Source organism: Camponotus vicinus, unplaced genomic scaffold, assembly GCF_025532165.1.
Source record: "Camponotus vicinus isolate PSW18456_S1 unplaced genomic scaffold, iyCamVici1.0 SCAF_3, whole genome shotgun sequence".
In the NCBI taxonomy this organism is placed as follows: domain Eukaryota; kingdom Metazoa; phylum Arthropoda; class Insecta; order Hymenoptera; family Formicidae; genus Camponotus; species Camponotus vicinus.
The window spans coordinates 1736766-2313481 of NW_028141967.1; the positions used below are offsets into that span (position 1 = coordinate 1736766).

Consider the following 576716-nt stretch of genomic DNA (forward strand, 5'->3'; position numbering starts at 1 on the left):
AATTCGATTGTTTTACTTCGTGTTCTTTCACAATCCCCCCCCAAATTATATTTAGATTGTCAAGTAAAATGATAAAGTAACACGGATGGAATATATTTGTGACTCTAAGTATTAAAATAATAATTATTGTCCGTAAAGATTGCAAACATCGATGTGATTATTTAATATGTTGGATTCCTATCACATTAAATCGATTCTCGATTAAATTGTATATTAATATACAATTTAATCGAGAATCGATAAAATGATAGGAATACAAAATATTAAATAATCACTTCGATCATTGTGATCTTTACGGACAATAATTATTATTTTAATACTTAGAGTCACAAATATATTCCATCCGTGTTACTTTATCACTCTACTTGACAATCTAAATATAATTTGGGGGGGGGAGGGATTCTGAGAAAACACGAAGTAAAACAATCGAATTACAGATGCAAATAATTAACGTAACGAAATGCTCCGTGATAAATTGTTTAATTAATAATCAATAAATTAAAGTATTTCTGTTATTTAATATATTTCGCGTTAGTGTATATTTTATAATATATAAAATATTTCAACGAATTGTCGATAACGGTGTTCGACTTTGGCAATATAAAATATAAACAGTAGCACACTATACGTTACGGCTTTGTCATCATTCGCGCGGTGACTCTCGAGTAGTAAGGTAGTGGTGAGAAACGCTTCGTATATTGTAATTTTTCTACTAAATACGATTACGATTAGTATCGAAACATAATTTGCTATAAATATTAATAATTAAAAATTAATTAACTTTTGATAAACGACATGAAACTGTATCGCAACGATAAATATTTATCGAATCGTAATCAATCATTACTGCGAATAAAAATTGAAATAGGGGATACATGAAAGATGACAAGAGAATTAAATATATTATGATCTTTTGATCATCGATGCTTATTATAATATTTCTTTAACAATATTAGAATTAAATATATTTCTTGTTTAATTAACCAGGATTGAGAAAATTTAAAGCATTGGTCGAAATATATTTAATTCTAATATTGTTAAAGAAATATTATAATAAGCATTGATGATCAAAAGATCATAATATATTTAATTCTCTTGTCCCCTTTCATGTATTCCCTGTTTCAATTTTTATTCGCAGTAATGAATGATTACGATTCGATAAATATTTATCGTTGCGATACAGTTTCATGTTTATCAAAAGTTAATTAATTTTTAATTATTAATATTTATAGCAAATTATGTTTCGATACTAATCATAATCGTGTTTAGTACAAAAATTACAATATACGAAGCGTTTCTCATCACTACTTTATTACTCGAGAGTCACCGTGCGAATGATGACAAAGCCGTGATATGTATAGCGCGCTTGCTATACGTCGCCAAGGCCAAACATGATATTATTGATAATTCTCTGCCGAAATATTTTACGTACTACATAAACACGCGGAATTTTAAATTATAGAGGTATTTTATTTTAAATTAATTATTAAACGATTGATATATCACGGAACCTTTTATTATGCTAATGATTTGAATTTATTCGATTGTTTTACCGCGTTTTTCCGAAGTCAAATTTTATAATATTTAGTTTTGCATTTTAAAAGACTGACCTAGAGCGAACTAAATAAATAAATAAATGATGTTGAGAAAAAGAAAAAGAAGACACATAAATAAATAAATAAATAATAGCGTGAAAAGAGAGAACATACTAATATTGTTATATAATAAATTATTATTAATTAAATTATTTATATTTTTATTTATATTATTTATATTATCAGAGGGACATATGTGTTACCCTCTGAGAACATTCGTGGACATTGGTTTTGTAGTTCATGTCCACGTTTTTAATGTCCACAGAGGGAGTATCGCTTCCAGGGATCATCTAAAAACGGGTCATGACATCTCTCAGTCTTCTCTCTGAATGTACGTAACGTAAGCTATAGATTTTCTGCCAGAGAGAAGACTGAGAGATGTCATGACCCGTTTTTAGATGATCCCTGGAAGCGATACTCCCTCTGTGGACACTAAAAACGTGGACATGAACTACAAAACCAATGTCCACGAATGTTCTCAGAGGGTAACACATATGTCCCTCTGATAATATAAATAATATAAATAAAAATATAAATAATTTAATTAATAATAATTTATTATATAACAATATTAGTATGTTCTCTCTTTTCACGCTATTATTTATTTATTTATTTATGTGTCTTCTTTTTCTTTTTCTCAACATCATTTATTTATTTATTTAGTTCGCTCTAGGTCAGTCTTTTAAAATGCAAAACTAAATATTATAAAATTTGACTTCGGAAAAACGCGGTAAAACAATCGAATAAATTCAAATCATTAGCATAATAAAAGGTTCCGTGATATATCAATCGTTTAATAATTAATTTAAAATAAAATACCTCTATAATTTAAAATTCCGCGTGTTTATGTAGTACGTAAAATATTTCGGCAGAGAATTATCAATAATATCATGTTTGGCCTTGGCGACGTATAGCAAGCGCGCTATACATATCACGGCTTTGTCATCATTCGCACGGTGACTCTCGAGTAATAAAGTAGTGATGAGAAACGCTTCGTATATTGTAATTTTTGTACTAAACACGATTATGATTAGTATCGAAACATAATTTGCTATAAATATTAATAATTAAAAATTAATTAACTTTTGATAAACATGAAACTGTATCGCAACGATAAATATTTATCGAATCGTAATCATTCATTACTGCGAATAAAAATTGAAACAGGGAATACATGAAAGGGGACAAGAGAATTAAATATATTATGATCTTTTGATCATCAATGCTTATTATAATATTTCTTTAACAATATTAGAATTAAATATATTTCGACCAATGCTTTAAATTTTCTCAATCCTGGTTAATTAAACAAGAAATATATTTAATTCTAATATTGTTAAAGAAATATTATAATAAGCATCGATGATCAAAAGATCATAATATATTTAATTCTCTTGTCATCTTTCATGTATCCCCTATTTCAATTTTTATTCGCAGTAATGATTGATTACGATTCGATAAATATTTATCGTTGCGATACAGTTTCATGTCGTTTATCAAAAGTTAATTAATTTTTAATTATTAATATTTATAGCAAATTATGTTTCGATACTAATCGTAATCGTATTTAGTAGAAAAATTACAATATACGAAGCGTTTCTCACCACTACCTTACTACTCGAGAGTCACCGCGCGAATGATGACAAAGCCGTAACGTATAGTGTGCTACTGTTTATATTTTATATTGCCAAAGTCGAACACCGTTATCGACAATTCGTTGAAATATTTTATATATTATAAAATATACACTAACGCGAAATATATTAAATAACAGAAATACTTTAATTTATTGATTATTAATTAAACAATTTATCACGGAGCATTTCGTTACGTTAATTATTTGCATCTGTAATTCGATTGTTTTACTTCGTGTTTTCTCAGAATCCCTCCCCCCCCCAAATTATATTTAGATTGTCAAGTAGAGTGATAAAGTAACACGGATGGAATATATTTGTGACTCTAAGTATTAAAATAATAATTATTGTCCGTAAAGATCACAATGATCGAAGTGATTATTTAATATTTTGTATTCCTATCATTTTATCGATTCTCGATTAAATTGTATATTAATATACAATTTAATCGAGAATCGATTTAATGTGATAGGAATCCAACATATTAAATAATCACATCGATGTTTGCAATCTTTACGGACAATAATTATTATTTTAATACTTAGAGTCACAAATATATTCCATCCGTGTTACTTTATCATTTTACTTGACAATCTAAATATAATTTGGGGGGGGATTGTGAAAGAACACGAAGTAAAACAATCGAATTATAGATGCAAATAATTAGTATAACGAAAGACTTCATGATGAATAGTTTAATAAATAATCAATTAATCTTAATCAATAAATTAAAATGCTTCTATAATTTAATATTCCGCGCACGAATATTTTATAATACAGAAAATATTTCGGCAACGAGAGAATTATCAATAACACCGTGTTCGACCTTGATAAACAGTATCGCGCTATTGTTAATATGTTACACGGCTTTATTATCATTCGCACAGTGATCTTGAGTAGTGACGTGAGAGACGTTTCACATATTATCAAATTCTTTCTTTACATAGTCAACCTTGGCGATATAAACAGTACCGCGGTAATGTTTCTGACTTACGATCATTCGCTCAGTGGCTCTTGAGCAGTGAATACCTTGAGTAGTGATGTGAGACGTATCATATATTATCAAATTCTTTCTCTGAACACAATTGCAAGTGCAACGAGGAACTTTTCGTGAATGAATGTAAGTGCAACGAGGAATTCAAATGAGTGCAACGAGGATTGAAGTGCCACGAGGAAAAAGCGAAGAAAGCAAAAAAAAAAGGAGATTTTGGAAATGGATGGACCAATGAAATATGATGTAAGTCATTAATATAAATTATTTATCACATTCATTATTTGTTATATTGTTGCGTCCCCGCGTCCCGTCCCGCTGTATTCGTCACCCGTTGAATTCTTTCGAAGAAGGTCGTTTCCGCGCGCGATGTCAAGATATTGTTATAAACAACGACTGTCAAAGAATCTGAGCCCAGCTGTCAAGCTGTGCGGACGCGCGTCTATTTGTGATCCATTTTACGATTATTCTGAATTCTTGTATGTTACTCGCGGTTTATTAAAATTCTTGTGCACCTTAAATCGCGTTATTATTTACGAGTGCACGAACGTCAGCGTATGCCGAAAAAAATATTCCATTTTATTTTAAAATATTTATAAAACATTTATAAAATTTTTTATTAATTAATATTTTCAGTTACTTCTTATATTTTATAAAACATTTCATATTAATATATTTATTTAAATATTTCATGTATAAAAAAAATAGAAATTTTTTTATTTATCATATTTCTAAAAGTTTATATCTAAGAAATATAAATTATTTTGTAATTACGAAATTTATAATATTAAAATATAATAATTAGTTTTAAAAATAATTAGTTTTAAAATCAATTATTTTGAACATTGCTTTATATAATAGATTTTCTTTTATCTTTTATATTTTTATTTATTATTTATATTTGCGAATTTAAATTTATGTACTATATTACAAAATAAATTTCAAATTATGTATTATATTATATATAAAATTATATATAATATAACCCTCCCATGGGGTACACCTTGTCGCGGTGGGAGGGCTTAGTACTTGGATGGTGCCTTGAGGTTTATCTTAAATTTTTCTATTTATGATAAATTTTAAGGTGCCTGAATGGGAAGCTAAGTACCCTTTCGCGTCGTCGGTGCCGTCAACGTGCCGCGGACGGCAAGCGCTTCGTTACCGCGTTTTCGCGTTGCAGTATTCTCGCGTTGTCGCGTTTTCGCGGAACTTTTGGACTTTTTCATATAAAATCCCAATTTCATTTATTGTCACGAGTCTCTACTTCCGATGCCAACTAACTGGGATGTTTCGAGTTTGCACACGTTACTATACAACGTACACTCGCGCTTCGTGCTTCGTGCTTCGTCAAGTGATTCGGCCCGAATTAGTTAGAACTTGATCGATTGCTCGGAATGGTCGTCAATGGGTCCCTTCTCTTTGCTCGTCTACAGCCATACGCACTGCGTGTGTTAACCCTGTCGAGGAGTCGAGTGGATTCCCCTAGGCACGATTTTCGCTCGGTAAAAGGGGTTGCCTCCCCATTTTCTAAATTGCTGAATGTTAGCATTTAAAAAATGTGGGTATCCTCTTCTTTTGCCGTCTACTAGCCTGGTGTAGCATATAGCAACCGCGGGAGGCATAATATGTCCGGGCGGAGCACCTGAAATCGTGTTTAGCGGGTCCAGGTTCGATACGAGATAGGATAATTATGCGCGAAAAAGAGTTGGTGAACTTCATTTTCCTCTATTTCCGTTAATCGCTTCGTCTTTTTTCCGGTTTGGGCTTAGTCCTTGCTCGTTGTATCGTTGCATTCCCGACCTGTTGACTCGAAGCTGATTCTCGTAAGTGAAATGGGATTTTCGCTCGTACCGAAACCGGGAGTGCCGTTCAAAGTATATACATATTAAGTATATACATCGCGCGATCAAATAGAAAATTTTTTATTGTACCGAAATAGTGCGGACACCGTTAAGTATCGCGCGTAAAATAGCGGAAATAGCGATATAAAAATATCGCTCGCGAGTGCGGGAGTGTCGTTATCGCGCGCCAACAACATGAGAGGAGGAGGAGGCCTGGGAGAGGCATCTTACATCGGCGGAGCAACCTGATGGTGAATATCTATTATTTATATGTTAATTGTTATAAATCGTTAACTTGTTATAAACGAACAATAATTCGATCTTATTATTTAAATGAATTAAAGAGAAAGATTTTTATAAAAGTCATATAAAATTTTCTATTTAAAAAACGGTTTCAAAAATTTATAAAATTTTTCCATACGTGTTTATCTGCTTATTATTTTACACATGGGATATAAAATTCCGCGCGATAAAAATTTTTTTAAATATTAATTGCATTTTGTGAGCATTATTATAAATGAATTTTATATTTGTATGTTACAGACAACTAGCTTCGATAACAACAACTCCGCTGTTGCGCATCAGTGCCGGTGAGTGAAAAAAACTTTTATTTAACTTTAAGGTAACAGATTCGTAGAGATTGCAGATGTAGATGTAGATGTAGATGTAGATTGTAGATTGTAGATAAATCCGTTGCCTTAAAATGGATGAGCTAGGATGGATTAAATTAAATAAATTAAATTAAATAATTAAATTAAATTAATTCAATTAAATTAAATAATTTTAATAAGTTCTTTCGAACTTATGCTTTGCATCTATTGCGAAAATATATTGAAATATTAATTAAAAAAAGAAGAGATTAAGAAAAGATTTTTTTGTAAAGATTTTGTCTAATTTATTAAATAAAGGACACGCATTAACAATTACCAATTTTATCAATTTTTGATGCTAATTTATTCTTATAATACGCACTTATCTTCTAATTGCTCATAGCTCATCCATCGTAGAATTTGTTTGTAGATATTGTTTTTAAACTTTACTTTAACTTAATATAAAGCCAAATGATTAATTAATTAAATAATTTGTAATATGATAAATACACATATTAATTTTATATTTTACTATAAAATATAATTTATAGAAATTTGTAGTAATTTGGCTTTATTTCAGTTAAAATAAAGTTATATTCAATATTTAACGAACGATCGTGAAATCGAACGATCGTTACTAAATGAGCGTAAATATTTCACGCTCTTTTGCCGGTAATTATCCGGCAAAAGAAGGAGTAATTATCTCCTTCTTCGATCTCTGATTGGAGATCGAGAAAGAAAGTGGCCAGGATCAACGAAAGGTAGGTTCAACTGGCCTGAAGAGTACGGTTAGGGTACGCGGTTAGGGCAGGTGACTAAAATATATACATGATTAGGTGAGGTGATGATTAGAGATAGGTTCCTCAAATCTCGAATAATTTTAGTTAATCAGGAAGTAGGGTTGTTAAGGCTATTAAGTAAAATCATTAGAATTCTTCTATTAATATTAGGGTTGTTAGGGCTCTTAAGATCATTAGAATTCTGTTATAGTAGGATTGTTGGAGCTATTAAAATTATTAGAATCCTTTAATAGTAGGGTTGTTAGGGCTATTAAGTAAGATTCATTCTTTCTTTTAATATTCCAATAATCCTAGGGGTAAATTAAAATTATTTTAATTAAGTTGAATTTATTTTTAAAAACGTAAAAATGAATATAACATGTTTTAAAAATAAAAATGTTTTAAAAGGGAAATTTAAATTATCAAAATTATCTTCAGAAATATTAAAGAAATTGCATAATTATTAACGTTTAAGAAATCTTAACATGTTATATTTTATTTTAAAACTTAAAAATGTATGTGTATTAAATCGAATATAATATTAAATCCAAATGTTAATGCTATCAATATCAAATTATTATATCAATGTTATTAAATATTTGAATAAATGGAATTAATATTTGATATTGATAGCATCATAAATTTGTAAATTGTAAATTGTAAATTATAAATAGTTATAATTGTATTTTAATTATAATATCTAACATTGATATTTTAATTGTAAAATACAATACAATTATGACTATAATTATATTATGTGAAATTGTATTTATGATTGTAAATTCTTATGTAAATTACACGAAAAATTATCGAAAGTATACGTATAATGATTACATAATAGTAATTAACATAATAGTAATTCATTAAATTAAAGTATTTGTTTCTGTAGTATATATTTTTGGAATATTCATAAAAGAGTAACTGTTTGTATTTTCATGTCAAAGAGGAACTGAATATTCTTAAAATAAATTATTAAATTATGATTGCGAAAATACCGTGTTCTTTCCGCGTTCTCTTCGCGTTCTTATACAAGATTATCATTTTAACAGAAGAATTTTATCGCTGTCCCTCTCGTCAGATAATATTCCTAAATATTGCTAATTAAATATAAAGAAATGTCGAATAAGAGAGTGAAGATTCGATAAGATTTGTGATAAGTCAACGATTAAATATTAACTTCACAAAATTTAACGATCACCTTCGATATTATAGAATCGCGAGTTAATTATTATGAATTTAATAATTTATTTTTTTTGGTTATATTTGTATTTACGAATTTTTTTTTTCATATCGGAAAATATTCATAAATAAATTAATAAATTACCGTTGCGAAAACACCGTGTTCTTTTCGCGTCCTTTTTCGCATTATTTTTCGCGTTCTTAGACGAGATTGTCGTTTTAATAAAAGAGTTACCATTGTTCCTTCCATTAAATAAACTTTAATGAAAGTTGCGTGGCTCGTACCGCCAAGGAGTCAAAACGATTTTCATCATGGAGAATTATTTTTCATCGGTTCTTGTGAGATCCATTCGCGACGTCTAGTTCGGTGCCCTGTTAAAAATTGGGAATTTTTATTGTAAGATTGAAGGAACTAATCTCAGGTTTTCCTGGCAATTTCCGAAAGCAATGATTTCGGTAGTAATTCAACGATGATACGCTTCTTTAACGTCGAATTAATTTAAATAATATATATTTAGATGAGAGAAATGTATCTTTTCTTTTCTTCGTTAAAAATGTTCTATCATTATTAGGATTGGTATTATTATTGTCTATATATATAATGCTAGAAAGATTTAATAGTAGATTAAATATGGATATAGCGTTGTGTATAAATTTTAGGTTTTCAAGTAATTTCATATTGTAATTAATTTGTATAAATTTTTTGATAAAAATAATTACGAACGAATATATTTTTAATTAATATAATTTGTCTCTTTTGAAAAATTATTTTTAGGTGCTGGGGATATTAACATTAATTTTTAGTTTCTTTTAAGAAACTATTTGCAGGTATTGGACATCCATCGGCATTTTGAAATATTAGTTTTTAGATATATACCATTTTATATATATGTATAATAAAATACATGCACAAATTTACGTATCCAAAATATTTTTATAATTTTTAATAATGTTATATATTATATATACGCGAAATTATACATGTATATTATATAAAATGTGCGAATACTTAAAAATTTCGAGACAAATCGAATGGGTACCTATATCAGTAAGATATTGATTAAAAGAAAAGAAATTATTAATTTAAACGTTATAAGAATAAGAATCTAGAGAATTAATCTAGAATTAATTGTTTAAAATTATTTGATTTATTTTATTTTGCACACTGTTCGAATTGAAATTTTTTAAATCTTGCTGATATCGGGTTCGATTCGTCTCGCGCGCGCGAACCGTACCCCAAATTATGTGTTCGCACATTTAACACAAACTCCAATAATGCATGTATTTTATTATTTATAAATATAATCGTTCGTAATCACATTTCAATAAAAAAGGTCGTTATATCCATTTAATTTTCAATAAAGAAATATATTTCTTAATAATGGAAGAACATGTTTTCTAATGTGCATATCAATTTCGTGAATTGGAGATAATGACGAGGGATAATTGTGGTTGATTTATTACTGAAATCACATTGCTATCGGGAATAGTCCGGAAGATCCAGGATTCGTTCCCTCCTACAGTGAAGTTCCCGACATTCAATGGATTACTTAACTTTTCTTCGCAGATTGATGTTGCGAAATCTAATGTAGACACAAGATGTTAATCGTTCTCCATTTTTAAGATCGCTCCTCTTTTTATCGGATATTACTGATATATCATTCGCGTATCTGCAATTGAATATTTTGAATATTATCGATTTATTTATTCGTCGCGTTTTATCGCGAATTTTAAATCGCGATTTATCTTATAAAAATTCGCAAGTAAATCGGTCGGTGAATTGTATATTCGCAAACATTACAGACCTCAAATGATTGTCGAAATATTTTTGATTTTCTATACTTACGTGATAGCAATTATATCGCGCTCGTGTCTATTGAGAGCTTCGATTATTATATTATAAAAATTACGTATCGCGATCAAATATTCCGCATATTATGGACTTATTTATTCGTCGCGTTTTCCCGTGAATTCGAGTCGCGATTTATCTTATAAAGATTCGCAATTGACTCAGACAATGAGTACTGTATTCGTAAATATTACAGACATCAAATTGTCTGTCCAAATATCTTCGCATTTATGTGATAATTATATCGCGCGCGATTATAATGTCTATTGAGACGCTTCGATTATTATATTATAAAAGGTACATATCACAATCGGATATTCCGAATATTATCGATTTATTTATTCGTCGCATTTTCTCGGGAATTTTAAATCGCGATTTATCTTATAATTTAATCGTTGACTTATGCCTGTTTCTACCAACGTCGTTTAACTTTAATCTTAGCTTAACTCACTCTTTGTCTCCTTCTAACTGTTCTTTTAATTTGCAATTAACAATTACATATTTTTTCTTCGAAACAACTATGTTTTCTTTACACCAATTGATTCCTCTCATTATTTTGTACATAAAAGTATTAAGGTAAGATAATCGAAAAATGAATATTTTACAAGATATTTTACGGTTTATGTAAAATTAAGAAATGATATTTCAAGCCTCATAACTCGGAAAGTACTTAATTAAAACTAACTTAATTATAGTATTTTGGAAAGCTCTTGAGATGAGCTACAAGAATATGTAATAAAAATAGCGAGTTCCATTTAAAAAATCCAAAGTGATTTTGCCCTGATCTTGACAACACTCTTCAAGGTCATACTGATATCACCATGTAATGCGTTACTTGAAACCTTACAACTTTTGTTTGAAATATTTTTGTCTGCCGCGCTCAGTTTTTGAGATATTCGGCTGAAACGGGTGATCTGCGACACCCTGTATATACATATATATATATAATAAATTAAAATAAATTGTTTCACTGCACAATATATAGACCATTTAATATTAATTATATTGAACATATTTAGACCAGGAGACGTCATGTGAACACCACAATTGATAACATTGAAAATGTATTAGAAACTAAAATTTTTATATTACTTAATTTATCTTACTGAACATAATTTTAGAATTAATATGATTTTTACGACTAATTGTAAAATCACATTAAACCCAACATTTTATTCAAATAATTTTCAATTAGAAACATTCTTTTACTTATATAACAATAAGTAAAAGTTATCCGAATTATATTGTGTTCGATGTCATTTTAAACGCAAGAATTTCATTAATCCCTTTTAATCAAAAAAGATCAAACAAAATATAAAAGCTTTAGTTTTTATTTTATGGCAATTTAAAGTCATATATTATTATAAATAACGAAAAAATTCCCGATGCCGCAGATTCCGAAATTTCTTACACGAGACTTCATTTATAATATTCACGAATATATGTCAAAAAATAAAACGCATTTTTTATTCATTTGAAAGTAATTTTAATAGAATAATGAGAATTTTGCGATTAAAATAATACCAAACACGATATAAATCGCATAAATTTAATTAAATATATAATTATAATGAAATATTTATTATCAGATTAATTAAAAATTACCCGATTTACGTCATGTTTGATATCATTTTAATCGCCAAAATCTCATTAATTCATTAAAATTATTTTCAAACCGATAAAATTAAAAATAAAAGTTTCAATTTTTATTTTATAAGATGTTTACATTTTCGTGAATTGCGAATGGATAGAGGAAGCGAAGAAACCGATTGTAAGAGACTTCGGAACTCTTTGATGATAGGTCATCTCGCTCGCTCTCTACTCATGGTCTTACTTTCTTTGTCACACTTGATAATCGTGATAGATAGCTCGGAAAGATAAGCGGACCCAAGAATCGAGAGCGAGCGAAACAGTAACAAGAACGAGCGAGACAATAATAGGAGCGAGCGAGACAGTAATAGGAGCGAGCGAGACAGTAATAGGTGCGAGCGAGAGGAAAATAATAGCGCGCAAGAAAAATCCGATTCTCGAGCTCGAGTCTCGTTGCTCGTGCTATTTCTATCTCGTTCGCTCTTATTGTTATTTTACTTGTCCTTCTCGCTTCCTCACGTAACTTTCGCATTGCTTTTATACATACATACGTACATACATACGTATATACCACACACACACACACACACGCGCGCGCGCGTGTGTATATATATATATATATATATATATATATATATATATATATATATATATATATATATATATATATATACATCTTTATTATTTAGAACTTTTATTCTTAAGAAATGTGTAGGATCTATATTGAAAATAATATCAAACTTTCTCTCTCTTTAAATATATAAATTATTTATTAATAGTCTGGTAAAAAATATCTTATTTTCAAGTATAGTCATATTATGAATAAATTTCTATATATTGTATGTAGCTATTTTTAGTATAAATTCTCGATATATATATATATATATATATATGGAGAAAGAGAGACCACAAATCTTATTTACATTAAAGATATATACATAACTTGTCTTGCATTCATATTTTTGCAGTCATATTGCCGGCACTTTGTGCATATAGCACGGAACAGAACCACAAATCGTGGACATAGCATGTTACCCTTTGAAAAGTTTCATGGACATGGCTATGTAGTTCAATGTCCACGTTTTATGGACATAGAGGCGCTTCAAATACGGGTTCCACCTAAATCAGGGGCATGGCCGCTCTCAGGCTTCTCTCTGGTACATTATAGATTTTCTGCGCACAATACGTGAAACGGAACGCGGCCTTAGGGTGGATTTTCATTTGACGCTCGATGCTCATTTTTAGCGTCAAAAGATATCATGTGATCAAAAAATGACGAATAGGTATCTTTATTTTTAGTCACGTGATGTTTTTTGACGCTAGAAAATAAGCGTCGAGCGTCAAGTGAAAACCCACCCTTAGATGATCCCTGATGCGATACGCTCTCTATGGATATAAAATCGTGGACACGAACTATGAAGCCAAGATCCACGAGTGTTTTCAGTGGGTAACAAATTCGGGTTGTGTTCCGTACTACGTGCTTGAAATGTCGGTAACACGAGTGTTGTAATTAATACAAAGTGCTTGTGTAAATAAATTTTTACTTTAAATAAATTTTTTGTGGTTTCTCTCTCTTTCTCTCTCTATTAAGATATTACCTGGTATTATATATTAATCACATATCGTCTATCACCACTATCGCCACCGTCATTACCACATGATTTTTATCAGAAATATTCATCATTGAAAATAAAGTATAAAATACAAAAAATATTCTAGTTTATTTCTAAATATTAAATACTATAAATATTAAAATTAAAATAGAAGATTGACTCAAATAATAATAATTAAAAATTAATTAAAAAATTGGCAAGTAAGAGCCAATAAAGCGCGGTAACTGGAGCACAAGAAAACGTTATAATACATAAAATATTGCGGTAATGAATTTTCAATAACATAGTATCTCTTAAGAAAGATAATCAGTAATATTGAAACAATTACTGATACAAAAACTCGTCAATTGATCAGTACTGTAATGAAATAGATCTCGATGGAAGATCTCGAAGCGCACATATTTCGCGTAATTTATTCATTTAAGAGTCGTGGAAACAGAAATCTAAAATAATAAATTATAGTTTCGATGTGAAATTGATTTTTACAAGCAGCAATTATTATTTTAATGATATTTATAGAATCAAATATAATTTGACCGCGACATTTTTTCTCGTTCTATTTTTCAATTATTTAAATATAATTTAGATTCAAAAGGCACAGCAAAACAATCGAATCATAGTTCGAATCGAATCGAAGTAATTAACATAATGAAAAGCTTCGTGATACATCAATCCTTTTAACAAATATTATTTAATTAATCTATATAATCTAAAACACTCCTCTACATTTTAATATTCCGTGTATATGTTAAAGTACATAAAATATTTCGGCAAGGAATGGATAATAACATGTTCGACTTTGGCGGCGTGTTTATAAGTCACGGACTTGATATCATTCGCACGGTGACTCTCGAGTAATAAAGTAGTGGTGAGAAACGCTTCGTATATTGTAATTTTTTTACTAAACACGATTACGATTAGTATAGAAACATAATTTGCTATAAATATTAATAAAAATTAATTAATTAAAAATTAATTAACAACATGAAACTATCTTAACGATAAATCGTTATCGAATCGCAATCATTCTTTATTGCGAATAAAAACAGAGGATACATATAAAAGGGGATAAGAGAATTATTTATGTTATGATCTTTCGATCATTGATGCTTATTATAATATTTCTTTAACAATATTAGAATTAAATATATTTCGATCAATGCTTTAAATTGTCTTAATCGGCAATCCTTGTTAATTAAACAATAGTTATATATCACGACATATTAATTTAATCTTTCAATCTTACGATACGTTAATACGTTGGATATATGAGATATATTAATATGTTGAAATATTTCAACCATGAATTAACAATAACATAGTATCCTACTTTGGCGACATAAACAGTACCGTGCTAATAATTTTGTTTTATGGTCTTGTTATACGAATTTAAATTTATATATTATATTATAAAATAAATTCCAAATTATATATTACATTATATATAAATTTATATATAATATAACCCTCCCATGGGATACATCTTGTCGCGGTGGGAGGGCTTAGTACTTGGATGGTGCCTTGAGTTTTATCTTAAATTTTTCTATTTATGATAAATCTTAAGGTGCCTGAAAGGGAAGCCAAGTACCCTTTCGTGTCGTCGGTGCCCTCAACGTGCCACGGACGGCAGCGCTTCGTCACCGCGTTTTGGCGTTGTAGCACTCTCGCCTTATCGCGTTTTCGCGTTCTCAAAATCCCAATTTCGTTTTTGTTAATGAGTCTCTACTTCCGATGCCAACTAACTGGGATGTTTCATCGAGTCGTTGCTATGCAACGTACTCACGCTTATGTCCCCCTTGAAACTATACAACTTTTGTCTGAAACATTATTGCTGAAAATGCTTCGTTAAAGAATTATCGAGGTGCGTTTTTTAAAATGGGACACCCTGTATATTAATACGTTTGAATGAAGTGAAAGCAAAAAGTGATCAAAAGAGTAAAGAAGAAGCTTGAGTGATTTTGAACATTTCTTAAGAATGTGAGATTGCCTGGAGACAAATGGCCGCAGAAGGTATTCCGATGGCTACCACAGGAAGGAAGAAGCACGACAAATCTCTACAACTTTGGAGATAATGTAACAAGTCATAATCCGAGGATTTAAAGAAGAGGATGCGTTGAATAAAAATGCATAGTAATTAAGAATGAAAAAACAGCTTGCAATTATATAAAATCCGTTAATAATAATAATATTTTATAATAATTATGTTACACTTTATAATTTATTACACTGTATTATATCACACAACAATTGCAAAGTTATTTCCGTTGAACACAAAATACTATTATGTGTATCATTAGCATAAGCAAATCTATAGTTTGGATTGTTCTGTGATTATAATGTCGCTCTCGCCGGAATTTTGCGTTAATAGATCCAAATTCCGATTATTTTTATTTTTCAGACAAGCATTTTTTGCCTGTTCCAAAAGATTCTGTGCCATTTGATTGCCCGTCTTCTCCACCATTTGCTTAAAGTAGCCATTCGGTTTGTCATGTAATAATTCGTACGGAGTGCCAAATTCCTATTTGTATATTTATGATATAATTAGTAAATATACGAATTCTCCTTCTTTTTCTCTATCCATCCAATTATCTCTCTCTTATCTATCTATCTAATCATCTCTCTTAAGAAATGTTTTAAAAATCTTATTGTCGTAATACTAAAAGTTTGCTCACAGTGTAAAAGAAGAAAAAATATTGTGAAGATATTAAAAGCTTACAAAAGCATTAAAATTTTATATTACACTTTATTATTTAATTATTTAATTTTATTTCAGCGTTCTTCCAATTACGATATAAATTTAAATATTGACTGTTTATTATATATATATATAAAGAGAGAGAGAGAGAGAAAGAGAGAGAGACATATAAACCGATATTTGTTAAAATTCTTTTTAAATGCGTACAACTTTTTCTGAAATATTTATGTAAAGAAAAAAAATATTGTGTATTTTTAATTATATTTTTATAAAATTAATATATTTAACATTTCACAAATTACGTACCACGATGTAACCGTTTTCCATCACTATGATGCGATCACTGTCTATGACAGTATTCAAACGATGCGCTATCGTGATGACAGTGCAATTTTTAAGGTTCTTCCTTATCGTATCTTGAATTAAAGCATCAGTACTGAAAAAGGAAATACAAATTTAAAATAATAGCAAATACAAAACATTAAATTCGTAAATTACCCGTTTATTGATCGAGTATCTAAATCTTTACTGGAGATTTAATTCGATATGAAATATTCCGATATTGTTAAACTTTCAAATTTATATATTTAAAAGCACAAGCGCTTTGTGTAATGAGCTCGTCAAAATTTATTGAGACTTACTAGGAATCGATATTTGCTGTGGCTTCGTCAAGAACGAGCAAGTGATTATTTCTCAAGATCGCTCTAGCTAAGCATATGAGCTGCCTTTGACCGACGCTGAAGTTACGGCCACCGCAAAGGACATTTTGGTCCAACGCAAGTTCGCTTAGCTCGACTAATCGAAGCACCTCCCACAGCTTCACATCGTCATACTGATTGAACGGATCCAAGTTGTAGCGTAAACTCTCGGAGAAAAGCACCGGCTCCTGAGGTATGATGGAAATCTTGGAACGTAACTCCTGCAGATTCACCGTGCTCGTCTCCCGGCCGTCAATTTTAATCTCACCCTTTAGATCTTCATCAAACAGGCGAAAGAGCGCGGAGATTAATGAAGATTTGCCAGCACCAGTTCGTCCTACTACACCGATCTTCCAACCAGGTTCAATAGACATGTTCAGATTCTGCGAAATGACGTGGATGAAATATATGACGTGCATTGAATTGCAATGAAGGTTGATTGCTTCGTTTACCTTTAAGACAAACGGATTGTTCTTGTCGTACTTCATGCTGACATTCTTGAATGTTACTCGTCCTTGGGACGGCAACGTGGGCGGTGGAGGGTCATCCGAGGTAACGATTGGTTCCGTGGGAAGATTTGTATACTGGAGAATTCTTTCCACAGCTGTCATCAGCGAAAAAGTCTCGGCTATCTGTCTTATACTGCATTGCAAAACGCCGACCAAAGTTAGTGATCGTGAAATTGCCAGACCTACATCGCTACCGGATACATTGACTGAAAATTAACAAAAAAAAAAAAATAATTTCAAAGATTAATAAAAGATAGTATTCTGTATAACGTTATATACATGTAAAATATGTAAAATATATATATTTTTATTTTTACAAATTCATACAGAGAGAAAAAGAGATATATTTTTCCCTTTATTCATAATATCATATATTCTTGTATATTTTGACATCTATCAAAAATATATAACATTAATTGCGAATATTCAGAAATTGAAATGTTAAATAGAACGCACCATATTCACTTATCAGTATGAAGGAATAGCACAGGCAGATCATGAACAAGCACGTAATCGTGTCCAGAACGATACGAAAAACAGATCCACATGTCAAAACTTGGTACCACGCCCCACTATGAGTATTCTGCAATTCATCGAATTTGTCTTGTACCATCTTCTCGATATTGTTACCGCTGTTGCGGATCGTCGGTAATCCATTTAGCGTAGCGTTTATATATGAAAACAACGGGCTCTTAGCTAAAAACGAAGTTATATCAAATATATATATTTCGTACATCTGCTCCAAGAACTTTAGAATCCAGATTTAACATTATTGATATTCAATGAATCTAAAGATTCTAACTTATAACAGTTTGATGGGAACTTTGAATCCAAGAGTCCGATTTTAATGATTTAAGGAAATCAATAATAATGTAAGAAAAATATTTAAGAAATATATTTTATGTTCTGGATGATTACTTCTCTCTCTTTCCCTCTCTTACTCTCTATCTCTAAATACTTACTTACTCCTTCAAGACGTTTGACGCTTTGAGCAGTCCTGAGATAGAACTTTGCCCACAGATAAAATAAAATAATTTGTATGATTATCGGTATTATCATCCATCGATTAAGTATCGCCAATATGACAAATATAGCTAGTACTGCACTGGTCATCTGAAGTGCTTCAAGTATTATTTTGGGTAGCAGTTCATCTATCGTGCCAATGTCCTTTGAAAATCTATTTAAGATTCGACCTGAAAAAAAATTATACTATTTTTTGGAATGCTGTAAATACATGATTAAAGATTCATTTCTGTCAATCATTATGTTTTGTTCTATCACAGATAAACGTAGAAATTATTATAATATTAATAATAATCGAATTAAAAACAAATGTTTCAATCTTTTTGTCCTCAAATTCAAAATAATGCAAAACTATCGTGATTCCTTTTAATTGACATCTTTTCCTTTCTCTATATCATTCTTTATTCATCTCATTGCTCCACTTACCGGAAGGATTCCTGTTAAAGAAGGACATACGCGCCTGTAACAGATTGGAGAACATGATGTTGTGCAGGTTGCTGCTGGAGTTCAGGCAGATCTTCATGAAGAGAAAACTGCGGAATAATATAGTAACGGTGCAAGTGATAATACAGAATGTGTAAACGTATATAGCATCTATTTTACTGAGCAAACCGTCCGAATTCAACGTGAAGATCAATGCCAAGAAGCTATCATTACGCATGTTCATGTAATTTTTATCAATTTGATTGATGCCGGCAGTATCTTCATTTCGCCTGATCTCTTCCAAATTGGTCCAGTACGAAAGCCAGTAATCATTGCCAGTGGTAGCAACCTGACTGATGATGAAAAACAGTAGCAGCACAAACAGGATGAAATAATTCCCGCCATGGTGTAAATATTCTCTGAACACCTTACTGGATATTTGACCACGCATCATCTCTTCACCTTCCAGATTGTTTTCCATATAAGTCAAATCATCGTTTGATGATGAATACTGAAAAGTATTCACTTGGGCAATTTTCGCAAAGATAAAAATTAGTTTACTAAAAATGCACAAAATCACAAATCGCAAATAATGTATTAATAAAAACCTTATTTAAATTTTCATTATAGTGATTTTACTGTGTAAAACTATATTTATTATCTTTGATAATTAATATAACCTGTGCAAATATACTTCTAATTATTTGATTTATATATGATTATAAGTGAATTTTTATTTAACAAGTATAATACAAAAACATGATAAATCAACAAATGAGTTATAGTCTTACAACGGAGCTTGCGATCGACTCTTCCGAAGGACGCTTGGGTATCGGCATATTCCTTAAAGACATTTCCGAGATTTTTCTCGCGTTTTCTTCCTTTTCTTGCGCTCCATAGCTTGCCGTCAAGTCATTCATCATCTCAATGAAATCTTTGTTTGATTCTATCAATTCTTTATAACTTCCTTGCATCTTTACGATGCCCTTGAAAAGCAAAATTAAATTAGATTATATGAAGAATATTTTTATTTTTAGGAATATAATTTTTAACATGATCTCATAATAAATAATAATTACATATCTTTTTATAAAGTATTAAACTATCTTTTGACAAAAAAAAGATATTTTTAAGATTAACGTTAATTAATTTTATCAACATTTGTGATAATTATATAATTTTAATACACTTTTATTGATTTTTTAATTACGCACAGATTAAATATTTCTTTATCAAAAGTAATTAAAAAGAAAAAGAAATAATTAAGTTGATGATATATATAAATATATAATTAACATTTTATTATTCCGCACAACACACTAAGTTTTACTTCTTTAATAGAATGAAATTTTTGTATGAAAGATTTAAATTAATAATTTTTTTCGAGTTGAAAATAGTAAAAATTTAATGTAGAAAGCACACAATTTGAAAGGTCGAAATACCGATTCAGAAATATTTAATTTAACACACTCACTCGGTCCAGCACGATAATGTGATCCACACGTTTTATAAAGTGCAACTGATGTGTAACAAGAATCCTTGTCTTTCCGTAGAGATACTCGGTGAAGCATTTTTTGTAGAGATGTTTGGCAACATGAGTATCTACCGCACTCAAAGGATCATCGAGCAAGTAAAGATCCGCTTGCCTGTAGACTGCCCTCGCGAGATTGATTCGCGCCTTTTGACCTCCGGAGAGAGATGCGCCTCTTTCACCGACTATTGTCATATCACCCTGTGAAAACTGTTGGAAGTCCTTTAACAATGCACACACATGCGTCACCTGAAACCGCCAGTTGCTTGAATTATAAAATATCAAAGACCTTTAAAGAGCCTAAAAATGAAAAAAGGAGAATGTTTTTCATTTTAACGGTCCGTTTAGTGACTGACAAATATATTTTAAACCAATATAAAATTATAACTTTCATTCATTAAATCTTGATTTACCTCACTATATCTGACTTTATCGAAGGGTTGGCCAAACAATATGTTGTCTCTTACGGTGCCGCCAAAGAGCCAGGGTTCCTGGCTAGCGTAGGAGATGCGTATATTTGAATTGTCTATATGATAACAGTTAGTCATTTTACCGTAAGAAACATTTTTTGAGGGATCATGCGTGAGAATCACGGAACCTGCACCGAGATCCAACTCTTTCAGCAGCAGATAAAGCATGGAAGATTTACCGGAGCCTACCGGGCCGACCAGGGCGTACAGTCCACCCGGTTTAATGATTGCTGAAACGTTACACAATGTTGGTGGCAGTTGTCCGTTGATCCAATTTGCAGAAACGCGATGAAACTTCACGCAAACTGGACGATATGATTCCTCAGGAGTTTTATTGTTGACATCTATTTGATTGTTCGTACCAATCACTTTGTTTAATTTTTCGTTTTTAGATTGCAACGTTTCCTTAAAGCATTCCATATTTATTTCATCCATTAATAGAAGATCCTGCATGTTAAAGGTTAAAGATCCTACATTAGTAATTAAGCAAATACGTAAGGGCAAAAAATAGAAGAATCAGTTTGTAACGTAATTCGAAACGTGATAATACACATGATGATGCACCTCTAATCGATTCATAGATATCATCGTCTCGCCAAGTATTGTAAGCGCTTGCGGAAAAAAGAAAGCCGCAGTGATTTGAAGAATGTTGAAAAATGTTGTAAGAGTATAAGTCACATCAGCATTCAGATTATTTCCCGATAATACAAACATTATCAATGTAAAGTAAAGCAGCAACCTCTCCGTAAACATTATGATAGCCATATTTATAGCGCACATGTATGCCGAGAATTTAATCTTTTTGATTTCCAGCGCTCTCGTTATCGACACAAACTTGTTGAATGGTTTTTCCCAAGCATACATTTTTATTACCTGAAATGAGAAAAACGTGAATTTTGAATTTTTTCGCAAAATTTAAAATTCCTTTGTAAAATTTATTTAAAATTGTAAAAGAAGCGTTATATAATACAAGAACATGTATATAATGTAAGAAGGTTTATATAATTTATAATACTTTTATCCGCACGAATATATATATATAATCATTTAAAAATAAAATAGCGAATAAAATATTTTCCAAAAGTACCTGTATCCCGGTTACGAGCTCATTCATCAGCTGTATCCGTCGATCGGTCAATGGCGCGATTATGGCTCTAATATTATGGCTTAGCAAACTGATAGTTCCCTGAATAGGTATGCTAATTATCAATAGTACTCCGATGCCCATGAAAATCGAGACACCGACCTTCTGCCACATTATGTATCCCGCGATTATGATCTAGTAAATAAAGATGAATCACTAATTTCAACAGATAATTTTTTGTTACACTAAATAATGTTTTTAAGAAGATAGTGAATATGCAGGAAAATATGCTTCATTTTTCAACAGATCTACATTTCATTCTCAACGTAATTAATTAGTAAGATAAGTGTGCATAAATGAAAGTGGTATAAAATTAGTAAGATAAGTGTTTATAAATAGAAGTGATTTTATAAAATATAACAAAATAAATGTGCAATATATGTAAAAAATTAATTAGCTTAAGAAATTCTAATTACAGGAGGAAATCATAAGATATATTTTAAAGATGTTTATTTCTTTTTAATCTTTTGAATACAGAAATACTTTTTGTTAAATAAAATGTTACCTGAATAGGCGTAACCCATATGTAATGCAGATATATTGTTAATAAATCGAACCGATTCATATCATTGCTGAGAAGATTCACAATCTGTCCAGCACCGGTTCGACTTAAAGATGTTTGATTCAATCGCAATACCTGTAACAGTTTTGAGAGAAATTACAGGATTTATTATTGGGAATGACTATATCTTTAACTACTGTATTTATAACTGTATCTTTTGAACCATCGTTGATGAATTTCTTATTTATTTAAAAAATTGAGTAATTATAGTAAATTTAGCGTAAAGTTTTACTTTAATTTAATAATTTAATAAAGCTAGTATATAAAAGCTAGTATAAAAAATGTTTAATAATTATTTAATATAATATTGTCCGAATAATGTAGATTCATGATTAAAAAATAAAATATATCGAGGCATTTTTATTGCGAGCGACAACATATTTTTAAATATTTTTTTCTATCTATTTCTTTTATTGCATTTGGAAAGACATTTAAAAAAGGCGTCATTCGTTTACACACATGTGTGGAATTTCAGTATCTAACATACATCGAACGCTATCGACCAAAGTCGAAGAATAGACTTAATGGAGTAGATAGTAACTGTAATGTCATTTCTGTTGACGATAAACGCGCTATTGCCATAATTTTTTTTTGTATTTACATTCGCATGTTACGAGAACTTGCGAAATAGATGTCGAAGAAATTCAAACAAGAGTACTGGTCCGAATACATTTCAAAAATCAAATAGGATATTATTAATGAAGAATAGACTTATTATTTTATTTTTTATTATTACATGTTTTAATTTAAGATTGTATGTATTAATAATTACATATTAATGACAATGATTTATATTTTATTTGATGCAAAGGAAAGTATCTATGAATTTGTAAATAAGTACTAATAATATAATTATATATGTTATTCTTGTGTGTGTTTAAAGTGCATATATTTGTGTATATGTGCATATGTGAGAGAAAGAGACAGAGAGAGAGAGAATTATAAATTCAATACATGCAATCCACTTTTACAGAAACCGAAAAAAATCGTTTAAATTAATTTTTCCATCAGTGAAATCAATTTCTTTCGATGTTAAACATTTCATTATATTAATAATTTATTGATGAATCTTTTTCATTGAACTTTCGATATAAATACATGTCTCGCAAGTTTTAGTCAAAATCGTAAAACGATCGAAATTGACCTCGAGACGCTATTTCTGTTCAGGAAGAGCAGATATCTTTTTCTAGAGAGGTTCTTAGATTATTATATCGAAACTTAAAATTTATTTGTAACATTACCTTTCTATAGACAAGGGAGGTGCAGGCAACGCGTATTCTCATGCCGATTTGTTGCGACATTATGATAAAATGGTTCATCATCAAGGCAGTACTAAAAAGACAAATCACTAAACAAGCGATATAGATCATTGTCTTGTTTTTTTCTATTTGGTCTGTTGAATTTGATTCTTGAGTAAAATAACTGATGATCCAACCTTGCAGAATCGGTATCAAAATGCGTAATATGCATGACTAGAAACAAGAATGCATTATAATTAATATTCTCCTGCATATTTGTATTTACATAAATTTTTAACGTAATCTTTTATAAATCTAAGTAGAAAAATCTATCTCGACATATAAGTGCGAGATATGCAGTGCAATAAATTTTTTTCTCATTTCTTTTCTCTCTTTTTTTAATGTGAAAGCTATATCAAAAATAATTAATTTGATTAATGAGGGCAATACATAATATTTAATTAATTGATTTCTTCATTTACATAATGGTATTATATAATGGTCAAAGATATTGTTAACATTCTATGCTTTTTTGCAAAATTATCAATATTTCACCTCGATAAAGATATAGATTCCGATAATCGCATATGGCAACCAAAAGGCACCGAAGAGTGCCTTGTATAGTTTCGGACGAATATTCTTCTTCAATGGCACTTTCTGCCCGTCTTTGCCCACAGTATATTTCAGTTTTTTTAGTTTTTCCAATTCACGATTCCAATATCTAAATAAATATATTAAAATATTATTTATGCTTTGAAATAATTTTGGAAAAGGGAGTTGCTATTACTTTCCAGTTCCAAAGTGTTTTCATAATTATTTTATGCCTTGAAGTTATGGATGTAAAATTAATTTATTAAATATTAACAAGAGTTTCATGAATTTATTTGGTTTGGTACTTTTGTGAAATCTGTAATAATTGTCAAAGAAAAAAATTTATTCGCTCTTAAACAAGACATAATATCATTTAATTCGGAAGATTGTTGTACTTGTTTATTTAAATATTGCATTTTTTAATGGATCAAAATTCATTAACCATTTGATACCACTATATAACAGATAACAGAAAATTTATGATAGCTATATTTGATTTTTTGTTAATTAATCTAAATCATGAGTATTGTACCACGACAAAATCATGAATCACATTAATTATATAATTTGAAATAAAAAAGTTTATGAAATTATTTTTTTTAACTCATGACTTTATTCATAGAAAGTTTTTTCATATTTTTTCTTTTATTTTACACATCGGTTATATTTTATTATTTGTTATTAAATAATAAAAGATTATATTATAAATATAATATTATGTTTAAAATAATTATTAATAAATTATTAGTATATTATCAATAAATTAACTTATTATCTTTTTTTGTATAAAATATATAAGACCTATAATACAAACGATATTATTCGTTATATTTGTACGCTTTTAAAAGCAGGAAATACTCACTTTTCAAGATGATCTGTCACTTTTTTAGAGTCATCTTCTTGCAATGGTTGAAAAATGTCAGATTCCTGCAAATCAGTCTTCGCGCCTTTTGAAAACAAGTCTAACGTCCACCTATGCGCGAAACAATAACATAACTACATAAATTTTAATTTTATTAAGGTAAATTCGGTTACAAAGATAATTACATAAAATTCCGAAAAACAAATTCCGTATAAATATCTCAAGAGAAGTTTATTCACATACATTTTTCATTACATTCTTTGTAAATATATAGGTTAGTTATTTTCTATTTCAATTTAAAATAAATATTTGAAAGAAATAGAAAATAATATATATAAATAAAATAATAATTATACATATAATTAATAATAAGTAATTAGAAATTCCTTCTATTGGTTATGAGACAAATACTTATGGGAAATCAGAAACATTTATATATATATATATATATATATATATATATATAATGAAAAATATATACTTCATCAAAAAAGAAAATTTTTTTCTTGAAATTGATTTTCTCTTGAAAAAAACGGAAATTTTATTTTGTTTAAAATAATAAAATTATGCATTATTTCAACAGAATAATAATACTTTTTCTAACACAAAAACTCTTCTTAAAACAAGAATGTTTATCCTTTAAAAAGACATCTTCTTTAATATAAAAGAGAAACAAAAAAATTTCTGCTTGAAAAAATTGTTTTTTTTCCTTAAGATTATAAATCTTCAAAAGAAAGGAAAAATATTAATTTTTCTTAAGCTTTCATTTTTGAGTAAAAATCAAAATCCTCTGAAGAATAGAAAAATTTCTAAAAAGTTTCGGTTGCTCTAAAAATGTATAGAAAATATTGTATAAATATATTAACGAACCAAAAAAAAAGTTGACTAAAGATATTCGCGGTTTCCTTAGGATTCCGTTTCAAGTTGCGAGTTGAGTCCTTATTCATGTTGTTTCACTACCGATAATCTTAGAATTTTGAAGATTTTATAAGATTTAACAATAATTTAGACTGAAAAAAATTAAAACAATTGACATTCTCAACTTATCTCTTCTTCTCTTTTTCTCCCTTTCTTTCTTCGAGACACACTTTTCGAAAGTCAATTCTTTACTGAAACTTAGTATCTATTTACGTTACTTTTCATATTATCTTCAGGCATTGATAATAACGCTTGTATACAAGAACGTACTTAGTCATTTACTTTACTTATTTATAATATATGTAAATTGTTTCTTTTTTACATTTCATTTCTGTAAAATACATTTTTAAGCTAAACTTCTTTAAATTTTTAATATTTTTATATACTTCATAATATTTTTTTATGTTAAATTTGCATTAACTTTTTATAATTTTTGCAATATTCTTTGATATTATAACTTTTATAAAAAAAGATATATACATATATATATATATATATATATATATATATATATATATATATATATATTCCATCTAATAAATTATTTTGTATTATTTCAAATTATATTTTACATTAACTTTTGTATTAAACTTTGTATTGAAAGAAAATAAAAATAAAATAAAAAAAAATTTTTCCTCCTCGATGTATCTCCGCCATAACGAAGGCATTTGCCGGATGAGGAGGTTTGCGTACTCTCATGAACCTGAGAGCTATGCCGGCGGTAACGTGCGCCGATATTCATATAGATTGTTCTTATATTTAAGATCATTTTAAGTATAATCTTAGATCGCGTTTTAAGATTTCGTTCAGTTATTAAAATAGTTGTATAACATTTTCCAACTTACTTAAGACGATCTTAAATATAAGACTGGATTATAAATACCGGCCGTATAGTTACTGGTAGGGTCACTCATGCCAGACAGGTCGAAGGGGAAGAAAAAGACTAAGAGAGATACCGTAGTTATGATTATTATATATTAATATGTTTGAATGAAGTGGAAGCAAAAAGTGATCAAAAGAGTAAAGAAGAAGCTTGAGTGATTTTGAACATCTCTTAAGAATGTGAGATTGCCTGGAGACAAATGGCCGCAGAAGGTATTCCGATGGCTACCACAGGAAGGAAGAAGCACGACAAATCTTCACAATTTTGGAGATAATGCAACAGGTCATAATCCGAGAATTTAAAGAAGAGGATGCGTTGGATAAAAATGCATAGTAATTAAGAATAAAAAAACAGCTTGCAATTATATAAAATCCGTTAGTAATAATAATATTTTATAATAATTATGTTACACTTTATAATTTATTACATTGTATTATATCACACAACAATTGCAATGTTATTTTCGTTGAACACAAATTACTATTATGTGTATCATTAGTATAAGCAAATCTATAGTTTGGATTGTTCTGTGATTATAATGTCGCTCTCGCCGGAATTTTGCGTTGATAGATCCAAATTCCGATTATTTCTATTTTTCAGACAAGCATTTTTTGCCTGTTCCAAAAGATTCTGTGCCATTTGATTGCCCGTCTTCTCCACCATTTGCTTAAAGTAGCCATTCGGTTTGTCATGTAATAATTCGTACGGCGTGCCAAGTTCCTATTTGTATATTTATGATATAATTATTGTATATTTATGATATAATTATACGAATTCTCCTTCTTTTTCTCTATCCATCTAATTATCTCTCTCTTATCTATCTATCTAATCATCTCTCTTAAGAAATGTTTTAAAAATCTTATTGTCGTAATACTAAAAGTTTTCTCACAGTGTAAAGAAGAAAAAAATATTGTGAAGATATTAAAAGCTTATGAAAGTATGAAAATTTTATATTACACTTTATTATTTAATTATTTAATTTTATTTCAGCGTTCTTCCAATTACGATATAAATTTAAATATTGACTGTTTATTATATATATATATATAAAGAGAGAGAGAGAGAGAAAGAGAGAGAGACATATAAACCGATATTTGTTAAAATTCTTTTTAAATGCGTACAACTTTTTCTGAAATATTTATGTAAAGAAAAGAAATATTGTGTGTATTTTTAATTATTTTTTTATAAAATTAATATTTTTATCATTCCATAAATTACGTACCACGATGTAACCGTTTTCCATCACTATGATGCGATCACTGTCTATGACAGTATTCAAACGATGCGCTATCGTGATGACAGTGCAATTATTAAAGTTCTTCCTTATCGTATCTTGAATTAAAGCATCAGTACTGAAAAAGGAAATACAAATTTAAAATAATAGCAAATACAAAACATTAAATTCGTAAATTACCCGTTTATTGATCGAGTATCTAAATCTTTACTGGAGATTTAATTCGATATGAAATATTCCGATATTGTTAAACTTTCAAATTTATATATTTAAAAGCACAAGCGCTTTGTGTAATGAGCTCGTCAAAATTTATTGAGACTTACTAGGAATCGATATTTGCTGTGGCTTCGTCAAGAACGAGCAAGCGATTATTTCTCAAGATCGCTCTAGCTAAGCATATGAGCTGCCTTTGACCGACGCTGAAGTTACGGCCACCGCAAAGGACATTTTGATCCAACGCAAGTTCGCTTAGCTCGACTAATCGAAGCACCTCCCACAGCTTCACATCGTCATACTGATTGAACGGATCCAAGTTGTAGCGTAAACTCTCGGAGAAAAGCACCGGCTCCTGAGGTATGATGGAAATCTTGGAACGTAACTCCTGCAGATTCACCGTGCTCGTCTCCCGGCCGTCAATTTTAATCTCACCCTTTAGATCTTCATCAAACAGGCGAAAGAGCGCGGAGATTAATGAAGATTTGCCAGCACCAGTTCGTCCTACTACACCGATCTTCCAACCAGGTTCAATAGACATGTTCAGATTCTGCGAAATGACGTGGATGAAATATATGACGTGCATTGAATTGCAATGAAGGTTGATTGATTCGTTTACCTTTAAGACAAACGGATTGTTCTTGTCGTACTTCATGCTGACATTCTTGAATGTTAATCGTCCTTGAGACGGCCATGTGGGCGGTGGAGGGTCATCCGAGGTAACGATTGGTTCCGTGGGAAGATTTGTATACTGGAGAATTCTTTCCACAGCTGTCATCAACGAAAAAGTCTCGGCTATCTGTTTTATGCTGAATTGCAAACCGCCGACCAAGATTAGTGATTGCGAAATTGCCAGACCTACATCGCTACCGGATACATTGCCTGAAAATTAATAAAAGAAAGATAAAAAAGAATCTCAAAGATTACCAATTAATAAAAGATAGTATTCTGTATAATGTTATATATATGTAAAATATATATTATTTTTTTTTACAAATTCGTAGAGAGAGAAAGAGAAAAAAGAAAGAGAGATATATTTTCCCTTTATTCATAATATCATATATTCTTGTATATTTTAACATCTATCAAAAATATATAACATTAATTGAGAATATTCAGAAATTGAAATGTTGAAAAGAACGCACCATATTCACTTATCACTATGTAGGAATAGCAGAGACAGACTATGAACAAGCACGCAATCGTGTCCACAACGACGCTGAAAACAGATCCACATGCCAAAACTTGGTACCACGCTCCACTATGAGTATTCTGCAATTCATCGAACTTGTCTCGTACCATCTTCTCGATATTGTTACCGCTGCTCCGGATCGTCGGTAATCCATTTAGCGTAGCGTTTATATGTGAAAACAACGGACTCTTAGCTAAAAACGAAGTTATATCAAACATATAGTTCGTACATCTGCTCCAAGATCTTTAGAATCCAGCTTTGACATTAATAATATTCAATGAATCTAAAGATTCTAACTCATAACAGTTTGATGAGAACTTTGAATCCAAGAGTCCGATTTTAATAATTCAAGAAAATCAATAATAATGTAAGAAAAATATTTAAGAAATATATTTTATGCTCTGGATGATTACTTCTCTCTCTTTCTCTCTCTTACTCTCTATCTTTAAATACTTACTTACTCCTTCAAGACGTTTGACGCTTTGAGCAGTCTTGAGATAGAACTTTGTCCACAGATAAAATAAAATAATTTGTATGATTATCGGTATTATCATCCATCGATTAAGTATCGCCACCATGACAAATATAGCCAGTACTACACTGGTCATCTGAAGTGCTTCAAGTATTATTTTGGGTAGCAGTTCATCTATCGTGCCAATGTCCTTTGAAAATCTATTTAAGATTCGACCTGAAAAAAAATTATACTTTTTTTTGGAATGCTGTAAATACATGATTAAAGATTCATTTCTGTCAATCATTATATTTTGTTCTATCACAGATAAACGTAGAAATTATTATAATATTGATAATACTCGAATTAAAAACAAATATTTTGATCTTTTCGTTCTCAAATTCAAAATAATGCAAAACTATCGTGATTCCTTTTATTTGACATCTTTTTGCTTTCTCTACATCATTCTTTATTCATCTCATTGCTCCACTTACCGGAAAGATTCCTGTTAAAGAAGGACATACGCGCCTGTAACAGATTGGAGAACATGATGTTGTGCAGGTTGTTGCTGGAGTTCAGGCAGATCTTCATGAAGAGAAAACTGCGGAATAATATAGTAACGGTGCAAGTGATAATACAGAATGTGTAAACGTATATAGCATCTATTTTACTGAGCAAACCGTCCGAATTCAACGTGAAGATCAATGCCAAGAAGCTATCATTACGCATGTTCATGTAATTTTTATCAATTTGATTGGCGCCGGCAGTATCTTCATTTCGCCTGACCTCTTCCAAATTGGTCCAGTACGAAACCCAGTAATCATTGCCAGTGGTAGCAACCTGGCCGATGATGAAAAATAGCAGCAGCACAAACAGAATGAAATAATTCCCGCCATAGTGTAAATATTCTCTGAACACCTTACTGGATATTCGACCACGCATCATCTCTTCACCTTCTAGATTGTTTTCCATACAAGTCAAATCGTCGTTTGGTGATGAATACTAGAAAAGTATTCACTTGGGCAATTTTTGCAAAGACAAAGACTAGTTTACTAAAAGCGCACAAAATCACAAATCGCAAATAATGTATTAATAAGAACCTTATTTAGTTTTTCATTATAGTGATTTTACCGTGTAAAACTATATTAAATATCTTTGATAATTAATATAACTGTGCAAATATACTTCTAATTATTCGATTTATTATTCGACCTATTATTCGATTAAGTGAATTTTTATTTAATAAGGACAATACAAAAACATGATAAATGAATAAATGAGTTATGGTCTTACAACAGAGCTTGCGATCGACACTTCCGAAAGACGTTTGGATATCAGCATATTCCTTAAAGACATTTCTGAAATTTTTCTTGCATTTTCTTCCTTTTTTTGCGCTCCGGCGCTTGTCAAGTCATTCATCATCTCAATGAAATCTTTGCTTGATTCTATCAATTCTTTATAACTTCCTTGCATCTTTACGAAGCCCTTGAAAAGCAAAATTAAATTAGATTATATGAAGAATATTTTTATTTTTAGGAATATAATTTTTAACATGATCTCATAATAAATAATAATTACATATCTTTTTATAAAGTATTAAAATATTTAATATTTAATCAAAATATTTATAAAGTATTATCTTTTGATAAAAAGAAAGATTTTCTAAAGATTAACGTTAATTAATTTTATCAATATTTATGATAATTATACATATAATTTTAATACACTTTTATTGATTTTTTAATTACGCACAGATTAAATATTTCTTTATCAAAAGTAATTAAAAAGAAAAAGAAATAATTAAGTTGATGATATATATAAATATATAATTAACATTTTATTATTCCGCACAACACACTAAGTTTTACTTCTTTAATAGAATGAAATTTTTGTATGAAAGATTTAAATTAATAATTTTTTTCGAATTGAAAATAGTAAAAATTTAATGTAGAAAGCACACAATTTGAAAGGTCGAAATACTGATTCAAAAATATTTAATTTAACACACACACCCGGTCAAGCACGATAATGTGATCCACACGTTTTAGAAAGTGCAACTGATGTGTAACAAGAATCCTTGTCTTTCCGTAGAGGTACTCGGTGATGCATTTTTTGTAGAGATGTTTGGCGACATGAGTATCTACCGCACTCAAAGGATCATCGAGCAAGTAAAGATCCGCTTGCCTGTAGACTGCCCTCGCGAGATTGATTCGCGCTCTTTGACCTCCGGAGAGAGATGCGCCTCTTTCACCGACTGTTGTCATATCACCCTGTGGAAACTGTTGGAAGTCCTTTAACAATGCACACACATGCGTCACCTGAAACCGCCAATTGCTTGAATTATAAAATATCAAAGACCTTTAGAGAGCCTAGAAATAAAAAAAAGAGAATGTTTTTCATTTTAACGGTCCTTTTAGTGACTAAAAAATATATTTTAAACCAATATAAAATTATTACTTTCATTCATTAAATCTTGATTTACCTCACTATATCTGACTTTATCGAAGGGTTGGCCAAATAATATATTGTCTCTTACAGTGCCGCCAAAGAGCCAGGGTTCCTGGCTAGCGTAGGAGATGCGTATATTTGAATTTTCTATGTGATAACAGTTAGTCATTTTACCGTAAGAAACCTTTTTTGAGGGATCATGCGTGAGAATCACGGCACCTGCACCGAGATCCAACTCTTTCAGCAGCAGGTAAAGCATGGAAGATTTACCGGAGCCTACGGGGCCGACCAGGGCGTATAGTCTACCCGGATTAATGATTGCTGAAACGTTACACAATGTTGGTGGCAGTTGTCCGTTGATCCAATTTGCAGAAACGCGATGAAACTTCACGCAAATTGGACGATATGATTCCTCAGGAGTTTTATTGTTGACATCTATTTGATTGTTCGTACCAATCACTTTGTTTAATTTTTCGTCTTTAGATTGCAACGTTTCCTTAAAGCATTCCATATTTACTTCATCCATTAATAGAAGATCCTGCATGTTAAAGGCTACATTAGTCATTAAACAAACACGAAAAGCCAAAAAATAAAAAAATCAGTATATAACGCGATTCGAAACGTGATAATATACATGATGATGCACCTCTAATCGATTCATAGATATCATCGTCTCGCCAAGTACTATAAGCGCTTGCGGAAAATACAAAGCCGCAGTGAGTTGAAGAATGTTAAAAAATGTTGTAAGAGTATAAGTCACATCAGCATTCAGATTATTTCCCGATAATACGAACATTATCAATGTAAAGTAAAGCAGCAACCTCTCCGTAAACACTATGATAGCTATATTTGTAGCGCGCACGTATGCCGAGAATTTAATCTTTTTGATTTCCAGTGCTCTCGTTATCGACACAATCTTGTTGAATGGTTTTTCCCAAGCATACATTTTTATTACCTAAAATGAAAAAAAACGTGAATTATGAATTTTTTCGCAAAATTTAAAATTCCCTTGTAAAATTTATTTAAAATTGTAAAAGAAGCGTTATATAATATAAGAAGATGTATATAATGTAAGAAGATTTGTATAATATATAATACTTTTATACGAATATATATAATCATTTAAAAATAAAATAGTGAATAAAATATTTTCCAAAAGTACCTGTATCCCGGCTACGAGTTCATTCATCAGCTGTATCCGTCGATCGGTCAATGGCGCGATTATGGCTCTAATATTATGGCTTAGCAAACTGATAGTTCCCTGAATAGGTATGCTAATTATCAATAGTAACCCGATGCCTATGAGAATCGAGACACCGACCTTCTGCCACATTATGTATCCCACGATTATGATCTAGTAAATAAAGAAGAATCAGTAATTTCAACAGTTAATTTTTTGTTATATAAAATAATGTCTTTAAGAAGTTAGTGAATAAGCAGGAAAATATGCTTCATTTTTATAACAAATCTACATTTCAACGTAATTAATTAGTAAGATAAGTGTGTATAAATGGAAGTGATATAAAATTAGTAAGTTTATATAAATAGAAGTGATTTTATAAAATATAACAAAATAAATGTGCAATATATGTAAAAAATTAATTAGCTTAAGAAATTCTAATTACAGGAGGAAATCATAAGATATATTTTAAAGATGTTTATTTCTTTTTAATCTTTTGGATACAGAAATACTTTTTGTTAAATAAAATGTTACCTGAATAGGCATAATCCATATGTGATGCAGATATATTGTTAATAAATCGAACCGATTCATATCATTGCTGAGAAGATTCACAATCTGTCCAGCACCGGTTCGACTTAAAGATGTTTGATTCAATCGCAATATCTGTAACAGTTTTGAGAAAAATTACAGGATTTATTATTGGGAATAATTATATCTCTTGAACCATCGTTTATGAATTTACTATTTATTTAAAAAATTGAGCTATTATAGTAAATTTAGCGTAAAGCTTTACTTTAATTTAATAATTTAATAAAACTAGTATACAAAATTATTTTTTTTTATAATTATTTAATATAATACTTTCTGTATAATGTATATATATAGATTCACGATTAAAAAATAAAATATAACGAGGCACTTTTATTGCGAACGACATTTTTTTAAATATTTTTTTCTATCTATTTCTTTATTGCATTTTGAAAGACATTTAAAAAAGGCGTCATTCCTTTACACACATGTGTGGAATTTCAGTATCTGACATATCGAACGCTATCGACCAAAGTCGAAGGATAGACTTAATGGAGTAGATAATAACTGTAATGTCATTTCTGTTGATGATAAACGCGCTATTGCCATAATTTTTTATTGTATTTACATTCGCATGTTACGAGAACTTGCGAAATAGATGTCGAAAAAATTCAAACAAGAGTACTGGTCCGAATACATTTCAAAAATCAAATAGGATATTATTAATGAAGGATAGACTTACTATTTTATTTTTTATTATTACATGTTTTAATTTAAGATTGTATGTATTAATAATTACATATTAATGACAATGATTGATATTTTATTTGATGCAAAGGAAAGTATCTATGAATTTGTAAATAAGTACTAATAATATAATTTTATATGTTATTCTTGTGTGTGTTTAAAGTGCATATATTTGTGTATATGTGCATATGTGAGAGAAAGAGAGAGAGAGAGAGAGAGAGAGAGGGAGAGAGAGAGAGAGAATTATAAATTCAATACATGCAATCCACTTTTACAGAAACCGAAAAAAATCGTTTAAATTAATTTTTCCATCAGTGAAATCAATTTCTTTCGATGTTAAACATTTCATTATATTAATAATTTATTGATGAATCTTTTTCATTAAACTTGCGATATAAATACGTGTCTCGCAAGTTTTAATCAAAATCGTAAAACGATCGAAATTGATCTCGAGACGCTATTTCTGTTCAGGAAGAGCAGATTTCTCTTTCTAGAGAAATTCTTAGATTATTATCGAAACTTAAAATTTATTTATAACGTTACCTTTCTATAGATAAGGGAGGTACAGGCAACGCGTATTCTCATGCCGATTTGTTGCGACATTATGGTAATATGGGTTAACATCAAGGCGGCACTAAAAAGACAAATCACTAAACAAGCGATATAAATCATTGTCTTGTTTTTTTCTATTTGGTCTGTTGAATTTGATTCTTGAGTAAAATAACTGATAATCCAACCTTGCAGAATCGGTACCAAAATTCGTAATATGCATGACTAGAAACAAGAATACATTAAAAAAATTTAATATTTTCCTGCATATTTGTATTTACATAAATTTTTAACATAATTTTATATATCTAAGCAGGAAAATCTAACTCGACATATAAGTGCGAGATATGCAATGCAATAAATTTTTTTCTCATTTCTTTTCTCTCTTTTTTTAATGTGAAAGCTATATAAAAAATAATTAATTTGATTAATGAGGACAATACATAATATTTAATCAATTGATTTTTTCATTTACGTAATGGTATTATATAATGGTCAAAGATATTGTTAACATTCTATGCTTTTTTGCAAAATTATCAATATTTCACCTCGATAAAGATATAGATTCCGATAATGGCATATGGCAACCAAAAGGCGCCGAAGAGTGCCTTGTATAGTTTCGGACGAATATTCTTCTTCAATCGCACTTTCTGCCCATCTTTGCCCACAGTATATTCCAGTTTTTTTAGTTTTTGCAATTCACGATTCCAATATCTAAATAAATATATTAAAATATTATTTATGCTTTGAAATAATTTTGGAAAAAGGAATTGCTATTAGTTTCCAAAGTGTTTTCATAATTATTTTATGCCTTGAAGTTATGTATGTAAAATTAATTTATTTAATATTAACAAGAGTTTTATGAATTTATTTGATTCGGTATTTTTGTGAAATCTGTAATAATTGTCAAAGAAAAAAATTTATTCGCTCTTAATGAAGATATAATATCATTTAATTCGGAAGATGTTATACCTGTTTATCAAATATTATTCCATTTTTTAATGAATCAAAATTCATTAACCATTTGATACCAGTATATAACAGATAACAGAAAATTTATGATAGCTATATTTGATTTTTGTTATTTAATCTAAATCATGAGTATTGTACCTCGACAAAATCATGAATCACATTAATTATATAATTTAAAATAGAAAAGTTTATGAAATTATTTTTTTATCTCATGACTATTCAAAGAAAGTTCTTTTATATTTTTTTCTTTTATATTTTACATATCGGTTATATTTTATTGTTTGTTATTAAATTTTAATAAAAGATTATATTATAAATATAATATTATGTTTAAAATAATTATTAATAAATTATTAGCATATTATCAATAAATTAACTCATTATTCTTTTTTGTATAAAAAATATAAGAGCTATAATTATTACAAACGATATTATTCGTTACATTTGTACGCTTTTAAAAGCAGGAAATACTCACTTTTCGAGATGATCTGTCACTTTTTTAGAGTCATCTTCTTTCAATGGTTGAAAAATGTCAGATTCCTGCAAATCAGTCTTCGCGCCTTTTAAAAACAAGTCTAACATCCACCTATACGCGAAACAATAACATAAATACTACATAAATTTTAATTTTATTAAGGTAAAATCGGTTACAAAGATAATTACTATAAATTAATATAAAGTTCTGAAAAACAAATTCCGTATAAATATCTCAAGAGAAGTTTATTCACATACATTTTTCATTACATTCTTTGTAAATATATAGGTTAGTTATTTTCTATTTCAATTTAAAATAAATATTTGAAAGAAATAGAAAATAATATATATAAATAAAATAATAATTATACATATAATTAATAATAAGTAATTAGAAATTCCTTCTATTGGTTATGAGACAAATACTTATGGGAAATCAGAAACATTTATATATATATATATATATATATATATATATATATATATATATATACAGGGTGACCCATTTTAACTTAGGCAGCCAAATAACTCGAAAAATAAGCAAGATAGAGAAAAATGTTTTAGACAAAAGTTGTATGGTTTCGAGGGGGCCATAAGATGGTATCATTGGTTTGACCTTGAAGAGTCATTTGAAGGTCACGTGAAGGTCACTTCAATTTTTTTAAATGGAATACCCTATATATTTTTATACATTCTTGTAGCTTATTTCGAGAGCTTTCCAAAACACTATAATTAAGTACCTTTCCGTTAAGTACTTTTTGAGTTATGATGCTTGAAATAATTTCTTAATTTTACATAAACCGTAAAATATCTTGTAAAATATTCATTTTTCGATTATCTTACCTTAATACTTTTATGTACAAAATAATGAGAGGAATCAATTGGTGTAAAGAAAACACATAGTTGTTTCGAAGAAAAAATATGTAATTGTTAATTGCAAATTACATATTTTTTCTTCGAAACAACTATGTATTTTCTTTACACCAATTGATTCCTCTCATTATTTTGTACATAAAACTATTAAGGTAAGGTAATCGAAAAATGAATATTTTACAAGATATTTTACGGTTTATGTAAAATTAAGAAATTATTTCAAGCCTCATAACTCAAATAGTACTTAATTATAGTGTTTTGGAAAGCTCTCGAGATGAGCTACAAGAATGTACAAAAATATATAGGATGTTCCATTTAAAAAAATTGAAGTGACCTTCACGTGACCTTCAAATGACTCTTCAAGGTCAAACCAATGATACCAACTTATGGCCCCCTCGAAACCATACAACTTTTGTCTAAAACATTTTTCTCTATCTTGCTTATTTTTCGAGTTATTTGGCTGCCTAAGTTAAAATGGGTCACCCTGTATAATGAAAAATATATACTTCATCAAAAAAGAAAATTTTTTTCTTGAAATTGATTTTCTCATGAAAAAAACGGAAATTTTATTTTGTTTAAAATAATAAAATTATGCATTATTTCAACAGAATAATAATACTTTTTCAAACACAAAAACTCTTCTTAAAACAAGAATGTTTATCCTTTAAAAAGACATCTTCTTTAATATAAAAGAGAAACAAAAAAATTTCTGCTTGAAAAAATTGTTTTCTTTCCTTAAGATTATAAATCTTCATTTTTTCAAGAAAGAAAAAATATTTATTTTTTTAAGCTTTCATTTTTGAATAAAATCCAAAATCCTCTGAAGAATAAAAAAATTTCTAAAAAGTTTCGTTTGCTCTAAAAATGTATACGAAATATTGTATAAATATATTAACGAACCAAAAAAATAGTTGACTAAAGATATTCGCGGTCTCCTTAGGATTCCGTTTTATGTGAGTTGAGTCCTTATTCATGTTGTTTCACTATCGATAATCTTAGAATTTTGAAGATCTTACAAGATTTAACAATAATTTAGACTGTCTGAAAAAAATTAAAACAATTGGCATTCTCAACTTTACTCTTCTTCTCTTTTTCTCCCCTTATTATCGAGACACACTTTTCGAAAGTCAATTCTTTACTGAAACTTAGTATCTATTTACGTTACTTTTCATATTACCAGGCATTGATAATAACGTTCCTATAGAAGAACGTACTTAGTCATTTACTTTACTTATCTATAATATATGTAAATTGTTTCGTTTTTACATTTCATTTCTGTAAAATACATTTTTAAGCTAAACTTCTTTAAATTTTTATTATTTTTTTATATTTTATAATACTTTTTGATGTTAAATTTGCATTAAATTTCTATGATTTTTGCAATATTCTTTAATATTATAACTTTTATAAAAAAGATATATACATATATAAATATATATATATATATAGATGCATGTATGTATATATCTTTTTTATAAAAGTTATAATATTAAAGAATATTGCAAAAATCATAAAAATTTAATGCAAATTTAACATCAAAAGTATCATGAAATATAAAAATAATAAAAATTTATGTTTTAAAGTAAAATACACTAAAATGGAATAAAATATTATTTCAATATATATATATATATATATATATATATATATATATATATTGAAATAATTTTTTATTTCCAGTTTTAGTGCATTTTTCTTTAAAACATAAATTTGTCTAGAACAGATAAATTTAAATAGTGAATAATAAAATAAAAATACTTTTATATGATGTACATTGATATTAAATTGATGTCTTTTTGTACGATAAATTTTTAATGAACATATGTCGATTTAACGTCTTTTTTTAATCTTTTCCTGAGAAAAGAAATTTTGTTAAAGTTTCTATATGAGATACTGTCGATTTTCAATGATATTATATTATCTGAAGAATATAGGGTGTGATAAAAACTAAATTACTGCAATTTTTTTTCTGCCTTTCTTGTATATTTTATTGTACTTTGGTTTATTTATTTGGTATATTTATATACAATATTTTGTGCATAATTCATTTATCATAAGTTTACTATACATATGTAGTAAACTTACAATCTATCTATAAATTAACAATCTATTTGTACAATTATATTTATTTAACATACTTAGTAATACGCAGGAGAGAAGTTACAACTATAATCGTGCAAGAAGAGAGAGATGAAAAGATTCCGATTGTAAGAGATTAACAATGAAGTACTGTATTACTGCAAACCTGAGCTCATCGAATATATGAAAATAATTACTTATGAATACAAAGATATTGGTAAATGAGTATGTATTTGTACATTTACGAATATTTTTGTAATATAGTTTCGTAAAATATATGTAATGTATATAATATATAATATGTATAATATATATAATTTGTATAATATATTATATAATATATATAATATATATATATATATATAATACGTATAATATATATATATATATATATAAATATAAAAAATATACATCATATTTATTTATGTATAAAAGCTGCGCATGTAGCTATAAAATAACGCAGTATTCTATAAAATAAGATACATGTAACAACGGGCTATACTCGCATAACATTATTATAATATTATTACATATTAATATATAATAATTATATATAATATAATTGCTGTGTATAATATAACAATATAATACATTATATATCTCATTATATTACTCGTAGACTTTCTTCAATACTTGTTAATATTAAATCGATACTTTCATTATGGTAATATAGATAGTTGCATCAATAAATGCAGTTACAAAAATATTGAGCTCCTTTTTTGTCTCTATGCCTAATATGATAAGTTACATATGAAAGTTACATATAATTACAACAAGTAACAAAATTAAGTATAATGTTTCGTTAAGTATCTGAGTTTAGTTCGGAATATTTATTCGTTAATTATAATTAAAGTAGTGATACACTATTTGCAAATTATAAATCTTTCATTAGAACCGGCATGTAATCTTTGCTGAGAAAAGATCACAAGTTGAGAAAGAAATCGATATAATTTTGAAATTCTATATAATTATAATTATATTTTAGCTATTATTTTCAATAAATATTAAATATTTTCGATAAATTATTGACTTCGTTATAAAATAAATTTGTTTAAATTGTTACATTCACATCGCGATATTATATTGCAATTTCAATCGTCAAACGAGATATTTTTTGATTCGAAGTAAACATATGCTGAATATTAAAGTAATGATCAAATGTTTACAGTGTGTAAATATTATCTTAGATATATAATCCTACTTTTCAAAAAATAAGATTTGTTTTATTTCATTGACTCAATTCATTTTAAGTTGATACATGCTAAGTTGATACACTTACTATAAGAGATTTAAAGATATTTATGATTTCTAAAAGTGTATAAGTAAAAACGCTTAGAATAGGAAAATATAATAGTACTATGACTCATTATGTGGAAGAACTTGATATTCTGGCGAGAATAATTTAACAAAACGATCATTAGGTAAATGATATACAAAAATATGATTTGCTATAAACGTTCTAGATACATATTAACATCGCACATTATAATACTCTGGACAAGAATCGTGTCTATATAAGAATGTTCCGAAGAAAAACATACAATATATTCCTTTAAGCTTGTAGAAATATAAGTGAAATTCGTCTGCATACAAATAATAACGTATGTATTTTTTATATATATTCTTTCCGTTCTTTATGTTTTACAGATACATCATAGACGTTAAATGACATGTACTAGTATGAAAGTATGAAAAGCGGAGACACAAAAAAATTCAATTAACAAAGATTTATGCTTAAAAGATTCACCTATGCTTCGTCATGTTTCACCATATTTGTTTAAATACGATTGCTTAGCTACCTTGATGAGTTGATCAAACATGCCTGGACCGGTTTCTCTTACTAACGAAGTGAATTGACTGTAGCTGTTTTGCAGTAACATATGAGGGTGATCATATTCCTATCAGAGAAATTGCCATAAATTATAATTTTATAATTACATCCATCTTTCATTCCGATTATTAGACAATAAATCATATTATTATTAATTATAATCAAATATTTGAAATTAAATACATTATGATTGTCATGCATGAGCAGATGGATTATATATTTAGCACTGTAGTATAAAACAATATAATGAGAAACTCGAAATATAAAGTGCACAAAGATTTCTGTTTCGAAAAGAAATTGGATAAATGCAATATATTTTCCAGGTAATAAGTTATACTTACAGCCATACGACCCTTATCCATCACTAGAACCTTATCGCTATCCATTATGGTGTTTAATCGATGCGCCACCGTAAGCATTGTGCAAGTTGCAAACTTTTTCCTAATGGTGCGTTGAATCAGCGCATCGGTCTGAGGATCGACGTTCGCGGTCGCTTCATCCAGCATCAATATACGATTATTTCTCAGAATAGCTCGCGCTAAGCATACTAATTGTCTCTGACCGACACTGTAATTGCTACCTCTGTCAAACACGCGACTTTCTAAACCATTCCCGTTAATGCCGATCGCATCTTTTAACTCAACCTGAAATATATATACATTGCGGAATAGATATATTATTACATAATATAATACGTTTGTATTTATTCAATAAATTGCATTGGAACTTTGAAGTTTTGGAGTTTGAATAGATTTTGGGAAGATTTTACAAATGAACTTGAATATTTGAAATTGTAAGATTCTGGGATTTTAAGATCTTGAAACACAGAATTGAAATATCTATGAATGTTACAAAATTATCTTGTTAATTACAATTTTGCATTCAAATTAAAAGTGTTGATCGAACCTCTTCAAGTGCTTCCCACAAATCCTTATCGGGGAATTCATCGAAAGGATCCAGATTGCGTCTCAGAGTACCTGAGAATAATACAGGATCTTGAGGTATGATAGATATTTTGCGTCGCAAATCTTCCAAGGCAATCAAACCCGTGTTTATGTCATCGATCTCAATGATTCCTTCCACTTTCGCCAATCGAAATAGAGCTGATATCAAAGATGATTTCCCGGCACCTGTTCTTCCGACGATGCCAATCTACATGTAATATGTAAAATGTAATTGTAATGTTTTTAATTATTTTTAATATTTTTATATTAATATATATTTATTTTATACATATATATTATTTTCATATTTACTTTTCATTTCGTTGTAACAATTGAAAATTTGAATTAAAAAGAAATTAGAAAATTTTTTGAAAAATACTTCATATTAAAAATTAATATTGCAACAAATGTCGTGCTTTCTTTCCACTTAATAATTATCTTTTTTTTACAGAATTTCTTCTCAGAAAAATATTTTTTTTCCATAAAATCTTCGTACCTTCTCTCCGGGGTAAATCACTATATTCAAACCCTTAAGAACAGGCGGATCCTCGTCCGCGTAACGCATATAGACATCCCTGAACACGACGCTACCTTTTTCGGGCCAGCGTTTGGGTGCATTGTCCGGTAATACCAGACTCTCCTTGTCTTTCTTCTTTAAGTATGTTCCTCTATCTCTCAAATTCGGCTCTGGCGCAAGTTGAATATATTCGAGCACGCGTTCCACCGCCATCATCTGATTAGTTACCTCGGCGCTCTGTCGCATTCCCCATTGAATTATACCTGTCATTCCCATTATTTGAGTAATAGCCAATCCAACATCGCCACCAGAAAATGCTGAAATAAAACAATAATCAAAGTTCTTATAAATAGAGCAGTTTATAGATAAATTTCAAAACTTGATTAAGAAAAATGCTTACTTTGATTGAATAGCAAAAAACTGAAGGTGACGAGAGAAATAAAAATGAAACAAAATACATCTAGAGTGAATCCAAAAGCCGTGCTAGTCACGATATACATATAAACGGTAGATGTATGTACATCCTGAAATTTGTCGAATTCCTGCTTGAGTATATCTTGAGCACAGTACGCTCTGATAGTTGTCAAACCGTTCAATGTAGCATTTAGATGAGTAAATACTGGCGAGCGCGCTGAAACACAAAAGAATATCTTATAAGATCTCGAAAAATATCAAAAGAATATCTCATAAAAGCATTGGAAAGTAAATTAAAAATGAATAAATCTAAATACTAAACTAAAAAGGATTCATATTAAAAAATTTAAATCCAATGAATAAAGTACTTTAAAAGCATTTCATAAAATACAACGAATTAAAAAGATTTTGATTTTGATATAAATTGAATAATAATAAGAGTTTATAAGTATTTAATAATTAGATGTAAAGTAAATAATAAATAATAAAAATTTTTTAATAAATTTTTGAGAAAGAGAGAGAATAGATTAAGTGAAGGAAGACAGACATACATATTCCTTCCAGCCGCTTGATATTTTTGCTGGTTTTAAGATAAACCTTGCGAATCCAGTAAAATATTATGCTGATGAACACGATGGGCACCAAGAAGATGGGATTAACTATGCAGGTGACTATCAGAGAACCGAACATCATCATGTTCATCTGTCCGGCATCTAGGCATGCCTTGGGTAATAATTCGTCGATTGTGCCCATATCCTTGGAGAACCGATTTAAGATCCTACCGCTAGGATTAGTGTCGAAAAATCGCATTCCCGTACGAATTAATGCACTGAACATCATATCGTGCAGACGCTGGCTGCACGTCATGCACGTCTTATAAAAGACCAGCGATCTGGAGATACCAATAACAAAAATACCCAGCACAATGCCTGTGTAAATGTAGATGTGAATCATTATTTTCGACATATCCTCGTCATTCGAGACAGTATCTAAATGATTTTTTGTTATATTCTCGTTAGTATTATTTGTTTGATTCTGACTGTGTTGTTTGGCTAGATATTTTTCTGTTTCTACCACATTGACTCTGTGGAAATAAATTAAAAGAATTATTTAAGAAAAAAATTAAAAAATTACTTATTGTTAGATAAAATAATATGTTTGCTTATAATGTTAATGAAAATTTATATTAAATTTATATTAAATGCGCGTAAGGAGTTAATATGCATTAAGTGATCTATTTATTTTTAAAAATCGAGAAATAAAACGGATTTAAAATGTTGAAAAATCAAGTGAAGAGATTTAATATTAAAATAATTATTTTCTTTTAACTTTTTTAGAGACTTATTTCTATAGATGCTTACAAGAAAGGCACAAAGTAGTCGCTGAGACTGACAATAAATTGCGTGACGATAAACAGGAATAGAACAATGGAGGCCATGTATAAATTGGCACCAGTTTGGAAGAATTTGATAAATATAGAACCTTTAACTAAACCACGTGACGTCCCTTCCATACCGTCGTTTAATTGCTCCTCATCTTCGTCCTCTTCTTCATCATCTGTACCGCCGCTGCTGGCTTCCGGAGTACGACTCTATCGAATAAATTTCGTTCAGCAACATATTTTCTTTTTCTATTTAGATGTTATTATAATGTTACGTATATATATCTGTATATTTTCACTTACTCTATTACTCGCAGAAGAGAACTTCCGTCTTATACTCATAGTTTTTTCTAAAGACGAATCGTCGATCTCATTCTCCGCTACCACGAGTACTCCGTACTCGGGTCGATACTCCAATAAGTCTTGATAATGGGAAAAGTACTTTACTTTTCCTTGTTCAAGCAATATAATGGCGTCTACTCCCTTTATGTATTGCAACTGATGCGTCGCCAAGATCCTCGTCTTCCCGGCTAGATATCTCTGAATACATTCTTGAAATAAATGTTTGCTGACGTGTGCATCGACCTAGAATTTTACCAGGTAAAAAATTCTTTACAGTATAAAAAATTGAAAATTTAATTAATTTTATTCATGAAATTGTTATGTCTTTAATTTATTGATAAACTTCACTTTTAAAAAGAAAGAATCGAAATACCAGAAATTAATCAGAAAAATAATATATATTAATATTATTTTTTTCATTATGATTGTTATGTTAGTTCATTACAGTTTAATTTTTAACATTTACAGAATTCAAAAAAGCAATAAAGAGCCCATTTTTAAAGATTGTAAATTTAATATTACATATAATCATTATACACGAAAAGATAAAATTACAGACTCTTTTAAAAGTTGCTTACCGCGCTTAAAGGGTCATCCAACAGGTAGATGTCCGATTGTCTGTACAGAGCCCTGGCCAAATTGATCCTGGCCTTTTGTCCACCAGACAATGAGCTACCACGTTCGCCCACGATAGTCTGATCACCCTGCGGGAACTGCTTGAAGTCACGCACCAAAGCGCAAGCTTTAATTACTTTCTGGTATCGGTGGCGCTCATAAGACTGTCCAAAGAGTATGTTTTGTCGAACGGAGGCACCAAACACCCAGGCTTCCTGGCTGGCATAGCTGATTTTTCCATTGAGCTTGATCTGACCTTCAGTCAGAGTGATCTCACCCAAAATCGCAGACAAAAGGGAACTCTTACCACTGCCTACCATGCCAATTACAGCATACAGCTTGCCTTTCTTTATCTCCAGATTCAAATCCTCCAAGGTATTTTGCGAATGTTTATCCTCCCACTTGGCAGTTACGTTGATCATGTTGATGGCACAACTGTCATCATTGCACGTGGATAACCGCTTTTTTTCTGCAAAGAATAAAATTTTATTCGCTAATCCGACAAAACGCTTGATTTTGCAAATTTACCTTCAATAAGATCGGTGGTATTTTTTAGCAAGTCGCTAGCGACAATCATTAATCCGTTCTGCTTTTTATAATCATTACTTTCATTTAAGTTTTGATAATCTTCCACATCATCATCGATGAAAGGCAGATCTTGTTTGCTTTCCTGTTTGTAGGTTTGCTTGTTTGAAGAAAGATTAACATAGTCGGAAAATGTCTTCGAGATGCTGCTGTCCTGGAACTCATCAAATAGGAGGAAACTTTGGAGTCTGCGTATAGCCACCATACATTCGGCCAGCTCGGCGAAGCCGCGCACAAACATGCCAGTCATAGTCTGCGCAAGAACGTTGAAGTAGGACGAAACGACGAAGACCTTGTCGACGGTGAGCTCGTTGCCGAACATGAGCATGGTGACGAGAGTGCAGTAAAGCGCCATCCGAGTCGTGAAGAGATTGAAGGTCATGTAGATGCCGCGGATGTACGAGCTCTTGGTCACTACTCGTAGCTCGAGCTTGCGCGCTAACTCGATCATCGCGCAGAACGGCTTCTCCCAAGCATACATTTTGATCACCTGTACTCCGGAAATAATCTCATCCATCAGCCGAACTCGTTCATCTGTTTTAATTGCTGTCTGGAGACGGAATTTGGACGATAGCTTGCCGGTGTAAGCTAAAATTATGAGAACAGATGATGAACTATGAAAAATTTATACAAATAGAAACTATTTGTTAATCAATCATGATCGGACGGAAGACTCACATTGGATCGGCACAACCACGAAGATAGCGGCGATACCGATGAGACCAGCATAGCCAACATCCTGATACAAGATGTAAGCCACTATCAGGGCGGATAGAGGTGCCGACCACATGTAATGGATAAAAATGGAAACGAGATCGAACCTATTGACATCGTTGGCCACTAGATTGACCACTTTCCCTGGTGCCGTCTCGCCCAGCGCAGCCGTGCTCAGACGCAGAGCCTACGAGACAAATGTAAAATATTGTTACATGATGCTACTTTATACATGGCATAAGTGAGTGGCAGAGTGCTAGTTTGTGATATTATCAGCAGAAGACTTTGAAACTTTTTCTTTTTTCATAATATTCCATTATACTTTTTCATTTTCTCTTTTTCTCATTGTATTTTTTTCTTACTTTTCTCCTTTTTTATAGAGTCGAAAAACCGGATGAAGGAAAAGAAGAAAGGAAGCGTTGCTTTCAAAATTCATTTTAAATATGCGTATATGTATATACACGTATGTGTGTGTGGGATTTCATGCATCTAATCCGTCTTTAATTTTCCATACATACATTTTCAGACAGATATTTTACATAAATTGCTTCAAAACAAATAAGATTATTTCATAACCAACCTTTCTGTATACCAAGGAACAGACGGCCACGCGGACTTTGGCGCCGACGTGAAAAGCACCGAAAATGGTTTGATTGGCGCTTATAACATTTATGCCGGTCACTATGCATATTCCAGCCGCGTACCATAGAGCATTCTCGTATGTTCCAACCGAGTCCTTCCGGAAATAGCGTAAGAGACCACCCAGCAGCAACGGCGTGCCCAATCTACGAATTTCGCACATTAATCTTTTAGAATCTGAATGAGTATCAGAGTAATAAATATATAATGTTTTAATATTATATAATATATTTTATTTTAATTTTATATATTATATATAATATCAGAGTGAACAATATTGGACACTATTTTGTCTCAAATTACACGGTTTAATTAATTATAATAATTATTAATGTTTGTAATTATTTTTTATAACACTATACTTTTTTCAATATATTATCATTTTATGGAAACATGTGTGCATTTAAAATATCTTATGTCCCAAATTTTTTCACTTTATTATTCTATTTAAATCTTTCTCAAATCTTCCTAAGTTTTCTGTGTATAAAGAAATAATTTTAAAGTCATCAAATTATCGTTAATTTTATATATAAGCAAAGCTCTCTAAGGAAAGCAACAAATTATTAACTATCAAATGCGTTCTTTTTCACTAAAATCGATTATCTAAGTGATAATACCTTATCACAAACTCGTTGAGTATCTGAATCATTCCGAGCAAGAAGTACTCCCACACGAATGTGCGGAAAATGGTCTTCAACAAACTCGGATTGCGTTTCCATTTCTTCGATTTTTCTAATTCGATTTTCCATCGTCTGAAAACATATCAATGTCCTACGCATTATTATTATTACTGCATCTTAATGAAGGAAGAAAGAAAGGAGCACAAAAGAATCATCGAAATATCTTCTTCTCTTTCCTGGCATTTGACCTCAATACTTACTTTTCTAATCGATCTCCGAGTAGATTGGATCGGTCGACTTTCAAAGGATCAAACAAGTCCTCTAATTCTAAAATTTTTTTGTATCCTGTCTTGAATAAACTGATAGTCCACCTGATATGATTCGATGAGAGAAATGATTTAATTGAATTGTTTTATAGCAAAAATGGTATATTAAATTACAAATCAGTCATACGTTGTATGTAATCATACAAATAAATGACAAAATCAAGAATAAAAATTGAAAGATTAGAAATTAGATTTATGTTAGGAAGGTCACATAACTTGAAAACGAACATGTCCGACTGACATGACAATCTAACTTTATCGTTTTGTCTTGACAAATGCAAAGTCATTCTCAAATACAAAATAAATTTGCGTGAGAAGATAAGATGTAATTTAACGTAGAAAGCAATTTTACATGTCACATAACATTGTCTATCGCGTATATTACACATTATTTTGAAATGTCATCCTAAATGATTAAATCTTAATATTAATATAATTAATGGATTTATCTTAATGGAAATACTTTGCTATTAACGAATATCTTAATATTGACTATTATCAAATGTTGAATATGTAAATATATAGATATCCAAACGCATTAAATATTTTAATTTTTAAATATTTAAACGAATTGAATAGCTGTAAATTTCATGGACTTTCATGAAAAGTCTGATAAATTTCAATTTATTCGAGAAGTTGCACGACTTACCACCATAGTAATACCGATACAATGTTCGCCTTTTCTCTTGGATTTGGTTTCGATTTGATTTTCGTTGAATCCATCAGTTCTTACACGCAGCATTAACTTGCCGCAAATTATCACTTGAAAAATCACAATGAAACGATCGATTAGCTTATCAAATTAATATACTCTCCTTAATTCTCATCAAATGCGATAATGAATTGAAATTATGAAAATTAACATCTTTTGATATCAAGAGTATCAACCGCGATCTCTTCGCGTGATTTTAATCACATCGAAATTAACACTTCGCGTTTTATCACTTTCTTTTGCAGATATCACCAGCTCCCACGGTCAATTGACGATATATCTATTTATTTTGCGAATCTTCAATGATTCTCTTGAAAAAGTGAGATATCAGCTACTAGATCGTCTGTCACTACTCGATATTTATCTTCAAGTGCCTTTTTGCGATTCTAGGGATGTCTCAGTAAGATTCTCTCTAATAATTTTTAAATAATAATTAAATAATAATAATTATATTTATTAGACGTATACAGATATACATATCATAATTATAATTGACATTACTATTACTCTTAGGTGTAATAACTACGTAAAATGTACATAGATGATAATATTTAGATAATAATTCTATTTTGTTAATAATTTTCAGCTGAGAAAATTTGTAAAAATATTTCAACTTACTAGTATTTTTATGTTGTTTTTTAATTTGTTCTACTAATTGCCAGTCGTAGTAGAAAAAAAATGGGCCCACCAAAACGATCCGTAACGTGTTCAATTCTAAGGAAAGAAGAATGATCGGCTTGTCAGTCCAGGGTTCGAATGTGAACTTTTCGAGTATGTCTATCTGTTTAAAGAAGAAACTTGTATCATTCGCTTGCACTCTCTCCACCTTATCTAGCTACACGCGAATTGTGTTTTCCTGCTGTGTCATTTCTCAAATAGCATAGAAGGTCATGCAATAACTCGCATTTATCGTATAAGTAATAAAATGCAATTAAGATGCACGCTCGTCATGAGTTTGCGATCGACGATTTAATAGAAAATCTTGTTTCTATGCTAGACATATATATATATATATTTTTTTTTTCATATATATATATATGAAAAAATTAAAATTAAATTTAAACAACTTGTAAATAAGACTTAAAATTGAGAGAAAATTAAAAAAATATTGCAAAATTATAAATTGCAAAATTTGAATTAAAAGATTATAGAATTAAATTTACTAATAATTATTTAATTATCATTTAATTATCAATTATTTTATCATTCAATAAAACATCTTGCGTTCGAAAATTAAAAGCGTCACACATATATCATAAATTAAGTGTTAAAACTTTTTGAGACTTATATAGCTATAACTTTTCCTTATTTAAAAATAAAAATATGTTTTTAATTAATATTGTGTACTAAATATTAATATTTAATGAGGAAAATCCGCTTAGACTTGACGAATGTGGAAAATACAAAGCTTATCTGTCATTGACTAGAAATAAACAGTGCAAGAAGAAAAGTGATATCAATAAAATCCTTATAATAGATAAACTATCGCGTTTGCGTATATCTGCGTTAATGCATTCTCAACTGCTTCCGGTAATTAAAATAATCTCTCAGAATTAACTTCTTTATTACCCATTATTTTAAAGATTTCGTTTTCTAAGTTTATATTTTAAGATTAAATAAAACTTCTCAAAATATTTTCTACATATAATACGAAAAGATGAAGAAGATAGCTAAAAATTTTAATTGCAAAATTAAATTATATATCTAAAAATAATAGGAATTTTTATGATTTGCATTTATAAAACTTTCCGTTTCGTTTCCTCTTGCCGCAGAATAGTTATGCCTATAATGTAGAGAAACATTCAAGGTTCTATATGGAAGGAAATCAAGTGTTTTTTTTCTGTCATTTTGGGTTCTATTAATGTCGGGTTCTGCGCGCGCCCGCGAGAAAGAGAGAGAGAGAGAAAAAGAGAGAGAGAGAGCTATGTTAAACTCAGGATCGGATTTAGAATTCTGAGTTTATCTTATCTTGTTTAGAAAGTCTTTGCACATCTGAATATGTCCTAGATATTGTACGTAAAGTGTCTGCAGCTAAAACCAATTCTGCTTTTAAGACTTATTAAATTTGCAGATCTAAGAAAGAAAAAAAATAATTATTTCATCAAAAGAGAAATATTTGTGATAAGAAGAAACCGAAATATATATATAATGTATTACAAACTACATAAATGTACTATAAAATACATACGATATAAAATACATAGAATACTAATTATACAACTGCTATAATTAATATAATGCTAAGATATTAATTTATTTATTCCATTTATTTATCGAATAAAATTCACTCTAAGATCTTTCATTTGTTTTCTAAATTTATTCTCTTCATAAAAAGATCTCTGGAGAATAATTGACGAGACATCCTATTTCGGTAAATCTAAGCATTGCACATTATCTCGAAATATTTTCTAGAATATGAGCCATATGCATGATAGCGAAAGTGATAAAACTTTTCACGTGACTTTATTACATCCATATTGCGAAATAATTACGTCGACAGCATTTTAATCTAAAAAAGTGTTTATATATTATAAACATCAAAATACATCTGATTTTGTGTCGTGATTTATTTATTTTATTTGTGTACTTATATCATATTTAATTAATATTATATTTTATTATCATCAATTAGACATTTTATCTTTTAATGAAATAAACAGCTTTCTAAATTTGCATATTATAATTTTTATTTGTTATTTAAATTTAAATAAATATCGTTATTTGCAATTTTCATGATAAATTTTTTCATTCGATATACAAACGATAATAATTTAGTACTTGGCCAATGTATTTGGCAAACGCTACTGAAAAATAACGTATTGAAAAATACGATTTTCGTAAAGTCAATGAAATCGGAATGAAACAATTGCAAAGTTTGTCTTATAACAGAGATTATATGATTTATGTTTACAACATTTTTGGCAATGTTACGAAATCATGTTCAAGTAAACATTTTCTTTTCATACACATTTACTGCAATATAAGATTGCATAATAAACAATAAGAAATGAAGTGACAATTATTTTATATATACAAGATATTAAAAAGAAAACACATTATAATATAAATATTAATGGTTAAATATTATATGGTTATATAAAGAATCGAGTTTACTGTTTTTCTTAAACGCAAAAATATTATGACACAGCGATGCAAATTATATGGTATGCAAATTTGATTAACACATGTGGCAAGGTTCTCTCTAAAGGTTTCCTCATAAAAGATGTTTAATAGTATCCTATATTGATAAGCAGCTCGTTTTCTATGTCGATCATGAATAATGCAGGACAGATGATTAATTGTCTTTTTCTTGGCCATATATCTTGGCGTTAAACGACAGAAACTAATTTTTATGAATAAATTCCAGATACTACAAAAAATTCATTTATCGCTTTTATTATGTAAATCGTCATATTATTATATAGTTATATAATAATTTATATATATGTGTGTGTGTTATTTTTATCATACATTTCTGTTTTTAATTAATTTTCGAAACTAAAAATGAAAATATATCGAAAAATTTATTCGAGAGAAATTTATGATAAAAATAATCAAAGCGATATATATAATGTGTATTATGTGTATATAATAATATAATTTAATGCAGTATATAATAACTCAATATATTACTATTTATATTAGTTATATATTTCACATAAATAATAATAATTTTACTTGAAAATACAAAATCGGAAATATGTAAATTGCAATTTTTATTTTCATATATGTTATAGAACAATATATTAGCGAGATATAAAATTAATGTTAATATTTATTATCTTTTCCTTAGTCTCATATATCATATATACACATGTGACATTTTGCGCATGAGAATTAATTTAGAAACAAAAGCATTAGTGCAGTTTGACCCTGCTTAGCAAATGTAAGATCTGTAAGAGAGTGAATAATAACGTGATAGTGACACATGTCGGAATTGTGGCGATCAATGGTCGAAAGAAGAATAATTGCCAGCCGCTCAAAGCGTAGAGAAAAGTTATATAATACAGCAGTTTCTTTAGTAGAATCATGTAATACATGGAATCGTACAAGCAGATAATAATCGGCACAAACGGATCCATCTAACATAAGAATGATAATAATTATTATAAATCTAAATAATATATATTGAAAATAGAATACATGTTTTTTCAACGTTTATCTCCCAAATAGAAAATATTTCGAATAAATCGCCTATCCAATTAGCTGGAATATTAAAATGTAAATAAATACAATTGATATCTCAAATAACGATAGAAAAATATTAGTGTTAGAGTATTAGTATTAATATTAGTGTTAAAGTATTAGAATTTATTTGCGTTTATGAAATCACATAATTTCGATATCAAGATAATCTTCAAATATATAAGATATTTAAAAATACCACAAACTCTTAAATTTTATGAAAAAGGATGTGATTTTTCAAAAATAATCAAATTATTTTCACACTTTTAAGATAAATAAATAAATAAGATAAATAAGATTTAAGATAAATAATAGAATAATATATTATAATTATATTGAAATATTATTAATGCTAAAATTAAATTAAGATATTAGTAATAAATAAAATAATAATGACTATCTATTTTCGTCATTAAAGATTTAAATAGTTTCATCATTCTCATTTTATACAAATTATCAAAATTTCTTTTTTATCGGTTAAAGATAATTCTATGATACTAGATATTAGTATTGGACAAATATAATATCAATTGATATATTATTATCAAAATCAAATACTTCTTGTAAATCAGATTTAAATATATCAGATAAATATGGTGACCTCGTTCACGTGCTATAAAATCTATAAGGACACAATTAAATGTTTGATGTATTATGACAATAACTTGTTGCAATTTGAGTTCATCGTAAGATACCAGGTCAATTGTTCAACGACGCGTGATACGTAATCTTTATTGAAACGCAGCCTGATCATGACTCATATTTAGCGTAACTGAATAAGCGACTTTGTGAAGCAGCTAAAATACATCATAACCTTTTAATTTCGAAAAAACAATTCATTGTCAGAACATGGAATTTTTCAAAAACTTATCTTTCCCGCTGAGATTCAACCATTTAATAAGAAAATGTTATTTATATAAGCGCAAATATTTGCTCTAAATTAAATAATTGTTCCATTAAAATTTTTTTAGGAAACTGCTGAAAATGTAACATGATAAAGAATAAAAGTATCATGAAGGATTTTTGTTAAGGGAAAGAAAGAAGAAATATATATGCGCACAAGTAGGAAATTTTTTAAATTCCAATATTTGTTATAAATTGAATTTTTTTTTGTAAAATCCGCAACTCGAAATATTTTCAAGACTGATTTGTAGATTCGAGAATGCCTTTCCTCATTTAAGAATTTCAAGAAAATCCAAGTATCAAGAATTAAAGCACGAAGAACATGTTGAATAACAAACGAGAAGGTAGTTGAAACACGTACATACAGTGATACATGTCGCACATGATAAATAGATTTGTGTCTGATTAATAGTCAATATTTGAAAGTGACTAAGAACAAGAATTGAAAATCACGTATTAAATCTATGCAAGTTTTTTAAATTCAATTTTCAAAGACACATGTGCACTAACTGGCGTCAAGCATATTATTTGTACATCTGAATAATTTCCTTTATATTCAATATATAGAAATAAGAAATATAGAGAGAAGAAATTAAAATTCATTTTCAAATTTGTCCTAAATCTATCCTTTCACAGCAAAGCAAAAGAAGTTGCTCGTAAAAAAAACGAATGTCGTCACGTTTATATTTTCATCTCACACGTGCATTGATGGAAATTTACATGCAAATAAATCCTTATTCATGAATCGTATTTATGCGCGTAGTAATCTACGTAGCAGACACTTTTCGCATTGTTATCATAGTCTATCCACCTCGCATTGTTATTATAGTTTATATTGCTCTTTTCAGATACTCTTTGTCATTTCAACTCCTTCGGAACAGAGGAGCGTAATGTAGAACGTGTACTTACAATTTTTATTTTAAATTATGAAACATATAATTTATTTTTCTTTTAAGATAATTTATATGTGTAATTATTTTTGCAAACATATATATACTTTTTCAATCAAACTTTTTTATTTTTAAACACTTTATTGATTAACGAATCACAGATAAAAATTTTTGGCACAAATCAAAATCTGAGAATTAATAAATTAAATTATCAAGAATCTCTTTAAAGCCAAATATGTTCCAAAAAATATTCAGCACAATGTATTTTTTATTCTAGCGATAAATTTGGTGTCGAATATTTTAAGACACTGAGTGGATAATGACATATCGTAAATAAGTAATACATTCTTCGCGAAGTGACTTGAGTCATGATGTAACTCTTCCGTGACGTATAATATATGAGAACGAAACGCGTCCAGCAGAAACCAGTTATGCTCAAACAGTGACTGCGAGCGCAATTAATACAACGGGTGTTTCAGGCGCATGTAATAATAGTTATATTCTAACAATATTAATAATAGCAGTAATATAATAATAATGTGATAACTAATAATTTTATAATTACATTCTCTTTCTTAATCCAAACAAAGAGAATTTTTAATTAAATTATTTTAAATGAAAATATATTATTTAAAATTCTATAATTCTATAAACATATATAGATGTATGTAAAATATATCAAGGATCACGCGTTTCTCTCACACATAGTTTCTGAAGACGTTTGGAGTCGATTTTTCTCCAGAATAACGGAAAGTTGAAGAAGGTCAAAACGTTCTAGAGAATTGTTGATAACATTCTATACTTATCCTTCATATCTTTATTTTCGTAGCATCATTATAATCTCATCAAGAGTACTGAAATAAAATTCGAACAAAAGTAATTTATTTAAAGAAGAAATTAGCATACATATATATCTCGATATGCGTGGCAAAATATCGACTCAGGAAGCATGATGAATAAACGCATCTATATTTCTTATCAAAGAAATGGCTTTTAAAATATAAGATAGCAATATGTATATTACCCTTCTATAGAAGTATATTTACGCGATTAAAAATACCATAAAAAAAATATCATAATTTGGAACTAAAAATATCATAAAGGTCAATATTTTACTACAATGTGTTAGAATGCTCCGAACTGTATCATTGCTATTTTTGAATTAAATTTATAACTAGATATATATTATCAAATGTTATAAGCTACTACTAAAGTATTTCCTACTCTCTCTTTCTCATAGTCTGCAACAAGAAGTGACACAACTATTTTTGGCAAGCTTCGTGAGCATTAGGAACCGATCAAGAATGATTCGCGTCACTTTCAAGCATAACAGCAGATGTTGTGCTAGTTAAACATTCTTCCGATCGAAATTAAAGCTCGACCCTCACCTAATCAATGATTTCGACCGTCCTTTTTTTCATTGTACTCTTAGGGACGGTTCGTTGTACACGTGGCTGGATTCTTTACTCTGCTCTTGCTACACAGATTCGTCGCACACCAACTTACACACGTATTGTATACAAACGTACATACAACGGAGAAAAACAACTGGCCACGACGACGTCTGCGCGGGCACTGAGTCTGCATTGAGCGTCACGCCGCTTTCGGATGCAATCGTCGACTGCTCAGCCAAGAGCTAAGGGAATGCCTGTTACAGGGGAATTTAAAGGGGGGAGAATCCCCTAGAGGAATTCCCGCTCTAGCCTTAGGTTTCGTAAGACCTCCATACTTTTCGGATAAATGTAATCGTAGTTCGATTAGAACATTAAAGATATTGCTCATATTAATATTTTTATCAACAGTTTGATAAATTGTGAAATTGATAAATGTAAATTTCTGATGTTCTACATTGGTATTTTACCGAGATTTTAATGATTTGAAAGGATCATGGCTTGTGAATAAATCACAATGATTGCTGGAGTTATTATATTAAAAATAAGTGCGCGATAAAAGCGACGAATTTCAATTTATATTACATGCATAATTAATTATCTGTTCAAGCAAGAATTTAAATCACATAATTCAATTTTCGAGTAAGTACATTTCGTAGAGCTTTCGATCCTGCTCGTTACGAAAATTTGGAATAAAATTGATTTCTACTATTTCCTTGAATCCTTCTTCCAAAGTTGGCACATAATTTTTTCTACATATGAGACATAAAACAATTTTGATATTACTAAATATTGAATGTTAAACATTAACTGATAAAATAAATTTTTGGATGCCTTTTCATTGAGATCAAATTAACTTATGCGTGTCTATGTTTATTCTTAACTTTTCTTTTAATTTTAACAGTCAAGTTATTACAATATGAACAAAGATTGAAAGAAATATAAATTAAAAGATATGATTTGGTGAAAAAAACATACTAAAGCTCGATCGTAATTATATACTTTGTTTTTATACATGATTTTATGGAAGAATATATGCGTACTAAGAAAAAGAGATATATAACAATAAAAAATATATATGCATAAAATCCACTTATATATAAGAATTTATAATGATCTCACTGACCGGAACGTGGCTTGGATCAGTTAACTCGCGAAACTGTACAAAAGATAGCATATTTCGATCGTATACGATAATGAGAGATACAATAACACATAAAATATAATTTATAAAAGAATTTATAAAAAAAGAATCAATTTTATACACAATTACCTTATTATTATGCTTTGCATGCTCCATACTTGTCGTCATAATAAAACATCTAATTGAAACGTTTCGTTTCTTGGATATCTCTGTATATCTTTGTCTTGAGGTGGGATCGGGATTAGTATTGTCTATAACTACGCTTTTTCCTTCATTTAAATATTGTTCGACTGCAGCAATGCACTCTTGCCAGCTGCCTAAAGTACCACACGGTCATGCGTGTCGAAGTGGGGTAGGCCGCGGCTCTCAGTTCACGGCTCCCAATCCGTGGCTCGGTCGAGATGCTCATACGGCGGCGCTCAGCGCCAACCTCGCGCGAGCGGGTGTCCGCGCAATTTGTAAATTGTTCTAGTAACGGCTCTGCCGTTACAACAGACTAACCATTATTAATTAAAAGTATATTATAACAACAATGAAAATTACTTTTGATCGATGTTGAACAAATGATGGTGTATAAATTAATAATACAGAATAATACTCTGCGCCTCAAGATATCGCAAAATATCGCATTGTAAATAAAGCTATACTATCCCTAGATAATTAATATTACACTGTGCCCCCAAATATCGCAAAATATCGCATTATAAATCAACCTAAATTACCCCTAGATACAGATTAATACTCTGCGCCCCTAAATATTGCAATATAACTAAACCTTAACTACCCCTAGAAACAGAATATAACACTGCGCTTCTAAATATCGAAAAATATCGCAATATTATTCAACATAATCTACAACTATATAGATAATATAATACTGAGCTAACAAATATTGCAAAATATCGCAAGAAACCTATACCTAAACTACCCCTAGATAGATAATAAATCGAGAATATAACTCTGCACCCCAAGATATCGCCAAATATCGAGAAATATCACGAGATATTGCAATTATAAATGTCGCTAGATATCGTTAGATATTTTTCTTAAGGAATGTAAAGCTTTGACAGTATAAACAAGCGCTAAAAGAGAGCGCGCTATTATTTATGTAGTACAACTTTGAAATCATTCGCACAGCGACACTCGACAACAAAATAGTAATACGAAATATTTCGTATAATTGTTAGATTCTTTTTCTAAACGCCATCGCAACTAATATCTAAACATAATTAGCTATAATTATTAATTAATAATTAATTTTTGATAAACGACATGAAATTGTATCGCGACGATAAATCTTTATGGAAAAGCAATCATTCATTACCACAAGTAAAAATTGAAACAAGAGGAATAGAAACAATTTTTATTATGGTTTTTCGATTATCGATTCTTATGAATAATTATTTATTTAACAGCACTTAGAGTCAAACGTACAATAGTTTAAATTTTTCTAAAATGTGAACATAAATTAATTATTAATTAAATGGTTGCTATCTCACAACATTATTCATACTATATAACCTATACTATACGTGTATCAGTAGTATACAATAATACGCATTGCTGGAGCAAGTAGCGAATAATTTTGATCTCGTGTAAAGGTCATGTTGCTCTCTTATGATTATCGACTTATTTATTCGTCGCGATTTCTCGTGAATTTAAATCGCGATTTATCTTGTAATTTAATGTTTAACTTACATCGAAGCTTTATCTATCTTTTCAGTCTTTAATAGTCCGCGCAAAATGCGCCAGAAGTGCAAATATTTTTTTCTATAATTTAAAAGACGATCGATAATTTTATTAATTGCTGTTTTAATCACCATTGTTTATATTATATAAATCTTATTAAACTCTACTATTACATCGATTATTAGAGGGACTTTGATAAAATCATTCGTTCCGTTATTCACTATTAAACGTGGTGATAACGCAATTTTTAATTATATTTTAAAGCTTATAAAGCTCATTTTATCTTAATTAGCTAATCATACGCGAGATAGGATATGTAATCGAAGAAATGACCAATAATTTTATTAATGATTCTTTTAATCACGATCATTTACGTTACATAAAACTTATTAAATTCTATTACTGCATATCGATTATTAATAATAAATGCCGCGTAATTAATTATCACTAATCAGTCTTGTCTAGACTATGTAAAAATTTTTAGCAAATTTTATATTATACGTATATTTTTGAGACATTTTCGTGTAATAAATTATTCCATGTAATAAATTATTTTGTATTATTTCAAATTATATTTTACATTAACTTTTGTATTAAACTCTGTATTGAAAGAAAATAAAAATAAAATTAAAAAAAATTTTTTCTTCTCGATGTATCTCCGTCTTAACGAAGGCATTTGCCGGGTGAGGAGGTTTGCGTACTCTCATGAACCTGAGAGCTATGCCGGCGGTAATGTGCGCCGATATTCATATAGATTGTTCTTATATTTAAGATCATTTTAAGTATAATCTTAGATCGCGTTTTAAGATTTCGTTCAGTTATTAAAATAGTTGTATAACATTTTCCAACTTACTTAAGACGATCTTAAATATAAGACTGGATTATAAATACTGGCCGTATAGTTACTGGTAGGGTCACCCATGCCAGACAGGTCGAAGGGGAAGAAAAAGACTAAGAGAGATACCGTAGTTATGATTATTATATATTAATATGTTTGAATGAAGTGGAAGCAAAAAGTGATCAAAAGAGTAAAGAAGAAGCTTGAGTGATTTTGAACATCTCTTAAGAATGTGAGATTGCCTGGAAAAAATGACCGCAGAAGGTATTCCGATGGCTACCACAGGAAGGAAGAAGCACGACAAATCTCTACAACTTTAAAGATAATGTAACAGGTCATAATCCGTGAATTTAAAGAAGAGGATACGTTGGATAAAAATGCATAGTAATTAAGAATGAAAATACAGTTTGCAATTATGTAAAATCCGTTAATAATAATATTTTATAATAATTATGTTATACTTTATAATTTATTACATTGTATTATATCACACAACAATTGCAAAGTTATTTTCATTGAACACAAAATACTATTATGTGTATCATTAGTATAAGCAAATCTATAGTTTGGATTGTTCTGTGATTATAATATCACTCTCGCCGGAATTTTGCGTTGATAGATCCAAATTCCGATTATTTTTATTTTTCAGACAAGCATTTCTTGCCTGTTCCAAAAGATTCTATGCCATTTGATTGCCCGTCTTCTCCACCATTTGCTTAAAGTAGCCATTCAGTTTGTCATGTAATAATTCGTACGGAGTGCCAAATTCCTATTTGTATATTTATGATATAATTAGTAAATATACGAATTCTCCTTCTTTTTCTCTATCAAATCATCTCTTTCTTATCTATCTATCTAATCATCTCTCTTAAGAAATGTTTTAAAAATCTTATTGTCTTAATATTAAAAGTTTTCTCACAGTGTAAAAGAAGAAAAAATATTGTGCAGATATTAAAAGCTTATGAAAGTATCAAAATTTTATATTACACTTTATTATTTAATTATTTAATTTTATTTCAGCGCTCTTCGGAGACTCTAATTACGATATAAATCAAAATATTGACTGTTTATTATACATATATACAGGGTGTATCTGAAATAATGCACTAAACTTTAGAAACGTATTCTAGAGGTCAAAATAAGACTTTTTTTTCCTATGAACATGGGTCCGCAAATAAACCCCCCTACGAGCTAGAGGCCCCTAAAGTTTGGAGCAAAAATTAAAAATTGGCTGTATTTCAGAAAAAAAAAGGTTTTGACGTTACCTATCATCCTCTCTTGAGAAATAAATAAATTTGCGTTGCGAGTGTTTGGTCAATTTCACACATTTTCGAATTTTAGCTCGGAGAGGGGTTCATTTGAGGACCCATGTTCGTAAGAGAAAAAAGTCTTATTTTGACCTCTAGAATACGCTCCTAAAGTTTAGTGCATCATTTCAGATACACCCTGTATATATATTTGTGTTTGTGTGTGTGTGTGTGTGTGTGTGTGTGTGTGTGTATAGCTATAATATATAAAAGCTATAACAATATAATATATTATATATCTCATTACATTACTCGTAGACTTTCTTCAATACTTGTTAATATTAAATTGTTAATATTAAATCGATACTTTCATTATGGTAATATAGATAGTTGCATCAATAAATGCAATTACAAAAATATTGAGCTCCTTTTTTGCCTCTATGCCTAAATATGATAAGATACATATGAAAGTTACATGTTACAACAAGTAACAAAATTAAGTATAATGTTTCGTTAAGTATCTGAGTTTAATTCGGAATATTTATTCGTGTTTTATTCGTTAATTATAATTAAAGTAATGATACATTATTTGCAAATTATAAATCTTTCATTAGAACCGGCATGCAATCTTTGCTGAGAAAACATCATAAGTTGAGAGAGAAATCGATATAATTTGAAAATTCTATATAATTATAATTATATTTTAACTATTATTTTCGATAAATATCAAATATTTTCGATAAATATATTATTGACTTCGTTATAAAATAAATTTGTTTAAATTGTTAAATTCACATCGCGATATTATATTGCAATTTCAATCGTCAAACGAGATATTTTTTGATTCGAAGTAAACATATGCTGAATATTAAAGTAATGATCAAATGTTTACAGTGTGTAAATATTATCTTAAATATATAATCCTACTTTTCAAAAAATAAGATTTGTTTTATTTCATTGACTCAATTCATTTTAAGTTGATAGAGGCTAAGTTGATACACTTTACTATAAGAGATTTAAAGATATTTATGATTTCTAAAAGTGTATAAGTAATAAAGCTTAGAATAGGAAAATATAATAGTACTATGACTCATTATGTGGAAGAACTTGACATTCTGGCGAGAATAATTTAACAAAACGATCATTAGGTAAATGATATACAAAAATATGATTTCCTATAAACGTTCTAGATACATATTAACATCGCACATTATAATACTCTGGACAAGAATCGTGTCTATATAAGAATGTTCCGAAGAAAAACATACAATATATTCTTTTAAGCTTGTAGAAATATAAGTGAAATTCGTCTGCATACAAATAATAACGTATGTATTTTTTATATATATTCTTTCCGTTCTTTCTGTTTTACAGATATATCATAGACGTTAAATGACATGTACTTTTACCTCGAGAGTATGAAAAGCGGGGACACAAAAAAAATTCAATTAACAAAGATTTATTCTTAAAAGATTCACCTATGCTTCGTCATATTTCACCACACTGAGAAAAATCGTTTGATTGTACCAACAAGACGTATATGATTGAAGGCATTTTGGTTAAATCAAACAAGAATTTCTAGTTATCATGATAAGACTCGATTTTTTATAACTAGAACGTTTAATAGATTTTACTATAAGGATTTGGTTAGTATTTTCTGGATCTATAAAATTTCTTGTTACATTAATTTCTTTGCTTGCCACTAGGCGGCGAGCCACTCTTAACTTAACTCGTATACAATATTTGCCATGAAATGTATATAAAGAACTAATATTAACATTAAATCCAAAGTATATTTTTTTATCTCTTACGAGCAGTAGTGCCAGAAAAAAGACGCTAGCTCTGTGATTGTGTGTGTTTGAGCTGCATCTTCTTCTTGCATCACTGTTTATCAGTTTAATTTTTAACAAACTGAATTTAAAATAATTTATTCAATAATTTGGATTGAATTTATCCAATAATCTTGTTGAAATTCAGAATATTAAATAGACTTTTGAGATTAGAAGGAAAAAATTTTAGACGACTTGGTGCTGGCGAGTTTAGTATTATTAACCAGAAAATTTGGTAAATTTAACAGGAAGAAATTAATCAAATTCACCTGGTAATTCCTACAAGAATTCTGGTTCGTCCATTTTCTAACAGACATACTGGTTGAATCTACCAGAATTCTAATTAATGCAACCAGATTTTTTTCTCAGTGCATATTTGTTTAAATACGATTGCTTAGCTACCTTGATGAGTTCATCACACATGCCTGGACCGGTTTCTCTTACTAACGAAGTGAATTGACTGTAGCTGTTTTGCAGTAACATATGAGGGTGATCATATTCCTGTCAGAGAAATTGCCACCATAAATTATAATTTTATAATTACATCCATCTTTCAGTCCGATTATTAGAGAATAAATCATATTATTATTAATTATAATCAAATATTTAAAATTAAATACATTACGATTGTCATGCACGAATAGATGGATTATATATTTAGCACTGTAGTATAAAACAATATAATGAAAAACTTGAAATATAAAGTGCCCTAAGATTTCGGTTTCGTAAAGAAATTGGATAAATGCAATATATTTTCCAGGTAATAAGTTATACTTACAACCATACGACCCTTATCCATCACTAGAACCTTATCGCTATCCATTATGGTGTTTAATCGATGCGCCACCGTAAGCATTGTGCAAGTCGCAAACTTCTTTCTAATGGTGCGTTGAATCAGCGCATCGGTGTGAGGATCGACATTCGCGGTCGCTTCATCCAGCATCAATATACGATTGTTTCTCAGAATAGCTCGCGCTAAGCATACTAATTGTCTCTGACCGACACTGTAATTGCTACCTCTGTCAAACACGCGACTTTCTAAACCCTTTCTATTCCCGTTAATGCCGACCGCATCTTTCAACTCAACCTGAAATATATATACATTGCGAAATAGATATATTATTACACAATATAATATAATTGTATTTATTCAATAAAGTGCTTTGGAACTTTGGAGTCTTAGAGTTTGAATGGATTTTGGGAAGATTTTAGAAAAACACTTGAATAAAACTTGAAATTATAAGATTCTGGGACTTTAAGATTTTGAAACACAGAATTGAAATATCTGTGAATGTTGCAAAATTATCTTGTTAATTACAATTTTACTTTCAAATTAAAAATGTTGATCAAACCTCTTCAAGTGCTTCCCACAAATCCTTATCGGGGAATTCATCGAAAGGATCCAGATTGCGTCTCAGAGTACCTGAGAATAATACAGGATCTTGAGTGATGATAGATATTTTGCGTCGCAAATCTTCCAAGGCAATCAAACCCGTGTTTATGTCATCGATCTCAATGATTCCTTCCACTTTCGTCAATCGAAATAGAGCTGATATCAAAGATGATTTTCCGGCACCTGTTCTTCCCATGATACCAATCTACGTGTAATATGTAAAATGTAATGTTCTTAATTATTTTTAATATTTTTATATTAATATATAATTATTTTATACATATATATTATTTTCATATTTACTTTTCATTTCGTTGTAACAATCAAAAATTTGGATTAAAAGGAAATTAGAAAATTTTTTGAAAAATACTTGATATTAAAGATTAATATTGCAGTTTTTTAAAAAGAATATCGTGCTTTCTTTCCACTTAACTATTATATTTTTTTTTACAGAATTTCTTCTCAGAAAAAAAATATTTTTCCATAAAATCTTCGTACCTTCTCTCCGGGGTAAATCACTATATTGAAACCCTTAAGAACAGGCGGATCCTCGTCCGCGTAACCCATATAGACATCCCTGAACACGACGCTACCTTTTTCAGGCCAGCGTTTGGGTGCATTGTCCGGCAATACCAGATTCTCCCTGTCTTTCTTCTTCAAGTATGTCCCTTTATCTCTCAAATTCGGCTCTGGCACAAGTTGAATATATTCGAGCACGCGTTCCACCGCCATCATCTGATTAATTACCTCGGCACTCTGTCGTATTCCCCATTGAATTACCCCTGTCATTCCCATTATCTGGGTAATAGCCAATCCAACTTCGCCACCAGAAAATGCTGAAATAAAACAATAATTAAAGTTTTTATAAATAGAGCAGTTTAAAGATGAATTTCAGAGCTTGATTAAGAAAAATGCTTACTTTGATTGAATAGCAAAAAACTGAAGGTGACGAGAAAAATGAAAATGAAACAAAATACATCTAGAGTGAATCCAAAAGCCGTGCTAGTCACGATATACGTATAAACGGTAGATGTATGTACATCCTGTAATTTGTCGAATTCCTGCTTGAGTATATCTTGAGCGCAGTACGCTCTGATAGTTGTCAAACCGTTCAATGTAGCATTTAGATGAGTAAATACTGGCGAGCGCGCTGAAACACAAAAGAATATCTTATAAGATCTCGAAAAATATCAAAAGAATATCTCATAAAAGCATTGGAAAGTAAATTAAAAATGAATAAATCTAAATACTAAACTAAAAAGGATTCATATTAAAAAATTTAAATCCAATGAATAAAGTACTTTAAAAGCATTTCATAAAATACAACGAATTAAAAAGATTTTGATTTTTATATAAATTGAATAATAATAAGAGTTTATAAGTATTTAATAATTAGATGTAAAGTAAATAATAAATAATAAAATTTTTTAATAAATTTTTGAGAAAGAGAGAGAATGGATTAAGTGAAGAAAGACAGACATACACATTCCTTCCAGTCGCTTGATATTTTTACTAGTTTTAAGATAAACCTTGCGAATCCAGTAAAATATTATGCTGGTGAACACGATGGGCACCAAGAAGATGGGATTAATTATACAGGTGACCATCAGCGAACCGAACATCAACATAATTATCTGTCCGGCATCTAGGCATGCCTTGGGTAACAATTCGTCGATAGTGCCCATATCCTTGGAGAACCGGTTTAAGATTCTACCGCTAGGATTAGTGTCAAAAAATCGCATTCGCGTACGAATTAATGCACTGAACATCATGTCGTGCAGACGCTGGCTACACATCATGCACGTCTTATAAAAGACCAGCGATCTGGAGATACCAATAACAAAAATACCCAGCACAATGCCTGTATAGATGTAGATGTAAATCATTATTTTCGACGTATCCTCGTCATTCGAGACAGTATCTAAATGATTTCCCGTTATATTCTCATAAGTATCATCTGTTTGATTCTGATTGTGTAGTTTGGCTAGATATTTTTGTGTTTCTACCACATTGATTCTGTGAAAAGAAATTAAAAGAATTATTTAAGAAAAAAACTAAAAAATTACTTATTGTTAGATAAAATAATATGTTTGCTTATAATGTTAATGAAAATTTATATTAAATGTATATTAAATTTATATTAAATGCGCGTAAGGAGTTAATATGTATTAAGTGATCTATATATTTTTGAAAATCGAGAAATAAAATGGATTTAAAACATTGAAAAATGAAGTGAAGAGATTTAGTATTAAAATAATTACTTTCTTTTAACATTTTTAGAGACTTATTTTTATAGATACTTACAAGAAAGGCAAAAAGTAGTCGCTGAGACTGACAATAAATTGCGTGACGATAAACAGGAATAGAACAATGGAAGCCATGTATAAATTGGCACCAGTTTGAAAGAACTTGATAAATATAGGTCCTTTAACTAAACCACGTGACGTCCCTTCTATACCGTCGTTTAATTGTTCCTCATCTTCGTCCTCTTCTTCATCATCTGTACCGCCGATGCTGGCTTCCGGAGTACGACTCTGTCGAATAAATTTGTTCAGTAATATATTTTCTTTTTTATTTAGATGTTATTATAATGTTATCTGTGTGTATATCTGTATATTTTTACTTACTCTATTACTCGCGGAAGAGAATTTTCGTCTTATATTTATAGTTCTTTCTAAAGACGAATCGTCGATCTCATTCTCCGCTGCCACGAGTACTCTGTACTCGGGTCGATACTCCAATAAGTCTTGATAATGCGAAAAGTACTTTACTTTTCCTTGTTCAAGCAATATAATGGCGTCTACTCCCTTTATGTATTGCAACTGATGCGTTGCCAAGATCCTCGTCTTCCCGGCTAAATATCTCTGAATACATTCTTGAAATAAATGTTTGCTGACGTGAGCATCGACCTAGAATTTTACCAGGTAAAAAATTCCTTACAGTATTAAAATTCAAAATTATTTAATTAATTTTATTCATGAAATTGTTATGCCTTTAATTTATTGATAAACTTCACTTTCAAAAAGAAAGAATCGAAATACCAGAAATTAATCAGAAAAATAACATATATTATTATTATTATTATTCTTATCGTTATGATTGTTATGTTTGATCATTACAGTTTAATTTTTAAAATTTACAGAATTGAGAAAAGCCATAAAGAGCCCATTTTTAAAGATTGTAAATTTCATATTACATATATAATCATTATACACGAAAAGATAAAATTACAAACTTTTTTAAAAGTTGCTTACCGTGCTTAAAGGATCATCCAACAGGTAGATGTCCGATTGTCTGTACAGAGCCCTGGCCAAATTGATCCTGGCCTTTTGTCCACCAGACAATGAGTTACCACGTTCGCTCACGATAGTCTGATCACCCTGCGGGAACTGCTTGAAGTCACGCACCAAAGCGCAAGCTTTAATTACTTTCTGGTATCGGTGGCGCTCATAAGACTGTCCAAAGAGTATGTTTTGTCGAATGGAGGCACCAAAGACCCAGGTTTCCTGGCTGGCATAGCTGATTTTGCCATTGAGCTTGATCTGACCTTCAGTCAGAGTGATCTCACCCAAAATCGCAGACAAAAGGGAACTCTTGCCACTGCCTACCATGCCGATTACAGCATACAGCCTGCCTTTCTTTATCTTCAGATTCAAATCCACCAAGGTATTTTGTGACTGTTTACCCTCCCACTTGGCAGTTACGTTGATCATGTTGATGGCACAACTGTCATCGTTGCACGTGGATAATCGCTTTTTTTCTGCAAATAATAAAATCTTATTCGCTAATCCGACAAATACATCAACAAAACGCTTGATTTCGCAAACTTACCCTCGATAAGATTGGTGGCATTTTTTAGCAAGTCGCTAGCGACAATCATTGTTTCGTTCTGCTTTTTGTAATCATTATTTTCATTTAAGTTTTGATAATCCTCCACATCATCATCGATAAAAGGCAGATCTTGTTTGCCTTCCTGTTTGTAGGTTTGCTGGTTTGAAGAAAGATTAACATATTCGAAGGACGTTTTCGAGATGCTGCTGTCCTGGAACTCGTCAAACAGGAGGAAACTTTGGAGTCTGCGTATAGCCACCATACATTCGGCCAGCTCGGCGAAGCCGCGCACAAACGTGCCAGTTATAGTCTGCGCAAGAACGTTCAAGTAGGACGAAACGACGAAGACCTTGTCGACGGTGAGCTCGTTGCCGAACATGAGCATGGTGACGAGAGTGCAGTAAAGAGCCATCCGATTCGTGAAGAGATTTAAGGTCATATAGATACCGCGGATGTACGAGCTCTTGGTCACCACTCGTAGTTCGAGCTTGCGCGCCAACTCGACCATCGCGCAGAACGGCTTCTCCCAAGCATACATTTTGATCACCTGTACCCCAGAAATAATCTCGTCCATAAGCCGAACTCGTTCATCCGTTTTAATAGCTGTCTGGAGACGGAATTTGGACGATAGCTTACCGGTGTAAGCTAAAATTATGAGAATAGATGATGAACTATGAAGGATTTATAAAATAGAAATTATTTTTTAATCAATCATGATGGACGAAAGACTTACACAGGATCGGCACAACCACGAAGATAGCGGCGATACCGATGAGACCAGCATAGCCGACATTCTGATACAAGATGTAAGCCACTATCAAGGCGGATAGAGGTGCCGACCACATGTAATGGATAAAAATGGAAACGAAATCGAACCTATTGACATCGTTGGCCACCAGATTGACCACTTTCCCTGGTGCCGTCTCGCCCAGCGCAGTCTTGCTCAGACGCAAAGCCTATGAGACAAATGTAAAATATTGTTACATAATTCAAAAGTTAACGCTGATGGATCATGTTGCGGAATAAAATGCGATTCAAAAACATTTGACGCTACTTTATACATGACATAAGTGAATGCTAGAGTGCTAGTTTGTGATATTATCAGCAGAAGACTTTGAAACTTTATCTTCTTTCATATTCCGTTATACTTTTTCATTTTCAGACAGATATTTTACATAAATTGCTTCAAAGCAAATAAGATTACTTCATAACCCACCTTTCTGTATACCACGGAACAGACGGCGACGCGGACTTTGGCACCAACGTGAAAAGCACCGAAAATGGTTTGATTGGCGCTTATAACACTTATGCCGGACATTATGCATATTCCAGCCGCGTACCATAGAGCATTCTCGTATGTTTCAACCGAGTCCTTCCGGAAATAGCGTAAGAGACCACCCAGCAGCAACGGCTTGCCCATCCTACGAATTTCGCACAATAATCTGTTAGAATCTGAATGACTATCAGAGTAATAAATATATAATATATTTTAATATTATATAATATATTTAATATTATATAATATATTTTATTTTAATTTTATATATTATATACTAGTAGTATAATATCAGACAGAGAGAGAGAGAGAGAGAGAGAGATTGTGAACAATATTGAACACTATTTTGTCTCAAATTATACGGTTTGATTAATTATAATAATTGTTAATGTTTGTAATTATTTTTTATAACACTATACTTCAATATATTATTATTTTATGGAAATACGTGTGCATTTGAAATGTAGGCTTTCTGCGTATAAAGAAATAATTTTAAAGTCATCAAAGTATCGTTAATTTTATATATAAGCAAACCTCTCTAAGGAAAGCAACAAATTATTAACTATCGAATGCGTTCTTTTTCACTAAAACCTAATTATTATCTAATCGATAATACCTTATCACAAACTCGTTGAGTATCTGCATCATTCCGAGCAAGAAGTACTCCCACACGAATGTGCGGAAAATGGTCTTCAGCAAACTCGGATTGCGTTTCCATTTTTTCGATTTTTCTAACTCGATTTTCCATCGTCTGAAAATATATCAATATCCTACGCATTACTATTATTACTGTATCTTAATGAAGAAAGAAAAGAAGGAGCACAAAAAATCATCGAAATATCTTCTTCTCTTTCCTGGCATGTGACCTCAATACTTACTTTTCTAATCGATCTCCGAGTAGATTCGATCGGTCGACTTTCAAAGGATCAAACAAGTCCTCTAATTCTATAATTTTTTTGTATCCTGTCTTGAATAAACTGATAGTCCACCTGATATGATTCGATGAAAGAAATGATTTAATTAAGTTATTTTATAGCAAAGATGGTATGTTAAATTAGAAATCAATCATACGTTGTATGTAATCATACAAATAAATGATAAAATTAAGAATCAAAATTGAAAGATTAGAAATTTATGTTAGGAAGGTCACATAACTTGAAAACGAACATGTCCGACTGACATGACAATCTAACTTTATCGTTTTATCTCGACAAATGCAAAGTCATTCTCAAATACAAAATAAATTTGTGTGAGAAGGTGTAATTTCACGTGATAGAAAGCAATTTTACATGCCACATAACATTGTCTATCGCGTATATTGCACATTATTTCGAAATGTCATCCTAAATGATTGAATCTTAATATTAATATAATTAATATTAAGATCAATCATTTAGGATAAATATTTTAATATATTAATGGATTTATCTTAATGGAAATACTTGCTATTAACAAATATCTTAATATTGACGCATGATTATTATCAAATGTTGAATATGTAAATATACAGATATCCAAACGCATTAAATATTTCAATTTTTACATATTTAAACGAATTGAATAGCTTTAAATTTCATGGACTCTCATGAAGAGTCTGATAATTTTCAATTTATTCGAAAAGTTGCATGACTTACCACCATAGTAATACCGATACAATGTTCGCCTTTTCTCTTGGATTTGGTTTCGATTTGATTTTCGTTGAATCCATCAGTCTTCCCAGGTAGCAGATATTCGTTTCAAAAACGTTTCATAAATGTTTCTTTGAAACGTTTCATAACCGACTCTTGAAAACGTTTTTGATTAGTTAAAATGTCCACTTGAAGAACGTTAAGAGATATGTTTCTTTTCTGATAAGAAAACGTTTAAAGAATGTTTAAAATACATTCAAAATACGTTTTTTTTTCTTTTATTTGTCAAACGTTTGTTTTTTTATGAAATTATATGAATAAAACAATGCATTCATACACACTGTCTAAAAATGAATCAGTATATTATCATTGAAAACAGTAAACAAAGTCACTGATACAGTAGTTATAAGTTATTATATAGCACTGTAAATCAATAATAAATTAATATATAAAATTTCACTGAAAGAATTAATAATATTGACTGTTTTAATCAGTAATATTAATTTATCTACTTCGTATAAAATTAAAAATTTTATTTATATTTACATACATATTAGAACATAAATGTTAAATAGATGATGATTTATTTTACATCCTTAATATATAATGAACAGATCATTTTCGTTTATTCGCACGCGCACGAATATATATAATTATTTAAAAATAAAATAGCGAATAAAATATTTTCCAAAAGTACCTGTATCCCGGCTACGAGCTCATTCATCAGCTGTATCCGTCGATCGGTCAATGGCGCGATTATGGCTCTAATATTATGGCTTAGCAAACTGATAGTTCCTTGAATAGGTATGCTAATTATCAATAGTAACCCGATGCCAATGAAAATCGAGACACCGACCTTCTGCCACATTATGTATCCCACGATTATGATCTAGTAAATAAAGAAGACTCAGTAATTTCAACACATAATTTTTGTTACATAAAATAATGTCTTTAAGAAGATAGTGAATATGCAGGAAAATATGCCTCATTTTTATAACAAATCTACATTTTATTTTCAACGTAATTAATTAGTAAGATAAATGTGTATAAATGGAAGTGTATAAAATTAGTAAGATAAGTGTATAAAAATAGAAGTGATTTTATAAAATATAACAAAATAAATGTGCAATACTGCGTAAAAAATTAATTAGCTTAAGAAATTCTAATTACAGGAGGAAATCATAAGATATATTTTAAAGATGTTTATTTTCTTCTTTTTAATATTTTAGATACACAAATACTTTTTATTAAATAAAACGTTATTGAATAGGCACAACCTATATGTAATGCAGATATATTGTTAATAAATCGAACCGATTCATATCATTGCTGAGAAGATTCACAATCTGTCCAGCACCGGTTCGACTTAAAGATGTTTGATTCAATCGCAATATCTGTAACAGTTTTGAGAAAAATTACAGGATTTATTATTGGGAATAATTATATCTCTTGAACCATCGTTTATGAATTTACTATTTATTTAAAAAATTGAGCTATTATAGTAAATTTAGCGTAAAGCTTTACTTTAATTTAATAATTTAATAAAACTAGTATACAAAATTATTTTTTTTATAATTATTTAATATAATACTTTCTGTATAATGTATATATATAGATTCACGATTAAAAAATAAAATATAACGAGGCACTTTTATTGCGAGCGACATTATTTTAAATATTTTTTTCTATCTATTTCTTTATTGCATTTTGAAAGACATTTAAAAAAGGCGTCATTCCTTTACACACATGTGTGGAATTTCAGTATCTGACATATCGAACGCTATCGACCAAAGTCGAAGGATAGACTTAATGGAGTAGATAATAACTGTAATGTCATTTCTGTTGATGATAAACGCGCTATTGCCATAATTTTTTATTGTATTTACATTCGCATGTTACGAGAACTTGCGAAATAGATGTCGAAAAAATTCAAACAAGAGTACTGGTCCGAATACATTTCAAAAATCAAATAGGATATTATTAATGAAGGATAGACTTATTATTTTATTTTTTATTATTACATGTTTTAATTTAAGATTGTATGTATTAATAATTACATATTAATGACAATGATTGATATTTTATTTGATGCAAAGGAAAGTATCTATGAATTTGTAAATAAGTACTAATAATATAATTTTATATGTTATTCTTGTGTGTGTTTAAAGTGCATATATTTGTGTATATGTGCATATGTGAGAGAAAGAGAGAGAGAGAGAGAGAGAGAGAGAGAGAGAGAGAGAGAGAGAGGGAGAGAGAGAGAGAGAATTATAAATTCAATACATGCAATCCACTTTTACAGAAACCGAAAAAAATCGTTTAAATTAATTTTTCCATCAGTGAAATCAATTTCTTTCGATGTTAAACATTTCATTATATTAATAATTTATTGATGAATCTTTTTCATTAAACTTTCGATATAAATACGTGTCTCGCAAGTTTTAATCAAAATCGTAAAACGATCGAAATTGATCTCGAGACGCTATTTCTGTTTAGGAAGAGCAGATTTCTTTTTCTAGAAATTCTTAGATTATTATATCGAAACTTAAAATTTATTTATAACGTTACCTTTCTACAGATAAGGGAGGTACAGGCAACGCGTATTCTCATGCCGATTTGTTGCGACATTATGGTAATATGGGTTAATATCAAGGCGGCTCTAAAAAGACAAATCACTAAACAAGCGATATAAATCATTGTCTTGTTTTTTTCTATTTGGTCTGTTGAATTTGATTCTTGAATAAAATAACTGATAATCCAACCTTGCAGAATCGGTATCAAAATTTGTAATATGCATGACTAGAAACAAGAATACATTAAAATTTAATATTCTCCTGCATATTTGTATTTACATAAATTTTTAACCTAATCTTTTATAAATCTAAGTAGAAAAATCTAACTCGACATATAAGTGCGTATTATCAATATTTCACAGGATAAAGATATAGATTCCGATAACGGCATATGGCAATCAAAAGGCGCCGAAGAGTGCCTTGTATAGTTTCGGACGAATATTCTTCTTCAATGGCACTTTCTGCCCATCTTTGCCCACAGTATATTCCAGTTTTTTTAGTTTTTGCAATTCACGATTCCAATATCTAAATAAATATATTAAAATATTATTTATGCTTTGAAATAATTTTGGAAAAAGGAATTGCTATTAGTTTCCAGTGTTTTCATAATTATTTTATGCCTTGAAGTTATGTATGTAAAATTAATTTATTTAATATTAACAAGAGTTTTATGAATTTATTTGATTTGGTATTTTTGTGAAATCTGTAATAATTGTCAAAGGAAAAAATTTATTCGCTCTTAAAGAAGATATAATATCATTTAATTCGGGAGATGTTATACCTGTTTATCAAATATTATTGCATTTTTTAATGAATCAAAATTCATTAACCATTTGACCAAAATGTGATCAAAATTTATTAACCATTTATTAACTATTTGAAAATTTATTGACCATTTGACCACTATATAACAGATAACAGAAAATTTATGATAGCTATATTTGATTTTTGTTAATTAATCTAAATCATGGGTATTGTATCACGACAAAATCATGAACATCACATTAATTATATAATTTAAAATAAAAAAGTTTATGAAATTATTTTTTTTAACTCATGACTTTATTCATAGAAAGTTGTTTTATATTTTTTCTTTTATATCTTACATATCGGTTATATTTTATTGTTTGTTATTAAATTTTAATAAAAGATTATATTATAATATTATGTTTAAAATAATTATTAATAAATTATTAGTATATTATCAATAAATTAAAATTTATTCACATACATGTACATTACATTCTATGTAAATATATACTCTAATTATTTTCTATTTCAATCTAAAATATATATTTGAAAGAAATGGAAAGTAATATATATAAATAAAATAATAATTATACGTATAATTAATAATAAATAATTGGAAATTCCTTCTATTGGTTATCAGACAATTACATATGGAAATAAAAAATTATATATATATATATATATATATATATATATATATATATAGCTATAATAGTATATAAAAGCTATAACAATATAATACATTATACATATATCTCATTATATTAGTCGTAGACTTTCTTCAATACTTGTTAATATTAAATCGATATTTTCATTATGGTAATATAGATAATTGCATCAATAAATGCAGTTACAAAAATATTGAGCACCTTTTTTGCTTCTATGCCTAAATATGATAAGTTACATATGAAAGTTACATATAATTACAACAAGTAACAAAATTAAATATAATGTTTCGTTAAATATCTGAGTTTAATTCGGAATATTTATTCGTGTTTTATTCGTTAATTAAAATTAAAGTAATGATACACTATTTGCAAAGATATTTTTTGATTCAAAGTAAACATATGCAGAATATTAAAGTAATGATCAAATGTTTATAGTGTGTAAATATTATTTTAGATATACAATTCTACATTTCAAAATAAATCTTGTTTTATTTCATTGACTCAATTCATTTTAAGTTGATACAAGTTAAGTTGATACACTTTACTATAAGAGATTTAAAGATATTTATGATTTATGATTTAAGTAAAAAAGCTTAGAATAGGAAAATATAATAATACTATGACTCATTATGTGGAAGAACCCGACATTCTGGCGAGAATAATTTAACAAAACGAGGTAATCATTAGGTAAATGACATACAAAAATATGATTTCTTATAAACGTTCTAGATACACATTAACATTGCACATCATAATACTCTGAACAAGAATCGCGTCTATATAAGAATGTTACGAAGAAAAACATACAATATATTCTTTTAAGCTTGTAGAAATATAAGTGAAATTCGTCTGCATACAAATAATAACGTATGTATTTTTTATATATATTCTTTCCGTTCTTTCTGTTTTACAGATATATCACAAACGTTAAATGACATGTACGTTTACCTCGAGAGTGTGAAAAGCGGAGACACAAAAAAAAATTCAATTACCAAAGATTTATTCTTAAAAGATTCACCTATGCTTCGTCATGTTTCACCATATTTGTGTGAATACGATTGCTTAGCTACTTTGATGAGTTGATCACACATGCCTGGACCAGTTTCTCTTACTAACGAAGTGAATTGACTGTAACTGTTTTGCAGTAATATATGAGGGTGATCATATTCCTGTCAGAGAAATTGCCATCATAAATTATAATTTTATAATTACATCCATCTTTCATTCCGATTATTAGACAATAAATCATATTATTATTAATTATAATTAAATATTTGAAATTAAATACATTATGATTGTTATGCATGAATAGATGGATTATATATTTAGCACTGTAGTATAAAACAATATAATGAGAAACTTGAAATATGAAGTGTCCTAAGATTTCGGTTTTGAAAAGAAATTGGAGAAATGCAATATATTTTCTAGGTAATAAGTTATACTTACAGCCATACGACCCTTATCCATCACTAGAACCTTATCGCTATCCATTATGGTGTTTAATCGATGCGCTATCGTAAGCATTGTGCAAGTCGCAAATTTTTTCCTAATGGTGCGTTGAATTAGCGCATCGGTCTGAGGATCGATGTTCGCAGTCGCTTCATCCAGCATCAATATACGATTATTTCTCAGAATAGCTCGCGCTAAGCATACTAATTGTCTCTGACCGACACTGTAATTGCTACCTCTGTCAAACACGCGACTTTCTAAACCATTCCCGTTAATGCCGATCGCATCTTTCAACTCAACCTGAAATATATATACTTTGCGAAATAGATATATTATTACACAATATAATATGTTTGTATTTATTCAATAGAGTGCTTTGGAACCTTGGAGTCTTGGAGTTTGAATGAATTTTGGAAAGATTTCAGAAAAACACTTGAATAAAACTTGAAATTATAAGATTCTGGGACTTTAAGATCTTGAAACACAGAATTGAAATATCTGTGAATGTTGCAAAATAATCTTGTTAATTAGAATTTTTCTTTCAAATTAAAAATGTTGATCAAACCTCTTCAAGTGCGTCCCACAAAGCCTTATCGGGCAATTCATCGAAAGGATCCAGATTACGTCTCAGAGTACCTGAGAATAACACAGGATCTTGAGGGATGATAGATATTTTGCGTCGCAAATCTTCCAAGGCAATCAAACCCGTGTTTATGTCATCGATCTCAATGATTCCTTCCACTTTCGCCAATCGAAATAGAGCTGATATCAAAGATGATTTTCCGGCACCTGTTCTTCCCACGATGCCAATCTACGTGTAAAATGTAATGTTCTTAATTATTTTTAATATTTTTATATTAATATATATTTATTTTATACATACATATTATTTTCATATTTACTTTTCATTTCATTGTAACAATTAAAAATTTGGATTAAAAGGAAATTAGAAAATTTTTTGAAAAATACTTAATATTAAAAATTAGTTTTGCAGTTTTTTAAAAAGAATGTCGTGCTTTCTTTCCACTTAATTATTATCTTTTTTTTACAGAATTTCAGAAAAAAAATATTTTTCCATAAAATCTTCGTACCTTCTCTCCGGGGTAAATCAGTATATTCAAACCCTTAAGAACCGGCGGATCCTCGTCCGCGTAACGCATATAAACATCCCTGAACACGACGCTACCTTTTTCGGGCCAGCGTTTGGGTGCATTGTCCGTCAATACCAGATTCTCCTTGTCTTTCTTCTTCCAGTATGTCCCTCTATCTCTCAAATTCGGCTCTGGCACAAGTTGAATATATTCGAGCACGCGTTCCACCGCCATCATCTGATTCGCTATCTCGGCGCTCTGTCGCATTCCCCATTGAATGATCCCTGTCATTCCCATTATCTGAGTAATAGCCAATCCAACTTCGCCACCAGAAAATGCTGAAATAAAACAATAATCAAAGTATTTATAAATAGAGCAGTTTAAAGATGAATTTCAAGGCTTGATTAAGAAAAATGCTTACTTTGATTGAATAGCAAAAAACTGAAGGTGACGAGAGAAATGAAAATGAAACAAAATACATCTAGAGTGAATCCAAAAGCCGTGCTAGTCACGACATACATATAAACGGTAGATGTATGTACATCCTGTAATTTGTCGAATTCCTGCTTGAGTATATCTTGAGCGCAGTACGCTCTGATAGTTGTCAAACCGTTCAATGTAGCATTTAGATGAGTAAATACTGGCGAGCGCGCTGAAACACAAAAGAATATCTTATAAGATCTTGAAAAATATCAAAAGAATATCTCATAAAAGCATTGGAAAGTAAATTAAAAATGAATAAATCTAAATACTAAACTAAAAAGGATTCATATTAAAAAATTTAAATCCAATGAATAAAGTACTTTAAAAGCATTTCATAAAATACAACGAATTAAAAAGATTTTGATTTTTATATAAATTGAATAATAATAAGAGTTTATAAGTATTTAATAATTAGATGTAAAGTAAATAATAAATAATAAAAATTTTTTAATAAATTTTTGAGAAAGAGAGAGAATGGATTAAGTGAAGAAAGACAGACATACATATTCCTTCGAGCCGCTTGATATTTTTACTAGTTTTAAGATATATCTTGCGAATCCAGTAAAATATTATGCTGATGAACACGATAGGCACCAAGAAGATGGGATTAACTATGCAAGTGACTATTAGCGAACCGAACATCAACATGTTTACTTGTCCGGCATCTAGGCATGCCTTGGGTAATAATTCGTCGATAGTGCCTATATCCTTGGAGAACCGATTTAAGATTCTACCGCTAGGATTAGTGTCAAAAAATCGCATTCCCGTACGAATTAATGCACTGAACATCATGTCGTGCAGACGTTGGCTGCACGTCATGCACGTCTTATAAAAGACCAGCGATCTGGAGATACCAATAACAAAAATACCCAGTACAATGCCTGTGTAGATGTAGATGTAAATCATTATTTTCGACATATTCTCGTCATTCGAGATAGTATCTAAATGATTTCTGGTTATATTCTCGTAAGTATCATCTGTTTGATTCTGACTGTATAGTTTGGCTAGGTTTTTTTGTGTTTCTACCACATTGACTCTGTAGAAGGAAATTAAAAGAATTATTTAAAGAAAATTAAAAAATTACTTATTGTTAGATAAAAATATTATTTTTGCTTAATGTTAATAAAAATTTATATTAAATGTACATTAAATTTATATTAAATGCGCGTAAAGAGTTAATATGCATTAAGTGATCTATATATTTTAAAAAATCGAGAAATAAAACGGATTTAAAATAAAAATGAAGTAAAGAAAAATAATATTAAAATATATTATTTCTTTTTAACTTTTTTAAAGACTTATTTTTATAGATACTTACAAGAGAGGCACAAAGTAGTCGCTGAGACTGACAATAAATTGCGTGACGATCAACAGGAATAGAACAATGGAGGCCATGTATAAATTGGCACCAGTTTGGAAGAACTTGATAAATATAGGACCTTTAACTAAACCACGTGACGTCCTCTCCATACCGTCGTTTAATTGTTCCTCATCTTCGTCCTCTTCTTCATCATCTGTACCGCCGCTGCTGGCTTCCGGAGTACGACTCTATCGAATAAATTTGTTCAGCAATATATTTTCTTTTTTTATTTAGATGTTATTATAATGTTATCTGTGTGTATATCTGTATATTTTTACTTACTCTATTACTCGCGGAAGAGAATTTTCGTCTTATATTTATAGTTCTTTCTAAAGACGAATCGTCGATCTCATTCTCCGCTGCCACGAGTACTCCGTACTCGGGTCGATACTCCAATAAATCTTGATAATGCGAAAAGTACTTTATTTTTCCTTGTTCAAGCAATATAATGGCGTCCACTCCCTTTATGTATTGCAACTGATGCGTCGCCAAGATCCTCGTCTTCCCGGCTAAATATCTCTGAATACATTCTTGAAATAAATGTTTGCTGACGTGAGCATCGACCTAGAATTTTACCAGGTAAAAAATTCCTTACAGTATTAAAATTCAAAATTATTTAATTAATTTTATTCATGAAATTGTTATGCCTTTAATTTATTGATAAACTTCACTTTCAAAAAGAAAGAATCGAAATACCAGAAATTAATCAGAAAAATAATATATATTATTATTATTATTTTTATCGTTATGATTGTTATGTTTGATCATTACAGTTTAATTTTTAAAATTTACTAAATTGCAAAAAGCCATAAAAAGCCCATTTTTAAAGATTGTAAATTTTATATTATATATATAATCATTATATACACGAAAAGACGAAAATTACAGACTCTTTTAAAAGTTGCTTACCGCGCTTAAAGGATCATCCAACAAGTAAATGTCCGATTGTCTGTACAATGCCCTGGCCAAATTGATCCTGGCCTTTTGTCCACCAGACAATGAGCTACCACGTTCACCCACGATAGTCTGATCACCTTGTGGAAACTGCTTGAAGTCACGTACCAAAGCGCAAGCTTTAACTACTCTCTGATATCGGTGGCGCTCATAAGCCTGACCAAAGAGTATGTTTTGTCGAACGGAGGCACCAAACACCCAGGCTTCCTGGCTGGCATAGCTTATTTTGCCATTGAGCTTAACCTGACCTTCAGTAAGAGTGATCTCACCCAAAATTGCAGACAAAAGGGAACTCTTGCCACTGCCTACCATGCCGATTACAGCATACAACTTGCCTTTCTTTATCTCCATATTCAAATCCTCCAAGGTATTTTGCGACTGTTTATCCTCCCACTTGGCAGTTACGTTGATCATGTTGATGGCACAACTGTCATCGTTGCACGTGGATAATTGCTTTTTTTCTGCAAATAATAAAATTGTATTCGCTAATCCGACAAATACATCAACAAAACGCTTTATTTCGCAAACTTACCCTCAATAAGATCGGTGGTATTCTTTAGCAAGTCGCTAGCGACAATCATTAGTCCGTCCTGCTTTTTGTAATCATTATTTTCATTTAAGTTTTGATAATCTTCCACATCATCATCGATAAAAGGCAGATCTTGTTTGCCTTCCTGTTTGTAGGTTTGCTTGTTTGAAGAAAGATTAACATAGTCGAACGATGTCTTCGAGATGCTGATGTCCTGGAACTCGTCAAACAGGAGGAAACTTTGGAGTCTACGTATAGCCACCATACATTCGGCCAGCTCGGCGAAGCCGCGCACAAACATGCCAGTCATAGTCTGCGCAAGAACGTTGAAGTAGGACGAAACGACAAAGACCTTGTCGACGGTGAGCTCGTTGCCGAACATGAGCATGGTTACGAGAGTGCAGTAAAGCGCCATCCGAGTCGTGAAGAGACTGAAGGTCATGTAGATACCGCGGATGTACGAGCTCTTGGTCACCACTCGTAGCTCGAGCTTGCGCGCCAACTCGATCATCGCGCAGAACGGCTTCTCCCAAGCATACATTTTGATCACCTGCACCCCGGAAATAATCTCGTCCATCAGCCGAACTCGTTCATCCGTTTTAATAGCTGTCTGGAGACGGAATTTGGACGATAGCTTGCCGGTGTAAGCTAAAATTATGAGAATAGATGATGAACTATGAAAGATTTATACAAGTAGAAATTATTTTTTAATCAATTATGATGGACGAAAGACTCACATTGGATCGACACAACCACGAAGATAGCGGCGATACCGATGAGACCAGCATAGCCGACATCCTGATACAAGATGTAAGCCACTATCAGGGCGGACAGAGGTGCCGACCACATGTGATGGATCAAAATGGAAACGAGATCGAACCTATTGACATCGTTGGCCACCAGATTGACCACTTTCCCTGGTGCCGTCTCGCCCAGCGCAGTCTTGCTCAGACGCAGAGTCTATGAGACAAATGTAAAATATTGTTACATAATTCAAAAGTTAACGCTGATGGATCATGTTACGAAATAAAATGCGATTCAAAAACGTTTGACGCTACTTTATACATGACATAAGTGAATGCTAGAGTGCTAGTTTGTGATATTATCAGCAGAAGACTTTGAAACTTTTTCTTCTTTCATATTCCGTTATATTTTTTCATTTCCAGACAGATATATTTCTTCCAAACAAATAAGATTACTTCATAACCGACCTTTCTGTATACCACGGAACAGACGGCCACACGGACATTGGCGCCGACGTGATAAGCACCGTAAATGATTTGATTGAAGCTTATAACATTTACGCCGGACACTATGCATATTCCAGCCGCGTACCATAGAGCATTCTCGTATGTTTCAACCGAGTCCTTCCGGAAATAGCGTAAGAGACCACCCAGCAGCAACGGCGTGCCCAACCTACGAATTTCGTACATTAATCTTTTAGAATCTCAATGATTATCAGAGTAATAAATATATATAATATATTTTAATATTATATAATATATTTAATATTATATAATATATTTTATTTTAATTTTATATATTATATATAATATCAAGAGAGAGAGAGAGAGAGAGAGAGAGAGAGAGAGAGAGAGAGAGAGAGAGAGAGAGAGAGAGAGAGAGGGTGAACAATATTGAACACTGTTTTGTCTCAAATTATACGATTTGATTAATTATAATAATTATTAATGTTTGTAATTATTTTTTATAACACTATACTTCTTTAATATATTATCATTTTATGGAAACACGTGTGCATTTAAAATGTAAGCTTTCTGCGTATAAGGAAATAATTTTATAGTCATCAAACTATCGTTAATTTTATCTATAAGCAAAGCTCTCTAAGGAAAGCAACAAATTATTAACTATCGAATGCGTTCTTTTTCACTAAAATCTAATTATTATCTAATCGATAATACCTTATCACAAACTCGTTGAGTATCTGCATCATTCCGAGCAAGAAGTACTCCCACACGAATGTGCGGAAAATGGTCTTCAGCAAACTCGGATTGCGTTTCCATTTCTTTGATTTTTCTAACTCGATTTTCCATCGTCTGAAAACATATCAATATCCTACGCATTATTATTATTATTCCCTGGCAAAAATAAGAAACTTTATAAAGCGTTAACAACCGTTGAGTGAAGGTTTTCTGAGAGTTTATATGCTTTTCAAACTTTGTAAGAGCACTTACATAACGCTGTTGGGTTTTGAATGCTTATCAAACGCTGCAGTGTTGCAATTTTTGTTCTACAAACTCTTTATATAATGTTACATGAAAGTTTTGCAATGCTGAGGTAACATTTTTCAGAGTACGTTCAGTAAACGTTGATACATCTTCGTGTACAGAGTTTACTCAGACTTTTCAAACGTTTACGATTACGCTATAACGTACAAACGTCTTTTAAACGCTAAAGTGTTGCAATTTTTGTTCTACAAACTCTTTACTAATCGTTTTTAAACTCTTGACGAACTTCCACAAACGTTCATGTAAACGCCAAACAAACGTCTCATTTTTGCCAGGGTTGTATCTTAATGAAGAAAGAAAGGAAGGAGCACAAAAGATCATCGAAATATCTTCTCCTCTTTCCTGGCATATGACCCCAATACTTACTTTTCTAATCGATCTCCGAGTAGATTCGATCGGTCGACTTTCAAAGGATCAATCAAGTCCTCTAATTCTAAAATTTTTTTGTATCCTGTCTTGAATAAACTGATAGTCCACCTGATATGATTCGATGAAAGAAATGATTTAATTAAGTTATTTTATAGCAAAAAGCTGGTATGTTAAATTAGAAATCAATCATACGCAAGGGCGTCCGCAGGATTTTTTCCAGGAGGGGGCATGGAGCATCATTTATTGTTATCTGGCGACTCGTTGCTAATATGCAAGCAATGAATTGGGGGCAATAAGCGTGAATCGGATCGAAATGTGATCGAGATGTAAATCCCAGCATGTTTATTCAAAGAAAAAGTATGTAAATGCCAAATTTTTTGCTGATTCCAAATTCTAGGGTGTGGGGGGAGCAAATGCCCCATCTTGCCCCCCCTCTCCGGGCGCCCATGATCATACGTTGTATGTAATCATATAAATAAATGATAATAATGAAATAAAATTAAGAATCAAAATTGAAAGATTAGAAATTTATGTTAGGAAGGTCACAAAACTTAAAAACGAACATGTCCGACTGACATGACAATCTAACTTTATCGTTTTGTCTCGACCATGAAGTAAGAGAGAAGGAGATCGAACTCCATGAAACAAAAGTGGTCCCGAAAAGTGGTACCTAATTGAAAGGGAATCCGCTGAAAAGAATAGTTTCTTATGATTGGGCGCCATTTGCAATTATTCTCCCTCTCAATTAGGTGCCACAAATCGGGACCATTTTCTCTACTCGCGCGCTATCAAGTTCGATCTCCTTCTCTCTTACTTCATGGTCTCGACAAATGCAAAGTCATTCTCAAATACAAAATAAATTTGCGTGAGAAGATAAGGTGTAATTTGACGTGATAGAAAGCAATCTTACATGCCACATAACATTGTCTATCGCGTATATTGCACATTATTTGGAAATGTCATCCTAAATGATTGAATCTTAATATTAATATAATAATATTAATATAATTATATTAATATAATATTAATATAATTAATAGATTTATCTCAATGGAAATACTTTGCTATTAACGAATATTTTAATATTGACGCATGATTATTATCAAATGTTGAATATGTAAATATACAGATATCCAAACGCATTAAATATTTTAATTTATAAATATTTTTTTAAATATTTAAACGAATTGAATAGCTTTAAACAAATTGAATAGCTTTAAATTTCATGGACTCTCATGAAAAGTCTGTTAAATTTTAATTTATTCGAGAAGTTGCACGACTTACCACCATAGTAATACCGATACAATGTTCGCCTTTTCTCTTGGATTTGGTTTCGATTTGATTTTCGTTGAATCCATCAGTCCTTACACGCAGCATTAACTTGCCGCAAATTATCACTTGAAAAATCACAATGAAACGATCGATTAGCTTATCAAATTAATATGCTCTCTTTAATTAGCATCAAATGCGATAATGAACTGAAATTATGAAAATTAACATCTTTTGATATCAAGAGTATCAACCGCGATCTCTTCGCGTGATTTTAATCACATCGAAATTAACACTTCACGTTTTATCACTTTCTTTTGCAGATATCACCAGTTTCTACGATTAATTGACGATATATCTATTTATTTTGCGAATCTTCAATGATTCTCTTAAAAAAGTAAGATATCAACTACTAGATCGTCTGTCACTACTCGATATTTATCTTCGAATACCTTTTTACGATTTCTAGGGATGTCTCAGTGATTCTCTCTAATAATTTTTAAATAATAATTAAATAATAATAATTATATTTATTAGACGTATACAGATATACATATCATAATTATAATTGACATTACTATTACTCTTATGTGTAATAACTACGTAAAATGTACATAGATGATAATATTTAGATAATAATTCAGTTTTGTTAATAATTTTCAGCTGAGAAAATTTGTAAAAATATTTCAACTTACTAGTATTTTTATGTTATTTTTTTTTAATTCTGCTAATTGCCAGTAGTAGTAGAAAAAAATAGGCGCATCGAAACGATCCGTAACGTGTTCAATTCTAAGGAAAGAAGAATGATCGGCTTGTCAGTCCAGGATTCGAATGTGAACTTTTCGAGTATGTCTATCTGTTTAAAGATGAAACTTGTATCATTCGCTTGCACTATCTCCACGTTATCTAGCTACACGCGACTTGTGTTTGCCTGCTGTGTCATTTCTCAAATAGCATAGAAGGTCATGCAATAACTCGCATTTATCGTATAAGTAATAAAATTCAATTAACATGCACGCTCGTCATGAGTTTGCGATCGACGATTTAATAGAAAATCTTGTTTCTATGCTAGACATATATATATATATATATATATATATATATATATATATGAAAAAATTAAAATTAAATTTGAACAACTTGTAAATAAGACTTAAAATTGAGAGAGAAAATTAAAGAAAATTAAAGAATATTGCAAAATTATAAATTACAATACATGAATTAAAAGATTATAGATTTAAATTTACTAATAATTATTTAATTATCATTTAATTATCAATTATCACTGATTTTATCATTCAATCAAACATTTTGCATTCGAAATTAAAAACATCACACATATATTATAAATTAAGTGTTAAAACTCTTTGAGACTTATATAGCTAACTTTTCCTTATTCAAATATAAAAATATATTTTTAATTAATATTGTGTACTAGATATTAATATTTAATGAGGAAAATCCGCTTAGACTTGACGAATGTGGAAAATACAAAGCTTATCTGTCATTGACTAGAAATAAACAGTGCAAGAAGAAAAGTGGTATCAATAAAATCCTTATAATGGATAAACTATCGCGTTTGCGTATATCTGCGTTAATGCATTCTCAACTGTTTCCGGTAATTAAAATACTCTCTCAGAATTAACTTCTTTATTACCTATTATTTTAAGGACCTCGTTTTCTAAGTTTATATTTTAAGATCAAATAAAACTCCTCAAAATATTTTCTACATATAATACGAAAAGATGAAGAAGATAGCTAAAAATTTTAATTGCAAAATTAAATTATATATCTAAAAATAATAGGAATTTTTATGATTTGCATTTATAAAACTTTCCGTTTCGTTTCCTCTTGTCGCAGAATAGTTATGCCTGTAATGTAGAGGAACATTCAAAGTTCTATATGGAAGGAAATCAAGTCTGTTTTTTTCCTGTCATTTTGGGTTCTATTAATGTCGGGTTCTGCGCGCGTGCGAGAAAGAGAGTGAGAAAGAGAGAAAAGAGAGAGAGAGAGCTATGTTAAATTCAGAATTGGATTTAGAATCCTGGGTTTATCTTATCTTGTTTAGAAAGTCTTAGCACATTTGAATATGTCCTAGGTATTATATGTAGAGTGTTTGCAGCTAAAACCAATTCTGCTTTTAAGACATATTAAATTTGCAGATCTAAGAAAGAAAAAAAATAATTATTTCATCAAAAGAGAAACATTTATGATAAGAAGAATCCGAAATATATATATATATATATATATATATATATATATATATATATATATATATAATGTATTACAAGCTACATAAATGTACTATAAAATACGATACAAAATATATAGCATACTAATTATATAACTGCTGTAATTAATATAATGCTAAGATTTTTATCCATTTAATTTATCGAATAAAATTCACTCTAAAATCTTTCATTTGTTTTCTAAATTTATTCTCTTCATAAAAAGATCTCTAGAGAATACATAATTGACGAAACATCCTACTTCGGTAAACCTAAGCATTGCACATTACCTCGAAATGTTTTCTAGAATATGAGCCATATGCATGATAGCGAAAGTGACAAAACTTTTCACATGACTTTATTACATCCATATTACGAAATAATTATATCGACAGCATTTTAATCTAGAAAAGTGTTTATATGTTATAAACATCAAAATATATCTGATTTTGTATCGTGATTTATTTATTTTATTTATGTACTTATATCATATTTAATTAATATTATATTTTATTATCATCAATTAGTCATTTTATCTTTTAATATTAATTAAGATGAAATAAATAACTTTCTAGATTTGCATATTATAATTTTTATTTGTTATTTAAATTTAAATAAACATCTTGTTATTTGCAATTTTCATGATAAATTTTTTCATTCAATATACAAACAATTTAGTACTTGGCCAATATATTTGGCAAACGCTATTGAAAAATAACGTATTGAAAAATACGATTTTCGTAAGGACAATGAAATCAGGAAACAATTGCAAAGTTTGCCTTATAACAGAGATTATATGATTTATGTTTACAGCATTTTGGACAATGTTATACGAAATCATGTTCAAGTAAACATTTACTTTTGATAAACACATCAATACTGCAATATAAGATTGCATAATAAACAATAAGAAATGAAGTAACAATTATTTTATATATACAAGATATTAAAAAGAAAATATAATAAATATTAACAAATGTTATACGGTTATATAAAGAATCGAGTTTACTGTTTTCCTTAAACGCAAAAATATTATGACACATCGATGCAAATTTGATTAACACATGTGGCAAGGTTCTCTCTAAAGGTTTCCTCATAAAAGATATTTAATAGTATCCTATATTGATAAGCAGCTCGTTTTCTATGTCGATCATGAATAATGCAGGACAGATGATTAATTGTCTTTTTCTTGGCCATATATCTTGGCATTAAACGACAGAAACTAATCTTTATAAATAAATTCCAGACACCACAAAAAATTCATTTATCGTTTTTATTATGTAAATCGTCATATTATTATATAGTTATATAATAATTTATACATATGTGTGTGTGTTATTTTTATCATACATTTCTGTTTATAATTAATTTTCGAAACTAAAAATGAAAATATATCGAAAAATTTATTCGAGAGAAATTTATGATAAAAATAATCAAAGTGATATATATGTGTATTATTTGTATATAATGTATTATGTGTATATAATAATAATATGTGTATATATAATATAATTTAATAACTATATAATACACATACAATAACAGTACATAATAACTCAATATATTACTTTTTAAATTAGTTATATATTTTATAAATAATAATAATTTTACTTGAAAATACAAAATCGGAAATATGTCAATTGCAACTTTTATTTTCAGATATGTTATAGAACAATATATTAGCGAGATATAAAATTAATGTTAATATTTATTATCTTTTCCTTAATCTCATATATCATATATACACATGTGACATTTTGCACATGAGAATTAATTTAGAAACAAAAGCATTGGTGCAGTTTGACTCTGCTTAACAAATGTAAGATCTGTAAGAGAGTGAATAATAACGTGATAGCGACATATGTCGGGATTGTGGCGATCAATGGTCGAAAGAAGAATAATTGCCAGCCGCTCAAAGCGTGGAGTAAAGTTATATAATACAGCAGTTTCTTCAGTAGACTCACGTCATACATGGAATCGTACAAACAGATAATAATCGGTATAAACGGGTCCATCTAACATAAGAATGATAATAATTATTATAAATCTAAATAATATATATTGAAAATAGAACACATGTTCTTTCAACGTTTATCTCCCAAATAGAAAATATTTCGAATAAATCGCCTATGACATGATAACATTCTATTTCAATAAAGATTATGCCTTGATAACATTCTATACTTATCCTTCATATCTTTATTTTCGTAGCATAATTATAATCTCATCAAGAGTACTGAAATAAAATTCGAACAAAAGTAATTTATTTAAAGAAGAAATTAGCATACATATATATCTCAATACGTGGCAAAATATCGACCTAGGAAACATGAATAAACGCATGTATATTTCTTATCAAAGAAACGGCTTTTAAAATATAAGATAGCAATATGTATATTACCTTTCTAGAGAAGTACATTTACGCGACTAAAAATATCATAAAAAAATATCGTAATTTGGAACTAAAAATATCATAAAGATCAAATTAAATATTTTAATACAATGTGTTAGAATGCTCCGAATTGTATCATTGCTATTTTTGAATTAAATTTATAACTAGATATATATTATCAAACCATGTTATAAGCTACTACTAAAGTATTTCCTACTCTCTCTTTCTCATAGTCTACAACAAGAAATGACACAACTATTTTTGGCAAGCTTCGCGAGCATTAGGAACCGATAAAGAATGATTCGCGTCACTTTCAAGCATAATAGCAGATGTTGTGCTAGTTAAACATTCTTCCGATTGAGATTAAAGCTCGACCCTAATCGATGATTTTGACCGTCCTTTTTTTCATCGTACTCTTAGGGACGGTTCGTTGTACACGTGGCTGGAGTCTTCACTCTGCTCTTGCTACAGATTCGTCGCACACCAACTTACACACGTATTGTATATAAACGTACATAAACGGAGAAAAACAACTGGCCACGACGACGTCTGCGCGGGTACTGAGTCTGCATTGAGCGTCACGCCGCTTTCGCATGCAATCGTCGACCGCCCAAGAGCTAAGGGGATACCAGTTACAGGGGAACTTAAAGAGGGAAGAATCCCCTAGAGAAATTCCCGCTTTAGCTTCAGGTTGTAAGGCCTCCATATTTTTCGGATATTTTTCGGAATGTAGTTCGAGTAGAAAATTAAAGAGATTGCTCATATTAATATTTTTATCAACATTTTGATAAATTGTGAAATTGATAAATGTAAATTTCTGATGTTCTACATTGGTATTTTACCGAGATTTTAATGATTTGAAAGGATCATGGCTTGTGAATAAATCACAATGATTGCTGGAGTTATTATATTAAAAATAAGTGCGCGATAAAAGCGACGAATTTCAATTTATATTACATGCATAATTAATTATTCGTTCAAACAAGAATTTAAATCACATAATTCAATTTTCGAGTAAGTACATTTCGTAAAGCTTTCGATCCTGCTCGTTACGAAAATTTGGAATAAAATTGATTTCTACTATTTCCTTGAAGCCTTCTTCCAAAGTTGGTGGCACATAATTTTTCCTACATATGAGACATAGAACAATTTTGATATTACTAAATATTGAATGTTAAACACAACTGATAAAATAAATTTTTGTAGCCTTTTCATTAAGATCAAATTAACTTATGCGTGTCTATGTTTATTCTTAACTTTTCTTTTAATTTTGACAGTCAAGTTATTAGAATATGAATAAAGATTGAAAGAAATATAAATTAAAAAATATAATTTGATGAAAAAAGCATACTAAAGCTCGATCGTAATTATATACTTTGTTTTTATACATGATTGTATGAAAGAATACATGCGTACTCAGATAAAGATATATAACAATAAAAAATATATATGCATAAAATCGACTTACATATAAGAATTTATAATGATCTCACTGACCGGAACGTGGCTTGGATCAGTTAACTCGCGAAACTGTACAAAAAATAGCATATTTCGATCGTATACGATAATGAGAGATACAATAACACATAAAATATAATTTACAAAGGAATTTATAAAAAAAAGAATCAATTTTATACATAATTACCTTATTATTATGCTTTGCATGCTCCATACTTGTCGTCATAATAAAACATCTAATTGGAACGTTTCGTTTCTTGGATATCTCTGTATATCTTTGTCTTGAAGTGCGATCAGGATTAGTATTGTCTATAACTACGCTTTTTCCTTGATTTAAATATTGTTCGACTGCAGCAATGCACTTTTGCCAGCTGCCTAAAGTATCTCTGTTGACATGTCCATATTCCTTCAAGTAATTCTTCGCAAAATGCGATTTTCCAGAGCCCGGACTACCGACCATAAGTACCATCTGTTATAAAAAAAATAATAATAATGATACATGTGCGAATATAATCAAAAATTTTATTTTTTATTAAAAATCAGGTATCTTTAATAATACAATTTTTTTTATCAGTATTCACCTCTTGCTGTTGCAACATTAATTTCGCATTCGCAGGTTTGCACACGTCGTCATTTTGCGAAAGATTTTTCGAGTTGAATTTGGGCAATTCGTAAGGAGGTGCTTTGTGTTTCAAAAAGTGTTCTTCTGGCGTCTCGAATTTAATACTCACATTCAATGCCATTAATCGATCCGCACTTGAATGATCTTTCTTCTTCCCCAGAGCCCAATTCTTTGGCCGACCAGCAGCATCGCCGACGTAGAATGAATTAGCTTTGTCGATTGTAATATTTTCATTCTGCAACAATAATAAATGTTACGAATGTAGCATATAAAAAAATGAAAGAATTAAAAAAATTTGATAAAATTATTTATACATTGAAAAATTAAAATTAATGTCTTATCTTTTAATAAAGTAAAAAAGATAAATTAATAATAGAAATGTACAGTACATATAAAGAAATATCTCCAGAAGAAATAAATTCTTTTTTGTCTCCGTAGATATGAAAAAAGAGGGAAACTTTTATAATTCTAAACTTCTAATTTCTAAACTTTTTTAATTTATTATAAACGCTCTTCCAAAAGATGTCTTATATATTTAATTACAAACCTTTTTTTCCAATGATTCCCACATACCAATTGTTGGTTTTCTATAAATACTTTTTCCCACGGCAATAAAAACCTAGAAAGAATAAGAAATGGAGCAATATATTTATTGACCTAAAACTGAAATTATCTTAACTGATATTATATATCATACTTGAATGGGGACACCGATTTTTCGTACGATATTTTCGATCTTAAGTTTGAAATCACTGATCTTAGTTTTGCCAGTGCTAAGCCCAGCTTGATTTGTGAAAATTACTATTTTGTATCCGTTTGTATGCAGCTGCTTCAATTTACTAGGTACATCAGGATATAGCAGTTGCCAATCATTACAATCCTTTGGAAATACCAAGCCAGATTTGGTTTTTATTAAAGTACCATCCATATCATATGCAGCTATCTAAAATTAAAATTTAATTTTATTATCACTGTTTACATAAAATATTTTTAAAATCTTAAATATATGTGCATATTATATTTATAATAACATATAATAACATATTGATACTTTGTATTTGTAACAGAATAACCATTATTAATTAAAAGTTATAAATATTATAACAACAATGAAAATTACTTTTGATTGATGTTGAACAAATGATGGTGTATAAATTAATAATTTTCCATTATCAATACTGTCCCATTTTGCTGATGCACTTGAATCATTATTGCTTCTTTCAGAAAATGTGCTACATCCAGCAGTGAGTGCTTTCTGGTTGAAACAAACATCATCCAAAGTTGATTTTTCTCCTTCTTTTCTGTCATTTTTTACTTCTTTATCGGAGTGATTATTTAGCTTTAACATTTTTGTTCTGTGTTGAGTTTCATCTGCTTCTAGTTCGTAAGATCTTTTCCTCAATGCAAAATTCTTCACACTTTGCGGTGGATTGAATTCAATTTCGTAGACATACTTGCCATACAACAGCTCTAAGCGATCGTTGTGTCTTGCTACAAACCTTACATTCTTCTGAGTTTTAAAACCGTTGAAACCACAAGCATGCTCACCAACTTGTTGGACTGTGACAATGGCTTCTGCATAGTTTGCGCATAAACGAACTATTGAAAATACATTAGTGCACTTATTAACTTGCAAATTAAAGCATAAAGTACTTGACAGAAAAAAGATGAGAGACATGACGTTACAAATAGTTAGACTGTATTAAACAATTTTCTTGTATTCATTTTGTATCTCTTCTTATTCTTAAACTTTATTATTTATATTTTTTGTGCTTTCTCCTTATTAGAAGCAATTACTTAATCTTATAAAGAATTAAAAAATTAAGTTTAATAAAATAAAGAATCATTCAAATTATTTTAATTAATCGTCAATTCAATAAAAATTCTATTATTCAGTTATTATATCATTATTTTTAATCGATACGTATTTTATAATTAAAATTAAAATTATATGTACCGGATATATCAGATTAATAAGGCATAATTTAATCTCGATATAACAGTGAATCTATCACTCATGAATGATCCTTCAATCAAGGATCAAGGTACAAGCACATAAATCATTTAACATTATTATTCACGTTTTATCAACATGCTACTTCTTTTGTATAAAACACGCAGAGATAAGAACTCGTCACGTGTAGCAAACTCCTTTTTTCGGATTACGAGTAACGTAAAGAGAGGAAAGGTAGACTTTGACAGATACGCGACCTTGTCGCCGAGAACATTTTGTGTCCGTGATACCGGTTTCCGGCGAGCGTCCTACAAAAATTGGCGTATTGTCCGGCAAATAAACATTCGATGAAGATTCTTCCAGTTTACGTATATAACAACTCTTGACAGTCGCGCTCATCGCGACAGTAATGATTGCTGTTGACAAAGAGAGGCTCTTCAGAGTTCAGAGTCCTCGGAACGAGCGTCTCTTGTATTAAAGCTGTTGTTTCGATTGGTAAATGAACTCTTATCGATCGTGATCTTTCATTTCAGTCATCGGTAAATTAGCTTTACGCCATCGTAGATAACTATTTTATCCTGGGTTTGAGTCTCTGTTAATCTTTCGACCAAAACACAACAGCTGACAATCCGTATAGATCCTTATACATGTATATATGATTACATTTCTTGGGAAAAAAATAGGAAATATAATTCGAAATTAAAAAAAACATTCGAAGGAAGAACAGGAAAGATGAAAATAGAAAAGATACACCTGTAAGGAACAACGTGTACTATTTGAATAATTAAAGGTAGCAAAACAAAGCAGTTAAACAAGGAGTGAACAGGATTTACAGGATAAATAAAACACTTCGTAGTGATATACTTTGAGATTCTTCGAGTAAGTTTTCGGCGTAAATAAATGATACAAGAAAGAGCAATGCAATATAAATGTAATTTAATGTAAAATAATAGTACAGTTTAATAAGTCAAAATAGATAGTTTTTTGTTTTTATCTATTGTTGGTGTTGGCTCTTATTATTTTATATCATATTGAAATTTTATATCTTATTTTATATCACATATTATATTATTGAAAATCTCCGATTTACTTATTGTTATAAATTCTTTATTACATTCTTCAATTACTGTAAAATCAATTATAAATTTCACATAAGAGATTTTGTATTCTGTATTCAGTGGCTAGAGATTATCTGCTTTAATTTTGATTTCTATTTGTTATAGATAATATGTCGTATCACAAAAAGAAATGTGTAGTAGTTCCTTCGCTTGTTCCCAACTGCAAAAGATAAAGAGAGATTTCTGAAATGGTTGAAGGTCTGCGGGAATGTCGAGCTGCTGCAGCTGTCTGAAACTCAATTGAGGCATAGAGTTGTTTGCGATAAGCATTTTGAGGAAAGAGTAAAACTGGCAACCACATTGTCCAGAGTAGCAGTTCCAACTTTACATCTACCTAGTATGTATACTTAAATTAATCTTTACACATTTTTCGCTCATTTGTTTATATCATATAAATCATCAATTATTTATTTTGTCAAGAGCCTATTGATTCATCAAACTACAAATTTAGTGATTCACAAACAATTGATGCACAAACAATTAATGTGCAAATGTAAGTATCAAACATATCCGAGATATTCTATCATAAACTTGTATTATAATGAAAATATATAATTGCACATAATTGTTTTTGTTCTATATTTATGTAAATATTTTTAATGCTAATCAGTAATTATATGTTAAATATTCTATTTAATGTAAAGTAGTCATTTTTTTATGTACATATGTCTAGTATTTGTAATGATTTAACTTTTTTGTCTTATTTAATCTGAATCTACAGTTGGAGAAATATATACTTTCTAATCATTAAGAGACATATGCAATTAACTTAAAAGAATAAATATTATATAAATATCTGAGGACTTAAAATTGTGCCCCGGCAAATGATGATTTGGTAACCACATATATTTTATTTCTGATATATAAATAATGTTTCTATTTTTTAATCATAGACAGAGATGATTGTTTTAGCTTTGAGATATTTTTTATTTTAGCATTAAATATTATATTCCTCTAATTATCAATGATTTGCAAGGATTGCAATTTATTCTTATGTATCAAAAACTATGAAAAGTTTTTAAATTTCATTATTTAATAAGTTATAAAAAGTTAATATTTTATTTATATATATAAATAAATATTATATAATAAGCAATTTCCACACATATATATACTTGTAAATTTAAAACACTTTAGATCTTAAATCTTATAGTTAGACCTTAACATTTATAAATATTTTCTATTTAGAATTTTACTGATAATCTTTAATTTCTAATTAATCTTTAGGGCTGATAAAAATTCTGCCAATAATGAAATAGCCAAAACATTAGCAGAATTATCGGAATCTGATGTCGGAGGCAGCGAGGACGAGATTTTTGAAGAGATACACATTGTTGATACAGAACAAAGACACAGTGACATTGAAGATACCGCATTTCTCTCGGATAGTTCTGATCCGAACGACAGAGTAGCATTCAACGATTCAACAGAGGCAGTCTATATTGGTAGAAATAATGTTACCATTTGGAACAAGACTCCTAGTACGAGTCAATCTGCCACAGTCCTTTCCAAAGAAGAGAACATCACAAGTCCTCGTCATTCTGTCGCTGACAAAGAATATGAAATCGCAGATGAACTATCCGCTTTCCGAGAGATCTTCGACGACGAAATGCTGGAAGAGATTGTCGCTTGTACCAATTTCTCGATCGAGCATAAGCATCACATATCTTCCAGCTACAAGAACATGAAGAAGACGACGAGGGCTGAGATGCTGCCAGTGATCGTTTCTATTATATCTTGCCGGTATGAAGAGAGCCACCCACGCGAGTCTGTTGGAGTTGTGGGCGGATGACGGTACCGGTCTGGAGATATGTCGTTCCACTATGAGCTACAGGTGAAAATTACTTCTATTTATAATAAATAATTAATTCATATTTAATTTATTGTATAAAAATCCTATTCTTTCTCTGTTTATATAGGAGATTTTTGTTTCTCTTGAACTGTCTGCAACTTGATGATAGGAATACCAGAGCCATGCGATTAAAGGTGGACAAACTGGCACCTGTAAGAAATATCTGGAATAAGTTTGTGAAGAACTGTAAAGAATCTTATTTACCTAGCAAGTCCCTTAGCATCGGAGACAGACTGAAGCACTTTAGAGGCAAGTGCAGTTTTATTCAACATGTTCCCAACAAGCCGGCAAAATATGGATTGAAGATTATCAGTTTAGTGGATGTCAAGACATCATTCACTTGCAACATGGAACTTTATTGCGATCAACAACCAGAAGGATCTTACAAAGTCAGCAATGATCCCGCGGCGATTGTGCAGCGACTGATCGAACATCTCAAAAACTCCAACAGCAATCTATTCTGTGATGAACCTTATACTTCCTATCTGCTCGCTGTTTCGCTTCTGGCCGACAAGATAACGTTCCTCGGTGCTATGGGAAGACATCACAGAGAAATTCCTTTATGCTTCTTACCAGGAAAGTCACGACCAGTTGATAGTACTCGTATGGGTTTCAGAAACGATGCTACCTTAGTATCCCATGTACCTCAGAAAGGCGAGGCTATTATCGTGCTCTCGACAGCGCATCACGATGCGAAATTCAATCCATGAACCAAGAAACCGATACTCATAGAACATTATAATGCAGCAAAAGACGCAATAAATATCGTGGATCGAACGTGCGCGATATATTCCGTTTCCAAACAAACTAAGAGGTGGCCATTAACAGTGTTTTTCGTGTTATTGGATGTGGCTAGTGTGAACGCTCAAATTCTTTATAATTCTTCTCAAAATAATTTTCTGAAATACAGGAGAGGCTTCTTGAAGACTCTCGCATTAGCACTATTAAAATCGCATTTGCAGGCAAGTATCACAAGAGTTAAAAATTTATGCTTATTTTACAATTTTAATTTTTGTTATTTTATTTATTAAAGAAATTAAATTTTTATTTGTCTAAAATTTTACTTAATTCTTTAAAAAATTTAAATTAAATAATTAAAAAATTTAATGTAAAAAGTTAAGAATTAAATCATATTTATAGGAAAGGGCAAAGATAAAAACTTTGCCAATTAATATTCAAACCAGTATCTTTCCTCAAGTAGTCTGTGAAGGAGATTGCCTGATAATTGACGAACAGGAATTCTCCAAAAAACGATTCTGCGAGAAAGATAAGGAGAAAAACTCGGCCAGGAAGAAGGATCGATGTTTTATGTGCAGACAACGTAAAGGCATGATTACAACACAAAAATGTGATATTTGCTCGAGATTTACATGTAAAAGACATATAGCATATATAAAATTCATTTGCAAAAGATGTGATTCCATCAGAGGAGACAAAGATAATCCATAATTCATGAATGTTTAATAGAATATTCATGTACACTAAGAATTTTGCTAACAATCAACAGTAACAAAATTTCATTTGAGATAAATAAAATGTCAGGAAAAACATGATGCAAGCGATATTGATAATGAAAGATTCGCGAATTTACTACAAGTTTGATTTAGGCAACAACATGAAAGCTACACGGGAAAAGTTTAACTTTTCAAAGTATGTTGCAATTTTTAGTTATTTACATTTTTCTTTCTGTTGGTAAAATATACAAGTTTAATAAAGAGAGAATAAATTGCAAAAAAAGTTTTATACAATCTTTATCGCGACCAAAAATTGAATCATTATTTCTTATGCTTCAATAATAAGCATAATTAATAATTAAAGAGATCTAAATCTCTGGAAATAAAGGGATTTCGTGTATTCGCTTCATAAGTAATAATAATATAATTATAAATCCCAGAAAGTGTTCTTTATTAATCGCTATACTGTAACAATCACATTTTAACATATATCATAATGTAATTTCATCTGAAATAATACATATACAAGATGTAGAAGTAATGCGCTTTCATATATTTTAAAAATATTTTTGCTTAATTTGAAAACAAATCGATATTTTTCCAATTGAAGAAGCACTATTCGTATGTTTATACATTCAATTATATTTATTATATTTTGCAAAATTCGTGATTTAGAAGCGCGTTAGTTCTGACACTGTATAAAGTTTCAGTTTTCGATATTAATATTTTTTTTAACTTACCGTAATAGCAGACACTTCATTTTTCAGCCCTCGAAATTGCGACGCCAATCATGTGGCAGTCATCGATGATCTCACGTAGATGATAGTCTCACATTCGGCGATTAATATTAGTTGTGATCAACCTAGAGAAAACAATAACAGCAAATCAAGTTTCGAATCGTAGAATTGATTGGTAAAATTAATTTGCATTTATCTCATCGATTTACACTAATCCTTATCTATGAGCTTTACGAATGAAATGTCATTTGCAATATTACTTGCTTATTCAACTCGTGTCTGTTAGATATTATCGAGTGAATCAATTATTATACAGTATTCATTTTGTTTCGATTCATTCCTGTCGTTTATTTAATTATTATGTATTCGAAAGTCATTGGACGATTTTATTCTTGGTTCTTTCTCTCAGATTAACGCCTATATCGTGCGTGTAAGTTTTATTTACGAAAAACTTATTACAGCAATAATGTTGTTACTACAAATCTGCGTGAAAAGTGTAAATCTACGAATCTTCTCCATTTTTATCCTATGCATTTTTATATTCTATTGTTCTAAATATCTTATGCCATGTATAATATTTATATACAAGAGACATAAAGATAAAGAAACGCACAACTGTGTCTATTATAGTTGAATGGAGTCTATTTTGTGATTCGATCGCCTGTAAATAGCATTTTTTGGATATCTTTCAATAATTATTATATAATTTATATGCAACTTATATTTACTATTTACGCTAAATCCACTTTATACTCGATAAATGCAGTCGAAGTATTGTCTGTTAATCGAATCTATATATGAATTATAACTCTCAATAGATATATATATAGACACATATGTTCTCTCTCTCTCTCTCTTTTTGGAAATTGATAACTTTTTCTCACAAAGAACGGATAGATATTTATTTGTATTTACTCACCTGAGTTTTCGGGTTGAGGTCTACTCAGCATTTGAGTTTCATTTAACATTTATAATGTTTTGCACTATTTATGTGGCATGATTTTTATTAAATTATTATTTTTCTTGCTTGTTCTATCTTTCCCATTTTGAATATATAGTACACTTTTTTTTATTAATACTTATTATTGATCAAAAACCATTTTGATTTATCTTTACTTGACTCAAAAGATACGCGATTAAAAAAAATTGTGTACACGCATAGAAAACTATTTTATAATATAAACGAATATTCCAAGTAAATTCTTATACATTTTATACATATGTATAAATACAACAGGCTAAGCCTGTGAAGCCATTCATAAATTTAAAAATGCTTTTGCATTTCTTATTCAAGTTTATATTTGTTGCTGCTAATATATTTGTACGATCAACGAAAATAGCTTTGCTGACATTATTCACTGATTTGTTCTTTTCTTTTTTTTGAGCAGGGGACTTTAGCGAATTTGACATGTTCTTCGCTGGAGAAACGATATTTTCCGTCTCTCGCCTTCTGTCTTTCATTCATTGTTTCCTAAGTATCTCAGCTTGTCGCTACGCCTGTGAAATAAACTTAATTTTCGTCAAATTTTATCATTGTTGGTATTTTAAGTATCCTTCGCTGCTTAAACTCGATATTACGCTCTAGTTTTATATTTGTCTCGCATCTCTTAGCTGTTAATATTTGAATAATATTGTACTAAATCATAAACGATTTTTTTAAATGCTAGGAAAAATATTATTCTGGATATTAGTTTTTAGATATTTCTATCAAATTGCAATACTCTTTATGTTTAAATGACTTAAAAATATAACATTCCTGGAATACTAACGTTATTGTGAAATTAATATGTGGAACTTTTCAATATTCTGTAGAAAACTAAATCTCGAGATTTAATCTTATACTTTTTTAGAGATATATCTGTTTATAATTCTTTTTACTATTCTTTACAATTATTTATTTTTATGCCTCTATTTCTCTATAATTAAATAATGGATTAAATTATAATCCTGATCTTCACCTGTCGTCTGTGTATTTTTTGATCAATTTGAAGTCGAATTTTTGTTTTCTTATTGCAAACGACAAAAGAAAAAAGTCCATTTTATAATTTTTAACGAAGTATCTTGAATTAATTAATTTCTCATATTGCATATCAAAATTTTGTTACTTATATTTCCGGAACTTGTTTTTAAGTAAAAAAATGTTTTGCTTTCCATCACTTATCGCTTAACTTTGGAATCTTTATTTAAATAAATTGACTGCAAATGATCGAAGAATCCGAAGACGGATGGTGGCTTGATGAATTAGAGATTGTGCATCTAATCTACTAGGATTTCATAAAAGGGCTCATACCTACTTTCTTTATCGCTATACTATCGAGGTGAATATTTGCCTCATTTATCGCTTATTCGCCCATTCATTTTTCTGATTAGCCTGTCTTCCTAGGGCAGTTGCTGGTTTTCATGTTTCGTCCATTTTTTCTGTTTCTCGTTGTCGGAGGTAAGGTGACAATAATAACAAATTTTCGATATATATATCGATGTCTACGATTCTTTTTTTCAATGTTTCTTTCATTCCAAAATCGAGCGATCGCTTACAATAGACAGGACATGTGACAACATGATACGCTGTATATAGAGAGTAGTTATTTTTGTAAAAGATTTATCGTATACAATAAACGCTACAAATTATTCACAAACAAGTGTCATTAATTAATATAAAATAATGCACGATAGAGAAAATTGGAAAGTATTGAACTGAATTATTAAATTATTCTATTCGTTTCCCTTTTCGGCTGACACGGTTTTCTATCATGAAAAAAATCTATCTAATTGCATTTTCATGCAATCTCTGTCAATCTTAAAAAAAGAAACATCATAATGTTTCCTTCGTTTAACATCATGAGAATTTTTTAATTGACGATTGTCTCAGCTAGTGCGACATGGTTGATTATTAATCATTATCGACGCTCGTAATAAACAATCAAATTAAATTGCAAAATTATACAATAAATTATAAAATTATTTAATTTTAATAAACGAAAATCACAATAAATAATAAAATAGAATATTTAATATAAGCAAAAACTAGAGAATTACAATATAAATGATAAAATATAAAATTTTTGTAACTTTTTGAAATTTATATTTTCAGTTGATTTGAATTAAAGTAAACAAATTTTGTATAGTCTAAGTATCAAATATATATATTATAAAGAAATATTTTTATATTAATGTTTTTCACTAACATTTTGTTCTTTTCTTCTAGGGTCTTCGAGGATAAATTATGCAATTCTAGATCGCATCTGTCGCGATTTTACCTTTCAAAGGATTTATCTACGGTTTCTATTTACAAAAGAGAACGTCGGTCTTACATTCACATTATCGCTTTCATCATTGCTGTGTGTTTAATTAATTATTGTTATATTAAATTATATTATAAATCGCGGAGAAAACGGTTAAGAAGCGCTAGACCGGGGGTAAACTTAATCTTAGATCATACAAACGATGTGGAGTGAAATAATGCAATGTATATCACTAATTGTCAAGTATAAAATGTGTGTACTTTTTATATCGTCAAGTGATATCGATCAAATTCGTTTCATACGCGCGAGACAGACACTGAATGGGAATGAAAAATCTTAATCGTAAAATGATGTGCAAAGATATCTTGGAAAAGTTGCAAATTGAAAACACGCAAGACTCCTAGAAAGATATCTGACAAAATATTTCTTATGCAAACGCAACGACCATCCAATGAAAATCTCACAAGAGGAAAAAAATACTTTTGCATAAAAAATAATATATTCATTTTCTTACTTTTCCAAGATATTATTATATATATATGCATTATATATTTATGTATATATATAATCAGCTTTTCTGAAAAGCCACTGTAGAGTTGTTGACTGTGCAACAATGGTTTTACAATATCATTTTCGTTTTAGGGAGCCTTAATTTAAAAAAACGCCATTATTTCCAGATTATTTGATATCTCAAAAAAAGGGGGATGAAATAATTTTCTCCTTAAGACTCTCACTTTTTCGTGCGCCGGGAAACGATTCGACCTTTTATATTCTTTCTTTCCTTTTTTTGTCTGTGTAGAAAAAATGTTACCTACTTAGATATAGAATTAATGAACGCGGTTTGAATAATTAGTGTCGGATAACTTTAATAACGTCGCTGAGACTGGGTGTTTTGGTAACCAGCACTGCCACCTGCAAACAACCATAGCTCCTCCGTTCCATTACTTGAGAAATAGAATTTGTGCTTCTGCACTTTTTATATAAAATTGAACGCCCTATATATATGCATATACACAAGTCCTTCTACGTTATATACTATTATCTTTTATCTTTACCTGCCTATTACGTTTATTTCGACCTTCTTTTATATTATTTTTGCACATGTATATTTACGATAACGTACGCCATAATTAATTTATATGATAATTTGTTCGATACTTAAATATCAAGAAAAATGGATATTTTCTAAATTATAGATATATTCTTATAATATGCAAAAATCTCTTTTCTTTGTGGATAGTTTTGTAATTTTGCTAATACATGCGCATTAATTATAAATATTGCAAAAATATTATATCAAATATCTTGTAACATTGGAGATACACATAGATTTGTAATGTCTTGTAAAAATTTTTTTGATATTGCATTCTTGTAATATTGTACAAATGCTCTTGTATTGTACAAATGTTATTGCAAACACATCTATAAGATTGTAAATACTTTTTTAGTATTGCAAGTATTCTCTGATATATCGGAATATGATGTTTCGGCCCACTACAACTACTTAACATAATGCCATAAATATTTCATGCAATATTGCATTTATATGTAATGCGGCATTATATCGTTAAATTATATTATCATATTTCCTATGCTTATGTGTACTTTTCTTATGTCGCAAATTTTATTATACTGCATACAGAATTAACTATAATTCTTATTTGATAACTTGACAAAATGATTTAACGGAATTTTTCTAATCTTAAAGTCTGGGATTGCAATATTTGAATCTATAAATCTCTTGGAATTATCCTGACAAATCTTTTTAAGTATTATATGTGTCTTCAAGTTCTTAAAATTTCATAAATAATTATTTTAATAATTTTTTAAATATTACATAAAAGATACTTTTATTCCGTTCTTGTCAAAATATATGAAAGTATAAATTGTACAAATTAAAACTGGATACAGAACATTGCTGATATTTTCTTGTACTTTCTTAACATTTCTTTTGTATTTTATTTCATATTATATTATTATATCACTTATTTGATAACGTCTTTCTGTCTACAAATCTCTTTCTCCATATTCCAATCGACACTTAGCTAACTCCTTTTCACTTGCTCAATGAAATTTTCTGTACTGCGAGTTGTACTTACCATAATCCTGTTTTCCATAAACACCATCCTGATTTGGATAATCTGCAATCAAAAAAAAAGGCGATCTTAGACAGTAAAGAATGTTGGAAACACTAAGGCAAGTGACTCAGACGAGAAATATCTGAAAGAATTTAAAAGAGTTGCACGGAAATACGAAAAAAATAACTTTGTGCTTGAACAATCAATTGATCGGATGAGACAGTTATGGCAAAATACAAAGTTTTGATGGATAAATATCAATTAATTAATTAATTAAAATTATCCTTGAGTGTTGTTTGATAAGTTAATAAATTAAAAAAGTATTTTCGAGAATGTGTGACAGACCAAATAAATTTATCCATTAAAAATATAACAGAGTAATACTAAAATATAGAATAAAAAACATAAAATAAAATACGTACTAAACATAACAAATAAAGAATATACTATATAAATAATAGCGATAATTTTATACATATATATTTTATTTTCTTTAGATGGAAAAAAAGAAAAAAAAGTTTCGTATTTCACGGACACCTTTTAATATTCTGCAGTGAGAGACGGCAGGAGGCAGTGCTGCAGTGCTGGTGTCCCGATGAAAGGATCCGATTTATCTTGCCACATTTGGAAGTTTATAAATCCTACGCAACTCTTTTATCGATCGCGTGTGAAGCGCAGTGCGTCCGAAAATATTCGACAAAAGATTCAGAAAGTTCTAAAGATCCAAGAATCCGAGAAAAATGTAAAAATTCTAAGAGTCAAAAATCCAAAAACAAAATCTGACAAGATTTTAATTTGAAAAATCTGGAAATTCGAGATATTTAAATTTTTAGAACATAGATCTAAAATCGAACGAATTCGCGAATGTTCGCAAGTGTGCTCTCCTCTTTATTGTCGCAATCCTCTGAATCAGATCTTTCTCGTCTGAATTATGTTTAACACTTTTATTATAGGAACGTGTCAATTTGAATATCATCCGGAAAATAAGAGCACAAGAAAAGCGATCTTGAAGAATTTTTCTGTCATTGAAGCAAGACATTAAATTGTCTACTGTAAAAAAATATCAATATAATAATAGCAAAAATTAGTTGATTTGTTAATATCATAAATTGCTCCAATATTTATTTTATTAATTTAATAAATATTTAATTAATAACACTGTTAATCATATATGTTGTTTAGAATGGAATTTCTGATATAGTTTACGACGGAAAATATACGGATAAATGTGCAATATTTCTTTGCTTCAACCAGACAATTTAATGTTCTATTTCGATGATAAACGAGTTCTTAAAGATCGCTTTAAATGCCGTAGCGAAAGAATTAATGAACTATACAATGTGAACGATATGATGACAGCGGACGAAATAACTAACCGTAAGGTTGCGTCGAATAACCACCCCGGTTGATTATGTTGGCATTAGACCGGTCGTCATATGGGTTAGCAGGGGCATAACCACCCCCCGGCCCCGCTGCTGGCACTGCCTCCTGCTGGTAATTGGCTGGACATGCATCACGTAATATTAATAAGCTAATTATATATACATAGAGAATGGCTCATTAGCCGATCTACTTCAAATTCACTAAATTTTACATATTTATAATATAGTTAATATAATATTTTTTTAATGTTGATAACATTTTTTTGTGACAATCTCATATATTTAATTGCTACATTTAGATATATTCGATTATACTTTAATATTGCATATTTTGAATATTCATATAGATTATCTATATAGGAGAAGTACTGTCAAAAAAGTACTATCAATATCAGAGAAATACTATCAATATTGTCAAAATTGTGCAAATCTGTCAAAACTAATCGATTTAAAACTCTTTTACAACCCGAATTAATAACAAACAAATATACAATTGTAAAAAATAATGACACATGTCGCGTGCACACAAATGTTTTTCTTGTAATTTTTGTAGTCTTACCTGAACTAGGCGGAGCTTTGCCATAATAGGGATCGTTAGTGCTGAATCCTCCTGCAACAGGAACTGAGGACGATCCGCCGTATCTACTATCCGGTGGTGCGGATGGTGGATAGCCCTGAAATCAAAAGAAAGAAAATAATTGCAAATCGTTTTGAATACATGGTTAATAATTTTAAAAATTAATAATGGTAAAAAATTCTATTAATTTTGATGAAATTAGAAATTTTAAATTTAAGGGCTAAGCCTAAAAATATATATTTAATTTTAATAAGAAAATGTAACGAGATTTAAATAATTAAAAGCTTTTACAAAATATCATTAATATATATTGTTTTAAATTTATTTACACTTGTTTGAGCATAATCTGATTGCTGATAACTCTCGTAACCCTGATAGGATGGTGTATATCCTTGTGATCCGTAACCGCCGCCGCCGCCGCCATATCCTACCGATTGCTGCTGCTGTGGTTGTTGACCACCATAAGCATTATTTGAGCCTCCATAACCACCTTGGCTGAATTTAAGAAAAAAAATTATTGTTGATATTTTTTAGCATTTTCCACATGTATAAAGAACAAATGTATGTTGAACAAGTTACTATATAAAAAAAATTCTTTGTTTTTTATTTTTATATATATAACAATTTTTTTATTCTCTTACCTGGATGGTTGAGTAGCATAACCATTGGAAGATTGTGAAGAGGGTTGATCAAAACGTGGCCTTTTAGAGGGACCACTAGAACTGGGTGGACCTCCTCCTCGTTTTGTTGGACCACCTCGTCCACCACCTATTCCTCGTCCACCACGATCAGAAAAACCGCCTCCACGGCTTGGTCCACCTCTACCTGATCCTCTGAAATAACATTTACATGAAACTCTGAAATAACATTTGTAGTAAAATAATGCAAATTCCAATATACATAAAACTTTATTCGCGCGCGCACGTCATATCTTAACAAAACTTTAATTTCAAATTAAACTCAAAGTGAATGACTTGAACTCATTTAATAAAACTGAATGTCTACAATTGTGCTCCAAAAATAATATTCCATGGAAGATTGAAATGTGTAATTAAATATCTCTACAAATTATAATTTACTTATTGGAATATTAATGAAAAATATGTATATTTAATCAAAATTTAAATTAATTTCAAGCCTCAATACCGAGATCCTCCTCTTCCTCTATCCATGCCACCGCGTCCACGGAAATTATTACTGGCACGATTATCTCCTCTACCAAAATCTCCCCTGCCTCTGCTACGGAAACTGTTATTTCCACCACCTCTTCCGCCGCCACCTCGCGGAGGACCACCCATTCCTAAGGGTAGTGGCCCACCTCCACTGGACATTCCTGGTTCAGGTGGCCTATAAATGATAATAAGATTTATTTTAGCTAGTAACAGCCATTATTGGAGAAATGATTTGTGAACATTATTGGAGAAATGATTTGTGAACACTTCCAAAATATTTGTTTTAATTAATCAATTCTTAATTCTTAATTTTTTTAAGATAAAATATTAACAAAACCCACAGTACGTAATATACTAGTATAATATGACAAAATTTATTAATTAATTAAAATAAAATTTGTTAATTTTTCTTATCAATGGAATATTTTTTTTACATCTAAATTAAGAGATTTTACAAACTAATAAAATTGAGGGCATCTTAATGAATTAAAGTTATCAAAATAGTAGTAACAGTAATAAAAAATAATATAATGAGCTAAAGAGTTATATGCTTTCAATGTTAATATTTTTAATGCAAATACATAAACAAATTTAATGCAAATGTTCTGTAATATTTAATGACAATTAAACTGTATGCAATCTCTATATTATAATACATTATAATATTTAAAATGTATGATTCACAATGGATATAATCTCAGGTTTAAAATGTTTATATAACATTGTAGATTGCATGCATTATAATCCATAATATAGAGATTACATATATGGTTTAATTATCATTAATTATTAAGTTTATTAGTATATATATATAAAAAAGTAAATATACTAATAAAATTAAAATATTTACCCTGGAGGAAAGTGTCCACCACGTCCTCTAGGAGGACCACCCCTACTTCTCATAGGTGGACCTCCTCTCATGCTTCCACCAGGTCCACTGCCTCTACCTCCGCGTATCATATTACCTCCTCGAGGGGGACCACCTCTATTAAAAAAAATATGGAAAATTTTATTTTCTATCGTAACAATTAACTATGAACATTTACACACGTGTATAAATCTATTAAACATATTTCTTATGCATTATAATAATTATTCTTTTTCTTTCTTTAATTTGAAAAAAATAAGATGTAATTTTAAAGTACTTTCTCTGGTAAACATTTGTAAAAATATTAATTCAAATTTTATTTTTCTTAAAAGTATAATCATTCAACTATATTTCTTACCGTCCTCTGTCTCCAAAACCACCACGACCTCTCATTAGTCCCCCAGGACCTCCACGTCCTCGAAATCCGCCTCTACCGCCTGGTGCTCCGTCCATTGTTCAAACCTGCAATATTTTTCATACAAACTGCGTAACAATAAATCCAAAAATTTCAAAGTCTAATAATATAATCTCTAAAGCTCAGATATGATAGTTCAAAAAAGGAAATTTCAGAATTTATAAATCTAAAAATAAAAAAATCTGAAATTTTTAGTCTTTATATTCTTAGGTTCATAAATCATTGTGTTTTTATTCAACTGACAAAGATCAATAAAATGTTTCTCTGTATTCTCTTGTACGTACAGCGAAAAATACTTTATGCAATATTAGTTCTGCACTCTTTTTCCACCGAGATACAGGATATTTTTATGATGTTAAAGCAGATATTGACTAAATCACGATGTGCATCTAAATTTGTATCTAGACACAACAAAATTTTGGAAATAGCGGCAATCCACAATCACCGCACTGACGCTATTCTCGGAATTTTATGGAAAATGTCCTTCCAACGATATATCTTCGAAGTATTTCAGAGAATCAAGCGAGGTAAATTGACGCGCAAGCTCGAGACACAGATAATTTCTTCAGATTGACACTACTCACGTTGATTGAGTGGGTAAACAAGCAGTTCATCGATGAAAAAACGCTCGAACGAACGAACAAGTAAAATGGACGACTACCGCGGCGAAAAGAGCAGGAAGGAGAAACATCGACCACGACTACTCGAGTCAAGTTCGCGTCGATCGTCCACCGATGCGGTGTCCAACAGTGTCGCCAATACACGCAGTTAAAAGCTCTAGAAATTTCGGCTAATAATGTCTAGTGGAAAATATGACAGTTCGATGTCCAATGAAAAAAATGTATAAAGATTTTTACTAGCGACATTTTCTTTTATAGTGAATTTCCAGGGTCTTTGCGACAGCCAATCAGCGTTCACCAGGATAGAAGTGGGAATTTTCCAGCGAGAACAATGTTACACGATTGGCTGTCGATGAAAAAAATTTTCAAAAATTTTCCTCTCGACAGCCAATCGCGCGACACTTGGGTCCGCCTGTGCTTTCTTCCGGGAAAACTCCCTAGAACGTCTCGCATTCCCCAGAAAGCGAGAAGGCAGAGTCAACGACCGCGTGGTGGCGTCGTATCGCGCGCGAAGGCGCGCGACCACGTGACTCGCCGGTAGATCGGCGATTGGTCGGCGGTGCGACATTTAAACCGGCGAGCCGTTGCGTGTCTTCCGCGACAAGGTGAAAAACAGCAGTTCGAACAGAAGTTCGGCGAACGGACGAATTCCACGGTACCCGAGTCGGCGGAGGCGCGCGTTCACACGACCGTTGGATCTTCCTGCCGCTTCATCCCGCTCGCGAGCGCGCGATACAGGAGCTGACGATAATTGCGAGAGTCACGTCGGCGTTGGCCCGTTATTTAAACCGCCTCTTGTCATATCTCTCGTACGCCGCAAACATACCGCCGGTCGCGCGAGCCAACGTGACGAACGTAGGGTGCATTACGTGGTTCGAGGTCTCTTTGTCGGCGCGCGATGTCCAAGGACGACGAGTGCACGATACCGAATGTGATATACGATGCCAACACCGGCAAGAGTTACATGAAGGGCCGGTTCTTCGGCAAGGTAAGGGAACCGACGTTCGAGTCCTGGTTCGCGTTCTTTTCACACGCTCTCTTCGACGGATTCGCACCCGCGTCACATTCTCGTGGCGCGCGACACTTGTTGCATTCGCGTGCTCGAAGGGACGATGCGAGTCGCGGATACCGAAGATCGTGACACGCGAGAGAAATTGCACGTCCTCGCCCTTTTCGAATATTTCAGCTGAAAATGCCGTTTGGAAGGTCAGTTGGGGAAATTTGTCATTGAGGGGACTCGCTTAAAAGTTTCGTTATCGTGTAAAATCGCGTTGTCGCATTTTTTTTTTTTTCGTTTGCGAATCTGACATATCTGTTGCACTTTTTTGCGGAATATACATTGGCGATATGTTATAATTGAGGAACTTTAGGATTCCTGTTATCGTCGCTATTTCCATGTCGGTGCTTCACTTTAACCTCTCGTTTCATACATGTAAAAATGTATATAATAAATATGATTTTTTAAAATTACAATACACGACATATATGTTAAATGTAGCAATTTTTATTATTTTGGAGTATATCAATTTTTAAATGTCGAAACATAAAAATCTTAACATTAACATTTAACTCAATTTTATTTGTTACAGTTGCTAGATCTTTTTTATTATTATAATATTTATTATAATATTTTATTATATTATTATAATTTTTATTATTATAAGTTATGTATATAAAATATATATAAAATTTACTTTATATTAAGTATGTCTAATTGAAATATAGATTATATGATTATTATTTCATAAAAACCTTAATTTATATTTCAGTTAAATATGATAATTAAAATTTTTTTCCTAAAATTTTATCACATTCTTTCATTATAATTTTTATTATTTTTGTTATTTTATTTATTTTTGTTCCATTATTCTTACATTTATTAGGGTGGCTTTGCAAAATGTTACGAGATCACAGAGACAAAGTCGCATCAAGTTTTTGCTGGAAAAATTGTGCCAAAGTCATTGATGATAAAAAGCAATCAAAGAGAGAAGATGACGCAAGAGATAGCAATTCATCAAACTTTGAACCACAGACATATTGTTGGTTTTCATGGTTTTTTTGACGATTCCCATAATATCTATATTATCTTGGAACTCTGTCGCAAAAGAGTAAGTATATTCTTTGCAACATGTATTCTTTATGAATATTGATTGTTAATTATATTCCCTTTATAAATGTTTAATATTCTAGTCAATGATGGAGTTACACAAACGTAGGAAAGCACTGTCAGAATGTGAAACCCGATACTTTATGAAGCAAATCTTGGATGGAGTTTTTTATTTACATCAGCATAGAATAATTCACAGAGATTTAAAATTAGGCAATTTATTTTTGAACGACGAATTGCAAGTTAAGATTGGTGATTTTGGATTAGCAACTAGATTGGAACATGATGGTGAACGAAAAAAGTAATTGTTATTCAAATATGCAACATATTCTTATGGAAATTTGATCCGTGTACATTTTCTGAATGATATTACATTATTTCTTCTAAAAGTAAAATTTTTCAGTTTAATAAATATTTATAAATATAATTTCAAATATATTTTAATAAAACTTGTAGTCTCAAAAATAACAATTAACATTTTTAATTATAATAACTTGATTGAATTTTTTGACAGGACCGTTTGTGGCACTCCGAATTATATAGCTCCGGAAGTGCTGACGAAAGTCGGACATTCGTATGAGGCCGACGTATGGAGTATCGGCTGCATAATGTATACTCTACTCGTGGGCAAGCCACCTTTCGAAACATCGAGTTTGAAAGAGACATATTCCAGGATTAAGCAGGTGCAGTATAAAACGCCGCAACACATCAGCAAGCCTGCTATGAACATGGTAGCAAATATGTTGCAACTGAATCCGTCGAGACGCCCGTCTGTCGCCAAACTGATGAAGGATATTTTCTTCACTTCTGGTACGTCTAATATTTTATTTAAACATGAAGTTGTGTAATACTTTCTTTTATCATAAAGCAATTATAATCCCCTGAAAATTTTTAAATGTAATAGTAAATTAATTTAATTTATTTATTAATTTACTATTGTTTTTAAGATGTTTATAATTTTAAATATTTTTTTTCTATTTTTAGATATACTTTTTAGCTGTACTTTCAACAATCATTAGTGATATAAATACCTATGCATTAATTAATCTTTCTTTCTCATTACAATTTTGTATTGAAAAAGATATTATTTTTTTTCTATTAATAAGCTAAAGGATAAAAAAATTACGCTTTTTTTTCTCCTTTATTTTTTCTACTTGTTTTTTTAATAATTGCAGGATATATGCCGACAAGTTTGCCGCTTTCTTGCTTGACAATGGCACCGCGTTTAGACATGCTTGAGTCGCATTGCAATCGCAAACCGCTTGGAGAGATGAACCTTAATGGCTTCTCGGAGCAGGACATCCTTGCCTCTCGAATGCCAAATAGCCCATTGCGAAAAACCAAGCTTAGTACTGAGGTAATAGAACCGCAGAGAGTCAATCTCGATATCAGGAAGATGCTTTGCACATTAAAAGAACAGCTGGCTGCAGTGCTGAAATATAAGCCTTCTAAAGATATAACTTCTTCAGGAGGTACGTTAATGAAAAAACTATGTCTTTCTACAAATTTAGTATCTTTTAGTAGGATAGATTTAAAAAATAAAACAATTTCTATATAAAATATTTTTAGAAGATATCTTTAGATATTTATTTTGTTAGATACATTTCTTAACATAACTAAAATGCTATTGTTATGTTTGGTATTATTGTACAATGTTATAAAGATATGTTTTTGCAAAACTTACAGATGAGATGACTGATCCGGCGGCGCAACCTGTAATTTGGATTAGCAAATGGGTGGATTATTCGGATAAATACGGTTTCGGATATCAGTTGTCTGATGATGGCGTTGGTGTAATGTATAATGATGGCACACGATTGATTATGCTAGCGAATGGCTTCAATATTCATTATATTAACCGTGAGGGCGACGAGTTGTACTACACGGTCAAAGAGTATCCGACCAATCTCGAAAAGAAGATGAAATTAATGAATTTCTTTTTGAAATACATGAATGAGCACTTGATGAAAGCAGGTGGCTCTATCGCGGTGAAGCAGAGTGATTCTCTGTCCAGAATACCTTATATACATCAATGGTTCAGGACCCAAACGGCCGTCGTGATGCAATTGACTAATGGCACAGTGCAAGTGAGTATTAAATTAATCGAACATCTCTATAAATTTCTTATTATTTTGCAAATCTTGCATATCTTGTAATTAGGTATTTTTACCTATTTCTTACACTTAAACTTTTTCTTAGTATTTTTTTATTTAACTTTATTTTTTATAAATTTATATGATATTTAAATTTGTGTTTTATTTTTCATGTTAATTTGTCTTTCCTTTGCATTATTTTATTATTTATTTTAATACACACCAACTTTTAATAATGAAAAAGCATAACATATAACTTTACTTAATGATAATCTCATTATTATGTCAGAACTGTTGTAATATTACTTTTTGTCTTGGGATTGCTTTTCAGGTCAACTTTTTGGATCATGCAAAGATCATTATGTGTCCTCTAATGGCGGCAGTCACCTATATTGACCATGACAAGAATTTCAGAACTTATAGATTCCAGACTATTCAGGAGCATGGTTGCTCTAAAGGATTGGCGAAGAATTTGATGTATGCATATGAGAAGATTGGATTGATGCTGGCAAACTCTCAAATCCGATAAAAATTATCTATTCTAAGAGAAAATGAGAGGGATAAAAAAGAGAAAAGAAATGCTGCGCCTCTCCTGGTACCGTAAACTATCTTTAGAAACGCAACATTTATATTTATTTTCTGATAATGCTATCTTTGTAGTGAAAAAGAAAAATTCTCCCTCTATCTTCACTCGATTTTTGTACAGACTTATAGAATTTTGCTAGGCGAATTTTTTTCCTTTCTTTATTATTTAGTACAAAAAGAGAGAGAAAGAGAGAGAGGGAGAAGAGCCGATCGTGTTCAACGAAGGCGAGATACCTCGCGACAAGATCTTCGGCTTATTTCCATTCTATTCTTCAGTATACCGTTTTTCATAAATATTAGAATAAATTAATTAGTTGTTATCGAGCCTTCTGTTTATGTTTCCAAATATAATATGAAATCGTAACTGCTAATATACATTAAAGTTAACCTTAACATTTAAAATTCTAAAAAAATCTTCACTCTTATATTCCTATTTTGTATTATTCCTCCTGTCTAACTTCTTATTTCCTCTAAATTATTATTTCCTGTGCTAGTTGCTTAGAATCCTGCGAGATACTTCTTGTCTTCGTTGCTCCACAACAATTGCCCAAAAGATATTCTGCTCTGACTTTGCAAGTGAATCATCTTCCATCTAGAAATCCTATATTATGCCTATTGCAAAAGAAAAAAAAGAAAAGTGAGGGCGAGGATTATCATGATTCAATGGAGTAGTGCAATCTAATGTCTGATTTCATTCTTGCAGTTGAGATGAGAAATGGAAATTCGCAAAAGCTAGGTTTCTGACCAATGATTCACTAGCTTAAAGTTTCTCACTCAAACTTGTTCAAAGCAATGCGACTAAAGGTTAATCTCTGAACTATAACTCTTAAACTCTGATAACAAAAACTTATTTGAGAAAGGACTTATATTGCAAAACTTTTTATAATGACTTATATGTTTAAGGTTTTAACGAAAAAAAAAAAGTAATAAGATTTCGTCTTGCACAAATGAATATGAGAAAAGTAAGTGAACGATCCAAAATAATTCTTTTTTTAGTAAAATGTTTTATTTTTTATTTAAGCTGTGTATTGTTTCTAAGCAAAGACATAAGATATAATTTTCTAAAATAAAGGGAATTTTTATGTTTCATTTCGTATAGAACGATAATTTTTTATTAGATCATGAAAAAAATAAGAGTATTCTATTAAAATTTGTTTAACATCTCAGATACATTTTTGTTGGGAAAATTATTTTTAAAAATTTTCTTATTTAAAACAAAACATACAAATTCCCTTTATTTTGGAAAACTACTTTTGGAAACGATACTTAAATAGCTTAAATTAAAAATTGGATATTTTACAAGAAAGAGAATACTTTTAAATTTATTTTGTAAATGTGGATGTAAAGATGCAAGAATTAAATATATAAGATAAATTATGACTTTACCGTTAACTTATGAAAAAAATTTAGTTATAAATCAATAAAATTGAATATTAAACACAAATTACAGACAAAACTTGTCAAAACTTTCTTAAACATTTCCTACAGAATCGAAAAAACATGTGAAAAATGAATAATGATTGATTTTAAATTTAAAAAATGAAATGTACAATTTTTCTTGCAGTGCTTTGATTAGTTAGAAAGATTTAAAAGTACAGAGTTGATTATATCGAACTATTTTGTGTGTATGAAGACTATGCTAACTAATAGAGAGACGACTACACGAAGATATATTTTTTTATAAAGCGAAATGACCAATGTTAACTAAATCGATGCGCAATGTATTATACTGCCAGAACTATGGTTTTTTGTATGATTTTTTTTTTTGTAATATTAGATTGTTACACAGAGTTTACATCAATTTTTATAGAATTATATTGTAATATTGGATACTTACAAAAGTTTTCGTTTTTTTTTCTTTTCTTGATCTTGATGGTGCGTGATTACATCTAAAGATTCGAAAGATCGATAGATCTAACGAAAGAACTAGAACGATTAGAAAATCCGAAAAAATCGAGTAAATAAAATATTTGAGAAATCTGTACATTTCCGAATTCTTGTAAATCTCATAACTGGAGGAGTTAATGATCTGAGCACTCGAATACTTAAATAATCTAAAGAGATAATCTGTCATCAAATCTATCGACTCTTTGATTTATATTCTTTACGTCTTTAAACTCCTAAATTTGAAGATTCTGGAAAATCCAATATACTAATTCGATGTAATTGATTTATTTAAATATTTATAAGTATAATATTTCTAATAATTTTTTTTGGTCATTATGATGATAAGTGAATTGTGTTATGTTAAATTTTAATTCGTATTAACGATTGGATATTTGAAATTTCAACTCGATTAAATATTTTCATTTTTAATATCTTGGAAATTTTTGAAAATCCACAGATTTTAGCAAGTCTGAATATGAAAAATTGAAACATTTAATCAAATTGAAATTTCAAATAGTTGCTAACACAAATTAAAGTAAAACATTATATATATTTCATTTAATATCATAACGATTTAAAGAAAATTATTAAAAACGAAATTGCTTAGCAATTTCCCACAAAACGACGGGAACTTTTGTAAAGATCCGTAAGAATCGGTTTAATCCATACGAAGAGACTGAACGAGAGGAAGGGAGGGGTGAAGTTCATTTTCTCTGAGTGTATAACTAATAATAATAATAGTAAGTAGAAATATAATAAGTAATTAATAATTAGAAATTATATAAAAAAACGATATTAGCGAATGACGTTATGTTAAGTTAGATATATGTGTTTAGAGAAGAAACGAGAAATAATTGTAATATGCTAAAAAATTCAGATAGAAAATTAAGATGTACATAAAACAATAAATATGCTAAAAATTAAAATGTACATAGAGAGTTGGTAACGGATAGAATTATAAATAAATGCGATATATGCGAGGTGGATGATGCGTTTACGATTAGGAAGAAATGAATTTACTCTTAGGAAAATTATTAGGATAGTATTTCTGCAAAGTGTCAATGTATAATATCGTTTTGAAAACGTATAATATAAAAATAAAGTGTCTCTTTTTTACATGTAAAGAAATTGCTGTGTCGCAAAATTCACCTCGATAAATAAGAGATCTTAGAATTTTTCTAGTGAAATGAGATTATTCGCTCATTGATTGAGATTATTATTAACATTTGTTCATTAGAGAATCGAATCTGAAACAAACTTTGCATTTTGCTCTTAGCATTAAGTTATGCATCAATATGCTTTCCTCACATATATTTAAAAGCTTTACACTTGCACTAAATTTTGATGAAACAGCATATTCCAAAAATTTTTTTGCATATAATTATTCTATATATTGATATAAAAGTATCTTTAAGTACTATAATTTATTTAAATATTATTTAGAATATTATAATTATATTTAAAGTCTTATATTATATTGAAGTATTTTCACATTGCTTATGAATAAGATAAAATATCAATATCAATAATTTCTTTATATAATTTGTGTGTAGAATGATAAATTTTAATAAATTTTTTAACTATCTCAAAAACTACAAAATTCAAACATTTCGAGGAAATAACTAAAGAATTTATTATTATATACTTTAATATAATATAATTTATTATAATTTAACAATTTGTGAAAGTTTAAATGTAATTATAGCAATCTCTTTTTGTGAAAGTTGGATACAAAACTTTTATGTGTTATTAATATTTTCCATGTATATTAATTTTAGACTTATATAGAGGGATGATACTCCCAGTGCAAAGTATTGTGGCTGTAAAGTTATAACTTTTCAAAAGGATTATTTGTTATTGGACTTTGTTTTCCGACTAACTATAATCATTAGCGTCTAACAAAATATATAAAAAAATTATTGGAAAAAATTATTTTAATATTTTTTTTCAACACTGCGTTTCGACCTGGGATGAAAATACTTTAGCGAGCAATGTTTTTTATTGGTGATACAATAGCATGTATTTATAATATTTTCACATATATTATAATATTTTTGAATTATTGTATATATATTCCTTCCTTTCGTTCGGGATTTACCGATCGTCGATTATGCAAGATTCCCTAGAGGAGTTTCCGCGAAATTACGCTATGCGGCGCTCGAGAATTCGTAAAGATGGAGAAAACCGCCGAGGAATCCTCATCTCGTGCGGTCTTCGCGGGATCGACGGTGGGTCAACGTCACGTGTCGCTCTTGGAATTAGCCAATGACACATGCTCGCAACCGTGCAGTCGAGTAAAAGTCTTTCGTTCGAGTGGACGTCGTTGTCATCATCATCATCGCCGGGACTTTACACGCGTTATCGGACGGGAACGTGATGGGATCTTGATATAAAGTGTACGTCTCCCTTCGTCCGGAATAAGCAGTTTGATCTTGAGGTAAGTCCCTTCCCTCCTCCTCCCATTTTTCCGCTGATCGAGCGAAATTATACCCGCTAATGTAAGCGTGATTCGAGGAATTCGAATCAAAGAAGCGAAGAACGTAGTTATGTAAAAGCGCGGGCACATTTTTACGATGATCGTTTCGAGGAAAATTCTTCTCCATTAATTTCATGTAATTGACATCGATGATATTTTTCGATTTCTCTGTTATTTTCATATTACATATAATGATACAACATGTAGTGATTCGATATTAATTATTGATTTAAATAAAGTGTATTTTATAAAAATTTGACAAACATGGCAGCGCGAAAAGGAGCAAGTATTTTTAGTAAAACTTTACGATCTTGACAAGCTAACTTGTAATTAAATATGTTTAATTACAAGTTAGCTTGTCAAGATATTTGCATACATATTTTTGAAGTTTATATAAATTTACCTAAATGTAAAACACATAAAAGTTGGGAGAAAAGCTTGGAAAATTCACGCGGGAAAAAAAGGAGAAAATGAGGTGTCATCCCAACTGACCTGTTATTTGTATTTTTTGTTGTTGTTACGTAAACCCCATTGTGTATGCTGTTATCGATATAACTATATTCAACATATACTTTGTGTCAGCGGCGGTATAAGTTGGATTCCTATGCTTTGACGAGTCATCTCATTGAGAAATATATCAAATTACAAAGTGATATCTGCATTGGCGATGAATTTTTACGTTTGTTTTTTGTGTGAAATATAAAGCGTCTGCAGATATCATAAATGACCAAAGAGCACGCATATCTATGTAATCGGGAATTCTTCTGTAAACCTTCCGTAATTATTCTGTAAACAATTAAATTTTATTTTGATATGGACGATTCGAGATTTCGGAGACGTCGAGAGATTTCCATGATGTTTGATCGAACACATATGTGATTGATATAACATTAACGTTATCGCGAGAATTCAGGTAGCTTAGACAATAAAAGGGAGACTTGGAGATCCGATAAACCTTAGACACACACACATGTCGCACATTAAACATCTCTGATTAAATCTTAAAGTAAATTAATCCCACAAAAATTTGGCCGCTATCCCCGCATTTATAATTTTCAAAAAATTTGTGATATCTCTTCTTTATGACTTTAGTAGAAATTTTCTTTTGCTCTATTAAGGTTTCTATTACAGTAGAAATTTTCTTTTGATTTATTAAGATATTTTGAATTTAATAAATATAGATGAAAAGATATTTATAATTATGATCAACTTATAAATAATTGAAATTAAGAGAGGCCTCTTGAAAAAAGTGAGAATCTTGATAAGATTACGAAGATTTTTAAATAAATACGCAAATCTTGATTTTCGCGATCATGATACAGATTGATCATGATACAAATGATAAATTTTAGATTAACACAGAAATTAAAAGGCTTTTACTTTGATTAATTTTTAAATTATATTTAAGAATTATACTATATATTTTACTTATCGCTCGCGTAAAAATTTAACTCTGAAACAATAGGTAAATTCAAATAATTATTTGCACACTTTGTTTGACTTTATTCTATATATAACAATGTACACACTTTATTCTATATATAACAACGTATACATAAGATAGGCATAAAATGTGTGCGTGATAAGTATAGAACGAACGATAAATGATTTGAAGAAATAGAACATAATGAGAGAAGTGAATATTTTATCTTTCTTGATCGTTCGTCCTTGTAAATTAATATCATTGAATAAAAAGGTGAAGTCCGGAAAAAGCAGAAAATTATTATCGACTCGTAAGAATCAATTCTTTTATATATATATATTCTTATCTTTCTTGTGTAATTATATATGTGTATATATATAAAAGACATAAAAGATATAAATATATATATATATATATATATATATATATTTATATCTTTTATGCATGATATAAATATATATATATATATATATTTATATCTTTTATGTCTTTTATATATATACACATATATAATTACACAAGAAAGAGAGAGAGAGAGAGAGAAAGTTCTATTGTATTTTAAACATTTAATTTTTTAGCTAATAGCTTAACAAATTTTCTAGTGGAAATAGACATAAATTTTTTTTAATCTTTTCTTAATTTAAATCTTTCTCTTAAACTAAAATCAATATAAATTATGTCAACGAGTTATCTTGACCTTAATTTTCTTTCTCCCTCTCTATTTCTTCCGCAAATCTTTCTTTTAAAATATGTATTGATCGCCCTTTTCTTAGAGCAGTTTATAAAATTAATCGAGCCTTTCATTAAACGAAAAGCAGTGGAAGGCGGTATTGAATAAATCAATAATACTATCTTTATCAATGCGATAGAAGAGAAAGCGGTACGCGTTAACGCGTAACATGATGTTCAAATAACGTTACAATTTATATCGATCGTGCGTCAACAATTAATCTTAATTGACTGTTATATAACAATTTAAGGGGATATCAAGGGAATAGACACGAGGAAAAAATGTCTTTCAAATAATTTGCGCCCGAATATGGATTAACGATTATTTTATTAAAACACTCTATTCATTATTAATTAAAAGTCATATAAAAGATAAAAAAATAATATAATAAGATATAAAAATGTATAATAATGTAATATAACGTTAAAATATCTTGTAGAAAAACATCCATCAACTCGAAAAAGAATAATTAAATCACTCAAAAAATAGATGTTACGAGTAAATATAAAATATATGTCGATATTACTCTTGTAGCTTTGCATGCTGTGAAAGGTTTTTCGCTATTGTTTAAATTTATTTTGCAAGCAACAAATTGAATATTTCAAGAAACAAATTTTTATATTATTGTTACGTATAATTTTGTTGCTTCATATATTTTGTTTCGCTAACTTAATCTTCTTTTAGCGGAACATTATTTTTAATTGACAGAGCAACAAATTTTTTTCTTTGGCAACTTTTTAGCAACAAATGAGCAACAAATAAAAATATCAATTATAATTGATTCATCTTGTTCCGCTAACTTGTAAGATGTATTTTATTTCCTTATCGTCGTGCGAGTGTCTGGCTAATTCCCGTCTTTTGTATGTATTACGACTGCAATTAATTGCTCTGACAATATTCTGATAACGATGTCCCAATGACGACAGATGGATGCACTTATGGCGACAATAGTATCTCATAGGAACGCGAGAAATCACTAGATAACAGAATTAGCATTTTGAAAAAAAAAAATTGGAAAATCGTACAACTTAATTCAATTGAAGAGAGACCCTCTCTGTTTGTTACAATATACTTATGTTATCGTAAGTTTGTTTAATTCTGTAAACAATGTGTTGGCATAGATAAAAATATCTTTCACGAGAAATATCGTATAGCTGGAGGAACAATATTTTCCTCGTCTAATCGTTTTATAAAATTAATTTTCCATTATATTACTTGTTGATAATGTTTACATTAACTTTGACGTATTTCTCAAAATTAATATTTTTTTTATTATATTGTACTATGTGTGTTTCGTAATCGGTCCAAAATAATAATTATCTAAATCTGTCGTGCATTGTGGCTTCTTTAACTTCTCAAGACGTTGCTTTAACATCTGAGAATTCTAGAGCATTTCGGTTTTTTTTACGCTCTCTTCATTTTCGGAAGAAATTTTCACAGGTGCGTAAACGTCCTCGAAAAATTATTATGTTTTTACATCTTTAGCAAAACTCCAAGTCATTCCCTATATTGTCTCGCCTGTGTTTATCGCAACGTCGTTATCAAAGTATTAGGCATCATTTAAGCCAGTTTTGCAATTTTTCTTATAATATAACTCAATGTTTGTAAGAGTATAAAGTTATATCTCCTAAATATGATTGTTTGCATTTTGTGCCGCGTCCAAATAAGATCTTGACTTGAGGATATTCTGAAAGAGGCATAATTTAAGAAATATCGATTTTCAGAAATTTCGTAAAATTTTTAAGAACATAATATCATATAAAGCATACTTGTGTGTAAGCAAAAAAATTTTCAAGAGTGTAATTGATAACGAGAATTATAAATCATCACAGAACTGGGTGTTTCCTCACATTTTTCACCTATTAAAACAACAAATCTTATCTATGATAATAAAACAAATCTTATCTATTAGAAACATGTTTGTGTGGCAGCTGCTAAAATTGTATAACATCGTTAATTCGTTGATTATTTCATATTTGGTAACAAAGTGTAATGGACTTGTTATCCGTTGAGAACAGATTAAATTTGCGCTGCGATCTGTTAAATTTCCCTGCGGATCTCCATCGTGTAGATTAAATTTTCCATGAATACATATACCTCATATAATAACTCTGGTAGTAAATTCGTGTGTATGTGTCCGAATAGAGACACAAATAAAGTTTAAATAGATACATTGATGTTGACACACGAATTTGTTAGTAGTACACTCATAAATCACGCTCAGAGAGACTCTTTCAAGCGAAAATTTGCATATGTTAAAATTTATCTTTTGCTTGTTTTAGAAGCAAGACATTTGATTTATGAAAATTCTCGCGTTTAATGAGATAATCAATTCCTCTGAAACATTAGCGTCCATATTGTTGGCAACTTGGGAGAAATCGTGATTATCAATTTATCAATTTATCATCTTATTAAACTAATTATAGATATACTTTTTTATTATACTAATTAAGATTAATAGAAATTATTAAAATACTTTTTATATTATTCGAAAAATATTTTCATTACTTATCGTTCAATAATACATCGATTTTTTTTTTATACAAACAATTCTATCTTAACAACCGCCTTAGTATTACATTTTATATTTTCGAAGATAATTAGTTTATTTGTAAAGAAAATAAGACAAATGCTTTTAGTGCGTTTGTCGCTCTGCATAAGAATATTAATTTCATTGATGGTACGAGTCTAGAACAATTGTAAAAAATTATCTTATCTATTTTTTAAAATAAAGCAACTACTTGCACGTGTAAGTCGATGTAAAATTAACGTTAAAAGTATAATTACGCGTTATTGCTGCAAGTGTGTGTGTGTGTGTGTGTGTGTATATATATATAGCCAACAATATGAAATTTCATCAATATGTAAAAGTCAGCAGGGATTTTATAAAACTGAATTACTAATATAATTAAATTAAGAATTTGATTATTTTCTAATTATTAGTTGTAATTATTATGAGTTAATAGTTGTAATTAGCATAAATTTTCTTTAGCGACTTTATTTAAATTAATATATTTAAATTAGAGAGATTACTGTCAAAACATTAATAGTAATAATTATAAAAATAGAAATCTCAACTATAATTTTTTTTATTACATAATTATAGTTGGCCCTTTTTTCAGTGTATGAAATATCTTGAAATAAAATATTAATATAAAGAAAAAGTACGAAAATACCGGGAGGAAAGGAAATCGAAATGAAAAATATGTAAATGTGGAAGAAAAATTATCGGAGGCAGAAGACCTACAACGTTTTCAAGCAGTTCTTTTGACTGTCATAGTGAGATGCAATAACGCGCAATAATGCGCAAAATACGCCTAGTATATAGAAAATACTTCGAGATCGTGGATATGTGGAAACATACATAACTGATAATGCGCAACATTGAGGATCTCTGATTATTTAATTTGTTGTACGAATAATGATAAGATATCAAGCGATACTTTATCAAATTTTGACTCTTCCGTTTAACGGAAGAAAAAGAGACGGTACAAAGAGACACACGCAAAGATACACGATGTGAACATCGAGTCCTCCTCTCTCCTTTTGTCTTTGGTCCTTTTTCTTGCGTCGAACATCGTCGGATCTTACTCAATCGCGACGGGTAAATATTGTTTATGTGTGTACATGAGAATCTATTATATCTTGCAGAAGAACCTCGAGAGTGAGACGGTGTAATTATCATCATGGATGGGAGAGTGCACACCGAGAAAGTGAAGAATCCCAGAGCAAGCGCCAATATTTTCAGCGCCTTAACATTCTCGTAAGTATACAAAGCAAGTATCACTTGATAAAATCCCTCCGAGAAAAGGATATTAAAAATAAGAGAGAGAAAGAGAGAGAGGAGATGGTGGTTCACCAGGAAATCAACGATAACATTTTGATGGCTTCATATAGACGTAAGACTTCTTTATAAAGCGACAGAAGGATAGCAGTCATCATAGATGAATGAAAACGCGAGAATCAATCAAGATTGCAATTTTAATTGCCTTGAATTAAATTACGAGATTTAATTAGAATTAATATAACATATTCTCATCTGATCTGTTACATCTCAGTGTAATATGGCACATTTCTATTGAATGAAAACATGAGGATCAAACAAGGCAATGATTTTAATTGCTTTAAAGAAAATCAAAGAGTTTAAAATTATATTAAATTACAGTAAATTTCATTAGAATTAATCTTATTCTTGTAAAGTTTTTTAATAATATAATCTCACCTATTTTGATTGATTTATAGTAATTTATAATAATATTGAATCTTGCATATCATCGATTTACGGTCGATAAATGCCTAAAGGGATAAATATTATTAGCTTTCTAATTTTAGTGACTGATTATTTTTTAGAATCGACAGGACAAAAACAGAAAGAGAAAAAATAAATCAGATGCATCTTGTTTTCTACCTCTTTGCGTGTGATCATCTATTAAAGATATAGAGCATGTTGTAGAGATATGAAATCGGCCTTTTGAACGTGATAAGCGAGCTAGAATATGAGATGCGAACTATCTTCGCATCCAAAGCCACCGATAAGATACGAATAATGCCATCTTACACTTTGTTTAGTAAAATATTTTTTTTTTTAAATTCCATTCTTGATGTTTATATTTTACAATATTTGCGTTATCTTCGTGTTCATTTTTTGTATTCGACGATATAATGCGGAAAATGCACTCAAGAATGTATAGCATTTGATTCATTCCTCTTATCATCGTGATTTAAATCCATTTCTTTTTATCTTCTAGCGCAATATTTTTTACGAAAAGTCGTTTTTCGCGATAAGGGAAATCTTTGATCATATATATATATATATATATATATAGAAAGAGAGAGAGAGAGAGAGAGAGAGAGAGAGAGAGAGAGAGAGAGAGAGAGAGAGAGAGAGAGAGAGAGAGAGAGAGAGAGAGAGAGAGAGAGAGAGAGAGAGAGAGAGAGAGAGAGAGAGAGAGAGAGAAAGAGAGATTATTTTTATAAAATCCAACGAACAGGAGATCTTTTCATATTTGAATGACGCATGAATTTAATGAACAAATTAAGAAATATTTTTAATAGTAATTTTTTTTTTAAACACATTAATCGATTATTGTTTAATATTATAATAATTTAGTAATTTTTAAGAAGAATTTTTATAATTTTTTTCTTACATGACACAGTGCATGACCGATAAAATATATTTTTCAATAATTTTTTACGTCGAATTCTATTCTTAATTGTTAGTTAGCCTTGCTTGCATCACGATTGCATTAAATATCGATATTATCTTCGCGATTACTGTGGATTTGAAATTAAAGAAAGACATCAATTTGTCTTGCGAAACACACTATAAAGATAATAATGAAGATAATCACTCACGAAAGATAAGAGATGAAAAATATAATATTTTAAAGGAAAAAGCGTAATTCGCACAAATTGGATGAATTGCGGACGATTTGTGCGAGTAAACCGTGTATGCTTTGCTTTTTTTCTTCGCAGTTGGATTCTTCGCACTTTCTTGGTGGGTTACCGCAGAGATCTTGAAGTAACTGATTTGTACACACCGCTTAAAGAACATACAAGTAGTATTCTTGGTGTTAAAATAGCGAAGGCCTGGGAGAAAGAATGCGAGGCGTACAATCGTCGGCTGGAGAAGAGTGCGAGGACTGGATCCCAAAAGAAGGTTGGCGAGCCCAGTCTGTTGAGGGTCATCATAAAGTGCTTTGGCTTCAAAATCTTACTATACGGAATAGTTCTAGCCATAATGGAGATTTTGCTCAGGTACGAGTATTAAACATAAATAATTTAAACATAAATATGTAATTTAATAATATAATATGAATTTATCATTCATAAATTTTCTCGCATCTAATGAACTTTTTCGTTAAATACGTAGGCTGTTGCAACCGATCTTTCTGGGCCAAATGCTCCGATATTACAATACTCAGGAAGTTAACGAGTTCCACGCTTATTTGTACGCGTGCGGTATCATCCTGTGTTCTGCCATCAATGTGTTCGTCATTCATCCATATATGTTGGGAATCTTGCACATGGGCATGAAGATACGCGTGGCTTGCTGCTCACTCATCTATCGCAAGACATTGAGGTTGACTAGGACCGCACTGGGCGAGACGACGATTGGCCAGGCAGTCAATTTATTATCCAACGACGTTAACAGGTTCGATATTAGCATCATATTTCTACATTACTTGTGGATTGGACCCTTAGAGACCATCGTCATTACGTTCTTCATGTACTATGTCCTCGACATTGGAATATCCGCCATTATCGGAGTCGCCTCTTTGTTGATGTTTATTCCTTTGCAAGGTGAGACATTCTTCTAATTGTTTTAAACGATTATTAATAATAATTCTCGCGAAAAAGTTACGAAACCGCAAAGTCTTTAATTTTGTAATTCAATAAATGAAAAAATGATTTAATATGTCTGATTTAATATATCTTTGTCTATCTGTAAAACATAGTTGAGATAAAAGAAATTAAAAATATAAAAATTTGTGTTTAGCAACGAAAATCATCTTCCTGACTCGAGATTAAATTTCTAAATTTCTTAATTAAATTTCTAAATTTATTTTTAAATTTTTAAATTATTAAATTATCGCGCAAAGATGTTAACTTTCTTATTTCGATTTTGTATTTTATTCTATTTTCTGTGATATTTCTAATCATAAAATTATAATAAATCCTGTATATTCTTCTTATTAACATATATATTAATAATTTATATTATTAATATATATTATTAATATGTATTATTAATATGTTATTAATATACATTGTATGTCTAATATATTTATCGGTTATATATACATAAAACATTTGAATATTACTTTCATTATCTTATTCTCTTGACTTTGAAATTCCTTAGGATGGCTGGGAAAAAAATCATCAGAACTGAGATTAAGAACGGCAATCAGAACTGACGAGAGGGTGCGACTGACAAACGAAATTATTAGCGGCATTCAAGCTATTAAGATGTACACGTGGGAAAAACCATTCAGCGCGCTCGTAGAAAAAGCGAGAAAGTGAGTATACTTATATTGTTTAATAAGTAATGTATTTAATTGTGTTATTTATTAAATAAAAAAAATCCAAAACACAATCTTACACTTTCGTAAACGGAAGCGGAAAGTATTTTAAGAATTTAAGTGATTAATGTTCTTATTTATCTTTTAGTAATGTTTTGGGTTGAATCATCAGTATGTTGAGAGCGAGTCGACACTTGATTTGCTTTTATTTTTAACTGAAATCGCTATTGATACGATCAGATAAAATAATAATAATCGGAAGCGATCTCTTATTATACTATTTTATCACATTTGTATTATCGAGAGATATAGTTTTTTAATACAAAAAATTACGATAAAAATCTTTGCTCTTTAAAAATCTGCTTTGTTTTTCGAATATTTTGTAGATATTGTGTGTTTATAAATATATTATTATAGAATATTTTATAATCCAAACTTTCTTTCTCTCTTCGAATTTAAATTATTGAAATAAAATTAAATTTGCAATTGTCTACAAATCAAAACATTAAACATCCTGCATTACATTTCTAAAGTTTAAATAATCGAAAACCATTAATTTTCAATATCGAATAATTTTGAATTCAATAAAGTCTGCATTCTATTATCGAAAATAAATGATCAATGTCACGACAATTTTTTTATGCACATGATGATTTATCGCCACTTTAAAAAAAATTAATTAATATGTGTATTTAATCGATGTCTACATGCGGATCGCGATTTTATTTCGTTCTGGTATTTGCGTTTAATCGTAAGCTTCATTGGATCAGGTGGCCATATTTTTCGCAAATCGAAAAAAAATAAACAGAATTTTGAAGAGAGAACGCGAGAAAGAAACAAAAAAAACAGGTAAAATTTGTTCACAGGAAGGAAGTCAACGTCATCCGAGGAACATCGTTTATCAGAGGTGTCACCATGTCATTCATTATTTTCACTACGAGAATGTCGCTGTTTATTACAATACTGGCGTATGTGTTGTTCGGCTTCAAGATAACGGCCGAGAAAGTTTTCATGATAACAGCTTATTATAATATTTTGCGTACGACAATGACTATTTTTTTCCCGCAAGGTATGTATATGTCACCGCGAATGGCATGCGTAATTAATAACTTTTAAACATTAAATGTATTTATAGCACTTTTTCATTTCTTCGTCTCTTCCTTGTTATCTTTCTTTCCTTACTCTTTTGTCTTCTTCTTCCTGTATTTTTTCCTCTATTGTTTTTTTTCTCTTTTTTCAGGAATAACTCAAGTGGCGGAGGCAATGGTATCTATAAGACGTTTGCAGAAATTCATGATGTATGATGAAGTAGCATCTCCTGAAACCAAATCAATGAAGGAGAACACGAAGGAGAAATATAAAGAGAATGCGAATGAGAAAGAGAACTATAAGCAGAATTTGAATGAAAATTACAAAGAAACCGCGAATGAAAACTATAAGAAGAACGTGAATGAAAATTACAAAGAAAATGTGAAGGATGATCTGACTAATCAGAAAAACAGCGATCGAATAAACGCGGATCAACCGGATTACATCGAGCACTGTATTTCCATTGAGAATGGTAGCACCAAGTGGCTGGACTATGAGTCAGAGGATACCTTGCAAAATATCAATATTAAAGTACGCCCGGGTGAATTAATCGCTATAGTTGGCCAGGTTGGTGCAGGCAAAAGCAGCCTAATGAACGTCATCCTAAAGGAGCTGCGTTTGCAGCAAGGTTCCATTCAAGTATGTGAACAATTTTTTTGACGATATATTATTAAATAAATTTAATAAGTTTTTTAAGTAATAAATGTTAGAAACAAATTTTGCTCGAAAAAAATACAATATTTAATTATTTATCAGAATGTAACAGGAAATAATTTTATCATGGTTTTAAATATTTTGTACATAGGTTAATGGCAAGATTGCCTACGCCAGTCAAGAACCGTGGCTGTTTGCCGGATCGGTCAGACAAAATATTTTGTTCGGACGAAAGATGGATCAAATTCGATATGATCGCGTGGCCAGGGTGTGTCAATTAAAAAGGGATTTTAGCGTGCTGCCTTATGGCGATAAGACGATAGTAGGCGAGAGGGGTATAAGTCTTTCCGGTGGGCAACGTGCAAGGTTAGTTTCCTTGATTTCGATAAAATAAAATTTCTTTAAGTAGAATTTAATGTTAGTTTCAGAAGTAATTATAGATTATGTTACAAATAGCACATTTGTGATTTTTTCTTTTTCGTCTTATATAAATAATATAATAATAATAATAATAATAATAATAATAATAATAATAATAAAAGCATGTTAGATATGTGTGTATATATATATGTATATATTGATAAGATGCTAATGATTGTCAGAATAAACTTGGCGAGAGCTGTTTACGCGGAAGCCGATATATATCTTATGGATGATCCTTTGAGCGCTGTGGACGCTCATGTGGGCAAGCACATGTTTGAAGAGTGCATCGATAAATATCTACACGGAAAGACTCGGATTCTTGTAACTCATCAATTGCAATATTTACATAACGTCGGCAGAATTATCGTTTTGAAAGACGGAGTTATCCAAGCAGAAGGGTATGATTCTAGAACTTCCTTTAGCTATTTTATTCTTTTTATATCGATCGATAAGTCTTTGGATGAGAATATAATTTAAAGAAATATATAAAATACGTAGTACATCATTTCGTCAGTTTATACAAAAAATATTTTCATCAGCACTTATGATGAGTTGGGTTCCATGGGAGTGGATTTCGGTCAGTTATTGGAAAATCAAACGCAAACGGATGAAAAAACTTCTCGACCCCCTTCGGCTCCCGTTAGCCGAAGCAATTCGCGTGCCGGCAGTATTACATCTCTGAGTTCTTTTATGACAATTGATGCTACGAAACAGGAACCTGAGGAGGTAATTTTAATTATTGCATAATCTCAAATTTTAATATAGATTGTAATGTTATATAAATTAATATAATACATTAATATAATCTTGTTAATTTTTTAGGTGACTGAGATGCGATCAACTGGTAGTGTTGCCGGCAAAGTATACGGAAATTACTTTCGCGCCGGTGGCAATTGGTGCATAATATTCATTATCACTATGCTTTACATATTATCGCAGATGGCAGCCAGCGGTGGTGATTTCTTTATCGCGCGGTGGGTCGACATCGAAGAAAATTATGTAAGTATAATTGTATACAAGAGATAATCATCGAATGTAACCGCTTTTTCAAAAAAAAATTCAAGAAATTTTGAATAGATTTTGAAAAATTGCGCAATACAAATATAAACTTAAACTAAATCTTAACTTACTTTTACAGGTGAATCAAACTGAAGATGGCATCGTGGAAGATCCGAAGAGTCCTCTTACGCGCATAGAATGTATCTATATCTTCACCGGATTGACCGTGCTAACGATTGGCGTAACTCTGATCCGTTCATTCGCCTTCTTCGGGACGTGTATGCGCGCTTCCATACGATTACACGATCGTATGTTTCGCAGCATTAGTCGTGCTACAATGCGCTTTTTCAATACCAATACGTCAGGACGCGTGCTCAACCGCTTCTCTAAAGATATGGGTTCGGTGGATGAGATGTTGCCTATTGCGCTAATTGACTGTTTGCAAATCGGTCTAGCGCTGCTCGGTATCATCATCGTGGTCGCTATCGCGAATGTATGGTTGCTAATTCCTACTATAATTGTCGGCATCATCTTTTATTATTTGAGAGTCTTCTACTTGGCTACTAGTCGTAGCGTCAAGCGTCTTGAAGGCATCAGTAAGTAATTTAGGCTTTGTTTTACGATAAGGAATAAATATAGTTTAGTCGATAGAATAAAATAAATTCAATTGCATTAATGTTAAATCAATTGATTACTCAGATTAAATATAAATTCTTTGAGTATTGAAATTTTTAATCTTTCTTTCCCTAGCTCGCTCGCCCGTCTTCGCTCACTTGAGCGCGACTCTTCAAGGGCTACCGACGATCCGCGCGTTCGAAGCTACCCAGGTTCTCACGGATGAATTTGATCGTCACCAAGATCTTCATTCATCCGCATGGTACATCTTTATTGCATCCTCACGCGCCTTTGGTTTCTGGTTAGACGTTTTCTGCGTGATTTATATTACACTGGTGACATTAAGCTTCCTTGTGCTGGACAATTATACTCGTGGTTCGATGGATGGTGGATATGTAGGCCTGGCAATCACTCAGAGTATCGGCCTCACTGGCATGTTTCAATGGGGCATGCGTCAAAGCGCCGAGCTAGAAAATCAGATGACCTCAGTAGAACGCATCCTCGAGTATAGGTACAAGTCTATTTTTGTTTCAGATTTCTTGATAGCTATTAGAATTTTTATATTTTCTGATTCTTAAATTCCTAATTGTTTAGAATTTTGCATATTTGACATTTTGGATCTTTGGAAAGTTTGAATTTTTTAAATCTTAGAGCTTCTTTTCATTTAAATCTTGTATTTTTTTCCAAGATTTTAATTTTCTTAATATCTACTTTTGTATCTTTCAATATATCTATAGATATTCTCAAACTCATAAAATTTAAATACATGTTTGATCTTCAAATCAAAACTCTCTTGCAGCAAAGTTGATAGCGAGCCTCCTCTTGAGAGCACCCCTGATAAAAAGCCCAAGTCTGAGTGGCCAGAAGAAGGCAAAATTGAATTCAAGAATGTGTACTTACGTTATGCGCCTTTGGAACCGCCGGTATTGAAGAATCTCAGCTTCGTTATTCATCCGCGCGAGAAAATTGGTATTGTTGGCAGGACTGGTGCCGGCAAATCGTCTCTGATTCAAGCTCTTTTCCGTCTCGCCGACATAGAAGGCCTGATCGAGATCGATGGCATTGATACGAGTGAGATTGGTTTGCACGATTTGCGTTCCAAAATCAGCATTATTCCGCAAGAACCGTTCCTGTTTTCCGGTAGTCTGAGACGGAATCTCGATCCGTTCGATTCGTACAAGGATGACTTGCTATGGCAGGCACTCGAGGAGGTCGAGTTGAAGGAGATGGGTCTGGAGGCGCACGTCAACGAGGGTGGTTCCAATCTCAGCGTCGGTCAACGACAGCTGGTTTGCCTGGCGCGCGCCATCATCAGAAACAACCCGATACTTGTGCTGGATGAGGCGACCGCTAACGTGGATCCACGAACAGACGAACTCATCCAAATAACAATCAGAAAGAAGTTCGAGAAGTGCACAGTATTGACAATAGCTCATCGGTTGAACACCGTCATGGACAGCGATCGTATTTTAGTTATGGACGCCGGTACAGCTGTGGTGAGTCAATTTCTTTACACTTCTTCCTCTTTAGTTAGAATAAGTTTATTATTATTAGAATAAGTCCTTGAATCAAACTCTTGCATTTATCATTTACATATTTTATAATCGTATATCGAATTTATTCTTTCTTTTTGCTCGGATGATATGAATAAAATTCACTTTTATATAATAAAGTATCGTTGAAATTATATGTTGAAAATGTTTGAACATTTTACAATTTCATATGAATATTTGCTGATCATTTTTATGTTTTTTTGATATAATTCTTTAACTAAGGAAACTTGTTTGTTGAATTTCTTATTCTATAATCATGTAAAATGCTATATAATGTACGACACAAAAATAGTTTGCTTCTTTCTCTCGTTTCACAAGATATAATCGTCAGCAGGAATAAACATTTCCATCACATTCAGTATATCCCATAAATATTTTATCGAGCCCGCAGTATGTATCGAGCTATCTCACCGTGAAAGATACGGCTTTCGTAACAAGAGTGGATCGTAAATCTCGCGTAGTTCTCTCTTCAAAAGCAAATTTTTTATCGTACGTAGGAATTCGATCATCCCCACATACTGCTACAGAAGGAATCAAGTTATCTGAAGAGTATGGTGCAGGAAACCGGCAAAACGATGGTGGAGGCTCTGGCCAATGTCGCCCGGGACAGTTACTTGAATCGCACGACCACGATGCTGTAAAACATCCTAATTTTTCGACAAATGGTTTCTAAAAAAGATTCCGTCTGTTCTTGTGATAATCATCTTTGAACAATTCTAGAGATTTGAATAATTACATAAAGAAAAAGACAAAATAGTTAAGAACTTGATGCAAGAATTCTGAATTCTTGGAATTTAGAAATGTATCAGAAATCTTAGCACATCGAAAGTTAACACAAGTATCGTAAAAGGATTTTGATTTGCGTATATATAGAATGTATAATATGAAAGATTCTTAAGAAAAAAATTTAAAGAAAACAAAATTTGAAAATGAGGAAAAAGCGAAAGATAAATATACCAAATGATTTAGATCGATGTTTAAAAGTGAAAAACTTCTGTATGTCAGGATTTAAAAATTTAGACGTCAGATATGGATGAAGTATAGGATATGAAAGAAATAAGAGAAAGAAAGAATAAAAAAGAGTTAATAAATATAAAGAAAGATAAAAGATTATATAACATAATCTAGAATTATGGATTCGAGGGAGAAAAAGAGCGCTAGAAAAATGTTTAAAGAGGGATTCAGATATATAAAGATCCTAGCGCGGGAATGTGCAAAAAAGAACATAGAGAACCGGTGAAACTTTTAGCAGAGGATTAATAAATCAACAATCATTTTTTACTGCGAGGTGGATAGTCTCGTCCAGCTGGTCTTCTTTCGGTAATTCTTTCTGCCTTTTTCTATCCAATGACAGCAATGCAGCGAGCAATCAGAAAAAGCTCGCGTCGAACAACTGCAGTTACAGTATTATTACGTCATTTTTATATCAGTCTAACCCAGGGTCAGGAAGGATGAAGCTTCCAACAACAACGTTGGAGCATCGATCTCTTATCGATCATTAATGAATAAACGCTTTTTAGAAAAAAGTATATTATTATTTATTTATCTTTTTTAAATAATAAAAGATTCATTCAAGTAAAATATATACGAATAAAATATTAGAATGCAATTTAAAAAGATAATAACTTGAAATATGCATGTAAAGAACTAGGAAAATCCGAGGGATTTGAAAACCACAAATTTTTTTGAGATTGACTGGTTCATGTTTAGATTTACAAATGAAAAATAATTTTGATAATTTTAATTAAGGACTCGACTAATCTTTAACATTTATGTATTCTCAAGGATATAATTACTCTGACTATTCTTAAGCAATTAATTAATTCCTTTTTTCTTAGTTTATCTTAAAAATTTTATTTTCAAGAATTAGAATGGTTACTATAGAATCGATCGGTGGACCAACGAATTAAGACAAAACGGTACTTAATGTTAAGAAAAAAAAATTCTATTAATTTTTATACTCGTATATTTCTATATACATGGTGTCTGGCAAGGAAGAAAAACGGGTGACGATACCAAATTCGTGATTTATCTCTCAAGCGCGCGATAGTCCTCGTTTCTTCTAAACTATCCCATGTATATCCGCGATTATACAAGAATTGCATAATGTTTCTCCTGTTATACTGGTGCTACAAGAATAAGAAAGATCAACAAAAGGAGAACCTGCCACTGCACTATGTTTAAAAACGAAATACTTAAACATGAGCAGTTATTTAAAGCATGCTACGTCGTTTTTTAGTACTCTATTGTTATTTTATATATTATTAGATTGTTATATTATTATTAAAATAACGAAGCGCATTGTACTCGATCTTTATGTAAATAATGCAAAGTTAAAAAGCAACGAAAATCAAAGTACTTAATGTCTTTTTCAACGATCGTGTTTTATATTGATCAATTTTTCGTCGTGATTAGAAAAAGCGAAATAGTAACACACACATGGCGGATATCTCCGTTTATCTCTGTTACGAAAATAATTTTTAAACCCCTATTTTTTAATCCTTCTCCTATTATCGATATTTTGAAGATCTAATAACTTCAAGTAGTCATTTTAAACATAGTTTGTTTTTTTAAATATATATAGTATAGTTGTATTGTATCTTAATATATTGGATTATGTATAGTATTTATTATATAAATATTATATTGAAATAATTATAGAAATGTTTTAATTAACGTAGTTATATGAAGCCACATTTACTTAGAAATATTGATAGCAGGTCAAAGGATTAAAGAGGGATTACGGATACGTTTAGTTTTTCACGAGGATACATTCTGTGTCCTATGAAATGTCCGTATTATAATCGTCATCATTAATATTTATTATATGTTTAGATAGATGCATTGTACTCTTTTCTTTTTTTAAGTGAAAACACGAATTATACTATCTTATACAAGTGCCTATTATGTAATCATTGTAAACGAAATATAGATACAAATTATATTATTTATGTAATTAATCTGTTATATATGTACGTTTTTCTGTATCATATCCTCTTCTTTTCAATTACAAAATTACATTCTCGCTTTTATGACGATTGCTATAAAATAGCTTATATTCAAACATGTTGCCGATCTAGAGAAACGAGAAAACCCTATCAATCATGTTATTACAAACATTAATTATATATCCTCTTTAGACGGCAGTGATAATTAAAATGACGTATAATTAGACTATTGATACAAAACATAATATGCTTATGTTATCTTCTTTTACAAGAAGATGCGCACAAACTTGTGTTGATACTGGATCTTATAAATTCAGGTCAGATCTCAGGTCTTATAAATTCTTTGCTTATCTTATGAGAAAGATGAATTTATATCAAGTAAATCATAAATTAGAATCATATCTTAAAAATCTAACAAATCCAAGGATCAATTGATAAAGAAAAGAAAAAAAATTCAAGAAAACATTCTTGACTAGGTTGGTAAGTACATGCAACTCTGGAGACGTTTGAAATGTTTTTTTATTATTTATCAAAATACATGAATTCATTTATTTAAAAAGATGGTCGAATCACTGAACGAGAAAACGAAAGAATCAATAAATAAGATTACATGAGAATTAATTATATATACTTATCTCGAGAAACACTAATTATTTTCGATAATTAAAATTAATCAACGAAATAGCGAAATGACACGCACTGTCTAAATCTAAATGGAAAATAAAATAAGTATAATAAAATGTAAATTATACAACTCTTAAAAAAATTGCGCTTATAGGATTATTCCCTAGATAGGGTCTAGATATACACGGCATATACAAAGAAATATTCTTATGTCATCAAACATATGCTCCGCTATAAACAGTTAGAACATTTTACACGTGTAAACGGCTTTTTTTATTACTCACGCCGTCAAACAATCGACCAGTCATAATCAGACGCACGCTAGATAAATATTTATCTAGAATTATACACGTACGATCCCAACTTGTCTGTCGTCTCTTATCGATTAAACTATCTATAGTTTAAAAAAGGAGAGAGAGAACGTACGCAAATCGCGCTACTTCTAAGAATTCTAGAGAGACTTTATTGTCAAAATACAAAGATTAATTGAATTAAATAAGTAAATCATTAAATAATTCATCTTATCGATAGCGACGAACAATGCAACGATAAGATCAATAAGAAAAAATAAAAAAAAGACAAATAAACGGCTCATTTGTGAAAGGGACACATTTGCTGTTTTGTCACATTTGAATTCTATAAAAATCTTATCAAAAATTAATAAATTTATTTAATCTCATTTTATTCATCTTATTATTCATCTTGCTTATATAGAGAGATAACATTTGAAAAATTAAGAAAATAGGAAAGATGTTGGTAAAATTTTACGAAAAAACGCAAGTCTCTAATAATATATGCATTGGAAATTTCTAAAAAAATAAGGCTCTGCTTTTTAATGATTTTAACTTTTGGAAAGTTAAATCATATTTCGCAGCGATCCTTTCGAAAAATTATTATTTCTGAAATGACATGGCATTTCTTATATAAAATTATACAATCCTATTTTCGAAAAAATAATTCCGAGTCCCTTTACAAGATGCAACCGTTTAAATGTAAAATTCTACACCTATATACTCTGCTTACCCGGCTCGCGATTATCCTTTGCAAGAATCCTTGCTGGCATCCTCGGCGAGACGAGTACACTAGTGTGTCGTAATACTGACAGTAAAGAGAATAATTGCTATCAACGTTAAAAATTAACCTTGCCCCTACTGTCTGCCCCTCTCCCTCCTCTCCTCCTCACTTCCTCTTATCCTTCTTCTCGCCTAAGTTACAATTATGAATCACGGTTACAATTATAATTAACACTTATCTTCTATTTTATTTTTATTGTTTTCGCGATGTTTTTGTTATTTCTCGTAGTATACAACCTACGCAAACATTCCGGATTTCGTACGCTGGGCCCCGATTCAATTCCCTGGAATAGACAATCGCTGATATATCTCTGATTAAAAAAATGTGATTAATAATAATATTGTTTCTCGGTTAAATTAAATTAAATAATGTTTACATTTATAAATAAACAATACAATAAAATATTTTAATAATAATAAATTTATATAATCGCCATTTTTACATAAAACAAAATGTGTATATAAATTAATTTATAAAATTTCAAACATATATACTTGGACCAAAAATTTAGAAAACTTGAGAAAAATATCTATAACATACTTTCTAGAAAATCCAGGAAACTGAAAATATTATTTCGGGGAGAATGTGATAATGATTAGCAAGCAACGATGACTGACATCGATTGTGCGCTCAGAGATGTCCAGGAATATCCGGTATAGAATACATCTTGTACATCTATATATGTATATATGTATACACATATATATGTATATATATATATAAAACAGTATAAAACGCTTATATATTAACGTCCCGAGGCAGTTGACGTATATTATATCGAACGATAATGCGAAATTATACCGTTATCGCTCGCGATAAATCAGCTTTTAGAGAAAATATCGCGCAAATGTGACGCATCGAAGTGCAATTCCGCGCGATTATATAAATTTTTTTTAACCACAATATTCGAATACACTTTTAACTAAATTTGCACGATGAAATAAGTGAATATACACATATAAAACAATTTACATCTTATATATTTAGATAAATTAATTTCCAAATTTTAACACAAAAACATTTAAGTACCTAAACAAATCTTTTCTTCCTTAAATCTCGAAACAGAAATTTAAAACCTTATTCACTAATTGAAGAGTCGGTTGATTAAAATGTACGCAAATTTGTACATATAAATAAAACGCGGCTAGCTAAATAAATATAGATTTCCAATATATACAAAGAAGAGTGGTGATAAGCTTAAAAATAATAAAAATGATAGGACGCCAGTGATAACGGAACGCAGGTAATAAAATTCTCAACACGCGCGCGAGAAGGAAGACTGCGCATTTCCATCTTTCCGTTCTTTTCGTCCATCAAACAATCGGAATGTTAGGATAGTCGAATCGATTCGTCGATTGTGTAAAGCAAATTCGTTTTTTCAAAAATTCGCGCAAAAAAACAGTCGGATTTTTTAAATTACTTATACGTGAAATTTTTTGACAATTACGTATTTTTTATGAGAATATAGCGATGTTATTAAAAAAAAATTTCTAAAAAAATCCAAGGTTTAATAACCTCGGACGATTAGGTAGTAATGTGCATCCAGATATCGACGTTCTCTCTCGCCAGAGTACACAATTAAAGGGACAAAGAGATGAACGAAAAATGTGAAAATCTACTTATTTCAGTAATTCCATTGCTTTATCTGATTTTTTATCTTCATTGTCGATAACGTAATCGACAGACAGGTCTGCTATAAAAGAATTAAATGAAAAAAGCGAACAAAAAGAAGAAAAATTTGATGATTTAATTTAACATTATTTCACCTTCAATGCTATCTAATACGGGTCTACTGAGAGAAATGTGGATTTCTGATATAAACTATTTTTACGATAATACAAATACTACTGTAAAGCAATTTTACGCGCCTATTACAGTTACTTATCTTATTTATTTATTTTTTTTGATACTTTTAAAATTTGTTCCCAACACAGAATTCCAATTAATTGGCAGAACTATAATCTTCTCATCTTATAATACAAATTTCCAAAAACCGTAAAAATAAAAATCACAATTCAACAAAGAAACAAAATGATTTATGATTAATTGAATAAATTCACTTTTAATAACAACAGCAGGACATTTCGCTAAAGAATCTTTCTCCTCTCTCCTTGCTTTCGGAATGTTTTTACAATTTTCACACTATATTAAAAATTCAGTAATTGTCCGACAATAAAAAATGTGCAGAAATCACTCCACGTTTTTAATGTTCTCGAACTTATCGCGAATACAAATTCACACTTCGCATCGTCGATTCACACTGTCAGTCGATGCATTCGAGAACAGTTGCACCTCGCCAAGATGCATAAATATCCGTTTAGGCGTTTCCCTTTACGTAACTGCGCTCCATACCTACCAACTATAGGGTGTCTAAAAGGAATCGAGCAGATTCGTGTAAACCACGAAAATGATAGGATAAAAAATCGCATCCAAGATACCCAGAGATTCTAACGCGATTCTTGTTATCTTAAAATTGATTTTTCTTGACTAAAAATTGTAAAATCCAAATGTTGGAGAGCGTAAAATTTCAAACTGCGAATTCGGAAGAATCAAAGTTCTAAAAATTTATATGATAAAATTTCTGCTTGATTCGTTTTTTATGATGCGTGCAGCTGTTTTCTTTTATGCGGCAACGTACATACGCGACATAAAATCGAATTTGCTTTCCAATCACACACGACACGATAACAAACGCAATTGTAACATAGTAATATAAAGCTACAATGTGGCTTTTCCACGTTCCTCGCGCGTTAATTCGAACCACCGGACTCAAAAAAGATTATTCATTTTAATCTCAAAAAAAATTTTTTTTTATTAAATATTCAATGACACAAAACGTTATTCTCGCATTCTTGACACATACAATTTATCGATCAAAATCAAAGGAATCGCGCGATTTTTCCAAAAATCGATATCACGGACAAAAATAGTCCTTTCATAGGATTTCAAGAAGGAGTAAAAGTTCTAAAAGAGATGAAAAACTCGAGTAAAATTTGTATCATCGAAATCGAGATCGCACAATTTTTTCATCAAATCAAAGACAAAAGGTCCTTCCCGCGAGATCATCCTCGAATCAGAACGAGTGAATTTTTTGAACAACAATAATCTTGAGAATCTCTGCTCGCGCGAGATCCGAATCAAGATCAAGATCCTCTCGATGCCGCGACCTTCACGAAAATCGAATACTGAGTGATTTCGCTCGCGAGGATCGCTTAGAACGAACGGACATGCAGAGAGAGCCAAAGATTCTAAACAAGGACCTCCAGACTCTCGCGCGAGCGAGCCTTTTGCTGTCCGCACTTGCCATTAGCCTGCACTATCATGGCAACCGATTGGCAACCGGTCTCGGACGCCATCGGTCGCATCGCCGGCATCGCCAACCTGAGCTTGTACCAGAACTTACGACCGCCGCTGCCAAAAGAAGCGGTCCCGTTGCCGTTGCTGCCGTTGCTGCCACCGTCCTGCCAGCACAGGATCGTCAATCGATCAAACGAGATCACGTCGACGTCGGGATGATCGCGTCGCGATCGCTTCGCGATCGTCGTCGTCGTGCTCGGCAGGCTCTTCACCGAGATGACAATCGTCTTCATCGGCAACGATGACAGCTGCTTCAACGCCGCGCCAACGCTCGCGTCTGTCCAGATGTTGCCTAGGGATGCTGGGCTGAGCACGACGATGATTCGCCGGGCCGTGTTGGCGTGCGGGCCGATCTCCAAGCTCCCTAATAATAATATGTCATATTTTTATAACAAATAAAAATTATAATTTATTTTTATTATAATTTATTTAAATTTATAATTTATTTTCTTAAATAAGAAATTTATTTTTTAAAGAGATGTTTTTTAAAGAGAAACAATCTTAAGTTGGAGAAATTTTTCTTTTTAATTTGGAAACTTGCACGTTGATTTTCCAAATTAAAAAATATGTCAATTAATTTCAGGATAATATGTCATATAATATAATAATAATATGTCATATTTTTATATCAAATAAAAATTATAATTTATTTTTATTATAATTTATTTAAATTTATAATTTATTTTCTTAAATAAGAAATTTGTTTTTTAAAGAGATGTTTTTTAAAGAGAAAAAATCTTAAATTAGAGAAATTTTTCTCTTTAATTTGGAAACTCTTGCGCGTTGATTTTCCAAATTGAAAAATGTGTCAATTATTTTCAGGATAATGAGATGGACTCTCAAAAATCCAGAATGAAACATATTCGTTGTTACAATCATTATGGGAATGTACGAAAAAGAGAGAGAAATGTGCGAACAAACCTCGAATTTTCATCAGAAATGTCGCTTATGTATATGTCAGAATGTTTTTTTTTGTGAAACGTATATTCGAGGTCCGATTACAGAGTCAACTCTCCGGTAGAGTGCTGAATTTTGCACGTACGCTCCCCTTTTTCGAGGCACTCTGGAAATATTGTCCGCCGGCAAAGCGGACGGCTGTGGATTTCACGGACGATAAAGTGAAAGCAAACCGACGTTATGGTGCGAGCAATAAAAAGCTGGCTGCCCCTCCCTCCGCCCACTCCGGTAATGTATGAGTTTTACCTCGCGCCACCGTGTATATCCCAGCCTTGATGCAGGCAAGCTCAGCAAAAACTGATCGACCGAATAGATGCTGGCGTTACGCTCCGTTGTTTCCAGAGAAAACTTCGTTAACTTAGAATGGAACAGTGATCTACAATGTGCTGAATGTGTGTGTGTATGTATGTGTGTGTACATATATGTGTATGAAAATGTGACGGAGTTTGATTAAAATCACTATTAAATCAGAGACTGTCGAGAAAATAGTGGCCCTTCGAATAGTATTCCGATAGATAGCTATCGAGGGTGGCTCGACTCGGAAAACGTATCTCCTGTAAGATTCAGGAAGAAACATTTTATGAAAAAGAGACTTTGATTTTGCATCATACGAATAATTTATCGCCGTGATAATTACAATAATTTTCTCTTTCGCGGAAAAATATCTTGAATTTCTGTTCTTATTAAAAGTTGAGCTTTACTGAAAGAGAAAATTGAAACATGTTTACTTTTCAATAACTCCTTCTTAAACTAGTAAAATACGACTCTGACTTTATAAAATTATTTGCGATCTTTCATCGATGCGAACAAAATAATTTGCAAATCATGATTTTAATTAGACTGGGAAACTAATTAATAATCTTAAAAAAATATATGGGACTTGATAGAAATTTCATTCAATTAACGTGTCTTGTTAAAAATTTATTCGAGGCTCTTAAATAATATATATCAAACATTCATATACATACAATGTGTTCGAAAAATGGTATAAAGAAAACACATAATTGTTTCTAAGAAAAAATATGTAATTTGCAATTAATAATTACATATTTTTTCTTAAAAACAACTATGTTTTTTCTTTGCACCAATTGATTCCTCTCATTATTTTGTACATAAAAGTATTAAGTTAAGATAATAAAAAAATGAATATTTTACTAGATATTTTATGGTTTATGTAAAATTAAGAAATTATTTCAAACCTCATAACTCGAAAAGTACTCAATGAAAAAATATTTTGTTATAGTGTTTTGGAAAGCTCTCGAAATAAGCTATAAGAATATTGAATAAAAATTGGAGGTTTCCATTTAAAATTCTAAAGTTGACCTTGAGAGCTCCTCCATGGTTACGCTCAAGGTCAAATAAGTTTTGCTATTTGATGCATTTGTTGAAACCCAACAATTTTTGTATGAAACATTTTTTTCTAAAATGTCTCGTTTTCAAGATATTTTACCGGTCCAGGCCTTTTCGAACACATTGTATATTACTAATGTATTCGAAATTTTGATTAAGTTGAAATTTCCGGATCAACGGAGATCTCCCGTAAGTGTCGGGATTAATGAATCGCGTTAAAATCGATTGACTTATCATCGTCATTCGCGGGCAACTTTGATGGGTCCATGAGGTCGGGAGAAAATTTACGACTCTCCTGCGGATACGCGAGATCTCCGGCATCGCTTTGACAGCGAACTTTGTTCACATTGACTATTAAACGACCGCAACCCACCGCTGCGAAGTTTGCAGTTCCGTTAAATCTCGAGTTCCTTTCGCTCGCGCCAGCCTCCCCCGGAGCGACTCTGCGGCCATCACGCGCAGACCGGATGCAAAGTCTCATAAGCCGTGTAATCGGGATATATAGAGTAATTAGCCGACGGAGTATACCATGTGCCAAAGGTGTACACGCGATCAAAGATACGAGTTGCCTCGAATACAGGCTACATAATGCCCGCATTGTGCACTTTAACGGAAGACGGATAAAATACGCTCCACTTTGCCCTGCAATCGGCTTAGAATAGTAAGATAGCTGCTCGGCTAATTAGCTCGTTCAATGTTGTTGTGTCCGGGAGCAAAGTACGGAATCTGATAAATGTACGAGACGAGCGTAATGCATCTTACACATTTGGCGTGATCAGTTTAGCAGGAAATAATAAGCCGAGCAATTAGAGAGAATGCCTTGTATAGACATAATTATTTTTAAGATAGTAAGGCAATTTAATCGATATATATTTAAGATTTAATCGATATATATTTAAGATTTAATCGATATATAAATGACACATCCTACACTTCATAAACTTTTCTCTCTCTCTCTCTCTCTCTCTCTCTCTCTTTTAAGGCAGGTTGTTATTTTAATTATATTCGTATTATATTATATTACTTTTATTATCGGTAAAATACTCTCTTCAAAATTAATAAAATTCATCTCAATGTTCTTCAGCTTCTGAATATTTAATATGGAAGATAATTTCCATTCTTCCATATCTCCATTATTCGTACTAATTATTTCATTATTAATATACATATTATTTTTATTATTATCAATTTTGCTGTTAACAAGAATGAAATATAGAGAAAGTTTACAAGAGAAAGTTTAAAATCTTCGTCATTTCTCTTGTTTCGGTTTTCCTAGTTTCTCTTTTTTTTGCTATGCTCATTTAAAATCGATTAACAATAATTTCTAATAATTTCTAAAAATTTTTTTTTAAATACTGAGCCCATGCAAACAGTAACCATTCAATAAATCATTAATGTTTTCTTGTTAATAGTACACGCTCTATATTTGTGATCTTTTACGCAATTAAAGACATTCTACTACATTTTTCCTTACTAGCAGAAGAACCATCTAACTCTTTCTTCAAAATTAATAAAATTCATCTCAATGTTTTTCAGCTTCTGAATATTTAATATGGAAGATAATTTCCATTCTTTCATATCTCTGTTATACTAATTATTTCATTACTAATATACATATTTTTATTATTATCAATTTTGCTGTTAACAAGAAATATAGAGAAAATTTACAAGAGAAAGTTTAAAATCTTCGTCATTTTTCTTGTGTTCGGTTTTCCTAATTTCTCCTTTTTTGCTATGCTTATTTAAAATCGATTAACAATAATTTCTAATAATTTCTAAAGATTTTTTTTTAAATACTGAACAGACTCATACAAAACAATAACCATTAACTAAATCATTAATGTTTCTCGTTAATAGTAGCACGCTCTATATTTGTGATCTTTCACGCAATTAAAGACACTCTACTACATTTTTTCTTACTAGCAGAAGAGCCATCTAATTATTGCAATTTATTTTATTATTCACCAGTTATATACATGTGTATAAAATTTTCTTATCATATCCTTCGCGATCGTTCTTACATCTCTCCTCCCTATTTACGTGGTCCACCGCACTCTCACCTATCTCTCGGTAACTTCTCGGTCCGAAAATGGCGCGGTAGTATATATCGGGGTCTCCGTGCACCTAATTCGATATCGCGGCTGCCGCGGAGACAAACGAGACACTCCACGAGGCCAAGAGAGCGGCGAACTTTCTAATTCAATTTGCCAAGTTGCCAAGTCGCCGTGATTCCCACGATTCCCGCTGAAGGATCCCCATTACTTCCGGTTATATCGCGGTCCGCGAAGACCACCCCCGCGTGTTTCTGTCGTGGATAACGATCCCACGACTTCAGGATCGGCGGTTCCTTCCGTGACACCCGCCCGGTTGTAAATTTTCCCCGTGATGATATAAATTGCCCCGACAAATGCCTACCTCCGCGACGTAAAATGGATCACGCTCGACCGTCGCGTGAGCAGCGAAAAAGAAAAGGAAACAAAAAAAAAACGAAAGAATTGCCCCACATTGTTAGCCACGTTGCGGCAATTTTGGTGCTGCAATTGGATTGGTAAAGAGCGATGGAACAAAAGAACGAGTCCACTCCGATATTTTGTCCGCTGACTAGTTTTCTATGGTTTCTACGCGAAATTCGATCAGACTGAAAGAGCCTTTGTAATTCCTAGGACATTCACGTAATTACATATTTTCACGTTTCCATTTGAGAGAAATAGATTTCGACTGAAATTTACGTTTCATATATGTCGATTAAAATAGCAAAAACATTTAAAAATTTATATTAAAATGACCAATCTAATTTGGACTTATTTCTGGATTGGATTTTGACAAGAGTTTGCATTTTTTAATTTTACATTACACCTCTATTCGAACTATTTGCATATCTCGATTCGACGCGGTCTTAATTTGCTTTAATCCGATTTGATAAATAAGGAATTCAATTCTCATCTCTCGCGCATCGCTTCGCACATCATGTTTGATCTTCGGACTAATTTGCATCCGCGCTCTCAATTAAACCGTCCGGGAAGCGCGGGCGTCCTTATTACGCGCCTCTAATTCCTAGTTTATCTCGAAACCGCGATCGATCTCCGTGTATTCTCCGCAAAGCTAATTCAATTCAGCGCTATCACACCACAATTCGAGGGGGAGAGAGAGGGAGAGAAGTGGCTTTTATTTGGTGCTAATTCATAAGCTGCACCCCGTAAAATTGTTTATCGATCCGTGTCGTCGTCGCCGAATAGACTGTAACAGTAATTCGTGGCCCACATTCGCCACTATATTCGTGCTACTGAATATTTACCTTCCCTCCCTCACCCCCTCGTCCTCTGCGGCGCTTATACTTGCCGCATCGCCGCGGGACGCACCGCAAAATAAACTCCATAGGGAGTCTATCGAGCGCAAGTCGTTTCTCTTTTTTCCCTCCATTCTATGTCTTTTCTTTGTTTTTAAAGGAGAAGAGTCTCGTTCCTTATGTAACGCGATAAGAATCTCCTGCTGAATTGTACATAATGGGTGTCATAGATGGAATACATCCGACAGCTTCGCTGCCTGTTCGAAGAGAATCTGATTCAGAAAAGCGAGCGAACGAATAAATAAATAAGACAATTTAAAAATTTTTTTTCAAAAGTGTTGAGGATGTTACTGAAGAGAAGATTGAAGGAAGATTTTTAAAGAAAGCTGGTAGTCTTCTTCGAGATGAGACTCTGATATTATGTCTGCTACTGCGACTACGTAATTATTCGAGAGGAGAGTCGAAGGAGGTCGTCGCTAATTAACGGGAAGGTTTACTCACAATTGTGATTCTGGTGAGACAGCTCCAGCGCCGTGCACTTGTATCGATGCCTAGACTCCAGGGTGGGTATCAAGATACCGATCACCAGGTTGGAGTCCTTCTCGTGATAACACACCAGTGCGTCGCATTCCTTCCCGTCTACAACATACAATCATACGTGTTCATCTCTTCCTTTGGACCTAGATCAGCGACACAAATCTAGTAGATGTTTAATCCCCTTAGATGTATAAGAGATGGGTTTCTTTCAAGATTTTGCGATATATATTTCTTTGTAAGGATTCTTCTTTAGAATTTTTAGACAAAGATTTTTAATCTCTCGTTTTTCAATTCTAATAATTTATAATGAAAACATTTTTCTGTTATTCCAGGTTTTTCAAATTTTTCCTTTCTTCTAAAGAGATTTATATTCAAAGATATAAAACAATTTTAAAGAATTTTTATAAAACTCTTAAAAATTATATATATATATATATTAAACGAAATAATTTAAAAGGAAAAACACAGATCAACTTGATTCAAAGACAGATCACGTGACTTTTCAGCGCGATAAAGGAATGTGATCGCGCATTTCGCGTAATATTCTAGGGATATTCGCGCCCCTTTATGAATATAAAGCAGAAATTTGGCGTCTCTCCGCGAGCCATTCGATCGTGAGAGTGAGTTTAAATGGGACGGGGGGTAAATGGGGGCGAATGTAATAATTCGCGCATTATCGCTTCCGTTTACTCGAAATTTATACTCGCGTAGTCAGAGCCGCGCGTAACCGTTCACTCGAGAAATAGATTAAATCGTTATCGCCTGCACACTATTATACGCGTAAAACGTCCGATAGAGGTAAATAATGTGTTCCATAATGGCGCTTATATGACGCAACCGGCGGTTAAGGAAATCGGTTACGATGCGCTTTTACCTTTTATCATAATCCCGATGATATTTACGGATCGTTTATGGAAAGCTTAAAGATTTAAAAAGGAAAAAAATTGAAAGAATAATATCCGCGAAGATTAAAGTCATAATTGATTCCGAGGTCGTTTAAATAATTAAAAAATACTGCTTGATAGCTTGCTTTGTATTAAAGTAGGATATATAATGTATATTAAAATCTTCCCATATTTGTATATTCTGAAATTAAATATTTTATTACTAATTTATTACTAAATAAAAGTAGAGTTGTATCTTTTTTGAAAAATGTAATTCATAAAATGTAATCTAAAAATAATAATTTATAAAATGCACAAAGATATCTAAAAAGCAAATTTTTTTCTCAATTTGATGTTTTTAACATTTATGTTATTCTGTTGATGTAATATTTTGTTATTAATTTAATGAGATTTATTTTTATAATGGCGTTTATATGACGCAACCGGCGGTTAAGGAAATCTGTTACGATGCGCTTTTACCTTTTATCATAATCCCGATGATATTTACGGATCGTTTATGGAAAGCTTAAAGATTTAAAAAGGAAAAAAATTGAAAGAATAATATCCGCGAAGATTAAAGTCATAATTGATTCCGAGGTCGCTTAAATAATTAAAAAATACTGCTTGATAGCTTGCTTTGTATTAAAGTAGGATATAGAGCGTATATTAAAATCTTCCCATATTTGTATATTCTAAAATTAGATATTTTATTACTAATTTATTCTTAAATAAAAGTAGAGTTGTATCTTTTTTGAAAAAATAATTCATAAAATGTCTAAAAATAATAATTTATAAAATACACAAAGATACCTAGAAAGCAAATTTATTTGTCTTAATTTGGTTTTTTTATCATTTATGTTGTTTTGCTGATGTAATATTTCGTTATTAATTTAATGAGATTTATATTAGCATATTTTTTACAAATAAATTTTGAAAAATTTTATGAAAAATACCACATCTCTGTAGTTTATTTTATAACATAAAAATTAACTTGAGCAACATATAATTTAAAGCAAAAGAAATATTATCGCTCTTTCCTGTCCAGGAGTATTTCAAATTACTTAAGACAAAAAAAATTCGTAGTTTTATGAACAAAAAAATTTTTCATAATTATATGGGGGGGGGGTTCCCATATTCGATATTAAAACGATTTATCCGGCGAGTGTGCGTTGTTTTCAATCACCATAAATCCCCGAAAATTTCAAAATTCTAAAGTCCATTCAAAAAAATTCTGAGCGACAAAAACGTAACTTTGTTGCGCTCGATTTCTCACGAGCGAATGAATCTTCCATGACATCGCCGCCTTGTACGGGGATGACGAGTGAAAAAGAGAGAAAATTACGGCGATTATCGATAAATTCCCGGAACGCGCGGCACGGGACGCTACTTCGTCATTAGCGATCGTTGCGGTGAAGTCAGTTTTCTCCGTCGTCGGCGAGATCCTCGGTGACATAAGCGACGTATCATTTCTGTGTCGACCTAGCGTGGTGCAGCCGGCCGGATAATGATATCTCGTTGCATGGCTAATGCCACAAATTGCGGCTTCACATAATTGGGACCCGACGCGACGCCGCAATTCGACGGGACACGAGAATCGAAAAGAGACATCGGGAAAATGACTTGAGAAGATTTAGGGTGTCATTTAGAGACATTTATGTTCTCTGAAACTTATTTAGACTTCTAGAAAGCAGAACATTCTAGGAAAGATACGAGAGAATCTTGTACGATTCAAAATCCAACCGTTTCTCAAAATTATAGATAGGTAAATTTTTTTAAGAACGAGAGACGTGATCCTTTGAACGTAATATATTTGGAATTTTAATTTTCTAAAACTAATTTTAAATTCTAAAAATTTCTTGAAAAAAAGCAAAACTTGATTGAACACTAAATGCGTAATTAAATATAGATAATATATGATCTTTAATTAATTTAATTAATAAGCGTTAAATTATTAAGCATAATATGCAAAGGGACAGTTTTGTAATGAGTTATATCGTTAAATCGTTCATATTAGAGTACATCTGAAATATTAAAGCACCAGAAAACGACATGGAAAGAGAGAAAGAAAGAAAGAGAGCGAGAAGCCCGCATAAAATCCTTTGAAAGTTCCTGCCCTTGGCGGAATTAGCGTTACTTAAGTAAATTGCGAGAGAGTAGGAAGAATTAAAGTGCGATCAGTGGTGAGCAAAAAAAAATAAAGAAAGAAAGAAAAAAAAAGACATGGCTCATTAAGCTTCAACTAAATCGAGGCTCCTATTTATGCGAGCTCTTCCTATAAGAGAGAATGTCCCGCAGAAATAAAAAGAAATAAACATTGTACCGTCTTTTGTATCTTGCAAAAATATTTCTTCTTTTCCTTGCTTTTAGAAAGATTGAAATTCAGTAGAAATCTTCTCATGAAATCTTTTACATTTTTACTTCATAGAATTCTTTTTTCAATTTTAGGCTATATTTTTAAGAAATTAACTCTTGTGATTCTTTTAAATTGAAATAAATAAATAGATAAAATATTGTTCTTAATTCGTGAGATGTAAAATTCTAAAATTGTCATGAGAAGAGATTAAAAAACTAAAGTTTAATTTTTAATCTTTTTTCATTCTTTTCTTTAAGATACATTATACACTTTTACGAATTATTATGAATTAATTGTTATTCTCCCACAATTTTATAAAAGATAATATATAAATTTTATACAGTTAGATCTTTTCTACAAAATTAATCTTCTAAATTTCCCATTTAAGATAAGCAATCTTATAAAAAAAAATCACCTCTTTCAATTTGCAATATATAAGACTTCCTAAACGATGCAATTGAAAAAGGAGAAAAAAGGACTTTGCGAAGGATATTAAAACGCAAATGTCCGTGAAAGGATTCTCGTGGGGCTCGGTCCGCTATCAGCATTATTTAAACAAATCGAGAGAACAACGAAGCGGGACAAAACGGGAGGTAGGAACGACGGGAAAAGGAAGCCGGAAGGATTAAAGCGGCGATTGGCGGCGTAAGGGAAAAAGGAAAAAAAGGATCAAGGAACAGCCACTTTAATTTCCATACCGGAGTCTCGCGGTACTTCTCACGGTAATTAAGAGTCGCAATTAAGTGGGCGAAAAAGCGTCGCTGATAATTATCCGGCAGCGCCCCAAATTTGTTGCCGCGAAAAAAGACAGACCGGTAAACGAGAAGCAAACGAAGTCGAAGCGAGGATCTTTAAAATCTCCTTAGAATCTCCTCGGGATTAGGGAGCGAAATCCTCGCGAGCCAAGCGCGACTTCGGATTTTATGTCCGACCGTATTTCCGTCTTTAGACAATGAGATCCCCACCGTTTAAGGATCTTTGAATTAGGAAAGTTTGGGAAGGCAAGGATACAGTGTTACATCTACAAAATTAAACCCCAATCCATAGAGATTCCTGGCACATTTTTCCAGTTCCAAGATTTTGAATCTGTACGGATCTCTTTTTGTTTTGTGGAAGCGTATTTTTATTTTTAAATTAAGAGATTCTTGCGTTTTAGAATTTTCTTAAATATTTTAAAGGAAAAAATTTAGGAAAGAGATTACGTCTTGATCCTACAAAATTGAATGCTAGTTCTTGGCTTTCTTTAAAATCTTTAAAAATCCTTTCAAAATTCCAAAATCCAAGGATTTTAGGATTTTCTCAATTCGCAGATTTCTTAATAGAATTTCTCTGTTTTCGAGTGATGTGGATCGTGCGAAGAAATTATTTATGAACTCACCGTTTTCCTCGAGGCGACCAAACTTGTCTTTGTAGAGTAATGCGAGTGGCAGCCAGCAACGCGCATAAAATGCACCAGCTGATAGCAATAGGACGAGAACGAGGACTGCCAACAGAAGAGACTTCCGCCAGGATCCGTTTGGAAGGCTTAACGCAAATTGCGGTTCTGCAAATTGAAGAAATTCGAAATATAATACAAAAGAAAGTTAAAGCATAATACAAATAGAGAAAAATATTTAATTGAAAAATTTGAGCAATTATCATCTTATTCTATGATTACTTGATAGAAACAATGAATCTTGAGAGTTAAAATTTTCAAATACGATTAATTAATTATATACATATATACACATATACTTCTATTATATATTAAAATATAATAAATTGATTAAAATTTTTTCAAGATTTTAAAAATGTTTATCTTTAAATAAAATAGCATAAAATTCTAATAGAAACAATGTTTTAATATTAAAATATTTCATGTTTTAATAGGAAATTTTAATAAAAAGTTTCGCACAAAATTAAAACACACATTGCATTTTTTAAATGCATTGATATTAGAAAACAACAATAGGATAAATGTCCATGATGTTTAATTTGATAATAAATTAAATTTGAGGTTCATTTAAAAACGAAAATTTATTGCTGCGTAATGTGTTGTATTAATTTAACATCCGACTAATTTGTCATAACAATTAAATTCAGATAAAATAAGTTTCAGGTTTGACAGGCAGATACATTTTTCGACCATTTCCAATTTTAGTTATTAAAATGAATTCGATGCTAGATTCTTTTTACGCGAAAACGCATCGAAATTTAGCGAACACATTTTGCATCAAACCGTAATAAACTGTAATAGCCTGGTTATAATGACAAACAAGATTATTTTATCATCATATTTCAGATTTATTTCAAATAAAAATTTTGAGGGTCGCACTCACAGAATTAAATATTAAATTTAAAGAAATGTATTATACATACATTATATGAATATTAAATTTTTTAAATTTTAATGATATTTTAAGGTAGTTCAATTTATATCTAATTTAGAGAAGTTTGATTTTTAAAATTATTTTTTTCATTGAAAATGATAGCATTATGTATTATAATGGAAAATATTTTCAATAATGAAAGAAAAATTAAAAGTTTCGAAATATTTTTACTAACCTTGTCGGTACAGATGAGCAGGCAACGTAATCTCCTCGTCGACACCATTGCTGACTTCGCATTTGTACTCGCCATAATCCTCGAGAGTAACGTCCTCGATCTCCAAATAAGAGCCGACTATCTGATCGTTCTCTCTGCAAACACAGAAATGCGCATAAAAATTATTTAAACTACCTCTAAAAGAAACAGACCAAAGCTTTCTAAAATTTAATTAAGAAAAAAGGACATTTAAATATAAGAAATTTTTTATTTTTTGAAATATCAAGAAAATTTCGGTTTAATGAATATTGGTTTAGCTTAATGTATTATTAAATAAGTAAATATTGATTAATTTTTTTTTTCTTTAATCATAGATTTAAGGAATTAGAGGTTTGCAACGTTAAAGACTTGCGTATCTAAGAGGATTATTATATCAAAATTTCAATTTTTAATTATTTTTAATTATTTTTAATCCTCTACTGTATCTTATATAAAAATCTTTGTCAATATTTGATTGTCAAAATATTTATCAGTGGTTAAATGTCTAATAAAAATAGTTTAAGGATTTTTCCAAGTATCTCTCATAAATCTTACGTCATCAATCTACATTTAGAAAAAGTTACGTGTCCATTCTATTCCTTGACATAAATTTAATAAAAAATTTTATCACGGACATTCGCCATAATTGAACGCTATTCCCTGAGCTATCTAGAACTTTTAAAATCTCGAATTACACACCTCGCGCACAGACATTACAATGCGAAAAAAATGCTGCATTACCGCTTTTTTTCAGGCACGTTTTACAATCTAGAATACATTGAGGAGCACGTATGTGTTTTTTGCACCGCCGTAATCATTTTTTTGTTTTCTTTTTTTTGGTAGTTGTCGACCAAATGGTTGTCTCTCTTCTACCCAAATTTTCCTTTCTCCTTCAAAAAAAAAAAAGAAAAAAAAAATCCGTGTTTTATTTTGCGGTGCGGCGAGCTGTGCGAGAGAGTCGAGGGAGTCCGTGCGTCCTGTTACACAATCATTTAACGCATGGAACGTTTCGCCATGCTAATTTAATTACGAGCGGCCGGGCGACTTACCCGTGCAATTAATTCCCACCGCATAATTTCATTCATTCGGCCCTTTCGCTCGTCCGTTCCCTTCGCCTTCGGTTGCAGCGCAACAAAAGCGCACGTGGAAATGCGGATGCAAACAAATAAATTTGGCGTTTCGTAGCCAACGAATAGAGAAAGAGAGAAAGAGAGATAGAGAGATAGTGCGTCCAATTAAAGTTCGATGGAATAAGCTAAAAACAATGAAAAATTAAAGTAAATTAAAGTATCATTAATTGAATAATTATTAGATAATTTTGCGAAATCTAATTATAAAAAGATGTAATGATATAAAGATTGAGTTATCATAATAAAAGTACATTTCAAATTCGCAAAAGCAATCAAATTCAAATCAAATAAGAAGGAAGGCTAGGAACATAATATTATATTAAACATAATATTATTAAATACAACTTAACTGAATAAAAGAAAGAAGTCAATGTAACAAAATAAAAAGAAATTGAAAAGAAGCGGTAATATTATATGTGTGTTTCTTCCTATTTGACTTTGAAAAGGACCCAGAGCAGGATCGAAACGTCGTCGACAGTACATTTTAAACATATACAGGTATTTCTGCGCTTTTTATTCTATGTAAGATAAATAATTTTACAAAGTTTCTATCATAATATATTATTACCATCATGCACCTGCGTCTTTGGTTCTTAGCCTTCTTTTACTTCTTATTTGATTTACATCATTTGAACCCCCATTTTTACATTTTTATATTTTTACTTTTCCAATCAAATTCAATTGATAAAACTCACAAAATGTAAAAATTTCGTTCGATAATTAAATTTCGCCAAATTATCTTATCTCTTGCATAAACATCTGCGATGTTTCAGGTTACGGTAAATTTATGGAAATGTAGAAAGTTGGAGAATTCGTATAACATTACTCTACGATTTTAAAGTCAGATATGATATTACGGAAATACAATTCATGGTATAATCTACACATTTAGAAAGATTTACACATTAACGCGAGCAAAATGGATCGATGTATGAATTCTCCGCGGTTTTAAACAATATTATAACTTTAAAAAGATGATACATTCCTCCCAGTATGTCAAGGTAGTTTCATCAATTCATTTCTATCATTTTCTCGCAAAATATTAAATTTTTAAAAAATTTTAAATTATTAAATTTTTAATTGTTTTTTCAATTCGCGTAAAAATTCCGCGAAATTGTGAAAAGATTCAGGGAGACGAATATCTGGTGAATTCGTCTGTGTGTGTCGTTCTGATTAAAATTCGATTTGCCGCGATTTATCCGATCTAAAGGGTGGAATCGAGCGAGAATTTGGCAGCTTTTCATCCCCGCGTCGCCGACCCGATTTCGGGCGCTGTTTGTCGTTCGCTGCCCACTATTTAGCGGATCGAAGCACGCCCGAGCGTGACGTTTATGTGCTCGCGATGACATTTATGAGAATCGTGCAGTTTGTACATCGCCGTACCGTCTCGCTTTCTCCGCAATTTACCAGCCACGCCGGCCAAATAAATCGCGTGCGCTCTCGCGATATCCGTGGCATGACACAGTCGATAATAGATCGAGGGGGGAGAGGGAGGGCTGAACTCTCCGTCTCTTTCGCAAGTCGTGTCAGGCAAGGATGCTGGGGTTCCATATACACCATGAGCATTTCGTTGCAAGAGGCTTTTCGTCGAATCCGCTTTGAAGAGATCCTTGAAATTTTAAGTCAGCGGAAAAAAGGCCATGAACGTTCGACGTCGTCGCCGACTTGAATCGATGCTTGAAATATATATTATTCGAAGATCGTTGCGATCTAAAGTGATTATGTGCCCTAGACCTTATATTGGGTATCCCTTCCAGGTATCGCGGCGGCTTTTTATTCGATTAAACTGACGCAAGCATCATCGATTCATTTCTACGAACGCTATAAATTCATGCTCGTTAAGTTGATTAAAACTATTCCAATTGATGGCAGTATATATATATATACGTCGAATTTTCATGGTCAATATAGCTTCCGGCGCTAATCGATTGATCGCATCGAAAAACCGAGTGTCGAAAAAAATACATCGCATAACATATTATATGTATGGATTAAAATATATAGATAAGATTTATTTTTTGTGTAAATAAATTTGCATATAAAAATATTTTAAGATTGTGATAAAATAAAAGTTAACACCGATATTATTATTTATGATTTTTTAAATATTAGCGGAGAAAAAATATTATACGAATCGATAATTAAAAATATATCAATACTTAAAACAACGATTTCAATTATTTTTCATTATTAGGAAGTTAAAAAACGACGCTTTTATATATCTATGTAACATAATTTGTTTTATTTTGGTCTTTTAATCGAATGAAATTTATGATTGACAATAGAATAGAAAACCATTGGAAAAAGTACAATGAAATATTGACTAAAATAATAGAAAGTAAGAAACTTATAGTTTATTTATCAATTTAATCTAGTTAACAGTTTTTTAATCAATTTAGTAACAGATTAATCGATACATACATATATACATATGTATATATAAAATTAGAAGCTATATAATTATGATATTATGTTCATAATATACAATTGTAATACACACATATAATATTATATAATAATATAAACTGTATAATATATAAATGTAAAAAGTGTAATAATAGTGATTATATAATGTAATGAATAAAAAAATGATTAATACATTGTTTACCACAATAATAGTTTTTACATTGGTCTGCGCAATTGCTTGCACTGCAATATCGTGTAGTTTCTCTTTTAAAGATTAGTTGGCCGCAATTAACGGTTAATTGCCGGCACAATTGTCGCAATTATTGCTCGATACGGAGCGTTAGAAGCGGTCTTTTTACTTAGAAAATTTCGCATCATGCTCGTTTGGCGAATGCGATCGTGTGACACGATATCGGGTTCCGATTGAGTTCGATTCGTATCCAATTTTAGTATCCGTGTTTCGTCACCGATATATATCTAATTTTTCCACGTCGAGTTGCATTTATAGACATGCATTTTAATGCTCGATTCTCGGAATAAACGATCGATTGCGTTTGGAAATGAAGAATTCTCTTCCTTCGCCCGCGATATTTTTACATGCATTATTTTATAAATATACATATACAAATATTTCGAAAGCGCATTGGGATAAATCGATTAAACGAAATATTATAAATTCTTAAAATTTATAATAATTAAAAATATCCTTGCAAACAAATAAATATAAAAATACCAAAAAAATATTTTTTAAAGTATTTTTATATTTCACAAATCACTTTTTCAGTTTGAAAGTTTATTCCGATTATAATATCCCCTCGAGTCCAAATAATTCGCGTACGTAAGAGATTTATTTTTTAATAACGAGAAAAAATGTTAATTAGATATAATCGGACAAATTAGATGAAATATCTTGCGTAAGCGTGATGTATTCATAATTACCATAATCGCAATTTGCATTAGTGACATAATAAATCACTCAAGAAGCGGAGAACGCAAAGTGTACGTGTATAAATAAAAAATAAGCAGTCCTTATCTCCGCATCAAGGGAAGCGTCACGTGAGAAACACGTGCGACGTAAGTGCGAAAGCAAATTGGTTGTAGAACGAGATGCGTCGCGTGACAAATTAGCGCGTTCGCGGGGGAGGGAAAGGATAATTATTCACGCGCCGCGTTTTCTCTCCTTTCCCCTCCGCCCTCTCACCTTCCCTCGTTCACGATAATATCCCGCGATTAACGGATGCGTTTAAATCCCATAAACTTGACAGTCGAAATCGGAGCAAGCGCACCGATAATGCCCGATCGCTAATTTAATCGAGCAAATCGCGCGTAAATCGATCATATTAGCGAACGAGCTCGACCCGCTCGAAATGGCAAAATGTCTGGTATTAAGCCTCGTCTGCGAATTAACAATGACATGTTTTATTATGAGCGACGAGATTCGTCCGGGTTTGGCGAGAATCCGAAATACCTCGAGACGTACATAACGATTTATTTATCGATTCGACTTTTGAAAGCGAGCGAAAATTTATAACTATAAAATTATTCCGCGCTGGATATTTAATATTGACAAAATTAATCCTTAAACAATTATTCAGATTAATAATATATTTTTTTATATTTTATCTTATTTATGTTTTAAATAATTTTTCTCTCATTTCTTTTATTTTTTGCAGAAATCTGTTTAAGATTTCAATTATTAAGACTTCAACGTATTCAGAAATAGCTACTTCGATTGCGCTATTCTTTTCCAAAATATTGAAAAATTGCGTTAATTCTTCTCTCGTTTTTTCTCGTTCGCGTTCATTTTGTTCCATTCGCCGCTCGCCTTTTTTGACCCTATTCTCCAACCATTAATGTGTCGAATCTCGCGCTGCTCGCGAGCTTTTTTTCCTCCCTCTTCCGCCCCGGAGGGCGGATTACATGGCATTTTCGCTACGAGCAATCGATAATCTCGTCCTATTGAAGAGAAAAATAGTTTCGTTCGACGAGCGTAATCTACGAATCGAGGGAGGACGGGGGAGGAATTGGAGCGGAGAGGAAAATGGGGATAGCGACGATAGGAAATGAGTAACGAATTTCAAACAGAATATAAAAAAAGTATCGAGAAATGTAGAAAAAACAAATTCCAACAAAAAAACAAAGTAATTTACAGAAATTAATCGAATAAATGACTTTCGTTGGGAATTTGTAAAAAAAAATTAGAATCTCTGTGAATTTTTAACGAGCTATTTTCATATAATAATTGTGTGTCTGTATAATTTAAAAACAAATTTCTTTCTCTTTATTTTGCATCTTTTCAACAATTTAAATGTATATATTATTCTCTGAATCTTTTTAATGATTGTAAAAAATTAAAATATGTATTGTTTTTTTTATAATGACAAAGATATGTATATTAAATGATAGTTTACGTGATTATTGAATAATGATTGTGTAATCTCTGGCTTGTCCAATCTATGTCGATTCTATCTTGAATTGTCGAGCGCGCGCGAGTACTTTATTTTGCTCGTCCTCTTTTTCCCCTTTTCATTTCACCAAGAATCGGCATTAAGCCCATTGTCGAGTTCGATATACGTTGGATGAGTTTTAATTAAACCCCAATGACTGCGCGCGCGTCCTCTTTTACTCGCGAGGCTCATCTTCGACATCTTGATTAATTAAATCCCCCAGAGATTACAATGAGCGCGCAACCCAACGTTTTATTGTAGAAGGATATCAATAGCACAATGTTGACATAAAAGTGGGTCGAATAAAAATCTGAAAGGGTAGGAGACAATTGAGAGAATATGTAAAATCGTAAAAATATATCTTTATTACTCGACTATCTCGTCAAAGAAGAATATCGCGATGCATATGCGATTTTTTTACTGACACTTTTACGTTATTCCTAGAATGTTATTGTCATTGTCATTTTTATTATCGTACTCATTATTTATCAAGTTCCAGCAAGTTTCTTAACTCAAAGGGCTTATCTTTAAACCGTATCTTAAATCCTGCATATTTAAAAAAAATGGAGATTACGCGTTCCAAAGCGTATCCGTGGCGCTTTATATCGCGTAATCTCCATTTTCATAGTGGAAAAATAAGCTCGCCCGGAAAAATAAGCTCTCCTCATTTTTTCGCAATAATCTCCACCCCCGTTTTATACCCGGCCACTCTTTTTATACGCTTCCGAACGCCGTTCCATCCCGCTAACACGCTATCGTGCGCGATTCCGGAATAAATAAACTTATTCCATCAATCTCTATCTTAAAAAGACTGCGCGACGAGTCGCATCCTTTTCCCCCCCTCCTCCCCCTCCCGCTTGTCGTTACTTTCTCAAAGCTCAAGAGAGACGACGGTCTGGCGATAGACCGAATTACCGGCTGCTGTGAGTAGATACGGCGGAATATCGACGGTCGCATTCGCCCTCCCCCATAAATCTTGTCTTGCCTAGAGACTACAGATAGAGATGAATTACTCGGTCCTCGGTGGCGCGCAAAGCGCGGGTCTATTAATGCAGATTGCATTCGAATGCAAAATCGGAATGCGGATTATAATACCTCCCCATCCCCCTCCCGGGGCCCCACCCCCGCCCGCCGACCGTTCGCAATTACGATTAACGCGAATGGCATTCTTGTAAACGTGTGCGAAATGTTAAATGTTAGTCGGTATAAAACGCATAATAATATGCATTGTATATTATATTATACACAGATATTGCAACGAGATACATATACTGATATTAAAATATAAAATATTAAAAAAAGAGAGAGAGAGACAGAGAAAATATGATAGAAGGATATAATAATATGAGAATGTATATAGAATGTAATAAAAAATATGCATTATCTATTTCATGTTATTGTGCAATACATAAATCTAATGTTTATACAAGTACGTAAGATTAGCATTACACTTTTATGAATCAAAATTCCCCATTGTTTGAATCATCTAAATAGATTATCTGTTCAAAATACCTTGTTTTTAAAATTCACTAAGTACCTTATAATCGTCGTTGCAAATTAGATTAATTTAATCTTTACAAAGTAACAATATCCAACCTTGAAGAGATTAATATAATCCGCGCGCGCTGATAATTATTCCTGGAAATTATACCGCTCTCGTTATCAAATGACGGTGACCAATCAACTGATGATTACGGGCATCATCGCGTGTCACGTTTTGCCGACAATAATTCTGCCGTTGCATTATTATTCATGTCTTTCCTGCAGGATTACGGCCCGTTTAGCGAATCAATCTCGTGCCGCATGAAATGTCGCGGGAAATGTGTAACTTACGATCATCAATCAACAGGATTGAGTTCTTTAACCCCCTGATTATATCATTAAAAAATATAACCGAAATTATCTTAGAGTTAATATTTAAAAATGTGTGAGTGTTTTTAATCAAATCTTGGAATTCTTGAATAATTGAAGAAGATGCAAAGGAAGTGAAATTTATGAAATGATAATCCGATAATAATAATAATTAATCAAGCGTAATATTACATTACACAGTTATTTTAGACATGGCCTGTGAGACAAAATTATCATTTTAATAATTTATCGTTTTAATCATTTGCAAAGTTTATCTAGAAATTTTATTTAAGAGTTCAAATTAAAAATACACTTATAATTTAATTTGAATTTATATACTTATCTTCCCCTCCCCCCTCTCTCTCTCTCTCTTCTCGCATATTCATACAAATTCAATTAAAAATTCATTCTCATCAACTTCCGATCGAATCGTGCTTTTCATGAAACGACCCGATCGAGCCTTCTCCTTGATAAATAAGGATCATGATGGTGGTTGCGCACATGATGAAGTAGACGGGACAAGTTTGGCAGAGGAGCTACAAATTTCTAGAGGCTGCATAGCTCATAGCGATATCCCGGGCGCGAGGCCCATAAACTCGCGCCATTAATCATTTCTCCGGGTGGAGTGCATATTACCACAAGGGGTTCTCAACCGATCGGTCGGTGATGAGTTATCGATATTACGTGCGACTCCTACCAATAACCGATACTGGGTTAGTAAACGACGAGCGAGCTTTATGATCGAAATTTGTACAGGGCTATGTCTTAACAAGACGTATGGCGCTTCGAAGGAATCTCGCGAGGACTTTGACGAGAGTAACGAGAAGATGTATGATTGTTGACGCTGCACTATGCGCGAGATGAAAACCAAATAATTATCTTCTCTTATAAAACTCGAAGTTACACTACGCAGAAGAAAGATGTAAGGAAAAACCGAGAAAATTATTTGATAAAAATATAATAATACGTTGAAAGAATACATTCGAAAAGCTTTGGAATTTTAATTGTATTTTATCATTTATCTCGTGCAATTAAAAATCTTCTGATTTTATAATTTGATTTGTTTCTTTAATGTTTAGATGTTCGATTCTCCGCAACGTTATTTTCTTAATAATGCAAGGATTAGAAAATTCGCATTAAATTTAATTAAATTAATTACTATCTTTCTCTCTGTTGGAATCATATGAACAACATAGCTATAGAAATTATTAAATTTGCATTACTATTAATTACAAAGTATAATTACAATTTAAAAAATATTTCTATAATTCAACATTTAATCATCAGAAATTTAAAACAATTGATTCGGACTGTCATTTTTTTTCTCTCGATCACTCTCGATTTATTCTGCAGGAATAACTGTGGAGTTGGGTTCCGCAATTTTTCTAGGACAGGTTTCCAGGAGAGGTTTATCGTTATCGACGAGAGAACAGCATTGCAGAGCTGTTGCTTGCCGAGCCGCGAAAAGGCCGACCGTCCAGCCATGAAACGCGATTTCGTCGCTCCAACGCACAGTGGCATCTCCCCCTCCTCCTCTCTCTTTCTCGATGAAAATCTGACAAAAAAAAATACTTATCGGCTTTCTATTGAGTCCTAGTCTACATCATTCACGGAGAGAATCGTGGTAAAAATAAACCTGAGAAAATATGTAAATATCAAGCTTTACATTTAATATGTTAAATTGTGAGATAATTGCTGACAAGTTTAAATTCAGGCATGATAAATGTGTTATGACGAATGTGTAATTCATATTTTAAGATACATAAGAGTAAACGTTTCTATTCTGTTTATTCTTTTCCATGAATTTACTTTGCATCAAGGCTAACAACTAGATAATCTCGTGGCAGAGAAAGAACCGGTAAAAATTCTTGTGGAAATGCGAGATTGCCCTACGACAAGACGCATAAATTTCTGCGGTGATGGCAGTTAACTCGATAAATTAAACAATAGCGAGAGATTAATAATGACGCAAACATTGACGAGCGAAATTCCCGACGGTGCCGCATCTTGTTGTCGAAATACCATCGATATTCCGATGGTGGCTCATTGGCCAGTAACCCGCGATGCGATTAATATCAATTTATGCGGATCGAACTTTATCATATTCGCCGACGCGACGCGAAAGGAACCGTTTTCCCGACTGTTCCTATTTATTTGAAAATACAGAATCGAAGATAATGCATTTTTTCTCTACCGAAAATATCATCTTGCTTCTGTGTATTACTCAATTTCGTTGATTTATCGATTTACAAATTTGAAATACAATTAATATCAATTTATGTTACTCGAGCTTATCAGACATATTTATTAAATTACATAAATATAAACGAAAAAAATTTTCCGATAAGTATCAATTGACGCAAAACTATGAAATTTGAGAGAATGTAAAATTGCAATGAATAAGAAGGATTTAATTCTGATATATACAATATCAATGACAAATTGATAAATCAATACAAGACAAGATTTCAATTTCCCAAGATATTATAGATAAAGTCTTTTACAAAATATGAGATTATTTTCGATTATTTTCGATAGAAATTTAACTGCATAATTTTATTAGTATAGAATTTTTGAAATATTGTAAAAGCGAAGATAAATAACAAAAGAATCTCAAACAATTAGAAATTAATTTTTTACTTAACCAATTAAGAAAAATTTGTACAGATTGTCTTATTAAAGCTTTAAAGTGTGAAAATCTGATAGACATAAAAGTTGTAAAAATAAATTTGCATTTAATAGAAGTTTTAAGCAGCAAATCATTCTATTAACTGAAGATTAAATAAAAAGCTTTTATCTAACTTTTATATTCTTTATCTGAATTCCAATCAAAATTAGCAGATAAAAAATACACGTTATATTCGAGAAATAGCAAATATCTCGAAAAATTGATCATAGTATATAACTTTCTTCGATTACACATTATTATATTAAGTTACATTAATATAATATTTGTAAAAAGAGCAGACAGCATTTTCGTTCAATTTAACAATAACATTTTGCTGAACGCAATATGCGTTCCGCACAGCTACCGCAGAATCACGCATAACTCCGAAACACATCACACCATTTACCACGTGTAAAAACAAAAAGCTGTTCCGAACAAAAGCAAACTGCCTGCTCAATGGGGATGTCCAGATTTTCCGTGTTTTCTGTCGAAATTTCCCCGTGCACTAGGTCTGTAGAATTTTTCAACTCTTTCCAGCGAGCTTGAAATGGCGAGTAACCATATCTACAGGGTGCCTCAAAAATCACTCTTTTTCTCCGAAATGAAAATTTTAAAAAGAGTTATAAAGGGTGACAATTTGTTTAATAATCGCACGAAAAGGTGACAAAAATAATTATTTTTATTATATTTAATTAAATTCTCTTCTTTGGTTAAATTCTCATTTTAACATAAAATAGCTTCTTTATTATTTTAAATTTTATTTTATTTCAGCACTTTAATTCTTCTTTTTTAATTGTGTTATTTCATCAATATTAATCTTATCGTTAAATTGTTTATCTCAACAGAAAACACTTATTTCTAATCCAAGATATTTATAACGAGCAGATATTTAAAATTGAAGAGAATATATTCTCGTTTGTTTTTTTAAAAAAAAAGTCAACTAAATTTTTTCGATGTGCGATCTCATTTTAACATAAGATTAGCTTCTTTATTATTTTAAATTTTATTTTATTTCAACACTTTAATTCTTCTTTTTTAATTATGATTATTTCATCAATATTAACCTTATTATTAAATTATTTATCTCAATAGAGAACACTCATTTCTAACTCAAGACATTTATAACGAGCAGGTGTTTAAAATTGAAGAGAATATATTCTCGTTTTTTTTTTCTTTTTTAATCAACTAAATTTTTTCGATGTACGATTTCATTTTAACATAAGATTAACTTCTTTATTATTTTAAATTCTATTTTATTATTTTAAATTCTATTTTATTATTTTAAATTCTATTTTATTTTAGCACTTTCATTCTTCTTTTTTAATTATGATTATTTCATCAATTAATATTGAATAATAAGGTTAATATCTTATTATTAAATTATTTATCTCAACAGAGAACACTCATTTCTAATTCAAGACATTTATAACGAGCAGGTGTTTAAAATTGAAGAGAATATATTCTCAAGTTTATTTATTAAAAAAAAATCAATTGCAAATTTTTTCTATGTACGATCTCCGTTAGTTTGAAGCCACTCCGTATATCTACCAGATTGTCCCTCTGCGACAATTCGGAATATTTTTCAAACGCTACATCTCACGAATACCGACGACATTTACGCTCATAAGGTTTCATTATATGGCGCTTTCGCCAGCGCGAACATATACGGCTGCCTTCTGGATCTTTGAAAAGATCGATGTCGTCACCAGACAACATTTCTCGGACTTTTCATGCGCCTCTCTCTATCTTCCTTCTCACTCTTTACAATTGTGAAGAGTGGGGTTGGAAATGCGTCAGCAGTTTTCTTCCCATCGCTGAAGGATCGCGTAATAGAAGCGAAGTGACTTGGAAAACCGTTTGGATTCGTTCGCCATGATTTCGCGAAGAAGTGTCAAAAAGTCGTAAGATTATCTCGTAAAGATAACGTACTAGATATCTATCTTAAGAGAGATGATCTCTTAAGAGATTCTGAATTTCTCTTGAAATGTAAGAAAAAAGTTCTCTCCTTTTTCCTCCCTCTCTTTTTAAGTGCAAAAAAGTATAGTAGTATTAAAAGTTATACCTATTATTTTCATTTATTTCAAATTTTCAAATATTGCGTCTTCTACTAATATTCACGTTATTTTGATTTATATAAAAATCGGTTATCACTTGCATTAGAAATTTATTCTTTTATTAAGTTCAATTAAAATTTGTTTTTTTATTAATGTTTTTTTTATTAAAATTCATGTTTTTTTATTTATGTTTTTTTTTATTAATGTTCGAAATGACTTGTTAAACTTTATCTTTTCTACGAATGAACAAAGGATCGTAATACGTTGTATGGATAAAATCTTATTTAATGGAGAAGATTGGCGATTGTGCCGAAGGAATCACACAGCATTATCTTAACGAATTTATTCGGCGCTTAATGAGCTGACTACATTATCCCTTCGACGCTTCTATCCTGGGGAGCCCTTTCCCTCTCTCCCCCTCTCTCCCTTTCTCTCTCTTCGCGAAAGCCGAGCCGTCTGTAAACATCTCGATTGCCATTATCCAGTAACCCTTGAGAGAACCTAACTCAGTTTCACCCTCATCTCACCGCGGACGAGGCGGCCACTTAAAAATGGCGGCGCGTCATCCGGCGACCCACGAAAAAGGAACGATCAAAGGGAGAGGCGGGAGAGAGCGTGAGGGAGAAGACACGAGGGTATCATTAGAGTAATGACGGACCTCGAGGAGAGACCGCAGAAACAGTGGAAAGATACCCGCGAGTTTCTTGCCTCGCACGAGCTTCGTCCCCTTCATCGTCGTCATTTTTGCAGGAATGGATCATTCGTTGAGGAATGTTAGAAATGAATTGAAGAGAAACCCTATGATGCTTGTTATTACGTATGCATTTTCCAACAAAAATGTACCAAAATGAATGAGATAGTGACATCATTATTGCAGCCGGAGATTAATCGTGATTTCGAGAAATTAAACGAATGGAGGAAAAGTTTTGACGAGGAAGGAGAGAATTTTTGAGATTCGCGAGGTATCCAAAAATTTTTTTAATATCCGAGGTTCTCCAAATCTGTGCGAGGGGATCTAGAAAGTGGATAGTGCGAGGTCTTAGAAATCCGATGCGAGAAGTCGGGAGAATCACGAGCGGCACGAAGACGATCTCACGACCGCAATCCCAGGGCCCGATGCCCCGATGGAGAGAATCGCGAGAGCTCATGCCCGTCCCTCCCGCAACGCGAAATAATCCGTTTCTCCCTTCCCCCTCCCTCTCCCTATCTCTTTCTCGATCGAAACTTCACCTGGCTGCGAGTTTGTCCCGCCGTTATTACGTGTATAATGCGCTGCACGGTGGGATTTCGCAAAAAAAGGCTAATCGACGGGCCCGAGAGGCGTGGCGCGACCAAGGGGCATCCGCATCGTCGACGGGGCCCGGCGGGGCCCGGTGAGGCTCGACGGCGAAGCGAAAACGCTTTCGCGGAACGACTGGTCGGCGGGATGTCAATTGAAACGACGGGAACTCGGCAATTTACTTTCCTTCGTCCTTTTGCAACCCGGTTTCTCCCGCGCGTTCGACTCTAAGAAAGCTGGAGCTCTTTCAACATGCGCGTCATTTGCTCGTCAGATTTCTCTTCCCGACATGCTCGCGCGAAAAAACCCTCCAGTTGCAAAACGTTCGCTGGATGTATGGGTCCTTAAATAAGCGAGTCACTTAAAATATCTTATTATTATTTTTGCAGCATTTTTGGATATATTTTAATATGAGCAATGTATCGCCAAATCTCTAAATTACTCTCGATAATTAATAAATTTGTCAATCAAAATTTCAAAAATATTTATATCTGAATTATACAGGATTTTATACGAAATTTATTCTCACAATTGATACACCCAGATCTTTAAATATTGAATCGTTACAATACATATTTTTATTCATCAATAATTAATTTTTTTTTCTTTTAAAACAAATAAATTGGATATTCAAATGATTAAACTTTAAAATAAATATATTCATATCTCTTGAAATTTAAAAAAATTTTTTAAATTAATCTTATAATTAATTTCACTTTAACAATTTACAAGAAAATTACAATAAATAATAATACACATTTCTTTTCTCTCAAAAAAAATTTATGTTGTAAAAATTATAGTCATACAAAATTCTATACCTATTTTGTGGACATTTATAATTCGCAGAAATTTCCGTCTATTTAAAATCCATCGTTTTATACGAGATAAGCTGATATTTCAAGCCACTTTTAATCCGGACGAGACTTTAATCTCCGAAACGATTTCATCCTCACACACACATACATCTGAAGAACTGCAATTCATTATCTCGCGCGAATAATCCTTTTTGCGCACGGATCGAACTGCGACGTCATATCCGCTGTAATCGCAGGAAGAAAATGTAAATACGTCTTTCTTCGCCTCGTCAACTGGCGAGACGATTAAATCGAGGTGGCGACAAATTAGCAATCAACTTGGCTCTCGCGCGAGAATTTTCCTTGATTTCAAATAATTCAAGAAGATGGACGAATTAATAAGATAGCCAAGTCCATCTCGGATTATCCGTAATTGTATCAAATTAATTTCTAAACATTTCAATCCGAACGAGAATTAAATAAAATCGTTTACCTATCGAATAACGATTTAAATTCTTTAATTGCCTTATATTTATATTTAATATTAAAATTTTTTTCTTTTTTCATTCTTTATTTTATTTTACTTTCTGATTTACCTTCCATTGCAAACATATATAAAACAGCTCGCAGAAGGAGAGTTGGCTCGTTTTCGCGTTTCAAGACGTACGGTTGCTTGCGTTTCGCAAACAGGCCGATGCGACTCGTTTCGGTTATTGCGTCCCGCCGAACGCACGAGGATGCAGTTTACGTCGCGTGACTGTTTAATCATGCTACATTGTCTCCATATGGCGCGGTCATGCAACATGCATGCAACACGCGCGTCGCTCCATTCGGCTGTCATAAACGTCATACTGTTGCCTTTGGCCGTTCCGCCGTGTCTCGTATGTCATATCTACCTGCGCCTACCGGTGCAGCCACGCACGTCGAATTGCAAGGGAGGAGAAGGGGGATGGCCTAGGACATCGAACGCTGCCCACTAATTGGAGGGACAGGTTTGCGGGACAATTTCGCGAAATTTCCCCGCGAGACGTATCCCCCCCCCCCTATCCTTCCCCCTGCTTTCGTGAGGAACGCGATAGGAAGCGCGCATCTGCGACAAACGCGATTACGCAGCCGGAATTTGGAATTATTGCGCAAACCACCTTAATGACCTTTACGTGTGACAATAGGACATCGATATAATGAATTATTCAAATTTTCTATTAGTATTATTACACAGTAAGAAATTGTGCGTCCATATGTTAAAATTTTTTTGTATTACCACATTTTGATTAGTACTTTAATGTAAAATTAACATACAACCTATATGTTATTATTTTTATAATGTTTTCATGTGTTACATTTATGTCACCTTCACAACTTTACACTTTGTATATGTCTCTTAGAAATGGAATATTATTTTGAGTATTTTTAACATAATCATTTTAAACAATCAACATGTCTCAAAGTCAGTTTAACATTCTAAGAAAAGTTAAAGTGAATCTTGAAATAATCTTGGACTTTGACATACAAAAATAATCAAATTTACTAAAATCAAATGTTTCTATTACAAGTAATTTAAGTTAAAATAATTACTATTATATGTTAATGTCCTCAACATTTCTTACGAGTTATTGTAACTATTTTTTCATGTGATTTTTAATTAATTTGTATGTTATTTTTACATTACACTTAAAGTCACAATAACAAAAATAAATGTAAAGTATTGTGTCAATTATTTAACATTTTTAGTTTGTCAACAAGTAATATACGACGAATGAGTTACTTTAACTTAAAATTTAGAGTGGACTTTTTGGGACATGTGAAAAATGTTATAATTAACATTTTATTTTTTACTGTGTATTATTGCCAGTACTATTATAATCTCCTTCTGTCAAATTGCATTCTCTTGATAGAAAAATGCTACGGCGAATAATTCTTTCTTAAAAAAGAAAAACTAAAAGTTTCATCTCCGTTCTCGAGAGTAATAAACTTTTTCCACTCTCGCCATCGATGGTCTGTTTTTGGTATCACAGGTATACAAGTACGAGGAAGCAGTCTCCTCCTACGTCAGAAAACCACCGGGTGGAGCTAATACTCGGCCGTCATTCTTATTGCATTCCTGGGCGCAGCTTTGTTTTAATAACTGCGTCGCCGACACGACTGCCGCTTCTCGACACGCGGGTGTTAATTAAATTTAATAATCCGACCTCTTGTGCGCGCGAATCCCCGGAATTCGCGAGCTCTTGTCGTTCCTCCCCGCCAAGTCCTTTCCCTCTTCGCATCCGAACGCACTTCTCCCTCTATCCCTCTTTCTCGTTTCCGCTTTCCGAACGTGTTCACCCTCTCTCCACCCTTGTAAGCTAGTACGAATCCTTATCTCGAGACAATGGGCGTCATCAATTCTGTCAAGAACGCGGCATTTCGACTCGCTCCCAAGCGAGACTAAGATTAATCCCAGAATGTGTCGCGCGATTCCATTGAATCGACATTTTGTAAATTCTATAAATATGACGATGACGTTTTCAATTATTTCGTGTAAAATATCTTGCGAAATCGCGAAATAAATAATGGACAAAAATAAGAAATGAAAAAAATTGATGGAAACTTACAAAGCAATACATTTTTGGTCTTTTATTTCGTTCATAATTTTCCATATGCTTTTAATATTTATCCTCTATTTCTTTGTGGATAAAGTTAAAAGCGTTACATTTCCTGAAAATTGTATCCCCTTTTATTCGTATCAACTATGTATTTCTCTGAAAAAGGAATTAAATTCGATTTTAAACGCCATACATTTTTGTTTTTGTTAGATTAAAATTCACTCGCAGAGACAATAGTATTAATATTTCATTTCATTTATCGCCATTATTATAATTATGCGACTGATTGTGAAATATCTCGCCAATTTTCGGGCGTCATTTATTATGCTTTATTCGAAATGGCGGAGAGATGGCTTCTTTTTACATATTTTTCTTTATTCCTCACACTTTCGGAAGATTTCTATAAACGACACTCGGCGCGCGTCCAAGACAGGAGAGCGGGTTGTTATTGTTAAAATAAATCTTACTCCGTATCTCGCCCTATTCCGACTCTCCCCTCGGTCCTTGCGGGTTAACTCAATTTCCCCGTTGCCGGTGTAAACCAGCGGCGCTCGCCGCTGATGTAAAGTCTACTTTACACGAAACAACGACGTTCGGCCCGCGAGCGAGATGTACAGGCGGCGAATCCCGACCACTAATTAAGAGACGCGCCGCGCGCGGCTCGTTCGCGCTCGGGGAATTCGGGGTTGGTCTCGCCCCCGCCTTGAGAGACGAATGCGCTCGTTTCGCGAACGCGTAGTCTCTTCGGGGAGTCCATTACGCCACCCGGCATACATTCCCGCTCTTAACGTTAACAACGGACAGCGGATTTCCCGTTGTCTTGCGAATTACAAAAGTCGTCAGATCTGCGGGGCTCAATTATTCTTGCATTTTTCCCGAGAGACCGAATCTACTTATTCGTCTGCCGCTGAATACATTTTAAGGCTAATTACGTCCTTGTTTCGAAACATTGTTCTCAACAACTTCCAATCTGTATATTCATTCCCATCGACATTAAATTTCCCTAGTCTATCTTTTATCTCAGCATGATGTAAAACAAGATTGAAATTGATAAGGCGTGAGATGAAAATTGCCGGATCGATGAAAGTTTCCTCGCGAGTCTCTTGGCAATCCTCGCACAAGGGGTCTTCGAGATTCAAGATACAGGGATCGAAGCAACGACAACGACGACGCCTCGAAGAATCTGTGGGCCTCCAGGATCCAATTATCCGGAGCAAAATAAAATTGCAACAGCACGAACGCCCATACGCGTTGCATGTCCCGGGCCCGGGGAGTAATTTCGCCCGTAATGCCCCGATGTATGTTGTCGAGCTCCGCCGTGTGGTTTCGCCGTGTTTACCACGGCGATGTGCCGTGACGGCGCATCGCCGGGAAAATTGAGTTACGAGATAAAACGAGGGAGAGAGCCGGAGAGAGTAGTTCTATGTCGCGAGCTCTGCATCGTTGCATCCGACAAGGCTGAAGAGCTCTAGAAGAACCGTGGCATGCAAGTCGAATATTCGCGCATTGCCTTAAACAAGGTGCGCTCGACAGCCTTCGACATCGAATTCGCATATCCTGCTCAGCTGATTCGAGCGTTGACGTTTCCGAGCTTCAAATCCTCGCTCTCGACTCAAAATCTCTCCAGAGTTTCGACGTTTATCTTTACCATAGTTTTTTTAAGCGACTCTTTAACAATTCTTCTTCAAGTCTTTTCCTTTTTTTAACTCTAATAATTAACGTTATATTTAATAATTATTATAATTAATATTTTTAAATTGTTTCAATGCTGCGCTGTTAATTATTGTCGACTTACCGGGATACCCTGTTCTGCGCTATCCTACCGTGGCTGGGAAGCGTCATGTTGCTGTCGCTTTTCGACCAAGTGACGGAGTTCTTGGCGTCGGGTAAATCGACCTTGCCCAGATAAGCCTCGCAGAAGAGCCTCGCTGTACCTCCCAGGGGTACCAACTGTGAAGCTGGCCTGTAGGTGGGTAGAGGTTTCCCTGTATAAACTCCGGATTCTTCATCTGCAATTCAAATTGCACGTCTATGTTGAATATAAATTACGATACTTGTATAAATATGTATAATTATTACGATATATAATTAATTTATACGTGTACATTGACGCGTGCATTATATAATTTCTGTATTCTTCTCGAAATGGACAGATAAATATTTTAGAAGACAGCCCGTCGCTTTCGGCGATATTTACTGGCGCTCGATGATTAATGCCCTTAATGTAGAGAATATAATGAATTGTACGAAAAATGTGAAAATCATTTTAATATCGCCTCGCATTACCGCAGTCTCGGCACATAGCCATGAATTACGACTGGTCCGCATTACCATGAAATACTACCCCGCCGTTTATTGTACCACGTTTCATCCCCCGTGTTCATATTTAATGCGAAAACACTTTTCGACAGTGTTTCCCCATCTCGCTCCGAAGAGGTGATAAAAACCATCTATTTGTCACGCGAGTATTTTCAAATCCTCTCTGGAATCATCATAAAGCTATTCTTTCAAGACCTCTCTTGCGACGTTAAATCATCAATCTTCACATTTATTATATGTTAAATATTGTATGAATAATTGAGATATCGAGTATTAAAATTAAAATTTCGATTGATCTTTAAGAATTGGAGAATATAAAATTATTATAAATTATATAAATAATATATATAATTATATAAAATTATATAATAGTAACTATTATTAAATTATGTAATAATAATTGTTATTAAATTAAATTATATAATAATAATAATTATATATTGCACTCATATATTTTTACATCGAAAACTTTATATATTTACATTCAATGATATTATTGATACATTAAATATTTGTGAACTTCATATTTTAATTAATTGAAAACCTCTCTGTAATACGCTTTGCAAACATTATTTTTATTATTTCCATCAAAGGATGGTATTCGTTAAATTAATTAATTAGTTAAATTTGCCGGACAGGTTTTGAAGTACGCTGTAGAGTGCGGTATCGAAGTGCACGGAAGTGTGTAGACATCGAGGGCATCGAATGAAAGAAGCCGGCGGATAGTGGATGGTGGATGGCGAAAGGTCACAGGTCGTTGGGCCGGAACGGCGAGAGAGGAAATGGAGACGGTGCACCGGGACGGGTAATTCAATCAGCATTGATGCACGAAAAACTCAAAATCAGCCGTCCCGTTAACCGAACATATGTGCGTGCACGTGATAAAAGTGCGTAACCTACTTGTCATTCATCGTCGATCGACATTGACTCGAAGGATCATCAACAGAAATCTATTTAAACTATTGGGTCTTTTTTATTCAATATTATCGTATCATGAGCGAGTGTCAAAATTGAAAGGCAACTAATATAATTTAATAATAACAATATAATTTAATATTCATAAGAAGACACGTATACATATATTTGATCAAATCTCTCGAAGCGTCGTTAAATTTAAATTTGGATGCGCGACACATGAAAATGATCTCTGTGTCTATTTTCAACGGTGGAATTGCGTCAACCAACGATCCACTTTCTGTGGCCGAAATGTCGACCGGAAATTGAACTCCGTGAAATTCGAACTCCAATTCCGAGTGCCAATTTTATCAACTCAACATCATTTTATCTCAAGATTCTCAATATACTTTATTAATCTCTCGATTGTACCTTATTTTTCGCGCGTTACAGACCATCGAAACGCGCACGGGGAAGATTCCCGTCCTCGAAACTTTGAAAAAAAAAACCGCAGCGCATCCAAACTATTCGGCGCACCGTTAACATCCGGCGCGTTTTACCACATCCGGCAATACGGCATCCGGCCGGTCGGATATTTGGGTGCAAACAAACTGCTAACTAACCCAGGACCATCGGAATTATGATATACATAGGTTGCGCATCTACCACCATCCACCGCCATTTAAGCCCGAGCATCAGGGGGCTTAGGGTTGGATTGCATCGGGTTGGGTTAGCTTAGGGTTGATATGACGATCCTGACGCGCGACCTGGAATGTGTCCAGTTATTTCTTCCGATTCGCCGACAGGGCAATTCACGTGAAATGGATCTTTTATCGTGAAATTAAAATGAAAGGAGAAATGCAATAGAGCTGAAAACAGAATGGTGACTTTTTTATTTTCGAGCTTTAGATATAAAACTATTTTAAAAAATTATTCAAGAGAACATATCCTCCCAAAATTAATTTCAAACTGATCGAACTCGTTAGATAAGCTGAAGATAAGTTAGAATCGCCTCGTGTTTCGTCGCCCAACTTCATCTAGATACGCAAAGTGAAGTTAACAATTTCGTCAAAGAGCGCAAGGCGAGTCTCATTAATTGGCAAGTAAAGGATGCTCGAATATGCTCGCTTAAGGCTCGCAATTAATATTGCGTAATCGAATCACGACGATGGCTTGGCTAGAACTTGAGCGCCGCTAAATTCGGGGAATTGCCATCAAAGTGCCTTCAAAGCGACCGTCATTTTAAGCATTCGAGGACAGAAAGCTCGCGGCGAGTTAGCTGCCGTAACGATTTAATTACGCCTCGCGTTAGATAGGTAGGTAGATAATTTCGTGAGAGGCCAGAGTAAGATTACAGGCAGTTAGATCGCGGGACACGACATATTCCTAACGACGAAGACCGAGCAAGACGATTAATCTCGCTTAAGCTCTCGTAGCTTTACGAGCTCGCGTCGATATTTATCGGAAACCGGCCAATTTGTGCTCACCTAACAGCCTCGTCGTCATTCGCCTAAGCCTCTATGGTTCCATTTAGGTCATCCGGATAAAATATTGACGGAACCTAATCTAGAATCGATATACAATGTCTTGGGAGAACCGCGACGATAAATTGGCGATTGTTCGAACGACGAAGCATTACATAAAGTTATTCGCGAATGATTAAAATTCAATAGTTTGGACAAATTATTAAATATTGATATAAATGGGTAACGAAAATTTGCTCTTCTTTTCAGATAAATCTTCGAAAGGATAATTGATTTGAGAGGATTTTAAAAAGGAGAAAGAGAGAGAGAAAACTCTTTCTCTCTCGCGAGATGTCCTCTACATCCTCTTTAAAAATTAAATAGTCGCGAGGAAAATCTCCAAGTCCGCAGACGTGTTCTTCGTCGACCAATTGGGAATCGATTTTTCCCTTAACGAATATTTGATTGAAGACTAGCGTACACTGCTGGTAACATACTATATCAAGTTTTCATACAATTTCAACGGCATTATTGCGAAAGCTGTTACGAGATATATCGGAAATTAATGTACGATTTCAGGCAAATGAAATCACGGGCACGGCCTTTGATATTCAATAGAAACCAGGTCTTATTGCAACGTCATTGTGCGCTGTAATACATTTAGCTTAATATTACAAAAATGCGCGCTGATATTTGAAGATCAAATTACATTTGCCATTTTTTTCTCCCTCTTCGAGACCCTTAAAAACTCCCTTTGCTCTTCGATTTATGACATTCCTGTTTCGCAAGATGTCACGATATCGTCGCCGCGTGATCTTGTTAAGATCCAGATCCTTTAAAGTAACTTCAATCGCGCGGTGTTCGAGAGCGAGCGCGAAATTAACGCGAGACGAATCGCGTTCCGCGCGACGTAACGATGCACGTAACTCGGGACCGATAATCGAATGCAGCCGGATTGATTAAGTCACTCTCCTCGCGTTCCTACACGAAGTGAAACCTCCTCTCCTCCTCCCCTCTCTTATTAGTTATTTCATGTTCTCTGTTTCTTCTCTACGCGAGCAACATGCACGCTCCGAAGGTAGACTCCATTTCGCGCAGTATCCTTTCATCTGCAAATAGATATCGAGTAGGAAATATTGAAAAGAGTGAATTAAAATTATTGAAACCGAGAAAAACTGGTAAAGCCATGAGAAACGAGAGTTTTAATAATCGTGCTGTCGTCCTCTTTTGATGCGAAAATATCGAGAAATTAGAATCAGATCAAATGTATAAAATTAATCTCAAAAAGAAAAAAGCAATTTGAGTTGAAAACAAAAGCTCTAATTTAGCAGAGTACATTGCATTTTCTTTCAATAATACATTACATGCAGAATTCGATACATGCATATTTAAAATATATATCATATTTAAAAGGACCCAGAAGCAATTTTAAACTATATATAAATATGTCATGAAATTAGAGAAAAACTGATTCTCACAGAATCGATTGCAAATTGGAGTAGTTGTGAGAAATTAAAGACGATTAAAAATATTTTCCCGATATTTTATTCGAGCTATAGATGTAGCAAAATAGTGTAAATTTTACTAAAGAGAAAAAAGTCGAGTAACCTTTTTGCTACGTTAGCCAACAGATTTTCTTTTTCGCGATTCTAAACGTCTGTTCAATTTGTCAAGCGTCACAGAGACAGTTAAACGCCGTTTGAAGTGGCATGGCAGGAGTCACGTTACGGCCCAGTTTCGGTGTCCGAGTGCAGTTACAGATGTGGATTACGGGAAAAGTGTGAGCGCGGAAAGAGCGGCGACGAGTCAAAAAGCACTCTCTCTCCCGAGGACCCGTCCTATCTATCTCCGGATATGTCTATTGCATACAATGTCCGGCTGGGATCTCGCGGTTGGCCGGGACAGGGCTCGTAATTTAGCGTGAAATACGTTTTCCAGAGCTGCCCGCTGCACCGCGGTCGCATCATCCCGCGCGCAGCATCCCGGTCCAGAGAGTCCGGATCCGGAGATCTCTCCCTCGCCGTTCTTGAGCGTACTCTCGGCGTTATGCGTGGCACGTTCCATAATCTGCGGCGAGATAATACGGAGAGACCGGTCATCAAAGACGGACGGCGTCTCCTCCTCTCTCTCTCTCTCTCTCTCTCCCTCTCTCTCTCGCTTCTGTCCGACGTCGTCGGATTATGGCATCCGGCGGATCCAAGCGGAAAATTTAGAGAGCACACCCGGACGGAACTCAAGTAGAAGTGACCCAATTCCCCGCCTTGATTAAAATAGAACTTCACTTTACCATGGTTAAGGCTAAACTTGTAATAAAGACGAAGTCGGCATCATCAAAGAAGAAAATTATTTAGATCCCTTTGATGATAAATTTTCGCAAGAAAAGTTTCGATAGTGAAAAAAAAAAAAGTAAATTCTAAATTTAACTTAACATGTTAACATGAAACAAGACGCTTACATCGACAATTTAGCAGGTTTTAAAAAAAAAAAATTAAGGGAGCAAGGATAAAAATGAAATTTGACGAAGAAAATTCCCGTGGAAATTCCGAGTGGAGTAAAAAATAAAGTTTGAATAAAAAGATTATCCGGATATTTTATGGGACAGAATTTTCGCTGCAAACTCGTTAAAAACTTGTAGGATGTAGGAGTCGCGACTGCGCTTTCGCAAGTCCCGTCGTCATTTACGTATCCTCCAGTCTGTCGATCGCAGAATTTCGTTTACGTACCAAACTACCGATCGCAAAGTCATATCGTGTACTTGCCCGCTTAATATCAAAGCGATGCGATCGATGGCGGACAGTTTCGTCCGTCGAGTGCGGCGCAACTTATTGATCAGAGCAACATTGTATCCGCCTGGCAACGTGAACGGACAAAGCCCCTCTCATACGTCATGATGCATGTGAGAGAGTGTCACGTGCCGACGAATTCGCCGATACACTTTGCGAAGCACATGGAACCTCCCCCTTCGAGAGCCGGGAGAGCGAGAGTGTGCTACCGCAAACCAAAAAAAAGAGAAAGAAAAAAAAGAAAAATAGAATCGCCTGCACGAAACGTCCGTCGTCTTTGCTATACCTCGTTGCAATTTCTACGATAAAATACTGGAAAATACGATACGTATTTTCCTCGAGACGGACGTCGAGTCGACTTTTCCTCCGCGAGAATTTAACAGGTGCTTCAGTTTCCTTACTCTAAGGAAATGTAATTTTATTTTCTCAGTATTCCTTAAAATCCTTCTCTCTCTCTCCTTCTTTCTTCCTCTCTCTTTGTCTATTCTTACTTTTTCAGACTCAAATCTAAAATAGATTAAAGTTTATTAGAGAAAAAAATATATCTAATATAGAAAAAAATATACCTTCTTTAATTAAGATATATCTTCTTATTAATTAACTGGAAGATAAAATTTATTCTCATTAAAATAATATTAATAAAAGCCATGTATTTTATTTCCCGAAAATTTTGCTCATTTTTCATAATAAAAAAAAATTATACATTTCCAACATAAATTTTATATAATTTCGTAAAAATGTATAATAAAAAATATAATCTATGTAACATTGCAATATGAGTTTTCGCTGGCTTCGGTGGCTAATTTTCACATGAATGGCGCATTGATGGAGTCTTGATACCGTCCGAGAAGTTGCCAACCTACTCGCGTAAAGGAAAGGGAGGAAAGAAGGGAGGAACAGACACGGAATTTCGATCGCGCTTTTCTAACCCTTCGAGAGTCATCCCTCTCGGAAGCTCCAGAAGGCCCGGGGGCACCGATAGACAATGCAAACCGAAGTGACTCTAAAACCGTCGACCAGGAAAGTCTCTTCCCGCGCAGTTGATCCAAAAGTTTCTTCAGACCGCGGTCGTCGAGCCGCGCCGCAAACTATCGATGGGGAAAAACAGACGGTCGAACAAGCCAAGTTTCCGCCAATAAAACTGTCGTCGCTCGAGAAATCCGGGCGAGCTTCCGTTTCGTATCGCTTGTGTTTCTCACGAAATGCGCCAACAGTAGAGCAAGGTGGATAGGGGTGCTTTTGCAACGAAAGACGGCAGGGGAGTTTGAAAAGAATGGCTTTAACCTCGTATAAGTTACTAAAAGACGTGCTTATTTCTAAGATATGTCACGTGTGTTGTAGCTGTATATTTTATGTATAAATATTTATTTTCTCCTCATTTTCACGAATCATTCTTTTATATATTTTTATATTTTAGATTTTAGAAAGATTAAAATGTATAAAAGAAGATTACAATAATAATTTTTATAAATATTTTTAGGATTCTAGAATTAGCACCTATAAATTTAAAGATTTATATTTCATAGATTGTATTATTTTAGTTTTAATATAAATTTATTGAATACAATTTATTGAATAATTAAGTACTCCTATCGATAAAAATATATATTTAAAAATTTCTCATGTCTCAAAATAAACTGAAAAGTGGTATCTTCTCTTGAACTGATCCTTTTAAGCATCGTATAATATACCCGGGAAAGAAAGTAAGAAACCACACATTAATGGTGTTTCTTGCGCAAGGAAGAAAAACAAAAGCTATTTACGTAGAATGCTATAAGAAGGGAATTTCGATGAAGGCAACAGTTGCAAGGATGTGGAGAAGTGCACAGAATATGCCAGGAACCTCTCGCGGTTCCCCGAGGAGCTTATAGCTTGTGGACACAAGATACCGCGAATCGTGCATGTTATTCATAAGTTCCTACAGGCTGTCCCAGAAAATGCACTTCCCAGAGCTTTTCTCAAGGTTACAAATTCTTCCATGAACCCAAGTTAAACCCTTTTAGCACTAATCGAAGAATATTTGACGCAATTTCTGCTTAAAAATGTATCGTTTAAAATTAAAATTATCTTGAATTTCTTTGAATAATAAGCTTTAGATCCATGAAAATCAGAAAATTTCCTCCAAAAGTTTTGTATTTTTTAATCGCAAGATTAATATGATCCAATATTGCACCTTCATTGACATGCAATCGCGCAAGATATCCTTGTTTAGGCAATTTGACTCTCTGTGAAATAGCCGCAGTAAAATCTGCTCTCGAAAGGACGATCGGGAAAGCCGATTTGTGCTATAGTCTGATCACGTTCTCGTACGCCAGGATCAAGGGAAGAGACAACACGACGCGGTTTCTCGAGGATTACGGCTCGACCTGGACATACGACACCTGAGCGCGCGAATGATAGGTGGACAGGTGTACATTGTGCAAGGTGCACACGAAAGGTTGACAGCCAATATAACGTGAGTATTCCCCGAGAATTCACATCCGACTTTCGCCGGATTCTTCGCAAAAATCCATTTTAGAATGTCATTTATATTCGACATATTCTCGATTTATGATTTCGAACCGAAAGGATACGAAAATTGTGTTAAAAAATGAAAATCCAATTTTCCTTTTATTTACGCGATCGTTTATAAAGAATATATAACGTTTTTAAATAATTTAAATTATTTCATTCGAATCTCAATTCAATTATTCTTTTTAATCATTCATAATATTTTCCGAAAATAATTTCAACAATTTTCGAAACTTTTAAATTAAATCTATTATATAAATTAAATTAAATTAAATATTATTTAAAAATATATTTTATTAAAATCTAAATATTATTTATCACAGTAAAAAATAAAATGTTAATTATAACATTTTTCACATGTCCTAGAAAGTCCAAAGTCCAAAAATAACTCATTCGTCGTATGTTACTTATTGACAAACTAAAAATGTTAAATAATTGACACAATATTTTACATTTATTTTTATTATCGTGACTTTAAGTATAATGTAAAAATAACATACAAATTAATTAAAAATCACGTGAAAAAATAGTTACAATAATTCGTAAGAAATGTTGAGAACATTAACATATAATAGTAATTATTTTAACTTAAATTATTTGTAATAGAAACATTTGATTTTAGTAAATTTGATTATTTTTGTATGTCAAAGTTCAAGATTATTTCAAGATTCACTTTAACTTTTCTTAGAATGTTAAACTGACTTTGTGACATGTTGATTGTTTAAAATGATTATATTAAAAATACTCAAAATAATATTCCATTTCCAAGAGACATATATAAAGTGTTAAGTTATGAAGTTGACATAAATGTAACATATGAAAACGTTATAAAAATAATAACATATAGGTTGTATGTTAATTTTACATTGAAGTACTAATCAAAACGTGGTGACACAAGAAAATTTTAACATATGGACGCACAATTTTTTACTGTGTATGAATATATTTTATAATAGATAAGAGAGATATTACATTCGACCGCTTAAATTCATGAAAAATATCAAGATTAATTTTTCAAATAAAGGAAGTGATGCAGAGAATCGAAGAAAATCCATATCGAGGGACAAAGAGGGTGTGAAATATCTAAAGTGGGCTCTTACTAATTATGGACACTTTATTCGCGTGGCGACTCGTGTCACGCTATCATAACCATCACGTTTCATTTGGCGAAAAGTCGTTTTGTTGGATGCATCGGAGCACGAGAGGATCCTCGACGGGGCGAGATTAACGACCAATGGCGCCTCACGGGGACGTTAATCAATTAACTGTAACGGTGCAATGTAACGAGGAAAGACGGGCAACCACCGATATATATAGTATCCTTCGGTAATCCTAGGTAGAGGCCTTGCCCGGCATCTCCACCGTGTTTTCTCGATGCAAAATGCATCGCGACCGATCGACCAATCGAACGTCATTCGTGCAATATTGCTCCCGGGATTAAATGAAATTTTGCATGTAACGATGTCGCGATCACAATTATAACGACAGTTGCGATAACAATTAGAGAGGCAGGACGTCGCGATGACAATCATAATCAATTTCAATACGATATATTATATTTAATCAAATATTAAGCGAAATATTCTCTCGTACGTAATTAAATTCCCAATTCGAGATACAATAAAATATGTGTTTGAAACTGATCGTAGACTAAACTTAGTTGTTAATTTATCCGTCTGGAGCGTGATTTGTGAAATATTTTCGACCCATTTATTTTTAAACATTTCTTCCAGCTATTGTTATCTTCCAAGCACATCTTACTCATGAGAATTTTACGTTAATAAATATTTTTGTATATTCTTCTGCTTCGCATTTACGCGGTCCATTTGTTGATAATTACATTAATCATTTCGAGGTTTTTTTATACATCTTTCTTTAAAATTCCCTGCTTTCGGATTAATTCAAGAATTTTAATTTTTTTATACAATTTCTCTTTTGCTTTTCCCGATTGATACAAGCTTTGTTCGCGGAATTTTCGAATAATTCCGTCGAACTGACGGCGCCGACGCTTATCGGTGCTTCCTGCGGACTGATTAGTCCTCCCTTCCCCGAGTCTTTATTGTCGCAGAGTGTCGTCAAAGTTTATCTCGCGCGACAATTGTGTGCTATCGCGGAACCATTCCGCGCAGCTGAGCGCAGTCCAAACTGCAGCACCGAATGGTGCATGTGCATGCACATATGATCCGTGTCCTGGATACGGCAAAGGCCCGCCCGATAAGAAGCGTCCCGACGTCGGAATCTCTGTAGATTGCGCTGATGCACTCTCCGAATCCTTTAGCTTCTTTCATCCCACGAAAGCTCAAATGCAAGTGGCCATTTTATATCGACTGCGGAAAATGCACAATGATGTAGTTGAAACGAATGGATTAACAGATAAGAGAGAAAATACATAAGCCTGTAAGTTTTTTCGTAAATGTCAAAAAATATTTTTGAAAAATATATAATTATTGCGTATTACATGTATATAATTATATATCCGCTTGTCTTTATTTGTTCTTAATTAATATTTTTTGTCCTTAGAAAGTAGGACTCTTTTTATTACTCATGCAGAGCTATAAATTTCTTTAATTCTGACAATTATTAATAAATTATTTTTAATAAATTATTAATAAATTAATAAGGAGAAAATGTCGTAGGACAAAGTTAGACGCTTCATAAAGCTTCAGTTTGTCCTCAGGAATTTTCGTTGATTTAATGGCCAAAACTATTTGTGTAAATTATGAAAAATTCGAGAGAGAGGTAATTATTAAAAATAAAATCAAAACTCTTAATTATTTTTTCACAAAATAATAAAGCTTAACGCACACGCACAATTTCTGCTTTTTTACTTAAATTTTTTTCTGATTTTCTTTTCTCTTCTTTTCTATCTCCAAGCTTTGATATAAATTTAATTCACGATTCTCGATTTCTCGATTCTCTCGGTTCTTTTTATAAAGGCTTGCTACTAAAGGAGGATTAAAGGAACTCTCGATGGATCCTTACGATCATCGCAGCTCGCGTCGACGATGGTAGATGCCGCGAATAAATGCGCATGAAAACGTCGCGGTAAAAAAGAAAGGACATACGGGAAAAAATCGCGCGAATAAAAACTGCGGATATATGTGTATATATACGAAAATACACGACGAGGGGTGAAAGAGTGCGCAGTCGTCAACCGGTAGTAATTCCCGTAGCAACCCCCGCCAAAGGAATATATCGTCCTACGCGTCGAGAGATAGAAATTGCGGCGGAGAAATGAAAGAAACGAAGAGACTCATGCTCACCCGTGCTTGATCCCCTTGTATCTGCAACCGTTATTCGCAAATTAAAACCGCGAATATACCGAGTGTACCAATGAAAAATACGCGCGCGGATGTAACGTACTTTTAAAATAATCAATCTAAAAGGATATTTTTGAGGAAAAAAATTTCGCAAAAAGCTTGTGTCTTTTTGAAACCATGGCTTTTTTAATTTAGATAATTTATAGTCGATTCTTTTCCATCATTTTTCAGTTTTTCATGTAACAAAATTTTTACATGAAAAACTCATCATTTTTGTCGCACGTTTTTAATTTTTATACGTAATAATATGATTATTTAAATAAAAAGGTATATTTAGTTAAATTTCTTTCAAGCAAAATTAATTAAAAAAGTAGATCTTGGAATTTCCACGATAGTTTTATAGTGCATTTTCTGCTCCCCAACTTGTTATAAATTCCAACTAATAACAATATTGTAATTAATTAATATAATTTCAAAAGCAAATTTCTATAATTATGCTAATGAGCTTCTCATACTTAAATAATCTATAATTGATTCGAATTCTCGAAAAACTTAATACCTGGTAGTATACAATTTACATCTAAATGCATCACGTTTGCTCGGAACCATAGAATTTTCCGCAGATTCCGTATCGATCTCGAGTGCGCACGCAATTAGCGTCTTTAGCTCTTCTTGCATGGAGAACTACTCCCTTGCAAAGCGACGGTGGTAGATTTCGCCGTGCACAGAAATAGCCCGAGACGATGGTTCGATGCACACGGCGATGCGCTACTAATTGCATCGCTCGCAGCATCATCATCATCATCATCGTCGTCGTCGTCGTCGTCGTTGTCGTTGTCCTCCGCGGCGGATCGCACGCGCTCGATGCAATTAGGCTTGAGATATTGCCTCTAGTGCGACGTGCGCATCCCTCGCTTCCTCGATTCCCCTCCCCCTCGTCCCCTCTAAATTGACGTATGAGTATTAATGTGGGTTATTAGAGCGATAAGCCTCGGTATTAGTTCGATGGCTTCTCGCATCCTGCAACGAGATCGCGTGATTTCGAATCGCATCGTATTTTTAGAACGTGTGAATATACGATCGAGATATTTTTATCTCGAAATCTCATCTTTTTTTCTCTTCGGACGATTTAGTAGGCATAATTTTAGAACCTTAGGCTACGAAATGCGCATATCTCTCTGTCTTTAATATAATTTTTTAAATATTTGTAATTTCGCGATATATTTTTTTACTCTTTTTGATTGTCATTTCCTTTCATATTTTTTTTTACATATGTTTTATGTTTATTTTTCATTCTCATATTTACTCGTATTTGCATTATTTTTATACAGTTATTTATTAGCAAATAATTATCTTTCGAGAAAAGTCGTTTTGATGTAGCGCAATTTTACGATAATTTCAGACTTTATGACAGACAGACCAGAAATCGAATGATCAGAAATAACAATATCACCTTCATCTCTTAAAATTCACGTATCGTAAATCGAGTATCCAAAAGGCTGGGCGACGATAAAAACGTACGACATTGATGAGCGTCGAGCTGTAAACCCTCCGAAGCGGAGGGTGAAAATAATGATTGCGAATAGGGTGTGAACGGAGAAAAAAATCGGCGCGACGTGACACAGGGGTAGGGGGAAAAACGAGAAGAAGAGAAGTTGATGTTCGTCGGGACGAGAAAGAAATTAGGAGAAGTGCTGGGAGTGACTCGAAGTGATCGCATAAAAATTTATCGGGAATAGTGTGTCGTCCGTATGTCAACAGGGATGCTTAACTCTCCAAGGGTTGCTCGCACTTTCAGGAATCTTTCCCTTCCCTCGAAATCCTTTAATATACCGCCAACCCTGCGACGCTACGATTTTCTCCCCTATTGCCTTTTAGCTGTATTAAATCTTTTTTTTTATCACCAAAGTATTTCTCTCGGCAGCTTCCAGCATCTGTAATTAATTATCCCTTTTTTTCAAATCAATTGTATTATATTTTCAAACTCCTTTCATATTTATATAATAATTATATAATAATTATGTAATAAATTATTATATAAATTTTATAATTATTAATAAATTATTATATAAATTATATAAATGTTATATAATTATTATATAAATTATATAATTGTTATATAATTATTATATAAGTTATATAATTGTTATATAATTATTATATAAATTATATAATTGTTGTATAATTATTATATAAATTATATAATTGTTATATAATTATTATATAAATTATATAATTGTTATATAATTATTATATAAATTATATAAATTTTACATATATATATTAATTAATTATTTTAATGATATACAAAAAATACTGTATATTTATGAAATACTTTCCAGTATTTTCAAGACTTGTTATGCGAGATGTGATCGCGATGTGTGTTAATATTTCGAGTTTTTTTGACACAAAAAACTGCTCTCCCCTTCTTTCGCTGAGCGCATCCGGATAATAAGCGCGTCGACCTCGGTATGATCAGCGATGCGCTTCCACGAAGGGAATTGATCGCGGATTCGCGGAACATCATCTATCCACCTACCTACGCGCACCTCGCGCGCAAAACGCAGGATTAAATCGACCCAATTCCCCGACGCTGTAATTTACTGCCTGTAATTCATGAATCCGTCTCTCGAACCCCGCAATATCGTGCACCGCCCACCAGATTGTTACGTACGTATATTCGCGCTTCGTTTCATCCTGATCGATTCTTTTCCCCTTATACTTTCGAGCAAGGAAAAAAAAGTGGAAGACGATTCTAGGAAGTCTCTGTTAAGACTGCGAATTTTTGCGCCGCGAAAAATTATCCGAAATAATGAACTGATTCGATCCACGTGTTCTTTATTTCAAAGAGATTTCCTCTCTATCAATTAAATAATACAATGAAAAAATATTAATTTGAGATATTCATCTCAGACATTCGATTAGAATTCTCCATTTTATAGAGAGAATAATTATTATATAAATTAAACTCGATTGTAAAAATTTGCAAATTCACAAATATTTGCAATTCTTTATTTCATCACGAGTACTATAATTTTGCGATATACGATTTTACGGGAAATAGTTTCGCGGACCAGCTTTCGGATGCTGCGCGCGTTTCCAGACCGCCTTTGTAACGACGACAAAGAGAGCCTGGCGGCGATTGCAACAACGCTTCACCGGCCCGGCCGATTCGAAGCGAATCGCAATTTGGCGAAAATGGTAAATCGAATTCATGGTCAAAGCAATGCGAGTTTCGAGATGCGTTTCGCCGAATAATAACTTTGTGCGCGCGCGCCCATGGCGTATATAGACGTGGATTTATGCGGGAATCGGGGAATGACTGTAAATACTGTACTCGGGATACTGTAATTGGGAGACGGGAGGGTGAAAAATTGGTACGTCGATTGCTGTTTTGCATTTCACGGGACGAACGAAAAGCTCGTCCGCGCTAAAACTGTGACAATTTGATTTGTCGGTAGGCTACTACACAACGTTGTGATCAATGAAATGCCAGGGAAAATTAGTCGCAAAATCGCGTACGCGATAATGCGCGACGATAAAAAGCGAGCCGGAAAGCTCACGACCGTTTGCCAAATAATTCGAGCCTAGGGATGATAATAGACGGGTTTAATTAAATACACCGGGTCGTTTGAAAAGAGAGAATCTCGTCAACACGGCTATTTTCTGCGAGTAATTAATTTTGCTAATTATTTAAATATATCGACATAAAATTGAACAAACAGCGATAGTAACAAGTATGATTAGTAAAAGTTAAAAGGAAGGGAATTGTGATAGAAAATAAATTTAAAAATTCACGTGACACATTTAAGATTATTTTTAACAAACTAGAACAAAATATTAAAAAATGCATCGAGTGTTTTAAGAAATCCATTAAATTTATATACTTTCAAAAATCTAACTAACTCTTGGAATTCATTAATAAAATTGTATGAAATTTAATACTGTAAGAATGTGAAAGTTTCTTGTGATTAAAAGATGGAAAGAAAATTTATGGATTTAAAGTCTTTAGATAAATGTATGGATATAAATTTCTCGGTATCAGAAATATTTTAAGGCGCATTCATAATTGCACATTTCGCAATGGAAGACAATTCACCGAGACGACGATAATCCGTGACATTTGATTGCTGATATGGTTGAGTACGAACGTCAAACGCGCGCGGTGCCGCTTTTGTTTCAAAGAACCTCGATTAAAGTTTCCCCGAATACGTTCTCGTAATTTAACGACGCCTTTAAACGGCACCCACCTCGAAAAATAGGCCAGATAAAATGATCGCTGTGATAATATGTAGCGATGTACTCAGTCCCAAGAAATTACCGATAGATAAATGAAGCGTGATTAAAACGAAATTTCTAATAATCTTATCAATTGTCGGGATTTCATCAAATTTATTTAATAACCATAACTTGTAATCGTGCAAGATGATTGAAATCTATTCTAAATCAAAGATGCAAATAAATATTTTATTCCTCTTTTTGGTTTCTTTGGACAAATTTTTCAATTTAATCGAGAATTTATTTTATTTTTTATGCAAAACTAATATAAATATAATATATAATGACGAAAAATAATTAATGTGCACATGTAATATATTCTCTATTACATGCATCATGTTTTCGAATCTTTTCAAAATCCAAAAAATATTTCCGCAAAGATATCTTCTTGTTTAAAAGAAACAAGCTACCGTTCAACGTTTTAAAGATGAAAGATGACGGATCGCAGAGATTATACGATCTTTCTTTTTGCGGCTAAGCTTCTGCGAGGATAATTCGCGGCGTTCTTTTGAAAGTCAAAGTGCAACGCACATGTGGCGCATCACCAGCGACCGGAGTGATGCATCCCACGGCGAGTGCACTTTCTACGAAGGAGATTCGATTGGCAGTTCGCGGAACCTTCTACCTACGCACCTCGCATAATGTGTAGGAAGGAGAGCAAGAGAGAGAGAAAGATGAAAGAAAGAGATTGGATCGTACCAATTTTCCCGTTTGGCAATTTTCCGCGAAGCAGACGAATGACGATTACTTTCTCGGCTCGTCTGACCGTGTAAGGAATTTACTCATTAATTCGCCTTCCAAGAAAACGCGAGAAATGTCTACATATTCTTGATTATCTCGTTTCCTTGCGTGTGTAATTTTATTCATTCACTTTACAGAAAGTACATTCTACACAATAGACATAAAGGAAAAATAAAACTTTAAATTTTTTCATAAATTTAGAATCGATTTGATCAAGATGTGTGTACTTTTTCTTGAATTTACACAATTAGTATAAATTACTTATTTTATTATTACTTAATTGAAATATTAATTAATATTAATATTATTAATATTAATTAATATTAATTAATATTAATTAATATAATTAATATAACATTAATATTAATTAATATAACTCATTAAATTATATAATATAATAAAAATGAATATGAATATAGAATAATATAAAATAAAATATTCAATTCAAAAATATTTTAATACCCAGCTTTTTGACAAATTTAAGATCAACTTTTCACGATAAAATATATATATTTATTAAATGTCTAAATTATTGTAACTGAAAAATATTTTAATTAATTAAATTTCATAAAATTATTTTTAATTTAAACACTGATTCCGATAACCGAAAGGTATTTTGGCGGCTGATAGAGGAGCAAGAAAATAAAAGACTCTCAGCGACGAAGGAACGTTTAACGTGTGCGGAAAGGAGTTAAACGTCGTCGGCTCGGAATTCCCTCGAACGACTTCCGGCAAATTGCTGGGCAAACTGGAAGTCAGTTATATCGACAGACAGAACGAGGAAGAGAGCGCGGCACGAATGCGCGCTAAATCGAGGGGTTTAGGAGCCGTAGACGACCGGAAGCGCGGTCGCTCCCTCGATGAATATTAACTCGTTCTCATCGTCCGAAAAGACGTTCCGACGAATTTTCCAAAAACGGCGCGTTTCAACTGAATCCTAATATGCCACCATGATTACATCACTCTCCGTGATTGCATTACTCCAAAAGATTTAATCTTCTTGTTTTTTTTTACAGAAGTAATAAAAGTGAATGATTTTATGTTTCTTATTATCATTCTTATCGTGTTATTTGCTTAATTATACATATTAATTTGTGTAATAATAATGCAATATTTTAATTCTGCTTTTATAGTGAAGACGTAAATTTATTATTACACTTATTTTTATTCAATAATAATTTAATAAAAAATGTATTATTATTTATATATAAATATATTTATATATTATTTTTATATATTATATATTATTTTGCATTATAAAATTTATAAAATGGCTATTTAAAAGATACGCAATAAAACAAGAGCTAAATAAATCGATTAAAAAATGTATCGAATAATCGATATTGCGATATTAATTAAATTATTGCCTCAATAAATATAAATCCATAATTGTGTTACTTTCCATTTTTTATTAAGTTGAAAAATTTGATAACGGCAGAATATGATTCTCGTCGTCAGTCGGGAAACACTGGTATCGCGTTATAGAAATCGAGGTGGATCGCGCGCAACACTTTTATTCGGTTTTCCGCCGAGACCAAAAGCTAGTGCCGGAAAAGCGACTGACTGCCCGGAACCGATCAGATCCGACAGTGGCGGACTTTAATTGAAATTCCGGGTCGATAACGTTTGCGGACGCTCGATACACCCCGGCTATGTTATCCCGAGTTATCTCACGTCGGGGATGTCCGCAACGATGACTTTCGAGAAAAAGTTATCGGTCCTGCGAATAAGCGAATCAATTTTTCTTAAAATAAGATAGTTATGGATTTTTAAAAATTCATCTTGAGAATATTACTTTTAGATATTTGTTCCTAATAATGTTTTGTTATCTTTCATATCTTGATGGATTTTCAGAATGCATGATTCAGATTTTTATATTTATATTTTTATATTTCTATTTTTACATTTATTATAATTTTTATATTTATTTTTTATTTCTTTTATGTTTATTTTCTATCTATTTTTATATTTAAATTTTTATATTTATTTATTCGCATACTTTTATTTATCGAAAATATCTCTGCATAAAATTGCATGATAAAAGAAACGTGATAAAAGCGATGAAATAATTACGTATCATACGCATTTACAAAAAGATTAAATAAATATATAATATCTATTCATGTTTTACGATTTTGATCCAAATTTTTATATTGTATGATGAAAACAAACTGCATAAAATGTTATTCGTGATAATCAAAACATGTTGTATACTAAACAAATACAGAAAGAAAAGATCTTCTATCCTACGGGTTCTTTGCACATGACAGTATCATGACGAGGCTCTTTGACGCGGATATCAAAAGCGAGTACCATTTTGTCAGCATCAGCGATTGACGTTTTGCAACGTTTTTTTTCGCGAAAACTCGTTCCCTGATCGAGCATTTGTCCCCTCTTTTTGTCCTCGCTTTTATTTTGAATAGAAGCTTCAAAGGCGAGTCTCTTTCGCGAAATCATTCGAATTTTTTTATTTCTCTCGCAGCGACAGCAAGCGGATCGAATTGAATGAGCATGGCTTTTCCATTGATGCATTTTTTTGTTATCGTGAAAATTGGAAAATATTTGGAAAAATTTAATTGCTTTCTCGCTTTTATTCTATTAAATTTTTAAAACAAATCAAATTTCTCGATATCGGAAATACAAAAAGAGTTTAGAGAAATAAATTTGACATAAATATATGTTTATAATATATTGTAAATGGTGTATAAATTAATTAAATTAATAATTTCGTTATTATATAGAGTAAAATCTTAAATCATTTAATATATTAATTGTTTAATTAATAATAAAGCTATAACCACACATCTATAAACATATAAATTATAATTAAATTATCTCTAAATTAAAAAAGTTATAATTTATAAATAAAATATTTCTTTTATGATATAATATTCCCTTAAAGACTTTGTTAAACAACCTTTCAATCTCAATCTCATTCACCGTTATCTTGTTATCATTGCGGCATCTTGTTATTAAACGTCGAATGGAGACACGAGATGCCTTTTGAGCTTTTAATATAAAGCTGATGCATGAATCTCATCAGCTTTATTCCAGAATATCCTACTTACCGAGTACGGCGAGAGTGATGTCGCCTTCCAAAGTAGTTGTGTCGTTACGTGCCTGACAGGAGTATCGTCCCGCATCCGAGGCTCTCATCTCCTGCGTGTAGATTGTTTGATTCGCGCTCTCAGGATATAGGATAAAGTGGCTCTCTCCGCCTGGCCAAGGATACGCCCTGTTATCTTTATACCTGTGACAAAAAAAGTAACTTATGTATCATAAATAAGCGAGCTCATAGTCGAGAAAAGTATTATAAATAACATTCACTCGACATCGTATGCAAAAAATAAAAAAAAAAGATATATTTTTCATCGGAATTTATTTCACCTTCGAAATTAAATATTTTTAGACAAGATTTTATATCTTTTTTTAGTCTTGTCATTTTTTCATTATTAAAAATATATTTCTTCTGACAAGAGAGTCGTACTTTTTTTGTGGAAAATATTATCTCTTTATTTTTCTACAATTTTTTTTGAGACTTTTCGGGAAACGAGAGAGAAAAAGTGCACTTACAGAGATTTTGAAAAAAAAGGGAAGGTTATTTTTCATGGAAACGATAAATTATCGCGACCGATCGTCGTGAAACACGTCGCACTTAAAAACAAGCCCGATATTTCCGGGACGAGAATATCGATGGTTGTTCTTGAGAGCATTCGTTCCGCCGTAAAGATAAAAGTCGAGGGAACGAGCGCTCCTCGACAAATACTCGAAGTAAGGGAAGAATCAGGAGCACTGAACCGTTCGCGAAAATAAATCGTCCGTTCTATATTGCCGCCACAATGACTTCGTTAATTTATTGTTGTTGTTGCACTGTGCCTCTCTATTATGATACTGCACAGTTACACTATTAATGGCAATCTTAGTATAAAATATTTATTACAAGAGAATCAGAATATAGTTTAATGATGTATAATTACAGCGTAGCATAATGATATGCATTAATAATATATTCGCATAAATAATAAATATATATAATATATACATACTATTAAAATACAATAGTATAATAATGTAACATAATAATATGTAACATAATAATGATAACATATAATAATGTAACATAATAATATAATCGTTAAAATAATTACATTATTACATCCCTCTATTGTTGTAGCATTCTTTTTTAATAAATATTTTATTTTACAAACATTTAAAAATTAAATTGATTAAATTAATTAAAATTTAACTTTGCAACAAACGTGCAAGACTTTTTCTCTAATAAATAATAATTTTTCTCTATTGTTGTCCGTAATTTTTTGCGAGGTTATATTTTTAATTCCTGCTCTGTATTGAACGATCCTGTTACGAGAGCAAGTCTTCTTTTGTACTTGGTGCAAGGATCAAGGAATCGATGGTGCTCTCGTGAAAGGGAAAGAAAACCTCTCCATGTAATTCAGTTTCTAGTGCACTACGCAAATTCACTTTCGTTTTACTGGCGGATCAAAGAGACATCCGCGCATGGATTCTGCAAACTTAGGCTGCTCGGAATCTTAGAACCCTTTATCCCTGCTTTTTCCGAATGTAGTAGTACGAAAAAGATCCTTTATTTTAATTTTAAAAAGTTACATGATTTTATTCTCTATTCTATAATCTTCGTGTATTCGTGATATATCGTGATATATCTTCAAAATAATTTGATATTAAATCTGACAATCTTTAGATCAAATCTCAAATTTAAAGTTCATTAATGATAATTATTTAATATCCGGATATCAATTTATTTGAATACTTATACTCTTTTGCTGAATTATTTATACCTCATATTTTAACTACATTAGTTTACCAATAAGATGGTTACAAAGTTATTTTGTTGCAATGGCGACAAATTTTCAGTGTTCATTTTCATGTAAGAAAATCTTTAATCCATCATATTCATAAAATTTGTCAGCAAATTGTCGTGACTTTCTCATCGTCGCAATGTTGTAAATAAAAAATTTTTAATAAGTCGAACGATTCGCTTTTCTCGTTTTTAAAGCAACTACAGAAGAGACGATCAGCAATCTCACCGCCGCCATTAAGAATTTCTTTATTAAAGCTCTCCTTGCATCGGCAGGACTTCTTTTACGAGCTTCTGTTACGAGCGTACTTTGAATAAGAATTTTTAATAAAGAGAGCTATCCTCCCCACTCCCCTTTCTATCCGTTCATCCGCGACCGCTCGTCTCTTTTTGCCAGGATAATTCCGAACTGGTTCGGATTCTAACGAAGATTCCGCTACATAGCAAACTTCCGAAGACTAATAAAGACACCGAAACATTCGAGTATCCGAGGACATGAGAAAAGTTCAGGACTTGCGGGACGTGAAGATCGAAAGACGTCAGTATACGAAGCAGGATGAGGTAAGATCCTTGAATTTTGAGAAGATGAATCAAAGCACAAAAATTTTGTAACACAAAAGTTTTAAAATTAGAGAGATAGAGGGAAGAAATTTGCAAGGCTACTGCTATTATATTTTTAAAAAATCTTAAAATCCTTAAATTTGTAAGTTTTAATTTAAATTTAGAAATTAACCACAATTGTAGATAAACTATTATATTATTATTTTTTTAAAACAAATTATTGAATTCTGAATCACAAATTTTAAAATTTTGGATTTTTCTAATGTTTCAAATCCTAAACTTTGTGTTCTTCTATCTATAAAACTCAAAATTTTAATTCCTTAAATTTTATATACTTAAGATTCTAATTTAAAATTTTTTAAAATTTTTCTAAAGTTGTGTTTATCTTCAATTTAAAATAATTGAATAAAAATTTCTATTAATAGATTTTATTAATCGAGTAAAATGAAAGAAAAATAGAATGTGGTCGAGATTTTTCGAAAATATGAGAATCGCTGAAGCGCTCGCTTATAATTCGCAGCGGGCGATTTGCAAAAATAACTGTTTAATCATTATTGTACTCGTATGCGCGTCCTGTTATCGGATCGCGAATTATACTCGGTTTAAATTAAACCCCAGTTCCAATATGGAACGCATTCTGAAAATGTTCAGGGATCACTGACTGTCCTTAATAACCTGAAACACGGTCGGCTCGCGTAATTAACGTCAATTTTATTTCGATGAATATTTGTCCGCCGTATTTGTTAAATAATTGCTGGCTTCTCTTCTGCGTTTTGAAATCTGATGAATTAATTAACATTCATTATCCATAATAAATGAACAAATGATTTTATTAAAAGTACAATGATTAATAAAAACAATAATAGAATCTAATCAAATAAATAAATCGCAATAGAAATAGAAATTAATGTAATCGAGTAACGATCGGAATGAAGGATAATTAAGCAGTGATTAAATTAAACGAGTTAATACATTTAAATTTAATTAAATAAATGAGAATTTTGATGTCACCTACTTCTTTTCTCAATTAAAAGAAGTATGATTTTATAAAGTATAAAAACGAAAATAAAAATCCATTAAATAAATTAATTCTATTCTTGACTTATTCAAGTTTTAATAATATTTACAACGTCTACGTCATATTACGTATCTGGTATTTCTTTAATATATGTTTCTATAATTAAACGAAATTATCTATATTATATTATATATATATGTTTAATATAATTTGGTTTAATATAATGTAATTGTATATTTGATTTTTTTGATCTTTCTAAAAATAAAAATTTCTAAAAATATAAGTAGTTTTATTTAAATGTATTTTAAGTAATATTACACCTCTTTATTTTATAGTTTGCAAAATACTTATGACCCAGATATATCTTACGTGTGTCTGTATGAAAAACATTCTGCATTACAAAATCGTGATGACGCGCGTTCGTTTGCTGAATAATTGCTCGTTATCCTCGTCGCATGAAAATCACGTCGGCTTCTATTCGTTTGATCGTAACTCTCGAAACGATACCCAATTTTTTTCGCCGACTGACTCATTGTTGCAATATAATTGCTTGTTATCCTTTGTCCTCTCGCGGATAAAAAAAGAGATAGTCAACCAAAGTCTGCTATTGCGCGTTTAATCTTATTTTATTTACATCTAGCTGAGCAAAGTTCGTTTTTTTTTAACGAGATATAAGTGGATTTTATAATAGTTTAGATTCACGATTCGCAATTAGTCTAACTAATTCAGCGTAAATTTGCCGATAAACCGCAAATAAATTAATCGATTATATCGAGTATCTTAGTCACGTGCGAAAACACTTTAATAAAAATTCGCTTATATAATTATTATTTATTATTTTCGCTAACTCTTTGAGAGTCTGAATTTCGCGATAGACACTCGATTCGCGTAAAAGCATTTTAATGACGCGTGAAAATTTTGCGCTCTGAAAATACATAAACCTCCCTGTATAATTCATAAACCTCGCCATCGAGATAAATCGCATAAACGCGGCTCATTAATTTGACTCGATGTATTTAGCCGGACGAGCGGAACGCAAAATTGCAAATTATGGATCACATAAATTAACCATCGAGCAGAACGAACGCTGCGCCAACAATTCAAACAGCATCTTGAAACGAGTGTAGATTGGCGTGTCGCAAAAGCAAACACGGAACACGAGTCGAGTTCCTAAGAGCACGATCGTGAATTATTTTCGGAATCTCCCCTCCCTCTCCTACTCCCTGTGCGGATGAGAGATAATTGATGAGTTAATCGACTCGGTCACGGGTCAAATAACCGAAAGGAAGTATAAGAAGGATTAATTCTTTTTCTAAGAATAAGGAGAGAAAAATGTAGTTCGTTGAAATACCGTGGGTAACAATTGACGTATTAATTGAATCTGTCACGGTTAGCACTTAAGAAATATCTTTGTTATTAATTAACTTGTCTATTATATTAATTAGGATTAAATAGGAATAAATATCAGCCAATATAAAAACTATAACGAGGTACAATTGAAAAATTACTAGACTCGTTTATAATCAGCTTTAAAAAATATGTTGTGAAAAGAAATGTCTTCATCATTAACTATTAATTAAAGAAATAAATGTAATATTTATATATATAATTTGAAGAAATAGGTCTCAAATAGCAGAGAAATAATTATAGATAATCGAGTTAATGGCAAATCTGTGGAAAAAGTATTCCAGGAGACAATTTCCAATTTCCAATTTAATTGCAAATAAAATGAATAGAGTTTCTTCATAAATTAAACATAATCGTAAATAATTTTTATGAAGTCGATGAAGTGATCGTTTGTCTTCCTTTCTTCTTTTTATAAATGAAAAAAGATCCATTAACAATGTGACATACGAATAAAAAATACGGAAACAGATAGTTGAATAAGATTAATTAAATGAATCAAGGTTAATTCTGGTGGAAAATACCCTTTGAGAATTAAATGTTGCACGATATCGCGAGTGACGTTGTATCGCCGATCAATTCAACCCACGAATATATTGTTCGCCCTGAGTTTTATGGCGTCAGATTTACTTTCATTAGGGAAACGAGAACACGCCGACAAGACATGAATTTCGCATCCACTTCTTGGATTTCGACGAATTTGCACGCTAATTAAAGCGCGCTTGCTTCCATATTTAACGCTCGCGCATTGACTAAATGTCGCCGAATTTCTCTTCAGTCTAATGTTACGGATTTATATACGCCGAAACATAAATTCGTCGAAAATATACGCGCGAGAAATATTGATCAGTCGATTCCTAAAGAAAGAAAATAAATAAAAATTGTCTAATTTTAAGTTGCTGAGATGCAAAAGAAAGAGTAAAAATACATATCTTTTATATAAAATATTAAATAATCAAAAAACTAAATAAAAATAAAAATTTTTAATAAAGTACAGAGAAAAACATAAGCTTAGAGATAGAAATTTGATGAGCTATTAATTAAAAGCTTTAAAAAAAATTAAGAAGCTTTAAAAAAAAGATTAACAGAGGAAAATATTTACAAAATAATATAAAATCAATAAAAAAATTAAAAAATAATATAATAAATAAAGTTCTTAAATAGATAATAATTATTATGATAATTAAGAGATTTAAATAGCTTTTAATGAAAAAAAATTAAACTCGATATTCCAATCTTTTCTTCATTTTAATTTTCGGCGATTTATCTCGTAAAATTCCCTAATAAATACTAATAAACAAAAATACGAGATCGAACAATCTCTAAAAGGATTTATCCTGCTAGTCGCGAACACTCGTAGACAGTACGAATTAATCTCGTCTAATCGCGGAAATAAAAGAAGCGCCGTTTCCGACGAAAGATTGAACGTTCGGATCGTGAGATGGATCCTCTGGTTCAACGATCGGCGGTGGACGCTGATTCGCCTCTGGGCTTCGAACGAATCCTTCGTCCTTGCCAAAGTAGGCAACCGCCATTTGTCCGTTTCGTGGCTGCGGATCGGCGGAGAATGAGAAACTAGCGTAGAGCTTGTGAAAAGGAAGGGGTAACAGAGGGAAAGGACGGCTGCGGAACTAGAGTAGAGTCGACAGAAGGACGATTTCCTAATTTCGGATTCTCCTGCTGTGTCAGGATGACCACTAGAAAGGACTCTCCTGTCCTCCCGCGACCCACCCCGCAAACCGCCGATAGCTTACAATTGAATTTCTGAAATTTCAGAGAATTTAGAGATGTTGTACTTTGAAAATTAAACTTTGCAAGTCTTGCATGTGAAAGTGTACGAATATAATCAAAAAATTTTGTATAAAAATTTCTATTCAATAATCGATATAAAGATTTCTAGCTAAATCAATTTAAATTTATTTAAAGTTTGATTTTAAGTGAATTTAATAAAATTAAATAAACTTAAGTTTTAATTGATAAGATAAATAAGATTAATAATTTTCATGTAGAGTAAAAAATTTAATGCAACTAGGAAAATTTTCTTAACGAAAAATCCTAAACACTTAAATAAATTTTCAACACGTTATTCGATACTTTTTATAATTTCGTAAAAAGACTTATCAATTTATTGCGGTTTGATTATCAATGTGATAAAACAAGATGCATCGTTAATTTTTGTTCGCAGAAATACCTTCGAATAACCTCAGCTTCACAGAAATACTTCGAATAACGAAAAGAAGCATCATGAATCCTTCGTTTTGCGTGGGAAGCAGAAACTGCGGAGGGGGAGGGGAGAGAGAGCGATACCGCCGGTATATATCTCGAGACGACATTTGCGTATTAAGAATCCCGGGCGTATATCGATTTCCCATAAGGACTTCCCTGAACTCGTCGACGGTCGGCGGGCTGGCTTACCTGGAAACACTCGGGCCACGTGGCCTCGAGGAATCGATTGCTTTATTACCGAGTACAGCTAGTGGTAGTGGGTGCCACAGTGGGTGCCGAGGACACGAATTTATCGCGCTGCCGCGCGGGGTGGTCGCAGTTTCTGATTCCGCGAACGCGATTGCGTTATAAGCGAGAGCACGTCACGAGAAAACCACTTCGCAAAACGGTGCGAACATGATCGAGAAAAATTCTACAAGGCTTCGACAAATGAACGTGACGGCTTTGTCGCTCGACCTTGTTAAAGAGCCATTCGAAGTCGGAGAGTTTCCGGAAGAAAGTTCTTTCGATCGGAGTCGATATGCGAATCTTTGAGAAAAAATATTTAAAATTTTTCGAAAATTTTCTTATTTACGTTTACGCAAAGAGAGCCCTCTGATCGACGGGGAATACCAACTTTGACTATGTTTGCGTCGATCTTAAAAAGAGATTGCGCTGGGTCAAAAGCCACGTTTTGAAAATCTCAGATACTTTCTTGTGGACCGAGCACTCGTATTTCGCTAACCAGCAAAATAGGAAATCGATACTTGAGGAAAGATGGATTTCTTTCGAGAGAGCGTTATTGTTCGATAAACTTTATATCAAAAAAATATCACTGTACTTGTCGTCAACGTGATATATAAGGATTGCAAAAATGAATTGAGTTACTTGATTTCGCGCTTAAACGATAAGAAAACTTTGATACATTTACAATGTTACAATATTTTTAGATTACTATCTACAGCTATAGATATTAATATTAAATGGAAATCGAGCTTAATCTTATCTTCGCAATTTTAAATCGAGAACTTGGAATTAAAATAATACCCAATGTATCTAATTTTGTATTCGTTTCCAAGTTGCTTCTTATGATTTTTGTTTTTTTTTAATTATTCCTCTTTTATTTCCCCTTACTTTGTTCTTTACTTATTCTGGATATCTCGTTCTCGTTTTTATTGTTTCTTACTTTGTTGAATGCGTAGGACCGGCGAGTAAAGTTGTCGCGACACGACGCAATGTGCGTACGATGTGCGTGTAAGGTGTGTGTAAAAAAGTGTAAAGTTCCGGGAGAAGGCAAGGTTTCCATCCGGAAAAATTTCCCGGGGACAGGCACGAACTGTGACGTCCCGCTGGGCAGTTATCCGATAAAACGACATCCGGAAGGGATGAGGTCACTCGGGATGAGGCTCGCGTGAGTTCGATGGCCGCTCAATTCCGGAAATTGAAAAAGACGACGCCATAGATATGAATGAGTGCCAAGAAGCTTATATTTTTCACTCTCGAAGCCACTTTACAACCAAGATTCTCATTTTTCGATTCGACCGGAAAAATATTTAAATTCCTCATTAAATTTATGGAACTTATTTTTAGCACATAGTTCTAAAAGAGAGCTTCAAAAAGCACACATAATTACTTATCAAATTCAAGTTCAATAAATTATAGCGTACTTTGTACCGCTATTTTTTCCTAAAAAGCAATCTCGCTAAAAATATTGATTTAGAATCGGTTCAAAAGGAAACGTGACGAACACATTGAACACTATGTTTGTGTGTGTGCGAAACTGAATTGCTTGAATGCCACAACATGCATTTCTGTTTGAATAACAGCAGCTACCTTGCGGCAAAAGCAAGTCACAAAGTCTTTCTGGAAAAACTTTGCGTTTCGCGTCAACATCCATTCGTCGATTTAGAGGATATTTCGAGGGGAAAATCGATTCCGTGTCGTATGACAAAACGATATTTGTGCCTTGACCGCGCACACGAACCGCACTGAAATAAATGCGGAGGCAAAAGACCTGGAGAATAAATGGAAAATAAATGCAAGACAAATGGAAAACAAATGGAGAATAAGTGAGGAAGATGTAAAGAATGAGTGTAAAATAAATGACGACAAATGAAAAACAAACGTAGGAAAGTGAATGAACGGATGGAGAGAGAGAGAGAGAGAGAGAGAGAGAGAGAGAAAGAGAGAGAGAACAAATTGAAAACAAACGGAGAACAAGTGTACATATGAAGCGATGCATAAATGGAGAATAAGTGAACAACGAATATGGGGAACAAAGAAACAGCAAATGGTAAACAAGCGAAAAATAAATAAATAAATGAACAACTATATGCAAGAGATAAGCGATATGAATAATTAAAACGATGGAAAAATTGAAATGAATATTTAATTCTCGAATCTCGCATTTTATGGAGTGTATTAGATTGCAATTAGTAGCTTTGCGTGTATATTTTGAATATAAAATTTAAATTTTAAATTAGAAAAAGACTTGTATTGTTTTATTTGACTCGATAATTAATCATTTCGTCTTTTTTTCTTGTTACCAAAATTGTGTTATATGAATAAACAAAGAGAAATGGAAACCAATGCTAAAAAATCAGAGGATTATTATGAAAAAATGAAAAAAGAGGGAGATAATAATTTTTAATCGCAGATTGTCGCAAAGAAGGATTCAACAGTCGACACGAGCATGAAAAAGGTTCGAGATGATGTTTCGGAAGTTCGACATGAATTCAATTTCCATGACGAGGCCAATTTATTTAACCATCGGCCTTCCCCTTATATCCGATAAAATTGCTCTCCCTTCTTTTTATTCACCCTTCATTTTCACGTAACCTTTCCCGCGCCACGATATACTAATTCGACCCTTCGCCTTGCCTTCCATGTAATTACTTTTGCCCGGATATGCCCTTTAAATTTAGAGAAGATTAAGGAGGTGAAAAAAGATTCTCATCGCATCATTACCTCAATCCCGAATATTTATCCTCCCTTCCCCTCGTTATCGTTAATGTCAGGCCGAGAAATCTGAGCCTGCGAGAATTATCATCATTAAAATATTGTTTTGTCCAGAATCGCGATTCCACGAGCGTGTATGTCTCGAACAAAACATATAAATTATTCTACGTTATGTAAGTTAAATATTCCTAAATTTTACAATCCTTTGCTTTTAAGTGAATTTTACAACAGCTTGAATTGGCACGTTTAATTAAAAATGTAAATAATAATGAATACTACTAATAAAATATATGATCAATATACGTATATTGTTTTAATATTTTATGAAACATTTTATCATCGTCATTATTCCTATCATCTAAAAATATTGCACAACGATATTGTTATCACGCTTCAATATTCGATCAACAATTACTGAATATTACGTTAACATTTATTATATTCATATACGATAACATTTATGTATTCAACGATGTCATTTTAATATTTAATAAAATATTAATATTAATAACATTAAAATCTTTTCGATATGTATACTGTATAATAATGTTGTAACATTACAAGAGTTATTTTTAAAATTTCGGAGATAAATATTATACTTGATATTGCACAATTTTCAAAGAAGCGCATTTCTTATTCATGAAGAATAAAAATCGACATTTATTATGATAGATGTTATCATAAAATCGCGATACTCGATTCTTTGCTAAACAAAAAAATAGAAGAGGTACTACTACAATGAAAGAGACGAGTGTCAGTTTTTATCGCTGGATGTGGTAACAAAGAACAAAGTGCACTTGGTACTATCGGTTAAAACAGTGGTTCTCAAATATCGAACTTTCCTTTTGAAATTCGATGCAAATTCTCGTTGCATCTTCTCTTGGTTAATCTTGCGAATTTTATCCCTTGATTAACGATGGACATTTTGATACAAAATGGTGACAATTTTTTTTAAATGTATAATTTTTAAACTAATTTAATATATGATGTTAAAATATCTCATGAAAAAATTAATAAAATTGTATTAAATCGCACTTTTCTCTACCAAGAATTCTTGAATGGAAAACCCGCGGATTAAAGGATTAATTTGGACCGCGAGCTCTAAAAGGACCACCGCAAATCGCCGCCGCTTTCCGGGCGTTATTTATTGAGATATCAGCTGGCGATGGAGAGGACGATTAAAATAATATTTCCTTTTTACGGCGAGAGAAAAAGAATCGATCGAGCCTCCTCCCTTCCGAGTCCGCGGTTCACCGCGTTTGATAAGACCTTTCTTTTATTGTCGCAGAAAGCGCCTCTATTATTGCGAATCGCACACAGCCGGTAATCGCTTATCAATCGCGTGAGAAAATTGCCAATGCTTCAATTTACTTTGATCAATTTAACCATTTGTTAAATGCTTTATTATACTAAAAAGATGTTAAAATTTTGTGTATTTATTATTTATAAGAGAAAATTTAATTTGTTTAATGTTTAAATACTTTTAATTTAAAATTTGAAATAATATTCCAGATTTTTTAAATTTCAGATCTAAAATACTAGATAAAATTATTACGAATGCAGTCAAGTTGGAAAAATATTTTAATGCGCAAAAACCACGTGGGAGAGAATGTATAAAAATGTTGTACAATAAAAGAGAAGAGGTGACGATAAACGTTAACGTAAAATATTTAACGATGGTCAAATTAAATTAATGAAAGCTCGGATTCGATATAAAAATACAGAATACAAACATTGCAATTTAACAAAGTGCGGCTCTCTGTTTTGCCTGTTATTTCTTCGATCTCCACCAATTCTACTTTCATTCTACTTTCAATCTGCTTTCACTCTTTCATTCTACCTTGCATTGAGTTCTCGTCCTCGAAAGGGTTAAGGTCGCGATCGACGTCCCGCGGCTGAAACGGACAACAAATAACATGCAAGCCACCCGAGAACTTTATTTCACGGACAGTATTTCAGCGGAACATTTGATCGATCGCGTTCGACATCGACGTCGACGTCGACGGATTTCCCGGAAACCGATCGTTGCAGTCGCAACAAATTGCACTCATCCAGTCCTACAATTCGAAAACAATTTGTGCATCTGAATCTCCAGTTGCCAAACGTCGAGAATGTCAAATAGCAACTTTTATATCATATGACACGTATGTCATCTAGCTAATAGCATTGTAGAAAAAATAATTGTCATCATATAATTAATGAATTGGCAGCTCTAATATTTATATACTGTCTGCCGAATTATATTATATACTGTAGGTTAAAAATAAAATTATATATTTGACTTTCAAATATTTTAAATATGTTATAGTTAAAGCAATTTTCAGTCAAAATTATGCGTATATTACATCCCAAAATTCGGTTAAAAAAAAATGTTTTACGCGGAAAATGCTCCATATGTATCTTTTTAAAAATAATTTATATTATATTAAAAATTATTTATAATGTAAGAATTAAATAATCAAATATAATTCTTTATTTTTTTTTATGAAAAGAATATTTAACACTCGTAAATCCGAATATGCATCGTTAAAAAATAGAGGCAAAATTTTATTTTTTTTTAAATAATATTTAATATATAGAAGAGAGGAGGATTTTTTAAGAGTGTGAAAATTGTTTAAAAAAGAGATGTTATGACGAAAGTCGAAGGAAATTTCACCTCGTCTTCAGAAACATCGGAGACATTACGTTCGCACGAGCTCTCTTTCTCTCGTTGCTCAAGAAAAGAAAGATTATACAGTTACAAGTCGCCTCTGCCGCCATGCGACTTTTTCTCTTTTATCGTTGCTTTTTCTCTAATCGATTCCGCGAAGAGAAAAGTGGAAGATTGTCCGGCAGGTCACCGCTTCGAAATCGATCCATATAGTATGTAACTAGAAGCGCTCGTCTTCCCTTTCTTCCAATCACCTATTGCCGCCCTCTTCTATTTCTTCATAAAAGAGCGCAAAAATGCAATTTTCCTCTTCTCTCTCGTTTTCTTTTTTTCTCTCTTGTCTATCGAGAGAGAGAGAGAGAGAGAGAGAGAGAAGAGAAAGGAAGGGAGAAAGATAGAGAAATCTGTAATTTCGGCGAGCTCAATTTTCCGATGCGGGAATATGCGAAAATGGACATTACGTCGATCATCGCGAACAAAATGTAGGGACCATTTTTAGCATGTCACAAAAATTGGACTCGGCAGATTGCACCGAACCGCCTCATCCCATCTCGCTTCTGTCGCGAATAAATATGTATATCGGTGAACGGATAGATCGCACGCGCGTGGCATTTTTCTCATCTCGCGGTACATTGCATCGATTCGATTTGAAAAAAACTCCGATATTCATCCGCAAACTATAATATGCCGTCTCGCTTTATTTAGCCTAGTGTTTTGCGAAGGAAAGATGAGAAATGTGAGCGCGTATTACGAGAAAAATGGGAAGGAATGGAGCCTTTACTCCTCATTATTGCGGAGTAAAAAAAGAAAGAAAAAAGGAGATAGAGAAACATTTGGAGCAACGGCAGTAGATTTCTAATTTAATTTCGATAAATTTTAGACCACGTATAAATTAAATTCTCATAAAATTTCTCGAACGAGAAATTATGCATTATTGCCCCAAAAGTAAATTGAAACCTTCAATAGTGTTTAAATTAATTAATTATCTCGAGTACTCTTTTTCTAAGAGATTTTATGAAAGCGAAGGCGAGATCGATGACCCGTGTTTCGTGTCGCCGTTGAATTCATTAGTCGAGCGGAAAAGCGAACAAAAGGAAACGGTCGAGGATTCCAGGAAGGGAAAGGAGAACGCTATTAAAGAGTATTGCCACGGACTCTAATGACATCTACCTCGTAATTGCGCGAGCGCTCATTAGCGAGGCCGAAAGGGGCAAAAAGGGGTCGATTCTGTGTCCGAGTTCGCGATTCTGACTTTTCGAATTCATTAAAATTGCCAAAATTTACCTATCAATCTCGCAACGCGACATTTTCTAAAATACCAGCTGCCAGAATTCAGAAACAAAAGAATTCTAAATAGAATTTCCAAAATGATGAGAATCATAAATGTTATAAAAACGTAATCGATTTATCAATATTTTATAATTCTCCGAATATCAGACTTGCATTGAAATGGAAATATAATTTGCAAATTTTGCAAGAAAGCGCATTTTTCGATTAATCTCTAAAGGATAATAAAAATATTTTTGCACGCTTTGTAAATTATGTTCTCCACTTGATCCTTTGTGGACAAAACTCTGTGCATCGTTTCATCCTCTTTCCTCCGTCTCTTTTTCGCCTTCTCTCTCTTCATTTCTCTCTCACAACGTCCCCTCTTTTCTCCCAGGATCATCGAACCGAGACACGCAATTTTCCCAGCTTCGCGCCCGTGTCGTGGAAACCGCGGAACGGAATTTCCGGTCGCGCAGAAGAAGCTGCGCGCAAACATTGCCATTAAACCCGCGATTCCGCTTAGCTTCCGCCCCTTCCCTCTCTTGGTTCGAGAAACGGATTTGCACGCTCGACCGGACGCTTGCGAGATCATAGAGAGAGAGAGAGAGAAAACGAGAAAGAAGGGGAAACCGAACAGGTGCAATCCTCTCTCGCGATGGGAAAACGAGATCGGGAGAAATCACGCGGCACGATAGTCACGACATGAGAAAGAGATGCGGGAACGCGGGGGAGAGGGAGGGGGGGGGCTAGGTAGAATAAATTGCACGACATGGACGAGAAAGTGACGTCGCTAATTGGAGCGCGATGCCGGTCCTCGTAATTGCGTACGCGCTTCGCTTTGTTTTCTCGCGTGAGAAACACGACCATCTTGATGACTTCGCCAAGTGCGGGGGAGGAGGAAACTCGCGATTCCAAATAAGGAGGGAGAATAATATTCGGGATATCGAGCAGGAAGTTCAAGTATTAAAATAGAACTGTATAATTATGTGAAAAAATATAATCGATAGCGTAAAAGAAAAATTAAATGTAAGAGAAATATTACAAGTACACTTGTATAATTTTATTGTATATAATAATATTATCTTAACATATAGATCGTTTTATACATGTACCTTTAAATTCTTATAAAAATGATGATCTCTCATATTTCCAATATTTCGATAAACTCTTGGGATAAAAATGTCGTGCATTTTCTCGCATATAAAACGGAGAACGTTTCTCGCGCTTTATCCGTTTAATTCGACTGCGGCAGAAAAGACGAACAAAACCCATCTCCAGAAGCTGTCGGAAGCGGCCGGTTTGAGTGTTTTAATGAAAATCTCTCATTGTATGCTGTCCCGGAGCAGAGAACGACACGGACATCGGCTTGTCTCCTCTCTCAATTTTCCTTCTATTTCGCGCCGAGTAAGAATTGTCGCCGCGATGGGAGGAACGATTATCCCGGACGAAGAAAAAAAAAGAAAGAAACGACTCTGCCTCTCCGCTTGACGAAGAGAGAGAGATTTCGCGACGCAAGGATAAACGATCGCTCTTCGGTCCGGAAAAACTGACAATGAGAAGGAAAAATGCCGTTAAAAGTTTCGCGAAAATCCGCCGACACGTGTTCTTCGCTAATGAGAAATAATGCGAAAAATGCGACTTATTGAGAGACTTGTCATTTGAGATTTTTCATGGTAAAGGAGAAATAAAAATTGAAACAATAAAATGAATAAAAGCTAGAGATATTTGTTGGAGGATACAGATGTATGAAATTTTCTCCAACTTTCTGTCCTCTGCTTGAAACCGCACCCTGATCATATATTTAATTGTAAAGAAATTTCAAAGTAAAAATTTCGAATGTTAAAAGAAATTTTTACAATTTCGAGACGTGAAATTTCGGAGTGTTTATCGAAATTCAAGGCGCATCTTTAGGAAGAGTTGCAAGGATATATTTTGGGTACGTTTGGAAATAAGCGCGGCGGCTAAGGCTTTCGATTGAAATCGCCTCGAGATATCCTTCCGTCAGCGAACGATCCCTTCGACAGGAGAGGAGACGAGAGGAGATTCCCTCTCGAGTTACGAAGATTTCACCGTCTGATTTTCAGAGTACCGTTCGTTTTTCCGACTGGAAGAAACGGGGGCGGGAGGAGAGAAGCGGAAATCCTTCTTTTAGCTGGCAATGGTGAAGGTGAAAAATGGCGAGTTGGGCAAAGGAAGCTTTTGAGCTTAAAGCTACGTTCCTCGACGGGACACGATGGATCCACGCGTGGGTGATCCAAGGATTTGGGATTTTTTTTTAAGACACGAGGATCCAATAATTCGGGAATTTAAACGTCAAATAGAAAAATTAAAAGTATTCAATAAATATTTATAATAAAATTTTGATGATATAAAAATTTTGAAAACAAATTGAAGATATCTAAAAATGAGAGTTTACTTAAAAAATTTCGAAGAAACTTATACTTTAAAAATATAAGACTCTAAGACAGTAAAAAAAAAATTATGACACAATAATAGATACTTATATCTCATATATGAATTCTAAAAATTATCTTGACAATTTTGGTTTTTCTTATGATTTCAAACAAATAAAAAATGTTATTAGTATCGTAAAAAAATAAAAAATAATTTATTTCTTTAGCACGTAATTTTCACTAAACACGTTTATTAACATATTTCGATTTACAAGCGTATTGTTCATTATCATCTTTCAAAAAATAAAGCTTGTCTCAAAAACAAAATATCGGCGCATCGATTTTTTAATGGACTTTTCATTTAATTATCATACATGTTCATATAAGAGAGCTTAAAGTTGTTTTAAATACTTTTACCAAAGAATGTTAAACCTTATCGAAATGCGCTATTAATCGGCGTCCCGTGGAAAGCCAGGACGCAGCAAAAGCCGGCCTTCTCGCATCACGCAAACTCCGCCATCTGATTTTTCCGCAGCGTCCATTTTTCCAACAGATGGATTGGTAGATAGGTAAAAAGAGAGAAGGTAAGGGAGGGAAACGGAAATCCTTCTTTTAGCTCGGTGTACCAGCGGTGAAGAATGACGGTGAGCTTTAGAGCTTAAAGCCGCGTTCTTCCGGAGGCGCTTCTGCCGCCGCATCTGACGGAATGAGAAAGAGGGGAAGGGGAGGAAAAAGGAAGGATTGGAATATCCTTTTGCGGATCCATTTAAGGCACCTCCGACACATGCACGCGTTTATCCGAATTCCGGGAGACACGTGAAGCTGCAAGATATTTTGAGCCTCCCCGGAGCTTATTTTCATCTGTGAAGAGATACGAAAAATTATATAAATTGACCTGTTATTTAAATATCTAACCTGATATCAATACTTTAATGATGAAGGAGGATGGAAAATTCTTCGAGATGAATGAATTTGCCCGAAACAAGAATATCAAGGAATCGATGGTCCTAAAGAATTAAAAATGAACTTTTCATAAACCGTAAAAAGATAACAAAGTTATTGACAAATTTTTCTTTATTTTGATAGAAAAAAATCCGTGTCGCGAATCTTGGCGATCAAATATCTTCAGAAAGACCTTTAAAATAAACTTTCGGAGTCAATCTATTTTCTCTATAAAATTTACATTTCGAGCAGCACAATTCTAGTTTCATTCATCTCTCCGATCTTATTTTGTTGTGAAATATAATTCGATAAAGTATCTGATATCCGGCCTCTTTAGCTTTCAAGCTTGTTATCCTTAGGTCAAAATAATATTGGATTGTATTTATATCTGTAATTTTTAACGTCAGCTTTGAATATCCATTTCAAATTTAAATAGCTTAAATTTAGTCTTCGATTTTTACGAGAATGTACAAGATATATCGAAGAAAATGTATAAAATCTTCACAATTCAAAGCTTCAAGAAAGCGGCAGAAAATTAAAAAGACGTTCAATCTTTCAACAAACTCAAAAATTCTAGAAAAAATCGGAAATTGTGGGAAGAAACACTCTCAAAGTAAAATGAAGGACCCTATACCCTCCTGTATCCCTGGGTCCTCAGAGAGCATATGCTATATTAGCGCCCCGAGATATCTCGCGAAACTTCACGTCTGATCTACAAAGGGATCACAACACGGTAGAAACTCATCGCTAAACAGAGAACAATGTCCCTGCTTGCGCATACAAGTTCCTGATCACGCTCGGGCGGAACTTCGTTGCGGAACTCTAATTCGCAAATTTAGCAGCTCCCTAAACAAGGCGCCGAGGGAAGGGGAGGATTCATAACCCGGGCTCCCATAGTAAAACCCGCATAAATGCGTTACTCCGATTTCGCCACATTGCCTCGCAAGACCGATTAAATCACTGCGGGCGCAATGCATTAAAACGCACCAATCCTCTTTCCATTCCTCGCTCCCTTCCTCCCCTCCATCGACCGGTGATGCAAACCGCGCAAAACGGACGTGGCGGAAAAGTTTTCTCTTGATTCCGCACGCGTATGTCGGTCGGAGAGATTAAATCTATTTTTAAAACCGCCGAAAAGAACTCGCGGCAACACGAATCAACGTTTTTGTCGCGCGATGAATTCCATTGCAACGTTCGGTTTTTATCTTCTGTCGAGGCCAAGTTATTTCATTTTTCATCGAATGTCAAACGAAGCGATTTCGAGAGTAACGCGTGACATATTCGCTGCATTATTTATAAAAAAAGAGGAGAAAATATGAGGAAAGAAAATGGATTTTTCTCTCGATAAAATAAATGATAAAAGAACAGAATAACAAAATTTTTCTTTCGATATAAAAATTGTCCACATACGGGGTGTCCAAAGACAAATGTAATGACAATTAGAGAATCTATGTATGTGTGATACGCAAATATAATTTCACGAGACGCTTTCAACGATTATTTTGTTCTGTTGTTGAAAGGATCGCATTCCCCGAGAATGCGCGTGGGATACAGCAAGGAGTTTAATGATTCGGGATCCATCCAGGTGGACGCACCGACGTTATCGCACAAGCTTTTGCTAATTGCGTGATCGGGATACAAGCAGCGGGACATCCAAAAGGACCACGAGGCGAAGGTTGGACGACAGAAGGATAAATCGATGGGAGGCTGAACAAATCGTGTTTGTCTGATAATGGATCAGGTTTTCTCTCCGAAGAACCTTCCTGATCTCTTCCTAAAACTGTTACGATTGCAAATTATTTTTTAAACAGATTTACTTTTTAATTTTGTAAAGTGATGCAATTGCTAAATTTCACGACAAAGAAAATAGTTTAATGCACATTTTTATCAAAAAATGTCGATTTTATAATTTTTACATATTTTAAAATTAATTTTGTTTATATAAAAGGGATTAAATATAAAAGGAAATATGAAAAAATTAAATGTAAGTAATGAAAGTTAAATATGAAAAAGAATAAAATATATTTTTGTTGCCGGAAGAACTTAAATATATTTTATCTACAATTACAATTTATCTTCTGGAATTTTCAAATTGTAATATCTTCATATTCCTTCATATTTGCACACTTTTAAACATGTCATATTCCTGTAAGTAATCCCGCTTATTTAATTCAAAAATTAATTTATCTTTCAATAGCTCGAGTGAAATAAGGCGAGATTAAATTCCTTGAGGGATGAAAATCCAACTAAAATAATTTCTGAATTAAATTAAAATTGCATAACAATTCTCTAACTTACATTCAAGCAACTTATTACGCGGCAATAATAGACCGGTTGTTCGCGGGACACCCATTATATAAAATTTCCCGTCATTAATCCGACTATTCGCTCTCTCAAGAGTAATGGCCATTCTGTTTTAATATCGCTGGAACGAAACGTGTCATAACAATCGCGTAAATATTGAATCATGGACGCGCCATTTGTCACCAATCCGCCATATTATTTTCACGTGTGCACATACACGCGAACATTCACGTCATAAATCACGAGCAATGTTGCTAAATGATATTCGCTCGCCATTGTTTATCCGCGCGAGCGACGAACTCGTTGAAATGTAATGCTGGCTCGCATAAATATGGAAATACTATAATATCGAATACACTACCCTCATACGTCGTTCTTTATAATGTATTCTGCATCACGTTACAGCCAACCATCTACCACATATATATATACATTACTGCATTAATAATTTATCAGTAATTTGTTATCAGCGAGACGATAGATATTGCCGGATATTTTTCTCATCTCTGTTTTTCCCAATCCATTTTGTAAAGCTGACTTTATTTTACACGATTTTTTTTATCAGATAATATCGAGATGCATGTTTTTTACAGAATGCATTTAAAAAATTGTTGTATTATTATGCAAGTGAGAAAATCATTATATTTGAAATTTTGAAACATTGAGCTTAAATCTGGCCTTATTTTGAAGATACTTGATAGTTTAGAAAAAATTATAAACTTTAAAATTGCAGAACTTTTTGACTCGCGAATTCTGGAATTTAGAATATTGGAATATTTGAAATTTTGAAATCTCTTAAAAAAAAAAACCTTGGATCTTTTCTTTTTGTACCTTTAAAACTTTAAGAGTTGGAATACATTTTCAGATATTTAGAGCTTAAAAACTTTAAATCTCTTTGAAGAACTTTAAATCTTAAAAGTCTTAATTTTCCCGGACTTTGAAATTCCTGATTCTCAGTAAATGCCCCTCGCTTTAATCTAGTCATAAATAATATAATAAATAATAAATTTAATAATAATTAATAATGTCAGGATAAAGCTCCAAAAAGGATTGTAAACTTTGGTGCTTAATTTATGCATACGAAATTAATGTTCGCGTATCATATTTATTCATGTTTCCATTGTTAGACAGGCATAAAGGAGCGAAAAGGAGAGACGCAGAATGAGAGGAAAGATTGATTATCGTGTATCAAGGTGCGTCTCTCCAAAAGGAAAGCTTCGAAAGCAGAAAATCCCTTTCTCGCGAAGTCCGACGAGTCGTCCCGTCTTTTTACGTTCGTCCTTTCGTCATGTCATCCTTTTGCCTCTGTTCTGATCCCGAAGAACCGAGAGGATATTAAAAGGAAGGGAAAAGGATAACGCGCCTTCCTCCATCGCTGCTTTCTCACCCCTATCGATTTTATAATATCTCTTGAAGAAATGATCGAACTTGCGCGCAGTCGAGCTTATTTCGAGGTTTCTGACAAGCTTCTTGAACTTTGTAATAAATTGGTGCGCAAAACAAACGTCAACAAACTCAACGACTCTCAAGGATATTCAATTTCAACGTTTCACAATATAAAGCGATACATTTAATTATACATGCAAATAATTTGAGTTATATTTTTTCCAATGAGAAAAACACGATATTTTATTTTAAAAGAGCGACTGGAAATCGAAAACCTTTTCACGCTGCGATATTTTTGACATCGAGCTTCATGTACTGTGATATGCATTTTCGTGACACTTTTGGAATATCAAATTTATATCATGCGAAAAGAATATTAATCGGAATCTGTTTCAGATTGCTTTATACTCTGTTCGATCCATTACTCTGTGTTTACGTATCGAAACATTATATCGTTATTATTATTTTTATTCAACTTTATAACATTTCATTGTTTCGTATTTATATTTCTTTCGCATATTATAAGTTGGGAACTATGGCACAAAGTTTAACTCGATTATCTTGTTTGCTCGAAATAACTTTTTGCAACTTTATACGACGTCAAAATGGAGTTCCTCCGCGTCGCGCTGCCTTTACTGTGGATATAATTCAGGAAAAGATATTATGTTCCAAAATATTTCCAGGTCACTTACGTTGAAAAGCGAGCGAATCAGCGCGCGAGCGGGATCATCGGGACGAACTGCATTCGCTGGTGAAAAGCGAGCGAAGCCGAGAGAAGTTTCGGCCCGATTTCTCACTCAATTATCGACCGTTGACGGTGACAGAAGTGACGCGACATAATCGCATTCCACAATTTCGAGCTGCCTCGAGAACTCCCAATAACTCCCCTACGCTCCAAGAGACGTTCAACTTTCCGACCCGGATAAAGCGAGTTTCCGGAAGCGCGCAACGTGAGGTTCGCTCTTTCGACGCGACGCCCAGCGTCTCTCTCTTGGAAAGAAAAATATACTTCGCTCTTCGACACGGTCGGCCGGTCGATTATCGATATCAAAAAGAACGCCGAGAAGGCAGAGAAGAAGTTTCAGGTCGCTTTTCGCAGATTATTATTACGGCTTACCATCTTTCTCTCTCTCTTTCTCTCTCTCTCTCTCTCTCTTCTGCTCTTTCTGTGGTTAAAAGTTCTTACTGTTGTTGCTACTGCTACCGTTGCTATCGTTATTATTATTATTATTTTTGTTACTACCGCCATTTCTCTTCTCTTCCTTGTGAGACATTAAATATTTCTTTTACATTATTACTTTTTTACAGGCCCATTCCAAGTGAAATGGCCGTCCTTCTCGGGACACCGCGGATAATTTCGTGGACGCGGATAGTTTTGTCTTCCCGGGGGATCTTCGCGTAACCATTTCACGGCCATTTTGACGGCGGCCGACGAGTTTCCCTCGTTTCGAAAGTTCTTCGCTCGAGATATTGCGAGTTCTCGAAGCGCTCGCGTTCCGCGGGCCTCGGAATGCAATTATGTTGCATCACCGACCTCGTGCCCGCACGTTAGTCGATAATTGCATGGGAAATCCTGGAAAAGCTCCTTAGAAGAATCTCGCGCGCGCGAAACCGAGTCTATTTTCTGCGACGCGACAGCATTCTAGGTAATAATTAGCTACGCTTGACGTAACGCGCCTCCATTTTCCACGGAAAACGAAAATTCAGCCGCTCGGAAAAAAAGGAAATAATAAAAAATTCTCAAGATCTCTCGCCGTAGTCATTAATCCGCGCCTAATTGGAATAGCTCTCGAAAATTCAATAATTCTTGGAGGAAGATTAATCTTCGCTTAATTAGTTTACTTATTCGCGTTTATGCTCCAAATAAAATAACGTCTCGATAGTCCTTCTCTCTCTCTCTCTCTCCGAGAGATTTTCTTCGATATTAAATTTTTTCCAGCGGAAAAAAGCAGACTTTATATTCGTCAAAGAATACGCCCTTTCGCGGGAATTCAAAAGCGGAGCACCGGTGCCGAAATTATGTCGCTCGCGTGCTCGGTTGCATTTTAATCGAATAACCCGGTACATATATCTGCCGCGACATACGACCTCCTTAAATCCGAGACCGTCGACGATCCGAAATTTCGCGAAAATTACGCCAAAGCCCGGGAAATTAAGCCATTTTACTAAACATGTCACTTCTCCCCTTTTACGTCGAAATCCGAATACACCGACTGTTTTGTCTATGCGAAAAATTCAACTGACAAATAATTCTTCTTGCATCGCGTTAAGTAAATATGAGGTTTATTTCTCGTCACACGATATAATTCAATTTTTTTACAGTCGCGCATTTCATGCTCTACCTTCTTTCTACGTCTCTCTTGTTTTATTATATTTTACTTTAATGTACGAGTACAAGAGAAAGTGCAATTAAAAAAAAATAATCATTTTTATTCGATAAGCCAACTTAACTAGCGCAAGAATTATCTTCTCCGTTTGTTCATCTCGTAGTAGCATTTTCTGTCTTTCCCTCCTGTTTCTTTTCTCACTATAAAAGCTACGAAACACATCTATCTCTCATCTTAATTGCGGAAAATAAGAAAAGTGTCATAAAAGTTGATCTTATTTACGTTATCCTCTCATGTGTCATCATATCTTTATGTTTTCATCTTTCAAAGTTTCATCTTTTCATATCCTCCGTTCTTTTATATCCTTATGTCGTTATACTTTCATATTTTTATATCATTGTATATCTTTGTATTCTCTCTCATATCTTCATATTTTAATATTTTACATCCTTACGTTCTCACTTGTTGACGTTCTCACGTTCACTTTTCCATACAGCTGATTCTCGTTACATAAAGAGAGAAGTCGATAGATTTTGATAACCTGTTAAAATGGCGAAATATGGCGAAATATGGCGAAATATGGTCGACTTTCCTTTCGACAATTGCGATTTTAATGCGAATTATTCGCCAACATATCGAGCGATACCACCATCCATCCAAAATATATCGAATACGATGGTGCAGCAGGAATGAGGGGGGGAGGGGCGGACGCGAAATTCGCGCTCGTAACTTCCGTCACAATCTTTGGCGCGTAAATATCCGTCCAGCTTACCGGACGTTTCGGGATTCGATGCGTATTCATCGCGAATGAGCCGACGAGGAATTGTGCGGCTTGTACTTTATGAGCCATGCATGAATCAACCGCGGAAATTTCACGGGCCTGATATGAAAGGTCCGTCACATCAAGTTTGCTTTATCCGTCTCTTTTTTATTTACAAATAATATAAATTCAATGGGATCGATCCTTATTTTATTATTATTTTATTATTTTTTTATCCTTTTTTATTTTATTTATAAATAATATAAATTCAATGGGATCGATCCTTTTTTTATTATTAGACTTATTAAATAATCCATTTCAGGATATTTTTCTGTAAGTTTCACGAGGTTGTAAAAATATAAAGATGTGACGAGAAGCTATAAAGATGAGAGAATAACAGGATGTGCATAAAATTTGAGAGAAAAAACTTGGCGAGATATCTAATGTGAGAAAAATTTGAAAATTAGAGACGACGCAAAGATTTAAAATATTCCTAAAAAGAGAGAATCTAAACAAGAATCCGAAGAAAAATATTTGGTTTCTAGCAATTTAAAAATCTTCGAGTGTCTCTGGGGATCCGGGAAAATGTAAAGCTTAAAGAATTCCAGAATAATATTTCTTCGATTTATCGCACCGGATCACCGCCTCATTTTTATTCCCATTTCACGCGTACCTCCGCCTTAAAAGTTATCACATCGACGAGTCTCCCCCATGTTCCGCAAATCTATGCGAATATCCATCGCGAAACGGCCTTTCCTTCCCCCTTTCCACCCTTTCGTGCGACACGTGCTCCTATCGTCGAAATACTTTTCCCGCCGAATAGAACCGGAATGTATATTTCTGGGAAATTTAAACGAATCTCCCTTTCGGCCGGCGTTCTTTTTATCGACACCCTAAATTGTCGCCCCGGCGAGAAAGAGGGACAGAGAAAGCCGCAGAACGGCCGGAAATCCCGGAAAATTCGTCCGGAGAAATCCGAGGCCCAACCACCTCGGTGCTCATACATCACTCCCTCCACACGTGACGATTGCCCGTTTATTTTCAACGAAGGCTATTTAATTCGAACCGTCGCCCGGCACGTCCGGCTAAATCCATTTTGACGTTTGAAAAAAAAAAAAGGGAGCGATAACAATCTTTCGTCTCGCCTCCTTCTCACCGATTAAATCGAACGTTCTCGTCACTCGGTATAACAAGTGCATGATCGAAAAGCATCGATCACGCGGAAAAACGAACGATTCCCCGTGAAATAGAACTTTCACACATTTTTGAAAAACAACGAACCGCAAACATTCAAGTGGAGCAAACTTGCCAATTGTCAGCGTAATAATTTATTTTCCTCTCTTATATTATCTTAATTTCGTCGAGAGAAGAAATTTCTAGTGTCATATTTTCTAGAAACTGACAATAATTTTACATTCCACGAAGTGGAAATATCTTTTGTACTCGGTATGTTATTGGAAAAGCATGCTTTCCAATAGTAGCTAGAAGCGATTTCTAATCTTCGACAGAACTAATGTAAGTATATTCCCGTAAATAAGATTTCCCGGCGAGGAAACATTCCGATAAAGCAAGCGGAATAATGTATGTTGCGGGAAATCTTTTTCGAGGGAAAATTGGCCGCATCCGGAACGAAACAATAGATTGCACTTTTTTTGGCACATTATAAAAATATTTCGAGAGGGGCCGAGGCGAACGCATTCGAGCACATTCGTTGTTCGATTGCGGTTCAAAAACAGAGGGTTTTTATCATTCCGCGCGCGCGTCCGGAATGCAGTTTGCGGCGGACGATGCAGTAATACTTATTGCACACACGGTATATACGTGTGTACGCTCGCTAGCGATTCCCTTGCGGGTACTCCTTTTTTCTATCTCTTTTCTTATCATTCGAATGTACGGGATGCGCCCCTTCTCTTTTTATCTCCCTTCCTCTCTCTCTTTCTCCTTCTGATTCCTCGTAAATAAGTTACGCGCACGTACGTTTCCCCGTTTTCCGCTATTGTTTACACGGCATGCAGCTGTAGCCGCACGTACTATGCAACGATTGCTTTTTTTTTTTGGAATCGACCGCCGAAATTTTCGCATATCTCGCACGAAACAATACCGAATATTACAATCGAAAACATTATAATTCATGATTTTTTACCGTCTTAATTTTAAAAGTAATATAAGAACGTTTACAGAAATTTTTTTTAACATTTTAAATATTTTGCCGTTCAAAAGTAATATAAGAATGTTTACAAAAATTTTTTTTAATATTAACATTTTAAATATTTTGCCGTTTTATTTCCAAGCTAAAACATGGAAGAATTTCTTCTTTGTGAAGCGTGGAGAGAAAAAACGAGAGAAAAAAAGCGCGAGGTAGCGCATCGCGATCTTGATTAATACACGAGGAGTACGTGATTATAATTCAACTATAATTCAAGTCTAGAAAAGGAGGAGCTGTTGAGATATCGATGTATCCGGTACACGCATAATTCGCGACTTTTATTTAGACTCGCGTTTGTCGAGGCAAACTTCGGGGGCTGCGCTCGCCTCCTCCCCCGTCTCCTGACAAATTGGCGCGGGACCGTGTAATTAAAACTTACACGGGTGTTTACAAGAAGCTATCGCGAACAAGAAGTTCTCGCGCGCACGCACACGCGTACCCTGCCTCCTCTCCCCCTCGCCCCTTTGCCCCCTCGCCATCGGCTCGCGCCATGCAAACGACGCGTCGAGCCGGTCGACATTAATTAAAGTCGATAACCAATTAATGCGTAACAAGAACTCGGCCCGCCGGCATTTATTCGCTCGTAACACGCGATTCGCGTGTTCGCGCCCTCCTTCTCCCCGCACGCGCGAGTTACGCGCGTGTTTAACACGTGCGTCCCGAAATGCGCCCCGACCGGGAGGAAACCGGTTTCGGGAAATGAATATTAAAACGCATAAAAAACGGCCGATCGCTCCTCTTCGCGGAACGTTTATCGACGTCGTCAAAGTCTACGCTTGGAAATTATTAAATTAAATCAGCGGGCTGAGTTCGAGGAATCGATTATCTCGATATTTATAGATTGTACCGATAAACTGCTTCAAATTGGCTCCTCGAAAATAGAGTTCGTAAAAATTAAAAAATCTCTCGACGGCCGTTCAAGTTTGCAGACTGTTTTGGCAATTAATTACATTCTTGAACTATCCGAGAAATGAAAAAATCCGCATCTTTTAATGACAAATCCATCATACGAGACCGATCCCTAGTGTCCGTTGAACAATCGCTCGTCGTAAAATCCGCGAACGCGAGTCCTTCTTCTCGACTGGAAGGCAGGTGGTATTTTTTACAGGTCGGCATGAGACTTTACGATCCACGAAACTTTCGACGTTGCGAGACTCTTACGCGCGGCATCAAACAGAACGAGCTTTTCCCGCGGCACTCATTTCCGCGCTCACGAGAATTTTTTCCCGTTTCGTTGAAGGGGAGAAAAACAGAGATCGGAGGTATAATAAAGTCCGGCGCACACCTGCAAACATCGCGTCACCGTGTTCGCGAAATGTTTATACGATGTTTACGTGAATACGGCAAACGAATCGATACGCTTCATTTTTTACACGACGCACCGACTTGTTTTAATTCCACGTTTAACCGATTAAAAGCAACGTTGGATGTATTTTTCCGCTCTTGCTTTATCTACATCATGTTATTTAATTTGATATGACCTGATTGTTTATAAAATTAACTCTAAGAGATATTGTATTTTAGGAAAAGATTCTAGATTGATAATTTAATTTATAGAAATTTTCTTGCACCTTAAATGCCATAAAATCTTCGATATTAAAAGAATAATATTAATAGGAAAAATCGGAGCAATAATTAAATCATTCTTGCACATCCGAGGAATAATTCTTATGTAAAAGAAAAAAAATATGACATTTAATAAGATTTAAATAACGACCGGTCGCATTGTAAGTCGATAAAATTTCTTAAATCTAGGAGGGAAAAGTGGCCCGAGGCTCGATAATTAAGTTTCTGAAGAAATTAGCAGCGAGTCACTCTTCTGAGCGAGCAAGGTCACCTCCTAATGAAAATTACATAAAAGTTTTAACGCGAGAAAGACGGAGACACGTATCCAGAGATCTGATTACGGCATTTCTATCGGATGTAATCATTCATAAACTGTGCGACGTAAATTGAGGCAAAACTGAAGCGAGCTCGCATATAACTCGCTCGGGGAAACTATCGGGAAACGTACAACACATACGCGCTATCGAGTGTCCCGGAAAACTGAATTAAAAATGAATCGTCGAAATGTTTGACAGGTCGAGAAAATACTTGTTATTATATCTACTGACTGCAATCAATCTATAAATGTGAAAATGCAGTAAAGTTATAGTAAGAAAACTCATAAGATTACGGATTAAAAAATTAAATATTACATACATGCATAAAGTTATATTTGGTACACGTAATATTTCCTAGATTTGCTAGATTTTGCGTGAAATAAAAAAAATGAAATTTTAAATGCGCTCGATATTCTTTTTTTTACAAAAATATTTTTAATTAATTAGTATAAAGTCAACTTTTATATTAAATATTAGCTATGGGAGTATATGTATATTAAAATCTATAAAGTGCGTTTTCCAGAGAGACACCTTGTATACCGGATAATATAACTCGCGATACGGCGAGAAAAATAATACATTTATTATACGTTAACAAAAATTAAAAATATAATCCTCTGCAGGGAGAGATGAAAATAACATACCGTATATACGAAGCTTATGTATGCGGGAAAATTATGCGAATTTCCTTCAAATCGCAAAACTAGCCGCAGGCAGCAAAATTCTTACCTGTAACAAAAAAGCAAATCTTTTAGTTTCTATGAAATATTATTGCGATATAAAAGACGGAAATAAAGAGATAATTCATTGAATTAGAAAACTAATAAAATTGAGAAATTAAGAAATCAAAAACTTTTCTAATAGCGAAGAAAAAATTTAAATATCACAATCACTAACGACTCTAATCATTTAGCAATTTTAAAGCTTTGCATTAAACTTTTGAATTTAAATCTTGGAATCAAGAATCGATAAACGATAAGATAACTATAACACTCAAGATAATCTTAATACTTAAATACCTGCGATAACATCTATGGTAATCCCGACTAACACTCTCTGTATAAGATAACACCTAAGATAAAATCTAATTTCAGCTAACTCATGAATTTCAGCATCTTTTAATACATATTAATAAAGGGGCTTAAACTAAAGAAAAAAAGTGTAACACTTAAAAATCTAATGATGATATTAAGATTTAAGATTTGAGAAGCACATAAAAATTCAAAACTTAGAAATTTTTAACTCGAGAACTTCAAATAAACTTTCAAAATCCCTCTCAATTTTAAAATTTTTAAAGCTGAATCCTAGGCTCTTTCTCTCTCTCTCTCTCATTCTAGGATCTTTTAGCATATATATTTCGTTCTAAGAAATCTAAACATAGGAATTCAAGAACTTCGAGGAAAAGTTTATAAACCATGTGAGTTGCATCTTTGTTATTTCGCGAATCGATCATTTATAGAAACTGCGCGCTTTAAGAGATGTCATCTCGTCATTCATAATAATGAGAGGAATCAATTGGTGTAAAGAAAACATAATTGTTTCGAAAAAAATATGTAATTGTTAATTGCAAATTACATATTTTTTCTTCGAAACAATTATGTGTTTTCTTTACACCAATTGATTCCTCTCATTATTTTGTACATAAAGGTATTAAGGTAAGATAATCGAAAAATGAATATTTTATTAATATAAAATTAAGAGATTATTTCAAACCTCATAAAAACCACGAAAAGTACTCAATGAAAAAATACTTTATTATAGTGTTTTGAAAAGCTTTCGAGATAAGTTACAAGAGCTTTTTTTGGGATGAGATTGCCCTGATACCCTGTATATATCTCTCTTCGCAATTGACGCTGGCCGAGATCCGCCAAATTTTTCGCGAAGAGCTCCTCTCCAGTAATTTCCGCTTTTCAGACACGGTTGGCAGAGCGGCGGGTTTTACGAAAACGATATTCTTGCACTGTGCGAATAGTATCGAGAGCTGTCAAGAACCACGTTTATTGGCTGCTACGGAGGCAAGCAACCTTGCGTGACCGATCGGTGCACTGGATGCTGGGACTGTCGATAAACGAGATGGAAGCGAGAGCGTTCTTGATATTTCTGGAAGAGTAAGTATAATACCCCAAGTAGGAGAGATACGGTAGTTCGAAGACGCGCACGATATTGAGAAAGAAAAGTCTTGAGAGAGAGGAAATATAAAATTGAAAGCAAACTGTGAATCCTCTCTCACTCAACTCGAATGGCTCGATATGATCGGGAAACAAATGTTACGATACGTCTTTAAATGTCTATTACAGTGTAAAATTACTATAGCATAAATCCAGCAGAATCGGTGGAATAAGCAGTTAAAAGTTGAAGGGAAGAAATATTGTAATCTTGAGAGAGCAATAAATCGAGAGATCAAACATGGAAGAAAACATTTGCAAGCTCGCCATGTTTCACTCAGAGAATCATCCAACAATCTTCATCCGACTTCTCTATAATAATCAAATAATCCATTCAAATCACAATTAATTAAAACTATTGTATAAAGTAAAGTTAAATTAATCTAGTTTAATAATAAGCTCGCAAAGAAACTCATTGACTACCCTTCTTTCGCAGATGCTAGTCCGAAAATATGATCTAGGTACTCTCTCTTCTAGAAATAAAAACGATCCGATTCTCCTCACGCGATGTTAATATCCTATTTTTTCGCGCGCGTGTTGAAATAAAAGACTTGCGACAATTTCGCGTATTGAAGTTTCCCGTTTTGCTTGACGCAAAAGGCCGGTTCGTCGTCGTCTTCGTCGTCTTCGTCTCGTCGTCGTCAGGAAATTTGATCACGTGTGTCGGCTGTCGGAACGACACCGTCGCCTGCACCGTTGTCTGCATACAAAACCATTGCGGCGGGTACTACTATCCTGGACCGGGGGGGGGAGGAAAGGGGAGAGCGAGCTTCTCTCCCCTCCTAAGGACCATTATTACCTGTCCTTTGAAAACAAACTGCCGGCACACTCTTTTTCCCCCTTTTCTTGGCCCATCTGTCTGCTGATCCCCTCTTATCCCTCTCGCTCCCCCATCCCCCTTCACCAGTCATCAATTCCGTCTGGCGAAAAATATTCACCGATAATTACGGTGATCTATGAGAGAGGTATTCGATCGGGATCTCTCGGATCTCTACCTCGGGATCTATCTCCCTCCTGTATCTTGCGGACCCACTTGTATATTTTGCTTTAATAATCATCGAATCAACTCATCATCTAAAATTAAAGTACACAACGTTATTTAAAACGTGTCTAAGAAATACGTGTACCCGATTTCGTTGGGGACACTAGATAAATCAATAGTATATTTCGAGTAGAATTATAGAACTTATAATATTTTCAGATTCTCAATTATTCATCTCGTTGCGATAAGTACTATAAGACTAGGTTTTAAATAAATTAGAGAAATTTAGAAATTCAGGCATAATTTAAATAGCTGTTCGATTGCTATAAATATTTTAATAATTCCAAATAATTAGAAATTATCAGAATTCAATCATCTCTATCTCTATTTTATATAAGTAATAATAAATAAATTGCCATAAAAAACAATCTCGCTTTAAAACTTTAAGATCATATATTGTCTCTTAATTTTATCTTTTATTTTTTAATAACAATAAAAATAACACTACAAAATCGTAATAAACACAGAGAGCAATTTTACTTTAATGTTTCCATTTCGTTGGCGAGGAAATTTTATAATTTCTGGGAAAATGCGCGATATCGGAAGGAAAACATAGAAACTACGCGACGTCGCATCGTCGGAAAAATAGGTCGTGGCAAAATATCGCTACCCCTCGAAAAACAAACTATCGACGGAGGAGGCTTTCTCGGTCGCTGATTCATTTAGTCGGCAAATAAAGAGTGAGGGAGTAACGGGCAACTAGAGAAGAGAAAGGACGACGACGACGACGGCGAAAGCTCGCTCTCATCTTTGCGTACGAGAAGGACGATAATTTGCAGCGCAAAATAATTCCGTCTCTCTATCGAAAGAGGAGAAAAGAATAACAACAACGGAAAAATCGGAATCATAATCTTTCCGCCACCGACGAGTCGGAGAAATAAATACGATGGATTTTATTACCGTGGGCAAGAGATGTATCGATAGGAAGCTCAACCGAGGATGCGGCGCGTGCGGGATTCCGTTTATCGGAATAAACTGAAGCTGAGTTTACGTGAGGGATTTATAGCGGATTTATGAGAAATCCAGAGCGGATTCACTCCGTGTTTTCTCTCATCAAAGATCCGCTTGCTCGGCAATAATGAAATAATTATGCGCCGGCAAGATTAATTTTATATTCGAAACATCCGCGAAGCGATACTGATTCTCCAATATAGAAAATATATGATATATAAAAAACGATGAAAAATATAATAGATATGAACAGAAATGCAAAACAATTATATATAATATATTAAAATTATATATATATATATATATATATATATATATATATATATATAAAATATATATATATAATAATATATAATATATATTAAAATTTTATATCTATATATATATAATATTATATATAAAATATATCATATTAAAACAATTATATAATTATATACAAAAAGTTTAAGAAAATTTTGGATAAATAAGCAATAAGATTATTATTATCATTCAAGATTGATTGCTTGATAATTCAATAATCTTGGCCTATTCTTAAAATTCCATTAAAGTGTAAAATCATCAATCTATTTTATGACTATGTAATATCGAATATAATGCAACGATGTGTAAATAGAGACAAATCTATCTTCTTTGTACGTCTGTTCATTTAATGCATCCTATTGCATCATTTCTACTTATAAAAAGTATTAAGTCTCGATAAGAAAAAAAAAAGATAATGATTATTCTCGTGACATTCTGCCCGACATAAGTATGTAATTCCGACGAGGATAATAATCAGATGCGGTAAAAAAATTGACAGAGTGGCTTTTATCAAATTCCTAGAAATGCCAACGTCTGACTCACATTCTTCGACACAAATACCTGAAGAACATACGTAGAATAGAGAGACTTGTAGAGACTCTCCAAGTAGAGAATAAAGTAGATAAGAATTTCAAATAAAGAATAAAATATCATACGTATTTTAGATGATTAGGCTACCAAAGTAGAATTTTAAAACTATTAAATATATATATAAAGATAGGTATAAATAAAAATTTTTATTTCATAATTTTCTTGTTACTTCGAGCAAAGAATTAAAAAAAAAGTCTTAATAAAATTATGAAGAACTGGAATCTAATATTAATATCTAATATAGCCTAATATTATCTACTATTAATAGCCTGTTAACGTTTTTAAAAGTAAGTATGTTAAAAAAATAAAGTTAAACTCAATTTAAACAAATCCTTGCTTTAAGAATTGATAATTAATTGGTAGACAGAATAATAGTAGCTATATAGTAACTATAGAACTATAACCCTGTCTGGGAATTTCTTAAGTATCACGTCTTCATCTCGACACAAAGATCGACGGCTCGTAACTTTCGCCATCGAACGAGATGTAAAAAGGAGGAGGACTGAAAAAAAAAAAAGAGAGGCAAACGACGTCTGTCGTACAAATCTACGGAATCTGTCGGAACATTGGCTACCTGAAGAAGAAGAGGAAGAAGAAGGAGAAGAGGGGAAGGAGGAAGAGGTGATTCTAGGAGAGTCCCAGGGAAGAGAAATAAAAGGAAGTAGTAGACGGCGGGTGGGCGGATCCTGATCTCGAGCCGCTGAAATTCCACCATGTACCGGGTGCTCGAAACCAGCCATTACATCGCCCGCGCAAATTAGAACACGTCCCGCATAACCCCTTCCTCCACCCCTTGCTCCGCGGTGGAGCGCGATGGTATTTCATGACAGCTCCTTCGAAGCGACGAAGGAGACGTCGGGAAGAAATTCAGGACCCGACACGGTTCACGGGGAAATGGAGCAGTCGCATGGATAAAGACCGCCCTCTCAATCTTGACGAAATTAAAACTTTGCGGATTTCGAGTTTCGCCGGTCGAAATAATTAAAGAAAATTTATTAAAAAATGCGCACCCGAAGATATCTAAAATATCGAGATGTCTAAGTGTCGAAAATATTAAAAAAAAGTTAAAAAAGATTCTTCTCCCTTAAAAAGATTTTAAAATTCGATTTAAGATTCTAACAACTTGGATCCAAGGAAAAATTGTTAAGAAAAGTCGCAAAAGTACGAGAAACACTATGAAATTAATATTAAAAATTAATATTAATTATGTATAATTCATATTAATGATTTTGAAATCTCTCGAAACTTTAACAAAATTTGAAATGACAAGAATACAAATCCTTGAATAGCGGATCACGCGCCACGCTAGCTAATAAACACGTCCGTCGTAATTAATTAACAAAAGCACATACACAGACTACATCCTGTTATGAAGGATAATCTCATTCGGTTCTATGCGTTACTCAGGACAACACACAGAATTCCAGCCGATGGAGAGCCGAGTGAAATCTAGGCTGAATTTCTATACAGAGAAGTTTCGAATAATTATTAAATCAAATTGCAAGTAAATTAGAATTTGTAATATTTTTATATTAATTTCTTTCTTTTCGTCTCCGAGGAAGTATTTAATAATTTTAATATATTTTCTCTTGAAAATCTTTAATCTTTAATATTTTTAATACATAATATACGTGTCAATATTAACTTATAATGATTTTTAATTTGATTTTCTCTCTATTTTAATATAATATTTATTATAATTAAATAAAGTAATTAATTAAAAATAAGATTTTATTTTTAAAATAGATTTGCATCTTCGATCGGTCAGAAATTTTCCAAGAACGATGGAAGAAAATCGCGACACGATATCGCGGAATATTAAGAGAACTTGGTATTATTATTTCGCGGATTGCATTCTCACACCTTTCTGCGGAACAGTAAGAAAAGAGGCGCGAGTTTCATAATAATAGACGGCATTTTCTGCGAAGCAAACGTGACGGTTGCCAACAATTTTCCAAGTTATACGTATTTTTTTTTAAACCAAGCTCGATGTCCGAAAATGGGAATGGTGAAAATTTTGCAGCAGCCTATCGTGAGAAATTTCACAAAATAACAAAGAAGAAGCAAATGGATAGACAGAAAGATACATAGAAAAATAGCGTAAAAAATATAATCGTAATAATAAGAGCTTAAATAAATAAATACATCAGAGATAAAAGTTTTAAAAAATATGCGAATAAAAAAAATTCTTGAAAAATATGAAAACTAAATATATAAATAAGCAGTGTTAATAAAAATAACTTAAAAAATAAAAATTAAAATTAAATAACCAACTCTTCAAAAAAAACTTAAAGTTTGAAATCTTTTTGCAATAATCAATTCAACTTTATTTTTCGCCTTACATTTAGTTTATCGAAAGGGAGGAAGAACGACAAATCTCTGAATCGCTAAAAGCACAATAATCAAAGTTTAGGAAAACGAGAACGAATAGAAGAAATGGCTTCGCGGTCGCGAATGCTGAAAATCCGCAGCTGATATCACGAAAAGAATATCGCCGCGATTACGACGACTATAATCCAAGGTCGTGCAATGCGAGAACGCGGCCGTACGAGATATAGTTATCGCAACTGTGCGCGATAGTTATGGCTAATGTGTGCGCAATTATGCAAATTCATCGAGCAAACGTCGCCCCGCATATGTATGCATCACCGTTTGTGTGCCGGTCAAAAAGTGTTATGTACCTATATGCATATATGTGGCTAACGTCACATACGTTATAGTTATCCTCGTGGGAAAAAGGATATCACTATTCGCGTAAAAGGACATCTATATGCTTTGGGATATTCTTTTAGCGAATATTATGCGAAATTTTAGCACTGCAAAATTTTTGCTAAAACATGATTAAATAATATAATAATTGCCTTAATTAAGCTAATTTGCGAATAAAAAAACTCTGAAGATTAAAGCAATAGTGTCGACAAAAATAAAAAAAGGATAGAAAATAATTAAAAAAACAATAATATATATTAGAAATCTGTTTAATTATAATTTAGTAAAAATTTAAAGAACATGATATATGTTAAACATGTGATAATATGTAAAGGATTTAAACAAAACATAATTTCAAGTTTAAAAAATATAAGCACTGTGTTAGAATGTTTTAAAAAATACGGAAACAAAAATACGGCAAAATACACGTCGACGTGGATGTGAAAACTGGGCATCACGAATGCCTTCACGCTTAAAGCTAGTTATTTTCTAATCAAACGCACTGCTTCTAGATATTCGTGCTGATGAAAACTGTTAGTTGGAACAAGAGACAAATAAAAACCACGAGAGCTTTTTTCGCGAATGTGGTCAAGTTCATCGCAAAATGTGACGTCGATGCTGCGCTTATTTCGCGTTCCATGAATAGCAAGAGGCAATCGGTGAATGTTGAACGATTTGCGGCCACGTCCTGTCACGCTCAATATGCAAATACGATATGCGCTCGAACGGTATATGACATCGTATCGCGAATCACTGATTCAAGAGGAGACTAACTTTTCCCGATAATTCGAGCGAGAAAGACTGCACGAGCAATAAAAAAGCCAATTAACTGGAGAAGATAATTAAAGGAGCGTGGATGATAACAAGTTAATGAAAAAGATTCCCTACTCCCTCTCTCCCTTTTTGTTATCATTCGATATAACCTCTGATTGGTAATAATTAATTATAGAAGACGTTATCAAAGGAAAAATTTCTGAAGAAATTGCACCTTGAAAGTACCTCGAGATGCAAAAACTTCATTAAGCTTCCATAATTGCTTTTTTCTATTTTCATACATTTTTATCAATATTGCAACTCATTTTCCAAAAAATATCGATTTAATTTGAAAAAATTGATAAATTAATATTTAATGTTATTAACTTTAAAATTTCGTTCGCCCGAGCAAACAAACGTCGTGAACAAAAATGCTTTTGATTTATGGTAATTAATAGGTAAATATAACGAGATGGAACGCGCGCGAAAAGAGCTTAATCAAGCAATACCGCTTAATCACGATTAGGGGATGAGCGATAAATCACCGGGGCGACGGAAAAGTGCAGCCGTAAATATGGCGCGGCGCGGCGGCAGGCGGCTTTAAATAATAGTAACAACCGGGTGTGCAACTTTTTAGCAGTGTCGTCGGGCGAAAACCATCTCGCGCACGTTCGCGAGAAGCGAATCGAGTCCCCCGCGTACATGGGTGTGAATCATAAATCGTTTATGATCGACTCGACACACGATCTCCCGGGGCCATAAACAGTCATTCGCCAAGACTTGCTAATTTGTAAGATAATGAATTAATCTTCGTCCCGCTTAGCCTAATCTTCGCGAGAAGTTTCCCCGAGCTTTATCCCCGCAAATTAGTTCGCATTATCTTACGAATCTTTTCTTTTGTTAATTTATTACAATAAAAAATATATGAAATATGATTCCTAAAAATATATTCCTAAAAAATATATTTCTAAAAAAATTATAAAATATAATCTTTAAAATCTTTTTCATAAGAAGTTAGGTTTCTGTTGCTTCATTAAGAAAATAAAATTCTAAAAAAAATAGAAATATAAAGTTGCTTTTAAAAAATCCTTCAGAAAATTTCAATCAATTGTCTCTCTATCTTTTTTTCTCTCTCCCTCTCTCCTCTCTGTTTCTCTCTCTCTCTCTCTCTCTCTCTCTCTCAAAAATATTCGCCGACGCGCGGATGAATTCGTTCTGTAAACGAGAAGCAGAGAAGGATACCGCGGAAGTCCTGCCGCGGCTGTTTATCAAGAGCTTATCCGGGGTCAAGACGGATGCTTCTTTCTGCTCGCGCTCCTTTTTTTGCCTCACTCAGCAAGCCGTGACCCGCAAATGCAAATTCCAGATCGCATTTATTCGGTCTGCACCGGAAACGCACCGCGGCTGACGACGGAAGGATGCAAGTTTTGATGATGAAAATCGCAAACCCCCGAATTGTAAGAGCCTTTCCGGGATTCTTTTCTCCGTAAATCACGAATAAATGAACAGATTTCTGATTGTGGGCATTTCAGAAATTTTTCTACATAAGTCTAAATCTAAATTATTGTAAATTACTTCTTTATTGTTTCTTTAAATATATTTTTATAATACTTTTTTTCAACACCGTGTTGTCTTTTTATTTTCCTTTCACACATAATCCTTCATTTTCGTTATATTTATAATTTTTTAAACATTCAGAATGTGCATTTGGCAATGAAAAATTACGACAATACGCAGTTTCTAAAATGCTCGGTAAAAACAACATGCTTGCGAAAATAATTTCTTTCTCAACAATTTCATAAAAATGACTTTGCTTCGCAAGATCAACACAAAGCTCGAAAAGCATAATCTCGATCAATCACAGGATCGCTCCCAGGCTTTCTCCCGAGATGAAGAGATGAAGACGTTGTTCCTGTCTGTGTTCAAACAAAAGATCGCAAATCGTCGATCTAGAGTTGGTTGAATTCCGGAAGTAGTTTTGACTTGCAGACAGAAGAGTTGCACGGCTCTCGGCTCCAGATATTTTGAATTAAGATAAGAGAAGAGAGCTTCCCCTCTCCCTCCTCTTATAACCGATACTATCTCGCCCCAATCTGTAGCTTGAACGCACAAATAGTTTCTTTGTCCTTTGACAAAGGCTGTTTTACGAAATGTTTCGAAATTAGCTTCCCGTCAGATATTCTATCGCGCGTTTTAGATATTTTCCTGTTTTAGCAAAGGATAAACTTCTTTAATCGGTATTTCATTAAAAAGGCATTTAACTCGGAACTATTTTTGAGTAGATATATATTCAATATATATAAAGCTCACTTTAAAAACGAGCGGAAACGTATCATTACGAAGCTATTTAAATTGAAAACTGATGGATTTCATTAAAAAATTTTAGTGAAGTCTGTGGATTGTTTTTCCAATCAATCATATCGCGAATGTATTTCCATTAAGAGAGAACGCATCGAAAAAAAAAAAAAAAAAACCAATTTATTAAAGACTTCCTGCGTGATTTGCTCTTTACAATTGACGTGGTCCGAGTGAAATAATTCGTTTTTTTCCCTTCCACTTTTGTTTTCACAGCAAATAGAAGGAAGAAGTAATCTTCAGATAAGCTTCAAGCGCAGAAACTCGTTCTCTGGTTACTTTACGTTAATAGAACTTACATTCACAAGTCGCGATTACCGAGATATTTAAACGTAGAAGTTACAATTCTCGGTTTGATTACCGAGAACTTGAAAAGATAATGACTTCTAAAAAGCTTCGGGCGTAAAGACTACGTTTTAAAAGTTCATTGAACGGGCGCCACATTTATAAGACAAATCTGCGCTTTTTTAATACAAGACAAACCCATCAAACTGAAGGAGACGAAAATCGGGATCGAGATATAATTTCAACGGCATTTCCAGTCCTCGATATCGCGAGCGGGCAAAAAAAATCACGCTTCGCGCCGATTCCGATCGAGACGCGGGAATCATTTTCGCGCGTCAACCGCAATCTCCGATATATCTCGCGTGTTCCGGGCGAGAGTCACGTCGATTTCGATCTTTTTAAACGAAACGGAATGTTATCTCTTACGCGGGGAATAACCTTGTTCTCGTGCGCGCAGAAAGCGAAGAATCGCGCGGAGAATTCAATTATACTCGGGACACGAAGCGCGAATTGAAACGCGCTCGGCAATTTCGCCAAGTACGTGCGATAGTTAAGAAGGAAGACGGCGAGAGGGGGTGGAGAGAGGGACGGAGAGGAAGGGGGAAGAAGGGGGAGAAAGGACGAGAGGGAATGATAGATGCGAACTATGCGAGAAAGGGCGGGCGAGCGTGAGAGGCGAGACTCTTCGGCAAACTTCATTTCCCGACTTTATGCTATTGAGAGACCGAAACAATGCGTCAAGAAGATTTAAAGCTATTGTGCGAAGCGCGTTATAATTAGTATTTCGCGTCGGCTTCGCGCTACCTCCTTCTCGCTCTCCTCAAGTCCTCCCCCTCACCCTTCTTTTCCTCTCGCGAAACCTCCTTGAATGGTCCCTTCTCGCCGGTGAAAGCGGAAGTATTTTCCCAGCAACGTTTTCCTTTACCCGATATACCCTCGTCTATGGCGTTTCTTTCGCAAACGTTCCTGCGAAAAAGCGACCGCGACCATAAAAACGACGGCGGTGTCGATACAACGTGCGCGATGTGGTTCGAGTAAAGTGAGCGAGCAAATCGAATCACAATGTTGGCTGATGGTGTAGCCGGTGGCGAACAGAGTCGAGAAAATGGGAAAAATATGGAATATATCATAAAGGAAGAATTTATCCCGAGCTTTTTCTTATGTATATCGGATACATCTTTTTATTGGACTTTCTTTACGTTCATCGTGCGATGTTAATTTTTCGATTTAATAATGTGAAAATGTTACGCTTAATTTTTCTATATTTCTTTCTCGTCCGGTTCTCGACTTAAATTACCCAACTTTTTCTCGCGCTATAAAAAGCGTCGGGAAATTGAGATGAATTAAAAAAGTTGAATTTTGCCAGCCAAATCACGGAGAGTGTTTACGTTTTTCAACGAGAAGTACGGGGCTTGGAAAAATATTCGCCCGTCCAACTTTTCGTTGGCGCCGCTGCTCGTCCTCGTCCTTAAGCGCTATTAATTGGCCCACCAGGAAACATAAGCCGCGCTCGGCTTTCGGCTACTTGGCCGAAAATATGGATAAACCGTGCTCTGGGAGCCGCCCGATGGACGCAACTTGCTAACGAGACTGGAGATCGATAAACGCCAAGTAACTCTTAACAAGTTGTTATGTATATTATTTAACCGACGATGAGTTTATATTCCATTTATCCGACCTTGCATTGCATTATTCGGATCATGGATTAATAACGTCTTTCAACAAAATTTTCATCTAATCCCCCATAATATTGTCTTAGGACTTACCTCTTAGATTAATACCCTAGAAACTTTGTTGTTTAAAGCTTTGAAATTTTTATTAATATTCCCAACATCACGTTGACATTAACGTACTACACATTTTATAATACATACTATATAGTTTTACTTATTGAAATATTTACTCGTGTATTATCACCAACAATATAATACAGATCAAACTTTTCAATCAAAACTTCCTTCCCACTTCTGGATCCAACTTCGACCTCTCACATCACGCTTTGCAGAAAATACCGTGGAACCGGCTATCGCTCTCAAAATCGTGCAACTCTTCCCATCAAACCTCCGAAAAAAAACGAGTACCTTTCACTCCATATCTATTCGTATTATCGACAGCCAAGTTTCTCCAAGTCGGACGAGCTTCTCACGTCATTCAACCGCCACCGAGCTTTTGTTTGCGACTTTTCTCGGCTCTAGAAGAGCATCACGACTTGGCGAGGCGATCTTTTTCCATCGATGCCAAGTAAAATAAAAAAAAAAGAAAGAAAGAACCGCGTCGCAATAACATACGACTAGGTCTCTCGTCGCGAGAGCAACCAGACTTTTCACTCCTCGCGTCCTTCGGGACGACGAGAGGATCCCCGAGATACGGCGCGCAAAAAGGCACGAGAAAGGAGGACGTCGGCGAACCCGCGAGACACCGATTCATAGATCTACGGATGACAAGTCAAGTACCGAGGCTATTGTGTGTACCGAGTGTTCCCGGCAGAAGAGACAGAGTCCTCTCGACTCTCGCACGGCAAAGAGAAATCTGGGTCGGGATCTCGTAATATCTTCCGAAAGGAAATCCGCGGATTTCCTTCGTCAAGATACCTCTGTCTTTCTGGGAAATCTTAATATCCTTACATAAATACGAGAAACGTACAAACACACGCAGAATATCCTTATTTTAGGTATTTGAAAACATTTCTAGGGCATTTCGAGCTCTTTCTCTCTGAAGAACCGCTCGAAACGGTTCTTTAAAGACACCTCAAGACGTCATTGGTTTCCGTTTCGATTTATTATTCCAAGATATTCGGTCGTCGAGCGCGAGGTCTATGTACTTGCATAGCTATACGCGATTCTATGAATATCGCGAGACGATTTATGCCCTTGCTTCGCAATCGCGGCAGTCGCATTACGCCAAGTCGAGCACGAATTCGTCGTCAGTGCACCGATTAAAATATACCTCCGTCGAGTAAATCATACGGGACATTTTGCAAAATGCGTGCCAGACTTTGCGATCATAAATTCGAACAAAATAAATAAAAAGTACAAATGAATAATAAAGAAACTATAAAGTATATAAAACATTAAAAATACGCATAACATAATTACACGAATGCCAAGCGTAACATCTTATGATTACCATGGAATATACATATTTATTATAACAATAATAAACGCATTTTGCAGGGAAATGTAGCTTGCGAAGCCGGTGAGTGAAAAATAAAAAAGACTGTTACGCGGCGTTCATGTGATCCGTTTTCGTTAAGTCTCCCATGGACACGAAAATCCTCTTAACGTCGAAACGATTGACTGATTGACGATCGAATATATACGTTGCTATAGTGTCTTGCACTCGAAATTATGTGCCTTTCGTGAAGCACTCTGTACGCGTTCCCGTATTACGCCCGTCATGAATATCGATGCAAAATACGGCCACCCCGTTGCATTGTCGGCCCGACGAACCACCTATGCACCTGTCGATCTCTACTATCGATAGGTCGATCTCACGAGAACTCTGCTATTCGTGACCCCGCGGCCAAATTTGCGGACAAAGCTGATGTTTAGCATATCGATATCTTGACAAAATATGTGTGAGAGAAAATCTAGTGTATATTTACAATGTGCAATCTAAAAATATATTTAGAAGCAATATATGTAAGAAATATACACTATAAATATATATAAAGAAATTTCTAATTTTCTCGCTTTGAACAATAAAAATTTTTCCAAAATCCATACTGTTTCTATCTCAAATTCAATAAATTTTTAAATCTCATATAAAATTATTAAACTTGAAAATTTTACGTAATATCAAAAGATTTTATAAATATTATATTTACAGAATGGAAAATTTTATGTATAAAAAAATGATGTTAATTAAAGAAACTCTGTAATAATTTTTGAGAAAGAAGACATATTTATTAGTTGCTGCAATAATTAACGATTTCTACCGATTCTTCTTTTAATCCGATTAAAAAATATATTTATAAAATCTTTTGATATTGCATAAAATTTTTAAAATCCTTTTTGACTCTTGATCAAAATAATATTTTCTCGATTAACCATTCAGTCGATTGATTGCCGAATATAAAAAATAAAAATGAGATACGATATATATTTAACCGGGTGGCCATAAAATTATGAAAAAATTAATTAATTAACGCGGCATGCTTAAAAATACATCCTCTCCATAATTGGATATGACTCTGAAAAGGAAGAGAGAGACATATCGAGAGCAAAAATAATATATCATGTCTACTGCTTGCTAATGATTCACGTGAATTTATTCAAAATAATTGCATGTGCAACATTATTTTAAAATGTTAATTTTCAATAATAATCATAAATTGATGACCTTTGATAATCAATATTACCCTGATTCTAAGATAATTTTTGATAATAATTTTCACAATAAGAGCATCTTAAGGATTTTCTGTATTTTCTGTATTTAAATCTTTTTAACGAAAAACTATGAAAAAATTTAGTCGAAACTTCAGTTGTAAAGACGTATATCAATATATAATATATCAATTTCCATAAAAAATATATCTATAGATCGCTCGCATAAAATATTCTCTCAGTCCCTATTAACGTAAGCCTTTGCTCACGTCTTCCTTAAGGGAAGAAGCGGAGGATTGATCCAATCAACTTTCATCCCTCCTGGGTTGCGCGACCCTGCATAAGAAAATGATTAGTCTCATCAGCAAAGTACGCGCAGCATCGGCATAAAATGCATCACGATTTCTTCAACTGCCCAACTTTCTTCTTGCGCCACTTGCCGTCTCGCGCCCACCCACATCGTTTGTCCCCCTTTTTCCGTCTGTGTCTCTCTCGCGGGAAATACGAGTGGCGCAACACTTCTCACCCCCGCCCGCTATCACCCCTTCCTCTCCGCCTCGTCCCGCGGGATTAGATCTTGCGATGAAGTTACAAAAGAGAACCAGCTGTGGCTGCGCGAGATAGCGATGGCTACGACATACTCGCGATTATATTAAATAAACGGCAATTCGCAGGGTGCATTAAAGTCTACAGTGAACTAACTTATTCCGGAACTTTTCGCGCACGTGGAAAAATTTAATATAAAATTCGACCTTCTTTAACTCAAAGTAAATCGAGATAAATTGATGGGAATCAACTTCTCTCTCGTTCAACACAATGCAAAATAAAACAACTTAATTGAAGGAACAAATTACAGTTATATCAACATAAAATAAATTAACAAACTAAAGAGTAACTTTTGCTCATAAGTAATATAATTTCCCCATGAGTAAAATATTTTATATTTCCCTTCTTATAATTTAAAATACAATTAAAATGTAATCTAAAAGAAAGAAAGTTTTCGAAGCGACTCATCCAGCTCTAAGAAATCTCGTTGAAACGCGCTTATTCTTTCGACAGTTGCTGCCGCTATCAATTAAGCCACTTTTGATAGCTCCGCCCTCGGTTGCTCGTTAACACGCGTCGCGACATTCTCGACAACTCTAATTCGCAAACTTCGCCTTCTAATTATACTTGTATTCTCTTACTCTTACACGAGAAGAAACTTGAGAGAGCCACGAACCTGATGTTTGCCGGATGATTTTAACAGATAATAATTAACTTCAGCAGATTCTCCTCTGTATCTCAGCTAATTAATAAATTTAAAGAATTTAAAATGTCGCAAATCTCCCTCCGCTAAAGAATAATCGATTTCAAATTAATACGACAAGTTAAAATTGCATAATTAATAATCACATATGTTTAAATCTCAAATATAAAATGTAAAAAATTATATATTACTATACATATAATTATATTAAATATTAGATAAAAAAATTATCACTTTTATCACAATCTATTTCAATCGAGTATTAGTTTTAATTCTTTGTATGAGTGTGTACATAATCTCGATTAACTTAGTTTAAACATTCTTCAAAATAGAAAACCAATTAAAATTTATTGATATTTTTACATCGATATTCATCGATTTTTCATTCAGTGTTTTGCTTCAAATTCTCAAAAAAAAACTTTACTCTTCTGCGAATCTAAACTTCCCGCTCTCTCTTAATTTCGCACACGCAATTTCATCATCATGTCGTATCCTCGTAAATATTTATTTGCGAAACAGCTGCATCCTCTCGCCGGTTATTTACATATTTCAATTACCTCGCAGCGCCGTCGCGATTTATCAGCGGCGGCCGGAATTTTCTTTGCCGGAAGTTCGACTGCATCGCTGCCGGGACGAACTTCCGAACTCCGATCGGTCGTTAGTTTGCAAGCTTTACGCACGACGCGAAACGATACGTAAACTTGGCAAGTAAATCGATCGTCGGCTGAATTCCGAAGAAAGAAAGCTTGTACTCGCAAATTTGTACTCTCTGCCCACGATAAGAAGTTTACTCGTAACTTTTTGCTCCGCGAAATCTTTATGATTTCGTACATGTTTGCCTTTTTGGTTTGCTTAAAGAAACCGTCAATTTTTATTATTTCTATTATTTTTTTATATTTTTGTATATTTTTAATACAATTTATAATTTGGTAAAAAATTCTTTCACATACTTCCACCTAGGTCTAGGGCTCTTTGCCTTTATTGCTTTGTGTTTTTGATAATGTTAAGATTGATTCAACTTTCTTTATATCAGCTTCCAATATTGAATAATTTTCAACCTTAAACTCGATCATTGCAACCTGTATGTCGTAAAAAAATTACAGACTTCGATTAATTCTATAATTTAAATTTCCAATAATTACAAAAAAACTCAAATACACTTTTCCGTTAATTCGTTTGTCTTGAAACGAGTAAACCATCTTCGCGCATTGAAATATTCTCTTGTCTAAAATCATTTTTCTCCAAAGAAAAAGAAAAGATATAAAGTACATCGGACCCTTTCCCGAGAACCGCAAATTGACTGAAATTTTGCGAGGAGAAGTTATTAATGTTGCGCGAAAATTTGCAGAGGGAATACCCAGGCAGCCGCCTTAAACCGGCACACCTGTAGCGAAAACAAGGGGAAGGAGGCCGGAGGGGTGGGCGGAGATGACGAGGGGGGTCCAGCAAAGGTGTTTAACGCACTTAATTAGTTGGCGGGCACCGGTCCGGGATTAAGAAGTTTGCGAGATTATTAAGGATTAACGAGTTTGTAGTCGGAGCCGGCCGCGCTCAATTATACGCGAAATTAACGAGCGCGATGGAAAAGGAGGGGAAGGGAGGGGGCGAGATTTCGCGAGAGCTCGATTTTAACACGACCACCGCGCGCGAATTAATTTTAATGGCGCGAGCGGTTACTGCGAGTTGATGTAGAACGTTGCCAGTCAGCCGCGTTAACGTTTCCTGTGTTAATCCTTTCGCGAATATTTCGAGGGATTTTCGGATCAAGCTTTAATCATCTAGAACGATAAGAGTGAAATTCCTCTTTCCCATTACACAGTTTCAACTTGAGATTTTCTTATGTTGTACTTGCGCCATTATAGCTACTTTTTACACCTTATCTAATATTATCTTCATTATTAACTTAATTTTTAATTATACTTGTAATAAAAATATTTATTACGAAAAAATTTAATTAAGAAATTTTTCTTAAAAGGAAATAATTAAAATATATTTTATTAAAAAGAAATAATTAAAATATATTTATTAAACGTATATTTCTTCGAAGGAATATATTTAATATCGAGACGCACAAAGAACACATTAAACTTTAGGAATAAATATTGAGCTCGTATCGGAGGAATCTATCGTTAAAAAACTCGATGCAACATAAAGATGGAACGCCCCAGATAATGACTTTCTTATTCCCCGAGTTGTCGTTTTTTTTTCTTCGCCATCCGTCTCGAGATAAATCTGAAAAATTGAATAAGTTTGACGCGCGAGCGGAAACTATCGACTCCGCGATGCACGACGTGTAACACGCGGCACGTTTTCGGTGTAAACTTGTAATAGGATTTGCCGTTTAATCCATTCCGGACGGACGTGCGGCAGGCGGCGGGCGTAATGCCCTGTTACACGCTAATATCCGATTATACGCGAGTTCCGTGACGACGCCATTTATGAAAGTGAATCGCGCGAATGTCGCCTTCGAATGTCGCTACTTTTTCAATTAATGTCATTAACCATCGGCGGATGTCGCGCATTTTTTTAAGCTCCTCATACTGCGCTGCAATTAACAGCAAAAGCTTCCAAATAATACAATTAAAAATAATCCTTTAATTTTAACAAATTTTCTCAGAGGCAGCTTTATACGACTCCAAAATTTTCTGCGTTATATTTCTATTTGAAAAATTCAAATTTAAATATCAATTTATAATAATTCTATTAATTTTTTAAATATTTATATTTTTTAATATTTTATTAATGTTAATATTTATATTCAAATTCAAATTTAAATTTATAATAATTCTATTAATTTTTTTAAATATTTATATTTTTTATATTTCAATACATAGTTCACAATTACTTTTAATTATAGCAAAGAAATATATGAGAAGAATGATGCGAAATTTTTTGCGACCTAAAAAGAAGGAGAAAGGGGAGGTGGGACAATCTATTACATTTATTACAATGAAATTTTAAAAATGGCGTGGCGAAGTTCGTAGAAGCGAGAATCGTGTCGTCGTGCATCGGGATCGGTCACGTCTCGTCAGAAGCGGTCGTCGTTTATATCGATAGTCCTCCGCAAACAACAGCAACACGCGTCCCCGTAGCCGCCATAAATTTCTCGCACGTTACACGACGCTCGCTCGCGTGCGGAACGGGACGAGCAGGAAAGTGCAAACAGGAATTGACGTAACCCGAGTTCGATCCGTACCCGTTCCCGTTAAATTACACCTTCTCCCAGGCTGGTTACACGAGTAGCTACATATGTAGCTGCATCCAGGGCCGACGTAAAGATGTAGTTTATCGAGTGCACTCTTGTGTTTTTAACAAAAGGAACAAAGTACAGAAAATACAATAGATTTTAGATAGATTTGAAAGCTCTTTCTTGAAATTATTATGGCACGATAAAATTATCATTAGTACAAAAAATTAACTGAATAAAAATATTTTAGAGACACATGAATTATGTAATAAATTTATCGATTTATCAAACTAATTATGTGCCATAAAAATTTGCATGTGTTGCTGCGAAAAATTTAATAATTAAATTTAGCAATTAAATATACAAATATAATTTTTTTCAACATTATTATATTTCCGCGACAAAAATTTACTCTTTGCTGAGAAAATCGCGCAATTGCCGCAGGGTTTCCCGAGGTTCCAAGTCCTACCCTGCCCGAAGGAGAATCGCCCTATACGTAATGTTGTTCCATGTCGGCCGCGCGCAGATGCATCTAAATATGTACATATCTCAAATACCGTAAGATGGATCGGGATTGGAGGTAGCCGGTTGGAGAGATACTATAAGCTTTGCACACCGCGGGATGAGAAATTCTCGGGGTTCGACGCCTCGACCAATCGTACGGTATCTTCGATCCAAAAAGATTCTCCCGAGAGATCCTTTTACAGCCCTTCTTTATTTATAAAAATGAAACCTGCCTCGATATAAGCGGCAAGCATCTTATCGAGACTCTTATCAATGGTCCGACCGCGGTCAACTTCGTGCGGCGATCCTCCGCAGCATCCTTGGCGAGATCTCCCACGTTCCTCTCTGGGCGAGAGACAGGAGATCCACACGTGAGAGAACGTCAGGTCGCGAGGGAGAAAGGGGAGGGCGCGGGGGGGAGGGGAGGGGAAAGGGGGAAAGAGTGGTTCGGTGAGTTGGAACAAAGGAAGCTCATAACTTGCCCCGTTGCTTTCTCGTGGTTTGATTATCTCGCTCGGGAGAGAGAATAATGCCCGATGATTGGTCCAGGCGTAAGAGATCATTCGCCAACGCGATATTCGATTTCGCACGACTCAACGGCCACGAGAGAAATCCAATCTAACACCGGGTATACTTGATAGATTGAAAAGAGAGACGGGATTATTTATGTGATGTGTATTTACAAAATATATATTTTATTACCGTTATAAATATTTTCCTTACTCTATATAACTTGATTAATTGATTGGAACTCTTTAATAAATGTGATCGGTGTACATGTAATTTATAATTTATCATAATTATTTTTTTATATAATTTTTAAATAAAATTAATAAATTTTATTCCATTTATTATTATAATAAATTAATAAATTTTATTCTATTACTATTAAATTATTATTAAATATTTTTCTTATTCATCTAATTTCAATAATAACTGATTAGAATATAATTCATAATTCCTTTATAATTTAATATAATTATTTTTGGTATAAAATTTTTAAAATTATTCCAAATTTATGATATTTAAAATTTAATTTAAAATATTCGTTTTTAAATTCTCTTATATACTTTTATAGATCTACTACGCGTATCTTACGGTAATCCTGAATATCTATCGATTCGTGGATCGTTTTCGCATTAACGCCGGGTCACCGCGCGGTAATCACCGCCCGCCTTCTCCTCCCCGAAATTTACGGTCGCATTTCTGCATTATGCGCGCTATTATGCAACGCTTATACCGGGCGGGCGCAAAACACGCGGTAACGTGTTTACCGTTTACGCGTCGCGGTTTATGGCGGCACGTTCTAATTACCGTTCGAGTCACGGCTGCATGACTAATACTTTCGCAAATTCGATTACCTCGAAAAGGCATCGCGCGATCTAATTAGCGCGAGCTACAGCGCGAACCGTTCCTGATGCATTACGGTAGGTACGGCGGTATATTACGCGTCATTTTTGACGTAGTTTGCGAACGGGATGTGACAGATTCGCGACGAACTGCGAGGCAATAATGAATTAACCGTAACGAGAAGACAAAGTAATTTCGGGACATAACGCTACGAGGATAACAAATCGATGAATAAAAAATGTGCAAAATTTTTGGATGAAAATTCGACGATTAAAAAATGAGCGCCATTTTAAAAAATCAATATTCCACGCGAATCCTCTTTCTAAATAAACGGAGCTTGGATTGTCCTTTCGAACACCCGGTACAATCACGCGTGGAAATCGAAAGGGTGAACACCTGTCTATAAAAAGAGTCACCGGATGCCCGTGGTGAAATACGTTGCTTCCGGTGGGCGGCGGCCGTAGATGGGCACCGATATCTGTCGCGTGTTACACGTGTTACTTGCATGTGTGCATCTTCGCGTATCTCGCCTTCTCCCTTTATCGTTTCCCCGATTAAATCGAGAGAAACACGTGTCTAATAGAAATTACCACGGGCACTGATATTGCAAAATTGTAGTATACATATGTGACAGAAATATATACAAGCGCGCAGATAGTAATTATGTATTTTAATTATAATTAATTTCATGTCTCTCATAATCAATTATATGTACATTCAATATTTAAAATTTATTCAAACATCAATATTCAATCGTCGATATATATTTTCTACATTTGATATTGAATAATAACTATCATTTGAATTATTTAAATCGTTAAAACCTTAAGTTCTAATTCATGATAAAATCTCATTGATAGATTCATTAGTTACATGTCTTTTAAAATATGTATTATTAATGATTAATTTACTGATATTATATAATATTAATTTAGATATAATTCTCGGATTTATTTCATGTCTGAAAATCTTTTGAAATTATTAGATATAAATTATTAGATATTAGATATTAAATATTAATTATACATGTATGTGTATATATATACACACACACACATATATTTTTCAGACATGACGAAAAAACTCCGAGAATTATATCTAAATTAATATTATAATATCAGTAAACTAATCATTAATAATACATATTTTAATTAACATGTAACTAATGATAATTAATTAAGAAGATACTAATGAATTTGTCAATGAGATTTTATGAATTAGTACTTAAGATTTCAACGATTTAAATAATTCAAAAAAATAAATAAATAAATATAAATTTTAGCATTGAATGAAAAAAATTATAAACTTCTTTATAAATTCTTTCAGTATTTTATACGTTTTCCAGTTTAATCCTGTATTAACTTTATAATACGAATAACTTTTATCTAAAAAAAACGTTTACTATAATTTAAAATCAAAATTAATATCTAAAATTTATTCAGTGTTTTGAAGAGAAAAAGATAAAGATTTGAAATAAAATTAAGTTGATCATAAATGTAATATTATTTATTAAAAATGTTTTATGCTCGAATGTTTTATGCTCGTGATATTTTGCTCGAAATATTTTGATCGAAAGTGAAATAAAATTTCGGTGAAAGCAAAAATATAATTTTCACCATAGAGCTTTCTATGAAACTTGCTGGAAAATTTAATTCTCTATAATGATATTTATAAATTCTCTGTACTACGCATCTCTTGTTTCTGCGCGCACACCGCTTCGTTACACATTATTAGTTATGCGGTCGCGTTTTATCGGTAATTCAAACATTTCCCAGAAGCTCTTTTTTAATCCTGCGCGACGTCAAAAGTAAAATGTCGGGCAGAAGCGGCTAATTAATTAGCTCGTGGTTACACGGGAATTCGAATTTGTAAAACTCTGAACGTTATTAAAAGTGTCAGGCAAGTTTCATATCCGCTACTCTTCAACCGGCACGAATCGCGATATTCCGTTACATTTTACACATATATACATATATATATATATATATATATATATATATATTTATCGAGACAGAAAATATTCCTCCCGTATGCTCAATATTCATTTTATCGATATTGATTTTGCGATGCTACCGTTCCTTGTTAATTTCCTTTCTTTATATATAACTAATAATGTAATTAAATTCATTTTATCGATCGCGCTATCCGTGTCTCGATTTTCAGTAATTATAATTATATTGCTAAATCCCCATTTGTTTTACGTACAAAGTGTTTAATTACGAATTTTCAAAAATAATTTAATTTATCCCAACAACAAAACAAATCACACATTGTATCACAGAATTTTCTAAATATTCAAAAATCATATATATATAATTAATATATATATAATAATTATTATTATCTCCAATATATATATAATAATAATTATTATTATTATTATAATTTTTGCAAGAGATTTTTATCTCCAATTTTATCAACAATTTGTCTAAATATCGTAGCTCATACACAAGAAGTAGATAAAATTTTTTGGGATGTTAAAGTAGCGAGAACATAAATCCTATTAGCAACGCGCGCCACTTCGGGAGACCGCGTAGAAAAGACAGCGTGATACAATGTCGACAGAAATTAAAACTATAATCCTCGCTGGGATGAAATGTAAAAACTCACCGTATGCGGAGCGAATCATGTGCACGGGTTTCCTTAAAAGTACGCCGCAAAAACTTTGCCGCAGTATGCAAAACACTCACCTGCAACATAATAAAAGAGATTCTTTAATTTTCATGAAAAGCACGCGTTTCACTCAGTAAAAGGGAGAAGGAAAAACAGCAAACAGGATGTAGCAAATTATATGAAAATTGTATGATTAACTGTATTAAAGTAATACAAGTATATATAATTTTTATATGTTTACAAATTCAGAAAAAGAAGTACGTTGATAATATAAATTTAAATCCCTTAAAATTTATCGAAAGAAATGCCTTCCCCGGCAATGTTTGAATTATTTTTGGCATATTATTATAACATCATAATAAGAGACTCTTACAACAATCTTACTCTACTTTTTTTAAATTTTTTACACTTCAAATAAAACAGAAATAAATTCGCACTTTCGAGAAAGCGCAGTTAAAAAAATGCAGAATTGCTGCAAGAAGTTAGAGTTGAAGGACGACTTCGACAGCACTCGTCCTGAGAACGTCCCGGTGCCATCGGATCCTGAAATTGCAGCGTCGCCACTTTCGAGACCTCGTTTTACGTTGCTTGACGTTACTTTTATTCCATCTCCTCCGCAGAAAAAAGGTTAAAGGACTCGGGATGATTAAGTTCCCTGGCATGGGACGCGCCAGAGAACTTGGAAAAAAAAGAAAGAAAGACTAAACTCTTTCAGGTTAATTGCCGCGTTACTCGAGCCTTCTATTTTGCTCGTTATCAATTCGCATCAATAGCAGAAAAACGCATTCATTTAAGAGAAAAAAAAATCAAGTTTCTTTTGAAATTAAGATATCGATGTCTTTCTCTTTCTCATAAATCAAATTAAAAATCAAAGAAGATATCTTTATTATTTCGTAAAAAATATACTTACGCCAAAAATTATAAATTAATTTATATAAGTTGATAAGAAAAAATGATGGAAAAATTAAATTTAATGTTAATAATAATAAATTTGTTTAACTTGTTTGGATTCCTGTTACTCATCTGCGAATCGTGCAGTTGCGTCGAAATAATCGATTATCCTTTTAATAGATCGAGCGATAGATCGTCTCGCGGATAAGAAACGATTTATTCAAATTTCCCTCGCTAGAATCCTAAAATTTTTTAATCTCTCTTTAACGGGGCGCGCATCCTCTCCTTCATTTTGTTTTTTGCGCACTCTTTGCTTATCTGCGAAGCATACAGCTGCATCTGCGCGATTATACTTTTAGCGAATAGCCGTGTGCGAGGCGGACTTTTTAACAAACCGTAACAGCAATTTAGATAATAGTTCGCCCTCGTATCTTAATGGCTGCTCCTCGTCGGACCGCGTCAGAGGATCGCATTTTATAAGGCATCCTCCGTGAAATGAGAATTTCTCATATCTATCTGGCGAGCGAGCGAACCGAGCGCAGACTGCTTTTAAATTAGAAATAAATTATTATCTCCATCCCCCGCGGGTGGTGACCCCGGGCAAACTCGGGCGGTTTCGTCCTGCAACGATTCGAATTTGCGGCGCGTAATACGTAATTACAGGACATTCAATGTTCATCGAGTTCGCAAGTGTCTTATGTCTAAAAGCCGATGCAAAATAATTTAATTCCTCATTTAGTCATCCCGCAAATAATATAAATGATTCGAGACAAAAAAAAATTTTTTTAACATATTCCTTCAGAGAGAAACAATACTTTAAGGATTTATTAAAAAACTATTGGAAAGTGTCCGTACAGATACATTGTTGATTATATTATTATTACAATTATCAAAAAATTTCAATAGAGCTGCTATTAAAAAATATATAAAAAATGTAAGGAATTTTATATAAAAAGATATTTGAGATTTGTAACATATTCTATAATACTATCTCGATCGTTTTTGTATTAAAAAAATTTTTCAATAATATAGATATAAATTGTTCGATAATTTAATTTTTGGAATTGAAGCGTACACAGAAAAATTTATATAATTTTTTTTAACTTTCTGACTATTTCAATATCAATTGTATACGGAATTTCGCATATTTCAATATCGATTATCTATAGAAAGTTCCAGGATGTTGTGTTATATATATGTTTCGATAACCAATCGTGTTTTCACATTCGCACCTTGGCATAGAGCTATTGATACCGTCTCGCGAACAAATATACCTGCGCGAAAAGCAAGTAAAGTGGTTATTTCTTTTCAAGGGCTAGCGTGCAGCCTAGCAAGATCGAACACGAAGACGAAAGGAAGGAAATAAGCACCTACCTCGGGTTCCACAGACCCGAATTATCTTACGGGATTTTTCGAAGATGAGACGACGTGGCTAGAAGAGAAGGGCAACAGCCTGGACACGAGAGAGAAAGAGAGAATTATCCTGCATCTTCATCCTTGCCTCTAGCCTGCATTTTCTCGTCCTCCTTCTCCTCCTTCTTGTTTTTCGTATTGGCCAATTTCGATGACTTTCCGAGGCAATCGAGCATGGTCGTTATATTTCAAAGTCGACGCGCATATAAAGATTCTCGAGTTGGTTCGTGTCTTTGATCGATCTGAGGATCCAGCAGCCAAGGATATTCGTGGCTACATAATTATCGAAATAAGAATCTATGGATGAACCGATGGATCTTTTGATTCCCTCTTTTTAATTTATTTATGATGTAAGTTAGAGAGTTATAATTTATATAAATAGAAAAAAATATATATTTTTTTATATAATGACTTATTATCGTACAAGAGAAATTTAGTATAAGAAATGAAATTTTATTTAATTCAAATTTGTTCATATTTTCATAATATTTTCTCTTTTCAAATATTCTGATTCAATTATATTGTGTCCAAGAGGGAGGAGGAGATTAAAAATATTAATATCTAAAAATTAATTTGTTTAAAAAAAATTTGTATATTATTATTTTTATATTTTATAATTTTTGTATCTGCATTAAACAAGTCATATTATTTCGTAAAAAATTTTCAATAAAAACTCAATAATAGAGCTACATTATTAAGAAACAAATTTTCTGTTAGTCTAAAATTTTCTATTCATATGCTAATTTTGAGAAGATGGCTGGTCGAAGAGGAATAAATAATGCACATGTTTAAAGATTTAGAAGAATTCAATTCTTTCATTTGAAAGAATCCCCCTCAACCTCACTCGCCTTCGGATATGACCTTGAACGAATACATCAAAGTTTGATCGTGCACGAGCGCAGCATTCATCGCTGGACCTTGTATGTCGCCACGTTAACCTCTGGCTAACAATTGACGACGGGAATATGTCGGTTAGGTACATGCAAACAACCTCTCGAAGCTAAACATGACGTTGAGAGATTATGCAGAACAAAGGATGCTCGCAAACAAAGATCGCAAGAGTACCGTTAAACCAGATTATTTCGCGGTAATTTCGCGTTATTACGAGAAAAAAGCATGGACTAGTAAATGTTTAAAGAGGTAAATTACTGTTAATTTCGAAGTACAGAATTGATTGTATAATCATGTAACAATAGTTATAATTTAGAATATTTGTAACAATAATAATTAAAATTTTGATATGTATTTTAATGTTTAATTTTACTTAATTTTTATTTCTCGTTATATTTTTTAGTTTTAATATGTTTATTAATTCTATGTTTTAATACTTTAGCTTCAATATCTATTTTAATATAAATGTGCATTTTTAAACATTTGTTACTCATTAGTTATTTTTTTCCGAAGACTGAATAGTTGATTTTTTTTGACAGTAAAGTCAAATCTGTCGAAATTCTATAGTTTCGAGTCTTCTCGTCTTGAGTTCAAGAAATTCCGAAAGATAATTCTGGTTTGAGAAGCTAAGGTACTTATTTCCCCTCATCGTCTTGCTGCCTCTCCTTCTCGCCGCGAATGAATCTCTCTTCGTCGAAGTGTATATAGGGTGCGCAAATTTAAAGATCTTAAGAAACTGAATTGTAAAATACCTAACCAATCCTAAAATATTTATTCACCTAAAACTCGACCCTGAAAGAAAAATCTGTAGCAATATAATAAACTGCAATATTTTAAGATTCAAAGATTCTATGATTTAAAATTTTTCGATTCAAGATCATTTAAATATGAATATTATAAAACGTTAAACTCTAACAATAAATATCTCAAAAAATACAACGCGGTATAGAATTATTACATGTACCAAATATAACAGTTCCAAGTGAAAATGTGTGTGTGCCAGTGAGACTAATAAAAAAATGTCTAAATAAGTAAAAATACAACAAAACAACAAGAGTACGAGTGCGAACAAAAGACGAGTTTAAAAAGCAAAAATAAACCTTTTAAGACTCCCATTTTATTGGGTCACCCCGTATGTTCGTGGTTCGCTGTGAGAACGAAGCCGCGACGAGACCGGCGATGCATTGAAAAATTATGAATGCGGCTTTCTCGTAGCTTAGTTTATTGTTCTACGAAGTGTATCCCATTTTTTTTGTGGTCCGCACTGTGTTAAAAGAGCCGTACAAAGGAAACGTCGCGCTTGCGTTAACACCACCGGATAAGAATCGCCGTGGAAAGGATTGTCCGATCCCCACCCGTGTACACGTTCAACATTTCGCTGAATTTCACGCTTATGGAAATGAATACAAAGGAATAAAAATAAAGAGTTGCTTTTTAATGAAAATTAATTATTTTAATCTAATGAAAAATAATTCGATATTTCCAAACATTAACATTTATTGGTCGTATCGTTATTTCATTATAATAAAATGTAGTATTCATTATAATGTCATTTAATTAATATTTAATATGTTACAATCAATGCATGATTTGCATTGTTTTTATCGTTACATAATTCCAAGATATTTATTGTAGTATTATTGATGTAATTAATTATTTATTATTTACTGTTTGGATCGCAAATACTATATGATTTGCAAAAATATATCGATTTTCACGCAGACCTGCTCAAATACTCGCTGCTCCAGTAAGTGAAACCACAATCTCGAACGAGAGAAAGGGTGATTAAAGAGAAGAGAACAAGCAAAAGAAAAGAGGGAGGTCTCGACAGACCCGAAGGGCCTCGCCCGCCGGTCCGCTTCGATTTCTTTTGCCGGACCTCTCGTGACTACCAAAGCGCCCAGGATCGTGAGAACCGCCATCGAGTCAAGTTTCGTCGAATATTCTGTCTGGACCATCTCGACCATCAGCTTCCCTCTCATGTTACTCTTATAGATCCTCTAATTTACTCTTGTATCCGGAAGATTCAGTCTCTTGATGCAAGACATTTTGTCGCAAAATTTTGAAATTTTTTAGAACTTTATTTTTTTTGCATTTTTACTTAAATTTTTAAATTTCAACAATACTTTGAAAGAATCTTAAGATAGTCATAATTTTTTTTTAATTTAACATACTTGATCTTTTTAGATTCTAGGATTTTTTCAAGATTTTGAAATTTTAAGAATTTAGAAATTTTGTGGATTTTCGCGTTTTGAATCAATGTTAAATGAAATATATTACCTCGAGGAAGATGGGAGAAAAGCTTTGCAAAGGGAGATCATTGATCCCCCGATGATTCTCATGCGATAGGGGACACGTCGGGACTTTCGGAATGGCATGCGTAGAGCGGGGGGAGGGGAAGGGAGGGAGGATTATGCGCGATTATGCACCTGTCACGTGCTCACCCACACGCCGCTCGCGGAATCGTAAATTTGCGCGCGGGGACATTGTCTTCGTGCATCGAAATCGTCGAAGCGCGTGCGATACGTTTCTTCGATTATCAACGAAAGAGGAAGGAGACGACGTACGCGTGTACGTGACACCGTCACGAATACCTACGAGCCGCGAGTCCGAGTCGAGGCACCCGTAAGCGTAATGGGAGAAACGTCGACGACGGATTCGCGTCGCGAAAATGAATTTCGCGAGCGAAACTTTCGTAAACATCCCATCGCGTTGTTTAGGCGACATTAATCGCGACGGAATTCCGAGGATTAATGCATCGCGCGCGCGCGCTCGCGCGTAATTTTGCATAGGAACGTTTTACCGAGCGATCGCAATTATTCAAATTAACAGAATTTCAGAATTTTGCGCGACCATTTTAACGTGATATATAGAGAAATGTATCATAATAAAATGTCACATATAATTTACATTTCATGACGTTAATTATATCGTTTCCATATCGCCGTGTATTAAAATATTAATAAAATATCTCGATTCTCTCTACCGTGAAATTCCTACTGAATTTGTGTCCCGTGGGCCGGGGCATTTATAATTTCGCGAGTCGAGGGCTCACGAGTGAGAGAGGCCGCCTCTCGTGACCGGTCTATCAATCTGGACGAACGATATTTACGCAACGTCGTGGAGGAGGCTTTTATTAGAGGCCCCCGCAACCGAGAGGCGCACACGCGACCGAGAAGTCACGAAACGCGATTTTCGCGCGTGCCACGCGTCCCCCGCACGCGGACCCTCCCCCCTCTCCCCACCCCCTCGCCCTCGCGGATTTACGAGTGGGCGTAATAAACGGCGATGATGCGACATCGAACATCAAACGCGCCGATGTTCGGGAGATGATGTCGGGGAGAGAAATATCGAGCGTCGACTCGCCGAGGAAAGTTTTTCCGCGATAAACGCGAATGAAAGTCGCCGGCATGTAATCAAACTTTGGACGTTACGGATAATATGATGGCGGCGTGACGTACGTTGGAGGAATAAAATCGCGATGCCTTTCGAGCCTGACAAGCTCCCTCAAGACAGATTTACGCGATATTGCGTGCGTCGCGCTCATCTTTTTACCTAATAAATTCCCGGGGCAATTTGGAACGTTACGTAAAACAACACGCGTTTACGATGTAATAACGTGAGCGATTATTATATACGTACGTATACTCGTGCAATCGATACGCGATACATGGTATTGCGAGAAGAAAAAATGAGAAAAAAAAAAGAGAAAAAAAATCCGCATTCCGAAAAGCGATTACGGGCTTCCGTTTCGGTATTGTCGATCTTCCACGTACATACGCACACGTGTGTGATAATTCTACGGAATCATTTGTAATAAATATACGCTTGCGTAAGCAACCTTCGCGACGGTCGTGCAATTTTCCCGGTGACTTCATTACGCAGGAATTTCAGGCCGCTCTCGAAGAGAGAACGATACGAGTCTGGATTCTCAATCGGCTGTATAAATGTGTGACTAGATATTTTTCAAACCGCCTCGGAGAGACTTCGCATTCGTCTCCAGCATCGTGATAAAGTAACTCGTCTTTGCTTTTTCGCGGACCAAGATGCTTTATATTTAAATATGCGCTGCATGAGTCACGTAATATCCGAGTGGGTCATCTTTTTTCTACGATGGACAATGGGAGGAGGAAAAATTGTGCGATTTAATGACGCGTAACTTCCTACGTTACTTGTTTCGCAGGTGCGACGATGCACCTGCAGATTGCAATTGCACGTTTTCTCATTTTTTTCTGTTTTTAATGAGAACGTACTCCCTTATATAAATCAATTCTCTCCACATTTTATTCTACGGATAGAAACATCAAAGCAAGGCGAGCATTTGAAAAGTATTCGTCGTTTAATTAAAATCCTTTACATTATAGTTACTTCATTCAACGAGTCTTCCCTTAAGCTGAAATATTTTTCTTCGATAATTAACATAAAAGTCTTTCAATTATACAATAAATATACGTTCTTTTTTATCAATTATAAATAATTTGCCCGATCATTATATTTCTAATTAATAATTATATTTCTAACCAAACATTAATTAAATATATTTTAAACGGCTCGATAATTAATATAAAAGTCTTTCAATTATATAGTAAATTTACGTTCTTTTTTATCAATTATAAGTAATTTTCCTGATCATTATATTTCTAATTAATAATTATATTTCTAATCAAACATTAATTAAATATATTTTAAATGTCTCGAGATAATTAACATAAAAGTCTTTGAATTATACAATAAATATATGTTCTCTTTTATCAATTATAAATAACTTTCCTGATCATTATATTTCTAATCAATAATTATATTTCTAATCAAACATTAATTTAATATATTTTAAATGTCTCGATAATTAATATAAAAGTCTTTCAATTATACAATAAATATACGTTCTTTTTTATCAATTATAAATAATTTGCCTGATTATTATATTTCTAATTAATAATTATATTTCTAATCAAACATTAATTAAATATATTTTAAACGTCTCGATAATTAATATAAAAGTCTTTCAATTATACAATAAATTTACGTTCTGTTTTTATCAATTATAAATAATTTTCCTGATTATTATATTTCTAATTAAACATCCATTAATTAAATATATTTTAAATGTCTCGAGATTTAGGGATTAATATATACAACGTTAATCTTTTTTTTAAAGAGCTCTTTACAAATTCAGGTACTTGAACGGAACAATTTTTCTGGAATGAGAAAAAACGCAAGGTATTCGCTCAAAAGCAGATAGCGAGGGAGACTTTCCTGTTTGTAGTTTCTCGCAAATCTCGCGATGTATAACGGAGCGTTCGAATGTATGCGAAGTATCCTCTCTCGCAGTCCGCTCGCATTCGGAAATCTTCGAGTCCTTGGATGTCCGGGTCCATTCACCTCAGCCGTGTCACGCGAGATTAAAGCGAGACCACCGCCGTTCGGTTCGGCTCGTCTCGTCTCGGTTCGGCTCGAGAGAAGAAGGGTCGGTCGGGAGTGAGTCGAGCCGCATGGATCGTTTTAAACCGCGGGAGGATCGTTTCGCCTTTATTGTTGCGCTCGGTCGCACTTTTATCTCGTTGGAAAGAACGTTCCCCGCCTGCACTCGAGAATCTCGACTGCCGACAATGTCGAACGCGGCTCGCAGCAACCCTTTTTTTCGACCGCAATCGCCCGAACAATGGCGGAAGCAGCTAAAGTGCTCGGGAACGAGCGGAGAAGTTTGTAAAAATAATACCACTACGGCTATTAAGCAATAAAAGCTCTTCTTTTAGTAAAACTAATAAAATGTGTATAATATATATAATAAAAAATTATGTAATAATTTAAATTATATTCCTCCTAAAAATCTTTCTTTTGTGACGTCTTGATTTAAAGAGAAAAGCGCAAATTATTTTTCTAAATTAGTTTGGAGATAATTTCAGAAACTAATTACATTCTACAAACTATGTATGTAAACCTTCATTCAATAATTTTGTGTTGGAAATGATTTTCGCTCTTTATACATAAATCAAAGTTTATCAAATTTTATCAAATTTATCTTTTTAATTAACATGAAGGTAAATCAATCAGAGCGTAAATTAGCGTACATTCGATTAATTTTCGAATTAAAAAATCATTGGATTAATTTTCGAATTAAAGAACATGTTTACTATTTAAAGTTAAATGTATCAAAACATTTGCATTTCTGCGCGATTTAAATCGCAAATTTCGCGAGTGTCATTTCGTTCCTAATGATAAAAACGTCAGGGAAATATACACGAAACGGCAAAATGCGCAAATAAAGTAACGCAATACACTGTATATATATATACATATATATGTATATTTCAGCGCACTCTCCGAGCGCGGCGCGATCCTAACTTCCGTTATTTATTTCTGCGAATCTGCGGAATGATTAATCGCGCGCGCGGCAACAAACGTACCGATGTAACGAACTAACTCGCTCGCCGGCGATTTACAACTCTCGATATTACCATTCCGGACGAGTTCCTCGCAGCGAGAGTCGTTATTGCGTTTTTACCCCCCTTCCTTCCGTCCCCCGACACTTTCTCACTCTCCTCTGCCGCCCTATTCTCTTTTCCTCCCCCTCCCCCCCTCTCTCTCTTCCTGTCTCTCTTTCTCTCCGCACACCTTCCGCTGTACCAAACTTCGTCCAACTTCAATAAGTATGGCGCATAAACACGAACATCTGTACTTCTTCGGGCTCCGAGTTGCGGCTGAAAATTTACGAACGAGCCTCGTATACTCGCATCCCCAAAGTAGACAGCGTGTACTTTCTTGTGTTCAGAATGTACCGCGCGTAACTACAATATAGATAAATGAAACTTTCGAAAAATGCATGTATTTTTTATTGCGCGTCGTACGTATATCTTTTTACAATTTTGACGTTTTATTCGAGCTCCTCAATTCGCTCGCCCATGTTTCTCCTACGTGTTCCTCACTTGTCTGCATATATTGCATTTGCATTTTATGTATAGTTTCTAGTCAACCTTTACACGGCAAATTAATAGCTCGCAGAGTGATACGCCAACATGTTTCAACTATAAGCCTTTCGCGGCATCTACTTGCATTATGTGACTTTAAGGTAATGTTTCGATAATTTTTCCATAATGCAAGGATAGATATCGCGTAAGAACATGTCGTATATTTTTTTGATAAATGCATTCACTTTTATAATTTTAATTATGTATTAATAAATTAATTACATATTAATTATATATTTTATTTTTATTATAAGAGTGTAATTACAAAATTTGTAATTATTATAAAAATTACTCTACTGAGAAATCAATATTGTATTAGGTAAGAATACAATATTATATAATTAAGTAATAATTATACGTCATCAAGTATAAATAACACAAGTTTCATTTTATCGTGCATGATTTAATCATAATATTTACGCTCTCTTACTAAGAATTTTATTTTTCTCGTGCGTGATTTAATCATAATATTTACGCTCTTACTAAGAATTTTATGCCCATAGCATAATGGGCAATATTATTTGGAAATTAAATTATTACACGAAAAATCAAATTCTCGTTCAATTGAGCTTGAGAGCCAAGTAAGATCGCCTTGTTCGGAATGTATAACAGCAGATTACTGATAACGAGCTCGCGTGATGGACGGACTTTCTCCGTTCAGGATCTCCGACCCAAATGAGGAATTGCGCTGGTATTCCGGGATTCGTGTGTTTACCGCTTTCCCGTTGCAAGCTGCGGAATTATGCATTCCCGCTTGACAACTTCGAGAAAGCGTGGGATTCCGCGCCGCGTAAACGCGAACTCTCGTCCTAATCTGCGGGCGAAATGCAAGCGGCTCACTCATGTATGGGGTGTCCCGCGAAAGACTCGCGCGGGATCACGAAAATGTAATTTGCTCGACTTGACATAAATACGTAAAATTGCGATGCGAAACATATGTAATTGTGTAATGCAACATACGAGTTAATATACCGAGGCATAAAAAAGAAAAAAAAATTTTTTTAATGAATCAACGCGCGAAATGAAACCCTTGAATAGAATATCTCGATTTTGACATTTTTTATTTAGATTTCAATTTCTGCATCTTTCTATCGAAAGATTCCCGAGTAGATTGGGCTTCGCATGGGTTTTCATCGGGGCACTCTGTATTAGGTAAACGCGCGAGTGCGCTAATGTTCAGCCGGTTCGTGTGTGCGTTTGTGTGTGTGTGTGTTGGCCGACGCGATTGTGGCGCGTGTGTTCATAAAGCCGTGAGCTATTAACCGTAACACAATGGGCGTGCGAGGCAAGCAAGCACACCGAAATCTCACTGTTCTGCGCCGCGAACTCAAATAACGCGAGAAAATCCGCGCTCGCGCGAGCGCAATTGAAAGGCCATTATTAGACCGGTTGCCATTTAAAACGCGAACGGTTCGCTATAAAATGCCCTGATATGGCTTTCATACAATTCCCGGGGTAGATCGCTCACCGCCTCGATGCGAATATGAATTATGCGCCCCGAGTTTACCCCTGAAACGCGAATACCTTATCTTATAGATTCATTACCTGTATATCTTCTTCGCTTTAATATTGTATCATATTTTTCTATTATATTGTAGTATTTTTTTATAGTATTTTATTTATAATATTTTATATTTTATAGTATTTTTTATAATAATTTGTAGTATTTTATTTATAGTATATTTTAGTATCTTTTTATTTAAATATCTCTTTATACAAAATAATTGCCCTTTTGTATATAATGAAATATTTAAATAAAAAAATACTAAAATATATTATAAATAAAATACAAATTATAAAAAATTATAAAAAATACTATAAAATATAAAATATTAATATAATAGTAAATAAAATACTATAAAATACTATAATCCAACAATATGCATAAAACATTTTGTTATACATTTTTCATTTGCACTCATCATTTTATTCGATAATGAATTAAATTCTCTACTTTCACATATACCCGGGAATAATAGATAATTTCGTAAAGTTTCGCTTGTGAAAACGAATTTAATCTTCTTTTTATCTCTTGTGTCTTTCGAAAAACACGAGTGTGACCGTGGTAAACTCGCTTTTCGCGTTTCTCTCTCTTATGGGGGGGTCACCGCAGTTTCTTACTCGCGCCGACGATTGGCCGACAATGGGAAAAGTTAAGGCCGGTAACAGCATAGTCGAAACTCCGAACGACGACGATTTCCGAACTTTCCAAACGTAATTCGAACTACGCTCCCACAATAGCGACGTTCTTATGGAACTGCTGTTACGCCACCGCCGTTAAGGGCACGAACGGCAATTCTCCAAGTGAATTAACCCCTTCGATACTCTCGTATATTTCGTATCAAAGCTTCACAAATTTTGGAAACGATACTATCAGGTTCCTTCAAACTGCATGAATTTTCGATATATAAGATTTCTTGACGATTAACGTTGACTAGAGAAGTTTGGGAAAAATTTAAAGAGGAAAAATTGCAGAGAAAAATATTTAAAAAAATGTAACAAGCGAGAAAAGAGACAAATTTTCATACTCTTGCATTACATGTTTATTTTTCAAAATGGCAATTGATTTAAAAACGTGCAAGATTATATCATTATTAATCAAAACTCTGCAATTAAACTTGTTGCTTAATGATACCCTATGTATGCACGTATATGTACATGTATGTTTCTGTCAAATATTTTCCGGGCACGGATACCGAGCTTAAAGCGACGTTAGTTTCGCATAATTCAGCAGCCCGGGAACGGGACACCAATTTTCCGCGGAACATATTGGCGAGTACAAGGAAGAGACACGGGGGGCCATTACGCGTCCACGTCTACATTAAAAGTTCACGGAGACAGCTTTACGAGGCGACACCCTGTAATTACCTGTGGGCCAGTAATGACCGCGCCCCCGGTAAAAGTCAACCCATTTTTCAGAGCGTTTTACGCGCCAAAGGCGAGCTTTCTCGTCACTCGTTAAATCCCCGAAGACATCGACCCGACATTTCTGTGTTAGCTTCTACGGGGATCTTTCTTCACCTAACCCGGTCATTAATTAACTTAATAAAGGCCCTTTGTTTTGACTTTTATTCATAGTGCCCATCATCTTGGAACTAATATAATTTCGTCTAAAAAAACGCGTAATTTATGATTTTAATTTTACCTACAATTATAATCTATTTCATTGAAAAATAAAAGTTGAAAAATATGCTAAATATCTTTCGCACACATGTTCCAATTCCTTTCTTCCCAGAAAGAAAAGAACATGAAAATCAGAAGATTAATGTCTCTGTTCGGAACTTTAACTCATGGATAATAGAGTCCTGGAAATTGTATAACATTTAAAATAATGTGTACTTTACCCGGAAAAAAGATCAATATGTTCCCAAAAGAAAAGAGTGCGAAAAGGTATAAAAATTTTATTGTTCGACGAAACAAAAGAGTTTTTATTGTTCGAAGAAACAAAAAAAAAAGAATTGCGCGCTCAGTTCAATAAGCTCTTCCCAGATACGCGTATAAATATTTTGCATGCGGATGCTAATTAAGGCAAATTATGAATCATAAATGGAAATTGAAGGAATATAACGCGAAAATATATCTTTTAAATTTTAATCCTTAAAATTAATTTCCAGGGCAACAAAAGAATTAAAAAATTGCGTTAAGCAGCTTTATATTTTTATACAATTCCATATAAAATATTATACAATTCCATATAAAATATTATATATATAGTTTCGCAAAGAGAGAGAAAATATGTTTTCCGCGTGTATTCCCGATGATTCTCTGTGCGCGTATAACAGATTATACGAACAGACTTACAGAGTCAAACTCGAGAATCCGGATATTAACCCAACATGTGCCAACGCTTGTTGAGGGATCGAGGGGATAGAAAAGGGTATAGTCGAGCTCATTATGGAGTTCTCCAATTTATACAGTAAAGCGATCCGAGAGGATTATGTTCGCCAAGTACATAATTTCGACCGAGCGACGAAGGAAATTAATATTCAATCAAACGTGATAAAAGATTTCTCATTTCGAATGTTTTAACAATGAGAGGGAGAGAGAAAGAGAAAGGATATAAAAGACTGTAATGAAAATAAATCATGTACGTAAAATAATAGTAAGAAAAAGATTTTATATGAAAGGACCGAAGGACAAAATAAATAATATTAAATAAAATAAAAATGTAGTAATATAATAATTAAATAATTGAAACAATAGAAAATAAATATATGAGCTATGTAACAATTGTTTTAAACTATTAAATATATTAAAAAATTCAAGATTTAATTAATTTATTTTTATATTATGTTTTTTTTTCATTTTATTTCATTCTTTCTTAGAAAAAAACTATAAATATTAAGTTTTTATATTCAATTTATCAATAATTGAATAAAAATATTCAAATTTTTTCTTTTCATTTTTTTCTTTTTATGTGTATTAAAATCTAATTTAAATAATTCACTGAAAATAAAAGGGATAAAAAATAAAATGGCTGGAAAAATTGTTGTTTATTGACTACGACAAATCATTATATGTATGCATATTTTGTGAGATTGGTTTTGATGGGATTTTTGCGCCTAATATATCTCGCGCGCTTAACGAATGAAATTAATCTTTGATAAATCCTAGTTGACATTTTTCAACGGCAAACATGACGGCTTTTAGCGGCGGAATATTGAAACCCCCGTTTATACTCGCTTCATCTTCATTCACCGGTTTATCATTCGCGGATTTATCACTCGCATCACATTCGTTCGCGACTTTTTAAATCGTGCAATTTTTATTTACCGCAAGCTATGCAAATTAAAAAACCCTCAAATTCTCAGAGTGTGAAATTTTAATAATGTCTTGATTATTTAAAAATAATTACAAAATTTTTCTCTTAAATTAAAAATCTAAAATTAATTTTTGGATTTACCTGTAAAAAGTAAAATCATACGCGTTTCTCTTTTTCTTAATAATTATTGCGAAAAGATGTATATATTTCGAAAAATGTAAACGCAACTTTGCGGAAACTGCTTCATTGAGTGTCACTTGTGTCGACATACATCGTCCGACCGGACGGACAATAAAACAGTCGTAAATTGTTTCGTTGAACGCTTTTGAAACTATTCGAATAAAGAAGCAGATTTTTATCTAGCGTTTTTTGTGCATTTATTTATGGACAAAGAAGTGACCCAAGAAAGACTAAAGAAAAGGATCTTTTCTCAGCGCTTTCTGAATTATATTTCAATATTTTGTTCAATTCCAGGAATTCTTTGTTCGAACCATCATGGATATTCCTGGAATTCTTCGGGTATTTTTCTTAAACTTCAAAACCTTAATAAGATCATTTTAGAAATTAAGTATGTGAGAAAGACGCGAAGAGATAGACACGACTACTACAGGTCGGCTATAAATTTATCGAGAATATATAAGAAAATAACTTCGACCGGGACTCGCACATCCTCTTTCTATCCCCTCATCTTATTCCCCTTTTCCCCGTCCACCTCGTCGTGTGCACCTGCGTTTCTGCATACACGCGTAATTCCCTGTAAACGGTAACGTTCTCGGAACGAGCGACATTTCATGCACACACGCCCCCTCATCTCTCCCTCGTTTCCCCTGTCTCTTATTAAACGATCCGTCTGATCGTAAAATCACTCTCCGGAATTTCTCGCTTATAAAACGAGAGTCTATTCACTTCAATTCATCAATATTTAACTTCAGCATTATGCTAATTTTACGTTCATTCGTCAACTATTATACCAGTTGCTACTGAAATCACCAAGTCCAAAGATAGAGATATCATACATGATGTACATAATAAATGATAATAAATGTATCATCTCATTAATGTATAATACATTTATCTTATTATTAATACATGACATAAATATGTATAATTTACGATTAATATATTTATTTAATTAATACATATACAATACATATTAATATATTTAATCAAATATATTTTTTCTATATCTCGAAAATTTTAAACAACAAAATTACACCAATTTCACTACGATTATGTTATTATCGACTGCCACGTTTATTGTACACCTGGTATACACAAGCCGAGAAACCGATGTTGGTCGCAGGAGGAAGTAGAAAGGCATTATCAGTTTCTCGGAAGTCTCACCTGAATGCTACGTTGTGCAATTTTACATGCCGGTCACGGCTGCCAGAATTCACACAATGAAGTGAGTGTATGAGTGGTTGTTAAAATATTTCGGACAAGGAGTACAAAAAAAACATCCATACCGTTAAACAAGTTAAAGAAAAATAAGGAAAAATTGACGTTAAAAATCAAAACAGGACTGAGCGATCGAGCAAAGTTGTCTCAAAAATAAACTAGCTTGTTTAAAACTAAAGCTCTAGTAACGAAAACAATTTACAAAATAAAATCTGTAAAAATTGTTGCTATTTTCTTTCAATAAAAAAAAAAGGAGAGCAAAAAAATAAAAATATAAAACATTTTTTATGTAAAATAATCTAATATAATACTCAGTTTATTTTATTATGAATAAAATATGTAATTACAACAGATTTATATTATATTTTTCATAATTTAATAATTTTAATAAACGATTATTTTTATTCATTCATCCGATATAAATTTTTCTAAAAAAGCTTTTCATAATTAATGTTTTCATAAAGTGACTCGTTCCAAGTTTCTAATTCTGAATTTCGCGCTATAATATTTAATAAAATTAAAAGCGAGATAATCACATTTTAAGTTACTCAGAGAAGATCTCTCTAATAAATCATTCTTAAATTCTTAAATTCAAGAAACTTTTAACCTCTAAGTAATGCGATTTCAGGAGTAAATATAGGAGTGAAAGGTCGCTTAGCGTCATAAATCCTCATGCGGAAATTAAATTACGTTCTTTCAAACGATAAAAGCACATTGTGCTAACCGAGGATGCGCCATTAATTTTCCGATCAATAAATACACAAAGCGTATACTCATATATATATACATATATATATTGTTATACGTAAATGTGTGCGTGCGCTTTCATAGCCGCATCTTTGCGGAATACGCTCCAACCGCGATTCGCATACGCGATGCAGCCGCGAGTAAAGAAACAGTTGTATTGTGCGATTCCTAGAATGCGATTTCACTCGCGAGACGACTGAAAGTTTCCCGGCAACTCGATAAAGTTACGGCGCAAAGTTGAGCGGAACTCGCACGACGTGAAAAGGGATAATTTCCCTTCGCCTTTTCGACGTTGAAGACACATTTAGAGGGGAAGGCACCCCAACATCTTTCCCCTTTTTCATACGAGCTAAATGTGTCGAATGCTGATAAAAGTGAAAATTCTCACATCCATTTTCACATATCGAGAAATTTTACGTCCCTTTAACCCCTCCTCTTTCTCTTTCTCTCTTTATCTATTTAAAATAAATTTCTCTTGTAAGATTGATTTAAAATTCAGTCGCAATTAGTATTTTTAAAATTAATATTTATTTTATACACATGTTCTGGGAGGATTGTTTTCTTTTGAGGACATAATTATTTTTAAATTTGAAAAAACTATTCTTCTTTAAAAAAATATTACACAATGAAAATTAGGTACTTTCAAAATTAAATTGTCAATTTTGACAAAGAAAGAGTCGCCTCGCGAGATAATTTAATTATGCATAAAAATTTCTCGGAAATCAGCTTATAATCAGAACGTTTGCAGCTACGCACAGGGTCATCGTCCATAGTTGCATTAATTATTAACAATAAAGCGAGCGAGCCATAAGATAGCTTCATAAACGATACTCGGAAAATATCCAACCTACAACTATTTAAACACACACACACGCACACAAACGGGAGCAATGCAGAATTGCACGATTCCGGAAAACGTTTTTACGCCATTCCTATTCCTGCGCCGTTTAACGAATCGCATATACTATACACCTGCAACTTTCACGACGCGTATAATGAACGTAATGCTCGATCACGCGCATTGAAACGAAGAACCAGACGGGATTCGCGCACAAGCGAAAGTTTGCGATTAAACGAAGCCTTCGCTACGGAACGGGAATAAAGTTTCTCCTCCTAATTCTGAGAAGTGGCACAATAAAAACGAGCGCAAAGTTTTATGCAACGCGAAAATAACGCTTTCCCTCTGCGATTCGCCAGATTTAATGGTGAAAGATGCAGGTTGCTTATGCCCGTAAAAAAAAAATTACACTTAATAGCTCGGTCCTCTCTGCTAGAGTCTACGAGAGAAAATTGATCGCGTCTCATAAAACATCATATTACGCTACTATATCGCTATATTATAAAATTATACGCAGATACACGTATAAAAAGAGCGGATCGTTCAATTTTTAATGACAAAAAACTGGTTGTGCCGTACAAAATTACTATTATTATTAGAAAATTTAAATTATTATTTTTAATTATTATATTATATAATTAAAAAGAGCGAATCATTCAATTTTTAATGACACAAAACTGATTGTGCCGTACAAAATTACTATTATTAGAAAAATTTAAATTATTATTTTTAATTAAAAAATCATGGATTTATAAGTGAAAGTAAGAATACATATGATATAGAAAATATCTAATAGTACTAAGAATTATAATTAATGTGATTTATGGGGATCATAAAAAATGTCTTGGCTTAAATCCTTGTCGTGTTTGACTCCGCGATTAACTCGAGATGACTACTATCATCCCTAACAGAAATAGACATGAGTGAGCTAACAGCCTCCGGCATTCGTGCCGTCGCTTCTTTATACGTTTTCCGCCGCTAATTAGTAAGCCATGACGCATCTTGTCAACTTCTACGTTTCTTTGACTAACGGTAAATCCGAGACGACATCATCGACCGCGAACGTGGGAAAATCGATGGAATCAATTGTTCTCGCGTTGTAATCTATTCTTTTCGTACATTCAGGTTTTTCCTTGAATCGATTCTTTTTTTAACTAGGATTTTCCTAAAATAAAATTCTCTTTATTCTAAATTTTTATATATTTATTAATATATAAAATATTATAATATATAAATATATAAATATATATTATATAAATATTATATAAATATATAAATTATTATATAAATAAATAATAAATAATAGATAATAAATATATAAAAAATTTATAATATATAAAACAATAATATAATTTTAATGTATAATAATAATTTTATATTTTAAAATTATATTATTGTTTTATATATTATAAATTTTACATATCGGGAATTTCTCATTTTTTTTAGGCCTTAAAAATTTCAGATATCGTCCTGTCGTTTTTTATTTTCTTTTCCAATTCTTCCCAGCTTCTCCTCGAGCAGCCGGTATTTCGCTGCATTTCCGGAAGGCAGTAACTTTGCTGCGCGAAACATTTCGCGGCCAGGATTTACAAGAATAGCGGTTGCCTCTCGATCGAGGCAATACGTATATCTGGGTTGAGAAAAAACGCAATTTCCAACTCGCATGGCATACTTTACAAGCGGCCCCGTTCTCCAAATCTCTGACCCACAAAGATTTCCGCGAGGTAGCCGTTCGTTTTCGCGTACGTGATTCGTATCCCACGAACGAGACGAACATTCGCGGTGGAATCGGAGCGCGATTATGATATCGCGATACGATGACGAGCTGTATATTACGTGAGATTCGAAACGTCCACCGGAAGCGCCGAGATCGATGGGATCCGGTTGAGCGACGGGGATGCGCGCGCTTGAATCCTGATATACATACATACATACATACATTTGTGTTTGCAAGCCATGCTATTTTCCACCGATACTCGATACACGGTGTTCCGTGAATCTCTCCCACCGGGCCATTAATTCTCGACGCCGATTTAACTTGCTAATCTGATCAAATTATCATCCTCTATTATATTCGAGAAATCGTTCAATTACATATATTTGTATATTTTTTCTATTTTTTTTTTATTTTTTTGCATGTATCTTTTAACGAAATTTTAATAAAATTGACACGCGAAAAAAATAAAAAAAAAAAATAAAATAAGTCTCTTAAAATTACAAGTGTCGAAATTTTAGGATCAATCTTTTAGAATCGTTTTAGATTTGATTTCGTAAGTCATATTTTTAGCCACGTTTTTTTTGTATGACGTCGAAATAACTGAAAATCCGCGACTTGCGCTGACGGAAAGTTGATTTTCTCGTTCTACGTTCGCGGATTTCTCGTTCTCTCTCTGGATGACGAGCGAGAAATGAGAGAAGAGCAAAGCACACGTTGACAGACGTCGTCGGTCGCGAGTTCACGCGCGCATCCCTCGTCGGGATTCCCGTCGAAATGTCAAAAGATCCTCTTGCGGCTTTTGCCACTCTCCCTTATCTCTCTTCCGTCTCCGTCCTCCATGTCTCCCCCTTGTCACCTCATCCTTCATTTCCTCCTTGTTCTCCGCATTTCCCAATTTTGAACATTTACCCCTCCCACTTTATCACGTAGCCACGTACCGAGTGTCCTATTTGCTTCGACGAAATTTTCAAAATTGTCAAAATTCGATACGAAAGAATATATCGTAATCTCTTCCAGACATTATTGTGCGTGTGTAAATTATTAATCACCGATTATCGATTTATTATTGCAATTTATCGTTGAACAGACAAGGTAAAACCTAGATCTTTCTCTCTTTCTCACACACATATATCAAAATGTTGAGTACTTGTTCAACTCTGAATGCAGAAGATACAGCTCTTCCGCACTATTCCGACAGCATTCCACGGAAGTTTCGACTGTTGATCGACACAAAGTTGCGCCTCAGATTCCGCTGACCGAGAATGAAATTCGAAACTGCCGAGCCGCCGGCTCTTCCCTATCCATTCGACGAACAAGACTTTGACGCACTTTTCTCCGTAGCGGAATCGCGATTAAGCTCTCGCTCAACCTCGAAGATAAAGCAGCTTCCGCGAAAACCACGAGTTCTCCGTAAGTAATGCAAACCGCATTTTTCGTAAACGATTTATGTGTACTCCTCTTTACAAAGTATCAGATACAAAACAGTCTCGAGATAGAAACTAAATTAATTAATTAATTAATATTCAGAATAATCCAATTAAAATATATTTAATATAATAAAAGCTCGATAAATTTCTTTAAAAAGCTTTGGCATACTAAGAATTTGAAATTCAACTTTATATAAAAGAATAAAATTAAAAAAATTAATAAATATAAGACTCGAAATATAAAATTAAACAAAACAGTTATAATGGCAATACGAGTCGAGTGTCGATGTTATAACACATTTATTTATAATACAATCAAATAAATATTGATATTAAAGCATACAAAGAGATGTTTTTTTTTAATAAAATTAAATTCTTTAAATCTCGAGTAAATTTTTAATAATAATAATAATATAAAATATTGAAAACCTCACTTTCTCTCTCTGTCATATATTTTGAATCCTGATGGATGTTCCTAAAAAAATAAATTCAGTCAACGCATACACTGAATATTAAAGCCTCGCTTCGATATTCCAAAAGTTTATACAAAATACAAATTTATAATTTATTCGACTCCTCCCTAAAAGTAACTGTACTGTTTAAATTAAATTTTAGTTTTCCCTTTTATCTCGACAAACTTTTTACACAACGGTCGCCGGCAACTCGGATATAACGTCGGTTTGAGAGCTGCTGTTCTCATAAAAGACGCGACGCGCATGGTACACATATATGTATGCACATACACACACATGTATAAGTATACATCGGAAAAGAGGTGTCTCTCCCTCTCTCTCTCTCTCTCTCTCTCTCTCTCTGAAAACTGGGAAACGACTTTCCGCGAAGCTATTACCGGCTTCCGTTATTTCGAAATAGCGTCCTCGGTTGCTGATCCTTGCGCGACACGCCAGGATCATTATCCCTAATAACGCGAGTGTGTCATATTCTCTCTCTCTATATACGTTTCGCGTTTCGCGATTGCGCAAGGTCACCGCGGGAACTGACACTTTAACCCTTTCGGCCATGACGCAAATTGCGATCGGTGAAAACATAGCGTGCTTACTTTGCAAGCGTGATGCAATTTGCGTTTGTCAGGTAGGAAATCGCGCTTCAACTTTGTTTAAGCCGTAGCTTCAATTTAATTTTACAATTATTCACGTGCACCTTGTATTAATCCACTCTGTCGATGGTTATTTTGTACGTGGTTGTTCGATAATCAATTATCGATAGTTGCATTATATATCGATGATCAAATTTGATTCGATTATATTAATAGTGAATCGTGATTCACACATATTGCCATAAGTATTTGCAATAATTGTCAAACATGCACGCAAGTTGCATTTTGTAAAAATTTGTAAAAATGTGACGCGTTTAATTTGTAAATTGCACAATTTTTATCTTTGCAAATTAATTATATGAAACTTATATTTTTATTATAAATAATGCAGCTAAAAAAATGAAAAAGATGATTCAATTTTTGACATTGTATTAATGATTAAACCAAATATTAATGACACCTAAATAATATGAAATATTTTTATTAAATATATTTAATAATATTAAATAAAATATATTTTTTATTAAAAAGATTGAAATTCAAACGAGAAAGTTCTTTGAATATATCAAAATTTAAATTATGCTCTAAAAGAAGATTAATTTTCAAACTTTGATCAAGGAAGCCATCGTACATCTTTTTCATTTTTCATTTTCAAACATCCAGATTGACTTCTCTCAGATTGAGCTCTCAATTTTCGAGGAAAACCAAACATTCTAAAATATTAACAGACCCACAGACCGCATAGGAAATTATTCCAGAATCTGTACGTAAAGGTAAAACTTCGACGTTAAAATCCGTACGTTAAAATTCGATATCCAAAGCGCGATTAATAATCTACGATCGTGAAACTCCTACGCATCTCGTGTAAATTTGAGGAAAAGATATAACGACGAAGCCATCGCGCAAAAAAAAAGAAATTGCGAAAATAAAGGAGCGAGAGAGAGACGAGGGGAGAAATGGAGCTGTTACTTCTCGCGAGCGATTGTTTTGCGGAATTTTATACGCGCGCTGGGTTTGCCGGGTTGAACGGGCGGCGAAATCCGCATACGTACACATATACATCGCATAAAAGCATCTATTTGTACCTTTTGTTCCTCGGCGGCGTTCGCGCGCAATTAAAGAGCTTACACGAAAGCCGCCTCACGTGTTTCGCAATCATAATTCAACCCTTTCAAATCCAGTGCTCTTCCCCTCTCCCCCCTCTCCTCTCTTGGTCCTCCCATATTGCCATCCCTGAAAGGGATATACTGGAATTAAAAGATATTTATGAACTTCTAATCCGCACGAGAGAAAAAATTTGGGCTCTTGTCACGTCCGATAGAAACCGCGTTTTTTTCCAAAGAGAAGAATTTATCGCGTATTTCATACATTTAAGAAAAACTCATTTTTATCAAGCAATTTATTTATCAGCAAGTATTAATTATAATGTTGAAAATTATTCGTTGTATAATTTGCCAATTTTATTCCTAAAATTTTACTCTTATTATTGAAATATAACTCAGATAAAGTATATCTCTATTTCTATACGTAATTAACAATTGTACATTCTGTATGTATGTAATTAGTAATTATGTATTCTGCACGCAATTAATAAACCGAGAAAGAAGATCTCATGTGCTTTAAAAAAAATAACGTTTTTGCACTTTAATTATTTACGTAACTTTTTTCCAGCTTTAATTCTTTGTTTTCATCAAATTAGTAGAATTCTATTTCTGGAAATAACAATTCCAAACAGCCTTGAACGATAATAAGTGACCTGTTCATTTTTACGCTGAATCACACCGCGAATATACTTCTGAAATCAATATTTCACATACCGGTATGCTTTCGATTAGTGTCCATCATCTTATAGTTTTCTGTCGGTCCACGAGAGCTCACTCGCCCTTAGATTGGAAGGGAGGCAAGAAAGGAAAAAAAAGGCAGCGACCGACGAAAGTAGTTCGGCGAATCGCGGCTGCGTTTTTTTCCGTGAAATTTAATCAAGGCTATCCATCCACTATCCGATCGAGACGATCAAGCCGATTCGAAGCATAATTTCGTTCGTGTTCATCGCCGACTCCGCAGATGGACACGGCCGATAGAGACGTATTAGGTAGGAAAAAAAACACGGGAAAGAAGAAGAAAAAAAAGAAAATCCTTCAACCAAACGAGATTTAAGCTATGCACTTTGAAAAGTCAAAGATTCAGAAAATTCCCAGAAGAGAAATTCATTTATCTCATAATAATGTTTTTAATAAAGTTGTAAAAAGTTTCTCATAAAGACAGAATTTTAATCGATTTCGTAAAGTAGAATATATATTTACATTACCCTCAAATTGATTGATTTAATAAACTGACAAAATTTAAAAAGTCGATAATTTAATTGAACAAAATTTAACAATTTAAAGTGGAATAAAATTAAACTAGTGAATCTAGTGAAGAAAGAGAATCCAATATTTAAAATAATATTATATCTAATTAAAAATAATATTTAATAAATAATCTAATAGACTTTTAATGAGTAATCAAATAGATTTTTAACGAATGGTGTCGAATAATTGAATCAATTAATAATTAACTCAAATTCGATTTTCCATTAAGTGAAACTAAATAAAACAATCTAATGATTTTATTAATTAAATTTTTAATAAAATTAAATTACGAAATTATCCGCATGAAGTTAATTGATCTAATAATTTAACAGTCGGTGAAATATTTAATCACTCATTGTCTAGAATTAAACGACTTGATAATGAAAGAAAATTGAATAATGTAATAATAGATGTAATAAATTTTGGAGAGATAAATAGAAGCTTAAAAATGCCATTTTAATTATTTTTAAAAAAATTAACAAAAAATCCAAAAAAATTTATAAAAAAGAATATATATTAAACATTTGAAAATTTGAAAAAAATTATAATTAGAAACGTAGACAATAGATGTTGAAGTAAAGAAATTTTCCCGATCACTCATTTTTATACAATTGTGTTTAGACTCTATTTTCTCTATCAGAGAGTCTTTTCGCCTATCCTTTAATCCAATAACGACTTAATATTTCCCGAGTCTAACATTTCTCCCTCATATGTAGAATATATAGAACTCATATCTCGAGAATCCTCCCTCGCTCTCTCTCTCCTTCGCGATGTGAATACGCAGAACAAATATACCATTTGACACCTGGAAGACCATACCCCGCTTGGTACAATGGCCTCGTAAAGTCCCACTTTGTCCCCGAGGATAATAAAGTTCCCGCGAGCGCGCGCGCAAAGGATCCTCCAGAAAGTCTTGGGGTGGTATTCCTTTGTTCAGTGCTTTGTGGTTACTCGACAGAGACGGGGTGGCAGCTTGTCAAGCGTTAGCGCCAACCCCCAGCGACTCCCCCCCTCCCTCTCCCCCTCGCTCCTCTTCCTGCCATCTTGAACTGCTATCACTAGTCCTTTTCGTCGCTTCCACCCTTCGCGGCTTCTCGTTATTCCACTTTGCGAAACGCTCCTCGATTTATCGCGGAATAAATAAGCGTTCCGACCCCAACGCGATTTACGCCCTGTAATTCGCGTTAAAACCGGAGGAACTGTCGCAAACCACGAAATAGTATGTTGTAATTCGTAGGAAAATAGAACCGAGGCGAGATTAAGGAGGATCCTAAATCCGAGTCTAAAAGATCAGGTTCCGCACGTTTCCCGAATTTACAGATTTTCGGATTTTTCTCGTTTCTACCTAAGTATTTTTAGAAATTTCGATATAAAAAAATAAATAAATTTTAAGCAAACAAGTTTTTATTTTGCGTTATAAAATTTCAAAAATTACAAATTGAAATATCGTTCAAAATGAGAATAAATGCAATTAAAAGTAAATAAAAAATAAACCCCATAATCTGTTAAAAATAGAATGTTTTATTTTTTTTTTGTTTACAGTCCTATTCATAAACAAAAAAAGAATCGTAAAAATTGCTCAAAGCGACGATCACCGATGGCGATGCAACAGCTTTATCGCTCATCAAAGTCCTAAATTTCGCATAATATAATATTCTTGGAAGCTCACGAGTTATCTACAAGTTGTCATTTACTTGGCAAACATCTCTATCTGCACACAGTTTCAACTGGTGTTTCATAAAGCAGCCTGTTTTCATAACCCAATTCTTTCCCAACGAAAGATATATCTCTATCAACAAAAGATCGAGGTTTTAGAATAGATTATTATATAATTTTGTTCAATTAAATTATCAGTTTCTTCCACTTTGTTGATTAATTAAAAAGTTTGGCTACTTTGGAACCAATGTAAAATTTTTCTAAAAAATTCACTAATATTCTAAAAATAATTATTATAAAAATCTGTTGTTATTTTAAAACACCATACATAGAATATTATATTACTGTAATGTAAATTATTTTAAAAATATAATTTGAAATTATAAAAAAACTAGAAATTTTGATTATTATTTTCTCGATGAATTTATTAAATTCTGATTGATATTATTGCTCTAACTTTTGCACTCTCATCCTTACAATCTTTCCTCTCTTTCATTCTTTTCTACCATGAAAAAAGAAGAGAAAAAATATTTTTCTGTCGCAGAGAAAAAAAATGTCCAGAAGATAAATTACGAATTTTCCGAGGAAAAAGTTTGATTTCGTTTCTCTCGGGCTGATATCTCGATATACAACTTGTAATGTAATGCGCATCTTATTTCCGCGTTAGACGAACTCTTAATGTAAAGACGCGCCGCGAAAAAGAGGATTCCGGAATCGCGACTGCAAAATAAAGATTTCGCGCCAACAAGCGAACGAACGAAACGTTGGAATGCGGATTCGCGAATCATTCCGCGACAGAGGAAACAAAGAAGTTTCCATAAATTTTTTTCTTTCGTCTACGCAGAAATTTACAAGTAACGTATCGGACATCGTAAGCTTTATAAATCTTTAATGCACCGTCTTTCAGCACGCGCCGCCGGGAAATATTGCGCGAGCGGTGAGAAAAGTGCGGGTCAGACGCGAAAAATGGCGCGAATGAGATAGCTCGAGATATAAGGAGTCACAGGGATGCACAAGGTTCTCAATTGTAGGTGTGAAAGGGACAACTCGAGGGATCTAAAAGGCATAAAATTGGAAGCTATTAGAAACGATTTAGACTCTTGAAACGGAGACTTTTCAAAGAAATCCAATAGTCGATATCCTTCAAAGAGAATTAACGACTGCGAAAAAGGTAACAAAATAAAAATTATTGATGCTAAAGACGCCGTCAATAAAATATGTAAAAAAAAATTTATTAAAATTATTTATTAAAATTAATATTGGCGCCTTTAAATCATTTATTGATTAAAATATTATTAAAATATTATTATTATTATTAATTTATGATAAATTAATAATTGTATACATATTTATGAAAAGAAACTTGATTTTTCGATTTTATTAATTAGCTTGTTTTTCGATTTTTTAATTGAATTTTCCGAATGAAAATAAATAACGAAATTCTTATTCATTTAATTTCAGTCGAAATCTATTTTACACAAAATTTTGATATTCAAGATTTATCGAGACATTTAATATAAAAACAGATTGCAAAAGAAATTGAAAGAAAAAGTATCGCTAGTCGCTTATATCGGCGACTTATTTTAGAATCGACCTGTACAAGGTCTCGGCTATGTGAATGGGTTATCGATACGTGTCATATACAACGATAACAGAAAATGTAAGCAGGTGCTCTTGGGCCATAAAGCGAATACTTTGCGCTAAAAGCAAAATGTCATTCGCATAATGCGAAATGCTTTCCGCTGGCAGCCTTTGTGCCAAAAGCAGCACTCGATTCGTTTTTCACATTCGCATTTATCACCTATCGGATCGTATACGAATAAAGGGGAAGCAAAATGCTTTCGGCAAGGTGGAGAATGAACAAGAGAATGAACATTTGCTCTCCAAGAGAGAAAGGAGAAAGAAAAGAATATCCTATCTGTATTAATAGATAACGATTCTGAGATCGCGCGAAAATTCGGAGCAATTTATTCTATTATACATATTTCGAAATTATTGGAGACATTTCTATAAATATTAGATTAAAAGTATATTATAGAATAATCAAGAAAGATCAAATTTTGAAATGATTAGAAAAGGTAACGTTAAATAATTATTATGTGATATCTTTTTATCTGAATATTTAAAATTTTCATTTGTTTTGCTAAATAAATTATTTTATTCAATATTTAATTTAATTTTATTGAATATTTAATTTTGCGTAATTTTGTTATCCGAATATTTAATGTTTTTATTTGATTTGTCAAGTAAATTATTTTATTCAATAGAAACAACTATATAGTATCATAATCAGTCGATAATATTATCATATTTTTAATCATATTTTTTAAATGTCTCATCAATAATTTAAATCTCACAAAAAATGCGATATAAATATCATACTAGATTATAATATACTAAAATTATTAAATATATCTCGTACACTATTTGAATAAAAATTCAAATACGCATTCGATAAAAAATGTTGTAAGCAACAGTTCTTTTCGAGTAACAAATAAATCTAAATTAAAAAATAAATAAAAAAGATATTTTATTATGGAAACAAAAATTGATTAAAAAATACGACGATAAACGAGAAATATATTTCAACGAATTATAAATTCACACAGACTATGTATTATATATTCTAACTGATTCAATTCCAAATAAAATATTTTTCATCCTTGAGACTGTCACAATTTACAACGTTTCATTACATTTTTGAAATTTTCTAACTTTATTTATCTCAATGTATCCAAAATTTTCCATTATTCTTTATTAATATTTGAATGATTACATTTATAAAGTTTAACGCGTCAAAACTTTTATTCCACAGTGTACGAGAGAGAAAAGGATGTCAAGACTCACCATTCGATGCTCCTGTATCCCCTGAGGCAGCAGTGGAGGGCCTTGAACGCACCCACGTTGGCGTATTCCGTGGTGACGACTTCCTTGGTGAACCTCAGGCCACCCGGTAGATTATCGAACTTGTGTATCGAGCAATAATCCTTGAGTTCGTTGCCGCGGCAGATGACCGCCAGTATCGAGATGAAGAAGGTCGTCGATATCTCCATTTTTCTCCTCATTATTTCCGCACAGCACTCTCTCGATTCCGTTCGATTGATCAAAGCACACTCCGGCACTCGCGACCAAATACCGTATCTTTATCAGCGGACGAAAAGCGCGTGTTCTCGAGAAAAATTCACTCCTCGTGGATGTATATCGAATAAAATCCGCAAGATTCACGATCGACGACACGGTCGCGTCAGGTTCGCCACTCGCACCGTTTTCCCATCCCGACAATTCGCACGTCGTCGCGTCATTGAAACGCTTCGCGATGACGTGCCGCTCATCGGCAAAGTTCACGACAATTCGAGACGTCGGAAGCTCGCGTCGTGCGACTTACGCGCTTATGTTCGCGTAAATAACGCGAATCGTAAACACCGAATCTCCCACGGCAGGCGCGCGTTTGATCGGCGCGAAGTTAACTGCGCGTCTCGCAATCAGTGCGGCAACTTCACGTGCTCCGAATTCGACTCGGCGTCGCACACATACCGGGCGACGCGTAGCGTCGCGCGAAGTTGGCTGCGAGTTTCAACTCGCTTGTCGGGTTGTCGCGAAATTCAAATTCCGCGCGACGCTCGTGATTCAGGATTCGCGGAAGCCGGGCGCACCATATCGCCGGCGGCAAACAATGCCCCGTCGCCGAATCTGCTCCGGGAACTCTCTCTTCTTCGGAGAGGAGCGTATCTCCGCGACGCTCGTGTTTATCGTCAAACACGGAGCGCGTTTACCTGGGAACGTCAAACACTCGAAACGTCAGCGAGCTTCGTGTTCTCTTCCTTCCCGTCCCGCTTCCCCTTCGCCGACTTGAGTCGTCGATCTCGAGGCGAGGTTAATATTTGCACTTACAACCGCTTTGCTCGAGCGCCGCGTATATTGGCGAATACGTGATCGACCGTCTCGAGCGAGGAAGCGACCGAGTCACGCGAGGACAACCGACACACGCGCCGCCAACTCCGAGGACCGACTGATATGAACGTCGCAACGCGACGCGGCGCGACGCAACTCCCCCCACTCCGACTCCCTACCCCCTCCCTTCCCCCCCCACCCTTCGTCTCCACGAAACGAGCCGCCTGTTGCCTCCGCCGACTTCGTCGCCGTTCGGTCGCGCGCTGCCGGCCGGTCGGCGTGTGTTTGTACACAAAAGCGGGGCAAACACGAGCGGGAGCTTGTATTACAAATACGCAAATGCGAACGATTGCTCCGAGGAAAGTACGGAGGAAATTAAGTTTCAGTATTACGAGATAAATTACTTGAAGTGGTAAATCGTTAAAATCCGAAACGACAATGTTACGCGAGATGTAATCCTATTTATCGTGATCAATTTTGTATTTTTGTCCTTTTCTATCTTCGAGTACTCTGAATTGTTTTACTCCGAGTTTTTCCAACTTTTTCAAATTATAACTGAAAACAAACCATGTATAAAATATTATAATTCTGTATTATTATATGGTACAGGTGTAATTTCATATCACAGTACCTCGGAATAAAATGGGATATGAAAACAAAGTATATAGCAATTTCAAATTGACATTTCCCCGATATCTTTATAAAAAAAATATCTGTCAAACGTCATCTGTCATAATTTTGCAAATTTCAAAATATTTATTAATAAATATTGTATTATAATTGTTGCATATAATTATTGCATATTTATTAATAAATATTGCATCTTATAACAAACATTTAAATTATATTTCTATTAAAAAGTTAAAGAATTGTAATAAAATATATAATACTAATATAAAAAAGTATATTTAAAATTAAACAAGAATTGATATGTGTAAAAGATATTTATAAATTAGAAGAAAAAAAAGATAATGACAAATTAATGTAAATGTAGATTAAATTGAAATCGCAAATTATTAAATTATAATAAAAAAATTCTCTTCCATTAATGCGACATAAATATGAAATGCTAAACGTTTCATTTAAAACTTAAATATTTCACTGTTACTTTTTATGCGTCAAATATAAATAAATGTGAAAAAATATTTAATTACTTCCTAAAACAGATGTTGACAATATTCCGAAATATACTACTTATCACTCACAAATATTTAGACAAGCTACATGCAAGAAGATAAGACAATGTATTGAGAATATTCTATTTATATTCTTGTGGCTTATCTAGATATTTGCACGATTGATTATATGTAATCGAGTATAACTTTTTCTGAGAATCAGTATCTTATACATGCGGATTTATTTCTCATATTTTGTTTTTTTCCCGTTATTGCAGGAGACAAGATTCATGCAACTAAGTGTTAACAAATTATAATATTACAAATAAATTATTAATAAAATTATTTCATAACGATATTTTATAAAACATAATAGAACTAATATAAATATGTAAAATAAATGTATACTTTTACACACAAATATGTTACATAAATGTAATACTTTTTAGAAAGCCCGCGGTAATTAATATTTTAAGATATCGGAATATAATTAGTATAGAAAATATATTTTTAGAATCTAGATTATATATTGCAACAAATTTTCTCACAAGACAAATATAAAGGAGAGTTACATCAAAAATAGAATAAAAACATAGTTTAAGCATAATTTGAACAAAACCTAGCAACACATAATCTCGGTATAACTTTTCCTTTAGGTAATCCGTAATATTTCTTCAGAGAGAACACGCTATCTCAGAAATACGTAACGTTACGTAAGTCAACATAATGTTACGTTAAAATCGCGCGGATTTTCCCAGACCACCTAGTATAAAAAGATATAATATACCGCACGGAGATGCCGCGTCGGGACAGAGAGTGGACTGGCAAGAAAACGCGCGTCATCGGGGACTTGACTTGAAGGAGCACGGATCTCTCGACCCCCGCTGTTCGCCGAAATCTCTTTTGCGCTCTCTCGGCGCGATTAGACAGTCTGGTGCAAAGTGCTGCGCCGTCGTCGTCAAGCTTGCATTCCGAGAAGCCTCTCCATCGCCTTCTACGTCTCTCGTGTTGCACGAAGAGCAACATCTTCGAGACCTACATTCGAATAGAAAAGCATAAGTTGACACTCCCGCTCCTTAAAATCACATCTACATGTGTTTTATTTTCAACCATTTCAAAAATGATATAAAATATATAATTATAAATTATATATTATATAAGTATTAAATTATATAAATTTTATAAGACTAATATTAATAGAAGTAATGCGATTATAAGATAAAAATATAACTGTAGCAGAAACATTTCTTTTTTCAGTAGACTTTCGTTCTTTATCTCTAAAAAATTGTTCTTATTGATCTTGTGATATCAGTTTGTTTATACATGTTAACTTATTTTTTTATTTTTCCAATTTTTAAATATCGAATAAATTAACCACTTTTTTTACAATGCTAAATTTAGATTCTAAATTTAGCACTGTAAAAATTAATTTCTTTACAATGCTAAATTTAGATTCGACGTTGTAACCGATCGTGATCAGTAAATTCAATCGTTTGTAAAATTTTATAAAAAGTTATCGACATCATAAATAAATTTAAACGCTATAAATAACCATGATTAACAAGCTCATAAATAAATTTTGCACGTGCGACCCCTGATAATGACGCAGTCAGGCATTTAGTATTCATATGGAGAAGGTGACTCATAATCCTACGTACCTACCGCGCCGTAATATAACGGGTGAAACTAAGATTGCCCGTTAAATGACAACCATAAAAAAACACGACCGACGAAAAAAGATTTATCCGGTTTGTCTCCGCGATTCTTAATTAAGTGATTAATCTCAAAACGAAAGCCGAAACCCTATCGAGGTATCGTAGACATAGTCAACCATAAATTCTTCGATAAGCTGTCAATTTTCCGGACACAAATATTTATAAAATAATATCTATAAAATAATAATTAGTATGCGTAATTTATACATCATATAATAAAATCATATAATATAAAATGATATAATAAAAGGTCGTACAATGTTTTTCACAGATAATATAAATGTAAACTAATGTAACAAGTCTGCATAATTCATTTTACAATTTTCTATTTGAAGAGAAGCAGATAGCTTTCTGAGAAATATGAGGATATATATACTTGCTTGTTGTCAAGTGGTCTGTATGTGTATATGTGTATTCTGTTTGCGTAATTTTTTAATAACTCTGATAATTTTGTCTTGTTTTCCCTTACTTTTCTCATATTTTCTTGATTTGCCCTCTAATTTTTATTGTACCTTGATTTAGTAAGTTATTTAAATTACACTATAAATCAAATTAATTATTTAATTAAACTGTACACACACTTAAAATAATTAGCCATGTCGGCCATGTCAACATACATACTCGCCATCTATTATCGTACGAGATAATTAAATTCTAAAAAGTTCGATAAAACAGTTTTACTCATTAACGCTAGTAGATAATTATTACCAACAATCTATACGTGTAGAAATATAATTGAGAAATTAATGAAAAATGATGGAATTTATTCAATTAATAACACATTTCAAATTATTTAATTTTACTTTGTTGGAATTAATTTGCATTTTATTAAAATTATTTATTTTTTGTCTATTTTAATCTAAAAAAAGAAAACACATTTCTTTTGTACATCTTATAGGTAATAATTTATTACATATATTTTTTTTTTATTCGACGAGTTTACATCAATCAATTCTTCTATTTCCGATGTTACTATACTATATAAAATTTTTTTCGCTCCTTCACACTCTACTAAATAATATCAATCTTCAATTACCTAATCGTATCACTTGGCTTCTTTAATTGCTCGTGCGGTTAATCCGAGATTGTCCAGCAACGCTTGCGGGCTCGGATCTCTACCTCTGAACATCCTGAACACCTCGGCGGCAGGATAACTGCCGCCCAAGGACAAGAATGTATCGCGGAACCTCGCGCCCATCTCCTTCTGTCCCAACTTGTCATCGAATTCTATTTCTTGGAACGCCGTATACAAGTCGGCAGCAATCATTTCGGACCAAATCTTACTACAATTGACACAACATATTTATAAATGTAATATATCAATCGCGATTATAAGATAGCTTCTTTTATTTCAATAATATAAAAATTCTGTGAGATTCGAGACAATATAATTGTACTAATGATATAAACTTGAAAAAATTGAACTCGATATGTCTTTTAGTTCGTATATAGCTTTGCAGATATACCTGAAATATGCAGCCGCCCAATTTCCGCTCCATATAGCTTCGAAAGAACAAACGTGAACGTCCCTTCTTTCAAGAGGTAACGCAAAATACATTGGCCACAGACGTTTCATCATTGGTACCCAAAATGTTCCACTGTGTATTTTATGATAAGTTACATTTCTCTTAAATAACTTGGAATTCACTTAAGGATTTAAGATCAAATTTTTTTTTAAATTCCCCATAAGTTAAATTTATGCTTACCTGGAATGAAGCTCTAGATCCAAGTGCGACAAATAAAGTTCTTTACATAGTTTGTAGCCAGCAAAGTGCAACCTCATCTTTCTAATTTCCTCAATAATTTCAATCGGCAATGGCTGTTTTGTTTCATAATGTCCACTGATCTTTTGTAACATGAATGGTTCGTATAACCTGTCAATCAAATATAAGGAGACAAGATTTGAATTATTTTAACTTCATCATAGTTCATCAATTATAAATATGATTACAATATATTAATTATAACTTAATCTCATACCAGTTTTCCATAAAATAGTCACAAATAAACACCGCATCCCATTCCACGAATGACAATCCAGCGATGTCCGAATACTCGACTGTGGTTAAGAGATGTTGCAAGGCATGCCCAAACTATAACATGTAACATGCAAAAATTTGAAAAAAATATGTATAATTATTTTATTAACAAATTAAGTATGTATAATATATATTTAATTGTTGTTTAATAAAATAATACAAGAATCTATTACCTTCTGGAAAAGAATCTGTACATCTTTGAAGGAGAGCAGAGAAGGTTTGTCGCCTACTGGCGGTGGAAAATTGAAGATTAAAGCGGTCAACGGAGTACTATCGCAAATTTTGCTTTTGCTCTTAATCGTCGATATCCATCCCGAATCCTGCTCCTTGCGATATTTTTCCGCACCCCTTGCATAAGGATCCAGATAAAAATTCGCGATGGGCGCCGCGCTAGATCCTTTCAAGTCAAATATGTCGAAGAATCGAACATCCTTGTGCCAAATATCCGCTCTCTTACTCTCCACGATTTTCACGTTGAACAGCGTCTCGATGTGCTCAAAGAGACCCGACAGCACGGTTGGCAGCGGAAAGTACGATCTCCATTCATTCTCATCGCAACTGAATGAAGAATAAGCATTCATTGATAAAAAATATGATACTTTTAACGATATTTTATTCAATATTATGGAATTGTGAATATAAATATCTTTAATGATACTTAAATTCTATAATGTAGATAATTTAGAATTTTTTCTCGTAATTAAATTCTTGAATGTAAATATTGTACATGTGATAATGAATAAGCAAAATATTCTTTAACACATGTAGATGCAACATTTAATATATTGTAACATAGAATGTTGTTATGAGATTAATTTACTTACTTAGACATGCTATGACGTTGTTTTCTACTCCAGTATGCAATATCCCACACTCTTAGATTATCATTAAAGCCTCTTTCATTTGCAAATTCTGTCAAACTTGCAATTTCCTGCTTCTGGACAGGTAGCGCTGTACAAAAATATCATGTTATTAGTCAATTATATCAATTATTTACTATATAGATCTATTGTATACAATAATAAATCTATTATTAATAATATATTTGTAAACTATAAGTATATAATAAAAGAATATATTATTAATAAATGTAAATATTAACATTCTTCGGTGACAATTAATCAATTTAATTATAATAAACGCTATACATTAAATTCTGATTATTTTTTGTTATATATTTTTTACTCTACCAGTATTTCGAAGAGTTTCCAGCGTGTTATACAAATTTTCCAGATTTCCAGCCATCTTTGTCTCCATACTCATTTCTGCAAAATGTTTATATCCTAATCGTTGCGCCTGCTCGATTCTCCTGCCTCGAATTTCCTCCAACGTCACGCTCGCTTGAACGGACCATTCCTGATAAGTGGAGCATCGAATGACATCGGCATCCCAGACTGCTGCCCTTAATTCGCGATCGGGACAATATTCTAATGGGGATATAAATTAGATTACTCAAATTTCTTAAGAATAGAATTAAGATTAATATTTAATTAATTTATTCATAAAAGATATATACCCATAAATGGCTTCAGGATATATGGCTTTAAAGTGATTTTCCAAGGACCTGCGAAAGGTCGCGTGGGGTCAATCGCAATAGATCTAACAAAGTCCTCTGGAAAGTCTATCACAATGTCTTTGCTTTGTATTGTCATATTGTAAGCAGCTGTAGAACTCTAAAAAAGTCGATTAAATTTTAGTTTGCTACTATTCCTGATATACAAATCATAAATATTTATTAATCAGAAATGTAACCCATTGATGAAAACAACAAAAAAATGCAAATAATAATTTTATTTCTTTTGATTTAAATTAAAAAAATCTTTAATATTATATTGATGTAAATTTTTGACTGTTCTTTATATTATATAATTGCTATATTTGTTTTAAATTATATGACAAACCTCATATTTGGATTTATATTCTCTACATTTCGATAAGATATAGGTCAAGTCATCCTTGTACTTCTCAAATTCTTTATCTTGCAGTTGTAGACCATTCAATCTTCCCTCCAACACATATTTGGTCAACACTCTTTTCTGTGAGTGTGTCAATTTGAGGTTTTTATTATCAAGAGCTTCCTTGCAAGCTTTAAAGAGTGGTATGCTGCTATATTTGCTAGCTATAGCTCTTATGGCACGCTCATGAATACTCATATAACATTTTGTTGGCATCAGACTTTGATTGCCAAAATACAAAGTTTTTGCTATACCCCAGGTGGTTTCTAATGGAAGATATGTATCCTCAATTGGATGTATCCAATCTTTAAATACATCTAAATCTTTTTTTGCTGCAATGAATTATGAAAATTAATGATAAAAGTCATAATTTGATACAATATTGTGTCTTTCTTGATTTAATATATATCGCATTGTTATTATTATACGTATATATCACATTGTTATTATTATTATTAATAGATAATTAATGAGCGATAGTATTTATTATTCTCTTCATAATATATTAAAAAATATAACATGTATAATAAATTTTTAATGTTATTCACTAACTTATATATTGTTAGCTTTATATTTAAATATTCTTCTTAATTTTTAATTTTGAACAAATTGCACATTTTTTTTTTATTTTGATATTTTACACTTACTTTCCACCTTTTCCAGGCTTTTCATGTTTTCCTCAAACTCGACAGTTTGCTTTCCAATTGCTGCTATGCATTTTTCAATTGTAATTGTGTTAAATTCCGGTAAGTTATCATCCTTCAGTAATGGATTTTTCTCCGACGATTCTTCGCCTATCTCTGGAAGTCTTGACATAAAAAATAGAAGATAGATAACATGAAAAAAATATAAATTAAAAAAATATCTATATAAAAATATAATACCAAAAATACAAAAATAATTGTTAAAAAAATGCGAATTTTATTTAAACTTAATCGCTGCGTAATAAGGAAGACGAACTTACAGGACTATGTATCCATGCCGTTTTGGAATTTTTAAAAAATTTCGCTGCGTTGAAACAATCCTTCCGCAAAAAGACACCGCCATTCTTTTATATTAAAATGTCTTTTTCCTAATAACGTTCAAAAATTCATCGTAATTTGATTGAAAATGTGATTAAAACTTGAATTATAACCTCAACCTAAAAGCCGCTGACTGATGTACAGAAATCGATCAGTCATATCAAATCGATCTAACCTGTCAATCGATAGAATCAGATGTCGCGATACATTTTTTAATACATTTTTTATAACATTTTATCAAATATTATATTATATTTTATGCGCACAGACTTATAATATATAGCAATTTCTAATTTTATTCACCCAGAAAGGTTTTATGCTGCTTACTTAAATTTTCAGAAATACAAAGAGTCCCTAACAATCCAAACCAATCAAATCGAACGATGAAATTCGCAGTCATGAAATATCGCCGTAAGCCTACTTAAGCCGTAATCACACTACGGCTTGCGGACTCGGTTGCAGTTGAAATTGACCAATCAGAATAAAGCAATTTGTCGACCAGCTCTGATTGGTCAACCTTCAATCGCAACGAAGCCCGCAACCCGTAGTGTGATTACGGCTTTATAGCCAGTTTTGAGAATCAACGTTAACGTTATTACGCGATGTTGGATTTTGAGGTTAGGTATCGATCAGTGCATTGCTCCGCAGCAACAAGGATGTGAGAAAGTGAGGGGTTTGTTATGTTTCCATCCTAAAGGGAATGACGAATGTCCCTTCGTTGACTCGCGAGAGTTAGGTCTCGTTCCTTCATTTCTCCGTTTGCTAAAATGACGTGCTGATTCTGAAACATGGCGCATTCTATCCTCGACGCTTTGACAGGTAAAGGCGCATCGGAATAGGTGGGGTTAACCAATCCCGGAAACGTCAACAATCTTCTTTTCCTCGAGCTCCGATATTTTTTTCGTGCTTTTAACATCCTCGCTTTTTGACACTTTTGAATACGTTTAGGAATTGGTACATTTACTCTCTTTTAGATAATTTGAAAAATTTTCTCGATAGAAATCGCTTATCAGTCTGACTGTATTTTAATTTAACTCATTTTGTGACAATAACTTTCTTGAAATATCTTATTTTAAATCAATAAAAACTCATCATTGCTAGAAAGAATATTCAGTCTTGTTAAATATTATTCAATTCTCTTCATTCTTATAGATGTCTCTCTAGACGGCTCCTCTGTGCAATCCTTGTTGGAGTCACAGACCTTGATAGCCGAAGTTGAGCAGTCAGGTACATATGAGCACAAAGCAGATATCTGAAAACATTTTCTTTTCATGCATAATGTTTCAATATTCTTTAATCATATATATTATAAGAATTATAATACTTGTTGATATTTTCTCAACAGCGATTGATCAGGATGAGGAAGATATATTCCAATGTGGCAAGTGCAAGAGTCAGTTTACATCACTGCAGATGTTTGTGCTCCACAAAAGAACACACCAAAAGACGCAGGAGCAGACAGTGGACTTGACTCAATTCCTGACAAATGATGAAAGTCAGGTGATGCATGTTGAAGATGCCACTCCGGATGAATCGCAATACAATTCACAGGAAACCTTTCAGCTTGGAGAACCTATTATCCTTGAAGAAGCAAACATGCTATTTAGGTATATTGCTATAATTAATAATTATAAATATGTAGTATATAATTATATATAAAGTGTATTAAATTATTGCTCTTTATTTTTATAAAGCTTGTGTTTTTTTAAATATATATCTTGAGCTAATTGATTTTATCATTGTAGTGTGGACCAAGAGGCTGCCAATTACTTTGCAACAGATTCCACATTCAATGTGCCAATCATCTTGAGCACAGAAAATCTGAATTCTTTTGTTGAGGCGACGGGAGGTGAGTCAAACGATGTGCCGACAATACAACTGCAAAATGATGTCAGCTCGCAGGAGGACGCGTCGAGTCAGTCCGAACATCCTAGCGCTTTGTTGATGGACAACGAGCCATCGGTGGCGGACGAGCCGCCCGTGACGGATGAACCATTCTTGGATGACAATGAACCTTCCTTTGAGGACAACGAAATATCCTTCCAGGATAATTTGCCCAGTGAACTAGAAAATGACATTAGTCAAACACAAAACTTAAAGGTATGTATTATGGTATTGACTTCAATTTAAATAAATAAAACCTATAAGATTCGATTTTTTACAATATTAAAATATATGATAAATGTAATTTTATAAATATTTAATTAATTTATAAAATATAATTGTAGAATTTTTTTCTTAGTCTATTCTTTATAGATTAATGAATAAATTAACAAATTAAAACACAGTATATTTTTGTAATAAAATATATATTTTATTACATTGTTGCAGTATAAGTGTGGCTATTGCAACAAGCAATTTGCAAAGAAATTCTATTGGCAACAACATGAACGTTCTCATACTGGAGAGAAGCCTTACCAATGTGTAGTGTGCGGTCGTGCATTTGCACAGAAGTCAAATGTGAAGAAACATATGTCTTCACACAAAGTCTGGCCTGGTACTGCCATTCACTCATTACCACCCGAGGTAAAAAAAGTCTTTAATTAATTAAAACTTGTATTATTTGAATTTCTTCATAAAAAAAGGAAAAATATGTCTTGTGCTATAAAAATAGGAACGTTTTTAATTATTATATCAAGTTTTGTTATAAGATTAAAACTATATTAAAACACAACATAATTTTATATTTTAAAAATGCAATTTTACTTTACAATTTTATTTTTAATTTAATTTTAATAGCATACAGTAATTTTTACATATATTTTTCTATTTTCTTCTAAAATATCAGGCACCTCCAGATGGAAGTATCGACCGCACGTATCACTGCCAATTCTGCAAAGAAACATTCGATTCATACAAGGCTTTGAAAGGCCATCTCATCGTCTCGCATCTAGCGTTAAAAGTGTACAAATGTGTGCAGAGCAGCTGCAGCATGATGTTTTCGGAGCTGGAGGAGTTTTTGGAGCATACACGTAGTCACAAATGCTCGGAGTACCGATGTCACGTATGCGGCGAAGTGTTCAGTACTCTTTCGGATCTCGGTCGCCATCAGTACGTTCACTCCGTCCAGAAACAAAAGACTACGGAGAAGTACTACTGCTGCTCGATCTGCAAATCGTCGTTCTCAAATCTCGAGGCGTTGCAACACCATCAAGAAACTACTACGCACGACTACGCGTGCCTGCATTGTGGCAAGAGTTTCCTCATCGAGAGATTTTTACGTCGTCATCTCAAGACCCATTCTGCGTCAGCGAGATTCGCCTGCGAAGATTGCGGCAAAGCTTTCAAAACCGAACAGTACCTGGCCAATCATAAACTGATACACAGCGAAGAGACACCTTTTACCTGTCCAGTAAGTAAAAAAGTAATTATACAGAGTAATTAATTTGGTTAGAATAAGATTGCATATTGTTGTAGCTTTAAAAAATGATACTTATAGTTTATATTTGAATTCGCAGCATTGTCCAGCTAGATTCAAACGGAAAGATCGACTGGGACGGCACATGTTGATCCATGACCTGACAAAGAGACTTAAGTGCCCGTTTCGTGGTTATCTTGGCTGCATGAGCGAGTTCTCACGACCGGATAAGCTCAAACGGCATCTGTTGACGCACAGCAATGTCAAACGATTCAGCTGCAGCCATTGTAACCGTAATTTCCATCGGGCGCAGGCCCTCAAGCATCATGAAATGAACAAGCACAGTCTCAAGTGTGACATTTGCTCTCACGTAAGTCCCACTCTCGATTTAAAATATTAATCGATTCATTCCTCGATAACTGATTATTATTATTATACAGGCTTTTAAGACTAAAGAACAATTAGTTACTCATAATTGTGAACAATTAAGCGAAGCTAAAAAACATACAAGCTCGCAGCTACCAAAAAAAGCGTCCGGATCGTTTAAACCAAGGAAACCAACCCCAAAGAGACAGACATTATCAAAGACTGCTCCATTACTCGATAAAGAGAAATTGGAAAAACTTAAGGCCGACGAAATGGAAAGAAAAGTAATTTATTGTTTAAATCACTCTTTATATATCTTTTTCAAAATATAATTCTTCTTTCAGTTTTTATTTTTTTCTAATTTCATTTTAATCTCATTATTCATCATTTTCTTGTTGAAAGGATATTAATTATTTCGCTTTTATTTTTGTTTTTCTTTTTAAAATCGTACGTAAATTTTTTCATTTTTTTCTGTTTTATTTGCACTTATTTTCTTAAATTTTTTAATCTCATTGCAGATCGCCTCTGAAACATTCAAGTCTGACGATTTCGATGAAGAATTTTGCAAGAGAACGGGAAATATTTTTTCCGTCTCAAAGGTTCAATCAACCGGTAGCGAATTAAACGAGCGATCCGATTCGCCGGTTATAAACTTTGAGGATGATTTTAAACGCAACATAGAGTTCTACTCGCCCAATACGAGCGAGTAGAGAGATTTTGCAATACATATACATATATATACATACATGCACATATATGTATATATATATTTTTGATTCGTATTTATAAATTGTACAATAAATTAGAATGTAGACAAGTCGTAGCACGTGCAATGGGATCATCAGCGAAAACGTAAATTGCATTTTATATTCGCGTACGGTATTTTGTAGTTTACATATCTGTGATAATTATATTATAAATGCTCTATTGATATATAAGTAACTTATATATATATATATATATGCGCACACATCGAAGATGTTCGGTGTCGTTGTCACAATTTCAATTCTTCTATGAAAAAACTCGTCATATAGTCACAGTAGTTTTAATGATACTTCGAGTATCCTTTTGAACGCTTTTGTTCGTTAAATTTTTTTAACAATAGATATAAGTGTGCATGATATTTGAGAATTGTAACGAAATGTTCAGCGCAGCGCGATATCTTTTTAATTTATTTGTTATAAAATAAAAAATTTACCAGAATTTTCACACAATTGTGTGAGAAATATAAGATAACTTTTAAGAAAGAATATCAATTTTATGAAATAGATTCAAAAAGTTTTTATTATTGTCATTCCTGAAATTTCTCTCCGTTAGGTTTGAATCCCAATTAATGCGCTCTCTCTCCTTCTCGTATTAATCAATTCTCAAAATCACAAGTTAAATTATTAACTCCTGAAATTCACATTTATAGTGTGTATTTTAACTTCAGATCGAATGCATTATGTAAGCGAAAAGTTTATTAATTTAAGTTTTATCACGCTAGAGTTTCCTTGTGCGATAATATTCGGAAGGAAGTGGTCAAACAAAACCGCAATCAGCATCTTTGAAAGATTGAAGTATGCAAACGTTAGTTTGTTATGTACATTTTACGGCGTACGATCAAAAATATTTTTAGTTGTAAGTAAATCAATTGCATAGTGTTAATTGAAAGAAAGAGACCATGCCCTTTCACAAAAAAACGTATCATATCAACAATCGGGAAGAAGGCAAGGCCGCTCAACGTGATCAATCATACAGAAATTGTCTCGTCACCTTGCTCATCTTCTTTTTTATGTGCCTTATTCTTATCCTCGCTTGCATACCCTGGAAAACGCGAAGTTACAGAGAATACAAGAATGAATACACTGAATATGAGCCACAGGTAATGCTATTGATTAAGATTACATTAGAAAATTGTATGAAAAATAAGAAACAATAGATATTCAACAAAAAATTTAATAATCATCTCTTAATTCTCAATATATTGATTAATCAAAGCCTTAAGAAGAACTTGTTTTAATAATTTTATCACATATTTTAAACAGCATCATTATGAAGAACGCACAAAAGAGGCAATAACGACTTCAATAACCATGACAGTTCTATCAACGACTCCGCGACTCCCGACTTCGATGACTCCAAAAACAACAACTACATCCACTACGAACGCAGAGATAGCAGAATCAACAAAAAATGTCGATGTCATTACTGAAAAGTATTCAAAAAAGAACATTAAAGGATCTCATTATTTCGAGCGTTATTCTAAAAATAGTACAACTGAGGATGATATAATTACGTCTTCTGTGACTGTATCTGAAAAAGAAACTGAAGATTTTTCTACGATGAAAGAAATTGTTAATACAGAAACTACAGAAGAAGACATTGATGTAGTTACTTTATCAAATGATATTGTAACTGATATCATCGATAGTGATACAGCTTCAACATTGCCAAATGAACCAATTGTTAGCAACGCTACGTTAAATTACAATGTTACAATTATCGACATTATAGAGGATGTTGCATCTTCGAAATCTGATGAATCTATGACTGATAGATATTCTTCTGATATGTATTACAGCACAGAGGAATCAAAAGCTGATAATACAACTGATAATATTTCAACATTATCATCTCAATTAAATGAAGGATTATATGAAAATTTATATGAAGAATTATATCAAGGATTTAAAGAATATGCTACCGAAAATACTACTAATAAATATGAGAGATTGAAAGCTGCTATTGTAAGTAATATTACAACACCGAGTCTTCCGACCGATTCTGAAAATAGTACGAGTGCTAAATATTTTTCCGATCCGTATAATTATTTTGAGAAATCACAGTCCAATGTAGCAACAAACAATATAATCATTTCAACGTCGCCGGCTCAATCAGATCTTGAAGAAGCTGAAAATATTAAATATTCAACAACAGATTTAAATTATGAAGAATCTACAACCAATCTAGAGTATAGTCCGGCATTAATTAATGAAAATGTAACGAGAGAGAATTCTTCAGCCAGAGATGAGAGATCCTCAGCAACTACAAAAATCGGAAACGTAATATCACAATAAATTCAAAAATAATTAATAAATTAATATATAAAAATAATTAACAAATTAATATATATAATACACTTAATGTAATACATTATAATTTAAAGTTTTGTTTTTGATTTAAAGATAATCGTCATCTTTTTAAAATATGCAGAAAAAATTTATATCAATATTTATAATATTTAATTCGTAGGAAGCTGAAGACATGACAAATGCGACATTAAAGAACTATAGTGAAACTACTCAAAAGTACAATGAGAGTGTGATTTCGTCTATCAGCGAAGAATACAATGCATTTTTCGCAAATAATACAAACACAACTACTATTTTTCCTTTCTACAACTATACGACACAAAGTACAATAAGTCCCGATGAAACGATGCTTATAACGACAGTGAGGACTATATCTTCTGACGAGGACACGAATATTTGCGAAACAGGACACTGCAAACAGATTGCCAGCAAGATGTTGTCCTACATGAATCATACGGCCGATCCTTGTGAAGATTTTTACGAGTACGCTTGCGGTGGTTTCGAGGCGGATCCGCAGTTGATGGATGGAAATCTAATTCAAAAATCCAGAAATTATCAACGAATTGCCAGTATGTTGATTATTATAAATAAATTATATTAATTATTAACATTATTTTTAATGTTTTAGGACAGATGTTAAAAGAGAAACGCGAAAACGTGCACTCAAATTTTGCAACGTACTATGACAGTTGCATACAATACGAGAGAAATGTTAACTTTACTGAAAGAGTAAAAATGGGTAAAATAAGATTTTTAAGCATATTAACTTTGTTAGATTATACAAACAATAATCTTGAATAAAAATTTACAAATATAAAAATAATAAAATTACAAAGAACAATCATTATCTTTATTAATTAATTTTGTTGCAGCAAATGATGCGTTAAATGGAATTGGAGAGCTTTATATAAATGCCACATGGCCTGTTAATTATATAGATTTCACTTACTTATTAGCGCAATTAATGTTACATCATAGGTAAGTTCTCGAAGATTTTTTTTTTATTCATTATTTTATAAAAATATAAATTAAAATTATTTTGCAGCGCACTTTTATTTGACGTCGTGCCAGAATTGGATGAATATCGTCCGAATAGTTTTACACTTAAGATAGGACCTACAACATATGAGAGTCCTTTCAAATATATGGAGGAAGATCCGTGCTTCGAGAGTGACATTGAGACGGAAGAACATTATGTGGATCTCGAAATTTTGTATAATAATTATAAAAGATGCAAGGTACAAATATAATTTGTTCAAATTATCAAAATATATAAAGTAAATCTTTTTAATATAAAAACAATTTTATTTTCTATAAAAAAATCATTTTTTATTCTTTTTAGAGTTTAGCCAACGTCTTTTGCTGATAAACTTTTATTTAGACTACGATTAATAAAAAAAGAAATATAAATAGATAATTAAAATAAATTAAAAAGTAAATACAACAGATTAATAAAAGTGAATGTATGTGAGTAATTATTTCCATTTGTTTCAGAGTGATACAAGAGAATTTATAAAGTCTATTAAGGAAGCTCTAATAGTGCTTAATGTTTTTAAAAATTTAAATGATAGTTACCAAGAACTGAAAAGAATAGAGGAAACCATTCATGTGATCGATACTGTTCTAATACAAGGATATTTTTCGGTAATTGAAATCTAACAAAGTTAATAGTTTAGTTTTCGATTTCATGGTGAAATAATATTCATTTTGCAGCATTTTCCACCCAAAAGTGAAATACGGGAAGCATATGTAATGAAGGATTACAGCAAAATAAGTTTAAACGAATTGCAAAGCAGTAGCACTTTTGTAAGTAAAAGTGTAGACAATCAACAAATTTCAATAAAACAGATTTCTCTGTGAAAGTAAAAGAAAAATTTCATAATTTTTGTGAAACAGAATATAAAAACGAAAAAATATTTAATCTTCTGAATGATATATTTTAGCGATTTTTTATCTTTCCTATTGCAGGTAAATTGGACGCAATTAATTCGTTCACTAACAGGAATGTATATAATAACTAGTGAAGCTAATATCCAAGTTTATTTCCACTCTGCATTGGTTAAAGGTTTACAAATATTAGAGAAATTCAGCAAAGAGGATCCTGTAGGACTTAACAATGCGATAATAGGATTATATGCACATAAACTTTATCACGAGGTAATTAATATTTTATGTAAGCTCTTCTATATTTTGGTGAATAACATACATAAATAAGTTCAATTATAATAAGAGCTATAAATTTAATAAACAAGAATTATTTTCTAAGTTTTGTAATGAATTATTAATTAAAACCTTTATAATAAAATAAACTTTACAGTTAGTGCTGCCAAGACGTAATAATGTGAAAGATCATTGTCTGCACATTACTACCTATCTCCTACAGCTGGAAGCATCCAGTTTATATATATCTTCCTTTACTGATCATGAAATAGCACAAATGAATAAAATGGTAAGTTTAATATAACTTTAATATAAATAAAATATATTAAATACAAAGAAAATTGCAAATTTTTTGGATTTCCTTTTATACTCTTTTTGATGATTTCTATTATATTGCTTAAGACGAAAAAAATGTTCAATGAGCTAAAACGAACGCTAAAGATAAAAACTGAAGAAGCGCAATGGGCCAGAGAAGAAGGACGACAAGAATTGTTGAAGAAAATCGATAGTCTCGAGCTTGCACTGCCTGTTATTTCGTACTTCAAGAATAGAGACTTGTTATACAATGAATATAATGTGTCACAGGTAATATTTTTTACTCTTACTATTTTATCAAAATAAATGAATATATTATCAAAAAATTTAATTGAAGATTTATCAATATGGATCTCATTTAGTTTCTCCAATTACATCGTATACATTGAAAATTGAATTTCAGATATTTTTGTATGACAATTATTTCAATAACTCGATGACTCTGTTGAAAAGATACAGAACTTTAATATATGCCGAATTAAAAAGAGAAGTCGGCGATCCGAAACAAATGTAAGTAAGATAATTTGTGATTAATTAATTAATTCAGCTTCTACACTCGTAATTTTTTAAATTTATAAATTCTTGGTATTTTTCCCTCCCCCCCCAAAAAAACGCAGAGATTAACATCTTAGATTTAATTTTGCAAATAGTATATTATTAGATTTTGTGAGTTTTAAATTTAGAAGCTCCAAAAAAGAATTTTAGATTTCTTCCCCTTTAAATTTAATTTAAATTTTTTAATTTTATTTTGCCTTTCAAATATCTTATAAAGCATGCTAATATTATAATCTAAATCTAAATTTTTATATTTCTATAAATCACGTAGTTGGACGTATTATGCGACGCCATTCCAGTCGAAGGCGCAAGCGATCTACGGCCTGAATCTTGTCGTGATTCCTTATGGCATTATCGATTGGTCCTTGATAAACGACGAACTCTCCTTCGATTATCTTCTGCTGGCGACGCTTGGAAATTTAATAGCACATCAGATCGCCCATCATTTTGATGCAAATGGTAAATGGAACATGCTAATTATATATAAATGAATATTTATATTCTGTTTTGAAATCAGAATTTTCGATTATTCGTTCCTTTGTTATAGGTATACACTATTGGAACCAAATCAGGAATATTCAAGACTCTTTGATGTATGAAAACGAATTCACGGACACAAACTTTGACGATTACATCAACTGTCAAAAGGAAAATTTATATCAAGGACCTATGAACATGACATTACCCTTCACTGATCAGACGGTGTCATTTATGGTAAATGAATACTTAACTCTCTTTAGAATATTTAATCCTATATTGCATAATGTGTACACCGCCTTGTGCAATAAATATGTATGTAATGAAACAATATGATTAAAAAAGATTCTGCAATAAGGTTTAAAATAAGATACGTTATGCGAATCGCCTAATTTATTGAATTGTTTGCATACGCAAATTGTTGATACTTATTGAAATATTCTAGATTCCGCGGTTGACCTTGAATGAGCGGTTGTCTGAAATCATGGGACTCAGATTAGCCTATGATACTTTGGCTCTTACAAGATCGAATGCAGAGAGGAGGATAAAACTTCCATGGATAAAACTCCGCATCGACCAATTATTCTATCTCGCCTACGCTCAGGTACTGTTGTCACAGTTTGGTTTACAATAGTTTTAACAATAGTCTTATTTAGCGAGGAGGGGAAGGGTTCTCTCGATCCTCAGATTATTTCCGAGGAAAGTTCTGTAATTCTTCGAAATCTTCAGACATTTTGGATAATAGTAAAATCCAAAAAAATCTCGGTATCCTCGAAACCGACCGTCCTTGAATCAATCCGAATGATTAACACTTATTGAGTTTTATCTCTGCCGCTTGCAGACATATTGCACGAAGACACCACTTACGTCGTCGTACATCTCTTTGCACGAGAGCGAGGACCTGCCGAACCGGATTCACGTGTTCGTCTCTGCATCGAACAATAAACTCCTCGCCGAAGCGTGGAATTGCCGAGTGGGTTCGCAGATCGCGCCCAATGATGTTTGCAGTGTCTTTCCGTATATAGATTTCAAGGAGACCGCCATACTGCCAGTGTGAAAACCACTCGCGAAAAATGTGACTGAACGCACACCCGCGGACGTTGCGATCTTATCCAGTGTAGAGTCTCAATCAGTCTACAAATATTCGCGACGCAAACTAAAAGACTAAATGGATGGATACAGAAACGAAATTCACGTCTGTTTGTTGGTTTTACAAGATTCACAAATAAACTTGCCTAATATACAGCTTCGAAGAAACGACTGGATTTTTCGTTTGGAATTAAGAATATTAAGTATTTGCTTCTTTTTTAGTTTCGATACATGCTATGATACTTCGATACATGTAAGAGTATACCTTTAATTCAATCTTATATAAAAAAAAGTTGAAAAACGTGTGTTTTGCTTCTGTATCTCTAAATTTGTACATAGAGATTCTTATTCGCGTATACAAGAAAAATATGTAATGTGTCTTAAATTTAAAAGCAGTATTTCGATGAACATGTCAAGCGCATTCTTTGCAAGATAAAGTTACAGCTATGTCAAATGAAAACAAATAGAAACATATTTGCAGATGAATATGAATTAATGATTTTTATGCAAAACTTATATTGAACGCTAAATCGGAGCGTCCGCGGATCATTCAAATGGTAACAATATTCTTCATTTATTCTGAGGAACAAAGTGTCTTTAGAAACATTTACACCACATCACATTACGCATTATCATTCATCCTACGAATTCCTACGCGCAATTGTTTTATTCGACTAGAAAATATCATTAGCGTTCATAGCTCACCGTCGAGCAGTCCTCTTTAGTTTTCCCTCATAGCTCCTTTTTATCCAATTCCTCCACAGATTTCGTACGGCGAACCATGTTCCCTGAAACACATATGTTAAATAAATAATTACATTGATCAAATATTTTGATCATCAACTGACATGTAACAATTAAAACGGGACTCGAGAAATCTCAAGAATAAATTAAATTAAAAAGTTAAAAACATTGAAAGAAATAAAATAAAAAAATATATTTAATTAAAATTGATTTCTCAAATGTTAGATTTTTTTTCCAATAAAATTAAGAAATTATTTATTAATACATATATTTTTTTAGAATTTAAGAGAAGCAATGATTCAAAAACTTTCCTAAGAATATAAGAAAATTTAAATTTTTAGAATATATCAGAAATTTATCTCGAGACCCCAAAATTTTAGAATTTAGTAAATGCAAAAATTCAAGAATCTAAATATCCAAAGGTTTGGAATCTCAAAATTCGCAAATTTTCTACGATGCAAGAAGAAATGCATTACATAAAATAATTTTATAATTTATTTGAATACTTAATATGACATTTTTTATTATTTAACTCATCAATCGTGAAGCGAATAGTCAAACGAGGCATACACGAATAAGTCACAAACAAATGGACATTTCAGAATAGTGATAGCGGCACTGAGCGGTTAATCAAATGCCGCGAATTCAGTAAATCACATCGAGTATCTAATGATCAGCACATACCGCTTACGTTTGTGTTAAAGTTGCCTAGATGGGAGACGGACCGCCTTATAGTGGCTTTCTTTCCCGTCTGCAGCAATCAGCACCATGCATTTGAAATGAACAAGAAAAGTTAATCATAAAATTCATAACTAATCAGCTATTGACAACCGAGCAGCTTATGGCAACACATGGGGTCACTTGAGTAAATTTGTATGAAAGAAAGGGAGATTTATGCGATATTTTTAATTCATATTATTATGCAATGTTTTTTTTAATTTTTTTTCTGATACTAAAAATTATATAGCAGTATTTTTTTCTGGACCTTAATGTTAAAAGATGATCACAATGCACAACATAGTCCTACCTCAAAGTATTGATGCCACAAGACACAGCCATAAACACAAAGAACAGAGACTAGAGATTGACAGAGCAGCCAAAGGAGGATATTGAGAGCTTGAGTGCGCTCAAATAGAGCTGCACCATGGCGTATACACAGCAGAGCTTCAGTCACCATGATCGCCCCATAGACCCAACACTGAGTTCCTACTCGACTACATGTTGGGTCAGTCACATACATATAATACTGTCTGTAAATGGTAATAATTTTATATTACTTTATTATACAAATATGTATATATGAGACTAGATTCAAAGAATTAAGAGTATCAATTTTCAAAATCATAACAAATATTAATATAATATATATAATTTCTCACTTAATGTATTTTTTAAAATATAACGCATATATATTTAATACAATATTTCTCTTGAAATAAAATTCCAATGTTTTAAAATTTTAATATATTCACACATATTTTTCACAAATAAGATTTTAAGACTCTTAAAATTCTTAAAAAATCTATACTTTCAAGATCTATTATCTTATTTATGTTGAATATTGAAAATTGTACATTTTCTACTCACCTGACAGACGGTGCGACTATGACACCAATCAGCACTAATCTGGCTACAACAATGGGATGAGATGGCGGAATCTCGTACACATGCTTCAAAAAGAAGGTATTGAGCTCAGAAACTTGCCAAAATATCACTAACTGGCACAATGCGACTAATCGCATATGTGTGCAAGTAGGATCTAGCCATCTGACAGATGTCCAGCTTCCAGGGGTAAATTGCAACATTGCTCTCTTCAATTTTCCAGTAGTACTCTCGATGTCACGGATACTAACCCATCTATGTTCAAGGAATAAGATTAATACAGGATTCAATATTGGTTTAAAGTGTTTGTTGAGAAAAAGAAAAAACTCTAATGAAATAAAAATAAAGAATTTCTATACAATAGAAATAAAATTCTATAGCACAATATATTTCTAACAACAAAATTTCTTGAAACTTTTGGATGTCAAAGTAGTGTGAAGTAGTATGGAACTTACTTATATTCCCGCATCTCTAATATGGAACAGATTTTCAAGCCGACCCAAATACCCAATCCATTGCATATAAGAACATCTAGAACCAGTGCATCCCACCAGCATTCGACAAAATTTGGTAGCAAGTGTGCAAAGGCGATTTCTGTCACCTCCCACATAATGCTAATGGCCCAAAGGATGCCAAGATGACGAATCAAAATAGCTTTGAAGGCCCAGCCAAGAAAATGAGCCAGTGCAAATACATCCAAGTGATTCCAAATTTTTTCTACGGTGATATCTGAACAATTAACGCCATACTCCTTGTCCATGTCAATATGGAAGGATGCTAAACCTGGATCCACCCATACCAGAATTCTTCTGACCGTCTTGTAATTTTGGAATAACATGAACAGGAGACCCATCAGATAGAGAACACTGCAGCCAAACACTATTCGCCATACTACTGGATGAGGTCTGGTGAATGGACCATTGGGGAAGGTTAAGACAGATATGATGAGGAAGAAGAAAATGACGCACAACATGCCTGCCCACATGTTGTCTTCAACATTGGTGGTATTTCTGAAATTGAGGTATTTAAAAGAATATAATGAACACATAATATATTGTGTAATTCTAATGATACAACAAGATGGTGTATGATTTACAAATAAGAATTACAGTGCATGATTTGCAAAAAATTTACATAAATTTTCTCGCTCTAGCTGCATTACAAATAGTAATTACATTCAGTTAGGTTGTTTTCAAACAATGATCGCTACATATTTATCAGCCGTAACGAAAATGAATAAAGATATATCTAGATATATCTAAAAATTAAATTTACAAATTGAAATCAATTAAAATTTTTGATTACTAAGATTAATGCGGTTTAATTAAAAAAAAAATGACAAAAATATTAATAAAATGAGGATTGATGCAAGAAATTATATAACAAATACAAAATATAATATAGTATATGCAAAACAAAAGCATAATCATGAATGGCTTATAATAGACAATCCAAGGGCAAAGTATAATCATTTCTCAATTTTATTTATGTAAAATTACTAAGTTTATCACGCACCTTGAAAAGAAATAGAAAAGACAATTCCAACACATCAAATGTATAAAAATTGGAATCTTGTATATAATATATAAATGTTGCATCATTATTCAGAGTGATGATACTAGACCATTGTCGAGAAATCCTTGTACCGTATTTTTTCATAAAATTTTTTCATAAAATCATCTAATCAAGATTCGATACTGATTTCGAGTAGAAATTTTTACCAATGAGTATAAATTTAATCAGAATTAGGAATGGGAAGATATAAAATCTAAATACGGACGAACGAGCGAGAGGGAGAGGGAGATTCCAAAGAGTGAGATGGACGGTTTATAGCTACCTGGTGAACGCCGAGTAGATGACGGCGCCAATGGAGATGAGCAATAGGGTAATCGTGTGCGGTTTATAAAAGAACTCGAGGGAGATGTCGTCGACCGGCCTCTCGTTGATGCTCGGAAAACTGTCAGTTCCGGCGCGAAGCCTGCGATCGTCGACATAGTCGCTGTCAGTCTCCCGGAATGCTATCGACATCCTCGATGATTCTCGTCCTAGCCTTGTTCGATCACCATCGATGCGCCACGTTATCTCCTCGCGCCAAATTGTGACTCTCTCGTAAACGTGATTAACGTGGCGTGACACGAGGTGCTAAGTGTTAGATCATGCTAGACTCGTGCAACGTGAACTTAGTGAATTTACGGCGCGTGAGCCGACCAACCAGCGCACAACTTCACGCCGGTGTGTTCGATCAGTCATGAACTAAGCGACGCGATATAGAGAGGAAAGCGTGCCTCTGGATCTGTATAAATCGCAGCGATCAAGGAATTAAATTAGGTATTCGATTGGCCAGATATTTATAAATAAATGTGATGTTATAATTATGGGAGCTTTCCAGCAAGAAAATAGACGTGTCATTTTATCGAATAAAAAATATTTTAGCTCCGAAAATCTTTCTATTTGACAGCCAATCATATGACATTGCTAAAAAACTCCATATTTACCATAGTTTTCACATATGCGATGATGTCTATCTGTGAATTGATTATTCGACGACGATAGAATTTCAAGTTTATGGGAGCGATGCGTTTAATTATGAGTTTTAGAAAAATTAATCCAGAGCCTAAAAATAACATTATTTGCCGTAAGTAACATACATATACGTTCTTATTTCGCATTTAACGCTAAAAGCGCGATTATTTAAACTTCTTTGAATCCTCTTTTTCTACTCTTAAGAAAACACGCGCAAAGAAACAAACAGCCAGTTAAATACGCGGTAATGAACACCATTTTGTTTGTAACAAATGTACAATTCTATTTTCTGTAAAAAAGAGCACTTCAAATTTATGAAACTTAGAAACTATGAGAGAGAGAAAAAAATTTGTGGCATTTATCGCTCGAACAAGAAATGACAATGTCGAGGCATCGACAAACCAGTCGTGAACGTCGCGACCATATTTGGGATCTATTTTTATTTCGCGTATGCAACAGCAACGGTCACCACGTCCCACACACTCATCTGAACGTTGCAGTCACATGATTCATCAGGAATGAATCTCTTTTTTTCAGAGCCTGTTCTAACGGTTTCGCATCCGAATACAATATAAGTGTCATTCGCGATCCATCAACATGTGCACGCACGAATTAAATTATTCTATCTAATATTCTTTAAGAAAGATCGAAGAATAATCACAATGGAAATCTCAAAGAAATAAGCTATCAAGAGATTGAAGATTACCAGAGGTAATCATTTCAAATAATTATTAAAATAAAATTACAGAACGCGCTTTTTCTTCGATTAGATGGCAATTTAAGTGATTTTAATTCAGATGCGAAATAACTGAGATATCATATTGAAAGAAAAAAATCGGTGGAATTCTTTCTCATTGGTATATTACGGAAAGATATGAGGAAAAACTGATGATTACAAATATAAAAGTATAAATTTATAAATTGCAGATTTTAAGAGAGTGACAACAAATTTAAACATTATTGAATATAAATTTCAAGAGAGAAATTTATCTTACAATTTTATTATTACTTTGTTTCAATTACAATTCTTTAATTATGTGTGCATGTCTATGTATTATAATTCAATATATTTAATATATTCACATTTAATATTATAACCTTTAAATAATAATACAACTGTCAAGAATATATTTGTTCCAGTGATGCTTCCAGAATAAAATAAGCGTTTGAGAAAAGAAACTAAAAAAAAGTCAAATAAAACGAACGTATCAAAAAAACGACATATTTATACATGTATATGAAACGGTCGCGAAATAATTGGAAGCCACACGACGATCGGACGTCAGTAACGCTCGCCGGTTCAAACGGACCAATAGGCGCGACGTGACGTCGACGGCGGACCAATCGGACGGCCGCATCAGCGGCGGCTTGAACAACGTCGCGAGCGCTCGGCCATCTTCGGCGATCACTCGGCGACTCGAACGCCGCATAAAGACGCGCGATAAAAGCGTCGTACAAAGCAGCCGGTTGTCCAGGAACTCGTTCGTCCTCGTCGTGTCGCGTATCAGCCAGTGTATCGTCCTGGGTGCCGAGGAGTTTTGCATCTCGAATTCCGACTTGTGACACTTGACGGATCCGTTTCGTCGTCGGTGTGATCGAGTATCGAGAACGAGACTCGTCCCAAAAACCAGGTAAAACATTACTCCTTTACTTCCCTCCTCCCCTCCTTCTCCTCGCCTGCTACGCGACGCAACAAAGAGATGCACGAACTTATGAACGACGCGTTGTTGAACCGTTCGTTTTTTGTTTTTTTTTGTATTTATTTATTTATTTAATCGACCGGTATGATTATCATTGTTTATCAATTGTTTTGGGTATGTTCGAGGTGGCGAGAATTGGGGTGAGAGATATTGCTGTTTCCGAATTGCGTAAAATGTTGCGTTTTAATGGCTTTTGTTGTGATAGTGACGGATCATGGCGAAACAAAGTTTGTAAATAAAGATGTTAAGCCTTTATCTAATTGGATTATTAATTCGGTCAGATAGTGCGCTAGTATGATGTTAAGTTATTGATTTGCCTCAATTACTCCTTTATAGAACTATATGTTACTTTGTGTCCTTGTATTACTTTACACTGTATAATTTTAGTGAATTCATTATGAACAAAGACATGTACAAGGTGTTTCAAAATGCTTTTTCTTAATTAAAAATGACAGTGTTTATTATTACGATTGTTTAGAATGTTCGAAGAATAATTATCAAAAAAATTATTAGCTAAAATAATACAAATTGTTAAAAAAATTTAATATTTATAGCATATTTTAGCAAAAACCGTAACTAAATAATTGTAAATTATAATTCATACTCGTAAAATTATTTCTTCTTTTTTAGAACAAGAAATTTGTTAATATTTTGTTTAATCTTAGAAAAATATCTCTTAGTTGAGAAGCAAAGTAAACAATAGATGTCATTGTAAAAACCATCTTGATTATATGTACATTAACAATAATTATTTTATTGTTAATATACATTCATATTCTATTCGGCCATGTTTTATTTATACATTATTTATACTCGAATAAAATTTATAAATTACTCTATTTTTATAAATTTGCAAAAACATTTGCAACATTACAAAACTAGATAAAATGCGAGAGGGTAATAATCAGTTAGGTATAATTGCATACTTTTCTTATTTATTTAATTAATTTTATCGTAAATTTTAAAATAAAGCTTTTTTTATTGCACAAACTATCTGTAGAGTCTCTATACAAATAATGCAGTATACTCCATATAAGTAATGCAAGAATTTATCTTTTTTCTTATAGATTTTTATATTATATATAATTTTGAGAATTATATATAATATCATTCTTATGTGTTTGTTATTTTATTTTTTATCTTTGCTATTTTTTATAATGTATAATTTCAAGAATATTCGTCCTTTGCCATGATTTTCATTATTTCCTACGCAATATAATGTTAAATAATACATTTTTTAATAATTATTGTTCTCAATCTGGCGATATATATGTCAATATAAAAATATTTGATGCAATATATTGTATATTTCATGTTGAGTGTGTGATAAAAATATCAATATTTGTTATCAATATGAAATGTAGACAACATGTTATTATATGTACACAAATAGATCAAATTTCCAAACAATATGAATAAGCCTAAAGAAAACATATTTACTCAATTGCTTTTTTATTGCAAGTCTGCCTCTCTCGTACTCATTGTCAGAAGACATAAAAATATCGATAATTAATAACAAATTTGTCTTTTTTTCTCTTATTTTTCTTTGAATTCTGAATCGATGTTTATTATATTTTGAGCTGAGAAAATATGACACACATAGTTGAAAGAATTAAATGTTATGACAATGTCAAGAATCGAATTAGAAAACAATAAATATTATGATAACATATTTAAGATTCTTGGGCTTATTCTATTTGTATTTTTCCACGAATATCCAGTATATCCAGCTTACGTATACGTACGGAACGTTTTTGTTGCAGAAACATCGTTATGGCTACCGTAGCGGAATCGTCTGTTCTCGACGAATGTGAGTAAAAATATTTATAAAAATACGAAAATAATACTTTAAAAAAATTGATTCATAATTCAAAATTTTACATATTCGGTGAGAAAGAGAAAGAGAGAGAAAAGGAATAGTAAAAAGTAATAAAGTAGTAAAAAAGTAAAAAAAAAAGAACAATTTTTGGAGCAATTTATTTAACTACATAAACATACATAAACTACACAATTTATACATTATTATCATTACAAAAAATTCTATGATTAAATTAATATTAAATTTAAATATTATATATATTGTATATAACAAGACATAACACATTTATATTGGTTATATAATACATAGAATATATTGTTTCTAAGCGTGTTTTCTGGTATTATCTCGTGCTTTTTTTATGAAATGAGATCCTTGCTCAATATACTGTACGAGCGCGAGTTTTGCGTGTCCATCCTGCGATATCGGGACAAAGGTTCCGCAATTAGAGAGGAGGAGCATGGACAATTCGGCGCCGTGCGGTGAAAACACACCCTTAAACGCCCGAGATTGGCGAGACCGGCAGGCGGCATATACGACAGGAGGTCAGAGCCCCCGGACTCGTCTGGATTTGTCCTTGGCCTGGCGAGAGCTGCGGAGGAGATTGCTGCAGGCAGACTTGTACGGGACGGCGATGCCGCAGCCTGACCGACCTGACTGCGACGTGGTGCGACCCCTCGCCTCCGTGGCTCTCAACTTGATATCGCGAATCGTGATGAACGGAACGGCAGTCTGAAAGAAAATCAACCTCTGATTTGAGCTCCGATTTTCGATTAGCACCAAAAGTTAATTAAAGGGAGTTTGTTTTATAAATTAAACAAAATAGTTCATCAAAATAGTTATTGAATTGAGAATTTTAATAGGTTATATATATATTTATAACAACAATAAGAGAATTTTGAGTGTTTGTAGATACGGCTTGTAAAATGTACAGTAAATATGTGAAGCAAGTAGTGATTTTATATAAACTTTAGAAACACATTTATATTCTTAAGTTTTGTGTGTTTGAATATTGTTTATATTAAATTTATATTCTCTAAAACGAGAGTCTGAAAGGGAATCAACTTTTAATTTATGTTTCGATTTTTCTGGCACCAAAAGTGTGAAATAAAGAAAGGATTTTTATTAAATTAAACACAAATAATTATTGAGAGAATCTTAGATTTGCTACTAACAATAAGATTTTTTTATACCAAATCTAAACAAGAAAATGCAAAAAAGAAAGTTTATGCGCATATTGGAAAGTTTTCACTGAAAAGAAACCGAGAAAGATAAAAAAGGATAATGCGACAGTAAACTCGATTTTTCCGATCTCTCCGTTCACTTTTTCTCGTTATCGTCGTCATTTGAAATCAATTAAATTGTAATGATCGAATCTTGTTCATTACAGAACTCGATAGATAGAGATTTCTCGTCAATGGTCATCCGGAACAAAATATCTTCTTTTTCGTTTTTCTAATAAGTCCACGCGATTCCTCGAAAGTTGTCATGTGTTATGAAAGTTTTATTTTTCATTGATTTCTACAAGGAACTGACTCACTGGTATCTTTCTGGCTGCGTCGTAACGCGCGAGTTCTAACAAACAATGTCCGTCTTCGATCGTCCATTCATTGTAAAACTTTACACAAAGCAATCATTACCTGTCTCATTATTTTTCATTTGCTATTATAAAATCCGTATCAAATCAAAAATTCTCTTGATAAAAATAATCTTGAGATTATTAGAATTTTATTTTTACAGTCAAACTCCAATTTTTAAGGATAAAAATTAAAAAATCTGAAGTTTTTAAAACTTTTCAAAATCTGAAAATGCATGAATTTAAGATCTAAATATTCGGAAATTTTTAAATGTACAGATTTAATATTTTCACTATTTGAAGATTTAGAAAGAAAGAGAGAAAGAGAGTTGAAAAAGTCTGAAAATAATTTAAATTTCTATTACGATGCTTTGTAGAGTTTTATACAAATTTTTTCCAGGCGAACTTTCATTATTTTCTTGAATTTCGAAAATTGAAACCAGTCTTTCTTTATAGAATGACGGCAAATACCGGTAGGAGGTTGTATAATTCTGGAGGATGGTACATCTCTGATGGAGGAAAGGGAGATGGACAGATGGTATTTTATGCCTGCACATAAGCTTCCATACATGTGCCTACCGACCGATTATACCGAGTGTCCGAAAAAACAAAAGATTCTTTTAATATTCAGATTTCCTAAATCTGAGGAAATAAAATTTTTGGAAAAATCATTAAAAAATTTTTATAGTAAAATCTTGAAAACTTAAAATTTTAAGAATGTAAAATTTCTAATATATATATTATATATATATATATTTTTTTTTTTCCAGACTTGAAACTTTTCTCTATGAATCTTAAAAATCCAAATATAGAAAAATATCAGCGTAATAAAGTTGAAGAAATTCGATATTCCAAGCTTGCAAGATCCAATTACGTTAAAATTCCACTGAATTTTCAACTTTGATTATCCCTTCGTTCTTCTTCGCCTTTCTTCGTCCTTCAGCAAGCCCATACTTTCATGTTTTACATAGTCTTTTCTCAGGACACCCCATACAGTTCATAACATCCCTCTGAGGGCTGTTCTAGCAGTAGTGACGATCGCAGGTTGGAGTTGCTAGTTGGAAGGGTGGTTTGTCGCCGGGTAGGCTGTTGGTTGCATGACGCGGGCGGAGAGAGGGAGGATCGGGAGGAGAAGAGGAGGAAGAGAAGGGTGGTCGGGATATTGAGCGACGCCGGGCGTCGCGGCGCAGTGTGCGGGCCAGTCGCCCTCCAGCCACCGCCCCAGTTACGACTTGAGCGACACTTCCGGTGTGCCTCACTCATTCTTTTCTGTCTTGGTCTCGTCTTCTTCTCTTTCGTCCTTCCAACTTTTCTCAGTGTCTTGGCCTTAGTGTGCTCGATCTGTCATTCGCATCATCCCCCGAGATTCGCTTGCGAAACTTGTAAGACAACCCCCTTTGAACGAAACGAAACGAACGCAACATGCTGATTGGTCTCGTGCGCGATTCGGTGCTCCAGTGCTTCTGTCACAGCTGCAAGGCCCCGCTGGGTATTGTAGGTGAGTGAATCTCTGTTGTATGAGGTCCACTTCCCTTATCCATCGATACCTATCCTCTCCTTCCGGTTCGAGGAAAGATGATAAAGATTGGTAACTGGCTACCATAAATGCCTGACTCTTTTTAACATTCGATCTAGAATCCTGGAAGAACGTTTTCCTCGTTTAATTCTTTATAAAGCCGTGAATAATTATTTTTCAATCCTCGTAATCATTTATTCAATCCTGAAAAACGAGAAATATATAAAAAATTTAAATATTATATATAAAAAATTCTTTCAATCCTTTTTTACATTTAAAGAATTAAAATATTAGAACTGTCAAAAATTTGTTACAGAATGTTTTAATTTTTATGATACTAATTTATCATAGAATTTTATCATAGAATAAAGCTTTATAAAAATAGCTATCTTTATAAAATATCGTTAGAAATATTTGCCATTTTTTGATTAAATTTTTACAGAAAATCTTAAAATAGTTTTATGATGACTATCTGATTTTTTACTGGGCAATTTTGTAAAGAGGAGTTTTATGGCATGACGATTTTTTATGCAGTAACTACTGGATAATTTACTTTTTCTTCCGGACGAGATTGATTACTCTCAATATATCTTCGTAAAATAATTCATCAGCTTTTGATCGCAATTATCTATTTATCCATTTTTGAGCAAAGCTTGCTAAACTCTTTATGGAGCTATCAGGAAGTAATTTAGTATTTATTGAGCCAAACTTGTTCAGGTGCTTTTAGACTATTTATAGAACAAGGTACTAAATTAGTTCACTACTTCTCCAACGGCGCTTTTATTAAAGTTTCTTTATTGATAAATTTTAAAGCTGGAGATTTTATAAATCAATTATAAAGCTTTATGCAAGTTACATTTGTGATAAGCAGTTAAATGATGATGGATTTTCCCAACGATTGACTTTTTAAAACGAAATCTTTTTTAATATAACTTTAAAAAAATGTTTAATATTTTTTTTTACATTTATCATAATTCCATTAGAAAAATTAACATTTTACCGGAAAGGGAGATAATTAGGCGGATAATATAGCTTTCATGGATGCTGGTTACCATTTCGTTTTACCGGAAAAATTGTTACCGAAAAAGCCGTTCTCCTTCGGGAAAACCTCCTGAAAAAGAATACTCCACCATCCTGTCTCAGCCTATTGTTCTCCTTAAGAAAAAATTTACAAAAGTATCGAGGAGTGTCAGGTATTGGGAAATAGATGCGATTCTTCTATTGGCAGAAAATATTCTAACGATAAGAACCTATCCTGATTTCGGATTTGTTAACTTGCTGGCACATATAAATCCAAAATGGAGATTTACAATCTTCATTATATATCTTGTAGAGCCTAAAAATATACTTATTTTTAAGTCAAATTTATAATACTTATTTTTTTCTGAATATTCCGAATTTGATCATATGTTTTTTAACTGCAGATTTATTCTTTTTTATTATTTATTATACTTATTAATTTTTTATTATATATACGATTATTTTGAAATTTTTTAAATATCTGTAATCATTATAGACTAATATGTAATTTATATAGAAATTTTATATATAAAAATTTTATACTTATACTTCTCAAGACTGATATTAGGTTTTTTCCGTGCCCTTTGAACGCAAGGAGACTCTTCATCGCGGTGCAAGGTGGTCGATACCACGGTAGTATCGTGATATTATCCTAGGGCACCTGCAATTCGATCAATTTCTCGGACCGTCCGCGAATCGATACGGTCCACCATTTCTCTACGGGGTGTCGCAAAATTCTGTTGGCAAATTGACAGCAATTTTAAGCATCTCTAAGTAAAATCATTTTTTTTTCTCTTTCTTTTCTGCGAAAAATATTGATTCCAATTCAAAAGAATTAAAAATTGTGATGTAAATATTAAATATAAAATATAAATATTAATTAAAAATAAAACATTATATATATATATATATATTTATTTTACATGTATATATGAACATGAATATGTATATATGTACATGAATATGTGTGTGTGTGTGTGTGTGTGTATATATATATATATACACTTATATATTTGTATATATGCATGTATGTATATATTATATGTATATATGTATACACGTATGCATGTATTGATAATTAAATAACAGTTTAATTTTATTTTTGAGAACGAGACAGTAAATTTAATTATTTTCAATATAGTAATGTATATGCAGTTGCCAGGATAATAATTAACTGATTTTTCGTTTCCTAATAATGTTTAATATGGATTTTTCGACGCCGGTATACACGTGTTCGGCTTAGCGAAACGATCAGGGTGCGGTCCAACATGGCTACGCAAAATAGTTGCATCGATTTCCCGATAATTAACTCATTGAGACACCAATCAATCTCCCAGCTAGACAACAGTTAAATTTTAATTTTTTACGACCTACTTTGTTTCTAGTCATACATTCGAGCCTTAAATAAAGTACATTTTTTGTAATGAATTTTTAATTAAATGCCTTCTATTTTTATAACTATTATAATAAGTTTTAAAATTGCCAGTGCAATCAATATTTTTTATTGTATATAAATTTTAATTATTCAAACTGGCTATCTCTTTTTAAAATTGCTTCCTTTTGTCGATTATACACAATATTATGATAATTGCATAAACAATAGATGGTAATTCAATGAGTTAAGACACTTCTCTTCTTCTTTCCTTATTTCTTTAATTTCCTTCGAAAACATTTCGAATATTTTGATTGGATTTAAATTTTCGAAGCGGGACAAAGGAGGAATAACGCGCCGTTTAAGAAACCCAGCGGCAAGGGCAAACCGCGGACCAAGCAGCCGAAGAAGGTGAAATTCATCAGTGAGTACTCGGATAAATTAGCGAACATTAGGAGACCTTTGGTGAGCTTTGAATGACGTCAATAGACGTATTGAGACGTATCTACTTACATTTGTTCGATCGAGTCGAATCGACTTCTTTAAAATTCTAATCACAATAAGGAGTACTACACGATAGGGCAACCTATTGATTAAACCAATACTAAAAATATCAGTTGCAGATTCACAAGAGAAAAGGTCTCTAAGCTATTTTGACCTTTTAAAAAATTTTATTTATATTAGCTTAATTCTCTCTTTCTCTCTCACTTTCTTTCTGTGTAATTTGTGCAATTGTATGGTTCAACTATACCAACTAAGCTTAAAGACTATTTTATATTGTTATTTTTTATTATGTAATATTATTAAATATTTATAAAAGGTAATGATAAAATCTAAATATTAGAAACTTATTATTACCTTTCTTTTTTCTTGCAAATTTTGCGCTTAAATAATTCTATTTACGTAATTATTATTTCATATGTAATCTTAGAAAGTAGAAAAAAATTGTAAAATTCAGTATGAAAATCCTTACATCTAAGAACTAACACAATAAAAGGGAGTAGCTTTACTATTAAAGATCGGTGCAATGCCCTCGGCAAGAATGGTCGTGCCAATGTGTCGCTGCTGAATTATACATTACAAGTGGGGAACACTTTCAAGCTAGTATTGTATTACGTGGAATATACAACAAAGTATTGACGATTTTTTATAGTAATATTCCATTGCGTTATGTCTCATTTCATCAGGTAAAATGAAAGCAAAAAAAGAAAAATATGCAACAAACGCGAAATCTCTATTAATTACCTCCAATTTATCTCTCAATGTATGTGGAGAATTTATTTAAACGTTTGAGAAATCGACAGTCAATAATTTGAATTTAATCGATATCCGAGACATCACGAAGAGAGAAAAGGAAGAAAGTAGGAAATAATATTGTAAATTGCAATCCACTCTCTGAAATTAAATAATTACTAGAATTTCCAAAAATTACCATAGTAAGTGAAATTACACGATACAGTTTGATATACGATAATTACGGTATGGTTGGCAACGGCGGGTAGACGAAGAGGAGGGAGGAAGAGAAGAGGTGCGTGTGGCGACGGTAGACGTCGCGGCGCCTACGTCCGATCGTTCTCTGATCGATCCCTCCTTGTTACTCTTGAGCTGTGAGTCATACTTCCGTAACTAGCCGGCGCCGGAAGTCTTGGAATTGCGAATTATGCCCGCGGGGATTGTTATTTCAGGATGAGACATCGGGAGACATTCGATAGGGATTAGAATTACTATCGAGATTAAAATGATTTCAGGAAGATAATACGATGGCGCTAAGGGTACGAAAAGAGTACGAAACAACGATATCTGCAATTCTAAAAATGGAAAAGCAGCAGTCTTAAAACATAAGAATATAAGTCTGAAAATAATCTTAATATCTCGGTGCAAAAATATCGATAATTACTTGAAAATAAGACATTAATTATTCAAAGTATGCTATGTATAAAAATACACTATTATAGCCATTATTTTTCAGTCCATTCATTAGCAATTTAATATAGGTTCATTATTGTTATACCGATGAACCAAACACTCATTCATGTTGTGCTGATGGAAATTTGCAGCGACCGAGATTCGATGCCAGGAGAAAACCAAGGGCGGACTGTGCTACGAAGTGATTCTGGCGGAACCAACGGGGCCTAAGAGAGCACCATCGCCGCCGCAGACGAGCCCAACGCAGCAGATCGCGATCGAGGACAAGCTGAAAGCCGCTGAAGAGCGTAGATTGTCCATCGAGGCGCACAAGCTCGCCGCCCTCGCTGCCAAACTTAGCAAGATCGAGGAAGCGTCTCGCAAGAAGGATGAGCTTAGCGCAGCTTTCGTCGCCGCGACTCGCGAGTCCTTGGATGCTAAGATGAACAACACGGAAGAGAAGCGAGAGGCTCACATTGCCGATCTAAAGAACAAGCTAAAGGAGCATGTGAGTAAAAGAGATTGGAGATATATAGTTAACAATGAATAGTTCCAATAGACGTCTAATTAATTTACTGTGTCTTGTGGAGAAATATATATTGACTAACTCAATTATGAATAGTTTATTAAATTCTGGTCACGTCTACAAATAGTTAAATAATTATTCGACAAGTATGTCTATTGTTTAGTAATGTTAATGTCTTGTTGTTCTAAACAACTGTTGTAATATATAATTTTACTTTGTAGTTGGAGAGCGTTGAAAAGACTCGCTTGAGTCTCGAGCAACAAACCGAGGAAGTGCGATGTGCCGTCGAAGAGAAGCTGAAGACTGCTGCGGCTCAGCGTGATGAGAACATTAAGAAAATGTTGGATCGTCTCAAGGAACATGTTAGTATCTTTTTATATTTTTATCAATATCTACAACTTATCAAAGAATCTTGATTGAATTAAATATTACATATATGATTTATTATGTTTAAAAATTTTTAAGATTGTGTAAAAGAAAGATAAATAAGATGTTCAAGATGTTCTCATTTTTTTCTTTTCTGCCAAGCTGCGCTACTTTGTTTTGCATATTTAACGAGCAAACTGTATAGACAGATAATAGAGTCGGCAAGAATAGACATAAGTTATCGATTCGCGGTTTGTTTGCAGGAGGAACAAGTAGCTCGCGTACGTCAAGGAATGTCAGAGCGCGTACAGCAATTGGAGTCTCAAATTCAGGGCAAGCTGGAGCAGGCACGTGAACGTCGCGAGACCATCGAGCGCGAGCAAAAGGAAAAACTGCGCAATCATGTAAGTTTCTGATCAAATATGGTTTTTATAGTTGATGTGGTAGTTTTGAAGTACATTGATTTCTGACTATTAAGTTATTGCGAAACTTTGTCAGTTTTGGATAAAATTATATTTAATATACAGTTTTTATTGCAAAGCTTTGCATACTTAGGCTTTCATTTTGTTGGTTCGTATGAAAAATTTGAAGAAAGACTTTAAAAATTTCAAACTTCAAAAAAAATTTCAAGCATTAAAAATTTCATATTTTTGTCAATTTTATGTAAAAGATGCTAAAATTTTAAACCAGAAATTTTAGTATCAATATATAAACTTTATTCACAAATTTTAGTATCAATATTAAAAATAAATAATCCAAATAATTTATTATAAAACCAGAAGAGAATATCTCTATGTAAAGAATGCTTCAAATTCTTAAACTTTACTGCAACAAAAATTTCCAGAAAAAAATAATTCCAAAAAGACAGAGACTCGTGCATAACTTAAAGCATTACATTCGTGAGCTTTTGAGAGAAAGAAAGAGAGAAAGATGGAAAGAAAGAAAAAGAAATATGAAACAAACCGGACAACCTTGGGTTGCCAAGGTTTTTCTACGAAAAAAAGCATTGAATGTGGGCATTTGTGCAATGGTGGTTTAGAACACGGTGAAGATAGCTCAAGTGCGTCAGATGGCAGCGCAAGAGCTCCTGGTGAAAAAGTTCGAGTTTGACAAGAAAGTGACAACCGCGGAGCTGAATCGGCAACGAGAGATCCAGCGCCGCGTGCAAGCGATTCGCCGCCACCATGTAATTCTGTCCCCGCATTCTTAATTGCAACCGGGTTCCTCCGCAGACGTAACAATTTGTTGTCGATAAATCGATTTCCATCTAAAGAAATGCTCTTGATTAATAAAATAAGATCATCTACTTCGTGTATCAATTTTGTTTTTATTTAATATAATACTCAACTTATTTAATAATCTCAAACAACAGTCACACATTATAGATAAGATAATAGTATTAAAAAAGAATTACATATTAAAGAAAGTTAAAATTCTCATTATAATAATTTTTTAATCATGTATATCATAGGGAATGTCAGCAGAAATTTGCAGAAAAATAATGTTTTTTACTCTCTTCAAAGAATTGAAATTAAAATTGTATATCTGTTTATATCTCGAGGACGTAAAAAGACGGACATATTTATTCTATAGACATTATATCAGATTATTTATTATATTTATCTTGATATGATATTTTTTCAACAAATATCAATGAACAAGTTAAAATGTGTAATATACGACAATATATTGTATAATATATCGCATTTATATTATATAAAAAATATATTGTATGATACATATATTTTAATATTTAAATTCATATGATAAAATTCTAAAATCGCGATACGACAAATTGTAATGTTTGCACGTCTTAAATTATATATCAATTATTTCCTTTGGTCCACCTCCCTTCCATCGCAAATAGCTTGTTATTTTTTTTTAGGACCATGAAGACGTCGATAGTTGAGTTTGTATAAGGAATGCCATTGCCATGCTTTTGTTAAATTATTTTGTAGCCTTTGTTTCATAGTTATCTTTTTCCAGCATGGCTGTGTCCTTATTTGTAGCTCATATGTGATTATTTTACATATAGGATGTGCTGGAGATGATGTAGAGCCGAGTTTTTATTTATTGACACTTAGACTTTTTATCGCTTGTAATGAAATAAGTATTTATAAATTGATTCAAATTGATGATCTAAAGATCTTATAATCTAAAGATGTATACATCTAAAAAATCAAGAAAAACCAAGAAATTGAAATCTCTAACGCACCCTGTCTAAATTTAGCCATTCGCCATATCAGCTTGCAGATAGAAAGCATGGCGTACTTTCAACCTTTGTCTTCGACAAAATCGCACCAAAGAATATCACTGTAATTTCTTGTTTTTTTTCTCTCTGTTCCCGCAGGAAAGGCGTGCCGAAATTGTGAGACAGAATAAGGCGGCAATCCGGGATAATAATCCCGCAAACCCAGCGGAGCAGATTCTACCGGTGGAGAACGAGACTGCCAGCTCCGGCTAAGTATCCAATATTCTCTTCAAGGCCGCTCGAACGTCCCCGCAAGACTCCGTTTCGCTTTGTGCCATTATTTTCTGACTCGAAGTAAAACGGGAGGTCGATCGCGCGCATCGGACATGTATGTCAGTATTTTGAGCTGGAGAAGCAGGGGGACATATCGTTTCTCCCTGCAGTTTCTCAATTATCGCGCGGATAATACTGCCTTTATCAATTTTTATTCGTATATATCATCAAAAAAAAGTTATAAACAAACAAAAGTTATTAAATTATTATTGTAGAAAGAAGTAAATGAGGGACTACAAAATAATTTTGTAGTCCCTCATTTACATTTTTTTACAACGAACAATAATTTATATATAGCAGTCCTTTTTTCTTTTTCCTTAATTATATACTTATCAATTGATTAAAATAGGAAGGATATAAAATATCAGTTTTTGTAATACACATTAACAAAGATAGGAGTTGAACATCTCTTCTGAAATATCAAACTAGACGTAAAATGTCACTGATTTAAATCCTTCCATTATTATTTGCTTTAAAATTTAATTTTACCTTGGCAGTTTTTAAGTAAATTACTAATTATTTAGTAATTAGTAATTTTAAAAAATTACTAATTTAAAATAATTATTAATAATAATGTAAAAAATTACGTATATATATTATTAAAATAAATATCGAAAAATTTTAGAATCAAAAGATATTTTTTGCTTTCTTTGGCAAATATAACCTCGATGCAAAATTTGAACTTTTATAACAATCTGAAAATTTATTCTAAAAAATATAGCCATCTTTTACATAAAAAATTACTTGGTAATTTTGTACGTTAAAATTTAGTTTTACCTTGGCAGTAATTTTTTACATTATTAAATAATGAATAAAAATATAGAAAAATGTTTTCAAATTTTGAAAATTTTGATTTTCAAAATCTCAACTTATAAAGATTTTGTTGACTATTATATTTTGGAATCATGGAATTATATATTTTCACATCTTGTACGTATTCTATATATTTTAAACTTTCTTAAATGGAATCATGGAATTATATATTTTCACATCTTGTACGTATTCTATATATTTTAAACTTTCTTAAATGTAAAACTTTTTCGAAATCAAACTTTCGCAACATCCTGAAAATCACTTTCTTTCCTCATGCTTCTCCTTTAAAATTCAAAAAATCTGTTTTTCTCTCTTTCTCTCTCTCTCTCTTTCTCTCTCTCTCTCTTTCTTTCTTTCTTTCTTTCTTTCTCTCTCTCTCTCTCTTTATGAGAATGTTGCCGAAGGAATAACGAACGAGAGATGAAGGCAGTATTCTTCTTTCATATCTTTTTTCTTTATTTACATTCATCATCATCTCGAACGAGTGCAGAAGAAAATCTCGACGAAAGCTAGCGATCGATTAACCGTGATTACCGGATCGTTCTGAATCGCAATATAGTGGATCATGTCTAACAAGAGAGGGAGAAGGAGATTTGATTTGATAAAAATTAACGGATTACTACAGATAATTATCGCTACAATTTAGATCCTAAGTGATGCAACTGCTGCTATGTGCTCGTGCGCACATACAAGAGGATGTATGTGTGCATATGTACGATGTGTGCCGATATGTTAAGCACACTTATGATTATATATATAAATATAATATACATATAATTATTAATGATATAATAATAATAATAATAATAATAATAATAGTGCTTTATACTAGGCTTGAGAAACCATTTTGTACTCATTGTAATATTACTGCGCTAACCGAAACAAAATAATTCACATGAGATATGTAGTCTAACGGAATATGATAATGTGACGCTTCTGTGATGACTTTTTAATTATTTCTCGAAATGTGCAACGTTTTTAAATGCGGGCGAGAAAGCGACAGATATAGAAAGAGAGAGAAAGAAAGAATGAATGAGAGAGCGTATGCGCGTATAAAAAATACAGGATGAGAAAAAGGAAGACTTTGTTTCTTTAAATTAGCAGGATTGTGTCGTGATAAATAAGAACATTTATTTGCATTGAAAATTGAAGTATATATGGCAATGTAATGTTGATGATTGGATTCAATTTCAATTCACGAAGTAGCGCCTGTTACTAATCGTTTATACGCTTGCGTAAAAAAATAAAGCGAATTCTAAAGAGACAAGAAAAGATTACGATACAGTATTTTCTGATATCGATAGATGAGCTTTAAAGCTTAAACAATTTTTAGATAATCCAGAAATGTTTGGAAATTAATAGGAATGTAACAATTCAATTTAGCGTACAAGAACGATTGCTCTACTTGTATAAGGAGCTCATCATTAATAGCAGTCAGAGAAAAAGAAACAAGCTTTGGAGAAGATTGCAAAGATTGGAAAGGTCATAAAGAAGCGAAGTTCTCCCTAGCAATCTATAGTAATCTTTAAAGTTTTTAAAAGAAAAAAATAAGAAAGAAACTTGGAGAACTTGAGCCTTGGTCATAATACTTTGCTACATCTCTAAAAGTTAGAATTCATCATAATTGTGTTCATTTTCATTATCAATTTACATTTCCAGATCGATCCAGTTCCCAAACCTGAGCAATATCTTTACAAGGCACTCTTCTTTCATATACCAAAATAACGTTATTAGAAATGAAAAACATTTCCATCATCTTTTGATTTTTCTTTAAAATAATTTCATAAATCCAAGATTTTACAAATTATTCGGAATCTGGAAATTGAAGATTTTTGGAGCCCAAGATTCTGAGGTGAAAAATTTATTTCACATCCTCTCTAAAGTAATTATTTAAATTAATTTAATATTTTTTTCTGTACATTATATTTTTTATGTTATATTATTGTTGTTTTTAATACATGTGTGAATTGCAAATCTTATTTTTTCTGTAATAATAGAAAGATTTCGTTACTTATATTTTGAACTTGGGAACATTTGATCGTTTGCATTGTCAACGCGTACTTTAATTTCTTCATGTTTTCATTTTATTTAATGGATTTGAAATTTTACATAAAATTCCCAAATCTAATGCTTACAAAAATTTAAATAGAAGTTTATGATCTCTAGAGAAATAACTTGGAAGGAATCTATCTTACCATATTTTATTTATTTTTGAAAAATAAAATTAAAAAATCTTTTTTTATTAATTAATTGTTTCCATCTTTCATTTTCTTTCATTAAATTTGTATTAATGATTAGAATATATCTAGTAAAACTTTGTGTAATCTTTGAGTGACTATTCCTTGTTCTCTCTCTCTCTACACAATGAAATAAGTGAATTTCACTATGGCATAATTTTTACAATTAATATGAGATTTAAATAATTTATATTACATATAATTCGTTTAACATTTCATTAGGTTTAACTCCGAGACTACGTAAGGAATCTTCACAAAACGCCTAATTGCACGAATACTAATTAAGCTTAGAAGTTGAGCGAAAAGGAGAGAAAAGATGAGAAAAAATTGTATGGGCGAGAAATTTCTGGAGAGTTGTCAGAAGAATCGAAGAGATCTTTGTCTTGCTGTATCGCAACAAGTGGTGGGTAACGTCTATTTTTGCATCATTGTTATAATATTTTGGAAATTGTATTCTCGCGCGCGCGCGCGTGTAATGGTTATAGGCGCTACATGACGTATGTACATCACTGTCTTTCTCTCTATTTGAATTATTAATATACCGGGTGACTCATAAAGCAGGTAATAGTACTAGGAATTCATTCCCAATTGAACTTGGATGTCCTATTAGGAATGGAACCTCGTATCTTTTCCAAGCAACCACCCTGTATGAATATGTATAAATATGTTTCTGCGCAATGTATTGGACCAATAGTCACTATTTCGAAGATGAATTTAACGAAAGAGAAGCTTTAAACTTCTTTCATATAAAGAGAAATTAAATCAGAAGATTATATATTTACTTAAGCTTTTTTAAATCTTAATTATTGTGATATAAATTGTTTGCATATATAAATTATGGATACATAATTTATTATCAAAATATAGTGATATTTCTTTATATATGGATTATATATTTTATGAAAAATTATATATTCTCACATTTATTATACCGTTAGAAATGAAAATTTTTCGGAACAATGACTTTTGGTCCATTTTTGGCATTTTTATAGCGTGCGCGTTTCTGTGGGCTTTGATATCGTCTCTCATGATAAGGAACACGCGAAAAAAAGTTATTAAACGAGATATATAAATATATATAATATAAATATAAATGCGAGCGGAGATAAGATATAATGGTGTCGCGATATATTAATCGCGTCTTGCATTGGCTGCCTTCGATATACTTCTTTCAGTTTCTGTGAGGTAATGTGTGTCAAACGAGAACCTGATTGTGTGTGAAGTAAAAGGCCATACCTACACGCACCAGGAACGTCTTTGTTATTTTATATATATCATTGTCTCTGAAATTACATACTCCTCTTCCTCAGAAATTTACTAGTTGCAAGTAATATCCTTATCCTAATGATTGCAATAATAATAAGAGATGCATCGCAAGTATATTTAATTTTTAAATATATTTATTTAATATAGTTATATTTAATTTTCAATAATATTATATTATAATAATCGTAAACATATCAATTTTTATTATTTAATCAATTTTATTATTTTATTCTGTTATTTCAAATATTACAATTTTCCTTTTTTTTTCAAAAGCAATATATTAAATGAAACAATCTCGCCAGCTGTTTGGAATAAAAACAGCAAAAAAACCAATCGCGAATTGTAAAAAAACAAGTAATTATTGAATTTTTAATTCTTTTTTTTATAAGGATGAATTCTAATATTACTGTTCATTTAAAAGTATGTTTTCGCTATAATTGCAGGAATATAAAGTTTAAATGATTAAATAATTAAGTTTTTTTTCTACAATGAAATTTGATGCACGGAACAAAGAGTGACAGCATCGAGAGATAGAGTGACTTTTATTTCAACAATGATCGCTTTTAGGCGCTTGACGGATCCGGGCACACGAGGGACGACATTACGGCCTTGAACACGCGTCTGGCCACGTGAGTCACGTGACGTCAGTGCGCGCAACAACGGCATGGCCGCCAGCCAAAGGCCGAGAGCGGGACTAACCACTACGAGGCGACCTCGGAGCCGGACAGTTGAACAGCGGAAAGCTAATATGGCTGCTGCGCGGACAGATAATTGTGCGTAGCGGACGCGCTGCCGGCGAAAAGGGACGGATTGCGTGCGTGGGACGGGTGTGTGTACGATGTTGCTGAAGGACCGGGCTGCGACGGCGAAGAAGTACCGCAGGCATCATGGGAAAAACGGTGCCAGATCCGCGGCCGGTAAGTGGAATCTCGCAATCCTCGCTTGTGTATGTACATACTGTACAACGTACACTCGCGAGATCGCCGCGCATTCTCCCCCTCCGGCTCCCCGCTTCGCCCCCCAGTCCTTCCTTCCCCCTTCTCTCCCCTCCGCAATCTTCCTCGTATATCGACCACGTATATAAGCGCGCACCGAGTCCCCGCAGCCCGCGACAACCGCGCGATAAATCAGGAATCTGTCTCGCGAGCCGCGAGATTCGAAACTTTGAAGATCCCTGAAACATGGCGACTCCTCGACTGAGGCTGCGCTTTTCGCGTCGTTTCATTATCGAGGATACACGAGGAGTTTTTGCACTCGGTACTCGACGCGAGCCACGAGTCGGATTTGTCATCGCGTTGACACAAGTCGTCTGTACGTCGCATTTTACACACATGTACACGATCGCGCGACACGTATGATGGCGAGGACAAATTTCCCCGAGATCGACTTCTCTTCCCGAACTCGAGGAGATCCTTCGCCCTCGATGATACGATGTGATCGCGTTTATTATTCCCGAGCATGATTAAGGGAAATGCGACGCGCACTAATGGCGTGCGCGGTTCTATCATTGGTGAAGATCACGTTCGAAATACTTATCATTCGCGCGATTGCGAGTCAATTTGACATTTGCCGTGTGATATATTTTTCTAATTAAAGAGGGCATACATGACACGAGGAGGGCGACAATTTATATAATATTTATATTTATATAATTAAATATCCGTCCCCCGTTCCTTGTGACATACAGTCTGTTATAACAGAAGCGCGATTTCCGCAATCGCCGGTGCGTTAACACGCGAGAGTCCGGTTAAAAATATCTACTTCGAAGAGACACATTTCGGTAAAGCGTCATTCGAAGATACGTCGCGGTGTGAAAATGCATTCTTGGCGCGACGCGATAAGAATAGAGCGATGGTGGGAAGAAAAGGACGATTCGCGGTATGATAAGGAATGAGGGGGGAATACGTAGGATCACGTGCGCGTTGCAGATTACGATATAGATGACAGTTGCATTGTTACATTTTTTCCTGCATGTTGCTAAACAATTTTTTACTGCGAGTCTACAAAGACTCGCAGGGAATTGAACGTTGAGACATCAGAAAAGATACAGAGGAGGAAAATACGCAATATTAGATATTAATATGAATGAGATATACGGCAATATATATGAGAGATCTTTATTCTTTTAATTTTTATTTAAGGAATAAAAGAGAGTAGGAATAAAAAATTTTTATTAAAATTAAAATAATAAATTATTTAATTAATTCTGAAATAAAAATTATAAAAAGAATTTTTTATTATTTTAAATTTAAAAAATTTTTTTTATCAATTCTTATTTAAAAAATAAAAAAGAATTCTTATTTAGCGTTAATTTTTATTACATAAACACGAATATCGTTAAGTGAAAATGCGAAAGTTGGTCTCTTTGCGCCATCAAACTATGACTATGTGATTTTCTTTGCGATTTACATGATTAGATCTATATATGCATCGAATAAATTTGTGCATCATTGTCTATGGATACTCGAGTATCGGATAATAATTTTAAGTGTCCGAATTAAGCACTCGATTTATCTGTAAGCGGTGAAATTGACATCGTAAAATGTGAACGAGTGCCACTTAACGAACGATCGCATCGAGTTATTTAAATTCCGAATTATAAAGTCAATGAAGTTACAATTTTTGTAATCTTCTTTAACATGTTTATTTTCTTACGGAATTACATTCAAACGTCGCTTATAAAATGAAGGAAATCTGTCACTGTTGTTTTAGTATCTGATGAATCTATCAATTATGAAATTTCTTGAAATTTATCAATCTTACATTAATTTCTTAAATATACATATTTAAAAGATATAAAAAAGTCGGCGTTCTTAAAGAGTTTGCATTTTTATATACAGGGTAAAATTTCATAATCAATTAAATATTCAATAAATAAATAAATAAATAAATTTATAAAATGCAAACTCTTTAAAAAACGCCAACATTTTTACAAGATTAGATTAGATTAGATTAGATTAGGGATAGAGTTTTAAAATTCTTAAGGGACTGTTGGATTTGATACGCGCAAGGAAGCTAATCGAATGGCGAGAGAAGCTTTTTGTAGAACAACAGTCGCGAACACCGGCGTTAAACGCCTCCAAGGCCTTTGTAATGGAGACTCAATCACCGCCAATCTACACAGTCTTAGCAATTTGCTTCTTCGAATGATCCCGAGCGGCATCTGCGAATTGCAGGAGGATGAATAAGGATTTAGTTATTTGCGATCACTTTCGCTCGAAGAGATCAATTACTCGATATTCAATATTTCTTATGAAAAATGATATAATATTTGGATATATTTGAGTTTATGTTATCTCAACATTCGATCAGTATCGACAGTTCTTTTATTTATTCGAGATTTGAAATTAACAATCAATAATAAATCAGTTTTTGATAAATCAATATCGATATTCGAGGATGTTATAGAGATGATATCAGTTTATTCTTGAGGAGAAATGGAAATTATTATCTAAAGCTATAAAAAAGTATAATGATAATTATAAAGTGCGTCAACAATTTATAAAAATACACGAATAGTATTAAAATAAATTATTTTTTTCTAATAGAATATATGAGATAATTGTCTTTATATGTCAAAGTAACCCTGTCTTAATAACAGAATCAAGTGTCGATTTTCATGATTTATCGAAACCAGTATTTTTGACTTAAAATTCAAGAATAACAATTTGTTTAATCTTTCTTTGGTCAATCGGTTTGGGTCATTGTATTTGCATCTTTGAAAACAATTTTTCTGCTGGAACCGCTACAATTGACAAGTACTTTTGTGCTATTTTGTACAGTGAGGAATATAATATCTTTATGCTTTCCCATTTCTTTAAGGAGTCGTCTTTCAAGGAAGCTAGTGGACTAGCCAGATACAAAGATAATTCATCCTTTAAAGATGCATTGTCATTTCCTTCTTTGGATCATGGCGCCAGTAATTTATGAATTCAGAGATCGTACTTGGCTTCTTCCTCTTTAGTATTAAATTCATGGGACGGGTTCACGCTAGGCAATTCGCTTATCGTATTGCGCAATAGATAGATGGCATTGGCCAGAATCTGTTTATTTTGGAAATGCATGATCACGAGGACCTAGTATGGTGGCAATGAAAATCGAATTGATGAATTCTATATGATTGAATCTTTGCTATTAAAATAGCTTTCTTCAACTTCATCGATAGCTCTGTCGTTTGTGAAATATTTTTGTACTCTGTTAGTAACTAATGAATAGTATTACTTTTGATATCGCAATATAGTTCATTTTCAGCCGAACATTCTTGTGCCAAAAAAAAAAATTCCTAGGGTTTCAATAAATTTGGTATTTCTTTCAACATGATTAATTCATCAGTGGTCGGCATCTCAGAAGTTTTGTGTTTCGTAAGCAAGACATCATTGATCACTGTCCATAATTCAACAAATCGTTCTACCATTTAAAATACACTATTCTATTTCATCTTGACTCGAGAATGAGTTTCTTTGGTTCAGATGTACCCAAATTACCTTGATGCTGATGCAACTCAATATTTATGTCAGTGTTTTATAAACTTCACAACCAGCCTCACTGTTAATAATATTGAGACCTTCACAATTTTTTATAGAATTTCCTGCCACTAGATTGATAGTGGGAGTGAAACAAACTATATGCTTCTTCTGACCAAAAGTCTGCGTAACAAAGTTGACTATATTAAGCTCACTATTTGTAATAATAACTGCTGTAACTTTACTGATGTCAATTTCATCAGAGCACATTTTATCAGAGCATTCAAAAAAGCACATGCAATGTAATTTATAGTGTTTCCAGTTAATTCAATCATCTCAATGTTTCCTGGTTCTAATTTTCTGATTCTACTTGTTGTGAAATGCACCATGACTCCCAAGAATCTTACATGATGCTTCTTTGTATCAGATATCTGCACTAATAGTTACATGTAAAGCTTTGTCCAGTTTTTGCTTAAAGGTCTGAACTACCATATCATATTTTTCGTCTAATCTTTGTTTGATTATATTTTTAGGTAGGAATTTTATAATGAGGGAGCCAGTTCTTTCATCAGGTGTCTGAATCCTTCACACTGAATAATATTGAACTGTTATAATTGAAATAATTGAAACATATGAAGTAAAGAATAGCATCTGATATCTTGGCATCGCAATCTTCATTGTTTAAAAGAAGTTTATGTAAAAAAGAGATTCATAGTTATCTTAGGTATTTTTAGATATTACTTAATATATTTATCATATTTTTGTTAATTATGGATTTTCAATGTAAGAATATATCTGGAATAACTAAAGATGTTCTTTCAAAAGCTGTAGCTACAGTTGACAGATCCATTTTTATAGGAAGTGATTTTCCTTGATGCAATACAAAGAAGGGAAATAAATTCAAATTTATTCAAAAAGTATGAAAGCTATTTGATCAACAAAAAAGTGTATATATGTATACTTCAATTTCATAACTTATTCTAATTCCAATATGTGAAACATCGCATAAAGTATTATCAGCATTGTCTAACTTCAGTGAATGACTGTAACATAAATGAAGATTTAAAGTTTCTTATTAAATACATATGTGAAAATGCATTATTATTACTTATAAAGATAATAATCAATAAGAGAAAAAGAGAGAGATTGATAAACCTCTTTTTCCTCTTCTTGAGCAGTTTCAGTCTCTTGAGCCTATCGTACTTCTTATCTGTACCAGCGGTTTCAATGTATTTATTAAAGTGCTTCATCATGTTGGACATGTTACCACAGGACTTGATGTGCATAAATTGCACAAATTGCACGACGCTATATTTTGGTCTATTTTCTTGAAGTAGAGCCATATCTTACTCTTCTTTGGCATTTTTCAGGTAGTTGACTTGAAAATGACTTCGATGAAAATATCGTCTTTTTCTTTTTCGTCGTCTTCAAGGGATTTCTATTCTTTAAACGTACAATATGTCACGTTTAACCTACCGTTTTTCTCCCATCGAAAACGCATTGCATAACGATAGGTCCAGGTGCACGATAACATCCAGGAGCATCGATATTCGATACTTTCATCGACCAGAAATAATAAACGAGAGTATCGATATTCTTAGCCGCTTGGTTGCGAGTTTATTGTATCGATACATTTCGTTTGATACCATGAAAGTGGTATCATAATTTAACGATAATAGCTATTAATACAGAATTGGAGACAAAGATATCGAAGTGATTTAAATATTTTGGTTTGCATCAATATATAATTAAGAGAAAATAATTTAGTAAAATATTAATAATAAAATAATTACAAATATTAATAATAAAATATTACAAAATTTAATTTAATATAACAGAATTTCTTTCTGATATAATAATATCATAATAATTGTGTCTGACATTTCAACATCTAATTGATATGGAATAATTATTATCTATCGAAGTAATACTTAATGTCTGTAAAAAAAACTTGCAGTCCGGTTCTGTATATCAATTTAATAACGAGAATTTCTAATTAGATACTTTCTACTGGATATCACATACAAATATGCTAACGTAATATCGCACGTTACACATACTACCGTGTAAAAAAAAAGGATGTAAATAGAAAAATATCCGTTCTTTACTTTCTATTCGATACTTGTTTCTCACAGATCAAGGTATAAAATGCTCGATCGTCATGAAAGCTTAAATATCCAAGTTTTAATTCTAAGTATCAATATTTCATTGAATTGATTTTCAGATTAATAATACTTTATAAGTAGATTGGATTTCTGAGGATATCTTTGCATATTTAAAAAAAATTTGAAAAAAGAAATATTTAAAAAATTCTTATGATACATATCTATTTATATTATTCTTATGAGATAATTTAAAAAATATACATGTGAGTTTTTATAAACCGCGTGTCGTAAAGCATCGTTGTAAAGCATTAACATACTGACGTATATCGAAATTAATTATGAAGGGAGGAAAGAGTTCAGTACATATTGACACTTTTGCGTCAGTATCTAGTTTCATGTTTTGCTGAATCTACATATCTGTAGATCCGGCCAAGCCAACAGTCACACATAGCGATTCGGCGTCACATGTGCGTGAGCCGAACTTCATGGACTTACATAACATCATTTTTTATTCAACAGGCATACATCCGACCGGCGGGTGCTTAATTGGTTGAGAGATCGAGGCTAAGAAATGTTTGAGCTTGACTGTTTTTGAGGCCAGCGAGGTAACAGACCTGATTTGCAATTCAGCGGTGCTCAGCTGACCGAGCAGCTGGATGAACGAATTCATCAGCGAGTGATTTGAGGAATGTACGGCGCAGCGAACGATACCAAGGTACGCTATACGTACCACACGTGTTCGCGAAACATGATAGCTTCGAGCGCGACACATATCAGTGACGCTGAAATATGAATATTTAATAGAGATTTTTAAAGATTGCCAAGAATCTTGACAAGCTTCTTATCTGTTTGTTAGATTCACGATTCAAAGATTTTGAAAAGATTCAGGATTCAGTGATCTTCAGTAGATCTTTTAAACTGTGCTCGGTTATCTCTCTTGATTTTCAAGCATCTTCAAAGTCTTTCAAAACTTTTCAATTCAATTCCTCTACAGATTCTCGCTTAACGATTCTGAAAAGATTCTTTAAACTTGTCAGTACTAAGTAAAATATTCTGAGAATGTGTAAAGATCGGAAAAGGTTCTGTCTTTCGTTCATGTTGTTTGTATTACGTGCGTTATCAGCCTTTCTATGAACACCACAATGATAGCAGGCCGTCCACCTAAAGATAAGGTCCCAGAGTCCACAAAAACGCATCTCAATTCAGTATTCATCTTGTTCTTCATGGTCGTATATATATTGAAATAAAACCTCGCCGTTCTTCCCCCCTTCGAATGTTTTCTTCGTTTAATCAAATCGCACGCAAATGCGTAGTTTCGACGTAATCTACGCAGAATGGACTTTTATACATTACAGTGAACATATATACATCGTCGTAGCTCACAATTAAATAATTAACATACGCTATTGTTTTTTCAAATTAAGGTAATTATAAACTTTATATCTAATGAAAAATACAACTAAATGTTCAAGTACCATTTATAGGATCTTTGCTATTCTTTGACAAATTAATCAGAAATCAGAATAAATTTAGATGAATAAATTAATTAAATTATAATAATATATAGATAGCTGTTGTTTCGAGTTTATGCAAATGCTTATAGTTCGGAATAATTATATAATCGATGATGACACACAAATGATTAGGTTGTACACAATCATTACGAAATGACAAAAATAATGATATTTTTATCGAAATGAAAAAGATTTCTACATTTAAGTCCAACATCTGTTATATAAATAATAAAATGTGTAAATAAGATAAATACATATATAAATATACATATTTCGAAATACATATATAAATATATATATTTCGAAATGATTTAAATAATGTAAAATAGAGATAATTATCATTAAGATCGTGTATCAACCGATCGATAAAAAAAAACCGAACGTCATCAATGTGTGTGCTCGCATATGTATATGTGTATGTTGGAATGTCTCATAGTGTAAGCACCAAATAACAGTTAAGTCGTAAAAGCGCGACGATAAATAAGCAAGAGACGGGTCATCGTCCACTGGTAGACGAGATTCACGTTCAACGAGCTGTATTAGAATCGCCGTCATTTATACGCGTGCGCGCGGACATTGTGCTGACGATAGTACTACGGTATCAATTATATCGAGTATCGGAATATTTGCGGCGTCGGATATCCCTTTTCAAATATATAATTTCGATATTAAAATAATTATGACATTTAGGGCGCATGCGTCGAATAATCCGTTAAATTTTTTTTTCTTCATGGTATTTTCATGGTGTCGAAGATGGATACTCGTAGAAATCGAATTATCACCAAGAGGTTTCATGCCTGAGCATCTTTCGTTGGAAAAATTTTATAGAAATCACATTCAGATATTTGAGGCGATAAATAATATCCGGGAAACACACGATCGTGATCCATTTTTCGCAAAAACTTGATTGTCATCGTCATAGGATTTTCATATGACCCATCATTATGAGACGGCCGGTAATCGTCTAGCGTGACTAATAGGACGAGCGAGTTTACAGACGTTTACCGTGCTATCAGCGAACACGTAGGAGTCTTTTTTATGTGGGTGCGCTATACATTCATAGATATGTGCTATGCGTGTGATACTATGTGAATGTATATGTAATGAGTAATTGAACGATGCGTAGAGAGAGAGAGAGAGAGAGAGAGAGAGAGAGAGAGAGAGAGAGAGAGAGAGAGAGAGAGAGAGACAGAAGGAGGAGGAGGAGGAGGAGGAAAACAAGCAATAAACATATCGTTGTATGCGATCGTCTCGTGCACATTGGACTTTATTGCATTCGTTGACTTACTTCTGTGCGAAAGCGAGGGAATGAGAAACAATCATAGGACGTAAGAGGAATAAGTCTAAATTATATAATGTGTTTTCAGAATTCATATTTAGATTTGAATATACAGGGTGTTCGGAAATTCAACCGACAAATTTTCAGAGATTGTCGGGAGCACCATAAGAATCATTTTTTGCAAATGAATCTGGTCGAAAACGTGTCATTACATCGCTACGGCATACGGAGTGTTCGAAAGAGTCGGGACCTCTGGTCGGGACCATGGTTGGCTAGATCATCTTCCAATCTGGGAATCGAATTTGTGTTTGGATCTCTTGCCTTCGTGGGCGAGACATCTTACCATGAAAAGCTCGATAACTTCGAAACGGCTTACTTAAAGTTGGTAAAATTAGTGCTTTGAAAAGGTCTCGAGAAGGGCTACAAGAATATGCAATAAAAAGTGGAGGGTTCCATTTCAAAAATTCAAGGTGGCCTTGTCGTGACCTTGGCGACGCCATCCAAGGTCAAACACATGGCGCCAGTAAATAGACCTTTTTACATCCTACAACTTTTGTTTGAAACAATTTTTTGTAAAACTTCTATTTTTTGTGATATTTCGAGGTCCTGACTCTTTCGAACACTCCGTATGCCATAGCGATGTAATGACACGTTTCCGACCCTAGGTTCATTTGCAAAAAATGATTCTTATGGTGCCCCCGACAATCTCTGAAAATTTGTCGGTTGAATTTCCGAACACCCTGTATAATGGATAGAAAATACAGGTTTTGTGCAAGTGAAGGAATTTAGTGGCTAGTATAACAGATATATGATAATAAGAATTTAGTATCGATGTATAACTGAAGTATACAATACAACGTTATCGCTTACAATATAGCATTATCAGCAATTTTTGATCTAATTCTGGTTGAAGTTACAATATAAGTCTTGGTAACAGTTTGATTAATCCTGACCTAACGTAATTCTACGTTAAGATGGATTCTACTGTTTCAATAAATAAAGCTGGCAGTCTAATCTAATTTTAATCTAATCGCAACAGTGTATTTAATGAATACATCAATGTATGTGATACGTGTGTCACACTAACACTAATGGAATATAAACTAGATATGCATATCACCTCGCGTACAGGACGCAATACGGTTAAACAGATACAAAATAGATTTACAAAGATTTAATAGCAGCAGTGAACTTTATATTCGAATAACTTGTCCAGTTCTGATAGTAAACTTGATATTATTTGATTTTTATCTTTTTTTGCAATCGAGTAGTAAGAGAAATGATCGATAAAGCTGATATTAAAATCAGTTAATAGAATGATTCATTACATACATATTTCGAATTCTTTTAGATCGAAGGAAAACTCTACGACTTTCCGGACACTCGGTAGATGATAATGAAACGGATAGACGCTAATGTGGTTAATATATCTAGCGATAAACATTTTTCAATCGTCATCGCATTCCCGCCTCGATGATTTTTCGCGCTCCCTCGACACTTTTTAGATCAGTGTCTCGAGTTTCCGCGGCAACTAAGATAACAATAATGACAAATAATAATAAATACTTATACACGTACAACTCTTTGCTGCTTGTGAGTTTTTACGCTGCGCAGATCTCGAATATTCGCGATGTTTTCGTGATGGAAAAACCGCAAAGACGGCTACTATTGAAGAAAAAGCGGGAAAAAACCAGAGCTTAAATGGCGTAGTTCAACAGGTATAACAGGAGACAGATATAAATGTATCATCGACAAATTAAATCAACTGATATGGAATACGCATGAATTTGTGAATCTCAAAATTGTAGATCGCACGGAAAATCCAAGTTTTTGTATTTAATGATACGTTGATATGGCGATGATCGTGAATCATAAAATAATTCACAATCTTTTCATGTAAATGTATCTTTACTTTGTGTAATTATTTTATCATATAATTATTAAATTATATCTATATCTATATCTATATATATATATATATATATATATATATATATATATCCGAACACCCTATATATATATATATATATAGGGTGTTCGGAAATTCAACCGACAAATTTTCAAAGATTGTCGGGGGCACCATAAGAATCATTTTTTGCAAATGAACCTGGGGTCGGAAACGTGGCATTACATCGCTACGACATACGGAGTGTTCGAAAGAATCGGGACCTCGAAATATCACAAAAAATAGAAGTTTTACAAAAAATTGTTTCAAACAAAAGTTGTAGGGTGTAAAAAGGTCTATTTACTGGCGCCATGTGTTTGACCTTGGATGGCGTCGCCAAGGTCACGACAAGGCCACCTTGAATTTTTGAAATGGAACCCTCCACTTTTTATTGCATATTAGAAATAAAATACTTTATTTTCTAGATGATGATTTCAATCGGATATGTGCTTTAACAACAGTGCACAACAGTACTGTTTGGAGTACAAACTCAAGTCTACAAAAAAATGAAAGTTTTTATTTGCTCGAATGTCTGTAATAAAAAATGGCCCAGAATATCATACGCATCGGTCAGTTCTAAAAGTAGATTTATCACTTCTACCTTCATTCGCGGATAATAATACAATAGCTACAGTCGTCGACTTATCAGGAAAAACTTTATAACTTCAATAACTTCGAAACGGCTTACTTAAAGTTGGTAAAATTAGTGCTTTGAAAAGGTCTCGAGAAGGGCTACAAGAATATGCAATAAAAAGTGGAGAGTTCCTTTTCAAAAATTCAAGGTGGTCTTGTCGTGACCTTGGCGACGCCATCCAAGGTCAAACACATGGCGCCAGTAAATAGACCTTTTTACACCCTATAACTTTTGTTTGAAACAATTTTTTGTAAAACTTCTATTTTTTGTGATATTTCAAGGTCCCGACTCTTTCGAACACTCCATATGCCGTAGCGATGTAATGACACGTTTTCGACCAGATTCATTTGCAAAAAATGATTCTTATGGTGCTCCCGACAATCTCTGAAAATTTGTCGGTTGAATTTCCGAACACCCTGTATATATATATATATATATATATATATATATATAATGTTTGTTTTAGAGAAATATTACGCGTATTATTTATAAAATTGTCCGAGAGAAATTGTTTTTATATTTTTTCTAGATGTCAGGAATGCAAATGAACACATACAAAGCCGCTAAATTTTGGCATACCCACGTGCAACTTTGCAAACGTCGAAACATTTTCAAAATCGCTTGCACAATCGAAGAAGGAAATTTTTTTCAGCTTTAATATTTACGGAAACTTCCTTTTTCTTTATTATCGCATCTTCTTTGACATTATCTCATAATACTATTTTTCAGCAGTTACATCTGCATTACATCTGACGTACCTGTACCTGTAGTTACGCCGATCCACGTGGGGATTTACGGATCGCTGAAATCGGAGAATTACGGATCCGCGTATAAATAACAATTAGAATGGATTACCCAACTGGATTGATAACCGCGCTATCGTAATGCATCTCGCATTAAATCGCTACGCGGATCGCAAATGATTCGCGAATTGTGTAAACTTATAATCGACCTTTGACGTCACGATCGACGCCAAGAATTGTGACGCGTTGCACGCCCGCGCATTTAATCGATCACGCTCGTGTCCGATTATCTAATCGTCGTCCACCGCGGCGGAACAGAATTCTTTCACGCGGCTCGCCAAAATTCGCGAAATAGCTGATGCAGTTGAAAATTGAAATTATTATACAGTCGGATTTCAAATCACGAAGGACAGTGCGCTTTATTCGTGCCCAATCGCCCTTTAAAGAGGCGACGTCTGATCTCAAAAAGAAAGAATTAAATCAAGTTGCATAATCAAATTACACGAATAAGGAATTATTTTTGCAAGATTTTCTCTCTCGGAAAATAAGGGAGAAATGAAATCATCCTCTTCATCTCTCTCTTGTACATGCTTCGCATAAAAAAATTTGCAGCTTTTTAACGTCATGATTTTCGGAGAAAATCTAAGCACTCGAGTATCACGCTATCGTCGCGTCTGGGAGAAAAAATTGATATTCGTCTCCGAGATTGAATGGGAAGAGATGCGTTGTATCGATATTCAATCAAGCTTAAGCGTTTCCGCCGCTAACTCCGGGGCTAATTAGCGCCTGTTGATTGGTCACCTTCGCCGGCGCGCCATCGCGTCGGCCAACATACGCCGATGATGCGCCGAGGGGTGGGGGCTTATTTACTTGCGTCGTCGGGTCACGCTGATCTCGGACGAGACGTTAGTCTTGCGTGAGACGCGCATCGTGTTGTTTCGTTGTGTTTACGTCTTTTTTCTCTCTCTGTCTCCTCTCGTTCCTTAAATATACATATCTGCGTCGCGCTCGCTGATTCCGATGGCACGCTGCCCGCCGTCGTTTTGACGGGAATTTCAATGATGTACAACGTGCCAATTGATATGGAGTTGACGTTTCGCGCTGGTGCACGGACCGCGGACCTTAAGGGTCCCTGACGATTTCGAAAAGAGGATAACTTGAATATGAATATTTCGGAACTCGATGGAATCGAATCGTTACGTGACACGTGAGCGGATTTTTCTGTTATATAAAATCGAAGTAGGATTTTTTGTGGATCTCTCGGGACAATCTTGAAGACGAGTGATATGATACATGTGATAATCAAGTAACGAACAATTATCCGAAACGAAACATGGTACGGGAACTATTATGGGACGGGAATTTTGAACGCGGTTGAACGCAAGAATCCAAGACACTTTGAGTTGAAATTGTTTACTGGCTCGTTAAGCGTTTTTTTGCTCCTTATCGAGAACGACGTGGCCGCGAAGAGAGTCATAGATTGTCGGGGGCCCCTAAATGGCACCCGATTTCGAGAAGAGGCGCCAGGAATTAAGGAGGGGCAGTAGCGCGACCTTGGACCATGTCAAGGATCATCTGGGCATGCTCTTACAATCGAGCCGTGCAAACGGCACTGTGTTAACGGATCTTTACCGTCATGGTAATTGATATGAGAATTGAAAAAGTCTAGTAGAATCTTCACGACTGAATTTTTATCATTTTTTTCGTCTCATGTAGAGACTTTTTTCAATTTAATTTTCTCCACTTTGTATAATTTCATTTTAAAAACAATTTATTTAATTATTTAATTTTTTATTTAATATAATTTTTATTTAATTTAGTAAATATCCTTTTTAAATTCTTTTGAACATATACTGCTGCAGCTGAATCTCTCTATTCATTTCTTGTAAATTTGTAAGTTATTTGTCGGAGCAAAATCTATAAGCAGAGATTTTTTAGTTGATTTTACTCAAGTTTGTTTTATCGAACTAAACCAGTTTGGTTTGGTTTACTCTCGTATCTTCTTAGATTCTCTTCGCTTTTAATGTTTTACTTTGGATTGTCTAACGAAGATATCGATTTATGTCCATTAAGGATTAAGGAGGATTTTTTAATCTTATCTATCTTATCTAATTTGTTTAAGAATAAAGTTCAGGATTTTAGTTTGTGTATATAATAATTTGAGGATTTAGAGACTTTAAAGTATGTTAATAAACTTGAAGATTTTTCGTAATTATCTTTACTTATCATTAGGACTAGGACTTGGGTAATATAGGACTAGGAACTTAGATAAATGATTATTTTAGGTTACACAGCTCGAAAAATTTTTATTTTCACATATGTTGTAGAGGATACATTCCTAAGTAAAACACCGTTTGAATTTTGCGGCGGTCTCTCTTCGTTCCTGAGATATGCGATTTTGAAATTTTATACTTGTATCATCTTTTCGTTACATTCTAAATATGTTTATATTTTTCTGTTTACATTTACCGAGGTCATCTTTCTGAATAACTTTCAAAAGGTTTTAGCCATTTTGTTATTTATTAAATAGTTATTAACAAAAAAGTTTCATGAATAGATTATAATTTTACCACATCATGCATGTTTAAGAAGAAATATAGGTAATTATGCATAAAAAGGGCCCAACAATTTAAATTTATATAGAATTTAATACAATTTAATACAATTAAAAAATATCACAAATGTATGTGTACACACACGCGCGCGCGCGCGCGCGCCTTCGGTCCCCCCTCCCGCAACCACCCCGCCGGTAGGGAACGCATTACGAAGAGTTCAATCACAATGGATATATGCTGTAAGTTGTAAAGCGAGGTCCACCTTGCCTACCGGCGGGATGGTTGCGGGAAGGGGGGGCCGAAGACCCTCCCTTGCACCGCCCGCGCGCGCGCGTGTGTGTGTGTGTACACATACATTTGTGATATTTTTTAATTGTATTAAATTGTATTAAATTCTATATAAATTTAAATTGTTTATCTTTTTTTTATTAGAATATTTATATTAGAATATTAATTAGAAATAGCAACCGTAAACAAAAAAATATAAACATACAAGTAAAATATAATATGAAACCGTGATGAACAAATGTAAACAAAAAATGTAAATATATAAATAGAATATAACGAAAAGATGACATAAAAGTATGAAACTTCAAAAGTGCATATCTCAGAAACGAAAAGAGACCGCCGCAAAATTCAAACAGTGTATTACTTAGGAATGTATCCTCTACAACATATGTGAAAATAAAAATTTTTCGAGCTGTGTAACCTAAAGTAAACATTTACCGGAACTTGTTTCACCTTAATAATTAAAAAAAAATTTTATTAGAAGTCTTAACAGAGTGCAAATTGAGGAGCGAATTGCAAAAACGTAAGAATTCAATCTTTTATTAGATTAGATAAAAAAGGGATGAAGGGGGGGATTCGACCATAGACATCTTTATCGAATGCATAATTATCTATTGTAATACAAAAAAAATCCATATCTTTCCGTTTTTCTCTTTCCTATTGACAGTTGAGCTTACATTATAAGAAAATGTATGGCAGATTTATCTCTTTGTATTCTCTCTTTCTATGACTTCAGACATGAAATTGTGTGCGCATGCTTTTGTGAGGTCAATAAACTTGTGATGAATGTTTTTCGCGTTATCTCCCGCCGACATTATTATTGTTGAAAATACTTAGCTTTAATATCGTGGCTGGTCAGCGGGAAAATGCAAACATTGTATGCAAACGGCTCCAGATAACCCTCGCGATTCCTGATACGTCTAAGGGTTTGAGATGACTATGAAATATGAGAATAAGAGATAATAACAAAGAATATATATAATTGCATATGCGGGAATCTAATTTTTGCGATAAACAGCGCTGAGGGACGGATGTTAGAATATTAGACACAACTTGGACGGTGCTGAGTGATACCACATACCGATAATGACTTAAAATGACGATGAGAATCCAATGGCCGATAAAAAAACAATTAATATACTTGCTCCATCGTCTTTTATTAATAAATAGAAATAATTTTCGAAATTTTAAAGTTTGATAATTTGTCTAATGATTATGTTGTTCGAGAATGTTGAAGAATCGAGTTCTGAAAGAATTTCCGAAATTCAAGAAATGAAGATTGAGATTTGAGAATTGAAGAACGAAAGTTGACTCTCGCGCAGCGGGACACGTTTTTTGCGAGACGAATATTAATGCGCTCATATCAATATTCTTGTCACTGTTTACTTGTTTGAATGCTACACTCCCGAATGCCGATTACGACAGTCACGTTCAGTCAAAAATTGAATCAAATAAGATAATCGAGCGGTGAACGAGAGAAAAAAATAATTTTTTAAAATATATTTTAAAAATCGCTTTTTATAATTGTTATGTTTCCTGAGCGCAGCAAAAAAAATTTGGAGAATCGAAAATTGAGATTTTTACAAAGACCAGAGGCTCTAGAAAATTCTAAGTTTTGAAACTCTCTGGTCTTTAAAATTAAAGAATCTGAGATTCCAAGGACTTTCTCTCTCTATCTTTCTCAAATAATATTAATTAGATTTGATTAAAAAAACCCATTAATTGCGTCGTTGCCACATCCGTATTTCGAAATGCCCTGTATGTGAACGATCCATGCCATCATCTCCTTGAATTGGTATACAAAAAAAAAGTCTTTGGCCTATACTCGTATCTCGACGATCGCTAAAATCGCATGTAAACACGAATGCGCGCATACGTGGCTCGTTAACGGCGCGCTGTATACATAGTTGAATAACGCCTATAATTCGTTGGATAACGGAGCTAACACACGCACGAATACATATGACAGTTGACTCAATTGGCGGCGCATTGATAAATTTGATTAGGCCAAACCAAACAAACTGGTTTTTCGAGTCAATCGACAACAAAAGTTTAGCGCGCAATTAACAGCGACGTCTCTGAATGCTTATCCAAATTTTTATAAGATTACAAATTAATTATCGACGTACATCTTTCAAGAATTATAATATTATGTAAAATTTTTTGACAAAGCCGAATTTTTCACGTATAATTTTAATAATAAATTTTTTTTAAAGATATAAAGAAATATTGGAAAGAAATTTTATATATATATAGTAAAAGAAATATATTGTTATATAATTGTGCCAATAATTATTACATATGAAACATATGTAATTACAATTATGAAGAGAGAAAGAAAATGATATCTCAAAGGAGATATCTTTTTGCCTTGAAATAAGAATTTATATACTATTTTATTTTTCCTTTAATCTAAAAAATAATGCAACGAAACGCAGATCAGACTTATTAAAATTCTTTCTAAAGCAATTTTTTTATTGGTGATTTTATTTCAATGGAATTTTATTGTCTTGTTTAAGTCGATATAAAATGTGATAAATTTATATTTATATTGACACAGACGCGATTAATATGGTCAACTAATTGATTAGAACAAAGACAGATATTTATCTTGTAGAAAGAAATACAGTTTGTGTGTGTATGTGTGTGATATTCGATAATTATCATTCCTTTTTCACTTTCTTAAACAATCGTTTTGATGGATTTCTAATGTAAAATTTATTATTATTGTTTTGTTATTTTGTTTATTAACCTATTATATTATTTTTATTAACCTATTATATTATAGTTATAGTCCTATAGAAAATGTAGTTATCTTTATCGTTATTTAATGATAAAAATAGAAAAAAAGCTATTTAGTGAAAGTTAAATAATTGGAAAAATATTCAAAGATTTTTTAATTTAAATTATATTAAATTCTTATAAATTTTTATTATTTTGTCATATATTATTGACTTTCTTGCCAATAAAATTTGTATTTTTAATAGAAAAAAAATGCGGACAGAGGTATATAATCATCATTACTGGAATTTACGTCGCAATTTGAATATTAATCGAGACAGAAATTCCAATGCTCATCAACCGGAATTCATCAACAAGCTGTAAAGTTATTCTGTTATCGTTCAAGGATCTTGTCCTCTTTTTCGTCTCAAGCGAGTCGCCTATCACTGAAATCAGTGTCTCGTTATCGGGATTCGTTGGAATAGATACACGATGTTTTTATCGATAAATCATTCTCTCAGGTCTGATCAGTTATCGATAAATTTTACTCGATTCTGCCTTCTTCATTCGCGCTATAAACACTACAATGCGCTTAACAATAGTGTTCCGTGATATTTTATTTTGAATTTTCTTTAACTGTTTTATCTCTATTTCGCGTTTTGTATTTTATTTTATATTTCTTTGTATAATTAAAAATTTTTTATGCTTGGTTTAATCTTCGTCACCTTCTTGTTTCGATTTTTAAAAATATATCGTTTCATTATCCTTAAGCTTTGTAATTTTCGTTGATTTCTTAAAATGTTTTAGGACAAAATCTTATAAGACAATAATAAGAGTATACTGCATCTATATATCTGTGTGCTATTTCTTTCGGTACCAGCAGAGCAGTATCGAGCTTCTGATGATTCTTCGACTCCTTATCTGGACTACTTAAGTAGGCTATCAGAGATGCCATTAAGTGTACACAGACTGTCATGTGAGCGCAACGAACCATTTTGTCGGAATCCAAGGAAACTGCAAAATATCTGAGACATATTCTAAAATCAATCCTAAAAGTCTTTCTCTTTTTCTCTCGTGCGTACCAAGTAATGTTCAGCAAAGAATAAGCTTAACTATAGATTGTAAGGTAATTTTACCATAGAACTTTAGTCTTCTACAATGTTATCAGCTATTGAAAATCAGAATTTATTCAATTATTTATAAATCTCTCTTATTTATTTGTAAAATCAAACCATTATTTCCAGACACACGATGTACAATTGCAAAAATCTAATTACTTATGACTCACATAAAACTATCATCTATAGAATAAAACTAGATTTACCTGTTATAGAGTTAGGGGATGCATCTCTTAGATGCTTTTTGTTCTTCATACATCTACAACGATCGAAATCTACCATCGATAACATCGACGAATTAACGCGTCTGTGTCTCGTGGAACAATATCACTCCGGCTGCGACGAGAATCGACCCAGCATCGATCCGTCCGTTCGTCCTTCCATCCATTCGTCCTTCCATCCATTCGTCCTGGTAACGATATATCCTTGAGACTCGAGAGGAGAGGCGTCGTAGTTAGCGCGCTCGCGCTCTGTTTGCCGTATAATAGTAACGATGTTTATCGATCCTGTTATCGAGGGTACACTCTTTCTCTTTTTCTCTTTCTTTTTTTCTGTCCAGCTCGAGGACGCGGGGCTAGAAGACGCAAATACCAGAGAAAGCCCTAATTCGTCTTGGCGGTACCCTTCCACGTGGACGCGCGCGCGCGCACACAGACGAGATGATAAAGAGATACATTCACCTCTACCGCAGGTGTACAAAGCGTTCCGTCGTGTTTATTTATCGACTGGAGAGATTGCCAGGGTATAATTAAAACCATCGGGGCGTCACTATCCACAAGACCTTCGCGATTATTATCTTTATGGCATTGCCGCGCGCTTGATTATGCAGTTATTGTAGTGAATGGCGCCATCCGTTATTTGCGAAACACCCAATGATCGGTGTGCGCGATTTTCGAGAGAAACGCAGAGAGATGAGGGGTCGAAGAATTATTCAAAACTAGCATTTTTACCTTACAAATCAATGTTTAAACTGAATATTGCATGCTATAAACCTGTTGATCGTGGCAATCAATGTTTCCAAAATATTTGGCCTGAACAATGATTTATTATATTACTTTTTAATATGATGTAGAAAATAAAGACTCACAAAATTAACGGTATAAAACTAGAACTTTTGTAGGTATTTTATGTGAATTTTATGAATAATAGATTATTCTTGTGCTGATTGTAATAAACGGAAAACAGAGAAAGAGAGTGCATACTTCTGACATAGATTGCGAAGAAAAAGAAGAATAATAATTGTTACTTGACGTAATGTAATGATTGACAATAATAGCAGTGGAACGATACTAGAAAAGAAAAAGAGAACGAAAGAAAGTGAAAGAGAGATATGAGATTGGAAACCGACAGCCGGGTCGTTGACATCGTCCCGTGATTTTCCTCGACGTTCACACCGATGCACGGTTAATGCACGTGTGTGCATGCGTCGATTACGTGCCCACCTCCCCATGGATCGCCGGGGCGGAAGGAGAGAGGGATGAAGAATCGAACCCTGTCGCCACCAGTTGCGTCCGCGATTGCAACTTCACCCCCACGCAATTATCCCATCCAGTAGTCGAGGTGGTCTATAGATAGATCGTCCGACATTGCTCTGCCTTCTTCCCTTATACTCCCTCCCTCTCATCCTCGTCATCTATATTTTTTGTCCCTCTTTCGTCGGGACTCGTGTGTTTCGTATTTTTCCCCCTTTATCTCTTCTCGACGATGCACGCCGGCTCTTCATGCACGGCATGTAAATCGAGAATTGGTCTATCAACGTTGCATCGAATGGTGATTTGTGTTCGCGGTATTCGGTTTTATTGGTAATAAAAGTCTGAAGATAGATTTAAAGATGTATATATAATTTTATTGATCAATATAATAATATTATATTCTGTAGGACAATTTTATAGTGTGTTGGCTCTTAAAAGGAAAGAGAAGAATTTGAAATCTTCTAATTACGGCTTTAGAAAAAGTGAAAGACAATTTAGTCTAATAGTTTTGAAGATCTTAAGATTTATGAGTCTGTGAAACTGAAAATTCAAAAAAAATTCTACAATTTATAATATAATAATCTGAGAATCAATGAAGATTTGAAAAATCGCATTTGGATTTGTTTATCTCTTTAGATTGATTTAGCTTCCTATGTGTATTTGTACTTGACATTTAATTTCTCTTCAATTCATGAACAGTTAGAAATGATATAAATAAGTAATATAATCACTTAACTCTTCCTAATCAAATTGAATGCAGTTATTGATCTATTCTGAGAGAGACCGAAGCAATCCATCTCTTTCTAATATGTTATAGATTTTCAATTGATAGTAAGATGACAAAGTATTGATACATGTCACGTAAGAGAAGTTCGACGCAATATAAAAATAGTATATTGCTTTATCTAATTGATAAATCATTTTTATCTAATTGATAGATTTAATTGTCTGGCCTGCGTTTATTCCAGTTAAACTAAAATTTAATGTGTTTATTTTTCAGGTAGCACTGCAGGCGGCACATCGTCGACGGTGACAACATCGTCTATCTTGAGGAGCACCACAATTACAAATAATCGCGCTCATTCTACGATTAGGAGGGCAGTTAGTCATCAGCAACGACAACAGCAGCAGCAGCAGCAGCAAAGACAACAACAACAGCAAAAACAATCTAAAGTGCCGCTACCATCTTTCAGTGGCGTCAGTGCGAGAAGCTCGGATGACCACGGACCTAGAACGGGTACAACGCAAGACGACAACTCGAACGATTCCGGTCTTGGCTCCGAGGAACGTCAACAGCACTTCAACAACGTCAACGTTAGTATCTAATGACAAACGATAAGTCCTAATGATAGGATATTGCCAAATCTCGCCTAACGATTTAAATAATCTTACTAATTATACTGTGTATAACTTTATTAAGCTATATGTTATAGAGTATTAGCTCTGTAGTATCTGTTATATAAATATAATAAAATTGAATATCTAGAAATTTTAAGGGCCCGTAAGTTTGTTTTCAAGCTTCCTATTTACATTTGTACGCACGAAAAATTACGAAAAAAATATTTGATGGAACGTTAAAAAATATTATTTCGAGAAATTAACAAAATTTCTTCGGACAAGAATTTGTTCGCAAGTTATTAATCGAATCTCATAATTGATTCCAATATATTTTCTATTTTTGTTTTTTTTCCTTTGCTGGAAAATTGGAAGAATTGACGGATCCCTATATAAACTTTGCATTTTGCTTATTCTTGCTACGGTTACGGCCTTGAGTCTTATAGTTAAGAAGCCAGATAAAGTTATTTAATGTGTTCACGAGAGTACACGTGATCGTCATCAATATCATCATTGGAGATCGCCGACCGCTCGAACGGTAGTTGAACCCAGCCGAGTTCTGATTCGTTAAATTAAGTACACAGACGCTCATGCACGTATGGGGTGTCCCTCTTGTACTAATCATTTGAAATAGCTTTTTTTTTAACAGCATCGAGCGAAAAATAATATTGAATCGCATTATTAAGATATTTAATATTGATAGAATTTGAATAAAATTTTAATTTAATAAAAAAATAAAATAATTTATAATTTTAATTTATATAGTCTATAATATATATATTTTTGTGAAATAAAAATTAAAGTAAAACAGCGGAATTTTCACTAAAATATTAATCATTGCTAAATTTTGTATATTTCATATATATGTAGACATATATAAAGTATGTGTGCATAGATTTTAGCATCTTTTCTTTTACACATGTACGTCTACTGATTATTTAATGTATCTAATTTGACAATAAATATTTAATAAGACATTTTTATACATATATAGCTATGTTATAAATTAATTAATATCATACTTGTTTTATCAGCCTTGGAACGGTATCGGTGAGGAGGACACTAAAAGAAGAAAAATGGACATCAAGCTGGAATCTGAGGATGCAAACTTTGCATTTCCGGAAGTGGCTCCTGGAACTAGTCCTGACAATAAGTCCTTGACGACCAGAACCACCGCCAATGGAATCGGTTTAGGAAATGTATCCAGTAGTAGAACCGGAAACAATAATTCCATGAACAGAATCGTAGGGGTGACCAGACCTCGACCTGCCATGGGCGTACTGACTAAGAGGACATCGATCGCTCATCAGGGACCTGTCACTCTCACTTCGCAATTGTGTATGTCTTTAGATAGATGTGTTGAATATATTTTAATGTTTAGTACTATTATATATTTAATACTTCTATAATATATAACGAGAATAAAAATATAAAATGAATAGAAATATTATTATAAATATAATTAATAGAAATATAAAACTAATAGAAATGTAATTAATAGAAATAAATTAATAGAAATGAAAAATAAGATCAGTATATAAAATCCAAGTTTAAAAAAAATAAACTGAGAATATTGAATTATCTATTTTGGATAAGAATTTAGAGATTTTTTAAAATCTTGAGAATTCTTAATTATTTTTTAGTCTTTAAATTATTTAGTTACTTATTTGAGATAACTTTAATACATATAATGTAACGTTCTCTTATAAATTATAGATTTTATTGTATAGTTGATGCAATCGAAAATGAAAATTTCGCACCTCGAGTTCTCTTATAGTTCTCTACTTATCAATACTAAATATATATTCGACTTAACACTATTCGAGTTAACACCAATGAAAGACTTGCGCACTTTATTGCATCTCATAAAGTTAGTTGTTTCTGAAGAGAGAAAACATTTGTCTTGCCAGAAAACGAGAGCAGGGATGAACAACTCGTTACTCGTTACGTATTGCAGAAGTCGCGCATTGTCATCTTCGATGTTTTGCAACAAGAGCAAACTTATCGGTAAATTTATTTTCAACAAAATTGCTTATTTTTCGTTGATAAACTATCTCTTTTGGTTCGGGAACCAGTGTTCTCTCTATTTTCCTCGTGTAGCGATAGCTAACAAAAAGAAAATATAAATACAACATGAAATTTGATATTCCAGTTTTTGATACCAGATGTAGGTCAAACAAGCATATCTGCGAAATATTTATAGTCTATGAATAATAGAACGACATGCTTTATTGCAAAATATGTAATAAAAATGATTCGAATTTGATTAATAACGAATGAAATTATGGATCACTGATGATAATATAAATGATAATGTATATAAATTTTGTAAATTAATTTAGTCTTTTAATTTTCTATATTTACAAATAAGAATTTAAAATTTTTAGAGCTTTGAATCTTTTATAGGTTCTAAATTTTTCAAAAAATCTTGTGTCGAGTTTTTTTGAAATATAAATTTTTACAATTTTATAATCTTTACAATTTTAAGGACTAAAAATATTTCACTTTTCAAATAAATCTTTATTTTTTAAGTAAAAGTAAAATTTAAATATAAAATTTATGTTTTCTAAATAAAAGTAAAATGTAAATATGGAGAATTTCTATTAATTTGTCATATGTCTAATATGCGATTGGACTAGTTCCAACATAATATGCCTGTCTTCCTTTGGCGTTTTTCCAATAAACCAATGGTAAACATTCCGCTATCAAAAGCTCTCAACAACTTTAGCACTCTCTATTTATTCACACCTGCATCTTCCATAAATTACTTCCTAACCTGCTGTATACTCCCCAAACAGAGATTCAGCATCCCAATCTGATCATGTTTACGATCTTTTTTCCGATTGCTAGCCAACATCTCCGTCAACGGTAAGACTCAACTGCAGATTGTCTGCCAACCGGAGCAACAACACCGGGCTCGCTATCAAACGGAGGGCTCGCGAGGGGCGGTAAAGGACCGCAGTGGAAATGGTTTTCCTATCGTCCGACTGATTGGTTATGATAAACCGGCGACTCTGCAAGTATTCATCGGCACTGATTTGGGCAGAGTGGCGCCGCACATGTTCTATCAGGCCTGCCGTGTAAGCGGCAAAAACTCCACACCCTGCATCGAACGAAAGATTGATGGCACGATTGTTATTGAGATTGACATGGATCCTGCAAAGGATATCACTTGCGATTGCGTCGGCATTCTGAAAGAGCGTAATGTTGACGTGGAACATAGATTCCCTCAGGAGGCCGGATTACTTCAAGGAAGAAGTAAGAAGAAATCGACACGGTGCCGTATGATCTTCCGCACGATTATCACGCACACTGATGGAACCACAGAGACGCTGCAAGTCTGTTCGCAACCAATAGTTTGCAGTAAGTCGAATAAAATGATAGATTTTTTATTTAAAATCTTAGAAAAATAGGCGGGATTATAATTAACGAAAAAAAGTAATAGAATTATATGTTTGTATAAAGAAGATACATTAATATAAACTTTACGTTAATATTATAAAATAGATAAGAGTCTTAGATATAATAACAAATTCCACGATTTCTCTTATTTCTCTTATTTCATCAAACTTATATGTTTACAGCTCAACCACCTGGAATTCCAGAGATCTGTAAAAAGTCTCTGACGTCCTGTCCGTGTACTGGTGGGTTAGAACTCATTATATTAGGCAAAAATTTCCTAAAGGATACCCGAATAGTCTTTCGACTAGATAATGATGATGTGACAAGTCTGGAACCGCAGTGGGAATGTACCGTGACGCCGGATAAAGAATATCTGCATCCGGCGCACTTAGTATGTGTGGTACCGGCTTATCGCAGACAGGATCTAGCACCTACAGAGACAGTCAACGTAAAATTGTATGCAGTATCGTCCGGAAAGACTAGTGAACCACATACTTTTCTTTATACGGCCGCTTCTACTCCCCCGCAGCCATCTATCGGCAAACTTGAGTCTATTTCACCTCCCCTTCCATTGGCGAACGGCGACGCTAACCTGGTTACATCCTCGTCTGTGGTGCCATTAGTCGCGGATGTAGCACCCAGCAGTGAGTTTAGTTATCAAATAATTCATAATTAAAATGACAACTGATGAACATTTTTTAAAAAATATATAAAAATAAAATATATCTTTCTTTATTAATCAGCTTTAATAACGCAAGCAGCTGTGGGAGCGAGTTTTCTAACTAATCCTTCGACTCAGTCCCAACAAACCACCTCTTCAGCAGAGACACTGAAAAATGATCCCAGTCCGCCACCAGCGGGAACGTCCCAAGTACTTCCTGTAATGATGTGGGCCTCGTCTTCTTCGAATTCACCCCCTGATGTTATGATGCCACCTCCGGTGCTTGTGGCCAATTCTCTAATAAATCGACGATCCTCATCGAACCTACAACTGATTCTGCCAGACAACTTAAAAACGGAAGTACTGGATGAAAATAGTGAGAATAGTATGCTGAGTGAAAACAGCATGCAGAGCATTCCAACACCGACGACCACGAACGGACCGACATCTGCCACCTCTCCCCTTCAGCAATTAGTTAATGAAAACTCCAGAGAAGCCACGTCTTCGCAAGCTGATATCATCAGGACTGTCGCTGTCGCAACTGCTAGCAACAGCCCCGTGCGTGAGGCAGTAAGTGGTCTTCTTGGAGTGGTGGATTTAATGCGTAATCAGCATCCTCTGTCAATGGTGAATGCACATCATCCAACTTCGTTTGCAAGTAGGTGTAACAAGAATTTAAAGAATTATTTATTGAAATAGTTACAGTATAATATACAACATAAGATAAAATTGAACTTAATTAAATCTTATTTCGGTTCTGGAATTATAAATTAAGATTTTACTAATTTTAATTGTCTTAAATTAAATCAAATATTTTATAATTACTGATTGTAGGCATGCATGAGCAAACTCAGGTTCTCAGTCCTCATCGTCTCAAAGACACTAATAGTGTCTTAGAAACAGAAAACAGTTCCAATGGAGCAGCTCTTCAAGGTGCTGGTGTGGTGGATCTTCGCATGAAACATCATCATCATCAGCCAGATTTTGGCACATTATCGAACTTCACCGGTGCTTCCGGAACACAGCCGTTATCAGCACCGAATAGTCACGTGGTAGAAAAGTATCTGAATCACATTGAATCCTCGGTGACCACTAGTGAAGAATCAGATAACCCAGAAAATGAGTTTGCCATTCAGCAGCAGCGGACTTCCATTATCCCAGGAAGCGTCCAGCAGTCGGCACCTCCAGGAATACTGACTACTACAGGTATATGATGTGTATCAAAAAGCAGTATTACTTTATATATTACTTAAAAACTTTGTTATTTTGTATTTTTATTCTAAAATATGTAATTATAAGCGATTAAATTCTAAAATTTTCTAATTTTTTTGCTACAAAGAATTTAAGATTAATTAAAATATTGACATATACAACAATATTTCTTTTCAGGACAAACTTCAGTAAACACCTTAGTAAATTCTGCAGCTGAACAGATGGTCTCTCCATTGCGTGCAGTAAATCCCAATTCCACCACGATGTTGAGTCATGTGACAGCTGAGCACGAGGCAATTGGTAGCAATCAGCAGACTAGAACTAGTCCACCGATTCCAGTGAAGACGATGCTGCTGGAGGCGTTGATTCCGCCGCAAACGGTGCAACCATTGGCAGCAACTACAGGTGCGACATCAGTATCACCTGCGACGACAGTGGAACAAACAGGAGAGAGTCTGCTAACTACTATTAATGCAGCATTGTTACCGCAATTGCCAGAAACGCAAGTCAATGCGGCAACTGCCACAACGAATTCTACGGTATATATTTATTTAAAAGTATCAGAGAAAAGAAATATAAAAAATTAATCGAAGTTAGAATCTTAAAAAGGAGAAGTGAGATTAAAGTTCATCAATCTTGAATAAAGAATCTAAAATCTTAGAGAAAAAAATTAGAATTTAAAAAAATGAAATTTTTTAATTTATAAAATCCTTTAAACCAAGAAGCATAAATATAAATGAAGATTTGATTTTGTCTTATCAGGTCGCTGGCAATACAATACCGGCAGAGCATATGCAACAGCAGATTCAAGCACTCACGCAGCAAGAAGTGGCCGTGATGCAGCAGCAAGTACAACAAGTGGAACAAGTAGTAGCACAAGCTCAACAACAAGTCGAGCAAGTTGTTGCGCAAGCACAACAACAGGCGGTCCAAGCTGTGCAACAGGCTCAGCAACAGGTGGTCCAACAAGTGGTACAGCATGCCCAAGTAGTGCAACAAGCGGTGCAACAAGTGCATGCAGTGAAGCAAGTTCAAGCGGCTCAAGTGGTGCAACAAGCGGTAGAACAGGCGAGTCAAGAAGCAGTGCAACAAGCAGTGCAACAAGCGACGCAAGAAGTGGTACAGCAGGTTAGCAATTTTAGTAAACTTAATTTATTTAAAAAAAAAGAAATATATGAAATTTCCAAATTTCTTCAGCAATCAGCAATCTATAAACTTATTAATTATTAAAATTCACATTTTTAAATTAAACTGATCGATCAAACGAAAAATGTTCCAGGTTCAAGCAGTGCAGCAAGCTGTCCAGCAAGCTCAAGCGGCTCAGGCTATGCAGCAAGCGGTTCAGCAAGACATCGGCTCCATGTTAAATCAGCCCGCAGGTTTTGTAGCGGAAGCTAGTTCCGCTTTAGCCAGTGGAGCCGCTCATGAACCTTGTCAACAACGTCTAACTACCGCGGCTGAACAAGCCATCAACAACGTAATCACTAACGCTACGAAGGACATTATCAATAATCGGCCCATCACGACGACTACCGCTCACGCGATTATCGCCACAAAAAATATTCTGAATAGTGTGGCGACACAGAGCGCGCAACTGATGAATAACACGATGGAAGTGATTTTGCCAAAATCTCCGCCAACGCAAAACAACATCGTTGAACAAGTCGCCAGTAAATCACCGCCGGTCGCACTTCCGGTCACTCCAAATCGCCAGGCTGTGAATGCCCCAATTCCCAATCCCACTGCGAATACGGCGGTCAATAGGAAACCGGAGGATGGGATGCTGCCTCAAGAGCTCACTTCGATGTCGGATCACGATCTTTTGAGTTACATCAATCCCAGTTGCTTTGAACAGAATGGATTCCTCTTGTAGTACTGCCGCGTTCCTCGCCAAAGGCAGAGGTGATTTTCTTAATTAATTTCTAAATAATGCAAAAGTTTAAAATCTGTCTTTGTATCCTGCATTTAGCTCTAGAGATACATAACCGTCAAATTTTAATTCATTTCTTGCTTGATATGTGAAAGTGCTTGCTAATGGATAATAGAGATTTAGTCTATACAAAACATTTTTTTGATATATATAAATCAAAATAATGTACACCAAGAGTTTAATTACTCAACTACTTTTATACATAACAAAATTGTTTAACTAAAAATTCAACAAAATTTTTGAAAAAGACTAAAATAATTGATTTTGTGTTCTATGAAATATTTTAGTAAATAATTTAATACGTAAATGTTTATAGTGCTACATGTATACTTGCTTGATACGCATACTATTAGATATTTTTGTGATATATTCTTTTGATGATATTATACCAACTTAGTATGCATATTAAAGAATCAATGTAAACTAAGTTAGCGTTTAGGTTCGTATAGTAACAGATTAGTTAAATGTGAGATACAAAGATTAAAAAATGTTTGAAGAATTAGAAACTCTTTCATAAACAAGATAAACAACACTTTTGAAATATTTACGTTTCTGAATTTCAGATTAATCAAGATTAATCTCGATTTTCAGGATCATCACATTAATTTGAAGCTGACGATTCTATGCTATATTTATAATACGTGGTTATATTTTTATAGAAGAGAAAGCAGAAGTACTTTGCCAACTTTGGGATTTAAGTTTATAATATATAAACGCTTCTCAAGATTTTTAATATTTGAAATAATTATAAAACTGCTCGATTTGTGAATTGTCATCTTTAATGGAGCTTTTGGGATACTTGATCTCTGATTTATTGAATCTTTCAATTTTAAGAATTAATAATTAATAACTTTAATCAATAATTAACTTTATTCGATTTAACAATATGCGAGATTAGTAAACTTTTTATTTAAAGGACATTGTAACAATTTTGACAAACACCCAAAGTTTTCGGAGATACTTCCGAATCTTCCTACGATTCATAGGAAAAAAACGCTACAAGTCCACAGCGGCAGTTCATTAGAGATCGAGAACTATTAATGTTTAAGTATAAGACGGGCCCCTAAAGGGCGACAAATCGGATATTTTTTTCTTTCATCTCCCTGTTCCCTTATTTTATCTTTTACATGAATGTTGTTGATCATTTGATAATTTATTATTTATCTAATATTTCTTTTTGCTATCTTTTTACATCACAAACTGTCTTGAATTCTATTTTAATTTTTTATATTTTACATCTTCTTTTATTGTGTTAAGATTCATAGAAAAATATTCGAAGAATGCTTGATTTTGCTTCTGAATATTCAGTTAACTAATTTTTTTAATCTTCAAATATCATACTCTTTGAAAATATATCTCAAACACTGTATTAAAATCTAACAGTGACACTTTAAACAATATCTTGGTCTCAATGAAATGAATGAAAAGTTGATGAAAAGAATTAATGAATTAAAATCTTGCCAAGATAGAAAAAAATAATGGAATTGGCGGAAAAGTATATATGAAAAGTATGTACTAATTTGGCCAACTATAATTATCAATGATATTGTTAAACTTACTATTAATTTTATTGCGAAAGAGTGGATCATCTCGTCGCTGTGGCCTTTATATATGTCTCAAATTTATATTTCATAACGTGTAGAATATGTATATTGTTTGATAATCTAAGTTCTTTTTGTCTTTTTCTCCTTTTTGTTATTTAGTAAATCGATTATGATAATGATAAAGTTACGTGATTGCGTTAATGTGTTATTATTAATTGATAAATGAATAAAAATGACAGAGTGAAAGAATATTGTGTGTGCGGCCATGCGTGCGTGTATAAAAAAAGAGAGATTATGTTATGTGTGTATGTTGAAATAATATATATATAAATATATATATATATTATATAAATATATATTTTTTACGTTTATCCAAAGAAAGAGTAGAGGATGAATTAAGTAACAAAGTGAGCTTATTAAGGATATATGTCCATATAGTTATTATATATCGGATGTAACTAAAGTGCATCATACAAAACCCTTGCTATATTTTCCTTTACCAATTGCTAAACTCTTTTATAAATTCTCAGATTCTTAAATCTTCGAATTTTTACAAATCCTGAATAAGATTTCAAATCTCTTTTTTAAATTTAAATATTTTTAAATTTTTAATTTCAAGATTTCTATAGATACTTGGAATCTTAAATTCGCTAATTTCTATATTATTAAAATCCTGGATATCTGAATTTCGCAATCCTAATTGGAAAGTTCTTAAACTACCAATTTCCTAAGCTCTCGTACTATTATTCTCAACACTTTGCACTTTAGTGATATCTTTTGTACGTATATCGCGACATCGAATTTTTCGGGGTAAGTCCCCACATGTTCAAGCCGAGGGGTGCTAATATTCGCCAAGATTATATAGATAGTAGGTGAAATGAGAAAGAGAGATTTTATAACGAAAAATATAACGAAACATTTATTGTGTCGCGACAACAACATTATAGCCAAGTATATACAGCATATATACATACACATACATATATATATATATTATATATATATTTTATATTGACCGTTGTAATGTATCCGTAGTCGCACGCGATGACTAATGGTTCGCCTAAAGAGGGAAGGTAATTTGTGTACCGCTTGCGATATATACTTCGTGAAATTGTCGTAAACGTGTACTTTTTTCGCTGTGCGCACATTAATGATAATTAGCTACCAGCCTAACTTGGACAGAGAAATTCATAACGATGTATCATTATTATTCTGTGAGTTGAATAAATGTTTCACAACTATATATCTTGCGTGGAGAATTTTCCTTTTTTATTTTTTATCTTTCCAATGATCTAGAATAGAATATATCATTATTAGAGTTGGTTGTGAAGTTTTTATATTTTAAAAATCTATATATGTGTACATAAAATATATATAATTAAGGCTTCTCTTATAGCTATCTGAATGTCAGGATCTACATTTTATAAATTCCCCATCCCGAAATTTATTTTGCATTTTCAATTTTAATTTTCTTCTTTATATCTAATATATTCATATTTTGCTTTTAATTTTCCACCAACCACCTTCTTGTTCCTGTAACACTTTTCCCTCTTTTTGTAGCTTGCGAAGGTGTTGGTCCATGGTAAATGTCGCGGCTGGCAATAGATTTTTCGGAGTATCCTATAAAATGCAAAAAAATGTCATTTTATGTTGTTTCAGATTAAAAATTAGCAATATGGAAAAAAATGTTCTTTTAAATTTTAATATTTATATTTACCTTGTATATCAGCTTGACAATATCTACTATTGTCATTGGTTTATTACTTCCTTCCAGTATCCGCAGAATCTCCTCTTCCCTCTGTTTCCTGTGATTGATGTAATACTGTATACGTGGCAATGGATCATCTAGAACTGGTCCGTGCCCTGGATAAATCTTTTTAGGCTGCATCTCTAGGATCTTACCAAGTGATAGCATGTAATCATGGAGGTCCTCGAAGACTGATGTGCCTTCTCCGAGGATGCAATCGCCACTAAATAAGATATTCTCATCTTGCAATAGCAGACAGGCATGATCACTAGTATGTCCTGGTGTATATTTTACCTGGAGCTTCGCTCCTTCAACTTTCACCACTTGATTGTCCCTCAAAGGTTCCCATTGGATGGAATTCTCGTCATTTGATCTTTCTCGATCGTTTGACGATCGCGGCAATTTCCACACAGTAGGCTGGTTGTCCGAGGGAAAGAGACTCTTTAGTAAGTTTTGCACAGGTTCCACTCCCCCAATATGATCATGATGCCAATGAGTAACTACCAAGTGCGCGATGGTCGCATTTTCCTCGCGTAGAACATTAGTTAGAAGTTTTATGTAGGCATCAGCTGTTTTGGTTTCCCCAGAATCAACCAGTACACGTCTGTAACAATGAATAGTTTGAAAAAAGATTAATTTGCTTTCATTGCAAGAACAATATTAAGTTTTGGTTTCTACATTAGATATTTCACTTATTCCTCTTCTGAATTAAAGAAAAATTTGTAAATAGGACATTACAATAGATAGTTTCTTACAATAGGTGCTTTCCATTTACATCAAAACTCAGATAAATCTCACTTCTGTCTTTCTTTAACATGAATGTTGAAGAAAGACAGAAGTGAGATTTATCTGAGTTTTGATGTAAATGGAAAGCACCTATTAATTATTGAAAGCATATAAAGATTATTTATTACTGTAATTTTAATACTGTAAAGATACATATCAATTTTAATAGAAAGAATATCAGTTTAAATTTGTCATTTATTTTTATCTTCTCAGTTTTTTTAAATTTGATTTTTATGTAATGGATAATTTACTATCGGTATTATTATAATTTATAATTATAATTCTTTATAGTTTTTTAAATTTTATTAAAGTTGAGAAAAAATATTTTTTATTGTTTATATACTTCAGAAACAAAATTTTCATAACATGAGAATTAACCTAAAAAATCCTATACATATAAAATTTTATGCATATTTTCTAATTTTTAATTTTTAATATAAAATACTGACAGTTTTAAGTGACATTATTATTTTACAACAAAATGTCCCATTTTACAAATTCAGGTAGAGAGGTCAAGATTTTAATTTATTTCTTCAATTAACACGACTGACAGGTTTTCTAATCTAAAATATCGATATAGATTTCGAACTTTCAAGCATATTAATTAATAAAAAACTTATTTCTCTTTTTTATTTATTAAATAACTCCCTGAAAATGTATCAATTAATCCACAGGAAATGTCACAAGAGTATGACAAGCACGACACTCGTTTATTGTATGATACGCATGATTGACGTTTATCACCTATGACCCGTGCCTACGAGATAAGTATTGGTGCCTTGCAATGTCATCGGTCCAGGGTTGCATCCCAGAATCCGGATCACCTTGCTGGACAGCCTCGCTATCGGCGGCAAATTCGTCAAGGTTGACATAGTCCCTTTGCTCGTTTCGTTCACTCGCGAGAGATTCAGGAAGAGTAAAAGGAGCAGAGGCAGTACTTTGGAGTTCGATCCACACATTCATACATTATATACCTACTAGTGCTATCCTACTAGTATCATGTATTTATCTCATCATGAGACAGCAGATTCATCACAAGCATTAATTCAGCACTCACAGAATTGTGACATATCATTCCAACTTATTTACGATTAATATGTAGCTTCTTATCTTTCTTTTCGTGTCGTTTAATTATCGACGATCAATCAAGTCAACATCTATCCAACGAAAATTTACCTACGGTTATTTGACATTTTTATTCGACTGGATCACGCGAGCTTGAGATGGCGCTTCATGGTATTTGTTTTGTTGCTGAAAAGTAGCGGTTCAACGCGCAAAAGCAAATTACGATACGATTGGATCGGGTGCTGATGTATAAATGCTGTATTTAAGATTTAATCTTGTACGAATTGTATACACACGCTTCGAGACAATTGGAAGAGGCTGTAGCGAGCAATCACTTGACGATCTCTTCGTAGGTTTTCCTCGCACTTTTCCGCTAAGATTCTTTGTTTCCTCTCTTCTCCATCTATCTCGCCTATAACGTTACTTTGTTTCAAATGTAGCGAAAAAAGAGAGATGACGAGAGTGACAAGAACAGGCGCTCTTGCTTTCGTGCAGGACATCGCACTCGATACGCTTATAAAACGGTGAATGATGTAACTCGAGCTCCCACGTGTATCTACTACATATGTATATCGATAGCAGAATTCTGTGTGTCTGTCTTGCACTAGCAAAACAAACGAGTACACGCACGATTACGATACAACTACAAAGTACGTTAACATGGTATATAATTAGTATAATCTTATAATTAGCTATTTCATATTTTTTGTAATTATTTTAATATAATAATAATATAATAAATAAATTAATATAATTAATTAATATAATTAATATAATTTTGCAATTTGGTATGTGTATGTGTGGAAAAATAGATACAGAAAAATGTCGCATCCCAATTAGTATCAAAATATTCCAGAGATATCTTAAAATATCCCAATGCTTCCAGGAATCCTTATAGAATGTTTTGTGACTGGACCATTGGGATGAGAGTCCTTTATAAGCGATGCTGAACAACTGAAGCTAATCAGTCGCATCAAACTTGAAAATAATTCAATGTAATCACACCATGTAATTGCTAATAATTAAATAGAGCGACGTTTCTCTTTCTCGATGAAGAAGATAGCGTCACCGACGTGGACATCACCTTGGACTTTTTTACGTTTGTGTCGCGTTATGTTTGTTATTGCAATGCACTCGATTTTATCGCGTGTCACGTAAGTTTCGCCATGCTGACCTGTACAACACACTAACGCGCTTATCTATAGACCTTCATCGATTATGTATTTCCGTCGAGACGATCTGAAAAAAATTTCTTTGACGTACACGACGTCGTCAAAAGCTCGGCAGGTCATAAGCAGACAAACGGCGCGCCTAAAGACCGATAATCGTCCCAACATGAATTATTTATTGCGACTCATGTCAACAGAACCTCGACGAGATGCGCGTGATTTGAAGAGCCTCCGTTCAAAGTCGATATTTCCGTCCCCATTAATAATTGACAAAACTATTATAAATGGACATCGCGACTGAGAAATATTATATATTATATATGAAATAATAATATATTACATTTTATTACAGAGAGAGAAGAGGAACACGTAGAGAACTTCTTTTACATCTATGATGTTGATTTCGATACTTAATCTTAAGGATCTTAGTCTCCCGAGGTCGAAAAAGCGGAAGTTTAAGATCGTAAGGACGATGCGATCTCGCACGTCGCCCGATTCCAAACATCCTCGGAACGAGATCAACGACATTATTGCGCATCGAAGTCTAGCAGATAACGACGTGGAGGAGGGCACGCGATCGACGATCACGAGCATGACAGCTGATTCGTGCGGGTGCCACGGAATCATAATGATAACGCGAGATATATTGCGGGGAACCAGAGATAAACAGCAATTTATTTTGGAATAAGCATATGGGGCTCGCCGACTCGCGACATTAAGTATAATCATTCTCGAAAAAGACGGCGTGTGTCCTTGGCTAAATAAGGCCACGGCAAAACAAAGGATGCGTATGAGAAAGGAAGAAAAGAAAAGTAGAAGCTTGTATGCCAATGTCCTGTAATTAAATCTCCTGAGAAGAAAATATAGGATAATAATAAATAATATTATAAAAATATTAATAAATCTAATAAAATCGTACTATTGTAGAGAAATTTGATATTTAAAGGTAAATATAAAGCATAATTATATTTTTTACAAAATTATTATCGCATATATTGTTATATATACATATATATGTAAAAAATATATAATGTGTGAAAATAACACAATATATTTTTACAATATAGCTCTCAGAATACACACGAGATCTACATAAAACGAGAAACGAAGAGAGAAATAGAACATACCTGCGTATGAAGATGCAGAAAGAAACGAGACCCGAAGGAGAAGAAAGAAAGAAATGAGTTTATAGCAGAGGACGAGGAGAGATGGGGTCGTTGAAAAGAAGGAAAGAAAGAAAGAGACGGACCTGGGCGAAGGCCCGACGACGGATATGCGACGCATGGAGGTGACGGAGAAGGAGAACGGAGGTTGTCGCGCGTGACGCTCGAGCTCGAAGCGCGCTGTGACGCCATGACGTATCGACCGCGTTCGCCACGCGCGCTGACGTCACGATCACGGTCCGAGTCAGACTGGGAGCACGTGAACAGCACGCCCGCGATCACGCGGTCGCGGCCTGACCGGGCTGCGCCGATTGGCCGGCCGTCGACGAGCCCCTCGTCGAGATTGGTCGCGCCCGCGCGTCTTGCGTGATCACGCACCCGCGGCGCGGGCGCGGGTCGGTTCGGGTTCCCCGAGCTAGCGCCGACCTGAGAAAGCTTCATTGCGCCGCGAGACGCCCGTCCGTTACGTACTGCGAAGACCTGGTCGTTACAGTTTTGCCAAAGAGGGCTCGGCGCTTGTTACGTGCTTTTCTTCTTTTCTTTCCTACTTTTCGAGCGGTGTGTCCCGATTGTTTTTTTCCCCCTTTCTCTCGACTCATCCTCGTGCGGTTCCTCGCCCTGTTTTCGTGGACATGGACACGAACCAGGAGCCTCTCTCGCCACCAGCCTCGCCCCAGCTGAAGCACGTAAGTGACAGCGAATTAAATATACCGCCACAACACTGTCCGCCGTTGCCCGCGAAACTCAAACGTCTTCCACGAAGTAGCTCCTACAAGATATTTTTATTATTTATTGTTAGTACATTATATCTGTATTAGGGTTGATAGTACGTGCAGCGAAATAATAAGTCCTTTTATCAGGGGTACACAGAGAAAAATATCATTCTACTGCCAAGGAAAGCGATTACTCAGTTTATTTTTCTTTTTTTAAGTAATAGTTTTCTTCAACAAAGAATATATTCTTGATAATAGTCTTCAAATATACTCATCACAAGTGTTAGAAAATCTCACTATCATGTACTCAAGAGAAGAATTTATTTTCTTTTCAAGAATATTGTAAAGTTGTATCAAAGAAAAATCAAACTTACTTTACGGCAACTCTAGTAAGCAAACCAAATTTTTGTTTTAATTTAACATTCTTGACTAAAATACTGCACTTACTAAAATTCAGAATATATTCAATTAAATTTAATGCTTGTGGTGAACTTGTGATATATTTGCGGATATACAAACTTATGATATACTTAAAATAAATAATATTTACTTGAATACAGTATACATTTTTCTCTGTGTAGTAAGTTTTAAAGTTAACAAATATCTCATTGCATATTTCTTAGAATTTTATTGACGTAAATTTTTTGAATTTATTTTTATTAATTTTGACGTTAATCGTTATATTTATCGTTTCTAACTAATCTAAATTTAAATTTTATTGGAGTAAAATCTATTTTTTTCAATTAATTGAAAAATAGGTTGACAATATAAATCGAAATGCCATGAAAAAAATATAAAAGCAGAGAAAATATAAAAAATATGTAAAAAACTAAGATTCTTATAAATCATGTTGATGCTAAAAATTCCCATGGAGTCTGCATGGAATTTTTTCTAATCCAAATATCTCTCGAAGATAAAGAATTGCTCATCTGTTTTACTCTTTAGTCACGTAGCTTTATTATGCATCAGAAGCAATAATCTTTTTTAAGTCCTTATTTAACTCGACTTATTTTGAGCTTCTTAATTTTATCCAATAGGCAATTGCACGCATGATGAATCTTTTCTGCCAATTCTAGACTAACACCATGCATCCCTTTGTCTTACAGATGGAACCGCTGCAATTATCATTTAGCGTCGCAGCTCTGCTGGGGGAGAAACTTTCAGATGGGAAATCCGGGCGAAAGAGCGAGGAGGATGCGGGCTCCCACCCTGCATTGCCGCCCACCCCTCAACCTTCCGACTCGGAGGAGGATGAACCGCCCCGAAAACGGCGATGCGTCGAACAATGCGAATTAGCGAAGGTAAATATAAAATAGATAGCCATACGTATCGTCGACAGAAAGCTGCTTTGCTTTCCAATGTTTCTCCCTCCCGTCTCCTTTCGATTTCTCTTCTCGACTTAATCGACTGGAACAGAGAGCGAGCTTGGAGTCGTGTTGCGATACGATTCCGTTTGAGCGCGCACCACTTGGTTCACTCCGCCTATTTATCCTTGGAGTAGGCGGATCTTCCAGTGATACCTTCGACAAGAGTGGATATATCGGTCTTCCACGATTCGCTGCAACCTGAATTGACAAATCGATAACGTTTTCTTTTAACAGATAACTTCCAATAATCTTTTTGATGTTGAATGAATCTTTCTGATTGATGCTTTAATGGACTATGTACTGATTGGCTCAAATTTTTCGAGAAATAGGCTAGCAGCTTTTTAAATACTCATATTGGATATTAAGATATCTTTTTATAAATTATGTCAAGTTAAAATTGCTCATTGTTTTTGTTTTAGTTGCTGCTAGACGGCACGCCACCACCGAGCCCAGAACCGGCCCGGGTCTCGGTAATAATGCGCGCCAATCGGGACGGTACCTGTAGTCCGGCGAATCTTGCGGGGAGTTTAGCGATCAGCAGCCAACCGGTATCACGTGACTCGCTTGCGCGACAGTCGCCCAGTTCGCGAGCGAACGTGCGACCGAGCGCGACAGAGCCGGTGCAGGACGTGCTTCGCAGTTTAAAGTTCAAGATGAGTTTGCGTAAGGAGGAGATCATCGTCAACAGCAAGAATACTGACCGCGAGAGCTGTCAACAGCAGCAGCAGCTGCCAAGATTGCAACCTCTGGCACCCAAACCAGCGCCTATAGTGGTAGCGGGTTTGTTGGGCTCACCTCTAGTTTTACCGCGAACGCCCCTTCTGCTGGTCGCCAGCGCGGCGCCAACCACGGCCACCGCGACCACCACGACGATGAGCACAAGCGCGGTGGAGACGCGCCGTCGCGTTTACGAGTGCGAGCATCCGGGCTGCGGCAAGAACTATTTCAAGTCGTCGCATCTGAAGGCTCATACGCGCACTCACACGGGCGAACGACCGTTTCCGTGTCCCTACGAGGATTGCAGTCGTCGCTTCTCCCGTAGTGACGAGCTGTCGCGGCATAAACGTACACATACTGGCGAGAAGAAGTTTGTTTGCGTCGTTTGCCAGAGGCGATTCATGAGAAGCGATCATTTGGCAAAGCATGTGAAGCGCCACGCCAGAGATAAGACATCATCATCTTCCAACGGTCAGATTTCCGCCTCTCAGCCTCTGGCCTCGACGCCTCTGAGAGTGAGTCTATTACCGGTGCTGGCACCACGACTAACATCGCGCGCAGTTCAACAGTTTGTACCACCTCAGCTGGCAGCTTGAAGGATGCACTCACGACTATTTGAAGTCGTCTGAAAATTATATTCTATGGTCTTCGTGCGTCTTAATCATCCGCTAAACTGCGAGTGAATGCTAAAGAAGACAACAATTAAAGCCTCCAATGTGGATGTTTTAATTAGAGTACAAAATTGTACCTACACAGGATACGAAAGATGAAGACTGTTTTTTGCTGATGGAGCAATACTAATTAAAAGCACGAACATAACTCAGGGATTGATCTATTGGCATCATCTGGTCAACTGAAAAGATGTCTCTTATGAAGATATGTAAAATGAAAAAGATTTCGATGTTTCAAGATTAGCGAACACAGACGGAATAAATGTCAAATGAATGTCTGTTGAACAAGAATGAAAAGCGAAGTGAGCCGTACTTAAAGTAAAGGCACGAGACGATAAGTCATTATGCAAAGGACTTTGCTGTCGTTCGCAAACCGAGTACCTAAGTGTGTCTGTGATCCATGACGCGTGAAAGCTAGTACTGTTTAGTTGAGAGAAATTTACTATCTCAGGAAACACTTGGGAAGTCAGGCTCATATTCGCAATCTATGTTCACCGTTAAATGTGACCATATGTATGTTCGTAGTTAATACAATAAATGTGATTGCCGTGTTAAATAAATAAAATTCGCGGATATTAAGTAGAGTCACATTTAACGCTAAATATATGAAATATAAAAACGGATTTTTTTTAATTTCCAAGTATCGTTTAAAACTCGATTCTTCGCTGGTCGGAGATTCTTTATAGACAATACAAAAGTCTAAAAGGCGCATAAATATATCGAAAAGATGTTTCGAATATATTTTCTCGGATAATACTTGCCTTTCAAACTTTTGTATTGTTTAACTTACTATTGAAAGTTGTTCTCGATAAATAAAACTCTGTATCACAAGTACGTTGATCGAGAGATAGAAAAGATATTTATTTACGAAGAAACAAGACATTTTATGTATATGACGATTATATATAGACTTTTAAAATAATCGTTGACACAACTATTATTATATGTATACATTGTAAGTATAAATAACACATAAAAACACTGAAGGTGCGCAAAACCAGGAAGATCATTCGTTGATAAATTGAATTAATTTTTAAATATTACGATTATATAATTGTTTTCTATCCTCTTGAGCTACTTGAAATGTTCTTTCCTCTTTCCAGAATTTATTTAATGTTTTATACCGCTTCTACACAAAAGAATAATTGTGTTGTAACTTGTAAAATATTCTAAGATTGCGAATGTATATATGTATATGTATCACACAACCAGGTAAATTTTACTTGGCGACATAAGACTGAAGACATAAGACTTCAGTGGAAATGTTAAAAATCATAAAGATTTTTCTACAATCAAATAAATTGTATACTTTCGTAAATCATTACGAATATATTATTGTCCCTTTTATATTTTTCTTTCCCTTTATAATTTTATATTTTCTTTTTGTAATTCTTTTCGTATTGATATCTAACTTTATATCTTCCAAATATTAATTAATGCGAGTAAAAGTTACAACAAATATTCATCAATTTTTAACATTTTTTTTTTCAAAATATAAATTCTCAGAACTTATATTGTTATTCTAATTATGAAAAGAATCTAAAAATAAATTTAAAAACAGATGATTATGAAAAAGTCTAAGAGCATTTGAATTTTTCGGCGGACAGACAGGAGGCACGAACGTGAATTCTGTGGGGAAGGTCGCGACTCAAGATGACTGATGATAACGAAAAAAAAAAAAGATTTGATGAACAAAGAATAAGCGACTACATTTGCATGGGTGTGGGATACTAAGAATCAATGACGTCACTCTCGAAAGAAGCGCGTGTAATTTATGGACACACGTAGTCATGTGAACACCAAATGTTCCCCTATATCGAAATTTTACGAAATTAATACGCGAAATTCTTTCTTAAAATGGCCGTACTTGTTATGAGAATTTAGGAAATTGACGATTGATTTATTAAAAATAGATTATTATTAACATTTGTTTATCGATAAGATATAATCGTTTAATCGTTTTTCGCCAAAAGATTGGCTGATATTAAAACAATGTTTGCACCGAAACAATGTTTTCTCCTCATTATTCATTATCACTTTGCCATAGCTTTTCTTATCTGTTTGAGTTTTTTAATAAATGTTTCTTTATTTGTAATTCTATTTAATACCTTGTAAACTGCTAACAATAGAAATTATGGATTATATTTTTAATAAATAGATAAGATAATATTCAAAATAGTAACACTTGCTGAAAATGATGAAATGTGTGTGCGTGTGTACCATTTTAATAGAGAATAAATTATCTAATTAATTTATTATATCTAACAATTATACATATATGTATTTTCTAACATTTTACATTGCGCGATATCTCTTTAATATTATATCACTTCTTCTGTGACGTCAGGCTTCCTCGACTCATGATAGGTAAAAATATTATTAACGATAACTGAGAATATTTATTTTTCATGCTCTGATGCAAATTTGCGACTTTAAGATTTAAAAATAGTTTAATTAACATGAAGGATAAGAACAGATATACCTTATTTATATTGAAATTCTCTCTACTCTATTAAATTTTAAAATGTCTTTAAGAACGGAAAAATATTGAATACTTCGATCGTAGAAACGCAAAAATAAAGCTAGCTAACATCTCATGCATGCGATTAGCGTATATCTTCTCACCGAATATCTGCCAGACATATGTTATCGAATGGCGAGACTTTTATCGTGTATCATCTAGACTAAACACCTTTCGAGACGATTCCTTATCGAAGATGATTATGAAACAAAGATGTTGTTTGATAATTTCGATGTTGTTAGAAAGATACAAGCTAAATTATGGAAAATAAAACGTGATAATGCAGTCTTCAAGAGGCCGTTTTTAATCGGTTTCGATCTAGAATTTTCCTGGGTCCAGAGAACAAACAAAGGCAATGTCGTCGCATACCGACAATCTCTCTCGCGAAATCTCCAATTTTCTTGCATCAGCCAAGGACTCGGTCACATTGAGTGACGTTAATTTAACAAAAACAGGTGTGCTAGACTGGTAGATGATGCAAAACCTCCTCACGATTACACTTCCTTTGCGTTCACCTTTATTGAAATTTATTTTTTCTGCGAAATAGAAGAGTCTGCACGTAAATAAATATATAAATTAAATTAATTTATTTAATTCCCACATAAAGATAAAACGCAAACACATTCTCGAAATCGTGAATTTGCATGAAAATTTTTGAAGGAAATCAAAATTGCAATAATTGAATTAATTCTATTTGCAATTTCTTTTTCACTTTCAATATTCAATATTTTCAAGAGTGCAACATTTCTCGACTATTGCATCAAGCTAAATATTTCCATTTCAAGATTGTACTTACATGTAATTTTAAAGGATAATATTTATTATTCTGAATTGATTTATTAGCTTTTTTGCAATTCAAATGCAAAAAAAAAATATTTTCCGCTTATCATGATTATAGTTTTATCGCGAGGGAACGTCAAATCATTATCAATCATATTTATAAATCTATATAGCTGGAATATTGAAAATAGATAATTGCAAATTAATAGAAGAATTATAAAAAATCAAAATTTAATTTGATTTTTGTTTAATAATAAGAAACATTATTAGAAAATGATGAAAAATAGTTCACAAAAGCTGGAAAAGGTGGAATAAAATTTAATATAAACTTTTTATTTTTGATATATATTATGCAAAAATAAAAATGTACAATTGTTGTATATATGTGACTGCTTATAATTTATACAACGCGTATTATAAAAACACTATAAACGGCATTTGCGGTATATAAACTCTCGATAATGATAAATGCGACTCTATCTATAATGTGTTTGCGAAAAGTCGTTGAACGGGTTGTGTAAATTTCAAGTCCAGAAATATACTTTACAAGTCGCAACAGTCTCTTTAGGCATTAACTCCTCCGATTCGATTTGTCGACGCGGAATCACATCGTGTCATAACTCGCGTAAATGAAATCGTAAGTACAGCCTAAATGCATTATTTTTATAATTTTTACAATTTTCTCCTAGAAATCTTAATTACTTCTTTCATCGAAACATATTATTTACAAATATTTAAACTCGTAAATATTATTTCTATTGTACTCGTAAATATTATTTCTATCAATAAAAGTTGAAAATATACTAAAAATGTATCCAAATACTCTTTTTAAAGATTAAGAAATAAAAATATTTTTATAATTATTTTAGATGAAAAAAAATAGTACAAACGAGATATAACAGATGCAAATCCTAAATTGAGTTGCATGTAACAACAAGGAGTTAATCCTCATATCTTAATTTTAATATACTTATCTCATTCTGAAGTCAACTAGTACACAAGCTAGTTCAGCACTCGGAAGAATGTTAATGGACGCCATTGTAAATTCCTATAGATTTTTTATTGCGTGTGGAATTTTCGCGTAGAATCGGCTGCCATATCAAGTAATAATTGACACGGTTTGAAACTCTCGCCGTAATGACTCTGGAATTCCTCCATTTTTTTGACGAATCGATGAGCACCGTATGCGTCCACCCAACGGAATGGACCACCTGTAAAAGGCGGGAAGCCCAAACCAAACACAGCTCCCACATTGCCCTCCAACTGAAAAATACAAATATCGTTAATAAAATCAAGTATAGAATAGAATCAAGTATAAAAAATGTCATAATATTAATGTGCTACTTATACATTTGTGTTAGTAGCATACAATGATAAGTAAATATATTGAGCCTGTGCCTTTAAGTCTTTTATACTTTAATTTTAATGTATTAACTTACGGGATTAGCTAGAACATTTTCTTGCAAGCAAAGCACCGCTTCGTTGACGAATCGCGAGACCATCCTTAACTGACGGTCCTCGTCGGATGTGCTACCTTTAGGCTCGAGTGTGTATTTCTTCAAAATATCTAACGCGCCGACATTTACTTCCCTGTTCTTAGAGTTGGCTTCATACACGAATATACCTTTCCCGGACTTGCGTCCTAAAATTCATACAAATTTAGAACTCTAGTATAATTGATTCATGATTCGTTGATTTTTCCATGTATATTTAATAAATTATCACAATCGTATGCAGTAAATTCTCTCCACAATTAAAAAGGTGTTTACTTTATACAGAATTAGACAATAGAATTCAGTTATATTGTAAAAAGTTTACCGAGAAAACCGGCTTTGACCATGTCGCCAAGAATGTTCACATCTCCCCCTCTAAAACGTTCGCCGAAAGCTTTGTCAAGATCGGCGCTAATGTGAGCACCCACATCGATGCCGACTTCGTCGGACAAAGTAGCCGCGCCGACAGGGAAACCGAATGTCTTTGTCAGCTTATCCAACTGCACTGGATCTACACCTTCCTGTTTATTACAAATTATATTCACAATTTGAGATTAGAACAATTAATATATGTGTGTCCTAACATGTCACATAATTGTAGAATAATATCGATCGCGTTAATTAAAGATATTTAGATCTTTAAAATATATCGTTTTCGTTTCTCGTACGTGATTTCGGTAAAAATATAATTATTACCGACAAGTATCACTCACTTGCATTAATCTGATCGCTTCTGATAACATGGCGGAAAGTATTCTTGTAGTGTAGAATCCGGGACCATCACCGACTGTGATAACGGTTTTGCCTTGCTTCAGACCGACATCCACAGCAGTTCTGATAGTTTCCTCGGATGTTCCTTTATGCGTTATAATTTCTAGCAATTGCATTTTGTCAACAGGAGAAAAATAATGCATGCCAATCACCTGTAAAGAACCGTGTCTTAAAGCTCATATGTATTTATATATATAAGATAATTATACATTACAATTACATTAAAATTCACTATTATAATTCGACAAATTAAATAATAAATAATAATTATTATTAATAATTATTATTTATTTTTCCTTACATATATTTAATTATAATTTAATTTTTCAAATTAAATATATAGATGTATTTACTTTATCAGGACGACTGCTACCAGCAGCTATCTTTGTGATGGGAATTGCAGATGTATTAGTCGCAATGACACAGTGCTGCGGCACTATAGATTCAATTTCCTTTAGGACTTTATGCTTGATGCCAATGTTCTCGAATACTGCTTCAATCACTACATCTACATCCTTGAAGGAGTTGTAGTTTAATGTCGCGTCGAGATGCGAGAGATATTTATCTTTTTCCACACTGCATTACAAAATTTTTATTAAAAAGATTTGCATTTTATGTGTAACTTTGTTTTTTTTTATAGGAAAGGCACCGAACCTGGAGATTCGTTTACGCTTCACAGCGCCATCTAAGCCTTTCTGAATCTGGCCTATGCCGCGATAGAGTCCAGATTGATTGGTATCCTTCATAATGACATCGTAACCTTTGTCGATGCTGACCTGGACGATGCCCGCACCCATCAAGCCGGCGCCAATTACAGCAATTTTTCTGCACAAAATAAATCGTAATGAAATGATGATTATTATGCTGAGAGAGTATGTGTTAATTAAAATTGGGCAGCAAAAATTATTTTACGATTATTTTAGCAATCAATTAATAAAGTAATTATAATGACATTATTTAGATTATAATGATTAAACATAAATTACATTTTCAATCATTAATTTGTATCTGTATTTATATAATCATTAATTTTATTTCATCCATAATCATTTTATTTGTAAATTTATTAGAAGACGTACTTGGCTGCACTCTTGGCCGAACCGAAACGATTTTTCTTACAAGCTGTCTGACCAAAGAACAAGCTGGTAAGACCTTTACACTCCGGTGTAACTACTAGTTGGCCAAATCCCTTAGCTTCAGCATCGAATCCGACGACTGGACCCTTATCTAAACCAGTTCTCACCACTTCCAAGATTTTAAGAGGAGCAGGATACAAACCACCCGTTGCTTTCATCACCTGAGCTTTTGCTCTCCCGAATATTTGATCCTTGACAAAGTTAAAAGATAGAACCTGTTGTGTTATATTGTCCACAAGAGACTTCGGACCACGCTCGATTTTTAGATTTCCGTTCGCAAGATCCTGTGCAGCTTTTACCGCGGTTTCTTCCAAATATCTCATTGTACTAAAAAAAAAGCATAATTCGATTTTAATAATATAATTTCGATGGTATTAGCAGTATTTTTACTATAGAAAAAGACTAGCTATCTTTCTATTAGAAGACAACGAGTATTTTCTAAAGCAGATTAAATATATGAGATTACAAGAGCCAATTATTAATATTTAAATAATTACATGATCTAAAAAACATAAAATATAAAAAATTATTATTCTTTTTAAAGAAATTAGCATAAAAGATTTAAAGTGCATTTGTATTAAAGTGTGCTATTTATATGTTTGTACTTTTCTTCGGGCGTTTCAACTCCTGGACCGAGACGATTCACCACGATATCCACTAGTCCGAATTTTTTCGCTCTATCAGCTGTAACTGTTTTACCAGTGAGTATCATGTCTAGAGCGGTGGGGAGAGAAATCAGCTGAGGCAAACGTTGAGTACCACCGGCACCAGGAAGGACCCCAAGCATTACTTCTGGTAATCCTAACTTGGTCTGTTTATTGTTAACAGCAAGTCTATAGTGACACGCTAACGCGACCTAACAGAAAGTAATTAATTCAATGAATAATTTTTCTCTTTGTGTCTCTATGAAATTTTTATTTCGTTTTCTATTTTATATTTTCATTTTAAATTCTCTTTATTTTAATTATAAAAAATGTGTTACCTCCAATCCTCCACCGAGACATGAACCGTTAATAGCAGCAACGATCGGTTTTTTACTATTTGCTATTATGTCCAAAACTCTCTGACCCTCTTTCGTCAGTCGATAACCGCTTTCGGCATCCGAAATAGTTTGTAACATAGAAATGTCTGCACCAGCTATAAAGTTGTTTTGTTTTCCGCTAATCAGAACTGCTGAGTTTACAAGTGAATTTGATTGAACTTCAGCCAGCAAACTTTCTACTTCCGCTATTACTTCCTTATTTAAGGTGTTTACCTGTATCAACAATAAAATAAAGATTTGTATTAAAATAACTCTTTTTGATTTTTTTTTGTGTTTTGATAAAGCGTGATATATTCTCATCTTATATTTCAACATAACTTATAGTTCAACATATTGCAACATAATATTTACAAGCAACATAAATATACGCATACATATCCCATATAGATATTACAACTATATTGCGGTAATAATGTTCTGTGCTGTATAAGATGGTACTATATATTACCTGGACTCCTGGTGAATCCATGGTAATGACTGCTACATTGTTCACAATTTTACATTTAAAATGTTTCCTATTTGCCTCGGTTGCTAGTGTTCTTAGGGATTGGTGTAAACCTGAAAAAATATAATAGTAATTAAATGATGTAATAACTGTATAATAATTGCATGGTGAATAAGAAATATATATTATAATAAAAAATTTGAATTTATTTTATATTAAAATAATATTCTTATATTAAAACAATATTCTTTAAAACTTTTTAACTTTATTAATATATTCACTATTTAATTATTATCTCTGTTCCTTTATGATAAGAATAGAATGTCTACTGCTTGCATTGATAAACAATCATATATATTCTATTCTTGTTAGTTCTATTATATACTTTTCATTATTTTATGGCAATAAAAGTGTATAAATGTCATTCAACATTAATTTACACGAGTATAAAAACATAAGCATGCCATGATAAGTCACACATTCAATATAAATTTTGCTAAATGATATGATTGTTAAAAGTGTCATTTGTCTAGAGATGCATGTCTGATGTATATTTCATGTCATCTGCATTTACACTTTGAATTTTTTTGTATAATTTGATTTATAGTGCTTTTGACCAAAATGAATTTAATGTCACTTCTGCTTTGCATTGGATGCATTTAAGACTTAAAATATATAAATATTTAACATATGCTTGTTTTGAAAATTTAACTTGAAAATACACACAGAATCCTACTTTTAGGCAAGTCTAATTAAAAATATACATATTTGTTATTGAATACAAGTTGATAGAAATGGAGATGCAAATTATTTCAGTCAAAATACTATTAATCTAATTTCAATTTTGATATTATTTTTCTCAAGTTAAGATAGATTTTTATAGAATATTTCCTTTTAAATTACTCTATCTTTCTGCATATTTTAAATATTTTTTCTTTTGTTTCAAGAGTATACATTTGCAGTGCATAAAATATCAAGTATTTTTAAAAGGAAAAAAGAACAAAAGAAAAATTAAACTAATCTTTTTAATTATACTATCCTATATACATATACTTTTATGCACATATTTTTATCTATATTTATTTCATTTCAAGTACATAAAACATCGCTTGCAGGGAATGCTTTGTAAATTGTAAGGGAAAACTTGGCAAAGCTCGTGTTTTTACTTTTTACACAGAACGTATGTTCGAAGTCCATGAGTCCAAAAAAACCTTGACACCTTGAAACCTTGAGTTTAACGATTATTAATATCCTCAGAATAATATAATTTTAGATATCGCACTGTGTCAATATTCATAAATCTTGAATTAGTATTAATCATCAATCTCTCTCTCTCTCTGTCTCACCAACGTGAGAGCAAAGGTCGGTGATATTGAACCGGCGAATTTATCGGTGTCCACCGGTCACATACAAATACCAATATGCTACCAGGTGTCAAAAATTGAAGAATCCTTCATATCTAGCGAACAATTCGAGCCCCAAACCGGTGTAAATCACATATCATCGCCCTCGATCTCTGTCTCTCTCTCAACTCCGGATTGTTGCCAACTAGAAGTATTCGAGATCGAGACTTTGACTCTGGCATTTTATACATTTTTTTCCCGGGTACTTCGAGATGAACTTTCAACGGGCGATTACATCTCGTACGTTTTACGAGATAAAATATACATAATATCGCGTTACTATCCGTGTACGCGAGATACATCATATTTACTCCTTCCTCCTTTTTTTCCATAGGTCACGTACGCATCAAGGTTACACGTAATCAATCATCACCTGTGCATTTCAAAGCGAAATTGGCGCGGGAACAGCGCACGAGGGCGCCCAAGAGTCTGCAGCTCGCCATGTCTTGAGATTCGAATTTAGACGAATTCAATCAGCTGATTCTCATAGAGTGAAGGCAAAAATCGTGAGTCACGCACACGACACGACACTCACTACGCGAGTGTGTCGCCCTAACTGGACGATCCCGTCCCACGACTACCATGTCCCACGTGGCTTTCGCGCGGGGAGAGAGTATCGAAAACATCGAGGTACCCTCGAGACTCGATCGGTAAGGAATTTATCGCGAAACGCGCGGAAAAAACGACTTCCAGCGCGATTAATTAAATTAAATCATGTACATTCAATTAAATTATGTATATCGGTTCGATGTTTTTGAGGTGAAAACTCTGTTTTTTGCCTTCAGCTGTTTTTTTTCCACGAATTGCCTTCTCGAAAAGATTTAAAAACAGGTAAATTCGATATTCGATCGCTTATCGGCCGGAAGAATCGATACTCTCGAATTCCATCAAGTATATCATTACGTCGAGGAAGCTTCTTGGACTTTGATCTTGATTTACACACTTATTTGTGTGACGTGTTACAAATCCATGTGATGAATCAACGAAAATGTTTTGTTTGACATTATCGAGTCGCGTAGAATATTAATAAACAATTTTAACATATGTTTTCATTTGCTTAATTATATTACGAATGATATCTTCATTATGTTTATTTTAAGGAGAATTCGAAATACATATTTTTGTAAACATTAATTAATTTCTCCTTGAGATATATAAGAAAAAAATTAATAATTAATATTCTAATATATATATATTCCATAAATAATATTTAATAGATAATTAATATTCTGAAGAAGAGAAATTAATTAATAGTCGATAAATAATATTCCCATCATCTTTGTGTGCGTACTTCATCGGGGAATTTAATTTCATCGATTAATTCCATTCTTATCGGATATGGTATAATAATTATCTACAAATCAACTCGTTACCTTGTGATTCAATTTTCTCTTCGATTCGACTGTCACACATTTTATGGTATAAGAATATTATTTGAATCACAGTTTCCTGAAGATGTTTAGACAAGGTGTATTATAACACTTATATCATCATTACGTCTACACTAAAAACATTAAACTTGTACGATATCATTGTTAGTAATTTTCTTGATAACGTCACAAATTTATGAATGAATGAGATTTGTCATTGAGTCGCTCATCTGGAATACTCGACTCTTTATGCTTCAATGACTATAGTTACCAACGTAAACACTTTTTCTAAATCATGTGAGCCCTGTCATACTCATGATCAAATTCATGCAGGAATTGCCCTTTTTTTAACGGATAATCAGCTATTAACAGTAATTAAGAGTGCGTGACGTGCGTAACTCGTGTATCCTAAGTAACTGATGTGAATAATCTCACGATAGCGGTCAATTTTCGCATCTGATTCGGATGTAATTAAACGCCTAATACTTGTGGTTCACTTCATATCAATCTGCTCTCTCACACCAGATGTATTAATTTATCCAAAAACAACGTTATTGCGTTTCTTTGAGAAGGCGTGGACAGAGAAAGAATATCTGATTTACATCTGTCTAGTATAATTTAGCATCCTTATGGCAGAGACTTTTCTTTGGCATCGGTTGTCATAATCGATCAAAGGTAGGCTCAAAGGACTCGAGGTTATACGTTTGAATGAGATGTTATGATGTTTTGGCAATAATGACAGGATGTCTGACAACACTCATGCTAAGGAACAGTGGCAACTTCTACAAAGTCTACGATCCACTGCGGAGGGTCTGTTGATCGATGGAGTGTCCAATGTATGGGATGTTTATGGTGGCCTAAATCGACTGCACAATGTGATAGAGAGGATATTTAAACATGGCTGTCGCATATTTGACCCCAATGTTAGCTGCGTTTGTTGCTTTCAAGACTTCTTCTATTGAAAATATTATCTATATTATATCTTGATACATATTAGATTAGAAAGATAGTTGATGTACAATAATTGTCTAATTACACAATGAATAATTTTATACAAATTATAAAATTTTATATTTATGCATAATTGAGTTTTATATAAAATAATTATTTTCTGATAAAAGTTTGATTATTATAAATATAATTGTAAATACACAATTTTCTTTGATTGTCTGAAAGGATTTTATCACAAGTTTCATAAAAATATTTTTATAAGGGCGAGCCAGACTGTTGGATATTCATTCAAGGACTGAATTGGCTTCAGCCCTCTTTGGCAACATCACCAGTGTTATCAGAAAATGAGGATTATTTAAGCCATTTACCAGCTAGAATAACATCTAAAAAGGATATGTTGTGGCTATACAAAAGGTTAATCTTCTTTTTTCTCTTTATATATTCAATATATTCTTCAATTTTCTTGTTTCTCAAGGCAAATTGATTAAATTCTAATATATTTACAGTTTAGAAAGTCACTCTTTATCACACAAGTTATCATGGCTTCTCTCAGATAAGGAACATTTACTCTCTTGCTTGGAACCATGGGCCTTTCTCTGTCAAGAAAATATGGCAGAAGCGACGCTTTTGTATTTACGAGCAGTTGAGAGAAATCAGCCTGTGCTGCTCGCAGAAATCGATCCCTGTTTAGTGAGTAATGTTTTGATGTTATTTCTAGAATCTGAAATTTTTAAATTAAAACATTTCTGAATTTAAATAAATTATTTAAATTGAAATGAGTTTCTCTAAATTTAATTTAGAAATTATTTCATTTTAAATAAACAATGATGTTATAAGATATATTACATATTTCAATGAGTTCAATCATTTCTGTATTTTTCTATTTGTGAATTTGCAGTTTCTGCCAACATGGATATCGCCTAAAACAAGTCCCAGACGACATCGTCGCTCATCTTCATATCCAGTCAATCTTTCTGGTGCTAATTATATTCTTGCACGAGATAAGAGTGAAAGGAGTTTCAATAGATACATGAAGGTTTCAATACAGTCTCGTTTGAATACTTCAATGCAGTCTGTGTCTCATAAAAGAGACAGTGTTGAAAGTCAGATATCGAAGCCCGTACAAATTATTACTGATGACAACGCGCAAATTATTACTGATGACAACGCGCAAAGTGATTCCAAAATCATTGATATACCTCTGAAAACGTGGAATAGTCTGCCTGCTTTGATTAAGAGTCACAGTAATGTCCCAGTTGCCGTGGACAGTTCAACTGCGATTTCGCCAATTATTCAAGAAAGTAGCGACAACAGTAACAAAAGTAACGATCATCCTCGTGCGATGCACTTAGCGGAGATCATCAATATCAATTATTCCGAGTCGAAGCAACCCGTCAATTCCAACACGGATAGGCTCATAGCAAAGCCCAAGACACCTATTAGGAAGACAAGAAACAGATTGAAGGCCAAACATAGTCAAAATAAAAGAGTATCCGAAAATCTGGAAGTTTATTCGAACATTCATGGAGAAGAAATCAAAAATACCATCGAAGAGACACAGCCGGTTGTAACGACGGCAGAATTAGCAGAGAAGAGGTTCTTGAAGCAGTTAGCGATTCGTAGAAAGACGTCCTTCTTGGTAGGTTCGGCACCTGAATTCACAAGTTCGTGGACTGTCGAAGTGGAAGGTCAAAAAGATATCCGTACGCCGCGGAAGAGCTTTATGGAGGACGGCGGCAGTAGCGTGCAGCCAATGGCAACTGGTTATTTTCCGCGTCCGGCAGAAGGCCAAAGTCTGACTAGTTTCCTATCCTCAGCACGGTTCTCGCGTGCCAACGATGCCGAGTTGGATCGCGAGAATGCGCATTTTAGCATCTGCGAGGCGATGATCGCCGCTATTGAACAAGTCAAATGTAATCGACTGCAACAGCTGGACGTCGATGCGGTTGATGATGAGAGCGATGAGGAAATCAACCGGCTCAAGCAACGGATTCGGCTGCGACGTCGGCAGCGTCAGGAAGAAAAATGTCGAAGTAAAGGTTGGAGTCGCGGTGATCTGTTGAGCGATGGTAGAACCGATACAACCACAACCACCGATCAGAGCGTCAGTCCATTGTCCACCTCTCCGGAAGATCCCTCGGACAGTGTGTCCACGGAAGATTCTGAATTGGACGATGAACGAAAATTGAGAAACGGCGATGCATTCGCATCGACCACATCATTGTTTTCGGACATGGAATCGCGCCAGACAAGGTTCGCTACAGAGTCGACTGTGAGCGAGAGCAGCATGTCTGCTGAAGGGGTGGCTTTATCTCTCATCAGTCGCTTCAACGAGAAGCAATTGCCTCGGGCTAGCGAGTTGCAGTGGCTGGTTTCCGAAAAGGATGCGCCTCAGCGATTGTTGCCGATGCCAAAGAGCTGGCCGGTCAGTCCCGACGAAATCGAGATCGAAGACACGCGGACGATACCGTTGAGAGGGACAATCGAATGGGCCCCACCGCGACCACAGATCATTTTCACGCCTCATCCACCGCCGGTGTAAGTGTATGCAACAAGAAAAAGATAATAATTTAAAAATTCTTTTTCCTTTTCTCATTCTATTTTTAACTGAATGTCTTGTATGAATTATATCAAGTGACAAGCGAAAAATATCATTTACATATCGAAATTGATTGATCTTATAAAAATAAAAATTTTATATATAAAATCTCTTACGAATATATAGAGATTCTATAAATAATACAAGTAATTTCTATTGATAGATAGGCATGTATGCGAATATTAATAATATTCTTCCTCCTCTTGAAAACTTTTTTTCAGCTTCTATACCTCGATCATTTTTCTTTCAGAAGACGGACGTTGATAGCGAAGCAGAATTACAGATGCGCCGGTTGCGGCATGAAAGTCGCCGTGAAATACGCCAATCGATTTCGATATTGCGAATATCTGGGCCGCTACTTTTGCACGGGTTGCCACACGAACCAGGTGGCAGTTATCCCAGGGAAAATTCTATCGAAATGGGACTTCAATAGGTAAACTCTTCTTAAGAATTATTGATAAAGCGTCTTGATCTCTAATGTTTTTTAATTCTTTGCAGATATCCCGTGTCGAATTTCTCATATAGATTACTGGACCAGATGATGTCAGATCCGCTGTTCCAAGTGAACGATTTGAATCCGCTGTTGTATAGACGAATAAAACAATTGGATAAAACGCGAGTTTTGCGCACAAAATTATTCTTCTTGAAAGACTTTTTGTTCACATGTCGATTTGCGAGCAGGTAAATTTCAAAATCCTTTTACAATATAAACACAGCATAATTTTGCGATGTTACAGTCTTCAAAATATGCTGAAGAAGGAGCCAGATTACATCATAAGCGATCCGCATGTATATTCAATTCAAGATTTAATAAACATCAAGTTTGGCGTGCTATACATCAAGCTGCAGGAACTCGTTCAAATTTGTTGTGCACACACTATGGAATGTGAGGTATCAATACTATAATATCAATATATTTTAATTATTATAATATCAATATATTATAATTATTATAATATCAATATATTATAATTATTATAATATTATGTATTCTCTTTCAGCTGTGTCAAGCTAGAGGATTCGTATGCGAGTTGTGCTGTTCCAAAGATGTTATATTCCCGTGGGATTTGTTGAAGGTGATTCGATGCGAAAAATGTGGTGCGTGCTTCCATATGGATTGTAAGCAGGATTCTGGCAAGCTCGAGTGTCCTCGGTGTGTAAGGCTGCGCGCCAGACGCATTTCGAGGGACGAGAAGCCCTGACAAATGACAACGTTCTTTGCCACGCCATTCAGAGTGGGATATGTATATTAACATTTTCACAAAAAATCATCTTCAAAAGGTCTTAGAGATTTATTCTCTCATCTGTCCCTCTTCTTCTATTGAAGCTTCTCAGACGATATAAAATTTTATATTATATATATAGATGTCTTTTAGATTTCTATATTGTTTGAGATACCATTATTAATTACTGTTACGTAAAATACATATGCAATATGTATACAAGAAATAAAAATTCTTGGATACACAACTTATTATAACATAGAATATATATATATATACAGGGTAGGCCATTTTAATCTTCGGACGTAAATATCTCGTATAGTAAACAAGATGGAAAAAAATGTTTAAAACAAAAGTTTTTTCACTATGAGGGGGACATAAGATGGTGTCATTGATTTGACCTTGTGTAATCATTTGAAGGTCACGTAAAGGTTACCTTCAATTTTTTAAATGGAACCTGCTATTTTTCATTGCATATTCTTGTAGCTTATCTCGAGTGTTTTCCAAAACACTATAATTAAGTACCTTTTCGTTAAGTACTTTTTGAGTTATGAGACTTGAAATAATTTCTTAATTTTACATAAACCGTAAAATATCTTGTAAAATATTCATTTTTCGATTATCTTACCTTAATACTTTTACGTACAAAATAATGAGAGGAATCAATTGGTGTAAAAAAAACACATAGTTGTTTCGAAGAAAAAATATGTAATTTGCAATTAACAATTCCATATTTTTTCTTAAAAACAACTATGTGTTTTCTTTACACCAATTGGTTCCTCTCATTATTTTGTACATAAAAGTATTAAGGTAAGATAATCGAAAAATGAATATTTTACAAGATATTTTACGGTTTATGTAGAATTAAGAAATTATTTCAAGCCTCATAACTCAAAAAGTACTTAACGAAAATGTACTTAATTATAGTGTTTTGGAAAGCTCTTGAGATAAGCTATAAGAATATGTAATGAAAAATAGCAGGTTCCATTTAAAAAATTGAAGGTAACCTTTACGTGACCTTCAAATGATTACACAAGGTCAAATCAATGACACCATCTTATGTCCCCCTCATAGTCAAAAAACTTTTGTTTTAAACATTTTTTTCCATCTTGCTTACTATACGAGATATTTACGTCCGAAGATTAAAATGGCCTACCCTGTATATATATATATATATATGCATATATAGGTCATTTACATAGGATATTTACATTGCACAACTTAATAGTGATAGAGGGATTTATGAGAGAAAACCAATACTTTTGTTTCCTGTTACATTGCAGGGATATAATTGAGAATACTGTTTGTGCCTCATTTGAAAGAAAGAATATTGTATGAATGAGATGTATATTATAGCAAAGACTGAAGCATTGTGATATATTGCATGTTGGATTTTGATCTTTTTGTAACCTGAAAAAACAACTTCAAAAAAAAATGTTCATAGAGGATGTCTTTGGTTTTTTTTTTTTTGAGGAAACCAATATCTTAGAAGATCGATTTATTTCTTATAATTAAGAAGTAAATTAAGTAACTTATTAAACAATATACAACAATGTAACTTGACACATTTTTCAATTTAAGAAGGTACAATATCATACTTAACGTAAAAAAGTTTATAAAAAATTGCAAAAATTTTTCTATAAAATAATTAGTTTTGTGTATGTATTTAAATAACCTGTTACTAAATATTTACGATAATTCTTTTCTATAGTGTTAGAGGGAGAAATATTTTTAAGAGATTTGTACGTATTTATTTACAGACATAATGAGCATTTGTTGAACAAAAAATATTATTTCCTTATAATTATATTGTACTAACAAAAAAGAATCTCAAGTTGCGATAGTAATTTTAAATTTGCAAATATTGTTTATCAGTACAAATAGAGTAATATTATCTTATTATATGAAAATCGCGTATCTAGTGTTAATTCCAAGTAATAAGTATGTACCTGATTTTTTTTGACATTTAAAGTATGTATATTTATTGTTTATTTATGAAAATTGCTAACACATGCATATGCAAACTAGTAAGATTTTCAAAATTGTATTATATTCTTCTGCGTGACATACAATCTCTATTATAATTCTTGATATAATAATTCTGAATAAAAGGTTTATAAAAAAAATATATAAAGTATATAAATAAAATTATTAGATTCGAATATATATATACATATATGACTATATTGATATAGAAAAAAAAATCATAAACTGTTTGAATTAGAAATCTATTTGCAAATATCTTTATATGATAGGTTCAAAAAACTAATTTACGTCTAGTAGGATATATGTAAAACATTACATTTAAGGTTTATTTCTCTGAAAATAGTTTCATTGTATATTTGTGTTAATGATTGAATAGACTTGGAAATATTTCTGAAAATTATTTTAAAAAACGTTCCTAAAATTTATTCAACATATAGTAAAAATGACCAATAATCATTTTACTTGACTAGATGTAAATTAGGGAGGATAGAAAGAGAGAAAAAGAAAGATTACTTTTATTTGAAATATTTTGCAATAAAATAATACAATTAATAAATTTTCATGATTTTATTCAGTTATATGTGTTTATAGCACACATCTACCTGAGGATAATAGATATAGTAGAGGTTCATTGTGACGATAGAAAAATATATTATTAATTATATATATATATACATTAGCCTAATTTAGATCCACTTCTGCGATCCTTAGTGTATGTGATGTATATATTTATTACATAAATTTCAAATTTGTCCTAATTTAATTATGGGTATATACATATGCAGATGTAAATCTGCGATCAAATGTATGTACAGTAGGTAATATGTAATTTACTTGTGTTTACGTTTTTGAGATAAAAATTTACCGAGGATTAGTCACTTCGAAAATATGTATTATATATTCTATTCTTTGCTAAAAGCAGAGTCGTATATAAATACTGTACACAATTACTGAGTATATATATACGGGGTAGCCATAAAATTCCTTATTTCTTTCACATAAATTAGTTATTATCAAATATGCTACATATGCATATTCATTATATTTTTAATTTTTTTTTATAATTTTTGTTCAATGAAAAATTAAAAAAATGTCACACATATAGAGAATCTGGTGATAGACCATCTTCTGCAAAAATAATAATATATTTTAATCTAGCAAGTCATATATTATGATAACATTGAATATATATATTTTTTTAATATTTTATTTTTTATATATTAAAGATTAACTTTATATTAATATATATATTAATTAATATTTTGTTTCACACTTTTTTTTAAGCAATTGATAAATAAATTATATTAATTATATAAATAGATTATATTGTTAACATCCCAAATTACAAATTTATATTCATTTTTATATCAAGTTCTTCAATTTCACACTATAAGTAATAGAATTTCGTGGCCACCCTGTATTAAAAAAGAATACTTGACATTTATAATTTTAACTTTGTGACATTATAAGTGAGCATTCTTATATAGATGGTCCTTCATTTTTTTTGACAATTGTCCTGAATATTTTTGTTCAGGAAAAAGTACCATGGTAGCAGCACTATTATACGAATTGCGTCTTGAAAGGTCTTATTCGCCTATCTATCTATAGTGCGAATTACATCTTTTGTTAATTATTAATCACATTTAGTTTTGGCACGCAAACGTTTGCAGAATGAGCGTTTTTTTAACGAATTTTTTTAACGAAGGGAGAAGGAAAATCTTACTTCGCTAAATATGCGAGAAAAGAGCTTAAAATAAATCGCACTTAGCTAGATTATAACATATATATATATAGCTAATTTAGATTATTGAATAAACTTATATCTCAATAAGATATCAGCCATAGGATTTCTTCAATTGAAAGAATCTCACATTGTATGCGAGATACAAATTTTGGCTCGCTATCAGAAATCCGATTTTTTCAACATAAGCTTCATCAATTTATATAAAGTCGAATCACCGCGTTTTTCCTCGATGAGACCGAAAGCTTCTTTATTTTTGATTTTTTTCTTCAACGTCCACTTATATTAACAGTTTGATTGTCGAATAGGCTGATGAAAATGATTGAAGAAAAAGTCAAAAATAGAGAAGTTAATAATAGAAAAATACAGAAAGCCGACTGTAAAGTGCAACAACGATACATAACAATGCGCCATACTATTTATACGATAGCATTTTGAGTAAAAATTACTGCAAGATTATTTGCTCCGAGCGTAATCGCGTTTATATTGTTGATCAGCAGTCGGTGGTATTGTTAAATCTATGAAAATATTTTTGAAAAAGAACATCAAAGAATTAAAATTAATTATAGATAGAAGAGGAGAGAGAGAGAGAGAGAAAGAGTTTGAAGAAAGATTGAAAAGTAATGCATATGATCGAATGTCTCGGGAGTGATACAAGATACCCGAAATAAAATTTAGATATTCAGTTATTCTTCACAGATATGCTAAATATGATTTTGCTTGCCACTCAATGATTTTCTGGCATCATGATTAAGTTAACTAGGGATTATTAAAATAGTATGTTATTTAAATTCAAAACATAGTAATATTTGTTGTTCAATACGAATATTATAAGGCCGATTGCTCCGAAATTACAGACTAATATTGCAATGGAAAGTCAATTCCTAAATAAAAAGCATAAAATTCAACTCAAGACATTTAAAGCCGCACGATTTGTATTTCTCTTATCAATTTAAGAAAAATCTTTTTTTCATGTATAGCAAAATTAGATGATATGAAAAAGTTTATTTTCCATTGAGAATAATGTATTAACTATTATAGAGGGAAGGACGATTATATATAAAAATAAATTTTATTTCTTAATTTCTACTTTTTAAAATACATCTTTCCGTTCTCGACAATTTAATCGTGCGCATTACTTTCCATTCCCTTTGTACATTGAAAATTCGGCGTCACAAATCTCGATTGATTTGAAAATTTACCTCGCAAGATGTAAAAGCATGGCGCTAAAATAAATTTTTTAATATAAAAAAAATGAAAAAAAATAGTAAAATAACTTACAAATATTGAGATTATAAAGTATAGATTATACGCGTCATATATAAATAATAATAATAATAATAATAATAATAAAATAATATAATAATAAAAATATAAAACTTTTGATATAAATTTTATCGTGATAACATTTTGGAAATGTGTTCTCGCCTACGTTTTATGCACTATAATGTAAAGAATGTCAAATTTTTAAAATATAAAAATTATATCAAAAGTTTTATATTTTTTATTATTGTACTATTTTATTATTTATAGAATATCGCTATTCGCATGCTAATGACCATTCCAATTGCCTATAGTTAGATCGACTCAATAACAATTAGTCTTAGCGACTAGTCTTTGTCTTTTGCCTCTACTTTATCAAATGTCATCTGTCTGTACTTATTGAATATCAAATTTTAGACAATTGTTTTTATTTTATAAGTTAATTTCGATCGCTTTCTTTTTAAAATTTTATTTACCTATATATCTAAAGTTTCTTTTAGTGGCAGCTTTGCTACTTCGAAGAAAATCCTAGAATGTAGAGAAATTGAAATATATTTTGTAAATTACACAAAAAAAATATCAATTCGTGAATATCTTTACTCAAATTAATACTTACTTATGGCTGTATTTGTTGCGAACGGTCATTAAGGTATCCTTATGTTTTTTATGCAGACACTGATTCAAAAGATTGCAAATATCTCTTATATCGTCAAGTTTATAACCACTATAGTATTCTAATGTTGGAGTCCATCCTCCCAGGTCCTTCATTAGTAATGCTAGTAACAGCGCCGCTGCTGCGACTTTGCTATCGCTGAACGTGATCATCGAGTAATCCATCAGTGAATATTCTAATATATATCGAGCCAAAGTTAACGTTGGCATAGACACCTTGGCACACTATTTTCGAATAAAAGTGATTAAATTAATATACATTTGCCAATGAAATCAAATATAAATATTCCATAAAACATTATGATTGAATAAAAATAAAAAAATCTAATTTAAATTAAAAAATGCAATTAATATTTCATGATCTGATATCAAAATAACACACTTTTATTAGTTTTATTTATATTGAGTATGTATATAAGATTCACATGCTATTACATTTGTATAAGTATGTTAAAGCAAAAAAATTTAGATTACAATTAGGTCAGAAATTCAATTCTGGACTATCTCATTAAATCTGGACCATCAAGTATCTGTTTTTACCATTAAGTCTAATCATATCCAGACCCACTTTTATACATTACTCTTTTTTCATTTTAAAAGAAAAAAGAAAAAAGGAAAAAAGTTTACCAAGTGAAAATATATATATATACAATTTAATATATTTATTTTGAATATATTTGAAATAGAATTCTAATGGATTCTGAAGAGTAAAATAATAACTTTACAAGGAACAATCTCTGCATGAATTGTATGTATATGTGATACTAAATAAATATTTCTTACTCTGGCATAACGCCGAAGAAACCTGTAAGAAAGAGGTATTCCCAGGTCAAAATTGACTACTCTTAAGACATTTGCTTCCATCCTGATGAGTTCTCTCTGTGTATAAGCGCCATCACATATGTACAAAAAATCTTCCACCATTGGTGGTATCCTTTCCTAAAATCAAAATTAAGAACATATATTGTTAAAGAGTATAATTTCATTAGGTAAAAATATTCGTGATTTTACAATGAAAATGTGTTCATAAACTTACATCAAATTTACTTGCTATGAAAAGACTCGCAGCGCCGAGCAACTGCAAAGTTTCCTTGCCAACCGTCACCTTTGTCAGGTAGAGATCGACCAATTTCACGGCCAAATAGAGAGTCTCGTGATTAAGTTCGAACGATTCTTGCACTTCGACCATCCAGTCGACCAGCAGTGCTCTCATCCATCGCGACAGGCATACTTGTCGCTCCATATAATCAGCAATACGAAATAAATGCTCTCGTTCTTTTAAATATTCAAAAATGTCCATTGCATATTGCGATACTTGGAATGGATCTAGCCAATTTTCGACATCAAAGTCCCATTGTACGTCTTTTGGTAGTTCTCTTACAGGTACGGTGATTAAATCGACAGCTAATGCTTTTTTCTTGTTCATAGAAGGCGTAGGTTCGCTTATTTCATTCTTTTCGATTTCTTTCTCGTTTTCATCAACCTATTTCAAGTATACATATATACTTTATAATTTTAATAATTATGAATATTATATAAATTATATTACTATATGAAGACTACAATATAAATTTTTCACATGTTTAATTTAATTACATGATTGAGAAAAACATAGAATTTTAGATACAGAACTTAATCCTTAAGCTTTGTTATTTAATTTCTGAAATTTCAAAACATTTTATATTACAAATTAAGAAAAAAATTATAGAAGCTTTGGCTTCCAAATTTCTGCTATGGCTATGAATCAAATTGAAAAAGGGAAAATGTCATAGTTATGAAATATTGCATACAAATACATTATGAAGATTATTAATCACCTTAGTGCTACTTTTACGAGTTTTCTTTAGGCTATCCGTAACATCTTCCAAAGCACTAACATATAGTGAACTGTCTTCTGACTTCTCCAGATCTGTGCTATGTCTATTTATGACTTTGTTGGAAATTTCCGTTTTATCGTCTTTTTTAATAATGGGCTTAACACGAGGCAATGGTTTCGATTTCACTGGTAGAACTTTTGCAATATTAATGTCTGCAGGCTTGTCTACTACAACTGGTTTTACGTGAGTAACCATTTTTTTTGTTGCATGATTTTGTCCTCCCAATGATGTAATAGCCTATACAAATAATAAAAAAAGGAACAAAGAATAATATAACGATAAAAATATATACACTATATATAAAAATAATAATATAAAAATGTTATGATATAAAAATACAGCAATATACTACATATATATTTACATCTAATAATATAATGATTATAGTACATTACGTACATTAGTAATGTTTGTGAAGGCAGATCTTTTGATTGTCTTTTCTTTAGGTGGTGATGCTTCTGCCTTCCGCTTACGAGTATCTCTGCTGACAGATTGTTTTACTATATTATTTAATAAAGCATTTTGACTCCTAGTTGTCACTCCTTTCCTTAGAGTTGTAGTGCTGTTTTGTCTATTCTGTCCAAGTAGTACTTTTGGAGGTGCCATTTTTGTATGGGATAAAACTTTGGTACTTCTATTCCTTGCCTAATTCCTATTATTCAAAATTATATAATTTATTTATATATAGCATTGAAGAATACATATAATTTCTTTGTATTTAATATTTTTACTAGATTAATATAAGATTTAATATTTCTACAAAAATAAAACTTTATTAAATTTCATATCCAAGTGTCTTTAAACATACTGGTTGTTTTAAAATTACTTAACTGGATTTTATTAAAGTATTATATGTATATACATATTTGTTTATTAATTAAAATAATTCTATTCCACATATATTGCACTAAAATTGATATTTCAAAAATTGATATTTGTATGCATTTTTGATCAAGCACAATGGATTATAAATTAATTAAAAAATTTATTACTAAGAAATAATTTAATAGAGTGAGATTAGAAATATTTTTATTTCCAAACCATCGACGTGATTCTCGATATGGAAAAAACAAAGAAAAAAATATCGTACAAACTCTTTTATACACACAGAAATTATTCATATGTCCAACACGCATTCTCCTCGACAAATTATATCGAAAATGTATCGAAAAAAGATATAAAACCGCGTTATTTTCCAATAATTTAATCGCTTTCTCGAGTACATGCAAAGCAATGGGATTCGAATTTGTGGAAACCGTAGAGGCAAGAAAAACGCGGGAACTCTCCAGATCCACGAAAACTCTCGTACAATCGTTCTATCACTTTTTAATAGTCTCTCGAGTCAAGGACGACGCTAAAATCTATCGTTTCAGCGAACATGCAGAGCGTTACCAGTGATGTTGATACACGAAGGTCGTTAGCAAAATATTTATCAGACGTTGTCTTAGCAATATGGAGGAGAGATCGCGTCCGGTGTAGCGTTTTGCAGCACCGAATCGGATACACAATGTGAGGTCGACTATCCACGTGTACCTGCGTGAGCCTCGTGTTAGATACAGACGGCCAGGGTCCTTGCCTTTTAACGTCCTAGCATCACCGCGCGCCCGCTTCTCGCACTCGTCGCTCACCGTACATGCGTCTCGTTCAGCGTCGCCAAATCGCTTCCGTCATCCGTCTTGTGTCGTTGACATTCAAAAACTCACCGGTTACGGCCGGTCAGCCAATCGTGCGCCGACGTCGCGCGCGACATCTCGCGGAGATGTGCGGGATGTCTCGTTGAAGGATCTGACGGATGTTATCTACGATCGATATGTACGGTACTCTTCAAATATCCACGTACGTCTTTATTTTCCTTCAAAATATCAAACATTTTGTGTCAACTGCATTTTTTATCGTATATTACTTGCATATATTTGATTTGACTTGTCATTTATAAGATTGTTTACACTGATTTCATAGAGTTTATGTCAAATCCAATTTTTTAATTAATCTTTAGTGTCTCTACAAAATATGTATAAATGTTCCATTCTATTCTACTATAGTAATTTATATTTATCCATCATATTCGACCTTCCAAAATGTATAAATTATAGGTTCAATCGAAAATGGAATATTCTCAGTCGCTCATAGAAATTACAGTAACTACCTAGGACAAAGTTCATCATTGGGTTTTCTCATCAGGAAAGTCGACTCATCGTCGCTGAAAACCACGCCGTGTGTTTACATTAATTCATGATTGTGTCGCTCGCACCTTCGAGATGCAACGCGAACGTTTCGTCGTGAAATATATTACGGCAAACAGCTGTTTCGTATACTTGTCTGCTGTCCGGCTACGCTGTTTGGAGGCTGAGGTTAGTTCCCATTTTTTTTCTTTACATAACGCATCTTTTGACGTAAACATCACGTGACGATGTCACGTGACTGATAGGGTAGCGTCATCTATAAGCGAAATGATGAACTCGATGGTTAAGCAAAACGAACTTGATCAATGATAAGCGCGAGATTCAATGATGAAAGCTTCGAAAAAGTATTTTTCCCTTTAAAAACACATAAGGTATACTAGATTGCTATTTAATCTAATATTTTTTAAGCATTGACAGATGTCAATGGTATAAAACATAATATAATATATAAAATATATATATTTTTCCTTTTATTTATGATTATCAAATAGTTCTAAAAAACTCTTCATCTTCTACAAAATCTAAAATTGATGTCAATTATTGTTTATGTATATAAATGTTAGTATAATAAAGAAAAAACAGATAAAATAATGATATATGAATTTTTGCATAGATCATTATTTCTCAGATTTCTTAAAAGCAATTATAATAAATTATTTATGATTTATATATGATTTATTATAAATTATATTATATAATTAATAAATCATATTATATATGATTTATTATTTATTATAACAATTGTATATAACAATTTATGATTCATTATTAATTATAACGAATGTATGACAATTTGATAAATAATTACAGGAAAATGCAATCGAAATATCACACAAAGGGAAGCTGTATTATCTCTCTTGCATTCCTCGCGCTAATAATGACGAGACATTATGTATCGGAGCGACATTCGCGAGGAGTCTGAACATTCAAGAGGGAGACGAAGTACTCGTGTCATCTGTGAAAAATGTACCTTCGTTAAGTAGCATTAAAATCGCTCCTCTCACGAGGAACGATCGCGAGCTTCTGGTATGAAAATATTCATCATATGCGCCGATTTATCTGATCGACAAGCTAATTAACCGATCATCTTTGTGCTTGGCGAAATAGGAATTGCAAATGGAAAGGGTGCAATCGAATCTCTTGAGTCAAGTGAGGATCGTCGCGAAAGGACAGCCGATTGTGGCGTGGATCTCAAAGTTCTCTTCCGTCACTTTTATTGTGGGCAAGTTTGTTTCTTTATAATATAATATATAATATATAAAATTATATATAATATATAAAATTATTTAGGGACAATACGGAGTGTTTTGAGGAGAAATTATTACTCTAGATTATAAATATAATTTATATCATTTTTTAAATAATTTTAACTGTTTTTAGTATAAAGAATAATTTATACAGATCCTTTAAATAAATTTTGTAATAATTAATCGATTATCAATTCTTGATATTATTAATAACATCAAATCGGTAATCGATAAATTATTATAAAATTAATCTGAGGAATCTGTAAACGATTCTGTACAATTTTTTTATAGAAGATTCGGAGCCTAAATTTGCATATGGATTGCTTCAGCAATTCACGGAAGTGCATGTGCTTGATGCGATCCCGAATGCAACGATAAAGAATACAGGGGAAGTCGCCAAGATAGGCAGTAATCCTTTGGCCAAAATTATACCTTACTTTTACAAAGGAAAGGATCATCGTGACTCGAGAGACAATGCTGCGAATTATGCATTGTTGCAAAGTTTCCGCAAAAAGATCGCACCTCGCGCATTTCGCATTTATTCTCTGCCAGAGTTCCGGTCTTTTGATCATTCGAATGCTTACGATATGATCCTGCGATGTCCCTCTAATGTCTTGATTCCAAGGAGTCATTTGCCGAAAAGTGTGAAACCGACGAATGGAATAATTATATGTAAATTTTTATCAATATAGTCATAAAATAATTTTTTATAGTTCATTTTAACTGTAATTTAATTTTATAATTTAATTAATTCGTTAATATTATATTTATCGTAAAAAAATTTAGAGAAACTAAATAAAATTCATTCGCAGGTAAAATCAGAAAAGTATTGGAAGACTTGCAGCAAGTTAACGTCACAAATTTTCTGAAGGATAACGGTCCTTCTCTATTTCCGAAATCTCCGCTAGAACTTGTGGCAAGAATTTATATTCTCGAAGACGTTTTAGAAAAGTGCTCCGCGTCATTAGACAGGAAGTATTTCGACCTGAATTCGATTCACTCTTGCGCGTATCTATCGGAAAGTTCGAGGATCACTCTAAAATTGAAAGTGGGAAGTAGAGTGATGGTACAGATGATCGAGGAGGCTGAACAACCCGGAGACTTGCAGCCATCATCGGTGGATATTTTTCCTTCCAATCAATCGGTGACAGCGGAAGTTTTCGAAAATTACGTGAAATTCCATTCGAGACACGAGACATTGTTACTCAATTCGTGCTCGACAATTTTACTCGACGATGGCAGACGATGCATCGTGCGAATGTCACCCGAGAATTGCGATTACGTAACATTAGACGAGAAAAATGTGAAAAACTTAGTAGTTCATGTTCGGTCTATGTTGAGTTCGAACGATGCGGAAATCTCGGAAAATTGTACCGAGAAAAGATTGAACCTGAAGAAAATTTCCACGAGGTAATTATGTGCAAGAGCACTTAGCTGTTATTGGCTTAACAATAATATTAGTTTTTATATTGGATCGCGTACTTGTAATTATATACATAAATCGGATCTTCATGTCAAACTTATATGTTGCATTAAATTCCAACGAAAAAATTGCAGATTTATAAAAGGCATCCTTGAAGATTGCGAGATCGCGCTCGATCTCAGTTTAGGTTTGCAAAGATCAATGGATTTCCGGTATGATCGGGAGAATATTTTGATCTGCGGCGATCTAGGTTCCGGCAAAACGACAATCTGCAAAATGCTAATCGAGCGTTATCGCGATGCACCGTGTTTCGCGCACACGCACATGATTGATTGCAGGTCGCTGAAAGGTAATACTGCGATGGCATTTTCGCGCAATTAAAGCAATCAACTGCGATATGATGGCGTATTTTGATTCCTGTCACAAATATCCATGAAAAACGTCGAAAACAAATAGTTATTTTTTTGCGACAATATATAGAAAAATCTCTTCGACGGTCCCCTTTTTGAATTTTAATAAGTTGTGATAAAAACCAAACTAATTCGCATTCATATTATGGTATAATCACATATTTCCATTATTATTATAATTTACAAGTACAAAAACTTATTACATTTTATATATTTAATTTAAAAAATTTTATATTGGTATATCTATAATCTGAATTAGAATAATTTAAAGAGAAATTTAGTAAATGTGGTTGAAAAGTGCACAATTTTATAAGTTTAATTTTGTTATATTAATGGTTTGAATCTTATAGTATTTACTAATAATTATTAATTAGAAAAAATTATTAATTAGGAAAGAAGGTAGAGACATTGCAGAAAATCATTGTGTCCGCCATGAATGAATGCGTGTATTATCAACCATCCATACTGTTTTTGGACGATTTGGAGAGTATTACCAATGCGTCATTAAACGACGAGGAAAATACAATAGATGCGACAAATGCATCCAGGTAAATGGAACCATATTTATCCGTCATTAATTTAAGCCGAATAATTATTAGTCTAGACAAAAGAGAAGGAGGGGGATTAATTGCATATTGCTGTGTATTATTTCAAAAAATATTCTTCTATTTTTCAAACATTATTTTTTGCGAAAATTTATTCTATAACGTGATGATCCCTCGATTAATTCCGATCTTAAATTAATTTTAGAATCACCGATATGCTGTTTAATATTGTCACGCAATACCAAGAATCTCATTACATTTCGATCGTCGCTACTTGCGTCAGCGTGAACAGGATCGGCTCGAAATTACGACCGGCGAGAGGAGTGCAGTTCTTTAGGACGGTCTTGCAGATTCCTAATCTCGAGAAGGTACAATCAATCGAACTTATTTCGAAACGTTAATATATGTAATATGAAAAATTGCGATTTTTTTTATTCATACATAGAATGATAAAAAATTTAAAAATTTCATGTACACCTATGAAAAAACATTCATTATTCAAATAATGTAAAATTTCATTTTCAAATCATGTTATCTTCAAATAATTAACTTAATTATAATTGATTTAATATCGATACGAAATAATTGATTTAATTGAAGAACTTATTCGAAAAAAAGAGGGATGGAAGATATAAAATTAATTAATTTTATGATGAAATTTATCTTTGAACTTTTTCGCGATATTTTCTTGTTTATTGATGCACTTTTCGATTAATTTCATACTTCCACACCTCCTTAATCAAGTTTCCTTGTTGCCGTGTTGTAAATTATGATATCTGCTCGTTGATTTCTGCCTATCACTAACTCGTGTCGTGACTAACCAGGTGGATAGAATCGATATTTTGCGATTAACACTCGAGGACAAGTTGTGCGTGCCCGGAGACATGAATTGGAATTACTATGGAAACAAGACCGAGGGCTGGATGCCTCAGGATCTTGTCGATTTAGCAGAGAAGGCGAGATTCGTCGCATGGAAGCGTCACGGTAACGAGAGCGATCATAAAAATATCAATAAAAATTGCAAATTTTTTAATAAAAAATCAGAAAATAAAAAAATATTAGTATCAGTACCAGAAGCAACGATGTAATATTTAATAATAATGATAATTAATATTTTTATCTTTGTTTAAAATTGTGAAGAAAAATCGAAATTAGATATAACTATAATTAGATTAAATATACATTACCAAGAAATTGTTATGCTCTCTTTATAAGTGTATCATCTATTTCTAATTTTTGTTAGTTATCATGTCTATAGTAGTTCTTTTAATCACAGCCTAAATTATAATATTTTCTACACAATTATAATCTTGTAAAATGTATCAGTTTTACGGAAACGTTTACATACGTTATTTTTCTAAGCGACATTTTTCCAGGCGAGTCAAAACCACCGATTATCGTGATGGAAGAAGACGTGAACAGCGCGCTGGAAAATTGCACGCCGATGTCCCTGCAGGACGTGCAATTGTACAAGAATAGCAATCATTCTTGGTCCGACATCGGCGGCCTCGCAGACACGAAGAGTTCTCTCACGGAAATTCTGCAGTGGCCGCTCACATACCCAGAGATCTTCAAGAACGCTCCGATAAAGCTCCAGAGCGGTGTTTTGTTGTACGGAATGCCTGGTACCGGGAAGACGATGTTGGCCAAAGCAATCGCCGGCGAATGCGGCGTGAATCTGATCAGCATCAAGGTAAAGAAAAAATAACTTGATAATTTTTCATCAGAAATAAGATGTGCGTTTTTAATTTGTTATGATGCTTTATTCGCAATTTTTATTTCACGTATATATATAATTTTATCTTTTAATTAAAATAAATGATATATATGTATGGCAGACTTTTTTATTTTTCCAAATGATAATGAGTATTGTTTCAGGGTCCAGAATTGCTATCAAAGTATATAGGTGTCAGCGAGGAATCTGTGAGAAACGTGTTTGAAAGGTATAATGAAAATTTCTAAGTTTTTTCGATTTAGCCATTCTTGCACTTTTATCTCTATGAAGATTTTTAAAGATTTATATTTTGTTGTTACATTTCAAAGAGCTCGTCGCGCAAAGCCGTGTGTTTTATTCTTCGACGAATTCGACAGTCTCGCACCTAGGTGAGTCATAAGACAAGTTGCTGTAAAGTTTACTTACATATTTACTTTTATCTAATAACCTTTCAATGACAACATAAGTATTCTTTATATTAAATGATGCAATTTATCTTGTATTTTCGTAAAGTTTAATTATTTACCTTTTATCTGAGAGCCTTTCAATGATAACATAAGTATTCTTTATATTAAATGATGCAATTTATCTTGTATTTTCGTAATCGTACGTGTCTTCAAGAAAGCCAACTGCAAGTTAGATAAAAAATTATCTATATATAAGAGATAGATAAATACAATAATTATAATAAAACTTATTATTTTATAATTTATCTATAATTTATTTATTTATATATAATTTATCTTATTTTTTAATTTGTGTTTTAAGAAATAAGATCTCTTTTATTTTTATTTCGTTCCAATTAGACGCGGACACGATAGCACCGGAGTTACTGATCGGGTGGTGAATCAGCTGTTAACTCAACTTGATGGGGTTGAAGATCGCGAGGGAGTAGCTGTTGTGGCAGCGTCCTCAAGGCCCGACTTGCTTGACCCGGCTCTTTTGAGACCGGGACGCCTCGACAAGTGTTTGCACTGTCCTTTACCGGACATGGTAAATGTCTTTTCGATAATAATCACTCTCTGCAATATCAAGACTTTACGTTAATTAATATTTCTCTCACAGTTGGAAAGAGAGGCGATCTTTGCGGTTCTGTGCGATTCTCAAAATATAGACAAGGCGAAGCTGGATCTGAAGGAACTATCCCAGCTCTCCGACGGATTTACTGGCGCTGATATCAACGCCGCGATTACTCTGGCGAGACTGTCAGCGTTCGAGGATGCCTTGGCAATTGCAACTGTAAGTGTATTAATCTTGATTCGATAAATTTAATTAAGAATAAGAGAAAAAATTATTGTTATTTGTTTCACAAATTTAATTAATATAGAATAGATTATAAATGTATTCCTTCTACCAGACATGCATAATGCAAATGATCGAAATGCGAAATTCCAAATGCTACTTCGTGACTGATCTTCCGAACCGCTAACCGTTGGCTTTGCACTTTTGCGTGGAACAGATTGCATCGTTAATGGCCGAGTCGCTTTGTTGCTGCTGCTGTTGCTGCTGTTGTTGCTGCAGTATCTGAGCGGCGTCGTAATGAAAAGCGCTTCTCGCGCGATTCTCTCGAGAATCATTTGTAGGGTAGCTTCCGAAGTAAGATAGTGCGTAATGACGATAATATCGTTAGGTGTGCACCCTACGGTGTATACACACAGTAGGGGCGCGCCTGGAAGAACGGGGGGAGGGGAAAGCTGCAGGGGCTGTAGGTGCTGCGATATAACCGAGGAAACGTAGAGACCAGGTTTATTAGCACACGGTGCCGAGAGCACCGGGCGACCAAGCCACCCCCTTCGGCGCTCTCCTCTCCCCCTTTCGTCCCTCCCGTCCTCCCTACGCCTCGCTGAACGTCGAGGGGGTTATTATCTTATGCGTTATAATGATACACGGTTAGGGCCCCGCAGCGGTCCTGCAAGATCGAAAGCCAGACAGCCATTCCGCTAGTTATGGTGCTCGTTAGTTCTCTCTTCTCTCTTAGACGTCTTTGACATTTTTACTATTAAGCCTTCAATCACATTTATGCAACACATTTATTTATTATTCATTTTTCGTTCATCTTGGCAATTTTTTTCCAAATTACTTTTTAATGAATTTACGTAAGAATAAATATAAAATTCAATCATTTTTTACTTTCATTTTATCGACTGCATGCATCGCAATTTTTTGCAAGAGTTATTATTGTATAATAGTGTCCAACAATCATTAGAGTGAACGAATTAGTTCCTTAATATACTGATTTTTTCCATATTTTTAATTTCTATCTAAGAAAATAAAATATGTGAGTCTTACGAGGAAGAAAGAACAAGTATAATTTTGCACGATTATAAAGATAAGCTTAAAATTTAGTCATTGCTTTTGTATGTGTGTTTAGCTAGTTTAATTAATCGGAGTGAATCGGATCCGCGTTAAAAGGGTCGTAGAAACACGTCTTCGAGGTATATGAGGGACGAGTGGCGCGTCTTACGGGAAGCTATTAATTAATTCGCATCGGAGAAAACGAAGTTATACGGCGGCACTTACCTCCCGGAAGAACGCGAGTATCCAAACTGTGCGTCTAATTAGCGAGCGAGTTTCCGGAGAGCGCAACGCATCTCAAGAGAGAGAGAGAGAGAGGGAAGTGATAAGTGATTATGTGGATGGCAACATCGGGACTGTCTTCCCAAGCGATGCAGATTGTACCTAACTCTAATAATTAATTCAAATCGACGGCTGTTAACACGCAACATTAAGCTTTTGATGTCGAGAAATGGACTTGATATATTTTTTTACGCGGTTTAAACAATATAAATGATTATAGTGATCTATATATGTTTAAAAAGCTATAATAATTGTTATATTCTAATATCATATTTTTTATATACTAATTTTGCTTATCGATTACAGGACGGTAAAGTTAACGCAACCGACATCAAAGTCACGCAAACGCATCTCGTCGAGTCTGTCAAGTCGACAAGGCCATCCTTGTCTATCGCGGAGAAACTTAAATACGCCAAAATGTAAGTAAGAATATGTACGAGAAAATTGAGATTATGAGAACTGAATCATTACATTCATTATTATATTGCTTCATTATTTCAGTTACGCCAGATTTTCCAAGGGGGATAACTTCGCGGAAGATGTACTAAGGAATCAGAAGACGACACTAGCTTAATCGAACAAGAAAATTAGAATTAAAATTTTAGAATTAGAATTAGAATTTTTTTTTAAATGGAGCCAAAACTTTTTAAACGAAAAATATTTTTATATTAAAAAAATTGATACAATTATTTGAAATTATATCGAGTCGCATGCACACCTCGTAAACGATAAACATATACAATGACACGCGCAGTCGTCATTTTCTTTTTGCCAAGTATTATTTCTCGAGTTTAAGGAATCGACCTCTCCTCGACGAGAAACCTTCGCGAATCCGTATAACACGAGAGCGTGTGACACACGGGAAAGATTTCAGCGGGTGCACCCGGTGGCGCGAATCGGGCGCGAGGCCGGATGTCGCGCCGGGGCAAAGTTAAATTAAATCACGGGCGAAGGCAGCTAATATTGTAGTTTATCTGGCGGGACATTAGCGCGGTGAAATATGCGCCTCCTTCGCCCGAGCGAACTTAAAATCAAGATCTCAGCCGGCGAACTTCCCAGCCCGCCCGACCCAGCCCACGCCGACGACGTCGACGCCGGCGCGTCCTTCCTGCTAAGTCGCGCGTGAAAATACTAATTATTATACCGATTATTAATACGAAAAGTTGCCGGCGCGCTAAGTCGGAGAGCTTCGAGGAGAGGAGTTCTCGCGGCGGAGTTTCGCGGCTCGGAGCATCCGGATTATGCTCGCGCTCGCTTATGCCAGTTAAGGGAAGGAGGAGGAAAAGCGTCCTTCTCCTCGTCGCCGACAGTGGCTAAGAGCGTATCGCGCGCTGCGCCAGATAATGAATTTATTAGCGTAAGCGAGATGGTATCGCGTGCAGCGAAAGTCGTCATATTGTCTGGCAGAATTCGCATTTGGATCGGTTCCGTTCGTCGAGACATGTAGTGTCAATTTGTTTGCGGAATGATATGTTCTTTCACGTGGAACATGATCGAGAGGAACCCGAGAAGAGCGCTACTCGTAGGGTTAAGCCGCGAAATGGCGAAAGAAAGACGGTGGGATGCGGGAAGAGGGGGACGATGACGACGAAGACGACGATGGTAGTTCTCTGCTTAGCATAAAAATGGCCAATTGCCTGGCTAACAAGCGACGGTCGAGCGACATGAAGAGAGAGCCGTTGGAACCGACGAAGCCGGCTAACTCTGTTAGCGCCTCCCCCGTCCGAGCCGAAGAAGATTAGTTAGCGTAAATGCCGCCGGTTGACGCATTTTTATTCCTGATTACCGTTTCTCGCCATGCTAATCCCATTTGTGCTGGCGACATTCGGTAAACTCGACTTCGCGCCGGCAACAAATTGCCATCCTCGGAAAAAGGAGATGGAAAGGACGGAAGGAAGGAAGGAGGGAACAGGGGCTGTAGGGGGGATGGAAAGGTAAGGTAAGGTATGGACGTAAGAATATAAAGGAAATAGGCTGCTATTTAGGCCAGGGAGAGAGATTCGCGAAGCGAAGGGTGAAATATTGGTCGTGTCGGACATGGATGGTAATTTTATGATCGCGGTTTTCTCTAATAAAGAAAGTATCTTGATTGAAGAGAATATCTTGAAGCCTAAATATCATGAATAGAAAAGTATGATTGATTAAAATTTAAAATTTTTAATAAAAAAGAAAAAACGCGAGAAGTTCTGATCATTTTTAAATTTTATATAAACTAAAGAAACAGCTGTTTTTTGACATGAAGCATTCAAAAGTGTGATTAGCAAATTATAGAAATATTTCAACAATGATTTAATTGATAACAGATGGATAAAAGTATAATTGGTCGAGGTTTAAAATTTTAGATAAAAGAGAAAAAATGCGGTGGGAGTCTCGATTATTTTGAAAATTTTACATAAATTAATGAAACAGCTGTTTTTGACATAAAAACATTGAAAAGTGCAATTATCAAAATCGTAAAAATATTTCAACAGCTGATTTAATTAATTTTGTGTGAACGAGGAGAATTTTTCTTTAATTTACGCAATTCATTCGAGACTAATTCTTTAAGAAATAATCGAACGAGTGAGTTTCTCCGCATCTCCTTTTTTTGCGAAGAAACGCTACGCAAAGTTTTGCACAAAAAAAGGAATACGACAGCTTCTTCGGGAATTCTGCGATTGCTTCCGCATCTTCGCGATGTTATAACAGCGGGAACGATAACTTATTCGCACGCGAAAATACGAAAACCCAACAAGAAACATCACTATGATTCTGCCACGACATAATCTTACGATCCCAATACGTTAATATTGAAAACTTGTCGCAAGTTACGATCCTCAATGATTCAAGATAAAACTAAGATATGAATGAGACTATATAAATAATGGTATCTACGATTTCATTAATTTTTGTCGAGTATTAAATCAACATGGAAACAACATAGATATAATAGATATATCCTAGTATAAAAGAGATATTAAGTTGTCAAATCATAGTATAAGAGAGATATTAACTTGTCAAATTGTCGAGAATAGAATAATCATTTTCCGATAAAGCATGAATGTTAAGAGATAAAAAAAAATTCCTCTTATCTTAGATTAATCTTAGATATCTTTCGAAATATAGAAACGTGTCGAAATTACTTTGCTTGTAAATTCCAGGGTGTGTTAAAATAGAGGCGATTCTCAAATATTCGTCGCGGTAGTTAAACCGATAAAGAGGAGAAAATCTCCGTCGCTTTTTGGCAAGGAAGGTGCAAAGAGGAGGGAGAAGAGAAAAAAGGAGAAGAAAAAGAATGCCGCCGCGGGGAGAAGGGGGGCGGGGGGCGAGCTGAATGCGGGGTTTTCGATCTCGTGCCATTCTATCATTGACAATTTCGCGCAAATGGGATGATGGCGGGCGATTGGCGCCGGTGATCGTCGAGGCGTGCGTCGCGCGCTCACATTGGCGTTAAATAAGAGTAAGCCACCCGCGCCATCCGGTCCATGACGACGCGGCATAATTGCCTGTGAAATCACCAGATGGATTTTGCCTCCTTGTTCTGCTCCGCCCCCGCCGGGCTCTTCGTCGGCGCAACAAACTTCGTAATTGTGGACGAGATTGTCGGCCTAAACGGATTGTTTCGGCGCGACTGAGGTAGCGACTATCATTCGGCGCGTCGTCGATGACTGATGATCGGGATTCCGTCGACAATATCTGGCGGATCGATAGATCTTGGTGTACGATACGACTATAATTGTTAAGTATCCGTAACAATGGATCTGTTAAAATAAATAAAAAATGAGAGAAATATTTTTATCTTAAAAATTTTAATTTTAATAAAAATGATATTCGATTAAATCCGACAATAAAATTGATCCTCGAGCGGCAGCTTCTTCTGTTCTCTTTATTGTATCGAGAGAAAATAATATATCAATTGCGCTCTCTCGTGATTAGATTCTCGGAGATACGTCGAGGTATCGATGCGAATCGAACTCGTTAGCGGGTGAGACGTCGTTCGCAAACACGCGGAATTCCCACGATAAATTGCACCGGGAGTGTTCCATCTCTCGAAAGTATCCGCCGCGCGTCCCTCGACAATCGAATCGAATGGAAAGAAAGCAGAATCATCCGTACGATAACTCAATTATCAGAAATGCTAGATAAATACACGCGAGCTCTTCCTTTTCCGGAATGATCTCGTTTCTTCGAGCCACCGGATCTTTTCCAAGTGCACCCGCGGAACAAGATGCCCTTCTTTTCTATCTTCGATGCTCCTCTCTTTATACTTATAATAGCAACATTCTTGATTTTATTCATTTTATTCTTGCGTAAATTTCTAATACAAGGTTTGTCCCTGTTATCCTACGCTATCTCTCATTATCTTACTTAATTTTCGTATCATAAGTTATATATGCTCTTACAAGTTGTTTATCTCTGTTACATTTCGAGTGTTTTAAGATATTCCAGCTTGTTGAATCAGAAATTCTTTTCAGCAATTGCGTCACAAACAATTTACGTCAAAAGGGCAAGTCTCAGCGATCTACAGCGTGACGATGACTCGTCGGTACTCATCGAAGCGTCTCTCTTTGAGAACCTCGCAAGAGGAGAGGCGAGGCGAGGCGCCCCGCGCCATCGGCGACGACGACTTTATCCCCGCAGCCAGCCGACGTGGTTGCTGCGATATTTACAGGGCGTCGAGGCGTGGGTAACGCAGTTTGCCGCAATTTCTTGTTTCCATTAGGTTGGCCGGCCTGCGGGGTAAATTCCACCCTGCCCCTTTCCCGGGGTGAGAAGGGTGCGCAACTTCGATGCTCTTTCTCGCTCGCTCTTCGGGACGCCCTAGAGGTGGGTCAGGGAGAGAGACAGAGACCCGGTCGTCGTCATCATCGCCGTAGCTTGGAAACGGTGCACATACAACCGCGGCTCTTCCTCCCACTGTGCCAGATCAAATGACGCGCGCCAGCGCCCACAATAACGGCCTCTTCACGCTTCAACCCCTATCCCATTCCGGCCGAGGCCCGGGACCTCTGTCTACCGATCACGATAGTTTGCTGAAAGCGCGTCTGAGGGTGCGAATTCGATATCGAAGCTTAGACATCAAAAGTTTCGAGCTTGAAGCTTGAGATTTGGAGAACGCGAATTTAAACTGAAACTAGAATTTTAAACGTCGACAGCTCTTTATCAAATTATTCTTTTATTGTTTCGCTCTAGTCGATTTGTACTTATGTTGTATACAGAACCTGTTCTAAAAATATATTGAAGAAATTATAATAAAAATTTAAAATTATAATGCAACGAAAATATAATAAAAATTTAAAATTTAATCACAAAATGACCATCAATTCTATATTAATAGAATTAAGCCTTGCTAATTCTGTATTAATAGAAATAGCAAGAACATAATAACATAACAAGAATAAAATAAAATCGTAAAAAATAAAAATATTAAAGTAAAAAATTTTAGCAATTCTAACAAAAATTTGGAAAAATTTAAAGTTTCAAGTTTTGAATCCAATCAACGTAAATCCCAGTGCAAAACTTTGCATTCGAGAGTTCGAAGTATCAAGTTTAATATTAATAAATTAATATCAAGTTTAGAATTAATAAATTATAATATAAATTAAATATCTAAATTTTTAGAAGGCATAAGCAAACGTGAAACTTGTCGCTTCCGGCAGACGAGACGATGAGACGGAACGCGATGCGAAACGATAGAATTATTAGTTCGAAAAGGGATGTGCCCGCGCGCGGGGTTTCCATCCCGGGTACGACATCCGGATTAAGCGCGTCCCTTTTTTTTCCCTGCTCGGGGAAATGATTTGCCCGGCCAGTCTAAGAGGACACGGGCCCGACGATGTGATTCGGATTCGCGAGTGCTATTCGGATGCAGACGTGCGGATAAGCCCCTCAAAGGTCTCCCGTGTCCCCTTCTTCAAAGGTATATCAACTTCTCCCTGGTTATACTTCGCGTACCACCTCCATGCCATCGCCGCTACCCATATCGGAGAACACTTCTCCACCTCCCCGCCACCCTATTTGTATTCAAACCACTCCGGACACGTCCTCGTGCATTTTGCACATCCCGATTGCGCGACTCTCTCCGCGCTGATAAGCGTCCCTTTTATATTCCCGCGCTGGGAATGGAAGAAATAATTGCGTAACGCGCGGCCAATTGTCAATGTGTATTCTGAAATGATTGGACACGATCGTCCCGCTAGAAAACAGCCGTGGGTTCTCAATTTCCCTCGCGAATAAGGGTGAGATGAGAAGAGAAAAGTAGAGGCTTAATTAATTGGAATAAATAGGTGGTGGTCGAGTCAAATCTAATAGCGTTGATGCTCTAAGATTTCTGATTTTTGAAACAAAGTTAAAATTAACCGGATGTGTTGTTAAGAAGATAAGACACTCTGAAACACGCAAAACTTGAGGAATTTAATAAACGGACTCGGGAGACTCTCTATGAGATCGCATGCATTATTAATCGCATACGCGTGCACATGTATACACGTACACATTCACGTGCTCGCGAATCGCTTTACTTTAACTTTTCAAACTATCTGACATAGTTGGAGAGCCGTTAATTGCGCGCGATCTTGGATAAGACGTGATGAATTAATGAAAGACTTGGACAATTAAAAGCCGAGTTAATTTGTTGCGCGCAATCAGATAAACCGAATTAAAAATCTTAAAAATTAATTTCAAAAGACTATAAAAGATATCAAATATGTGTTAAAATATTTTACTCGATTTCCAATGAGATGAGCCAACACGACGTTCTTCAGGAATTTGAAGAAGATTCGAGTCGCGCGGAGAACACGCTTCTTTTTCGCGCAGGGATGCGAGATCGCGCTAATACGCGAATCACGGCGAGCATAATTTCTGTTTTTAAATCTCGCTCGCTCTCGCACTCAGTAATTGAATCCTTCGTCGAGATTACTTCAGGATTCGTCTGGCGTTTAGGCGAGGCGGCGAGTCAGGAGCGTCTCTTCTTCAGCCCGCGGGTTATTTAAGATGGATTATTATTCTGCTGGTCTGCGGGGGCGAGTATCAGCGAAAATGAAAATGCTCTCGTTTGCAAGCAGATTAATTGCCGCGAATCAGCTTAGTTGACGACGTTTCTCTTCGACAACGTTGAGAGGCTTGACTCTCTCGACCGGTCATAATAAAGCGTTTTATAAATGCTTTAAACAGTGCGACTAATCGCTATATTGTATCTGCCTTATTTTAGATATAAATAAAAACATGTAATCTGTGGTGAATTTTATATTGAAAACGTGCAGTTACACATATGTTACTTGCTCTCTTTTATATTTCCAAGAAGTTTAGATACAAAGTACAAAGAGTGCATGTAAATGTCTTTCCAAAATTTTTAAAAAATTTCTACAAAATTCCTGAATCGAGAGAGAAAATAAGAGATCGATTATCGATAAATTAGAGCTTAAATTAATTCTAAAGCTTCTAAAAATGATACGAGAAGACAAAAAGAGAAAGATTGCACATTTATAACCGGGAGGATTGCGAGTAAAAAGATATGAAACAACAGACAAGGTTCCCCTTGAATTTTCTTTTCGCTTTTCGAGCGGATCGATGACACAAAATCGACGAAATACGAAATCCGTCGCGACGACAATGGCGTTCGCAGAACGGTGTTACATCGTTGACGAATCGCACGTTCACGCACGCGTTTATAACATTCTGAAAGCTCGGCGAGGCGTCGATGGCGGTGATGGTGGCGGTGATAGAGAGGACGGTAGTGGAGAGGGTGTAAGGTTTTGTCGAGCTTCGCCTCGCGACAAATCCTCCCTTTGTCGCGCTCGAAAATGGCGAGAGCAGAGAAAAAGTGAGAAAGAGAGAAAAAGAGGAAAACGGGGGAGGAAGAAGTGCATTATATTTACCTTGTGGATGCATATCCGGTGGTGCATGGATTCCTAAACCTGTATCGGGGTTCGCTGTTACGTGAAAAATAATTTACACACGCATGGATATCAATGCGTCCTCCTTCCCTTCCTTACATATACGTATCACGTATAATACACAAATGCATATTTCATGCTACGCATTACACAAGGGACGCATTACGTCGGACGCGTGCAACGAAAGGGTGTGGCTTGCGAAACCGCACGCATCTTGAGATGGGTAATTTTTGAATTCTCGAATGAAATCGCCGTCATGTGAATTGTTGCTGTAATATTCATGCAAAATTTTGAAGAACAGAGCCGTCTAATTTTCACGGGCGGCAAAAAAATTGGCCATCCGGTCCCGAGGCGACGCGATAAGCTCCGAAGAGTGGTGAGGATCGGCGAAAGGAAATAAAATCAATTTTCCGGCTCGGCCAGGCCACAGATTTGATGCGAATAGACTGTCAGTTAGAGAGAAGGAAGGAAAGCGAAGGAGATGAAGAATGAGAAGGCAGAAAGTGCGCAAAAGAAAAAATGAAAAAAATGAAGCCAAAATGATGGAAAAAATGAAGCTAAAAAGAGAGAAAAATTAAAATGAGCTAAATAAAAAAATATGAAAAGATAAAAGATAAAAAAAGATAAAAAATGATATATTACAAAGAAGCAAAGAGAAACAAAATAATTGTAGATAAGATAGGTTAAAAAATGTTAAAAATAAGGAAGATAAAAAGAAACAAAGAAACGCGGAATCAATGCGAGGAAAAGAGGATAAGGAAAGAAACCGAGCCGAGAAACATTACGAAAGAGAGGAGTAGATATGGCTGTAGTATCGTTTGACAGTACGAAAGCGCGAAAAGGCGGACTCGTGATAAACGTCTAACGTATGTATGTGTGCGCAAAGAGGGTGTACGTGAAGGCACTTTCGAAATATCAATTTGAAACAGCCACGACTGTAGGTATGCGTCATGCTTTCCACCGGCCATTACGGCCGGCTTTCCATTTTTATTTGTATTTACTGGGGGGCGTCGGTCCCTCCTCTCGTCGCATTCCGATGTCCCCGGGTCACCCCGCGGTACGTGATAGAAAAGGGGTGTCGCGACGGTGCGCTCTCTTCATATTTTACGACATTTTGTTTCCAATCCGCAGCAGGAGCGCGCAGGAGGGCATCACATGGCATCTCGGACCTTATTCCACTTTTATGGCGTTAAATCGTGATGAAGTGTCTCGCGAATGGACCAACCTCGCCACCAATTCTCTTCTTTTTCTCTCTCTCCCTTTTCCCTTTTTATTTCATCCGATTCTAACTTGCGAAGGATTCACTTGGAAGGTCAAAAGCGAGAATTTCATCGCAGCTGGTCCTCGTGACTATCGGCATTTTATACTTTTTTTATTCTTTAGGCAGATCTCTATCAAAATCAATATCTTTTTTATATATAAATTTTTTCTATATATATATATTATTTCATTTTGTATTATTTTTTAAATCGCTCAAAAATTTTCTTTACCCTTATATAAAGCCCTGTTAAAACAAATCTGTGTTTGTCGACGCCAAGAGTCGCGTAAAAAAATATGAAAGAAATATTTCTATGCAAAATGTGCGACGATTCTACCGGTCTCCTCTGACGTTTCCCCCATGAGATGACTTATCCGCGAATTCGATCTCTAGTTCCCTCTCGAGAGAGCGAGAGCCACCATTGCCGGTCGCCGGCCGGTTGACCGGAAGTCCGGCGCTTCTCAGGTCAGCGAAAAGAAGCTCCTCAGGTTTTTCAATCTCCCATAATGTCTAGAGCATGGTCTCTCTATCGGCGCCTTGCAAACCGCGGACGTGATAAGATAGCGCCCGAAACCCGGGCTGAATTTACGCTCGGCATAAGTTCGCCTTATATATGAGCGTCCACGGGAAATGCGACGATCGTATCGCGCGATCCATCCGTGAAATGTTGCCCTGGCCAGTATTTTACTGGTCTCGCTCGCTTTTCGAGCTTTTTCGAGAGCGGTACCCGGGGATCGACGATCGCGAGACGCAAATGACGGCTCGGATATGCCAGGCCAGAAGACAAACAACCCGGTTCTATCTGTGCATTTGTATTCGCACAACAGATTCAGTGATTTAAGACTCTGACTAGTTTCGTGTTACACAAAATGTCTTAAGATTGTTCCTATTTCAGATCGCACGTCGATTAAATAATCAGGATTGTCAGAATTGTCGGAGTTTCTGAAGAATTTAAAGTCTAAAATCTTTACAATCTTGATTTTCGATTTTTAAATCACTCGGTATTTTTTTTAAATTGACAATTAAAATCATTTACTGGTTAATTATTTTTTACATTTTCTAGAGAAGTGAGATAGAGAAATTACCGACAACATCGCGTCAATCCCCAATACTACAGAATATTCGCAGCAAGACCGGCAGTCAGTTCCACCCTAAGAGTGCGAAAAAATAATAACTATATGTATCGCGTCCCTAATAAAAATATCGCGCGTGGAGAGAAAGGGCAGCTCGATGAAAGTCGCGCTTCGGATGTCGGTCTCGGCGCGAACCCTGAAAATCCCGAGAATTGTCTGCGGCGCGGCCTGAAACAACAATAACCCCATTCAGGCCGGTGGCATTTGACAGTGGGGTCGGAAACAATGAAACAATCAGTCCTCGCGACCCCTCTCTCTCCAGTAAGGGAAGGAAGAGGGGATGAAGAGCAGGGAGGTGCCAGAGAGGAGGGAAGTGAGACAGGCGGGCGTGAAGGCCGGAAGTCAACAGCGCCGGACAATAGCAGGCAGCGTCTGACTACCGTTCCTAATTAACCAAGTTCGCTAACTTCGGGCAAACTTAACGATCCCCCACGTAATGCATAATTACGCGTCGCTCACTACCGTTCCTGCGACGGGACCGTAACGCATAAGTCGTTTATAAAGAATAATCCATCACTTGACAGATGTCACACGATCAGCTGATTTTCAGATAGGTCCAACAATATCATGGTTTTCGATTGTTGATCAAAAATTTTGAAAAGGTTCAATCTTTGGATTCCTCTGTCCATGAATTTCCTTGTTGTATCTCTATAAAAAAAAGGAGTTAATTGTAAATTTGTCGAGAAATGTTTCGGCGTATCTCGCGACGCAATGCGAAGAGTATACGAGGCACGATAAAGCCGGTGTTTGTTGCAAGACGATAAAAGGAGGCGTCAGCCACGCGGCATCGCTATTATTAACCTTTAGTGCGCCCTATCTCTCGTTCTCCACCCCTTCCCTCCTTTTCTCTCTCTCTCTCTCTCTCTGTCATCACGCTTTTTATTATTCACATAATCGGATCTGGAGCGGCGATAGCGCCGGTGATTTCGGGTTTGTCTAGGGTAACGCAGTTGTCGGTCGGCACAATGTCGCGCCTGAATGCCTCATTGTCTACTAGGACCGACGCCCACTCAAAACTTCCACTCGCGCCCACCGCCGCCCGTCATTTTCCGCAATCAAACGATCGCGTCCTCCTCTCACCGTCGCGCATAAAAGCGCGGCTGATATCACCGAGCGGTCGCGCGCGCGCGCACAATTAAAACGTCCTCCATCCTTTCTCCTCGGGCGAGGGAGGAAGAGAGAAAGACGGAAACGGAGATATGCGAGACTCCTGGGGGTCGGGCTAATTTTAGTAAATGATATATTATTACTTTATGGACGTCAAACTTGATTTTCGCACGAAAATTGTAAATACTTGAACATTATCATGAAGATTATCTTCTAAATCCGCATCCCGATATGGAATATAAAGATTAGCGTGCTTGGATAAATAAGAAAAATTGGCGTGAAGCTTGATTAAATTTTGCGAGACGAAAAGTTTTGAATCGAAAGAATAGGAAACAACGCGATGCTATTAGTTACATCAACCCCTTTCTCCGCGTCGGATGAACTGTACTTTGGAATCCCTCAGCAGTTCTCCCTCCCCCTCTTTCGGGGAGTGATTACATTTCACTCGAATTCGCTTTACGTCTCCTTACGGGAGCCGTCCGGAGCTGCGGAGGTACGCGCAACGAGGACATTCTTCGACGACAATACCCGCCACAATCGAGCACGGCATACTTCCGCGCATACTAATGGAGAGAGGCACGTAGACTTCTCCCTCTGGTCAGAGGGTAGTCGCTGCTGCTCTGCTCCCAGCCGCTCGTCCTCTTTCCATGCCTTTGTGTACGTCACCCGTAAAACTTACCAGCTCGCTTCGTCGTCGTCTTCGAGCAACCCAACAGAAGTTACTCCGAATGATACTCCACGATTCTGGACGGAATTGAATAGGTTCTGTGAATAGAATGGATTTTGGATAGAGATGGATTCGATTTATCCCGCGGTATGTATTTTAAATTTTTCGACAGAGAATAAAAACGCGTCACAATTATATAATTTTTCATCAGGAAGAGAGCTTGCGATGTTTACGCATACAGTAGTTTTTCATTTTATGTATTTTTTGAAGAATCCCTACGAATTTATCAATTTCTTCGCGAGATCGATCGCGAGCAACGGCAAAATTCTACTGATTGTCAAGGGGGAAGGAGGAAACGTGCCCCGCCTGGGCTGGAAACGTCTCCCGGCCGCCATTCTCGTCGTTATCTCGCCGCGGAGAAAGCATGATTGCCTTTATGGGGGAAGAAAGGGTCCTTTGCGGAGGCGATAATGTCTTCGTGGCGGCGACGGAGGCGTCGCTATCAGAAATAAAACACGACGAGCCGAGGGGGAAGAGAAGTACGGAGGAAACTTTACCTTGCCCTCGAGATTTTCCTCGCCCTCTCCGATTAATTTCGCGGCTTTCCTCGCAACTTGGAGGATAGCGCAAGACACACGCTCGTATCTGCTCGCATGAGATATAAGCCTCGTGATAATAGAGCTTATTAAATATAAATATACTTTATGTTAATAAAGATCTGATTTCGTTTGATAAAAAAATATGCAAAGATGATTCGACTTAATAAAAAAATATCTTATTAATGAATAAAAATTTTATATTATATATTGATAAATAATCATAATCCCTTGAAAGATGCGAGGAAATGGGGACACAATATTTCTGAATTCGAATCAAGATTTATTTACAAACGTTGCATTATATATTACAGCAATAATTAACAATAGTATCGTAATCGTCGAGGCGATGATTAATGCGACGCATCCGCGTCATTAATCCAAATTAATCGAAGCGCTATGCGTTCGTCAAATGTGTATCGCGTGGGAGAGAAAGAAAATAGAGAAGGAGGAGAGACGGAAGATATGTTTCTATGTGTTTCTATAGATATGATTTACGTTTACTTGTATCTTACTCCCGTTTTCAGGGTAAACGCTAATGCGAAACTCGTGCTCGCAAGGGTCGTTAGAGATACTTAGCGAGAATTTCTACAAGAAGGAGTAATCGACGGATTTCTCTCTCGACGAATGAGCGATAATATATATTACAACTCACCTTAACAATCAACAATAATCACGTGTAACAAAACGAAATTGTGCGTACCTAATATTCTACGTGCCTTAATTTTCATGTAAATTAAACTATCGAGAAGTACTAAATAGAAATCGAAATATTAACGAATGAGTAAACAACATTATAAATAACGCTCGACAAAGTAATCTGGAGAAATAAAATTCATATCTATTCGCACTATATTCGGGATAATCTAATCAATATTGACGAAAGAAATTTTTAGCGAAATAGAGCGAGATATATTTGACAACCTTCGGGGAAATGTCTTCCTAGCTTCTTCCTGTATATAATATATTATAAAAGAATTCAGCTACTGCCTGCAACCAACCAACCACGCGTCTCCCATTTCATCGTATCGATGCTTTCGTCGCGAAAACCGGGGCGTCGTCGGGGGTACGTCGCGTCTCGTACGTTAGCATTCAGAACGTTTGGCTTATTTCGCACGGCCGCGTCCCAAAGAAGAGATTTGCCTCCGCCAGAAGAGCTTTTTTCTTCTCTCCTTCCCCGCCGTGTCCATCCCCCTCCGTCCCGGTAATATGTGGCATGCAAGAGAGGGTTGGTTATCTCATCAAAATTGGACTCCTCTAGTATCCAGCTTCGCGTACACGATCCGGTCGAAGGGACCCTTTGCGGCCGCCCTTTGTGGGATTTCGGGGCCGTAGCGAGTTATCGATTCCTGTCTCTCGTTCGCCAGAATGCGGTTCCGGCGATCGCGCAAGTTATTTTCCGTTTCGCGAAATTTATTTATACGATTAATGTATGTATTTTTTCGGAGAGCACTTCAATTATATACACAATTATCCTCACTAGTTTTAGATTATGTTCGAGAGATGTCCAAGCTATAGAAACCGACTGGTTCCCTCATTGAAATGAAATGACTATCGGACCAATCTTTTTTTTATATGTTAGACGTTTCTCAAACATAATCTATAACTATCATTGAAGGGAAATGACTCACGTTCAAAACAGAAGGACGTTCATTTTCGAAATTGTAAGATACCGAAGAAATATTTATCGGGGATTTGAAGTACGTCACCCCGATTATCGAATCATTGCACGTTGGCGACGTGGACGCCGCTCCTCGGCGATCTCGACACGATCGTCGCGTTCATCTGCTGCTCGTCCTGGAAGTGTACAACGTCCTCCTTGACGACGCCAGCGTTCAGATTAGCGACTGTCGTTTGGGGAATCGGCGAGAGCATCGGAGCCACTCTCCACCAATCGGCGGTCGGCCACGTGGCCGGCACCAGGCTCCCCCGGAAGTTGAGATCCGGGAGAACCGGAAGCGGCCTTCATATGATGTGTCCGCGCTGCGAGCCCGAATTCGAACTGCCGGTGCTCGAAGTCAGACTCTGAACGGAGAACGGAGCGTTGTCGACCCTGCTGCTCGACGTCGAGGACGTTGTCGTCGTCGAAGATTTTTCCGGTTGCTCCGTGGGCGGTGAAGAGGAAGAAGACGAAGAGAACCGATCCTGAGAACGATCTTCTTGATGAAGATGATGATGATGATGATGATGCCTGTCTAAGGCGGTAAAGTCTTCCTCGTACTTTCGATACCGGGGTTCCTCCCGTTCCGCGATGACAGCGTTGTCATCGGCTCTAGCTGGGCTCGGAAAGGGCGGATCGTCCATCTTGGATGACGGAAACGGCCTCTTGGACTCTTTTGGCGGACTTGGACAACTGCAGTTGGGCTGCAAGCAAGCTGCTGCCGACAAGCCCGTCGGCCAGGACGCTATTGCCTGGTGGCTCGGATAGAAAGTGCCGCCGGTATAGAGAGCCTGAAGGGCCAAATCGGCGGCCAGTTTGCCACCGTTAAAATCATCGCCTAGCTTGTGCTGCAGCGGATAGAGCGGGTAGGGAAACGGTGGGAAAAAGCGCGGGATCTTCAAGTCCTCGTGCGACATCAACGGGTGATGCGTAGGTGGTGCCAATGGCGGCAGGAGACCACGTGGCAGATTCGACAGACCATCGCCAGGCGATATCAACGGCGCTATCGTGAAGCCAAACTTGTTTTCTTTCTTCACCAGAGACTTCGGCTTTCGGCGTGGCCGATATTTGTAGTCGGGATGCTCTTTCATGTGAAGAGCTCTGAAAGATGGACGGTAACATTGCACTAAATTAACTGATATTTCTGTGTTGTGTGTTGTGTTGTTACTCTGTACTTGTGCTGTCATTTTGTAATGTCATTAAATATTAATTAATATAATAATAATGATCAATTTCACAGATTTTTTACATAAACATTAAAATATAATAATATATAAAATATTTAAGAATACTGAGATATTTAAGAATGAAAGTAAAAAAAATATACAGAAGACTTTCACATTGTTCTCATAAAGAAAAAAAAAGAGTTCGTTTCTCTAGTGCTAATTTCGATTTTTTAAATTTTGTTCTGTCCAATTCTCCCAATGTGAATTCGCGGATGTTCGTCGTTACGGCAGATAACGCCGCTGAATCTGACATCGTTATACATTAAAGGGTAAGGGATAGTCGAAAAGGGGTCCAGAAGCGCTTTTCGGAAGACGGCTTAATTGAATAGTTTCGCAACTGAAAACGCGGCGATAGTTTAGCCTGCGTTGGGTCTACAACATAATGCCGTGACCATCCCGTAATGGTAAGAGTTGCTAAATCCTGAAGCGGCAATTTTGTCATTAACGTCTTAATTTTAATGAGTTTAACAATTTCAATGAAAAACCAGCCAAAATTCTGTGTATTTTTATTATATCATTTAATCAAGCCTTATAAAGATATTAAATTTGTTTATTTTTCAAAATTTTTAACATTGATAAATTACGTAAGAAACCAATGTAAAAATCATTTTTTTTAAGATTATAAAATTAAATAAATTCTCTCGAAGAGTGAAACTACCCGAAGTGTCGGAATATGGTCTATATTGCCTTCATTCACGAAATATAATACGGATACCCACGTCATTTTTTTATCATGTTTACGTTGACTATCGATTATCGTAGAAATATAACCACCTTTTCACAATTTTAGTAAACTGTGCTCGCCGTCTTTCACACAATGGGACGTATTATCGCAGCCCCGGATACGACACGGGGCACCATAGATATTTGCACTAAGGTAAGGTATCTTGTACACACACATCTCATCCTCCTCTTCGCGCGATGGAGAAAGAGAGGAAGGAGCAGCGATATCTCCGACACATAATACTCCATTATATACTCAAGAGGCGCACAAACGCAGTGCTTATTTATGTCTCACCTCGTGGAGATAAAAAAAGAGAGCGAGAAGGGGCGAGAGGAGGATTGTAGAGATACGTGGACTTTTTTGTAACAACGAGTCGCGAAAAAATTCGGGAACTACCGAGGACAATAACGTCAGAGAAACGTCGAAGAATTTCGCGCATATAATAATAATATATTTCACGAAAGCAAAGTTTTATCATTATATTAATTTTGAAACGCAACGAGATACATACATTATTTTTATTAGAATTTCGGAATTTTAACTTTGATATTGCTTCTTGAAATAATTATTATGCGATAAAATTAGAAGAACAATGATTAATTATCGCGGAATTCTTTCAGAATCCGCGCTGATTATTCGATTGACGGGGAAAGTGCGGGATGGAGAAATTTTTTCGGGCACGAAAATTCAAAATTTCATGGGGATGCTGCGGCGGAAAGTGGGAGGGGGAGGGGAGGGGGGGAAGGCGCGAACGCCGTCGCGACCGCGGAATAATAATTCCGGGGACAATGTGTCCCGGCAGATAGCACAAAGCGTAAATCAGCATAAACATCGGTAAAGCCGCGCCGACAATAACTCAGCATAAATGCATAAACATCGGCCGTAATCTTTACAATTCCGACCACCGCCCACCTGGCGGCCGATAAACAACGCGCTATATCATCCCCCATAGCGACATAAGCTCGCCGCGTCGCGACAAGGAACAATAACAATTAGTTACGATTGTCAACGGAATGCCGTGCGACCGAAAGCGCTATTCGCGGAGACGGACACTTAATCGAGTTTCATCGAGTTGCCAAAGTTTATTTCCGGAGAATATCAATCGAAGATATATGGCTCCTCTCTTTTGTATATTTACCCTTTTATTACAGAAATAACAATCTGTTATTTTACAATTAATTGGGTTCGTAATTCCCTTCAAATTTTCCCTTCAAATTTTTATACTTTCAAACAATATCAAGTAATTGCTATCGATCACGAGCAATTTTCATCTCGCTCTCTTGTATCTCCAATCGATATAATCGATATAAAATCCACTCGCTTAATGAAATCAGAGTTAATCATAATTCAAGTATATCGATAGATTGTTCGGCGCGATATTAAAAGAACGTTCACATGCGACAGAGCGCGTAAAAGCCACGGCGAGAGGAGCGAGAAATCGGGAAGAGGCTGCGGGATACACGTAGGGGGTTGAAACGCGAAAGCGGGGAACGAGGGAGTGAGAAAGAAAGAGAAAGAGAGACAGAGAGAGACAGAGGAAGAGAGAGAAAGGAATAGTTGAACGCGGTGGCGGCGGCGGCGGCGGCGGGGGTGCGGAGAAGCCGAGCAAATCCTTTTAAATCCACACAATTGCGACAATGGGGCTTTATTTGTTATCTCGGGGGCCACATTGTGAGTCGCCGTGAACGAACGGACAGATTACGTCGGGCCAGTGACGGCGCGGGTCCAAGGGAACCCGCTCCTACCGACGACGCCCGCTCCAAGGGAACGACTTTATCCCGTCCCCCGTTCCCTCCCCACCCCCTTCCGCGCACCCCTTTCACGTTTTCCCCCTTTTATTTTACGACCGCCGCCCTCCCCGTCGCCGACGTCGCTGCCATCCGCCAGAAAAGCGGATTCGCCGTTACACGTCCGCGTCGAAATTTCCCTCGGATTGCCCATACCCCTCCTCCTCCTCCATCCCCCTTCCCCCATCCACTCGTCCGTTCGCACCTACCGGTCCTTCTCATTTTCTTTCTTTTCCAGAAATTTTGCGATGGAAAAATATGGCCTTTTGTTTGCGTTTTTGTACACTAGCGAGTGAAACGTGCGGGGGATGAACATCGCTAGAAAATTTATTATTAACTTTGATATCTAATGCTGAATATATGACAACCCCCTATGTACATCAAAAAGGTAAAAAGTAAATTGAAAAAGATTAAAAATAAACTAAACAATAATGTGTAAATATTAAAAAATAAACTAAATAAATAAACTAAATAATATTAAAAAATGCGATATGCTAATTAATACAAATTATATCGATCAAATTACTTAAAGTCGAAGAATTAATCGAGATGTAATAATTTGTGCCGTATACGAAGAAAGAAGCATTTATTGTATTTAATTATCGTTTATCGACGCGATTGCCTATATTTCGAGCACGAACGCAACGGCAACTTATTTACGGATGGGTTAAGACGATGTCGCGACGTATATTCGCGGTCTCACCAAAAAATTTCAACGGCATCGCAAAACATCCCGCCCGTGTGACTCCCTCGCTTTCTTCCATTTCCTCCTTTTTTTCTCCCGACGGGGAGGAATGTAAATCGAGGTCGGGATATTTTGCAACGCGGGCACGGGGTTAGAGCGTGGAATCAGTTTAAATCTTGTTCCCCGGGACGAGATCGAGAAGCGAGAGAGCGGGAGAGATCGTTCTCAAATTTAATCTTCACGTACCTTGCGCAAACCTATTCCTTTCCCGCTCCTTTAACCACGAGAGATTTTTATTTCAATTATTGAATACTATTATCAAGAGATTCATCGCCATAAATCTCTCCAGAGACAATGATATGCGTATTAGCACTCTTCAAGAAATCTGTTTAGTTAAAATGGAATTAGTAAAAACGGATAAAATAAATTTATTCAAAAATAATTAATAATTAATATATACTAAAAATAACATGTATAAAATAAAAATATTATCAATTATTTAATATATCGTATAAATATTATTCGTGCAATATTCAAATTATTTACCAAAAAGTGAAAGTCATAAATTAATTAATCAGAGAATATTCAAGTTATTTTAATAAAAAAACAATCGTCAAATATCGAATATTTCCGACTCTGAAAAGTTAATCAATCGCGAGAGAAAAGTCGAGATAAAATAAGATATTTTTCAAAATTTACTTACGAATAAAATATTTTTCAAAATTTCCGTGAAATAATTGTTACATGTACTAATTGTTCTTGTAAAATTAATATCTCCTCTTTGACGAGATTGCAAAATGTTATTCAATAAGGCTTACAAAATTACAAGACGTTACGAGGACTCTTAGAGCAAGGTTCTCGCGAGATTGCGGGATCTCTTTTAAAAGGGAGAGAGGAGAGAGGGGAAAGGGCTGTTTTAAGAGCGCGTCGGGTTCGAAAAATCGGCAGCGCGCGGCTCCAGCGAGCTAAATAAACTCATAACAGTGATTAAATATTCAGGGTCCGTAATAAAGAGAGCTCGTCTCCCCCGCTCTATAAATACCGGCCCCGTCTCACCCTATTTCAGCGTAGCACGCCCCTAAGATCCTCGGCAACAATGTACCGTATTATGAAGTACGAGATGATCGCGTGGCGCGCTTTCCCGCCGTTTTCGATCCCCACAACTCTGCTGATACGGACCCCCCGATCAACGCAATCATCCCGCTCGAGTATTTGCGACTAAAAAGCAATTAGTGTCACCACGAAAAAAAAGCCATCCGTCGATCGAAAAAGACTGCAAAATATTATCCCATTTTCTACATTTTATATTTATTTTTTATATGTTGTTATAGAATAGAAAAGAGAAGAAAAGAGAAGAAAAAGAGAAAGAGAGTACTACTCTTACATATATATTATAATAATTTAAATTTATTATATCACGATTTATTCCATAAAGTAAATACACTAGCAGTATATTTCTCGTAAAATTATTTTTTAATATAAAATAGAAATATTTTAGTAAGATGCTTTCTCTCTGATAATGAAGCATATTAAAAAGATAAGCTTGGATAAAATATTTTTACATAATTAGAATAAAAATGTGTGTACTGTAAAGACTTGTTTCAAGTGTTTTATGAATTTATGTTTAAAAGCAGTTTGTATCACAAAAATGATTTTCCAGTCTTAAATATATAATTTATGAATTTTACATAAAAATATGTATATTATTTTTTAATATTAGCTTATTAAAGTTTCATCTTCTACGAAGGATATTATTATGTGTGATTCACTTTTATCATTTTTTACATTTTAAATGAGAAAAGTGGCACAATTAGTGACTAAATAGACACAACGTATTCAAGTCAAATCTGCTCGATTCAGAAATGAAAGGCATTACTAATATTTGTGAAATAAACTGCGTGTATTCAATAATAATTTTGGCATATTTCGTGAGCTCACCTCAATCTTTTTGCCTCGTCGATGAAAGGGCGCTTTTCGCTTTCGGTCAGCAACTTCCACTCGGCGCCAAGTCTCTTCGAGATCTCTGAATTATGCATTTTCGGGTTCTCCTGTGCCATCTTGCGACGTTGACCACGCGACCACACCATAAAGGCGTTCATCGGCCGCTTAATGTGTTCGTTATGTAGAGTTTTCGACGACATATCCATGAATCGTTTTCTTCTGGTCACGTTGCGCTCGATCTTTAATTGCCCTCCTCGAGCTTTCACAACATTTTTGATAAATTTATTGATAAATCGTGCCTATCTTGCGTGGATAAGGTAACTTTCTGTGAATTGCATTCTGTGGACTATCTTTTTCCCAACAATCCCAAATACAAATATGTTTTTTTAGATTCTCTGGCTATCTCAGGTATACTAAAAACTTTTGCTAGAGATTGAAGGCTCGTGGGATCTTCTTAATTTATCGTTCCTTTAAATAGAAATCGTTTCGATATTTTGATAGATTGTTAAATATTTTTATCATCACTCTAGTGACAATTGATTCTTAGTGATCATGCTCAATTAATTGATTTTATTCTCCAAATTTTTTAATTGATTCACATTCACTGCACGAAGGTGACGTTGATAATTAAGAGATATTTTGAATAAGCTTTATGATAATTTGGGATATTTTTAAGTATCTCAGGAATCCGATGCATCTGAGAAAAAGCAACGAGTATTTCTCAAAAATAATTCTATTTTTTCGGATATTCAATAGTATCCTGCGCAAAGACTAGACTAGTTTCTTAATTAATAAACAAACTTGTATGCCACAATCGTAACCGACGGCAACGTTCTTAAAATCTTTTCGAGCGACAATCTAAGCAATAAATATTTCTCAAAAAAATCGTGCATTTTTCAAAAGTCCAGGATGTTTTTAAAAATATTGTGCACATCTTAGACGAACATCAGCTGTTTTAGGAAGAACATTTAAATCCTCCAATTGTCGGATTCCCTTTCGAGGAAATTTTACGGTTGCCTATTAATCACTGCATCTTCGTGCGTAAATCATCTGGTTGGCTTCTCGATCTGGCGTCTTTGAAGACTCTCATTCTCACGTTAATTAAAAATAAATTCGATTCTTTTAATTGTGAAGAAAAAATCTCTCGTGTCTTCAGTGTTTCAATTGTCACAAATCTTGAATCCGGGAAGAGATTCTGCACTCCTGCTCGGACTTGATGTCTGATGAACACGAGTCCTGTTGGTATACTGACTCCCACAGAAACTTTTCGTAACATGGATCGCACATCTGGGACGAACCCGTGGGACAACGACGGCTCTTCTGCCGGCGTTTCACGGCTCCTGTAGGATGCGGGGGAGAAAAGATTGGCTGCGGACCAATCGGACGCGGTATCGCAGCTCCCACTATTCCGCAGGGCCAATGGGCGATTGTCGATTGGCGGGTGAGTCGGCATGGCGGTTCCACGGATACGAGGGTTCGTGCAACAGGTGGAGAGATACCTGTCTCGCTCTCTCTCTTTTCTCTTTCTCGTTTCCTCCCCTCCTGATCGAAACTCTCACGAAGACAACGAGGTCGCGAGGCGTGGGTGCGTTTGACGCGCGGATTATCGCCGCCGTTGCCTTTCTGATCTCTCCGCCTTCCGTTGGCGGTCAGCTGAGCACATCCGATTCATTGATACACTCCCGAAGACAATGTAGTTAGGGGAAGCAGGAAAATTTCCAATGTATGTAATTATAGGACTTAAAATATTTCTGTACGGAAGCTTCGAATTAGTAACATCGATAATCTTTCTCAAAATAAACATTTTTGATAAATAGTTTAGTCATGCATACAAATAGTAAATTTGTTTTCTTAGTACACAAAAAGACATTACTCAATGTCGACAATAATACACATATGGTATGATATATAATATATAATATATTGTACAACAAAATATATAAACACGATAATTATGAAAAATATTTCAATATTTCTTTGTAAAAAATTTAATTAAAAACTAAAGTAACGCAATGAAAAAATAATTATATATTAATATGATTTCTACAGAATTTCATATATTGATAAAACCAAGAGTTCTGAAAAATCTAAGAAAAATAAAGAATTGAGAACAAAATGACACGAAATAATGTTGATGCGTTGATCGATCAGTCGCTACTTTTGTCGTCAGGTGAAGAATTTCTTTTCTCGCTTTGTCCACTGTAAGAATACAAGCGTGGAGAGAGCGAACATAAGGGACAAATCTTATAATAAACCTTATCATCTGCGGTAGTCTTTTCGCAGAGCGAATAAGAAAGAGGGAGAAAAAGCTAGTCGGGATGCAACGAGGGAAAAAAGCTGTATGACGTCTCGAATGATAAAAGCGATAAAGAGAGAAGGCATAAAATGAGACAGGGCTGGTGTGCAAGCGACAACATCTCTTGGTTGTCATAAAGTGGGAACTGCGCCGTCTCCATTGAATTTCCGGGACGCGCAAAAATATTCATCTGCTGCAGAAAAGTGAATTTGCGTCCTGCCAAAGAAATAAATTTTTCAAACATATAGAAAACATTTTTTTTTGTCGAACGAAATAAAAATGTTCTACTTTGCTCGAAAAAATGAGACCTTTATGTTAGAGAACTGATGTTTTTTCGTATTTAAAATATCACATGTTGTAATATATTTTGCTAATCTAGAAAAATATTAGACATAAAACTAGTATTTAATACTCATAATATAATATAATATTCAGTTAATTCATTACAACACTTTTTTCATTATAAAAATGTTTAAATTATATTGAGATAATCAAGCATTGCTTTCTACAGAAAACGCACGTATGTTGGAGAGATTTATGACAGTATTCTCTCTTACACAATATAATATATACTTAAAAAAGATTGTGTGCGCAAATAACAAAATTTTGCATAAGCTCTATTAAACGGAAGTTGCTAATTAACAATAGATGGGAGGGGATCTAAGGAGCCGACGATGGGATCGTCGAATTGTTTCATTGATGAGCGAGCATTCAGGATCGAAGAACGGGCGGGGAAAATATGGAAGGGGAGAGAAGCGGGTATATTAGATGTTACGGCGTTTACGCGCTCGCAACCCTCTTTCGGACCGTGCCAGTCGATGAATGGTATAATCAGCGGTCGCGTGGCACCCCCGTGCTCGACGAAAGAGGCAGAGGCCGTGAAACCCGTCCGCCCACTATTCCCCTCATCCATATGTGACGTCGGAATCGCGAAAAATCACTTAGTCCACCTCGTCGTGTTTTGTACTTGGAAAGTGTTCTCTTTCTCGATTGTCCTCGCAGATCTTACGTCGCAGAATTTTATTCTTTCCATGAAATGATCTAATTCACATGATTCTGAGAAATTAGGAAATTAGGAAAAGTAAGCAAATATATATTAAATAAATAATTGCAAAATTTGATTAATTAAAATCTATGAAAGAATAATTCGAATTATTTCAATTGCGACTAATTTTCTCTTAAGAAATTTCTCAAACATCAGAGACTTATTAAATGACATAAAATGATTAGCTAATTATTTTAGACGGTACACACGAGCGTGGAATTTCGTGTCGATTTGGACGTTGAATTGCTCGAAAAGAGACACACGTCGCCCCTCGCATCGATTCTTATCGGCGACGTGCGATAAAAGGCGTTCACGCCCCGTGAATGGCAGAATGTGTGACGAAGAGACGAGGGCTGATAAAGGGGACCCCGAACGACAGCCGATCGCTGTATCTCGCTCATTGACGGACACCGTTGAAGAGCGAATTATTTGTGCGGTTAATAATGGGACAGCGTGACAGCCGATCGCGCCCGCTTATCTACTCCAGAGTAGATGATCCTTCATTATACTATCCCGAGATAACGGTATTTGTTCTCCTTGTCACGCGAAGAGGGAGAGAAATCGATCACAAATTGACAAGTGATACTTTAAAAAGAATCTAAGCAGAACATATACGGATTCTAGAATCTAATCTCGATAAAATTTTGTGTGAAAATTTGAAAACGCAATTATTTCTTTTTTATTTTTATAGAGTGCAATTGATGTGTTTGTCTTTGTTTATAATATTTTGTTCTTAAATTCGAAAATCATATTTACATTTTTCAGAAAAGATAAAACTTGTGTCACTCAAATGTAAATTTATCTTTTTCTTATTTTTTAGAATGCATACAATGATAAACTTACATAATTTGTACAAATATTTTACAACCTTCTTTTATTTCGTTCAACGAAAAAAGCGTTTTTATTTAATGACTTAAATTTCATCTAATTACAGAATGCAAAAATCAATGCGTGACAGCGAAAACAATACAATATCACAGAGCAGGACATGATCGTAGTGATTGCTGAAGCGACAACAAACGCGCCCCGCGAGGAAGGGATTGCCAGAAGCCGGGAGGGGTTGGGGCGGCAAGAGGGTAGTCGAGAGGAGGCGACAGTGGCGTCGAAAAGCTCGCTGATTACTCCATTGTCGAGTCGGTTGTTTCAGTTAATCGCAACGCGCCGTGGACTTTTGTCGTCCCTTTTACGCGCCTGCAGCTTGTATTCAGGCTGATGCGTCCATCTTTATACTTAATGCCGTTAATATATTTGAGTTATAGTTTCTCAGACACAGAAAGTGTGTGATTCTTGTGATAGTAAACTTGATTTACTTAAAATTCGAAGTCATTCTTGACATACGCTCAATTAAAATAAATGTGTAAATACTAATAAAAATTATGCATCTAATTTAGAAAAAAAATTTCAATTGTAAATCGAGATTGCAAAATAATGTCGAGGAATAAACCCTTATTTTTTCTCATTAGCTTTACTATTGTGATCTAATCTAGGTGTCTAACAAATTTATAAAAGCATTTTGCGAAAGTAAGAATCTATTTTAAAAAGCATCATCTCTAGCTTTGTCGAAAAGAAAAGAAAAATAATCCCACAACACGTTGTGGGACATTCTGTACGCGGTGTCAAGGAGTTCCGCGGTGGGATCGCGTCATAAATCTCGTCATAAACGAGACTCGATTGTCTCTGTCTCTCTCTCTCTCTTTCTATGTATCGTTTCTCCAGCGGCCGGGCGAAAATCGAATTCCGTTTTGTTTGGAACGAATCTATACCGGCATTCGGTATTCAGTGCGCGGCCCTCGACATATCAAAATAGAGCGCGCACAATAAGTTATTCGGCCGAACAAAATCGCGGGGAAGGAGGAAGGGGGGACGGAGGGGGGGATGCGAGGGCGATGGGTGGGTAGTATTTTATAGAGTCCCGTTCCCAGTTACATACCGTGAATACATCGCGCGGAAAAAGGATGGCGCGGGACGGAGTGGGACGCGCGTGTGACTGGAATACGTCATCGGGAGAGCTTGCGGGGGTGAACTACCCCCGGCGACGCACGTATACTAATCTTTATTCGCTGTTTGACCGAGTGCACTTCTAAGTGTCCCTTGACGTTAAGTCGGGATTTTTCGGTTTCGATTTTACTTTGAAATTTCCTCGGAATAACGGAAAGGAAAAGCTTGTAAGATATCTCTGAAAAATATTGAAGAAATTTTATTCAGCAACTTTATCGGCCTAGAAGACTTATGATTTCATTCATCCTAATTAGAAAAAATTAAGGAAGGATGCGAGCGTGAAATGTAGGCAGAGGCCGACATGTTCACTTTAGAAACATTATGCGAACGTGACGCGGCGGTAACATCGGCAGGGATATCATTCAAGACGTCCATTATGTACAGGGTGTCTCGCGCGCACGAATGCCCGGCGATATAAAAGAGTCGGGACATCGGACGAACCGGAGGCCGCGACCTCGCGGCTCGAGTCCTGTCAGAGGGATCGTCTTCGCTCCCCTTCCTCCTTCCGCGCTAGATATCCCCGCGATTATGGCCGCACGGTCGTCCCTCTCTCGTACTATTAATAATAATCGGAAAATAATTATCCGCGCGGGCCGAGCGGACGGTGTGTGGGTGGCAAACCGTGTGCGGCTGTGAATCGCCGCTAATTGTGAGGAATGGACTCGCGTGTCGGCCGATCGCTGATTCGACGTACGAACGCTTTCGTGACGGACAAGGCCGCGTACTAACGATCCCGGGGATCCATTCTTACGATATCGAGACGACGGATCCGCCGATCGCAAAGCCGAGCCGAAATCGGGATGTGCCTCTTAGAAGACCACCTACAACGAGTTTTTCCTGTCGCCTTTCGAAATTGCCCTCTTTAATTACCGTTACACAAAACTGTCGTCTGTCTTTGATATTTAATTTATTCGGAGAAGCGATAAGAATAAAATAAAACGAAATGCTGCTTCTGATTTTTGATTCGAGTGATTGACAGACGGAAAAAAATCGGACCGATCTAAACGAGTTAAAAATTGAATAATGCAGGGAAAAAAGGACCTACAACGAGTTTTTCCTGTCGCTTTTGGAAATTGCCCTTTTTAATTACCGTTACACAAAACTGTCGTCTGTCTTTGATATTTAATTTATTCGGAGAAGCGATAAGAATAAAATAAAACGAAATGCTGCTTCTGATTTTTGATTCGAGTGATTGACAGACGGAAAAAAATCGGACCGATCTAAACGAGTTAAAAATTGAATAATGCAGGGAAAAAAGGACCTACAACGAGTTTTTCCTGTCGCTTTTGGAAATTGCCCTCTTTAATTACCGTTACACAAAACTGTCGTCTGTCTTTGATATTTAATTTATTCGGAGAAGCGATAAGAATAAAATAAAACGAAATGCTGCTTCTGATTTTTGATTCGAGTGATTGACAGACGGAAAAAATCGGATCGATCTAAACGAGTTAAAAATCGAATGATGCAGGGAAAAAAGGGCCGCGCCGTTTTGTCCTTTAAGGACCCTGTCGCGTAATTGCCGCACTCCGTGCACGCGACCCGGCACAGATACACTCTCTCCGGGCAATAGAGGACAATGGCGGACTGTCGACATTACGGGGGACATTGTCGTGGCTCGATATGAGCCCGGTTGCCTCGGGTATACAAGCAGCAATATCGAGATCCTGCCAACCGCCCCTCGAACAAACCTCCCCCGGCTACCACCTTTCACCCGCTTCCTAGTCCGGAAAGTAGCGACGCCTCGAAAAAGCGAGCATTCGTTTGCCTCAGTCTGTATTCTTCGTATACTAACAATAAAAATCTGCTCGTCGTATACTTTGAGGTCGCGATTACACGTATACATGTGATTTGATTTTTATCGAAAATACTGATTTCGCGTGTCATTGTTTCGCATTTTATTTCATTAATTCGTAACAACTGCTTCTGCGGGTTGTTCTAGTTTTTTATATCCATCTCTTCGTTTTCTAAACTTTGTTTTGTTTTGTTTTGTTTTTTTTTTAAATTAACGCGCTATTTTAGCCTTCAATTTGTGCGACGAATTTTTCGCACTCGTTCGATCGAACGTATGCGTTCATAAACGCGCCCATTGTGATGGCCGAGTTTTTCGCAAAGGGCCCAAATAAGCCCTTTATCAGTCTAATCCTGTATATACGCGCGAATGGCTGTCTGTGACAACGGCCCTTTTTCCAATTATCGACTCGATCGACCCTTTCCAGTTGACTCTCGTGCCAAACTCGACCCACGATACAAGGTGAACCGGTTCGATAAACGCTTTCTCTATCTTCTAAATGAAAGTAATAGTGACTCGCGATATTGTAACGGAAGTTTCTGATTCTTCTATTGTCTTCTTCGTTTTTCATTCGTACAATATTATATTTTGCACAATTATTTCGGTTAAAAAAATAGTATTTTAGGAAAGAAAAAAAGAGAAAGCGAATGTTACATAACACATTAAAATTATTAATGAAAAATCATCGATTCTCGACCGATGATTGACCTGTGATCTGTCTTTTGATATCTGTCAATCGATTTGCGGAAGTATCGATAATAGTTATCGCAGGTTTATCTTGGGAAAGATAAACGGAGGAACAGTTTGTACGCTTATAAAGAAAGAAAGAAAACGATTATTTGACTTTTGAGCAAGCATTTCTAACGTGATCAATAATGTAACCTTCTAGAAAGTGTCGTGTTGAGTTTTCTTTTTTTACACTTATCACACGAACAAATACGTGAAAATATTATTTAAAAAATGTACAATAATTAAAATAAAATTCTTTATACAAGTCAATTATGTAAATTAAAATATACATGGATAAATAAAAGATATTTATTATGCGTTGTATTACGCGAGAATATATATTAATTAAAATATAATAATATTTATTTAATTTAATTATAAATATAATTTAATTAATTATATATAATTTAATTTAATTATATTTATAATAATATATTCAGCAATTAAGATTTATATATTAATTCATTAATTAGTTAACGATTTGAAAATATTTATTTTGTTGCGATAATTGTATCCGATTGATCTCAAAATTAACTGCACAAAATTTTCTTTTATCTATTCTCTAGCATTAGTCGCTATTTATATAGCCACGTATTTGCACAACGAATCATCTTTCCGGCCAATCTTCTTAGATAATTCTCATTCGAACCCGCGTCTTTCAGTCTTCCATGAGAATAACGCGTTTCTTTATGCCGCGATAAGCCTCTAGCGAACGTTATTGGGAGAACTTTCCTTTTCCTCGGTCGAGAGGAAAGAAAGGACAATTCTATATTATTGTATTATATCCGGAAAGAGTTCGGTGCCTCTCTATGCGAAAATTGCCTCTTCCGCGGATTACCGAATTATCCCGCACGCGATTGAGGACAAAACTCTCTCTCTTGGAACTATAGAAAAAAATATCGCTCCTCTATTTAATTTATAAAACAATTTCCTCAATTTTAATAAACGTAATTTTTTAACAGATTGTGATTTAAAAGAAATATTCGATGTCTTAATGTAAAGTGCTGACATTTGGAAAATGTTTAAAGGGGGTTTGGAATTTAACTGTTCGAAATTTTTCATCAGCGAGACTTTTAATCGATGCAGTGCGTTTGAATTATTGAACAAGGTGTGCGCAAATGAACTCGGCGGCTCCATTTCCGTTATCCTCGGGCGAGAGCCCGAGTTACGATAATGGTGTGCGTTTAATATAAGAATCAGTCGTTGCTATTGCAATCTACGGCAGACATAGGTAATTGCTTGCCGAGTTCTCGTTATTGCGATCGCTATCAGCTCGCCTTCCGAAATACTGTGCCTTACTCTCTCGGCGCGAGAATACATATTATGGTGCGATGCAATTATGCAGGATAATCGGTAATAGGCGCAATTGGTGAGCTTTCGAAAATTGAAAGAAAATTGAAATTTCATTTTTGAAAAAATGTCGAAATGCAATCAATTATAGACGCATTAATTAAATACAAACATTTTCACAATCAATTAGATGTTTAAAAATCAAGTAGTTTCATTTTTTTCAATATTTTTTGCATATCTTCTTTTATCTCAAATGCCCAACCTCAAGAATTGAGAGCTCTTTATAACATATTATTAATAATAAATAAAGTAGCATATCTTGTGATAAGTCGTAAATAAGGTAGGTAATATGATCATAATGATTACTATCGAAAATAAAGATAAATCGGATAAGAGGGAGGGGCCCTTGACTCTGTCTCTTTCGCGACAGATAAAGTCGCGGTATATCGAAGTCGAGAAACTGACGACGCGCATAAATGCTTCATAGGCGTTTCATCGCGGAAATGAAGCGAATCGGTAGATACCGCATAGGAACATTAGAGGCGCTATCTGATACGGCCAAGAGGTTTAGGAATTACCAGATAGTCGTTTGCTCCCATTATGAATTTCTACGCTCGCGTGTCGCGATTCTTCGCCGCCCTTTATACGATTGCGATCGCGATTTTTATCAAATGCCTCGGTCAAATTTACCTGTTGCGATTTCATTAGGATTTATTCAGATGTATAAGAATTTATTCATTTTGTGTGTGTGTGTGTGTGTGAATATGTATATCATTTCAAATTATCACATTACTTCGTAATAATGCATACATTTTTTTTATTTTCTCTCTCTCTCTCTCCTTGATTTATTATATTTAAATGTAGAAAATTATGTAAATATGTGTATTTCAAGAAATACAAATTTTCACATCATTTTGTTTAATACATCCTAATATTTTAAAATTAATAGATTAATAATAGTATATAAATATAAAATAATAATCGCATCGATTGTTTTGATACCTCTAAGCAATAGCAACCGATCACTACTGCATCTTAACTCGGTCCTGATAGCCGAGGATGCGATCGGATTTGCTACCTTTTGTGCCTTTGTAGCTAATACGGATCCAATTCGAATCCGCCATACGGTGCTATCGGAATCCTTAAATCCTGTTTCCATCCATTGTCCAGCCGCTGACCGGTCTTTCGTCCTTTCAAAACACCGACTATTCGCCTCTATAGCAGAATGTGATTCAACCTACCTTTACGTTAGTTTGCCAATTTATATCTTTTCTTTCATACATTCTAATATTCGATTTTATTTTATCGATTTTAATTACTCTTATTTTGTTTACGGAGTATTTAATATTTCTGTGTTTTGATTATTTCTCTTTCCATGAAAAATAAAATTTAAAAGGAAGATAAATGAAAACATTTCTTTTTTTTAATTTTATTATATTTTTCCGAAATTATTTTACTTTATGGTATTTAACCAACTATATTGATTTTAATTGAGAATTAAATTTTATTCCTAATGGAGATTTATCGAAAAGTATCTCTCTTATCGACAGTCGTGTTAGTTCATCGACATATGGGAAGTATACTCGACGGTGGATACAGCAACAGCTGCAGTCAATTGCGACGAATTTAAATTGATTTCCAGCAACGCTGATTCATGAATTCTGCAAATTATTTATTGTGGTCTAATGTTATCGAAACAACAAAAAAATGCTTATAAAAATATACAATATTCTTACATATTATTTCGCTGATGTCAAAGTTATCGATCTCAACCGAAGCATCCAGCTTTGAAGATTTTCTTCAAGATGGCAACTGTTCAATTTAAAGCTTAAATTACAAATAATAATATATACATTATTATAATTTTCATTAGTATTTTGATGTATGAATTTTGACACATTAATATATATTACTGACAATTAATAATTTATTAAGATTTCACCAGTTATAATTTAATAATTTAATAAATTGTCTCTAAATAGTTATAGGTAACAGAAAGATGACGATAATAATGATAATGATAATAAATATATATTTTGCCAATAATTAAGTTGCAAAATTGCGAGAAGAATTTAATTATCACTGTTGCATTTACTTTATTAATATCGGCCTTTCCCCTCGTTATCATTATCATTGCCGTCGTTATTCGCGCGGCTATTATCGCGCAGCGAGCAAAAGTTTTCGAAAACAGAGGGAAATTTGTCGGCGAATTAATTATTCGATTTGAGGCGCGGCGAATTTTCTACATTTGTGAATCGCGCCGAATTAAAGAGACACACGCATGCCACGTCGTGTGTGTCAACGTGAGGGAATTCCCTCTCTTTTTTTCCTTCTCACGCGCCAGACCACCGTGTCAGTGTGTCGACGTGCTTAATTGGCTCGTTATATTAATTGAATTTCATTATTCGTCGGCGCGACAATGAACAGCGTCGTTCAACGAGCGAGAATAAACCAAAAGGGGGTGAGAAGGGGGAGCGGGGGCGAGGGGGAGGGGGAAGAGGGGGATCGGCCGAGCAGCCGCATTTTCCGCGCTTGATTACCGAAAAACGCTTCACGCGCGTTTGCAGAGCCGGCAATTCAAAAAACGCAGACAATCCGAGCGGCACAAATCGCACCGAGCGCTCTCCGTCCGTTGCGAAAATGTTTTCCGGCGTGTGTAAACGAGTAAAATATCCCGCGTACCACTGATTAAACTCGGCTAATTTTTTTCCCTATCGACGATCAAGCGCGATCGATACAAATGAACTTGCATCAAACTGATGTAAATGGAATTTTTAAGAGTAGGAAATTTTTAATTGAAATTTGACAAAAGTTAGGAAAAAAAAGGTACAAATTTTAAAAATTTCTCCAGATTTCATTTTACGCTCTTTTTTTAAGGACGAATGACTCTGTTAAATTCTTTTGTATCCGAGGTAAGGCAAATTAGTGAAAATATTTTAATCTTAAGGATCCGCGATACGAATTGTTTCTCTTTTATAATTTTCATGAAAAAAATTGTACATAACTCGGAAGAAAATTCTCAGGTTAATTGATCATTCGTGCGATTCCGGGTCGATGTCGCATTTTCCAAGTTTGATACATCTATGGTAGTCGTTGCCTTCGGCATCTCTGGCAGCAGCCGATTTATGCGGCTGACAGCAAAGCCATTGTGCGCGTCTGGGACTGTCATTGTCCATTCAAACAAATTGACCACCGGCCGGCCGGTCGGTCCATTGAGCAATCTGCACAGGGAAAAGGGAGAAAAATGCGCCGGCAGATGCGGTGGAAAAACTCTCGCGTCAGAAATTCCCCCCCTCAGTGTCTTATTATGGGACCTTGGCCGCGGATCGTAAATCTCTCGCCCAAGATCGGCGAATCTCATGTACGCACGAATAAACAGCGACGAACAAAACGTGTTTCCGATAGATTTACAAAATATCGCCCTTCGTATCTCGCGATCGGGGAGGGAAAATTTCATTGTACGAAATCAAGCCACGAATTGATTCTTCGACGTTTGATCGCTATCGGTATTTTTAAATTTTCCCCAGACTGTTCTTTCTATCTGACAAACAAAATTAAACGAGATAAGCGCGTATAAAAAGCTGATGATTAAGTTCTTTGATATATTTAACCTTCGAGAAGATGCGTGAATTAGTGAAATAGTGCGCGAGAGTAAATGTTGTGTTCATTATGTTATATAACTGAAGCACATTTATTAGAGTTATATAATTGAATGATTACCTTGAGATTAAACCTTCAATCTTGATATAAAATAATAATATTCTCGATATAAAATTTTCCAGGAAACGCTCTTAATTCGCCAATTGCGAGAAAATGAGACGGTCAATTAATCTTGCGAGCTGACATCGCACATATCGAGCATCAGTTTTGCAATCGATGACTTTAAAATATTTTTTCCTCTCCAGAGACTTCCGAAGTCTCCTCTCAAAGACTTTAATCTTAACCGAGTAATAGCAACCGGCAGGAGGTACCGATACATTTTTTCTGATCCGCCATTCGTTTCCGCTCGAAGGAATCCGCGAGAAGCAGAGTTTTTGTTCTTCGAGAAAGATGATTCGAATGGAAGATTAGTTGCGGACGCGATTGGATCGGCAATATGTAAAAAAAAAATTGTACCGCCCGCCTAGAGTGTACAAGGAATCATTAACAAGTGATTGTCATGTAGTTATGCGTTCTCCTCGAGAAAATCAAATCATGGTATACTATCGATTATATAAAAAAATATATCGATAATATTATGTATTATATAATAAAGATGTAATTTTCACAAAACTCTGTTATCTCGGCTTTTTTCTCGGAGTAATTGATTATCCAATATTGGTTCTGATTCGATCGCGAAGAAATTGAAGTTGAATTTGTTCGATAATTCCTTTGGATCTAGATTCTTTTTTAAATCGATTTTGTAAAACATTCTCAGATTCGATAATGATGTACAGATCAATAAATATTTTTCTCTCGTAAATTTTAGAAGAAATTTAGATAGAGAAAAATAGTAAATGTCTCGTATAATTAAAATTTTTACTTTTTCATCTGCATCATTTTATATCTATCTCTTTGTTCGAGGAATTTATCAATATTAAAGAGAAAAGAGAGAGAGAGGCGGAGAAGGAGATGTGTAGTTAATAACCCGTTGCTTGTGACTCTAATATTATGGATATCGTTGTTTGCTCAGCCGCCGAGAAGGGACGAGTGCGATCCGAGAGGAAACGCGAGAGCGCGATCGATGCATTTATGCATGACGCGCGAATCGAGCAATAATATTTTCCTTCTCCTTTCGTCCTGTTCGACGAAATACACTGCACGCACCCCGTCGAGGAATGTGCCTGGTCCTTGCCAAGGATCAAGATTGTGGCAAAGTGCGATTCGCACAAAGTGATACACAAGTAGACGTACCGATAAATACTAGATAAATTTACAGGGGGTTTGAGAAAAAAAGTCCTTAAAGTCCTTATAAAATTAACATTAATATATATACTATTGTGTGTGAATCATAGAAACGAAATCTTTTAGTTCCGTTCGTCAACTTGCCGTTCGAACAATATCCATTCTCGCTATCCGAGCATTTGTTCGGTCGATCTCGAAGATTAAGTAACACCCGCCGTTTAATTCAATCCAACCCTCACTAGCCGTGACCGCCTTTACCCCTTTCAATGACGGATAATAAATACCGGTTCTTCCGAGCGCGGCTTTTTTCCGTTTTCCGCGACGAGGCAAAGTTAGCGAGGAGGGACACGAGACAGATGTGGGAAGGCAAGGATTGGGGGGAGGAATTCGCGGGACGGCGGGAAAAGGAGATAGCGGGAGTCTCCTGCGAGGAAGACAAAAGGCCAGCGGAGAATTAAAAGTATCGCGGACAAAGCCGCGGGACAAGATGCGGGAGCTCATTTGGTGTCTCCCGGTGAATGGGCGTTCATTATGATGCCGCCCGGCACTAACAATCGGGTTCATTTTGTCTCTCCTGCTCGCGGCAACAATGGCGCGGATGGGAGTTGGAGGAGAAGGGAGGAGGAAAAGAAGGAGCGAGGGGGTGGGTTACGAGAGACCGCGTCGGAACCCCACCGCCATCTTGACTCTCTGCTGCGATGTTCTTTTGTCGTCTTATAAAGCAGCCCCGGGGAAGAAAAAGACGTCGGCTTCCTCGAGAAAGGGAGGAAGCGCGGGAGAAGGAGAAGGAGAAGAAGGAAGAGGAGGAAAACCTCGGTGAGGGAGAAGGGGGAGGAGGATAGGAGAAGGAGAACTCGTGCTTGGAGGTGGAGTGACTACGAGGAGAGAAAGGGAACAGCGGGAGGAACGACTGGGAAAAAGAGGAGGTGGATGAGGAAAGCCGCGCTTCTTGGCGAACGAAGAGGTCGAGTCAAAATGGCGGTGAGGGAAAGGGTCAAACTCGATAATCGGCGCGCGTGATGAGAAATCCCGCCCTTCTCTTGTCTCGTCAGAGTGATTAACCCGATATCTGCGACTCTGCACATAAAAATTTTTTATTATGTAATTCGCGCCATTTTTTTTATCTTTGGAAAATTAATATCAGATTAAATGCGCGTGAGTTTGATTGAAGTTCAATACAAATCTCATTGTGAATAGAAATAAAAAAATGCTGCTCTTCAATCTATCTCCGTATAAATCTTCAGGTACTATAAAATATTCATACGAGAGAAGTTGAACTTGATTAAATCCAACTTAACGTATCGGGATTCGTAACGCGAGTTAATCCGATGCTCTTCTATGTTTCACAGCGTACATGTGATCGACAGTTAATCAATCATCGATCAAATCCATCGCGATTCACGGCGGCGATCCTATCCCTTCTCGCCATGTTTTTCCACCGATTTCCTTTGTTGCGACTGCGGGGTTGAAGGATGCGCGTCGTCGAAAAAAAGCGTCATGAATCCAAGAGTTTGTCGCGCGCAACGAAAGCTACCACCTTTTCCTAGACGCGCCGTGGCTAATCGCACGAAATCGAATCGAAAGTGATCGATACCGCGGTCCCTTGTAGCCGCAAATGACCATGAATTATCCGCGTCAATGTTACCTGAGGGTGACACTCGCGCGGAAAGGGAGACACCCCGAGAGACTCCAACAAATTGGTATCGTTCCCGCAATCATTAATAAATAGTTTTTTTCCGCGACGTGGCATGAAAGACATTTCGTCCCATTCAGAGTTCATAGTTTCCGTCGTCCATGGGCGCGAGAGTGAAATCTGACTTGATAAAAATTTTAACCTGCACTGCTTCCGATATGCTTCTTGTCGCTCTCGCAACATGTTTCATTCTTCACCCTGCTGCAAAAACGTTTTACATCAAGAATCTATAGTACTTGGGAGAAAGATCGGATCGAATCGAAATAATCTATAACAAGCCGATGATTTTCCTTCAAAGTACAGGCTTATACAATCGTCTCATTACGTAAGAGTTTCACTTGAGATTTCCTAGTTCAACCCTTCCCGCGAACATCGGCGATACTCTTTTTATTCGCACCTGTCGGCGAAGAGTCCTATATGCAATTTCCATTAATTTCACCGATATCACAGAGACGGCAGGCCGCGGGCAACAAGGTAACTTCATTAGAGAAACCGAACGACCAATGAGGAGGAGGATGCCAACGCCGCGCGCTGTCAACGCCGTTCATCCTCTAAAATCGAGGCGGAAGGGGCAGCGGGGGAGGATCTGAGGGAAAAGAATGACGGGCCATGAAAACCGTACAGTCACGTTGTTATATTGGCCGGTAGTCTCTCTTTCGAGCTCGTAGCCGCTTTCGATGCCGATGCCGATACAAGGAGAGAGAGAGAGAGGGAGAGAAAAAGAGAGAGCGAGAAGGGGAGGGAGGGAGGAAGAGGGGCTGCCGCTAGTACCGGTTGCTCGATGTGTACCCTCTATAGTGTGATTAATTCTATTTACCTGCGGCCGGTGCAGCGGCGGGTACACCCGTGCCGTAATTTATCAGTTTGTCGGGCCTCATTGTCGCCGGCATGGCTCGTTGCTAATAGTCGGCCATTCAGGAATCGAGAGGAGCCATCTATTCTTATTACGGGGGCCGTTGTCCGACGGTTCAAGACACCGCTGCACACAATTCCCTTCCCCTCTCCCGGCTTTACCTCACTCGGCCTCCTTCCTCCTCGTTCTCCCTCCTGTGTTTCGCTTTTTTTCAGTACAATAAGCGCCTTTGTAAAATACATATAGTATTTAATAATTAGCGTCGAAACCAGCCGGTTCTTTCTCGAGTATCGTACAGTGATTTCAATAAAGACAGAAATATAAAGAATACGATTTATCAAAAATTACTGTTAATTATTCTTGATCGCGTCAACATGATTTCTAATTCAACTACTTATTTCTTATATTTTGACTCTTCTAGATTTTATTATACATAATTTTTTATTATAAATTAATAATAAATTTATAATTATAAATATAATTAATAAATTTTTATATTAAAATTCTTTATATAAAAAAAAAACGAGAAATATCAAAACTCACTTTGGATAACAATTGTGGGATGCGATTCTCGGAGTGAGTTTGTCGCTCTCTCCTTCTCCTCTCTCCCCCCTCCCCTACGGTGAAATATTTTCACCGGAAGCAGGAAGAGCCGCTAAGCTAGACGAGATATCCCGGGAGGGTGACTCCGGCTACCGTCCTCGATACTCTCGCCCCGTAATCGATTAGGTCGCGCGCGCACAGGCATGGGAAGATTTAGTAACTGAAACAGATGGGGAGTTTCGGACGGACGATGTCACCCCTTGTCTCCGGTAGTCATTAGCCCTGGCCATTGTGCGTACCTGACGAGGCCTGCCGTGAGAGACCGACCGGTATCGATGGGTATGCGAAGTTGGCAGCCCTATGCTACAAAATCACATAGATTCTGAATTAATCGGAATAAAAGGAGGAGTCATCGATAATTTTTGAACATAATTTCGTTCATTATGACGATAAAAGTAGACCTCGAATCATAATACGAGTACTATAATGCTGTACTAAATAGCGCGTAAATTTTCATTGCGTAAATAAATGATAGCATCTATTTCAATGACGGCTAAACGAATAGCAATCGACGCCGATATACGGAATGCAATACAATTTCATAGACACAGTTATGCCCGCACGTGATCGATGATTTATGTAGAAAGAGATCCGAGATACGACCGAAAGCATTCAAATGATTACGATCCGCGCCCACGCGCGTTGCAACCCATGTTACACGTGCGCGCTCTCTAATCAGAATACGCACGTTACATATAAACCGGAATAAGGATATATATACATATATATATACAGTAGAGACACGTGCGCACGATTGTATAGATTGTGAATGCATTACAATTTACATGCCAGAAACCGTGAAGAATGTGAATGTAACGTCTTTACAAAGTATAAAGCGTTAAATGGTATGATTTAAAATTAAGTCATACAATAAAATTGAAAGAATTAATATAGTCAATTTTATCCGGAAATTCTGGCTTTAAGGATTTTTTGGCTTTAAAATAATTTTATTAATTTTTTATTGCCTTTGTAATTGTTCGATAAATTAATATAATACAATCATTAATGAAGTGAAAAAAACTACAACTTTATTTATCAAAATCAAATGATTAATAAGAATATAACGTGTGAATGATATGTATTTAATTTGAAAACTATGATTCGATGGCGCGTTATAAATTGGAAAATAAAGTGTAGTTGAGAGAAAAATTTCATTCACATGTTCATATTGCGTAAAAATTAGATTTTAATATTAAAAAAAAAAAAATTATTTATTTAAAAAAAAGATAAATAAATTAAAAGGTAAAATTCGACTTTAGCATGATTCAAAAGATATATATAATTAAAATATTACGATTGTGCAAGAAAAAAAAATATGCATCAATACCGAGTTTCTGACGGAAATGTCGTATCGAATACAAGTTCGAAATCGATTCCAAAGTGATGCGACTGAAGTTCTGAATTAGCTAAGCCATCTCATCGGAGGGTCATGTGCTTTTCATCGACCCTTCCTCCTCAACCCCCTCTCGGTTCAACTTCTTTCAGGGATGAGTCACTCTATCGCGATTAAGAATTTCTTCCTTCTCTCCAGAACGACTCTCGATAACCGATAGTGTAAACATAAACAAGGAACCATTAAAATCATCGAAACTTTTCATCATTATTTTTTCCATTTCCGAGAAGGTGCAATAAAAGAAATTTCGATATAAAAAAAAACGTTTATATTAATTGATACAATTATTTGGTGCGCAATAATCTCGGAAAAAATTGGTAAAGAAATATTGCACGTTAAAAAATCTATAATTTTCTTATCCAATTATATATTATTTAGCCAATTTGTATAAGTGGATTCATCATGTATTAATTTTGATTCCCACATTCATGTTAATATTTTATTCTAAACAAGCCAAAGAAAAGACTCGACGGACTTTAAGACAAATATTAGTTCGACGTCGCTAAGTCAACATTGACAGATGACTTTTCGTTACAATAGTCGTGAAACCTCGTCTTAGGTCGAACACTGCTGCCGGAGAATTAAGATATGGGGAACGCGATCGGAGAAAATGGAATGGGGCAGAGAAGAGGGCGAGGGGAAGGATAGAGTCGAAGAAACATCGTGGCATCGTGGAATGCAGCTGCACAATGCAGCAGGTCCTCCACCAACACCGATCCCGTATTATTGTAGCACGCGTATGTGGGATCCGACCGAGCCGGACCCAGCGACGCGTATGTGGACCTCGACTATTCGACCAGGTCGACTTTTCTAGCCCGATCACCCTCGAGCGTTATGGCGCGAACTTGATTTAATGCCGGATTAAGTGGATGTTTTATGGACGGCTTAATACATGGATCTGTGGATTTATGAATCACGGATGATCATGATGCCATTACTGTACCATTTTTAATTCAATGAACGCTATTGTGCTACTGTTTGGAATACTATACTATGAAAAACTCCTCGTATACGATTTAATATTTGACTTACAAGAGTTTATTAAGTTGATTCCCAGATTAAATAAATTCAGAGGAGATGTTATGCATCGATTTGCATAGCCAGTTGAAGAAATATAACATTTTTATTTAATTTTAGTACATATTTTCTATATTCGCATATCACAAGATAAAAACATATTTTTTTTAGCAATTACTTAAGCCAAAAAATTATCGTTTTATATACAAAATCAAAAGTATTACATTATGTAACAGCTCTAAATTTATATTTCTTAATAATACTCTATATGCTAAAAATATGTATCCATGTTTGAAAGCAAAAGACAAAAAAATAACTGTATTTCTGATATTATTATAATTAGAAAGTATAATAAATACTAAAATTTTTTTATAGATTTATACTTAAAAATTTTTCGGATTTTAAATTCTTTGATTTTTAAATATTTAAAATACACAATTTTAATATAATTCTCAGATTCATAAATTTTGAAATTGCTAAAACTTTGCTGCTACATAATTAGATTTCTAAATACTTTTATTTTCCAAATTTAAGATTTTTAGATATTAGATTCCTCTTATTATTTTTAATATATAATAATAGAATTGTGTAAATTACAATTGGACGTAGTGCAGGGTACCTGACGTTCTAGTTACATGCAAAGCGTACATTCTCTGTCCTTTTCTCGCACCCCAATGCAAGAGTGTGCTATTCCACTTCAACGGTGACATTTATCATTCGACGTAGCCGACGTAGCTGTTGGCATCGTTGTCGTTCGATATTATGGCTGTTAACGGGGACGTAATGGCATTATCTAGCCATTGTCCGACATATGATATACCGTGCAAGCTACGAAGGGGTGTGGGGAATACTAATTCGCGAACACACCAGGCAGCCGTGTCTCATCAATAGGATTTTGGTATCCTAATTTGGTGAACGACGCTTTGCCCGATTTGCATAATATTCCTCTAATCTTCTCATTTCCGATATAGTCGTTCATTGTTACGCGTAAAAAGTATTTCCTTCTCTGTCGGTTAACATATAATTCGTGATACAATTTCAATTTATATTGCTAAATATACGAGAGCGTCTCGATTAATTTAACACGTTATATAAAAATTCTTTCATTTCGAATAAAGCTGCTAATCTTGCAGCATCGTATTTTTCGACCATTTCTTGTTACTCCAATTCGTACAATTGTCCTGCGCGTTTAAAATCCTCGAAGGAGGAATCACGACGATCGTATTTTGCCTTCAAGAACGCCCTTAATAACGTCGCACCCCATAGCATTGGACAACCCTCGCGTTTTTGTCGCGTCACGAGAAGGAGAACGCGGCGGTTTTATCTCAGGAATGATTCTTGTTATAGAGTAAACAGTACAGTAGCAAGTAGCAGACAATTACGTTGTCAAGAAGTTATGGAAAATAAGAACTTATTTGTCTTTATTTAATAATTCATAAAGGAGGCAAATGCATATAAATGTATTTTTTCATTCTTACGTGAAAATAAAATTCCGTTGTTTTTATAGAATAAATTTATTATTTGTTCGATATGTTATATAGATAGGCTGATTTAAAATTTATCTATGCATTTTTTTTAACATTATCGAATATCTTATGATTTTTAATCAATATTGCCTGTAATTATTATTTTATACATTTAATATTAAATATAATTAATTTAATATAATTATGTACTAAACATTTAATATAATTATGTACTAAATATTACAGTACTACTATTACTATTGTAGTGGTACTCCTTATATACTATTTTAGTATATAAAAAATCTAAGAATTGAAAGGGAATATTTTTTTTACTGTAACAAAGTTCTGGTAGTTGGGATGTTGCGCTTTTCTCGATGCGTAGCGGAAAGAATGACGAAAAGTCACGAGGGTGAGAGCTCGCGTTGATAGGGGGAGAGGAAAAATAAATGATAGCCAGTGGAGCGAACTAAATGCCACTAAACGGGGGAAACTGGGATAAAAACATACGTTTCCGCTTTTCTCCCGTAATATATCATAAGCATGCGCGAAAACCGGTTCCCATTGTGCGGGCCATTGTGCAAGGATAACGAATGTTTATTCGTGATCCTTGGGAGCTCCTGACGATTATCGTACTACAGTGTTTTGACTCTGCGATTTTTCATGGTCCTATCTCCCTCAACCTCGGCCCGGATTGTCCCCTGCTCGTGGGGGAGAGAGCGGGGTGGACAAGGTCCTGAATGGATCACTGACGAATCACCGATGTCGCTCACATTTATGCTAAACGCGGGAAAAACTTATCGGCGCGATCGTTCCTGGGATCCCGATCAATCTAAATTCGCATAAATCAATGAGAACATGGAAGAATCTCGTGATATTTAAGAAATATATATCTTTAGTTATCGCATTCGTTTGCAAAATTAAAAAATCCAAATAAATATTAGATGTACATCTCTCTCTGAAAAATCTTTAGTCGTTAAATGAATTTATTTCTTATGAATCCACAGAGACAATAGTCGTCGATTTTGGGGTCATCGAGAGCGAAGGGTTCGTTTAACGCAATTCGTCGCTCGTAAGGAGGTCGAAAGTGGTTCCGCAGGAGAGAAGAGGGGACAAACACGCGAAAAATCGTCCACCGTATCTAAAAGCCACCCTCTCCGAAGTTTCCTCTCTCTCCCCTCCCTCGTCGTGTTGAGGATGGCGCGTGCTACCGCCGAGCCACCGCCCCGTAATGTGTATATTATGTTAACAAATAAGTGGTCGCGGTAATAAAAGCCTGCCATGCTACGACGGGCACCCCTTTCCTCCCCTCCTCCCTCTCGCTTGCGCACGTAATGTATGCGCGGGATGTCTTGAACAATATTCCCGCGACTCCCGGCTGACATATAATGGCGCGTATAAATAATAACGTCTCCGCTCGGCATCTCTCCCCTTCCTCCCTGCAACCCTCCACTCGCTCTCCACCCCTTCCGCCAGGGACGGTGTCTGCACGATGGATGCCCTATTTTGCCAGGCGCATTGTAAAACTTTTTAAAGCTATTAGTTTATTAGTTTTTGTTATTTTTTGTAATTTATTAGTTTCTTCAATTTTTTCTGTGATAATTTCATGAAATTTATGATTAATTACCAAGTATAATAATAATAATTAAAGTTACATTTTATAATTAATTTTAACTTAATAACACACAAGTTTGCAAGAACATAGCCAACGTAGTTTTTTTTTCTATATGTTTTATTTGCTACCTGAAAATTGAGTGGAAGGGTGGTAAGACGCCGCGAGGAGAGAGAAGGCAGCTAAAGGAAGGCAGAGGAGGAGGAGGAGGAAGAGGAAGAGGGGAGAATAACGGGGAGAACGAGAGCAGTGGGGTGGGTGGCTGCGGGACTGAAATATGTACAAACTTGCGGCTCCTTGTTATGAGCGGTGATAAATTACATCGGCAGAAAGAGAGCGGTCGGAAGACGGGAGCGAGGACAGAGAGATGGAAGGAGATGGGCGAGGGCGGCGCGGGGGACAGGAGAAACGCTATTATAAGTATCGCGGATATAGCGATTTTGGCGTGTGTGAAGGGGATCCGCTATGTCGCGTGTCTCGGTGATTTTTCACGGACACCGTGTATCTTCTCGGGAAAATGTGTCGCCCCCATTTTCCCCCGGATTGGTGTCTCGGGAGAAAACGCCGGAATACGTTAATGTAAATATCGAGGAGCGCGGGTTGCTGACATTTTGTCGAAGTATTTGGACGATCGTCTTCAATTTTTAATTATATCTCGGTGGTTGACAGGTTTTTTTATAGAATACAATAAAGAAATTGGCGCTGAATCATATATAAACGAAACGAGATTAGATTAAGGATTAGACAAGGATAAAGAAATGTACAAACGTTCCAATTCTATGGAAATCCTTTTGAAGCCCTTCTAGAGCTTTTCGAATCTTAATTTAAGTAGATTAAATATGACTGTCAGTCTAGATAAATAAAACTTGGGATCAGATGTTCCCATTTAGCGTAAAGTGCGTGATGCGAAGATAGACGTTTTGACTTTCGAGTAACTTTAAGGCGTGGATAAGTGAATGTTTCTGACGCCAAGCTTAAGCTTCATTAACCACATGGTGTATCCGGCCGAGAATGTGATTTAAGATGCGAGTCGGTCAAGCGAATAGAAATTCAGTCTCGGGAATCCAACCGTGTGGATGCGGCATGATCGTGCGGATCGTCGCTACGATCATGAAGAGAGAGGATGATGACTAGAAGGAAAATCGACGCGTCTGATCTTCCTTGATGAAGAATTCGGCGCAGCCGAAGGCAGATGCGGATCGAAAGACTCGGTGAATCGATTTAGGTCTGAATCGATGTAATCAACAGTGCGTAAGAGGAGGGAATCGCTCGAAACGTCGTTTATTAGATTGATGCGCGTTCAAACGTCAGATTAGAACAATTCGAATTTGATTCCGACGCGAAACATTATTGAAATTGCGAAATTATTTTATATTATTACATGAGTCAATAGTCATATTTATCATAATGTTATCTTTCTCTTATGCTCCTCAATATTTTTGCAACATTTTTTTACATTTTCCAAAATAATAAAATTTTCTAATCGCTTATGAGTATCATTGGCCATCTTGTTCTTTTCTATTTCTCCTAAAAAAATTTTATAACACTAATCAAAGTGTGTTGAGAAAGGAATCATGCATTAGCATTAAGAAATTTCGCATAGAATGTCGAGAATGGTTCTTGGCTGAAGATTAATATGTCTTCGATACACAATAATAATACGCCATCTCGGAGATATCCCTCATCGGGAAAGACGAAGACAACAAAACTCGGACGAGGGTGAATGCATGAAAGAATCTCGCTCGTATGGCACTACAACGTAAGATGACCAGAGAATAAAATATTTTGTGAGAATAGATATAATAAATTTTTTTCAAATTTGAGATGTATAATTTTTTTACGAATTTATATATACAAGATGTCTGAAAAGTTTCAAAATATGTAGAACCTTTCAAGATATTGCTTTCTAGTTCCACGACCGCAATATTATTTTTCTTCGGTTTACAAGTTTCGTAAAAGTCAGGGTGGAAAGGATTACAATTATTTCCTAGTCGAGCCTCGTCTGGACCCTTTGGGTGAAATCGGTGCTACTCGGACACGTGGCGCCGGCTGACTTTCGGGTCCCATTAGCGCGATCGCGTCGCGACGACGAGGCAGAGCGCGTGCACGCCGTCATCCGTGAAACGCCGGCATCGTCGTTGAACCTCCTCGCGGTGAGTGGGCGAGGGTAAGGCCGAGTGCCTCGTAATGGATGACGGCGGCGCGGAAGGGTGGACGAGCGATATATCGTCGAGCTTGTCATCGTGCGGCTCGTAGCCTTGCCAACAATTACGCGCATCGGACGGCGAGCACTCATAAGTTAACTCGAAACATCGGCGGGATGGCAACGAGATTAATGGCATTAGAGAATAACTCGATGAGCGTTAGGTTTTTTAATGGCAGGAAACGCAAATTGAAACGGCCAAGTACGTAAGAAGACGCGACGCGATCGAGTAGAATGAAGTAAAATTAAAGAACAACAAAGTCATCTTGTATAATCGTTCCACTCGATGAGAAATATTTTTATTATCCTGCCATTTTAAACATTGACAATATTATCTTCGTATAAGAAAATTCTCTAAAATATTTTGTTTTAATTTTTAATTAAATGCATGCTGTTAAAATAATCACGATATTATTGCAAATCGAAAGAAAGACGTTAGATCCTAAAAACGGGAGCTGTTGTGCGAAGGAGAGATTCTCGGAACGAAGACACTTTGTGGAGAGACTCCTTAAAGCCGGAGGACACTTTAATTCGTGCGATAATAAATGTTTGCGTTTTGCATGTATCCGGGATGTGTTGGATGCGTGGCATGTGGCAGGACCAGTATTTGTTCAGGCACGAATGGCAAATAGAACTCGGAGCCTGAAACGCGTATCCCCCGGTTTTGTCATACGTATATACGACTGCATTGTACCCGATGCACTCATCCGACTCGCGCCAATGACATAAGAATGTTTTCTACTCGAGAAGGTTTAGCGAGGCGGATATAGGGGCGATTTTTTCCCACATTTAAGACGTGTACGTTGAAGAGAGTCTAGATGTCAAGGTACAAAATACAGATTTTTGTATGAAATAAAAAAGGACGAAGGAGAATATAAGATTCCAAGCATAGGACTTTGTTAATAAGCTCCTAGAAATCTCTCCCTGATCGAAGGTACCTAATTGTCCCCGAAATCCGAGAGACAAATACTTTGAATGTTTAGAAAGAAAAACATGCGTTATAAGGAGGAAGTGAGGGGGAAAGGTTCTTCACGACCTGCGAACTCGGAATGTACCCGTTCATTTCCATACATGCCAGCGACACGCATCACCCTTCCACCTCACGTTCCTAGCACCCTCCTACGTCGCCTGCATTCCCAGCTCCGTACACGTCGGAGACGTAACACAGTAGCTGCAGGTGCTTCAGATGAGGTGTCTGGGTACAACTGGAAGCGAAATCGTCTTTGCCGGTTTCAACAACGATTTTGCTAACCCAGAGGAGCTATGGATCCGAGACTTCTATGTATTGCGACTTTGCTAGATCGATCGCAATTGACAAAACTATGACGATAGACTCATATTAATATATAAATTTGTAGTACAAAGATCTTAAGTTCCAAGGCTTGAAGAAGAATAAAAAAATCACGGCTTAATAAATCGATTAATTTGAAAGTTACGAAAATTCAAGAAGGTGCAAATCGAAAGAAAACATTAAAATGATTTTAAATAATTTTACAAACTAATAATTTCGCTCATTTTTGTGAGGTGGATTATCACCAATTAAGATCATCTTATCTATCGTTTTGACTTGCAACATCTCTCTCTCTCGTCGCATTTTAATGACGAGAAACAAACGGCCTTTTGATATGCAAGATTAGCGGAGACGGACGATAGAATTAGAAGTGCTCGGCCGTGTGTCCCTATTCGAGCAAATAGCACTCGACCCGCGTTCCTTTTCACGAACAATGGAAATGTTAAGCTAACAGCGCGCCCGGCAATTGACACAAGTGCCGACCGCGGACTCGTTCTTTTTACTCGTGGAAAACTTCCCCCGGCGCCTGTTTTTCCGCCACGTCGTCCCTCGTCTCATCCTCGTCTGCCATATCTCGCACTCTTCCTGATAACTTTGTTTCTTATTCGTTTTCTCTCTTTTTATCTCTCTCTGTCTCTTATTTCTCTGTCTTCCTTCTTTTTACACAATGCATTGAGATGCACTTGAAGTTCGATGCACCTTTATCATCGCTTTATTGTCGCAGGTGTGCGTATTATTTTCAGGCAAGAAAAACAAGCGAAGCAAAGAAGACAGGCACGCCACGAATAAAGGGAAAAAAATGTGGTTAATGAGTTTTAAAGTTCCAAAGATTTTTACAAATACATAAAAAGTCTCTAAAATATATAATCTTTTTTAAATAATATATAGAGATATAAATTTAAAGATTTTCCAAATTTTACAAAATTAAAATCATAAAAATTTCAACTTTTAAATATTAAATTTTTTCTGGAATTTTTTCAGTCTCATAAATTTTAAATTTCAAAGATTTCAATGTAAAATTCTTTTTTGTAAAAATTCGCTTCCGACTACTTCCGTTTTCAAACTACTCTGCTTTTCTTCAACTTGAAAACATGATAAGCGAAAAACTTATTAAAAATCGAATATAACGTTTCTCGGGTATTTCATTCTCTAACTTTCGTGCATTTTTCCCTTTTTGTTTTCATTGACCATGAACTTTGTAATTTCTTATCATGAATCTCGAATCTATGAAGATATTTGAGTAGTATAAAATTGACATTTTTATCTGTGGTTACGATAGTTATAAGAGTTTTGAGTTATACAGAACAAAAGAAAATTAATTTTTAAAATGATAATTTTTAAAAATAGCTCCGTCCATTATAATAATGAAAATACTTCGAAAATGGAATGGTGTCAATTCACGATTTTTAACCAGATTAAATAAAAAATCAAATTATCAATGAAAAATTTATTATTACAATGAACAGAATTATTTTGAAAAATTATCAAGAATTTTTTTTTGCTTTATTTTGTGAATAACTCTTAACAAAATTATCATAAGAGTACATACTCCCCCAAATATTTTTATAGAGATTCGAGATTCATTGTAAGAAATCTAAAAGTTCACGGTCAATAAAAACGAAAAGGATCCATGATCGAAAAATGTACAAAAGCTAAAGAACGGGATAGCCGAGAAAAAACGTGGAAAATGAATAAAATATTACATTCGATTTTTAACAACGTTTTCGCTTACCGAGTTTTCAAGCCGAAGAAAGGCCGGAATAGTTTGAAAACGGAAGCAGTCGCAATCGCGGATGCAATCGCAAGCGAAAGTTTTCCAAAGAAATGGCGTGAAAAATGTGTTACGAGATTACAACGGATATTCGAGCTTTGATCTTCGAGAGATTGTGCGATGAGCGAGATAAAATCGCCTTATATGTAATTTATAAAACGTTAAAGGGTCGTTCGATGTCGGGAAGGAGAGGAAAATGAAGATGCATATAATATTGTTTCCTCTTTCTCCAGCGCTCCCTTTAATTCCGATTTATTACATCTTCAGGACGACAAGTTTACAGACGCGAGGGAAGTTTAGTTTCGCTTTATGAGTTTCCCAGAATAAAATCGACGTGCTTGATTTTTATTTTTGCGTTATCGATGCGATCAGTAATACGAGTGTTATTGAGTCGGCGGGAAGAAAGGAATCTCGCGGAAGTTTTGTGCAGTGATATTCGAGGCCCTTTGGATTTTTCGGTCAGAGATCAAACGGGATAATCGTCAAGGACGAGTCGCGTAAATCCGCCTCTCTTAGCAGCAGTGTATCGCACGAGGAGTGACCGCGTTCCGATACAGATATCCCCGGAATGTAGAGGCGCTCTCGAGATTCCCAAGCTGAAAAGCGAAACCGCGGTAAGTAAGCCGCTTTGTGGCCTTAACCCGCGGTCCGCTTAAGAGGGTGGAAGTATATTACGGGCCAATATTACGGATGAATGCCAGCCGGTGCGAGAAACAGCCACTTTGGCCGATAATCTCGTTACGCACTTCGCTAGCGATGGCGACGATGCTCTCGCGCGAGCTGTCAAAAATTTGCGGAATATTTGCAGAATACGTATAAGTCTCTCGCGAATCGCGATCTTTTAGAATCCATTTGATCCGTTACACGTATCGTCTACAAGTATCGATCTTAACATACCGAAATATATTTCGATTTTTTACAAAAGTTTGGTATCAGTTTGAAAGCTGTCGCTACTTTGAAAGTGCGAGGAAGAGAAGAAATTATATATATATATTTTGATCGCCAAATTTGAATGGAATAAACGTCGAATAAATTATTAGCTTATTCAATTAAATTAAATTATTCAATTAAATTAGCTTATTCAATTAACGATGCCAAAGATACGACACAAATTAACTTTTCGTTGTTGTTAATTATCGTACAGAAGTTCTGGAAATATATTTAGAAAACGTATGTATTGTACGTTGTTACAAAAATATGTGTCAAAACCATTGAGGAGAAGAAAGAGGTAGAAGGAGGAGAAGCTAAGTATAATTGAATATCTTTGAAATAGGTTCATTTTGTGAGAGATAGAAGAGAAAAACAAGAAAAAGACAGCGGGCAAATGGGAGGAGGGGGGGTAAACCGGAAGACAAAGACAGCTTGTTACGCGAAAGAGGACCTTTGTAGATGGGCTTTGTCTTCGCGCTTTATCGTGCGACAATGTCGCCACAATAGCGAGACAATGCCAGCATTACGACGGCTAGCAGGCGGCGAAGAGAATAGCGGCTCCGTCTCTTTCCATCTCTCTCTCCGTCTCTTTCTCCCTCTCTCGTTTCTTGCGCCTTCTAGGAGCGAGCAGAAGTGACGTCGGGCGAAAAAATAAGCGTAACAATGGATTTATAATTAGTGGTCTGCAGCGCCGTGTTCGCGGCGTCGCTATTGTTCGCTGCCTTTTCCGGCCGCGACGCGAAGCGCTTACCAAAGTCGATTCGAACGAGACGAATCCCCGTTTGCTTTGAACGGCGCAAGTAATTTATGTGGAATTATGTGTCGCCTATAATTCCTCTTGTTCCACTTATTTTTAAACACTGCGCGTCATTATCTGCCAGCAGAAGTCAATTGGCTATTGAAACAAAAATAGTTCCTCGGTTTGTTCGGAGAAAAATTAAACACAACGAGCCTTGGTATTTATACCTTTTGAAAATCAACAAATTTAAATTTTCTTTAAGATAAAAATCTCCTAGTTTATTATCAATTAAGACACCGTATCAAAAATGAAGCCTTAATGAGGCATTTTCTATTGTAATAAATTAATTATTTGATGCACTTTGATAAAAAAATTAAAAAAATTGAGATAAATAAATTAACAGATAATTTTAATAAAGAACAAGTATTTTTCTATTTCTTAAAATGTTTAGGATTAAAAGTTTTTAGAATTTTTTAATTTTCGATTATGGATAAATTAGGGGCCTTAGAATTGTCTGATTTTTATTATTTCAAGTTTTTAGAGTTTGACATCTGATATTTGGATATCGCAATAATACTATTTTATAAATCTTAATATTTATTATATAAGAATTATGCTTGTCGCAGACGAAACATACGTAACAGATATTGTAATAAATGAATTATTTGGTGCACTTTGATACAAAAAATAAAAAATTGACAAATAAATTGACAGATAACTTTAGTAAAGATCAGGTATTTCTCTATTTCTTAAAATGTTTAGACTTAAAAGTTTTTAGAATTTTTTATTTTCGTTTATGGATAAATTAGGGGCCTTAAAGTTGTCTGATTTTTATTATATTTCAAGTTTTTAGAGTTTGACATCTGATATTTGGATATCGCAATAATGCTATTTAGAAATCTTAATATTTATTATATAAGAATTACGCTTGTCGCGGAACGAAACATACGTAACAGATACATAACAGCGCGATATAGAGCAATATGGTAATAGAACTTATGCAATTCTCGTTGGGCCGACGCAACAACGCATCCCTTTGCTTACCCCGAGAGCACGAAATGCCAATAAATCGCTGCTCGGGACGGTTACATAATAAGCGCGCACGAGATCGCGACGGGTGCGAGAGGGGAGCAAAGCACATAAATCGGTTATAAATTCCGATCCTAAAAATGTCCGTAGTCTTGTCAGAAACGGGGTGAAAATGGGTCCGGATTTGCGGGACCTCGGTATATAAAGCAGCCGGTGCAACGACACGACCCGTCTATTATCTATGCCAATTTACGACTTTTTTTTTCAAATCATGCCTCACTCCTTCTCCGACAGTGAGATCTCTATTCTGTCAGACCCCCGAATCCTCAAATTGCAATAAATATGAGGGTAAAATAACGTTACTCCAAGAAGTCTAGAGCCCAAGGATAAGTAAGGGCTCACTTTTATTAATCAAATATTAATATTTACTCTTTATTTAAGAATTATATTAATCTCTTTCTTCCAAAAATGTGTGTGAGTTGTATACAATATCGAGCACTTTTAAATTAAATTGAAAAAATGGAATCTTTTGAAATCCATTTAATAACAAATGTCAAATCGTCGAGCGGCGAAAGAAATCGATGTTACGGCAACCGATTTGTCCGACGGTACTCGACGAAGGTGGAGGACGGCGAAGGCGGGAACGCAGGAAACAGGTACACGATTCCGACGTAAAAAGGAATGGAAACTGACGGAGTAACACATTGTGCTCGGTACAATACTTGTTTACTGTCTCCATTCCGCGTCCAACAATACGACGTCGTGTTTTTGTCGACTATCGTCGCGCATCACATATATTTTGTGTACAAATATATTACGAGGCAGCGTAGGGTTGGAATCGTCCGAGAAGCTCCCGCATAATTTATCACGTTTATTCGAATCGACCGGCCAAAAGAAACGCATTACGGATCGCTGTTGTAGAAATTCTCCTTTAATCCCGATCTTTATAGTTGTCCATCGTGCAACCAAGTGTCGCGACTCCCAGTTTTAGACGAGTCCAAGTTTCTAATCTCTTCGAGGAGAGTTTCTTTGCCGCGCTTACATCGGGACGACTTAACACAGCAGTCGCTTATGTCACTCATGCGCACCCGGACGCAACCCCCGATCGATTTCGAATTACGTTATCGACATTAAACAGCTTTCAACGGATCCGCGACATGCCGTTTCAGTTTGCGTAAATCTTGTGCGTCGTACAACCATTGCCCCCCTGCTGCCCTCCTCTCTCCCTTTCCCGGAGAAGAAGAAACGAAAAACGGCGGGAGGGGAGAGGATTGGTAAAAGGGTGTGCGCTTCGAAATCGAGCCAATATTTATGTAACAGAATCGCATCGCCCTACGAAGAAAGTCTTCTGGGTAAGCAAGAAGAAAAAATCCAAACGCGGAAGGAGAGAGAGAAAGCGCGCGGTTCCAAGAGAAGGATGGAGGGGAAAAGGGGGCACCACGGGGACGAGAGGGGAAGCGTAGACGCATTATGAAAACTACAATGGGGAGAGAGAGAGAGCCCCATTCAAACTAGTGCAGTTCTGCTCACGCAAAAGGGCGAGGACGACGACAACGACCATGGCGGTGGTGGCGGCACAATACCGCGTTTAAATTAAATTTAAAGTGTCATCCCCCGGTGTCATATAAGACGGCCATTGTATCGCCGAAGGCTCGCCGTACCCTTGGGGAGGAATAGGAGGGGAGGGAGAGAGAGACAAATCTCAATAGTCGAACATTTTCGATCGAGGAAAACGCAAACAATTCCGATAAATACATTTTTTACGAGGGCGGAAAGAAAATTTACGCGTATGAGATATATAATCTCGCCAGCATCGCGATCAAAATATATAAAAAAATCATAATTAGCGTTAATAATAACAAATTATCGCTTACTTTTAATCCTAGAAATTGCATACAATTTTAGCGGATGAGATATATTCAAGTCGCGGATTATTATTATGATTACGATAATTTTTTTTTTTACAATTTTGATATTTCAAGTACACTTTTAATTGTGTATAAAATTTGAAATATGCAAACATCCGAAATTCTGAAAGTTTTCGGGACTTTAATACGCGAAATTTAAGGCTCTTGAAATACCGAATGCTTTTTGGAATTTGTCGCGCTGGCAGCCCCGGGTAGACGATGCCGTTGCTAGGTAGGACGGGTAGGGTACCTCACGTTCTCCCTATCAGGCCGATAACGAGTTAGCGTTCGCAGTGTTGTACGGTTGGCTTGAATGTGCCGCTACAATGTACCCAACGTTCAGGCATTCAGCGGTAGACAATGCTGCGAACATAATGTCATAATGGAGCGGGGTGCTCGCCAGGACCCACCAAGAACACAGCGGATAGAGAGAAAGAGAGAGACGATGGGAGATGAAGGGAGAGCGAAAGAGGATAGAAAAGAGAGGAAGCTAGAGATAGAGAGCGATGGATTGATGTATAACATACTCGAAACGCGGAAACAAGAGCGATAGTCGACGAAACATTTCCTTTTTTCCTCAAAACGATAAAATTCGGAGCAGATAAACGAATCATTATCGTGCGTGCGCGCGCGAAAAAAATATACTTATGAATTTTATTTTTCTTTAATAATTAATAAATTTAATTTTTCTCAATGTAAATCGTTTCTCTTTCGATTAACGAAAAAGTATCAATTATTTCGTGCATTTCTTTCGTGTATTAATAAAAATTATTTTTATTTTTTCGTGTATTAATAAAATTTATTTTTATCGATAAAGAATACATCTTTTGCTTATCATTTTTGCAGTTGATAACGTTAGAGAATCTACGATAGGATCTCAGACCAACCGACGAAATGCCTCGACTAAATCTCGCTCGTCGGGGCGGCAACCCTCTCTGTCCCCCCGGACCTTCTTTCGCGAGATGCGAAACCCTCGACCCTTCCGGACACAGGAAAGAGAGAAAGCCTCCGCCATCCATCTTCGTAGAACAAAGTGCGGCGATCCACTTTCGTGGCCGAATGCGAATCCAATGCAAATCCTACGCCGGATCTCGACAATGGGCGACCTAGCGATATGGTAATGTCCTCCCACGTCGATCTTGACGAACACACGTACGCTACCCCCCCTTCCACGTATACATTGGTGTGTGTCGAGTACACACGTGTTCGAAACGTTGTACACTGTTACCTACACCGGTAAGTGTTTGTGCCACGGAGAAACTCCGAATACATGTACTATCAGTACCGTAGGAAGGGCATATATCACCCTGTTGCACGAAATGATGCTTTTCATTAACGAAAATATTAATTGAAGAGATGTATGCTTCTTTCGACATAAAAAGATAATTTTCTCATATTAATTATTGCCAATTAGAAAAATCATATGTAGGAGAATTTTTAAAGATTTTTATTTCGAGGATAATTTATATATCATTAGCATTGTCAAAAAAATTTAATAGTTATTAAATTATTACTATAAATTAACATCGATATTAAATTGCACATTGAATTTGATCTAAAGATAAAAGTCAAATTGAATTATCGAAATTATTTTTAAAATTGCGCAAATCAGAAATTACAATATTATATTTATATAAAGAGACGCATCCGAAAAACCAGGACATGTACAATATAATCGGTACTAACAATGCGTGCATCTCTGTTACTGTAAAACTGGCTCGTGGCCGCTCATAGTTTCTCGTAGTATTTCCGGAGTTCGATGGAGCTTCTACAGCTTTTTTCTCCTTCTCTCTCTTTTCCTCTATATATCTTTCTCTCTTCTAGTATATATTTTTTCGCGACGATATAGAACCGCGCGCTCGCGCGTCCGCGCTCTCGCGTGGAGGGAGGAGGGGATGAAGAGCGAGAAGGGGGTGGATAGAAGGCCGATACAATGCCGGTCTCTCCCGCGAGTCGACTTTCCTTGATACATCGCCATTGAGCCATTGTCCGCCTCCCAATGCCCGAACGAAGGACTCCGAGGACGAAAAATTCAATTCAGCTTTTAAATTATTCTCTCCCCCTCCTTCCCTTCCGACTGTGGGGCCGGCTTTCGAGGACGGAAAAAAAATAACGTCGGTTACGTCGCTCGTCGTACACTCCGCGTCGACGGGGACGATCTCTCCCCTCCCCTCATAATCGTAACGAGATCCATTCGTTTCCGCGAGTGTAATGAGACGTTCCGGAAGAGAAATGGAAGACGAACGAAAGAAAGAGAGAGAGAGGGAACGTCGTGTTTATCCCGCTCTTAAAGTCATTCTCGGAACATTCGAATCGATGAATGACAGTGTCATTAGGAACCATCATTCATATGTATTTTCGTTTTTTTAGGCATTAAATAATCTTTAAATATCATTACATCTCTATAAAAAAATGAACAAAACTGAGCTTACAAATTCAATGTGGTTAATATAAAAAAACTAAATTATTCCCAATGTTTGGCGAATTATCGATTCGAAAGAAGCCGCTAATTGAATGCCATTAACGATCGCGATCACGGGAAGACGCGCGAGGGGACCGCGATATCAGGGTGTTGCGGGCATAAAATGATTAAAATAACGAGACTAGGCGCGCGGAGGGTGTCCTTCAGAAATCCCCCGGTAACCAGGAGGGGAACACGAGGAGCCGAGCGACGCCGAGGGCCGGGGGTGAACATTGTGCTGAAACAATGTGGCGGCCGACGCCCCTGGTACCTACGGCACGACATCAATTGACGCGCCCGCACCCCCGAACCATCCCTCCAGCCCGGCTACATCTACCCCCTCCGTAGATCGGGGATGAAATTCCCGCAGGAATCCGGGTAAGAACGGTGACGATGACGTCGTGGCCATCTTGCTGAGCGTCGATGATCAGTAGACAAACAAGCGGGCTAAAACGCGATGACATGTGCAATCGATATAAAGAATCGATTAATTATAATAATAAGTTAGTTAATATTTTTTTATATAGATATTTTTTTTTATTAAATTTAATACACTTGTCAATCATAATAAAATAAAATAATGATTCAACAGTCTCTAGTTTCTTGAAACTTTTTAATCCACTTTTAGTCTCTACTGCCTTTTATCAGTGTCGCCGCACTTGTACCCCGAATTTAATTAACGAAGCGGCGCGTCCCGATTTTAGGATCGCGCATTCCCGCGGGACAATGGAAGGGAAAAAATTACAGAAGCGTGACGTTCCGTCCGATTTGAGACCAGCCGTCTCTTACCCTTTTCCGGAATCCCTTTTACCCGCGTTTGTACTCCACCCCTTTCCACCCCAACCCCGTCTATCTTCCTCTCTCTCTCTTTCTCTCGATCTCTCGCCCGGCATCATCGTCCTCTCGCGCTGGCGCGAGGAGGCGAGAGATCCGGCCACGGAAAGGTACAAAGGGTGGAGACAAAGGGAAGCGCCGCCCTCGAGATACTAGAACAATGGAGACCGAACAATGGGCAGCTGCTGGAAATTCAACTGACGATGAAAAGCCGCCCTCTTCGAACGAACTACTTTCCAACGTGCGCGTTTCATCGAATTCTCTTCCGTTCCTCTCGTTAAACTAATTACCTCGGAATTAACAAACGCCTCCTTAGATGGTGTAACTAACGGAATATATCCTTTGAACAGAAGAAGGCGAAGAGGTGGTTAGTCTGTTTATTGTTTTTTAACTATCATCAAAGGAATATTTCGCGTTATCTGATGATGAAAGAAATCTCAATATGCAAGCTCGATTGATGCATTTATGTCACAAATCCAATGTATGTGATAAATCTTATATTTTCTCATTAATTGTATGAAAAAAATAATTAGAAAAAAGGCGAAATGCAAGAAAAAGGAGAGATAATATTCAGAGATTTAAGGATTCGACATTATTCTTAAAAATCAGAAAATAATAATTTTAAAGAAATTTAAAAAATAATTACTCAATAATTTTGATAAGATTAGATATTTCAATCATATAAAGATTCAAGTAAATAAAAATCCAAGGATCCAAAAATTAAAAAGCTTGAATATAATAAAACTATAAAGACGAAAAAGAGCGAAAGAGTTCATATAGAAAGTCATGTCTTGTATATTGAAGATTTAACAATGCGAGGATGCTGTTTAAAGGTTTATGAAGATGATTTATAAATCTGATTGATCACAAGATACAAAGTCAAACAAGAGAAAGGGAGGAAGAGAGAGAGAGAGGGGAGGGAGGGGGACAGGGATTTCTCGCTCTCCTGATCGCGCGAGAGTCCGAGCAGAAATTCGATGCCGATCGTCACAAATCGACGGAAGGTGAGCAACAATGAAGCCGAGGATGAAGACGAGGATAAGGACGAGGACGAGCCCGAAGGGCGAAACGCCCATGACGTCGGGGGCACAATGGCCGATGTTCGCCGTACGGGCGCGCTTGTACAAATGCAAAAGCGGGCCGAACACGTGAAATCGATTTCGAGCAAATAATCGGATACTTGGTTCAGGGGCGAACGAGACGGTGTCGCCGTCGCAGAAGGGGGAAGGGGGAAGGGGAATGGCGGGGAAAGGGGATGAAGGAAGAGGAACGCAATGCGCGGGAAGGGAAAGAAGGCGGGGGTGGGGAGGAGCGTAGTCGCATAATTCAGAATCGACAAAGCGGCAGATTATGGAAATAGAGTCCCTGAGTCGGAGGCTTCTCTCTCCCTTTCTCCCTCGGTTGTCTCTCCTCTCTCTTTCTCTCCCTCTCTCTCTCTCTCTTTCTCTCTGAGCGTTAGCGCGGCGTTACCATAGCGACCATTGTGACACTCTCTCTTCCACCTCCATCGTCATTCCACTTCCTCGTCCTCCTCTTCCTCCTCCTCCTCCTCCTCCTCTCTTGCGCGCTGCACTCCCTCCCCTTTCCACATCGCTCCGGGTTCCACCACCCTCCGCGTAGGCGAACAGCTTCGACATCGCCTCCTGTGCGACTCGCAACCCCCTGCTTTCTCCTCCTCCCCTTCCTTCTCCTCCTACGTGTTATCCGTTACTCGCGTCTCCACAGCCACCACCTACATATCCCCTTTTCCCGCTCTTCCCTTCCTACACTCAACAGCAAACCCCGGTGCGTACCTCATCTATCTAACGACTTGTTGTTAATGTTGTATCAACTCAACCCTGCAAACAGGCTCTGCGTCTGTAACTCGGTGGAATGGTTGCTGGCTTTTTGCGAGTGTATAAATGTGTGGATGTGTATACGCGGGTGTGCGTGTGCATGCACGTACGTCCGAACGACTTCATTCGCGGGCATGTATGAGTGTCGGAGCGAATACACGTACCTGCCGCACGAACGTCGGATTGCGGGTGAGGTGAGACGAGGGGGATATAACGCGGGGAGAGAGCACGCGTGCACGCGCGCGTGACGCGTTCTCTGCCAGATTATGTGTTGTACGCGTTGTAACTATTGTCACGAAACTGCCGGTACTTTAACGGCTTCGTCGAATCATATTTGACATTTTTCGTCACCAAGAATCGTCTGTCGGATTTATTAGTCCTTTAGATTTATCGCGCTACTTTTCGTTTATCCTCGACACACCTTCCGAGAGGATTTAGTAGATTTGCATTTAATACGAATGGTTACAAAAAAAATCGTGCGAGAAACTTTAGTTGTAAAAGCTTGAGAAAACATTTCCTCATTTTTTTATGTAATTAGAGAAATAAAAACTCATGATATAAATTTCAATATCCATGAATACTTATTTTAAGCGTACACGTATAATAATAATAATCTGCGTCTTCGAATGAAGCACTTCATTTAAATAACACCAAGAGAGAAAGGGGAAGAAGCGCGTAAATCGTCGGCGCATTTCCCGAAGTTGCTACGCGTCGCGCGAGGCGAGACGACCCCGGAGAGCACGATTTATGCTCTACGTAGGTATCGGCGATAAGCATAAAAGTCTGGGCAAAACGGCCGATACATAAGACGCGTAACGCCGCCGAGTCGGGGAGGATTAGGACGCTCTCTGAATGGGAGAAAATGCGAATTGATACGGTCGTTAAGAAGACCCTCCCAGGATCCTCGACGAGAGAAGATCCTTTCGATTGCGGCGCGCCACCTCGATGCGCCTTCTATGCCTCTTGCGAACTCGCGGCGCGACCTTACGCGATTTATCTCGGCGAGGCCTGTCGTACGCTAGACCTTGTTGCGAACTTGGACTTTGACTTATTTTTTCGCGAAGCAAAAATGAATCGCGAATGAATCGCGGAATAATTAAAGACCTCGCTCGTTTATTCCCTCCGTAGTTTGGGCGCCCAAGATATGGATTTGGAGAGAATGCAGGCTGTCGAGGAATCATAATCATAAAAATTGTTTGAAGGTATAATGTCGTGAATGCTCGGATGAAGACCCTTCTCACTTTTGACATTTCTCCCGCCGTTTCTTCTCTTAACCGAGAAATATGCTTGTGATGCAATAATGCGCGATGCCCGGAGCCTCCTCCAAGAGCAACGCCTTTCGCAGCCGGTATTGTAAAGCGGGACACCCTCGGATCTTCATGAACCTCTGTCTCCGATCGCGCGCCGCGCTTCTCCGCATCCGGTAGGGAAAAAAGTCTGAAAAGCGGCCGATGTGCGCGTCTCGCGAGACGGAGGAGAGGGATAAGGGGTGGAAAACGAACTCGGGGAGAAAGAGAAAAGCATTCGCCCGACTTTATATTCTCGGCGGACTCGCATAATGCTCGCGGTGTTCCGCGTTTTCTTGCGAGGCGCGGCGGCCATTACGAATACGCGAAACAAAGAAAAAGCATATCTATTATCCCGGACCGAGTTGGTTGCCACCGCGTCGCGTCGCCCGGTGGAGGATTAATCCATTCCGTGTCATTATATAATGCAGGCGCACCGACATTCGCATCCCCCTCCTCCCCCTCCCTTCCCCCCAGTTGTGTATCGGACGTTGTACGCTAACTGTGTCGCATTGTCGCGAGCGCATCTCGCAAGGGCTCGTTGCTCGCGAGAACTGAACTCGTGTTTGTCCGTCATAGCTCGTATTTGCGAGAACATCGCGGGATAAATTGCATTCATCACTCGCGCGATATATCTATTCAAAGGATAAAGATAAATAGAGAGATTAGAGAGATTCGCGTTGTTAATAAAGATGTTTGAGTTTTCAGATTTTAATTTTGAAATCTGGATGTGAAAAACTGCCGACGCAATAGAAATCAAAATTTCAAAATTTCAAAATCTTCAAATGCTTTGATTTTGAAATTCGTAGCATCCTGCTCCAATTATATGCATCTTTAACACAAATTAATTATTAGATTATTAAGAAATTAAAAATATTGCATGATCATGTAAAACAGAAATTAATTATAAATCTAAAATAAAACATAAATAGAATAAATGAAATAATAAATAAAATGAATCAATATAAATAAATAAATATATATATATATATAAATAAAATAAATAAATAAATAAATAAAATAAATAAATAAATATATAAATAAAATAAATAAATAAATATATAAATAAAATAAATTATAAAAAACATGTAAATAAAATTAATCAATTATAAATCTAAAATAAAACGTATACTTTTTACCAAGTTTTTCACATTGTACGCTATAAAAGTGACTAATCGATCTTTCTGTGTACACGCATTAAGCGCGTCCGGATAGGACGGTCTCGATCCACGTGTCGCCGATGCCGATTCATGCTGGTAAACGATGTTTTTCCGCGGAACGCGCAAACGCGGGCAAGAAGCGGCCCTGAAGAGCCATCTTTCCTCGGCCGGGGACTGAAACAACCGGTCGGATCATTAATTACGCTGACGTACCGTGACCTTTTTTTTGACGCCGATTTTCTGGAACTAATCCCCGCGGAGCGCAGAATCATGCAGATTCGGCCTTTACCATCGTCGGTCGCTTGAAGCGATCTAATCGATATAACACGCCTCGTGTATCCGCGACTCTACCCTTTAAATATCAAATTTTTAAATAAATAAACTATTAATGCTACTATTTTAAAAATAATAGATATACATGATGCATGATAGAGCACATCTGAAAACTATTAAAGTACTGAGGGGGATAGAAAATGTTATTACACGTATCGACTCCGATCAAAATGATTTCAATGGGATTACTTTCCTACTTTTTGCGATAATTCTGAGACTCGTGGAATTCGTCGGGCGCGTCGACAGGGTGAATAGTAACCGGTTGTGTGCCAAGTCACAGAGATGGCAAGCCTCGAGAGAGTCGCTTCGCGGTTAACTCGCGGAAATGATCCGGAAGAACGCGTTCTCTCTTTCTCTCTCTTTCCCAACGAGAGCTCGTTTGCGATCCGGAGTTCTCTCGGTCGTTATGTCGAAGAAGCACCGAAGTTTCCGCTTTCGACAAGCGCTCTCGAGGAGCAAAGTGGAGAATCGAGACGTCGCCGTCATTGAGGATACAGCGGGGCAAATGGAACGTTTTGTCGCAAAAATCGCGTCGTAAAGCCGACCAAGAGAGCACCGCTGCTAACTCGTTCCTCGCTTCCTATAACTTTCACGAGATCTGATAAATGCGTTTACTGTAGAATGATAGAGCCGAATAATCGAGAGACTGTATCGAATAGGAGATCTCGGAGGAGATCTTGACCGAGAGCGTCAATTTTAAAAAATTCGTCGGCTAAAAACGATCATTTGCTTTTTATTAAATTAATTAAGCAAGTGTTACAAGTGTCGCAACGAGTATATTACTTGAGTCTGTAAGCAAAATTAAATACAAGCTGGTACATGCAAAGGAAATGATTGATAATTGCGATTCTCCCTGGTTGCCTTCGCTGCTCGACAAGGGGGATTAGGCTGCACACGTGCCAGTTTTCGATGGGCGCGTTTAAACGCGGAAAATATGTAAATCCGCCATTTATAAAGCTATACATCAAGCTCAACGCTACTCCACTCGTGGAAAAGGAAGGAAGGAAGGAAGGACGATAATGCGACCTGTCTCGCGTCTACGAGAACATTGAGCGAGTGCACCTGCGGTGTTTAATCTCCTAAACAGTTATTTAGTTAGGACTTGGGATATTCAAATGTACTATTATACTAACGTGACTCTAACAAGATCACTTTCGTAAGTGCTTTCGATTTATCTCTTAAGGGGTTATACCTAGTCAGCAAGTCGAAAAAAACGTATTTTTAGGGAATTTAAAAAAAACTGTTAGGTATTTTTATTTCATCGATTCTTTATCATAATATATATCTATCAAAGAAGTTTTCATAATTTTTTCAATTAAAAATATCGAGAAATGTAGGCACAGTAGCTATTTTCCAGAGGCATCCTTTTTCGGAGGCGCTTGGCGGTGAGCAAGATTGCTCGGAGTTGGATCATCTGAAATAAAAAATTCAAAAGGATTTAGCTTTCGTATGAATTGATCTAGTCGGTGAACGAAGGGATTTTAATTTTGATGAAACCTTTTTTTTTATTAACAAAAGAACGAAGAAAAGTTTTAACACGAAAAATTCGTATTTTTGCGTCAAACGTCTGTCACATTGTCAAAAATCAATTTTTTGTAAAATCCTTCGTTCACCGACTAGATCAATTCATACGAAAGCTAAATCCTTTTGAATTTTTTATTTCAGATGATCCAGCTCCGAGCAATCTTGCTCACCGCCAAGCGCCTCCGAAAAAGGATGCCTCTGGAAAATAGCTATTGTGCCTACATTTCTCGATATTTTTAATTGAAAAAATTATGAAAACTTCTTTGATAGATATATATTATGATAAAGAATTGATGAAATAAAAATACCTAACAGTTTTTTTTTTAAATTCCCCAAAAATACGTTTTTTTCGACTTGCTGACTAGGTATAACCCCTTAAATCTTTTTAACTCTTCCTCTCGTGCTAATTTTCTACTACATGTATATCGCGTACAATATTAATTTTTCGTCGCAGCCAACAACGAAAGCTATCTTCGAGACCCGAGAATACGTGTTATAAATAACACAATCATCTCAAAACGTCCTCGTGTAGGACGCTGTATTAGAAATCAAACTTGGATTTAAATTTTCCTTGTCCACCCTTTCAATATCCGTGTTCATGAGCTGATTGCTGATTGCGTTGCGTATCGAACGGCGACAAAATCGCCGTGGAAACCCACGCGATCGAACGAAAAAAAAGAAAAAAAGAGGAAAAAAGAGAAAAAAGAAAATGAAATAAAAAAAAAGAACCAACGTCACGATATATCCCGACGAATTCAAATGCCGCTGTATTACTCGAGCCAGTACTTGCACGCGTGTTACGTTACACGCCCACGGCCGTGCTACAAGCGAGACACGTCGCGGATTTCCGTGCGGGCGAGCTCGCATGCGAGTACAAAACACCTTGCATAGGGTCGCAAAAAGGGATGGGAGGCGGGGGTGGGAGGCGACGGGGGGAGGGAGGGGGAAGCAGGGAGACAGACTGGCTTCGAATCTGCATGCCAAAACCATTTCTCTTGATCGGCGGCGGCGGCGGCGGCGGTCTCTCCGCCTTTAGTTAGACGCATTCAGGCGAGTATCGTGCGCAGGGACGCAGCTTATCGCTCGCTCGCTCCAGAATAATTCGATTAAGAGTGAATTTTCCGGGCGACCGACCGGCCGCAAGAATAGAATCCGACGAGAAAATAAAAAAAAAAAGTCTCTCCGCGCGAATTGCGATACGCGGACAAACAAATGTCTATTAGCGGAGGAAATCTTGGGGGATTCAAAGTAGCTCTGCGAGAATAAAATTTGAAAAGCTCGAATCAATCGGGATCGTACATAAAGAGATCAATACGTGCTATATTAAAATATAATAATTCGAAAAAGGCGCTTTCGAAATAAATCTTAAAATTCTTGAAGGTTCCTCTTTGAAAAAGAAAAATAATCGCGCAGAGAAAGAGACAACGAGAGAACCCAATAAAATTATTGCATTGATAGCATTCCAAAAAAGAGATGTCATTCGTTTCGGATTAGTCCTGGTTTTTTTTATTCGTCCTATTGAAGTTCTACGCAAATAAAGGAAGGAATATTCTTGATTCGGAGATCCTCGGGGGACCTTCTCCTCCCTCCTCCCCTCGCGAACCTAAAGGCGACACCTTAGCTCGGGAAAAAGCTGCGCTCTTTCGTGGCATTCAGGCAGTATTCGAAGGCAACCGCCGCGTTCCCGGCTCCGCCTTATCGCTGCCTGGCTTTCAATTTATTACCACTTGGCGAATAATTACCGACAAGAGGCGAGCCAAGGGCTCCTCTCTCCCCTTCGAATAACGGTAAGCGCGCGCCTTATTGAGTACAGGGCACAGGCATTCAGGAACGACGAATCGAATCGTCGCGTAACGTAGGAGAAAGCAAAAAAAAAAAGAGAAAGAAAGGAGGGAGAAAAAGAGGAAAATGTAATTAGGTGCACGCTAATAAAAAAACGACGAGAATGGCATAGAAACCGTCTCAATCTTATGGTTCTATCTTTAGAGGGGCATTGCGATTGCATCGAAAACAAAAGAAACGACAAAAGAGCCACCTTCGTGATTAAAAATGCCAGATTGACTGCCAAAGGGACATCCCTATCAGTGGGATCAATATTTTTTTTCCATAAAAATAATATCGGATTGTATCATAGTTGACATATTTTATTGAAATTATTATAATGAAGTGAGTGATTCGATAACTCGATCAAAAAATTTAATAGAGCTAGCAATTAAATGATCAATAATAAATCATCTCTCTCCGATTACGCGCCTAATTTGTTTAACAAACGCAAACTAGCCGTTTCAAAAATTGATGAAATTTTATTCCCGCAGAAAAATGAATGCTCCAGTCATGATCACAAAAGTCGGGACATTTAGCGTCACGTAAAAGTGGGCCTTTAAGCAGCGAGAAATTAATTCTTCTTTCTTGGTCGAGGCGGCGCGCGCTCGCATTTTCAAAGGAGGTCTTTCGCCGACTCGGGAATCTGTGAATTTTCTTTAAAGCACGCGAAAAGTCGAGCAACCTTCGTTCGACGCGGCGAAAAAGCCAGGGAAAGAAAAGAAACGGGGAGGGAAAGGGGGAGAAGGGTGGAGGGAGGGAAAGGAGAAAGGAAAGGGGAATTGCGCGAGTCGAGGAAAACGGAGAGAAGGAATTCTCGGCGTCCCGGAAAAATGTGCATTGTGTGCACGCACGAGGGCAACTACTCCCCCCCCTCCCGCCCCTCCTTTTCCCCTTGCCATCCCTTGTCCTATCCCTATTTTTTCCGTTTCGAGAGGAGAAGGAGGAACGAAAAAAGAGAGAGAGAGAGAGAGAAGGGGAGGACAAAATTCCGAATTTTCGCGGACGTTTCGCCGTGAAAGGATCGCGGAGTCGGTTGCTCGCGTTTTCCGATGAAAGGATTTTTCAGCGGAATCCTACATAATAGACCGAGATTCTCGTATTCGTAAATAACGCGTTTACGTTAAATAAATCGCCGGCAAATTTCAGTCCCGAAATTTAGAAATGAACGAAATTTTCTCCCACATATTGGGTATACGTGTTTCAAATTTCATCCATTTTTCTTTCCTTATCCCTAGGGGAGGATCTTCTCGATTTAACTTGAAATAAGTTACAATATCTCGTAACAATAATATCTGAGACAGCTTCTAAATTATAAGTAAACGAATAAGGACACGGAAAATTCTATGAAAAAGGAATCTCTAAATTTGTCCTTTTCCCTCTAAAAGAAAGACGCTAAACTACATCGATAAATTATAATTTCGTTACAATATCTACTTTATAGAAGAATAGCTGTCGTCACACAGCTTTTCACAGCGAATGGTTGTTCCATTTCCAACACGATAAATTATCCCGAGAGAAAGAACTCTTGCGAGAGGGAAAGAGAGAGAGAAATAATTACACATACTAGTATTAATAATAACAATGCAGGGACAACGGGCGCATCGCGATAGATAAATTCTCGCTGAATGTAACGCGCGTTTCGAATGCAACGCCCGCGAGCTTAACCCGATCATCATCCCCGTGAAACGCGTAATGCACCCGCGTGCGCGCGTGTATTAGGCGCGTACAATGGGGTTGCATGTGTAAACGCGACAAATAAATTTCCGACGAGCGCGGACGAGAGCGGGATCCACGAGCGAATTTAACGCGACGCGTCACCGTCGCATAATGTCGCGATACGGTTGCGCCTCGACACGCGGTATATACGTATATGCACTGACCATACGCGCGCGCGCGTGTGTGTGTGCGTGCGCGAATTTATATCGCGTCCACGCGTGCACGCACCCGTGCACGTATACGCGCACAATTGTCGACAATCGCACGTGCGTGCCGGCAATTTACAAGCTATACGCACGCTGTAATCGCTCGTATAAACAATTTAATTACGTATATGCGTCCGAGATAACGCCTCTCAATAAACGGCATTACAACATGGCGGACTCTACGGTCGCCGCGTCGTGTAATCACGTGTGCAAACAACAAAATTGGATATCTCCTCGCGTACGTGACTCATTACAGCTTTTAAGCGGGTATCCCTTTAAATATGCGCGATGCAAATTAGCGCGAGCACGTGCCACATGCATCTCTTAATAAATGAGGAGAGACGCGCTTCGTTACCGGAAATACAAGTCATCGATTCTAATCCTGAATCGACTTGATCGCCGATTGTTATTTGGCAAAAGTGGCCTCTCGATTAAAGGACGAAGACAAAAATCGCGGGGCCAGCGAGATAAAGAGAGACGCGAGGGGACGGGTTTCTAGCGAGCATCCTAATCCACGTTTTTATCGGATGATTCGCTCGCCACCGGCGACACCAATGCACAATGTGCCTCCTTAATTCTCCGCTTTCGTGGCCGCGCCGCGCCGGAATCCCATAAATCGCCCAAAAATTCCCACCGGAGAGCACCCGCCCCGTTCGTGAACGTAAATTACCGGCTTATTTCCGCGGCCCGGCGCGTCATTCGGATAAATAAAAATATTTATACCGAGGCCGCATGCACTCGGACACTAAATTAAACTCCAGTGCCCAGTGTCCCCCGATCTTCCCTTTCTATCTCGCTCTTTCTCTCTCTCTCTTTCTCTTTCTCCCCTGGGGCGATGAGCAGGGCAAAAGGTGATTATGCACGCCCTCGTCGAATGCGAGCTCGATTAACTCTTTATTTGTTGGTGTATTTTAAAATCGAGTGCTTACATATGCGTTATATAAATTAATGAATTTAGTTTAGAATGTGTTACACCATTAAATTTCAGAGAGAGAATGTATTCTTAAATATATTGTAATGTTGCTAAAAAAATTTTTTACGTATTATTTTATTTATTCAAAAATAAATTTAAATCGAAATTGGCACGTAAGAGCTTGCTAAATCTTCGCGGGATGCAATTTAGCGTCATCTGCGCGTCGAGAAATAAAGTTTTACAATGTAATGCGTCATAATTTATAATATATTGTTAATATCGCGCTGAGAAAGGATCAAAAGTTCTTTTTTTATTACTGTAATTTTAATTTTGAAATAAACCAATAATAAAAAAAAAAGAAGTGTTGTTCCTTCCGAACTACCGTACTGGCTCTTACGAGCCAATTTCGATTTAATTTTTAATTATTTGAGTCAAAACCTAAATTATTAAAAATTATAAAAAGTAAACGAAATAAAAAGTAGGTTTAAGGAACAAATTGCGAGTGTACGTGCAATATATTGGCACTCATAAATTTAACAGTCGCGAAATTCTTATTGAATTTACATATCATATTTATGATTAAAGAGTACAAACGTTTCGCTTCACGAATCGTTTATAAAATAATGAAAAATGAGGTAAGAATAAAAAAATTACAAAATTCCTATCTTGGTTAAGACTAACAATAAGTCAACTTATGTGACAAGACAAATTTTTTTTCACACAATTTAAATAAATTATCAATTGAAGAAATTCTTTTTCCGTGAGCAAGCGAAATATAATCCGACAGTCTCGATTTGAAATCTTCGATAGAGTGAAATCGATGAACGGTAGTATCGCTGATAGCGATTCGCGGCAAAATCGCGGAGGATATTAGTCGCGCCGGTAGCCGCTTTTGGCAACCATATGCCATGCGGTCTTTTCGGTAGCCCGGACGTTCATTATCGAGAAGAAAGGCGGGAATAAAAGGAGGACGAGAAGGTAGGAGGGAGGAGACGCGCCTTCGCTTCCTTCTGTCTCGATACCCTGTATATCGGGTGCGTACGCGCTCGTATCGTTTGTAGTCGTATCGACCACCTGGGAACGCGGATGATCGAAAGAGATCGAACAATCATAGCGCACAGTCACGATTGCCTCGAAAGAGCGGCGGCGAACGAAGAAAATGAGAAAATTGAACGCGGGAAGGAAGGCGAGGAGAGAATGGCGTTGTTGTTGTTGTTATTATTATCGCGAGTGAGGCCCACAAAACGGGCCGCTTCCATTCGCGTCGAAGAAACGGAACTCTGCTGATCGGTGGATCGATCGACTTGTTGTTTAAACGATACTCTCGATTATGAGGCCGCCGTCGGTCCCGCCGAAATTGCCGGCGCGGACCACCTATTACGATCGCGGAACTAATCACGCCACCGGGTAGAATTTTCGACGAAACATTTTGCAGTCGCATTCATTGACTTTACAGCCAATTTATGTAGCGAGTTAAAGTTTGATATTTTTCAAATGTCATGAATTTTCATGGATCCATGAAAACAAGAGTGTAAAATGTGCAATGAACGATGTAATTTTTTACGAAATCGAAAAGATTAATTATTAATTAATGGTTGCCACGTGAATAGAATATGTCAGTCGGATATTTTTAAACCGGAACGCGTGATATTAAAAACTATAAAAAGTCCACCACAAATTTTTATCCAAAATTTGCAGGATAAAAAATGAAACCAATTAGTCATTTAAAAATTAACACATAGTGGGATAATGAAAGTTAAAGCAAAAACAAAATTTAAAATAAATTACGTGATTGCTGTACAAACTAGAAAAACATTTTATTTAAAAAATTTAATTGCTATGAAATTAATGAAAATAATTATAAATACTGTTTATTTTTATCTTTCTCTTATTTAGGTTTGAAAATATTTTTAATTCATATAATTTGATAGAGCAACACAGTTTACGATTTACAAGGCTCACTTTTAATATAAAAATCGCGGGCTTAATATCTTATCGTCCCAAGATTCTTACTTATTATTTACAGTGATGGTTAAATTTGTTACTTGTCTCACAGCAAGTTCCAATTTATTTAGTTAAATAAGAAATCGTGGTTAGCGGCAACCGACATTGGTCCCAAAATCGTTCGTCAATCACTTCCGATGATGGAAACACGAAAAGGAAACAACGACGGGCATTACCTGCGCTTTTTGAGCCCTTCTGAGCGATCGACGCTCGTATTGTTGTCGCTGAAGAAAACGCACGCCGATGATTCCATTTCGATCAATGACACATCGGGAGTTCCTTCGAACCGTCGCGATCGATTGAGTTTCTTTTTTCTCATTCATTGCCCCGGATCTCCCGTTCCCTCCGCCTTTACTCCTTTATATTCTGAATGCGAAAAAAGGGAGATAAAGAGAGAGACGACCCGGAAGGGGCGCTAGGCGAAATATTATTTCCTTTTTTCTGAGTCAACCCTTTTCCCGACAGGAACACGAATAGACAAATCCTGCGATAAACAATCGAGTGATCGATAAACTAAAACCTTTTCTGAGCGGATATAATGAAAATTGTTACATAATAATTTGTTGTGCATTTATATAGTAGAGGAGACATACTTGAAGGGAAAATTGTATGTAGATTAAGTTTTATAAATAAAAAACATAATTTTACAATAAAAATTATTAGAAATTCATCAGTATATATAAAATAAAATTTGTACAATTTAATTTTAATTTACTTGTAAAAAATTGAAAAAATATTCTTTTTTAGAAAATTTTAAGATTATTTTTATATTTAAATATACTGTCAAAAAACCGCGACTTGCGAAATATTGTTATTAAAAAAAATTATAAGAAAGTAATATCAATCATAATTAATCTCCAGAGTTATGAGAAATGTTTCACAATTTGTGACATCGTTCTAATATCGATATTTAAAAGTATTTACATGTAACATTCTATTCATACAGCAACTGTTAATTAATTCTTTCGATTTCGTAAAAATTGTATCATGAAACATGCATCGTATTCTCGTTTTCATGGGTCCACTGATTCATGAAAATTTATGACATTTGGAAAACATCAAGAAGAATATAGTTAAAATAAAATTTTAACCTGCTACATAATGGATTTCGTTGATATATATTGGAATTATTCATAATCATTGACTAACAATAATCTTAATTTTCTCTTGACATTTTGGCTGTAAATATTTTAATTTTTTACGCTTATATATCATTGAAGAAAGACCAATTTCAGACAGAAATATATGCGTTATATTTTTATTTTTTATCATTATTTTTATGCGATTTCTGACATTTCGTTTTTAGTTTCAAGTTTATTATTTATGTGAATTTTAATTTACTAAAATTCTCGCGAATTGTGTTTAATTTTTAATTTACTGTAAAAATATATAATTTAACATGCATTAACAAAGTAAGCAGAATAATAAACGGGCTCAAGAAAAAAAATTAAAGTTATTGGAAGGCGATGATTCACACATCTCCTGTTGAGCCTATAAATAATCGGCTTTCGAAACATTTTCAAGCGCGATAATTTCGAGAGACACCACGAACAAGACGATTTTCAAAAATAACCGATAATAACCGACATTGGCAATAAACGCAGAATTAACGGATATAGCACTAGTAACGTCGATATCGCGCGATGTTCGCGAAAGGATATTATCCCACGTGTGCATCACAGACGCACACACGCACGCACTTTCTCTTTGTTCATCGTCCGCGTTAATCCATAATGCGCGCGCACAATACATCCTTTTCTCCATTTTACGGCTGTCGCAGTCGAATTCGAGAATAGAACGTGTGTCCCCGCACCTTTCTTTCTTTCCCTGTCTCTCACCCTCCCCCGGTATCGAATTAAATTCTACCTGGAAATCGTCGTCGTCGTCGTCCTTCGGCGTCGCGATCCTTTCGTTCGAAATCGCACGGGCGAATTAGCTGGTAATTGTTGTCCTCAAAAAGAGAAAAAACGAATTACTCCCCTCCTTCTCGACTACCTAGCGTGGAGAATTTATTCAGGTATACGCGGGGCGCACACAAGTCAAAAGTCCACGCTGTATCATCTAACTGTCATCATTAATACGACGTTAATTCGATATTACGTCGCGCGTCGAGTGAAACGAGAAACCTTGGCTAAAAGTGGCGCAAACGATTCGCGACCTTGCAATTTTGAAAGTGTTCGCAATAAATTTGAATGGCAGAAATTCAAAATCTCCGCGACTTTATTTTTTAAACCTCGAAATTTATAAACCTCGAGCTTCTATAAATTTCAAATTTAATCAACGTAATTAATTTTTACATTTCAAAGTTAAAAACTAACAATATTTAAACTGAAAATTGTATTATTCGATCATTAGTGAGTGGTTACTAAATCGAGAGAGCACGAAAATAATCTTTATAATAAATCGAATTGAGTAATGAACGATATTAACAATCATAAATAATTGTCAGATTTCCCCACGTTTAAAGAGACACAAATTTCCGTAATTACGTATCACGTCTGCCGATGATTCTTATGTGCAAACGATTCGCGACCTTGCAATTTTGAAAGTGTCGTTCGCAATAAATTTGAATGGCAGAAATTTAAAATCTCCGCGACTTTATTTTTTAAACCTCGAAATTTATAAACCTCGAGCTCCTATAAATTTCAAATTTAATCAACGTAATTAATTTTTACATTTCAAAGTTAAAAACTAACAATATTTAAACTGAAAATTGTATTACTCGATCATTAGTAAGTGGTTACTAAATCGAGAGAACAAAAATAATCTTTATAATAAATCGAATTGAGTAATGAACGATATCAACAATCATAAATAATTGACAGATTTTCCCACGCTTAAAGAGACACAAATTTCCATAATTATGTACCACGTCTGCCGATGATTCTTATGCGAAGTTATAAACAGAGAAAGAGCGAAAGAGAGAGAGAGAGACTCGTCAATTGCTTTGTTGATTGGTCTGTAGCGCGCGTATGATCGGCAGGTCTTATGAACCTGCGACGTGCAGAGAAGGAACACAAAGTGCAGAGTCGGCATTCAGCGAGAGAAAGGCCGGCGGAGATCTCGCGGCTCTCTCTATCATTGCAGCAAAGCATCCTTCGAGTCGAATTATCGCCCCACGAATTTGATTACGGCTTCTGAAGATGCCGGGGGCGCGCACGGATGCCGGGTAGAGATGGGTGACGCGGCAACAAGTATTGTAGGTCGTTTAATAACTCTCAGTGGGTGTCTACCGCAGGCCACTGGTGTTATTCGGCCCACCTTTTATTCCCGCTGAGGCCTCTCCTCGACCTCCCGTCTACCCCCGCTTCCCCCAGCGGAATCCGAAAACGGACCGGGCCGACTTCAAAGAGGCCACAATGCGACGGATCACCAGGTACTTTCACGTAAGGTGGCTTAATTGGAACGCGACTGGGGCCCCGTAAAGAGAGGTGAAGCGAGGTGCTTCGAGCTCAAACGGAGGAAGCGGACTACTTCGAGTCGATTAATTTGATTTATTCGTCCGATAATTCGCGCTGGAGGCGTCCAATTGCGATAGCCGTTACGTTTCGTCAGACGTTAACCGATGATAGATAAATGATAATGTTTTGTATAGCTTGTGTTAACATTTAAATCGATATTCTTTAGTTTGTTAATTAACCAAGACGCTTCAATGGAAATAAATAAAATAATAAACGGACTCGAAAGGGATGAAAAATCAGATATTTAATATATTAAATAAAAAATTAAACATACAATTTGCAAAAATTTAAATAAATTAAATAAATAATTTATAAATTAAATAAATAATTAATAAATTAAATAAATAATTAATAAATTAAATAAATAATTAATAAATTAAATAAATAACTTAATAAAATATTTACATGTAAATAATAAAACTGAAAATAAGATGGCATAAAAATAATGACAAAAAATACAAATACAATACAACGCAAGCGCTTTTATCCCAGACTGGACTTCCAAACAACACATATGTGAATCCAGAGAGAAAAGCTGTATCGTGACAACTGAAAGAAACGTAGTAAACTATACAATTCTATTACAAATTGTCGGCTTGTGTGAACATTGCTCGTGTGAATAAGTCCGCTACAGCTTTTATTCGGTCCTCCTCTCCCTCTCCCTCTCATTTTAATGCTACCGTATAAGGCAGGTCTCGCTTGACCGGCGGGCACTTAGCGTAGGGCGAAAAGGCGAGAAAAAGAGAGGAAACGGATCGACTAGGACGAGGTCAAAGCGATCCTCGACCAAGTTCGACCGGCGCATATTATATCGAGTCGATGGGGTATGCCGTCGTTTGTCATCCGCCCAGCTCTTACGGGGCCGTTCGTATTTTCGTGACGCAAAAAAAAGAACGCGGCAGAGAAGAAGATGAAGAAGAAGCGGCTAGACGGAGGAAGAGAGCTCCGGTCGCGCATTGTCGCGGTTCACAAAGGCCACAAAGGAGGACGTGTGAATCAGCAGTAATGGGGATAATGCAAAACTACGGACGCGAGAGCCGCGAGGGAGACACGCGGAGATACCTGAGGGCTATCGAATCGTAGGGTCCGACTAGTCGAAGGAGGGAAGGAGAGAGGATCTCGCTGAACGGAACTTTGGACAGAATCAAGGACTTTGGCTAACGTTCTCCGAGATGTCGAGTGTTTTCCTGGGTCACCGAGAATGTCCGCGAAGATCGAATGACAAGCGAGACTTACAAGTCTCATTGTGAGATAAATCTCGCGTGTATGTTTTCATAAAGTAGAGAAATATTGACGACGAGTAATGTCTTTTAAAATTAATCTTTGTCGCGAGATTTTCAATATTAGCTATGATGCAGCTAAGGATTTAGCAAACAGTGTATCTGGAATAATAGTGGGCTTTTGTCGAGATTTTTTTAAAAACACGATGTTCTTTTGCAAGCACGATCTAAATTAATCGTTTTATGACTATATTTATAATTGTATTATTTAAAAAAAGTTTCTTTCTCGATATATTTATTTTTTTTTTTACGTATTGATTGTAGAAAATGCAAAATGTATAAAATTACATTGACTTGCAAACAAGACGCTGACGAACATGGGCGGAATAATCCTACGCTGCAGATAATATAAATGTCATCTCCTGAAGAAGTCATCGAAGGTAACGAGAACCTACAACGACAACATTACGTTAAGATTGTTGTTCAAAAAAAGAAAAGAAACAAAACACGTTCTATAATCTACCTCTGAGAAGACTTTATACGTGAAAATCACCACAAGATAATGACCAACAAAAATTATTCCGAATCAAATAGATTATTTTCTAATAAATGAATAATACATAAAAATTATGCTTTTAAATGAAACTGTAATGCAAATAATATTTTAACAATATTTTTATTGTTTAAAAATAAAAGTATAAATTATTAGTCTCTCATTTATGTACTTTTTAATTATCGAGTTTTTTTCCATATCTCTATTTAGATCAAAAAAATTATATTTTATACTGTTTCACCCACTAAATATAAATTTCATTTTCACGTTTAAGCAATTCATTTTTCAAAAACACGTTCTTTCAAGAAATAAAAATTTAGATAATTTTCCTTTATATTCTTATATTTTAATTCTGTAATTTTACGATTATGTTTTTATATTTATTTACACTTTTACGTTAATTATATTATTAAATACAGTATTTATTACACAATTGTGAGCATGTTAAATTTTTAAAAATATATTTGCATTACGAGTAACTCGAAAAAAAATTGACGATACAATTTTAACTTTCTAGCTAAAATAGAATTTTTAATTTGTTGTCATTATCTCTATTTTAACAAATATTGTATTTGTCATTAAAGCGTTGGACGCGAAAATCTCGATAGAAACGCGACCGTCGATTAATTTAGATCGTGCTCGCAAAAGAACAGCGCGTCTTTAAAAAAGGGTCTCGACAGAACCGCCATTATCCTGGATACACCGGAATACACTGTCTGTAGGTGTAGGGGCTGCGGCCAATCGAAAAGGAGGGTGTCATTGTTACGTGTCGCGCACGCGAGCAAGCCGCGCTTTTAAAATCGCGCGGTCCGAACGAGGGCAAAGGGGGTTAGGGAAAGGGACGCGCGAATTGAATAAAATAACGATCCGCAACGGGCGACCGCGGATCTGCGTTATCTGGATGCCACAGATTGGGGTTGCCTGGATCACCAGCCAGGGCTGATCTATTAGGGTAAAATACAATGATAGATCCCTCGACCAGTGGAGCAGTTCTGATTCAAGTATGAGTGATCTGGACATTTCATTCAAGATTATGTTTGTTTCCGCCGTGCGATTATTAAATAGCTCCTTTATAATAATATACCGTATTAATTCTCTGATATTGTCTACTATATGAAAAAAATTGCCTGTAAAAAAAGTGCCTGTGAAACTAAATGTCAAAATAAGTTTTTATTAGGATATTGATATAAATTTTTCGCATTAATTAGCACTAATAATACTAATTATTATTATTACATAATTCAAACCTTCACATAAACTTTACCAAAAAAATTATTATTCAGTGATAATTAATAAAAACAAACTATACTTTATTTTAATATAGCAAAATATTTAGAAATGACATGGGACATCAAACTTAGAAGGAACATGTGAAAAAAAGTGAGAATTAAATTTCAAATATGAAAGAGTATATTGACTCGAAAGAAATTCTAAATTATTATTACATATCAAATTATTGTACAAACGAGTTTTAAAATTGAAATAAACATTATTCAATTTTAGGGATAAGCAAAGAAAAATTTATAAATTTATAAATTATAATTTATATGCAGGGATTAAACCAATGAGTGGTATTCTATACTCGTCGTTAATCTAATTTTAATAGAACGAAATTGTTATTGTAATTAATTAAAAAATTAATTAAAAATTAATTAATTTAAAAAAAGAAAAAATATTAGATTTTAATTTTAAATTAATAATTTTTTAAGATGTGAATAAACTTATAACTGTATAAAGCTATTTAACTTTGCAAAAACATACACTTTTTTCTTACAATTTAAACTTACAATCTAACAATTTAAACTAATGTTATTTGTGTGATCAACGTAAATTTATTTATTGAAAATATACCTTTAAGAGAGCCATCAGTATTTATTATATTCATCAGAAAAGCTCAGGCCTCAGTGGTTTGAAGTGAAATTTGTTTATTGGAAAAGCGTCAGCCAGACGAAATTAATTTTGTATATATATATTGAAATGGCACGATCGCTTTATTGAAGATAATTTTATTTATTCGACAAGCATGTATTTCTCATACAAGTAACCAATGAATTTATTTATTGAAAATGTACGTTAATACGTTAGTATCAGTTTTATCCATTATATAAACGTGTTCAGGGAAACTAAATTAAATTTGTTTATTGGTAACGCCGTCAAATAACCGAAGTTAATTTTATTTATTGGAAAAATATAATCGGATTATTGAAAATATACGTATAATTTTATTTATTTGGAGCCACTGCTGTGTCATTGATTATTGACGAATTAATTAATACTTATTCGATGACACGAATTTATTTATTTAACAATACATGCTCCGGTTATCAGTATTAATTTTAATATTCGAGAAAAGTCCCCAAATCATTGAAACTCATTTTATACATTTAAAATACACCGAATTTATAAATTACTCGGATAAATTTATTTATCGTTAAAAGCGTACTTATACAAAATATTGTAGAAAAAAGTGTAATGCATTTAAACAGTATGTCTATCATTTATGCAAATTGAATATTCCCGCGCATTTTTTTTGTAATCATACATATATAAGCAAATATAATTGAAGGTTCTTGCAATTATTTTCGTCTCCTGCATTTATTTATCACACGTAATAAAAATTATTGTTAACGTATTTGAAAGCGTAATTCTTATATCGTATTAATTCTGATATCGTCTATTGTACACAAAAATATTGCGCAAACTGCCCATCGCAGTTAACAACAGACAATAGCAGAATTAGATAAGACATGATTCGACGATTAATCACAAGAGTGTAACGAATAAATGAGTTTACTCACCGCAATTTCCTTCTCGTCGCCGTCGTTATTTTCCTCTGGATGTGTTTTGACGGGTAAAGAACAGAAGGATGTGCAGTCCGCCACTTTGCCAGGCACTCACGATACAGGTTACATTCGCTCGATGCATGAAAGATTCGGACCGCACTCGATTACACGCCCAATTAACGCGACACGCACGTGACATCTCACATTTCGCATTCTCGACGTATTTCTAAGCGATAAACAAACGTAATATTGAGATATTCACACGCACGACTCCAGTCCGTTCGTTGGACTTGATACACTTGTGGAAAAATTCAAGATCGTACGCGGGTAACTTCACATCGACACTGACTTCACGCGTCACTTGACTTGCCGACATGTTACAATATGTCGAGTGCTAATTATATTGCGATATTATTAATTATGTACGCTTCAAATTACACGCAATTATGTTCACTTGAAATCCACGCCCTTAATACGAGCAATCACGACGAGACGTGTCACTTGAACGTGTCGTACTACTTTAAGACAACGAACTACGAGCAAGGTCGCGCGCGTGTGACGTATCACCCGAAACCAAACAAACAAGAGTCAGTGACGTCACGTGACGTGCGTGACGCCCAGAGACGCCGGCCTGATCTAAAATAAAATTTTCACCAATATGGCGTACTTCAACTTGAATAAAACATGGCAATAAAATCACTGTATGTAACGAATGATTCTCGAAAGCAACATTTAATTTTCGACGAGAAAAGGTTGTAATATTATAAGTCTCGCGAACATAAAATATATGGATATAATATATGCTGTGTTCCACTTGGTATTATCAGTGCTTTAAAGCGTCTCCGATTGGCCAATCAGAAGGCTAGTTCTTTCAGGTTGAACAATCGAAGCATATGTAACATTAAGTGGAATATATAAAATTTAATAGAAATATTTTTTTTCTTAAATTTTTTTTCTTAAAGGATAGATCCCGAGAATTGTTTATTATAGGAACTAGAGAATGAATTATTTTGATGAATTATGTTAATTGTATAAAATAATAGAGATAATAGAATAATGAATTATACATATATTATTTTATTTCATCTTAATATATAAAAATATTTTACTTTATTTTAATATAAATTTGTTTAGGTTATTCCTATAAAAAATCTGTACTTTTTTAATATCTATAATATTTTCATTTATCAATAATATTATCAATAGAATCGAATATAATGGAACGGAATATTCATAGAATATATAAAATTTAATAGAAATATTTTTTTTTATAAGGGGTAGATTCCGAGAATTGTTTATTATAGGAACTAGAGAATGAATTATGTTAATTGTATAGAATAATAGAGATAATAGAATAATGAGTTATACATATATTATTTTATTCCATTTTAATATATAAAAATATTTTACCTTATTTTAATATAAATTTGTTTAGGTTATTCCTATAAAAAAATCCGTACCTTTTTTAATATCTATAATATTTTCATTCATCAATAGTATTATAGAATAGTATTATAGAATCGAATTATGTCACCTTCGCTTCTCTTTCCGTTTTCATAATCGAAATTCCGCGCAAAAAACGATGGGCGTTCGGAGACGCGGCGCGACTCGTGACGTCATTGTTTACCGCGGCGAAATTCCTGTGCTTATCACTAGCTTTTTCGTAGTCGAGCGACGAGCGTCGTAGGTGTGCGACGTGTATGTGTGTATGGGCGATTTAATGCGTGTCACGCGTTACTGAAATAGTTTAAAACGCGCGTAATAAGCTCGGAAAGATACGACATTATATGTGATAAGAGTTTTCATTCGACTCGCTAGGGGACGGCTTTGTTTTTACTCGTGTAGGACCCGTGACGTAGGACACTAGACGTCAATTTCGCGCGAAACGCATCTCGCATCGTTTCTCTCGTCATTTTCGTAATCGAGTCCCGCCTGCAACAACGATGGAGCATCGCCGTTAATTAGCATGGACAGCTATAATTAACGAAATCCCGTAACCGGTACGTATCGAATAAACGACGGAATGTCCCCGTCGATATATTCTATTTGTTAAGACGCGTTGCTTGTTCGCGATCGATACGCATAGTTCGTTGTATTAATTATGGGGCGCAATTAATAATTAACAGCATTAGATTCTCATATTTCAGTATCATATGTATTATTCAATTATCTTATCACGTCAAATATTCGATATATTTTTTAAAAGAGCGAAAAGAGGAGGGAGGGTGGGAGAGAGAGAAAAAGAAAGAGAAAGAGAGAGAGGGAGAGCAGTATTTTTATTACTATGTTTATATAATATTTCTTTTTTTTTCAGCTTTCTCCGAGCGACAGGGGTAAAGAAAAGCGACGAGACTCGTGACGTCACATTTTTTACGCTGCGAAGTTGCCGCGCTTTTTGATATATCACTAGTCTTTTCGAGTGACGTAGTCGAGCATAGCAAGGCTGCGGTCCGAAATGTGCTCATAGCGCTATCGGCGCACTTACGGCCGTTCCGAAATGGCTTGAGTGTGCCTGCCGTAGCGAAGTGACGTCATACTTTCCGTGCTCACGCTGCCCATAGTTGAATGGTAAGGCACCGTGAGCGCGACGTTATAAGCGCGGGAAACGCAAGCAAATTTAAAAATTTAAAAATATAGTAAAAATATATATATATATATATATATATATATTTTTACTATATTTTTAAATTTTTAAATTTTTAAATTTTTAAATTTTTAAAGTTTTACAATTAAATATATACCTGAAATGCATTTCAAATTCTAAAGCAGTATAATTAGGCACAATTTTTTCAACATAATTTTTTAAACGAAATCTGTTCTGTTTTTATCTTTTACATTTCTGGACAGCAATTGCAGCTTGTATTTCATCCTCATCGCTAGAGGAAGATAAATAAAAAAAAGATAGTGAATCTTCATCAGAAGATTCACAAGCTAATTCTAAAAATTGAGTGAGAATAATTCGTTGTTCTTTATTCATTTTGTTTTTCTTAACCTTATATTTATTATTGACAAGCAGAGGATGCTCGCTATTCGATGCGATTTTGAATTTTGAGTGCGTTATATAGCGTTCCGAAATAAATCATGCTTAAGCGCGCTTATGATTTTGGACCGATCTTTGGCGCTGTTGGCACCATCAGCACTGTAAGCGCATTTCGGACCGCAGCCCAAGTGTCGTGGGCAATTTAACAGTATTTTACGTTATTAAAATCGTTTAAAGTGCGCGTAAAACTGATCGGGAATACGAAATAACGAATAGCGTGGATTAGATTTTTGTTTTGACTCGATCGTCCTGCATTTTCTTGCCGCGAGTTCGATGGTTGATTGAAGTTGGCGCCGTGAAAATCGGGAGTGTCGTTGCAAAGTGACGTGCGATCTCGTTCGCGAATATTATTTATCGGACCGAAATAAGAGTCATATAAAGTCACGGGCGATTGATCAATTATAATTGACCGCGTTTTTCCGAGTGATTTGTATTCGAGTGTTCGGCGAAGAATTGACACCGGCGGTAATTGAGCGAAAAGAAAATTGCGGTGAGTAAATCCATTTATACGTTACTTTTGTGACTAATTATTCATCTGTTCGGGATGATTTAGCATCGTCGAGTCACGTATTCATCGCGTCTTGACAGGAAGTTAACATTGTTGTCTCGAATATACGAATTGCGATGTGTAATAAAAAGCAAAATATATATATCTCCTTTAATATTCTCACCTCGACAATGAGATAATAAATTTGGTTCTTGCGCGTATAAATTAATGTAATTTAATTTTGATACTTTTTATTAATTAGCAAATTAATAAAATTATTTTTTTATGTTCTTTTTGCAGATCAACTTCCGGTAGTGCAGCCGAGTTCCACGTCATGTACATATTACTTGAGTTATGCTGATTGTGAGTCGTATCAATATTATTATAATCATCATATTATTATGGTGAGTCACATCACTTTTTATTGCTCATGTTAGAGTTTTAAGGTAATGGATTAATGCAAAAATAATGAGTAATAAAATTATGGAACATTCCTCTCTAATTAATAAATGAGTTTGAGTTTTAATTCAAATTAATATATCATTTTTTATCTTTATTAACTCATTTTTATTTATTTGTATAAAATTTAAAAACATATTTGTATTAATATACAATAATATTGTTAACTACTAAATTTAAAAAATTGTGAAATATAATAAGAATAACACACATACAAAGAATCTCTCTGTATTATTTATTATTACAATATTTATAGTGTGTTAGAAATATTTTCAACTAAGCGAGAAATGAAACAATTATAAATTTTACAACACTCTTGTCTCTACTTTAATTATTTTAAATCCATTATCTTAAAATGAGAAAGAATAAACTTATGAAATATTTATAAAAGTATTTAATTCTGAAAAGCATACACTTTTTTCTTATCGGTTTAAATTAATGTTATTTGTGTGATCAATATAAATTTATTAATGTATTTTTAAGAGAGCCTGAATCAGTATTCATCAGAAAAGCTCAGACTATAGTGATCCGAAGTTAAAGTTAGTGAAAAAAAGTCAGCAAACAAAATTATATATATATATATATATATATATATATTTCTTTATTTATTTGTATATTAGAATGATATAATCATTTCATTGAAGATAATTTTATTTATTCGACAAGTGTATTTTTCACACAAATAATGAATTTATTTATTGAAAATATATGTTGACATGATTATAAATATCAGTTTTATCCATTATTAAACGTACGAGGAAATTAAATTAATTTTCTTTATTGGTAATGCCATCAAACAATTGAAACTAATTTTATTTATTAAAAAAATATAATCGGATTATTGAAAATATATATAATTTCATTTATATGGAGGTTCTGTTATATTTGGTTATATTGTTGTATTATATTAATCAATATTTATTTGATGTTTATTTATTAATAATACATGTTCGAATTATCAGTATTAATTTTAATACTCGAGAAAGGTCCACTAATTATTAAAATTCATTTTATACATTTAAATCATCGCTTTCACAAATTATTCAAATTTAATTTATTCAGATTAAATTTATTTATTATTGAAAGTGTATGTTTATAAATGTTATTGAAGAAAGTGTAATGCATTTCAGCAATATTCATATTATAAATATCATCAATAGATAATATAATTTTTTGTAATGTGAAGACAATATCAAAATTCACATAACAATATGTATGTATATGTGCAGATTATAAATTTTTATTTATTTAATGAATGCGTTTTCGCGACAAATACTTAGATCATGAAAATAAGGTTCATATTAATGTTTGGGTGAAACAAAGTAGTATAAATTATAATTTTTTTATACGTTTAAAATAATTCGGAAAAAATTTGAGAATTAAAAAATTCACAAGGGAAAATTTATATTTTTATTGTTGAAATATTTATGTTTATTATTGTTTATTATTTGTTGCTATTAATGTTTATTATTGTTAAAATATTCCTTATATTCCATTCAATGATAATGAATCATATACCGCATAAAGAGATCGGTCGCGTGATGGTTATGTCGAACGAAATCGGTTCATTGATCGTTCAGTTTGATAAAAACTGATTTACCTGCGTCAAGTGGTTGCTCAGGGTCGCGACGATCGACACTCTTTTTCATCAAGCGAATTCAGAGAGAAATTCTGTACCTAATTCGAATTACCACGCGCGTGTCGTGAAATGATGCGTCGCGGTCAAACTTTCACGACGTAAATTGCAAAATACTCATTCATGCGAATTTAATAATATTTGCGCGCACTTTTGCAATCATACATAAACGAGTACAATTATCGCGTTAGATTCATTTGCAATCATTTTTGTCTATTATAAATAAAAGTTAATTATTGTTAGCGTATCTAAAACTATAATTTTCATAATATTGCAATTAGTTCTAATATTGTCTGCATTATACGCAAAATATTGCGTAAAAGAAGCATGAGATAGGAAAATCAAGTATCATATGTATCAAATAAAGTTTTTATTAAGATGATGACTCGTGGTATAAGTTGATAGAAAAAGAACTTACTAAGAATTAATTAGTAATAGCTATTAATAGCATTATCGGGAAATACCGATGTCACGAATGATTTCTATGTCTGTGCGTGCGTGCAATCGATACGCAAACACGAATCCTGCGAGGGACCGGTGCCGGTTATAGTTGGTGGCTTGCAATCATTATGTGTAGGCCCTCGCGAATGTTTGCGCAACACAAGCGTCGGTGGTTTGCTGCCACCGGCGACGATTGACTTGTCTGAATAACAGCACCTGTGCCGCTCTATCGAAAATAATTATTCGACAAACACGGGACGAGTTGTTTCTTGCGTCGAAATTAGGCGATAATTCTTTAATTATACAAAACGCGATTTATTTCCGAGATTACGCTTAATTTTAAAAATTCATATTTTTTTACGATTAATAAACTGCATCACATTAATGAATCAAAATTATTTTTAATTATTGGAAGTTTATTATTTATTTTTCTTGAATGAAAAAGAGATAAAATATATAATCTCGAGATGCGAGAGATGTAATTTTCTATAATCGAACGATAAAAAGAAATTCACTCGAATTAAAACTGCAATTTTTTTGTTTGCGATATGTTTCGATCAATGTAAAAGGGGGGGGACTCTATTCACATAAATCTGAAACTAGAAATTTATTTTATTTTTCTCATTGTTGTCTGGGAATGCCTGGGAGCTTTCGTGTCAATCGAGATGGGCTATTATTCAATGAAACGTGGTAAATAACTTCTTTAAAAGTGAACTTGTGTGTGTCCCGGTTCTGGCATCTGAACCTTCAAATTCGGAATGTCATTGTGCAGTTTATGAATCGGACACAGCTCTGTTTGTGGAGAAGCATAAAGCATCCAAACGGGAACAAAGCTAACACAGGGAGAACCTAGGATACATTGATCTAGCGATCCATCTAGTCGTGTGTAGTTTTAATCTTGTTCGATAGATCGGGGAATTTCAAATCCACAGCTTAGTATACAAAGCTTTTTGAAAAGTTCAATATTTTAATAGTTTGACAGAAAAAAAATAAATTGAAGCATTAGTTGAAATATTGAATTAATAAATTACATTATAATCTCTCAAGATAACAATTTTAAATATAAAAAAATTTCAAAATTAAGTTTATAAATTCAAAATTGATTTTGATTTTCATAAAGTTGAAAGGTGAGAATGAGAGTTCAAAATGATTCACAATCGCTTACATTAAACGATCTTGCTTTTGCCACTCGTGACGCGAGTTATTCTTCCTTATATAATCAATTTAATGAGAAGCCGGTTTTGGTACCTTCTTTTGATCAATGATACAAAAAAAAATATACCGACACTGATGCTGAGTAAACTCTGATAAAATGTATATAACTTGTATTTAATTTAATGATCATGTTGCTGTGTATATGTGAAGGAAGTTGATTGCACGGATACTTTCAAACAACATTCAAGAATAATTGAGTAACGTTAAGTTGATTAACGAATTATAATAATAATCGGTAAACACTTGCATATCTCGAATGAAAATTTATCGTGGAATATATTAATTTTATTAGACATGCAAATGTGTCTGGTCATTGAATCTGATTGTCAGGAAAATTTGACTAAATGTAATCTGTAATCAAATTAATAATTGTTTTATTAATGCATTCAAATGATTCCTGCGGCGATTGAATGACAGTAAAAGATAATCAGATAATATTATAATGCTGATTAAAGTCAAATTACAGTCAATAATTAACGAATTGTATGTCTTTTTCCCTGATATTATTTAGTTGATGAAATGCGTAAGCGATAATTAAATTGAGCATTTTATTAGCGGAGATTGATGATTTTTGTAATTGATGATTTTTGCGATAAATGTAATAACGTTAATTATTATAATATGAAAATAATAAAAAAAAACTAGATACAAAATTTTTAATGTTCTGTTGCAGATGATTTTTTTCAATATTTTCTAAAACATTGATAAAATATATTAATTTTGGAAATAAAGAAACACTGAGAAATTAATATTTATAATCTTATTCTTACAACAGTTGTAAAGTCAAATTTTTCTGACAATTATATGATATTAAGAAAGCTACATAAATGTTTTTTTCATATATGTATATAATTTTATTATATGTATCAATTTTATTATTAGAAAATAATTTTTATTATCTTATTTATCTGACCTTATTTCTTGGCTATCAAATATCGATATTTTATGCAGCGATTATGCTATATTATTGAAGGTCCTACGCATACTTTCCTAATTCCTGATATCCGAAATCCCGCGCATTCCAAAGTCCGTACTAATGAAGTCGTGAGAGGTCGGTCAGGAATGGTGACGCGGTCGAGCGCGCTTTCGGGCAGCGGGAATCGAAAAAGGGGAAGGGTAGATAGATGATTTAGATTCCACCTAAACGATCTGTCTAAGCCGGTCTGACGGCCCGGTGCAGGTCAAGTTCATCGCCGTTCACTTGGTATAATGGATTTAATGAGAAGGTAGCCACCTCCGCGCATCCCGAGATGTGTCAGGAGTTATCCGGGTCGGGACAGGGAGAAATCCTGTATCCTTGTTCACGCTTCCTGCTCGCAGAAGCACGCATGGGACGAAAGGGCGCTTGAGATGATCTTTCTGGGATCAGAAACAATGGACGTGCCTCTCGAGAGGATAACGACGAGGTGAAAATTGTCAGTTTGTCGTTCCGAGGGGCGTACACGAGGGTCCCTAATCACTGTTCTCGCGGCTGGTATCTTGTTATCACTCGCCGCGAGCTACTGTATAGTTTGCGGCCCTTTTTATCCAGTCACCGGCCGAATTAACAATGCCGCCGTGACGTGTAACTATTCATTACATCTTTTGGCGAGATACTCTCAAAATGACACGAACTCATTCAGGATAGAATGCTTTTGACAGGGATAACGAAAAAAATTGTTGGAAACATTTTTATTATATACTATTATACACACACACACAAGCTTATATTTTATTTCTTTTTTTTTTTTTAGATTAAATTCATGAATTGAATGTAAATTCTTTTCAAGCGTTGAAAGTTGTACGAAATAATTCGTTGAATGTGCGAATTATAAAATTTAGATTCCATCTCTATTCGCACACGCGAAATCAAAATTATAAAATTTTTATATAAAAATTTGATTATATTTAAAAAAATTTGATAAAAAATTAATAAAATAAATTTATAATTTTTAGAGATATTTAAAAAAAAAAAATACTTTTGAATTTAAATATTTGTAAAAATTTTCACACAAATTTTGAATGCTTTTAATATTATATTTTTTGATATATAGATATATATTTTTATGCGATGAAAAGACGAAGAAATTTATCATATTGAAAACTGCAAAATTATTCGCGCTGTTAGTTAAAATAAATCGCAACCGTTATGCATTTTGGATACACAATGTGAATCGAAACTCGACGCTCGGGTGAAGTTTGGAAAGACTAAGAAAAAGAAAAGGCTTCGACCAGCCATTGCGTTGCCCATTGTCGGCTTAGAAAGAACGGCAGCTGTGTGCGCGTGAGCTGCCGTTTAGAAATTCGAACCATTTATACTTTCGCACCTTCATGGTTCTGTCCCTTGAAAATCGTGAAAACACCTTACATCTTTACCTGGCTCTTCGCCCAGGTAAATACTGGATTCTTCTTTGAAATATTACGAATAGATCCGCGTAGAAATGAGGCTGCAGTCATCCTCTATCGGACTCCCGCTAAGATAAACTTTTCTTTGGGAATATATAATAATATATCTTTTCAAAATCTAACCTTTTTATAACTCTTCATTCTCTCGGGTACTCATTCATGCGTACTCTGAGTCTCTTTTTGACCCGCATGTAAGCATAAAAACTATTCTTCTAGATTGTATAAAAAGTTATTCTTCTATCTTGTATATAAAAATTTCTCTGCTAAAAATCCTGAGAGATTCTTGATATACATAAATAATTGAATTTTTTTTACCAAGAGAATTATTTAAAAGTGATTATTTAGTTAATTAATTAATTATATTAAATGCTTTAAGGAGATTAATGTTAAAATTGGAAGAGGAATATGTCAACACATGTGGTGTTTTGAAGGTTAATATTAGTATTTATTTTTCATTTACGGTACAATATTTATAGCTTACTTTTGTGTCGCTTGTAATATTATACTCGGATAATCGATACAGCTTAAGGTTCGTAACGATACGAATACAAAGGTTATACGGTATAGCAGGAAGACCTCGTTCTTTGAGAACGAGATATTTTCCACAGCTTATTTTTCCTCTCGCAAAATCGATTTGTTCGACATGGTAAAGCGAAAAAACCTAACAAGATAGAAATATCACGTATTTCTGTCAGTCAATAAATTAACAAGAATTATAATTAATAACCACTGTTGATCACTATTTATTTTTTAAAACTCGTACTATAAAATGCGCGTGACAAAAGGAGCGTCTTTATAGTATCTCCGCAAAGAAACAATGCAAGATATATCTAGCTAAAAAATTAATAATAAATATCTATTTATATCGATACATAATTGTTCTTACATTGTTTTTAACAAAAAGACGATCATCATTATCGTAATTTCTCGATGAGAATAAAATAAAATGCACTTATAAGAAAAAAATTAAATAAAATTTTTTATAAAAGTTCTACTTGAGAGATATCAACTTGAAAATTTTCAACGCACAAAACTGATGACATTGACTTGATTTTAATAATTAAATTAGTAATTGATAAAAAATCATTGACGAAATTTTACTTTCAATCTCTCTATCGTTAAAATGTGTACGAAAACTTTTGTTTTTTTATTCAAGACTGTTTAATACTTTATTCAAGACCGTTTAATACTTTTTACTCAAGACTGTTTAATACTTTATCAGTTTGGTTATATTAAGATTGAATATATCTTTGTAATCAGTTGTGTGAGTTGAAAAAGGAGGAAAACAAAAAGACTTGCTTACTTCGTTCCATCGAGATCAAATCACTCGCGACAGGTTTCGGACACCATTTATGCACACGATCCCATTTGTACTGCTTTCTTCGTCGAGGACTAAGCTCGTACGCGAGGATGGAAACCGTAAGAAAGCGGATTCGGGTGCGGATATCCGGTAAAGCCCAGTTTTTGCTACACTATTTACACAAGGACTATGTACAATATGTTCTTAACACGTCCCGGTTAAGACTAGTCATTTAACGATATAGCGGAAACCCTCTCGGTTTTCGTTGTCGTAACAATGTTATCGTCGTTAATCCGTTCTTTGCTTCTGGGAATAGTCAGTTGGTCAGTTTTAATCTCGCTGCTAAAACGATGCTGCTAAGCGATTATAATATCCAACTGGAAAACGATCTAATTTTCCTGGTCGCTCGATAAAATTCTTTTGGATCAAGCGTCTTAAACGATGGATGTGTCAAATTATTAAATTAACAACGTTTCCTGAAGATTTTCTGAAGATTAAATATCTCTTCGCTTTATTAACGATTCTATCTATCTTGTTCACAGCTTCTCCAACGTTTATTTAACTGATTCGTAAGATTTTCATTTATCAATAGCACTGAATTTGTTTTAATATTGCTTGCTATCTTTTAAAGATTATCAGAGAATTCTTCTAAAATTGAGAGTATTCTTCAGGAAATATTTCATTGTAAATCTTAAAATTCGTGATAGTTATTATGATGAGAAAATGGTTGAACATTGTTGAAAAGTTTGGCGAAAATCCAGTAAAATAAAGGATAGCTTATTTCAAGAAGAGAATAAAGTTTTCTATAACTCTCACATAACATTTCACTTTCGTTTCCATGAAATCCGTGTCAGACGATACAGGGGGACCAAATCCCGTCTTCTTCTTCTTGAAGATACGTCAAAATCTCGACTTCGTTAGAAGATGACGTTTTTCGCGACGGATGATATTTCTTCATCTCGCCTCGTCAAATTCGCGAAATCTGCGTCTTTAGTCGTCGCGATCCAGCCACCGCGAGTCAGGCGTCATAGCAGCTGCTCGTCGAGGATAGATCAGAGCTACGCTCTGTCGGGTCAGAAGATAACTGTCAATGGCCGGCGAAAAGATTCGTTTCCCGGCGCCGGTGCCGTCTGGTATCCACCGTATTGGCCCATCTGCGGGCCCAGTAGACCTCCAGCCTGGACTGGTCCGGGATAATAAGCGGGCAGAGTCGCTCCAGGACTCGCGGCCGACGATGTCGATGTCGAGCTTGCACTAGACGAGCCCTGCTCAGTCCTTTCGTGTTGCTTGCTCGTGTCTGGCGACTCGGCGGCCGGTGATCTCGCGGGTCCGTTTCCGCCGACGACGCTACCCGGGCTGGATTCCTCGTAGAGCTTGTTGGGCTCGTAACTAGATCGGCTGTAATCAGCGATGGCCGGTTTCTGATCCATGTAGAGTTTGGACTGTTCAAAGTACGCTTTCGCCGAGTCCAAGTAGGTCCGGGAGTCCAGATAGGTCTTGGGGTTGGATGAGTCCAGGTACTTGGGGTCCGGGTACATGCTCATCGCCAGGGTGCTGGGTGGCATGTAGGCGGCGCGATATTTGTCAGCTTCCATGGAATACTTCATGGCGTCCATCGAGCTCACTACCTGGAACACAAAACGAGGAAACTTCTAGCCTTGCGAATACAATATCGCTGTGGATCTTCATATTTCGTGACTATTACACCGTTTGAATATAAATTTAAAAGAGGGAGAATTTAATTTATTAATAAGACTTTTCACAAACGGAATTAAAAATCCTAGAAGAATTTATAGAGGTCATTATTAACTTTCGCAGATTTTTGCACTTTGAGTCCGGACCCGGATCCGTTAGAAAAACGTATACGACGAGGGATAAAAAACAGGCGACAAATTCGAGAGTCGAGATGCATTCGATTCGGTCGGCGCGCGCAAATCGCGAAATCGGTGGATCCGGGCGACGCGACCCGGTTCGAAAATTTGTTCTACGTCGAAGACAACGCTGCCAAAGGTCATAAATTTCGTCACCAAGCACATTCGGATGGCCGTGCTGCCGAGTTGAGAAGGGGATGACTGGCCCCGAGAGATGACCGGTGTTAAAAAAGGAGAAGGAGAAGAGAGAGGGAGGGAATAGTGTGCGTATTGCCGATTCTATAATTCGTGGCCGAAGGAAGGACCGTGCGGGATCCTTTGTCGGATCGTTAAGCGGCTTTGTCCGGATGATTTACATGCAGTCTTAGCGATGCTAAGTCTCTCCCGCCCGCTACGACCAATTGATTACACAGCGCTCGGTTTCTCTCGCCTCGAAGTCCCCTTTTCCCTCCTCTGCAATTCGCGAGGATCGCAACAGTGTGTCCGGAAATTAAAAAATTTCTTCTGACCGCTCGACGTTGAGATATTCGCATGAAAATTCATCCGATCGCGACGACTTCGACGATTATCACATTAACCGTTAAATGATCATAAGGTATATTTTGCGAGAAATGTCTCACAAATAATTCCGGTCCAATCGCAGATCGAATTTTAAATTGATCTTGTGTTGCTTCGGAGATTGAATAAAATAACTTAAAACCTAAAAAATAATTTTTTTGGTCAACATATTCAAATCTTGAAATTTAAACAATTATATGAAAAATTAGACATATAAAATTACGAGTCTACTTTTATTCAATAAGTAAGAAATTTTTTAAATTAATTTCATCAAGATTTATTCAACTTTTTTTAATCGATATTATTTAAAGCACAGTAAATTTTATACAATATATAATATAAAGTCAAGAATGTTAAGAAAAATTATTATGTGTGTGTGTGCGTAACTATACGCAATTTACATCGACATATTAAATAATCGTTATTTTCGGATATGTCTACCCTCGTCATTATCGCGATAGTTTATTCCGTCTTCATCTACGCCGTCGTTTTAGAAGACTTAATTATCCAGCGCGATGTTGCTGCTAAAGAGGACAATGACACCGTATACCGTTCGCCTCTGTTTTCGCTCACAAAAGACCGGCATTCTCCTTTCGCGCCATGTGTCGTCGAAGTCGAGAGCGAAAGAGAATGAGCGCACTTTATTTTCCAAATGGCCTCGAAGCGGTGGGAGAGAGCATAGAGAACGAGAAAGTCAACTCCCTCACATCGCCGCATATTGTGTCGCGGCCCTCGATATTTCAGACGCTTCAACATTTTGTAAGAACTGCTTCCGAGAGAGATCCGCTTATGAGAGTGTGCGACCAAGTACTCGAACGATTCCTATCATTGATTGTCGATCTTAAGACTCATTTTTCACGAAATTTATACAGATAAGAATCGATCGTGTAGCACATTTTGCTGCGATTTAATCAACTTTCTCTCTATCTCATTATATTGCCAATTTTTACACCGAAAGAAGATTAATTCGTCAAATTGAAGTCTTATGTTAAATTGATTTTGATTTAGAAGATGATGAATTTATCATCTCGGAAAGATTGCAATTTTCTCCAGAAACTCTCTATTAAAGACACTCTTTTTGAAATTTCTCTCGGAAACGTTGGCCTAGGTTTGCGCCGAGAGTCCGCGAAATTTCTTTTTTTCCGCGATCGGATTCCTCGCGACGCTGATTGCGCTTCCGGTGCTGATGAGCCGGCGAGAGGAAGAGCTCAAACTCGGCCGGGCATGAAGATAACGTTGGAATTCTTCAAGCGTGCCGCTCGCCGTCGGTGTTCGCCAATAATGGTCGCTTGTATCGCGCCGGTGCGTCGTTCCAGACGCGTCGGCCATTCAGCCGCTGAATGCAGAAATAACTAGCTATCTGTTTGTCTCCCCGTAGCCAGCTGCGGAAATTCATACACAGACCACGGTCTCCGGTTTCTGTTTGCGAAGCCACCCCGGGGGCCCCTTTGTTGCGACAACGAATGAAACGTACCTACACTCATCCTCTCTCCTGCTCTACCTTCCGTTCTTCCACCCTCATCCTTCCTTCTCCTCCTCGTTCTCCTCCTCCTCCTCCTCCTCCTGCTTTCCTGGATCGACTCTTCCTCTTTCACGCGCAATTCATCTCTCTCTTTTTCTTTTTCTTCTACTTTTGCTTTATTTACGCGGCCGACGATCTGTCTCGCGGACTCGATACGTCCAGTCGCCAATTGTCTCGAAGATAAATGGATTTGTGATTTGACTTTGTGGCGTTGTGAAATGTCGGCGGGTTAAATAGAAACTGCTGCTGTTGAAATAGAAACATCTTGACCAAGATTACTCTCTAATTCCTCTCTCATCTTAGATTGAGTATTTTTATGATATTTACCTTAATCATCATTTTTATCAAGTGACTTTTAAATCAAAGAGGCTTTTAGCCCTTTTCCTTAAAAGATAAAAAAAATTGCATGACGCAATCTATAATTTTAAAAAAATACATACGTTATATATTTCTCTGAGAATATTTGATCCGGAAAATATTGCTAGCCTTGCAATTAAACTAGGAACTAAAAAAAAAAATCAGTAAATCAAATCAAATCAATAAATGAGTTTATCGAAAAATTTATGTATATATTTACGAATAAATTAATTTTTTTAAATTTATGTATATATTTACGTATAAATTAATTTTTTTGATTAATTAATTTTTTTTTCACTTCGTTAAACAATACTGAATGGTCAATTAATAATTCGCGCGAGAAAGAGTTAAAGATAGTTAACCGGTTATTCTGTCCTGCGTCCGTAATATGTCCTGAAGCACGTTGTATCGGGGCACTTCGCACCTACACACATATTGGTGATATGAAAGAATTATCGACTTACCTGAGCAGGTGCCGCGAGACCAGACATGGCCGCCGATTGTTGTGCAGCCGCTGCCGCGGCCGCAGCCATGCTGGCCGCAGAGAGGGAACCGTAAGCCGCCGCAGGGCCGTAATAGGTGCCCATCCCGGCTTGTCCCATGCTACCGGCCATCCCTATAATGTTAACAACACGCCGATATCGATAAATAAGACGGTAATTTGCGGGCCATCGGTAATTTTCATCCGCGCGATATATTAATTACACGCAAGTTGCATTTATGTAACGTGGACGATGCAAGAATAATTATATTTCGTGCCTCGAGTGCTTGTAATTCTGTGGCAGATTGTTAATTAAAACGCAGGTAAGGCTGGTACGAGAATGTCAGAACGGAAATATTTTTTTTACAGTTAACCATAAGTTGGTCGCGCGAATATCTGGCGTTTTTTTCTCGGATGGTTATTGAACTATTGAAGAAGTCGGAGATTAGCATATCTACGTTTTTGACATATACATATTATGATGTTTTTATTTTTTGCATTTCTGTCTTAAATTATAGTTTCTTCAGCCGGAAATATTGAAAAATAAAATAAGAAATAGAGAGATGTTGGTTCAGCAAATAGTAAGCGGTTACTTTTGCTTCAGGATAAGAAGATTCGCGTTTTCTTTTGGGTTCCGACAATGATCGCTAATGATCATCGACTATTTTCGGTGAAGATTGATATCTGGTTCTCTATCTAACACGTCTCCGTCTCTTTTTTTCTACCGTTTTGCATGTTTTGCCGTTCGTTTAGAAAGAGAAAAAGAAAGGGAGACGAGAACGTATGCTGGGTGGCTTATCGATCATCGACAAAACCTTCGACGAAGCCCCATTGTCGAGTGAGGACGATAGCGACCGGGAGATGTTGCTCATTCGCTTCGTTTCAGCGAAGCTAACCCGAAGAAGGATGATTGGCGTTGAGTTCCTCGAGATTTATGATCGTCAATGACGTCCAAAGATCTCGCCAAAAGTGAGACGAGTGTTTCGGCAATCGACATGCTGCCCGATTTTGGACGTGAAAAAATCGCGCAAGATCTTTACCAGAATTCCCGATTCGTCATACTTCATGAAGCAAACTTATTATATCGATTATTTTATGAATAGATTTTGTGTGAATTCGAAAGCGACTAAATTCGACATTTTTTTTTACATATATGTATAAATTATTTTTATAAATTTAAAATAGTTATAAAGATAATTTACACGTATATATTTTTATATTTTAAACTAACATTTAATGTAGATATCTTGGATAATAATATAAATATATTGGTTACCGATAGTATATTCTAACTCTCTTACATTGATTTAAAGTGAAATATCAGCTGACTAGAAAACATCAAGTAACTGTTTTTATAGTCACTTCGTTAAAACGCATTATCGGATTTTTTTTGTATCGAGTTTTTGCCTTTTCGATTCAATTAGAGTTAATCGGACGTGGTGAAGTTTATTTACGGCGTCTGTCGATTTTGATTTATCTTTTTCGTCGACGGAGATTCGAGAACAGATGTTCGATGAATCGGGCTCTTGGTACGCGCGAGTCCCCTCGGTTTGCAGAGATTTGTTTGCCGTTCCTGGGCTGCTATTGTTTTCATTGTTTCGCACTTCGTACCGGATTACGTAATTTTGAATTTCCATGTCGGACGAAGGCGCGAGGGAGACGCAACCTGATTACTAAGTCTAAATATTTTACGCGCGTCGTGACCGTCTGTCGCAATTCTCCCGTCGCATAATAATTCAAACGCAAACACAAAAGATTCTACCGTGCGACGTCGTTTTCTCCGCTCGGCGCATCTCGTTCTTCGTTTCGAAACTCGCGAATGGTTTACATTAGTCTTTCACATATTCATAAAACCTGGATGAAAAATAGATAAGGGATTATATATCACCTGTACATTCAACGTGTGACGTGCGATTTTATATGTCTATATTTATCGTAGAAATAAAAATATACGCTAATTATCTTGATATGTTTCGGTATTTTTCATCATATTAAGATAAGTTTGAATTGATGCTCTTGATAAGAAAAAAAATGAATATTACTATTTAGTTTAATTTTAAATTATTAAGGGAAAATTAAAACTTTGCAAATCAGAAGAATTAAAGAACAAATTTTTATGCAATTTGGAGCATAAAAACTTGTTCTACATAATATATTTTTTAGACAATTTTATTTTTCTTAATTGGAGAGCACGCTTTATCGTTGTAGATTGACTTGATATCGCGGGGGTGCGGGGATAAAACGGAAGAGGGAAATGGGGGGAATGCGCTGAAATAAATCCTCGAATAATTCCCTTCGGCGCTGTAGGACTGTACTTTGCGGATCGTGTTCGCTCGTGGATTCATTGGACGCAGGCACGCGAGCGCATAAACATGTCGCAGGCTCATTATTTATCGAATTGTCTTAAGCTTCTGCAGTATTATGCGAAAGTCCACGCGACTCGGCAGTCACGCCCGGGGGTTAAAAAGGCACATGACTTTACGAAAATATTCGCGATCGTAAATCTGTCACTAGTTGAAAAAGGACAATCACCCCCGTAGTATACGTCTCTCCGGTGACAATTCAAAAGATTTTAGGGGATATGTGTTTTGCATTTTCTTCCCTTCGTTTTTTTTGTTATTTCCCTTGCATAAACTAATTGTCAATATATTGTCATAAAAAAAATAATATTCTTTTAATCTAAATGTAATATTTTAATAATTCGATTTTTTCTTTGGAGCTATATAAATTTTAATGTCATATATATTTAATCAATTTTATTAGTTTAATTTGTTTTCGGGAATTATGAATTATAATATGTTTATCGCAGCTGACGTTAATAAAACGTTAATAATACAAGTATTGCAAGTTGCGATAAGGATTTCGAGTTAACACGAGAATTAGTGATTTCGCGCATTGTCCCCGATTTTATGCTTGAAACTTGGATTTGGTTTTAAATTGGATCCTTAGAGACAAGCAGTCTCATGCCAGAGCGAAAATTTAAGCCAGTAATTTATCCCAACCACCTACGCAGTTGTCTTATGCGCGTGCCACTGGCCGAAAGGTAGCAGAAATGCCCGGAAGGAATGACTCTTAGAAAAAAAGAGTAAATGATCCTTTGAGAAAAAAAGAGGAAATAATTGAAGGATAATCACCCCCGTAGTATACGTCTCTCCGGTGACAATTCAAAAGATTTTAGGGGATATGTGTTTTGAAATAGTTTTAAAACCTTTAAAACGAATAAAAGAACAAAAAGGTGTTTTTACCTGTTATTGTGGTACATTTAACAAAAAGGGCATTCAATAGTTGTGAAAATGCAACAATATATGAATGGTATTATACACAAATATACATAAATATTGACAACAAGATGATGGTTTTTATAATGATAATAGTAAAACACTTTCCATTTAAAAAGATTTGAGTTTTATTTTTTGATGGCCACTTTAACGCAGTCAAATTTTGTGTCTTTCTTCTCCAAATTCGTATTCTAAAAGTGTGAATTATTTTGTTTGTATGTTTCCTATTCGAGATTATCTAAATGATGCAGGAATTTCAATTTCCGAGTTTGAATAGAAATGTGCAGAGAGAAGGTCACGAAGGAGATATAAATGGGAAGTAGAATAGTCTCCCGCGTCCGATAAATCGGAGATTACCGATCGCTTTTCGCGGCGAGATCGCGTGGGCGTCGAGGGATAAATTCCGACCTTAATCGCGACATCACCATTGCCGGAATTAATAATTTCTCGAAAGATATCTGTAAACTCTCGCCTACACTCTCTCGCGGGCACGAATTACATGACGACGATAAATTACAGGGTCAATACGAGCGCGTAATATATAATGTGTCATAAATATTCGAATACTATCTTGTTTTTATGTTAAAAATATATTATAATAGCAGCAAGAGAGAATTGTGATAATAAAAATGAGTTATGAAAGCAGTCCAAACAAAAACCTATCAAGAAAATCAAAGAAAAATATATGTACTTTTGAATTTAAATATAAAACTTTTGTAAAACGCTCCATGTGTGTGTTTACATGTTATTTAGAAGCAATAACAATCTCAAGTCGGAATAGTAATCGTAGAGGGAAATAATTTTAATTGCAGGAATATGATTTAATTTGTAATTAAACGTAGTAATTGAAGCGAATGTAATACAGTTATATAATTTGAGAGATAAATCAACGATGACGGTAACGATTAATTAATATCACAGCAGGCACCACGGTGAACTATTTTCAATAATTACAATATAGTAATACGATCCAACTACCGATTGATCGAACAATTGGCGCTTGGAAAAACGAATGCGGCGATATTCGTAAAATATCTTGTTTACACTCGTTACTTTTAACAATGCAATTATTCATACACTTTCGGTAACAAATAAATAAGTGGATGATACGATGCTTTGTTTATACACGAAAAATGTACACGTATTACTGCAGTGTAATGCAGACAACGCGTCCGCGCGCTGTCACCTTTGTTGCAGCGCGTATCAAAGAAAGATTGCAATAATTAAATTACAAATCGCGCCGCGTTCATCGCGCATAATGCATTCGCGTTTCCGTCGCGCGTTAATTAAACAAATTGGTAGCGTACCGCGCATTTTCCGTGTTCTTCTACGCGCTTTTGCATGCAAAACTCGGTTCCATTACGCTCGCTCAATTGTCACAATAAACTAACCAGACATGACGTGACGTCAGTCTGCGTAGTCGCAAGTGTTCGGCACGAGTGTTTACGCAACTGCGAGGTGCAATATTTGCAACAACATTTCCACGCGCCACTTGGCTGCATTGCGGTACAACGAGGTGATTCCCGTCAAAGCCGTCGGATAGATCGATTTTTTTTTTATAATTTAAAAGCGGTAAATGTTTTCCCAACAAGACGAGAGCGCGACATGAAATTGATAATATTATTAGTGATAGTACGCGAAAATATATTGCAGTAATGTTAATCGATTTAAAAAAGGATTTATCTTTTGACGCGTGATAATGTTATATAATATGCAAAAAATTAATTAAAATAATTACCGGCTCGAAGAGCGTCCATGGGAACACTTGGGTACGGAATACTGTAGGGGTAGCCTTCTTTCCGCAGGGTCTTGGGTTTCCTTCGCGGTCTGTACTTGTAGTCTGGGTGTTCCTTCATGTGTTGGGCTCGTAACCTCTTGGCTTGGTCGATGAACGGGCGTTTTTCGTCTTCCGTAAGAAGTTTCCATTCCGCGCCTGCAACAAATTTCACGTTACGATTAATAATAAGAGCGTGAGTACGTCAAATGAGTAGATTAATTGTAAATATAATTCTAAAATCGCACATTCGAATATTAATCAATTTGATTCATTAATTCGTTCCACGTGTTACAGTGTCTTTTCTTGCAATTATCTAGTAACAGTATTTAACGCTATTCGAAAGTATAAATATTTGACAACTGTCACTTCATTCCCGCAAATTGATTTGTAAATATTCATAAGAACGTAAAACCATTTGCGACGAACGGCACTGATTAGTACTTTGAAGCCGAAAATTAGTACTTTGTATTTGCTTTTGTATTATTTGCGATTATTCATCAACCGATGAAAAATTAAGCTGCTTTTAAAAAAAGAAGAGGATGTAAAAATTGACAAAATAAACGTTTCACATGATGAAATATATAATAATCCAAATCTTTAATTAAAAATTATACGATTAATTGTCACACGCGTTGTGGCTTTTCGATTCGCATTTAAACGCTCTCGGAGGGATTCTGTGGAGGGACTCATTGGACGGGAATCGTTTTTAACCCCTTCGTCACTCCTCTACCCCTACCCAGCCAGCGAGCTGATTGTTTTGCGCAGAATTAATTACCACTTGTTGTCGGCGACCGCCGAGGCGCGCACAAAGCGCGAAGCCCCGGTATTCTGGAAACGGAACCTGCTGGTAGCGAGGTGCGCGACACACCGACCCCCCGACGCCGAGGGGCACAATGCGCCCCAGGGTTTGCACCGCGACGCCGCCAACAATGGCCGCCGCAGCGAGACGTCGACGTCGCGACGTCGCGAAGCTCGCGTTTACCGGAGATTGATTTCACCGAGATTTCAGTGTAGCGAGGATGTGTCGCAAAAAGATCCCGAAAGACAAAGATTGAATACGGAACGATCCGTCTTTCATGACGTATCTAATCTTTCAATTTTAAAGTTAAGAATCTAAATTTAAGATTGAATTTCATTCATAGACACTACGAGAAAGAAGGAAGTAAATTACGTAACACACCTGCAGATATTAATTATTGATTACTGGAGATTGATTTGGTTGAGATTTCAATGTAGCGAAGATGTCGCAAAAAGATCTCAAAAGATAAAAATTGAATATAAAACGATTTGCTTTTTATGACATCTAATCTCTTAATTTTTAAGTTAAGAATCTAAACTTTTAATTGAATTTTGCTCAAGAAAGAAGGAAATAAATTATGTAACATACCTACAGGTATTAATTATTGATTACTGAAGATTTATTTGGATTTATTTGAGATTTCAATGTACAGAAAATGTATCACAAAAGGAACTCGAAAGTTAAAGATTGAATATGGAATGATTCGTCTTTCATGATATGTCTAATCTCTCAATTTTTAAGTTAAGAATCTAAATTTTTGACTGAATTTTGCTCAAGAAAGAAGGAAATAAATTATGTAACACGCCTACAGGTATTAATTATTGATTACTGAAGATTTATTTGGATTTATTTGGATTTAAATCAAAAATTAAAATAAAGCAAAAGGCTACGAAATAGAAATCAAAGACGAAATATTAAATATTCTTTGAATTGGTTAGATGGAAATATAGGCACATATTTCGTACTAATACTTACGACACGGTAGCCTTTTGCTTTATTTTAATTTTTGATTTATAATCATATGAACCGTTAATTTTTCCTTTGTTGCTTTTTATTTGGATTTATTTGAGATTTCAATGTATCGAGAATGTATCACAAAAAGAACTCGACAGATAAAGATTGATTATGGAATGATTCGTCTTTCATGATTGTATCTAATCTCTTTCAATTTTAAAATTATGAATCTAAATTTTTGATTGCATATTTCTCAAGAAAGAAGGAAGTAAATTATGACACACCTGTAGGTATAATTATTTTAGAACAGGAATTTTATGACATTTTCTTTTGTTGTTAAACGCCAGATGGCTCAATTTGATGTTTTAAATTGAGATTTGCTTGGTATAAGCCGGTCGCAAAGTCGTCAAAAGTAACTTTTTTCATGCCCTTCACACGAGAGCTTTAATAGCTCCCGAGTTTTTCTTTTCCTTTTATGCGGCTTGACCAGGATTACCGGACGCAGCCGGGAGCGAAAAAATCGTCGGGAGGAGGAAAGGGAGAAAGCAACACAAGTAATATTCCGAACGGTTGATAGGATACGAAGTTCCATTTAAGGGAGAAAAATTTTCAAAGAAAAAAACAGATAAATACAATTGTATGAAATTTTAAAAAAATAATTGAATAATTTAAATAGAAATTTGTAAACATATATAGTTTTAAAAATTATTGGATAATCTACATTATTTTCTTGTCAGAGAATTATCTTGCAATTGAAAAAAAATAATAGTAGAGAGAAGAGAAGAGGATCCCGCGATAAAGCTGATAAGAACGTCGGAAGCTGGGAATTCACGGTGAATCCTACAGATCCCTTGTTTTTCCCGTTGTTGTTGCCTGTTACCAACAGCAACAACAGCACTGTTGGACAATACGGATACGTGGTGGCGCACAATAAACCCCAAAGAAAAGGTATCGGCAAGCTCTGAATGAGTTCGAGAATCGTATCTCTCGAGACAATAGCAAGCTGATAACGCGAAATTGTTCTCGATAAATAAAAATCTCGCGTCTTAATTAATTCTAGAAATATATACCGCAGGTTATGTGAAATTCAGCATTTTCTTATTTTAATTAAATTCTGTAAGGAAGCTCCAAATATGCTCCAAGTAAATGCAAGAGTAACTTATTCTGTAATTTTTTCTCATTCTTAAGAAATATTTTTATCTATTTATCTCTCTCTATTTATCTCCAAGATAAGCCTTTGGGGGTAAGATAAGAAAGTAAAGTTGCTTTTTCGTGCTTCACATAAAAATATTCCCAAGCGTTTCCGTCGTTTGAGAAATAGTGGTTTAAATTGACGACTCATGAACCGCGTGAATTTGCCTTCGGAATCAAAAAGCCGAGGCGACTTCCGGTCGCGCAAAAGGGGTAGCCCTGTGCTCACCATTTATATTACGGCTTATCCAATCGATACACGTTTTCCCGTCTGAAAGGCAGGTGGCACGATCGAACAAGAGAGGGAAATGGCAAGAAGAGGGTGGCGGGGGTGGCGGCGGGTTTCGACGTATTTGTTTAGAACAAAGGCTTCCAGGTACTGATGGTATTAGTAAGTTGGCGTTCGCGGGCAATACTCCTTCGTTTTCTCTTTCCTTCTTTCTGGGGTTGACGATGACGGTGGCGACGACGACGACGACAACGACGAGGACGATGAGGAGCGAGCTTAAAGCACAATGGCACCCGCTTTTCAGTCCTTTCGTCGGCGGACAATACCGTTTATTTAACATCGTTTAAAAGTACAAAGCCTGTTAATTAATGGACGAGGATGGCGAAGAGGAGGACAGAGGGGAGGACCGGGAAAGAAGGAAGACGAAAGAGAGCAGAGGATGGCGTGGCCGTGACGTCGTCCTCGTTTCTATGACACGACCAATGCCGCTAAAGAAGGCCGTTAAAGAATACGTCAATTGCCTCGTCGATTAATCTGGAGCGGTTTATTAGTTTTTTCGTAGATTCGCGCAAAGAAATAGATTCCGGTAATTTAATCTATTATAACTTTTCATGCATGAACATTGAATTTTTCGGAAGAGAAAGAGTGTGTGTTCGAAGCGTGACAGTTGAAGATGGTGAGACGAAGGGGTGGCAGTGCAGCTACTGCACCGCCGATCGATCGGCCACCCCCTCCAACCCTTCCCGGACTTGTCCCCGACGATGAAACGTGGAAATTGGAAAACGTTTCCTGCATTTCCTGTTGGCGCGGGGGGACTTTGCGACTTGAGGCTTCGAAATCGAACTTGCGTCCTCGGGATTACGTGAGAAAATATGTTTAGTGTTAAAAATATACCGCCTAACAAATGAAACTTGTTACAATAGATGAATGAAGTTTCCAGTCTGCTAATTAGTAACATTGTCTGTGTTAAAAAGACATTTGTTTGAAAGGAACATGTACAGAACAAAAAAAATTTAGTATGATAATGATATTCATATATTTGAAGATATTAACGCAACAAAATAAAATTTAATTCTTTTTAAAGCAATATTTGCACTGATTATAAATTGATACTTTTTATGAGCAGAATGAATTAGTCTTGTATTTTTTTTATATCGAAATAGTGTCATTATTATAGAAAAGTACGATCGATATTGCAAAACAATACAGACACTATCTTGTAATAATGAATGTTTTTGAATTTTCAATTGTTCTGCATTTTCTTGCCTACAATTCTTATATGTTTTATATTTATTAACATATCCTTAAACATGTAAATAATGTTTTGCACTGTAATCCTTGTTCGTAAAGAGGCATGGGATAAATCATCGAGTGTTATGTTCTCGATAATAGCGCGAAATTTCATTAAATACATTCATTTGCCGATGTATGGTATAATTACGTCGTTAAATAAAGCGACATGGCTAAAAAGGAAATCCTATCTTGAGTCCTCTTCGCGTGCCACGCTGCTAATAGCCTTTACCTTTTCTTACAGCACGAAACAATGACGCTGTTATTCTCGTTACTGGCGTCGCATCGTGCCAATTAAGAAGATGCCTTCAAGGCATACACATTACGCGCTACAGATGATTCATTTTTTTCGTAACATAATGCAGTTTTGTTTTATTTTTATAATAAACATGATCTCACGTACAGCGAGATCTCTTTTATGATTTTGTTAACAATTATCTTGCAAAATATTTGCGTCATATTATTTTATATAAAGCTTCCGCGTCCCATGCGATATTTTATCTCTTTATTACATGGAATATGATGATAAAGCATCTTTTGTTATTTTACTGATATTGTTTTGTAATAAGATTATTTTAATATTACATAATTTATAAATTTCAACGATAGGTGTTGTGATGGATTTAACGTCTGTTTTTTGAAAAGAAAAAATCTGATTGAGAAGAATCTATTTAAATATTTAATTAAAATTCTATAGAAAAAGAAATAATATATCTGAAATTTTCTAATTTTGATTTATTATTCGATTATATTTGAGAAGCTTAGATCGTGAAAAGTTCTTCGTACTTGATTCCTTGCAATTCAAAGATTATTAGTGTTTCGAGATTTTAAGTAAACAAAACTCCGGGAAGACTTTACTCCTTTATGCATCTCCTTAATCTTTCCCAATCCTTTTCGCGCAAAGTTTGTCGCGGAATTCGCTCGAGGAAACTGATTTTACTCATAAGTCTCGAAGTGGAGCAGAGAATCCCGGCCTTTGTGACACAAAGAGCGACCGGTGGGCGGCTCAAAGTAGTGACGGGCGCTTTTAAGGGAACGGGATGCTTTAAGTCTGGGGACGATCATTTTTAATCATGACCGTGAGAAGGGAGAGAGAAGGCGGGAGAAAACGCGAAGATGCGCGTACGTGTACCTGAACGCGTTATATATATATCGCCTTTGTCGCAACGAGCGTCATTGTCCTCGCGATTCTATAGGTGAGCGTGCAGCGTCGGAAGATTCTTCGCGAATTATTTCCCCTCGCGGATTCCGCGAGCCAACGGTTACGTTTACTTTTGTGAAGGATCTGCGAAAGTTAGCGGTAATATCTTTTCTCTCGATATTAGTATTTGACAGATCTTTGCATCTACAGCCGCTGTTTCTTGAAAAGCCGTCGGGAAGTCGCGCTTGAATGTCATTATCGTTGCGAGAAACTTTGCATAAATTTTTTAAAAATATGATACAGCCGACATACATGATGCTTATCTTTTTCATTACATTCATTGATGTTAAATAAAATTACAATGTTGTACGAGAAATAATATAAGTTGTATAGAACATGCAAATGGAGATTTAGATCTTTTTCTATTAACACGAAGGCGATGAAAGGTAACCGTATTTCATTATTTTTTTTTTTACTTTAAAATGTAGAAGCTAATTTCAAGCAATGCTTTTTGTTCGATTATTCGACAGAGAATCGCGAGATGTTACTATTCAAGATTGGTACCACGGATAGTTTCGCGAACCAATGTTGGTTGTTTAAGAAGTTAAATTAGATTGTCTTTTAGGGCCATAAGACGGGCATTCTATTTCCGAGAGGATTGCAAAACCGAGACAAGTCGTTCTTTTAACGCGCTCGAAAGAAGTTGATGTCTTTCCTCTTCAAGGCTTTGGCAAGCGGCAGAAATACTTCATTACGATGAAAGCTTCTCCCGAGTCTCCTCTCCTCCAAATCCTGCGCTCTCCCTGCCGTTCTCTCTCATGTGTTTATACACCCTCTATTCCTCTCTCGTCCCGTTCTCTTTGTTAACTCCTCTCTCGAGGGTGTTTGCATCGCGTACGTGTGTTTTTACGACGCAACATTGTGTTGGAGGTGGCTTTAAGAGAGGAAGACAGACTATGAAATGGAATCTCATTGCAATCCTTGTGGCAAGACTATCAAAAAATAATAATAATAAAAAAATCAGTAGAATTGTGAGATCGAATATGATTATTTCTATAAAGATTTCAAGATTAATAATTCTTTTATAATCTTAGTCGTCAACAGCATTATTATAGTTTTTGATGATTACTTAGGGTCTATCAGAAAATAATATATTATTAATAGTATATTATTCAAATTTCTCGATAAAATAATTTTATGAATCTCGTACCTTTATTTTTCTACGTCATTTTTCTATCTTGATCTTTCTATCTCGATCAAAATTGCCATCATCCTCGAAACGCTTAAGCCATTCGTTCGAGTGGAATCTCGAAGACGAAAGGGAAAGGGGCAAGGTTTGGACGAGCAACTTGCACAACAGGAACGTTACAGCGAGGTCCAATAACTAGATTAGCTCTAAGCGTCTCCCGACAGAGCACTCACTTTAAAGAACCCCTTTCTCGTCGTCTCTTGCGCCACGATTATTCCCTTCAGGATCCCTTAAACGTCCTCTGAACGTCGTGAAACGTGGTAAATTGTCGGCTCCGAAGATAAACGCGCGAATCGCCATCTACTAATTGATGCAATAAAACCAGAGGATGCTTTATCACACTTTTCAACCGGAATTATTTTAGCCGCTTGCGTCCCGATATAAAGTGTTTCTCTCGATGAAAAATGCCTCTTTCTCTTACTTGTTTTAAAATTGTTGTGTGTGAGCGAAACAATAATATTAATACCAAATTTTAAATTTCAATTCCAATTCAAAATTAAAGTTCAAGAATCAAAGAATTTTAAAGAGAATCACAGAATTAAAATTCCAAAGCTTTAAAAATTTATAATCTCAATAATCTGGAAGTTACAAAGTTACAGAAAACTCTAAAGATTTGACATTCAAAGAACTTCCAAGAGATGATTATTTTTTAAATAAAGTCCAATATATACTCGACAGATTAAAAATGTTATAAATCTTTGAAGAAGCTCAAATATTCTTGTTACATTATGTCGAAATCTTTCCCTCGCTGTCTTTTTAGAATTCCTATGTGGCTAGTCCAAGCATTCACGTAACCAATCGAGAAATAAGATGACATTCTTCCGGATACCTTTGTGATCGGGAAAAAAGCGAAACGTGACATTCCACGCGCCCACCCGCTAAATTCCGATCACCGTATTGAGAGAGTACGGAATTTTGTATCGCCTTATATACGTAGGAGTTTCGCGGTAAAGAGGAAAGGGACAAAATCCGCGAGTGTTGCAACGTAGTGTATCATCCAAAAATATGCTCGGCGACGAAAGAGCGACGGAAAAGTGTCGCGCCGACAAAAGAGGAAACGCGGAGGAAGAAGCATAGGAGAATAAAGATGGGCTGGGGAGGGTAGGAAGATGGAAAATAGAAAGGGGGTGGTACATCGAAGGTTCGAGCGTGCGCATCATTTTTACCGAGAAGGAGGTGGCGGAGGAAGAGGAGAAAGAGGAGGAGACGCTTCCCTTATTCGTCGTCGCCGGGGAAACGAAAAATAGGGGATGGAGGGTGCGAGGCGAGGAGAAAATGACAGATAAAGGAACTCGAGGGAGTTGCGGAAGATCCTTTGTTGATCTCGACTGTGAGGTATTTAACAGAAATACTAGACGGAATATATATATCTCTCTCCTTCGCTAAATCACGCGACATATGCGCGAAGTCGTTCATAAAAAGAAATTAACGAAAGAGAATATGCACAAAAAAATGACACTTCCAATTATTCATCGTGAGAGGCGACGTTGCAAAATCGCGAATAAAATGTATCCAGTAGACATTTTCGTAACACGATGGATATGCATCTTACATTTTATTTTGAAAAACTATATCCTTAAAAGATGGTCTTTTAATAAATTTAAAATTATTTAAAATTTAAAATTTATCGAGACGATGAATATAATAAGAATATTAAGATCTAAAGTTCTTGGAAATACAAAATTTTTTCTCAAAGTCTTTTAGAATATTGCAATATAAAATTTCCCTTTTAAATTGATGACATTTGAAACATCAGCATTTAAAAGTTTCTACAAGCTGCAACTTTGCAAGTTTTATTAATCCGAAAATTTGATTTTATAATCTTTTAGAACTTAAGAGAATGTGGAGAAATCTCGAAAGATTTAATTTATATTACTGATAAGCATTCGTAAAAATAGAACGTATTATCCTGGAAATCTGATATTCACTTACCTAGCCGTTTGGAGATTTCGCTGTTGTGCATTTTAGGATTTTCTTGAGCAATCTTCCGCCGCTGTAGCCGTGACCAGACCATGAAGGCATTCATGGGCCGTTTAATGTGTTCCACTTGCACTTTCTTGCCACCCGGGCCGAGCGGGCTGTTAAGGCCGACCCCCATGGGACCGACACCGACACCGGCACCACCCGGTGGCGATGTTCCCGTCATGCCCTGCATACTACGCAGGGTTTCCGTGAAGGAGCCGTCGCACATGTTGCCGCCGGCTCTGTAATTAAAGACAGCTACCAATTAGTGACCTCTGTTAGTCCAGTCAATCCAGGGATCATGCATTAATCCCATGAGGCTTAAGAATTGATTAAAAGCGAAAGAATAACGGAAACTGTCACTGAATGATTTTTATTTTAAAACACTTATCAAGAAATAATCGCCAGGTAAAATTTTATTCAGAAGGCAAGAAATTAATTGTGCTTATCAAATAATTTATTACTTTTAATTACATTTATATATATATTATTTCTCTCCTAATGTTTATGACGAACATTTATTTTTGAAATTTTTTAAACAAATTTTTAATTTTGTGTCTCTTTAATTATCTTGTTGATAAAAAATTATTATCTAGTAGTAGGATAATACAAAATAAATAGGAAATAAATTCTCGATGACTTTCCTCTTTTTTCAAAAATTCTGACACTTTCATACAAAATTATATATTTTTACACACAATTAATTATCATAGCAATACACGTACACACACATATCACTTTTTTATTTTTTATTTTCTGTGCATAATTATGAGAGCAAGCAATTCTCGATCGATAGACCGCAACTGTATCATCGTAAAGGCTTCGTGGGGGGTCGAGCGAGACGAGCGTGGGCCCTTTCCTCGCAGTATCGGCGGTACATAATTGCTTATTCGTTTGCTCCGCAATTCATAAGCAAATTAATCTTATCCTTTTCTTCGTATCAAAGCCATTAACCAATCTCGGCACGTTCCGTGCGTTTTCTCGTTCTTCATTCTCTGCTCTAAACGTCATCCCTGCGGCAAAGGGTGGGCCAAACGACTCATTTCCCTCTCTTTTCCTTTCTCTCTCTCTCTCTATCTCTCTTCTTTTTACTCCGACAATTCTAGCTTCTCGAACTAATACAATTATCGTGTTGAATCTCCTTGAGCGTTCGTTAAAAAAAACTTGTAGTAGTCAGGGGAGGGTCTAAAGAGAGAGGGGGAGCGGTAGTTACGATTTTGTAAGGCTAAGATCACCCCCCGTGTGGAGGAGGAGGGGGACAACGAGAGAGCGAATGCCACCCTCGAGTGTCATTCAGGACGGATTAATAGATACGTCGGTTAGACGAAGTTGCAAGGGTGGAACAACCACCCCGTCATCATCGTGGTGTTTGGGGTGCTCTCTGAGTACTCCTCCCTTTTTATTTCTCTCTCTTTCGTTCTTTCTCCGTCCCTCTTGGGGATAGCTCACTGAGACCGAGAAGATGCTGGAAGTAATGGCTGTTGACAACCCAAGCGACGGGGGATTAGGAAGTGCTAATTGAATGTTTAGGTACGGGTCACTGATAGAGAACCGGGGTACAGCAAGCCGCAATTTATTGCTTATTTTGACAATAGAGCGTTTATTTGTGGAAAAACATTGCATGTAACATATAAGCGATTGAAAGTTTGTTTCATATATGAAGAACAGTATTAAATTTGACGCATAATTGCGTAGGCTTATTCCGTGTTCACGTTTAAAAATATTCGAATAAATTTAGCACAATTATAAATTATTAGATAGGTATTTTATATTTCGAAAATTACAACTTTACCATAAATAACAGTTTTACAATTTTCAGGAAAATATCATTTGTCATTTAATCAAAATTTTTGCCTAGTTCATTAATTACATGATATAATTGAAGTAAATAATATTTTTTTAAGCTTGAATTAATCCTTTAATTTAAACAGATAGTATTTATTTTACAGCAAAGTTTCTTGAATGCTGTATATCACACGCGCGATTGTTTCGTATTTTTTGAATCTGTTTTTAGAAAAATGAAAGATTTAATTGAAGGTAATTGATTAATAAAAATTAATTTTATCTCGTTAATATGAAACAACTATATAGTGTTCAATTTTAAGAGATAAACTAAAGTCACGCTTTATTTCCACAGTTTTGTTATTAATGTTGGTGAGATTTGGAAATATTCTATATAAAATTTTTAATATAATATTTCATAATTTTAATATTAAATATAGAAATATAGAATTGTTATATCTTTAAAAATACTCTTTAAAAGTAAGTCAGTTACGATAAATTATTTTCATTTCTTTTTATTAATCAAGTTTAAGATGTTAGACATTTAAAATAATATTATTAATTGTAATTAATATAATTTTATGACAGATAACTATATAAATTAATAATAAAAATTAACAAAAATTAAGATGATTAAAACAGTTGTTTGTCATTTTATTAAAATAGATACGCCAGGTCTAATAATTTCTAATAAATTTTTTTTTATTTGGAATAGTTTACGGACTCTCTCTTCCTTTGAAAAAAGGAATATATAATTTCTATTAAAAGATATCAATTATTCAAATCATTATTATTACAATGTTTATAGTGTATTATTATGTTTAAATGATTATGGTGTTTTTTTAAGAGTTTTGTATAGTAGTTTCATTAGTATTGAGGAATATTATTTCTAAAGTTATTTTTATTGTGTTAAAGAGAGTCACTTAGTGATTTAAACATAGATGTCTTCTTTTGATGATCAAAAATATATGACACGATTATATGACAGTTTCCACTATTCAATTCACAAGTTTAAACTTTCATCACTTATGTGCGTGTGTGTATTTGTATAATTGCACAACACATTATATTATATTTTTTAAAAAGATAACAAAATTTTGTGTTTAAGAAATAATGATAAATTCATTCTCGGATCTCTGGGGAGATGTTTTATTTATTGCTAATAAAATTTAGGTGTTATCTTGAGAAAAATGTTCTCCCTCATAATTTGACACATAAAGCTTTCTTGAACCAAAACACAGTTTTATAACTGACACAACAATAGTCTTGATTCTATCTGAGATGTTCAATTTGTCAAAAGAGATTTTGATGTTGGCGATAAGATTTTAGGCCATCTTTGTGAAAGATCCGAAAAAATTTCAATCTTCAAACTTCTCTCCGATCCTAATCGTGCCCTTGCTTGCTCATTTTTCTCGTAAACTCACCTCATAAAGTGGCCGGCGGCCCGTTGGTGCAAATCCAGCTCAATTTTGCTGCCGTGATTGAGACTTTCGTCTCACAAAGCTTAACAACTTAATCACAAGGAGAACGCGACAATATTTGAGGGAAAGGGTCACTGCACTGCTTTAATTATGTTATGCACATAATCAGATCAGGGTCCTCGATTCACTGTCATGTCACACTGGCTCCCAGTTCTTCTGTCAGTTCTCTTGTACATCGCGATCGACACGATACTGATGCTCAACTTTATCTCATTGATGTTGAGACTCGCGACGCGTTTTTGTTGCCGATGCTGAACCTCTAGCCTGACTCGCGACGGTAAGAGACGGAGACCGGCACTGGTTCAGACTTATCTCGCGGATGTCAGTTTTGGAATGCCATCGGGTACGAGGATCGGATCTGAGTCAGCAGCGCTCGGGAGACCCCCTCTTGTACGCACGTTCTCGTGACCATGGTAACCAACTGGTATAAGCCAATGGTACATTCTGGAGGGCGGGCGAACAGCGTGGTGGAAGCATTTCGGTATTCTGATTGGCCTAAGTGTAAAATTGTCAATAAAGGCCAGTAAGGTCGGTTACATGGATCGGTCTGTTCCTCGGCTTGTTTCTATTTGGCTACGTGCGCCGACCTTTCTCGATGGGCCTGCGTCGTGATCATGAGGAGCACGATCACGAGGAGGCTTCTTGGATGCGAAAACAACCCTTCGCCAAGCAATAATTATGCTTCAAGTGTTTGGAAATAATTTTCTCGTTTTAACGTCTTCAAGATTTGTCTAGTGAGAAGTGTCAAAAAGTTAAAGATGATAAGGAAAACATAGGAAATTGTATATACATGAAACGTCATATCTATTTCATTGATACCATTATTAAAAATCGTCATGATAATTGATAATTTTTCACTTTTGAAATTATTTTATCCTGACATTTTTATATATGACGTTGAACTTATCTTGCTCGTATTCTCTATTAATTTACAAAAAAGATTCCTTTGCATTCAAGTTCCATTCTGAATTTAAATCTAGATCAAATCGAGAGTAGGAGTCGATAAGATGAAAAGAGAGACGGAAGATGAAAAAAAGAGAAAGAGAGAAGAGTTCTGTAACTGTTCTGCTGCCACCACCCCCACTTTCACAGACGAACCCAGCCCATGAAGAGTGGGAGACAGGCAGGATCATGAAGAAGGTTGGACGAAGGCGGAATGGTGGGTGCTAGTATCAAGACTTGAATTCGAGAGAACGCTGGCTAAGAATGGAAATAAGAAAGCGACTTCCCCCCTTCGATACGAACCGCTCTACCATGCTTTCCTTCCCCGTATATTTCCCCTACCTTTATTCTATATTCTCTCGCTCTCTCCTTCGTCAATTCTATATTCGCATTTATTCTGGTAGGACATTGTGTTCGTTTCACAACGCAACAAAATGGTAGCTCTCGCCGTTTTGCTCTTTTTTTTTGCGGGACTCCGCGGAGGGAATTTTCGCGCGACGGGGGTACATTGAGGCAGGGTGCTTTCTTCGTAGCGAGTTAACCCTTTGCGAGCACTCCGGCTCGGCAATGGCGTCGTACTTCGACTGTGATAATAATTGAAGTGGAAAAGGTTGAAAGCTAAACCGGAATGGGTCACGGGTACTTCCTTCTGGTAACTTAACTGCGATAGTTTGTACAATGATTGTACTTCGTACAATGAAGGTGACCATACGTCGGAAGACATCGAGAAATTGTTTGGCAAATAAGTTCCTGTGATGAAACTTAATTACCGTTGCGATATAGTATTATTTTGAAACAAGTAGTCAATTAATTAAATTATTTAATCTAAAGAAGAGAAAAATAATATTTTAAAGTCTCTCTCTCTCTTTCTCAATCTGTATTTAAAATTTAAAATTATAAGAATTAATCAAATTTTAAACATCCAAAATTCGCGCTTCTCTAAAAGTTGTAAAGATTAATTTTTGAGAAATCAATCAATCAATTCAAAGTGCTAAATAGAGGTAAATTTTTACTTTTAAATATCTAGATAGTCAAAAGATGTGAAGTTTATAATATATATACTTTCAGTAAGAAATATATTATCTAAATTTTATTCTATTAAAAATTCCATCACATTTTAAATATTACATTAAATCCATTTTTACTTTATGTTATAATTGAGTCGATTTTGCGATTTGATATTTTTTACGGATATAAAGAGCGCAATTCCGAATTGATCGTCCTGCGAAATGGCAGGAAAGGATAATAACAGCATTACAAAGTGACGTCGATTGCGAGCATATTTATGGAGCTATATTTTCTATGTGGACACTCGATTCCATCCTTTATGGCCCATTGATCGTCTCTTGTTTATTCCCAAGTGCCAATAAGGGTACTTGGTTGAAGGGGATGATCGAGTTTGGATATCGCCTCGTCACTAATGTGGTCGATTTGCCAACCCCATACTTTCCTTCTATCTACGTCGTTCGTAAAGTAACTACATTGATTGATAACATTAATAATTTATTTCTATAATTTGGGCTATCTGGCTGTTTACAAAGATTGAGTTGATGTTCGTAAATTAATCACAACTGAATATAATGTTTTAACTTAGAACAATATTTATAATTGAAAAATAATGGTTCAAATTATCTGAATAATTTTTAGATTCTTGGATTTACATTATTTTCAAAATGACCAATTTAATTTGCGAGAAATCATTAGCTTTTTAATGCCAGATTGCTTCTCCTTCGCACTCAAACTGATTAAGAAAATGATGCTCGGCGTCCGGGAAGACACGAAGGGCGCGAAGTGTTTATCCCGAAGGAGATTTATTCCCTCGGCGCGGCCAGGACGCGACACGCACGTGCTAGAATCGTCGCACGCGTCGCCGAACACGCAGCGTATGAATATCTAATGCACCCCGTCCACAATTAAATTCGGACAATATGTTTTGTTTCGGGAGGGGCCGAGAGAGACGCGCCACCCTCGAGGTCGCTCGAGGGGTTCCTGATCGCTCAGTCCGGGGGCAGAGGGTCCTTCACCCCTCGGATTCTTCGCTGAATAACGCCCCGAGTGTAAATCTCGGCTGCGCGAGAGAAAGATATGCTGCGTCGTGTGACAGGCGATAATTTCTCCCGATTAGAGTGATGCCTGCGGTTCTGCGACAGCAAGTCCCTATTCAATATTACTTACCGGACTAAAGATATTAACGCGCAATGAAATATTTGCCGAGAAGCTATGAAAAAGAAATAGATTCTTGAAAAAAAAATACAAAATTAATTCCCTCTCTATAGTTTTTTCTCTCCACATAGTTTTTCATTCAAGTTTTATTATTTGAATTTTTTTTATATGTAGTTATAAATGTTGGAGATTCTATCATATATAATTTATTATAAGAATTTTATAACATTTAAAAAATCTATAATCGCGCATAGAAGTTATAACGTTAATTGGACTGTTTGTTTAGCGATTTACTTGCAGCGAAAATTCTATTAAAAAACGGATTAATTTAAAATTAAGTCTATTAATTTTATTAATTCTATTAAATTTATTTGATCGAGACACTAACGCGTTTGTCTGATCACATGTAAATCTAGATTAAAAATATATATATATATATGTTTTTGCTCTTCTATCAGCCCTTGTATTGGACTTGCGAAAGATTATACTTGTTATCGTTGTTTACGATGAGCTAATTATGGATGAATTGTTTACGATGAATTAATTAATTTCGCAATTTACAAAATCCGTAGTAAAAATATAATAAAACTAAAGACAAATCATTTCTTCTTTTTAATTCTAGTCAATCTTGAGCTTTTGATGGCTAGGATTGATTTATTAGATTTCGAGCTGAATATATATATATATATATATGAAATTTTTGTTTAAAAATTCTTTTGTTTAAAAATGAATTTGCAGTTGTATACAAAGCTTCCCATAACTTTCCAATTATAATATTTTGCATTTTCAAATTTTAACATTTCAATTCGCGAATTGATTAATTTAATATATATATATATATTTTTTTTTTTGAGAACGAATTTACAAATTTTTTACTTTTATATTTGCATTTTTGATTTGTCGTATTTTGATATTTCACTTTCTAATTTCGATAACTGAAAAATTTGGATTTAAACGTTTCGAACTCTCGAGTTAGTCAATTTGTATCTCGAATAAATTAATCGTCAATTTTTTGGATAAATTAATTTTTTTAATTTTCGGAAAACAAATTTTTTTACAAATTTATTTTATTACATTTTGATTATTAAAAAAATTGTTTTGCAAGAATCTATGATTTATTTGTGGTAATTTGACTAGTGTTCAAACTGATATTATCATTGTTGCAGGAACGATGCCTGCCTGTTCTTATGCGAATGCCTTAAGTGATGCCTGTTCTTAAGCGAATTGAGTATCACCCGGACTCGTGTTCTGGCCGAGCCAGCCGCAAATAATTAATAACAGCGAAGCGCGACAAATCCCAGAACATTGGCGGCTTGTAAGTACTAGACGAACAAAACTGAACAGGGGTCAGAGAGAGACAGAGAGAGAAAAGGGGAGAGAGGAAAGCTAATGCCCAGCTAATGCTCGCGGTAAGCCCTTTAAAAGCGTTCCGGGGACGGTGCAGGATCCGTCCCGCCACCTACTTACATGCGAATTTGCACCTACAAAAGGGTCCCGCTCCATACGATTGTTCGTTAAATTGTGCCGAGATCATCCTGCGGCTAAATAAGATGCTCGGCAAGCGAATCGATGCACCGGAAGAGTAACGGGTTTGTTCGCGTGTTCTGTGTAATTGGTCATTACTCGGAGAAAATAAGACAAAGTTGACAATATGATTAATATATATTATATTTTGACGAGAAATATTTATGTGCAAAAAAAATGCAAAAAAAAAAGGAGAGATAGATAGAGATAATCAAATATGTATCTCACGTATCTAAAACCGACTGAATTTAAAGACGATGCATCACGAAAAATCAGGAATGAATAAGCATCGAATAGACGAGAGAGATGGACTATTCTGTAAAAAAGGCTTCCGGCGGAAATAGGCTTAATTTCGCGGAGGAATTGAGACGGACCCTTGCCGTGAACCGCGTATGAATGTACCTTGTGTCGGCGATCGGTAGCCGTAAGGTCCTGTAAGGAACCGAGGGATCCTGACGCGCGAATCCCGAATTCGGAGCTTATCCGGGATTTCTTTCCTGCGGGCCTGTCTACTATATGTTCGCGCGTGTCCGCCCGTCGAGAATACACGACCAAGGATACACCTGCGAGGATAATGCCTCCTTTAACGCGCAACGGTGCGCGAAAGATCTCGCGGCACTCTCAACCGAATGATCTTCTTGGAGTTGCTTTTGTTTGTCGTTGCTCCTCGCATCACGAAAAGGATCCTTGGAGGACCTTTTCTCCTTCCCTGTGAAATTGTTAGAAAATTTTGCAGAATTTTCAAAGTCAGTTTTTGGTGCCATGTAAAACGAACTGTCTCTCGAGTATCTTTGTGACAAATCACAGAGAATCGTCTCTGCGGCGGCAAAACGCGCAAATCACCGAGGATCGGCGACACTCGCGCGTCGTCGAATTGATAGATGAGAATGCGAGAGGACACAGATACAGAATACACCGGCGGTTGGTATTCCCAGCGTGCAATAGGCAGCGGGAGTCTCTAAGCTTTTAGCCCGGGCAAATAAATCGCGGCTTGCGAGAAACCAGCATTCGCGGATAAATCCTCGCGCTTTCCAGTACGCCATCGAACGTCCCTCCTCCTCTTTCCACGTTCTCTCCTGGTGTCACAACATTTCGTTCTGACGTTTACCTCGAAAAAGAAACTCATCACGTAGACTCATCTTCGATGCGATACAAGAAACAAAGTTAGATAAAATTTATGATTAATATATATGATTTTTTGCATTAATTATATTAGATGCGAGAGAAAGAGATTCTGACTTTGTTATTTTTTGGAAAAAAATTTGATAATTTACTGGAAGGAAATAAAGTAATTATTCAGCATATAAAGAGTAGACTAGAGTTGATCGCGGAAGTAATTTTTTCGGGGTCTCTACAACATTTTTCTCGTGCTCGAATAAAATCGGAGGAGTCTGCACTATCATTTAGCAGAGCACAATAGACGGGCCGTCCGGTATACAATTGTCTGATACATTTTCCCACAATAGTAGACTGGAGGGAAGAAAGGGAATCGGTCTCCGAGTCAGTCGATCGCCAATTGACTGACGTTATCCGGCCATCTTCCAGATTAGGAGGATCGGAAAAAACCGGGCGTGTGGATATACGTTGTCTTGGCCTTTATTCGAGGCTATCGCCCGGCTATCGTAATTCGATGCGAGGGGTGAGCAGATTCCTCTCGAGTATTTACTCGAGAAATCGATTATGACAGCAGACGTCCATTGCAGAACTGTCGATGCTATCGCTCATTAATTTTGCCAAGAAAGGATATGACTTTATCTTGCAAGTAGTAAAGATTCTTGTAAAGATTTTCTACGATTTCCTTCTAATTTATTAGGAAAGAAATTAAAAATCTCTTGTTGGGAGATAATTATATTCTGTTTTTAAATTATTTTTAGAAACTTTGTCAAAAGAATTGATGTGTTTGAGATTTTCTTTACATCGGGGGATAAAACACTTATCTTAAATTAAAAGATATGGATTTTTTCAAGATGCTTTAGTTTTTAATTAGGCGTAAGAACTGATTAAAAAATTCATAAGACCTATATTTTGTAAAAGAAACTTGGAACAACAGGATATTTACAGATTTGAGAAAGTTCTCAAATTGTTGGCGCAATGAAATTAGCGTTCCCATGGAGTAGGATACATCGGGATCTCCGTAGATCTCCTGGTAAATAAGATTACGAGTACGCAGGGGCAAAATCCGGGCGGCGGCAAAGTACTACAAAGAACCACAAAGAGAGGACTTTGCCGGATCGTTGCACGCTTTTCCGCGAGGATCGAGACAGATACGAGATCTACGAGAGAATAACTTCCCCTTTGTAGGGCAGGTTTCGCCCTCGTGGACGATTTAAAGTTTCGCGTACTCGCTCATACACGGTGTGCCGGAAGTAGAGATGAAGCAAGCAAGTGCATCAGAGTGAACGATTGAGGAAGAATAATTTTTCGCGTGAAAACTTCCCTTGTGTGGCAAATTTTTTAATTTGTAAAATTTCCGAACAAACATGTATACATTTGTTTCTTTTTTTTTTATCTTACACATTTTATCATCTATTTCGAAGAGATTTATTACATTTTGCATTTATCTTCTTATTATTCTTCTTATGTGTGGTATCGGATTATGATAGCGTAAAAATAGAATATGCTCCGCTTTTAACGCAATTTACAAGCGCATAGTTACACATCACCCTGTATATGTATCCGTATAAGCGATCCGTATATACAGGATGTTGGATAATCCGATCGCATTGTTGTAAGTATGCGAGAGCCGCCCACCGTCGCGGCCGTATAAATGCGACTGGACGAAACGTTTCCCGCGAGCGTTTCTCTCTCTCTCTCTCTCTCTCTCTATGGTTTTTACCTTTTTTTTTATTACCTCGACAGATGCGACTCGATCGGAGTAATCCGTTTATTTCCGGAGGATTTAAGTCGGACTAGATCGTCCGGTAGATTTGCGCCGATACTGTCCTTACTCCGAGATTGTCAAATATGTATATAGATAGTATAAAAGGAGCGAGATAATCTATAAATCAATGCAGTTTAATAGTTGGAAGAATATCTATCCGTCTCTATGGATTTAGAGTTTGTTAATATTCATAAAGAAATTCTTTTAAAAATCTATTGTATCTATTGTATACATCATGGATCCAGAAATTTTTTTTTAAAATAAGTCCGTATAAAATACAACAATTATTATCGTGGACGCGGGCATATATTTAAAATATTTCTAAAAAAAATTTTCTTATACTGAGAGGACATTATACATATGTATAATGTCCTCTCTTCTCTTTTCTCTCTCTCTCTCTCTCTCTCTCTCTTCTTTGTTATTTCTCTTCTTTGTAATTAATCTCTTAAGGTTTTTTTTCTCCTCTCAACAATACCTGCCTCTGGAGGTTGAAAGAATATCTATTAAAATAATCTTTTTATAATAGATAGACTGTTGCAAATGATGACTATTTATTTTGAAAAATGTCTTTCACGAACCTTGAGAAATCTTAAGGTAATCTCTCTCATTGTTATAAGTCATTGTTATCCATATTTTATATTGCCATTATATTGAATAGAAATTTTCCTTATTGTGTGTGTAGAATATCTGGCGCCTTTCCGTGATATCTTCATATCATTAATCTTATGACAGAACTAAATGAATAATTTTTTGTAAAATTTGTATTATTTACTTTCCTATATTTTAAGAATTAAGATACAGAAAAATTTCGTGCTACAATTATCATATATATCAAGCATATCGTTAATAATTAATTTCTGATGTTTTGAACAAAACAGATTTAGCATATAATATTATATTATATAATTTTATAATTTATTTTATAATTAGAAAAAAAGTAGTTTGGTAGCGGTAAAATGAAGTCGACACTAATATTCGTTTTTTTGGATCATATCTATATTGTCCTTAGTCAATAATTCTATTTGTTGGTTGTTATTCTAGTCGGAAATGAGAAAATGTATTATATAAAATAAATATAAAATCTTTTAATTTAAATCTCATAATTATATAAAGCCAGTTAATGCAAAGTTATAATAAAATGTGAGATATTTCACGAATGTTTCATCGCGGAGATTTTTTATAAGAAACCTTTCAATAGGAAATTTTTAGATAAGAAATTTGTTAAGAAATTTTTTATATAGATGATAATTTTTTTACTCCTGACTGCTGCCAACATATGGTTGGCAAAAGACGGAGGGAGTATGTGTTTCACTGAGGTCGGATCGGTACTCACAGCTTTTCTCGATAACAATAACATAGTTCGGTGTCATCTGTTGCACATCAGTTTTTTATTAACCAAGGATGGTTTTTTATATAGATGTCTTAAAGCGCGCTGATTAGTTTTACATTAATTATATTGGAATTATTTTATTTCAAAATATATATTATATTTCAGATAATTTTTTGGTACGAATAATATATAATATGAGATATTAATATATTGAGAGAGAGATATAAAATTTCATAAAGATATATACATTATGAGAACATGAAAATGGAGCAGTAATTTATTTGCAGTAGTTTGTTGTGCCTTTAATAAATATCATAGCGTGAGAAAAACCATGCAGTAAAGCGACAAAAATGCCGATGAAGGTGGATATAAAGATTTTTTTTTCCGAAAAATTCTCACGCAAAAGCATGCTTTCGCACGCATAAAGTATAGAGTTTAGAAGATAAGTATCACTGCGTGGCGCTATTGATGTGTCCTTTTTTTCCTCTTTTATTCCTTGTTTTGTACGTTTTTTCGTATTATTTTTGTAAAATTTACACGTACCAAGTTCGCTCGTAGAATCGAGATTTTTATTTAGAGTTAAATCTCTAATGTCATGTTCCTAATTTTTCATGAGCACGTACGTCTTTTTTTTGCACAAGTTAATTTTGTAAAAGTCAATTTTCCGCGATTTTTAGTGACTTGACTGTTTTCCTGAAAAGATGATCGATGTATTTGTATATCTCATTAATTCATGAACATTTATGTAAGCAGTTTTCATTTTGTCTGCTTAAAATTTCATTGGAAAAAAGAGGTTTCTTGAAAAAGGAGAACTCAAAAAGAAATAAAATTCAACTCCAAAGTGAGTCGCAAAATTTATACTTGATGCAAAAATCGACTCTACAATTAATTTTTCGTGCCTCAAGTTCCCTTTCTCTGTTTTTTTTATTTTTCTCTAGAAACTTTGCATGCTTTCAAGTCTTGCGTGTTACAACAAAATACCTTTTCGATTAGAATACGCTTCTACCTGTTGTGTAACCGACTTAAACGCACGATCGACCTGCGAGCGAGCGTGCGTATCGAATTACTTAGGCAAGGAGGAACGTTAACGGCCGATTAGAAATTATTCATACGGGCCTTTATCGTGACCTCATAAGCGTGCGCATTGCGTTACCTAACTTGGTGCACCCTTTTGCTTGCCCAAAATCTCTGGATGTTAGGACTTCCTGCACATGATCCCGAAATCGCTGATTGGACAAGTGCGTGATACACGTTCACAAAAGAGATAGATTAGAAATTCAAAATCGGACATTTTGATGTAATATAAATTTAAAAAATTAAAAAAAATTAAGATTAAATCAAAGATAAAATTAAGAATTAAAATTCTTTGCTTAATAATTAGTACTTTTTTAAAAATATATACATAAATAAAATTAACTGTCTTAAAAAATATTAATTCACATATTTGTACATTATTATATACTATTTATTATATTATGAATAATTATGTTCAATTAATGGAAGTGAAATTTATTTCGTTATTATCCAAAATTTCAAGAATTAAAATTTAATTTCATGTTGGACGTATAAAAGAACGAATTAAATTTATAAAATTACAGCGATTTATTCTTTATTATTAGTAATAATCTATAAGATTAAACGCTGCTTGAATATTTCACAAATATCGTAATTCAGCGATTTCTCTAAAGAAAGATAACATATCCGTGATTTTTCTGAAACTTAAGCTGATTAATTATTTCCCTGTTGTCGATTTCAATTTGAAAGAGAGATGGAAATATATATTCAACGGACCGCTTAAATATCGCAGCTGCTGCCGTGTGTGGGAGAATAAAAAAAAATAAAAGGATACTCTGTCGTCGCATCGAAACCGTCGCATTGCGCCGGACGGAAACATCGATTCGACTCGATACGATTTCTCGAATCCTTGTTTCCCTCGGTGATGCTTCCTCGGTGACGCTTTCTCCCCTCAGGCCGCCGGTGCGCGAATGGCAATCGTATCACGATTCGAGATTCGTATCGTGGTTTTGCATGATAGTAGTGGACCCTCGGTTCTCTCTGTGCGACATCGAAATGGCATACGCTGCACCAATCGGTGGAATAGACGATGTCAAATCGCTCGTACCACAAATTTCCCAATGATTTTGTCACGGGGTTTGTCGGGTCTTGTTCGTTTCCTCGTACTATTGTCATGTAACTCGTCATTGTAGATATATATCAGAAATGCGAATAATTTAGATTATTAAATAGCATCATTAATTTTTTAATTATCTTTTATTTGTGTATTATTATTGAATAATCACGGATGGTTTCAGACATAAATATACTACTGCAAATCAATGAAATTTCACTAAAAGAATTAATGATGTGATTATTTTAATTATTAACATTTTTAAGTGCATCTTATAATATTACATATAATATAATAATTATTATTAATATATAATAATAATTTGTTATAAGATTTATAACAAAATATATTTTATTGAAAAGAAAGTCTCAGTTTGACTAAGAATTTTGTTTATTTCTTACAGGTTTATCTTAAGAAAAATATAATATTTTAAATTCAGATACTAGTTACATGTATTTCATTCCAAATAGTATGTGATTTTTTTTTTTAGAAAAATAGTAATCCAAAATAAATAGAAAAATATACTTTTATAAATATATTCGATTACTACTGATTTTTCAATGAAATTTAATTGCCATAATCAATGAGACATAGTATGGAAAAGTAAATAAAATGTATTTTTACTAGAGATTAATTAAATATCTAATAATTTTTGGTGAAATTTTATGTCATTGTTTTGCCATTGATGTTTTTACTAATTCAGTTTAAGAAAATAAAATTATTAATCAAAAATCGTGTCAACGATTTAAATAAATAATTTCCGAAAACGAGTAGCACATTCAGATGTCATCGGCGTCCGTTAATGTAACGTTGCTTAGTCAGTTGCAGTCAGTTGCTTATGAAATTCAAAGCGACCCGCTGACAATCAAATGCTCGTCGTTCGCGAGAAAAATCGGTGCCATTGACATCGAAACCCACGTTGGCGACGCTTATTATTGCCATCCACTATATATTAGGTCGCACCCTTCGCATTACCATCCGAATCAGCCACAGTCTGGGCGTGATACCGAGTCGATTTATTAGCTGGTTGAGATCGCGATCCTCGCACATTGAGTCCTGAATTATAACGCGTTTCTTTATAAAATAATTTTCCGATGCGATTCTTAATTTATTGTTAAAAACTCGATACAAAAAATTTAAGATTTAACATTTAAGAATTAATTCTTTTATAATAAATTAGGAATATATTGAATATATCAATTAAATTTTAAATTAATTACTTGAATTGCATAATCATGTATAATAAATTAACGCATAAAAATTGTTATTGTTTTAGGGAAAAATTATTCTTTTGCTTGGAAAATAAATAATAGAGTATATCGTGTGAACCAATTTTTATCAGATAATATTACTGGTGAACCAGGCGTGGCAATCGGCTTTCGATTTTGATATCGTAGATTTAATTTAATGCCCGCAGAAGTAAGAGCGATTGGCAGGACGAACTGAGTAATAAAACATTATTTATCGGTAGGCGGGTTTCGAAGCGATGTCGAAATGCAATTGACTCGTTAACTCTTGTCGTCCCGACGGCTCTCGGGACCAATAATATTGTCGGGATCTCCAATAAAGAAGCTCTTTTTATTGCAGCAACCAATCCCGGCCGGCATCAATTACTATTTAAACATCAGTATGTTTCTTTGGATATAACTATTGCTAAACGGTATCATAAATTATGTTTCAATAATAAAGATTACGAGCGGCTTGCGAATTAAAATGCGTCTTATGCCAGTCTTCCTTAAATGAACCCTCTCTCAAAAGACCCATTGAATATATTTATGACTTTAATTCCGTCCAAATGAATACCTTATATGACTTTCATTAACTGTTAATATGTAACAACTTGTTGAGAAATTGCAAGCAATAATAAAATTACTTGTGTGTATAACATGCAATATTTAATTATATATAATTGCACAATTTTATAATGATACTGATCAATTTTATCATTTCCATATGCACAAGTATTATTTTTTATTAAAATATGTAAATATTTAAAATTTAATAATTTTCTTTGTAGATTTACAAATGTATATACAACTATGCACAGTAGTACAAACGTGCAATATATTTTTCAAGTTCTATAATTAGATTTTTAATTTCACAATAAAACTTCAAATTTTACAACAAAATATGTTTTATTGAAAAAAAAAAATCGTTTAATAGTAGTAGAACATTTCAATAGAACAGTTTCTTCTAAGCACCATATCTTGAGCATTTTATAATATGAACATATTATCATATCATATTTACAAAAGTATGGTGTTTACAAATGAGAGCTTTGAATTAAAAAAATTACTGAATATAATGGACATTGTTTGGCTGAATAAAAAGAGAAGAAGGATGTTACTATGATATTTTTATTTTGTTTTATTCTATGACAATGTTTGATTATACTTTGGATCTTAAGCTCATAGCATACAAAAAAACGTTAGCAATAAACACATCGTTAGCATAAACATATATTTTTTATTTATTCATATATAGGAAATACTTGATTGTGACTTGGTCCACTCACTTACAACTTACATTTTTTAATATTTTGTGCCTTTTTTGAGCTCATGCTATTCTAATTGTTCGTTTTTTATATAGATGATAGACCACTTAAAAGAAGAAGAAAAGGTTTTTTCTGACAATGAACCATACCAAGAAAAGATTTCAGAGAAATCCTAAAAGAAAAGACACTTTTGGAAAAATATTACGTCAGTTCCTTTAGAAAACGGTCCATATATTTCTTTTAAATCTTGTGTTATAGACAAGAAATCGGAGATCTTTTCTCTTAAAAATCATGTAAATTTTAAGAAAATTTTATTTGTTTTGCATTTAATGTTATCTCAAAATTCTTTTTATTTAACATTACAATTAAGCATTCTAAATAAAAAATTGTATTTGTAATAAAAATATTATATATAATATTATAAAGATATTATATGATTCTTTATATTATATTATATTATAATATATATATATATATATATATATACAGGGTGACCCATTTTAACTTAGGCAGCCAAATAACTCGAAAAATAAGCAAGATAGAGAAAAATGTTTTAGACAAAAGTTGTATGGTTTCGAGGGGGCCATAAGATGGTATCATTGGTTTGACCTTGAAGAGTCATTTGAAGGTCACGTGAAGGTCACTTCAATTTTTTTAAATGGAACATCCTATATATTTTTGTACATTCTTGTAGCTCATCTCGAGAGCTTTCCAAAACACTATAATTAAGTACATTTTCGTTAAGTACTTTTTGAGTTATGAGGCTTGAAATAATTTCTTAATTTTACATAAACCGTAAAATATCTTGTAAAATATTCATTTTTCGATTACCTTACCTTAATAGTTTTATGTACAAAATAATGAGAGGAATCAATTGGTGTAAAGAAAACACATAGTTGTTTCGAAGAAAAAATATGTAATTTGCAATTAACAATTCCATATTTTTTCTTAAAAACAACTATGTGTTTTCTTTACACCAATTGATTCCTCTCATTATTTTGTACATAAAAGTATTAAGGTAAGATAATCGAAAAATGAATATTTTACAAGATATTTTACGGTTTATGTAAAATTAAGAAATTATTTCAAGCATCATAACTCAAAAAGTACTTAACGGAAAGGTACTTAATTATAGTGTTTTGGAAAGCTATCGAGATAAGCTACAAGAATATGCAATGACAAATAGCAGGTTCCATTTAAGAAATTGAAGGTGACCTTCATGTGACCTTCAAATGACTCTTCAAGGTCAAACCAATGATACCATCTTATGGCCCCCTCGAAACCATACAACTTTTGTCTAAAACATTTTTCTCTATCTTGCTTATTTTTCGAGTTATTTGGCTGCCTAAGTTAAAATGGGTCACCCTGTATATATATATATATATATATATATATATATATATATATATATATATATATATATATATATATATATATAATTGATATATTCAATATAATCGATTTTAAAAATTTAGACCTTGAATCGTATAGATCTAATGAATTTTTAAACTTGACTGAACGAAAGGTAATTTTCAAATCTTGGTTGCCGGGGTTAACTTTAAAATTTTAAACGAGAATCTCAATACAAAATTATATTTTTGGATTTTATGGAAAAAACAATTTAGCTTTATTCGAAATATTTTTTATCGGATGTTTCTATAAAAAAACATAATGGTTTGAAGTTTTAACTTATAGTTGCTTGAAACATTCAGAAATAATCAAACAAAGTCAAAATTACGACACTCTGTTCTGATTTTTTTCAATTCACTAAATGTTTAAAATGTTAGGAATACTTTATTAATTTAAGTAAATAAATATTTTTCTACAGTTGGTGAATATTTTGAACATTTGAAATAAATCGAATAAGTCAGAGGACCTGATTTTGATTTCGTATCATTATTCCCGAGTGCTTCAAGTAGTTATTTGTGAGTTAAAACTTCAAACCGTCAATTTTTCATAAAACATCTGAAAAAAATGTTTCAGATAAAAGTTATTTTTTTATGCGTGGGAAAATTTTTGAAAATTTTTTAGATGCAATCATGTGTGTGTATGTATGTGTTTTTTTTTTAAGTAGGGAAACTAACCTATGGCAACCTATTTTGAAATTATGCTGCATACAGAATGAATTATGAGAAATAACAGTCTTCATTGTAATATTAAAATTCTTTTTTTTTCGTTAAAAAATCCTTACTTTTGTAGAAATATATAATAGGGGGATATAACAAAGAAAAATTCAAATATAAAAATTATCTTTTTTAAAAATTCATTAAGATGTCATTATTGTCGATGACGTGTCACTTTTTTTACAAAAAGAAAGATGAATGATGTTTCAAAGCATTCGTAGCACAGTCTTGACCGCAGCCAATATTTCAAGTTTGAAAAATAAAAGTTTAATTTTACTTAATTGTCATTGATAAAGAATGACTTCCCTCTTTTCTTTTTTTTAAATTGACAATAAAAAGTCGAAGCATCATGAATGATTGCGTTGGCGTGGAATTAAATAACATTTATTCTGTAGTTCACAGATTCGCAATATTTACTTTAAAATATTCACATTGTACACTGCGGTTTTTCAGCGCGTGGTGCACTTTGTGCGATCGTTGTACCGCGTCCGAAAACGCGTATTATATACTATACATGATCTCGCCAGAGCGCGATATACACATGCTGCTGTTTTCGTTACACACCATTACGCTGTTACGCCCTGCTGAATATCCGGTTTGGTGAACCGAGTAAACAAGCCCTCCAATTTGCTTTCACGTGCTCGATTCTTTTGCTAATCGATTTACGATTCGCAATGCCCGCGAATCCGTCCGATCGGTTTTTGATTTTGCAGCGAATGCCATTTCACACGCGCACACGCGTGCACGATGAACTGCCAATTTGCGATCCACCGCCCAATTGTAATGACTGTCATGATAAAGATTTACGCGTGTAAAGCTTTTAAAATGCGAGCTATGTATTTTGCGTTGAAACAACGAGACGAGTGTTAAAAACAATATTTACAATAAAACCAATAGTATTAAAAATGATAACAATCATCAAATTTCAATAATTTTCAAATTTAATTAATTATTATATTGCAAAAGCATGAAAAGAAGTATCTGTATAGATATATGAACACTCGCAATCATGAATGGAAATACAATTACGATTTTTATAATCGTTATTCTCTTGAAAAGAATTATTATCATTGAAAAAAATATAAATAAATAAACAGTTACTGATAATCTCTTAACTTTACCGATTCAGTTTAAGAAAGTTATAGAAATGGATAAAGTATTAAGAATTTTATTACACTCGAATATATATTATTTTTACAACAAACATGTGTGATTTATTCGAGCAATTTATTCAAGCAATCTTTCATGAAGTTATCGAGGCAAATCTGGTAAACACGATTACACGAAACTTGAATGGTATTTACCGGAGCATTTTTTTCAAACGAATCCCTCATGCAATGATGTCTTGGTGTTTCTTCGATTACGTCGAAAGTACTATGATTGCGAACGAAATCGGTCCTATTCAATGACGAGAAATTCGCACATTGTTCGCTACGAATTCCTCCTCGTTGCTTGCCCTCTCCCTCCTTTAAGATGGATCCTCAATCCGCGCAATAATTGTCGTCGATATACTCCCGTCGAGAATAAATTAAACGTCGAGTTTAGCCGATTTACGTCAGCATCGTTTTCGAGGGCGGCGGGTCGTCATCGTTTTCTTCTTCTTCATCTTCTTCTTCTTGGCTTCGCGTCAATCTCGAATGCAAATTCGCGTCGAAGTCGCGAAGAGAGGACGCCGAACAATCGCGAGGGGCGTCGCGAAGGGAAAATAAATCAAGATATCAAAGAAGAACCGGCGACGACGACGACGTCGTCGTCGACGTCGTTGGATATCTTAATCAATGCTATCATGGAATCCCGCTGAACCAACTCGGAATAAAAGTGATCACCGCTTCGATAAAGTGGAATAGAGAGAAGATTGGGGAAAATGCGATGGGAGCCGGGGTTGCAGAAGTGCCCGACAAACAGATCTCGCCCGGAAAAACGGATAATTATCCGGCGCGGTGGTCGAGATGATCTATTTACGTATCCGCGCGCCGCGATTTTCACAATGACGGCTCGCCCAGGGATTTAAATTAAAATGTTGTTTGCCCCGATACTTAAATCCGGCGATCCCGTCGCTCTTTGTCTCCCGCGTCTCGATCGAGGGAAAGAAAACCGCGGAGGATGTTCGAAGAACCGAGTCCGTGTGTTTGTCTGCGAACAATGTTTTTTTTTCCCCAATGTGAAGTACTCTTTTAGAAACGACAGATGTATAAAAGTGGCAAGACAGAATTAAGTTTGTGGTGGAGGATGAAAAATCTTGAAATTATTTTCAAAAGCTCTTCTGTATCACTTCGATACGATTTAATTGATCTCTAAATTTAAGGGATGAATGGAGGATTGAGATTTGACCCACACACAGATTATCGTAATGATTAGTAGATCTCGCTATCTGCGTGAGTTTGTAAAGCGAGGAGCAATTTCGATGACGTTTTTAAAGTAGTGCTCGAGCATCCTGGTGACACGTGTTCTTGACACTTGTATACTCGTATTGGCGCGAGAGACGAAGATGGGGCGACCTTACCCCGCGACTTTCGACACCCTTATTTCTCGCGGCTTTTTCCTCCCTCGTCTTCTTCGAAACGCGACGAAAGCCGATGCCTTCGACAGATGATCCTCCCTTTCGCTCATTCGTTCGCACACAATCACTCAAATAGCGTGTTAAACCGCAAGTGGCGTTTTCTCAGAAATCTAGAGAGGCTGGTCCGTCACGAGCCATGTTTGCACTCTTTGTGAACCTTGTGTGAAAAATATTGGACAAACTGAAGGAATGCGATAAGAAATAAAGAAATGTGCACATTGAAAAATTTAGAAATATAATTTTTTTAAGGATTTTAAATATTAAAAATACATACTTTAAATTTCCTCGAGAATTTTTAATCAAGACTTGAAGTTGTGATTTTTTTATAATTCTTTCCGTTATAAAAATAACTATCAAAATGTAACAGATCGATTGCTCATTCATTTTATACAGGTACGATTGAACATATTCGCGTTGATAAAATCGATCTTCCTTTTCTCACGCTGATGCGAGCAGAGAATCTTCGCTCCGATCTTCCCAGACGTTTTCGCGGATCGTAATTCGACACCTCGAGATTCGTTTCTGCCGATGACAACTCCGTATCTATTGTCTCCGAATTTATTCGCCAGGTGACACGGTCCCCGATCGATTATGCAGAAATAATATTTTCTGATAATCGTCGCGGAAATCGGTCGCGAGAGAGCCGTCTCTCGTCAGGATCCGTTACGCTTCTCCACGCCGATAAAAAGAGAAATTGCATTGTCCTGGAGAAACAGGATAACTCCGTGGCGAGGCGGCGGAACGGGGGGAATTGAGGGAAAAGGGGCGAGGTGCGCCTTCCTACGGGACGCGCGGGATATTGTGTCCCATAAACGCTCTTATTGTGACCCACGTGTGTTACAAATTCCCTTTCGTGCCCTTTGGCTGGGAATAAACCCTTTCCTTAATTAGCATTGTATGGAATTCCTATTGGCGAATCCGTCTACGAATCTCTCTCTCTCTCTCTCTCTCGCTCCCCTTTTCTGTCCCATTTTTTCTTTTTTTCACTCACTCGTGAAAGTTAAGCTGTACGAGACGATACCCGGTGTATCGATATGTTTATTGAATGTTATTTCAATCGCGGCCTTCGGCAAAGTAGATTCTTCCGCTCGGAGGGGGGGAGATCCTGATCCAGGTGAAGGAGGGAGGGTCGAGGGGAGAATACTAGAAACGACTTTTCGCATCTCGAGGCGGGAGCCCCGCGTGATTGACAGCTTCGGATGTCGCATCGCTGTTTTTTTTTACCGCGAACCCGATGCAAGCATCTGGGAATTAAAATTGTAATGAATATTCTTAATTGAAAATATAATCGCTTACGCACATCCCCTTTTCCTTAAGGGGTTATACCTAGTCAGCAAGTCGAAAAAAACGTATTTTTGGGGAATTAAAAAAAAAACTGTTAGGTATTTTTATTTTATCGATTCTTTATCATAATATATATCTATCAAAGAAGTTTTCATAATTTTTTCAATTAAAAATATCGAGAAATGTAGGCACAGTAGCTATTTTCCAGAGACATCTTTTTTCGGAGGCGCTTGGCGGTGAGCAAGATTGCTCGGAGCTGGATCATCTGAAATAAAAAATTCAAAAGGATTTAGCTTTCGTATGAATTGATCTAGTCGGTGAACGAAGGATTTTACAAAAAATTGATTTTTGACAATGTGACAGACGTTTGACGCAAAAATACGAATTTTTCGTGTTAAAACTTTTCTTCGTTCTTTTGTTAATAAAAAAAAAGGTTTCATCAAAATTAAAATCCCTTCGTTCACCGACTAGATCAATTCATACGAAAGCTAAATCCTTTTGAATTTTTTATTTCAGATGATCCAGCTCCGAGCAATCTTGCTCACCGCCAAGCGCCTCCGAAAAAAGATGTCTCTGGAAAATAGCTACTGTGCCTACATTTCTCGATATTTTTAATTGAAAAAATTATGAAAACTTCTTTGACAGATATATATTATGATAAAGAATCGATGAAATAAAAATACCTAACAGTTTTTTTTAAATTTCCCAAAAATACGTTTTTTTCGACTTGCTGACTAGGTATAACCCCTTAATATTAGAAACGTGGAATTTTGCTGGAGAGAAACACGCACCTGACGTTTAGCCGTCTTTCCAACTGTTTTACTGATCGCAATCTAGTCATCACGCAACTGTTTATCGATGCTTACGATCTTGCTGCGTACATAAGGAACAGTGTTTTTATATCTATTAAAAATTGATTACAGTTAGGAGTTGAAGAGCCCGCGATCTTCCGACTCGAGAGCCGAGGGACCAGCCGTTGCTTGCCTGTACACAGCGATAATCACCGTCATTATGCGTCTTGATTCGCGGGATCGTTTATATTACCTGTATCCCGATGGACCCGACAGCCACGACGGATATTCTCGGCGCATAGTGTCGTGCTTTAAGCGGCGAATGGAACAGCGAGTCGCCGCTTGCTTGAGACGCGCGTGTGTCATTTCACGAGAAAACGGAGCCGCGAAGTCTCTCTCTCTCCCTCTCTATCTCTCTCTTCCTGCTATCGCGCCCTGGGTGGCACCTCTTGTTCGCCCGCGACGTACATTAGCGGCTATCGTTCCCTCGCGCCGAGATCCGATCGAGTGCTCGGTTAGACACTATCGCGACGTATCTGACAGCCGTCGGAGCCCGTCAAACACCGTCCGACTGGCCGACACGGCGCGCGAGATGCAACGAGATGTATCGCCTCGAGAACATGTCGCGATCATGGTGTTGCAACTTTGTGTTGCGCGCGTTTCCATTAATTCATGAAATTACATTTATTAGACAAATCCCTATATTTAAGCATTAATTATCGATCGAGTGTGAAAGTTCGTGGCAACTCGCATCTCGTGAGAGAGAATTTTTCCTCCTCGAAAACTTTAAACTCTAGCACGAAGCTCTCTAGCAGAAAAGTTGGAGTTGCGCGCGGCTCTGGAAATTGCGAGATTTTTAAATACGGAGCAGGAATGCTCGGAATGTCGGCGCCCGAGGAGCGTAGCATCCAATCAAATGTCAGACAACGATTATTTCTCGGCGCGTGAAAAATGCCGCGGAGGGGAGGGCGAAGGAACGCGCGATCGATGATTCCGGATGACAGGGGAACACGTTGACTTGACAGCGCCGTGGCCGGCATGTTCCTCGCGAACGCGCAACACCTGCGAGCACCAATCAGGTTCGGCATACACGCCGGCGAATGCTCGCGGCAATAAATCAACCGGCATCTCTCCCGGTGGGTATGCCGTGTGTGTATGGAACGGCATTATTTATGGTCGTTCGTTAGCGCGGCAACAGTTCGAAAACGCGTGGAACCGACGCGTTTAGGACCCTGTGTGGCCCTCACGACTCGCGTCATCGACGCCAGATGATCCTCGCGGAGTTACGAAACCGTCCACGGCGAGGATAATACTCCAATAGTGTCATGATTGGGAAGAAATGGGACTCGCATAAGTCGCGGTTGAAAACGAACAACGAATGACGCCAAATGGTACTAGAATCATCAAACATTATTTGGCGAAATTGAAGAAGCTAGGCTAGTGAATCTTTAAATTTTTATATATCTCGAGGATATTTATTATTCTTGCTTTCTATTTAAATAAATGTTGCAGAAATCGAGCCTCGTTTCGGCCATCCCACTGGTTCTGGGATCGAGAAGCCGCTTAAAGAGAGGAGCGATTTTTCCGCGGTGGATATTTATCCGCGGATCTCACTTAATTCCGACATTTTCGCGCGATTACCCCGCCAAAAATCCAGAAAGTGGAATACGGCGCCTGCCTCTGTGCGTCAAAGAGAGTCTGGGGAAGGGAAAGGCAGCGAAACGCTGGAAGGGACGAAACACTGACAAACGGGGAAACGGAGGAGGCGAGGTTTTGAAACTTTTGCGAGAAACAGGAAAGATATTCGAGCGGCGGTCTAATTACGAGTTTGTGGGACGTAAAACTATGTGCGTTATGGCGTCGAGCTCGTGCACACGCCTTCGTCGCCGCGACATAGAAATCGGGAGACTCGGAATTTCCGCAGCGGCGTCCTCTCCATGAACGCGGACAAACGGATGAACGAACGGATGGATGCGCTGGGATACGGTTAGGAAGAAACTCTCTGGTGTATGGAATACGGGCGGTTAGGCGTTTCCACCTGAGAGAAGAAAACGAGACCGGAGGAGAGGGAAAGAGAGGGAGGAAGAGAGGGATGCGGGATGCGCAAAATCCAAATGTTATTTGTAATATTCATCAGTGTTATATATGTGGAGATGTATAATACGAGCAAAACATAATGGACACGTCATCATTAATGTAGTAATGTCGTTAATGCGCGTATCATACATATCGTGTAATTATGCGTCCCCCATAGAAAAGTCTCTCCATTTGCCGATCGCGAGATCCGACAACTTTTCCGTTTTTCTCTCTCTCTCTCTACTTCTTCTTTCTCTCGTTCTTGTTCTTGTATCATTCTCTCTCCCCCCCCTGCCATTCCTTGTCCTGGAACCCTTTTTTATCGCGCGTCTCATCCCCATTTTTCGCACCGAGACAAAAACTGATGCGGTTCGACTAACGAGTCGCGAAGAATGAAGATCTGATGATGTGAGAGATTATGAATAATATTTGACAAATCTGTAAATGAGGCTTTAAAAGCAGGTATATTTGAAAAAAGCAGATATACAAAGATTTTTTGAAATATGAAAGAAATTTGTGTTAAAGAGGATCCGAGGATTTATGAATCTGTGCGGGGCCACGTGATATCGATCGGATGATTTATTACAGGGTATAATTCCGCTTCTACGCTTTTAAGAATTAGTTCACTCGCGAAATGGAGATGTTTTCCATTTTTTCGCCTTCACATCTTCTGCATGATTGCATGAGATGGTCACTTAAACAAGATGATGACCTACGATTTCGTGGGAAACTTGGATAAAATTCGGTAAAAGTACACACTCAGAGGATGACTATCAATTTTTAGCGCGATCAATATGGCATACCTGGAACGAATTTGCTATTATAATATAAAAAATGTTGAAATCTTAGTCACGATTAGTAATTTTTTTACTCATTTGTTATATTATTAATATTTTTTTAAAAATATTACAAATAAATTAAATAAAACTCGAATAAAAGATATAAATTAAATGAGAGGAACAAATAAATAAAATGAGATTAAAAATAATTGAACTCTCTCATGGACATATGTCAAGTTTAAAATATCGAGAAAAATTATTATTTCCAAAACCAAATCATAAAATAAATTGCCGCTGTATTTATTAAGATCAAAATGACCGGATTACGTCCCCCACCTTTATATTGCGATATTATAATTAATTACTTCGAGGCTCGAAATTGTGCTTCGCGAAACGGATAAATACACTCTCGCCACAAACTAGACAGCAATCCCGATTGACGGTCCCGCCAGCTCATCCTGGAATTTATTTTTCCAAGCGACGAGAGGGAGTAGGGGCTGGCCGGACGTCGTCGTGTGAAAAACGCGTGAGAAAGGCAGCGAACGCGGATGACTATTAATTTCTCTTCGGCACACTTGGCATGCATTAACGCTTGATTCGTGCTCTCGGACATCCCGGCCGATGGATAGATAGCCGGGCAGAGATAGCATACGCTCTATAAAGAGGCAGGAGAGAAGGAAACGAGCAGAGAGATTGATAGGACAGAATTTTCTACCGGCGGATTCGTAATGGATAGCCCGTGTCCGAATTCGCCAATACCCCTTCTCCATCGCCATCCTCTCTATCCACAGCCCGCTCGCCCCTCGTATTCTCTGACCTGATACTTTCTAATGGAATCCCCGATTGTGTGCCTTATCAATGACGCGGGGCGCAGCGATCCATTATTGCGACCAGAGCTCTCGAGATAACTTATTTTTCTTTTTTTTTCGCTCCGAGGACTTCTCGAGGCCGCGGCTCGCCGCTGACAAGTATTATCCTAGCCGGGTATCCTCTCGGGCTTGGTTTCCTCAGTCGCGATCTTACGATACGCTGCGTCATTTTGCATAAAATAAAATTCCACGAGGCACGATAGCATGTAAATTTTATTGAACGGATTCGAGATAATCGACGTGCGTCCAACTCTCCTAAATGAACGCGATATCTTTAGAAATCCCTCCTTCTTCCATTCGGAAAGTGTTTGTCGCGCGAGCTATTAAAGCTCTCCACACACGCGACGCAAAGAGAAAGAGAGAGCGAGGATAGTTGTGGACGCACAGAGGTGGGCCCGACAAAGGTTCCTCTATCGGGTGTCCCTTGGAAAAGGAGACCGCGCGCCGCGGCGCTCGTAAACTATGTGAGGCCCATTGAGCTCAGGCCAAGCGTGATATTTCAGGCCGCGGCGCGGCCTGAACGGCGTTTTGTGCCCTTATAAGATCCGTATTATGCAAAGGAGCGTGGAATATATCGCGTGTTGCGAATCGCGCGCTTCGTCCTCGGTCGCGACGCGCGACGCGTTTATCCTCTCGACCGGCCGTTAAATGCACGGGACTTACGGCGTGTTTTCTTTGAAAGCGCAGGTTCGAGTAAATCTCTCGAACAAAACGAGACGTGGAGGAAATAGAGCGTAAAAATGATTGCTCTCTAAACACGTGCATTCTTTGCAATTTATTAATCGAGACAAATCTGACAAAATCCTTTCGTTTTTTATGAAACTTGGCGTCTACAATCCTGTAATAATTTTTTTTTTGTAAACCATTATGTGAACAAATTTGTATTTTAAATGAAAAACGAGAAGAAACGCTTTTCCATTTCGCATTATCGACGAAACGGATTCGATTGAAGCCGATCGTTTCGAACCTTTGAACATGACAAATTTTTCCCAAGGAGGGAAAAGGTTTCGACTTCGTCCCCAGCCAAAACCAAAATTGTTTCTCGGACCCCTACGGAACCTCTTAACGTACAAAATTTACGATAGGTTAACGGTCATCTTGCCCGTGGCAGGTGAGACTCGAGTGCTTGTCAACCCCTTTCACTTCTTTCCGGATCCGTGTGAAATCCGCGTAACCCCTTCGCGATACAAATCCGTACCTTTCTCAAAATTTCAACCGTCCTTGTGGTTACCACCGCCGCCATCATCATCGTGAGACTTCGTCTCGTTGGTTTTCTTTCTTTTTCATCCACGCGATTGAATTCTCTCTTGCCTTCAGTCCCCCCCCCAAAAAAAAATCCCCGAAGAAAGCTATGCCCAGACAACGAGAGCGCGTAATGTATTCTTTTGGCGTTTTGTGCGTCACGAATGCCGCGAGAACGAACGAAAGCGAGTCGTTTGACTCGTAAACTCGTAAGAAAACGGATGGTCGAGAGAGGGAAGAGAGAAGTGCATAAATATTCAGGTAGGATCCGAGAAGGTGAATTTTTATTCGCGGGAGGCCCGCGCTCGAATGGACGTTTTGGCGCGATTAATTTCGGTTTTATGGGCCAGCCTCCACGAGAGTTACGACGGAGAAATTGCGCGAATCCCTCTTTCTTACTCTGAGAAAAAAATTTTGTAAAAACATTGAAAATTTTGTTGAATAAACTAAATCCGGCAGTCACGGGCTGCCAACAGCATGTACAGGCCGAATAATAAGATTACATAATTGTTTGAAATAATGAAAAGTAGTTAATTGAACTAAATATTATTTTAGATCGACTGAAATAGATATAGTGAGAACTAGAAATCTGTTTGGGCGAAGTAAATGAGTTGTTCTTCTGTGTATATGTTTCAATGTTTTGAGCGAATATATAATCCTTATGACAATATATCCATTAAAAACAGAATAATTTTTCGTCAAGTTAGCTAACTACTAAATTTTTATTTTAATGTCATTTCTCAAAAACTTGATCGATTTAATGTTCTCTGTATATAGATACATATATGATGGAATTAAAAAAAAATTAACCATTTGCTGTTAATTACATGGAGCTCTGGAGCTCCTTGCAAAAGCTATAGGAGATGCGGCTATAATATCGCTCTTTAATCGATAAGCCGTGATTCGTGGGACCTGTGTCGCGGCCTTATATTACTGTCTTAAATGAATGTCACTTTCGGGTTAAGCGTTTTCCTTTTCGCCACCTAGAGGCGAGGCGTGAAGCTCGTGGAAGTATATGAATATTATCATATTTAATTCAATTAATTTTGGTCTTGAAATGATACAACAATGTCGAGAAAATTCAATACAATAATTGATTCAATTAACTAAATGTATAAATTGTATTTAATTGTTTTATGATTTCTCTCAAATCATTATTTCGTTAAATCAAGTTCAGACTATTAGTTGTAATATATCTTGTATCTAACTGAAGATTTAGTTCATCGTAACATGCGAACAAGATTAATAAAATGGAATATTTGATTGTTTCAAACCATCAAAATTGTTTTTCCAAATTTTTTAGTTTAACAAAATGTGCAGTTACTCCGATTTTGATTCAGTTCATTCAACATATCTTTTTAGTTCCAGTAACACATAATGGTGTTCATGCAACTATACCCATTCAACTAATTGATTCAATGTCTCAATCACTTATTTTGTTAATTAAAACACATTTTTTGTTATTTAGACAATTTTAGCATCGAATTAACAAAATAGAAGTCAACTAAAGTTATTTATTTAATTCAACAATTCCTTTTTCTCAGTGTACATTAGAAATATCATTGAGCGCATAAAATATTTCCAAACAAGAAGAGAGAAATTTTTGTCTTAAAATTTCCCTTTAAATTTTTCTCATATATTTTGTAAATCTGTAAATTCGAAATTACTTTTTACATGATATATGCAACTTTGTTTTCGCTTATGTTTTTTGATCTTTCGTAGTCCGTTCTGTCCCGCGGTGTAGTTGTAGAATCTGTCTCCGAAGGTATATCTCATAAATCCTTCTTTTCTTACTCCACCTCCGGGGAATACCTATGTATTCGCGTGCATGCGTGCATAACGCGTATATCTGTTAAGCATAGGTACACGCGTGCGCTCGTGTATAATGCTCGGTAATGCGACTGTCGAGATTGCAATAAATTCCACTTAGCCGCTCTCGCTAAACGCGTCTCGCTACTCCATTTTTTCCTCCTTTATTTGCGTTAGATGTACGTAGCATGTCAAGACTCATACTTCTATAAATTGCGACGACTAATCTTGTAGCATTTAACGTGAGCGATAAACACTCATTTTTACAAATGGCTCATCATAACCATAATCAACATCGATGTAGAGATCGATTGTCGTTTTAATGCCAAGAAATTATACGCATCTATTATTTCTTAATTTTATTATCGAGATGTAATATAAAAGCTCTTCAGAGTCTAAATAAACCTAATATTGTGGGAATATTATAATCGAGCGAAATATATGGAATTTAATTGTGAAATAAAACATAACATCTCACGTTATCGTAAAAACGTCTCGAATACAATGGGCATTAAAATTACGCACTACGGCATTCTCGGGCTTCATTCGATCGCGCGGCGCATTATTGGACTCGACTGGAGGTGACCGGGCGTAATTTATTCGTCGGCGGGTCGTCGCACACACAAGTGACAATGAGGCCCGCTAAGGAGGGTCGATCCATTGATGGCAGAGAAAATGTCAAAGACTTTGCTGCAGCTACCTACCTACGGGAGAGAGACGAATTATCGAACGTGCCAGCCGCTCGGTGCCGCAGTAGATTAATGTTATTTCAATGGAGGTACTAGCCGTAAGGCGGGGGTAAGGAGAGGGCACGCATCGCCATAACTGACCCCGATTTGCATCAGAATCGGGGTGAAATCGCGAAAGGGGAGGCAGGGCCGCCTCCAGGTCGATGCCTTTGGGAACGCGCCAAACCGTGTGCGTGTTGTCCGAAACACGTCCGAAAAGTGACGGCGATGTGCGAGCCCCGTGTCCGGTTTTCCTTTCTTCCCTATTCGAGTCCTCCTTTGACGAGACTGGAGTATCGTTCGTCCGAGAGGAAGGGAGAAAACGAGAGGATATTCCGGTCGGAAAAGAATCGGCGTCGCCCCTCGGCGTCATCGCGGGTCTTTTTCTCTTGTCTCGTTAGGTCCTCGTTGTAAAAGGATTTCGTCTTGCGTAACAATATGTCCTCGCGCGGTCGTAAAATGTCTGACGTCGCTCGCTTTGAATCATTAAACGCAGTCTCTTGTAATTAACGCAATTATGAGAAACTTTTGCAAGAGAGAGAGAGAGACTCCTTATCTCTCTCTTAGACTGGCATACTTTGATTGTTATGACTTAACCGCAGGAAAAAAATATTTTTATTCCACACGCGATTATTTATCTATCCGTGAATAGATAATAGAGCGTCCAACTAATCTCATCTTGTGTAAGTTTCCGGCGTGTAAATTGACCAGTTATCTCCCTCTCGCGTGGAATGTCAGAAGGTTTTATAATATTCTAGTATTGCATAAAGGCGAATTAACATTTTAGGATTATCCACTTCCGCCGCGAGCCAGGTTGTACGCTCTCTGAGATATCGTTTCGGTCAAACACAAAACGAATTCGTCGACGGTCGGTTTACAGCCGCTTTTAATGCCGCTAGATACTGCCATTACTACTGTAGTTCTTTTCTATCCGCATACGTGGCAATAAAAACGAGAGAGAAGAATCGAAAGAGAAACGAAAGCGACGCGGTTCCTCTAGTCAAACAAATTTACGATGCGAGAACAAACTTCTCCTCGTCATCTAAGGATGCGATACAATATATCCTAGGGTTAAATTAACTCTAGGATGTATCGCACACAATTTTCACCTTATCTAGAATTAATGCGCGGTAAAAGGATGTAAACCCGTGAATCGTGCGGTAGATAAAATAGTTTTCAAGAATAGCAAATAATCGAGTATTTCGTTGCATACAAAATTTCTGATAAAAATCTCTACATCGTTTTTTTTCTATTTTTCATTAAAAAATATACAGAAAAAAAGGACATTCTTGTTTTGAAAATATATTTAGTTTTAACATGGAAATCTTGAAATGAGATTTTATTGCGTTAATTAAAGAAAAATATAATTGCTTGAACAATTGCTTACTCGAATGAAGCCATTTTATATAGTTCAATCAAGAAAAATATATTCTTATGATTTAACATTTAATTTTCTTGAATGGAAAAGAAACAATGTTGGATAGAAAATAACATTTTTAAATCAAAGATTATAATTTTCTTAAAGTAGAATTAAATAATTATATATTCTTGAGGTGACAATTACAATATTAAAATAAGACTATAAAATTGTTGAAATTTAAAATTATTAAATTCTTCTAAGAAGATTATAAATTGTTGCGTATATACGAAACAATGAACGCGTTAGTTTAAGTATATAAGTTTTGATTCGACACTTATTTTTTTCTGTGTATATTTTATGAAAAAATCGTTACTTTTAAAAAATTTTTTTATTCTTATTCTTCGTCAGAAAATACAAAAACACAATTCGTAGCACGCGTGTAGTTGCGCGTGCGTGCCGCTAATGGACCGGAATTAAAGTCGTTAATTTCCGGAAGCTCGGACGGCCGGTCTAGGCGAGTTTCGGAAGTTGCGCCACGTTCATTTTTCATCGTCGGCAAGAAGTAGCGGCGCGACGCCTCGTTTGATTCACGTTGCACGAAGGAATAATGCATGCTTGGCGCGGGCGGGATCTCATTACCGATAAAAGGCCGCCGTGTTACGCCGCGATACGCGTGCCAGTCAGACGGATGGGTTTTAATTCGCGACGGCGAATCGAATTTGCGAGATCGGTTACGGGGGACTGTAAGAATGAGAGGAAGAAAACGAGTGTAACGGGATTAGAGAGAAACGAGCGGCGAGATGAGTGACAGCTCGGCCTGTGAAATTAAATGAAAAGAAGGAAGCGGGGAACATTGTGGAATTATTATTCGAGGATGAGTAATGACTTTGCTAAGGAGTTTAAATAAAATTAATCGAAAGTAAAATCTCTCATGCCAATTTTACGCTAGAGTTCTCGAGCGTTTCTAAAAATTCGAATATATCACACTTAACAATTATATCGCAGTTTTATACCTTTTATTTTATTTCACAAGCATGCATATGAAATTATATAATTGTAAAAAAAATCGGAATGAATCGATCCAAGATCAGCGTTTCGATTTTGCCAGACGCATCCCTCGTAATCTCCGCCGAGTTCGTTCCGAGATAATTGTGAAGTTTATATCTTACCTGTAGTGAATTATTGCACGCATTATGAGCTCACGCACACCGATACGAACGCACGTACGTGCGTATAACGGAGAGTTTAACGCTCGGCGCGTACGGGTCACACAATGCCGTGTGTATGGACACTATGGGCATTGTGCGACGCGAGAGCGAATGAATATGTGCACGATGCATCAAAGAGTTAAGACTCAATGGCGGACCACACAGACCCCGGAATTGAGAAGACAGTCGGCTTAACCGTTAACGTATTATACATGTATTGTGCGACCGCACGTTAGGCCGTCGTTGTCTAAATAGGCCCCGGCGAGATGGAACGGGACGACGATTCGCGGTCTGACAATCCGAGTCCGGCAAAGTATGGGAAGCTTCAATCAGCTGATTCCATCAAAATTCCGCCGATTTGTCTCCTCGCAACGTTCTGTTTTGTTTTATTGACGCGAATCTTGAAATACTCTTGGAGTTAATTGAAGTACGTTAAGATTCCTTTGATGAAACAGCCTGTAAACCGTCGCGAGGAATGCAGCAAGAGTGTTTATTTAGGATTAGAGTTAAACTTTATATACATTCCATCATCGTTATATAATTTCTTCGTTTCGTATATTTTCTCATGCATTTTTGGTGCGTTTGCAATTCTTAGTTTAACGCGCGAGAGATTAGCTGCCTTATTTGCTATCGATATTATTCCAACGTAAGATGAGATATACTTGAAGGTGTCTAGAGGCTTTGTAAGATACCTCTGGAGCTAGAGAGTCAAGTGTGTATGTGTGCAATCTGCATATTAGAACACGAATTCCCGAGCCATTGGTCACTTCTCATCCCTCTTGACACTCTCACAATAACAATGTTCCATCTTTGACGTGAGTGGAGGAAGGAGGGCTGCACGATTCTTATACAATTATTTATCTTAAATAAATAAATACAATTTGGCGGAACAGTCGTTACATATCGAGATTCTGTGATTAAAAGCGACTCGCGTAATCATTTTTATAGCGTAAAAGCACATCAAGTGTTGTGCCTAGCAAGTTTATCTTGGTGGCCTCTCGGACGACATATAGAGACCTGCGGAGGGTCCGAGGCTGGCTCGGTGGTAAAGGCAATGCTGCGGTCTTGGCCCAGCAGGAGGGATGCTGCTCGGCACCGGCATCGGCACCAAGCTGTCTGCCTCGAACCAGCCGTGCCCTTCTCGCGCTTTCTCGTGTATATAACCGTGTACGATCTGTGGAGAGGCCTCTGTAGGGCCCACGAGAGATGAGAAGGGAGAAGGGGGAAATAGGGAAGAGAAGGAAAAGAAAGAGGGAGAGAGAGAGAGAGAGAGAGCGGCGTGAGGGAGAGGAAGGACCGATGATGGTTTGTGCGCGCGCTGCTGCGTATAAAAATAGAAAAGGCAACTCGGGAACCCGTCCAACTGCATATTACTACCGACATCGGAATGCACGGCCCTGTGACCGGACCGATGATGCTGGAACGCACGTGTGTGTTTCAGGCCTCTCCTTTTCACTGTTTCTCTCTCTCTCTCTCTTTCCTTTTCTCTCTCCCATCCTACGGCCTCCTCGAACCGCGGTATAAACGCGGATTGGAATGCCGAATGTATAAATCGGGATCGGGAGATAATAAGATTAATCACGTCGGCGCGATACGAACCTGTAGCCAATTCTGGACACACAAGATATTTTAATTCTAGAATTTTCAAAGCGCAGAGAAGAGGGGAAATTCAAGTTTGTTTCAAATATAATTTTTAATAAGGAATAAGATTTTTTTTTATAAGGAAAGAATATTTTTCTTCAATATAAATTATAATAATAGAAAATAACATCTAAGAGAAATTTATTATTTCATAATTAATTCAAACTTCCTTTGCACATATAATTGAGAAAAAAAAGAAATTGCAATTCTATTATTTTACACATTAACAACATTGAAAAGGATCGCAATTTTTCCTTTAAACTTTAAGTTTCTGAGAAATATGTATTTAAAATATAAAGTGCATATGTATTCGATTACAGGCGGATATAGATTACAGAAGGTAGACGTTTGCATCTCCACGAGCGTGCGTAATTTCCCGGAAAATCCTTGGACGGGCCGCGCACGATTCATTCAGGATATCTCGGCCATTACGTTCGATCGATGGTATTTTTCGTGGCATCCCCGCGCATTGTGCGGCGATTCTTCACGCCTGCCAATCGCGCTGTCTAGTCCTGCGAAGGATACTCCGCTCGCGCGCAGAGTTCCTCGGCTATTCGTTGATCCGCAACAGAAACCTATGTTGCTCCGGGGATGCATCGATATTATGCGGCGATGGATGAAGGGCGGGAAGAGGCGGATGATCCTTTCAGGATGTTCGACCGGGCGGCAGATATTAGATGTTTTGGAAACATAACGCGGAAGGGTGCGCCGGAAAAAGTTACTCCTCGTCCTCAGCGTGTTCTCTTTACCGCTTTCGCGATGATTGTACGCGCGAGCGGATCCTAAGCGAGGACCATCTGGCTCTCTCCGCCGAGAAGGTACCATGCTCTCTTGAGCATCTCGCCATGATCTCTCTTTTTCATTGTTCTGTTTTTTTAAGGAAGCAACGATACATTGAAGGCAAATTGGAAATGCATTAAAAAGAGAAGAGGAGGAAGAAAAGAATCATCCTTTTTACATTTTAAGATAATTCCCCATGTAAAGTATTACCATTCTCTTTGTATCATTTTTAAAATTCTATCTATAATTCATGAATACAGAATATCCACAAAGATACAAACGAAACTCAGAGTTTATTAGTTTCTATTAAAAATATATTTTACATGAATTTTTCCTTTCTCGATTAAAAAAAATCGAAACTATAAAATGATATATTTTCTAAGGAAAAAAAACAGTAGCTGGCTATTATCTTCGTGAAGGGTGAAAAGCTACCGATGGTAGAAGTGTCACAAAGAGCCGGTACAACGTATCAAGTCGCGCAGACGTTATCTCGATTCGATCGGGGCAAAAGGGTTTGGATATCCAACCCCTTCTTCGGAGCCGGTAACGAGTCGGCCGCCCCTCTCTTTCTCTCTCTTTTCCTGTCTTCCTCTTCTTCTTTTCCATTCCAATCAGCTTGAAAAGCGGAGAACCCTTAGCTTCTCTTCTCTTCGTGGGATCCATGGTCCACTGGCCTCGATCTCTCGCGGACCCCCGGTTACCCCGCTAAAGTATCATGTATCGTATGGCCGCAAAAAAAGTTGGCACATTCATATACAGATCGCTATACTCGCAAGATATCCTCTCCTTTTCTCTATCTCTCTCTTTCTCATTCGTTCTCTCGCTCCTTGTGCGAGCTGCGAGAATGGCTCACTTTAGGTCGTCGTTACGAGATGCTTACGAGCACGCTCCTCTCGAACCAGGCATAAATCGTCGGCCGCTTGATGATACGCTTAGGATAGTTTTGAATGGATTAACAGATATCTTCTTTATTCGGAGGATGTTTAAGGGATGTTATTCACGCGCAAGTTGAATCTTCCTACTCAAAGATTTAAATTAGTTTGAGCCGACGAGAAACAAGGTTGCGACAAGAAATTACTTTTTTTAAGTAAAACAAATATTCGAATCTTTTTTTGGAAAAATCTACAAAGAACTAAAACTCCATCGAAATAATTTAATTAGTAAAAACGGACGAAAATAAAATAGAATCGACGAATCTTTCAACTGATAGTCTCTGGAGAAAGTATAAATCTCTTTTCCGGATTTTGTCGATCGATATCTTCGTGTCGTTATGAAAAGAGAAGACATTGGGATCGCGCAAACAATGCCTTGTACGCACAAATCGATCGGTTCGATATCGATCACGGCCTCTGTCAATTCTCAACGTTCGCCGACCGAAGATAAAGGACTGTCGCGCGGTGTATCCCGTGAATAGAGAGAAAAAAAGAAAGAGACACGCCATCTCTTTTGTATACTTATATTACGTCCGCTGGATACCTGGCATTGTGCGCGGCTATGGCGCTCCTGACACCTTAGCGTCCCTTTGTTTCGTGGATGATTTCACTCGTGTGGGACACCTTCGTCGCGATAAGCCGGACAATGGTCGGTCTAACTGTCCACGGAAGACAGTATCGCAATCTCATCTCTCCCCGTTGCGGATTAATGAAAAAACGCGGCCCAGCATCCTCCGTCGCCGTTTGTCCGATCTCACGCGAGATTTTCTCGGCTATTTGTCGACTCAAACTTCATGTATCTTACGTATCTTTGAGTGTATATAATCACGCATTTTTCTTTCGATTTTTAATTTCAGATTCTTGAATATGTCATCCGCATATATTAGAGATTTTGCAAGTGTATAAAGTATGAGAAAAATACGCTTTTTTCTCTCCATTTTTGACTAGGATTAATTTACTTATTAATGTAATATTTTTTGTATACATACTTCTCTCTTGTACGTATGTGTATATTTCTGTATTATAACCAGTTACAGAGAAAGAAAAGGGTTGCACTCCCAGTGTAATTGATACGAAACCGTTGAAGCAAAGGGAAACGCTAGGGAATAAATCTTGCACAAAGTCTGGCGTTTTTCTTTCCTTCCTTGCAGAGATTGCATATTATTTCAGTTAAAACTAATGGAATTATATTTCCAAAAATTACACTTTAACTGATATTTAAATTTTACCATACTTTTTTCTAAGTTATTACGGTATTAAATTTTTATTTAGAAAAATGATTACATGTTTTAAATGATCAAAAAGAGCGATATGTAACAAGACTTAATGTATATTATAAAGAGATGGATATTTTTTTGGATATATAACAGTAACTTTTTAGACTTTTATGTTAGATGTATTCACGTGTGTATGTCTGTGTGATTTATTTATTTTTTCAGGAAATTTGAATATATTTCTCAACTATTCTCTAAAGATTTTATAAAATGTAGTTTGAATATAGCGACTATTTGATAAAATAATGGATAAATTAAGAATAAAATAATTTTCGTGTGTTGCAACAATGTATCATAGATTGAAGAAATTAAAGATGGATTATTTTTCTGTAGAGTGTCAAGAATTTTGAATTCGTTATTTCCTTCTTTCTGAGCGGGAAAAAGGTTCGATTCTAGTGGAGGCTGTCTTGGCCAGACAGGTTGGCACCTCAAGGTATCTCATAGGCGTAGTCTGTCCAAAATTTTTCGTTCCAATGTATTATTTAATGAAATATAAAGCATACAATATCTTTTAAAATTACTTAATTTCAAAAAAACAGAAAAGAGTCTCTTAAATATTTTAATTTTTACACATTTTAAAAATCCTCGCAAGAAGAAGCATTGTAAACTTTGGATTAACTTATATATTGTAATTAAACAATTTGAAGCAATTTTCTGATTTTGTACTAATTTTTCCGGCGGTAAGAATGCATTTTTTTCAAAAATTATCTATCGATAAGTCTCTAAGAAATATTTTTGAAAACTTTCCTGGCAATAACCTCAGATGGCTCAGGCATCGGACAAGCTATAATACAAGAATCATTATCATCGGTATAAGTCGATAATACTTGCTAACACCAAGATCTTTTAGATGATTGCATATTGCATATGTTATCGAGAAAAATATAGAATAATATCTCAGAAAAGTATCCCCTTGAGAAACAAATCCCTCCTTATGCGTCATTTATCGGTAATAAAATAGCGCGTATGTAAAACTCGCCGATCGGGCAAAATCGATCGTTCTTTCGGCGCCGACGATAGCGATGGGTGCGTTCGCGGACACCCATGGACACGTTCGCGGGTAACAATGGGTTAACGCGAATCCGGTGCGGTGCGGTGCGAAACGCGGGTAGGTAATGTAATTACGGGCGAGCCGCGCGACGGAAGGCAGTCACCGCCATAATGGGCGATTGTCCACGGCGAATGGGCGCCACAATGGCCGGTCTCATTGCCGTTAACAACTGACTGTCCAAATACATCGTGGCCGGACAATGAGCGGTCCGCTGTCCGGATCAGGTTCTCTTTATAACGCGAACATCGTATATCAATATCGCCCTTACGGCTCCTCTTCCTTCCAGTTTTTCAATTTCTTCCCCCCTCTGTCGCGCTTTCTCCCCTTTCCTCTTCCTGCTCCACGGTATTTACCGGGTTGATCTTCCTTTAAGGATACAACCCCTTAACAAACCTACTGATTTGTATAAAGATTACGTTGATCTTCTGTAAGATTCCGTTTCTCGTCCACGCGCGACAGGTTCTGTCCAACAGTGAGCGCTAACTGCACAGGAGGCCGTATAATTTATACCGGGCTTTGATGAATGAGACTGTACCGAGAGAAGAATAACTTCTCTATTCTTTTCTTCTATCTCCGCTCTGTCGCTCGTGGACATTTTGAACGTACTCCGGTTTCCATGAGTAACAAAATAATCGAGACATCTTTTATAGCCAATTGAAATGATTCTATTGAGACTGTTTTATTTGTTATCATCTTTTTTCTTTTTTCTCTTTCAATCTCTTTCCTTTAATGTTAATATTTTTTATACAGTAATATTTTTTTTAATATTAAATAGAAAAGAAAATTTGTGTATTAGTCTATTTTTAAAAATTGTATTTTTTTTAATTTCTTTCTTTGAAATATATTAATTTTTCTAACAAAAATATATGCATAAATTTACATTGATGTATTATTGATTACTTTGTTATATAATTATGTTTACCATGATTAAATAGAAACTTTTTTAAAAATGTGCAAGATTCCGAAAATTCTTCGAGATCTTCCGCAATATTGTCGACATAATAATCTGACGCGTTTGTGATTCGCGAAAATCCGCGGATAGATTTGTCGAGAGAGCAACGCTATTATAAGATCAAATTCGCGTAGACGCAAGTCGGTCTTCTCCGAGTGGATTCCCGAAAAGTATTTATTCAATCGGTCTTTCGCGACGAGACGAGCACCTGCCATTCGACGACGTTCAGCGGAGCGTTCAAAGTGGCATTCGGTTCATAGAATGCGTGTTTCCACTGTGCGAGACCGCGGAATCGTTTCTCGAGGGTTCATTGTCGGCGAATTTCCTCGGTGGCCATTGTGCCCCAAAATGTTGCGGAAATGCCGCCGCAGGTATACCTAAACTTGAAAACGCGAGTGAATCTTCTCATCTTCTCGCATTCCCAGTCGCAAAAAAAAATTACTCCGCTCTTGCTTATTTATGCAACACACTTTGGAATTTTTCACATTTTTAAAATCGCCGATTGAATGAACCTGTCGTGCGTTGCTCGTCTTATCATTTAATTTCCTTAAATACAATACCTATTATTAAAACGCATTTTCACAACTTTAATCTCGAGATACGTTTGATCGCCAATATTTCTCTCTGCCTTAAATGAGAGTTTGCTTTAAAGGAGAGTTACTTCCGTGTTTGGATGTGATGTATATCTTGTGGTACGAGCCGTATTGTCTCGACAGGCAGTGAAAGTCATTATACGGGGCGAGAACCGCGCGTGAACTCACTCGGGGGTTGACGTTTACGAGCGATCTCTGCGGATTTAATGTCCGGACTGTGGTTCGAGAGGATACACGACCGACACGGCGACCGGACTCGATCGGACTAGTTCGAGCGATATGAATAATTGCGACCGCTCCGTTCTCGTGTCTAGTTGTGCCATAGCTCACTACTCTTTACAATGCAGAAATGATTTGTGAACCCGGACAGATGTGTCGCGCTTGTTGGCGAAAACTCTCCTTTTGCCGCGTGCCGCGCACTATTAATTAAAATGGAACCGAAACGAAGGGACTCGATCTTCCCGTTTCATGTGTGCCTCCACTCATCCGAATTTTTCTCATTATTTTTCAATATTTACATCATTAGATTTAGAAATATCTCATATAGTTTAGAATTTTTTGAATGTTTAATTTAGAATTAATATAATAAATTTTTAATATAATAATAATATATATAATAATATATTTAATATAATAATTTTTAATATAATAAATAGAATAAATTTTTAATTTGAAATTTTTGATTGTAAGACATAGATTATGAGAGTTATAAATGTTGAATTGTAGATCTTCTTTTAAATTCTAATATTGACGATATTCTTCACTCATAATAAACGTTCCGAGAACAGGCTGATTGTCTGCTTTCTCTCTTTCTTTCTCTCTCTCTCTCTTTGTCTTTTTCTGTTATCTCTGCAGGAAGTCAAGGGAGATCTTTCTTTCTCTTCCTGTAATATCAGAAATCTAAAAGAAGGGTATCGCAACTTGAAAGCGTCGCGTTACAAGCGTGTCGGAAAACTAGTTTCCTGTCCGAGACTCCGGATTGGCGCTCTGCTTTTAATCAACTTCCACCCTGAACGTCGATGAACAACGGTACAAGCGAGGGGCGGGAGGGGAGGAGGGGTAGAGGGATGAGAGGGAGAAACGGGACGAGAAAGGGAGAGTCGGGATAAAAAGCGAGTCTTATCGAGAATTGACGCGATCGAACCGAGGATAATTCACGCGAGCGGACAAAACCCGGCGATATTCGAGCGTGGCATAGGTGAGCGTAATTATACCTTTTGAAATCGCGTACAATGGGGGCAGGGGCGGTCATTGAAAGTCGAGTACCTGCGCTTCTTGTGTACCTCTTGCGCACCGACGAGACCGTTGTACACGAGGTGCGTATTGTGCGAGGAGGACAGAGGAATAGGCAGGAAGAGTACGAAAAGTGCGGAGTGTTTTATTTAACACGTAATTAATAAACGTGTGATTTGATTCTCTCTTTCTCAGAAGGAGAGAGAGAAAGGCAGATTTCTAAGCAACGAAAGTTCTTCTTTTTAAATTTCATATTTAAAATAATATTCCTATAATTATTTTTATATTGATTTTATTCGATTTTGAAAGAATCTCAGAAATTTACAATAGAAGATTATTTTTGATATCTTTAAAAAAATTCGTTTTTTTTTTTTTTTGCGTAATGTCCTTCTCCATAAAAATTAAAGATCAAAAGCGATTGTTTGATTTGAAAGATTTGGCGAACAATTACGATACAACACTCGATTTCGCACGAGTCAGATGTACAAAACATAATTTTCAAATGCTTTAAACTTGCATTGGATGCAAAGAAGGAAACAGTAAAATAGACAGATCAGTATCGATGCTGGCATTGTGTTTCTCTATTCTTTCTCTCTCCCTCTTCCCTCTCACCTCGTCGAGTCGTCGAGTCAAAAGTGGACCAACGACGCCATTGCGTCGCGGACGAGTATATGCTCGCCATTGTGACGCGCGAATAGCACCATTGTGGCATCATTTAAATGCGCGAGGCCGCCGAATACGTTAATGACTTTTATACACAACGCGACTGGTCGGTCCTGTGAAGTCGAGCGTGTTGTATGTTATTTTATTAATGCTCCGCGAAAGAGAGAGAAAGAGCTATACATACAGGGGAGAGAAATCGAGACAGAATGCCCGTCCAACAACGGGAACAAAAATCGAGAATCGGTTTGTGAGCTCTCGAGCATTGCGAGAGTAGCCGAGGTCCTTGTACGTTTCGCTGAGAACTCTTTGTATTGTTTCGATCTTAATAACATTTCCAACAATACGCTTTTCATCCCGATCTAAGCAGGAAGATAATGGAAATTTTTAAACATGTCAAAGTTAAGAGAATGCATTGTTAGTAAAAATTGGTAAAAATCCGAATTTGAAAGATTCCGAAATGCCAAGATTAATAAAAATAAATATATATAAGATTAAACAACGTTTAAAGCACTGATGCTATAAATTTCTTAATTTAAAATCAAATTTAGTAGAAACAAGGTACCTTGAAATGCCCCAAGAATATTCATAATTAAATAAATACGATTTTTCTCATAAATGAATTTTATAATTCCACTATTGAAATTAATTTATACATCTGACCATTCAAATTCGCGATGTCCCATAACGAGCTGACAATCGCGACGCGCAACTTTTTACATCTGGAATCTGGCGAAGCGAATATATGAAGAGTATAAGAGGATTGCTCGTAAATAACGAGGTGTTTATATGAAATTGCGTTTCTTGGAACTCTCTTCCACCCCTACCCTCTTTCGAGTTTCACCCGAAATTTACGAGCACCCCGTACACCACCGCGGTTTCGACCCACGGCGCGAGGACCAGAGCGACCAGAGGTGGACGAGGGCGACGGGGACGACTGTCCGTCATATTAGCATTCCTCGAAGAGAGCAACAACGACTATTCCCCATTCGGTCTTACATTATGTATCCACCATTAACCGGACGACCGGCACAAAGCTATTGTCGGCGTCCGACGAATGGACTTGAGTCAACTGGGAACGACACGTGATTCATGGTACTACTACACACACGTGCGACTGCATTAGAGAGAGAGACTTTTTAGAGAGGAGCTCTTGCGCGCGTCTCCAAGTGCACCGCGGTTGCACGTGCACCGCAAAGTGCGTGTGGACTCTCTACCCCTTGTTTCGGTACTTCTGAAAATTCAAAGCTCAAAGATCTCCGAAGAAAATTACACAGAAATATTATATGCAAAAAAGTAGAAGGAAGAATTTATTGAAAAATTTTTCCTAAAAGAATTATTTATAAGAATTTCGCAAGTGTCCAATCTTCAGAGGACGGTTTCAAATATCTTATGAATCATCGAGATTACAATTATGTCCTTGTTATTCTTGATATTCTTCGTTTCCTACGCATCTCCCAGATCGATTATCGTGATATTTGATTGTCGCTGCGTGATCATGGATTATAAAATTATCGGAACTCGTTGCGTGGTGCGGGCGCGATAAAATGTAAATGTCGAACCATCTGGGTCCCGGCCGCGCCTAAGTTGCGGGGACCAACAATGAGATTATCTACAAGCCATGTATGAATGAATGAGAAAAAGAGAGACAGAGAAAGAAAGGTAGAGAGAGAGAAAAAAAGAGACTACCAGACTGCTTGGCACCGGCTCGAACAATGGTGGTCGTATTGTAGACCTTTGAAATGAAACTGGATTCTTGAATTTCCTCGGGACTATCTGAGTTTTTCTAAAATTTTTCATTCCATTCAGACAGTTCAGTGTTTAGGGAAACGTAAATTGTATTTGTCAAGCAACCAATAACACACACACGAAACTTTCAAGGATATTTTGAAGAGCGCGTTGCTTTTTTAATGAAATAAGATGATGAGAGAAGCTAATTAAAAGAATTATTTAAAAATATTATAAAGTGCAATCTAGCAGACTAGATCTATAAATTCCAGATTTGTTAATATTTGAAAATTTGCTTAATTAATTTGCTTGATTATCTATTTTCTCGGATTAAGATATTCGGGCACGAGTAATTAAATAATTAATTTAAATAAATTTATTTTTCAGGCGATTTCAAAATTAATTTAAATTATCCGGATATCGCATTCTTAGTGTGGAAGCACAAATGGCTCGTGCCCGTAGAATTCCACGCCTAATAAAATTGCGGATAGGGTGAGTCGAGGTCATCATTACACAATGCCTAAAGAATGATTGACATAGTTTTACTTTCGATTAATTCTTTGTAAAGCGAAACACACCGTTTGAAAATATTATTAAATGCTAATAGTAGGTTAATAATATCGCGAATCATCCAGCATTTTCAGAAACTTAAAATTATGCATACATCAAATTGGAAATTTTAAAAATTAACCAATTTACATAAATTACATTTTACACAAATTGCAATTGATAAATATTAAATTGGTATTCGTTCAAATGAAATCGTTAAAGTAAATTTGCGCTTTTGAATAGTCGGAGGTAAAATTTAAATTCCAAAACATTTTCGTAAGATTTTCTCCTTCATGTTTGACAGGCGGGAGTTTTCATGGGATTTCAACGGTCAGCAACGTCATAGGCTACGCAATTTCGACGACGTCGACAGGAAATGACGGGGCGAATTATTTGAGGAAACAAAATATAGCAAGTACGGGGCGTTCCGAAGAAAAACAGGCGCGGCTCGTCGATTTTTAATTTACGCATTGTGGGCCACGTTTGTCCGTCACAAAGGCTTTCTCACGAGCGGCCGGTGAGTTGGCAGATATAACAAAAACATTGAATCGCGCCGCGCGCGCGCTTCTTTCTTCCCTTTCTTCCTTCCCTCGCTCGTCGTTTTTCTCTCCTTGAAAGTCGAAAGTGTTCCCGGGACCCGCACGGGATCAACGACGATGACGATGACGACGACGACGACGGTAGCATCTCACCTTTTGTACCACATTTGCACAATTTATTCAACGGTACTCTATCTTTATATAAGTTTCGTTTTATTTAGAGCCTCGAGTTTTCGGAGCATCGAGTATTTGCTCTCTTGAATTCTAACATCTTCGGTTCTAATATTTAGAGTCCCGATTCTCTGGAATCCCCTCCGACCATTGAAGGAAGCGCGGGCTTCCTGGGACTTGCTTAGAAATGCAACGAAATCGTCGAGCGTATGAGCACGATGATCGACTCGCCACGGGTGGGCCCGATGGGTCGAATGAGAAAAAAGCACCACGCGAGAATGGGGACCGAGCGAGAGAAGAAGAGAAGACCAAGAGATGGGGGAGGAAAGAGGCAGCGAAAAAAGAGCAGTAACGATGGCAGCGAGCATTACTCGCTTCGACGCCCACGGATTGTTCCAGCATTATGCACCTTGGCAGGTGAGCCACGCGGCGCGTTATTTCGGTTATAGCGATCCTCGATTTCAATGCATAATTGAATTCTCCGTCTCGACATCGCTCCCCGCGATGCTCCTAAGAAATCCCGTTCCCGCCTAAGGTAAAACAAGAGGTGTAATTAGCGATTCACTGGGGGCGATTATTACAAAAGTATTGATTGTTTGCAATCACAAGATGTAAACAAGTAATAATTTTTGAAAATCCATCTGGTGAATGCAAATATTAAATATTCATAATCGGTTTGAAATGTAATAATTCAAAAATTCATTTGGTGAATGCAAGTATTAAATATTCATAATCGGTTTGAGATGTAATAATTTGATATAAATACATGGTAAAAAAATAATTTTACATAATGCGCTATAAAAAAATTAAATAAAATTCTAGTTATGTTTATTATGCAAAATTGGGAGAGATTCGAAATCTTGAAAACTCGAATTAAAATCTTAGGTGGAATGCCATATTTATTACTCGTCTTTTTGGACAACCCTTCCTTACGTCTCCATATTAATTGCGCGATTTCGTCGAAGGCGTTCGCGAATGATACGTGTAATTGTTACGTCAATCACGTCGCGACTATTGGAATGGCTATTTTCGCGGTCCAATCTGAATTCTCCTTTGACGCGGCGAACGACGAGAGGCCGTGCGTCGTCGTTCTTTATTTTTCCAAGGCTTATTAGCCGGGTCATAGGGTTATATCCATCAAACGCCATCAGCTCCTATTGTTTCGCTTCACCTGCGAAGCTCCGGCGACTTACAAGACCCCTTTCGACCGTTTATGCATATGTTTAAGTACAGACCGTTGAGAAAGTTCTTCACGCATCTTTGCACGCAGCATCTTTTATCTCTCGCGCATAATGTAGTAAGATTCTGATGGAAACGAACAAAAGTCCGCATGTTTAAATAGTTATTAGTTTTGTTTAACTTTGAAGACGAGATATTTTATGGTAAACTCGAGAAGACTTGAATTTTTTTTTAATAATCTTAAGACGTGTAAGAACGCAATGATTTATAAATTTGATTCTTACATCGATTCTTACATCGATTTTTTAATTCATTGAGTTTAGAATATTTCGAAAAATGTCGATACAAATAATACTTGTATAGATTTTTACGTTTCCTTCATTTATCAATTTCTTTTTAAATAATAAAGTTTTTGCCAGATTCGTCATTTTTTCAAGCCTTTCGCGATGAATTTCCATCGTCGTGAATCATTGGCCGCGTAATAATTAAAGCTGGTGATTTACTTCAAAGACTTCGATATTCAAACTTCGAAGATCGAAATTTCAAAGTTTCGAAGCTTCGACGCTTATATTGCCGCGATAAATAAACATTTATAAAATTGTATGAAAAAATCTGAATAAAATGTTGCAATTATGTTGTTAAATTGAAAAATGTCTAAAAATTTTTTCAATAATTTTTTTAACAATTTATCTTTTAAATAATTTCTCGTGTATATATATTAATTAATTTTCATATTTATTTACAATATTTCAATATTTCTTACATGAATTTGCAAGGATATATTTTTCGAAGCTTCGACTCTTCGAAATTGTCAAAAGCCCTAGTAATAACTAGTCAAAGTCTCACCAAACGCTCGATTTCGACGGACGGACGCGACACACACACACATACATATCCGCGCATCCCGATCCGCGGTCTCTCACGCGTCCGATTTTATCGACCTCGTTCGAGATGCGGGTGCCGTGACTGTCGGCCGTATTTTACAATGTCTCACACCGGAGCGGCGCGGATCGATCCGCTCTCTCTCTCTCTCTCGGAGACGGACGGGACGGCGGCTTCGTGCGCCGCATCGCGCGCGCGAGCATTCAATCTCCGAATCACAATAACGCCGTCGTTGATGTATGGCGGAGCGCGCACAGCATTAACATAGGATCCAAATATGTAATCCCGGCAGACATCGCCGGCGGCCATCTGATATGTTCATTATATATTATACCCCGTTACGGAACAAGTGGGTGCATCGCGGCACCCCCCTGCCCGCTCTCCTCCCCCCTCCCCCTCGACCGAGGGGGCTCGTAACCATCGCGAGAGCTGCGCGACGTGTCTAGTTAGATGCATTTCCGGTATCCGCACGAACCTCATTTACAGCCGGCGACACTTGGGACAAAGAGGGGAATTAATTATCGCCGCGGCTTTGCTATGCGTCAGTTTTGTCTCTTTCTCTCTCTCGCGAAGTCTGGGAAAGAGTCGAGTGGTCGCGAAAATGCTCGATTCATTATGAGCCAAGAGAAACATTTATGGAAGATATATTATTGATTATTAATTTATGGATATTTATAAAAAATTGAAGCAATCGAACAACATTTTTCATCTAAAATATACATATTTTTGTCCTGCTTTTATATATTTTTTTACTTCTCCAAAGTTAAAATTTTTCAAAAAATATTGGAATTACTAGAGAATTAGGTAAATATGTTCGAGTATTAGGAGGACATTTAGCAGTTGAAGGAGATAATCTTAATTCGTATGCATTGCGTGGGCGCGGAATCGATTGTGACACGCTGATTCAGCCCGTTATCGAGCTACTTTCATCAGGATAGTACGTGTACCTCTCTGATTGCGGCGGGACCGATCGACTTGATGGCGATTGCAGCGCGGCAAAAAATCGACGAGTTCAAGAATGCTTTTAAAATGCTAAAACGACTGCCATAGAAAGAAACCCTTCGGTTTGCGGTGGAACCAACCGCACAACTGGAAAAAGACCGCCTGGCGTGTGCAATTTAGTAAACGATAAATACATGACTTTGGTATTGTCAAAACAAGTATCAATTTCTTGAAAGACATCTTTATGAAGATAGGACATGCCTAGTTTCGCCACTATTTCTCATCAGAACTCTGATTACCACCTTCGCAGTCAAATATTAAGTCAAATAGCGTGTGTTTGTAAGTAGCTGATTCGTTTAAGCTCCTTTTTTTGCCTTTGAAAGAAGGAGCGCCCATCTTTTTGCGCTGATAGATAACATCTATTCAGAGGAACTGTAGGTGAGCCATCCGGAGTGATCGTCATTCAATCAAATAAAAGTTTCAACGTTCGATCAATGTAGCTTTCAGAAAAGTGTTGGCATATGCATCACAAAGTGATAGCAACCCCAATTTTACAGGGTGTAATGAAAATTGTTTGTAAATAAGTTTTTGCAAATTTTAATGCTTAAATTTTCTAAAGGATATATAATAGTTTGTGGTCTGTTTTTGTAAACTCAGTCCAAGTAAAACCAGCAATGACAAATTATGGCCCTATTGAGTACTAATGCGTGTTTTTAAAGAATTACAATACACTTGTCAACATTTATTTTAATCTTCTTAGTTTCCAGGCAGGTGTGAACACGATGAAAAATATATTGTAAATTCTAAAGTTGTGAGATTTTTAGAAACACAATTTCAAAATTTACAATGAGCCATTAGATACACTATAATGCGCTTAAGGGTCGTCTACAATGGCCGTAGCATAAGGTTGTAAGGCCGTAGTCGTAAGAAATTGACCAATCACAGTTGATTATTCTCCTGAACTTTAACTGGAGGTGGTCAATTTCTTACGACTACGGCCTTACAACCTTATGCTACGGCCATTGTAGACGACCCTTAAGCGCATTATAGTGTATCTAATGGCTCACTGTAAATTTTGAAATTGTGTTTCTAAAAATCTCACAACTTTATATTGTTAAATTAAAGTGAAACTTATTATACCAGAGAGAGAAAGTTTCAAGAACCAGACCGACGTTCTCGTCCCTTTAAAATCGACAATATATCACTTTCTCTCGACCCGCGGGAATGCGCGATAAAATCTCACACGAGTTTCCTCGAGGTGGTGAGGTCGCCGAAAATTACGGGGCGATTATCAACGGGGCGCAAACCCCTCCCACCTTTTTTCACAGCGCCTTCTTCGCGCAATTCGTGTGTGTATGTGTGTTCTAAGGGTAATTATAACCTCGGCGTGGCGAGAAAACACATGTCGTGCCTCCTCCCCTCCCCTCCTCGCATTTCTGTCCGTCATGGACCCGCCGCCGTCGATATAATAAATCCGAACCCTCGTTGTAACGCAATTTCGGCACATTGTGCCCGCGCAACCTCTGGTTATGAAACTCAATTCTCATTGTTCACCCCGTTTCCGATGCGCACCCCCTTCTCCCCTTCTCCCGTTTCCTTTACCCTGAGGGGAAAGAAGTGAGGAGGGGGGGGAGGGTACGACGGAACCAGTTCGCGAATGTTTCTGGGAGGAGTTGCGTGTTTTTGGCCGAGGCGTTTTTCTCTCTCCTCCTCGCTCCCTTTTTCTCAGGGACCTCGGACAGCGCGAGGTGTACCGGCGGCGGAATATCCCCGGCACGAATATTCCGGGCAGGGAGAAGGAGGGGAGGAAGAAAGGGCTATGAATGTCATCCGCAAGCGTTAATCGATGCGATACAAAGGCCATTAGACGCTACCATGGACGGAGGTTGCACGCCCATGTCGTTTCCCGTCGCCATTGTGGAGGGTGCACAATTAGAGGAGACTTGACACTCTGTGTGGTGCGCGCGCGCGCGCGCCCGCTGTGATTGCCGTCTATTGTGGCGGGGCCGCGGAGATCCTGACGGTGACAATTGCGAGACGGAGCGACCCTTCGATTCTATCGATACGGAGGGAGAAAGAGAGAGGCGCATTCTCTTACGTGGTATAAACAATAGCGACGAATCTTGGATAACTTATGCATGTGTCAAAGTCATCTCGAAGGAAACCTAAGGAAACCTAATCCTGAAAATTGAAAGTGTTTAGCACAGAAGGTCATCATGACCATGATGATGATTCAAATGAGTAAAGATGGATCATTTGTTAAGCAATATTTAATAATTAATGGCGCACACATCTGGCTTCTTCGACAAGTCTTTGTTGAATTTTTTTGACAGGTGATTAAAATTCTTTTTTTTAAATTAGTATACGTCGCGATTAATTTTGACAATTCTCTCTATGCAAGATTGTACGATGCGAATTTGTCGCATGGTCGAGCAACGGACCCAAGGTCAGACCCACCTACTTCCCAAGCGGAACTATCGTGTACTCGAGACACAATGGTTCGACCATTCGCCGACACTATTACGAATGACGGTGTACCGTTACGTGTAAACGTCACACGTTTGCGTGGGAAAATTACGAGTTTCGAAGCAACTATAGAAACTAACTATTAGAATCAATTCTTTGATTTGCGACTTGAAAAATTTAAGCTTAAAGATTCAGGGGTGAGAACAACATTTTATAAATGTGCATTATATTTATTGAGTTTAAAAATAATACCAGATTCTTTAAAAAAATAACATTTGCGTAAAATCATCGAGATCGCACGTGTTGCGGAAGTATTTTCAATTCTCAAATTTTATAAACAAAAATTGTCGGATATAGGTTTCCTTAAGGGGTTATACCTAGCCAGCAAGTCGATAAAAACGTATTTTTGGGGAATTAAAAAAAAAACTGTTAGGTATTTTTATTTCATCGATTCTTTATCATAATATATATCTATCAAAGAAGTTTTCATAATTTTTTCAATTAAAAATATCGAGAAATGTAGGCACGGTAGCTATTTTCCAGAGATCTTTTTTCGGAGGCGCTTGGTGGTGAGCAAGATTGCTCGGAGCTAGATCATCTGAAATAAAAAATTCAAAAGGATTTAGCTTTCGTATGAATTGATCTAGTCGGTGAACGAAGGATTTTACAAAAAATTGATTTTTGACAATGTGACAGACGTTTGACGCAAAAATACGAATTTTTCGTGTTAAAACTTTTCTTCGTTCTTTTGTTAATAAAAAAAAGGTTTCATCAAAATTAAAATCCCTTCGTTCACCGACTAGATCAATTCATACGAAAGCTAAATCCTTTTGAATTTTTTATTTCAGATGATCCAGCTCCGAGCAATCTTGCTCACCGCCAAGCGCCTCCGAAAAAAGATGTCTTTGGAAAATAGCTACTGTGCCTACATTTCTCGATATTTTTAATTGAAAAAATTATGAAAACTTCTTTGATAGATATATATTATGATAAAGAATCGATGAAATAAAAATACCTAACAGTTTTTTTAAATTCCCCAAAAATACGTTTTTATCGACTTGCTGACTAGGTATAACCCCTTAAAAAGATGCAGAAATATCACGGGGAGAGGACCCGCGACGCGCGCGAATGACCAGGCAGTTGACTTCGCAGTCAACAGTTAACGATTTTCAATGGCGATTGGATGTCAGCATCACTCTCCGCCAATCGGAGAGTGATGCTGACATCCGGACAAACGGACAATGGGAGAGCGCTAAATGCTCACGGCGCGCGTTCAATCCCGTGAATACGCGGCGGCGTCTATTGAGGGTTCCACCCCGCTATTACAGTCAATGACGGAACATACGAAACACTATTCAGCCGCCGCGTTTGTTCCTTACACATCGTGTAAGTATAGTGTAACCCCGGCTGGATGGTTAATGGCGCGGATGTGCGAGTGACGCCTGTTTGCAAACCTTCCGCCAAAACCGATTCCGATGCAACGCGGCTTTTTCGAAAATTCGGCGCCGTTCGTCTCTACCTCAAAATTACATCAAACGTCGATGTTTCTTACAAACTGTCAAGCTTTAAAGTTCCGATGCGCTAGTATTTTCCGTTTCGCGGCTCAAGGGTGATCGGAGATCGGAATCGGCGCGGCGTGAAATTCAATTATGTCATTCATCGCTTCCAGCGGCTTTTTCTCGGTTCGACCCTCGGTTTCGACCTCCTCCCCTCTCTCTGTCTCTCTAAAAAAAAACTCCACGATATTCATCCGCTGCACAGGACGAGCCGCAGATGCGCCGCACACGAGCTCACCGGATTGCGTATCGCTTTCCGGGATGTCACCGCGATCACTGTCTCCTCGAATTAGGTCGAGACCATCCCTGGTCCCCTCGTCTCTCCCTTTCGCGTCATCCACTCGATCGTTTTGGCCTCCACTCGCGGTTTTTCCGCAACGGGGTCGACGACGCTGATCCTCGCACGCGTCGCTGCGCCTCGCATCAAAGGACTCGGTAGAGTCGGTCGCTTTTCTAAGGTCGTCTGATCTTTTACCTTTCTCGAGCACTCCTCGACAATCGCGTCATTTAATTGGCCGATTTCACGGATTATTTAATCATGCGCGACGCGGTTTCTCTGGGATAGATCGGTTAGAGAAGCACCGGATGGAATAAGAGTTGCACGAGATTAGTTTAACTCCTTGGTTGCAGCAAATTTAAAAACTGGGCCTTTAAATTTCTGAGCGTTTGCACTCTCAAAAAATGGAAATTGTTAATATTTTAAGATTTTAATAATTGTGTGAATTTTCCTTAAATATAAAACTTAAAAAATTTTCGAATCATACATTTCTCAAGTTGCATAACAAAATTAGCTTTTAGTAACTTTAATTTAAAATTAAATTGTTTTAACTGCAAAACAATAGTCTTTATTTCAAATTTTTAATGTTTTGAATTTTCAAAATGCTGTGATTTTAAAGTTCTGCAGCTAAAAATATATTTTTTTTAATTTTTAAGGAACACTTTTTTCATAATATGTACTTATATTTTTCGACAGTTTTTTATGTACCTTTTTTTAAATATAGCTTAATATTTGACACGTTATAAAGTTCAGGCAAAGCCTGAAATTTTTGAAACGGTTGACTTGCAGAGTTTTATTGTGCCGCATCTCGATAGATCAGGTAGATGATCGATTTTCTCCGCAAGGGTGGATTATATGCACGCAATCGGTTCACCTGAAAAGAGGAGAAGGGGTCGTTCTCTGTTAAAAACTTGGGTCGCTCGTAAAGCGTTCTGTTTCGCCTATACATGTCAGCTCACCCGCCTCCCCTCGCATATACACACATACACACACACATTCTGCATCCATACCCCTTCCTTTTTAATCTAGCTATTGTCATGCTAATGCGCAGTGTTAGTTTCAGGGGAGGTGGAAAGAAAGGACACATTATATCGCGCGAAGAGGGTCATGTATGAATGTAATGCGTGAAAGCGTTTGTCGGTGTGCGTGAGCGTATGTGTTTTGTGCGTGTTTGAAACGCGCGCGTCTAGAGAGCCGCAAGAATCGCTCTAATTTCAAGAAGGGACGGGGCGAGAAGGGAGGATTTGTTTTTACGAGCACTTCAATCCCACGGAAAGCAATATGTCCTGTGTAGTACCTGCCGCGAAAACTATTCGCACGCATAACTTGCTCCTCGTGAGAGGAGCTTGATCTCGGTAAAGAAAAGTCGACAGGAGATCTGGCGAGAAAGGATCGCTTATAGCAAATGATTCGTTTCGGTCGGTCTTTTGGTTTGTGTAAATCGGGAAAATCGTATATTTTCTTTATTGATTTTGGGTTTTAGATAAAGACTATTAACTTTTGTGTCTGCTTCAGGTAATCTTGCCAAGTTAGGTCGGTAGTTACTTATCATTTACAAACTTAACAACTGGCATTCTCGCGATCTCGATTCTTTGGCCAGCTACCCAAATCGAGGGGAACGACACTTCTTTCGACACTTTTGTACAATGGGATCAAAAACGGGCCTGTTTCCGGCTTATTTGTGCCGCAGACAACGTAGATACTTGGATGGCTTCTTTGTGGCCAGTTTTCCGCGATCCAAACATTTTCCTTTTAAGCTTTCATTGTTGCGAGTGACATGATATTATGAGCATTTTTCGAAATACTAACTGAGCATTTTAGATTTTAGATTTCATGGATATTCTCGTTATTGATGTCGGCCTATTCATATCTTCGGATTACGAGTTTTTCCCAGTTTTTCCCGAGTTTTCCCAGTTTTTTCTCCAGATTTTTTATGACTGCGGTACAAATACCCAACTTGACTCAATGCCTGTTGCACACTGTGAATTTTTTATCTTGTGAAGAAGGTTCAAGAAAAACGATTTACTTTATAAAGAATGCATCATTATTATTCTCTTTCTACGATGCTAGATTTAGAAAAAATGAATTTAATCAGATATAATCTTATACGTTAGAAACTTTGCATATCCTATGTTATTAAAAAAATTTTTTTAAATGTATAAACTATTTCTTCCATAAAGATACTGTAGCATTGATGGCATTAATGTAATTTTTTAAAACTACGAAATTTTTAATTTAGCGAAATGTTTTTTAATATTCAAGATCTTCTTAAGTATGTTTAGTTTCTGGAATCTTTCTTGAAAGATTGTGACTACTTGTGTTCTGCGCTAAGTCTTTTCCATCTTCTGCAAAGTGCGACTCACTTTCACGCGCGTTTTTAAAAGGACTGCGAATTACTCTTTTCTGATCGTCGAGCTGTGACGGATTCAACAGCGCGATGCTGCGACACTCGCCTTGCTGAATTTTGCACGCAGTCTGCCGCTCTAATTAAGTAAACGTCTAATAGTTGCGTGTGTCGCGGCAAGAGACAATGTCGCGCAGTTCCATCTCTTGTTTACGGTTGCACCAGCAACCTCGGCTCGTTATTCACGAACCTAACGCTAGGAGTCCAGTTTGTCGCCGGTGCTTATTAGAAGCGGCTCCAGAAATTCATGCAACCATGTGTGGACCGCAATTGTTGTGCAGTAACAAACGAGAGACTATCTAGTATCCGTATCTTGTTTGTCGTAAAAAGCTACTGTGAATAGAATCCTAAATTATAAAATAATCTAAATCGTAGAAAGCATAAAAGTGAAAGTTTGAAAAATTTAATAAGACATTATTCGTGTCTTTATATCGCGCTTTTTTTCATGAGAAAAACACTTATCGTTGTAAAAAAGCTCTCTGAAATATTATATATAATTTTTTATTTAGAAATAATTTATTATCTTTCAATTTTATTCAATTAATTTCAATTAATTTTCATTTTTATTGTAAGATTTGAGGCTAACGCAAAGTGAGATGCTGGACACGACTTTCTTCTTTTCTCAGAATACAGCCTTCATCAACTTATCGCGACGTGATCCCGACGCAATGTCGAACGTTTGTCGCGTATTATACCATTAGTAGACGGAGAATTGTGCCCATAATACCGTATAATTTACCGTGCGTCTCTTCCCACCGTCATAATTAATTACTCACTCCTTTTGCCTCCTCGCGCTTTGAGCGCGCGCCGTGCTCGAAAAGTCGTCGCGCACGTTCACGTATGTTTTGCTGCGTGAAAGGGGGTCTAGCTAAACACCCCCTCGTGTTCTCGCGCGTATTTAGCCATCGTCACCACCTTTCTTCAATGCCAATTAGCGTTTGAAGTCTGGCGGTGAAATGCGCGCCGTTTGCTACGTTTTCTTTCCTCTTTCCGTACAACTTTTTCCCTTCTCCCTCGTCTTCTCCCTCTCTTTTCCTCCCTTCTGCTCCTTTGTAGCAGCGTAGCTTGGCGTGGTATGCAAAGAGTGAAATCTGAATTTTAAATTCGGATCCGATCTTTGATAATGCGCGACTAGTAGCCGCAGGTCGGCGATTAAATTAGAGAAATTAGCAACCCTTTTGTCGTGCGCGAGGGTGCGGCTTGCACATTAATTTGTGGGGAGGAAAGGAGGGAGAAGCAAGGATGGCTCTTAATCGCGGCGTTCTTTTTTACCTCTTTTAAATACCTTGCCAGAGTAAAAGAAAGTCACTAGTCTTAATATTTAATCGGATACGAATAAATACGAAAGAAATCGGATAGGAACAAAATCAAGTAAGTTTTGACTTTGAACAAGTATACTATACAGGGTTTAGCAAAAGTGTGGAAACCCCTTAATATTTCGAAAAATACGCATTTAAAAAAAAAATGTTTCATACAAAAGTTATAGGGTTTTATGTGGCGCATTACACAGCAACATTATTATGACCTCGAATAGCGTTGTCAAGGTTATGTGAAGGTCACCTCCAACTTTTTAAATGGGACACCCTATATGCTTTTGCATATTCTTGTAGCTTATCTCGAGAGCTTTCCAAAACACTATAATTAAGTTAGTTTTCATTAAGTACTTTCCGAGTTATGAGGTTTGAAATCATTTCTTAATTTTACATAAACCATAAAATATCTTGTAAAATATTCATTTTTCGATTATCTTACCTTAATACTTTTATGTACAAAATAATGAGAGGAATCAATTAGTGTAAAGAAAACACACAGTTGTTTTTAAGAAAAAATATGTAATTGTTAATTGCAAATTACATATTTTTTCTTAAAAACAACTGTTTTTTCTTTACACCAATTGATTCCTCTCATTATTTTGTACATTAAAGTATTAAGGTAAGATAATCGAAAAATGAATATTTTACAAGATATTTTATGGTTTATGTAAAATTAAGAAATGATTTCAAGCCTCATAACTCGGAAAGTACTTAATGAAAACTAACTTAATTATAGTGTTTTGGAAAGCTCTCGAGATAAGCTACAAGAATATGCAAAAGCATATAGGGTGTCCCATTTAAAAAGTTGGAGGTGACCTTCACATAACCTTGACAACGCTATTCGAGGTCATAATAATGTTGCTGTGTAATGCGCCACATAAAACCCTATAACTTTTGTATGAAACATTTTTTTTTTAAATGCGTATTTTTCGAAATATTAAGGGGTTTCCATACTTTTGCTAAACCCTGTATAATTATTGGATAAGAGTCCATTTTTATATTCTGCTCATAGATAATTGTTTTTAAAAATATAATAATTAAATATACCTGTAAACGAATGAAATTAATAAATTTAGGAAAAAAATATTTAAATCAAGGCAAGGAGGTAGTGAAAAGATTGTAAAGAAATAGATTTAGAATCTTGAGTTTCGGTATGGTTTCCATAATGCTCTAAACAAGTTCTGTATCCCACAGATAAAAAGGACTTCAAAGTAACAAAGGCAATAAAAGAAGAAAAAATTTGAAAAAGAAGAAATTCAAAGAAGAAAGGAAGAATATGATAAAGGAAATATATGATTCCATCCATCGTCGTCAATAACAGTTTACATCCCCAAAATTTCATGCATTTCCTTTTTTCATTTTCTTTCATTCCTTTTATTCTTTTATTTTCTATTGTTCTTGCTCTTTTTCTTTTGTCAAATAATTTTAAACATTAACCACTAAGCATCGATATATATGTTTTACAACGATATTATTATTGTCACTAAACGAACAAAAAAGTCTTAAATTTGAAAAAAAAAAATCTTATTTAAGATTCGAAAGTTTTACCTAATATTTTTTTTATGATTTTTCTAATGACTCCATTTTTTCAATGAATAGATAATCGATGGACCGTTAAAATATAAAAGCACGACAAACACATTCAAGCTTCGAAAAATGTGGAGATTCTCCAAGTTTCAGGGACCTGAAGTTTTTGCAAAGATAAATTTATATAAATCAAAGCGTGCTGTCGCTCATCCTCATTCGCTGACTGATAAAACGTCGTCGTCCGACCGTCCGTCGCCTTTCGTCATTCACTACTGACGAGTTTGCGTCGGAATTTTTATTGTGCCGCGTATGCTGACTGGGTGCGCGCTTTGGCACGCATGAATATGAATCCCGCCACGGAAGGGAAAGGCGAGCTACGTCAACGCTGATGAAACAAACGAGCTTCCTCCGCCATACTCTCGTTTCCCGCGGAGGGTGGCCGATGATACCCCAACAATGGCCTGCCACCACCTCCCCGTCCGTCCCGTTTATAAACGGAAAAAAAGTCGGCGCGCCGCGCGTCAATGGTTCTCTCTGCTGGTGGTTGAAAAGGCTCGCGTATCTTATCACCGCCAATCCGCGCTCGGCATTCCATCCGAACTGGGAGCGTGGTGTCGGGAAAAAAAGGCGAGACGCACAGGTCCGACGAAGGCCGTGAATGCCGCACAAAGCGGCGTAATTAAATAAATGGTCGCGTTTAGCGGTCCAAACAGTAACGCGCCGTCGTCCCCGTTATATTGTCGGCCGGGGATGTTAATTAAATTAATCGAGACCGCGCGTCGGCGGCAGATTATTTCTCCGCCCGTCACGCGGCATTAACGTTCTCTGTCTCTTTCTCTCGCTCCCTCTCATCGCTCGACAATTGCAGATTAATTGTAACGACATTATGCCGCCGTAACATGTGTGAGTGTCTAACGCGTTAAACACTGGGAGTGAAATTTATTTAGAAACAGATATCTGTCGAAAAAAAGAATTAAAATAATTTCAAGATTTAAATTCGTATTTTAAGAATTGCGTCGTGAGAATCTGATTCTTCTTATTCAAAGATAAGTGTAATTATCGCTGGGGAAAGGAAGGAACGTCCGATTTAATTCTTGTGCGTTATTTTGGATCCTTTCCAAAATAACGACGGTTCACGAGGACTAGGTGGGTTACGCGCGAGAGAGAGAGACAGAGTTGAAGGGTGGGCAACGGGAAGATAGGGTTGGCTTTCGTGCAAAAGCACGGGGGCCTTCGATCGACCAGTCATCTATGCAACAATGGCGCTGACAATGGGCAGCAGGCCAGCAGTGTTTCATTAAAACATGCATTGAATTCGGGAGAGCCGACGAATTGGCTGAAACCGAGAGAGCCTGGTAGAAATCGACTCTGCCTCTTCTCTCCCACCACTCTCGTTGGAGGACGATGGTCGTGTCTGATTGAAACGACGAAAAGTCTGCCCAACCCTGTTCAGTGCTGTTGTTGTCATCATCGTTGTTCCGTTTGCGCAGGAGAAAAGAAGGGCAGAGGGCGAGAAAGAGCGGCGGAGCTGATCGAAAGCGGGAAGACAGGTTGCCTGGGTTAAATTGGAATTGTCATGTGAGGGCGGGCGAGGTGAGTCAAAGAAAAAACAACTTGTATAGGATTGAGTTTAATTGTGAGTCTCTCCGAGACCGCTCCCGATTCATCGAGTTTCTCCTCCCTCGCCTCACTTCCGGCCACGGCATTCGCCAATGTCATCGTCGCGAACTCCATGGTCGCGGACAGAGCCGCGTCGACTCTCTCGAAAAAGAATAAGGGAGAATACGAAGAATCGAAGATAGAACGGGACGGTTGGGTCGAATGTAGAGGGCACGGGGGCTATCGGGAATTTTCGATAAACCGGCGATTAGAGAACTGTTGTCTATTTCGATAAAAGGCAATTTAGTCGAATGAGCGTTGCATCCTCTTCTGGATAACTCTTTCTTCCGTAAAGTAATCACTAGGACTTTCAAATCACAATTGATTATTGATATTATATCTAAAGTCACATGATAATATTATATCTTCTGAACACATGCAGATAAGGAAAAGAACAATGATGAACAAAAAGCTATCGAAGTGGCATTGTGTTAAAAAAAAAAGATAAGATTGAAAAATGTTTTAACATAAGACTAAAGAATGTGTAAAGATAAGATGAAAAAATGCTTTCAAGGTTCCAAGAATATAAAAAATCGACGGTGAAGTTTCAAAACAGGGAATTTAAAAATTTTTCTACATTCATCGAACCAAACTCCGACAATGTAAATTGTTACTTTCAATCGACACATTCACGAATGTCATGTAAATGCCACTTTGGAGCCAAACGATTCGAATGAATGCGTGCCGACGTTAACGTAATGGCGCGGATTCGACCCACTGTCACGGCAGATGAGGAGGACGATCGCGAGAACGTCAAGATGGAAGAGCCGTTCGTTCCGCACAATTTCCCTCGCGCGAACGTCGCATCAAACGCGATTGAAAAAAAAAAAAAGATGAGTACCAAGGGGAGGAGGGGAGGGAGAGAGTCGGAAAGAGCGAGAAGACGGAAGAGGGAAAAAAAATAAACCAGATAGAATCGGTATCGCGCACGCGGTGCTCTCGCATAGGAACAGTGAGAGCCGTTCGCGGAACAGCGAGATACGATCGCTTCCGTAAAAATCCCCAGACGCGGCGGTGACACGTAGGAAATTAAGAGATAGGATTTTAAATTGGAAAAATACACACAGCCTCCCGCACCCCCTCCCCTCCTCCCCATCCCGCGCTCGCGCTCGGATGCGAGCCGAGATAGGGGCGGACCGGATAGATGCGGTCGCGGAGAGGGTGGCTGGAGGAAGTGATATGACGATAGAGAGGAATGGGCGGACGGGAGGGGGGGGGGACAGGGGGACAGGGGAGGCAATGAACCGAGAGCTCTGTAGTAATTAACGGTTTAAATTGGATCTCAGTTGAGCGGCTTATTGGCGATTGTCGGCCGCCCGAAGACGACGGGCGTAGAACAAAATTACGAGCAGAATTGCTTCGGGATCGTGAAAGAGAGAGAGAGGTGATTTCGCCTCTCCCCGCGGAGTGCGGGATGTCCAGGGTGGGAGGGGGAGGGAGGCATTGTCGAGCCGTCTTTTGAGGATTGTTCTCGCGTCGACAATGCGATTCGTTTAGCGTCGTCGAGAAGAGATTGCGAGCCACTCGGAGGAGACACATCGAGATCGACAAATATTCGATTCGACTTGTCTCGATCTCGATATCGCGCTCTGCGCCAATTCGCGCTACTGTCGTTCGATTTATTCCGCGGAGCTCTTCCGCGAGAATCGTGGAGAGATGCGTCTTCCGCCGAGAGGAAGAGCGACTCGCTGCGCGAAGCCGCGCATCTGCCTGTAATCCGCAGTGAGACCCGTTCATTGTTTCGCTGATCCCTGCATTGTGACGTCGCTTGTATACCGCATTGTTCCGCGCACCGGCGCTCATTGTCCGCAGATTGCGTACACCTATGGGGCACACCGTGTGCCCCTCGTCGCTCGCCCCTCGTTTCGCTTCTTACTCGGCGGTACTCTCCTCTCTTTATTCCCTTCCGCGCTCTTTCCCAAGCTAATTTCTTAATATCACGAAACAGGAATCCTATCCTCGAGTAGACAAAAATATCTCTAAAATGTTGACAAACTTTCATCTCGTTAAGATAATAAAGAATCTCTTTGTTGATTATCTTCTTGTTTCAAGATGACTAACAACATGTGTATAAAATAGTTTGGGTTTTCTTTTCGCCGGGCGAGAATGGAACGACGACGACGACGATTGTGTTCACCTATCAAGCTCAATGACAACGCCAGGGACAATGGCCGACTTGAAATCGGATATAAACGCGGGGTAAGAAGAGATCCGCGCGACGGCAAACACAGCGGGCGGACGGACACTGTCGAGCACCGAATACTGCAAATACAGAGCAGGGGTGGGTGCGTTATTCCCACTGTATCGAGCGGCGACAATGGGGGACAAACTGCATGCTTGTTCGCCCGGTAATACCTCGTTGGGTCGCCGAGCAGAGCCCACTCGCCATTGTTGATGCATCACCGGCGCATTTATATGCTTGTGTACGTGTGTACGTGTGTGTACATATATACAACCATAGAACCTGCGCGCGTTCGTACATTTCGAGTAGATACGCGCGAACAATGCCATTAATCCGTGATTGTTGCTGGTGTGGATATTAGCGGAGGCTCCGAGGCTCCATGATGCTGGAACCGGCGGTCTGACTATGATCTTTGGATTCTTCACCATCGCTCTCGTCTCTTTTCCTTGGTGACAGCGATTTTAATCGTTCGGCTTCCTTAACTTTGATCGGTTTGGACGGTCATAGATTTACATAAACAAAAAGATGAATAACAGATGATTCCGTCACTTCCTGAAGATATATATTTTATAAACCTGAACCTATTTTTATCAATTTGAGGCAATTAAAAGAGCGAATCAACAAGGAGAAGAGATAGCGACACTACCTGATTCAAGATATTTTAACATCGAGAGGAAGAGAGAATATATTTTCGTCTTTTTCGACGCATCATCCTTCTCCACGGCCGATCTCCGTCCCCCTCGTTTTCGGTGCTTATTTATCCGATGCGTTCGCTTTTGTGGGATTAAGTGAGGTGTTCCGAGGCGAAGCGACTCGTCTCGGCCTGAGTGGATCAGTCCGGACTATTTAGTGGCTCCTAATCGTTCCGAATCGGGCACAATAGCCGCTTGCATCGCGCGACACATGCCCCCCCGTTTGTTGAGACGCATGAGATAGCGGGCACCCCTCCCCCTCGTCTCGCTTCTCGGGCTTCCGACCATCGGCGACTGGATAAGACAGTGTGATTCAATCGACTGGAAGCTCAGGACACGGGGATCGGTAGCGATCATTGTATCTCATGACGGGATACCAGAATGCCCGGCTGCCTATGAATTTTTTACGGTCATCGGCTGCTGCATCGAGGGGTCGGTTCGATCTGAATCAAACTAGCAATTTAGCTTATTCTTATAAATGCGTATAATTGTCTCTTAATTTTGACATTATTTTACATATCTTTGAAATTTAATTTGAAATTTAATTATTTTAGCTATAGGATATATAATCGTCAAGAAAATTATTTTATGACAGATATTATTTTATTTTATATGTCAATCTAGAGAATTGTGTATCTTTTTTTAATTGAAATATTACTGTAAAAGTTACCTTTTAAAAAGCATTTCTTTGCGAAAATGACACTTACTTCTCTGAAATTTAATATTTAATTATCGAGGTATTAATTGATTAATTCGGCTCCTATAAAATTGCACTCGCCGGGACTTGTTGAGGAACTTAATCGAGACAATTCTCCGATAGACGAAATTTTTCGCAGTGCCAATGTACCACGAGTAGTCGAAGATTTCCTCCCCTCCCTCCGCCCTCCTTTGCCGTTGCCGACGCGGCGGGGCCTGAAATATTCGCGAATGCATAAAGACGTGAAATATGGCCGTATGAATCAGCTGGTCCTGCTGTGGAGCGAACGGGTCCGCAGGAGGGTTTGACAATATCCTCGCGGCGGCATTCTGCGCGGATTAGCGCCTCGAGGTTTTATGGGCCATTTTGTTTATGCACGGACGGGGCAAGGTTGCCTTCCCCCTCGTCCCTCACATGTATACACGTTGCACACATTGGCAGCGCGTCCGCACGGACACGGTCGTCGTCATCCTCGTCCTCGAGAGGCCTCCGCGAAACCATCACGGTGGATTTAATGACGCGTTTGTTTGCGGGACTCGATCGCATTAACACCTCCGGCTCGCCGTTAGGGAATCCTATTCCCCTAACTCGATTAGGAAACGATGGTTCTTGGAAGACGGAGATGAATTCAGACATAGAATAAGCTGCATTAATTATAAGTTGCTTTTATAAATCGTTTAGATAAATATTCTAATATTCATTTAGAGGTCCGAATATATTCGTGTGAATTTTTTATCGATAAAATATAGCTCTATGACCTAAAACTTGAGAAAATGTCAACGATACTGAAGGTCTTTTACTTCAAATGAGAGGAGGGAGAAACGAGGATTTTCTACTGGTAATCACGATGTAGGTACATACTACGTTATTGCCAAGGCTATCTCAATTATATATTTCTCGACTCTGTAGAAAATCTCTGGAAACGCGGATGACGTGAAGCCAGTTTGTAAATAGCGTCGCGCGTCGCACAAGAGCGGTTAATCTCCAGGACTGGTTTGGACAACGGGCAGGTGCGTAATTTTCCACTTAACGCCGATGGTTAACCGACGACATGCGTTAACAACGAATAATCGTTCGGATTATATCGCGGATTAGAAATCGCGCGACTGTGTGAATAGAATAGAAGAGAGTAAATAGACGCAAGGGACATCAGCGTCCTCTCTCTCTCTTCTTTTCTCGGCCGTCCGAAGAACGGAATTAATTTCGTCGACTTATAAACGCGGGAAGTGAGCGCCCTTTGATGAGCGCAGGAAGAAGAAGGGCCTTCGCGAGTCATTCTCTCTAATGTAATTCTCACCAACGTGTAAAATTCGTCACGTACTAATGGCGACAGGGGAGAACCCCGTGGGATCTCGCGTATCCACAACGAATTCCATAAGCGACCGAAGCGACAAATTGTCGACTCGAAATTCATTTCGAAATTTGTGGCGGAAGTTTTACGTTCCGAGAATAATTTCACTAATAGAAATCTTTTAAAATCATTTTTAACAAATTATTGGACATACATTAATACGTTCAAATTCATACTGACAGTTTCGAAAATATCAGCAACTCAAACAATTGAATAAAAATTACAAAATTACATCGAGAAGGCAATAAAAATATGCATCCATTAAAAAAGAATTAATTTTATTGAATTCTCTAGATTTAAATTAAATAATGAATTATATTTAAGAAATTGGCTTATGAAGATCTATCATTAAGTTTTCTAAATTTCGAGCTTTTTATTTTTGGTCAGATAATTTTTATTCTTTACGAGAAGGAAACGAGAAACTTATGTAAACTTCTTATATTTTCTTATTACAATCGCATTTATCACACACGATAATATTCATTGTGTAAAAATCTCTTTAAAAATCGTGAAGAGAATGTAAAATAGAGAAAGTGTCAATCGCTCCAAAACAGACAAATCCTCGATGAGAAAGAATCAGATGACAGGCGTGAGGTTGAAATAAACAAACGGACTCGTAATGAAAATATTTGTCTAGAAAGAGAAACGTATCGATTGCTACAATTCCCGTTCCTCTCGGAAGCCGAGGAGGCAACCGAGAGAAAGAGACGAAGTGTCCTTTTTGTTATCATCGGACAAACATAAGACGGGAGCTTTCGACGGACGCACCGAGATGCGCTAAGTGAAAGAATCATCATCGCGAGGGGATCCAACGCGCGGTCCAGAGCAACGTTCTAATGGTCATTATCATTAACAAACATTCCCGACGTGCCACTTGTTTGCTCAGTCACGCGAGTACCGTGCTTCGGTAGCGGCCGCCCGGCCGTCGCTTTTGTAGACCCATCTCACCTGAGATCGCTTCTCGCACCAACCGTTTACTTTAACTAATCTTGGGCGATCTGTCCTTGTCCACGTTAATTTTGTCAAAAGATTCTCGCGAGAAGATACGAGTACAAATTATTTACAATCTAGTCTCGTTGCAATTAACAACTTGAAATTGATTCATCAGCGACTTAAATTAAGTTACAGATATTACCTATGTATTATACGAAAAGCATTTGCGTTTTTTTTTTCATTTTATATATTTCATATTAGATATCTCATTTAAGATGTTACAAGTTATTTTCTCTATTATTAAAAATAGACAAAATTTTTTATCGAACGTATTTAAACACGATTGCAATGATTCAGAAAAATTACTTTTTCGAAAGGAAATTTTTCATTAGCAATTATTTTCACTGCAATTATTTTCTTGTGTAAAATTTAAAGAAACTTCGAAAATACATATTTATCTTTCTTAAAAATAGAGTAAAAGATATAACAATAATATAATATTATCAAGATAAATTAAAAAGAGATTGTGAAATTATTTATACTTTTTAATAATTTGAAAAATGTATCATAGATTTTTTCGAAATCTTGAAAAATTGAGGCAAAATTCTCTATTATAAGGTGTACATTTTTTGAATTAAATAGCTTTCTTTTTAAAATATATATCCGCACAATTGACGTATTTAGTGGTAAATAAGATAAGAGGGACGACATATATATGTATTACACGATCCTTTGAAATTAAAATTAGAGACGCTTGCGCCAATTGCGAACAATAAGGACACGGTTGCGTTAGCTGCGTCGGACATGTGAATAATTAGCGATCGCTAATTAAAATCTACCCGTCGCAATCGCTGCGTAATTAAGCGATCGGAAGCAATGGATCGCGATGGCGTCACGCATCCGAAGAGCACGGAAATCGTTCGTAAAGAAAATCATCCTGCGGAAAAGCGTTCGTCTGATATCCGATAATGTGATACGGCTCTCTTTCTCTCTTGTGTCGCGGGGGTGAGGGGAAGGGACGGTGGTAGGACGGTGCGAAAAATGATATGTGCGATATTTCAGGCGAGCCCACTAATTAAAAAGAAACCGGTAATTAATGCTAATTGGATGACGCCTATCTCGGCTATCGCGGCTTCGTCTCGCGGAATGCGATCGCGTTGTTTCGCATCAAGATATATTTTTCGACGTTGTCAACTGACGAGACTCAAAGCGATCAGAAACGAACAATAGGTGATTGTATTTGTTACATATGATAAGACGATATTTCTCTCGCATTTATATATTAGGTATTTTTTGGGGAAATTTTATCGATGGCGGCTGCTCTTTCACACAAGCGTTTCATTTTCATATATTCTTACTTTCCATCTTGTTAATTAAAAAATTATTCAATAATAATTAAATTTAATAATTAAAGAATTATTCAAGAATATACAAAAATAATTTTTTAGTAAAATATTTCATTAATAACGTTAAGCTATTTTTGTTAAACATGCACTCGATAAACTAGCTGGCCGATAAAATAGCTGGCTAATAAATTAGCCGAGTAATAAGCCAAATCGTAAATGCGATATTAAGGAAAACTATCACTCTGTTGTCTCGATTATACGTGCATGGCGATCTCTTGGTTTTTCCCCACAAATCCATATTTATGGCTCGTTATCGCCTACACGAGAAAATGGATTTTCTGAATGCCGATAGGATAATCCGAAAAATGCGGCTTTCGTCACGTATCACATACCCTTTGTTTCTTTGAACAATTTTATTAACAATTATATTAACAATTTAATTATATTAACAATTGATATATATTGACAACTAATTCATCACTTTTTAAGAATCATTGCCTTAAATTTTATTTTTTATTAAATCATCGAAATATTAAAATTTTATTATCCTTAAATTTATTAAATTATTATTATTTTAAATTTAATAAAGTTAAAAAATAAAAAAATAAAATGCGAGAAATAAAATAGATGTCATCATTGAAGAAGCGAGCTTGACACTGAGATAACATCACCGAATAATTGTAATAAGCGTCGCCGCGATGCAGTTATTATTCATCCACTCGTGTTGTCTATTGACCCTCCAAAGTGTCTATCTAATAAAATATCATTAACCGCGTCATCAATCATCGCCCCACCGTCGGAGACAAAACATACGCTCAGCCTCGCTTCGCCAACCCTCCGCAATCGTTCTCTTCTTCGTTTTCCCCACGTTGCTGTATCTCTGTCTTTCAACGCCATTCACTGACATCGGCAAATATCACCGTCATATATTCGGCGTTTAACGAGCGCGAACATTTTTTTTGTGCCTGTGGCCGGCATAGTAAATCAGCGCTGATTCGATTAATGTATTTCACTGCCGACACACGATTCATTATTGCCTCGGTGAATGTAAAACTGTAAAAATTTGCAGATACGAGCAATCTTTGACGGTATCAAACAAATGTTGTCGTAAAATTCTCAGAATTGAAAGCTCGATAATTTTCCGAAAATGAAGGAAAAATTGTAATAAAATTATGTAGCAACATCGACGTATAAGGTATCTAGAATATGCAAACTTTTCTGCGATGAGAAAAGAGACCCTCGTATTTTTAGACAAGGGTAAAGGTCAATGCCTGCGTGCACTCGACGTCGCAAAACGTAAGAACGTGGCGCATAATACCAGTCGAACAGAGAAAGGAAAGGGGTTAAAGAAAAACTGACGGCGCACTCGAAACCTTGGGTCATATTATACCGAAGCTGACGTAGAATTTAACTCGTGACGAGATTTTTCGAGTGTCGGCGAACAGGGAGAAAGAAAGAAAGAGGGGTAGGACATGATGATATCGATAATGATGAAAGAAACATTTTTACGCGTGTGTCCTTTGAATATTTTTTTCTAAAGTTTTATACGAGTCTCTACCTTGTATTGTTCTCATCGATAGCATTGATGGATTAAAAAAGCAAGCGGCGCATTAATTTTCTATATTATTTGAGAAATTTCGTTAACGAAAAGAGATGAAATCAAACGTTATGGATTTTTGAAGGATTTTGAATCGATAGATTCGACAAATGATCAGATTTCTCGTTTTGAGACTTTGAAATAATTCGAAATTTTTGTGACATAACAGGACTCGCGTTACTAGAATTTAATGAGACGGGTTGAGTTAATCATACAGATAAAGCCGATTTTTAACGAGACGCAAATAGTCTCAAGTTTTTTTAAGCATCCAATGTCATTCATTTCACTGATGATCGCGTCGCGCATTCAGGGCGAGCGTATTCCTGAAGAGGCGAAGGCAAAAAGCTTCCGAGACCATTAAAGGGTTTACATTCACGATCTTCTTCCTGTCGAGGGGTCAAGAGGCAGTGGCGGGATGTTTTCTGAAAGGGAACCCGCGTAGTGTCCGCGGAGTACCATTCCGTTGACTATCCCCTTTCCATCTCTTCGTTGCTTCCCTCTTCCCCTCGAACTTTCTTTAGCTTTCAGAATGCTTCGAGATACACGAAAAGTTACTCGTCGTCGGCCTAGAATAAGGACTGTATTTGTCCTCGTGTTTTTACACATTCGCAAATTCTGACTTTAGATTCATTGATCAGGAACGGATCATGTTTACCGACAAGTGCATTATACACATATATCAGAAAGTCTAAGCGAAATTTATCGAAGCCAGGCAGTTGGAAATTCTCGTTTGAATCAAATCATAATGAATGAAGGTCTTAGCATAATCGCAGAAGCGGAAACTTCTTCCGGGGACGTTCGAGCGCGGACATGCTGATGCTTGAGACTTTTGTCGGAAATGGGAAAGGCTTGTTTTTCTCCAAGTGGCACCGAAATCAATGAAAGACTCCCAAGAATAGCGTCTCTCTTCGATGACTATTGTCCATTTCCGACGACTTTAATTCTGCCGACGGAGTATAGTCGATTCCGGCGCGGCTTATCGGCCTGATGAATGTGGGATCTAAGTGGATTTCTTAATTATTTAGCGCGCCTTAATAAAGGCCTTCCCACGGAGTTTTGGCAGGCGCAGAAAAGCCGAGAAGTTTGCTTGTACGGCAATCGCCACGATTCGGTGTCGCGCAAAGTTTACTGCTCGTCGAAGCCGTACATCTCTCGAACATTCTGAAAGTTTCAGGAGGACTATTGTCTTGGAGAAATGTAAATAATTGCAAAAGTGACGCCTGAAAAATAAAATTAATTGATCGTGTAAATAATCAGTAAAAGATATTTAGAGATATTAAAGTGAGAAGTGTACGTAAAAGAAAATAGAAAAGTGCAAAATTGTAAAATTTATAGTAGTTTATAATTTAAATCATATTTATATTTAAGATTGAAAAATTTTTACTAATTTGCTTGACATTTATTTTCCAAGAATTTGTTGCAGTCTCGAAAAGAAAAATAAAATCTCTCCTAATATCGCTGAAAAAATTGAAAATTTAAACTCATATTTTTAACATTTTTCATCTGCATTGATTATTAAAAAATTCCATTAATTATTAATTCTCGGAATATAAATCTGTATTTCATTTCCTATATTATAAATTCTTGCATTTTGCATCGCTATTCGCTGTTTACTGTTTCGCGTAGCGAATGCAATTTTTTTTTAAACGACCTCGTTTGCCGCGTGCACGTTTTAATTACGTTGTGTGCTAATTATATCGCCTCTTTGTAAATTGCCTTGATTAACGCTTTTCCGAACGATCGATTGCAATATATATTCCGCAAAGGCGGAAAACGCAACGCAATCGCTCCAAACTCCTTTTTTCGATTGGCTTCAAGGCGGCACAAAGGCTTCTGGTTTTCCCTTTAGCCATCGCTGTGCGCCAGCTTTCAAACGTCGCCGAGGGGAGTTCTTGTCCGCCATCGTCGTCTCAATTGCTGAAACTAATTTAATTAACTAATCACCGGCGGTTCAGGTATTACGCGCACGCGAAGAGAAACCTAATCTAGCTTCGTTTGAAATGCTTTCAGATCGGAAAAACATAACGTAATCCAACACATAAACACTGGAAAGATAAAACGATTCGTTAAATCTAAATTTAATCTCGATAAATAATCTGACAGATAATTATTGTTTCATGTTTTCCAAAATGTAGTATTTTATGCATAAAAGTATAGATTTGAAGGTTATTATATATTTATAATATGTAATTATAATATGTATAAGTTAAGAAGATAATAAATAATATTCTTAATGTAAAATTTAAATATTATGACATCCTGAAGCGAATGATAGTCAATTTTATAGAAAATTAATTTTTCTATAAAACTGATTATTGTGCACAAGGCACGAATTTTTCCTTGTTAAATACCAGAAAAATGTGAAATCTCAATTTGAGATTTCTAAATATAATATCTCTCTTACCTCTCTGAGAAAACGTCTAATATATATATATATACAGGGTGTCCCGAAACTAACGCTTGATATTTTAAAGGCAGATTCTCTGGCCAATTTAAAAACGATTTTTCCTCAGCGAAAATGTCGCGGCACTAATAGTTTTCGAGTTATAAACGATTGAAAATAAAGGATTTTTCGCAAACTAAGGCTTATGGGAATAAAATATTAATAAAGTCACATTCTTTAGTTAATTTTAGGTAGAGTGTACTTTAATAGAATTTTAATTTAAGGCTTAGTTAGAAAGATACATGATGACAAAAATTGGGAATATGCAAAAAATAATGATCTCCCTCGACATTTTCGCTGAGGAAAAATCGTTTTTAAATTGGCCAGAGAATCTGCCTTTAAAATATCAAGCGTTAGTTTCGGGACACCCTGTATATATATATATATATATATATATATATATATATATATATATATATATATAATTATTGTGTTATTCTTTTCGTTTATTTTTAATAAGAGGTTTTTCGTTATTTGACATAAATAGAAAATTATAATCATAGATACATAGATTATGCGTACCCTATTTTAACTATTAGCAATACACGAGAAAAGAGAGATATATTAGAAAAAAAGCAATGTTTCAAAGATGTATTATCTATTTCATCATCAATATCATTTCTTAACATGATTTTAAATGTTAAAAGAAGGCTGTACCCAACACAAAGTTCTCTGTCTCTTGATTCATTTTTGAATATGCGAAATCTGTGCCTACGTATTTGCCCGTTTTTATTTGTGCATGTCATGAATGACAAAAAGTTAAACCAACATAAAAAGAATATTTTTTGTTCTAGTCATCTTAGGTTGTCCTCGGAATCTTCTAAAAGTGCACCTCTAAGCTTTAACTTTTAAGCGAGTCGAATGCGCTTTTGAAGATTACATAATATATGGACGAAATTTTGCATTTTTAAAATCGTTATTACCTTTTTTTTGGTTTCTCTTTTGTTCGATTATATTTCGGTTACATTTTAACCGATTGAATTTTGACCGACCAAAACGTTTAAATCACAAGAGTCTTTCATTAAACGCATTGTTGCGCTATTCGAATCGAAGAAAGGCATCCCGGAGTGGACATTGTTTCTTGCGATCAGCACAATGCTATCGTTCGAATGTTGTTCAGTATACATTCTTGACTAATACGAATTTCGACAAGAAATTCTGCCAATGAATCGGTAACTCTCTTTTAAATTTCGTGTGTTAAAACTGTGACAAAAAAAATCAATCAAAGTTATTTTAAAATATCAGATTTTCATAATAATTTATGCATTTCAGATTTGTTTAATCTAAATATATTTAGAGAGATTATTTAATAAGAGACATACTTTCTTTCAATATAATTAAGTAATAATTTCTTATTCTTTAAATGTAAAATTTTTTAATCTCGATAGAAATGTATTCTATTAATGTATTCTATTTATATTATTTATTAACAGAAAGATATGTACCTATAAAAATAAGTTTTTAAACTATAAATAATTAATGTTTGATAACAACACAAAATTAATGTTTAATAATGATACCAATAATGAATTTGTGTTTTAATTATTAATAATTTCAACGTTTACTGGCTGATGAGAAAAATTTACATTTATAGTTATTTAAATGCTGTAAAAAAACTTTAACAAACACGATATTACAAGATTAAAATTTAAAAAGTAGGTGTTGACGTGATTAACTTAATAATTTTTGCTTCTCTTTTTTCTGTGAAATATTACTTAATAAAATATTACACAATTTTTGTCAATATTTTTATTAAAATTTTTACACAAATTTTTTATTAAAAAGAAGTTGAAAAATTTCCGTAGTTTCTAAAATCTTACCTAAATTATGTATTCTGAAAATTCTATACTTCTTTTAGCAAATGTTATAGACTTCTATGTTGGAGACTTCTTTCTGAGAACTATAACTATAAAGCTCAATAGAAAGAAAAGGCTAATAAAAATTATTAACCTTGTGACTTTATTCTTGAAATTTTCTTATAAATCATTCTTATAAATTATTCTTGAAAAACGCTTAAGAAACAGAGAAAAAGAAATAATAATTACCAAAATACAAAAAACATTTTAATTAACACATTAATATACTTTTATCTCTTATACTTAAGATGCTTTTCTCCCCTTCTCTCTGTATTTTGCTTTTTAGTTTTTTCTTTGTTGAAAAAAAAATTTCATTGATAAATGTCCCGTAAAAATTATTATTCATTTATTATAGGAAAAATGAAGAAAAATGAATTTTCTTTTTGTTGTTATAATAATGACTGCTAGAAGGAACAAGAGTGAGAAGATGCATAATTTTTTTATTATTTTATTAAAATTTGTAAACTTATTTTTATTATAATATATTTTAATTATTCGTAATCGATAAATAAAAATAAGCTAATTCACAAAAATCTGTATATTATAAATGAGAGTTATGTATTGTCGCATCCGCGGAACGATATATCGAACGCGCACGACACGACCGATCGGCACACTCGCGCACTCGTAAATAATGACGCGGTTTAAGGAATACAAGAACTTTAATAAATCACGAGTAATATACAAGAACTCAGAATAATCGGAAAACGAATCACAGATAGACGCGCATCCGCACAGCTTGACAGCTGCGCTCAGACTCTCTGACAGTCGTTGTTAATAACAACATCTTGACAACGCGCGCGCGGAGACGATCTTCTTCCATCGGCGTACTTCTCGCCGACGGTATACAACGGGTGGCAAAAACATCCGCAGGGACGCACTATTACAGCCTCTGTGGAACAAAAAAACGAGATTTAAATATTATAATAAAACGATGAAATTTGTTTCAATGTAATGCATGTGGAAACCAAAGTAATGAAAAATAAGAATACAATATATGAAGAATATTTAAAATTTTAACTTAATTATAATTTACTTATTTAATTTATTTCAATAAGATTAAAATAAATTTAAAATAAGATTTGATTTAAAAAAATATATATAGATATCTTATATGTAAATATCATTAAAGATATAAGAAATAAAAGAAATAATTTTAGCTTAAATTAATATTATTTTTGACATAAGAAATATTGATTTTTATTTATAAGAATTTTTTATTATTAAATTCTTCCTCTATATTTATATAATTATTATTATGATCAATATAATTTTAATCTAACCTAACCTGAAATTTAAAAAATTTGTAATATAATTAATATTAAAATAAAAATTAATAGTAATAAATTAAAAAATTAAAAATATAAATTTATAATAGTATAAATTTTGAATAGTATAGGCAAAAAAAAAAGTTGATTCTTCTCATTGTCAGACGAAATTTATTATGGCAAGTTAAAAATTAAATACATAGTTTAATTACAAAAAAAAAGAAAAAAATTGGATTAAAAAAATCAATTTTTTTAATCTTTAAATAACAAGGACAATTGTAATTTATTTTCAAACTATATCTGTCTATACGTAATAATTATGTCTAATATATGTATAAGTTTAAAAAAAATAACCCCTAAAACTTAGAAAATAATAATAAAATAATAAAAAACTAAACTAAAAATAATTTATTATCCTACGCATCCTAGGAGACACCAACAAACAATTGCTAGAATGCATGTGGAACACAATATTCTACTAGACTAGAAAATATTTGGCACAAGTGAATGAGGAATCGAATCCGAATCTTTCGCTTTTCGGGCAACTGCGCTAACCATTGAGATCCACATCTAGTGCCGCTACTTAACATAGTCATAAGGATAAAGATAAGGAAAGGAAAGGAGGTAGAGCGGCTGTATATAGTTGTATAAATGTATACTCCGGGACTTAACCCGGGATTCTTTACACGACAGGCACTTTGCCGCTTCAGTCACTCGTTGCTCTCTTTAACGTATTTTTAAAATAATGGATCAGCGCTGCTAGTAATTTCGGCGCTTAAAAATATATGGATGGAATTTCTTACGTTTCCTGAGAACCGAGACGGCTTGGCTGAGGTCTGGATAGTTTGATAGTTAATACGTTCTACCTTTTGTCTTTGGAGTGCAAATTTGGATCCATATCACAGTTTTCAGCGCATTATCAGCGTAAGCGGTGATCGGACAGGATCTGATAATTAGCTATCGAAGGTTAAAGCTTATCGTTTTATATTTAATTACCTCCCACGCAGAGCTGCCAGATTATAGACGCATGCAGCTCTGCTTTAGCGTTTTTTGGTTTCCTTCGAACAGTGATATCGGGCGGTTTTCCATTCGAAATTTTTCGACGTGATTATTGCTTTGCCAAAGTAAAAGTAGAGTCTCTGCCTAAAAACTCCGAACAGAATCGATACCGTTGTTTGAAGAAAACCGAAAAACACTAATTTGTCCGAGTTTTCATGTAGCAGACTTTAGGTTGAGAAACGATGCATCGTTACAAGTTTACCGGTGTACATAGTCTATTCTTATATTTAAGGTCGTCTTAAGTACAATTTTAAGATATTATAAATCAACACAGAGTTGTATTAAGACGTTACTTAAGACGGTCTTGAAATAAGAACATGAATACCGGCCTATATCTTTTTAAACATTTCTTTTTAAATTTTGATTTCGTACAAATGTTAAAAGTTTAAATATTATCATGTATGTATATATGTAAAGGGCAGCACTATCCCTTTGAGTATTCTTTTTTTTCTTTCTCGGTTGATCTTTTCTCCAGAGAATAATCCAAGAGAGAAGATTGGAACTTGAATAATTTAATTAATAATATTAAGGCTGTCTTTTATATTCTTATATGGTAGCATTAAACTTTTAATATTTCTACAAAATTATTAAGCTATAATTATGTACAAATGTTAAAAATCTAATGCTATCTCTCTTTTTTTAAGTATTTGATACATACTTATCACAATGCAAGGTACGTTTCATGAGATATGTCTGTTGCAATTTAAAAAGAAATGTTTAGAAAGATATAAATTTATAACGATGTATCATCCCGGCCGTTGATTCATCGATCTGCTGTCTGACGAACAACTATATCATTGTGAATGAAGATCATGACTTAGGTTATTATTGAAGTAGGTGGTAGTATTCGGTTCCATTAAGGCAGTATTTGCTGATACGAAGGCATTATGAGGTCCAGTGGCAGTATTTGCTGATACGAAGGCATTATGAGGTCCAGTGTCAGTATTTGCTGGCATCAAGGTAGTAGAAGGCCCAGTGTCAGAATAATATGTCTGCGACGAAGTCTGAGGAGGATGTTGAATACTTGAATGATGGACTGGAGCAATTGGAGTAAATGGCATCCAACAGCTGGAACAAGCGTAGCCACTGCTGAAGGGGATACCGTTCAAGTAGCCAACACATAAATTAAATTGGCCATTGGCATAGTTATTAGGAGGCACTAATTGCGGATTAATGGATCCAGATGCGTTTTCTGATTTGTTCTTCTTTCGGGGACAAAATTTGTAGTTGGGATATCGCTTCTTGTGCTCTTCACGCAACTGGTTCGACCTGTCGATAAATTTTTGTTTCTCTTCTTGTGGAAGAGTTTTCCATTCTTCGCCCAGTTGCTTCGAGATTTCAGGATTGTTCAATTTTGAATTTCCTTTGGCAATCTTTTTGCGTTTCTCGCTGGACCAGAGTATAAATGGGTTCATAGGCCGTTTAATATGTGTTTGCGATGTAGGAATTTGTTGTTCGTTGTTATTGATTTTTGGAACTAATTGCGAATATCCCACAAACATCAGGCTGGGTCGGTTGCACGCACAAAAATGATTCATTTTTTCCATGATTGATGATCCTCTGTCCTATTAATTTAATATGAGTTTAGTAACACGTTGCGATGAATATTCTATTTCAGACAAAAGAGCTTATCGATACAGAAAATTAAATAGATTGAAATTTGAGCAACTGTTCAATAGAGTAATTACCTGATAATTATTGATGCGAATCCTGAGTAGCTTTAAATTAATCCAAGGGAAAATAATGAAAAAACAAACTTTATTAGGGTAGGCCTTATACGAATAATGCGATCCACGTCCTCACTGTTCCTTCTAAAAAGTTAATAATAACGAGTAATTATTATTAAATCATCTATATACATATATGTATATATATACAGGGTGAGTTTTAATGGTTGTGTCAATCTTTTTATCATACGGGAGATTACCGATCGCAATTTTTATAAATTGATTGATACATAGATGTCAGTTAATTGAATCGACCGTATCGAAGGCCGAAATATGATGTGTACAATTAAAGCAAGTTAAAAGCTGAAATTATGTAGTGTGGATTTATTATTATTATTAAAGCTACGCATTTATTATTATTTTTTTATTATTTATTTCAAGAAGGCAGAAATACTACATACCTTTAGCGTATAACAATAATAAAAATTTTTATCATAAAAATAAATACGGAATTTGAAATAAAGTTTTACATAAAACGTTAGTGTTAAATTTGAACTGAATTTTTAAATATGTATTCTTACTGCTTTAATATATTAAATATGTATACGTAGCTTTAATAATAATAATAATAATAATAATAATAAATATAATAATATATTTATTTAATAATAATAATAATAATAATAATAATAATAATAAGTGCATAGCTTTAACAATAACAATAAATTCATACTACATAATTTCAGCTTTTAACTTGTTTTAATTGTACACATTATATTTCGGCCTTCGATACGATCGATCCAATTAATTGACATCTATGTATCGATCAATTTATTAAAATTGCGATCGGTAATCTCCCGCATGATAAAAAGATTGACACAACCATTAAAACTCACCCTGTATATATATATACATATACGTATATAGATGATTTAATAATAATTACTCGCTATTACTAACTTTTTAGAAGGAACGGTGAAGACGTGGATCGCATTATTCGTATAAGGCCTACCCTAATAAAGTTTGTTTTTTCATTATTTTCGCTTGGATTAATTTAAAACTACTCAGGATTCGCATCAATAATTATCAGGTAATTACTCTATTAAACAGTTGCTCAAGTTTCAATCTATTTAATTTTCTGTATCGATAAGCTCTTCTACTATTCGAAAATGCCATATATACATATACGTATATAGATGATTTAATAATTACTCGCTATTGAGTACTTTTCGAGATATGAAGCTTGAAAAATTTCATAATTTTACACTATAAAATATCTCGCAAAATATTCATTTTTCGACTATCTTATCTCAATACTTTTATGCTCAAAATAATGAGAGAAATCAATTGATAAAAAAAAAAAAACAGTTGTTTTTAAGAAAAATCTATTTTATTTTTTTCAGTTTTTTAACGCTTTTTGTTCTCTTCTCTATATATCTTTTCTTTCTTCTTTGTATTGATCCTAAAATAACTTTTTATTCTTTATTCTCAAATCTCGAGATTCTTTTATGGCATTTTCGAATAGTATGGGTTAATTGCTCTAACAAAGGTCATTTATCAATCACAGCCGTTACATTCTTCAGAGAAAGCAACAATACAAAACATTTGAAAACAGGCCGTTAAACAAAGAAAGATCTCAAACAATAACGTCCAAAAAGACATAAACATATCCGATTCGGTCCAAAGATGGCAATGGACTTGTGTTCTATAATTTTTTTAGGTTATAGCTCCTGACATATTATTTTTATTATTATTAATAAAATTATTATTATTAACAACTGCATTACTATTAACATTAATTTATTATTATTAACAACTGCGATATTATATATATATATATATATATATATATATATATATATATATATATATTTATTTATTTAAAATATTTTTTGCTATAATGTGTACTTTTA

At 34.6% G+C, this 576716-nt stretch overlaps 27 protein-coding genes and 2 long non-coding RNA genes across 75 annotated transcripts in view; 10 read left to right on the top strand and 19 right to left on the bottom strand.

Annotated features, from left to right (window-relative positions):
• Positions 1-15795: 15795 nt before the first annotated feature.
• On the bottom strand, positions 15796-26494 carry LOC145968440 (ATP-binding cassette sub-family C member 4-like). The gene is made up of 17 exons (XM_083093884.1): positions 26278-26494; positions 25408-25518; positions 24510-24675; positions 23958-24188; positions 22660-22791; positions 22098-22289; positions 21575-21883; positions 20954-21457; positions 20484-20789; positions 19801-19995; positions 19013-19520; positions 18526-18756; positions 18020-18259; positions 17507-17769; positions 16998-17437; positions 16663-16792; positions 15796-16179 (listed from the first exon to the last, which is right to left on the bottom strand). The coding sequence occupies exons 1-17, from the start codon at positions 26352-26354 to the stop codon at positions 15970-15972; spliced, it is 4245 nt and encodes a 1414-aa protein (XP_082950010.1). The 5' UTR covers positions 26355-26494; the 3' UTR covers positions 15796-15969.
• A 1075-nt stretch (positions 26495-27569) lies between these two features.
• On the bottom strand, positions 27570-39224 carry LOC145968441 (ATP-binding cassette sub-family C member 4). Of its 2 annotated transcripts, XM_083093885.1 has the most exons (17): positions 38973-39223; positions 37201-37311; positions 36302-36467; positions 35748-35978; positions 34461-34592; positions 33909-34100; positions 33393-33701; positions 32781-33284; positions 32311-32616; positions 31592-31783; positions 30793-31300; positions 30305-30535; positions 29801-30040; positions 29275-29537; positions 28766-29205; positions 28431-28560; positions 27570-27928 (listed from the first exon to the last, which is right to left on the bottom strand). In XM_083093885.1, exons 1-17 carry the CDS (start codon positions 39044-39046, stop codon positions 27719-27721), a joined length of 4239 nt encoding a protein of 1412 aa, XP_082950011.1. In that variant the 5' UTR covers positions 39047-39223; the 3' UTR covers positions 27570-27718. The 2 variants fall into 2 exon arrangements, with proteins under 2 accessions (XP_082950011.1, XP_082950012.1); XM_083093886.1 differs by lacking the exon at positions 29801-30040 and having other exon boundaries at positions 38973-39224.
• A 2529-nt stretch (positions 39225-41753) lies between these two features.
• Positions 41754-57517, bottom strand: LOC145968443 (ATP-binding cassette sub-family C member 4). Of its 2 annotated transcripts, XM_083093890.1 has the most exons (17): positions 57158-57517; positions 50410-50572; positions 49729-49841; positions 49014-49124; positions 48751-48885; positions 48075-48279; positions 47459-47681; positions 46724-47368; positions 46159-46664; positions 45542-45823; positions 45219-45448; positions 44409-44941; positions 43844-44074; positions 43423-43760; positions 42889-43134; positions 42324-42626; positions 41754-42049 (listed from the first exon to the last, which is right to left on the bottom strand). In XM_083093890.1, the coding sequence occupies exons 3-17, from the start codon at positions 49800-49802 to the stop codon at positions 41909-41911; spliced, it is 4203 nt and encodes a 1400-aa protein (XP_082950016.1). In that variant the 5' UTR covers positions 49803-49841; positions 50410-50572; positions 57158-57517; the 3' UTR covers positions 41754-41908. The 2 variants fall into 2 exon arrangements, with proteins under 2 accessions (XP_082950016.1, XP_082950017.1); XM_083093891.1 differs by lacking the exons at positions 49729-49841; positions 50410-50572; positions 57158-57517 and having other exon boundaries at positions 48751-48904; positions 49014-49122.
• A 3996-nt stretch (positions 57518-61513) lies between these two features.
• LOC145968442 (ATP-binding cassette sub-family C member 4-like) lies at positions 61514-75131 on the bottom strand. Of its 2 annotated transcripts, XM_083093887.1 has the most exons (18): positions 74604-75131; positions 72733-72924; positions 72042-72254; positions 71286-71396; positions 71024-71158; positions 70348-70552; positions 69865-70087; positions 69132-69776; positions 68555-69060; positions 67928-68209; positions 67605-67834; positions 66784-67316; positions 66220-66450; positions 65799-66136; positions 65260-65505; positions 64686-64994; positions 64177-64408; positions 61514-61600 (listed from the first exon to the last, which is right to left on the bottom strand). In XM_083093887.1, the coding sequence occupies exons 3-17, from the start codon at positions 72113-72115 to the stop codon at positions 64247-64249; spliced, it is 4230 nt and encodes a 1409-aa protein (XP_082950013.1). In that variant the 5' UTR covers positions 72116-72254; positions 72733-72924; positions 74604-75131; the 3' UTR covers positions 61514-61600; positions 64177-64246. The 2 variants fall into 2 exon arrangements, with proteins under 2 accessions (XP_082950013.1, XP_082950014.1); XM_083093888.1 differs by lacking the exons at positions 61514-61600; positions 64177-64408 and having other exon boundaries at positions 64874-64994; positions 65331-65505.
• Positions 75132-76612: 1481 nt separating this feature from the next.
• Positions 76613-91179, bottom strand: LOC145968444 (ATP-binding cassette sub-family C member 4-like). 2 transcript variants are annotated; one of them, XM_083093892.1, is made up of 17 exons: positions 90814-91179; positions 86475-86635; positions 85795-85907; positions 84508-84618; positions 83815-83949; positions 83104-83308; positions 82630-82852; positions 81896-82540; positions 81319-81824; positions 80692-80973; positions 80368-80597; positions 79553-80085; positions 78988-79218; positions 78567-78904; positions 78041-78286; positions 77473-77775; positions 76613-77195 (listed from the first exon to the last, which is right to left on the bottom strand). In XM_083093892.1, the coding sequence occupies exons 3-17, from the start codon at positions 85866-85868 to the stop codon at positions 77055-77057; spliced, it is 4203 nt and encodes a 1400-aa protein (XP_082950018.1). In that variant the 5' UTR covers positions 85869-85907; positions 86475-86635; positions 90814-91179; the 3' UTR covers positions 76613-77054. The 2 variants fall into 2 exon arrangements, with proteins under 2 accessions (XP_082950018.1, XP_082950019.1); XM_083093893.1 differs by lacking the exons at positions 76613-77195; positions 77473-77775 and having other exon boundaries at positions 78071-78286; positions 78662-78904.
• Positions 91180-91329: 150 nt separating this feature from the next.
• Pnkp (Polynucleotide kinase 3'-phosphatase) lies at positions 91330-94887 on the bottom strand. 3 transcript variants are annotated; one of them, XM_083093895.1, is made up of 9 exons: positions 94691-94880; positions 93938-94078; positions 93600-93856; positions 93177-93422; positions 93027-93098; positions 92439-92714; positions 92045-92326; positions 91868-91929; positions 91330-91526 (listed from the first exon to the last, which is right to left on the bottom strand). In XM_083093895.1, exons 1-9 carry the CDS (start codon positions 94830-94832, stop codon positions 91403-91405), a joined length of 1602 nt encoding a protein of 533 aa, XP_082950021.1. In that variant the 5' UTR covers positions 94833-94880; the 3' UTR covers positions 91330-91402. The 3 variants fall into 3 exon arrangements, with proteins under 3 accessions (XP_082950021.1, XP_082950022.1, XP_082950020.1); XM_083093896.1 differs by having other exon boundaries at positions 92589-92714; positions 93600-94078; positions 94691-94887; XM_083093894.1 differs by having other exon boundaries at positions 93600-94078.
• A 4404-nt stretch (positions 94888-99291) lies between these two features.
• LOC145968446 (uncharacterized) lies at positions 99292-110070 on the bottom strand. 7 transcript variants are annotated; one of them, XR_014437736.1, is made up of 11 exons: positions 109913-110070; positions 109272-109375; positions 108896-109030; positions 108020-108220; positions 107515-107706; positions 107203-107368; positions 106856-106970; positions 106291-106416; positions 104936-104977; positions 99598-99719; positions 99292-99322 (listed from the first exon to the last, which is right to left on the bottom strand). XR_014437736.1 is itself a non-coding variant. In XM_083093899.1 (10 exons), the coding sequence occupies exons 2-10, from the start codon at positions 109364-109366 to the stop codon at positions 99715-99717; spliced, it is 1077 nt and encodes a 358-aa protein (XP_082950025.1). In that variant the 5' UTR covers positions 109367-109375; positions 109913-110070; the 3' UTR covers positions 99292-99714. The 7 variants fall into 7 exon arrangements, 5 of the variants coding, with proteins under 5 accessions (XP_082950025.1, XP_082950027.1, XP_082950023.1 ...); XR_014437737.1 differs by having other exon boundaries at positions 99292-99365; XM_083093899.1 differs by having other exon boundaries at positions 99292-99719.
• A 454-nt stretch (positions 110071-110524) lies between these two features.
• Positions 110525-117736, top strand: Polo (Serine/threonine-protein kinase polo). Of its 8 annotated transcripts, XR_014437920.1 has the most exons (9): positions 110525-110936; positions 111832-112056; positions 112139-112356; positions 112570-112865; positions 113231-113527; positions 113742-114142; positions 114480-115537; positions 115637-115695; positions 116298-117736. XR_014437920.1 is itself a non-coding variant. In XM_083094801.1 (7 exons), the coding sequence occupies exons 1-7, from the start codon at positions 110847-110849 to the stop codon at positions 114675-114677; spliced, it is 1725 nt and encodes a 574-aa protein (XP_082950927.1). In that variant the 5' UTR covers positions 110525-110846; the 3' UTR covers positions 114678-117736. The 8 variants fall into 8 exon arrangements, 1 of the variants encoding a protein (XP_082950927.1); XR_014437916.1 differs by having other exon boundaries at positions 114480-115695; XR_014437917.1 differs by having other exon boundaries at positions 115637-117736.
• A 1070-nt stretch (positions 117737-118806) lies between these two features.
• LOC145968910 (putative multidrug resistance-associated protein lethal(2)03659) lies at positions 118807-136564 on the top strand. Its single transcript, XM_083094799.1, has 15 exons — positions 118807-119057; positions 124901-125012; positions 126725-127006; positions 127122-127552; positions 128112-128268; positions 129138-129340; positions 129512-129999; positions 130166-130380; positions 130617-130835; positions 130977-131163; positions 131260-131436; positions 131576-132032; positions 132187-132562; positions 132851-133547; positions 134102-136564. Exons 2-15 carry the CDS (start codon positions 124936-124938, stop codon positions 134243-134245), a joined length of 4110 nt encoding a protein of 1369 aa, XP_082950925.1. The 5' UTR covers positions 118807-119057; positions 124901-124935; the 3' UTR covers positions 134246-136564.
• Positions 136565-137053: 489 nt separating this feature from the next.
• On the bottom strand, positions 137054-274626 carry LOC145968913 (single Ig IL-1-related receptor). Of its 2 annotated transcripts, XM_083094803.1 has the most exons (7): positions 273442-274625; positions 192065-192246; positions 172543-172756; positions 153519-153652; positions 152353-152517; positions 147702-147839; positions 137054-141971 (listed from the first exon to the last, which is right to left on the bottom strand). In XM_083094803.1, the coding sequence occupies exons 1-7, from the start codon at positions 273657-273659 to the stop codon at positions 141499-141501; spliced, it is 1524 nt and encodes a 507-aa protein (XP_082950929.1). In that variant the 5' UTR covers positions 273660-274625; the 3' UTR covers positions 137054-141498. The 2 variants fall into 2 exon arrangements, with proteins under 2 accessions (XP_082950929.1, XP_082950930.1); XM_083094804.1 differs by lacking the exon at positions 147702-147839 and having other exon boundaries at positions 273442-274626.
• Positions 274627-274687: 61 nt separating this feature from the next.
• Positions 274688-278027, bottom strand: LOC145968914 (uncharacterized). Its single transcript, XM_083094805.1, has 3 exons — positions 277785-278027; positions 276388-276635; positions 274688-275040 (listed from the first exon to the last, which is right to left on the bottom strand). The coding sequence occupies exons 1-3, from the start codon at positions 277791-277793 to the stop codon at positions 274944-274946; spliced, it is 354 nt and encodes a 117-aa protein (XP_082950931.1). The 5' UTR covers positions 277794-278027; the 3' UTR covers positions 274688-274943.
• A 187-nt stretch (positions 278028-278214) lies between these two features.
• LOC145968911 (uncharacterized) lies at positions 278215-282607 on the bottom strand. Its single transcript, XM_083094800.1, has 11 exons — positions 282274-282607; positions 281957-282117; positions 281256-281641; positions 280871-281027; positions 280545-280781; positions 280179-280305; positions 279528-279912; positions 279296-279408; positions 279022-279189; positions 278782-278913; positions 278215-278598 (listed from the first exon to the last, which is right to left on the bottom strand). Exons 1-11 carry the CDS (start codon positions 282354-282356, stop codon positions 278361-278363), a joined length of 2187 nt encoding a protein of 728 aa, XP_082950926.1. The 5' UTR covers positions 282357-282607; the 3' UTR covers positions 278215-278360.
• Positions 282608-282903: 296 nt separating this feature from the next.
• LOC145968258 (uncharacterized) lies at positions 282904-287325 on the top strand. 2 transcript variants are annotated; one of them, XM_083093626.1, is made up of 9 exons: positions 282904-283150; positions 283484-283558; positions 283677-283938; positions 284077-284431; positions 284663-284857; positions 285120-285683; positions 285790-286059; positions 286130-286339; positions 286574-287325. In XM_083093626.1, the coding sequence occupies exons 1-9, from the start codon at positions 283120-283122 to the stop codon at positions 286763-286765; spliced, it is 2154 nt and encodes a 717-aa protein (XP_082949752.1). In that variant the 5' UTR covers positions 282904-283119; the 3' UTR covers positions 286766-287325. The 2 variants fall into 2 exon arrangements, with proteins under 2 accessions (XP_082949752.1, XP_082949753.1); XM_083093627.1 differs by lacking the exon at positions 282904-283150 and adding an exon at positions 283184-283285.
• L(3)77cdf (phosphatidylserine synthase 1 homolog l(3)77CDf) lies at positions 284265-298311 on the bottom strand. Of its 11 annotated transcripts, XR_014437701.1 has the most exons (8): positions 297909-298310; positions 296527-297081; positions 296057-296326; positions 295497-295719; positions 295161-295220; positions 294431-294513; positions 284750-284933; positions 284265-284395 (listed from the first exon to the last, which is right to left on the bottom strand). XR_014437701.1 is itself a non-coding variant. In XM_083093635.1 (7 exons), exons 1-6 carry the CDS (start codon positions 298097-298099, stop codon positions 294458-294460), a joined length of 1362 nt encoding a protein of 453 aa, XP_082949761.1. In that variant the 5' UTR covers positions 298100-298310; the 3' UTR covers positions 284299-284395; positions 294431-294457. The 11 variants fall into 11 exon arrangements, 10 of the variants coding, with proteins under 10 accessions (XP_082949761.1, XP_082949755.1, XP_082949754.1 ...); XM_083093635.1 differs by lacking the exon at positions 284750-284933 and having other exon boundaries at positions 284299-284395; positions 295154-295220; XM_083093629.1 differs by lacking the exon at positions 284265-284395 and having other exon boundaries at positions 284647-284933.
• LOC145968255 (endothelin-converting enzyme 2) lies at positions 287437-294211 on the top strand. Of its 2 annotated transcripts, XM_083093620.1 has the most exons (17): positions 287438-287919; positions 288083-288784; positions 288884-289099; positions 289290-289698; positions 289758-289868; positions 290002-290107; positions 290175-290367; positions 290624-290773; positions 290843-290935; positions 291098-291286; positions 291447-291578; positions 291692-291874; positions 292008-292114; positions 292431-292618; positions 292707-292873; positions 293082-293240; positions 293478-294211. In XM_083093620.1, the coding sequence occupies exons 1-17, from the start codon at positions 287719-287721 to the stop codon at positions 293691-293693; spliced, it is 3522 nt and encodes a 1173-aa protein (XP_082949746.1). In that variant the 5' UTR covers positions 287438-287718; the 3' UTR covers positions 293694-294211. The 2 variants fall into 2 exon arrangements, with proteins under 2 accessions (XP_082949745.1, XP_082949746.1); XM_083093619.1 differs by having other exon boundaries at positions 287437-287919; positions 288083-289099.
• A 252-nt stretch (positions 298312-298563) lies between the features above and the next one.
• On the top strand, positions 298564-317210 carry Stai (stathmin). 3 transcript variants are annotated; one of them, XM_083093641.1, is made up of 9 exons: positions 298564-298706; positions 299132-299305; positions 299735-300225; positions 302058-302104; positions 309652-310007; positions 310247-310387; positions 310655-310795; positions 311431-311577; positions 312742-317210. In XM_083093641.1, exons 4-9 carry the CDS (start codon positions 302068-302070, stop codon positions 312853-312855), a joined length of 936 nt encoding a protein of 311 aa, XP_082949767.1. In that variant the 5' UTR covers positions 298564-298706; positions 299132-299305; positions 299735-300225; positions 302058-302067; the 3' UTR covers positions 312856-317210. The 3 variants fall into 3 exon arrangements, with proteins under 3 accessions (XP_082949767.1, XP_082949766.1, XP_082949768.1); XM_083093640.1 differs by lacking the exons at positions 298564-298706; positions 299132-299305; positions 299735-300225; positions 302058-302104 and adding exons at positions 304863-305184; positions 307929-308018; XM_083093642.1 differs by lacking the exons at positions 298564-298706; positions 299132-299305; positions 299735-300225; positions 302058-302104; positions 311431-311577 and adding exons at positions 304879-305184; positions 307929-308018.
• Positions 316245-349395, top strand: Nfat (nuclear factor of activated T cells 3). 5 transcript variants are annotated; one of them, XM_083093616.1, is made up of 12 exons: positions 316245-316368; positions 317799-318148; positions 339069-339382; positions 340438-340741; positions 342254-342766; positions 342988-343449; positions 343549-344124; positions 344301-344672; positions 344856-345217; positions 345441-345806; positions 345958-346580; positions 347172-349395. In XM_083093616.1, exons 2-11 carry the CDS (start codon positions 318070-318072, stop codon positions 346549-346551), a joined length of 3942 nt encoding a protein of 1313 aa, XP_082949742.1. In that variant the 5' UTR covers positions 316245-316368; positions 317799-318069; the 3' UTR covers positions 346552-346580; positions 347172-349395. The 5 variants fall into 5 exon arrangements, with proteins under 5 accessions (XP_082949742.1, XP_082949740.1, XP_082949741.1 ...); XM_083093614.1 differs by lacking the exons at positions 316245-316368; positions 317799-318148 and adding an exon at positions 330821-331553; XM_083093615.1 differs by lacking the exons at positions 316245-316368; positions 317799-318148 and adding an exon at positions 330821-331553 and having other exon boundaries at positions 347200-349395.
• On the bottom strand, positions 321164-323209 carry LOC145969342 (uncharacterized). The gene is made up of 3 exons (XM_083095380.1): positions 322850-323209; positions 322656-322737; positions 321164-321307 (listed from the first exon to the last, which is right to left on the bottom strand). Exons 1-3 carry the CDS (start codon positions 323035-323037, stop codon positions 321164-321166), a joined length of 414 nt encoding a protein of 137 aa, XP_082951506.1. The 5' UTR covers positions 323038-323209.
• Positions 349044-352008, bottom strand: LOC145968263 (endoribonuclease LACTB2). Of its 4 annotated transcripts, none has more exons than XM_083093645.1 (4): positions 351430-352002; positions 349870-350503; positions 349676-349772; positions 349044-349444 (listed from the first exon to the last, which is right to left on the bottom strand). In XM_083093645.1, the coding sequence occupies exons 1-4, from the start codon at positions 351642-351644 to the stop codon at positions 349422-349424; spliced, it is 969 nt and encodes a 322-aa protein (XP_082949771.1). In that variant the 5' UTR covers positions 351645-352002; the 3' UTR covers positions 349044-349421. The 4 variants fall into 4 exon arrangements, with proteins under 4 accessions (XP_082949771.1, XP_082949770.1, XP_082949773.1 ...); XM_083093644.1 differs by having other exon boundaries at positions 349673-349772; XM_083093647.1 differs by lacking the exon at positions 349044-349444 and having other exon boundaries at positions 349472-349772; positions 351443-352008.
• Positions 352009-354507: 2499 nt separating this feature from the next.
• LOC145968260 (uncharacterized) lies at positions 354508-358871 on the top strand. The gene is made up of 3 exons (XM_083093639.1): positions 354508-354768; positions 355902-356096; positions 356582-358871. The coding sequence occupies exons 1-3, from the start codon at positions 354715-354717 to the stop codon at positions 357473-357475; spliced, it is 1143 nt and encodes a 380-aa protein (XP_082949765.1). The 5' UTR covers positions 354508-354714; the 3' UTR covers positions 357476-358871.
• Positions 358872-361163: 2292 nt separating this feature from the next.
• Mtpalpha (monolysocardiolipin acyltransferase Mtpalpha) lies at positions 361164-368640 on the bottom strand. Of its 2 annotated transcripts, none has more exons than XM_083093625.1 (11): positions 368515-368640; positions 365742-365851; positions 365234-365506; positions 364857-365107; positions 364195-364578; positions 363770-363940; positions 363469-363691; positions 363058-363267; positions 362670-362865; positions 362291-362493; positions 361164-362114 (listed from the first exon to the last, which is right to left on the bottom strand). In XM_083093625.1, the coding sequence occupies exons 1-11, from the start codon at positions 368552-368554 to the stop codon at positions 361911-361913; spliced, it is 2265 nt and encodes a 754-aa protein (XP_082949751.1). In that variant the 5' UTR covers positions 368555-368640; the 3' UTR covers positions 361164-361910. The 2 variants fall into 2 exon arrangements, with proteins under 2 accessions (XP_082949751.1, XP_082949750.1); XM_083093624.1 differs by lacking the exon at positions 368515-368640 and adding an exon at positions 367515-367722.
• Rubicon (run domain Beclin-1-interacting and cysteine-rich domain-containing protein rubicon) lies at positions 368621-373873 on the top strand. 2 transcript variants are annotated; one of them, XM_083093623.1, is made up of 9 exons: positions 368621-369186; positions 369254-369434; positions 369725-369876; positions 369969-370152; positions 370361-372000; positions 372312-372494; positions 372560-372742; positions 372799-372952; positions 373063-373873. In XM_083093623.1, the coding sequence occupies exons 2-9, from the start codon at positions 369255-369257 to the stop codon at positions 373261-373263; spliced, it is 2877 nt and encodes a 958-aa protein (XP_082949749.1). In that variant the 5' UTR covers positions 368621-369186; position 369254; the 3' UTR covers positions 373264-373873. The 2 variants fall into 2 exon arrangements, with proteins under 2 accessions (XP_082949749.1, XP_082949747.1); XM_083093621.1 differs by having other exon boundaries at positions 368621-369434.
• Positions 373874-378064: 4191 nt separating this feature from the next.
• On the bottom strand, positions 378065-383251 carry Cycb3 (cyclin B3). Of its 3 annotated transcripts, XM_083092821.1 has the most exons (9): positions 382970-383250; positions 382357-382675; positions 381223-381475; positions 380764-381060; positions 379983-380429; positions 379730-379885; positions 378891-379171; positions 378751-378802; positions 378065-378237 (listed from the first exon to the last, which is right to left on the bottom strand). In XM_083092821.1, exons 3-8 carry the CDS (start codon positions 381427-381429, stop codon positions 378751-378753), a joined length of 1440 nt encoding a protein of 479 aa, XP_082948947.1. In that variant the 5' UTR covers positions 381430-381475; positions 382357-382675; positions 382970-383250; the 3' UTR covers positions 378065-378237. The 3 variants fall into 3 exon arrangements, with proteins under 3 accessions (XP_082948947.1, XP_082948948.1, XP_082948949.1); XM_083092822.1 differs by having other exon boundaries at positions 378065-378802; positions 382400-382675; positions 382970-383251; XM_083092823.1 differs by lacking the exons at positions 382357-382675; positions 382970-383250 and adding an exon at positions 382216-382345 and having other exon boundaries at positions 378065-378802.
• Pex1 (peroxisomal biogenesis factor 1) lies at positions 382580-391669 on the top strand. The gene is made up of 17 exons (XM_083092820.1): positions 382580-382659; positions 382917-383174; positions 383817-384032; positions 384114-384228; positions 384545-384925; positions 385066-385663; positions 385811-386025; positions 386478-386634; positions 386837-386999; positions 387456-387615; positions 388008-388324; positions 388510-388574; positions 388675-388734; positions 389152-389338; positions 389411-389584; positions 391229-391341; positions 391424-391669. The coding sequence occupies exons 2-17, from the start codon at positions 383082-383084 to the stop codon at positions 391494-391496; spliced, it is 3087 nt and encodes a 1028-aa protein (XP_082948946.1). The 5' UTR covers positions 382580-382659; positions 382917-383081; the 3' UTR covers positions 391497-391669.
• Positions 391670-403833: 12164 nt separating this feature from the next.
• Positions 403834-412908, bottom strand: LOC145967830 (uncharacterized). The gene is made up of 2 exons (XM_083092824.1): positions 411578-412908; positions 403834-406318 (listed from the first exon to the last, which is right to left on the bottom strand). Exons 1-2 carry the CDS (start codon positions 411784-411786, stop codon positions 405523-405525), a joined length of 1005 nt encoding a protein of 334 aa, XP_082948950.1. The 5' UTR covers positions 411787-412908; the 3' UTR covers positions 403834-405522.
• Positions 412909-414301: 1393 nt separating this feature from the next.
• Positions 414302-468806, bottom strand: LOC145967831 (uncharacterized). The gene is made up of 4 exons (XR_014437569.1): positions 468244-468806; positions 428701-429063; positions 428122-428384; positions 414302-414932 (listed from the first exon to the last, which is right to left on the bottom strand). It is a non-coding gene; the product is annotated as an uncharacterized LOC145967831 (long non-coding RNA).
• Positions 468807-470722: 1916 nt separating this feature from the next.
• On the top strand, positions 470723-472126 carry LOC145968826 (uncharacterized). Its single transcript, XR_014437877.1, has 3 exons — positions 470723-470796; positions 471245-471758; positions 472056-472126. It is a non-coding gene; the product is annotated as an uncharacterized LOC145968826 (long non-coding RNA).
• Positions 472127-478320: 6194 nt separating this feature from the next.
• LOC145968486 (uncharacterized) lies at positions 478321-501435 on the bottom strand. Its single transcript, XM_083093984.1, has 5 exons — positions 501057-501435; positions 497821-498092; positions 488997-489191; positions 483964-484115; positions 478321-480819 (listed from the first exon to the last, which is right to left on the bottom strand). Exons 1-5 carry the CDS (start codon positions 501059-501061, stop codon positions 480265-480267), a joined length of 1179 nt encoding a protein of 392 aa, XP_082950110.1. The 5' UTR covers positions 501062-501435; the 3' UTR covers positions 478321-480264.
• Positions 501436-572239: 70804 nt separating this feature from the next.
• Positions 572240-576716, bottom strand: part of LOC145968154 (uncharacterized) — a 5073-nt gene continuing 596 nt past the window's right edge. Inside the window, exons 1-2 of one of the 2 annotated variants that reach the window (XM_083093439.1) lie at positions 574825-574896; positions 572240-574701 (exon numbers count right to left, since the gene is read on the bottom strand). In XM_083093439.1, coding sequence (XP_082949565.1) covers positions 573931-574683 — 753 coding nt within the window. In that variant the 5' untranslated portion in view covers positions 574684-574701; positions 574825-574896 and the 3' untranslated portion in view covers positions 572240-573930. Of the gene's footprint in view, positions 574702-574824; positions 574897-576716 lie in introns of those variants that run through there. The other variant, XM_083093438.1, reaches the window with a different exon arrangement.

Coding starts and splice junctions, on each gene's coding strand:
- LOC145968444 (XM_083093892.1), bottom strand. CDS start 85,868: ATGGATTCAACGAAAATCAAATCGAAACCAAATCCAAGAGAAAAGGCG. Junction 82,853..83,103: donor GTTCCGTGGTATACAGAAAG/GTCGGTTATGAA, acceptor TTTGTCTCATAG/ACTCTGCGTCTGAGCAAGAC. Junction 81,825..81,895: donor TACCACCGATCTTATTGAGG/GTAAGTTTGCGA, acceptor TATTATTTGCAG/AAAAAAAGCAATTATCCACG.
- LOC145968255 (XM_083093619.1), top strand. CDS start 287,719: ATGCCCTTTCACAAAAAAACGTATCATATCAACAATCGGGAAGAAGGC. Junction 290,108..290,174: donor CAATTAATGTTACATCATAG/GTAAGTTCTCGA, acceptor ATTATTTTGCAG/CGCACTTTTATTTGACGTCG. Junction 290,368..290,623: donor ATAATTATAAAAGATGCAAG/GTACAAATATAA, acceptor CATTTGTTTCAG/AGTGATACAAGAGAATTTAT.
- Polo (XM_083094801.1), top strand. CDS start 110,847: ATGTCCAAGGACGACGAGTGCACGATACCGAATGTGATATACGATGCC. Junction 112,057..112,138: donor TGGAACTCTGTCGCAAAAGA/GTAAGTATATTC, acceptor TTAATATTCTAG/TCAATGATGGAGTTACACAA. Junction 113,528..113,741: donor AGATATAACTTCTTCAGGAG/GTACGTTAATGA, acceptor CAAAACTTACAG/ATGAGATGACTGATCCGGCG.
- LOC145968486 (XM_083093984.1), bottom strand. Junction 489,192..497,820: donor CGAAATCTCCAAACGGCTAG/GTAAGTGAATAT, acceptor AATTTGTTGCAG/GCGCGGAATGGAAACTTCTT. Junction 484,116..488,996: donor CATGGACGCTCTTCGAGCCG/GTAATTATTTTA, acceptor TTAACATTATAG/GGATGGCCGGTAGCATGGGA.
- LOC145968443 (XM_083093890.1), bottom strand. CDS start 49,802: ATGGATTCAACGAAAATCAAATCGAAACCAAATCCAAGAGAAAAGGCG. Junction 44,942..45,218: donor GACTACTTTGTGCCTTTCTT/GTAAGCATCTAT, acceptor TTATTTCCACAG/AGTCAATGTGGTAGAAACAG. Junction 43,761..43,843: donor TTTTTTGCTATTCAATCAAA/GTAAGCATTTTT, acceptor GTTTTATTTCAG/CATTTTCTGGTGGCGATGTT.
- LOC145968260 (XM_083093639.1), top strand. CDS start 354,715: ATGGACACGAACCAGGAGCCTCTCTCGCCACCAGCCTCGCCCCAGCTG. Junction 354,769..355,901: donor CCTCGCCCCAGCTGAAGCAC/GTAAGTGACAGC, acceptor TTTGTCTTACAG/ATGGAACCGCTGCAATTATC. Junction 356,097..356,581: donor AACAATGCGAATTAGCGAAG/GTAAATATAAAA, acceptor TTTTTGTTTTAG/TTGCTGCTAGACGGCACGCC.
- LOC145969342 (XM_083095380.1), bottom strand. CDS start 323,037: ATGGCTCTACTTCAAGAAAATAGACCAAAATATAGCGTCGTGCAATTT. Junction 322,738..322,849: donor CTCAAGAAGAGGAAAAAGAG/GTTTATCAATCT, acceptor TTTATGTTACAG/TCATTCACTGAAGTTAGACA. Junction 321,308..322,655: donor GAATAAGTTATGAAATTGAA/GTATACATATAT, acceptor CCACCATACTAG/GTCCTCGTGATCATGCATTT.
- Cycb3 (XM_083092822.1), bottom strand. CDS start 381,429: ATGGCACCTCCAAAAGTACTACTTGGACAGAATAGACAAAACAGCACT. Junction 381,061..381,222: donor CCTTCACAAACATTACTAAT/GTACGTAATGTA, acceptor TTATTTGTATAG/GCTATTACATCATTGGGAGG. Junction 379,886..379,982: donor TCATAGCAAGTAAATTTGAT/GTAAGTTTATGA, acceptor TTTTGATTTTAG/GAAAGGATACCACCAATGGT.
- LOC145968258 (XM_083093626.1), top strand. CDS start 283,120: ATGGCGCATTCTATCCTCGACGCTTTGACAG. Junction 283,559..283,676: donor AGCCGAAGTTGAGCAGTCAG/GTACATATGAGC, acceptor TTTTCTCAACAG/CGATTGATCAGGATGAGGAA. Junction 285,684..285,789: donor AGACACCTTTTACCTGTCCA/GTAAGTAAAAAA, acceptor TTGAATTCGCAG/CATTGTCCAGCTAGATTCAA.
- LOC145968913 (XM_083094803.1), bottom strand. CDS start 273,659: ATGAGGAGAAAAATGGAGATATCGACGACCTTCTTCATCTCGATACTG. Junction 153,653..172,542: donor GCGCAGAACAGGGTATCCCG/GTAAGTCGACAA, acceptor CTGTGTTTGCAG/AGAGAACGATCAGATAGTCG. Junction 152,518..153,518: donor TGCTCATCTGTACCGACAAG/GTTAGTAAAAAT, acceptor TTCAATTTGCAG/AACCGCAATTTGCGTTAAGC.
- LOC145967830 (XM_083092824.1), bottom strand. CDS start 411,786: ATGGATATGTCGTCGAAAACTCTACATAACGAACACATTAAGCGGCCG. Junction 406,319..411,577: donor GACGAGGCAAAAAGATTGAG/GTGAGCTCACGA, acceptor TCCATCTTTCAG/AGCTCTTCACATGAAAGAGC.
- Stai (XM_083093640.1), top strand. CDS start 305,109: ATGCTGATTGGTCTCGTGCGCGATTCGGTGCTCCAGTGCTTCTGTCAC. Junction 308,019..309,651: donor GAAGAAGGTGAAATTCATCA/GTGAGTACTCGG, acceptor GGAAATTTGCAG/CGACCGAGATTCGATGCCAG. Junction 311,578..312,741: donor AAGCGATTCGCCGCCACCAT/GTAATTCTGTCC, acceptor CTGTTCCCGCAG/GAAAGGCGTGCCGAAATTGT.
- LOC145968910 (XM_083094799.1), top strand. CDS start 124,936: ATGGATGGGAGAGTGCACACCGAGAAAGTGAAGAATCCCAGAGCAAGC. Junction 130,381..130,616: donor TCCGGTGGGCAACGTGCAAG/GTTAGTTTCCTT, acceptor AATGATTGTCAG/AATAAACTTGGCGAGAGCTG. Junction 131,164..131,259: donor CGAAACAGGAACCTGAGGAG/GTAATTTTAATT, acceptor TTAATTTTTTAG/GTGACTGAGATGCGATCAAC.
- LOC145968911 (XM_083094800.1), bottom strand. CDS start 282,356: ATGGCGGTGTCTTTTTGCGGAAGGATTGTTTCAACGCAGCGAAATTTT. Junction 282,118..282,273: donor CGGCATGGATACATAGTCCT/GTAAGTTCGTCT, acceptor TTTTATGTCAAG/ACTTCCAGAGATAGGCGAAG. Junction 279,409..279,527: donor TACAGATTCTTTTCCAGAAG/GTAATAGATTCT, acceptor TACATGTTATAG/TTTGGGCATGCCTTGCAACA.
- Rubicon (XM_083093621.1), top strand. CDS start 369,255: ATGTCTGACAACACTCATGCTAAGGAACAGTGGCAACTTCTACAAAGT. Junction 369,877..369,968: donor ATGTTGTGGCTATACAAAAG/GTTAATCTTCTT, acceptor ATATATTTACAG/TTTAGAAAGTCACTCTTTAT. Junction 372,743..372,798: donor ACATGTCGATTTGCGAGCAG/GTAAATTTCAAA, acceptor GCGATGTTACAG/TCTTCAAAATATGCTGAAGA.
- LOC145968441 (XM_083093885.1), bottom strand. CDS start 39,046: ATGAATAAGGACTCAACTCACATAAAACGGAATCCTAAGGAGACCGCG. Junction 33,702..33,908: donor AACTCGTAGCCGGGATACAG/GTACTTTTGGAA, acceptor TTTTCATTTTAG/GTAATAAAAATGTATGCTTG. Junction 30,536..30,792: donor CTTTAACAGGAATCTTTCCG/GTAAGTGGAGCA, acceptor ATTTTTTTTCAG/GTCGAATCTTAAATAGATTT.
- Nfat (XM_083093614.1), top strand. CDS start 331,412: ATGGCACCCGATTTCGAGAAGAGGCGCCAGGAATTAAGGAGGGGCAGT. Junction 342,767..342,987: donor TTCGCAACCAATAGTTTGCA/GTAAGTCGAATA, acceptor ATATGTTTACAG/CTCAACCACCTGGAATTCCA. Junction 343,450..343,548: donor CGCGGATGTAGCACCCAGCA/GTGAGTTTAGTT, acceptor TTTATTAATCAG/CTTTAATAACGCAAGCAGCT.
- Pnkp (XM_083093894.1), bottom strand. CDS start 94,832: ATGAGCGCGACTGTCAAGAGTTGTTATATACGTAAACTGGAAGAATCT. Junction 94,079..94,690: donor AAAATGTTCTCGGCGACAAG/GTCGCGTATCTG, acceptor TATTTTCAATAG/TTCGTTTATGCGCAAACTAT. Junction 92,327..92,438: donor TAATGTTGCAACAGCAAGAG/GTGAATACTGAT, acceptor TTTTTATAACAG/ATGGTACTTATGGTCGGTAG.
- Pex1 (XM_083092820.1), top strand. CDS start 383,082: ATGCAACGCGAACGTTTCGTCGTGAAATATATTACGGCAAACAGCTGT. Junction 387,000..387,455: donor AGATTCCTAATCTCGAGAAG/GTACAATCAATC, acceptor GTGACTAACCAG/GTGGATAGAATCGATATTTT. Junction 389,339..389,410: donor ACTGTCCTTTACCGGACATG/GTAAATGTCTTT, acceptor TTTCTCTCACAG/TTGGAAAGAGAGGCGATCTT.
- LOC145968263 (XM_083093643.1), bottom strand. CDS start 351,644: ATGTGTGGATCGAACTCCAAAGTACTGCCTCTGCTCCTTTTACTCTTC. Junction 350,504..351,429: donor CTCGTAGGCACGGGTCATAG/GTGATAAACGTC, acceptor TCATTGTTACAG/ACGTGTACTGGTTGATTCTG. Junction 349,773..349,869: donor TTGTCAAGCTGATATACAAG/GTAAATATAAAT, acceptor TGCATTTTATAG/GATACTCCGAAAAATCTATT.
- LOC145968446 (XM_083093897.1), bottom strand. CDS start 109,366: ATGGACGGAGCACCAGGCGGTAGAGGCGGATTTCGAGGACGTGGAGGT. Junction 106,971..107,202: donor CAGATTATGCTCAAACAAGT/GTAAATAAATTT, acceptor TTTTGATTTCAG/GGCTATCCACCATCCGCACC. Junction 103,749..104,935: donor TTATGGAAAACAGGATTATG/GTAAGTACAACT, acceptor GGTTGTTTGCAG/GTGGCAGTGCTGGTTACCAA.
- LOC145968440 (XM_083093884.1), bottom strand. CDS start 26,354: ATGAATAAGGACTCAACTCGCAACTTGAAACGGAATCCTAAGGAAACC. Junction 24,189..24,509: donor GAATCTATATCTTTATCGAG/GTGAAATATTGA, acceptor TCTTGTTTCTAG/TCATGCATATTACGCATTTT. Junction 22,290..22,659: donor TATGGGTTACGCCTATTCAG/GTAACATTTTAT, acceptor TTTATTTACTAG/ATCATAATCGCGGGATACAT.
- LOC145968914 (XM_083094805.1), bottom strand. Junction 275,041..276,387: donor CGACGCGGCATCTCCGTGCG/GTATATTATATC, acceptor GTTTGTTTTCAG/TTATAATTTGAAAAAGTTGG.
- LOC145968442 (XM_083093887.1), bottom strand. CDS start 72,115: ATGGATTCAACGAAAATCAAATCGAAACCAAATCCAAGAGAAAAGGCG. Junction 69,777..69,864: donor CGTGGTTGTGCCGATCCTGT/GTAAGTCTTTCG, acceptor TCATAATTTTAG/CTTACACCGGTAAGCTATCG. Junction 68,210..68,554: donor TGGATGATCCTTTAAGCACG/GTAAGCAACTTT, acceptor GTAAAATTCTAG/GTCGATGCTCACGTCAGCAA.
- Mtpalpha (XM_083093624.1), bottom strand. CDS start 367,584: ATGGCGAGCTGCAGACTCTTGGGCGCCCTCGTGCGCTGTTCCCGCGCC. Junction 363,268..363,468: donor GTAGCAGTCGTCCTGATAAA/GTAAATACATCT, acceptor GGTTCTTTACAG/GTGATTGGCATGCATTATTT. Junction 362,494..362,669: donor GGTCAAAGCCGGTTTTCTCG/GTAAACTTTTTA, acceptor TATGAATTTTAG/GACGCAAGTCCGGGAAAGGT.